Source organism: Lissotriton helveticus, chromosome 2_1 (genome assembly GCF_964261635.1).
Source record: "Lissotriton helveticus chromosome 2_1, aLisHel1.1, whole genome shotgun sequence".
In the NCBI taxonomy this organism is placed as follows: domain Eukaryota; kingdom Metazoa; phylum Chordata; class Amphibia; order Caudata; family Salamandridae; genus Lissotriton; species Lissotriton helveticus.
This window is the reverse complement of record NC_136059.1, coordinates 1,099,980,128-1,100,556,843: the sequence shown is the minus strand read 5'-3', so window position 1 is coordinate 1,100,556,843 and position 576,716 is coordinate 1,099,980,128. Positions and strand designations below refer to the sequence as shown.

The 576,716-nt window shown below is 48.4% G+C and overlaps 1 protein-coding gene and 1 non-coding gene across 2 annotated transcripts; both read right to left on the bottom strand.

Moving 5' to 3' along the window:
* Window positions 1-219,458: 219,458 nt before the first annotated feature.
* Window positions 219,459-219,530, bottom strand: TRNAA-CGC (transfer RNA alanine (anticodon CGC)). The gene has a single exon. It is a non-coding gene; the product is annotated as a tRNA-Ala (tRNA).
* Window positions 219,531-255,816: 36,286 nt separating this feature from the next.
* On the bottom strand, window positions 255,817-499,204 carry SNAPC3 (small nuclear RNA activating complex polypeptide 3). Its single transcript, XM_078675911.1, has 9 exons — window positions 498,890-499,204; window positions 377,173-377,253; window positions 337,422-337,506; window positions 319,876-319,980; window positions 318,159-318,308; window positions 313,739-313,821; window positions 312,831-312,995; window positions 278,952-279,059; window positions 255,817-259,000 (listed from the first exon to the last, which is right to left on the bottom strand). Exons 1-9 carry the CDS (start codon window positions 499,153-499,155, stop codon window positions 258,853-258,855), a joined length of 1,191 nt encoding a protein of 396 aa, XP_078532037.1. The 5' UTR covers window positions 499,156-499,204; the 3' UTR covers window positions 255,817-258,852.
* Between the last annotated feature and the right edge of the window lie 77,512 nt (window positions 499,205-576,716).

Here is a 576,716-nt window from a genome sequence, read left to right as displayed (position 1 = left end):
CGGCTGGAATGCCAGAAACCGGTCCACGGAAGCTTGTTTCCGGTCCAGGGAAGGCATGGCTTGGCAGTTCGGGCTGGACTGTTCCCATGAGGCACAGGGTCAGACTGATTTGCATATAGCCATGTCTGAACTGGGGTGGCAGAGTGGGCTAAAGAACGGTGATGGATCAAACCCAGATCTTTTGACTGGGTGTGAGTGTTTGATTGGTTCAGATGCTCCGTCCATCACCACCCCCTTTTGTACCGCTTAGGCCGCCATAAATGTGGCAGGGTATGCTCAGACGTGAGTCCCTTGCTCACTTTGCCACTGGATTCAAGCAAGCCGGGCTGAAGACAGCTGGAATGCCAGAAACCGGTCCTCGGAAGCTTGTTTCCGGTCCAGGGAAGGCATGGCTTGGCAGTTCGGGCTGGACTGTTCCCATGAGGCACAGGGTCAGACTGATTTGCATATAGCCATGTCTGAACTGAGTGGGCTAAAGAAAGGTGATGGATCAAACCCAGATCTTTTGACTGGGTGTGAGTGTTTGATTGGTTCAGATGCTCCGTCCATCACCACCCCCTTTTGTACCGCTTTGGCCGCCATAAGTGTGGCAGGGTATGCTCACTTTGCCACTGGATTCAAGCAAGCGGGGCTGAAGACGGCTGGAATTCCAGAAACCGGTCCTCGGAAGCTTGTTTCCGGTCCAGGGAAGGCATGGCTTGGCAGTTCAGGCTGGACTGTTCCCATGAGGCACAGGGTTAGACTGATTTGCATATAGCCATGTCTGAACTGAGTGGGCTAAAGAAAGGTAATGGATCCAACCCAGATCTTTTGACTGGGTGTGAGTGTTTGATTGGTTCAGATGCTCCGTCCATCACCACCCCCTTTTGTACCGCTTTGGCCGCCATAAGTGTGGCAGGGTATGCTCAGACGTGAGTCCCTTGCTCACTTTGCCACTGGCTTCAAGCAAGCCGGGCTTAAGACGGCTGGAATGCCAGAAACCGGTCCTCGGAAGCTTGTTTCCGGTCCAGGGAAGGCATGGCTTGGCAGTTTGGGCTGGACTGTTCCCATGAGGCACAGGGTCAGACTGATTTGCATATAGCCATGTCTGAACTGTGTGGCAGAGTGGGCTAAAGAACGGTGATGGATCAAACCCAGATCTTTTGACTGGGTGTGAGTGTTTGATTGGTTCAGATGCTCCGTCCATCACCAACCCCTTTTGTACCGCTTTGGCCGCCATAAGTGTGGCAGGGTATGCTCAGACGTGAGTCCCTTGCTCACTTTGCCACTGGATTCAAGCAAGCCGGGCTGAAGACGGCTGGAATGCCAGAAACCGGTCCTCGGAAGCTTGTTTCCGGTCCAGGGAAGGCATGGCTTGGCAGTTCAGGCTGGACTGTTCCCATGAGGCACAGGGTCAGACTGATTTGCATATAGCCATGTCTGAACTGGGGTGGCAGAGTGGGCTAAAGAACGGTGATGGATCAAACCCAGATCTTTTGACTGGGTGTGAGTGTTTGATTGGTTCAGATGCTCCGTCCATCACCACCCCCTTTTGTACCGCTTTGGCCGCCATAAGTGTGGCAGGGTATGCTCAGACGTGAGTCCCTTGCTCACTTTGCCACTGGATTCAAGCAAGCCGGGCCAAACACGGCTGGAATGCCAGAAACCGGTCCTCGGAAGCTTGTTTCCGGTCCAGGGAAGGCATGGCTTGGCAGTTCGGGCTGGACTGTTCCCATGAGGCACAGGGTCAGACTGATTTGCATATAGCCATGTCTGAACTGGGGTGGCAGAGTGGGCTAAAGAACAATGATGGATCAAACCCAGATCTTTTGACTGGGTGTGAGTGTTTGATTGGTTCAGATGCTCCGTCCATCACCACCCCCTTTTGTACCGCTTTGGCCGCTATAAGTGTGGTAGGGTATGCTCAGACGTAAGTCCCTTGCTCACTTTGCCACTGGATTCAAGCAAGCCGGGCTGAGGACGGCTGGAATGCCAGAAACCGGTCCACGGAAGCTTGTTTCCGGTCCAGGGAAGGCATGGCTTGGCAGTTCGGGCTGGACTGTTCCCATGAGGCACAGGGTCAGACTGATTTGCACATAGCCATGTCTGAACTGGGGTGGCAGAGTGGGCTAAAGAACGGTGATGGATCAAACCCAGATCTTTTGACTGGGTGTGAGTGTTTGATTGGTTCAGATGCTCTGTCCATCACCACCCCCTTTTGTACCGCTTTGGCCGCCATAAGTGTGGCAGGGTATGCTCAGACGTGAGTCCCTTGCTCACTTTGCCACTGGATTCAAGCAAGCCGGGCTGAAGACGGCTGGAATGCCAGAAACCAGTCCTCGGAAGCTTGTTTCCGGTCCAGGGAGGGCATGCCTTGGCAGTTAGGGCTGGACTGTTCCCATGAGGCACAGGGTCAGACTGATTTGCATATAGCCATGTCTGAACTGGGGTGGCAGAGTGGGCTAAAGAACGGTGATGGATCAAACCCAGATCTTTTGACTGGGTGTGAGTGTTTGATTGGTTCAGATGCTCTGTCCATCACCACCCCCTTTTGTACCGCTTTGGCCGCCCTAGGTGTGGCAGGGTATGCTCAGACGTGAGTCCCTTGCTCACTTTGCCACTGGATTCAAGCAAGCCGGGCTGAAGACGGCTGGACTGCCAGAAACCGGTCCACGGAAGCTTGTTTCCGGTCCAGAGAAGGCATGGCTTGGCAGTTCGGGCTGGACTGTTCCCATGAGGCACAGGGTCAGACTGATTTGCATATAGCCATGTCTGAACTGGGGTGGCAGAGTGGGCTAAAGAACGGTGATGGATCAAACCCAGAACTTTTGACTGGGTGTGAGTGTTTGATTGGTTCAGATGCTCCGTCCATCACCACCCCCTTTTGTACCGCTTAGGCCGCCATAAATGTGGCAGGGTATGCTCAGACGTGAGTCCCTTGCTCACTTTGCCACTGGATTCAAGCAAGCCGGGCTGAAGACAGCTGGAATGCCAGAAACCGGTCCTCGGAAGCTTGTTTCCGGTCCAGGGAAGGCATGGCTTGGCAGTTCGGGCTGGACTGTTCCCATGAGGCACAGGGTCAGACTGATTTGCATATAGCCATGTCTGAACTGAGTGGGCTAAAGAAAGGTGATGGATCAAACCCAGATCTTTTGACTGGGTGTGAGTGTTTGATTGGTTCAGATGCTCCGTCTATCACCACCCCCTTTTGTACCACTTTGGCCGCCATAAGTGTGGCAGGGTATGCTCACTTTGCCACTGGATTCAAGCAAGCGGGGCTGAAGACGGCTGGAATTCCAGAAACCGGTCCTCGGAAGCTTGTTTCCGGTCCAGGGAAGGCATGGCTTGGCAGTTCAGGCTGGACTGTTCCCATGAGGCACAGGGTCAGACTGATTTGCATATAGCCATGTCTGAACTGAGTGGGCTAAAGAAAGGTAATGGATCCAACCCAGATCTTTTGACTGGGTGTGAGTGTTTGATTGGTTCAGATGCTCCGTCCATCACCACCCCCTTTTGTACCGCTTTGGCCGCCATAAGTGTGGCAGGGTATGCTCAGACGTGAGTCCCTTGCTCACTTTGCCACTGGCTTCAAGCAATCCGGGCTTAAGACGGCTGGAATGCCAGAAACCGGTCCTCGGAAGCTTGTTTCCGGTCCAGGGAAGGCATGGCTTGGCAGTTCAGGCTGGACTGTTCCCATGAGGCACAGGGTCAGACTGATTTGCATATAGCCATGTCTGAACTGAGTGGGCTAAAGAAAGGTGATGGATCAAACCCAGATCTTTTGACTGGGTGTGAGTGTTTGATTGGTTCAGATGCTCCGTCCATCACCACCCCCTTTTGTACCGCTTTGGCCGCCATAAGTGTGGCAGGGTATGCTCACTTTGCCACTGGATTCAAGCAAGCGGGGCTGAAGACGGCTGGAATTCCAGAAACCGGTCCTCGGAAGCTTGTTTCCGGTCCAGGGAAGGCATGGCTTGGCAGTTCAGGCTGGACTGTTCCCATGAGGCACAGGGTTAGACTGATTTGCATATAGCCATGTCTGAACTGAGTGGGCTAAAGAAAGGTAATGGATCCAACCCAGATCTTTTGACTGGGTGTGAGTGTTTGATTGGTTCAGATGCTCCGTCCATCACCACCCCCTTTTGTACCGCTTTGGCCGCCATAAGTGTGGCAGGGTATGCTCAGACGTGAGTCCCTTGCTCACTTTGCCACTGGCTTCAAGCAAGCCGGGCTTAAGACGGCTGGAATGCCAGAAACCGGTCCTCGGAAGCTTGTTTCCGGTCCAGGGAAGGCATGGCTTGGCAGTTTGGGCTGGACTGTTCCCATGAGGCACAGGGTCAGACTGATTTGCATATAGCCATGTCTGAACTGTGTGGCAGAGTGGGCTAAAGAACGGTGATGGATCAAACCCAGATCTTTTGACTGGGTGTGAGTGTTTGATTGGTTCAGATGCTCCGTCCATCACCAACCCCTTTTGTACCGCTTTGGCCGCCATAAGTGTGGCAGGGTATGCTCAGACGTGAGTCCCTTGCTCACTTTGCCACTGGATTCAAGCAAGCCGGGCTGAAGACGGCTGGAATGCCAGAAACCGGTCCTCGGAAGCTTGTTTCCGGTCCAGGGAAGGCATGGCTTGGCAGTTCGGGCTGGACTGTTCCCATGAGGCACAGGGTCAGACTGATTTGCATATAGCCATGTCTGAACTGGGGTGGCAGAGTGGGCTAAAGAACGGTGATGGATCAAACCCAGATCTTTTGACTGGGTGTGAGTGTTTGATTGGTTCAGATGCTCCGTCCATCACCACCCCCTTTTGTACCGCTTTGGCCGCCATAAGTGTGGCAGGGTATGCTCAGACGTGAGTCCCTTGCTCACTTTGCCACTGGATTCAAGCAAGCCGGGCTGAAGACGACTGGAATGCCAGAAACCGGTCCACGGAAGCTTGTTTCCGGTCCAGGGAAGGCATGGCTTGGCAGTTCGGGCTGGACTGTTCCCATGAGGCACAGGGTCAGACTGATTTGCATATAGCCATGTCTGAACTGGGGTGGCAGAGTGGGCTAAAGAACGGTGATGGATCAAACCCAGATCTTTTGACTGGGTGTGAGTGTTTGATTGGTTCAGATGCTCCGTCCATCACCACCCCCTTTTGTACCGCTTAGGCCGCCATAAATGTGGCAGGGTATGCTCAGACGTGAGTCCCTTGCTCACTTTGCCACTGGATTCAAGCAAGCCCGGCTGAAGACAGCTGGAATGCCAGAAACCGGTCCTCGGAAGCTTGTTTCCGGTCCAGGGAAGGCATGGCTTGGCAGTTCGGGCTGGACTGTTCCCATGAGGCACAGGGTCAGACTGATTTGCATATAGCCATGTCTGAACTGAGTGGGCTAAAGAAAGGTGATGGATCAAACCCAGATCTTTTGACTGGGTGTGAGTGTTTGATTGGTTCAGATGCTCCGTCCATCACCACCCCCTTTTGTACCGCTTTGGCCGCCATAAGTGTGGCAGGGTATGCTCACTTTGCCACTGGATTCAAGCAAGCGGGGCTGAAGACGGCTGGAATTCCAGAAACCGGTCCTCGGAAGCTTGTTTCCGGTCCAGGGAAGGCATGGCTTGGCAGTTCAGGCTGGACTGTTCCCATGAGGCACAGGGTCAGACTGATTTGCATATAGCCATGTCTGAACTGAGTGGGCTAAAGAAAGGTAATGGATCCAACCCAGATCTTTTGACTGGGTGTGAGTGTTTGATTGGTTCAGATGCTCCGTCCATCACCACCCCCTTTTGTACCGCTTTGGCCGCCATAAGTGTGGCAGGGTATGCTCAGACGTGAGTCCCTTGCTCACTTTGCCACTGGATTCAAGCAAGCCGGGCTGAAGACGGCTGGAATGCCAGAAACCGGTCCTCGGAAGCTTGTTTCCGGTCCAGGGAAGGCATGGCTTGGCAGTTCGGGCTGGACTGTTCCCATGAGGCACAGGGTCAGACTGATTTGCATATAGCCATGTCTGAACTGGGGTGGCAGAGTGGGCTAAAGAACGGTGATGGATCAAACCCAGATCTTTTGACTGGGTGTGAGTGTTTGATTGGTTCAGATGCTCCGTCCATCACCACCCCCTTTTGTACCGCTTTGGCCGCCATAAGTGTGGCAGGGTATGCTCAGACGTGAGTCCCTTGCTCACTTTGCCACTGGATTCAAGCAAGCCGGGCCAAACACGGCTGGAATGCCAGAAACCTGTCCTCGGAAGCTTGTTTCCGGTCCAGGGAAGGCATGGCTTGGCAGTTCGGGCTGGACTGTTCCCATGAGGCACAGGGTCAGACTGATTTGCATATAGCCATGTCTGAACTGGGGTGGCAGAGTGGGCTAAAGAACGGTGATGGATCAAACCCAGATCTTTTGACTGGGTGTGAGTGTTTGATTGGTTCAGATGCTCTGTCCATCACCACCCCCTTTTGTACCGCTTTGGCCGCCATAGGTGTGGCAGGGTATGCTCAGACGTGAGTCCCTTGCTCACTTTGCCACTGGATTCAAGCAAGCCGGGCTGAAGACGGCTGGAATGCCAGAAACCGGTCCACGGAAGCTTGTTTCCGGTCCAGGGAAGGCATGGCTTGGCAGTTCGGGCTGGACTGTTCCCATGAGGCACAGGGTCAGACTGATTTGCATATAGCCATGTCTGAACTGAGTGGGCTAAAGAAAGGTGATGGATCAAACCCAGATCTTTTGACTGGGTGTGAGTGTTTGATTGGTTCAGATGCTCCGTCCATCACCACCCCCTTTTGTACCGCTTTGGCCGCCATAAGTGTGGCAGGGTATGCTCACTTTGCCACTGGATTCAAGCAAGCGGGGCTGAAGACGGCTGGAATTCCAGAAACCGGTCCTCGGAAGCTTGTTTCCGGTCCAGGGAAGGCATGGCTTGGCAGTTCAGGCTGGACTGTTCCCATGAGGCACAGGGTTAGACTGATTTGCATATAGCCATGTCTGAACTGAGTGGGCTAAAGAAAGGTAATGGATCCAACCCAGATCTTTTGACTGGGTGTGAGTGTTTGATTGGTTCAGATGCTCCGTCCATCACCACCCCCTTTTGTACCGCTTTGGCCGCCATAAGTGTGGCAGGGTATGCTCAGACGTGAGTCCCTTGCTCACTTTGCCACTGGCTTCAAGCAAGCCGGGCTTAAGACGGCTGGAATGCCAGAAACCGGTCCTCGGAAGCTTGTTTCCGGTCCAGGGAAGGCATGGCTTGGCAGTTTGGGCTGGACTGTTCCCATGAGGCACAGGGTCAGACTGATTTGCATATAGCCATGTCTGAACTGTGTGGCAGAGTGGGCTAAAGAACGGTGATGGATCAAACCCAGATCTTTTGACTGGGTGTGAGTGTTTGATTGGTTCAGAAGCTCCGTCCATCACCAACCCCTTTTGTACCGCTTTGGCCGCCATAAGTGTGGCAGGGTATGCTCAGACGTGAGTCCCTTGCTCACTTTGCCACTGGATTCAAGCAAGCCGGGCTGAAGACGGCTGGAATGCCAGAAACCGGTCCTCGGAAGCTTGTTTCCGGTCCAGGGAAGGCATGGCTTGGCAGTTCAGGCTGGACTGTTCCCATGAGGCACAGGGTCAGACTGATTTGCATATAGCCATGTCTGAACTGGGGTGGCAGAGTGGGCTAAAGAACGGTGATGGATCAAACCCAGATCTTTTGACTGGGTGTGAGTGTTTGATTGGTTCAGATGCTCCGTCCATCACCACCCCCTTTTGTACCGCTTTGGCCGCCATAAGTGTGGCAGGGTATGCTCAGACGTGAGTCCCTTGCTCACTTTGCCACTGGATTCAAGCAAGCCGGGCCAAACACGGCTGGAATGCCAGAAACCGGTCCTCGGAAGCTTGTTTCCGGTCCAGGGAAGGCATGGCTTGGCAGTTCGGGCTGGACTGTTCCCATGAGGCACAGGGTCAGACTGATTTGCATATAGCCATGTCTGAACTGGGGTGGCAGAGTGGGCTAAAGAACAATGATGGATCAAACCCAGATCTTTTGACTGGGTGTGAGTGTTTGATTGGTTCAGATGCTCCGTCCATCACCACCCCCTTTTGTACCGCTTTGGCCGCTATAAGTGTGGTAGGGTATGCTCAGACGTAAGTCCCTTGCTCACTTTGCCACTGGATTCAAGCAAGCCGGGCTGAGGACGGCTGGAATGCCAGAAACCGGTCCACGGAAGCTTGTTTCCGGTCCAGGGAAGGCATGGCTTGGCAGTTCGGGCTGGACTGTTCCCATGAGGCACAGGGTCAGACTGATTTGCACATAGCCATGTCTGAACTGGGGTGGCAGAGTGGGCTAAAGAACGGTGATGGATCAAACCCAGATCTTTTGACTGGGTGTGAGTGTTTGATTGGTTCAGATGCTCTGTCCATCACCACCCCCTTTTGTACCGCTTTGGCCGCCATAAGTGTGGCAGGGTATGCTCAGACGTGAGTCCCTTGCTCACTTTGCCACTGGATTCAAGCAAGCCGGGCTGAAGACGGCTGGAATGCCAGAAACCAGTCCTCGGAAGCTTGTTTCCGGTCCAGGGAGGGCATGCCTTGGCAGTTAGGGCTGGACTGTTCCCATGAGGCACAGGGTCAGACTGATTTGCATATAGCCATGTCTGAACTGGGGTGGCAGAGTGGGCTAAAGAACGGTGATGGATCAAACCCAGATCTTTTGACTGGGTGTGAGTGTTTGATTGGTTCAGATGCTCTGTCCATCACCACCCCCTTTTGTACCGCTTTGGCCGCCCTAGGTGTGGCAGGGTATGCTCAGACGTGAGTCCCTTGCTCACTTTGCCACTGGATTCAAGCAAGCCGGGCTGAAGACGGCTGGACTGCCAGAAACCGGTCCACGGAAGCTTGTTTCCGGTCCAGAGAAGGCATGGCTTGGCAGTTCGGGCTGGACTGTTCCCATGAGGCACAGGGTCAGACTGATTTGCATATAGCCATGTCTGAACTGGGGTGGCAGAGTGGGCTAAAGAACGGTGATGGATCAAACCCAGAACTTTTGACTGGGTGTGAGTGTTTGATTGGTTCAGATGCTCCGTCCATCACCACCCCCTTTTGTACCGCTTAGGCCGCCATAAATGTGGCAGGGTATGCTCAGACGTGAGTCCCTTGCTCACTTTGCCACTGGATTCAAGCAAGCCGGGCTGAAGACAGCTGGAATGCCAGAAACCGGTCCTCGGAAGCTTGTTTCCGGTCCAGGGAAGGCATGGCTTGGCAGTTCGGGCTGGACTGTTCCCATGAGGCACAGGGTCAGACTGATTTGCATATAGCCATGTCTGAACTGAGTGGGCTAAAGAAAGGTGATGGATCAAACCCAGATCTTTTGACTGGGTGTGAGTGTTTGATTGGTTCAGATGCTCCGTCCATCACCACCCCCTTTTGTACCACTTTGGCCGCCATAAGTGTGGCAGGGTATGCTCACTTTGCCACTGGATTCAAGCAAGCGGGGCTGAAGACGGCTGGAATTCCAGAAACCGGTCCTCGGAAGCTTGTTTCCGGTCCAGGGAAGGCATGGCTTGGCAGTTCAGGCTGGACTGTTCCCATGAGGCACAGGGTCAGACTGATTTGCATATAGCCATGTCTGAACTGAGTGGGCTAAAGAAAGGTAATGGATCCAACCCAGATCTTTTGACTGGGTGTGAGTGTTTGATTGGTTCAGATGCTCCGTCCATCACCACCCCCTTTTGTACCGCTTTGGCCGCCATAAGTGTGGCAGGGTATGCTCAGACGTGAGTCCCTTGCTCACTTTGCCACTGGCTTCAAGCAATCCGGGCTTAAGACGGCTGGAATGCCAGAAACCGGTCCTCGGAAGCTTGTTTCCGGTCCAGGGAAGGCATGGCTTGGCAGTTCAGGCTGGACTGTTCCCATGAGGCACAGGGTCAGACTGATTTGCATATAGCCATGTCTGAACTGAGTGGGCTAAAGAAAGGTGATGGATCAAACCCAGATCTTTTGACTGGGTGTGAGTGTTTGATTGGTTCAGATGCTCCGTCCATCACCACCCCCTTTTGTACCGCTTTGGCCGCCATAAGTGTGGCAGGGTATGCTCACTTTGCCACTGGATTCAAGCAAGCGGGGCTGAAGACGGCTGGAATTCCAGAAACCGGTCCTCGGAAGCTTGTTTCCGGTCCAGGGAAGGCATGGCTTGGCAGTTCAGGCTGGACTGTTCCCATGAGGCACAGGGTTAGACTGATTTGCATATAGCCATGTCTGAACTGAGTGGGCTAAAGAAAGGTAATGGATCCAACCCAGATCTTTTGACTGGGTGTGAGTGTTTGATTGGTTCAGATGCTCCGTCCATCACCACCCCCTTTTGTACCGCTTTGGCCGCCATAAGTGTGGCAGGGTATGCTCAGACGTGAGTCCCTTGCTCACTTTGCCACTGGCTTCAAGCAAGCCGGGCTTAAGACGGCTGGAATGCCAGAAACCGGTCCTCGGAAGCTTGTTTCCGGTCCAGGGAAGGCATGGCTTGGCAGTTTGGGCTGGACTGTTCCCATGAGGCACAGGGTCAGACTGATTTGCATATAGCCATGTCTGAACTGTGTGGCAGAGTGGGCTAAAGAACGGTGATGGATCAAACCCAGATCTTTTGACTGGGTGTGAGTGTTTGATTGGTTCAGATGCTCCGTCCATCACCAACCCCTTTTGTACCGCTTTGGCCGCCATAAGTGTGGCAGGGTATGCTCAGACGTGAGTCCCTTGCTCACTTTGCCACTGGATTCAAGCAAGCCGGGCTGAAGACGGCTGGAATGCCAGAAACCGGTCCTCGGAAGCTTGTTTCCGGTCCAGGGAAGGCATGGCTTGGCAGTTCGGGCTGGACTGTTCCCATGAGGCACAGGGTCAGACTGATTTGCATATAGCCATGTCTGAACTGGGGTGGCAGAGTGGGCTAAAGAACGGTGATGGATCAAACCCAGATCTTTTGACTGGGTGTGAGTGTTTGATTGGTTCAGATGCTCCGTCCATCACCACCCCCTTTTGTACCGCTTTGGCCGCCATAAGTGTGGCAGGGTATGCTCAGACGTGAGTCCCTTGCTCACTTTGCCACTGGATTCAAGCAAGCCGGGCCAAACACAGCTGGAATGCCAGAAACCGGTCCTCGGAAGCTTGTTTCCGGTCCAGGGAAGGCATGGCTTGGCAGTTCGGGCTGGACTGTTCCCATGAGGCACAGGGTCAGACTGATTTGCATATAGCCATGTCTGAACTGGGGTGGCAGAGTGGGCTAAAGAACAATGATGGATCAAACCCAGATCTTTTGACTGGGTGTGAGTGTTTGATTGGTTCAGATGCTCCGTCCATCACCACCCCCTTTTGTACCGCTTTGGCCGCTATAAGTGTGGTAGGGTATGCTCAGACGTAAGTCCCTTGCTCACTTTGCCACTGGATTCAAGCAAGCCGGGCTGAGGACGGCTGGAATGCCAGAAACCGGTCCACGGAAGCTTGTTTCCGGTCCAGGGAAGGCATGGCTTGGCAGTTCGGGCTGGACTGTTCCCATGAGGCACAGGGTCAGACTGATTTGCACATAGCCATGTCTGAACTGGGGTGGCAGAGTGGGCTAAAGAACGGTGATGGATCAAACCCAGATCTTTTGACTGGGTGTGAGTGTTTGATTGGTTCAGATGCTCTGTCCATCACCACCCCCTTTTGTACCGCTTTGGCCGCCATAAGTGTGGCAGGGTATGCTCAGACGTGAGTCCCTTGCTCACTTTGCCACTGGATTCAAGCAAGCCGGGCTGAAGACGGCTGGAATGCCAGAAACCAGTCCTCGGAAGCTTGTTTCCGGTCCAGGGAGGGCATGCCTTGGCAGTTAGGGCTGGACTGTTCCCATGAGGCACAGGGTCAGACTGATTTGCATATAGCCATGTCTGAACTGGGGTGGCAGAGTGGGCTAAAGAACGGTGATGGATCAAACCCAGATCTTTTGACTGGGTGTGAGTGTTTGATTGGTTCAGATGCTCTGTCCATCACCACCCCCTTTTGTACCGCTTTGGCCGCCCTAGGTGTGGCAGGGTATGCTCAGACGTGAGTCCCTTGCTCACTTTGCCACTGGATTCAAGCAAGCCGGGCTGAAGACGGCTGGACTGCCAGAAACCGGTCCACGGAAGCTTGTTTCCGGTCCAGAGAAGGCATGGCTTGGCAGTTCGGGCTGGACTGTTCCCATGAGGCACAGGGTCAGACTGATTTGCATATAGCCATGTCTGAACTGGGGTGGCAGAGTGGGCTAAAGAACGGTGATGGATCAAACCCAGAACTTTTGACTGGGTGTGAGTGTTTGATTGGTTCAGATGCTCCGTCCATCACCACCCCCTTTTGTACCGCTTAGGCCGCCATAAATGTGGCAGGGTATGCTCAGACGTGAGTCCCTTGCTCACTTTGCCACTGGATTCAAGCAAGCCGGGCTGAAGACAGCTGGAATGCCAGAAACCGGTCCTCGGAAGCTTGTTTCCGGTCCAGGGAAGGCATGGCTTGGCAGTTCGGGCTGGACTGTTCCCATGAGGCACAGGGTCAGACTGATTTGCATATAGCCATGTCTGAACTGAGTGGGCTAAAGAAAGGTGATGGATCAAACCCAGATCTTTTGACTGGGTGTGAGTGTTTGATTGGTTCAGATGCTCCGTCCATCACCACCCCCTTTTGTACCACTTTGGCCGCCATAAGTGTGGCAGGGTATGCTCACTTTGCCACTGGATTCAAGCAAGCGGGGCTGAAGACGGCTGGAATTCCAGAAACCGGTCCTCGGAAGCTTGTTTCCGGTCCAGGGAAGGCATGGCTTGGCAGTTCAGGCTGGACTGTTCCCATGAGGCACAGGGTCAGACTGATTTGCATATAGCCATGTCTGAACTGAGTGGGCTAAAGAAAGGTAATGGATCCAACCCAGATCTTTTGACTGGGTGTGAGTGTTTGATTGGTTCAGATGCTCCGTCCATCACCACCCCCTTTTGTACCGCTTTGGCCGCCATAAGTGTGGCAGGGTATGCTCAGACGTGAGTCCCTTGCTCACTTTGCCACTGGCTTCAAGCAATCCGGGCTTAAGACGGCTGGAATGCCAGAAACCGGTCCTCGGAAGCTTGTTTCCGGTCCAGGGAAGGCATGGCTTGGCAGTTCAGGCTGGACTGTTCCCATGAGGCACAGGGTCAGACTGATTTGCATATAGCCATGTCTGAACTGAGTGGGCTAAAGAAAGGTAATGGATCCAACCCAGATCTTTTGACTGGGTGTGAGTGTTTGATTGGTTCAGATGCTCCGTCCATCACCACCCCCTTTTGTACCGCTTTGGCCGCCATAAGTGTGGCAGGGTATGCTCAGACGTGAGTCCCTTGCTCACTTTGCCACTGGCTTCAAGCAAGCCGGGCTTAAGACGGCTGGAATGCCAGAAACCGGTCCTCGGAAGCTTGTTTCCGGTCCAGGGAAGGCATGGCTTGGCAGTTTGGGCTGGACTGTTCCCATGAGGCACAGGGTCAGACTGATTTGCATATAGCCATGTCTGAACTGTGTGGCAGAGTGGGCTAAAGAACGGTGATGGATCAAACCCAGATCTTTTGACTGGGTGTGAGTGTTTGATTGGTTCAGATGTTCCGTCCATCACCACCCCCTTTTGTACCGCTTTGGCCGCCATAAGTGTGGCAGGGTATGCTCAGACGTGAGTCCCTTGCTCACTTTGCCACTGGATTCAAGCAAGCCGGGCTGAAGACGGCTGGAATGCCAGAAACCGGTCCTCGGAAGCTTGTTTCCGGTCCAGGGAAGGCATGGCTTGGCAGTTCGGGCTGGACTGTTCCCATGAGGCACAGGGTCAGACTGATTTGCATATTGCCATGTCTGAACTGGGGTGGCAGAGTGGGCTAAAGAACGGTGATGGATCAAACCCAGATCTTTTGACTGGGTGTGAGTGTTTGATTGGTTCAGATGCTCCGTCCATCACCACCCCCTTTTGTACCGCTTTGGCCGCCATAAGTGTGGCAGGGTATGCTCAGACGTGAGTCCCTTGCTCACTTTGCCACTGGATTCAAGCAAGCCGGGCCAAACGGCTGGAATGCCAGAAACCGGTCCTCGGAAGCTTGTTTCCGGTCCAGGGAAGGCATGGCTTGGCAGTTCGGGCTGGACTGTTCCCATGAGGCACAGGGTCAGACTGATTTGCATATAGCCATGTCTGAAGTGGGGTGGCAGAGTGGGCTAAAGAACGGTGATGGATCAAACCCAGATCTTTTGACTGGGTGTGAGTGTTTGATTGGTTCAGATGCTCTGTCCATCACCACCCCCTTTTGTACCGCTTTGGCCGCCATAGGTGTGGCAGGGTATGCTCAGACGTGAGTCCCTTGCTCACTTTGCCACTGGATTCAAGCAAGCCGGGCTGAAGATGGCTGGAATGCCAGAAACCGGTCCACGGAAGCTTGTTTCCGGTCCAGGGAAGGCATGGCTTGGCAGTTCGGGCTGGACTTTTCCCATGAGGCACAGGGTCAGACTGATTTGCATATAGCCATGTCTGAACTGGGGTGGCAGAGTGGGCTAAAGAACGGTGATGGATCAAACCCAGATCTTTTGACTGGGTGTGAGTGTTTGATTGGTTCAGATGCTCCGTCCATCACCACCCCCTTTTGTACCGCTTAGGCCGCCATAAATGTGGCAGGGTATGCTCAGACGTGAGTCCCTTGCTCACTTTGCCACTGGATTCAAGCAAGCCGGGCTGAAGACAGCTGGAATGCCAGAAACCGGTCCTCGGAAGCTTGTTTCCGGTCCAGGGAAGGCATGGCTTGGCAGTTCGGGCTGGACTGTTCCCATGAGGCACAGGGTCAGACTGATTTGCATATAGCCATGTCTGAACTGAGTGGGCTAAAGAAAGGTGATGGATCAAACCCAGATCTTTTGACTGGTGTGAGTGTTTGATTGGTTCAGATGCTCCGTCCATCACCACCCCCTTTTGTACCGCTTTGGCCGCCATAAGTGTGGCAGGGTATGCTCACTTTGCCACTGGATTCAAGCAAGCGGGGCTGAAGACGGCTGGAATTCCAGAAACCGGTCCTCGGAAGCTTGTTTCCGGTCCAGGGAAGGCATGGCTTGGCAGTTCAGGCTGGACTGTTCCAATGAGGCACAGGGTCAGACTGATTTGCATATAGCCATGTCTGAACTGAGTGGGCTAAAGAAAGGTAATGGATCCAACCCAGATCTTTTGACTGGGTGTGAGTGTTTGATTGGTTCAGATGCTCCGTCCATCACCACCCCCTTTTGTACCGCTTTGGCCGCCATAAGTGTGGCAGGGTATGCTCAGACGTGAGTCCCTTGCTCACTTTGCCACTGGCTTCAAGCAAGCCGGGCTTAAGACGGCTGGAATGCCAGAAACCGGTCCTCGGAAGCTTGTTTCCGGTCCAGGGAAGGCATGGCTTGGCAGTTTGGGCTGGACTGTTCCCATGAGGCACAGGGTCAGTCTGATTTGCATATAGCCATGTCTGAACTGTGTGGCAGAGTGGGCTAAAGAACAGTGATGGATCAAACCCAGATCTTTTGACTGGGTGTGAGTGTTTGATTGGTTCAGATGCTCCGTCCATCACCACCCCCTTTTGTACCGCTTTGGCCGCCATAAGTGTGGCAGGGTATGCTCAGACGTGAGTCCCTTGCTCACTTTGCCACTGGATTCAAGCAAGCCGGGCTGAAGACGGCTGGAATGCCAGAAACCGGTCCTCGGAAGCTTGTTTCCGGTCCAGGGAAGGCATGGCTTGGCAGTTCGGGCTGGACTGTTCCCATGAGGCACAGGGTCAGACTGATTTGCATATAGCCATGTCTGAACTGAGTGGGCTAAAGAAAGGTAATGGATCCAACCCAGATCTTTTGACTGGGTGTGAGTGTTTGATTGGTTCAGATGCTCCGTCCATCACCACCCCCTTTTGTACCGCTTTGGCCGCCATAAGTGTGGCAGGGTATGCTCAGACGTGAGTCCCTTGCTCACTTTGCCACTGGATTCAAGCAAGCCGGGCCAAACACGGCTGGAATGCCAGAAACCGGTCCTCGGAAGCTTGTTTCCGGTCCAGGGAAGGCATGGCTTGGCAGTTCGGGCTGGACTGTTCCCATGAGGCACAGGGTCAGACTGATTTGCATATAGCCATGTCTGAACTGAGTGGGCTAAAGAAAGGTGATGGATCAAACCCAGATCTTTTGACTGGGTGTGAGTGTTTGATTGGTTCAGATTCTCCGTCCATCACCACCCCCTTTTGTACCGCTTTGGCCGCCATAAGTGTGGCAGGGTATGCTCACTTTGCCACTGGATTCAAGCAAGCGGGGCTGAAGATGGCTGGAATTCCAGAAACCGGTCCTCAGAAGCTTGTTTCCGGTCCAGGGAAGGCATGGCTTGGCAGTTCAGGCTGGACTGTTCCCATGAGGCACAGGGTCAGACTGATTTGCATATAGCCATGTCTGAACTGAGTGGGCTAAAGAAAGGTGATGGATCCAACCCAGATCTTTTGACTGGGTGTGAGTGTTTGATTGGTTCAGATGCTCCGTCCATCACCACCCCCTTTTGTACCGCTTTGGCCGCCATAAGTGTGGCAGGGTATGCTCAGACGTGAGTCCCTTGCTCACTTTGCCACTGGCTTCAAGCAAGCCGGACTTAAGACGGCTGGAATGCCAGAAACCGGTCCTCGGAAGCTTGTTTCCGGTCCAGGGAAGGCATGGCTTGGCAGTTTGGGCTGGACTGTTCCCATGAGGCACCGGGTCAGACTGATTTGCATATAGCCATGTCTGAACTGTGTGGCAGAGTGGGCTAAAGAACGGTGATGGATCAAACCCAGATCTTTTGACTGGGTGTGAGTGTTTGATTGGTTCAGATGCTCCGTCCATCACCACCCCCTTTTGTACTGCTTTGGCCGCCATAAGTGTGGCAGGGTATGCTCAGACGTGAGTCCCTTGCTCACTTTGCCACTGGATTCAAGCAAGCCGGGCTGAAGACGGCTGGAATGCCAGAAACCGGTCCTCGGAAGCTTGTTTCCGGTCCAGGGAAGGCATGGCTTGGCAGTTCGGGCTTGACTGTTCCCATGAGGCACAGGGTCAGACTGATTTGCATATAGCCGTGTCTGAACTGGGGTGGCAGAGTGGGCTAAAGAACGGTGATGGATCAAACCCAGATCTTTTGACTGGGTGTGAGTGTTTGATTGGTTCAGATGCTCCGTCCATCACCACCCCCTTTTGTACCGCTTTGGCCGCCATAAGTGTGGCAGGGTATGATCAGACGTGAGTCCCTTGCTCACTTTGCCACTGGATTCAAGCAAGCCGGGCTGAAGACGGCTGGAATGCCAGAAACCGGTCCTCGGAAGCTTGTTTCCGGTCCAGGGAAGGCATGGCTTGGCAGTTCGGGCTGGACTGTTCCCATGAGGCACAGGGTCAGACTGATTTGCATATAGCCATGGCTGAACTGGGGTGGCAGAGTGGGCTAAAGAACGGTGATGGATCAAACCCAGATCTTTTGACTGGGTGTGAGTGTTTGATTGGTTCAGATGCTCCGTCCATCACCACCCCTTTTTGTACCGCTTTGGCCGCCATAAGTGTGGCAGGGTATGCTCAGACGTGAGTCCCTTGCTCACTTTGCCACTGGATTCAAGCAAGCCGGGCCAAACACGGCTGGAATGCCAGAAACCGGTCCTCGGAAGCTTGTTTCCGGTCCAGGGAAGGCATGGCTTGGCAGTTCGGGCTGGACTGTTCCCATGAGGCACAGGGTCAGACTGATTTGCATATAGCCATGTCTGAACTGGGGTGGCAGAGTGGGCTAAAGAACCGTGATGGATCAAACCCAGATCTTTTGACTGGGTGTGAGTGTTTGATTGGTTCAGATGCTCCGTCCATCACCACCCCCTTTTGTACCGCTTTGGCCGCTATAAGTGTGGTAGGGTATGCTCAGACGTAAGTCCCTTGCTCACTTTGCCACTGGATTCAAGCAAGCCGGGCTGAGGACGGCTGGAATGCCAGAAACCGGTCCACGGAAGCTTGTTTCCGGTCCAGGGAAGGCATGGCTTGGCAGTTCCGGCTGGACTGTTCCCATGAGGCACAGGGTCAGACTGATTTGCATATAGCCATGTCTGAACCGGGGTGGCAGAGTGGGCTAAAGAACGGTGATGGATCAAACCCAGATCTTTTGACTGGGTGTGAGTGTTTGATTGGTTCAGATGCTCCGTCCATCACCACCCCCTTTTGTACCGCTTAGGCCGCCATAAATGTGGCAGGGTATGCTCAGACGTGAGTCCCTTGCTCACTTTGCCACTGGATTCAAGCAAGCCGGGCTGAAGACAGCTGGAATGCCAGAAACCGGTCCTCGGAAGCTTGTTTCAGGTCCAGGGAAGGCATGGCTTGGCAGTTCGGGCTGGACTGTTCCCATGAGGCACAGGGTCAGACTGATTTGCATATAGCCATGTCTGAACTGAGTGGGCTAAAGAAAGGTGATGGATCAAACCCAGATCTTTTGACTGGGTGTGAGTGTTTGATTGGTTCAGATTCTCCGTCCATCACCACCCCCTTTTGTACCGCTTTGGCCGCCATAAGTGTGGCAGGGTATGCTCACTTTGCCACTGGATTCAAGCAAGCGGGGCTGAAGATGGCTGGAATTCCAGAAACCGGTCCTCGGAAGCTTGTTTCCGGTCCAGGGAAGGCATGGCTTGGCAGTTCAGGCTGGACTGTTCCCATGAGGCACAGGGTCAGACTGATTTGCATATAGCCATGTCTGAACTGAGTGGGCTAAAGAAAGGTGATGGATCCAACCCAGATCTTTTGACTGGGTGTGAGTGTTTGATTGGTTCAGATGCTCCGTCCATCACCACCCCCTTTTGTACCGCTTTGGCCGCCATAAGTGTGGCAGGGTATGCTCAGACGTGAGTCCCTTGCTCACTTTGCCACTGGCTTCAAGCAAGCCGGACTTAAGACGGCTGGAATGCCAGAAACCGGTCCTCGGAAGCTTGTTTCCGGTCCAGGGAAGGCATGGCTTGGCAGTTTGGGCTGGACTGTTCCCATGAGGCACAGGGTCAGACTGATTTGCATATAGCCATGTCTGAACTGTGTGGCAGAGTGGGCTAAAGAACGGTGATGGATCAAACCCAGATCTTTTGACTGGGTGTGAGTGTTTGATTGGTTCAGATGCTCCGTCCATCACCACCCCCTTTTGTACTGCTTTGGCCGCCATAAGTGTGGCAGGGTATGCTCAGACGTGAGTCCCTTGCTCACTTTGCCACTGGATTCAAGCAAGCCGGGCTGAAGACGGCTGGAATGCCAGAAACCGGTCCTCGGAAGCTTGTTTCCGGTCCAGGGAAGGCATGGCTTGGCAGTTCGGGCTTGACTGTTCCCATGAGGCACAGGGTCAGACTGATTTGCATATAGCCGTGTCTGAACTGGGGTGGCAGAGTGGGCTAAAGAACGGTGATGGATCAAACCCAGATCTTTTGACTGGGTGTGAGTGTTTGATTGGTTCAGATGCTCCGTCCATCACCACCCCCTTTTGTACCGCTTTGGCCGCCATAAGTGTGGCAGGGTATGATCAGACGTGAGTCCCTTGCTCACTTTGCCACTGGATTCAAGCAAGCCGGGCTGAAGACGGCTGGAATGCCAGAAACCGGTCCTCGGAAGCTTGTTTCCGGTCCAGGGAAGGCATGGCTTGGCAGTTCGGGCTGGACTGTTCCCATGAGGCACAGGGTCAGACTGATTTGCATATAGCCATGGCTGAACTGGGGTGGCAGAGTGGGCTAAAGAACGGTGATGGATCAAACCCAGATCTTTTGACTGGGTGTGAGTGTTTGATTGGTTCAGATGCTCCGTCCATCACCACCCCCTTTTGTACCGCTTTGGCCGCCATAAGTGTGGCAGGGTATGCTCAGACGTGAGTCCCTTGCTCACTTTGCCACTGGATTCAAGCAAGCCGGGCCAAACACGGCTGGAATGCCAGAAACCGGTCCTCGGAAGCTTGTTTCCGGTCCAGGGAAGGCATGGCTTGGCAGTTCGGGCTGGACTGTTCCCATGAGGCACAGGGTCAGACTGATTTGCATATAGCCATGTCTGAACTGGGGTGGCAGAGTGGGCTAAAGAACCGTGATGGATCAAACCCAGATCTTTTGACTGGGTGTGAGTGTTTGATTGGTTCAGATGCTCCGTCCATCACCACCCCCTTTTGTACCGCTTTGGCCGCCATAAGTGTGGTAGGGTATGCTCAGACGTGAGTCCCTTGCTCACTGTGCCACTGGATTCAAGCAAGCCGGGCTGAGGACGGCTGGAATGCCAGAAACCGGTCCTCGGAAGCTTGTTTCCGGTCCAGGGAGGGCATGGCTTGGCAGTTAGGGCTGGACTGTTCCCATGAGGCACAGGGTCAGACTGATTTGCAGATACCCATGTCTGAACTGGGGTGGCAGAGTGGGCTAAAGAACGGTGATGGATCAAACCCAGATCATTTGACTGGGTGTGAGTGTTTGATTGGTTCAGATGCTCTGTCCATCACCACCCCCTTTTGTACCGCTTTGGCCGCCATAGGTGTGGCAGGGTATGCTCAGACGTGAGTCCCTTGCTCACTTTGCCACTGGATTCAAGCAAGCCGGGCTGAAGACGGCTGGAATGCCAGAAACCGGTCCTCGGAAGCTTGTTTCCGGTCCAGGGAAGGCATGGCTTGGCAGTTCGGGGTGGACTGTTCCCATGAGGCACAGGGTCAGACTGATTTGCATATAGCCATGTCTGAACTGGGGTGGCAGAGTGGGCTAAAGAACGGTGATGGATCAAACCCAGATCTTTTGACTGGGTGTGAGTGTTTGATTGGTTCAAATGCTCCGTCCATCACCACCCCCTTTTGTACCGCTTAGGCCGCCATAAATGTGGCAGGGTATGCTCAGACGTGAGTCCCTTGCTCACTTTGCCACTGGATTCAAGCAAGCCGGGCTGAAGACAGCTGGAATGCCAGAAACCGGTCCTCGGAAGCTTGTTTCCGGTCCAGGGAAGGCATGGCTTGGCAGTTCGGGCTGGACTGTTCCCATGAGGCACAGGGTCAGACTGATTTGCATATAGCCATGTCTGAACTGAGTGGGCTAAAGAAAGGTGATGGATCAAACCCAGATCTTTTGACTGGGTGTGAGTGTTTGATTGGTTCAGATGCTCCGTCCATCACCACCCCCTTTTGTACCGCTTTGGCCGCCATAAGTGTGGCAGGGTATGCTCACTTTGCCACTGGATTCAAGCAAGCGGGGCTGAAGACGGCTGGAATTCCAGAAACCGGTCCTCGGAAGCTTGTTTCCGGTCCAGGGAAGGCATGGCTTGGCAGTTCAGGCTGGACTGTTCCCATGAGGCACAGGGTCAGACTGATTTGCATATAGCCATGTCTGAACTGAGTGGGCTAAAGAAAGGTGATGGATCCAACCCAGATCTTTTGACTGGGTGTGAGTGTTTGATTGGTTCAGATGCTCCGTCCATCACCACCCCCTTTTGTACCGCTTTGGCCGCCATAAGTGTGGCAGGGTATGCTCAGACGTGAGTCCCTTGCTCACTTTGCCACTGGATTCAAGCAAGCCGGGCTGAAGACGGCTGGAATGCCAGAAACCGGTCCTCGGAAGCTTGTTTCCGGTCCAGGGAAGGCATGGCTTGGCAGTTTGGGCTGGACTGTTCCCATGAGGCACAGGGTTAGACTGATTTGAATATAGCCATGTCTGAACTGTGTGGCAGAGTGGGCTAAAGAACGGTGATGGATCAAACCCAGATCTTTTGACTGGGTGTGAATGTTTGATTGGTTCAGATGCTCCGTCCATCACCACCCCCTTTTGTACCGCTTTGGCCGCCATAAGTGTGGCAGGGTATGCTCAGACGTGAGTCCCTTGCTCACTTTGCCACTGGATTCAAGCAAGCCGGGCTGAGGACGGCTGGAATGCCAGAAACCGGTCCTCGGAAGCTTGTTTCCGGTCCAGGGAAAGCATGGCTTGGCAGTTTGGGCTGGACTGTTCCCATGAGGCACAGAGTCAGACTGATTTGCATATAGCCATGTCTGAACTGGGGTGGCAGAGTGGGCTAAAGAACGGTGATGTATCAAACCCAGATCTTTTGACTGGGTGTGAGTGTTTGATTGGTTCAGATGCTCTGTCCATCACCACCCCCTTTTGTACCGCTTTGGCCGCCATAAGTGTAGCAGGGTATGCTCAGACGTGAGTCCCTTGCTCACTTTGCCACTGGATTCAAGCAAGCCGGGCTGAAGACGGCTGGAATGCCAGAAACCGGTCCTCGGAAGCTTGTTTCCGGTCCAGGGAAGGCATGGCTTGGCAGTTTGGGCTGGACTGTTCCCATGAGGCACAGGGTCAGATTGATTTGCATATAGCCATGTCTGAACTGGGGTGGCAGAGTGGGCTAAAGAACGGTGATGGATCAAACCCAGATCTTTTGACTGGGTGTGAGTGTTTGATTGGTTCAGATGCTCTGTCCATCACCACCCCCTTTTGTACCGCTTTGGACGCCATAGGTGTGGCAGGGTATGCTCAGACGTGAGTCCCTTGCTCACTTTGCCACTGGATTCAAGCAAGCCGGGCTGAAGACGGCTGGAATGCCAGAAACCGGTCCTCGGAAGCTTGTTTCCGGTCCAGGGAAGGCATGGCTTGGCAGTTCGGGCTGGACTGTTCCCATGAGGCACAGGGTCAGACTGATTTGCATATAGCCATGTCTGAACTGGGGTGGCAGAGTGGGCTAAAGAACGGTGATGGATCAAACCCAGATCTTTTGACTGGGTGTGAGTGTTTGATTGGTTCAGATGCTCCGTCCATCACCACCCCCTTTTGTACCGCTTAGGCCGCCATAAATGTGGCAGGGTATGCTCAGACGTGAGTCCCTTGCTCACTTTGCCACTGGATTCAAGCAAGCCGGGCTGAAGACAGCTGGAATGCCAGAAACCGGTCCTCGGAAGCTTGTTTCCGGTCCAGGGAAGGCATGGCTTGGCAGTTCGGGCTGGACTGTTCCCATGAGGCACAGGGTCAGACTGATTTGCATATAGCCATGTCTGAACTGAGTGGGCTAAAGAAAGGTGATGGATCAAACCCAGATCTTTTGACTGGGTGTGAGTGTTTGATTGGTTCAGATGCTCCGTCCATCACCACCCCCTTTTGTACCGCTTTGGCCGCCATAAGTGTGGCAGGGTATGCTCACTTTGCCACTGGATTCAAGCAAGCGGGGCTGAAGACGGCTGGAATTCCAGAAACCGGTCCTCGGAAGCTTGTTTCCGGTCCAGGGAAGGCATGGCTTGGCAGTTCAGGCTGGACTGTTCCCATGAGGCACAGGGTCAGACTGATTTGCATATAGCCATGTCTGAACTGGGGTGGCAGAGTGGGCTAAAGAACGGTGATGGATCGAACCCAGATCTTTTTACTGGGTGTGAGTGTTTGATTGGTTCAGATGCTCCGTCCATCACCACCCCCTTTTGTACCGCTTTGGTCGCCATAAGTGTGGTAGGGTATGCTCAGACGTGAGTCCCTTGCTCACTTTGCCACTGGATTCAAGCAAGCCGGGCTGAGGACGGCTGGAATGCCAGAAACCGGTCCTCGGAAGCTTGTTTCCGGTCCAGGGAAAGCATGGCTTGGCAGTTTGGGCTGGACTGTTCCCATGAGGCACAGGGTCAGACTGATTTGCATATAGCCATGTCTGAACTGGGGTGGCAGAGTGGGCTAAAGAACGGTGATGTATCAAACCCAGATCTTTTGACTGGGTGTGAGTGTTTGATTGGTTCAGATGCTCTGTCCATCACACCCCCTTTTGTACCGCTTTGGCCGCCATAAGTGTGGCAGGGTATGCTCAGACGTGAGTCCCTTGCTCACTTTGCCACTGGATTCAAGCAAGCCGGGCTGAAGACGGCTGGAATGCCAGAAACCGGTCCTCGGAAGCTTGTTTCCGGTCCAGGGAAAGCATGGCTTGGCAGTTCGGGCTGGACTGTTCCCATGAGGCACAGGGTCAGACTGATTTGCATATAGCCATGTCTGAACTGGGGTGGCAGAGTGGGCTAAAGAACGGTGATGGATCAAACCCAGATCTTTTGACTGGGTGTGAGTGTTTGATTGGTTCAGATGCTCCGTCCATCACCACCCCCTTTTGTACCGCTTTGGCCGCCATAAGTGTGGCAGGGTATGCTCAGACGTGAGTCCCTTGCTCACTTTGCCACTGGATTCAAGCAAGCCGGGCCAAACACGGCTGGAATGCCAGAAACCGGTCCTCGGAAGCTTGTTTCCGGTCCAGGGAAGGCATGGCTTGGCAGTTCGAGCTGGACTGTTCCCATGAGGCACAGGGTCAGACTGATTTGCATATAGCCATGTCTGAACTGGGGTGGCAGAGTGGGCTAAAGAACGGTGATGGATCAAACCCAGATCTTTTGACTGGGTGTGAGTGTTTGATTGGTTCAGATGCTCCGTCCATCACCACGCCCTTTTGTACCGCTTTGGCCGCCATAAGTGTGGTAGGGTATGCTCAGACGTGAGTCCCTTGCTCACTTTGCCACTGGATTCAAGCAAGCCGGGCTGAGGACGGCTCGAATGCCAGAAACCGGTCCTCGGAAGCTTGTTTCTGGTCCAGGGAAAGCATGGCTTGGCAGTTCGGGCTGGACTAGTCCCATGAGGCACAGGGTCAGACTGAGTTGCATATAGCCATGTCTGAACTGGGGTGGCAGAGTGGGCTAAAGAACGGTGATGGATCAAACCCAGATCTTTTGACTGGGTGTGAGTGTTTGATTGGTTCAGATGCTCTGTCCATCACCACCCCCTTTTGTACCGCTTTGGCCGCCATAAGTGTGGCAGGGTATGCTCAGACGTGAGTCCCTTGCTCACTTTGCCACTGGATTCAAGCAAGCCGGGCTGAAGACGGCTGGAATGCCAGAAACCAGTCCTCGGAAGCTTGTTTCCGGTCCAGGGAGGGCATGGCTTGGCAGTTAGGGCTGGACTGTTCCCATGAGGCACAGGGTCAGACTGATTTGCATATAGCCATGTCTGAACTGGGGTGGCAGAGTGGGCTAAAGAACGGTGATGGATCAAACCCAGATCTTTTGACTGGGTGTGAGTGTTTGATTGGTTCAGATGCTCTGTCCATCACCACCCCCTTTTGTACCGCTTTGGCCGCCATAGGTGTGGCAGGGTATGCTCAGACGTGAGTCCCTTGCTCACTTTGCCACTGGATTCAAGCAAGCCGGGCTGAAGACGGCTGGAATGCCAGAAACCGGTCCACGGAAGCTTGTTTCCGGTCCAGGGAAGGCATGGCTTGGCAGTTCGGGCTGGACTGTTCCCATGAGGCACAGGGTCAGACTGATTTGCATATAGCCATGTCTGAACTGGGGTGGCAGAGTGGGCTAAAGAACGGTGATGGATCAAACCCAGATCTTTTGACTGGGTGTGAGTGTTTGATTCGTTCAGATGCTCCGTCCATCACCACCCCCTTTTGTACCGCTTAGGCCGCCATAAATGTGGCAGGGTATGCTCAGACGTGAGTCCCTTGCTCACTTTGCCACTGGATTCAAGCAAGCCGGGCTGAAGACAGCTGGAATGCCAGAAACCGGTCCTCGGAAGCTTGTTTCCGGTCCAGGGAAGGCATGGCTTGGCAGTTCGGGCTGGACTGTTCCCATGAGGCACAGGGTCAGACTGATTTGCATATAGCCATGTCTGAACTGAGTGGGTTAAAGAAAGGTGATGGATCAAACCCAGATCTTTTGACTGGGTGTGAGTGTTTGATTGGTTCAGATGCTCCGTCCATCACCACCCCCTTTTGTACCGCTTTGGCCGCCATAAGTGTGGCAGGGTATGCTCACTTTGCCACTGGATTCAAGCAAGCGGGGCTGAAGACGGCTGGAATTCCAGAAACCGGTCCTCGGAAGCTTGTTTCCGGTCCAGAGAAGGCATGGCTTGGCAGTTCAGGCTGGACTGTTCCCATGAGGCACAGGGTCAGACTGATTTGCATATAGCCATCTCTGAACTGAGTGGGCTAAAGAAAGGTGATGGATCCAACCCAGATCTTTTGACTGGGTGTGAGTGTTTGATTGGTTCAGATGCTCCGTCCATCACCACCCCCTTTTGTACCGCTTTGGCCGCCATAAGTGTGGCAGGGTATGCTCAGACGTGAGTCCCTTCGCTCACTTTGCCACTGGCTTCAAGCAAGCCGGGCTGAAGACGGCTGGAATGCCAGAAACCAGTCCTCGGAAGCTTGTTTCCGGTCCAGGGAGGGCATGGCTTGGCAGTTAGGGCTGGACTGTTCCCATGAGGCACAGGGTCAGACTGATTTGCATATAGCCATGTCTGAACTGGGGTGGCAGAGTGGGCTAAAGAACGGTGATGGATCAAACCCAGATCTTTTGACTGGGTGTGAGTGTTTGATTGGTTCAGATGCTCTGTCCATCACCACCCCCTTTTGTACCGCTTTGGCCGCCATAAGTGTGGCAGGGTATGCTCAGACGTGAGTCCCTTCGCTCACTTTGCCACTGGCTTCAAGCAAGCCGGGCTGAAGACGGCTGGAATGCCAGAAACCAGTCCTCTGAAGCTTGTTTCCGGTCCAGGGAGGGCATGGCTTGGCAGTTAGGGCTGGACTGTTCCCATGAGGCACAGGGTCAGACTGATTTGCATATAGCCATGTCTGAACTGGGGTGGCAGAGTGGGCTAAAGAACGGTGATGGATCAAACCCAGATCTTTTGACTGGGTGTGAGTGTTTGATTGGTTCAGATGCTCTGTCCATCACCACCCCCTTTTGTACCGCTTTGGCCGCCATAGGTGTGGCAGGGTATGCTCAGACGTGAGTCCCTTGCTCACTTTGCCACTGGATTCAAGCAAGCCGGGCTGAAGACGGCTGGAATGCCAGAAACCGGTCCACGGAAGCTTGTTTCCGGTCCAGGGAAGGCATGGCTTGGCAGTTCGGGCTGGACTGTTCCCATGAGGCACAGGGTCAGACTGATTTGCATATAGCCATGTCTGAACTGGGGTGGCAGAGTGGGCTAAAGAACGGTGATGGATCAAACCCAGATCTTTTGACTGGGTGTGAGTGTTTGATTGGTTCAGATGCTCCGTCCATCACCACCCCCTTTTGTACCGCTTAGGCCGCCATAAATGTGGCAGGGTATGCTCAGACGTGAGTCCCTTGCTCACTTTGCCACTGGATTCAAGCAAGCCGGGCTGAAGACGGCTGGAATTCCAGAAACCGGTCCTCGGAAGCTTGTTTCCGGTCCAGAGAAGGCATGGCTTGGCAGTTCAGGCTGGACTGTTCCCATGAGGCACAGGGTCAGACTGATTTGCATATAGCCATCTCTGAACTGAGTGGGCTAAAGAAAGGTGATGGATCCAACCCAGATCTTTTGACTGGGTGTGAGTGTTTGATTGGTTCAGATGCTCCGTCCATCACCACCCCCTTTTGTACCGCTTTGGCCGCCATAAGTGTGGCAGGGTATGCTCAGACGTGAGTCCCTTCGCTCACTTTGCCACTGGCTTCAAGCAAGCCGGGCTGAAGACGGCTGGAATGCCAGAAACCAGTCCTCGGAAGCTTGTTTCCGGTCCAGGGAGGGCATGGCTTGGCAGTTAGGGCTGGACTGTTCCCATGAGGCACAGGGTCAGACTGATTTGCATATAGCCATGTCTGAACTGGGGTGGCAGAGTGGGCTAAAGAACGGTGATGGATCAAACCCAGATCTTTTGACCGGGTGTGAGTGTTTGATTGGTTCAGATGCTCTGTCCATCACCACCCCCTTTTGTACCGCTTTGGCCGCCATAAGTGTGGCAGGGTATGCTCAGACGTGAGTCCCTTCGCTCACTTTGCCACTGGCTTCAAGCAAGCCGGGCTGAAGACGGCTGGAATGCCAGAAACCAGTCCTCTGAAGCTTGTTTCCGGTCCAGGGAGGGCATGGCTTGGCAGTTAGGGCTGGACTGTTCCCATGAGGCACAGGGTCAGACTGATTTGCATATAGCCATGTCTGAACTGGGGTGGCAGAGTGGGCTAAAGAACGGTGATGGATCAAACCCAGATCTTTTGACTGGGTGTGAGTGTTTGATTGGTTCAGATGCTCTGTCCATCACCACCCCCTTTTGTACCGCTTTGGCCGCCATAGGTGTGGCAGGGTATGCTCAGACGTGAGTCCCTTGCTCACTTTGCCACTGGATTCAAGCAAGCCGGGCTGAAGACGGCTGGAATGCCAGAAACCGGTCCACGGAAGCTTGTTTCCGGTCCAGGGAAGGCATGGCTTGGCAGTTCGGGCTGGACTGTTCCCATGAGGCACAGGGTCAGACTGATTTGCATATAGCCATGTCTGAACTGGGGTGGCAGAGTGGGCTAAAGAACGGTGATGGATCAAACCCAGATCTTTTGACTGGGTGTGAGTGTTTGATTGGTTCAGATGCTCCGTCCATCACCACCCCCTTTTGTACCGCTTAGGCCGCCATAAATGTGGCAGGGTATGCTCAGACGTGAGTCCCTTGCTCACTTTGCCACTGGATTCAAGCAAGCCGGGCTGAAGACAGCTGGAATGCCAGAAACCGGTCCTCGGAAGCTTGTTTCCGGTCCAGGGAAGGCATGGCTTGGCAGTTCGGGCTGGACTGTTCCCATGAGGCACAGGGTCAGACTGATTTGCATATAGCCATGTCTGAACTGAGTGGGTTAAAGAAAGGTGATGGATCAAACCCAGATCTTTTGACTGGGTGTGAGTGTTTGATTGGTTCAGATGCTCCGTCCATCACCACCCCCTTTTGTACCGCTTTGGCCGCCATAAGTGTGGCAGGGTATGCTCACTTTGCCACTGGATTCAAGCAAGCGGGGCTGAAGACGGCTGGAATTCCAGAAACCGGTCCTCGGAAGCTTGTTTCCGGTCCAGAGAAGGCATGGCTTGGCAGTTCAGGCTGGACTGTTCCCATGAGGCACAGGGTCAGACTGATTTGCATATAGCCATCTCTGAACTGAGTGGGCTAAAGAAAGGTGATGGATCCAACCCAGATCTTTTGACTGGGTGTGAGTGTTTGATTGGTTCAGATGCTCCGTCCATCACCACCCCCTTTTGTACCGCTTTGGCCGCCATAAGTGTGGCAGGGTATGCTCAGACGTGAGTCCCTTCGCTCACTTTGCCACTGGCTTCAAGCAAGCCGGGCTTAAGACGGCTGGAATGCCAGAAACCGGTCCTCGGAAGCTTGTTTCCGGTCCAGGGAAGGCATGGCTTGGCAGTTTGGGCTGGACTGTTCCCATGAGGCACAGGGTCAGACTGATTTGCATATAGCCATGTCTGAACTGGGGTGGCAGAGTGGGCTAAAGAACGGTGATGGATCAAACCCAGATCGTTTGACTGGGTGTGAGTGTTTGATTGGTTCAGATGCTCCGTCCATCACCACCCCCTTTTGTACCGCTTTGGCCGCCATAAGTGTGGCAGGGTATGCTCAGACGTGAGTCCCTTGCTCACTTTGCCACTGGATTCAAGCAAGCCGGGCTGAAGACGGCTGGAATGCCAGAAACCGGTCCTCGGAAGCTTGTTTCCGGTCCAGGGAAGGCATGGCTTGGCAGTTCGGGCTGGACTGTTCCCATGAGGCACAGGGTCAGACTGATTTGCATATAGCCGTGTCTGAACTGGGGTGGCAGAGTGGGCTAAAGTACGGTGATGGATCAAACCCAGTTCTTTTGACTGGGTGTGAGTGTTTGATTGGTTCAGATGCTCCGTCCATCACCACCCCCTTTTGTACCGCTTTGGCCGCCATAAGTGTGGCAGGGTATGCTCAGACGTGAGTCCCTTGCTCACTTTGCCACTGGATTCAAGCAAGCCGGGCTGAAGACGGCTGGAATGCCAGAAACCGGTCCTCGGAAGCTTGTTTCCGGTCCAGGGAAGGCATGGCTTGGCAGTTCGGGCTGGACTGTTCCCATGAGGCACAGGGTCAGACTGATTTGCATATAGCCATGTCTGAACTGGGGTGGCAGAGTGGGCTAAAGAACGGTGATGGATCAAACCCAGATCTTTTGACTGGGTGTGAGTGTTTGATTGGTTCAGATGCTCCGTCCATCACCACCCCCTTTTGTACCGCTTTGGCCGCCATAAGTGTGGCAGGGTATGCTCAGACGTGAGTCCCTTGCTCACTTTGCCACTGGATTCAAGCAAGCGGGGCCAAACACGGCTGGAATGCCAGAAACCGGTCCTCGGAAGCTTGTTTCCGGTCCAGGGAAGGCATGGCTTGGCAGTTCGGGCTGGACTGTTCCCATGAGGCACAGGGTCAGACTGATTTGCATATAGCCATGTCTGAACTGGGGTGGCAGAGTGGGCTAAAGAACGGTGATGGATCAAACCCAGATCTTTTGACTGGGTGTGAGTGTTTGATTGGTTCAGATGCTCCGTCCATCACCACCCCCTTTTGTACCGCTTTGGCCGCCATAAGTGTGGTAGGGTATGCTCAGACGTGAGTCCCTTGCTCACTTTGCCACTGGATTCAAGCAAGCCGGGCTGAGGACGGCTGGAATGCCAGAAACCGGTCCACAGAAGCTTGTTTCCGGTCCAGGGAAGGCATGGCTTGGCAGTTCGGGCTGGACTGTTCCCATGAGGCACAGGGTCAGACTGATTTGCATATAGCCATGTCTGAACTGGGGTGGCAGAGTGGGCTAAAGAACGGTGATGGATCAAACCCAGATCTTTTGACTGGGTGTGAGTGTTTGATTGGTTCAGATGCTCCGTCCATCACCACCCCCTTTTGTACCGCTTAGGCCGCCATAAATGTGGCAGGGTATGCTCAGACGTGAGTCCCTTGCTCACTTTGCCACTGGATTCAAGCAAGCCGGGCTGAAGACAGCTGGAATGCCAGAAACCGGTCCTCGGAAGCTTGTTTCCGGTCCAGGGAAGGCATGGCTTGGCAGTTCGGGCTGGACTGTTCCCATGAGGCACAGGGTCAGACTGATTTGCATATGGCCATGTCTGAACTGAGTGGGCTAAAGAAAGGTGATGGATCAAACCTAGATCTTTTGACTGGGTGTGAGTGTTTGATTGGTTCAGATGCTCCGTCCATCACCACCCCCTTTTGTACCGCTTTGGCCGCCATAAGTGTGGCAGGGTATGCTCACTTTGCCACTGGATTCAAGCAAGCGGGGCTGAAGACGGCTGGAATTCCAGAAACCGGTCCTCGGAAGCTTGTTTCCGGTCCAGGGAAGGCATGGCTTGGCAGTTCAGGCTGGACTGTTCCCATGAGGCACAGGGTCAGACTGATTTGCATATAGCCATGTCTGAACTGAGTGGGCTAAAGAAAGGTGATGGATCCAACCCAGATCTTTTGACTGGGTGTGAGTGTTTGATTGGTTCAGATGCTCCGTCCATCACCACCCCCTTTTGTACCGCTTTGGCCGCCATAAGTGTGGCAGGGTATGCTCAGACGTGAGTCCCTTGCTCACTTTGCCACTGGATTCAAGCAAGCCGGGCTGAGGATGGCTGGAATGCCAGAAACCGGTCCTCGGAAGCTTGTTTCCGGTCCAGGGAAAGCATGGCTTGGCAGTTTGGGCTGGACTGTTCCCATGAGGCACAGGGTCAGACTGATTTGCATATAGCCATGTCTGAACTGGGGTGGCAGAGTGGGCTAAAGAACGGTGATGGATCAAACCCAGATCTTTTGACTGGGTGTGAGTGTTTGATTGGTTCAGATGCTCCGTCCATCACCACCCCCTTTTGTACCGCTTTGGCCGCCATAAGTGTGGCAGGGTATGCTCAGACGTGAGTCCCTTGCTCACTTTGCCACTGGATTCAAGCAAGCCGGGCCAAACACGGCTGGAATGCCAGAAACCGGTCCTCGGAAGCTTGTTTCCGGTCCAGGGAAGGCATGGCTTGGCAGTTTGGGCTGGACTGTTCCCATGAGGCACAGGGTCAGACTGATTTGCATATAGCCATGTCTGAACTGGGGTGGCAGAGTGGGCTAAAGAACGGTTGTAGGAAGGTTGATCCCTGACTATGGTTGCCCCCAACTTTTTGCCTGGTGTTTTGCTGGTTTTCTGACTTAGTTGACCTGAGGCCCTGCTATTCAGGACCTCAGGCCCACTGCTCTCTCTGTAAAATGGATTCCATGTACCTTAGGTACATATCTAAATTGGATACTGAGCCACCTTATCAGTCCCTGTACAGTGTACCTTAGGTACCCAGGGCATAGGTGTACCCAGGGCCTACCAGGGGCTGCAGCATGTATTATGCCACCCCTGGCTGGCCATCCAAATCTGACACAACTGGCTGCACGACAGCTGGGGCAAGGTGGTGTAATCACCCTTTGCTTTAGATATAGTATACCTATATCTAACCCTAAAATGGACACACAGATCTCCTATCAGTCACTCCTATGGCAGGCCTTAACAATCCTGAAGGCAGAGTGCTTGGAATCGTGTGAGATGGTGCTCTGGCATGAGCTGAGCCTGTCTGCGGCTTTCGGGATCCATCCCTTAGCCGTTTCCATGATATCGCATACCATATACTCTTAAGTGCATTATAATCCTCGCGGTTATGTGCCAACTCTGGTATCGCTTTATCAAAACATGTCGAGTAAGGTGTCATACGAATTGGAATACTAACCCCTCGCCAATTCTGGCGACGGGGTTAGCATTCCACCCTTCTAGAGGGACACGACATGTATGTAACCCCTAACCCCGGTTAAAGTCAGACAGAGCCTTAGCATCCACAAAATGGATGCTGCCACCGAGACACAAGTCTGCCCTCCTGCTGCTGGGAGTCCTCCCAGAGCAGGAGATAAGGACAAAGGGTTTCCTGCCAGGGGCGGTGCCAGCACCGTCCCAGACAGGGTTTTGTGTATTGTAGGTAGGCAGGGCTTTAGAGGAAGGTGACTGCAAGTGGCACCCCGGTGCTCACTGTGCATAGGCCGGCTGAAACCAGTTCCAGGGGCACTCCAGCCCCTGGCCTGGGGAAAGCCCGCCAAGGAAGTGGGTGTAACCACCCCCCTCCTAGTCCCACCCATAGGGCAGGACTTAGTCGCGTGCCAGCCCCTTTTTACAGGATAAAGGTAGAGACTGGCCCCCTTCCAAATCAGATCATCTTTGAATCCTGAAACTACTTTCTGCGAAAGGAACTCAAGACTTCTTCCTAAGATTTCTCCCTTGTGACTAAGGAGTAGTCACCCTGCATCCGCAGGCACCATCCAAGAACACTGCGGTCTGCTGTAAGTCCTTCCTCCGGAATCCGACTGCCCAGCTCGACGAGAACCGGCTTCCCTGGCACCTCTGACCTCTACCCACCTCTACAGCCCAGCTGAGAACCGTGGGTGCGACGAGACCTCAAGGGACCGGCCATCTGCAAGACTGCACGACTTCTTTCCAGCAAGCCCGCCGAGTAATCTACTGGTGAGTGCTTTGGGGTCCGAGAAGCCCCGACTCTGAGCAGCTCCAGCTCCGAAGTGCAGCCCCCCAGCATCTCCACGATCTGCGTGGGGCCCTTCTGCTTTCCGCTGCTCACCGCGTTGTTTGGCTACTAGCCCGTTGGCTTGTGGCCTTCCTGACGACGCCCGACGACATTTCTGCTGCTGGTCTGGTTGCTCCAGACTGGCCCTTGCTCCCTTCCAGAAGAGGAGCACCCTGGACCCTCCTGGTCCACTCAAGACGCCATTTTTGAGTCCACCGCGTGGGCTTGAATTAGCCAAGGCTTGTTGCCCAATCCTGGGTAACTTCGACGCCAACGACTTCATCCTTCGTGGGACAGCTCGCACCTCCATCCTGGTCGCCGACAACGCCTCCTGGTCCGAGAGACTGCAGAGCCCAGCAGTGCCCACTCACCTGACTGCGGTGACTTCGCCCGGTGCCATCCTGGTGCCCACTTAATCACTGGCTAGTGATTCAAGAACTTGGTCCCCTCTGCTTTCAGGTTTTCTTCTTCCTTGATCCAGGCTTGGATCCATCGAACTTTTCTTCACTGGTCGCCTGCCAGCAACTTCTTCCTTCCAGGCTCCTGGTCCGGCAACGAGATCCCCGACGTCTTTTCAGACCTATGCAGCTGCAGCCCCTGGGCTAGGTAACTTCGGCACTCCGGTGTCCCAGCATAGCCTCACTATCCAAGGGTCAGGATCCACTGTCGTTTTCTCCCTACCAGGTCGGGTTCGCCCGTGAACACTAACTTTGTGAATTCTAGCTTCCATAGACTTTGTCCCGCATCCCGCGTGAGAGTGCACACTCTGCACCCGAGTCCCCTGGGCCTCCTAGTAGTAATCTAACGATTCCCTAGTCCAGTCCTAGCGATTCCAAAGCCTATTAGAACTGTTACTTACCTGCTAGTAATTCGCATTCCACTTTTAGCGTATATGGTTTTTCGTGCCCCTCGGGCATTTGTGTAACGTGCTAACTTAAAAGTATTTTCGTAAGAGTTTTGTTGTGTGCTTAGCTCCCTGTCTCATAAAGAGCCAGGGTAGTCTTGTTATAAATAAATACACTGTTTATTTTCATAACAACTTGTGTGGTGTCCTTTCACTGGGTGTTCAAGGGGTAATGTGATGGTAAAACAGCTGGCTTAACACGCCCTCTAGAGTCTTAGCCTTAGACTGCTCGTATCCATGCTACTAGGATAGCTGGTCTATAAGGTTGACTTACAACCAATCATCAATAAGGGTTGTCTGGACTGATATATAGTGATCACTAGAATAGTGAGCACTGCACATCAGGCCAACTTCTCACATTGGTGGCAGCGGTGGGATTTGAGCTTGCTGTTGTTTTACCACACATGCCCTAAGAATATCTTGTGAAAGATCACATGAGTACTAAAGGTACATATAACTTAGCTTAGAATACTCTGAGTTCTACTGAACCAGCTGTTGTAGCTCCTAGGGCCTAGCACACCCTAAACTACAACTCTAGCAAGGGATCAGTAGGCAAACATATAGTGTAGGTAAGTGCACCACTTACACCTCACTAGAAAAGCATGTCTACCCAGGGAGATTCTACTGAGACTCCCCTGGTCAGTGTTGACCCTCCACAGGTCACTTCAAGATATGCAGCTCTCAGCTTTCATGAGATGAGACAGATCTGTGTCTCCAGAAAACTGAAGCAGGGGTCTAACCCCACCACTTCCTTTCTGATAGGTCTCTTAGAGACATATGATGCCAGAAAGCTTTCTCAGTTACATGAGAACATGCCAGCCTTAGAGGGAACCTCTGGGGATCCAGATCTCCACAACACTGATTCAGCAGTTGAGGAGGAGGATCAGGAGGTACTCTCTGGGGATGAGGTAGACAAGGGTCTTGAGGTAGTCAGAAGGCTAACTAGGACCAACTTAGACTTACTTGGGCTAGGATCTGGGGGCCCCCCAGTACTAACCCGAAGTGGGCCTAACCTTGGAGTTAGGAGAGATAGATCTCTTTCTAGGGACTCCAATAGATCTCTGCACTCTAATGCCTCTTCTCAGGGGAGAAGGAATCCTCCACAGAGGAGATTTACTTCCCCTCAGAGAAAGGAGCATGAGGCTAGGATGAGACAAGCTGAACTGAGGATTGAAAGGGAAGAAATTGCCCTGGCCAAAGAGAAGCTTGCCCTGGCAAGAGAGCAGCAGATGAGTGGGCTAGCTCCCACTGGTGGCAGCAATCTCCCAAGAGATAGAGAGAAGGGTTTAGATACTAAACACCTGACTAAAATAGTGCCCCCCTTTAAGCAAGGGGATGATATCCAGAAATGGATGGCTGCTCTGGAGAGGGCCTGCACTGTGCAGTGCATTCCCCAGAGTCAGTGGGCAGCTATACTGTGGCTCTCCTTTGATGGTAAAGGTAGAGATAAGCTCCTCACTACTAGAGTTGAGGATGCTAACAATTACCAGGTCCTGAAAAATGCACTGGTTGATGGGTTTGGTTTAACCACTGAGCAGTACAGGTTGCTGTTCAGAGACACCCAGAAAACTCAGTCTCAGGACTGGTCTGACTTTGTTGATTGTGCCACTAAGGCTTTGGAAGGCTGGCTACTGGGTAGCAAGGTTACTGACTTCACAGGATTATATAATCTTATTATGAGAGAGCAAGTCTTAAATAATTGTCAGAACCAGTTATTACACCAGCACCTGGTAGACTCTGAGCTGACCTCTCCACAAGAATTGGGTAAGAGGGCAGACAAATGGGTCAGAACCAGGATTAGGCCCAAGAACCAAGGTGGTGACCAGAAAAAGGAATCAACCAAGCCTCAAGAGAAGGGTGGGAATAAATCTCCAGATCAAACCACATCAGGGCCCCAAAAATCCTCTGAGGGGGGTGGGTCCCAGAATCCTTCCAACAACCAGAAGAAACCTTATTGTTATCCCTGTAAACAGGTGGGTCATTTAAAAACTGACAGCAGTTGCCCAAAGAATAACAATAAGGAAAACATACCCCCAAGTAACATTCCCAAACCTCCTGTTACTACTAGTAGTAATCCCCCAGGTGGTGGGAGTGCCCCCAAGAATTTGGGTGCATTTACTTTGGGAGTTCCTGGGGACTCTGGCCTAACCAGGTCCCCAAACTTAGATACTCTTGTCTGTGAGACTGGCATGGGGTTTGCCAACTTCACAACTTGTCCCAACACTTTGGGCAAGTACAGACAGGAGCCCCTCATCAATGGTATAAAAGTTGAGGCCTATAGAGATACAGGGGCTAGCATCACTATGGTGACTGAGAGTCTAGTCCCCTCAAGGCAACTTTTACCTGGTGCCACATACCAGGTGACCAATATTGATGGAGTACAGAGAGGTCATCCCATGGCAGTGGTCAATCTCAGCTGGGGAGGTGTCACTGGCCACAAGAGAGTGGCAGTGTCACCAAACTTGCCTGTAGATTGCCTACTGGGGAATGATTTAGAGCTCTCAGCCTGGGCTGAAGTAGAGCAAGAAACCCATTCTAAAATGGTAAACATCCATGGTAAGGTTAGTGGGGCAGTGGTAGCCACAGCCCCAGTCCAAGATATCCTCCCTGAACAGGTCAGGAGGGCTGTGCCAGTCACAGCCCAATCTCAGACAACTTCCTTCCCAGAACAGGTTGTCAAGGCTGTGATGGTCACAGCCCACACCCACACTGAGCCCCCTCCTGAAAAGGTTGGGAGAGTTGTGATGGCCACAGCTCAAACTCAGACAGATGACAGTGTTGTGAAGCCTGAAACTATGGATCACTCCACTCAGACAGAGAGTATTGAGGAGGAAGAGAAATCTCCCTCCCACCAGACTTTAGGAAAGGATCAGCCTCCTCAGGGAACTGATCTGACCCCTTGTGAAGCAACTGCCACAGAGGTAGTCAGGCCTAGCCTGGCAGAACCCCTGATGTCAGTGGACCCTTCCAAGGTGGGACCCAGTCTGGAGCAGGTAACCTGCCCCTCTCTACCCTGCCTCAGTCAGCCCAGGGCTGTAGAGGTCAGGGAGGCCAGTGTTGGACCCCAAAGGGCCCCCTGTCCAAAAGAATTCCCCAATCAACAGATTAAGGGCACTGAAGCTAGTAGTCCTAGCCAAGTGAAAATAAGACACACTCCTGAGGGATCCCCCTTAAAATTAGTTAGGGACCTCCCACAGATGGACACTGTTGGGCACAGCCAAACTTGGGACCTGAGGGCCCCAGACCTGACCTGTCCCTCCAGTAAGCCAAACAGAGGGACCCAACCTCCAGCTGTAGGTAGCCAGAGGTTGACCCTGAGAGCCCAAAACAACTCAGTCTTGGAAAGGAAGGCCTCTATGGTGGATGATGATTGGAGGAAGCTGAGCCCAAAGTTAGTGGAGCCTCACTTCAGTACTCCATTTCAGCACCAGCCTTTTTTCTTTGACAAAACACACCACAGGTAGAGATTCCCTATGGTGGAGACCCTCAGACACCCTTAGGGTGAGGGGTTGCTTAGTGGACCATGACCTAGGGGGTAACCATGCCAGTGCTGGCACTTCCTTAAATGGCCACTTAGGCAATATAGGCTTACCTGGACAAGGATAGCCTTATCTCCTTTCGTTTGGGGGGGGGGGGGTTATGTAGGAAGGTTGATCCCTGACTATGGTTGCCCCCAACTTTTTGCCTGGTGTTTTGCTGGTTTTCTGACTTAGTTGACCTGAGGCCCTGCTATTCAGGACCTCAGGCCCACTGCTCTCTCTGTAAAATGGATTCCATGTACCTTAGGTACATATCTAAATTGGATACTGAGCCACCTTATCAGTCCCTGTACAGTGTACCTTAGGTACCCAGGGCATAGGTGTACCCAGGGCCTACCAGGGGCTGCAGCATGTATTATGCCACCCCTGGCTGGCCATCCAAATCTGACACAACTGGCTGCACGACAGCTGGGGCAAGGTGGTGTAATCACCCTTTGCTTTAGATATAGTATACCTATATCTAACCCTAAAATGGACACACAGATCTCCTATCAGTCACTCCTATGGCAGGCCTTAACAATCCTGAAGGCAGAGTGCTTGGAATCGTGTGAGATGGTGCTCTGGCATGAGCTGAGCCTGTCTGCGGCTTTCGGGATCCATCCCTTAGCCGTTTCCATGATATCGCATACCATATACTCTTAAGTGCATTATAATCCTCGCGGTTATGTGCCAACTCTGGTATCGCTTTATCAAAACATGTCGAGTAAGGTGTCATACGAATTGGAATACTAACCCCTCGCCAATTCTGGCGACGGGGTTAGCATTCCACCCTTCTAGAGGGACACGACATGTATGTAACCCCTAACCCCGGTTAAAGTCAGACAGAGCCTTAGCATCCACAAAATGGATGCTGCCACCGAGACACAAGTCTGCCCTCCTGCTGCTGGGAGTCCTCCCAGAGCAGGAGATAAGGACAAAGGGTTTCCTGCCAGGGGCGGTGCCAGCACCGTCCCAGACAGGGTTTTGTGTATTGTAGGTAGGCAGGGCTTTAGAGGAAGGTGACTGCAAGTGGCACCCCGGTGCTCACTGTGCATAGGCCGGCTGAAACCAGTTCCAGGGGCACTCCAGCCCCTGGCCTGGGGAAAGCCCGCCAAGGAAGTGGGTGTAACCACCCCCCTCCTAGTCCCACCCATAGGGCAGGACTTAGTCGCGTGCCAGCCCCTTTTTACAGGATAAAGGTAGAGACTGGCCCCCTTCCAAATCAGATCATCTTTGAATCCTGAAACTACTTTCTGCGAAAGGAACTCAAGACTTCTTCCTAAGATTTCTCCCTTGTGACTAAGGAGTAGTCACCCTGCATCCGCAGGCACCATCCAAGAACACTGCGGTCTGCTGTAAGTCCTTCCTCCGGAATCCGACTGCCCAGCTCGACGAGAACCGGCTTCCCTGGCACCTCTGACCTCTACCCACCTCTACAGCCCAGCTGAGAACCGTGGGTGCGACGAGACCTCAAGGGACCGGCCATCTGCAAGACTGCACGACTTCTTTCCAGCAAGCCCGCCGAGTAATCTACTGGTGAGTGCTTTGGGGTCCGAGAAGCCCCGACTCTGAGCAGCTCCAGCTCCGAAGTGCAGCCCCCCAGCATCTCCACGATCTGCGTGGGGCCCTTCTGCTTTCCGCTGCTCACCGCGTTGTTTGGCTACTAGCCCGTTGGCTTGTGGCCTTCCTGACGACGCCCGACGACATTTCTGCTGCTGGTCTGGTTGCTCCAGACTGGCCCTTGCTCCCTTCCAGAAGAGGAGCACCCTGGACCCTCCTGGTCCACTCAAGACGCCATTTTTGAGTCCACCGCGTGGGCTTGAATTAGCCAAGGCTTGTTGCCCAATCCTGGGTAACTTCGACGCCAACGACTTCATCCTTCGTGGGACAGCTCGCACCTCCATCCTGGTCGCCGACAACGCCTCCTGGTCCGAGAGACTGCAGAGCCCAGCAGTGCCCACTCACCTGACTGCGGTGACTTCGCCCGGTGCCATCCTGGTGCCCACTTAATCACTGGCTAGTGATTCAAGAACTTGGTCCCCTCTGCTTTCAGGTTTTCTTCTTCCTTGATCCAGGCTTGGATCCATCGAACTTTTCTTCACTGGTCGCCTGCCAGCAACTTCTTCCTTCCAGGCTCCTGGTCCGGCAACGAGATCCCCGACGTCTTTTCAGACCTATGCAGCTGCAGCCCCTGGGCTAGGTAACTTCGGCACTCCGGTGTCCCAGCATAGCCTCACTATCCAAGGGTCAGGATCCACTGTCGTTTTCTCCCTACCAGGTCGGGTTCGCCCGTGAACACTAACTTTGTGAATTCTAGCTTCCATAGACTTTGTCCCGCATCCCGCGTGAGAGTGCACACTCTGCACCCGAGTCCCCTGGGCCTCCTAGTAGTAATCTAACGATTCCCTAGTCCAGTCCTAGCGATTCCAAAGCCTATTAGAACTGTTACTTACCTGCTAGTAATTCGCATTCCACTTTTAGCGTATATGGTTTTTCGTGCCCCTCGGGCATTTGTGTAACGTGCTAACTTAAAAGTATTTTCGTAAGAGTTTTGTTGTGTGCTTAGCTCCCTGTCTCATAAAGAGCCAGGGTAGTCTTGTTATAAATAAATACACTGTTTATTTTCATAACAACTTGTGTGGTGTCCTTTCACTGGGTGTTCAAGGGGTAATGTGATGGTAAAACAGCTGGCTTAACACGCCCTCTAGAGTCTTAGCCTTAGACTGCTCGTATCCATGCTACTAGGATAGCTGGTCTATAAGGTTGACTTACAACCAATCATCAATAAGGGTTGTCTGGACTGATATATAGTGATCACTAGAATAGTGAGCACTGCACATCAGGCCAACTTCTCACAACGGTGATGGATCAAACCCAGATCTTTTGACTGGGTGTGAGTGTTTGATTGGTTCAGATGCTCCGTCCATCACCACCCCCTTTTGTACCGCTTTGGCCGCCATAAGTGTGGTAGGGTATGCTCAGACGTGAGTCCCTTGCTCACTTTGCCACTGGATTCAAGCAAGCCGGGCTGAGGACGGCTCGAATGCCAGAAACCGGTCCTTGGAAGCTTGTTTCCGGTCCAGGGAAAGCATGGCTTGGCAGTTCGGGCTGGACTGTTCCCATGAGGCACAGGGTCAGACTGAGTTGCATATAGCCATGTCTGAACTGGGGTGGCAGAGTGGGCTAAAGAACGGTGATGGATCAAACCCAGATCTTTTGACTGGGTGTGAGTGTTTGATTGGTTCAGATGCTCTGTCCATCACCACCCCCTTTTGTACCGCTTTGGCCTCCATAAGTGTGGCAGGGTATGCTCAGACGTGAGTCCCTTGCTCACTTTGCCACTGGATTCAAGCAAGCCGGGCTGAAGACGGCTGGAATGCCAGAAACCGGTCCTCGGAAGCTTGTTTCCAGGAAGGGCATGGCTTGGCAGTTAGGGCTGGACTGTTCCCATGAGGCACAGGGTCAGACTGATTTGCATATAGTCATGTCTGAACTGGGGTGGCAGAGTGGGCTAAAGAACGGTGATGGATCAAACCCAGATCTTTTGACTGGGTGTGAGTGTTTGATTGGTTCAGATGCTCCGTCCATCACCACCCCCTTTTGTACCGCTTTGGCCGCCATAAGTGTGGTAGGGTATGCTCAGACGTGAGTCCCTTGCTCACTTTGCCACTGGATTCAAGCAAGCCGGGCTGAGGACGGCTGGAATGCCAGAAACCGGTCCTCGGAAGCTTGTTTCCGGTCCAGGGAAAGCATGGCTTGGCAGTTCGGGCTGGACTGTTCCCATGAGGCACAGGGTCAGACTGATTTGCATATAGACATGTCTGAACTGGGGTGGCAGAGTGGGCTAAAGAACGGTGATGGATCAAACCCAGATCTTTTGACTGGGTGTGAGTGTTTGATTGGTTCAGATGCTCTGTCCATCACCACCCCCTTTTGTACCGCTTTGGCCGCCATAAGTGTGGCAGGGTATGCTCAGACGTGAGTCCCTTGCTCACTTTGCCACTGGATTCAAGCAAGCCGGGCTAAAGACGGCTGGAATGCCAGAAACAAGTCCTCGGAAGCTTGTTTCCGGTCCAGGGAGGGCATGGCTTGGCAGTTAGGGCTGGACTGTTCCCATGAGGCACAGGGTCAGACTGATTTGCATATAGCCATGTCTGAACTGGGGTGGCAGAGTGGGCTAAAGAACGGTGATGGATCAAACCCAGATCTTTTGACTGGGTGTGAGTGTTTGATTGGTTCAGATGCTCTGTCCATCACCACCCCCTTTTGTACCGCTTTGGCCGCCATAGGTGTGGCAGGGTATGCTCAGACGTGAGTCCCTTGCTCACTTTGCCACTGGATTCAAGCAAGCCGGGCTGAAGACGGCTGGAATGCCAGAAACCGGTCCTCGGAAGCTTGTTTCCAGGAAGGGCATGGCTTGGCAGTTAGGGCTGGACTGTTCCCATGAGGCACCGGGTCAGACTGATTTGCATATAGCCATGTCTGAACTGGGGTGGCAGAGTGGGCTAAAGAACGGTGATGGATCAAACCCAGATCTTTTGACTGGGTGTGAGTGTTTGATTGGTTCAGATGCTCCGTCCATCACCACCCCCTTTTGTACCGCTTTGGCCGCCATAAGTGTGGTAGGGTATGCTCAGACGTGAGTCCCTTGCTCACTTTGCCACTGGATTCAAGCAAGCCGGGCTGAGGACGGCTGGAATGCCAGAAACCGGTCCTCGGAAGCTTGTTTCCGGTCCAGGGAAAGCATGGCTTGGCAGTTCGGGCTGGACTGTTCCCATGAGGCACAGGGTCAGACTGATTTGCATATAGCCATGTCTGAACTGGGGTGGCAGAGTGGGCTAAAGAACGGTGATGGATCAAACCCAGATCTTTTGACTGGGTGTGAGTGTTTGATTGGTTCAGATGCTCTGTCCATCACCACCCCCTTTTGTACCGCTTTGGCCGCCATAAGTGTGGCAGGGTATGCTCAGACGTGAGTCCCTTGCTCACTTTGCCACTGGATTCAAGCAAGCCGGGCTAAAGACGGCTGGAATGCCAGAAACAAGTCCTCGGAAGCTTGTTTCCGGTCCAGGGAGGGCATGGCTTGGCAGTTAGGGCTGGACTGTTCTCATGAGGCACAGGGTCAGACTGATTTGCATATAGCCATGTCTGAACTGGGGTGGCAGAGTGGGCTAAAGAACGGTGATGGATCAAACCCAGATCTTTTGACTGGGTGTGAGTGTTTGATTGGTTCAGATGCTCTGTCCATCACCACCCCCTTTTGTACCGCTTTGGCCGCCATAGGTGTGGCAGGGTATGCTCAGACGTGAGTCCCTTGCTCACTTTGCCACTGGATTCAAGCAAGCCGGGCTGAAGACGGCTGGAATGCCAGAAACCGGTCCACGGAAGCTTGTTTCCGGTCCAGGGAAGGCATGGCTTGGCAGTTCGGGCTGGACTGTTCCCATGAGGCACAGGGTCAGACTGATTTGCATATAGCCATGTCTGAACTGGGGTGGCAGAGTGGGCTAAAGAACGGTGATGGATCAAAACCAGATCTTTTGACTGGGTGTGAGTGTTTGATTGGTTCAGATGCTCCGTCCATCACCACCCCCTTTTGTACCGCTTAGGCCGCCATAAATGTGGCAGGGTATGCTCAGACGTGAGTCCCTTGCTCACTTTGCCACTGGATTCAAGCAAGCCGGGCTGAAGACAGCTGGAATGCCAGAAACCGGTCCTCGGAAGCTTGTTTCCGGTCCAGGGAAGGCATGGCTTGGCAGTTCGGGCTGGACTGTTCCCATGAGGCACAGGGTCAGACTGATTTGCATATAGCCATGTCTGAACTGAGTGGGCTAAAGAAAGGTGATGGATCAAACCCAGATCTTTTGACTGGGTGTGAGTGTTTGATTGGTTCAGATGCTCCGTCCATCACCACCCCCTTTTGTACCGCTTTGGCCGCCATAAGTGTGGCAGTGTATGCTCACTTTGCCACTGGATTCAAGCAAGCGGGGCTGAAGACGGCTGGAATTCCAGAAACCGGTCCTCGGAAGCTTGTTTCCAGGGAAGGCATGGCTTGGCAGTTCAGGCTGGACTGTTCCCATGAGGCACAGGGTCAGACTGATTTGCATATAGCCATGTCTGAACTGAGTGGGCTAAAGAAAGGTGATGGATCCAACCCAGATCTTTTGACTGGGTGTGAGTGTTTGATTGGTTCAGATGCTCCGTCCATCACCACCCCCTTTTGTACCGCTTTGGCCGCCATAAGTGTGGCAGGGTATGCTCAGACGTGAGTCCCTTGCTCACTTTGCCACTGGCTTCAAGCAAGCCGAGCTTAAGACGGCTGGAATGCCAGAAACCGGTCCTCGGAAGCTTGTTTCCAGTCCAGGGAAGGCATGGCTTGGCAGTTTGGGCTGGACTGTTCCCATGAGGCACAGGGTCAGACTGATTTGCATATAACCATGTCTGAACTGTGTGGCAGAGTGGGCTAAAGAACGGTGATGGATCAAACCCAGATCTTTTGACTGGGTGTGAGTGTTTGATTGGTTCAGATGCTCCGTCCATCACCACCCCCTTTTGTACCGCTTTGGCCGCCATAAGTGTGGCAGGGTATGCTCAGACGTGAGTCCCTTGCTCACTTTGCCACTGGATTCAAGCAAGCCGGGCTGAAGACGGCTAGAATGCCAGAAACCGGTCCTCGGAAGCTTGTTTCCGGTCCAGGGAAGGCATGGCTTGGCAGTTCCGGCTGGACTGTTCCCATGAGGCACAGGGTCAGACTGATTTGCATATAGCCATGTCTGAACTGGGGTGGCAGAGTGGGCTAAAGAACGGTGATGGATCAAACCCAGATCTTTTGACTGGGTGTGAGTGTTTGATTGGTTCAGATGCTCCGTCCATCACCACCCCCTTTTGTACCGCTTTGGCCGCCATAAGTGTGGCAGGGTATGCTCAGACGTGAGTCCCTTGCTCACTTTGCCACTGGATTCAAGCAAGCCGGGCCAAACACGGCTGGAATGCCAGAAACCGGTCCTCGGAAGCTTGTTTCCGGTCCAGGGAAGGCATGGCTTGGCAGTTCGGGCTGGACTGTTCCCATGAGGCACAGGGTCAGACTGATTTGCATATAGCCATGTCTGAACTGGGGTGGCAGAGTGGGCTAAAGAACGGTGATGGATCAAACCCAGATCTTTTGACTGGGTGTGAGTGTTTGATTGGTTCAGATGCTCCGTCCATCACCACCCCCTTTTGTACCGCTTTGGCCGCCATAAGTGTGGTAGGGTATGCTCAGACGTGAGTCCCTTGCTCACTTTGCCACTGGATTCAAGCAAGCCGGGCTGAGGACGGCTGGAATGCCAGAAACCGGTCCACGGAAGCTTGTTTCCGGTCCAGGGAAGGCATGGCTTGGCAGTTCGGGCTGGACTGTTCCCATGAGGCACAGGGTCAGACTGATTTGCATATAGCCATGTCTGAACTGGGGTGGCAGAGTGGGCTAAAGAACGGTGATGGATCAAACCCAGATCTTTTGACTGGGTGTGAGTGTTTGATTGGTTCAGATGCTCCGTCCATCACCACCCCCTTTTGTACCGCTTAGGCCGCCATAAATGTGGCAGGGTATGCTCAGACGTGAGTCCCTTGCTCACTTTGCCACTGGATTCAAGCAAGCCGGGCTGAAGACAGCTGGAATGCCAGAAACCGGTCCTCGGAAGCTTGTTTCCGGTCCAGGGAAGGCATGGCTTGGCAGTTCGGGCTGGACTGTTCCCATGAGGCACAGGGTCAGACTGATTTGCATATAGCCATGTCTGAACTGAGTGGGCTAAAGAAAGGTGATGGATCAAACCCAGATCTTTTGACTGGGTGTGAGTGTTTGATTGGTTCAGATGCTCTGTCCATCACCACCCCCTTTTGTACCGCTTTGGCCGCCATAAGTGTGGCAGTGTATGCTCACTTTGCCACTGGATTCAAGCAAGCGGGGCTGAAGACGGCTGGAATTCCAGAAACCGGTCCTCGGAAGCTTGTTTCCGGTCCAGGGAAGGCATGGCTTGGCAGTTCAGGCTGGACTGTTCCCATGAGGCACAGGGTCAGACTGATTTGCATATAGCCATGTCTGAACTGAGTGGGCTAAAGAAAGGTGATGGATCCAACCCAGATCTTTTGACTGGGTGTGAGTGTTTGATTGGTTCAGATGCTCCGTCCATCACCACCCCCTTTTGTACCGCTTTGGCCGCCATAAGTGTGGCAGGGTATGCTCAGACGTGAGTCCCTTGCTCACTTTGCCACTGGCTTCAAGCAAGCCGGGCTTAAGACGGCTGGAATGCCAGAAACCGGTCCTCGGAAGCTTGTTTCCTGTCCAGGGAAGGCATGGCTTGGCAGTTTGGGCTGGACTGTTCCCATGAGGCACAGGGTCAGACTGATTTGCATATAGCCATGTCTGAACTGTGTGGCAGAGTGGGCTAAAGAACGGTGATGGATCAAACCCAGATCTTTTGACTGGGTGTGAGTGTTTGATTGGTTCAGATGCTCCGTCCATCACCACCCCCTTTTGTACCGCTTTGGCCGCCATAAGTGTGGCAGGGTATGCTCGGACGTGAGTCCCTTGCTCACTTTGCCACTGGATTCAAGCAAGCCGGGCTGAAGACGGCTGGAATGCCAGAAACCGGTCCTCGGAAGCTTGTTTCCGGTCCAGGGAAGGCATGGCTTGGCAGTTCGGGCTGGACTGTTCCCATGAGGCACAGGGTCAGACTGATTTGCATATAGCCGTGTCTGAACTGGGGTGGCAGAGTGGGCTAAAGAACGGTGATGGATCAAACCCAGATCTTTTGACTGGGTGTGAGTGTTTGATTGGTTCAGATGCTCCGTCCATCACCACCCCCTTTTGTACCGCTTTGGCCGCCATAAGTGTGGCAGGGTATGCTCAGACGTGAGTCCCTTGCTCACTGTGCCACTGGATTCAAGCAAGCCGGGCCAAACACGGCTGGAATGCCAGAAACCGGTCCTCGGAAGCTTGTTTCCGGTCCAGGGAAGGCATGGCTTGGCAGTTCGGGCTGGACTGTTCCCATGAGGCACAGGGTCAGACTGATTTGCATATAGCCATGTCTGAACTGGGGTGGCAGAGTGGGCTAAAGAACGGTGATGGATCAAACCCAGATCTTTTGACTGGGTGTGAGTGTTTGATTGGTTCAGATGCTCCGTCCATCACCACGCCCTTTTGTACCGCTTTGGCCGCCATAAGTGTGGTAGGGTATGCTCAGACGTGAGTCCCTTGCTCACTTTGCCACTGGATTCAAGCAAGCCGGGCTGAGGACGGCTCGAATGCCAGAAACCGGTCCTCGGAAGCTTGTTTCCGGTCCAGGGAAAGCATGGCTTGGCAGTTCGGGCTGGACTGTTCCCATGAGGCACAGGGTCAGACTGAGTTGCATATAGCCATGTCTGAACTGGGGTGGCAGAGTGGGCTAAAGAACGGTGATGGATCAAACCCAGATCTTTTGACTGGGTGTGAGTGTTTGATTGGTTCAGATGCTCCGTCCATCACCACCCCCTTTTGTACCGCTTTGGCCGCTATAAGTGTGGCAGGGTATGCTCGGACGTGAGTCCCTTGCTCACTTTGCCACTGGATTCAAGCAAGCCGGGCTGAAGACGGCTGGAATGCCAGAAACCGGTCCTCGGAAGCTTGTTTCCGGTCCAGGGAAGGCATGGCTTGGCAGTTTGGGCTGGACTGTTCCCATGAGGCACAGGGTCAGACTGATTTGCATATAGCCATGTCTGAACTGTGTGGCAGAGTGGGCTAAAGAACGGTGATGGATCAAACCCAGATCTTTTGACTGGGTGTGAGTGTTTGATTGGTTCAGATGCTCCGTCCATCACCACCCCCTTTTGTACCGCTTTGGCCGCCATAAGTGTGGCAGGGTATGCTCGGACGTGAGTCCCTTGCTCACTTTGCCACTGGATTCAAGCAAGCCGGGCTGAAGACGGCTGGAATGCCAGAAACCGGTCCTCGGAAGCTTGTTTCCGGTCCAGGGAAGGCATGGCTTGGCAGTTCGGGCTGGACTGTTCCCATGAGGCACAGGGTCAGACTGATTTGCATATAGCCATGTCTGAACTGGGGTGGCAGAGTGGGCTAAAGAACGGTGATGGATCAAACCCAGATCTTTTGACTGGGTGTGAGTGTTTGATTGGTTCAGATGCTCCGTCCATCACCACCCCCTTTTGTACCGCTTTGGCCGCCATAAGTGTGGCAGGGTATGCTCAGACGTGAGTCCCTTGCTCACTTTGCCACTGGATTCAAGCAAGCCGGGCAAAACACGGCTGGAATGCCAGAAACCGGTCCTCGGAAGCTTGTTTCCGGTCCAGGGAAGGCATGGCTTGGCAGTTCGGGCTGGACTGTTCCCATGAGGCACAGGGTCAGACTGATTTGCATATAGCCATGTCTGAACTGGGGTGGCAGAGTGGGCTAAAGAACGGTGATGGATCAAACCCAGATCTTTTGACTGGGTGTGAGTGTTTGATTGGTTCAGATGCTCTGTCCATCACCACCCCCTTTTGTACCGCTTTGGCCGCCATAAGTGTGGCAGGGTATGCTCAGACGTGAGTCCCTTGCTCACTTTGCCACTGGATTCAAGCAAGCCGGGCTAAAGACGGCTGGAATGCCAGAAACAAGTCCTCGGAAGCTTGTTTCCGGTCCAGGGAGGGCATGGCTTGGCAGTTAGGGCTGGACTGTTCCCATGAGGCACAGGGTCAGACTGATTTGCATATAGCCATGTCTGAACTGGGGTGGCAGAGTGGGCTAAAGAACGGTGATGGATCAAAACCAGATCTTTTGACTGGGTGTGAGTGTTTGATTGGTTCAGATGCTCCGTCCATCACCACCCCCTTTTGTACCGCTTAGGCCGCCATAAATGTGGCAGGGTATGCTCAGACGTGAGTCCCTTGCTCACTTTGCCACTGGATTCAAGCAAGCCGGGCTGAAGACAGCTGGAATGCCAGAAACCGGTCCTCGGAAGCTTGTTTCCGGTCCAGGGAAGGCATGGCTTGGCAGTTCGGGCTGGACTGTTCCCATGAGGCACAGGGTCAGACTGATTTGCATATAGCCATGTCTGAACTGAGTGGGCTAAAGAAAGGTGATGGATCAAACCCAGATCTTTTGACTGGGTGTGAGTGTTTGATTGGTTCAGATGCTCCGTCCATCACCACCCCCTTTTGTACCGCTTTGGCCGCCATAAGTGTGGCAGGGTATGCTCACTTTGCCACTGGATTCAAGCAAGCGGGGCTGAAGACGGCTGGAATTCCAGAAACCGGTCCTCGGAAGCTTGTTTCCAGGGAAGGCATGGCTTGGCAGTTCAGGCTGGACTGTTCCCATGAGGCACAGGGTCAGACTGATTTGCATATAGCCATGTCTGAACTGAGTGGGCTAAAGAAAGGTGATGGATCCAACCCAGATCTTTTGACTGGGTGTGAGTGTTTGATTGGTTCAGATGCTCCGTCCATCACCACCCCCTTTTGTACCGCTTTTGCCGCCATAAGTGTGGCAGGGTATGCTCAGACGTGAGTCCCTTGCTCACTTTGCCACTGGCTTCAAGCAAGCCGAGCTTAAGACGGCTAGAATGCCAGAAACCGGTCCTCGGAAGCTTGTTTCCGGTCCAGGGAAGGCATGGCTTGGCAGTTTGGGCTGGACTGTTCCCATGAGGCACAGGGTCAGACTGATTTGCATATAACCATGTCTGAACTGTGTGGCAGAGTGGGCTAAAGAACGGTGATGGATCAAACCCAGATCTTTTGACTGGGTGTGAGTGTTTGATTGGTTCAGATGCTCCGTCCATCACCACCCCCTTTTGTACCGCTTTGGCCGCCATAAGTGTGGCAGGGTATGCTCAGACGTGAGTCCCTTGCTCACTTTGCCACTGGATTCAAGCAAGCCGGGCTGAAGACGGCTGGAATGCCAGAAACCAGTCCTCGGAAGCTTGTTTCCGGTCCAGGGAAGGCATGGCTTGGCAGTTCGGGCTGGACTGTTCCCATGAGGCACAGGGTCAGACTGATTTGCATATAGCCGTGTCTGAACTGGGGTGGCAGAGTGGGCTAAAGAACGGTGATGGATCGAACCCAGTTCTTTTGACTGGGTGTGAGTGTTTGATTGGTTCAGATGCTCCGTCCATCACCACCCCCTTTTGTACCGCTTTGGCCGCCATAAGTGTGGCAGGGTATGCTCAGACGTGAGTCCCTTGCTCACTTTGCCACTGGATTCAAGCAAGCCGGGCTGAAGACGGCTAGAATGCCAGAAACCGGTCCTCGGAAGCTTGTTTCCGGTCCAGGGAAGGCATGGCTTGGCAGTTCCGGCTGGACTGTTCCCATGAGGCACAGGGTCAGACTGATTTGCATATAGCCATGTCTGAACTGGGGTGGCAGAGTGGGCTAAAGAACGGTGATGGATCAAACCCAGATCTTTTGACTGGGTGTGAGTGTTTGATTGGTTCAGATGCTCCGTCCATCACCACCCCCTTTTGTACCGCTTTGGCCGCCATAAGTGTGGCAGGGTATGCTCAGACGTGAGTCCCTTGCTCACTTTGCCACTGGATTCAAGCAAGCCGGGCCAAACACGGCTGGAATGCCAGAAACCGGTCCTCGGAAGCTTGTTTCCGGTCCAGGGAAGGCATGGCTTGGCAGTTCGGGCTGGACTGTTCCCATGAGGCACAGGGTCAGACTGATTTGCATATAGCCATGTCTGAACTGGGGTGGCAGAGTGGGCTAAAGAACGGTGATGGATCAAATCAAACCCAGATCTTTTGACTGGGTGTGAGTGTTTGATTGGTTCAGATGCTCCGTCCATCACCACCCCCTTTTGTACCGCTTTGGCCGCCATAAGTGTGGTAGGGTATGCTCAGACGTGAGTCCCTTGCTCACTTTGCCACTGGATTCAAGCAAGCCGGGCTGAGGACGGCTGGAATGCCAGAAACCGGTCCACGGAAGCTTGTTTCCGGTCCAGGGAAGGCATGGCTTGGCAGTTCGGGCTGGACTGTTCCCATGAGGCACAGGGTCAGACTGATTTGCATATAGCCATGTCTGAACTGGGGTGGCAGAGTGGGCTAAAGAACGGTGATGGATCAAACCCAGATCTTTTGACTGGGTGTGAGTGTTTGATTGGTTCAGATGCTCCGTCCATCACCACCCCCTTTTGTACCGCTTAGGCCGCCATAAATGTGGCAGGGTATGCTCAGACGTGAGTCCCTTGCTCACTTTGCCACTGGATTCAAGCAAGCCGGGCTGAAGACAGCTGGAATGCCAGAAACCGGTCCTCGGAAGCTTGTTTCCGGTCCAGGGAAGGCATGGCTTGGCAGTTCGGGCTGGACTGTTCCCATGAGGCACAGGGTCAGACTGATTTGCATATAGCCATGTCTGAACTGAGTGGGTTAAAGAAAGGTGATGGATCAAACTCAGATCTTTTGACTGGGTGTGAGTGTTTGATTGGTTCAGATGCTCTGTCCATCACCACCCCCTTTTGTACCGCTTTGGCCGCCATAAGTGTGGCAGTGTATGCTCACTTTGCCACTGGATTCAAGCAAGCGGGGCTGAAGACGGCTGGAATTCCAGAAACCGGTCCTCGGAAGCTTGTTTCCGGTCCAGGGAAGGCATGGCTTGGCAGTTCAGGCTGGACTGTTCCCATGAGGCACAGGGTCAGACTGATTTGCATATAGCCATGTCTGAACTGAGTGGGCTAAAGAAAGGTGATGGATCCAACCCAGATCTTTTGACTGGGTGTGAGTGTTTGATTGGTTCAGATGCTCCGTCCATCACCACCCCCTTTTGTACCGCTTTGGCCGCCATAAGTGTGGCAGGGTATGCTCAGACGTGAGTCCCTTGCTCACTTTGCCACTGGCTTCAAGCAAGCCGGGCTTAAGACGGCTGGAATGCCAGAAACCGGTCCTCGGAAGCTTGTTTCCTGTCCAGGGAAGGCATGGCTTGGCAGTTTGGGCTGGACTGTTCCCATGAGGCACAGGGTCAGACTGATTTGCATATAGCCATGTCTGAACTGTGTGGCAGAGTGGGCTAAAGAACGGTGATGGATCAAACCCAGATCTTTTGACTGGGTGTGAGTGTTTGATTGGTTCAGATGCTCCGTCCATCACCACGTCCTTTTGTACCGCTTTGGCCGCCATAAGTGTGGTAGGGTATGCTCAGACGTGAGTCCCTTGCTCACTTTGCCACTGGATTCAAGCAAGCCGGGCTGAGGACGGCTCGAATGCCAGAAACCGGTCCTCGGAAGCTTGTTTCCGGTCCAGGGAAAGCATGGCTTGGCAGTTCGGGCTGGACTGTTCCCATGAGGCACAGGGTCAGACTGAGTTGCATATAGCCATGTCTGAACTGGGGTGGCAGAGTGGGCTAAAGAACGGTGATGGATCAAACCCAGATCTTTTGACTGGGTGTGAGTGTTTGATTGGTTCAGATGCTCCGTCCATCACCACCCCCTTTTGTACCGCTTTGGCCGCCATAAGTGTGGCAGGGTATGCTCGGACGTGAGTCCCTTGCTCACTTTGCCACTGGATTCAAGCAAGCCGGGCTGAAGACGGCTGGAATGCCAGAAACCGGTCCTCGGAAGCTTGTTTCCGGTCCAGGGAAGGCATGGCTTGGCAGTTTGGGCTGGACTGTTCCCATGAGGCACAGGGTCAGACTGATTTGCATATAGCCATGTCTGAACTGTGTGGCAGAGTGGGCTAAAGAACGGTGATGGATCAAACCCAGATCTTTTGACTGGGTGTGAGTGTTTGATTGGTTCAGATGCTCCGTCCATCACCACCCCCTTTTGTACCGCTTTGGCCGCCATAAGTGTGGCAGGGTATGCTCGGACGTGAGTCCCTTGCTCACTTTGCCACTGGATTCAAGCAAGCCGGGCTGAAGACGGCTGGAATGCCAGAAACCGGTCCTCGGAAGCTTGTTTCCGGTCCAGGGAAGGCATGGCTTGGCAGTTCGGGCTGGACTGTTCCCATGAGGCACAGGGTCAGACTGATTTGCATATAGCCGTGTCTGAACTGGGGTGGCAGAGTGGGCTAAAGAACGGTGATGGATCAAACCCAGATCTTTTGACTGGGTGTGAGTGTTTGATTGGTTCAGATGCTCCGTCCATCACCACCCCCTTTTGTACCGCTTTGGCCGCCATAAGTGTGGCAGGGTATGCTCAGACGTGAGTCCCTTGCTCACTTTGCCACTGGATTCAAGCAAGCCGGGCAAAACACGGCTGGAATGCCAGAAACCGGTCCTCGGAAGCTTGTTTCCGGTCCAGGGAAGGCATGGCTTGGCAGTTCGGGCTGGACTGTTCCCATGAGGCACAGGGTCAGACTGATTTGCATATAGCCATGTCTGAACTGGGGTGGCAGAGTGGGCTAAAGAACGGTGATGGATCAAACCCAGATCTTTTGACTGGGTGTGAGTGTTTGATTGGTTCAGATGCTCTGTCCATCACCACCCCCTTTTGTACCGCTTTGGCCGCCATAAGTGTGGCAGGGTATGCTCAGACGTGAGTCCCTTGCTCACTTTGCCACTGGATTCAAGCAAGCCGGGCTAAAGACGGCTGGAATGCCAGAAACAAGTCCTCGGAAGCTTGTTTCCGGTCCAGGGAGGGCATGGCTTGGCAGTTAGGGCTGGACTGTTCCCATGAGGCACAGGGTCAGACTGATTTGCATATAGCCATGTCTGAACTGGGGTGGCAGAGTGGGCTAAAGAACGGTGATGGATCAAACCCAGATCTTTTGACTGGGTGTGAGTGTTTGATTGGTTCAGATGCTCTGTCCATCACCACCCCCTTTTGTACCGCTTTGGCCGCCATAGGTGTGGCAGGGTATGCTCAGACGTGAGTCCCTTGCTCACTTTGCCACTGGATTCAAGCAAGCCGGGCTGAAGACGGCTGGAATGCCAGAAACCGGTCCACGGAAGCTTGTTTCCGGTCCAGGGAAGGCATGGCTTGGCAGTTCGGGCTGGACTGTTCCCATGAGGCACAGGGTCAGACTGATTTGCATATAGCCATGTCTGAACTGGGGTGGCAGAGTGGGCTAAAGAACGGTGATGGATCAAAACCAGATCTTTTGACTGGGTGTGAGTGTTTGATTGGTTCAGATGCTCCGTCCATCACCACCCCCTTTTGTACCGCTTTGGCCGCCATAAGTGTGGCAGGGTATGCTCACTTTGCCACTGGATTCAAGCAAGCGGGGCTGAAGACGGCTGGAATTCCAGAAACCGGTCCTCGGAAGCTTGTTTCCAGGGAAGGCATGGCTTGGCAGTTCAGGCTGGACTGTTCCCATGAGGCACAGGGTCAGACTGATTTGCATATAGCCATGTCTGAACTGAGTGGGCTAAAGAAAGGTGATGGATCCAACCCAGATCTTTTGACTGGGTGTGAGTGTTTGATTGGTTCAGATGCTCCGTCCATCACCACCCCCTTTTGTACCGCTTTGGCCGCCATAAGTGTGGCAGGGTATGCTCAGACGTGAGTCCCTTGCTCACTTTGCCACTGGCTTCAAGCAAGCCGAGCTTAAGACGGCTGGAATGCCAGAAACCGGTCCTCGGAAGCTTGTTTCCGGTCCAGGGAAGGCATGGCTTGGCAGTTTGGGCTGGACTGTTCCCATGAGGCACAGGGTCAGACTGATTTGCATATAACCATGTCTGAACTGTGTGGCAGAGTGGGCTAAAGAACGGTGATGGATCAAACCCAGATCTTTTGACTGGGTGTGAGTGTTTGATTGGTTCAGATGCTCCGTCCATCACCACCCCCTTTTGTACCGCTTTGGCCGCCATAAGTGTGGCAGGGTATGCTCAGACGTGAGTCCCTTGCTCACTTTGCCACTGGATTCAAGCAAGCCGGGCTGAAGACGGCTGGAATGCCAGAAACCGGTCCTCGGAAGCTTGTTTCCGGTCCAGGGAAGGCATGGCTTGGCAGTTCGGGCTGGACTGTTCCCATGAGGCACAGGGTCAGACTGATTTGCATATAGCCGTGTCTGAACTGGGGTGGCAGAGTGGGCTAAAGAACGGTGATGGATCGAACCCAGTTCTTTTGACTGGGTGTGAGTGTTTGATTGGTTCAGATGCTCCGTCCATCACCACCCCCTTTTGTACCGCTTTGGCCGCCATAAGTGTGGCAGGGTATGCTCAGACGTGAGTCCCTTGCTCACTTTGCCACTGGATTCAAGCAAGCCGGGCCAAACACGGCTGGAATGCCAGAAACCGGTCCTCGGAAGCTTGTTTCCGGTCCAGGGAAGGCATGGCTTGGCAGTTCGGGCTGGACTGTTCCCATGAGGCACAGGGTCAGACTGATTTGCATATAGCCATGTCTGAACTGGGGTGGCAGAGTGGGCTAAAGAACGGTGATGGATCAAACCCAGATCTTTTGACTGGGTGTGAGTGTTTGATTGGTTCAGATGCTCCGTCCATCACCACCCCCTTTTGTACCGCTTTGGCCGCCATAAGTGTGGTAGGGTATGCTCAGACGTGAGTCCCTTGCTCACTTTGCCACTGGATTCAAGCAAGCCGGGCTGAGGACGGCTGGAATGCCAGAAACCGGTCCACGGAAGCTTGTTTCCGGTCCAGGGAAGGCATGGCTTGGCAGTTCGGGCTGGACTGTTCCCATGAGGCACAGGGTCAGACTGATTTGCATATAGCCATGTCTGAACTGGGGTGGCAGAGTGGGCTAAAGAACGGTGATGGATCAAACCCAGATCTTTTGACTGGGTGTGAGTGTTTGATTGGTTCAGATGCTCCGTCCATCACCACCCCCTTTTGTACCGCTTAGGCCGCCATAAATGTGGCAGGGTATGCTCAGACGTGAGTCCCTTGCTCACTTTGCCACTGGATTCAAGCAAGCCGGGCTGAAGACAGCTGGAATGCCAGAAACCGGTCCTCGGAAGCTTGTTTCCGGTCCAGGGAAGGCATGGCTTGGCAGTTCGGGCTGGACTGTTCCCATGAGGCACAGGGTCAGACTGATTTGCATATAGCCATGTCTGAACTGAGTGGGCTAAAGAAAGGTGATGGATCAAACCCAGATCTTTTGACTGGGTGTGAGTGTTTGATTGGTTCAGATGCTCTGTCCATCACCACCCCCTTTTGTACCGCTTTGGCCGCCATAAGTGTGGCAGTGTATGCTCACTTTGCCACTGGATTCAAGCAAGCGGGGCTGAAGACGGCTGGAATTCCAGAAACCGGTCCTCGGAAGCTTGTTTCCGGTCCAGGGAAGGCATGGCTTGGCAGTTCAGGCTGGACTGTTCCCATGAGGCACAGGGTCAGACTGATTTGCATATAGCCATGTCTGAATTGAGTGGGCTAAAGAAAGGTGATGGATCCAACCCAGATCTTTTGACTGGGTGTGAGTGTTTGATTGGTTCAGATGCTCCGTCCATCACCACCCCCTTTTGTACCGCTTTGGCCGCCATAAGTGTGGCAGGGTATGCTCAGACGTGAGTCCCTTGCTCACTTTGCCACTGGCTTCAAGCAAGCCGGGCTTAAGACGGCTGGAATGCCAGAAACCGGTCCTCGGAAGCTTGTTTCCTGTCCAGGGAAGGCATGGCTTGGCAGTTTGGGCTGGACTGTTCCCATGAGGCACAGGGTCAGACTGATTTGCATATAGCCATGTCTGAACTGTGTGGCAGAGTGGGCTAAAGAACGGTGATGGATCAAACCCAGATCTTTTGACTGGGTGTGAGTGTTTGATTGGTTCAGATGCTCCGTCCATCACCACCCCCTTTTGTACCGCTTTGGCCGCCATAAGTGTGGCAGGGTATGCTCAGACGTGAGTCCCTTGCTCACTTTGCCACTGGATTCAAGCAAGCCGGGCAAAACACGGCTGGAATGCCAGAAACCGGTCCTCGGAAGCTTGTTTCCGGTCCAGGGAAGGCATGGCTTGGCAGTTCGGGCTGGACTGTTCCCATGAGGCACAGGGTCAGACTGATTTGCATATAGCCATGTCTGAACTGGGGTGGCAGAGTGGGCTAAAGAACGGTGATGGATCAAACCCAGATCTTTTGACTGGGTGTGAGTGTTTGATTGGTTCAGATGCTCTGTCCATCACCACCCCCTTTTGTACCGCTTTGGCCGCCGTAAGTGTGGCAGGGTATGCTCAGACGTGAGTCCCTTGCTCACTTTGCCACTGGATTCAAGCAAGCCGGGCTAAAGACGGCTGGAATGCCAGAAACAAGTCCTCGGAAGCTTGTTTCCGGTCCAGGGAGGGCATGGCTTGGCAGTTAGGGCTGGACTGTTCCCATGAGGCACAGGGTCAGACTGATTTGCATATAGCCATGTCTGAACTGGGGTGGCAGAGTGGGCTAAAGAACGGTGATGGATCAAACCCAGATCTTTTGACTGGGTGTGAGTGTTTGATTGGTTCAGATGCTCTGTCCATCACCACCCCCTTTTGTACCGCTTTGGCCGCCATAGGTGTGGCAGGGTATGCTCAGACGTGAGTCCCTTGCTCACTTTGCCACTGGATTCAAGCAAGCCGGGCTGAAGACGGCTGGAATGCCAGAAACCGGTCCACGGAAGCTTGTTTCCGGTCCAGGGAAGGCATGGCTTGGCAGTTCGGGCTGGACTGTTCCCATGAGGCACAGGGTCAGACTGATTTGCATATAGCCATGTCTGAACTGGGGTGGCAGAGTGGGCTAAAGAACGGTGGAGGATCAAAACCAGATCTTTTGACTGGGTGTGAGTGTTTGATTGGTTCAGATGCTCCGTCCATCACCACCCCCTTTTGTACCGCTTTGGCCGCCATAAGTGTGGCAGGGTATGCTCACTTTGCCACTGGATTCAAGCAAGCGGGGCTGAAGACGGCTGGAATTCCAGAAACCGGTCCTCGGAAGCTTGTTTCCAGGGAAGGCATGGCTTGGCAGTTCAGGCTGGACTGTTCCCATGAGGCACAGGGTCAGACTGATTTGCATATAGCCATGTCTGAACTGAGTGGGCTAAAGAAAGGTGATGGATCCAACCCAGATCTTTTGACTGGGTGTGAGTGTTTGATTGGTTCAGATGCTCCGTCCATCACCACCCCCTTTTGTACCGCTTTGGCCGCCATAAGTGTGGCAGGGTATGCTCAGACGTGAGTCCCTTGCTCACTTTGCCACTGGCTTCAAGCAAGCCGAGCTTAAGACGGCTGGAATGCCAGAAACCGGTCCTCGGAAGCTTGTTTCCGGTCCAGGGAAGGCATGGCTTGGCAGTTTGGGCTGGACTGTTCCCATGAGGCACAGGGTCAGACTGATTTGCATATAACCATGTCTGAACTGTGTGGCAGAGTGGGCTAAAGAACGGTGATGGATCAAACCCAGATCTTTTGACTGGGTGTGAGTGTTTGATTGGTTCAGATGCTCCGTCCATCACCACCCCCTTTTGTACCGCTTTGGCCGCCATAAGTGTGGCAGGGTATGCTCAGACGTGAGTCCCTTGCTCACTTTGCCACTGGATTCAAGCAAGCCGGGCTGAAGACGGCTGGAATGCCAGAAACCGGTCCTCGGAAGCTTGTTTCCGGTCCAGGGAAGGCATGGCTTGGCAGTTCGGGCTGGACTGTTCCCATGAGGCACAGGGTCAGACTGATTTGCATATAGCCGTGTCTGAACTGGGGTGGCAGAGTGGGCTAAAGAACGGTGATGGATCGAACCCAGTTCTTTTGACTGGGTGTGAGTGTTTGATTGGTTCAGATGCTCCGTCCATCACCACCCCCTTTTGTACCGCTTTGGCCGCCATAAGTGTGGCAGGGTATGCTCAGACGTGAGTCCCTTGCTCACTTTGCCACTGGATTCAAGCAAGCCGGGCCAAACACGGCTGGAATGCCAGAAACCGGTCCTCGGAAGCTTGTTTCCGGTCCAGGGAAGGCATGGCTTGGCAGTTCGGGCTGGACTGTTCCCATGAGGCACAGGGTCAGACTGATTTGCATATAGCCATGTCTGAACTGGGGTGGCAGAGTGGGCTAAAGAACGGTGATGGATCAAACCCAGATCTTTTGACTGGGTGTGAGTGTTTGATTGGTTCAGATGCTCCGTCCATCACCACCCCCTTTTGTACCGCTTTGGCCGCCATAAGTGTGGTAGGGTATGCTCAGACGTGAGTCCCTTGCTCACTTTGCCACTGGATTCAAGCAAGCCGGGCTGAGGACGGCTGGAATGCCAGAAACCGGTCCACGGAAGCTTGTTTCCGGTCCAGGGAAGGCATGGCTTGGCAGTTCGGGCTGGACTGTTCCCATGAGGCACAGGGTCAGACTGATTTGCATATAGCCATGTCTGAACTGGGGTGGCAGAGTGGGCTAAAGAACGGTGATGGATCAAACCCAGATCTTTTGACTGGGTGTGAGTGTTTGATTGGTTCAGATGCTCCGTCCATCACCACCCCCTTTTGTACCGCTTAGGCCGCCATAAATGTGGCAGGGTATGCTCAGACGTGAGTCCCTTGCTCACTTTGCCACTGGATTCAAGCAAGCCGGGCTGAAGACAGCTGGAATGCCAGAAACCGGTCCTCGGAAGCTTGTTTCCGGTCCAGGGAAGGCATGGCTTGGCAGTTCGGGCTGGACTGTTCCCATGAGGCACAGGGTCAGACTGATTTGCATATAGCCATGTCTGAACTGAGTGGGCTAAAGAAAGGTGATGGATCAAACCCAGATCTTTTGACTGGGTGTGAGTGTTTGATTGGTTCAGATGCTCTGTCCATCACCACCCCCTTTTGTACCGCTTTGGCCGCCATAAGTGTGGCAGTGTATGCTCACTTTGCCACTGGATTCAAGCAAGCGGGGCTGAAGACGGCTGGAATTCCAGAAACCGGTCCTCGGAAGCTTGTTTCCGGTCCAGGGAAGGCATGGCTTGGCAGTTCAGGCTGGACTGTTCCCATGAGGCACAGGGTCAGACTGATTTGCATATAGCCATGTCTGAATTGAGTGGGCTAAAGAAAGGTGATGGATCCAACCCAGATCTTTTGACTGGGTGTGAGTGTTTGATTGGTTCAGATGCTCCGTCCATCACCACCCCCTTTTGTACCGCTTTGGCCGCCATAAGTGTGGCAGGGTATGCTCAGACGTGAGTCCCTTGCTCACTTTGCCACTGGCTTCAAGCAAGCCGGGCTTAAGACGGCTGGAATGCCAGAAACCGGTCCTCGGAAGCTTGTTTCCTGTCCAGGGAAGGCATGGCTTGGCAGTTTGGGCTGGACTGTTCCCATGAGGCACAGGGTCAGACTGATTTGCATATAGCCATGTCTGAACTGTGTGGCAGAGTGGGCTAAAGAACGGTGATGGATCAAACCCAGATCTTTTGACTGGGTGTGAGTGTTTGATTGGTTCAGATGCTCCGTCCATCACCACCCCCTTTTGTACCGCTTTGGCCGCCATAAGTGTGGCAGGGTATGCTCAGACGTGAGTCCCTTGCTCACTTTGCCACTGGATTCAAGCAAGCCGGGCCAAACACGGCTGGAATGCCAGAAACCGGTCCTCGGAAGCTTGTTTCCGGTCCAGGGAAGGCATGGCTTGGCAGTTCGGGCTGGACTGTTCCCATGAGGCACAGGGTCAGACTGATTTGCATATAGCCATGTCTGAACTGGGGTGGCAGAGTGGGCTAAAGAACGGTGATGGATCAAACCCAGATCTTTTGACTGGGTGTGAGTGTTTGATTGGTTCAGATGCTCCGTCCATCACCACGCCCTTTTGTACCGCTTTGGCCGCCATAAGTGTGGTAGGGTATGCTCAGACGTGAGTCCCTTGCTCACTTTGCCACTGGATTCAAGCAAGCCGGGCTGAGGACGGCTCGAATGCCAGAAACCGGTCCTCGGAAGCTTGTTTCCGGTCCAGGGAAAGCATGGCTTGGCAGTTCGGGCTGGACTGTTCCCATGAGGCACAGGGTCAGACTGAGTTGCATATAGCCATGTCTGAACTGGGGTGGCAGAGTGGGCTAAAGAACGGTGATGGATCAAACCCAGATCTTTTGACTGGGTGTGAGTGTTTGATTGGTTCAGATGCTCCGTCCATCACCACCCCCTTTTGTACCGCTTTGGCCGCCATAAGTGTGGCAGGGTATGCTCGGACGTGAGTCCCTTGCTCACTTTGCCACTGGATTCAAGCAAGCCGGGCTGAAGACGGCTGGAATGCCAGAAACCGGTCCTCGGAAGCTTGTTTCCGGTCCAGGGAAGGCATGGCTTGGCAGTTTGGGCTGGACTGTTCCCATGAGGCACAGGGTCAGACTGATTTGCATATAGCCATGTCTGAACTGTGTGGCAGAGTGGGCTAAAGAACGGTGATGGATCAAACCCAGATCTTTTGACTGGGTGTGAGTGTTTGATTGGTTCAGATGCTCCGTCCATCACCACCCCCTTTTGTACCGCTTTGGCCGCCATAAGTGTGGCAGGGTATGCTCGGACGTGAGTCCCTTGCTCACTTTGCCACTGGATTCAAGCAAGCCGGGCTGAAGACGGCTGGAATGCCAGAAACCGGTCCTCGGAAGCTTGTTTCCGGTCCAGGGAAGGCATGGCTTGGCAGTTCGGGCTGGACTGTTCCCATGAGGCACAGGGTCAGACTGATTTGCATATAGCCGTGTCTGAACTGGGGTGGCAGAGTGGGCTAAAGAACGGTGATGGATCAAACCCAGATCTTTTGACTGGGTGTGAGTGTTTGATTGGTTCAGATGCTCCGTCCATCACCACCCCCTTTTGTACCGCTTTGGCCGCCATAAGTGTGGCAGGGTATGCTCAGACGTGAGTCCCTTGCTCTCTTTGCCACTGGATTCAAGCAAGCCGGGCAAAACACGGCTGGAATGCCAGAAACCGGTCCTCGGAAGCTTGTTTCCGGTCCAGGGAAGGCATGGCTTGGCAGTTCGGGCTGGACTGTTCCCATGAGGCACAGGGTCAGACTGATTTGCATATAGCCATGTCTGAACTGGGGTGGCAGAGTGGGCTAAAGAACGGTGATGGATCAAACCCAGATCTTTTGACTGGGTGTGAGTGTTTGATTGGTTCAGATGCTCCGTCCATCACCACGCCCTTTTGTACCGCTTTGGCCGTCATAAGTGTGGTAGGGTATGCTCAGACGTGAGTCCCTTGCTCACTTTGCCACTGGATTCAAGCAAGCCGGGCTGAGGACGGCTCGAATGCCAGAAACCGGTCCTCGGAAGCTTGTTTCCGGTCCAGGGAAAGCATGGCTTGGCAGTTCGGGCTGGACTGTTCCCATGAGGCACAGGGTCAGACTGAGTTGCATATAGCCATGTCTGAACTGGGGTGGCAGAGTGGGCTAAAGAACGGTGATGGATCAAACCCAGATCTTTTGACTGGGTGTGAGTGTTTGATTGGTTCAGATGCTCTGTCCATCACCACCCCCTTTTGTACCGCTTTGGCCGCCATAAGTGTGGCAGGGTATGCTCAGACGTGAGTCCCTTGCTCACTTTGCCACTGGATTCAAGCAAGCCGGGCTGAAGACGGCTGGAATGCCAGAAACCGGTCCTCGGAAGCTTGTTTCCGGTCCAGGGAGGGCATGGCTTGGCAGTTAGGGCTGGACTGTTCCCATGAGGCACAGGGTCAGACTGATTTGCATATAGCCATGTCTGAACTGGGGTGGCAGAGTGGGCTAAAGAACGGTGATGGATCAAACCCAGATCTTTTGACTGGGTGTGAGTGTTTGATTGGTTCAGATGCTCCGTCCATCACCACCCCCTTTTGTACCGCTTTGGCCGCCATAAGTGTGGTAGGGTATGCTCAGACGTGAGTCCCTTGCTCACTTTGCCACTGGATTCAAGCAAGCCGGGCTGAGGACGGCTGGAATGCCAGAAACCGGTCCTCGGAATCTTGTTTCCGGTCCAGGGAAAGCATGGCTTGGCAGTTCGGGCTGGACTGTTCCCATGAGGCACAGGGTCAGACTGATTTGCATATAGCCATGTCTGAACTGGGGTGGCAGAGTGGGCTAAAGAACGGTGATGGATCAAACCCAGATCTTTTGACTGGGTGTGAGTGTTTGATTGGTTCAGATGCTCTGTCCATCACCACCCCCTTTTGTACCGCTTTGGCCGCCATAAGTGTGGCAGGGTATGCTCAGACGTGAGTCCCTTGCTCACTTTGCCACTGGATTCAAGCAAGCCGGGCTGAAGACGGCTGGAATGCCAGAAACCAGTCCTCGGAAGCTTGTTTCCGGTCCAGGGAGGGCATGGCTTGGCAGTTAGGGCTGGACTGTTCCCATGAGGCACAGGGTCAGACTGATTTGCATATAGCCATGTCTGAACTGGGGTGGCAGAGTGGGCTAAAGAACGGTGATGGATCAAACCCAGATCTTTTGACTGGGTGTGAGTGTTTGATTGGTTCAGATGCTCTGTCCATCACCACCCCCTTTTGTACCGCTTTGGCCGCCATAGGTGTGGCAGGGTATGCTCAGACGTGAGTCCCTTGCTCACTTTGCCACTGGATTCAGGCAAGCCGGGCTGAAGACGGCTGGAATGCCAGAAACCGGTCCACGGAAGCTTGTTTCCGGTCCAGGGAAGGCATGGCTTGGCAGTTCGGGCTGGACTGTTCCCATGAGGCACAGGGTCAGACTGATTTGCATATAGCCATGTCTGAACTGGGGTGGCAGAGTGGGCTAAAGAACGGTGATGGATCAAACCCAGATCTTTTGACTGGGTGTGAGTGTTTGATTGGTTCAGATGCTCCGTCCATCACCACCCCCTTTTGCACCGCTTAGGCCGCCATAAATGTGGCAGGGTATGCTCAGACGTGAGTCCCTTGCTCACTTTGCCACTGGATTCAAGCAAGCCGGGCTGAAGACAGCTGGAATGCCAGAAACCGGTCCTCGGAAGCTTGTTTCCGGTCCAGGGAAGGCATGGCTTGGCAGTTCGGGCTGGACTGTTCCCATGAGGCACAGGGTCAGACTGATTTGCATATAGCCATGTCTGAACTGAGTGGGCTAAAGAAAGGTGATGGATCAAACCCAGATCTTTTGACTGGGTGTGAGTGTTTGATTGGTTCAGATGCTCCGTCCATCACCACCCCCTTTTGTACCGCTTTGGCCGCCATAAGTGTGGCAGGGTATGCTCACTTTGCCACTGGATTCAAGCAAGCGGGGCTGAAGACGGCTGGAATTCCAGAAACCGGTCCTCGGAAGCTTGTTTCCGGTCCAGGGAAGGCATGGCTTGGCAGTTCAGGCTGGACTGTTCCCATGAGGCACAGGGTCAGACTGATTTGCATATAGCCATCTCTGAACTGAGTGGGCTAAAGAAAGGTGATGGATCCAACCCAGATCTTTTGACTGGGTGTGAGTGTTTGATTGGTTCAGATGCTCCGTCCATCACCACCCCCTTTTGTACCGCTTTGGCCGCCATAAGTGTGGCAGGGTATGCTCAGACGTGAGTCCCTTCGCTCACTTTGCCACTGGCTTCAAGCAAGCCGGGCTTAAGACGGCTGGAATGCCAGAAACCGGTCCTCGGAAGCTTGTTTCCGGTCCAGGGAAGGCATGGCTTGGCAGTTTGGGCTGGACTGTTCCCATGAGGCACAGGGTCAGACTGATTTGCATATAGCCATGTCTGAACTGGGGTGGCAGAGTGGGCTAAAGAACGGTGATGGATCAAACCCAGATCTTTTGACTGGGTGTGAGTGTTTGATTGGTTCAGATGCTCCGTCCATCACCACCCCCTTTTGTACCGCTTTGGCCGCCATAAGTGTGGCAGGGTATGCTCAGACGTGAGTCCCTTGCTCACTTTGCCACTGGATTCAAGCAAGCCGGGCTGAAGACGGCTGGAATGCCAGAAACCGGTCCTCGGAAGCTTGTTTCCGGTCCAGGGAAGGCATGGCTTGGCAGTTCGGGCTGGACTGTTCCCATGAGGCACAGGGTCAGACTGATTTGCATATAGCCGTGTCTGAACTGGGGTGGCAGAGTGGGCTAAAGAACGGTGATGGATCAAACCCAGTTCTTTTGACTGGGTGTGAGTGTTTGATTGGTTCAGATGCTCCGTCCATCACCACCCCCTTTTGTACCGCTTTGGCCGCCATAGGTGTGGCAGGGTATGCTCAGACGTGAGTCCCTTGCTCACTTTGCCACTGGATTCAAGCAAGCCGGGCTGAAGACGGCTGGAATGCCAGAAACCGGTCCTCGGAAGCTTGTTTCCGGTCCAGGGAAGGCATGGCTTGGCAGTTCGGGCTGGACTGTTCCCATGAGGCACAGGGTCAGACTGATTTGCATATAGCCATGTCTGAACTGGGGTGGCAGAGTGGGCTAAAGAACGGTGATGGATCAAACCCAGATCTTTTGACTGGGTGTGAGTGTTTGATTGGTTCAGATGCTCCGTCCATCACCACCCCCTTTTGTACCGCTTTGGCCGCCATAAGTGTGGCAGGGTATGCTCAGACGTGAGTCCCTTGCTCACTTTGCCACTGGATTCAAGCAAGCGGGGCCAAACACGGCTGGAATGCCAGAAACCGGTCCTCGGAAGCTTGTTTCCGGTCCAGGGAAGGCATGGCTTGGCAGTTCGGGCTGGACTGTTCCCATGAGGCACAGGGTCAGACTGATTTGCATATAGCCATGTCTGAACTGGGGTGGCAGAGTGGGCTAAAGAACGGTGATGGATCAAACCCAGATCTTTTGACTGGGTGTGAGTGTTTGATTGGTTCAGATGCTCCGTCCATCACCACCCCCTTTTGTACCGCTTTGGCCGCCATAAGTGTGGTAGGGTATGCTCAGACGTGAGTCCCTTGCTCACTTTGCCACTGGATTCAAGCAAGCCGGGCTGAGGACGGCTGGAATGCCAGAAACCGGTCCACGGAAGCTTGTTTCCGGTCCAGGGAAGGCATGGCTTGGTAGTTCGGGCTGGACTGTTCCCATGAGGCACAGGGTCAGACTGATTTGCATATAGCCATGTCTGAACTGGGGTGGCAGAGTGGGCTAAAGAACGGTGATGGATCAAACCCAGATCTTTTGACTGGGTGTGAGTGTTTGATTGGTTCAGATGCTCCGTCCATCACCACCCCCTTTTGTACCGCTTAGGCCGCCATAAATGTGGCAGGGTATGCTCAGACGTGAGTCCCTTGCTCACTTTGCCACTGGATTCAAGCAAGCCGGGCTGAAGACAGCTGGAATGCCAGAAACCGGTCCTCGGAAGCTTGTTTCCGGTCCAGGGAAGGCATGGCTTGGCAGTTCGGGCTGGACTGTTCCCATGAGGCACAGGGTCAGACTGATTTGCATATGGCCATGTCTGAACTGAGTGGGCTAAAGAAAGGTGATGGATCAAACCTAGATCTTTTGACTGGGTGTGAGTGTTTGATTGGTTCAGATGCTCCGTCCATCACCACCCCCTTTTGTACCGCTTTGGCCGCCATAAGTGTGGCAGGGTATGCTCACTTTGCCACTGGATTCAAGCAAGCGGGGCTGAAGACGGATGGAATTCCAGAAACCGGTCCTCGGAAGCTTGTTTCCGGTCCAGGGAAGGCATGGCTTGGCAGTTCAGGCTGGACTGTTCCCATGAGGCACAGGGTCAGACTGATTTGCATATAGCCATGTCTGAACTGAGTGGGCTAAAGAAAGGTGATGGATCCAACCCAGATCTTTTGACTGGGTGTGAGTGTTTGATTGGTTCAGATGCTCCGTCCATCACCACCCCCTTTTGTACCGCTTTGGCCGCCATAAGTGTGGCAGGGTATGCTCAGACGTGAGTCCCTTGCTCACTTTGCCACTGGATTCAAGCAAGCCGGGCTGAGGATGGCTGGAATGCCAGAAACCGGTCCTCGGAAGCTTGTTTCCGGTCCAGGGAAAGCATGGCTTGGCAGTTTGGGCTGGACTGTTCCCATGAGGCACAGGGTCAGACTGATTTGCATATAGCCATGTCTGAACTGGGGTGGCAGAGTGGGCTAAAGAACGGTGATGGATCAAACCCAGATCTTTTGACTGGGTGTGAGTGTTTGATTGGTTCAGATGCTCCGTCCATCACCACCCCCTTTTGTACCGCTTTGGCCGCCATAAGTGTGGTAGGGTATGCTCAGACGTGAGTCCCTTGCTCACTTTGCCACTGGATTCAAGCAAGCCGGGCTGAGGACGGCTGGAATTCCAGAAAACGGTCCTCGGAAGCTTGTTTCCGGTCCAGGGAAAGCATGGCTTGGCAGTTTGGGCTGGACTGTTCCCATGAGGCACAGGGTCAGACTGATTTGCATATAGCCATGTCTGAACTGGGGTGGCAGAGTGGGCTAAAGAACGGTGATGTATCAAACCCAGATCTTTTGACTGGGTGTGAGTGTTTGATTGGTTCAGATGCTCTGTCCATCACCACCCCGTTTTGTACCGCTTTGGCCGCCATAAATGTGGCAGGGTATGCTCAGACGTGAGTCCCTTGCTCACTTTGCCACTGGATTCAAGCAAGCCGGGCTGAAGACGGCTGGAATGCCAGAAACCGGTCCTCGGAAGCTTGTTTCCGGTCCAGGGAAGGCATGGCTTGGCAGTTCGGGCTGGACTGTTCCCATGAGGCACAGGGTCAGACTGATTTGCATATAGCCATGTCTGAACTGGGGTGGCAGAGTGGGCTAAAGAACGGTGATGGATCAAACGCAGATCTTTTGACTGGGTGTGAGTGTTTGATTGGTTCAGATGCTCCGTCCATCACCACCCCCTTTTGTACCGCTTTGGCCGCCATAAGTGTGGCAGGGTATGCTCAGACGTGAGTCCCTTGCTCACTTTGCCACTGGATTCAAGCAAGCCGGGCCAAACACGGCTGGAATGCCAGAAACCGGTCCTCGGAAGCTTGTTTCCGGTCCAGGGAAGGCATGGCTTGGCAGTTTGGGCTGGACTGTTCCCATGAGGCACAGGGTCAGACTGATTTGCATATAGCCATGTCTGAACTGGGGTGGCAGAGTGGGCCAAAGAACGGTGATGGATCAAACCCAGATCTTTTGACTGGGTGTGAGTGTTTGATTGGTTCAGATGCTCTGTCCATCACCACCCCCTTTTGTACCGCTTTGGCCGCCATAAGTGTGGCAGGGTATGCTCAGACGTGAGTCCCTTGCTCACTTTGCCACTGGATTCAAGCAAGCCGGGCTGAAGACGGCTGGAATGCCAGAAACCGGTCCTCGGAAGCTTGTTTCCAGGAAGGGCATTGCTTGGCAGTTAGGGCTGGACTGTTCCCATGAGGCACAGGGTCAGACTGATTTGCATATAGCCATGTCTGAACTGGGGTGGCAGAGTGGGCTAAAGAACGGTGATGGATCAAACCCAGATCTTTTGACTGGGTGTGAGTGTTTGATTGGTTCAGATGCTCCGTCCATCACCACCCCCTTTTGTACCGCTTTGGCCGCCATAAGTGTGGTAGGGTATGCTCAGACGTGAGTCCCTTGCTCACTTTGCCACTGGATTCAAGCAAGCCGGGCTGAGGACGGCTGGAATGCCAGAAACCGGTCCTCGGAAGCTTGTTTCCGGTCCAGGGAAAGCATGGCTTGGCAGTTCGGGCTGGACTGTTCCCATGAGGCACAGGGTCAGACTGATTTGCATATAGCCATGTCTGAACTGGGGTGGCAGAGTGGGCTAAAGAACGGTGATGGATCAAACCCAGATCTTTTGACTGGGTGTGAGTGTTTGATTGGTTCAGATGCTCTGTCCATCACCACCCCCTTTTGTACCGCTTTGGCCGCCATAAGTGTGGCAGGGTATGCTCAGACGTGAGTCCCTTGCTCACTTTGCGACTGGATTCAAGCAAGCCGGGCTAAAGACGGCTGGAATGCCAGAAACAAGTCCTCGGAAGCTTGTTTCCGGTCCAGGGAGGGCATGGCTTGGCAGTTAGGGCTGGACTGTTCCCATGAGGCACAGGGTCAGACTGATTTGCATATAGCCATGTCTGAACTGGGGTGGCAGAGTGGGCTAAAGAACGGTGATGGATCAAACCCAGATCTTTTGACTGGGTGTGAGTGTTTGATTGGTTCAGATGCTCTGTCCATCACCACCCCCTTTTGTACCGCTTTGGCCGCCATAGGTGTGGCAGGGTATGCTCAGACGTGAGTCCCTTGCTCACTTTGCCACTGGATTCAAGCAAGCCGGGCTGAAGACGGCTGGAATGCCAGAAACCGGTCCTCGGAAGCTTGTTTCCAGGAAGGGCATGGCTTGGCAGTTAGGGCTGGACTGTTCCCATGAGGCACAGGGTCAGACTGATTTGCATATAGCCATGTCTGAACTGGGGTGGCAGAGTGGGCTAAAGAACGGTGATGGATCAAACCCAGATCTTTTGACTGGGTGTGAGTGTTTGATTGGTTCAGATGCTCCGTCCATCACCACCCCCTTTTGTACCGCTTTGGCCGCCATAAGTGTGGTAGGGTATGCTCAGACGTGAGTCCCTTGCTCACTTTGCCACTGGATTCAAGCAAGCCGGGCTGAGGACGGCTGGAATGCCAGAAACCGGTCCTCGGAAGCTTGTTTCCGGTCTAGGGAAAGCATGGCTTGGCAGTTCGGGCTGGACTGTTCCCATGAGGCACAGGGTCAGACTGATTTGCATATAGCCATGTCTGAACTGGGGTGGCAGAGTGGGCTAAAGAACGGTGATGAATCAAACCCAGATCTTTTGACTGGGTGTGAGTGTTTGATTGGTTCAGATGCTCTGTCCATCACCACCCCCTTTTGTACCGCTTTGGCCGCCATAAGTGTGGCAGGGTATGCTCAGACGTGAGTCCCTTGCTCACTTTGCCACTGGATTCAAGCAAGCCGGGCTAAAGACGGCTGGTATGCCAGAAACAAGTCCTCGGAAGCTTGTTTCCGGTCCAGGGAGGGCATGGCTTGGCAGTTAGGGCTGGACTGTTCCCATGAGGCACAGGGTCAGACTGATTTGCATATAGCCATGTCTGAACTGGGGTGGCAGAGTGGGCTAAAGAACGGTGATGGATCAAACCCAGATCTTTTGACTGGGTGTGAGTGTTTGATTGGTTCAGATGCTCTGTCCATCACCACCCCCTTTTGTACCGCTTTGGCCGCCATAGGTGTGGCAGGGTATGCTCAGACGTGAGTCCCTTGCTCACTTTGCCACTGGATTCAAGCAAGCCGGGCTGAAGACGGCTGGAATGCCAGAAACCGGTCCACGGAAGCTTGTTTCCGGTCCAGGGAAGGCATGGCTTGGCAGTTCGGGCTGGACTGTTCCCATGAGGCACAGGGTCAGACTGATTTGCATATAGCCATGTCTGAACTGGGGTGGCAGAGTGGGCTAAAGAACGGTGATGGATCAAAACCAGATCTTTTGACTGGGTGTGAGTGTTTGATTGGTTCAGATGCTCCGTCCATCACCACCCCCTTTTGTACCGCTTAGGCCGCCATAAATGTGGCAGGGTATGCTCAGACGTGAGTCCCTTGCTCACTTTGCCACTGGATTCAAGCAAGCCGGGCTGAAGACAGCTGGAATGCCAGAAACCGGTCCTCGGAAGCTTGTTTCCGGTCCAGGGAAGGCATGGCTTGGCAGTTCGGGCTGGACTGTTCCCATGAGGCACAGGGTCAGACTGATTTGCATATAGCCATGTCTGAACTGAGTGGGCTAAAGAAAGGTGATGGATCAAACCCAGATCTTTTGACTGGGTGTGAGTGTTTGATTGGTTCAGATGCTCCGTCCATCACCACCCCCTTTTGTACCGCTTTGGCCGCCATAAGTGTGGCAGGGTATGCTCACTTTGCCACTGGATTCAAGCAAGCGGTTCTGAAGACGGCTGGAATTCCAGAAACCGGTCCTCGGAAGCTTGTTTCCGGTCCAGGGAAGGCATGGCTTGGCAGTTCAGGCTGGACTGTTCCCATGAGGCACAGGGTCAGACTGATTTGCATATAGCCATGTCTGAACTGAGTGGGCTAAAGAAAGGTGATGGATCCAACCCAGATCTTTTGACTGGGTGTGAGTGTTTGATTGGTTCAGATGCTCCGTCCATCACCACCCCCTTTTGTACCGCTTTGGCCGCCATAAGTGTGGCAGGGTATGCTCAGACGTGAGTCCCTTGCTCACTTTGCCACTGGCTTCAAGCAAGCCGGGCTTAAGACGGCTGGAATGCCAGAAACCGGTCCTCGGAAGCTTGTTTCCGGTCCAGGGAAGGCATGGCTTGGCAGTTTGGGCTGGACTGTTCCCATGAGGCACAGGGTCAGACTGATTTGCATATAGCCATGTCTGAACTGTGTGGCAGAGTGGGCTAAAGAACGGTGATGGATCAAACCCAGATCTTTTGACTGGGTGTGAGTGTTTGATTGGTTCAGATGCTCCGTCCATCACCACCCCCTTTTGTACCGCTTTGGCCGCCATAAGTGTGGCAGGGTATGCTCAGACGTGAGTCCCTTGCTCACTTTGCCACTGGATTCAAGCAAGCCGGGCTGAAGACGGCTGGAATGCCAGAAACCGGTCCTCGGAAGCTTGTTTCCGGTCCAGGGAAGGCATGGCTTGGCAGTTCGGGCTGGACTGTTCCCATGAGGCACAGGGTCAGACTGATTTGCATATAGCCGTGTCTGAACTGGGGTGGCAGAGTGGGCTAAAGAACGGTGATGGATCGAACCCAGTTCTTTTGACTGGGTGTGAGTGTTTGATTGGTTCAGATGCTCCGTCCATCACCACCCCCTTTTTTACCGCTTTGGCCGCCATAAGTGTGGCAGGGTATGCTCAGACGTGAGTCCCTTGCTCACTTTGCCACTGGATTCAAGCAAGCCGGGCTGAAGACGGCTGGAATGCCAGAAACCGGTCCTCGGAAGCTTGTTTCCGGTCCAGGAAAGGCATGGCTTGGCAGTTCCGGCTGGACTGTTCCCATGAGGCACAGGGTCAGACTGATTTGCATATAGCCATGTCTGAACTGGGGTGGCAGAGTGGGCTAAAGAACGGTGATGGATCAAACCCAGATCTTTTGACTGGGTGTGAGTGTTTGATTGGTTCAGATGCTCCGTCCATCACCACCCCCTTTTGTACCGCTTTGGCCGCCATAAGTGTGGCAGGGTATGCTCAGACGTGAGTCCCTTGCTCACTTTGCCACTGGATTCAAGCAAGCCGGGCCAAACACGGCTGGAATGCCAGAAACCGGTCCTCGGAAGCTTGTTTCCGGTCCAGGGAAGGCATGGCTTGGCAGTTCGGGCTGGACTGTTCCCATGAGGCACAGGGTCAGACTGATTTGCATATAGCCATGTCTGAACTGGGGTGGCAGAGTGGGCTAAAGAACGGTGATGGATCAAACCCAGATCTTTTGACTGGGTGTGAGTGTTTGATTGGTTCAGATGCTCCGTCCATCACCACCCCCTTTTGTACCGCTTTGGCCGCCATAAGTGTGGCAGGGTATGCTCACTTTGCCACTGGATTCAAGCAAGCGGGGCTGAAGACGGCAGGAATTCCAGAAACCGGTCCTCGGAAGCTTGTTTCCGGTCCAGGGAAGGCATGGCTTGGCAGTTCAGGCTGGACTGTTCCCATGAGGCACAGGGTCAGACTGATTTGCATATAGCCATGTCTGAACTGAGTGGGCTAAAGAAAGGTGATGGATCCAACCCAGATCTTTTGACTGGGTGTGAGTGTTTGATTGGTTCAGATGCTCCGTCCATCACCACCCCCTTTTGTACCGCTTTGGCCGCCATAAGTGTGGCAGGGTATGCTCAGACGTGAGTCCCTTGCTCACTTTGCCACTGGCTTCAAGCAAGCCGGGCTTAAGACGGCTGGAATGCCAGAAACCGGTCCTCGGAAGCTTGTTTCCGGTCCAGGGAAGGCATGGCTTGGCAGTTTGGGCTGGACTGTTCCCATGAGGCACAGGGTCAGACTGATTTGCATATAGCCATGTCTGAACTGTGTGGCAGAGTGGGCTAAAGAACGGTGATGGATCAAACCCAGATCTTTTGACTGGGTGTGAGTGTTTGATTGGTTCAGATGCTCCGTCCATCACCACCCCCTTTTGTACCGCTTTGGCCGCCATAAGTGTGGCAGGGTATGCTCGGACGTGAGTCCCTTGCTCACTTTGCCACTGGATTCAAGCAAGCCGGGCTGAAGACGGCTGGAATGCCAGAAACCGGTCCTCGGAAGCTTGTTTCCGGTCCAGGGAAGGCATGGCTTGGCAGTTCGGGCTGGACTGTTCCCATGAGGCACAGGGTCAGACTGATTTGCATATAGCCGTGTCTGAACTGGGGTGGCAGAGTGGGCTAAAGAACGGTGATGGATCAAACCCAGATCTTTTGACTGGGTGTGAGTGTTTGATTGGTTCAGATGCTCCGTCCATCACCACCCCCTTTTGTACCGCTTTGGCCGCCATAAGTGTGGCAGGGTATGCTCAGACGTGAGTCCCTTGCTCACTTTGCCACTGGATTCAAGCAAGCCGGGCTGAAGACGGCTGGAATGCCAGAAACCGGTCCTCGGAAGCTTGTTTCCGGTCCAGGGAAGGCATGGCTTGGCAGTTCGGGCTGGACTGTTCCCATGAGGCACAGGGTCAGACTGATTTGCATATAGCCATGTCTGAACTGGGGTGGCAGAGTGGGCTAAAGAACGGTGATGGATCAAACCCAGATCTTTTGACTGGGTGTGAGTGTTTGATTGGTTCAGATGCTCCGTCCATCACCACCCCCTTTTGTACCGCTTTGGCCGCCATAAGTGTGGCAGGGTGTGCTCAGACGTGAGTCCCTTGCTCACTTTGCCACTGGATTCAAGCAAGCCGGGCCAAACACGGCTGGAATGCCAGAAACCGGTCCTCGGAAGCTTGTTTCCGGTCCAGGGAAGGCATGGCTTGGCAGTTCGGGCTGGACTGTTCCCATGAGGCACAGGGTCAGACTGATTTGCATATAGCCATGTCTGAACTGGGGTGGCAGAGTGGGCTAAAGAACGGTGATGGATCAAACCCAGATCTTTTGACTGGGTGTGAGTGTTTGATTGGTTCAGATGCTCCGTCCATCACCACCCCCTTTTGTACCGCTTTGGCCGCCATAAGTGTGGTAGGGTATGCTCAGACGTGAGTCCCTTGCTCACTTTGCCACTGGATTCAAGCAAGCCGGGCTGAGGACGGCTGGAATGCCAGAAACCGGTCCACGGAAGCTTGTTTCCGGTCCAGGGAAAGCATGGCTTGGCAGTTCGGGCTGGACTGTTCACATGAGGCACAGGGTCAGACTGATTTGCATATAGCCATGTCTGAACTGGGGTGGCAGAGTGGGCTAAAGAACGGTGATGGATCAAAGCCAGATCTTTTGACTGGGTGTGAGTGTTTGATTGGTTCAGATGCTCCGTCCATCACCACCCCCTTTTGTACCGCTTAGGCCGCCATAAATGTGGCAGGGTATGCTCAGACATGAGTCCCTTGCTCACTTTGCCACTGGATTCAAGCAAGCCGGGCTGAAGACAGCTGGAATGCCAGAAACCGGTCATCGGAAGCTTGTTTCCGGTCCAGGGAAGGCATGGCTTGGCAGTTCGGGCTGGACTGTTCCCATGAGGCACAGGGTCAGACTGATTTGCATATAGCCATGTCTGAACTGAGTGGGCTAAAGAAAGGTGATGGATCAAACCCAGATCTTTTGACTGGGTGTGAGTGTTTGATTGGTTCAGATGCTCCGTCCATCACCAACCCCTTTTGTACCGCTTTGGCCGCAATAAGTGTGGCAGGGTATGCTCACTTTGCCACTGGATTCAAGCAAGCGGGGCTGAAGACGGCTGGAATTCCAGAAACCGGTCCTCGGAAGCTTGTTTCCGGTCCAGGGAAGGCATGGCTTGGCAGTTCAGGCTGGACTGTTCCCATGAGGCACAGGGTCAGACTGATTTGCATATAGCCATGTCTGAACTGAGTGGGCTAAAGAAAGGTGATGGATCCAACCCAGATCTTTTGACTGGGTGTGAGTGTTTGATTGGTTCAGATGCTCCGTCCATCACCACCCCCTTTTGTACCACTTTGGCCGCCATAAGTGTGGCAGGGTATGCTCAGACGTGAGTCCCTTGCTCACTTTGCCACTGGCTTCAAGCAAGCCGGGCTTAAGACGGCTGGAATGCCAGAAACCGGTCTTCGGAAGCTTGTTTCCGGTCCAGGGAAGGCATGGCTTGGCAGTTTGGGCTGGACTGTTCCCATGAGGCACAGGGTCAGACTGATTTGCATATAGCCATGTCTGAACTGTGTGGCAGAGTGGGCTAAAGAACGGTGATGGATCAAACCCAGATCTTTTGACTGGGTGTGAGTGTTTGATTGGTTCAGATGCTCCGTCCATCACCACCCCCTTTTGTACCGCTTTGGCCGCCATAAGTGTGGCAGGGTATGCTCAGATGTGAGTCCCTTGCTCACTTTGCCACTGGATTCAAGCAAGCCGGGCTGAAGACGGCTGGAATGCCAGAAACCGGTCCTCGGAAGCTTGTTTCCGGTCCAGGGAAGGCATGGCTTGGCAGTTCGGGCTGGACTGTTCCCATGAGGCACAGGATCAGACTGATTTGCATATAGCCATGTCTGAACTGGGGTGGCAGAGAGGGCTAAAGAACGGTGATGGATCAAACCCAGATCTTTTGACTGGGTGTGAGTGTTTGATTGGTTCAGATGCTCCGTCCATCACCACCCCCTTTTGTACCGCTTTGGCCGCCATAAGTGTGGTAGGGTATGCTCAGACGTGAGTCCCTTGCTCACTTTGCCACTGGATTCAAGCAAGCCGGGCTGAGGACGGCTGAAATGCCAGAAACCGGTCCTCGGAAGCTTGTTTCCGGTCCAGGGAAAGCATGGCTTGGCAGTTTGGGCTGGACTGTTCCCATGAGGCACAGGGTCAGACTGATTTGCATATAGCCATGTCTGAACTGGGGTGGCAGAGTGGGCTAAAGAACGGTGATGTATCAAACCCAGATCTTTTGACTGGGTGTGAGTGTTTGATTGGTTCAGATGCTCTGTCCATCACCACCCCCTTTTGTACCGCTTTGGCCGCCATAAGTGTGGCAGGGTATGCTCAAACGTGAGTCCCTTGCTCACTTTGCCACTGGATTCAAGCAAGCCGGGATGAAGACGGCTGGAATGCCAGAAACCGGTCCTCGGAAGCTTGTTTCCGGTCCAGGGAAGGCATGGCTTGGCAGTTTGGGCTGGACTGTTCCCATGAGGCACAGGGTCAGATTGATTTGCATATAGCCATGTCTGAACTGGGGTGGCAGAGTGGGCTACAGAACGGTGATGGATCAAACCCAGATCTTTTGACTGGGTGTGAGTGTTTGATTGGTTCAGATGCTCTGTCCATCACCACCCCCTTTTGTACCACTTTGGCCGCCATAGGTGTGGCAGGGTATGCTCAGACGTGAGTCCCTTGCTCACTTTGCCACTGGATTCAAGCAAGCCGGGCTGAAGACGGCTGGAATGCCAGAAACCGGTCCTCGGAAGCTTGTTTCCGGTCCAGGGAAGGCATGGCTTGGCAGTTCGGGCTGGACTGTTTCCATGAGGCACAGGGTCAGACTGATTTGCATATAGCCATGTCTGAACTGGGGTGGCAGAGTGGGCTAAAGAACGGTGATGGATCAAACCCAGATCTTTTGACTGGGTGTGAGTGTTTGATTGGTTCAGATGCTCCGTCCATCACCACCCCCTTTTGTACTGCTTAGGCCGCCATAAATGTGGCAGGGTATGCTCAGACGTGAGTCCCTTGCTCACTTTGCCACTGGATTCAAGCAAGCCGGGCTGAAGACAGCTGGAATGCCAGAAACCGGTCCTCGGAAGCTTGTTTCCGGTCCAGGGAAGGCATGGCTTGGCAGTTCGGGCTGGACTGTTCCCATGAGGCACAGGGTCAGACTGATTTGCATATAGCCATGTCTGAACTGGGGTGGCAGAGTGGGCTAAAGAAAGGTGATGGATCAAACCCAGATCTTTTGACTGGGTGTGAGTGTTTGATTGGTTCAGATGCTCCGTCCATCACCACCCCCTTTTGTACCGCTTTGGCCGCCATAAGTGTGGCAGGGTATGCTCACTTTGCCACTGGATTCAAGCAAGCGGGGCTGAAGACGGCTGGAATTCCAGAAACCGGTCCTCGGAAGCTTGTTTCCGGTCCAGGGAAGGCATGGCTTGGCAGTTCAGGCTGGACTGTTCCCATGAGGCACAGGGTCAGACTGATTTGCATATAGCCATGTCTGAACTGAGTGGGCTAAAGAAAGGTAATGGATCCAACCCAGATCTTTTGACTGGGTGTGAGTGTTTGATTGGTTCAGATGCTCCGTCCATCACCACCCCCTTTTGTACCGCTTTGGCCGCCATAAGTGTGGCAGGGTATGCTCAGACGTGAGTCCCTTGCTCACTTTGCCACTGGCTTCAAGCAAGCCGGGCTTAAGACGGCTGGAATGCCAGAAACCGGTCCTCGGAAGCTTGTTTCCGGTCCAGGGAAGGCATGGCTTGGCAGTTTGGGCTGGACTGTTCCCATGAGGCACAGGGTCAGACTGATTTGCATATAGCCATGTCTGAACTGTGTGGCAGAGTGGGCTACAGAACGGTGATGGATCAAACCCAGATCTTTTGACTGGGTGTGAGTGTTTGATTGGTTCAGATGCTCTGTCCATCACCACCCCCTTTTGTACCGCTTTGGCCGCCATACGTGTGGCAGGGTATGCTCAGACGTGAGTCCCTTGCTCACTTTGCCACTGGATTCAAGCAAGCCGGGCTGAAGACGGCTGGAATGCCAGAAACCGGTCCTCGGAAGCTTGTTTCCGGTCCAGGGAAGGCATGGCTTGGCAGTTCGGGCTGGACTGTTCCCATGAGGCACAGGGTCAGACTGATTTGCATATAGCCATGTCTGAACTGGTGTGGCAGAGTGGGCTAAAGAACGGTGATGGATCAAACCCAGATCTTTTGACTGGGTGTGAGTGTTTGATTGGTTCAGATGCTCCGTCCATCACCACCCCCTTTTGTACCGCTTAGGCCGCCATAAATGTGGCAGGGTATGCTCAGACATGAGTCCCTTGCTCACTTTGCCACTGGATTCAAGCAAGCCGGGCTGAAGACAGCTGGAATGCCAGAAACCGGTCCTCGGAAGCTTGTTTCCGGTCCAGGGAAGGCATGGCTTGGCAGTTCGGGCTGGACTGTTCCCATGAGGCACAGGGTCAGACTGATTTGCATATAGCCATGTCTGAACTGGGGTGGCAGAGTGGGCTAAAGAAAGGTGATGGATCAAACCCAGATCTTTTGACTGGGTGTGAGTGTTTGATTGGTTCAGATGCTCCGTCCATCACCACCCCCTTTTGTACCACTTTGGCCGCCATAAGTGTGGCAGGGTATGCTCACTTTGCCACTGGATTCAAGCAAGCGGGGCTGAAGACGGCTGGAATTCCAGAAACCGGTCCTCGGAAGCTTGTTTCCGGTCCAGGGAAGGCATGGCTTGGCAGTTCAGGCTGGACTGTTCCCATGAGGCACAGGGTCAGACTGATTTGCATATAGCCATGTCTGAACTGAGTGGGCTAAAGAAAGGTAATGGATCCAACCCAGATCTTTTGACTGGGTGTGAGTGTTTGATTGGTTCAGATGCTCTGTCCATCACCACCCCCTTTTGTACCGCCTTGGCCGCCATAAGTGTGGCAGGGTATGCTCAGACGTGAGTCCCTTGCTCACTTTGCCACTGGCTTCAAGCAAGCCGGGCTTAAGACAGCTGGAATGCCAGAAACCGGTCCTCGGAAGCTTGTTTCCGGTCCAGGGAAGGCATGGCTTGGCAGTTTGGGCTGGACTGTTCCCATGAGGCACAGGGTCAGACTGATTTGCATATAGCCATGTCTGAACTGTGTGGCAGAGTGGGCTAAAGAACGGTGATGGATCAAACCCAGATCTTTTGACTGGGTGTGAGTGTTTGATTGGTTCAGATGCTCCGTCCATCACCACCCCCTTTTGTACCGCTTTGGCCGCCATAAGTGTGGCAGGGTATGCTCAGACGTGAGTCCCTTGCTCACTTTGCCACTGGATTCAAGCAAGCCGGGCTGAAGACGGCTGGAATGCCAGAAACCGGTCCTCGGAAGCTTGTTTCCGGTCCAGGGAAGGCATGGCTTGGCAGTTCGGGCTGGACTGTTCCCATGAGGCACAGGGTCAGACTGATTTGCATATAGCCATGTCTGAACTGGGGTGGCAGAGTGGGCTAAAGAACGGTGATGGATCAAACCCAGATCTTTTGACTGGGTGTGAGTGTTTGATTGGTTCAGATGCTCCGTCCATCACCACCCCCTTTTGTACCGCTTTGGCCGCCATAAGTGTGGCAGGGTATGCTCAGACGTGAGTCCCTTGCTCACTTTGCCACTGGATTCAAGCAAGCCGGGCCAAACACGGCTGGAATGCCAGAAACCGGTCCTCGGAAGCTTGTTTCCGGTCCAGGGAAGGCATGGCTTGGCAGTTCGGGCTGGACTGTTCCCATGAGGCACAGGGTCAGACTGATTTGCATATAGCCATGTCTGAACTGGGGTGGCAGAGTGGGCTAAAGAACGGTGATGGATCAAAACCAGATCTTTTGACTGGGTGTGAGTGTTTGATTGGTTCAGATGCTCCGTCCATCACCACCCCCTTTTGTACCGCTTTGGCCGCCATAAGTGTGGTAGGGTATGCTCAGACGTAAGTCCCTTGCTCACTTTGCCACTGGATTCAAGCAAGCCGGGCTGAGGATGGCTGGAATGCCAGAAACCGGTCCACGGAAGCTTGTTTCCGGTCCAGGGAAGGCATGGCTTGGCAGTTCGGGCTGGACTGTTCCCATGAGGCACAGGGTCAGACTGATTTGCATATAGCCATGTCTGAACTGGGGTGGCAGAGTGGGCTAAAGAACGGTGATGGATCAAACCCAGATCTTTTGACTGGGTGTGAGTGTTTGATTGGTTCAGATGCTCCGTCCATCACCACCCCCTTTTGTACCGCTTAGGCCGCCATAAATGTGGCAGGGTATGCTCAGACGTGAGTCCCTTGCTCACTTTGCCACTGGATTCAAGCAAGCCGGGCTGAAGACAGCTGGAATGCCAGAAACCGGTCCTCGGAAGCTTGTTTCAGGTCCAGGGAAGGCATGGCTTGGCAGTTCGGGCTGGACTGTTCCCATGAGGCACAGGGTCAGACTGATTTGCATATAGCCATGTCTGAACTGAGTGGGCTAAAGAAAGGTGATGGATCAAACCCAGATCTTTTGACTGGGTGTGAGTGTTTGATTGGTTCAGATGCTTCGTCCATCACCACCCCCTTTTGTACCGCTTTGGCCGCCATAAGTGTGGCAGGGTATGCTCACTTTGCCACTGGATTCAAGCAAGCGGGGCTGAAGACGGCTGGAATTCCAGAAACCGGTCCTCGGAAGCTTGTTTCCGGTCCAGGGAAGGCATGGCTTGGCAGTTCAGGCTGGACTGTTCCCATGAGGCACAGGGTCAGACTGATTTGCATATAGCCATGTCTGAACTGAGTGGGCTAAAGAAAGGTGATGGATCCAACCCAGATCTTTTGACTGGGTGTGAGTGTTTGATTGATTCAGATGCTCCGTCCATCACCACCCCCTTTTGTACCGCTTTGGCCGCCATAAGTGTGGCAGGGTATGCTCAGACGTGAGTCCCTTGCTCACTTTGCCACTGGCTTCAAGCAAGCCGGGCTTAAGACGGCTGGAATGCCAGAAACCGGTCCTCGGAAGCTTGTTTCCGGTCCAGGGAAGGCATGGCTTGGCAGTTTGGGCTGGACTGTTCCCATGAGGCACAGGGTCAGACTGATTTGCATATAGCCATGTCTGAACTGTGTGGCAGAGTGGGCTAAAGAACGGTGATGGATCAAACCCAGATCTTTTGACTGGGTGTGAGTGTTTGATTGGTTCAGATGCTCCGTCCATCACCACCCCCTTTTGTACCGCTTTGGCCGCCATAAGTGTGGCAGGGTATGCTCAGACGTGAGTCCCTTGCTCACTTTGCCACTGGATTCAAGCAAGCCGGACTGAAGATGGCTGGAATGCCAGAAACCGGTCCTCGGAAGCTTGTTTCCGGTCCAGGGAAGGCATGGCTTGGCAGTTCGGGCTGGACTGTTCCCATGAGGCACAGGGTCAGACTGATTTGCATATAGCCGTGTCTGAACTGGGGTGGCAGAGTGGGCTAAAGAACGGTGATGGATCAAACCCAGATCTTTTGACTGGGTGTGAGTGTTTGATTGGTTCAGATGCTCCGTCCATCACCACCCCCTTTTGTACAGCTTTGGCCGCCATAAGTTTGGCAGGGTATGATCAGACGTGAGTCCCTTGCTCACTTTGCCACTGGATTCAAGCAAGCCGGGCTGAAGACGGCTGGAATGCCAGAAACCGGTCCTCGGAAGCTTGTTTCCGGTCCAGGGAAGGCATGGCTTGGCAGTTCGGGCTGGACTGTTCCCATGAGGCACAGGGTCAGACTGATTTGCATATAGCCATGGCTGAACTGGGGTGGCAGAGTGGGCTAAAGAATGGTGATGGATCAAACCCAGATCTTTTGACTGGGTGTGAGTGTTTGATTGGTTCAGATGCTCCGTCCATCACCACCCCCTTTTGTACCGCTTTGGCCGCCATAAGTGTGGCAGGGTATGCTCAGACGTGAGTCCCTTGCTCACTTTGCCACTGGATTCAAGCAAGCCGGGCCAAACACGGCTGGAATGCCAGAAACCGGTCCTCAGAAGCTTGTTTCCGGTCCAGGGAAGGCATGGCTTGGCAGTTCGGGCTGGACTGTTCCCATGAGGCACAGGGTCAGACTGATTTGCATATAGCCATGTCTGAACTGGGGTGGCAGAGTGGGCTTAAGAACGGTGATGGATCAAACCCAGATCTTTTGACTGGGTGTGAGTGTTTGATTGGTTCAGATGCTCCGTCCATCACCACCCCCTTTTGTACCGCTTTGGCCGCCATAAGTGTGGTAGGGTATGCTCAGACGTGAGTCCCTTGCTCACTTTGCCACTGGATTCAAGCAAGCCGGGCTGAGGACGGCTGGAATGCCAGAAACCGGTCCTCGGAAGCTTGTTTCCGGTCCAGGGAAAGCATGGCTTGGCAGTTCGGGCTGGACTGTTCCCATGAGGCACAGGGTCAGACTGATTTGCATATAGCCATGTCTGAACTGGGGTGGCAGAGTGGGCTAAAGAACGGTGATGGATCAAACCCAGATCTTTTGACTGGGTGTGAGTGTTTGATTGGTTCAGATGCTCTGTCCATCACCACCCCCTTTTGTACCGCTTTGGCCGCCATAAGTGTGGCAGGGTATGCTCAGACGTGAGTCCCTTGCTCACTTTGCCACTGGATTCAAGCAAGCCGGGCTGAAGACGGCTGGAATGCCAGAAACCGGTCCTCGGAAGCTTGTTTCCGGTCCAGGGAGGGCATGGCTTGGCAGTTAGGGCTGGACTGTTCCCATGAGGCACAGGGTCAGACTGATTTGCATATACCCATGTCTGAACTGGGGTGGCAGAGTGGGCTAAAGAACGGTGATGGATCAAACCCAGATCATTTGACTGGGTGTGAGTGTTTGATTGGTTCAGATGCTCTGTCCATCACCACCCCCTTTTGTACCGCTTTGGCCGCCATAAGTGTGGCAGGGTATGCTCAGACGTGAGTCCCTTGCTCACTTTGCCACTGGATTCAAGCAAGCCGGGCTGAAGACAGCTGGAATGCCAGAAACCGGTCCTCGGAAGCTTGTTTCCGGTCCAGGGAAGGCATGGCTTGGCAGTTTGGGCTGGACTGTTCCCATGAGGCACAGGGTCAGATTGATTTGCATATAGCCATGTCTGAACTGGGGTGGCAGAGTGGGCTAAAGAACGGTGATGGATCAAACCCAGATCTTTTGACTGGGTGTGAGTGTTTGATTGGTTCAGATGCTCTGTCCATCACCACCCCCTTTTGTACCGCTTTGGCCGCCATAGGTGTGGCAGGGTATGCTCAGACGTGAGTCCCTTGCTCACTTTGCCACTGGATTCAAGCAAGCCGGGCTGAAGACGGCTGGAATGCCAGAAACCGGTCCTCGGAAGCTTGTTTCCGGTCCAGAGAAGGCATGGCTTGGCAGTTCGGGCTGGACTGTTCCCATGAGGCACAGGGTCAGACTGATTTGCATATAGCCATGTCTGAACTGGGGTGGCAGAGTGGGCTAAAGAACGGTGATGGATCAAACGCAGATCTTTTGACTGGGTGTGAGTGTTTGATTAGTTCAGATGCTCCGTCCATCACCACCCCCTTTTGTACCGCTTAGGCCGCCATAAATGTGGCAGGATATGCTCAGACGTGAGTCCCTTGCTCACTTTGCCACTATATTCAAGCAAGCCGGGCTGAAGACAGCTGGAATGCCAGAAACCGGTCCTCGGAAGCTTGTTTCCGGTCCAGGGAAGGCATGGCTTGGCAGTTCGGGCTGGACTTTTCCCATGAGGCACAGGGTCAGACTGATTTGCATATAGCCATGTCTGAACTGAGTGGGCTAAAGAAAGGTGATGGATCAAACCCAGATCTTTTGACTGGGTGTGAGTGTTTGATTGGTTCAGATGCTCCGTCCATCACCACCCCCTTTTGTACCGCTTTGGCCGCCATAAGTGTGGCAGGGTATGCTCACTTTGCCACTGGATTCAAGCAAGCGGGGCTGAAGACGGCTGGAATTCCAGAAACCGGTCCTCGGAAGCTTGTTTCCGGTCCAGGGAAGGCATGGCTTGGCAGTTCAGGCTGGACTGTTCCCATGAGGCACAGGGTCAGACTGATTTGCATATAGCCATGTCTGAACTGAGTGGGCTAAAGAAAGGTGATGGATCCAACCCAGATCTTTTGACTGGGTGTGAGTGTTTGATTGGTTCAGATGCTCCGTCCATCACCACCCCCTTTTGTACCGCTTTGGCCGCCATAAGTGTGGCAGGGTATGCTCAGACGTGAGTCCCTTGCTCACTTTGCCACTGGCTTCAAGCAAGCCGGGCTTAAGACGGCTGGAATGCCAGAAACCGGTCCTCGGAAGCTTGTTTCCGGTCCAGGGAAGGCATGGCTTGGCAGTTTGGGCTGGATTGTTCCCATGAGGCACAGGGTCAGACTGATTTGCATATAGCCATGTCTGAACTGTGTGGCAGAGTGGGCTAAAGAACGGTGATGGATCAAACCCAGATCTTTTGACTGGGTGTGAGTGTTTGATTGGTTCAGATGCTCCGTCCATCACCACCCCCTTTTGTACCGCTTTGGCCGCCATAAGTGTGGCAGGGTATGCTCAGACGTGAGTCCCTTGCTCACTTTGCCACTGGATTCAAGCAAGCCGGGCTGAAGACGGCTGGAATGCCAGAAACCGGTCCTCGGAAGCTTGTTTCCGGTCCAGGGAAGGCATGGCTTGGCAGTTCGGGCTGGACTGTTCCCATGAGGCACAGGGTCAGACTGATTTGCATATAGCCATGTCTGAACTGGGGTGGCAGAGTGGGCTAAAGAACGGTGATGGATCAAACCCAGATCTTTTGACTGGGTGTGAGTGTTTGATTGGTTCAGATGCTCCGTCCATCACCACCCCCTTTTGTACCGCTTTGGCCGCCATAAGTGTGGTAGGGTATGCTCAGACGTGAGTCCCTTGCTCACTTTGCCACTGGATTCAAGCAAGCCGGGCTGAGGACGGCTGGAATGCCAGAAACCGGTCCTCGGAAGCTTGTTTCCGGTCCAGGGAAAGCATGGCTTGGCAGTTTGGGCTGGACTGTTCCCATGAGGCACAGGGTCAGATTGATTTGCATATAGCCATGTCTGAACTGGGGTGGCAGAGTGGGCTAAAGAACGGTGATGGATCAAACCCAGATCTTTTGACTGGGTGTGAGTGTTTGATTGGTTCAGATGCTCTGTCCATCACCACCCCCTTTTGTACCGCTTTGGCCGCCATAGTTGTGGCAGGGTATGCTCAGACGTGAGTCCCTTGCTTACTTTGCCACTGGATTCAAGCAAGCCGGGCTGAAGACGGCTGGAATGCCAGAAACCGGTCCTCGGAAGCTTGTTTCCGGTCCAGGGAAGGCATGGCTTGGCAGTTCGGGCTGGACTGTTCCCATGAGGCACAGGGTCAGACTGATTTGCATATAGCCATGTCTGAACTGGGGTGGCAGAGTGGGCTAAAGAACGATGATGGATCAAACCCAGATCTTTTGACTGGGTGTGAGTGTTTGATTAGTTCAGATGCTCCGTCCATCACCACCCCCTTTTGTACCGCTTAGGCCGCCATAAATGTGGCAGGGTATGCTCAGACGTGAGTCCCTTGCTCACTTTGCCACTGGATTCAAGCAAGCCGGGCTGAAGACAGGTGGAATGCCAGAAACCGGTCCTCGGAAGCTTGTTTCCGGTCCAGGGAAAGCATGGCTTGGCAGTTCGGGCTGGACTGTTCCCATGAGGCACAGGGTCAGACTGATTTGCATATAGCCATGTCTGAACTGGGGTGGCAGAGTGGGCTAAAGAACGGTGATGGATCAAACCCAGATCTTTTGACTGGGTGTGAGTGTTTGATTGGTTCAGATGCTCTGTCCATCACCACCCCCTTTTGTACCGCTTTGGCCGCCATAAGTGTGGCAGGGTATGCTCAGACGTGAGTCCCTTGCTCACTTTGCCACTGGATTCAAGCAAGCCGGGCTGAAGACGGCTGGAATGCCAGAAACCGGTCCTCGGAAGCTTGTTTCCGGTCCAGGGAGGGCATGGTTTGGCAGTTAGGGCTGGACTGTTCCCATGAGGCACAGGGTCAGACTGATTTGCATATAGCCATGTCTGAACTGGGGTGGCAGAGTGGGCTAAAGAACGGTGATGGATCAAACCCAGATCTTTTGACTGGGTGTGAGTGTTTGATTGGTTCAGATGCTCTGTCCATCACCACCCCCTTTTGTACCGCTTTGGCCGCCATAGGTGTGGCAGGGTATGCTCAGACGTGAGTCCCTTGCTCACTTTGCTACTGGATTCAAGCAAGCCGGGCTGAAGACGGCTGGAATGCCAGAAACCGGTCCTCGGAAGCTTGTTTCCGGTCCAGGGAAGGCATGGCTTGGCAGTTCGGGCTGGACTGTTCCCATGAGGCACAGGGTCAGACTGATTTGCATATAGCCATGTCTGAACTGGGGTGGCAGAGTGGGCTAAAGAACGGTGATGGATCAAACCCAGATCTTTTGACTGGGTGTGAGTGTTTGATTGGTTCAGATGCTCCGTCCATCACCACCCCCTTTTGTACCGCTTAGGCCGCCATAAATGTGACAGGGTATGCTCAGACGTGAGTCCCTTGCTCACTTTGCCACTGGATTCAAGCAAGCCGGGCTGAAGACAGCTGGAATGCCAGAAACCGGTCCTCGGAAGCTTGTTTCCGGTCCAGGGAAGGCATGGCTTGGCAGTTCGGGCTGGACTGTTCCCATGAGGCACAGGTTCAGACTGATTTGCATATAGCCATGTCTGAACTGAGTGGGCTAAAGAAAGGTGATGGATCAAACCCAGATCTTTTGACTGGGTGTGAGTGTTTGATTGGTTCAGATGCTCCGTCCATCACCACCCCCTTTTGTACCGCTTTGGCTGCCATAAGTGTGGCAGGGTATGGTCACTTTGCCACTGGATTCAAGCAAGCGGGGCTGAAGACGGCTGGAATTCCAGAAACCGGTCCTCGGAAGCTTGTTTCCGGTCCAGGGAAGACATGGCTTGGCAGTTCAGGCTGGACTGTTCCCATGAGGCACAGGGTCAGACTGATTTGCATATAGCCATGTCTGAACTGTGTGGCAGAGTGGGCTAAAGAAAGGTGATGGATCCAACCCAGACCTTTTGACTGGGTGTGAGTGTTTGATTGGTTCAGATGCTCCGTCCATCACCACCCCCTTTTGTACCGCTTTGGCCGCCATAAGTGTGGCAGGGTATGCTCAGACGTGAGTCCCTTGCTCACTTTGCCACTGACTTCAAGCAAGCCGGGCTTAAGACGGCTGGAATGCCAGAAACCAGTCCTCGGAAGCTTGTTTCCGGTCCAGGGAGGGCATGGCTTGGCAGTTAGGGCTGGACTGTTCCCATGAGGCACAGGGTCAGACTGATTTGCATATAGCCATGTCTGAACTGGGGTGGCAGAGTGGGCTAAAGAACGGTGATGGATCAAACCCAGATCTTTTGACTGGGTGTGAGTGTTTGATTGGTTCAGATGCTCCGTCCATCACCACCCCCTTTTGTACCGCTTTGGCCGCCATAAGTGTGGCAGGGTATGCTCAGACGTGAGTCCCTTGCTCACTTTGCCACTGGATTCAAGCAAGCCGGGCTGAAGACGGCTGGAATGCGAGAAACCGGTCCTCGGAAGCTTGTTTCCGGTCCAGGGAAGGCATGGCTTGGCAGTTCGGGCTGGACTGTTCCCATGAGGCACAGGGTCAGACTGATTTGCATATAGCCATGTCTGAACTGGGGTGGCAGAGTGGGCTAAAGAACGGTGATGGATCAAACCCAGATCTTTTGACTGGGTGTGAGTGTTTGATTGGTTCAGATGCTCTGTCCATCACCACCCCCTTTTGTACCGCTTTGGCCGCCATAAGTGTGGCAGGGTATGCTCAGACGTGAGTCCCTTGCTCACTTTGCCACTGGATTCAAGCAAGCCGGGCTGAAGACGGCTGGAATGCCAGAAACCGGTCTCGGAAGCTTGTTTCCGGTCCAGGGAAGGCATGGCTTGGCAGTTTGGGCTGGACTGTTCCCATGAGGCACAGGGTCAGATTGATTTGCATATAGCCATGTCTGAACTGGGGTGGCAGAGTGGGCTAAAGAACGGTGATGGATCAAACCCAGATCTTTTGACTGGGTGTGAGTGTTTGATTGGTTCAGATGCTCTGTCCATCACCACCCCCTTTTGTACCGCTTTGGCCGCCATAGGTGTGGCAGGGTATGCTCAGACGTGAGTCCCTTGCTCACTTTGCCACTGGATTCAAGCAAGCCGGGCTGAAGACGGCTGGAATGCCAGAAACCGGTCCTCGGAAGCTTGTTTCCGGTCCAGGGAAGGCATGGCTTGGCAGTTTGGGCTGGACTGTTCCCATGAGGCACAGGGTCGGACTGATTTGCATATAGCCATGTCTGAACTGGGGTGGCAGAGTGGGCTAAAGAACGGTGATGGATCAAACCCAGATCTTTTGACTGGGTGTGAGTGTTTGATTGGTTCAGATGCTCCGTCCATCACCACCCCCTTTTGTACCGCTTAGGCCGCCATAAATGTGGCAGGGTATGCTCAGACGTGAGTCCCTTGCTCACTTTGCCACTGGATTCAAGCAAGCCGGGCTGAAGACAGCTGGAATGCCAGAAACCGGTCCTCGGAAGCTTGTTTCCGGTCCAGGGAAGGCATGGCTTGGCAGTTCGGGCTGGACTGTTCCCATGAGGCACAGGGTCAGACTGATTTGCATATAGCCATGTCTGAACTGAGTGGGCTAAAGAAAGGTGATGGATCAAACCCAGATCTTTTGACTGGGTGTGAGTGTTTGATTGGTTCAGATGCTCCGTCCATCACCACCCCCTTTTGTACCGCTTTGGCCGCCATAAGTGTGGCAGGGTATGCTCACTTTGCCACTGGATTCAAGCAAGCGGGGCTGAAGACGGCTGGAATTCCAGAAACCGGTCCTCGGAAGCTTGTTTCCGGTCCAGGGAAGGCATGGCTTGGCAGTTTGGGCTGGACTGTTCCCATGAGGCACAGGGTCAGATTGATTTGCATATAGCCATGTCTGAACTGGGGTGGCAGAGTGGGCTAAAGAACGGTGATGGATCAAACCCAGATCTTTTGACTGGGTGTGAGTGTTTGATTGGTTCAGATGCTCTGTCCATCACCACCCCCTTTTGTACCGCTTTGGCCGCCATAGGTGTGGCAGGGTATGCTCAGACGTGAGTCCCTTGCTCACTTTGCCACTGGATTCAAGCAAGCCGGGCTGAAGACGGCTGGAATGCCAGAAACCGGTCCTCGGAAGCTTGTTTCCGGTCCAGGGAAGGCATGGCTTGGCAGTTTGGGCTGGACTGTTCCCATGAGGCACAGGGTCGGACTGATTTGCATATAGCCATGTCTGAACTGGGGTGGCAGAGTGGGCTAAAGAACGGTGATGGATCAAACCCAGATCTTTTGACTGGGTGTGAGTGTTTGATTGGTTCAGATGCTCCGTCCATCACCACCCCCTTTTGTACCGCTTAGGCCGCCATAAATGTGGCAGGGTATGCTCAGACGTGAGTCCCTTGCTCACTTTGCCACTGGATTCAAGCAAGCCGGGCTGAAGACAGCTGGAATGCCAGAAACCGGTCCTCGGAAGCTTGTTTCCGGTCCAGGGAAGGCATGGCTTGGCAGTTCGGGCTGGACTGTTCCCATGAGGCACAGGGTCAGACTGATTTGCATATAGCCATGTCTGAACTGAGTGGGCTAAAGAAAGGTGATGGATCAAACCCAGATCTTTTGACTGGGTGTGAGTGTTTGATTGGTTCAGATGCTCTGTCCATCACCACCCCCTTTTGTACCGCTTTGGCCGCCATAAGTGTGGCAGGGTATGCTCACTTTGCCACTGGATTCAAGCAAGCGGGGCTGAAGACGGCAGGAATTCCAGAAACCGGTCCTCGGAAGCTTGTTTCCGGTCCAGGGAAGGCATGGCTTGGCAGTTCAGGCTGGACTGTTCCCATGAGGCACAGGGTCAGACTGATTTGCATATAGCCATGTCTGAACTGAGTGGGCTAAAGAAAGGTGATGGATCCAACCCAGATCTTTTGACTGGGTGTGAGTGTTTGATTGGTTCAGATGCTCCGTCCATCACCACCCCCTTTTGTACCGCTTTGGCCGCCATAAGTGTGGCAGGGTATGCTCAGACGTGAGTCCCTTGCTCACTTTGCCACTGGCTTCAAGCAAGCCGGGCTTAAGACGGCTGGAATGCCAGAAACCGGTCCTCGGAAGCTTGTTTCCGGTCCAGGGAAGGCATGGCTTGGCAGTTTGGGCTGGACTGTTCCCATGAGGCACAGGGTCAGACTGATTTGCATATAGCCATGTCTGAACTGTGTGGCAGAGTGGGCTAAAGAACGGTGATGGATCAAACCCAGATCTTTTGACTGGGTGTGAGTGTTTGATTGGTTCAGATGCTCCGTCCATCACCACCCCCTTTTGTACCGCTTTGGCCGCCATAAGTGTGGCAGGGTATGCTCGGACGTGAGTCCCTTGCTCACTTTGCCACTGGATTCAAGCAAGCCGGGCTGAAGACGGCTGGAATGCCAGAAACCGGTCCTCGGAAGCTTGTTTCCGGTCCAGGGAAGGCATGGCTTGGCAGTTCGGGCTGGACTGTTCCCATGAGGCACAGGGTCAGACTGATTTGCATATAGCCGTGTCTGAACTGGGGTGGCAGAGTGGGCTAAAGAACGGTGATGGATCAAACCCAGATCTTTTGACTGGGTGTGAGTGTTTGATTGGTTCAGATGCTCCGTCCATCACCACCCCCTTTTGTACCGCTTTGGCCGCCATAAGTGTGGCAGGGTATGCTCAGACGTGAGTCCCTTGCTCACTTTGCCACTGGATTCAAGCAAGCCGGGCTGAAGACGGCTGGAATGCCAGAAACCGGTCCTCGGAAGCTTGTTTCCGGTCCAGGGAAGGCATGGCTTGGCAGTTCGGGCTGGACTGTTCCCATGAGGCACAGGGTCAGACTGATTTGCATATAGCCATGTCTGAACTGGGGTGGCAGAGTGGGCTAAAGAACGGTGATGGATCAAACCCAGATCTTTTGACTGGGTGTGAGTGTTTGATTGGTTCAGATGCTCCGTCCATCACCACCCCCTTTTGTACCGCTTTGGCCGCCATAAGTGTGGCAGGGTGTGCTCAGACGTGAGTCCCTTGCTCACTTTGCCACTGGATTCAAGCAAGCCGGGCCAAACACGGCTGGAATGCCAGAAACCGGTCCTCGGAAGCTTGTTTCCGGTCCAGGGAAGGCATGGCTTGGCAGTTCGGGCTGGACTGTTCCCATGAGGCACAGGGTCAGACTGATTTGCATATAGCCATGTCTGAACTGGGGTGGCAGAGTTGGCTAAAGAACGGTGATGGATCAAACCCAGATCTTTTGACTGGGTGTGAGTGTTTGATTGGTTCAGATGCTCCGTCCATCACCACCCCCTTTTGTACCGCTTTGGCCGCCATAAGTGTGGTAGGGTATGCTCAGACGTGAGTCCCTTGCTCACTTTGCCACTGGATTCAAGCAAGCCGGGCTGAGGACGGCTGGAATGCCAGAAACCGGTCCACGGAAGCTTGTTTCCGGTCCAGGGAAAGCATGGCTTGGCAGTTCGGGCTGGACTGTTCACATGAGGCACAGGGTCAGACTGATTTGCATATAGCCATGTCTGAACTGGGGTGGCAGAGTGGGCTAAAGAACGGTGATGGATCAAAGCCAGATCTTTTGACTGGGTGTGAGTGTTTGATTGGTTCAGATGCTCCGTCCATCACCACCCCCTTTTGTACCGCTTAGGCCGCCATAAATGTGGCAGGGTATGCTCAGACATGAGTCCCTTGCTCACTTTGCCACTGGATTCAAGCAAGCCGGGCTGAAGACAGCTGGAATGCCAGAAACCGGTCATCGGAAGCTTGTTTCCGGTCCAGGGAAGGCATGGCTTGGCAGTTCGGGCTGGACTGTTCCCATGAGGCACAGGGTCAGACTGATTTGCATATAGCCATGTCTGAACTGAGTGGGCTAAAGAAAGGTGATGGATCAAACCCAGATCTTTTGACTGGGTGTGAGTGTTTGATTGGTTCAGATGCTCCGTCCATCACCAACCCCTTTTGTACCGCTTTGGCCGCAATAAGTGTGGCAGGGTATGCTCACTTTGCCACTGGATTCAAGCAAGCGGGGCTGAAGACGGCTGGAATTCCAGAAACCGGTCCTCGGAAGCTTGTTTCCGGTCCAGGGAAGGCATGGCTTGGCAGTTCAGGCTGGACTGTTCCCATGAGGCACAGGGTCAGACTGATTTGCATATAGCCATGTCTGAACTGAGTGGGCTAAAGAAAGGTGATGGATCCAACCCAGATCTTTTGACTGGGTGTGAGTGTTTGATTGGTTCAGATGCTCCGTCCATCACCACCCCCTTTTGTACCACTTTGGCCGCCATAAGTGTGGCAGGGTATGCTCAGACGTGAGTCCCTTGCTCACTTTGCCACTGGCTTCAAGCAAGCCGGGCTTAAGACGGCTGGAATGCCAGAAACCGGTCTTCGGAAGCTTGTTTCCGGTCCAGGGAAGGCATGGCTTGGCAGTTTGGGCTGGACTGTTCCCATGAGGCACAGGGTCAGACTGATTTGCATATAGCCATGTCTGAACTGTGTGGCAGAGTGGGCTAAAGAACGGTGATGGATCAAACCCAGATCTTTTGACTGGGTGTGAGTGTTTGATTGGTTCAGATGCTCCGTCCATCACCACCCCCTTTTGTACCGCTTTGGCCGCCATAAGTGTGGCAGGGTATGCTCAGATGTGAGTCCCTTGCTCACTTTGCCACTGGATTCAAGCAAGCCGGGCTGAAGACGGCTGGAATGCCAGAAACCGGTCCTCGGAAGCTTGTTTCCGGTCCAGGGAAGGCATGGCTTGGCAGTTCGGGCTGGACTGTTCCCATGAGGCACAGGATCAGACTGATTTGCATATAGCCATGTCTGAACTGGGGTGGCAGAGAGGGCTAAAGAACGGTGATGGATCAAACCCAGATCTTTTGACTGGGTGTGAGTGTTTGATTGGTTCAGATGCTCCGTCCATCACCACCCCCTTTTGTACCGCTTTGGCCGCCATAAGTGTGGTAGGGTATGCTCAGACGTGAGTCCCTTGCTCACTTTGCCACTGGATTCAAGCAAGCCGGGCTGAGGACGGCTGGAATGCCAGAAACCGGTCCTCGGAAGCTTGTTTCCGGTCCAGGGAAAGCATGGCTTGGCAGTTTGGGCTGGACTGTTCCCATGAGGCACAGGGTCAGACTGATTTGCATATAGCCATGTCTGAACTGGGGTGGCAGAGTGGGCTAAAGAACGGTGATGTATCAAACCCAGATCTTTTGACTGGGTGTGAGTGTTTGATTGGTTCAGATGCTCTGTCCATCACCACCCCCTTTTGTACCGCTTTGGCCGCCATAAGTGTGGCAGGGTATGCTCAAACGTGAGTCCCTTGCTCACTTTGCCACTGGATTCAAGCAAGCCGGGATGAAGACGGCTGGAATGCCAGAAACCGGTCCTCGGAAGCTTGTTTCCGGTCCAGGGAAGGCATGGCTTGGCAGTTTGGGCTGGACTGTTCCCATGAGGCACAGGGTCAGATTGATTTGCATATAGCCATGTCTGAACTGGGGTGGCAGAGTGGGCTACAGAACGGTGATGGATCAAACCCAGATCTTTTGACTGGGTGTGAGTGTTTGATTGGTTCAGATGCTCTGTCCATCACCACCCCCTTTTGTACCACTTTGGCCGCCATAGGTGTGGCAGGGTATGCTCAGACGTGAGTCCCTTGCTCACTTTGCCACTGGATTCAAGCAAGCCGGGCTGAAGACGGCTGGAATGCCAGAAACCGGTCCTCGGAAGCTTGTTTCCGGTCCAGGGAAGGCATGGCTTGGCAGTTCGGGCTGGACTGTTCCCATGAGGCACAGGGTCAGACTGATTTGCATATAGCCATGTCTGAACTGGGGTGGCAGAGTGGGCTAAAGAACGGTGATGGATCAAACCCAGATCTTTTGACTGGGTGTGAGTGTTTGATTGGTTCAGATGCTCCGTCCATCACCACCCCCTTTTGTACTGCTTAGGCCGCCATAAATGTGGCAGGGTATGCTCAGACGTGAGTCCCTTGCTCACTTTGCCACTGGATTCAAGCAAGCCGGGCTGAAGACAGCTGGAATGCCAGAAACCGGTCCTCGGAAGCTTGTTTCCGGTCCAGGGAAGGCATGGCTTGGCAGTTCGGGCTGGACTGTTCCCATGAGGCACAGGGTCAGACTGATTTGCATATAGCCATGTCTGAACTGGGGTGGCAGAGTGGGCTAAAGAAAGGTGATGGATCAAACCCAGATCTTTTGACTGGGTGTGAGTGTTTGATTGGTTCAGATGCTCCGTCCATCACCACCCCCTTTTGTACCGCTTTGGCCGCCATAAGTGTGGCAGGGTATGCTCACTTTGCCACTGGATTCAAGCAAGCGGGGCTGAAGACGGCTGGAATTCCAGAAACCGGTCCTCGGAAGCTTGTTTCCGGTCCAGGGAAGGCATGGCTTGGCAGTTCAGGCTGGACTGTTCCCATGAGGCACAGGGTCAGACTGATTTGCATATAGCCATGTCTGAACTGAGTGGGCTAAAGAAAGGTAATGGATCCAACCCAGATCTTTTGACTGGGTGTGAGTGTTTGATTGGTTCAGATGCTCCGTCCATCACCACCCCCTTTTGTACCGCTTTGGCCGCCATAAGTGTGGCAGGGTATGCTCAGACGTGAGTCCCTTGCTCACTTTGCCACTGGCTTCAAGCAAGCCGGGCTTAAGACGGCTGGAATGCCAGAAACCGGTCCTCGGAAGCTTGTTTCCGGTCCAGGGAAGGCATGGCTTGGCAGTTTGGGCTGGACTGTTCCCATGAGGCACAGGGTCAGACTGATTTGCATATAGCCATGTCTGAACTGTGTGGCAGAGTGGGCTACAGAACGGTGATGGATCAAACCCAGATCTTTTGACTGGGTGTGAGTGTTTGATTGGTTCAGATGCTCTGTCCATCACCACCCCCTTTTGTACCGCTTTGGCCGCCATACGTGTGGCAGGGTATGCTCAGACGTGAGTCCCTTGCTCACTTTGCCACTGGATTCAAGCAAGCCGGGCTGAAGACGGCTGGAATGCCAGAAACCGGTCCTCGGAAGCTTGTTTCCGGTCCAGGGAAGGCATGGCTTGGCAGTTCGGGCTGGACTGTTCCCATGAGGCACAGGGTCAGACTGATTTGCATATAGCCATGTCTGAACTGGGGTGGCAGAGTGGGCTAAAGAACGGTGATGGATCAAACCCAGATCTTTTGACTGGGTGTGAGTGTTTGATTGGTTCAGATGCTCCGTCCATCACCACCCCCTTTTGTACCGCTTAGGCCGCCATAAATGTGGCAGGGTATGCTCAGACATGAGTCCCTTGCTCACTTTGCCACTGGATTCAAGCAAGCCGGGCTGAAGACAGCTGGAATGCCAGAAACCGGTCCTCGGAAGCTTGTTTCCGGTCCAGGGAAGGCATGGCTTGGCAGTTCGGGCTGGACTGTTCCCATGAGGCACAGGGTCAGACTGATTTGCATATAGCCATGTCTGAACTGGGGTGGCAGAGTGGGCTAAAGAAAGGTGATGGATCAAACCCAGATCTTTTGACTGGGTGTGAGTGTTTGATTGGTTCAGATGCTCCGTCCATCACCACCCCCTTTTGTACCACTTTGGCCGCCATAAGTGTGGCAGGGTATGCTCACTTTGCCACTGGATTCAAGCAAGCGGGGCTGAAGACGGCTGGAATTCCAGAAACCGGTCCTCGGAAGCTTGTTTCCGGTCCAGGGAAGGCATGGCTTGGCAGTTCAGGCTGGACTGTTCCCATGAGGCACAGGGTCAGACTGATTTGCATATAGCCATGTCTGAACTGAGTGGGCTAAAGAAAGGTAATGGATCCAACCCAGATCTTTTGACTGGGTGTGAGTGTTTGATTGGTTCAGATGCTCTGTCCATCACCACCCCCTTTTGTACCGCCTTGGCCGCCATAAGTGTGGCAGGGTATGCTCAGACGTGAGTCCCTTGCTCACTTTGCCACTGGCTTCAAGCAAGCCGGGCTTAAGACAGCTGGAATGCCAGAAACCGGTCCTCGGAAGCTTGTTTCCGGTCCAGGGAAGGCATGGCTTGGCAGTTTGGGCTGGACTGTTCCCATGAGGCACAGGGTCAGACTGATTTGCATATAGCCATGTCTGAACTGTGTGGCAGAGTGGGCTAAAGAACGGTGATGGATCAAACCCAGATCTTTTGACTGGGTGTGAGTGTTTGATTGGTTCAGATGCTCCGTCCATCACCACCCCCTTTTGTACCGCTTTGGCCGCCATAAGTGTGGCAGGGTATGCTCAGACGTGAGTCCCTTGCTCACTTTGCCACTGGATTCAAGCAAGCCGGGCTGAAGACGGCTGGAATGCCAGAAACCGGTCCTCGGAAGCTTGTTTCCGGTCCAGGGAAGGCATGGCTTGGCAGTTCGGGCTGGACTGTTCCCATGAGGCACAGGGTCAGACTGATTTGCATATAGCCATGTCTGAACTGGGGTGGCAGAGTGGGCTAAAGAACGGTGATGGATCAAACCCAGATCTTTTGACTGGGTGTGAGTGTTTGATTGGTTCAGATGCTCCGTCCATCACCACCCCCTTTTGTACCGCTTTGGCCGCCATAAGTGTGGCAGGGTATGCTCAGACGTGAGTCCCTTGCTCACTTTGCCACTGGATTCAAGCAAGCCGGGCCAAACACGGCTGGAATGCCAGAAACCGGTCCTCGGAAGCTTGTTTCCGGTCCAGGGAAGGCATGGCTTGGCAGTTCGGGCTGGACTGTTCCCATGAGGCACAGGGTCAGACTGATTTGCATATAGCCATGTCTGAACTGGGGTGGCAGAGTGGGCTAAAGAACGGTGATGGATCAAAACCAGATCTTTTGACTGGGTGTGAGTGTTTGATTGGTTCAGATGCTCCGTCCATCACCACCCCCTTTTGTACCGCTTTGGCCGCCATAAGTGTGGTAGGGTATGCTCAGACGTAAGTCCCTTGCTCACTTTGCCACTGGATTCAAGCAAGCCGGGCTGAGGATGGCTGGAATGCCAGAAACCGGTCCACGGAAGCTTGTTTCCGGTCCAGGGAAGGCATGGCTTGGCAGTTCGGGCTGGACTGTTCCCATGAGGCACAGGGTCAGACTGATTTGCATATAGCCATGTCTGAACTGGGGTGGCAGAGTGGGCTAAAGAACGGTGATGGATCAAACCCAGATCTTTTGACTGGGTGTGAGTGTTTGATTGGTTCAGATGCTCCGTCCATCACCACCCCCTTTTGTACCGCTTAGGCCGCCATAAATGTGGCAGGGTATGCTCAGACGTGAGTCCCTTGCTCACTTTGCCACTGGATTCAAGCAAGCCGGGCTGAAGACAGCTGGAATGCCAGAAACCGGTCCTCGGAAGCTTGTTTCAGGTCCAGGGAAGGCATGGCTTGGCAGTTCGGGCTGGACTGTTCCCATGAGGCACAGGGTCAGACTGATTTGCATATAGCCATGTCTGAACTGAGTGGGCTAAAGAAAGGTGATGGATCAAACCCAGATCTTTTGACTGGGTGTGAGTGTTTGATTGGTTCAGATGCTTCGTCCATCACCACCCCCTTTTGTACCGCTTTGGCCGCCATAAGTGTGGCAGGGTATGCTCACTTTGCCACTGGATTCAAGCAAGCGGGGCTGAAGACGGCTGGAATTCCAGAAACCGGTCCTCGGAAGCTTGTTTCCGGTCCAGGGAAGGCATGGCTTGGCAGTTCAGGCTGGACTGTTCCCATGAGGCACAGGGTCAGACTGATTTGCATATAGCCATGTCTGAACTGAGTGGGCTAAAGAAAGGTGATGGATCCAACCCAGATCTTTTGACTGGGTGTGAGTGTTTGATTGATTCAGATGCTCCGTCCATCACCACCCCCTTTTGTACCGCTTTGGCCGCCATAAGTGTGGCAGGGTATGCTCAGACGTGAGTCCCTTGCTCACTTTGCCACTGGCTTCAAGCAAGCCGGGCTTAAGACGGCTGGAATGCCAGAAACCGGTCCTCGGAAGCTTGTTTCCGGTCCAGGGAAGGCATGGCTTGGCAGTTTGGGCTGGACTGTTCCCATGAGGCACAGTGTCAGACTGATTTGCATATAGCCATGTCTGAACTGTGTGGCAGAGTGGGCTAAAGAACGGTGATGGATCAAACCCAGATCTTTTGACTGGGTGTGAGTGTTTGATTGGTTCAGATGCTCCGTCCATCACCACCCCCTTTTGTACCGCTTTGGCCGCCATAAGTGTGGCAGGGTATGCTCAGACGTGAGTCCCTTGCTCACTTTGCCACTGGATTCAAGCAAGCCGGACTGAAGATGGCTGGAATGCCAGAAACCGGTCCTCGGAAGCTTGTTTCCGGTCCAGGGAAGGCATGGCTTGGCAGTTCGGGCTGGACTGTTCCCATGAGGCACAGGGTCAGACTGATTTGCATATAGCCGTGTCTGAACTGGGGTGGCAGAGTGGGCTAAAGAACGGTGATGGATCAAACCCAGATCTTTTGACTGGGTGTGAGTGTTTGATTGGTTCAGATGCTCCGTCCATCACCACCCCCTTTTGTACAGCTTTGGCCGCCATAAGTTTGGCAGGGTATGATCAGACGTGAGTCCCTTGCTCACTTTGCCACTGGATTCAAGCAAGCCGGGCTGAAGACGGCTGGAATGCCAGAAACCGGTCCTCGGAAGCTTGTTTCCGGTCCAGGGAAGGCATGGCTTGGCAGTTCGGGCTGGACTGTTCCCATGAGGCACAGGGTCAGACTGATTTGCATATAGCCATGGCTGAACTGGGGTGGCAGAGTGGGCTAAAGAATGGTGATGGATCAAACCCAGATCTTTTGACTGGGTGTGAGTGTTTGATTGGTTCAGATGCTCCGTCCATCACCACCCCCTTTTGTACCGCTTTGGCCGCCATAAGTGTGGCAGGGTATGCTCAGACGTGAGTCCCTTGCTCACTTTGCCACTGGATTCAAGCAAGCCGGGCCAAACACGGCTGGAATGCCAGAAACCGGTCCTCAGAAGCTTGTTTCCGGTCCAGGGAAGGCATGGCTTGGCAGTTCGGGCTGGACTGTTCCCATGAGGCACAGGGTCAGACTGATTTGCATATAGCCATGTCTGAACTGGGGTGGCAGAGTGGGCTTAAGAACGGTGATGGATCAAACCCAGATCTTTTGACTGGGTGTGAGTGTTTGATTGGTTCAGATGCTCCGTCCATCACCACCCCCTTTTGTACCGCTTTGGCCGCCATAAGTGTGGTAGGGTATGCTCAGACGTGAGTCCCTTGCTCACTTTGCCACTGGATTCAAGCAAGCCGGGCTGAGGACGGCTGGAATGCCAGAAACCGGTCCTCGGAAGCTTGTTTCCGGTCCAGGGAAAGCATGGCTTGGCAGTTCGGGCTGGACTGTTCCCATGAGGCACAGGGTCAGACTGATTTGCATATAGCCATGTCTGAACTGGGGTGGCAGAGTGGGCTAAAGAACGGTGATGGATCAAACCCAGATCTTTTGACTGGGTGTGAGTGTTTGATTGGTTCAGATGCTCTGTCCATCACCACCCCCTTTTGTACCGCTTTGGCCGCCATAAGTGTGGCAGGGTATGCTCAGACGTGAGTCCCTTGCTCACTTTGCCACTGGATTCAAGCAAGCCGGGCTGAAGACGGCTGGAATGCCAGAAACCGGTCCTCGGAAGCTTGTTTCCGGTCCAGGGAGGGCATGGCTTGGCAGTTAGGGCTGGACTGTTCCCATGAGGCACAGGGTCAGACTGATTTGCATATACCCATGTCTGAACTGGGGTGGCAGAGTGGGCTAAAGAACGGTGATGGATCAAACCCAGATCATTTGACTGGGTGTGAGTGTTTGATTGGTTCAGATGCTCTGTCCATCACCACCCCCTTTTGTACCGCTTTGGCCGCCATAAGTGTGGCAGGGTATGCTCAGACGTGAGTCCCTTGCTCACTTTGCCACTGGATTCAAGCAAGCCGGGCTGAAGACAGCTGGAATGCCAGAAACCGGTCCTCGGAAGCTTGTTTCCGGTCCAGGGAAGGCATGGCTTGGCAGTTTGGGCTGGACTGTTCCCATGAGGCACAGGGTCAGATTGATTTGCATATAGCCATGTCTGAACTGGGGTGGCAGAGTGGGCTAAAGAACGGTGATGGATCAAACCCAGATCTTTTGACTGGGTGTGAGTGTTTGATTGGTTCAGATGCTCTGTCCATCACCACCCCCTTTTGTACCGCTTTGGCCGCCATAGGTGTGGCAGGGTATGCTCAGACGTGAGTCCCTTGCTCACTTTGCCACTGGATTCAAGCAAGCCGGGCTGAAGACGGCTGGAATGCCAGAAACCGGTCCTCGGAAGCTTGTTTCCGGTCCAGAGAAGGCATGGCTTGGCAGTTCGGGCTGGACTGTTCCCATGAGGCACAGGGTCAGACTGATTTGCATATAGCCATGTCTGAACTGGGGTGGCAGAGTGGGCTAAAGAACGGTGATGGATCAAACGCAGATCTTTTGACTGGGTGTGAGTGTTTGATTAGTTCAGATGCTCCGTCCATCACCACCCCCTTTTGTACCGCTTAGGCCGCCATAAATGTGGCAGGATATGCTCAGACGTGAGTCCCTTGCTCACTTTGCCACTATATTCAAGCAAGCCGGGCTGAAGACAGCTGGAATGCCAGAAACCGGTCCTCGGAAGCTTGTTTCCGGTCCAGGGAAGGCATGGCTTGGCAGTTCGGGCTGGACTTTTCCCATGAGGCACAGGGTCAGACTGATTTGCATATAGCCATGTCTGAACTGAGTGGGCTAAAGAAAGGTGATGGATCAAACCCAGATCTTTTGACTGGGTGTGAGTGTTTGATTGGTTCAGATGCTCCGTCCATCACCACCCCCTTTTGTACCGCTTTGGCCGCCATAAGTGTGGCAGGGTATGCTCACTTTGCCACTGGATTCAAGCAAGCGGGGCTGAAGACGGCTGGAATTCCAGAAACCGGTCCTCGGAAGCTTGTTTCCGGTCCAGGGAAGGCATGGCTTGGCAGTTCAGGCTGGACTGTTCCCATGAGGCACAGGGTCAGACTGATTTGCATATAGCCATGTCTGAACTGAGTGGGCTAAAGAAAGGTGATGGATCCAACCCAGATCTTTTGACTGGGTGTGAGTGTTTGATTGGTTCAGATGCTCCGTCCATCACCACCCCCTTTTGTACCGCTTTGGCCGCCATAAGTGTGGCAGGGTATGCTCAGACGTGAGTCCCTTGCTCACTTTGCCACTGGCTTCAAGCAAGCCGGGCTTAAGACGGCTGGAATGCCAGAAACCGGTCCTCGGAAGCTTGTTTCCGGTCCAGGGAAGGCATGGCTTGGCAGTTTGGGCTGGATTGTTCCCATGAGGCACAGGGTCAGACTGATTTGCATATAGCCATGTCTGAACTGTGTGGCAGAGTGGGCTAAAGAACGGTGATGGATCAAACCCAGATCTTTTGACTGGGTGTGAGTGTTTGATTGGTTCAGATGCTCCGTCCATCACCACCCCCTTTTGTACCGCTTTGGCCGCCATAAGTGTGGCAGGGTATGCTCAGACGTGAGTCCCTTGCTCACTTTGCCACTGGATTCAAGCAAGCCGGGCTGAAGACGGCTGGAATGCCAGAAACCGGTCCTCGGAAGCTTGTTTCCGGTCCAGGGAAGGCATGGCTTGGCAGTTCGGGCTGGACTGTTCCCATGAGGCACAGGGTCAGACTGATTTGCATATAGCCATGTCTGAACTGGGGTGGCAGAGTGGGCTAAAGAACGGTGATGGATCAAACCCAGATCTTTTGACTGGGTGTGAGTGTTTGATTGGTTCAGATGCTCCGTCCATCACCACCCCCTTTTGTACCGCTTTGGCCGCCATAAGTGTGGTAGGGTATGCTCAGACGTGAGTCCCTTGCTCACTTTGCCACTGGATTCAAGCAAGCCGGGCTGAGGACGGCTGGAATTCCAGAAACCGGTCCTCGGAAGCTTGTTTCCGGTCCAGGGAAGGCATGGCTTGGCAGTTCAGGCTGGACTGTTCCCATGAGGCACAGGGTCAGACTGATTTGCATATAGCCATGTCTGAACTGAGTGGGCTAAAGAAAGGTAATGGATCCAACCCAGATCTTTTGACTGGGTGTGAGTGTTTGATTGGTTCAGATGCTCCGTCCATCACCACCCCCTTTTGTACCGCTTTGGCCGCCATAAGTGTGGCAGGGTATGCTCAGACGTGAGTCCCTTGCTCACTTTGCCACTGGCTTCAAGCAATCCGGGCTTAAGACGGCTGGAATGCCAGAAACCGGTCCTCGGAAGCTTGTTTCCGGTCCAGGGAAGGCATGGCTTGGCAGTTCAGGCTGGACTGTTCCCATGAGGCACAGGGTCAGACTGATTTGCATATAGCCATGTCTGAACTGAGTGGGCTAAAGAAAGGTAATGGATCCAACCCAGATCTTTTGACTGGGTGTGAGTGTTTGATTGGTTCAGATGCTCCGTCCATCACCACCCCCTTTTGTACCGCTTTGGCCGCCATAAGTGTGGCAGGGTATGCTCAGACGTGAGTCCCTTGCTCACTTTGCCACTGGCTTCAAGCAAGCCGGGCTTAAGACGGCTGGAATGCCAGAAACCGGTCCTCGGAAGCTTGTTTCCGGTCCAGGGAAGGCATGGCTTGGCAGTTTGGGCTGGACTGTTCCCATGAGGCACAGGGTCAGACTGATTTGCATATAGCCATGTCTGAACTGTGTGGCAGAGTGGGCTAAAGAACGGTGATGGATCAAACCCAGATCTTTTGACTGGGTGTGAGTGTTTGATTGGTTCAGATGTTCCGTCCATCACCACCCCCTTTTGTACCGCTTTGGCCGCCATAAGTGTGGCAGGGTATGCTCAGACGTGAGTCCCTTGCTCACTTTGCCACTGGATTCAAGCAAGCCGGGCTGAAGACGGCTGGAATGCCAGAAACCGGTCCTCGGAAGGTTGTTTCCGGTCCAGGGAAGGCATGGCTTGGCAGTTCGGGCTGGACTGTTCCCATGAGGCACAGGGTCAGACTGATTTGCATATTGCCATGTCTGAACTGGGGTGGCAGAGTGGGCTAAAGAACGGTGATGGATCAAACCCAGATCTTTTGACTGGGTGTGAGTGTTTGATTGGTTCAGATGCTCCGTCCATCACCACCCCCTTTTGTACCGCTTTGGCCGCCATAAGTGTGGCAGGGTATGCTCAGACGTGAGTCCCTTGCTCACTTTGCCACTGGATTCAAGCAAGCCGGGCCAAACGGCTGGAATGCCAGAAACCGGTCCTCGGAAGCTTGTTTCCGGTCCAGGGAAGGCATGGCTTGGCAGTTCGGGCTGGACTGTTCCCATGAGGCACAGGGTCAGACTGATTTGCATATAGCCATGTCTGAACTGGGGTGGCAGAGTGGGCTAAAGAACGGTGATGGATCAAACCCAGATCTTTTGACTGGGTGTGAGTGTTTGATTGGTTCAGATGCTCTGTCCATCACCACCCCCTTTTGTACCGCTTTGGCCGCCATAGGTGTGGCAGGGTATGCTCAGACGTGAGTCCCTTGCTCACTTTGCCACTGGATTCAAGCAAGCCGGGCTGAAGATGGCTGGAATGCCAGAAACCGGTCCACGGAAGCTTGTTTCCGGTCCAGGGAAGGCATGGCTTGGCAGTTCGGGCTGGACTTTTCCCATGAGGCACAGGGTCAGACTGATTTGCATATAGCCATGTCTGAACTGGGGTGGCAGAGTGGGCTAAAGAACGGTGATGGATCAAACCCAGATCTTTTGACTGGGTGTGAGTGTTTGATTGGTTCAGATGCTCCGTCCATCACCACCCCCTTTTGTACCGCTTAGGCCGCCATAAATGTGGCAGGGTATGCTCAGACGTGAGTCCCTTGCTCACTTTGCCACTGGATTCAAGCAAGCCGGGCTGAAGACAGCTGGAATGCCAGAAACCGGTCCTCGGAAGCTTGTTTCCGGTCCAGGGAAGGCATGGCTTGGCAGTTCGGGCTGGACTGTTCCCATGAGGCACAGGGTCAGACTGATTTGCATATAGCCATGTCTGAACTGAGTGGGCTAAAGAAAGGTGATGGATCAAACCCAGATCTTTTGACTGGTGTGAGTGTTTGATTGGTTCAGATGCTCCGTCCATCACCACCCCCTTTTGTACCGCTTTGGCCGCCATAAGTGTGGCAGGGTATGCTCACTTTGCCACTGGATTCAAGCAAGCGGGGCTGAAGACGGCTGGAATTCCAGAAACCGGTCCTCGGAAGCTTGTTTCCGGTCCAGGGAAGGCATGGCTTGGCAGTTCAGGCTGGACTGTTCCAATGAGGCACAGGGTCAGACTGATTTGCATATAGCCATGTCTGAACTGAGTGGGCTAAAGAAAGGTAATGGATCCAACCCAGATCTTTTGACTGGGTGTGAGTGTTTGATTGGTTCAGATGCTCCGTCCATCACCACCCCCTTTTGTACCGCTTTGGCCGCCATAAGTGTGGCAGGGTATGCTCAGACGTGAGTCCCTTGCTCACTTTGCCACTGGCTTCAAGCAAGCCGGGCTTAAGACGGCTGGAATGCCAGAAACCGGTCCTCGGAAGCTTGTTTCCGGTCCAGGGAAGGCATGGCTTGGCAGTTTGGGCTGGACTGTTCCCATGAGGCACAGGGTCAGTCTGATTTGCATATAGCCATGTCTGAACTGTGTGGCAGAGTGGGCTAAAGAACAGTGATGGATCAAACCCAGATCTTTTGACTGGGTGTGAGTGTTTGATTGGTTCAGATGCTCCGTCCATCACCACCCCCTTTTGTACCGCTTTGGCCGCCATAAGTGTGGCAGGGTATGCTCAGACGTGAGTCCCTTGCTCACTTTGCCACTGGATTCAAGCAAGCCGGGCTGAAGACGGCTGGAATGCCAGAAACCGGTCCTCGGAAGCTTGTTTCCGGTCCAGGGAAGGCATGGCTTGGCAGTTCGGGCTGGACTGTTCCCATGAGGCACAGGGTCAGACTGATTTGCATATAGCCATGTCTGAACTGAGTGGGCTAAAGAAAGGTAATGGATCCAACCCAGATCTTTTGACTGGGTGTGAGTGTTTGATTGGTTCAGATGCTCCGTCCATCACCACCCCCTTTTGTACCGCTTTGGCCGCCATAAGTGTGGCAGGGTATGCTCAGACGTGAGTCCCTTGCTCACTTTGCCACTGGATTCAAGCAAGCCGGGCCAAACACGGCTGGAATGCCAGAAACCGGTCCTCGGAAGCTTGTTTCCGGTCCAGGGAAGGCATGGCTTGGCAGTTCGGGCTGGACTGTTCCCATGAGGCACAGGGTCAGACTGATTTGCATATAGCCATGTCTGAACTGGGGTGGCAGAGTGGGCTAAAGAACGGTGATGGATCAAACCCAGATCTTTTGACTGGGTGTGAGTGTTTGATTGGTTCAGATGCTCCGTCCATCACCACCCCCTTTTGTACCGCTTTGGCCGCTATAAGTGTGGTAGGGTATGCTCAGACGTAAGTCCCTTGCTCACTTTGCCACTGGATTCAAGCAAGCCGGGCTGAGGACGGCTGGAATGCCAGAAACCGGTCCACGGAAGCTTGTTTCCGGTCCAGGGAAGGCATGGCTTGGCAGTTCGGGCTGGACTGTTCCCATGAGGCACAGGGTCAGACTGATTTGCATATAGCCATGTCTGAACTGAGTGGGCTAAAGAAAGGTGATGGATCAAACCCAGATCTTTTGACTGGGTGTGAGTGTTTGATTGGTTCAGATTCTCCGTCCATCACCACCCCCTTTTGTACCGCTTTGGCCGCCATAAGTGTGGCAGGGTATGCTCACTTTGCCACTGGATTCAAGCAAGCGGGGCTGAAGATGGCTGGAATTCCAGAAACCGGTCCTCGGAAGCTTGTTTCCGGTCCAGGGAAGGCATGGCTTGGCAGTTCAGGCTGGACTGTTCCCATGAGGCACAGGGTCAGACTGATTTGCATATAGCCATGTCTGAACTGAGTGGGCTAAAGAAAGGTGATGGATCCAACCCAGATCTTTTGACTGGGTGTGAGTGTTTGATTGGTTCAGATGCTCCGTCCATCACCACCCCCTTTTGTACCGCTTTGGCCGCCATAAGTGTGGCAGGGTATGCTCAGACGTGAGTCCCTTGCTCACTTTGCCACTGGCTTCAAGCAAGCCGGACTTAAGACGGCTGGAATGCCAGAAACCGGTCCTCGGAAGCTTGTTTCCGGTCCAGGGAAGGCATGGCTTGGCAGTTTGGGCTGGACTGTTCCCATGAGGCACCGGGTCAGACTGATTTGCATATAGCCATGTCTGAACTGTGTGGCAGAGTGGGCTAAAGAACGGTGATGGATCAAACCCAGATCTTTTGACTGGGTGTGAGTGTTTGATTGGTTCAGATGCTCCGTCCATCACCACCCCCTTTTGTACTGCTTTGGCCGCCATAAGTGTGGCAGGGTATGCTCAGACGTGAGTCCCTTGCTCACTTTGCCACTGGATTCAAGCAAGCTGGGCTGAAGACGGCTGGAATGCCAGAAACCGGTCCTCGGAAGCTTGTTTCCGGTCCAGGGAAGGCATGGCTTGGCAGTTCGGGCTTGACTGTTCCCATGAGGCACAGGGTCAGACTGATTTGCATATAGCCGTGTCTGAACTGGGGTGGCAGAGTGGGCTAAAGAACGGTGATGGATCAAACCCAGATCTTTTGACTGGGTGTGAGTGTTTGATTGGTTCAGATGCTCCGTCCATCACCACCCCCTTTTGTACCGCTTTGGCCGCCATAAGTGTGGCAGGGTATGATCAGACGTGAGTCCCTTGCTCACTTTGCCACTGGATTCAAGCAAGCCGGGCTGAAGACGGCTGGAATGCCAGAAACCGGTCCTCGGAAGCTTGTTTCCGGTCCAGGGAAGGCATGGCTTGGCAGTTCGGGCTGGACTGTTCCCATGAGGCACAGGGTCAGACTGATTTGCATATAGCCATGGCTGAACTGGGGTGGCAGAGTGGGCTAAAGAACGGTGATGGATCAAACCCAGATCTTTTGACTGGGTGTGAGTGTTTGATTGGTTCAGATGCTCCGTCCATCACCACCCCTTTTTGTACCGCTTTGGCCGCCATAAGTGTGGCAGGGTATGCTCAGACGTGAGTCCCTTGCTCACTTTGCCACTGGATTCAAGCAAGCCGGGCCAAACACGGCTGGAATGCCAGAAACCGGTCCTCGGAAGCTTGTTTCCGGTCCAGGGAAGGCATGGCTTGGCAGTTCGGGCTGGACTGTTCCCATGAGGCACAGGGTCAGACTGATTTGCATATAGCCATGTCTGAACTGGGGTGGCAGAGTGGGCTAAAGAACCGTGATGGATCAAACCCAGATCTTTTGACTGGGTGTGAGTGTTTGATTGGTTCAGATGCTCCGTCCATCACCACCCCCTTTTGTACCGCTTTGGCCGCTATAAGTGTGGTAGGGTATGCTCAGACGTAAGTCCCTTGCTCACTTTGCCACTGGATTCAAGCAAGCCGGGCTGAGGACGGCTGGAATGCCAGAAACCGGTCCACGGAAGCTTGTTTCCGGTCCAGGGAAGGCATGGCTTGGCAGTTCCGGCTGGACTGTTCCCATGAGGCACAGGGTCAGACTGATTTGCATATAGCCATGTCTGAACCGGGGTGGCAGAGTGGGCTAAAGAACGGTGATGGATCAAACCCAGATCTTTTGACTGGGTGTGAGTGTTTGATTGGTTCAGATGCTCCGTCCATCACCACCCCCTTTTGTACCGCTTAGGCCGCCATAAATGTGGCAGGGTATGCTCAGACGTGAGTCCCTTGCTCACTTTGCCACTGGATTCAAGCAAGCCGGGCTGAAGACAGCTGGAATGCCAGAAACCGGTCCTCGGAAGCTTGTTTCAGGTCCAGGGAAGGCATGGCTTGGCAGTTCGGGCTGGACTGTTCCCATGAGGCACAGGGTCAGACTGATTTGCATATAGCCATGTCTGAACTGAGTGGGCTAAAGAAAGGTGATGGATCAAACCCAGATCTTTTGACTGGGTGTGAGTGTTTGATTGGTTCAGATTCTCCGTCCATCACCACCCCCTTTTGTACCGCTTTGGCCGCCATAAGTGTGGCAGGGTATGCTCACTTTGCCACTGGATTCAAGCAAGCGGGGCTGAAGATGGCTGGAATTCCAGAAACCGGTCCTCGGAAGCTTGTTTCCGGTCCAGGGAAGGCATGGCTTGGCAGTTCAGGCTGGACTGTTCCCATGAGGCACAGGGTCAGACTGATTTGCATATAGCCATGTCTGAACTGAGTGGGCTAAAGAAAGGTGATGGATCCAACCCAGATCTTTTGACTGGGTGTGAGTGTTTGATTGGTTCAGATGCTCCGTCCATCACCACCCCCTTTTGTACCGCTTTGGCCGCCATAAGTGTGGCAGGGTATGCTCAGACGTGAGTCCCTTGCTCACTTTGCCACTGGCTTCAAGCAAGCCGGACTTAAGACGGCTGGAATGCCAGAAACCGGTCCTCGGAAGCTTGTTTCCGGTCCAGGGAAGGCATGGCTTGGCAGTTTGGGCTGGACTGTTCCCATGAGGCACAGGGTCAGACTGATTTGCATATAGCCATGTCTGAACTGTGTGGCAGAGTGGGCTAAAGAACGGTGATGGATCAAACCCAGATCTTTTGACTGGGTGTGAGTGTTTGATTGGTTCAGATGCTCCGTCCATCACCACCCCCTTTTGTACTGCTTTGGCCGCCATAAGTGTGGCAGGGTATGCTCAGACGTGAGTCCCTTGCTCACTTTGCCACTGGATTCAAGCAAGCCGGGCTGAAGACGGCTGGAATGCCAGAAACCGGTCCTCGGAAGCTTGTTTCCGGTCCAGGGAAGGCATGGCTTGGCAGTTCGGGCTTTACTGTTCCCATGAGGCACAGGGTCAGACTGATTTGCATATAGCCGTGTCTGAACTGGGGTGGCAGAGTGGGCTAAAGAACGGTGATGGATCAAACCCAGATCTTTTGACTGGGTGTGAGTGTTTGATTGGTTCAGATGCTCCGTCCATCACCACCCCCTTTTGTACCGCTTTGGCCGCCATAAGTGTGGCAGGGTATGATCAGACGTGAGTCCCTTGCTCACTTTGCCACTGGATTCAAGCAAGCCGGGCTGAAGACGGCTGGAATGCCAGAAACCGGTCCTCGGAAGCTTGTTTCCGGTCCAGGGAAGGCATGGCTTGGCAGTTCGGGCTGGACTGTTCCCATGAGGCACAGGGTCAGACTGATTTGCATATAGCCATGGCTGAACTGGGGTGGCAGAGTGGGCTAAAGAACGGTGATGGATCAAACCCAGATCTTTTGACTGGGTGTGAGTGTTTGATTGGTTCAGATGCTCCGTCCATCACCACCCCCTTTTGTACCGCTTTGGCCGCCATAAGTGTGGCAGGGTATGCTCAGACGTGAGTCCCTTGCTCACTTTGCCACTGGATTCAAGCAAGCCGGGCCAAACACGGCTGGAATGCCAGAAACCGGTCCTCGGAAGCTTGTTTCCGGTCCAGGGAAGGCATGGCTTGGCAGTTCGGGCTGGACTGTTCCCATGAGGCACAGGGTCAGACTGATTTGCATATAGCCATGTCTGAACTGGGGTGGCAGAGTGGGCTAAAGAACCGTGATGGATCAAACCCAGATCTTTTGACTGGGTGTGAGTGTTTGATTGGTTCAGATGCTCCGTCCATCACCACCCCCTTTTGTACCGCTTTGGCCGCCATAAGTGTGGTAGGGTATGCTCAGACGTGAGTCCCTTGCTCACTGTGCCACTGGATTCAAGCAAGCCGGGCTGAGGACGGCTGGAATGCCAGAAACCGGTCCTCGGAAGCTTGTTTCCGGTCCAGGGAGGGCATGGCTTGGCAGTTAGGGCTGGACTGTTCCCATGAGGCACAGGGTCAGACTGATTTGCAGATACCCATGTCTGAACTGGGGTGGCAGAGTGGGCTAAAGAACGGTGATGGATCAAACCCAGATCATTTGACTGGGTGTGAGTGTTTGATTGGTTCAGATGCTCTGTCCATCACCACCCCCTTTTGTACCGCTTTGGCCGCCATAGGTGTGGCAGGGTATGCTCAGACGTGAGTCCCTTGCTCACTTTGCCACTGGATTCAAGCAAGCCGGGCTGAAGACGGCTGGAATGCCAGAAACCGGTCCTCGGAAGCTTGTTTCCGGTCCAGGGAAGGCATGGCTTGGCAGTTCGGGGTGGACTGTTCCCATGAGGCACAGGGTCAGACTGATTTGCATATAGCCATGTCTGAACTGGGGTGGCAGAGTGGGCTAAAGAACGGTGATGGATCAAACCCAGATCTTTTGACTGGGTGTGAGTGTTTGATTGGTTCAAATGCTCCGTCCATCACCACCCCCTTTTGTACCGCTTAGGCCGCCATAAATGTGGCAGGGTATGCTCAGACGTGAGTCCCTTGCTCACTTTGCCACTGGATTCAAGCAAGCCGGGCTGAAGACAGCTGGAATGCCAGAAACCGGTCCTCGGAAGCTTGTTTCCGGTCCAGGGAAGGCATGGCTTGGCAGTTCGGGCTGGACTGTTCCCATGAGGCACAGGGTCAGACTGATTTGCATATAGCCATGTCTGAACTGAGTGGGCTAAAGAAAGGTGATGGATCAAACCCAGATCTTTTGACTGGGTGTGAGTGTTTGATTGGTTCAGATGCTCCGTCCATCACCACCCCCTTTTGTACCGCTTTGGCCGCCATAAGTGTGGCAGGGTATGCTCACTTTGCCACTGGATTCAAGCAAGCGGGGCTGAAGACGGCTGGAATTCCAGAAACCGGTCCTCGGAAGCTTGTTTCCGGTCCAGGGAAGGCATGGCTTGGCAGTTCAGGCTGGACTGTTCCCATGAGGCACAGGGTCAGACTGATTTGCATATAGCCATGTCTGAACTGAGTGGGCTAAAGAAAGGTGATGGATCCAACCCAGATCTTTTGACTGGGTGTGAGTGTTTGATTGGTTCAGATGCTCCGTCCATCACCACCCCCTTTTGTACCGCTTTGGCCGCCATAAGTGTGGCAGGGTATGCTCAGACGTGAGTCCCTTGCTCACTTTGCCACTGGCTTCAAGCAAGCCGGGCTTAAGACGGCTGGAATGCCAGAAACCGGTCCTCGGAAGCTTGTTTCCGGTCCAGGGAAGGCATGGCTTGGCAGTTTGGGCTGGACTGTTCCCATGAGGCACAGGGTTAGACTGATTTGAATATAGCCATGTCTGAACTGTGTGGCAGAGTGGGCTAAAGAACGGTGATGGATCAAACCCAGATCTTTTGACTGGGTGTGAATGTTTGATTGGTTCAGATGCTCCGTCCATCACCACCCCCTTTTGTACCGCTTTGGCCGCCATAAGTGTGGCAGGGTATGCTCAGACGTGAGTCCCTTGCTCACTTTGCCACTGGATTCAAGCAAGCCGGGCTGAGGACGGCTGGAATGCCAGAAACCGGTCCTCGGAAGCTTGTTTCCGGTCCAGGGAAAGCATGGCTTGGCAGTTTGGGCTGGACTGTTCCCATGAGGCACAGAGTCAGACTGATTTGCATATAGCCATGTCTGAACTGGGGTGGCAGAGTGGGCTAAAGAACGGTGATGTATCAAACCCAGATCTTTTGACTGGGTGTGAGTGTTTGATTGGTTCAGATGCTCTGTCCATCACCACCCCCTTTTGTACCGCTTTGGCCGCCATAAGTGTAGCAGGGTATGCTCAGACGTGAGTCCCTTGCTCACTTTGCCACTGGATTCAAGCAAGCCGGGCTGAAGACGGCTGGAATGCCAGAAACCGGTCCTCGGAAGCTTGTTTCCGGTCCAGGGAAGGCATGGCTTGGCAGTTTGGGCTGGACTGTTCCCATGAGGCACAGGGTCAGATTGATTTGCATATAGCCATGTCTGAACTGGGGTGGCAGAGTGGGCTAAAGAACGGTGATGGATCAAACCCAGATCTTTTGACTGGGTGTGAGTGTTTGATTGGTTCAGATGCTCTGTCCATCACCACCCCCTTTTGTACCGCTTTGGACGCCATAGGTGTGGCAGGGTATGCTCAGACGTGAGTCCCTTGCTCACTTTGCCACTGGATTCAAGCAAGCCGGGCTGAAGACGGCTGGAATGCCAGAAACCGGTCCTCGGAAGCTTGTTTCCGGTCCAGGGAAGGCATGGCTTGGCAGTTCGGGCTGGACTGTTCCCATGAGGCACAGGGTCAGACTGATTTGCATATAGCCATGTCTGAACTGGGGTGGCAGAGTGGGCTAAAGAACGGTGATGGATCAAACCCAGATCTTTTGACTGGGTGTGAGTGTTTGATTGGTTCAGATGCTCCGTCCATCACCACCCCCTTTTGTACCGCTTAGGCCGCCATAAATGTGGCAGGGTATGCTCAGACGTGAGTCCCTTGCTCACTTTGCCACTGGATTCAAGCAAGCCGGGCTGAAGACAGCTGGAATGCCAGAAACCGGTCCTCGGAAGCTTGTTTCCGGTCCAGGGAAGGCATGGCTTGGCAGTTCGGGCTGGACTGTTCCCATGAGGCACAGGGTCAGACTGATTTGCATATAGCCATGTCTGAACTGAGTGGGCTAAAGAAAGGTGATGGATCAAACCCAGATCTTTTGACTGGGTGTGAGTGTTTGATTGGTTCAGATGCTCCGTCCATCACCACCCCCTTTTGTACCGCTTTGGCCGCCATAAGTGTGGCAGGGTATGCTCACTTTGCCACTGGATTCAAGCAAGCGGGGCTGAAGACGGCTGGAATTCCAGAAACCGGTCCTCGGAAGCTTGTTTCCGGTCCAGGGAAGGCATGGCTTGGCAGTTCAGGCTGGACTGTTCCCATGAGGCACAGGGTCAGACTGATTTGCATATAGCCATGTCTGAACTGGGGTGGCAGAGTGGGCTAAAGAACGGTGATGGATCGAACCCAGATCTTTTTACTGGGTGTGAGTGTTTGATTGGTTCAGATGCTCCGTCCATCACCACCCCCTTTTGTACCGCTTTGGTCGCCATAAGTGTGGTAGGGTATGCTCAGACGTGAGTCCCTTGCTCACTTTGCCACTGGATTCAAGCAAGCCGGGCTGAGGACGGCTGGAATGCCAGAAACCGGTCCTCGGAAGCTTGTTTCCGGTCCAGGGAAAGCATGGCTTGGCAGTTTGGGCTGGACTGTTCCCATGAGGCACAGGGTCAGACTGATTTGCATATAGCCATGTCTGAACTGGGGTGGCAGAGTGGGCTAAAGAACGGTGATGTATCAAACCCAGATCTTTTGACTGGGTGTGAGTGTTTGATTGGTTCAGATGCTCTGTCCATCACACCCCCTTTTGTACCGCTTTGGCCGCCATAAGTGTGGCAGGGTATGCTCAGACGTGAGTCCCTTGCTCACTTTGCCACTGGATTCAAGCAAGCCGGGCTGAAGACGGCTGGAATGCCAGAAACCGGTCCTCGGAAGCTTGTTTCCGGTCCAGGGAAAGCATGGCTTGGCAGTTCGGGCTGGACTGTTCCCATGAGGCACAGGGTCAGACTGATTTGCATATAGCCATGTCTGAACTGGGGTGGCAGAGTGGGCTAAAGAACGGTGATGGATCAAACCCAGATCTTTTGACTGGGTGTGAGTGTTTGATTGGTTCAGATGCTCCGTCCATCACCACCCCCTTTTGTACCGCTTTGGCCGCCATAAGTGTGGCAGGGTATGCTCAGACGTGAGTCCCTTGCTCACTTTGCCACTGGATTCAAGCAAGCCGGGCCAAACACGGCTGGAATGCCAGAAACCGGTCCTCAGAAGCTTGTTTCCGGTCCAGGGAAGGCATGGCTTGGCAGTTCGAGCTGGACTGTTCCCATGAGGCACAGGGTCAGACTGATTTGCATATAGCCATGTCTGAACTGGGGTGGCAGAGTGGGCTAAAGAACGGTGATGGATCAAACCCAGATCTTTTGACTGGGTGTGAGTGTTTGATTGGTTCAGATGCTCCGTCCATCACCACGCCCTTTTGTACCGCTTTGGCCGCCATAAGTGTGGTAGGGTATGCTCAGACGTGAGTCCCTTGCTCACTTTGCCACTGGATTCAAGCAAGCCGGGCTGAGGACGGCTCGAATGCCAGAAACCGGTCCTCGGAAGCTTGTTTCTGGTCCAGGGAAAGCATGGCTTGGCAGTTCGGGCTGGACTAGTCCCATGAGGCACAGGGTCAGACTGAGTTGCATATAGCCATGTCTGAACTGGGGTGGCAGAGTGGGCTAAAGAACGGTGATGGATCAAACCCAGATCTTTTGACTGGGTGTGAGTGTTTGATTGGTTCAGATGCTCTGTCCATCACCACCCCCTTTTGTACCGCTTTGGCCGCCATAGGTGTGGCAGGGTATGCTCAGACGTGAGTCCCTTGCTCACTTTGCCACTGGATTCAAGCAAGCCGGGCTGAAGACGGCTGGAATGCCAGAAACCGGTCCACGGAAGCTTGTTTCCGGTCCAGGGAAGGCATGGCTTGGCAGTTCGGGCTGGACTGTTCCCATGAGGCACAGGGTCAGACTGATTTGCATATAGCCATGTCTGAACTGGGGTGGCAGAGTGGGCTAAAGAACGGTGATGGATCAAACCCAGATCTTTTGACTGGGTGTGAGTGTTTGATTCGTTCAGATGCTCCGTCCATCACCACCCCCTTTTGTACCGCTTAGGCCGCCATAAATGTGGCAGGGTATGCTCAGACGTGAGTCCCTTGCTCACTTTGCCACTGGATTCAAGCAAGCCGGGCTGAAGACAGCTGGAATGCCAGAAACCGGTCCTCGGAAGCTTGTTTCCGGTCCAGGGAAGGCATGGCTTGGCAGTTCGGGCTGGACTGTTCCCATGAGGCACAGGGTCAGACTGATTTGCATATAGCCATGTCTGAACTGAGTGGGTTAAAGAAACGTGATGGATCAAACCCAGATCTTTTGACTGGGTGTGAGTGTTTGATTGGTTCAGATGCTCCGTCCATCACCACCCCCTTTTGTACCGCTTTGGCCGCCATAAGTGTGGCAGGGTATGCTCACTTTGCCACTGGATTCAAGCAAGCGGGGCTGAAGACGGCTGGAATTCCAGAAACCGGTCCTCGGAAGCTTGTTTCCGGTCCAGAGAAGGCATGGCTTGGCAGTTCAGGCTGGACTGTTCCCATGAGGCACAGGGTCAGACTGATTTGCATATAGCCATCTCTGAACTGAGTGGGCTAAAGAAAGGTGATGGATCCAACCCAGATCTTTTGACTGGGTGTGAGTGTTTGATTGGTTCAGATGCTCCGTCCATCACCACCCCCTTTTGTACCGCTTTGGCCGCCATAAGTGTGGCAGGGTATGCTCAGACGTGAGTCCCTTCGCTCACTTTGCCACTGGCTTCAAGCAAGCCGGGCTGAAGACGGCTGGAATGCCAGAAACCAGTCCTCGGAAGCTTGTTTCCGGTCCAGGGAGGGCATGGCTTGGCAGTTAGGGCTGGACTGTTCCCATGAGGCACAGGGTCAGACTGATTTGCATATAGCCATGTCTGAACTGGGGTGGCAGAGTGGGCTAAAGAACGGTGATGGATCAAACCCAGATCTTTTGACTGGGTGTGAGTGTTTGATTGGTTCAGATGCTCTGTCCATCACCACCCCCTTTTGTACCGCTTTGGCCGCCATAAGTGTGGCAGGGTATGCTCAGACGTGAGTCCCTTCGCTCACTTTGCCACTGGCTTCAAGCAAGCCGGGCTGAAGACGGCTGGAATGCCAGAAACCAGTCCTCTGAAGCTTGTTTCCGGTCCAGGGAGGGCATGGCTTGGCAGTTAGGGCTGGACTGTTCCCATGAGGCACAGGGTCAGACTGATTTGCATATAGCCATGTCTGAACTGGGGTGGCAGAGTGGGCTAAAGAACGGTGATGGATCAAACCCAGATCTTTTGACTGGGTGTGAGTGTTTGATTGGTTCAGATGCTCTGTCCATCACCACCCCCTTTTGTACCGCTTTGGCCGCCATAGGTGTGGCAGGGTATGCTCAGACGTGAGTCCCTTGCTCACTTTGCCACTGGATTCAAGCAAGCCGGGCTGAAGACGGCTGGAATGCCAGAAACCGGTCCACGGAAGCTTGTTTCCGGTCCAGGGAAGGCATGGCTTGGCAGTTCGGGCTGGACTGTTCCCATGAGGCACAGGGTCAGACTGATTTGCATATAGCCATGTCTGAACTGGGGTGGCAGAGTGGGCTAAAGAACGGTGATGGATCAAACCCAGATCTTTTGACTGGGTGTGAGTGTTTGATTGGTTCAGATGCTCCGTCCATCACCACCCCCTTTTGTACCGCTTAGGCCGCCATAAATGTGGCAGGGTATGCTCAGACGTGAGTCCCTTGCTCACTTTGCCACTGGATTCAAGCAAGCCGGGCTGAAGACGGCTGGAATTCCAGAAACCGGTCCTCGGAAGCTTGTTTCCGGTCCAGAGAAGGCATGGCTTGGCAGTTCAGGCTGGACTGTTCCCATGAGGCACAGGGTCAGACTGATTTGCATATAGCCATCTCTGAACTGAGTGGGCTAAAGAAAGGTGATGGATCCAACCCAGATCTTTTGACTGGGTGTGAGTGTTTGATTGGTTCATATGCTCCGTCCATCACCACCCCCTTTTGTACCGCTTTGGCCGCCATAAGTGTGGCAGGGTATGCTCAGACGTGAGTCCCTTCGCTCACTTTGCCACTGGCTTCAAGCAAGCCGGGCTGAAGACGGCTGGAATGCCAGAAACCAGTCCTCGGAAGCTTGTTTCCGGTCCAGGGAGGGCATGGCTTGGCAGTTAGGGCTGGACTGTTCCCATGAGGCACAGGGTCAGACTGATTTGCATATAGCCATGTCTGAACTGGGGTGGCAGAGTGGGCTAAAGAACGGTGATGGATCAAACCCAGATCTTTTGACTGGGTGTGAGTGTTTGATTGGTTCAGATGCTCTGTCCATCACCACCCCCTTTTGTACCGCTTTGGCCGCCATAAGTGTGGCAGGGTATGCTCAGACGTGAGTCCCTTCGCTCACTTTGCCACTGGCTTCAAGCAAGCCGGGCTGAAGACGGCTGGAATGCCAGAAACCAGTCCTCTGAAGCTTGTTTCCGGTCCAGGGAGGGCATGGCTTGGCAGTTAGGGCTGGACTGTTCCCATGAGGCACAGGGTCAGACTGATTTGCATATAGCCATGTCTGAACTGGGGTGGCAGAGTGGGCTAAAGAACGGTGATGGATCAAACCCAGATCTTTTGACTGGGTGTGAGTGTTTGATTGGTTCAGATGCTCTGTCCATCACCACCCCCTTTTGTACCGCTTTGGCCGCCATAGGTGTGGCAGGGTATGCTCAGACGTGAGTCCCTTGCTCACTTTGCCACTGGATTCAAGCAAGCCGGGCTGAAGACGGCTGGAATGCCAGAAACCGGTCCACGGAAGCTTGTTTCCGGTCCAGGGAAGGCATGGCTTGGCAGTTCGGGCTGGACTGTTCCCATGAGGCACAGGGTCAGACTGATTTGCATATAGCCATGTCTGAACTGGGGTGGCAGAGTGGGCTAAAGAACGGTGATGGATCAAACCCAGATCTTTTGACTGGGTGTGAGTGTTTGATTGGTTCAGATGCTCCGTCCATCACCACCCCCTTTTGTACCGCTTAGGCCGCCATAAATGTGGCAGGGTATGCTCAGACGTGAGTCCCTTGCTCACTTTGCCACTGGATTCAAGCAAGCCGGGCTGAAGACAGCTGGAATGCCAGAAACCGGTCCTCGGAAGCTTGTTTCCGGTCCAGGGAAGGCATGGCTTGGCAGTTCGGGCTGGACTGTTCCCATGAGGCACAGGGTCAGACTGATTTGCATATAGCCATGTCTGAACTGAGTGGGTTAAAGAAAGGTGATGGATCAAACCCAGATCTTTTGACTGGGTGTGAGTGTTTGATTGGTTCAGATGCTCCGTCCATCACCACCCCCTTTTGTACCGCTTTGGCCGCCATAAGTGTGGCAGGGTATGCTCACTTTGCCACTGGATTCAAGCAAGCGGGGCTGAAGACGGCTGGAATTCCAGAAACCGGTCCTCGGAAGCTTGTTTCCGGTCCAGAGAAGGCATGGCTTGGCAGTTCAGGCTGGACTGTTCCCATGAGGCACAGGGTCAGACTGATTTGCATATAGCCATCTCTGAACTGAGTGGGCTAAAGAAAGGTGATGGATCCAACCCAGATCTTTTGACTGGGTGTGAGTGTTTGATTGGTTCAGATGCTCCGTCCATCACCACCCCCTTTTGTACCGCTTTGGCCGCCATAAGTGTGGCAGGGTATGCTCAGACGTGAGTCCCTTCGCTCACTTTGCCACTGGCTTCAAGCAAGCCGGGCTTAAGACGGCTGGAATGCCAGAAACCGGTCCTCGGAAGCTTGTTTCCGGTCCAGGGAAGGCATGGCTTGGCAGTTTGGGCTGGACTGTTCCCATGAGGCACAGGGTCAGACTGATTTGCATATAGCCATGTCTGAACTGGGGTGGCAGAGTGGGCTAAAGAACGGTGATGGATCAAACCCAGATCGTTTGACTGGGTGTGAGTGTTTGATTGGTTCAGATGCTCCGTCCATCACCACCCCCTTTTGTACCGCTTTGGCCGCCATAAGTGTGGCAGGGTATGCTCAGACGTGAGTCCCTTGCTCACTTTGCCACTGGATTCAAGCAAGCCGGGCTGAAGACGGCTGGAATGCCAGAAACCGGTCCTCGGAAGCTTGTTTCCGGTCCAGGGAAGGCATGGCTTGGCAGTTCGGGCTGGACTGTTCCCATGAGGCACAGGGTCAGACTGATTTGCATATAGCCGTGTCTGAACTGGGGTGGCAGAGTGGGCTAAAGTACGGTGATGGATCAAACCCAGTTCTTTTGACTGGGTGTGAGTGTTTGATTGGTTCAGATGCTCCGTCCATCACCACCCCCTTTTGTACCGCTTTGGCCGCCATAAGTGTGGCAGGGTATGCTCAGACGTGAGTCCCTTGCTCACTTTGCCACTGGATTCAAGCAAGCCGGGCTGAAGACGGCTGGAATGCCAGAAACCGGTCCTCGGAAGCTTGTTTCCGGTCCAGGGAAGGCATGGCTTGGCAGTTCGGGCTGGACTGTTCCCATGAGGCACAGGGTCAGACTGATTTGCATATAGCCATGTCTGAACTGGGGTGGCAGAGTGGGCTAAAGAACGGTGATGGATCAAACCCAGATCTTTTGACTGGGTGTGAGTGTTTGATTGGTTCAGATGCTCCGTCCATCACCACCCCCTTTTGTACCGCTTTGGCCGCCATAAGTGTGGCAGGGTATGCTCAGACGTGAGTCCCTTGCTCACTTTGCCACTGGATTCAAGCAAGCGGGGCCAAACACGGCTGGAATGCCAGAAACCGGTCCTCGGAAGCTTGTTTCCGGTCCAGGGAAGGCATGGCTTGGCAGTTCGGGCTGGACTGTTCCCATGAGGCACAGGGTCAGACTGATTTGCATATAGCCATGTCTGAACTGGGGTGGCAGAGTGGGCTAAAGAACGGTGATGGATCAAACCCAGATCTTTTGACTGGGTGTGAGTGTTTGATTGGTTCAGATGCTCCGTCCATCACCACCCCCTTTTGTACCGCTTTGGCCGCCATAAGTGTGGTAGGGTATGCTCAGACGTGAGTCCCTTGCTCACTTTGCCACTGGATTCAAGCAAGCCGGGCTGAGGACGGCTGGAATGCCAGAAACCGGTCCACGGAAGCTTGTTTCCGGTCCAGGGAAGGCATGGCTTGGCAGTTCGGGCTGGACTGTTCCCATGAGGCACAGGGTCAGACTGATTTGCATATAGCCATGTCTGAACTGGGGTGGCAGAGTGGGCTAAAGAACGGTGATGGATCAAACCCAGATCTTTTGACTGGGTGTGAGTGTTTGATTGGTTCAGATGCTCCGTCCATCACCACCCCCTTTTGTACCGCTTAGGCCGCCATAAATGTGGCAGGGTATGCTCAGACGTGAGTCCCTTGCTCACTTTGCCACTGGATTCAAGCAAGCCGGGCTGAAGACAGCTGGAATGCCAGAAACCGGTCCTCGGAAGCTTGTTTCCGGTCCAGGGAAGGCATGGCTTGGCAGTTCGGGCTGGACTGTTCCCATGAGGCACAGGGTCAGACTGATTTGCATATGGCCATGTCTGAACTGAGTGGGCTAAAGAAAGGTGATGGATCAAACCTAGATCTTTTGACTGGGTGTGAGTGTTTGATTGGTTCAGATGCTCCGTCCATCACCACCCCCTTTTGTACCGCTTTGGCCGCCATAAGTGTGGCAGGGTATGCTCACTTTGCCACTGGATTCAAGCAAGCGGGGCTGAAGACGGCTGGAATTCCAGAAACCGGTCCTCGGAAGCTTGTTTCCGGTCCAGGGAAGGCATGGCTTGGCAGTTCAGGCTGGACTGTTCCCATGAGGCACAGGGTCAGACTGATTTGCATATAGCCATGTCTGAACTGAGTGGGCTAAAGAAAGGTGATGGATCCAACCCAGATCTTTTGACTGGGTGTGAGTGTTTGATTGGTTCAGATGCTCCGTCCATCACCACCCCCTTTTGTACCGCTTTGGCCGCCATAAGTGTGGCAGGGTATGCTCAGACGTGAGTCCCTTGCTCACTTTGCCACTGGATTCAAGCAAGCCGGGCTGAGGATGGCTGGAATGCCAGAAACCGGTCCTCGGAAGCTTGTTTCCGGTCCAGGGAAAGCATGGCTTGGCAGTTTGGGCTGGACTGTTCCCATGAGGCACAGGGTCAGACTGATTTGCATATAGCCATGTCTGAACTGGGGTGGCAGAGTGGGCTAAAGAACGGTGATGGATCAAACCCAGATCTTTTGACTGGGTGTGAGTGTTTGATTGGTTCAGATGCTCCGTCCATCACCACCCCCTTTTGTACCGCTTTGGCCGCCATAAGTGTGGCAGGGTATGCTCAGACGTGAGTCCCTTGCTCACTTTGCCACTGGATTCAAGCAAGCCGGGCCAAACACGGCTGGAATGCCAGAAACCGGTCCTCGGAAGCTTGTTTCCGGTCCAGGGAAGGCATGGCTTGGCAGTTTGGGCTGGACTGTTCCCATGAGGCACAGGGTCAGACTGATTTGCATATAGCCATGTCTGAACTGGGGTGGCAGAGTGGGCTAAAGAACGGTTGTAGGAAGGTTGATCCCTGACTATGGTTGCCCCCAACTTTTTGCCTGGTGTTTTGCTGGTTTTCTGACTTAGTTGACCTGAGGCCCTGCTATTCAGGACCTCAGGCCCACTGCTCTCTCTGTAAAATGGATTCCATGTACCTTAGGTACATATCTAAATTGGATACTGAGCCACCTTATCAGTCCCTGTACAGTGTACCTTAGGTACCCAGGGCATAGGTGTACCCAGGGCCTACCAGGGGCTGCAGCATGTATTATGCCACCCCTGGCTGGCCATCCAAATCTGACACAACTGGCTGCACGACAGCTGGGGCAAGGTGGTGTAATCACCCTTTGCTTTAGATATAGTATACCTATATCTAACCCTAAAATGGACACACAGATCTCCTATCAGTCACTCCTATGGCAGGCCTTAACAATCCTGAAGGCAGAGTGCTTGGAATCGTGTGAGATGGTGCTCTGGCATGAGCTGAGCCTGTCTGCGGCTTTCGGGATCCATCCCTTAGCCGTTTCCATGATATCGCATACCATATACTCTTAAGTGCATTATAATCCTCGCGGTTATGTGCCAACTCTGGTATCGCTTTATCAAAACATGTCGAGTAAGGTGTCATACGAATTGGAATACTAACCCCTCGCCAATTCTGGCGACGGGGTTAGCATTCCACCCTTCTAGAGGGACACGACATGTATGTAACCCCTAACCCCGGTTAAAGTCAGACAGAGCCTTAGCATCCACAAAATGGATGCTGCCACCGAGACACAAGTCTGCCCTCCTGCTGCTGGGAGTCCTCCCAGAGCAGGAGATAAGGACAAAGGGTTTCCTGCCAGGGGCGGTGCCAGCACCGTCCCAGACAGGGTTTTGTGTATTGTAGGTAGGCAGGGCTTTAGAGGAAGGTGACTGCAAGTGGCACCCCGGTGCTCACTGTGCATAGGCCGGCTGAAACCAGTTCCAGGGGCACTCCAGCCCCTGGCCTGGGGAAAGCCCGCCAAGGAAGTGGGTGTAACCACCCCCCTCCTAGTCCCACCCATAGGGCAGGACTTAGTCGCGTGCCAGCCCCTTTTTACAGGATAAAGGTAGAGACTGGCCCCCTTCCAAATCAGATCATCTTTGAATCCTGAAACTACTTTCTGCGAAAGGAACTCAAGACTTCTTCCTAAGATTTCTCCCTTGTGACTAAGGAGTAGTCACCCTGCATCCGCAGGCACCATCCAAGAACACTGCGGTCTGCTGTAAGTCCTTCCTCCGGAATCCGACTGCCCAGCTCGACGAGAACCGGCTTCCCTGGCACCTCTGACCTCTACCCACCTCTACAGCCCAGCTGAGAACCGTGGGTGCGACGAGACCTCAAGGGACCGGCCATCTGCAAGACTGCACGACTTCTTTCCAGCAAGCCCGCCGAGTAATCTACTGGTGAGTGCTTTGGGGTCCGAGAAGCCCCGACTCTGAGCAGCTCCAGCTCCGAAGTGCAGCCCCCCAGCATCTCCACGATCTGCGTGGGGCCCTTCTGCTTTCCGCTGCTCACCGCGTTGTTTGGCTACTAGCCCGTTGGCTTGTGGCCTTCCTGACGACGCCCGACGACATTTCTGCTGCTGGTCTGGTTGCTCCAGACTGGCCCTTGCTCCCTTCCAGAAGAGGAGCACCCTGGACCCTCCTGGTCCACTCAAGACGCCATTTTTGAGTCCACCGCGTGGGCTTGAATTAGCCAAGGCTTGTTGCCCAATCCTGGGTAACTTCGACGCCAACGACTTCATCCTTCGTGGGACAGCTCGCACCTCCATCCTGGTCGCCGACAACGCCTCCTGGTCCGAGAGACTGCAGAGCCCAGCAGTGCCCACTCACCTGACTGCGGTGACTTCGCCCGGTGCCATCCTGGTGCCCACTTAATCACTGGCTAGTGATTCAAGAACTTGGTCCCCTCTGCTTTCAGGTTTTCTTCTTCCTTGATCCAGGCTTGGATCCATCGAACTTTTCTTCACTGGTCGCCTGCCAGCAACTTCTTCCTTCCAGGCTCCTGGTCCGGCAACGAGATCCCCGACGTCTTTTCAGACCTATGCAGCTGCAGCCCCTGGGCTAGGTAACTTCGGCACTCCGGTGTCCCAGCATAGCCTCACTATCCAAGGGTCAGGATCCACTGTCGTTTTCTCCCTACCAGGTCGGGTTCGCCCGTGAACACTAACTTTGTGAATTCTAGCTTCCATAGACTTTGTCCCGCATCCCGCGTGAGAGTGCACACTCTGCACCCGAGTCCCCTGGGCCTCCTAGTAGTAATCTAACGATTCCCTAGTCCAGTCCTAGCGATTCCAAAGCCTATTAGAACTGTTACTTACCTGCTAGTAATTCGCATTCCACTTTTAGCGTATATGGTTTTTCGTGCCCCTCGGGCATTTGTGTAACGTGCTAACTTAAAAGTATTTTCGTAAGAGTTTTGTTGTGTGCTTAGCTCCCTGTCTCATAAAGAGCCAGGGTAGTCTTGTTATAAATAAATACACTGTTTATTTTCATAACAACTTGTGTGGTGTCCTTTCACTGGGTGTTCAAGGGGTAATGTGATGGTAAAACAGCTGGCTTAACACGCCCTCTAGAGTCTTAGCCTTAGACTGCTCGTATCCATGCTACTAGGATAGCTGGTCTATAAGGTTGACTTACAACCAATCATCAATAAGGGTTGTCTGGACTGATATATAGTGATCACTAGAATAGTGAGCACTGCACATCAGGCCAACTTCTCACATTGGTGGCAGCGGTGGGATTTGAGCTTGCTGTTGTTTTACCACACATGCCCTAAGAATATCTTGTGAAAGATCACATGAGTACTAAAGGTACATATAACTTAGCTTAGAATACTCTGAGTTCTACTGAACCAGCTGTTGTAGCTCCTAGGGCCTAGCACACCCTAAACTACAACTCTAGCAAGGGATCAGTAGGCAAACATATAGTGTAGGTAAGTGCACCACTTACACCTCACTAGAAAAGCATGTCTACCCAGGGAGATTCTACTGAGACTCCCCTGGTCAGTGTTGACCCTCCACAGGTCACTTCAAGATATGCAGCTCTCAGCTTTCATGAGATGAGACAGATCTGTGTCTCCAGAAAACTGAAGCAGGGGTCTAACCCCACCACTTCCTTTCTGATAGGTCTCTTAGAGACATATGATGCCAGAAAGCTTTCTCAGTTACATGAGAACATGCCAGCCTTAGAGGGAACCTCTGGGGATCCAGATCTCCACAACACTGATTCAGCAGTTGAGGAGGAGGATCAGGAGGTACTCTCTGGGGATGAGGTAGACAAGGGTCTTGAGGTAGTCAGAAGGCTAACTAGGACCAACTTAGACTTACTTGGGCTAGGATCTGGGGGCCCCCCAGTACTAACCCGAAGTGGGCCTAACCTTGGAGTTAGGAGAGATAGATCTCTTTCTAGGGACTCCAATAGATCTCTGCACTCTAATGCCTCTTCTCAGGGGAGAAGGAATCCTCCACAGAGGAGATTTACTTCCCCTCAGAGAAAGGAGCATGAGGCTAGGATGAGACAAGCTGAACTGAGGATTGAAAGGGAAGAAATTGCCCTGGCCAAAGAGAAGCTTGCCCTGGCAAGAGAGCAGCAGATGAGTGGGCTAGCTCCCACTGGTGGCAGCAATCTCCCAAGAGATAGAGAGAAGGGTTTAGATACTAAACACCTGACTAAAATAGTGCCCCCCTTTAAGCAAGGGGATGATATCCAGAAATGGATGGCTGCTCTGGAGAGGGCCTGCACTGTGCAGTGCATTCCCCAGAGTCAGTGGGCAGCTATACTGTGGCTCTCCTTTGATGGTAAAGGTAGAGATAAGCTCCTCACTACTAGAGTTGAGGATGCTAACAATTACCAGGTCCTGAAAAATGCACTGGTTGATGGGTTTGGTTTAACCACTGAGCAGTACAGGTTGCTGTTCAGAGACACCCAGAAAACTCAGTCTCAGGACTGGTCTGACTTTGTTGATTGTGCCACTAAGGCTTTGGAAGGCTGGCTACTGGGTAGCAAGGTTACTGACTTCACAGGATTATATAATCTTATTATGAGAGAGCAAGTCTTAAATAATTGTCAGAACCAGTTATTACACCAGCACCTGGTAGACTCTGAGCTGACCTCTCCACAAGAATTGGGTAAGAGGGCAGACAAATGGGTCAGAACCAGGATTAGGCCCAAGAACCAAGGTGGTGACCAGAAAAAGGAATCAACCAAGCCTCAAGAGAAGGGTGGGAATAAATCTCCAGATCAAACCACATCAGGGTCCCAAAAATCCTCTGAGGGGGGTGGGTCCCAGAATCCTTCCAACAACCAGAAGAAACCTTATTGTTATCCCTGTAAACAGGTGGGTCATTTAAAAACTGACAGCAGTTGCCCAAAGAATAACAATAAGGAAAACATACCCCCAAGTAACATTCCCAAACCTCCTGTTACTACTAGTAGTAATCCCCCAGGTGGTGGGAGTGCCCCCAAGAATTTGGGTGCATTTACTTTGGGAGTTCCTGGGGACTCTGGCCTAACCAGGTCCCCAAACTTAGATACTCTTGTCTGTGAGACTGGCATGGGGTTTGCCAACTTCACAACTTGTCCCAACACTTTGGGCAAGTACAGACAGGAGCCCCTCATCAATGGTATAAAAGTTGAGGCCTATAGAGATACAGGGGCTAGCATCACTATGGTGACTGAGAGTCTAGTCCCCTCAAGGCAACTTTTACCTGGTGCCACATACCAGGTGACCAATATTGATGGAGTACAGAGAGGTCATCCCATGGCAGTGGTCAATCTCAGCTGGGGAGGTGTCACTGGCCACAAGAGAGTGGCAGTGTCACCAAACTTGCCTGTAGATTGCCTACTGGGGAATGATTTAGAGCTCTCAGCCTGGGCTGAAGTAGAGCAAGAAACCCATTCTAAAATGGTAAACATCCATGGTAAGGTTAGTGGGGCAGTGGTAGCCACAGCCCCAGTCCAAGATATCCTCCCTGAACAGGTCAGGAGGGCTGTGCCAGTCACAGCCCAATCTCAGACAACTTCCTTCCCAGAACAGGTTGTCAAGGCTGTGATGGTCACAGCCCACACCCACACTGAGCCCCCTCCTGAAAAGGTTGGGAGAGTTGTGATGGCCACAGCTCAAACTCAGACAGATGACAGTGTTGTGAAGCCTGAAACTATGGATCACTCCACTCAGACAGAGAGTATTGAGGAGGAAGAGAAATCTCCCTCCCACCAGACTTTAGGAAAGGATCAGCCTCCTCAGGGAACTGATCTGACCCCTTGTGAAGCAACTGCCACAGAGGTAGTCAGGCCTAGCCTGGCAGAACCCCTGATGTCAGTGGACCCTTCCAAGGTGGGACCCAGTCTGGAGCAGGTAACCTGCCCCTCTCTACCCTGCCTCAGTCAGCCCAGGGCTGTAGAGGTCAGGGAGGCCAGTGTTGGACCCCAAAGGGCCCCCTGTCCAAAAGAATTCCCCAATCAACAGATTAAGGGCACTGAAGCTAGTAGTCCTAGCCAAGTGAAAATAAGACACACTCCTGAGGGATCCCCCTTAAAATTAGTTAGGGACCTCCCACAGATGGACACTGTTGGGCACAGCCAAACTTGGGACCTGAGGGCCCCAGACCTGACCTGTCCCTCCAGTAAGCCAAACAGAGGGACCCAACCTCCAGCTGTAGGTAGCCAGAGGTTGACCCTGAGAGCCCAAAACAACTCAGTCTTGGAAAGGAAGGCCTCTATGGTGGATGATGATTGGAGGAAGCTGAGCCCAAAGTTAGTGGAGCCTCACTTCAGTACTCCATTTCAGCACCAGCCTTTTTTCTTTGACAAAACACACCACAGGTAGAGATTCCCTATGGTGGAGACCCTCAGACACCCTTAGGGTGAGGGGTTGCTTAGTGGACCATGACCTAGGGGGTAACCATGCCAGTGCTGGCACTTCCTTAAATGGCCACTTAGGCAATATAGGCTTACCTGGACAAGGATAGCCTTATCTCCTTTCGTTTGGGGGGGGGTTATGTAGGAAGGTTGATCCCTGACTATGGTTGCCCCCAACTTTTTGCCTGGTGTTTTGCTGGTTTTCTGACTTAGTTGACCTGAGGCCCTGCTATTCAGGACCTCAGGCCCACTGCTCTCTCTGTAAAATGGATTCCATGTACCTTAGGTACATATCTAAATTGGATACTGAGCCACCTTATCAGTCCCTGTACAGTGTACCTTAGGTACCCAGGGCATAGGTGTACCCAGGGCCTACCAGGGGCTGCAGCATGTATTATGCCACCCCTGGCTGGCCATCCAAATCTGACACAACTGGCTGCACGACAGCTGGGGCAAGGTGGTGTAATCACCCTTTGCTTTAGATATAGTATACCTATATCTAACCCTAAAATGGACACACAGATCTCCTATCAGTCACTCCTATGGCAGGCCTTAACAATCCTGAAGGCAGAGTGCTTGGAATCGTGTGAGATGGTGCTCTGGCATGAGCTGAGCCTGTCTGCGGCTTTCGGGATCCATCCCTTAGCCGTTTCCATGATATCGCATACCATATACTCTTAAGTGCATTATAATCCTCGCGGTTATGTGCCAACTCTGGTATCGCTTTATCAAAACATGTCGAGTAAGGTGTCATACGAATTGGAATACTAACCCCTCGCCAATTCTGGCGACGGGGTTAGCATTCCACCCTTCTAGAGGGACACGACATGTATGTAACCCCTAACCCCGGTTAAAGTCAGACAGAGCCTTAGCATCCACAAAATGGATGCTGCCACCGAGACACAAGTCTGCCCTCCTGCTGCTGGGAGTCCTCCCAGAGCAGGAGATAAGGACAAAGGGTTTCCTGCCAGGGGCGGTGCCAGCACCGTCCCAGACAGGGTTTTGTGTATTGTAGGTAGGCAGGGCTTTAGAGGAAGGTGACTGCAAGTGGCACCCCGGTGCTCACTGTGCATAGGCCGGCTGAAACCAGTTCCAGGGGCACTCCAGCCCCTGGCCTGGGGAAAGCCCGCCAAGGAAGTGGGTGTAACCACCCCCCTCCTAGTCCCACCCATAGGGCAGGACTTAGTCGCGTGCCAGCCCCTTTTTACAGGATAAAGGTAGAGACTGGCCCCCTTCCAAATCAGATCATCTTTGAATCCTGAAACTACTTTCTGCGAAAGGAACTCAAGACTTCTTCCTAAGATTTCTCCCTTGTGACTAAGGAGTAGTCACCCTGCATCCGCAGGCACCATCCAAGAACACTGCGGTCTGCTGTAAGTCCTTCCTCCGGAATCCGACTGCCCAGCTCGACGAGAACCGGCTTCCCTGGCACCTCTGACCTCTACCCACCTCTACAGCCCAGCTGAGAACCGTGGGTGCGACGAGACCTCAAGGGACCGGCCATCTGCAAGACTGCACGACTTCTTTCCAGCAAGCCCGCCGAGTAATCTACTGGTGAGTGCTTTGGGGTCCGAGAAGCCCCGACTCTGAGCAGCTCCAGCTCCGAAGTGCAGCCCCCCAGCATCTCCACGATCTGCGTGGGGCCCTTCTGCTTTCCGCTGCTCACCGCGTTGTTTGGCTACTAGCCCGTTGGCTTGTGGCCTTCCTGACGACGCCCGACGACATTTCTGCTGCTGGTCTGGTTGCTCCAGACTGGCCCTTGCTCCCTTCCAGAAGAGGAGCACCCTGGACCCTCCTGGTCCACTCAAGACGCCATTTTTGAGTCCACCGCGTGGGCTTGAATTAGCCAAGGCTTGTTGCCCAATCCTGGGTAACTTCGACGCCAACGACTTCATCCTTCGTGGGACAGCTCGCACCTCCATCCTGGTCGCCGACAACGCCTCCTGGTCCGAGAGACTGCAGAGCCCAGCAGTGCCCACTCACCTGACTGCGGTGACTTCGCCCGGTGCCATCCTGGTGCCCACTTAATCACTGGCTAGTGATTCAAGAACTTGGTCCCCTCTGCTTTCAGGTTTTCTTCTTCCTTGATCCAGGCTTGGATCCATCGAACTTTTCTTCACTGGTCGCCTGCCAGCAACTTCTTCCTTCCAGGCTCCTGGTCCGGCAACGAGATCCCCGACGTCTTTTCAGACCTATGCAGCTGCAGCCCCTGGGCTAGGTAACTTCGGCACTCCGGTGTCCCAGCATAGCCTCACTATCCAAGGGTCAGGATCCACTGTCGTTTTCTCCCTACCAGGTCGGGTTCGCCCGTGAACACTAACTTTGTGAATTCTAGCTTCCATAGACTTTGTCCCGCATCCCGCGTGAGAGTGCACACTCTGCACCCGAGTCCCCTGGGCCTCCTAGTAGTAATCTAACGATTCCCTAGTCCAGTCCTAGCGATTCCAAAGCCTATTAGAACTGTTACTTACCTGCTAGTAATTCGCATTCCACTTTTAGCGTATATGGTTTTTCGTGCCCCTCGGGCATTTGTGTAACGTGCTAACTTAAAAGTATTTTCGTAAGAGTTTTGTTGTGTGCTTAGCTCCCTGTCTCATAAAGAGCCAGGGTAGTCTTGTTATAAATAAATACACTGTTTATTTTCATAACAACTTGTGTGGTGTCCTTTCACTGGGTGTGCAAGGGGTAATTTGATGGTAAAACAGCTGGCTTAACACGCCCTCTAGAGTCTTAGCCTTAGACTGCTCGTATCCATGCTACTAGGATAGCTGGTCTATAAGGTTGACTTACAACCAATCATCAATAAGGGTTGTCTGGACTGATATATAGTGATCACTAGAATAGTGAGCACTGCACATCAGGCCAACTTCTCACAACGGTGATGGATCAAACCCAGATCTTTTGACTGGGTGTGAGTGTTTGATTGGTTCAGATGCTCCGTCCATCACCACCCCCTTTTGTACCGCTTTGGCCGCCATAAGTGTGGTAGGGTATGCTCAGACGTGAGTCCCTTGCTCACTTTGCCACTGGATTCAAGCAAGCCGGGCTGAGGACGGCTCGAATGCCAGAAACCGGTCCTTGGAAGCTTGTTTCCGGTCCAGGGAAAGCATGGCTTGGCAGTTCGGGCTGGACTGTTCCCATGAGGCACAGGGTCAGACTGAGTTGCATATAGCCATGTCTGAACTGGGGTGGCAGAGTGGGCTAAAGAACGGTGATGGATCAAACCCAGATCTTTTGACTGGGTGTGAGTGTTTGATTGGTTCAGATGCTCTGTCCATCACCACCCCCTTTTGTACCGCTTTGGCCTCCATAAGTGTGGCAGGGTATGCTCAGACGTGAGTCCCTTGCTCACTTTGCCACTGGATTCAAGCAAGCCGGGCTGAAGACGGCTGGAATGCCAGAAACCGGTCCTCGGAAGCTTGTTTCCAGGAAGGGCATGGCTTGGCAGTTAGGGCTGGACTGTTCCCATGAGGCACAGGGTCAGACTGATTTGCATATAGTCATGTCTGAACTGGGGTGGCAGAGTGGGCTAAAGAACGGTGATGGATCAAACCCAGATCTTTTGACTGGGTGTGAGTGTTTGATTGGTTCAGATGCTCCGTCCATCACCACCCCCTTTTGTACCGCTTTGGCCGCCATAAGTGTGGTAGGGTATGCTCAGACGTGAGTCCCTTGCTCACTTTGCCACTGGATTCAAGCAAGCCGGGCTGAGGACGGCTGGAATGCCAGAAACCGGTCCTCGGAAGCTTGTTTCCGGTCCAGGGAAAGCATGGCTTGGCAGTTCGGGCTGGACTGTTCCCATGAGGCACAGGGTCAAACTGATTTGCATATAGACATGTCTGAACTGGGGTGGCAGAGTGGGCTAAAGAACGGTGATGGATCAAACCCAGATCTTTTGACTGGGTGTGAGTGTTTGATTGGTTCAGATGCTCTGTCCATCACCACCCCCTTTTGTACCGCTTTGGCCGCCATAAGTGTGGCAGGGTATGCTCAGACGTGAGTCCCTTGCTCACTTTGCCACTGGATTCAAGCAAGCCGGGCTAAAGACGGCTGGAATGCCAGAAACAAGTCCTCGGAAGCTTGTTTCCGGTCCAGGGAGGGCATGGCTTGGCAGTTAGGGCTGGACTGTTCCCATGAGGCACAGGGTCAGACTGATTTGCATATAGCCATGTCTGAACTGGGGTGGCAGAGTGGGCTAAAGAACGGTGATGGATCAAACCCAGATCTTTTGACTGGGTGTGAGTGTTTGATTGGTTCAGATGCTCTGTCCATCACCACCCCCTTTTGTACCGCTTTGGCCGCCATAGGTGTGGCAGGGTATGCTCAGACGTGAGTCCCTTGCTCACTTTGCCACTGGATTCAAGCAAGCCGGGCTGAAGACGGCTGGAATGCCAGAAACCGGTCCTCGGAAGCTTGTTTCCAGGAAGGGCATGGCTTGGCAGTTAGGGCTGGACTGTTCCCATGAGGCACCGGGTCAGACTGATTTGCATATAGCCATGTCTGAACTGGGGTGGCAGAGTGGGCTAAAGAACGGTGATGGATCAAACCCAGATCTTTTGACTGGGTGTGAGTGTTTGATTGGTTCAGATGCTCCGTCCATCACCACCCCCTTTTGTACCGCTTTGGCCGCCATAAGTGTGGTAGGGTATGCTCAGACGTGAGTCCCTTGCTCACTTTGCCACTGGATTCAAGCAAGCCGGGCTGAGGACGGCTGGAATGCCAGAAACCGGTCCTCGGAAGCTTGTTTCCGGTCCAGGGAAAGCATGGCTTGGCAGTTCGGGCTGGACTGTTCCCATGAGGCACAGGGTCAGACTGATTTGCATATAGCCATGTCTGAACTGGGGTGGCAGAGTGGGCTAAAGAACGGTGATGGATCAAACCCAGATCTTTTGACTGGGTGTGAGTGTTTGATTGGTTCAGATGCTCTGTCCATCACCACCCCCTTTTGTACCGCTTTGGCCGCCATAAGTGTGGCAGGGTATGCTCAGACGTGAGTCCCTTGCTCACTTTGCCACTGGATTCAAGCAAGCCGGGCTAAAGATGGCTGGAATGCCAGAAACAAGTCCTCGGAAGCTTGTTTCCGGTCCAGGGAGGGCATGGCTTGGCAGTTAGGGCTGGACTGTTCTCATGAGGCACAGGGTCAGACTGATTTGCATATAGCCATGTCTGAACTGGGGTGGCAGAGTGGGCTAAAGAACGGTGATGGATCAAACCCAGATCTTTTGACTGGGTGTGAGTGTTTGATTGGTTCAGATGCTCTGTCCATCACCACCCCCTTTTGTACCGCTTTGGCCGCCATAGGTGTGGCAGGGTATGCTCAGACGTGAGTCCCTTGCTCACTTTGCCACTGGATTCAAGCAAGCCGGGCTGAAGACGGCTGGAATGCCAGAAACCGGTCCACGGAAGCTTGTTTCCGGTCCAGGGAAGGCATGGCTTGGCAGTTCGGGCTGGACTGTTCCCATGAGGCACAGGGTCAGACTGATTTGCATATAGCCATGTCTGAACTGGGGTGGCAGAGTGGGCTAAAGAACGGTGATGGATCAAAACCAGATCTTTTGACTGGGTGTGAGTGTTTGATTGGTTCAGATGCTCCGTCCATCACCACCCCCTTTTGTACCGCTTAGGCCGCCATAAATGTGGCAGGGTATGCTCAGACGTGAGTCCCTTGCTCACTTTGCCACTGGATTCAAGCAAGCCGGGCTGAAGACAGCTGGAATGCCAGAAACCGGTCCTCGGAAGCTTGTTTCCGGTCCAGGGAAGGCATGGCTTGGCAGTTCGGGCTGGACTGTTCCCATGAGGCACAGGGTCAGACTGATTTGCATATAGCCATGTCTGAACTGAGTGGGCTAAAGAAAGGTGATGGATCAAACCCAGATCTTTTGACTGGGTGTGAGTGTTTGATTGGTTCAGATGCTCCGTCCATCACCACCCCCTTTTGTACCGCTTTGGCCGCCATAAGTGTGGCAGTGTATGCTCACTTTGCCACTGGATTCAAGCAAGCGGGGCTGAAGACGGCTGGAATTCCAGAAACCGGTCCTCGGAAGCTTGTTTCCAGGGAAGGCATGGCTTGGCAGTTCAGGCTGGACTGTTCCCATGAGGCACAGGGTCAGACTGATTTGCATATAGCCATGTCTGAACTGAGTGGGCTAAAGAAAGGTGATGGATCCAACCCAGATCTTTTGACTGGGTGTGAGTGTTTGATTGGTTCAGATGCTCCGTCCATCACCACCCCCTTTTGTACCGCTTTGGCCGCCATAAGTGTGGCAGGGTATGCTCAGACGTGAGTCCCTTGCTCACTTTGCCACTGGCTTCAAGCAAGCCGAGCTTAAGACGGCTGGAATGCCAGAAACCGGTCCTCGGAAGCTTGTTTCCAGTCCAGGGAAGGCATGGCTTGGCAGTTTGGGCTGGACTGTTCCCATGAGGCACAGGGTCAGACTGATTTGCATATAACCATGTCTGAACTGTGTGGCAGAGTGGGCTAAAGAACGGTGATGGATCAAACCCAGATCTTTTGACTGGGTGTGAGTGTTTGATTGGTTCAGATGCTCCGTCCATCACCACCCCCTTTTGTACCGCTTTGGCCGCCATAAGTGTGGCAGGGTATGCTCAGACGTGAGTCCCTTGCTCACTTTGCCACTGGATTCAAGCAAGCCGGGCTGAAGACGGCTAGAATGCCAGAAACCGGTCCTCGGAAGCTTGTTTCCGGTCCAGGGAAGGCATGGCTTGGCAGTTCCGGCTGGACTGTTCCCATGAGGCACAGGGTCAGACTGATTTGCATATAGCCATGTCTGAACTGGGGTGGCAGAGTGGGCTAAAGAACGGTGATGGATCAAACCCAGATCTTTTGACTGGGTGTGAGTGTTTGATTGGTTCAGATGCTCCGTCCATCACCACCCCCTTTTGTACCGCTTTGGCCGCCATAAGTGTGGCAGGGTATGCTCAGACGTGAGTCCCTTGCTCACTTTGCCACTGGATTCAAGCAAGCCGGGCCAAACACGGCTGGAATGCCAGAAACCGGTCCTCGGAAGCTTGTTTCCGGTCCAGGGAAGGCATGGCTTGGCAGTTCGGGCTGGACTGTTCCCATGAGGCACAGGGTCAGACTGATTTGCATATAGCCATGTCTGAACTGGGGTGGCAGAGTGGGCTAAAGAACGGTGATGGATCAAACCCAGATCTTTTGACTGGGTGTGAGTGTTTGATTGGTTCAGATGCTCCGTCCATCACCACCCCCTTTTGTACCGCTTTGGCCGCCATAAGTGTGGTAGGGTATGCTCAGACGTGAGTCCCTTGCTCACTTTGCCACTGGATTCAAGCAAGCCGGGCTGAGGACGGCTGGAATGCCAGAAACCGGTCCACGGAAGCTTGTTTCCGGTCCAGGGAAGGCATGGCTTGGCAGTTCGGGCTGGACTGTTCCCATGAGGCACAGGGTCAGACTGATTTGCATATAGCCATGTCTGAACTGGGGTGGCAGAGTGGGCTAAAGAACGGTGATGGATCAAACCCAGATCTTTTGACTGGGTGTGAGTGTTTGATTGGTTCAGATGCTCCGTCCATCACCACCCCCTTTTGTACCGCTTAGGCCGCCATAAATGTGGCAGGGTATGCTCAGACGTGAGTCCCTTGCTCACTTTGCCACTGGATTCAAGCAAGCCGGGCTGAAGACAGCTGGAATGCCAGAAACCGGTCCTCGGAAGCTTGTTTCCGGTCCAGGGAAGGCATGGCTTGGCAGTTCGGGCTGGACTGTTCCCATGAGGCACAGGGTCAGACTGATTTGCATATAGCCATGTCTGAACTGAGTGGGCTAAAGAAAGGTGATGGATCAAACCCAGATCTTTTGACTGGGTGTGAGTGTTTGATTGGTTCAGATGCTCTGTCCATCACCACCCCCTTTTGTACCGCTTTGGCCGCCATAAGTGTGGCAGTGTATGCTCACTTTGCCACTGGATTCAAGCAAGCGGGGCTGAAGACGGCTGGAATTCCAGAAACCGGTCCTCGGAAGCTTGTTTCCGGTCCAGGGAAGGCATGGCTTGGCAGTTCAGGCTGGACTGTTCCCATGAGGCACAGGGTCAGACTGATTTGCATATAGCCATGTCTGAACTGAGTGGGCTAAAGAAAGGTGATGGATCCAACCCAGATCTTTTGACTGGGTGTGAGTGTTTGATTGGTTCAGATGCTCCGTCCATCACCACCCCCTTTTGTACCGCTTTGGCCGCCATAAGTGTGGCAGGGTATGCTCAGACGTGAGTCCCTTGCTCACTTTGCCACTGGCTTCAAGCAAGCCGGGCTTAAGACGGCTGGAATGCCAGAAACCGGTCCTCGGAAGCTTGTTTCCTGTCCAGGGAAGGCATGGCTTGGCAGTTTGGGCTGGACTGTTCCCATGAGGCACAGGGTCAGACTGATTTGCATATAGCCATGTCTGAACTGTGTGGCAGAGTGGGCTAAAGAACGGTGATGGATCAAACCCAGATCTTTTGACTGGGTGTGAGTGTTTGATTGGTTCAGATGCTCCGTCCATCACCACCCCCTTTTGTACCGCTTTGGCCGCCATAAGTGTGGCAGGGTATGCTCGGACGTGAGTCCCTTGCTCACTTTGCCACTGGATTCAAGCAAGCCGGGCTGAAGACGGCTGGAATGCCAGAAACCGGTCCTCGGAAGCTTGTTTCCGGTCCAGGGAAGGCATGGCTTGGCAGTTCGGGCTGGACTGTTCCCATGAGGCACAGGGTCAGACTGATTTGCATATAGCCGTGTCTGAACTGGGGTGGCAGAGTGGGCTAAAGAACGGTGATGGATCAAACCCAGATCTTTTGACTGGGTGTGAGTGTTTGATTGGTTCAGATGCTCCGTCCATCACCACCCCCTTTTGTACCGCTTTGGCCGCCATAAGTGTGGCAGGGTATGCTCAGACGTGAGTCCCTTGCTCACTGTGCCACTGGATTCAAGCAAGCCGGGCCAAACACGGCTGGAATGCCAGAAACCGGTCCTCGGAAGCTTGTTTCCGGTCCAGGGAAGGCATGGCTTGGCAGTTCGGGCTGGACTGTTCCCATGAGGCACAGGGTCAGACTGATTTGCATATAGCCATGTCTGAACTGGGGTGGCAGAGTGGGCTAAAGAACGGTGATGGATCAAACCCAGATCTTTTGACTGGGTGTGAGTGTTTGATTGGTTCAGATGCTCCGTCCATCACCACGCCCTTTTGTACCGCTTTGGCCGCCATAAGTGTGGTAGGGTATGCTCAGACGTGAGTCCCTTGCTCACTTTGCCACTGGATTCAAGCAAGCCGGGCTGAGGACGGCTCGAATGCCAGAAACCGGTCCTCGGAAGCTTGTTTCCGGTCCAGGGAAAGCATGGCTTGGCAGTTCGGGCTGGACTGTTCCCATGAGGCACAGGGTCAGACTGAGTTGCATATAGCCATGTCTGAACTGGGGTGGCAGAGTGGGCTAAAGAACGGTGATGGATCAAACCCAGATCTTTTGACTGGGTGTGAGTGTTTGATTGGTTCAGATGCTCCGTCCATCACCACCCCCTTTTGTACCGCTTTGGCCGCTATAAGTGTGGCAGGGTATGCTCGGACGTGAGTCCCTTGCTCACTTTGCCACTGGATTCAAGCAAGCCGGGCTGAAGACGGCTGGAATGCCAGAAACCGGTCCTCGGAAGCTTGTTTCCGGTCCAGGGAAGGCATGGCTTGGCAGTTTGGGCTGGACTGTTCCCATGAGGCACAGGGTCAGACTGATTTGCATATAGCCATGTCTGAACTGTGTGGCAGAGTGGGCTAAAGAACGGTGATGGATCAAACCCAGATCTTTTGACTGGGTGTGAGTGTTTGATTGGTTCAGATGCTCCGTCCATCACCACCCCCTTTTGTACCGCTTTGGCCGCCATAAGTGTGGCAGGGTATGCTCGGACGTGAGTCCCTTGCTCACTTTGCCACTGGATTCAAGCAAGCCGGGCTGAAGACGGCTGGAATGCCAGAAACCGGTCCTCGGAAGCTTGTTTCCGGTCCAGGGAAGGCATGGCTTGGCAGTTCGGGCTGGACTGTTCCCATGAGGCACAGGGTCAGACTGATTTGCATATAGCCATGTCTGAACTGGGGTGGCAGAGTGGGCTAAAGAACGGTGATGGATCAAACCCAGATCTTTTGACTGGGTGTGAGTGTTTGATTGGTTCAGATGCTCCGTCCATCACCACCCCCTTTTGTACCGCTTTGGCCGCCATAAGTGTGGCAGGGTATGCTCAGACGTGAGTCCCTTGCTCACTTTGCCACTGGATTCAAGCAAGCCGGGCAAAACACGGCTGGAATGCCAGAAACCGGTCCTCGGAAGCTTGTTTCCGGTCCAGGGAAGGCATGGCTTGGCAGTTCGGGCTGGACTGTTCCCATGAGGCACAGGGTCAGACTGATTTGCATATAGCCATGTCTGAACTGGGGTGGCAGAGTGGGCTAAAGAACGGTGATGGATCAAACCCAGATCTTTTGACTGGGTGTGAGTGTTTGATTGGTTCAGATGCTCTGTCCATCACCACCCCCTTTTGTACCGCTTTGGCCGCCATAAGTGTGGCAGGGTATGCTCAGACGTGAGTCCCTTGCTCACTTTGCCACTGGATTCAAGCAAGCCGGGCTAAAGACTGCTGGAATGCCAGAAACAAGTCCTCGGAAGCTTGTTTCCGGTCCAGGGAGGGCATGGCTTGGCAGTTAGGGCTGGACTGTTCCCATGAGGCACAGGGTCAGACTGATTTGCATATAGCCATGTCTGAACTGGGGTGGCAGAGTGGGCTAAAGAACGGTGATGGATCAAAACCAGATCTTTTGACTGGGTGTGAGTGTTTGATTGGTTCAGATGCTCCGTCCATCACCACCCCCTTTTGTACCGCTTAGGCCGCCATAAATGTGGCAGGGTATGCTCAGACGTGAGTCCCTTGCTCACTTTGCCACTGGATTCAAGCAAGCCGGGCTGAAGACAGCTGGAATGCCAGAAACCGGTCCTCGGAAGCTTGTTTCCGGTCCAGGGAAGGCATGGCTTGGCAGTTCGGGCTGGACTGTTCCCATGAGGCACAGGGTCAGACTGATTTGCATATAGCCATGTCTGAACTGAGTGGGCTAAAGAAAGGTGATGGATCAAACCCAGATCTTTTGACTGGGTGTGAGTGTTTGATTGGTTCAGATGCTCCGTCCATCACCACCCCCTTTTGTACCGCTTTGGCCGCCATAAGTGTGGCAGGGTATGCTCACTTTGCCACTGGATTCAAGCAAGCGGGGCTGAAGACGGCTGGAATTCCAGAAACCGGTCCTCGGAAGCTTGTTTCCAGGGAAGGCATGGCTTGGCAGTTCAGGCTGGACTGTTCCCATGAGGCACAGGGTCAGACTGATTTGCATATAGCCATGTCTGAACTGAGTGGGCTAAAGAAAGGTGATGGATCCAACCCAGATCTTTTGACTGGGTGTGAGTGTTTGATTGGTTCAGATGCTCCGTCCATCACCACCCCCTTTTGTACCGCTTTGGCCGCCATAAGTGTGGCAGGGTATGCTCAGACGTGAGTCCCTTGCTCACTTTGCCACTGGCTTCAAGCAAGCCGAGCTTAAGACGGCTGGAATGCCAGAAACCGGTCCTCGGAAGCTTGTTTCCGGTCCAGGGAAGGCATGGCTTGGCAGTTTGGGCTGGACTGTTCCCATGAGGCACAGGGTCAGACTGATTTGCATATAACCATGTCTGAACTGTGTGGCAGAGTGGGCTAAAGAACGGTGATGGATCAAACCCAGATCTTTTGACTGGGTGTGAGTGTTTGATTGGTTCAGATGCTCCGTCCATCACCACCCCCTTTTGTACCGCTTTGGCCGCCATAAGTGTGGCAGGGTATGCTCAGACGTGAGTCCCTTGCTCACTTTGCCACTGGATTCAAGCAAGCCGGGCTGAAGACGGCTGGAATGCCAGAAACCAGTCCTCGGAAGCTTGTTTCCGGTCCAGGGAAGGCATGGCTTGGCAGTTCGGGCTGGACTGTTCCCATGAGGCACAGGGTCAGACTGATTTGCATATAGCCGTGTCTGAACTGGGGTGGCAGAGTGGGCTAAAGAACGGTGATGGATCGAACCCAGTTCTTTTGACTGGGTGTGAGTGTTTGATTGGTTCAGATGCTCCGTCCATCACCACCCCCTTTTGTACCGCTTTGGCCGCCATAAGTGTGGCAGGGTATGCTCAGACGTGAGTCCCTTGCTCACTTTGCCACTGGATTCAAGCAAGCCGGGCTGAAGACGGCTAGAATGCCAGAAACCGGTCCTCGGAAGCTTGTTTCCGGTCCAGGGAAGGCATGGCTTGGCAGTTCCGGCTGGACTGTTCCCATGAGGCACAGGGTCAGACTGATTTGCATATAGCCATGTCTGAACTGGGGTGGCAGAGTGGGCTAAAGAACGGTGATGGATCAAACCCAGATCTTTTGACTGGGTGTGAGTGTTTGATTGGTTCAGATGCTCCGTCCATCACCACCCCCTTTTGTACCGCTTTGGCCGCCATAAGTGTGGCAGGGTATGCTCAGACGTGAGTCCCTTGCTCACTTTGCCACTGGATTCAAGCAAGCCGGGCCAAACACGGCTGGAATGCCAGAAACCGGTCCTCGGAAGCTTGTTTCCGGTCCAGGGAAGGCATGGCTTGGCAGTTCGGGCTGGACTGTTCCCATGAGGCACAGGGTCAGACTGATTTGCATATAGCCATGTCTGAACTGGGGTGGCAGAGTGGGCTAAAGAACGGTGATGGATCAAATCAAACCCAGATCTTTTGACTGGGTGTGAGTGTTTGATTGGTTCAGATGCTCCGTCCATCACCACCCCCTTTTGTACCGCTTTGGCCGCCATAAGTGTGGTAGGGTATGCTCAGACGTGAGTCCCTTGCTCACTTTGCCACTGGATTCAAGCAAGCCGGGCTGAGGACGGCTGGAATGCCAGAAACCGGTCCACGGAAGCTTGTTTCCGGTCCAGGGAAGGCATGGCTTGGCAGTTCGGGCTGGACTGTTCCCATGAGGCACAGGGTCAGACTGATTTGCATATAGCCATGTCTGAACTGGGGTGGCAGAGTGGGCTAAAGAACGGTGATGGATCAAACCCAGATCTTTTGACTGGGTGTGAGTGTTTGATTGGTTCAGATGCTCCGTCCATCACCACCCCCTTTTGTACCGCTTAGGCCGCCATAAATGTGGCAGGGTATGCTCAGACGTGAGTCCCTTGCTCACTTTGCCACTGGATTCAAGCAAGCCGGGCTGAAGACAGCTGGAATGCCAGAAACCGGTCCTCGGAAGCTTGTTTCCGGTCCAGGGAAGGCATGGCTTGGCAGTTCGGGCTGGACTGTTCCCATGAGGCACAGGGTCAGACTGATTTGCATATAGCCATGTCTGAACTGAGTGGGCTAAAGAAAGGTGATGGATCAAACTCAGATCTTTTGACTGGGTGTGAGTGTTTGATTGGTTCAGATGCTCTGTCCATCACCACCCCCTTTTGTACCGCTTTGGCCGCCATAAGTGTGGCAGTGTATGCTCACTTTGCCACTGGATTCAAGCAAGCGGGGCTGAAGACGGCTGGAATTCCAGAAACCGGTCCTCGGAAGCTTGTTTCCGGTCCAGGGAAGGCATGGCTTGGCAGTTCAGGCTGGACTGTTCCCATGAGGCACAGGGTCAGACTGATTTGCATATAGCCATGTCTGAACTGAGTGGGCTAAAGAAAGGTGATGGATCCAACCCAGATCTTTTGACTGGGTGTGAGTGTTTGATTGGTTCAGATGCTCCGTCCATCACCACCCCCTTTTGTACCGCTTTGGCCGCCATAAGTGTGGCAGGGTATGCTCAGACGTGAGTCCCTTGCTCACTTTGCCACTGGCTTCAAGCAAGCCGGGCTTAAGACGGCTGGAATGCCAGAAACCGGTCCTCGGAAGCTTGTTTCCTGTCCAGGGAAGGCATGGCTTGGCAGTTTGGGCTGGACTGTTCCCATGAGGCACAGGGTCAGACTGATTTGCATATAGCCATGTCTGAACTGTGTGGCAGAGTGGGCTAAAGAACGGTGATGGATCAAACCCAGATCTTTTGACTGGGTGTGAGTGTTTGATTGGTTCAGATGCTCCGTCCATCACCACGCCCTTTTGTACCGCTTTGGCCGCCATAAGTGTGGTAGGGTATGCTCAGACGTGAGTCCCTTGCTCACTTTGCCACTGGATTCAAGCAAGCCGGGCTGAGGACGGCTCGAATGCCAGAAACCGGTCCTCGGAAGCTTGTTTCCGGTCCAGGGAAAGCATGGCTTGGCAGTTCGGGCTGGACTGTTCCCATGAGGCACAGGGTCAGACTGAGTTGCATATAGCCATGTCTGAACTGGGGTGGCAGAGTGGGCTAAAGAACGGTGATGGATCAAACCCAGATCTTTTGACTGGGTGTGAGTGTTTGATTGGTTCAGATGCTCCGTCCATCACCACCCCCTTTTGTACCGCTTTGGCCGCCATAAGTGTGGCAGGGTATGCTCGGACGTGAGTCCCTTGCTCACTTTGCCACTGGATTCAAGCAAGCCGGGCTGAAGACGGCTGGAATGCCAGAAACCGGTCCTCGGAAGCTTGTTTCCGGTCCAGGGAAGGCATGGCTTGGCAGTTTGGGCTGGACTGTTCCCATGAGGCACAGGGTCAGACTGATTTGCATATAGCCATGTCTGAACTGTGTGGCAGAGTGGGCTAAAGAACGGTGATGGATCAAACCCAGATCTTTTGACTGGGTGTGAGTGTTTGATTGGTTCAGATGCTCCGTCCATCACCACCCCCTTTTGTACCGCTTTGGCCGCCATAAGTGTGGCAGGGTATGCTCGGACGTGAGTCCCTTGCTCACTTTGCCACTGGATTCAAGCAAGCCGGGCTGAAGACGGCTGGAATGCCAGAAACCGGTCCTCGGAAGCTTGTTTCCGGTCCAGGGAAGGCATGGCTTGGCAGTTCGGGCTGGACTGTTCCCATGAGGCACAGGGTCAGACTGATTTGCATATAGCCGTGTCTGAACTGGGGTGGCAGAGTGGGCTAAAGAACGGTGATGGATCAAACCCAGATCTTTTGACTGGGTGTGAGTGTTTGATTGGTTCAGATGCTCCGTCCATCACCACCCCCTTTTGTACCGCTTTGGCCGCCATAAGTGTGGCAGGGTATGCTCAGACGTGAGTCCCTTGCTCACTTTGCCACTGGATTCAAGCAAGCCGGGCAAAACACGGCTGGAATGCCAGAAACCGGTCCTCGGAAGCTTGTTTCCGGTCCAGGGAAGGCATGGCTTGGCAGTTCGGGCTGGACTGTTCCCATGAGGCACAGGGTCAGACTGATTTGCATATAGCCATGTCTGAACTGGGGTGGCAGAGTGGGCTAAAGAACGGTGATGGATCAAACCCAGATCTTTTGACTGGGTGTGAGTGTTTGATTGGTTCAGATGCTCTGTCCATCACCACCCCCTTTTGTACCGCTTTGGCCGCCATAAGTGTGGCAGGGTATGCTCAGACGTGAGTCCCTTGCTCACTTTGCCACTGGATTCAAGCAAGCCGGGCTAAAGACGGCTGGAATGCCAGAAACAAGTCCTCGGAAGCTTGTTTCCGGTCCAGGGAGGGCATGGCTTGGCAGTTAGGGCTGGACTGTTCCCATGAGGCACAGGGTCAGACTGATTTGCATATAGCCATGTCTGAACTGGGGTGGCAGAGTGGGCTAAAGAACGGTGATGGATCAAACCCAGATCTTTTGACTGGGTGTGAGTGTTTGATTGGTTCAGATGCTCTGTCCATCACCACCCCCTTTTGTACCGCTTTGGCCGCCATAGGTGTGGCAGGGTATGCTCAGACGTGAGTCCCTTGCTCACTTTGCCACTGGATTCAAGCAAGCCGGGCTGAAGACGGCTGGAATGCCAGAAACCGGTCCACGGAAGCTTGTTTCCGGTCCAGGGAAGGCATGGCTTGGCAGTTCGGGCTGGACTGTTCCCATGAGGCACAGGGTCAGACTGATTTGCATATAGCCATGTCTGAACTGGGGTGGCAGAGTGGGCTAAAGAACGGTGATGGATCAAAACCAGATCTTTTGACTGGGTGTGAGTGTTTGATTGGTTCAGATGCTCCGTCCATCACCACCCCCTTTTGTACCGCTTTGGCCGCCATAAGTGTGGCAGGGTATGCTCACTTTGCCACTGGATTCAAGCAAGCGGGGCTGAAGACGGCTGGAATTCCAGAAACCGGTCCTCGGAAGCTTGTTTCCAGGGAAGGCATGGCTTGGCAGTTCAGGCTGGACTGTTCCCATGAGGCACAGGGTCAGACTGATTTGCATATAGCCATGTCTGAACTGAGTGGGCTAAAGAAAGGTGATGGATCCAACCCAGATCTTTTGACTGGGTGTGAGTGTTTGATTGGTTCAGATGCTCCGTCCATCACCACCCCCTTTTGTACCGCTTTGGCCGCCATAAGTGTGGCAGGGTATGCTCAGACGTGAGTCCCTTGCTCACTTTGCCACTGGCTTCAAGCAAGCCGAGCTTAAGACGGCTGGAATGCCAGAAACCGGTCCTCGGAAACTTGTTTCCGGTCCAGGGAAGGCATGGCTTGGCAGTTTGGGCTGGACTGTTCCCATGAGGCACAGGGTCAGACTGATTTGCATATAACCATGTCTGAACTGTGTGGCAGAGTGGGCTAAAGAACGGTGATGGATCAAACCCAGATCTTTTGACTGGGTGTGAGTGTTTGATTGGTTCAGATGCTCCGTCCATCACCACCCCCTTTTGTACCGCTTTGGCCGCCATAAGTGTGGCAGGGTATGCTCAGACGTGAGTCCCTTGCTCACTTTGCCACTGGATTCAAGCAAGCCGGGCTGAAGACGGCTGGAATGCCAGAAACCGGTCCTCGGAAGCTTGTTTCCGGTCCAGGGAAGGCATGGCTTGGCAGTTCGGGCTGGACTGTTCCCATGAGGCACAGGGTCAGACTGATTTGCATATAGCCGTGTCTGAACTGGGGTGGCAGAGTGGGCTAAAGAACGGTGATGGATCGAACCCAGTTCTTTTGACTGGGTGTGAGTGTTTGATTGGTTCAGATGCTCCGTCCATCACCACCCCCTTTTGTACCGCTTTGGCCGCCATAAGTGTGGCAGGGTATGCTCAGACGTGAGTCCCTTGCTCACTTTGCCACTGGATTCAAGCAAGCCGGGCCAAACACGGCTGGAATGCCAGAAACCGGTCCTCGGAAGCTTGTTTCCGGTCCAGGGAAGGCATGGCTTGGCAGTTCGGGCTGGACTGTTCCCATGAGGCACAGGGTCAGACTGATTTGCATATAGCCATGTCTGAACTGGGGTGGCAGAGTGGGCTAAAGAACGGTGATGGATCAAACCCAGATCTTTTGACTGGGTGTGAGTGTTTGATTGGTTCAGATGCTCCGTCCATCACCACCCCCTTTTGTACCGCTTTGGCCGCCATAAGTGTGGTAGGGTATGCTCAGACGTGAGTCCCTTGCTCACTTTGCCACTGGATTCAAGCAAGCCGGGCTGAGGACGGCTGGAATGCCAGAAACCGGTCCACGGAAGCTTGTTTCCGGTCCAGGGAAGGCATGGCTTGGCAGTTCGGGCTGGACTGTTCCCATGAGGCACAGGGTCAGACTGATTTGCATATAGCCATGTCTGAACTGGGGTGGCAGAGTGGGCTAAAGAACGGTGATGGATCAAACCCAGATCTTTTGACTGGGTGTGAGTGTTTGATTGGTTCAGATGCTCCGTCCATCACCACCCCCTTTTGTACCGCTTAGGCCGCCATAAATGTGGCAGGGTATGCTCAGACGTGAGTCCCTTGCTCACTTTGCCACTGGATTCAAGCAAGCCGGGCTGAAGACAGCTGGAATGCCAGAAACCGGTCCTCGGAAGCTTGTTTCCGGTCCAGGGAAGGCATGGCTTGGCAGTTCGGGCTGGACTGTTCCCATGAGGCACAGGGTCAGACTGATTTGCATATAGCCATGTCTGAACTGAGTGGGCTAAAGAAAGGTGATGGATCAAACCCAGATCTTTTGACTGGGTGTGAGTGTTTGATTGGTTCAGATGCTCTGTCCATCCCCACCCCCTTTTGTACCGCTTTGGCCGCCATAAGTGTGGCAGTGTATGCTCACTTTGCCACTGGATTCAAGCAAGCGGGGCTGAAGACGGCTGGAATTCCAGAAACCGGTCCTCGGAAGCTTGTTTCCGGTCCAGGGAAGGCATGGCTTGGCAGTTCAGGCTGGACTGTTCCCATGAGGCACAGGGTCAGACTGATTTGCATATAGCCATGTCTGAATTGAGTGGGCTAAAGAAAGGTGATGGATCCAACCCAGATCTTTTGACTGGGTGTGAGTGTTTGATTGGTTCAGATGCTCCGTCCATCACCACCCCCTTTTGTACCGCTTTGGCCGCCATAAGTGTGGCAGGGTATGCTCAGACGTGAGTCCCTTGCTCACTTTGCCACTGGCTTCAAGCAAGCCGGGCTTAAGACGGCTGGAATGCCAGAAACCGGTCCTCGGAAGCTTGTTTCCTGTCCAGGGAAGGCATGGCTTGGCAGTTTGGGCTGGACTGTTCCCATGAGGCACAGGGTCAGACTGATTTGCATATAGCCATGTCTGAACTGTGTGGCAGAGTGGGCTAAAGAACGGTGATGGATCAAACCCAGATCTTTTGACTGGGTGTGAGTGTTTGATTGGTTCAGATGCTCCGTCCATCACCACCCCCTTTTGTACCGCTTTGGCCGCCATAAGTGTGGCAGGGTATGCTCAGACGTGAGTCCCTTGCTCACTTTGCCACTGGATTCAAGCAAGCCGGGCAAAACACGGCTGGAATGCCAGAAACCGGTCCTCGGAAGCTTGTTTCCGGTCCAGGGAAGGCATGGCTTGGCAGTTCGGGCTGGACTGTTCCCATGAGGCACAGGGTCAGACTGATTTGCATATAGCCATGTCTGAACTGGGGTGGCAGAGTGGGCTAAAGAACGGTGATGGATCAAACCCAGATCTTTTGACTGGGTGTGAGTGTTTGATTGGTTCAGATGCTCTGTCCATCACCACCCCCTTTTGTACCGCTTTGGCCGCCGTAAGTGTGGCAGGGTATGCTCAGACGTGAGTCCCTTGCTCACTTTGCCACTGGATTCAAGCAAGCCGGGCTAAAGACGGCTGGAATGCCAGAAACAAGTCCTCGGAAGCTTGTTTCCGGTCCAGGGAGGGCATGGCTTGGCAGTTAGGGCTGGACTGTTCCCATGAGGCACAGGGTCAGACTGATTTGCATATAGCCATGTCTGAACTGGGGTGGCAGAGTGGGCTAAAGAACGGTGATGGATCAAACCCAGATCTTTTGACTGGGTGTGAGTGTTTGATTGGTTCAGATGCTCTGTCCATCACCACCCCCTTTTGTACCGCTTTGGCCGCCATAGGTGTGGCAGGGTATGCTCAGACGTGAGTCCCTTGCTCACTTTGCCACTGGATTCAAGCAAGCCGGGCTGAAGACGGCTGGAATGCCAGAAACCGGTCCACGGAAGCTTGTTTCCGGTCCAGGGAAGGCATGGCTTGGCAGTTCGGGCTGGACTGTTCCCATGAGGCACAGGGTCAGACTGATTTGCATATAGCCATGTCTGAACTGGGGTGGCAGAGTGGGCTAAAGAACGGTGATGGATCAAAACCAGATCTTTTGACTGGGTGTGAGTGTTTGATTGGTTCAGATGCTCCGTCCATCACCACCCCCTTTTGTACCGCTTTGGCCGCCATAAGTGTGGCAGGGTATGCTCACTTTGCCACTGGATTCAAGCAAGCGGGGCTGAAGACGGCTGGAATTCCAGAAACCGGTCCTCGGAAGCTTGTTTCCAGGGAAGGCATGGCTTGGCAGTTCAGGCTGGACTGTTCCCATGAGGCACAGGGTCAGACTGATTTGCATATAGCCATGTCTGAACTGAGTGGGCTAAAGAAAGGTGATGGATCCAACCCAGATCTTTTGACTGGGTGTGAGTGTTTGATTGGTTCAGATGCTCCGTCCATCACCACCCCCTTTTGTACCGCTTTGGCCGCCATAAGTGTGGCAGGGTATGCTCAGACGTGAGTCCCTTGCTCACTTTGCCACTGGCTTCAAGCAAGCCGAGCTTAAGACGGCTGGAATGCCAGAAACCGGTCCTCGGAAGCTTGTTTCCGGTCCAGGGAAGGCATGGCTTGGCAGTTTGGGCTGGACTGTTCCCATGAGGCACAGGGTCAGACTGATTTGCATATAACCATGTCTGAACTGTGTGGCAGAGTGGGCTAAAGAACGGTGATGGATCAAACCCAGATCTTTTGACTGGGTGTGAGTGTTTGATTGGTTCAGATGCTCCGTCCATCACCACCCCCTTTTGTACCGCTTTGGCCGCCATAAGTGTGGCAGGGTATGCTCAGACGTGAGTCCCTTGCTCACTTTGCCACTGGATTCAAGCAAGCCGGGCTGAAGACGGCTGGAATGCCAGAAACCGGTCCTCGGAAGCTTGTTTCCGGTCCAGGGAAGGCATGGCTTGGCAGTTCGGGCTGGACTGTTCCCATGAGGCACAGGGTCAGACTGATTTGCATATAGCCGTGTCTGAACTGGGGTGGCAGAGTGGGCTAAAGAACGGTGATGGATCGAACCCAGTTCTTTTGACTGGGTGTGAGTGTTTGATTGGTTCAGATGCTCCGTCCATCACCACCCCCTTTTGTACCGCTTTGGCCGCCATAAGTGTGGCAGGGTATGCTCAGACGTGAGTCCCTTGCTCACTTTGCCACTGGATTCAAGCAAGCCGGGCCAAACACGGCTGGAATGCCAGAAACCGGTCCTCGGAAGCTTGTTTCCGGTCCAGGGAAGGCATGGCTTGGCAGTTCGGGCTGGACTGTTCCCATGAGGCACAGGGTCAGACTGATTTGCATATAGCCATGTCTGAACTGGGGTGGCAGAGTGGGCTAAAGAACGGTGATGGATCAAACCCAGATCTTTTGACTGGGTGTGAGTGTTTGATTGGTTCAGATGCTCCGTCCATCACCACCCCCTTTTGTACCGCTTTGGCCGCCATAAGTGTGGTAGGGTATGCTCAGACGTGAGTCCCTTGCTCACTTTGCCACTGGATTCAAGCAAGCCGGGCTGAGGACGGCTGGAATGCCAGAAACCGGTCCACGGAAGCTTGTTTCCGGTCCAGGGAAGGCATGGCTTGGCAGTTCGGGCTGGACTGTTCCCATGAGGCACAGGGTCAGACTGATTTGCATATAGCCATGTCTGAACTGGGGTGGCAGAGTGGGCTAAAGAACGGTGATGGATCAAACCCAGATCTTTTGACTGGGTGTGAGTGTTTGATTGGTTCAGATGCTCCGTCCATCACCACCCCCTTTTGTACCGCTTAGGCCGCCATAAATGTGGCAGGGTATGCTCAGACGTGAGTCCCTTGCTCACTTTGCCACTGGATTCAAGCAAGCCGGGCTGAAGACAGCTGGAATGCCAGAAACCGGTCCTCGGAAGCTTGTTTCCGGTCCAGGGAAGGCATGGCTTGGCAGTTCGGGCTGGACTGTTCCCATGAGGCACAGGGTCAGACTGATTTGCATATAGCCATGTCTGAACTGAGTGGGCTAAAGAAAGGTGATGGATCAAACCCAGATCTTTTGACTGGGTGTGAGTGTTTGATTGGTTCAGATGCTCTGTCCATCACCACCCCCTTTTGTACCGCTTTGGCCGCCATAAGTGTGGCAGTGTATGCTCACTTTGCCACTGGATTCAAGCAAGCGGGGCTGAAGACGGCTGGAATTCCAGAAACCGGTCCTCGGAAGCTTGTTTCCGGTCCAGGGAAGGCATGGCTTGGCAGTTCAGGCTGGACTGTTCCCATGAGGCACAGGGTCAGACTGATTTGCATATAGCCATGTCTGAATTGAGTGGGCTAAAGAAAGGTGATGGATCCAACCCAGATCTTTTGACTGGGTGTGAGTGTTTGATTGGTTCAGATGCTCCGTCCATCACCACCCCCTTTTGTACCGCTTTGGCCGCCATAAGTGTGGCAGGGTATGCTCAGACGTGAGTCCCTTGCTCACTTTGCCACTGGCTTCAAGCAAGCCGGGCTTAAGACGGCTGGAATGCCAGAAACCGGTCCTCGGAAGCTTGTTTCCTGTCCAGGGAAGGCATGGCTTGGCAGTTTGGGCTGGACTGTTCCCATGAGGCACAGGGTCAGACTGATTTGCATATAGCCATGTCTGAACTGTGTGGCAGAGTGGGCTAAAGAACGGTGATGGATCAAACCCAGATCTTTTGACTGGGTGTGAGTGTTTGATTGGTTCAGATGCTCCGTCCATCACCACCCCCTTTTGTACCGCTTTGGCCGCCATAAGTGTGGCAGGGTATGCTCAGACGTGAGTCCCTTGCTCACTTTGCCACTGGATTCAAGCAAGCCGGGCCAAACACGGCTGGAATGCCAGAAACCGGTCCTCGGAAGCTTGTTTCCGGTCCAGGGAAGGCATGGCTTGGCAGTTCGGGCTGGACTGTTCCCATGAGGCACAGGGTCAGACTGATTTGCATATAGCCATGTCTGAACTGGGGTGGCAGAGTGGGCTAAAGAACGGTGATGGATCAAACCCAGATCTTTTGACTGGGTGTGAGTGTTTGATTGGTTCAGATGCTCCGTCCATCACCACGCCCTTTTGTACCGCTTTGGCCGCCATAAGTGTGGTAGGGTATGCTCAGACGTGAGTCCCTTGCTCACTTTGCCACTGGATTCAAGCAAGCCGGGCTGAGGACGGCTCGAATGCCAGAAACCGGTCCTCGGAAGCTTGTTTCCGGTCCAGGGAAAGCATGGCTTGGCAGTTCGGGCTGGACTGTTCCCATGAGGCACAGGGTCAGACTGAGTTGCATATAGCCATGTCTGAACTGGGGTGGCAGAGTGGGCTAAAGAACGGTGATGGATCAAACCCAGATCTTTTGACTGGGTGTGAGTGTTTGATTGGTTCAGATGCTCCGTCCATCACCACCCCCTTTTGTACCGCTTTGGCCGCCATAAGTGTGGCAGGGTATGCTCGGACGTGAGTCCCTTGCTCACTTTGCCACTGGATTCAAGCAAGCCGGGCTGAAGACGGCTGGAATGCCAGAAACCGGTCCTCGGAAGCTTGTTTCCGGTCCAGGGAAGGCATGGCTTGGCAGTTTGGGCTGGACTGTTCCCATGAGGCACAGGGTCAGACTGATTTGCATATAGCCATGTCTGAACTGTGTGGCAGAGTGGGCTAAAGAACGGTGATGGATCAAACCCAGATCTTTTGACTGGGTGTGAGTGTTTGATTGGTTCAGATGCTCCGTCCATCACCACCCCCTTTTGTACCGCTTTGGCCGCCATAAGTGTGGCAGGGTATGCTCGGACGTGAGTCCCTTGCTCACTTTGCCACTGGATTCAAGCAAGCCGGGCTGAAGACGGCTGGAATGCCAGAAACCGGTCCTCGGAAGCTTGTTTCCGGTCCAGGGAAGGCATGGCTTGGCAGTTCGGGCTGGACTGTTCCCATGAGGCACAGGGTCAGACTGATTTGCATATAGCCGTGTCTGAACTGGGGTGGCAGAGTGGGCTAAAGAACGGTGATGGATCAAACCCAGATCTTTTGACTGGGTGTGAGTGTTTGATTGGTTCAGATGCTCCGTCCATCACCACCCCCTTTTGTACCGCTTTGGCCGCCATAAGTGTGGCAGGGTATGCTCAGACGTGAGTCCCTTGCTCTCTTTGCCACTGGATTCAAGCAAGCCGGGCAAAACACGGCTGGAATGCCAGAAACCGGTCCTCGGAAGCTTGTTTCCGGTCCAGGGAAGGCATGGCTTGGCAGTTCGGGCTGGACTGTTCCCATGAGGCACAGGGTCAGACTGATTTGCATATAGCCATGTCTGAACTGGGGTGGCAGAGTGGGCTAAAGAACGGTGATGGATCAAACCCAGATCTTTTGACTGGGTGTGAGTGTTTGATTGGTTCAGATGCTCCGTCCATCACCACGCCCTTTTGTACCGCTTTGGCCGTCATAAGTGTGGTAGGGTATGCTCAGACGTGAGTCCCTTGCTCACTTTGCCACTGGATTCAAGCAAGCCGGGCTGAGGACGGCTCGAATGCCAGAAACCGGTCCTCGGAAGCTTGTTTCCGGTCCAGGGAAAGCATGGCTTGGCAGTTCGGGCTGGACTGTTCCCATGAGGCACAGGGTCAGACTGAGTTGCATATAGCCATGTCTGAACTGGGGTGGCAGAGTGGGCTAAAGAACGGTGATGGATCAAACCCAGATCTTTTGACTGGGTGTGAGTGTTTGATTGGTTCAGATGCTCTGTCCATCACCACCCCCTTTTGTACCGCTTTGGCCGCCATAAGTGTGGCAGGGTATGCTCAGACGTGAGTCCCTTGCTCACTTTGCCACTGGATTCAAGCAAGCCGGGCTGAAGACGGCTGGAATGCCAGAAACCGGTCCTCGGAAGCTTGTTTCCGGTCCAGGGAGGGCATGGCTTGGCAGTTAGGGCTGGACTGTTCCCATGAGGCACAGGGTCAGACTGATTTGCATATAGCCATGTCTGAACTGGGGTGGCAGAGTGGGCTAAAGAACGGTGATGGATCAAACCCAGATCTTTTGACTGGGTGTGAGTGTTTGATTGGTTCAGATGCTCCGTCCATCACCACCCCCTTTTGTACCGCTTTGGCCGCCATAAGTGTGGTAGGGTATGCTCAGACGTGAGTCCCTTGCTCACTTTGCCACTGGATTCAAGCAAGCCGGGCTGAGGACGGCTGGAATGCCAGAAACCGGTCCTCGGAATCTTGTTTCCGGTCCAGGGAAAGCATGGCTTGGCAGTTCGGGCTGGACTGTTCCCATGAGGCACAGGGTCAGACTGATTTGCATATAGCCATGTCTGAACTGGGGTGGCAGAGTGGGCTAAAGAACGGTGATGGATCAAACCCAGATCTTTTGACTGGGTGTGAGTGTTTGATTGGTTCAGATGCTCTGTCCATCACCACCCCCTTTTGTACCGCTTTGGCCGCCATAAGTGTGGCAGGGTATGCTCAGACGTGAGTCCCTTGCTCACTTTGCCACTGGATTCAAGCAAGCCGGGCTGAAGACGGCTGGAATGCCAGAAACCAGTCCTCGGAAGCTTGTTTCCGGTCCAGGGAGGGCATGGCTTGGCAGTTAGGGCTGGACTGTTCCCATGAGGCACAGGGTCAGACTGATTTGCATATAGCCATGTCTGAACTGGGGTGGCAGAGTGGGCTAAAGAACGGTGATGGATCAAACCCAGATCTTTTGACTGGGTGTGAGTGTTTGATTGGTTCAGATGCTCTGTCCATCACCACCCCCTTTTGTACCGCTTTGGCCGCCATAGGTGTGGCAGGGTATGCTCAGACGTGAGTCCCTTGCTCACTTTGCCACTGGATTCAGGCAAGCCGGGCTGAAGACGGCTGGAATGCCAGAAACCGGTCCACGGAAGCTTGTTTCCGGTCCAGGGAAGGCATGGCTTGGCAGTTCGGGCTGGACTGTTCCCATGAGGCACAGGGTCAGACTGATTTGCATATAGCCATGTCTGAACTGGGGTGGCAGAGTGGGCTAAAGAACGGTGATGGATCAAACCCAGATCTTTTGACTGGGTGTGAGTGTTTGATTGGTTCAGATGCTCCGTCCATCACCACCCCCTTTTGCACCGCTTAGGCCGCCATAAATGTGGCAGGGTATGCTCAGACGTGAGTCCCTTGCTCACTTTGCCACTGGATTCAAGCAAGCCGGGCTGAAGACAGCTGGAATGCCAGAAACCGGTCCTCGGAAGCTTGTTTCCGGTCCAGGGAAGGCATGGCTTGGCAGTTCGGGCTGGACTGTTCCCATGAGGCACAGGGTCAGACTGATTTGCATATAGCCATGTCTGAACTGAGTGGGCTAAAGAAAGGTGATGGATCAAACCCAGATCTTTTGACTGGGTGTGAGTGTTTGATTGGTTCAGATGCTCCGTCCATCACCACCCCCTTTTGTACCGCTTTGGCCGCCATAAGTGTGGCAGGGTATGCTCACTTTGCCACTGGATTCAAGCAAGCGGGGCTGAAGACGGCTGGAATTCCAGAAACCGGTCCTCGGAAGCTTGTTTCCGGTCCAGGGAAGGCATGGCTTGGCAGTTCAGGCTGGACTGTTCCCATGAGGCACAGGGTCAGACTGATTTGCATATAGCCATCTCTGAACTGAGTGGGCTAAAGAAAGGTGATGGATCCAACCCAGATCTTTTGACTGGGTGTGAGTGTTTGATTGGTTCAGATGCTCCGTCCATCACCACCCCCTTTTGTACCGCTTTGGCCGCCATAAGTGTGGCAGGGTATGCTCAGACGTGAGTCCCTTGCTCACTTTGCCACTGGATTCAAGCAAGCCGGGCTGAAGACGGCTGGAATGCCAGAAACCGGTCCTCGGAAGCTTGTTTCCGGTCCAGGGAAGGCATGGCTTGGCAGTTCGGGCTGGACTGTTCCCATGAGGCACAGGGTCAGACTGATTTGCATATAGCCGTGTCTGAACTGGGGTGGCAGAGTGGGCTAAAGAACGGTGATGGATCAAACCCAGTTCTTTTGACTGGGTGTGAGTGTTTGATTGGTTCAGATGCTCCGTCCATCACCACCCCCTTTTGTACCGCTTTGGCCGCCATAGGTGTGGCAGGGTATGCTCAGACGTGAGTCCCTTGCTCACTTTGCCACTGGATTCAAGCAAGCCGGGCTGAAGACGGCTGGAATGCCAGAAACCGGTCCTCGGAAGCTTGTTTCCGGTCCAGGGAAGGCATGGCTTGGCAGTTCGGGCTGGACTGTTCCCATGAGGCACAGGGTCAGACTGATTTGCATATAGCCATGTCTGAACTGGGGTGGCAGAGTGGGCTAAAGAACGGTGATGGATCAAACCCAGATCTTTTGACTGGGTGTGAGTGTTTGATTGGTTCAGATGCTCCGTCCATCACCACCCCCTTTTGTACCGCTTTGGCCGCCATAAGTGTGGCAGGGTATGCTCAGACGTGAGTCCCTTGCTCACTTTGCCACTGGATTCAAGCAAGCGGGGCCAAACACGGCTGGAATGCCAGAAACCGGTCCTCGGAAGCTTGTTTCCGGTCCAGGGAAGGCATGGCTTGGCAGTTCGGGCTGGACTGTTCCCATGAGGCACAGGGTCAGACTGATTTGCATATAGCCATGTCTGAACTGGGGTGGCAGAGTGGGCTAAAGAACGGTGATGGATCAAACCCAGATCTTTTGACTGGGTGTGAGTGTTTGATTGGTTCAGATGCTCCGTCCATCACCACCCCCTTTTGTACCGCTTTGGCCGCCATAAGTGTGGTAGGGTATGCTCAGACGTGAGTCCCTTGCTCACTTTGCCACTGGATTCAAGCAAGCCGGGCTGAGGACGGCTGGAATGCCAGAAACCGGTCCACGGAAGCTTGTTTCCGGTCCAGGGAAGGCATGGCTTGGCAGTTCGGGCTGGACTGTTCCCATGAGGCACAGGGTCAGACTGATTTGCACATAGCCATGTCTGAACTGGGGTGGCAGAGTGGGCTAAAGAACGGTGATGGATCAAACCCAGATCTTTTGACTGGGTGTGAGTGTTTGATTGGTTCAGATGCTCCGTCCATCACCACCCCCTTTTGTACCGCTTAGGCCGCCATAAATGTGGCAGGGTATGCTCAGACGTGAGTCCCTTGCTCACTTTGCCACTGGATTCAAGCAAGCCGGGCTGAAGACAGCTGGAATGCCAGAAACCGGTCCTCGGAAGCTTGTTTCCGGTCCAGGGAAGGCATGGCTTGGCAGTTCGGGCTGGACTGTTCCCATGAGGCACAGGGTCAGACTGATTTGCATATGGCCATGTCTGAACTGAGTGGGCTAAAGAAAGGTGATGGATCAAACCTAGATCTTTTGACTGGGTGTGAGTGTTTGATTGGTTCAGATGCTCCGTCCATCACCACCCCCTTTTGTACCGCTTTGGCCGCCATAAGTGTGGCAGGGTATGCTCACTTTGCCACTGGATTCAAGCAAGCGGGGCTGAAGACGGATGGAATTCCAGAAACCGGTCCTCGGAAGCTTGTTTCCGGTCCAGGGAAGGCATGGCTTGGCAGTTCAGGCTGGACTGTTCCCATGAGGCACAGGGTCAGACTGATTTGCATATAGCCATGTCTGAACTGAGTGGGCTAAAGAAAGGTGATGGATCCAACCCAGATCTTTTGACTGGGTGTGAGTGTTTGATTGGTTCAGATGCTCCGTCCATCACCACCCCCTTTTGTACCGCTTTGGCCGCCATAAGTGTGGCAGGGTATGCTCAGACGTGAGTCCCTTGCTCACTTTGCCACTGGATTCAAGCAAGCCGGGCTGAGGATGGCTGGAATGCCAGAAACCGGTCCTCGGAAGCTTGTTTCCGGTCCAGGGAAAGCATGGCTTGGCAGTTTGGGCTGGACTGTTCCCATGAGGCACAGGGTCAGACTGATTTGCATATAGCCATGTCTGAACTGGGGTGGCAGAGTGGGCTAAAGAACGGTGATGGATCAAACCCAGATCTTTTGACTGGGTGTGAGTGTTTGATTGGTTCAGATGCTCCGTCCATCACCACCCCCTTTTGTACCGCTTTGGCCGCCATAAGTGTGGTAGGGTATGCTCAGACGTGAGTCCCTTGCTCACTTTGCCACTGGATTCAAGCAAGCCGGGCTGAGGACGGCTGGAATTCCAGAAAACGGTCCTCGGAAGCTTGTTTCCGGTCCAGGGAAAGCATGGCTTGGCAGTTTGGGCTGGACTGTTCCCATGAGGCACAGGGTCAGACTGATTTGCATATAGCCATGTCTGAACTGGGGTGGCAGAGTGGGCTAAAGAACGGTGATGTATCAAACCCAGATCTTTTGACTGGGTGTGAGTGTTTGATTGGTTCAGATGCTCTGTCCATCACCACCCCGTTTTGTACCGCTTTGGCCGCCATAAATGTGGCAGGGTATGCTCAGACGTGAGTCCCTTGCTCACTTTGCCACTGGATTCAAGCAAGCCGGGCTGAAGACGGCTGGAATGCCAGAAACCGGTCCTCGGAAGCTTGTTTCCGGTCCAGGGAAGGCATGGCTTGGCAGTTCGGGCTGGACTGTTCCCATGAGGCACAGGGTCAGACTGATTTGCATATAGCCATGTCTGAACTGGGGTGGCAGAGTGGGCTAAAGAACGGTGATGGATCAAACGCAGATCTTTTGACTGGGTGTGAGTGTTTGATTGGTTCAGATGCTCCGTCCATCACCACCCCCTTTTGTACCGCTTTGGCCGCCATAAGTGTGGCAGGGTATGCTCAGACGTGAGTCCCTTGCTCACTTTGCCACTGGATTCAAGCAAGCCGGGCCAAACACGGCTGGAATGCCAGAAACCGGTCCTCGGAAGCTTGTTTCCGGTCCAGGGAAGGCATGGCTTGGCAGTTTGGGCTGGACTGTTCCCATGAGGCACAGGGTCAGACTGATTTGCATATAGCCATGTCTGAACTGGGGTGGCAGAGTGGGCCAAAGAACGGTGATGGATCAAACCCAGATCTTTTGACTGGGTGTGAGTGTTTGATTGGTTCAGATGCTCTGTCCATCACCACCCCCTTTTGTACCGCTTTGGCCGCCATAAGTGTGGCAGGGTATGCTCAGACGTGAGTCCCTTGCTCACTTTGCCACTGGATTCAAGCAAGCCGGGCTGAAGACGGCTGGAATGCCAGAAACCGGTCCTCGGAAGCTTGTTTCCAGGAAGGGCATTGCTTGGCAGTTAGGGCTGGACTGTTCCCATGAGGCACAGGGTCAGACTGATTTGCATATAGCCATGTCTGAACTGGGGTGGCAGAGTGGGCTAAAGAACGGTGATGGATCAAACCCAGATCTTTTGACTGGGTGTGAGTGTTTGATTGGTTCAGATGCTCCGTCCATCACCACCCCCTTTTGTACCGCTTTGGCCGCCATAAGTGTGGTAGGGTATGCTCAGACGTGAGTCCCTTGCTCACTTTGCCACTGGATTCAAGCAAGCCGGGCTGAGGACGGCTGGAATGCCAGAAACCGGTCCTCGGAAGCTTGTTTCCGGTCCAGGGAAAGCATGGCTTGGCAGTTCGGGCTGGACTGTTCCCATGAGGCACAGGGTCAGACTGATTTGCATATAGCCATGTCTGAACTGGGGTGGCAGAGTGGGCTAAAGAACGGTGATGGATCAAACCCAGATCTTTTGACTGGGTGTGAGTGTTTGATTGGTTCAGATGCTCTGTCCATCACCACCCCCTTTTGTACCGCTTTGGCCGCCATAAGTGTGGCAGGGTATGCTCAGACGTGAGTCCCTTGCTCACTTTGCGACTGGATTCAAGCAAGCCGGGCTAAAGACGGCTGGAATGCCAGAAACAAGTCCTCGGAAGCTTGTTTCCGGTCCAGGGAGGGCATGGCTTGGCAGTTAGGGCTGGACTGTTCCCATGAGGCACAGGGTCAGACTGATTTGCATATAGCCATGTCTGAACTGGGGTGGCAGAGTGGGCTAAAGAACGGTGATGGATCAAACCCAGATCTTTTGACTGGGTGTGAGTGTTTGATTGGTTCAGATGCTCTGTCCATCACCACCCCCTTTTGTACCGCTTTGGCCGCCATAGGTGTGGCAGGGTATGCTCAGACGTGAGTCCCTTGCTCACTTTGCCACTGGATTCAAGCAAGCCGGGCTGAAGACGGCTGGAATGCCAGAAACCGGTCCTCGGAAGCTTGTTTCCAGGAAGGGCATGGCTTGGCAGTTAGGGCTGGACTGTTCCCATGAGGCACAGGGTCAGACTGATTTGCATATAGCCATGTCTGAACTGGGGTGGCAGAGTGGGCTAAAGAACGGTGATGGATCAAACCCAGATCTTTTGACTGGGTGTGAGTGTTTGATTGGTTCAGATGCTCCGTCCATCACCACCCCCTTTTGTACCGCTTTGGCCGCCATAAGTGTGGTAGGGTATGCTCAGACGTGAGTCCCTTGCTCACTTTGCCACTGGATTCAAGCAAGCCGGGCTGAGGACGGCTGGAATGCCAGAAACCGGTCCTCGGAAGCTTGTTTCCGGTCTAGGGAAAGCATGGCTTGGCAGTTCGGGCTGGACTGTTCCCATGAGGCACAGGGTCAGACTGATTTGCATATAGCCATGTCTGAACTGGGGTGGCAGAGTGGGCTAAAGAACGGTGATGAATCAAACCCAGATCTTTTGACTGGGTGTGAGTGTTTGATTGGTTCAGATGCTCTGTCCATCACCACCCCCTTTTGTACCGCTTTGGCCGCCATAAGTGTGGCAGGGTATGCTCAGACGTGAGTCCCTTGCTCACTTTGCCACTGGATTCAAGCAAGCCGGGCTAAAGACGGCTGGTATGCCAGAAACAAGTCCTCGGAAGCTTGTTTCCGGTCCAGGGAGGGCATGGCTTGGCAGTTAGGGCTGGACTGTTCCCATGAGGCACAGGGTCAGACTGATTTGCATATAGCCATGTCTGAACTGGGGTGGCAGAGTGGGCTAAAGAACGGTGATGGATCAAACCCAGATCTTTTGACTGGGTGTGAGTGTTTGATTGGTTCAGATGCTCTGTCCATCACCACCCCCTTTTGTACCGCTTTGGCCGCCATAGGTGTGGCAGGGTATGCTCAGACGTGAGTCCCTTGCTCACTTTGCCACTGGATTCAAGCAAGCCGGGCTGAAGACGGCTGGAATGCCAGAAACCGGTCCACGGAAGCTTGTTTCCGGTCCAGGGAAGGCATGGCTTGGCAGTTCGGGCTGGACTGTTCCCATGAGGCACAGGGTCAGACTGATTTGCATATAGCCATGTCTGAACTGGGGTGGCAGAGTGGGCTAAAGAACGGTGATGGATCAAAACCAGATCTTTTGACTGGGTGTGAGTGTTTGATTGGTTCAGATGCTCCGTCCATCACCACCCCCTTTTGTACCGCTTAGGCCGCCATAAATGTGGCAGGGTATGCTCAGACGTGAGTCCCTTGCTCACTTTGCCACTGGATTCAAGCAAGCCGGGCTGAAGACAGCTGGAATGCCAGAAACCGGTCCTCGGAAGCTTGTTTCCGGTCCAGGGAAGGCATGGCTTGGCAGTTCGGGCTGGACTGTTCCCATGAGGCACAGGGTCAGACTGATTTGCATATAGCCATGTCTGAACTGAGTGGGCTAAAGAAAGGTGATGGATCAAACCCAGATCTTTTGACTGGGTGTGAGTGTTTGATTGGTTCAGATGCTCCGTCCATCACCACCCCCTTTTGTACCGCTTTGGCCGCCATAAGTGTGGCAGGGTATGCTCACTTTGCCACTGGATTCAAGCAAGCGGTTCTGAAGACGGCTGGAATTCCAGAAACCGGTCCTCGGAAGCTTGTTTCCGGTCCAGGGAAGGCATGGCTTGGCAGTTCAGGCTGGACTGTTCCCATGAGGCACAGGGTCAGACTGATTTGCATATAGCCATGTCTGAACTGAGTGGGCTAAAGAAAGGTGATGGATCCAACCCAGATCTTTTGACTGGGTGTGAGTGTTTGATTGGTTCAGATGCTCCGTCCATCACCACCCCCTTTTGTACCGCTTTGGCCGCCATAAGTGTGGCAGGGTATGCTCAGACGTGAGTCCCTTGCTCACTTTGCCACTGGCTTCAAGCAAGCCGGGCTTAAGACGGCTGGAATGCCAGAAACCGGTCCTCGGAAGCTTGTTTCCGGTCCAGGGAAGGCATGGCTTGGCAGTTTGGGCTGGACTGTTCCCATGAGGCACAGGGTCAGACTGATTTGCATATAGCCATGTCTGAACTGTGTGGCAGAGTGGGCTAAAGAACGGTGATGGATCAAACCCAGATCTTTTGACTGGGTGTGAGTGTTTGATTGGTTCAGATGCTCCGTCCATCACCACCCCCTTTTGTACCGCTTTGGCCGCCATAAGTGTGGCAGGGTATGCTCAGACGTGAGTCCCTTGCTCACTTTGCCACTGGATTCAAGCAAGCCGGGCTGAAGACGGCTGGAATGCCAGAAACCGGTCCTCGGAAGCTTGTTTCCGGTCCAGGGAAGGCATGGCTTGGCAGTTCGGGCTGGACTGTTCCCATGAGGCACAGGGTCAGACTGATTTGCATATAGCCGTGTCTGAACTGGGGTGGCAGAGTGGGCTAAAGAACGGTGATGGATCGAACCCAGTTCTTTTGACTGGGTGTGAGTGTTTGATTGGTTCAGATGCTCCGTCCATCACCACCCCCTTTTTTACCGCTTTGGCCGCCATAAGTGTGGCAGGGTATGCTCAGACGTGAGTCCCTTGCTCACTTTGCCACTGGATTCAAGCAAGCCGGGCTGAAGACGGCTGGAATGCCAGAAACCGGTCCTCGGAAGCTTGTTTCCGGTCCAGGAAAGGCATGGCTTGGCAGTTCCGGCTGGACTGTTCCCATGAGGCACAGGGTCAGACTGATTTGCATATAGCCATGTCTGAACTGGGGTGGCAGAGTGGGCTAAAGAACGGTGATGGATCAAACCCAGATCTTTTGACTGGGTGTGAGTGTTTGATTGGTTCAGATGCTCCGTCCATCACCACCCCCTTTTGTACCGCTTTGGCCGCCATAAGTGTGGCAGGGTATGCTCAGACGTGAGTCCCTTGCTCACTTTGCCACTGGATTCAAGCAAGCCGGGCCAAACACGGCTGGAATGCCAGAAACCGGTCCTCGGAAGCTTGTTTCCGGTCCAGGGAAGGCATGGCTTGGCAGTTCGGGCTGGACTGTTCCCATGAGGCACAGGGTCAGACTGATTTGCATATAGCCATGTCTGAACTGGGGTGGCAGAGTGGGCTAAAGAACGGTGATGGATCAAACCCAGATCTTTTGACTGGGTGTGAGTGTTTGATTGGGTCAGATGCTCCGTCCATCACCACCCCCTTTTGTACAGCTTTGGCCGCCATAAGTGTGGTAGGGTATGCTCAGACGTGAGTCCCTTGCTCACTTTGCCACTGGATTCAAGCAAGCCGGGCTGAGGACGGCTGGAATGCCAGAAACCGGTCCACGGAAGCTTGTTTCCGGTCCAGGGAAGGCATGGCTTGGCAGTTCGGGCTGGACTGTTCCCATGAGGCACAGGGTCAGACTGATTTGCATATAGCCATGTCTGAACTGGGGTGGCAGAGTGGGCTAAAGAACGGTGATGGATCAAACCCAGATCTTTTGACTGGGTGTGAGTGTTTGATTGGTTCAGATGCTCCGTCCATCACCACCCCCTTTTGTACCGCTTAGGCCGCCATAAATGTGGCAGGGTATGCTCAGACGTGAGTCCCTTGCTCACTTTGCCACTGGATTCAAGCAAGCCGGGCTGAAGACAGCTGGAATGCCAGAAACCGGTCCTCGGAAGCTTGTTTCCGGTCCAGGGAAGGCATGGCTTGGCAGTTCGGGCTGGACTGTTCCCATGAGGCACAGGGTCAGACTGATTTGCATATAGCCATGTCTGAACTGAGTGGGCTAAAGAAAGGTGATGGATCAAACCCAGATCTTTTGACTGGGTGTGAGTGTTTGATTGGTTCAGATGCTCTGTCCATCACCACCCCCTTTTGTACCGCTTTGGCCGCCATAAGTGTGGCAGGGTATGCTCACTTTGCCACTGGATTCAAGCAAGCGGGGCTGAAGACGGCAGGAATTCCAGAAACCGGTCCTCGGAAGCTTGTTTCCGGTCCAGGGAAGGCATGGCTTGGCAGTTCAGGCTGGACTGTTCCCATGAGGCACAGGGTCAGACTGATTTGCATATAGCCATGTCTGAACTGAGTGGGCTAAAGAAAGGTGATGGATCCAACCCAGATCTTTTGACTGGGTGTGAGTGTTTGATTGGTTCAGATGCTCCGTCCATCACCACCCCCTTTTGTACCGCTTTGGCCGCCATAAGTGTGGCAGGGTATGCTCAGACGTGAGTCCCTTGCTCACTTTGCCACTGGCTTCAAGCAAGCCGGGCTTAAGACGGCTGGAATGCCAGAAACCGGTCCTCGGAAGCTTGTTTCCGGTCCAGGGAAGGCATGGCTTGGCAGTTTGGGCTGGACTGTTCCCATGAGGCACAGGGTCAGACTGATTTGCATATAGCCATGTCTGAACTGTGTGGCAGAGTGGGCTAAAGAACGGTGATGGATCAAACCCAGATCTTTTGACTGGGTGTGAGTGTTTGATTGGTTCAGATGCTCCGTCCATCACCACCCCCTTTTGTACCGCTTTGGCCGCCATAAGTGTGGCAGGGTATGCTCGGACGTGAGTCCCTTGCTCACTTTGCCACTGGATTCAAGCAAGCCGGGCTGAAGACGGCTGGAATGCCAGAAACCGGTCCTCGGAAGCTTGTTTCCGGTCCAGGGAAGGCATGGCTTGGCAGTTCGGGCTGGACTGTTCCCATGAGGCACAGGGTCAGACTGATTTGCATATAGCCGTGTCTGAACTGGGGTGGCAGAGTGGGCTAAAGAACGGTGATGGATCAAACCCAGATCTTTTGACTGGGTGTGAGTGTTTGATTGGTTCAGATGCTCCGTCCATCACCACCCCCTTTTGTACCGCTTTAGCCGCCATAAGTGTGGCAGGGTATGCTCAGACGTGAGTCCCTTGCTCACTTTGCCACTGGATTCAAGCAAGCCGGGCTGAAGACGGCTGGAATGCCAGAAACCGGTCCTCGGAAGCTTGTTTCCGGTCCAGGGAAGGCATGGCTTGGCAGTTCGGGCTGGACTGTTCCCATGAGGCACAGGGTCAGACTGATTTGCATATAGCCATGTCTGAACTGGGGTGGCAGAGTGGGCTAAAGAACGGTGATGGATCAAACCCAGATCTTTTGACTGGGTGTGAGTGTTTGATTGGTTCAGATGCTCCGTCCATCACCACCCCCTTTTGTACCGCTTTGGCCGCCATAAGTGTGGCAGGGTGTGCTCAGACGTGAGTCCCTTGCTCACTTTGCCACTGGATTCAAGCAAGCCGGGCCAAACACGGCTGGAATGCCAGAAACCGGTCCTCGGAAGCTTGTTTCCGGTCCAGGGAAGGCATGGCTTGGCAGTTCGGGCTGGACTGTTCCCATGAGGCACAGGGTCAGACTGATTTGCATATAGCCATGTCTGAACTGGGGTGGCAGAGTGGGCTAAAGAACGGTGATGGATCAAACCCAGATCTTTTGACTGGGTGTGAGTGTTTGATTGGTTCAGATGCTCCGTCCATCACCACCCCCTTTTGTACCGCTTTGGCCGCCATAAGTGTGGTAGGGTATGCTCAGACGTGAGTCCCTTGCTCACTTTGCCACTGGATTCAAGCAAGCCGGGCTGAGGACGGCTGGAATGCCAGAAACCGGTCCACGGAAGCTTGTTTCCGGTCCAGGGAAAGCATGGCTTGGCAGTTCGGGCTGGACTGTTCACATGAGGCACAGGGTCAGACTGATTTGCATATAGCCATGTCTGAACTGGGGTGGCAGAGTGGGCTAAAGAACGGTGATGGATCAAAGCCAGATCTTTTGACTGGGTGTGAGTGTTTGATTGGTTCAGATGCTCCGTCCATCACCACCCCCTTTTGTACCGCTTAGGCCGCCATAAATGTGGCAGGGTATGCTCAGACATGAGTCCCTTGCTCACTTTGCCACTGGATTCAAGCAAGCCGGGCTGAACACAGCTGGAATGCCAGAAACCGGTCATCGGAAGCTTGTTTCCGGTCCAGGGAAGGCATGGCTTGGCAGTTCGGGCTGGACTGTTCCCATGAGGCACAGGGTCAGACTGATTTGCATATAGCCATGTCTGAACTGAGTGGGCTAAAGAAAGGTGATGGATCAAACCCAGATCTTTTGACTGGGTGTGAGTGTTTGATTGGTTCAGATGCTCCGTCCATCACCAACCCCTTTTGTACCGCTTTGGCCGCAATAAGTGTCGCAGGGTATGCTCACTTTGCCACTGGATTCAAGCAAGCGGGGCTGAAGACGGCTGGAATTCCAGAAACCGGTCCTCGGAAGCTTGTTTCCGGTCCAGGGAAGGCATGGCTTGGCAGTTCAGGCTGGACTGTTCCCATGAGGCACAGGGTCAGACTGATTTGCATATAGCCATGTCTGAACTGAGTGGGCTAAAGAAAGGTGATGGATCCAACCCAGATCTTTTGACTGGGTGTGAGTGTTTGATTGGTTCAGATGCTCCGTCCATCACCACCCCCTTTTGTACCACTTTGGCCGCCATAAGTGTGGCAGGGTATGCTCAGACGTGAGTCCCTTGCTCACTTTGCCACTGGCTTCAAGCAAGCCGGGCTTAAGACGGCTGGAATGCCAGAAACCGGTCTTCGGAAGCTTGTTTCCGGTCCAGGGAAGGCATGGCTTGGCAGTTTGGGCTGGACTGTTCCCATGAGGCACAGGGTCAGACTGATTTGCATATAGCCATGTCTGAACTGTGTGGCAGAGTGGGCTAAAGAACGGTGATGGATCAAACCCAGATCTTTTGACTGGGTGTGAGTGTTTGATTGGTTCAGATGCTCCGTCCATCACCACCCCCTTTTGTACCGCTTTGGCCGCCATAAGTGTGGCAGGGTATGCTCAGATGTGAGTCCCTTGCTCACTTTGCCACTGGATTCAAGCAAGCCGGGCTGAAGACGGCTGGAATGCCAGAAACCGGTCCTCGGAAGCTTGTTTCCGGTCCAGGGAAGGCATGGCTTGGCAGTTCGGGCTGGACTGTTCCCATGAGGCACAGGATCAGACTGATTTGCATATAGCCATGTCTGAACTGGGGTGGCAGAGAGGGCTAAAGAACGGTGATGGATCAAACCCAGATCTTTTGACTGGGTGTGAGTGTTTGATTGGTTCAGATGCTCCGTCCATCACCACCCCCTTTTGTACCGCTTTGGCCGCCATAAGTGTGGTAGGGTATGCTCAGACGTGAGTCCCTTGCTCACTTTGCCACTGGATTCAAGCAAGCCGGGCTGAGGACGGCTGAAATGCCAGAAACCGGTCCTCGGAAGCTTGTTTCCGGTCCAGGGAAAGCATGGCTTGGCAGTTTGGGCTGGACTGTTCCCATGAGGCACAGGGTCAGACTGATTTGCATATAGCCATGTCTGAACTGGGGTGGCAGAGTGGGCTAAAGAACGGTGATGTATCAAACCCAGATCTTTTGACTGGGTGTGAGTGTTTGATTGGTTCAGATGCTCTGTCCATCACCACCCCCTTTTGTACCGCTTTGGCCGCCATAAGTGTGGCAGGGTATGCTCAAACGTGAGTCCCTTGCTCACTTTGCCACTGGATTCAAGCAAGCCGGGATGAAGACGGCTGGAATGCCAGAAACCGGTCCTCGGAAGCTTGTTTCCGGTCCAGGGAAGGCATGGCTTGGCAGTTTGGGCTGGACTGTTCCCATGAGGCACAGGGTCAGATTGATTTGCATATAGCCATGTCTGAACTGGGGTGGCAGAGTGGGCTACAGAACGGTGATGGATCAAACCCAGATCTTTTGACTGGGTGTGAGTGTTTGATTGGTTCAGATGCTCTGTCCATCACCACCCCCTTTTGTACCACTTTGGCCGCCATAGGTGTGGCAGGGTATGCTCAGACGTGAGTCCCTTGCTCACTTTGCCACTGGATTCAAGCAAGCCGGGCTGAAGACGGCTGGAATGCCAGAAACCGGTCCTCGGAAGCTTGTTTCCGGTCCAGGGAAGGCATGGCTTGGCAGTTCGGGCTGGACTGTTCCCATGAGGCACAGGGTCAGACTGATTTGCATATAGCCATGTCTGAACTGGGGTGGCAGAGTGGGCTAAAGAACGGTGATGGATCAAACCCAGATCTTTTGACTGGGTGTGAGTGTTTGATTGGTTCAGATGCTCCGTCCATCACCACCCCCTTTTGTACTGCTTAGGCCGCCATAAATGTGGCAGGGTATGCTCAGACGTGAGTCCCTTGCTCACTTTGCCACTGGATTCAAGCAAGCCGGGCTGAAGACAGCTGGAATGCCAGAAACCGGTCCTCGGAAGCTTGTTTCCGGTCCAGGGAAGGCATGGCTTGGCAGTTCGGGCTGGACTGTTCCCATGAGGCACAGGGTCAGACTGATTTGCATATAGCCATGTCTGAACTGGGGTGGCAGAGTGGGCTAAAGAAAGGTGATGGATCAAACCCAGATCTTTTGACTGGGTGTGAGTGTTTGATTGGTTCAGATGCTCCGTCCATCACCACCCCCTTTTGTACCGCTTTGGCCGCCATAAGTGTGGCAGGGTATGCTCACTTTGCCACTGGATTCAAGCAAGCGGGGCTGAAGACGGCTGGAATTCCAGAAACCGGTCCTCGGAAGCTTGTTTCCGGTCCAGGGAAGGCATGGCTTGGCAGTTCAGGCTGGACTGTTCCCATGAGGCACAGGGTCAGACTGATTTGCATATAGCCATGTCTGAACTGAGTGGGCTAAAGAAAGGTAATGGATCCAACCCAGATCTTTTGACTGGGTGTGAGTGTTTGATTGGTTCAGATGCTCCGTCCATCACCACCCCCTTTTGTACCGCTTTGGCCGCCATAAGTGTGGCAGGGTATGCTCAGACGTGAGTCCCTTGCTCACTTTGCCACTGGCTTCAAGCAAGCCGGGCTTAAGACGGCTGGAATGCCAGAAACCGGTCCTCGGAAGCTTGTTTCCGGTCCAGGGAAGGCATGGCTTGGCAGTTTGGGCTGGACTGTTCCCATGAGGCACAGGGTCAGACTGATTTGCATATAGCCATGTCTGAACTGTGTGGCAGAGTGGGCTACAGAACGGTGATGGATCAAACCCAGATCTTTTGACTGGGTGTGAGTGTTTGATTGGTTCAGATGCTCTGTCCATCACCACCCCCTTTTGTACCGCTTTGGCCGCCATACGTGTGGCAGGGTATGCTCAGACGTGAGTCCCTTGCTCACTTTGCCACTGGATTCAAGCAAGCCGGGCTGAAGACGGCTGGAATGCCAGAAACCGGTCCTCGGAAGCTTGTTTCCGGTCCAGGGAAGGCATGGCTTGGCAGTTCGGGCTGGACTGTTCCCATGAGGCACAGGGTCAGACTGATTTGCATATAGCCATGTCTGAACTGGTGTGGCAGAGTGGGCTAAAGAACGGTGATGGATCAAACCCAGATCTTTTGACTGGGTGTGAGTGTTTGATTGGTTCAGATGCTCCGTCCATCACCACCCCCTTTTGTACCGCTTAGGCCGCCATAAATGTGGCAGGGTATGCTCAGACATGAGTCCCTTGCTCACTTTGCCACTGGATTCAAGCAAGCCGGGCTGAAGACAGCTGGAATGCCAGAAACCGGTCCTCGGAAGCTTGTTTCCGGTCCAGGGAAGGCATGGCTTGGCAGTTCGGGCTGGACTGTTCCCATGAGGCACAGGGTCAGACTGATTTGCATATAGCCATGTCTGAACTGGGGTGGCAGAGTGGGCTAAAGAAAGGTGATGGATCAAACCCAGATCTTTTGACTGGGTGTGAGTGTTTGATTGGTTCAGATGCTCCGTCCATCACCACCCCCTTTTGTACCACTTTGGCCGCCATAAGTGTGGCAGGGTATGCTCACTTTGCCACTGGATTCAAGCAAGCGGGGCTGAAGACGGCTGGAATTCCAGAAACCGGTCCTCGGAAGCTTGTTTCCGGTCCAGGGAAGGCATGGCTTGGCAGTTCAGGCTGGACTGTTCCCATGAGGCACAGGGTCAGACTGATTTGCATATAGCCATGTCTGAACTGAGTGGGCTAAAGAAAGGTAATGGATCCAACCCAGATCTTTTGACTGGGTGTGAGTGTTTGATTGGTTCAGATGCTCTGTCCATCACCACCCCCTTTTGTACCGCCTTGGCCGCCATAAGTGTGGCAGGGTATGCTCAGACGTGAGTCCCTTGCTCACTTTGCCACTGGCTTCAAGCAAGCCGGGCTTAAGACAGCTGGAATGCCAGAAACCGGTCCTCGGAAGCTTGTTTCCGGTCCAGGGAAGGCATGGCTTGGCAGTTTGGGCTGGACTGTTCCCATGAGGCACAGGGTCAGACTGATTTGCATATAGCCATGTCTGAACTGTGTGGCAGAGTGGGCTAAAGAACGGTGATGGATCAAACCCAGATCTTTTGACTGGGTGTGAGTGTTTGATTGGTTCAGATGCTCCATCCATCACCACCCCCTTTTGTACCGCTTTGGCCGCCATAAGTGTGGCAGGGTATGCTCAGACGTGAGTCCCTTGCTCACTTTGCCACTGGATTCAAGCAAGCCGGGCTGAAGACGGCTGGAATGCCAGAAACCGGTCCTCGGAAGCTTGTTTCCGGTCCAGGGAAGGCATGGCTTGGCAGTTCGGGCTGGACTGTTCCCATGAGGCACAGGGTCAGACTGATTTGCATATAGCCATGTCTGAACTGGGGTGGCAGAGTGGGCTAAAGAACGGTGATGGATCAAACCCAGATCTTTTGACTGGGTGTGAGTGTTTGATTGGTTCAGATGCTCCGTCCATCACCACCCCCTTTTGTACCGCTTTGGCCGCCATAAGTGTGGCAGGGTATGCTCAGACGTGAGTCCCTTGCTCACTTTGCCACTGGATTCAAGCAAGCCGGGCCAAACACGGCTGGAATGCCAGAAACCGGTCCTCGGAAGCTTGTTTCCGGTCCAGGGAAGGCATGGCTTGGCAGTTCGGGCTGGACTGTTCCCATGAGGCACAGGGTCAGACTGATTTGCATATAGCCATGTCTGAACTGGGGTGGCAGAGTGGGCTAAAGAACGGTGATGGATCAAAACCAGATCTTTTGACTGGGTGTGAGTGTTTGATTGGTTCAGATGCTCCGTCCATCACCACCCCCTTTTGTACCGCTTTGGCCGCCATAAGTGTGGTAGGGTATGCTCAGACGTAAGTCCCTTGCTCACTTTGCCACTGGATTCAAGCAAGCCGGGCTGAGGATGGCTGGAATGCCAGAAACCGGTCCACGGAAGCTTGTTTCCGGTCCAGGGAAGGCATGGCTTGGCAGTTCGGGCTGGACTGTTCCCATGAGGCACAGGGTCAGACTGATTTGCATATAGCCATGTCTGAACTGGGGTGGCAGAGTGGGCTAAAGAACGGTGATGGATCAAACCCAGATCTTTTGACTGGGTGTGAGTGTTTGATTGGTTCAGATGCTCCGTCCATCACCACCCCCTTTTGTACCGCTTAGGCCGCCATAAATGTGGCAGGGTATGCTCAGACGTGAGTCCCTTGCTCACTTTGCCACTGGATTCAAGCAAGCCGGGCTGAAGACAGCTGGAATGCCAGAAACCGGTCCTCGGAAGCTTGTTTCAGGTCCAGGGAAGGCATGGCTTGGCAGTTCGGGCTGGACTGTTCCCATGAGGCACAGGGTCAGACTGATTTGCATATAGCCATGTCTGAACTGAGTGGGCTAAAGAAAGGTGATGGATCAAACCCAGATCTTTTGACTGGGTGTGAGTGTTTGATTGGTTCAGATGCTTCGTCCATCACCACCCCCTTTTGTACCGCTTTGGCCGCCATAAGTGTGGCAGGGTATGCTCACTTTGCCACTGGATTCAAGCAAGCGGGGCTGAAGACGGCTGGAATTCCAGAAACCGGTCCTCGGAAGCTTGTTTCCGGTCCAGGGAAGGCATGGCTTGGCAGTTCAGGCTGGACTGTTCCCATGAGGCACAGGGTCAGACTGATTTGCATATAGCCATGTCTGAACTGAGTGGGCTAAAGAAAGGTGATGGATCCAACCCAGATCTTTTGACTGGGTGTGAGTGTTTGATTGATTCAGATGCTCCGTCCATCACCACCCCCTTTTGTACCGCTTTGGCCGCCATAAGTGTGGCAGGGTATGCTCAGACGTGAGTCCCTTGCTCACTTTGCCACTGGCTTCAAGCAAGCCGGGCTTAAGACGGCTGGAATGCCAGAAACCGGTCCTCGGAAGCTTGTTTCCGGTCCAGGGAAGGCATGGCTTGGCAGTTTGGGCTGGACTGTTCCCATGAGGCACAGGGTCAGACTGATTTGCATATAGCCATGTCTGAACTGTGTGGCAGAGTGGGCTAAAGAACGGTGATGGATCAAACCCAGATCTTTTGACTGGGTGTGAGTGTTTGATTGGTTCAGATGCTCCGTCCATCACCACCCCCTTTTGTACCGCTTTGGCCGCCATAAGTGTGGCAGGGTATGCTCAGACGTGAGTCCCTTGTTCACTTTGCCACTGGATTCAAGCAAGCCGGACTGAAGATGGCTGGAATGCCAGAAACCGGTCCTCGGAAGCTTGTTTCCGGTCCAGGGAAGGCATGGCTTGGCAGTTCGGGCTGGACTGTTCCCATGAGGCACAGGGTCAGACTGATTTGCATATAGCCGTGTCTGAACTGGGGTGGCAGAGTGGGCTAAAGAACGGTGATGGATCAAACCCAGATCTTTTGACTGGGTGTGAGTGTTTGATTGGTTCAGATGCTCCGTCCATCACCACCCCCTTTTGTACAGCTTTGGCCGCCATAAGTTTGGCAGGGTATGATCAGACGTGAGTCCCTTGCTCACTTTGCCACTGGATTCAAGCAAGCCGGGCTGAAGACGGCTGGAATGCCAGAAACCGGTCCTCGGAAGCTTGTTTCCGGTCCAGGGAAGGCATGGCTTGGCAGTTCGGGCTGGACTGTTCCCATGAGGCACAGGGTCAGACTGATTTGCATATAGCCATGGCTGAACTGGGGTGGCAGAGTGGGCTAAAGAATGGTGATGGATCAAACCCAGATCTTTTGACTGGGTGTGAGTGTTTGATTGGTTCAGATGCTCCGTCCATCACCACCCCCTTTTGTACCGCTTTGGCCGCCATAAGTGTGGCAGGGTATGCTCAGACGTGAGTCCCTTGCTCACTTTGCCACTGGATTCAAGCAAGCCGGGCCAAACACGGCTGGAATGCCAGAAACCGGTCCTCAGAAGCTTGTTTCCGGTCCAGGGAAGGCATGGCTTGGCAGTTCGGGCTGGACTGTTCCCATGAGGCACAGGGTCAGACTGATTTGCATATAGCCATGTCTGAACTGGGGTGGCAGAGTGGGCTTAAGAACGGTGATGGATCAAACCCAGATCTTTTGACTGGGTGTGAGTGTTTGATTGGTTCAGATGCTCCGTCCATCACCACCCCCTTTTGTACCGCTTTGGCCGCCATAAGTGTGGTAGGGTATGCTCAGACGTGAGTCCCTTGCTCACTTTGCCACTGGATTCAAGCAAGCCGGGCTGAGGACGGCTGGAATGCCAGAAACCGGTCCTCGGAAGCTTGTTTCCGGTCCAGGGAAAGCATGGCTTGGCAGTTCGGGCTGGACTGTTCCCATGAGGCACAGGGTCAGACTGATTTGCATATAGCCATGTCTGAACTGGGGTGGCAGAGTGGGCTAAAGAACGGTGATGGATCAAACCCAGATCTTTTGACTGGGTGTGAGTGTTTGATTGGTTCAGATGCTCTGTCCATCACCACCCCCTTTTGTACCGCTTTGGCCGCCATAAGTGTGGCAGGGTATGCTCAGACGTGAGTCCCTTGCTCACTTTGCCACTGGATTCAAGCAAGCCGGGCTGAAGACGGCTGGAATGCCAGAAACCGGTCCTCGGAAGCTTGTTTCCGGTCCAGGGAGGGCATGGCTTGGCAGTTAGGGCTGGACTGTTCCCATGAGGCACAGGGTCAGACTGATTTGCATATACCCATGTCTGAACTGGGGTGGCAGAGTGGGCTAAAGAACGGTGATGGATCAAACCCAGATCATTTGACTGGGTGTGAGTGTTTGATTGGTTCAGATGCTCTGTCCATCACCACCCCCTTTTGTACCGCTTTGGCCGCCATAAGTGTGGCAGGGTATGCTCAGACGTGAGTCCCTTGCTCACTTTGCCACTGGATTCAAGCAAGCCGGGCTGAAGACAGCTGGAATGCCAGAAACCGGTCCTCGGAAGCTTGTTTCCGGTCCAGGGAAGGCATGGCTTGGCAGTTTGGGCTGGACTGTTCCCATGAGGCACAGGGTCAGATTGATTTGCATATAGCCATGTCTGAACTGGGGTGGCAGAGTGGGCTAAAGAACGGTGATGGATCAAACCCAGATCTTTTGACTGGGTGTGAGTGTTTGATTGGTTCAGATGCTCTGTCCATCACCACCCCCTTTTGTACCGCTTTGGCCGCCATAGGTGTGGCAGGGTATGCTCAGACGTGAGTCCCTTGCTCACTTTGCCACTGGATTCAAGCAAGCCGGGCTGAAGACGGCTGGAATGCCAGAAACCGGTCCTCGGAAGCTTGTTTCCGGTCCAGAGAAGGCATGGCTTGGCAGTTCGGGCTGGACTGTTCCCATGAGGCACAGGGTCAGACTGATTTGCATATAGCCATGTCTGAACTGGGGTGGCAGAGTGGGCTAAAGAACGGTGATGGATCAAACGCAGATCTTTTGACTGGGTGTGAGTGTTTGATTAGTTCAGATGCTCCGTCCATCACCACCCCCTTTTGTACCGCTTAGGCCGCCATAAATGTGGCAGGATATGCTCAGACGTGAGTCCCTTGCTCACTTTGCCACTATATTCAAGCAAGCCGGGCTGAAGACAGCTGGAATGCCAGAAACCGGTCCTCGGAAGCTTGTTTCCGGTCCAGGGAAGGCATGGCTTGGCAGTTCGGGCTGGACTTTTCCCATGAGGCACAGGGTCAGACTGATTTGCATATAGCCATGTCTGAACTGAGTGGGCTAAAGAAAGGTGATGGATCAAACCCAGATCTTTTGACTGGGTGTGAGTGTTTGATTGGTTCAGATGCTCCGTCCATCACCACCCCCTTTTGTACCGCTTTGGCCGCCATAAGTGTGGCAGGGTATGCTCACTTTGCCACTGGATTCAAGCAAGCGGGGCTGAAGACGGCTGGAATTCCAGAAACCGGTCCTCGGAAGCTTGTTTCCGGTCCAGGGAAGGCATGGCTTGGCAGTTCAGGCTGGACTGTTCCCATGAGGCACAGGGTCAGACTGATTTGCATATAGCCATGTCTGAACTGAGTGGGCTAAAGAAAGGTGATGGATCCAACCCAGATCTTTTGACTGGGTGTGAGTGTTTGATTGGTTCAGATGCTCCGTCCATCACCACCCCCTTTTGTACCGCTTTGGCCGCCATAAGTGTGGCAGGGTATGCTCAGACGTGAGTCCCTTGCTCACTTTGCCACTGGCTTCAAGCAAGCCGGGCTTAAGACGGCTGGAATGCCAGAAACCGGTCCTCGGAAGCTTGTTTCCGGTCCAGGGAAGGCATGGCTTGGCAGTTTGGGCTGGATTGTTCCCATGAGGCACAGGGTCAGACTGATTTGCATATAGCCATGTCTGAACTGTGTGGCAGAGTGGGCTAAAGAACGGTGATGGATCAAACCCAGATCTTTTGACTGGGTGTGAGTGTTTGATTGGTTCAGATGCTCCGTCCATCACCACCCCCTTTTGTACCGCTTTGGCCGCCATAAGTGTGGCAGGGTATGCTCAGACGTGAGTCCCTTGCTCACTTTGCCACTGGATTCAAGCAAGCCGGGCTGAAGACGGCTGGAATGCCAGAAACCGGTCCTCGGAAGCTTGTTTCCGGTCCAGGGAAGGCATGGCTTGGCAGTTCGGGCTGGACTGTTCCCATGAGGCACAGGGTCAGACTGATTTGCATATAGCCATGTCTGAACTGGGGTGGCAGAGTGGGCTAAAGAACGGTGATGGATCAAACCCAGATCTTTTGACTGGGTGTGAGTGTTTGATTGGTTCAGATGCTCCGTCCATCACCACCCCCTTTTGTACCGCTTTGGCCGCCATAAGTGTGGTAGGGTATGCTCAGACGTGAGTCCCTTGCTCACTTTGCCACTGGATTCAAGCAAGCCGGGCTGAGGACGGCTGGAATGCCAGAAACCGGTCCTCGGAAGCTTGTTTCCGGTCCAGGGAAAGCATGGCTTGGCAGTTTGGGCTGGACTGTTCCCATGAGGCACAGGGTCAGATTGATTTGCATATAGCCATGTCTGAACTGGGGTGGCAGAGTGGGCTAAAGAACGGTGATGGATCAAACCCAGATCTTTTGACTGGGTGTGAGTGTTTGATTGGTTCAGATGCTCTGTCCATCACCACCCCCTTTTGTACCGCTTTGGCCGCCATAGTTGTGGCAGGGTATGCTCAGACGTGAGTCCCTTGCTTACTTTGCCACTGGATTCAAGCAAGCCGGGCTGAAGACGGCTGGAATGCCAGAAACCGGTCCTCGGAAGCTTGTTTCCGGTCCAGGGAAGGCATGGCTTGGCAGTTCGGGCTGGACTGTTCCCATGAGGCACAGGGTCAGACTGATTTGCATATAGCCATGTCTGAACTGGGGTGGCAGAGTGGGCTAAAGAACGATGATGGATCAAACCCAGATCTTTTGACTGGGTGTGAGTGTTTGATTAGTTCAGATGCTCCGTCCATCACCACCCCCTTTTGTACCGCTTAGGCCGCCATAAATGTGGCAGGGTATGCTCAGACGTGAGTCCCTTGCTCACTTTGCCACTGGATTCAAGCAAGCCGGGCTGAAGACAGGTGGAATGCCAGAAACCGGTCCTCGGAAGCTTGTTTCCGGTCCAGGGAAAGCATGGCTTGGCAGTTCGGGCTGGACTGTTCCCATGAGGCACAGGGTCAGACTGATTTGCATATAGCCATGTCTGAACTGGGGTGGCAGAGTGGGCTAAAGAACGGTGATGGATCAAACCCAGATCTTTTGACTGGGTGTGAGTGTTTGATTGGTTCAGATGCTCTGTCCATCACCACCCCCTTTTGTACCGCTTTGGCCGCCATAAGTGTGGCAGGGTATGCTCAGACGTGGGTCCCTTGCTCACTTTGCCACTGGATTCAAGCAAGCCGGGCTGAAGACGGCTGGAATGCCAGAAACCGGTCCTCGGAAGCTTGTTTCCGGTCCAGGGAGGGCATGGTTTGGCAGTTAGGGCTGGACTGTTCCCATGAGGCACAGGGTCAGACTGATTTGCATATAGCCATGTCTGAACTGGGGTGGCAGAGTGGGCTAAAGAACGGTGATGGATCAAACCCAGATCTTTTGACTGGGTGTGAGTGTTTGATTGGTTCAGATGCTCTGTCCATCACCACCCCCTTTTGTACCGCTTTGGCCGCCATAGGTGTGGCAGGGTATGCTCAGACGTGAGTCCCTTGCTCACTTTGCTACTGGATTCAAGCAAGCCGGGCTGAAGACGGCTGGAATGCCAGAAACCGGTCCTCGGAAGCTTGTTTCCGGTCCAGGGAAGGCATGGCTTGGCAGTTCGGGCTGGACTGTTCCTATGAGGCACAGGGTCAGACTGATTTGCATATAGCCATGTCTGAACTGGGGTGGCAGAGTGGGCTAAAGAACGGTGATGGATCAAACCCAGATCTTTTGACTGGGTGTGAGTGTTTGATTGGTTCAGATGCTCCGTCCATCACCACCCCCTTTTGTACCGCTTAGGCCGCCATAAATGTGACAGGGTATGCTCAGACGTGAGTCCCTTGCTCACTTTGCCACTGGATTCAAGCAAGCCGGGCTGAAGACAGCTGGAATGCCAGAAACCGGTCCTCGGAAGCTTGTTTCCGGTCCAGGGAAGGCATGGCTTGGCAGTTCGGGCTGGACTGTTCCCATGAGGCACAGGTTCAGACTGATTTGCATATAGCCATGTCTGAACTGAGTGGGCTAAAGAAAGGTGATGGATCAAACCCAGATCTTTTGACTGGGTGTGAGTGTTTGATTGGTTCAGATGCTCCGTCCATCACCACCCCCTTTTGTACCGCTTTGGCTGCCATAAGTGTGGCAGGGTATGGTCACTTTGCCACTGGATTCAAGCAAGCGGGGCTGAAGACGGCTGGAATTCCAGAAACCGGTCCTCGGAAGCTTGTTTCCGGTCCAGGGAAGACATGGCTTGGCAGTTCAGGCTGGACTGTTCCCATGAGGCACAGGGTCAGACTGATTTGCATATAGCCATGTCTGAACTGTGTGGCAGAGTGGGCTAAAGAAAGGTGATGGATCCAACCCAGACCTTTTGACTGGGTGTGAGTGTTTGATTGGTTCAGATGCTCCGTCCATCACCACCCCCTTTTGTACCGCTTTGGCCGCCATAAGTGTGGCAGGGTATGCTCAGACGTGAGTCCCTTGCTCACTTTGCCACTGACTTCAAGCAAGCCGGGCTTAAGACGGCTGGAATGCCAGAAACCGGTCCTCGGAAGCTTGTTTCCGGTCCAGGGAAGGCATGGCTTGGCAGTTTGGGCTGGACTGTTCCCATGAGGCACAGGGTCAGACTGATTTGCATATAGCCATGTCTGAACTGTGTGGCAGAGTGGGCTAAAGAACGGTGATGGATCAAACCCAGATCTTTTGACTGGGTGTGAGTGTTTGATTGGTTCAGATGCTCCGTCCATCACCACCCCCTTTTGTACCGCTTTGGCCGCCATAAGTGTGGCAGGGTATGCTCAGACGTGAGTCCCTTGCTCACTTTGCCACTGGATTCAAGCAAGCCGGGCTGAAGACGGCTGGAATGCCAGAAACCGGTCCTCGGAAGCTTGTTTCCGGTCCAGGGAAGGCATGGCTTGGCAGTTTGGGCTGGACTGTTCCCATGAGGCACAGGGTCAGATTGATTTGCATATAGCCATGTCTGAACTGGGGTGGCAGAGTGGGCTAAAGAACGGTGATGGATCAAACCCAGATCTTTTGACTGGGTGTGAGTGTTTGATTGGTTCAGATGCTCTGTCCATCACCACCCCCTTTTGTACCGCTTTGGCCGCCATAGGTGTGGCAGGGTATGCTCAGACGTGAGTCCCTTGCTCACTTTGCCACTGGATTCAAGCAAGCCGGGCTGAAGACGGCTGGAATGCCAGAAACCGGTCCTCGGAAGCTTGTTTCCGGTCCAGGGAAGGCATGGCTTGGCAGTTTGGGCTGGACTGTTCCCATGAGGCACAGGGTCGGACTGATTTGCATATAGCCATGTCTGAACTGGGGTGGCAGAGTGGGCTAAAGAACGGTGATGGATCAAACCCAGATCTTTTGACTGGGTGTGAGTGTTTGATTGGTTCAGATGCTCCGTCCATCACCACCCCCTTTTGTACCGCTTAGGCCGCCATAAATGTGGCAGGGTATGCTCAGACGTGAGTCCCTTGCTCACTTTGCCACTGGATTCAAGCAAGCCGGGCTGAAGACAGCTGGAATGCCAGAAACCGGTCCTCGGAAGCTTGTTTCCGGTCCAGGGAAGGCATGGCTTGGCAGTTCGGGCTGGACTGTTCCCATGAGGCACAGGGTCAGACTGATTTGCATATAGCCATGTCTGAACTGAGTGGGCTAAAGAAAGGTGATGGATCAAACCCAGATCTTTTGACTGGGTGTGAGTGTTTGATTGGTTCAGATGCTCCGTCCATCACCACCCCCTTTTGTACCGCTTTGGCCGCCATAAGTGTGGCAGGGTATGCTCACTTTGCCACTGGATTCAAGCAAGCGGGGCTGAAGACGGCTGGAATTCCAGAAACCGGTCCTCGGAAGCTTGTTTCCGGTCCAGGGAAGGCATGGCTTGGCAGTTTGGGCTGGACTGTTCCCATGAGGCACAGGGTCAGATTGATTTGCATATAGCCATGTCTGAACTGGGGTGGCAGAGTGGGCTAAAGAACGGTGATGGATCAAACCCAGATCTTTTGACTGGGTGTGAGTGTTTGATTGGTTCAGATGCTCTGTCCATCACCACCCCCTTTTGTACCGCTTTGGCCGCCATAGGTGTGGCAGGGTATGCTCAGACGTGAGTCCCTTGCTCACTTTGCCACTGGATTCAAGCAAGCCGGGCTGAAGACGGCTGGAATGCCAGAAACCGGTCCTCGGAAGCTTGTTTCCGGTCCAGGGAAGGCATGGCTTGGCAGTTTGGGCTGGACTGTTCCCATGAGGCACAGGGTCGGACTGATTTGCATATAGCCATGTCTGAACTGGGGTGGCAGAGTGGGCTAAAGAACGGTGATGGATCAAACCCAGATCTTTTGACTGGGTGTGAGTGTTTGATTGGTTCAGATGCTCCGTCCATCACCACCCCCTTTTGTACCGCTTAGGCCGCCATAAATGTGGCAGGGTATGCTCAGACGTGAGTCCCTTGCTCACTTTGCCACTGGATTCAAGCAAGCCGGGCTGAAGACAGCTGGAATGCCAGAAACCGGTCCTCGGAAGCTTGTTTCCGGTCCAGGGAAGGCATGGCTTGGCAGTTCGGGCTGGACTGTTCCCATGAGGCACAGGGTCAGACTGATTTGCATATAGCCATGTCTGAACTGAGTGGGCTAAAGAAAGGTGATGGATCAAACCCAGATCTTTTGACTGGGTGTGAGTGTTTGATTGGTTCAGATGCTCTGTCCATCACCACCCCCTTTTGTACCGCTTTGGCCGCCATAAGTGTGGCAGGGTATGCTCACTTTGCCACTGGATTCAAGCAAGCGGGGCTGAAGACGGCAGGAATTCCAGAAACCGGTCCTCGGAAGCTTGTTTCCGGTCCAGGGAAGGCATGGCTTGGCAGTTCAGGCTGGACTGTTCCCATGAGGCACAGGGTCAGACTGATTTGCATATAGCCATGTCTGAACTGAGTGGGCTAAAGAAAGGTGATGGATCCAACCCAGATCTTTTGACTGGGTGTGAGTGTTTGATTGGTTCAGATGCTCCGTCCATCACCACCCCCTTTTGTACCGCTTTGGCCGCCATAAGTGTGGCAGGGTATGCTCAGACGTGAGTCCCTTGCTCACTTTGCCACTGGCTTCAAGCAAGCCGGGCTTAAGACGGCTGGAATGCCAGAAACCGGTCCTCGGAAGCTTGTTTCCGGTCCAGGGAAGGCATGGCTTGGCAGTTTGGGCTGGACTGTTCCCATGAGGCACAGGGTCAGACTGATTTGCATATAGCCATGTCTGAACTGTGTGGCAGAGTGGGCTAAAGAACGGTGATGGATCAAACCCAGATCTTTTGACTGGGTGTGAGTGTTTGATTGGTTCAGATGCTCCGTCCATCACCACCCCCTTTTGTACCGCTTTGGCCGCCATAAGTGTGGCAGGGTATGCTCGGACGTGAGTCCCTTGCTCACTTTGCCACTGGATTCAAGCAAGCCGGGCTGAAGACGGCTGGAATGCCAGAAACCGGTCCTCGGAAGCTTGTTTCCGGTCCAGGGAAGGCATGGCTTGGCAGTTCGGGCTGGACTGTTCCCATGAGGCACAGGGTCAGACTGATTTGCATATAGCCGTGTCTGAACTGGGGTGGCAGAGTGGGCTAAAGAACGGTGATGGATCAAACCCAGATCTTTTGACTGGGTGTGAGTGTTTGATTGGTTCAGATGCTCCGTCCATCACCACCCCCTTTTGTACCGCTTTGGCCGCCATAAGTGTGGCAGGGTATGCTCAGACGTGAGTCCCTTGCTCACTTTGCCACTGGATTCAAGCAAGCCGGGCTGAAGACGGCTGGAATGCCAGAAACCGGTCCTCGGAAGCTTGTTTCCGGTCCAGGGAAGGCATGGCTTGGCAGTTCGGGCTGGACTGTTCCCATGAGGCACAGGGTCAGACTGATTTGCATATAGCCATGTCTGAACTGGGGTGGCAGAGTGGGCTAAAGAACGGTGATGGATCAAACCCAGATCTTTTGACTGGGTGTGAGTGTTTGATTGGTTCAGATGCTCCGTCCATCACCACCCCCTTTTGTACCGCTTTGGCCGCCATAAGTGTGGCAGGGTGTGCTCAGACGTGAGTCCCTTGCTCACTTTGCCACTGGATTCAAGCAAGCCGGGCCAAACACGGCTGGAATGCCAGAAACCGGTCCTCGGAAGCTTGTTTCCGGTCCAGGGAAGGCATGGCTTGGCAGTTCGGGCTGGACTGTTCCCATGAGGCACAGGGTCAGACTGATTTGCATATAGCCATGTCTGAACTGGGGTGGCAGAGTGGGCTAAAGAACGGTGATGGATCAAACCCAGATCTTTTGACTGGGTGTGAGTGTTTGATTGGTTCAGATGCTCCGTCCATCACCACCCCCTTTTGTACCGCTTTGGCCGCCATAAGTGTGGTAGGGTATGCTCAGACGTGAGTCCCTTGCTCACTTTGCCACTGGATTCAAGCAAGCCGGGCTGAGGACGGCTGGAATGCCAGAAACCGGTCCACGGAAGCTTGTTTCCGGTCCAGGGAAAGCATGGCTTGGCAGTTCGGGCTGGACTGTTCACATGAGGCACAGGGTCAGACTGATTTGCATATAGCCATGTCTGAACTGGGGTGGCAGAGTGGGCTAAAGAACGGTGATGGATCAAAGCCAGATCTTTTGACTGGGTGTGAGTGTTTGATTGGTTCAGATGCTCCGTCCATCACCACCCCCTTTTGTACCGCTTAGGCCGCCATAAATGTGGCAGGGTATGCTCAGACATGAGTCCCTTGCTCACTTTGCCACTGGATTCAAGCAAGCCGGGCTGAAGACAGCTGGAATGCCAGAAACCGGTCATCGGAAGCTTGTTTCCGGTCCAGGGAAGGCATGGCTTGGCAGTTCGGGCTGGACTGTTCCCATGAGGCACAGGGTCAGACTGATTTGCATATAGCCATGTCTGAACTGAGTGGGCTAAAGAAAGGTGATGGATCAAACCCAGATCTTTTGACTGGGTGTGAGTGTTTGATTGGTTCAGATGCTCCGTCCATCACCAACCCCTTTTGTACCGCTTTGGCCGCAATAAGTGTGGCAGGGTATGCTCACTTTGCCACTGGATTCAAGCAAGCGGGGCTGAAGACGGCTGGAATTCCAGAAACCGGTCCTCGGAAGCTTGTTTCCGGTCCAGGGAAGGCATGGCTTGGCAGTTCAGGCTGGACTGTTCCCATGAGGCACAGGGTCAGACTGATTTGCATATAGCCATGTCTGAACTGAGTGGGCTAAAGAAAGGTGATGGATCCAACCCAGATCTTTTGACTGGGTGTGAGTGTTTGATTGGTTCAGATGCTCCGTCCATCACCACCCCCTTTTGTACCACTTTGGCCGCCATAAGTGTGGCAGGGTATGCTCAGACGTGAGTCCCTTGCTCACTTTGCCACTGGCTTCAAGCAAGCCGGGCTTAAGACGGCTGGAATGCCAGAAACCGGTCTTCGGAAGCTTGTTTCCGGTCCAGGGAAGGCATGGCTTGGCAGTTTGGGCTGGACTGTTCCCATGAGGCACAGGGTCAGACTGATTTGCATATAGCCATGTCTGAACTGTGTGGCAGAGTGGGCTAAAGAACGGTGATGGATCAAACCCAGATCTTTTGACTGGGTGTGAGTGTTTGATTGGTTCAGATGCTCCGTCCATCACCACCCCCTTTTGTACCGCTTTGGCCGCCATAAGTGTGGCAGGGTATGCTCAGATGTGAGTCCCTTGCTCACTTTGCCACTGGATTCAAGCAAGCCGGGCTGAAGACGGCTGGAATGCCAGAAACCGGTCCTCGGAAGCTTGTTTCCGGTCCAGGGAAGGCATGGCTTGGCAGTTCGGGCTGGACTGTTCCCATGAGGCACAGGATCAGACTGATTTGCATATAGCCATGTCTGAACTGGGGTGGCAGAGAGGGCTAAAGAACGGTGATGGATCAAACCCAGATCTTTTGACTGGGTGTGAGTGTTTGATTGGTTCAGATGCTCCGTCCATCACCACCCCCTTTTGTACCGCTTTGGCCGCCATAAGTGTGGTAGGGTATGCTCAGACGTGAGTCCCTTGCTCACTTTGCCACTGGATTCAAGCAAGCCGGGCTGAGGACGGCTGGAATGCCAGAAACCGGTCCTCGGAAGCTTGTTTCCGGTCCAGGGAAAGCATGGCTTGGCAGTTTGGGCTGGACTGTTCCCATGAGGCACAGGGTCAGACTGATTTGCATATAGCCATGTCTGAACTGGGGTGGCAGAGTGGGCTAAAGAACGGTGATGTATCAAACCCAGATCTTTTGACTGGGTGTGAGTGTTTGATTGGTTCAGATGCTCTGTCCATCACCACCCCCTTTTGTACCGCTTTGGCCGCCATAAGTGTGGCAGGGTATGCTCAAACGTGAGTCCCTTGCTCACTTTGCCACTGGATTCAAGCAAGCCGGGATGAAGACGGCTGGAATGCCAGAAACCGGTCCTCGGAAGCTTGTTTCCGGTCCAGGGAAGGCATGGCTTGGCAGTTTGGGCTGGACTGTTCCCATGAGGCACAGGGTCAGATTGATTTGCATATAGCCATGTCTGAACTGGGGTGGCAGAGTGGGCTACAGAACGGTGATGGATCAAACCCAGATCTTTTGACTGGGTGTGAGTGTTTGATTGGTTCAGATGCTCTGTCCATCACCACCCCCTTTTGTACCACTTTGGCCGCCATAGGTGTGGCAGGGTATGCTCAGACGTGAGTCCCTTGCTCACTTTGCCACTGGATTCAAGCAAGCCGGGCTGAAGACGGCTGGAATGCCAGAAACCGGTCCTCGGAAGCTTGTTTCCGGTCCAGGGAAGGCATGGCTTGGCAGTTCGGGCTGGACTGTTCCCATGAGGCACAGGGTCAGACTGATTTGCATATAGCCATGTCTGAACTGGGGTGGCAGAGTGGGCTAAAGAACGGTGATGGATCAAACCCAGATCTTTTGACTGGGTGTGAGTGTTTGATTGGTTCAGATGCTCCGTCCATCACCACCCCCTTTTGTACTGCTTAGGCCGCCATAAATGTGGCAGGGTATGCTCAGACGTGAGTCCCTTGCTCACTTTGCCACTGGATTCAAGCAAGCCGGGCTGAAGACAGCTGGAATGCCAGAAACCGGTCCTCGGAAGCTTGTTTCCGGTCCAGGGAAGGCATGGCTTGGCAGTTCGGGCTGGACTGTTCCCATGAGGCACAGGGTCAGACTGATTTGCATATAGCCATGTCTGAACTGGGGTGGCAGAGTGGGCTAAAGAAAGGTGATGGATCAAACCCAGATCTTTTGACTGGGTGTGAGTGTTTGATTGGTTCAGATGCTCCGTCCATCACCACCCCCTTTTGTACCGCTTTGGCCGCCATAAGTGTGGCAGGGTATGCTCACTTTGCCACTGGATTCAAGCAAGCGGGGCTGAAGACGGCTGGAATTCCAGAAACCGGTCCTCGGAAGCTTGTTTCCGGTCCAGGGAAGGCATGGCTTGGCAGTTCAGGCTGGACTGTTCCCATGAGGCACAGGGTCAGACTGATTTGCATATAGCCATGTCTGAACTGAGTGGGCTAAAGAAAGGTAATGGATCCAACCCAGATCTTTTGACTGGGTGTGAGTGTTTGATTGGTTCAGATGCTCCGTCCATCACCACCCCCTTTTGTACCGCTTTGGCCGCCATAAGTGTGGCAGGGTATGCTCAGACGTGAGTCCCTTGCTCACTTTGCCACTGGCTTCAAGCAAGCCGGGCTTAAGACGGCTGGAATGCCAGAAACCGGTCCTCGGAAGCTTGTTTCCGGTCCAGGGAAGGCATGGCTTGGCAGTTTGGGCTGGACTGTTCCCATGAGGCACAGGGTCAGACTGATTTGCATATAGCCATGTCTGAACTGTGTGGCAGAGTGGGCTACAGAACGGTGATGGATCAAACCCAGATCTTTTGACTGGGTGTGAGTGTTTGATTGGTTCAGATGCTCTGTCCATCACCACCCCCTTTTGTACCGCTTTGGCCGCCATACGTGTGGCAGGGTATGCTCAGACGTGAGTACCTTGCTCACTTTGCCACTGGATTCAAGCAAGCCGGGCTGAAGACGGCTGGAATGCCAGAAACCGGTCCTCGGAAGCTTGTTTCCGGTCCAGGGAAGGCATGGCTTGGCAGTTCGGGCTGGACTGTTCCCATGAGGCACAGGGTCAGACTGATTTGCATATAGCCATGTCTGAACTGGGGTGGCAGAGTGGGCTAAAGAACGGTGATGGATCAAACCCAGATCTTTTGACTGGGTGTGAGTGTTTGATTGGTTCAGATGCTCCGTCCATCACCACCCCCTTTTGTACCGCTTAGGCCGCCATAAATGTGGCAGGGTATGCTCAGACATGAGTCCCTTGCTCACTTTGCCACTGGATTCAAGCAAGCCGGGCTGAAGACAGCTGGAATGCCAGAAACCGGTCCTCGGAAGCTTGTTTCCGGTCCAGGGAAGGCATGGCTTGGCAGTTCGGGCTGGACTGTTCCCATGAGGCACAGGGTCAGACTGATTTGCATATAGCCATGTCTGAACTGGGGTGGCAGAGTGGGCTAAAGAAAGGTGATGGATCAAACCCAGATCTTTTGACTGGGTGTGAGTGTTTGATTGGTTCAGATGCTCCGTCCATCACCACCCCCTTTTGTACCACTTTGGCCGCCATAAGTGTGGCAGGGTATGCTCACTTTGCCACTGGATTCAAGCAAGCGGGGCTGAAGACGGCTGGAATTCCAGAAACCGGTCCTCGGAAGCTTGTTTCCGGTCCAGGGAAGGCATGGCTTGGCAGTTCAGGCTGGACTGTTCCCATGAGGCACAGGGTCAGACTGATTTGCATATAGCCATGTCTGAACTGAGTGGGCTAAAGAAAGGTAATGGATCCAACCCAGATCTTTTGACTGGGTGTGAGTGTTTGATTGGTTCAGATGCTCTGTCCATCACCACCCCCTTTTGTACCGCCTTGGCCGCCATAAGTGTGGCAGGGTATGCTCAGACGTGAGTCCCTTGCTCACTTTGCCACTGGCTTCAAGCAAGCTGGGCTTAAGACAGCTGGAATGCCAGAAACCGGTCCTCGGAAGCTTGTTTCCGGTCCAGGGAAGGCATGGCTTGGCAGTTTGGGCTGGACTGTTCCCATGAGGCACAGGGTCAGACTGATTTGCATATAGCCATGTCTGAACTGTGTGGCAGAGTGGGCTAAAGAACGGTGATGGATCAAACCCAGATCTTTTGACTGGGTGTGAGTGTTTGATTGGTTCAGATGCTCCGTCCATCACCACCCCCTTTTGTACCGCTTTGGCCGCCATAAGTGTGGCAGGGTATGCTCAGACGTGAGTCCCTTGCTCACTTTGCCACTGGATTCAAGCAAGCCGGGCTGAAGACGGCTGGAATGCCAGAAACCGGTCCTCGGAAGCTTGTTTCCGGTCCAGGGAAGGCATGGCTTGGCAGTTCGGGCTGGACTGTTCCCATGAGGCACAGGGTCAGACTGATTTGCATATAGCCATGTCTGAACTGGGGTGGCAGAGTGGGCTAAAGAACGGTGATGGATCAAACCCAGATCTTTTGACTGGGTGTGAGTGTTTGATTGGTTCAGATGCTCCGTCCATCACCACCCCCTTTTGTACCGCTTTGGCCGCCATAAGTGTGGCAGGGTATGCTCAGACGTGAGTCCCTTGCTCACTTTGCCACTGGATTCAAGCAAGCCGGGCCAAACACGGCTGGAATGCCAGAAACCGGTCCTCGGAAGCTTGTTTCCGGTCCAGGGAAGGCATGGCTTGGCAGTTCGGGCTGGACTGTTCCCATGAGGCACAGGGTCAGACTGATTTGCATATAGCCATGTCTGAACTGGGGTGGCAGAGTGGGCTAAAGAACGGTGATGGATCAAAACCAGATCTTTTGACTGGGTGTGAGTGTTTGATTGGTTCAGATGCTCCGTCCATCACCACCCCCTTTTGTACCGCTTTGGCCGCCATAAGTGTGGTAGGGTATGCTCAGACGTAAGTCCCTTGCTCACTTTGCCACTGGATTCAAGCAAGCCGGGCTGAGGATGGCTGGAATGCCAGAAACCGGTCCACGGAAGCTTGTTTCCGGTCCAGGGAAGGCATGGCTTGGCAGTTCGGGCTGGACTGTTCCCATGAGGCACAGGGTCAGACTGATTTGCATATAGCCATGTCTGAACTGGGGTGGCAGAGTGGGCTAAAGAACGGTGATGGATCAAACCCAGATCTTTTGACTGGGTGTGAGTGTTTGATTGGTTCAGATGCTCCGTCCATCACCACCCCCTTTTGTACCGCTTAGGCCGCCATAAATGTGGCAGGGTATGCTCAGACGTGAGTCCCTTGCTCACTTTGCCACTGGATTCAAGCAAGCCGGGCTGAAGACAGCTGGAATGCCAGAAACCGGTCCTCGGAAGCTTGTTTCAGGTCCAGGGAAGGCATGGCTTGGCAGTTCGGGCTGGACTGTTCCCATGAGGCACAGGGTCAGACTGATTTGCATATAGCCATGTCTGAACTGAGTGGGCTAAAGAAAGGTGATGGATCAAACCCAGATCTTTTGACTGGGTGTGAGTGTTTGATTGGTTCAGATGCTTCGTCCATCACCACCCCCTTTTGTACCGCTTTGGCCGCCATAAGTGTGGCAGGGTATGCTCACTTTGCCACTGGATTCAAGCAAGCGGGGCTGAAGACGGCTGGAATTCCAGAAACCGGTCCTCGGAAGCTTGTTTCCGGTCCAGGGAAGGCATGGCTTGGCAGTTCAGGCTGGACTGTTCCCATGAGGCACAGGGTCAGACTGATTTGCATATAGCCATGTCTGAACTGAGTGGGCTAAAGAAAGGTGATGGATCCAACCCAGATCTTTTGACTGGGTGTGAGTGTTTGATTGATTCAGATGCTCCGTCCATCACCACCCCCTTTTGTACCGCTTTGGCCGCCATAAGTGTGGCAGGGTATGCTCAGACGTGAGTCCCTTGCTCACTTTGCCACTGGCTTCAAGCAAGCCGGGCTTAAGACGGCTGGAATGCCAGAAACCGGTCCTCGGAAGCTTGTTTCCGGTCCAGGGAAGGCATGGCTTGGCAGTTTGGGCTGGACTGTTCCCATGAGGCACAGGGTCAGACTGATTTGCATATAGCCATGTCTGAACTGTGTGGCAGAGTGGGCTAAAGAACGGTGATGGATCAAACCCAGATCTTTTGACTGGGTGTGAGTGTTTGATTGGTTCAGATGCTCCGTCCATCACCACCCCCTTTTGTACCGCTTTGGCCGCCATAAGTGTGGCAGGGTATGCTCAGACGTGAGTCCCTTGCTCACTTTGCCACTGGATTCAAGCAAGCCGGACTGAAGATGGCTGGAATGCCAGAAACCGGTCCTCGGAAGCTTGTTTCCGGTCCAGGGAAGGCATGGCTTGGCAGTTCGGGCTGGACTGTTCCCATGAGGCACAGGGTCAGACTGATTTGCATATAGCCGTGTCTGAACTGGGGTGGCAGAGTGGGCTAAAGAACGGTGATGGATCAAACCCAGATCTTTTGACTGGGTGTGAGTGTTTGATTGGTTCAGATGCTCCGTCCATCACCACCCCCTTTTGTACAGCTTTGGCCGCCATAAGTTTGGCAGGGTATGATCAGACGTGAGTGCCTTGCTCACTTTGCCACTGGATTCAAGCAAGCCGGGCTGAAGACGGCTGGAATGCCAGAAACCGGTCCTCGGAAGCTTGTTTCCGGTCCAGGGAAGGCATGGCTTGGCAGTTCGGGCTGGACTGTTCCCATGAGGCACAGGGTCAGACTGATTTGCATATAGCCATGGCTGAACTGGGGTGGCAGAGTGGGCTAAAGAATGGTGATGGATCAAACCCAGATCTTTTGACTGGGTGTGAGTGTTTGATTGGTTCAGATGCTCCGTCCATCACCACCCCCTTTTGTACCGCTTTGGCCGCCATAAGTGTGGCAGGGTATGCTCAGACGTGAGTCCCTTGCTCACTTTGCCACTGGATTCAAGCAAGCCGGGCCAAACACGGCTGGAATGCCAGAAACCGGTCCTCAGAAGCTTGTTTCCGGTCCAGGGAAGGCATGGCTTGGCAGTTCGGGCTGGACTGTTCCCATGAGGCACAGGGTCAGACTGATTTGCATATAGCCATGTCTGAACTGGGGTGGCAGAGTGGGCTTAAGAACGGTGATGGATCAAACCCAGATCTTTTGACTGGGTGTGAGTGTTTGATTGGTTCAGATGCTCCGTCCATCACCACCCCCTTTTGTACCGCTTTGGCCGCCATAAGTGTGGTAGGGTATGCTCAGACGTGAGTCCCTTGCTCACTTTGCCACTGGATTCAAGCAAGCCGGGCTGAGGACGGCTGGAATGCCAGAAACCGGTCCTCGGAAGCTTGTTTCCGGTCCAGGGAAAGCATGGCTTGGCAGTTCGGGCTGGACTGTTCCCATGAGGCACAGGGTCAGACTGATTTGCATATAGCCATGTCTGAACTGGGGTGGCAGAGTGGGCTAAAGAACGGTGATGGATCAAACCCAGATCTTTTGACTGGGTGTGAGTGTTTGATTGGTTCAGATGCTCTGTCCATCACCACCCCCTTTTGTACCGCTTTGGCCGCCATAAGTGTGGCAGGGTATGCTCAGACGTGAGTCCCTTGCTCACTTTGCCACTGGATTCAAGCAAGCCGGGCTGAAGACGGCTGGAATGCCAGAAACCGGTCCTCGGAAGCTTGTTTCCGGTCCAGGGAGGGCATGGCTTGGCAGTTAGGGCTGGACTGTTCCCATGAGGCACAGGGTCAGACTGATTTGCATATACCCATGTCTGAACTGGGGTGGCAGAGTGGGCTAAAGAACGGTGATGGATCAAACCCAGATCATTTGACTGGGTGTGAGTGTTTGATTGGTTCAGATGCTCTGTCCATCACCACCCCCTTTTGTACCGCTTTGGCCGCCATAAGTGTGGCAGGGTATGCTCAGACGTGAGTCCCTTGCTCACTTTGCCACTGGATTCAAGCAAGCCGGGCTGAAGACAGCTGGAATGCCAGAAACCGGTCCTCGGAAGCTTGTTTCCGGTCCAGGGAAGGCATGGCTTGGCAGTTTGGGCTGGACTGTTCCCATGAGGCACAGGGTCAGATTGATTTGCATATAGCCATGTCTGAACTGGGGTGGCAGAGTGGGCTAAAGAACGGTGATGGATCAAACCCAGATCTTTTGACTGGGTGTGAGTGTTTGATTGGTTCAGATGCTCTGTCCATCACCACCCCCTTTTGTACCGCTTTGGCCGCCATAGGTGTGGCAGGGTATGCTCAGACGTGAGTCCCTTGCTCACTTTGCCACTGGATTCAAGCAAGCCGGGCTGAAGACGGCTGGAATGCCAGAAACCGGTCCTCGGAAGCTTGTTTCCGGTCCAGAGAAGGCATGGCTTGGCAGTTCGGGCTGGACTGTTCCCATGAGGCACAGGGTCAGACTGATTTGCATATAGCCATGTCTGAACTGGGGTGGCAGAGTGGGCTAAAGAACGGTGATGGATCAAACGCAGATCTTTTGACTGGGTGTGAGTGTTTGATTAGTTCAGATGCTCCGTCCATCACCACCCCCTTTTGTACCGCTTAGGCCGCCATAAATGTGGCAGGATATGCTCAGACGTGAGTCCCTTGCTCACTTTGCCACTATATTCAAGCAAGCCGGGCTGAAGACAGCTGGAATGCCAGAAACCGGTCCTCGGAAGCTTGTTTCCGGTCCAGGGAAGGCATGGCTTGGCAGTTCGGGCTGGACTTTTCCCATGAGGCACAGGGTCAGACTGATTTGCATATAGCCATGTCTGAACTGAGTGGGCTAAAGAAAGGTGATGGATCAAACCCAGATCTTTTGACTGGGTGTGAGTGTTTGATTGGTTCAGATGCTCCGTCCATCACCACCCCCTTTTGTACCGCTTTGGCCGCCATAAGTGTGGCAGGGTATGCTCACTTTGCCACTGGATTCAAGCAAGCGGGGCTGAAGACGGCTGGAATTCCAGAAACCGGTCCTCAGAAGCTTGTTTCCGGTCCAGGGAAGGCATGGCTTGGCAGTTCAGGCTGGACTGTTCCCATGAGGCACAGGGTCAGACTGATTTGCATATAGCCATGTCTGAACTGAGTGGGCTAAAGAAAGGTGATGGATCCAACCCAGATCTTTTGACTGGGTGTGAGTGTTTGATTGGTTCAGATGCTCCGTCCATCACCACCCCCTTTTGTACCGCTTTGGCCGCCATAAGTGTGGCAGGGTATGCTCAGACGTGAGTCCCTTGCTCACTTTGCCACTGGCTTCAAGCAAGCCGGGCTTAAGACGGCTGGAATGCCAGAAACCGGTCCTCGGAAGCTTGTTTCCGGTCCAGGGAAGGCATGGCTTGGCAGTTTGGGCTGGATTGTTCCCATGAGGCACAGGGTCAGACTGATTTGCATATAGCCATGTCTGAACTGTGTGGCAGAGTGGGCTAAAGAACGGTGATGGATCAAACCCAGATCTTTTGACTGGGTGTGAGTGTTTGATTGGTTCAGATGCTCCGTCCATCACCACCCCCTTTTGTACCGCTTTGGCCGCCATAAGTGTGGCAGGGTATGCTCAGACGTGAGTCCCTTGCTCACTTTGCCACTGGATTCAAGCAAGCCGGGCTGAAGACGGCTGGAATGCCAGAAACCGGTCCTCGGAAGCTTGTTTCCGGTCCAGGGAAGGCATGGCTTGGCAGTTCGGGCTGGACTGTTCCCATGAGGCACAGGGTCAGACTGATTTGCATATAGCCATGTCTGAACTGGGGTGGCAGAGTGGGCTAAAGAACGGTGATGGATCAAACCCAGATCTTTTGACTGGGTGTGAGTGTTTGATTGGTTCAGATGCTCCGTCCATCACCACCCCCTTTTGTACCGCTTTGGCCGCCATAAGTGTGGTAGGGTATGCTCAGACGTGAGTCCCTTGCTCACTTTGCCACTGGATTCAAGCAAGCCGGGCTGAGGACGGCTGGAATGCCAGAAACCGGTCCTCGGAAGCTTGTTTCCGGTCCAGGGAAAGCATGGCTTGGCAGTTTGGGCTGGACTGTTCCCATGAGGCACAGGGTCAGATTGATTTGCATATAGCCATGTCTGAACTGGGGTGGCAGAGTGGGCTAAAGAACGGTGATGGATCAAACCCAGATCTTTTGACTGGGTGTGAGTGTTTGATTGGTTCAGATGCTCTGTCCATCACCACCCCCTTTTGTACCGCTTTGGCCGCCATAGTTGTGGCAGGGTATGCTCAGACGTGAGTCCCTTGCTTACTTTGCCACTGGATTCAAGCAAGCCGGGCTGAAGACGGCTGGAATGCCAGAAACCGGTCCTCGGAAGCTTGTTTCCGGTCCAGGGAAGGCATGGCTTGGCAGTTCGGGCTGGACTGTTCCCATGAGGCACAGGGTCAGACTGATTTGCATATAGCCATGTCTGAACTGGGGTGGCAGAGTGGGCTAAAGAACGATGATGGATCAAACCCAGATCTTTTGACTGGGTGTGAGTGTTTGATTGGTTCAGATGCTCCGTCCATCACCACCCCCTTTTGTACCGCTTAGGCCGCCATAAATGTGGCAGGGTATGCTCAGACGTGAGTCCCTTGCTCACTTTGCCACTGGATTCAAGCAAGCCGGGCTGAAGACAGGTGGAATGCCAGAAACCGGTCCTCGGAAGCTTGTTTCCGGTCCAGGGAAAGCATGGCTTGGCAGTTCGGGCTGGACTGTTCCCATGAGGCACAGGGTCAGACTGATTTGCATATAGCCATGTCTGAACTGGGGTGGCAGAGTGGGCTAAAGAACGGTGATGGATCAAACCCAGATCTTTTGACTGGGTGTGAGTGTTTGATTGGTTCAGATGCTCTGTCCATCACCACCCCCTTTTGTACCGCTTTGGCCGCCATAAGTGTGGCAGGGTATGCTCAGACGTGAGTCCCTTGCTCACTTTGCCACTGGATTCAAGCAAGCCGGGCTGAAGACGGCTGGAATGCCAGAAACCGGTCCTCGGAAGCTTGTTTCCGGTCCAGGGAGGGCATGGTTTGGCAGTTAGGGCTGGACTGTTCCCATGAGGCACAGGGTCAGACTGATTTGCATATAGCCATGTCTGAACTGGGGTGGCAGAGTGGGCTAAAGAACGGTGATGGATCAAACCCAGATCTTTTGACTGGGTGTGAGTGTTTGATTGGTTCAGATGCTCTGTCCATCACCACCCCCTTTTGTACCGCTTTGGCCGCCATAGGTGTGGCAGGGTATGCTCAGACGTGAGTCCCTTGCTCACTTTGCTACTGGATTCAAGCAAGCCGGGCTGAAGACGGCTGGAATGCCAGAAACCGGTCCTCGGAAGCTTGTTTCCGGTCCAGGGAAGGCATGGCTTGGCAGTTCGGGCTGGACTGTTCCCATGAGGCACAGGGTCAGACTGATTTGCATATAGCCATGTCTGAACTGGGGTGGCAGAGTGGGCTAAAGAACGGTGATGGATCAAACCCAGATCTTTTGACTGGGTGTGAGTGTTTGATTGGTTCAGATGCTCCGTCCATCACCACCCCCTTTTGTACCGCTTTGGCTGCCATAAGTGTGGCAGGGTATGCTCACTTTGCCACTGGATTCAAGCAAGCGGGGCTGAAGACGGCTGGAATTCCAGAAACCGGTCCTCGGAAGCTTGTTTCCGGTCCAGGGAAGACATGGCTTGGCAGTTCAGGCTGGACTGTTCCCATGAGGCACAGGGTCAGACTGATTTGCATATAGCCATGTCTGAACTGTGTGGCAGAGTGGGCTAAAGAAAGGTGATGGATCCAACCCAGACCTTTTGACTGGGTGTGAGTGTTTGATTGGTTCAGATGCTCCGTCCATCACCACCCCCTTTTGTACCGCTTTGGCCGCCATAAGTGTGGCAGGGTATGCTCAGACGTGAGTCCCTTGCTCACTTTGCCACTGACTTCAAGCAAGCCGGGCTTAAGACGGCTGGAATGCCAGAAACCGGTCCTCGGAAGCTTGTTTCCGGTCCAGGGAAGGCATGGCTTGGCAGTTTGGGCTGGACTGTTCCCATGAGGCACAGGGTCAGACTGATTTGCATATAGCCATGTCTGAACTGTGTGGCAGAGTGGGCTAAAGAACGGTGATGGATCAAACCCAGATCTTTTGACTGGGTGTGAGTGTTTGATTGGTTCAGATGCTCCGTCCATCACCACCCCCTTTTGTACCGCTTTGGCCGCCATAAGTGTGGCAGGGTATGCTCAGACGTGAGTCCCTTGCTCACTTTGCCACTGGATTCAAGCAAGCCGGGCTGAAGACGGCTGGAATGCCAGAAACCGGTCCTCGGAAGCTTGTTTCCGGTCCAGGGAAGGCATGGCTTGGCAGTTCGGGCTGGACTGTTCCCATGAGGCACAGGGTCAGACTGATTTGCATATAGCCATGTCTGAACTGGGGTGGCAGAGTGGGCTAAAGAACGGTGATGGATCAAACCCAGATCTTTTGACTGGGTGTGAGTGTTTGATTGGTTCAGATGCTCTGTCCATCACCACCCCCTTTTGTACCGCTTTGGCCGCCATAAGTGTGGCAGGGTATGCTCAGACGTGAGTCCCTTGCTCACTTTGCCACTGGATTCAAGCAAGCCGGGCTGAAGACGGCTGGAATGCCAGAAACCGGTCCTCGGAAGCTTGTTTATGGTCCAGGGAAGGCATGGCTTGGCAGTTTGGGCTGGACTGTTCCCATGAGGCACAGGGTCAGATTGATTTGCATATAGCCATGTCTGAACTGGGGTGGCAGAGTGGGCTAAAGAACGGTGATGGATCAAACCCAGATCTTTTGACTGGGTGTGAGTGTTTGATTGGTTCAGATGCTCTGTCCATCACCACCCCCTTTTGTACCGCTTTGGCCGCCATAGGTGTGGCAGGGTATGCTCAGACGTGAGTCCCTTGCTCACTTTGCCACTGGATTCAAGCAAGCCGGGCTGAAGACGGCTGGAATGCCAGAAACCGGTCCTCGGAAGCTTGTTTCCGGTCCAGGGAAGGCATGGCTTGGCAGTTTGGGCTGGACTGTTCCCATGAGGCACAGGGTCGGACTGATTTGCATATAGCCATGTCTGAACTGGGGTGGCAGAGTGGGCTAAAGAACGGTGATGGATCAAACCCAGATCTTTTGACTGGGTGTGAGTGTTTGATTGGTTCAGATGCTCCGTCCATCACCACCCCCTTTTGTACCGCTTAGGCCGCCATAAATGTGGCAGGGTATGCTCAGACGTGAGTCCCTTGCTCACTTTGCCACTGGATTCAAGCAAGCCGGGCTGAAGACAGCTGGAATGCCAGAAACCGGTCCTCGGAAGCTTGTTTCCGGTCCAGGGAAGGCATGGCTTGGCAGTTCGGGCTGGACTGTTCCCATGAGGCACAGGGTCAGACTGATTTGCATATAGCCATGTCTGAACTGAGTGGGCTAAAGAAAGGTGATGGATCAAACCCAGATCTTTTGACTGGGTGTGAGTGTTTGATTGGTTCAGATGCTCCGTCCATCACCACCCCCTTTTGTACCGCTTTGGCCGCCATAAGTGTGGCAGGGTATGCTCACTTTGCCACTGGATTCAAGCAAGCGGGGCTGAAGACGGCTGGAATTCCAGAAACCGGTCCTCGGAAGCTTGTTTCCGGTCCAGGGAAGGCATGGCTTGGCAGTTTGGGCTGGACTGTTCCCATGAGGCACAGGGTCAGATTGATTTGCATATAGCCATGTCTGAACTGGGGTGGCAGAGTGGGCTAAAGAACGGTGATGGATCAAACCCAGATCTTTTGACTGGGTGTGAGTGTTTGATTGGTTCAGATGCTCTGTCCATCACCACCCCCTTTTGTACCGCTTTGGCCGCCATAGGTGTGGCAGGGTATGCTCAGACGTGAGTCCCTTGCTCACTTTGCCACTGGATTCAAGCAAGCCGGGCTGAAGACGGCTGGAATGCCAGAAACCGGTCCTCGGAAGCTTGTTTCCGGTCCAGGGAAGGCATGGCTTGGCAGTTTGGGCTGGACTGTTCCCATGAGGCACAGGGTCGGACTGATTTGCATATAGCCATGTCTGAACTGGGGTGGCAGAGTGGGCTAAAGAACGGTGATGGATCAAACCCAGATCTTTTGACTGGGTGTGAGTGTTTGATTGGTTCAGATGCTCCGTCCATCACCACCCCCTTTTGTACCGCTTAGGCCGCCATAAATGTGGCAGGGTATGCTCAGACGTGAGTCCCTTGCTCACTTTGCCACTGGATTCAAGCAAGCCGGGCTGAAGACAGCTGGAATGCCAGAAACCGGTCCTCGGAAGCTTGTTTCCGGTCCAGGGAAGGCATGGCTTGGCAGTTCGGGCTGGACTGTTCCCATGAGGCACAGGGTCAGACTGATTTGCATATAGCCATGTCTGAACTGAGTGGGCTAAAGAAAGGTGATGGATCAAACCCAGATCTTTTGACTGGGTGTGAGTGTTTGATTGGTTCAGATGCTCCGTCCATCACCACCCCCTTTTGTACCGCTTTGGCCGCCATAAGTGTGGCAGGGTATGCTAACTTTGCCACTGGATTCAAGCAAGCGGGGCTGAAGACGGCTGGAATTCCAGAAACCGGTCCTCGGAAGCTTGTTTCCGGTCCAGGGAAGGCATGGCTTGGCAGTTCAGGCTGGACTGTTCCCATGAGGCACAGGGTCAGACTGATTTGCATATAGCCATGTCTGAACTGAGTGGGCTAAAGAAAGGTGATGGATCCAACCCAGATCTTTTGACTGGGTGTGAGTGTTTGATTGGTTCAGATGCTCCGTCCATCACCACCCCCTTTTGTACCGCTTTGGCCGCCATAAGTGTGGCAGGGTATGCTCAGACGTGAGTCCCTTGCTCACTTTGCCACTGGCTTCAAGCAAGCCGGGCTTAAGACGGCTGGAATGCCAGAAACCGGTCCTCGGAAGCTTGTTTCCGGTCCAGGGAAGGCATGGCTTGGCAGTTTGGGCTGGACTGTTCCCATGAGGCACAGGGTCAGATTGATTTGCATATAGCCATGTCTGAACTGGGGTGGCAGAGTGGGCTAAAGAACGGTGATGGATCAAACCCAGATCTTTTGACTGGGTGTGAGTGTTTGATTGGTTCATATGCTCTGTCCATCACCACCCCCTTTTGTACCGCTTTGGCCGCCATAGGTGTGGCAGGGTATGCTCAGACGTGAGTCCCTTGCTCACTTTGCCACTGGATTCAAGCAAGCCGGGCTGAAGACGGCTGGAATGCCAGAAACCGGTCCTCGGAAGCTTGTTTCCGGTCCAGGGAAGGCATGGCTTGGCAGTTCGGGCTGGACTGTTCCCATGAGGCACAGGGTCAGACTGATTTGCATATAGCCATGTCTGAACTGGGGTGGCAGAGTGGGCTAAAGAACGGTGATGGATCAAACCCAGATCTTTTGACTGGGTGTGAGTGTTTGATTGGTTCAGATGCTCCGTCCATCACCACCCCCTTTTGTACCGCTTAGGCCGCCATAAATGTGGCAGGGTATGCTCAGACGTGAGTCCCTTGCTCACTTTGCCACTGGATTCAAGCAAGCCGGGCTGAAGACAGCTGGAATGCCAGAAACCGGTCCTCGGAAGCTTGTTTCCGGTCCAGGGAAGGCATGGCTTGGCAGTTCGGGCTGGACTGTTCCCATGAGGCACAGGGTCAGACTGATTTGCATATAGCCATGTCTGAACTGAGTGGGCTAAAGAAAGGTGATGGATCAAACCCAGATCTTTTGACTGGGTGTGAGTGTTTGATTGGTTCAGATGCTCCGTCCATCACCACCCCCTTTTGTACCGCTTTGGCCGCCATAAGTGTGGCAGGGTATGCTCACTTTGCCACTGGATTCAAGCAAGCGGGGCTGAAGACGGCTGGAATTCCAGAAACCGGTCCTCGGAAGCTTGTTTCCGGTCCAGGGAAGGCATGGCTTGGCAGTTCAGGCTGGACTGTTCCCATGAGGCACAGGGTCAGACTGATTTGCATATAGCCATGTCTGAACTGAGTGGGCTAAAGAAAGGTGATGGATCCAACCCAGATCTTTTGACTGGGTGTGAGTGTTTGATTGGTTCAGATGCTCCGTCCATCACCACCCCCTTTTGTACCGCTTTGGCCGCCATAAGTGTGGCAGGGTATGCTCAGACGTGAGTCCCTTGCTCACTTTGCCACTGGCTTCAAGCAAGCCGGGCTTAAGACGGCTGGAATGCCAGAAACCGGTCCTCGGAAGCTTGTTTCCGGTCCAGGGAAGGCATGGCTTGGCAGTTCGGGCTGGACTGTTCCCATGAGGCACAGGGTCAGACTGATTTGCATATAGCCATGTCTGAACTGGGGTGGCAGAGTGGGCTAAAGAACGGTGATGGATCAAACCCAGATCTTTTGACTGGGTGTGAGTGTTTGATTGGTTCAGATGCTCCGTCCATCACCACCCCCTTTTGTACCGCTTTGGCCGCCATAAGTGTGGTAGGGTATGCTCAGACGTGAGTCCCTTGCTCACTTTGCCACTGGATTCAAGCAAGCCGGGCTGAGGACGGCTGGAATGCCAGAAACCGGTCCTCGGAAGCTTGTTTCCGGTCCAGGGAAAGCATGGCTTGGCAGTTTGGGCTGGACTGTTCCCATGAGGCACAGGGTCGGACTGATTTGCATATAGCCATGTCTGAACTGGGGTGGCAGAGTGGGCTAAAGAACGGTGATGTATCAAACCCAGATCTTTTGACTGGGTGTGAGTGTTTGATTGGTTCAGATGCTCTGTCCATCACCACCCCCTTTTGTACCGCTTTGGCCGCCATAAGTGTGGCAGGGTATGCTCAGACGTGAGTCCCTTGCTCACTTTGCCACTGGATTCAAGCAAGCCGGGCTGAAGACGGCTGGAATGCCAGAAACCGGTCCTCGGAAGCTTGTTTCCGGTCCAGGGAAGGCATGGCTTGGCAGTTCGGGCTGGACTGTTCCCATGAGGCACAGGGTCAGACTAATTTGCATATAGCCATGTCTGAACTGAGTGGGCTAAAGAACGGTGATGGATCAAACCCAGATCTTTTGACTGGGTGTGAGTGTTTGATTGGTTCAGATGCTCCGTCCATCACCACCCCCTTTTGTACCGCTTTGGCCGCCATAAGTGTGGCAGGGTATGCTCAGACGTGAGTCCCTTGCTCACTTTGCCACTGGATACAAGCAAGCCGGGCTGAGGACGGCTGGAATGCCAGAAACCGGTCCTCGGAAGCTTGTTTCCGGTCCAGGGAAAGCATGGCTTGGCAGTTTGGGCTGGACTGTTCCCATGAGGCACAGGGTCAGACTGATTTGCATATAGCCATGTCTGAACTGGGGTGGCAGAGTGGGCTAAAGAACGGTGATGTATCAAACCCAGATCTTTTGACTGGGTGTGAGTGTTTGATTGGTTCAGATGCTCTGTCCATCACCACCCCCTTTTGTACCGCTTTGGCCGCCATAAGTGTGGCAGGGTATGCTCAGACGTGAGTCCCTTGCTCACTTTGCCACTGGATTCAAGCAAGCCGGGCTGAAGACGGCTGGAATGCCAGAAACCGGTCCTCGGAAGCTTGTTTCCGGTCCAGCGAAGGCATGGTTTGGCAGTTTGGGCTGGACTGTTCCCATGAGGCACAGGGTCAGATTGATTTGCATATAGCCATGTCTGAACTGGGGTGGCAGAGTGGGCTAAAGAACGGTGATGGATCAAACCCAGATCTTTTGACTGGGTGTGAGTGTTTGATTGGTTCAGATGCTCTGTCCATCACCACCCCCTTTTGTACTGCTTTGGCCGCCATAGGTGTGGCAGGGTATGCTCAGACGTGAGTCCCTTGCTCACTTTGCCACTGGATTCAAGCAAGCCGGGCTGAAGACGGCTGGAATGCCAGAAACCGGTCCTCGGAAGCTTGTTTCCGGTCCAGGGAAGGCATGGCTTGGCAGTTCGGGCTGGACTGTTCCCATGAGGCACAGGGTCAGACTGATTTGCATATAGCCATGTCTGAACTGGGGTGGCAGAGTGGGCTAAAGAACGGTGATGGATAAAACCCAGATCTTTTGACTGGGTGTGAGTGTTTGATTGGTTCAGATGCTCCGTCCATCACCACCCCCTTTTGTACCGCTTAGGCCGCCATAAATGTGGCAGGGTATGCTCAGACGTGAGTCCCTTGCTCACTTTGCCACTGGATTCAAGCAAGCCGGGCTGAAGACAGCTGGAATGCCAGAAACCGGTCCTCGGAAGCTTGTTTCCGGTCCAGGGAAGGCATGGCTTGGCAGTTCGGGCTGGACTGTTCCCATGAGGCACAGGGTCAGACTGATTTGCATATAGCCATGTCTGAACTGAGTGGGCTAAAGAAAGGTGATGGATCAAACCCAGATCTTTTGACTGGGTGTGAGTGTTTGATTGGTTCAGATGCTCCGTCCATCACCACCCCCTTTTGTACCGCTTTGGCCGCCATAAGTGTGGCAGGGTATGCTCACTTTGCCACTGGATTCAAGCAAGCGGGGCTGAAGACGGCTGGAATTCCAGAAACCGGTCCTCGGAAGCTTGTTTACGGTCCAGGGAAGGCATGGCTTGGCAGTTCAGGCTGGACTGTTCCCATGAGGCACAGGGTCAGACTGATTTGCATATAGCCATGTCTGAACTGAGTGGGCTAAAGAAAGGTGATGGATCCAACCCAGATCTTTTGACTGGGTGTGAGTGTTTGATTGGTTCAGATGCTCCGTCCATCACCACCCCCTTTTGTACCGCTTTGGCCGCCATAAGTGTGGCAGGGTATGCTCAGACGTGAGTCCCTTGCTCACTTTGCCACTGGCTTCAAGCAAGCCGGGCTTAAGACGGCTGGAATGCCAGAAACCGGTCCTCGGAAGCTTGTTTCCGGTCCAGGGAAGGCATGGCTTGGCAGTTCGGGCTGGACTGTTCCCATGAGGCACAGGGTCAGACTGATTTGCATATAGCCATGTCTGAACTGGGGTGGCAGAGTGGGCTAAAGAACGGTGATGGATCAAACCCAGATCTTTTGACTGGGTGTGAGTGTTTGATTGGTTCAGATGCTCCGTCCATCACCACCCCCTTTTGTACCGCTTTGGCCGCCATAAGTGTGGTAGGGTATGCTCAGACGTGAGTCCCTTGCTCACTTTGCCACTGGATTCAAGCAAGCCGGGCTGAGGACGGCTGGAATGCCAGAAACCGGTCCTCGGAAGCTTGTTTCCGGTCCAGGGAAAGCATGGCTTGGCAGTTTGGGCTGGACTGTTCCCATGAGGCACAGGGTCGGACTGATTTGCATATAGCCATGTCTGAACTGGGGTGGCAGAGTGGGCTAAAGAACGGTGATGTATCAAACCCAGATCTTTTGACTGGGTGTGAGTGTTTGATTGGTTCAGATGCTCTGTCCATCACCACCCCCTTTTGTACCGCTTTGGCCGCCATAAGTGTGGCAGGGTATGCTCAGACGTGAGAGTCCCTTGCTCACTTTGCCACTGGATTCAAGCAAGCCGGGCTGAAGACGGCTGGAATGCCAGAAACCGGTCCTCGGAAGCTTGTTTCCAGTCCAGGGAAGGCATGGCTTGGCAGTTTGGGCTGGACTGTTCCCATGAGGCACAGGGTCAGATTGATTTGCATATAGCCATGTCTGAACTGGGGTGGCAGAGTGGGCTAAAGAACGGTGATGGATCAAACCCAGATCTTTTGACTGGGTGTGAGTGTTTGATTGGTTCAGATGCTCTGTCCATCACCACCCCCTTTTGTACCGCTTTGGCCGCCATAAGTGTGGCAGGGTATGCTCAGACGTGAGTCCCTTGCTCACTTTGCCACTGGATTCAAGCAAGCCGGGCTGCAGACGGCTGGAATGCCAGAAACCGGTCCTCGGAAGCTTGTTTCCGGTCCAGGGAAGGCATGGCTTGGCAGTTCGGGCTGGACTGTTCCCATGAGGCACAGGGTCAGACTGATTTGCATATAGCCATGTCTGAACTGAGTGGGCTAAAGAACGGTGATGGATCAAACCCAGAACTTTTGACTGGGTGTGAGTGTTTGATTGGTTCAGATGCTCCGTCCATCACCACCCCCTTTTGTACCGCTTTGGCCGCCATAAGTGTGGCAGGGTATGCTCAGACGTGAGTCCCTTGCTCACTTTGCCACTGGATTCAAGCAAGCCGGGCTGAAGACGGCTGGAATGCTAGAAACCGGTCCTCGGAAGCTTGTTTCCGGTCCAGGGAAGGCATGGCTTGGCAGTTTGGGCTGGACTGTTCCCATGAGGCACAGGGTCAGACAGATTTGCATATAGCCATGTCTGAACTGGGGTGGCAGAGTGGGCTAAAGAACGGTGATGGATCAAACCCAGAACTTTTGACTGGGTGTAAGTGTTTGATTGGTTCAGATGCTCCGTCCATCACCACCCCCTTTTGTACCATGATTGGGTGGGAACTGTTAAATGAAGTCGGAGACTTGATTGTAGTTAAAGCGTAGGTTTTATTCATGGGAAGAAAAACACCCACAACCGGAGCCGTTCAGTCGTGAAGAAGCCAACGTCAAGAATGACGTTCGTGGCGAATCTTCACGACTGAAGGACAACACGCTGGAACTCAGAGAAGGTCATAAACATAGAACGAGTCTCGTGGCTGCAACCACGAGACTCTTGGCATACAGAATAGAAATAATACATAAGTAATTATATAACATCTTCCCCTCTTTAAAGGGTAACAAACGAAACAGAAAATTTGCAAATACAAATCTACTCCAAAACAAAGTCACTCAATCTGCAAGACAATTGCTTTAAGCGTGAAGCTCTTTTAGTTATCACTTCGGGAGACTCTTCCAAAACTGTAACTGAAGGTAACGACAAATGGTCAGAAACAACAGATTGTGAACCTACAGATGTTTCTAAATCTCGATTAGAAGAAGGTTGTTCATAAGCTAAATTAAACCAATCACAATGTTCTGACTCTGAAGAGGCATGTTCTGTGATAACATGGGCCTAAAGTGGAGACCCCGCTTGTTCCACCACCCTTTGTTATCAAGAAGGGCAGAACCTTTACTGACATGAGTAACTAAATTTGGAGAAGAGAACTTGGATTTCCCTTTCAGAACTCTTTTAGGATTTTTAATGAGTACCTAATCCCCTTTTTGTAAGGACTGATCAAAGAAATGTTTACCTGCGTCAAAACGTGATTTCATAGAATGTTGTTTAGCTTTCACATGTTCCTGAATAGAGTAAGAATTAACAGATAAATGACAATTCCCATGTAACCAGCTAGGATTGAGAAGTGAATGCACTTTTCTCTTCCTAAGTAAAGTAAATGGTGCAACACCAGTTGTGGAGTGTGGAGTGGTATTGTATGCCCACACTTTGTCATGTACAAAAGACAAAGGATCTAATCTGGATGAGATTGCAGTTTGTATACCCTCCTTAATTATTCGATTACTCCTCTCAACTAATCTATTCGAAGAAGGAGAATACAATGCAACCTTGTAATGAGAGATATCATGTCTTTTTAGAAAAGAGCACATTTTTTGAGAAACAAAATGTGTCCCATTGTCGGTAACAATGGTTTTGGGAAAACCTTCAACATCAAACACAGATTGTAAAAATGTTACAGCATTGTCAGTTGATGCAGAATTGCAAAAAGAATAATACAGCCATTTGGTATGGTAATCGACTAAATCCCATCCTCGTCGCCAAGATGTTAAATGAAGTCGGAGACTTGATTGTAGTTAAAGCGTAGGTTTTATTCATGGGAAGAAAAACACCCACAACCGGAGCCGTTCAGTCGTGAAGAAGCCAAAGTCCAGAATGACGTTCGTGGGGAATCTTCACGACTGAAGGACAACACGCTGGAACACAGAGTAGGTCATAAATATAGAACGAGTCTCGTGGCTGCAACCACGAGACTCTTGGCATACAGAATAGAAATAATACATAAGTAATTATATAACAGGAATTCATTAAGCCAGGTTTCGGTGATGCATGTGATGTCAATGTCATAGCTCAAGATGGTTTCAGCTAGCTCTGTGGCGTGTTTGATGGCTGATCTACAGTTAATAAGCATGCAGTTGGTGCTGGTCTCTTCTTTTTTGGGTAACTTCACTGGGGAGGCCCTTGGAATTATCGTGAGGCATGCTGGGGGTCTTGGAGACCTGGGAGGAGCGCGATCTTTTCTAACTCCAGTGATGACTTGGATCTGCGGATTGGGAGTGGTAGTTGTGGAGGTGGTGTATGAAGAGGCAAGGTCTGAAGCTTCAGTAGAAGACATTGCATCACTTGTTTTTCTGGGTCTTTGTGCCGGGTCATGTCAACATGGCAGTCCCAGACTGCGCACAGGCTCTGCTATGGCAGGCCAGAGTTACATTTACAGGCCATTTGCGTGGGTGGCACAATCCAGTACTGCAGCCCACTAACCGCATTGGATTTACAGGCCCTGGAGCACTCAGTACACTTTACTAGGGACTGACGGGTAAATCTAATATGCCAACCATGGAAACAACAATCCATAACACAGTTTACAACAGAAGCAGTTGCACTTTACCACTGATCAGCAGTGAAAAAAGTGCGCAGAGACATCAAGCCAGCAAAAACAGAGTCAAGACCGGGCAGCCAGAAAGCAAAAACTCCAGGGAGACACACCAAAAGATTCCAAGTCTAACACCAGGTAAAGTGAAAACCAACGCCAAAAGGCACCCCTGCGCCCTGGAGAAGAGGACCTGAGGTTCACGTAAGTCCCAAGCCCTCCAACTTACCTGCCCAGCTCTTGGTTCCTCTCTGAAGACTTTCTGGACCGAGCCTGCAGCCAAAATCCCAAACTGGCAACTCCCATTAAAAACAGGGCACCCAACGCCAAACCAGCACTCTCCATCCAGCAGCCCCTGTGGGTGCACCTTGTGTGCTAAAATGGATCCCCCTTTGCCCTAAGCTAAATCCTAGGAGCTTTGCTCCCACATCCAAGTGCCGTGCCTTTGAGCAGTCACCAAACAGAGGCCCCCTATCCCCAATTGGATAACATTGGGCCTCGGCACTCTGCACCTGGCCGCCCTAGTGCCATTGAGGGTGTTCTTTGAGTGCATCCTTGACCCTGGGGGAACCCTTGTTCTAATCCCAGAGCCTAAGCCCCAAAGACTGTTTAAACCGATAACATCATTTTCCTCTGAAAAAGTGTTGAGGGTGTTTGTATGGAAACATAAGAAACTGTGTTTTGTGATAACAGTTTTACTTACCTGTTGTCTAGGAAATGTCCCAGTGTGATATCTAGGCATATCACACTGAGTAGAAAAAGTAATCTGAAAAGAAATCACAAAGTAACTGCAATGTAATTTCAACTGTTTCCAAATATTTTACCTACCTGTAACAAAGCCAACTGCATTCAATTGCATTTAACGGTATTATTCTTGAAAAGTACTATTTTATTTACCTGCACCCTTGGTTCCAAAAAATAAAATACAACTAAGAAATATTTGTATACAAAACAATTGGTCAGAGTTCAATTTTTGAGTGTGTGAAATCATTCCTTGCCTGAGTGTGTACAATAAATGCTTAACACTACCCACTGATAAAGCCTTACTGCTCGCCCACACTATCACAAATAGAGTAAGGTGTTATCTATGTTTACCTCTGTAAGCCTTTGAGGATCCACTAAACTCTGTGCACACTATACATGACTTTATTATAGTATATTCAAAGCCAGCATCCTGCACAGGGTCTCCAGTTTTATGTCTCAACTGTTTACAGTTGTAACTCCATGCCTTTGTGGGATCAACGGGTTTACACTTGTACCCCTTGTTGGATTGTGCAGAGTTCTGGGACCCACCATCCTCGGCAGGATTTTGGTTAGCCTTTATAAGATTCTTTACTTTTTTCCTTAGAATGTTCACCCTCTTTCCCCAGGGGAGGTTTTGTAACCCCATTCTTTTGGTCACCCCCGGTGATGGTCTTGGTCACTCTAGTCTTGACCCAGTGGTATGCCTTCTTTCCCAATTCCTAGGGGAGAAATTGGACATAGGTCTACCTGATACTGACAAAACTTTTCTTTAATGCCATTACTTAAACTGTGTTCTTTCATAAACATATTATAAAGCCAACTGTAGTCATGCGCTTCACTTCCAGTTAACCAGTCATCAAGTTGTTTTACTCGGTAGTCTATGAAAGCAATCCAGGACTGACTAAAGGTTTTTTGAGCCCCAAGAATCTAATCCTATATTCCTCAATGGTAAGTTCGAAGCCCTCAGTCTGGGTACCCTTCATTAGCTCATAGGACTCCACATCTGTCCCTGTGAGTGTCAGGAGTTTACCCCTGTACTTTCCAGTGAACAGTTCCCAAAGCAATGCTCCCCAGTGTGACATCTTCACATTTCTCAGTGCACAGGCCCTCTCAAAGGCTGTGAAACATTTTGTGATGCCATCTCCTTCCTTATACTTGGGGATAATCCCATTGGGAATTTTAGGGTCATAAGAGTTCTCTCTGTCCTTGGGTATTATGTTGCTGCCACCATTTAATGGTGCTAGGCCCATGTCTGCTCTTTCCCTTTCTATAGCCAGGAGTCTATGTTTCAGGGCTATAACACAAGCCATCTTTCCCAAAAGGATGTCTTTCTATTTGAGGCTGTCCTCAATGTTGCTTGGGGTGCCTGATCCACCTTTTGGAAATATGGGAGGAGGGAACACATCTCTGTATAGGTGAGGAGGTTGGGAAGGCCCCCCTCATCACTACTTGCTTCTTCTGGGAGGAGGCCATACTCTTCAGAAGGGTGTTTCTGCCAAGAGCTCCTAGAGCTTGGTCTTGGTAGGATAGGAACCAGTTTTCATTTTCTTAAATCTATAGAGAGTCCTTAGCTCTGTTGCAGCCACTCACCTGAACGAGCAGGACGTCTGCAGGGGAGATTACTAAACCCTGTACCCTCTAGAACACCTACTGATCGAAACACCACTTAGCAGGGATTCCAAAGGGGAATCTTATCTTAAGTGAAATTTATAAAGCGCACTGACACCATAAGTTTCCTTGCGCTAAAAGAAAGAGTGCAGAAATTGCGAGAGGTGGACTAACCAGTTAGAGTGAAAAGCTGGGTTTTCAGAAGTTTCCTAAACATCAGTAAGGAGCAACTTGACTTGACTGACAGGGGGCAAGGATTCCATAATGTAGTGGCCAGATGAGCAAACCTGCGGCCGCTGAACTTTTTGAGTTTTACTGCAGGGGCGACCAGCAGGTGAAGATGAGCAGAGTGGAGATTGCGTACCGGGCGGTGCTGCGTGATCAGTGTTTTGAGGAAATCGGGACTAGTGCAGTGGAGGGCCTTAAAAGTCAGGCAGCCAATCTTGAAAGCCGCCCTTTGCTCAACTGGCAACCAATGTAATTTGTGCAATAATGGTTTCGCTGATTGCCACTTTGGGGTTTCATAGATGAGTCTGGCCGCCTGGTTTTGTACAATTTGGAGACGGCGGAGCAATGACTGAGGGAGTCCATAGTATAGGGAGTTCGAAAAATCAAGGCGGGATAGTACCAGAAAGATCACGACATGGACCAGTGCCGCAAGTGGTAATAGGTGAGCTATTTTGCGTATTTTACACAGTTGGAACATACTGGAGGAGATCACAGCCCCTACTTGAGCTTTAAGAGAAAGCTCCGCATCAATGATAACCCCCAGGCTCTTTACCACACTTGCCGGGGTAGGGGGGAGACCCAACTCCTGTGGCCAGAATGGGAATGGGACGAGAAAGAAAAGAAACACAACACAGCTGCGTCTGCCACCTGGTCCAGACGGGTTTCCGATTCTTCGGACAGCAGTGCAACTCAGAGATATCTAATAACCTTGAATTAAATAAAACAGTAGGTGTGAAAATATCTTGTTCAATATTGGTCATCAATAAAAAATAGTGGTCAACAAAAAAATAAGCACCTTTTTAAATGAACATCCACTCAAGAGCCACTCAATTCTAAATGGAGGAATATTCTTATTCTCAGGTTTGTGTTCCTTAACAATACCATAGGAAGAGCTATTCGCCTATGGTTCTCTTCCTTGGAGGATCTAAAATCACCATAAGGAAAGAATACATTACATCAATATTAACAGGCATGCAAAATGGACATTCTCACATTCGGAACATGTGCTGCTTACCTATAAATCACCTTTGCCTTCTAATACCTAGCAAACAACATTTTTTTAAAAAAAATCCCCATTCTGTTCCACATAGGGGGGTATATTATCAAGGGGGTTTATCTCCGCTTTTTTGGCTTTAAAAGCCAAGAAAGCGGAGATAAAATTATCTCCCTATTACCAAGCTGTCGCTAACACCAGTTAGTGACAGCTAATAGGAGATAGCGACCATCTTGGGCCCCACTTTGCATGTCAGTGATATTTATCACTAATGACATGCAAAGTGGGCGTGCCAAGATGTTAGCGACTGGAAACAGTCACTAACATCGCTATCTCCTATTACCAACTTTTGGAGATATTCGCGCTAAGCGCGAATATCTCCAAAAGCTAACACCTGCCCTGAGCAGTTCTTCACCATGTTATCCAATGGGAGGTGGATAACATGGCTAAGAGCATTTGCTCGATAATGCATGAATATCGCTGACTTTTCAGCGATATTCATGCATTGCGGCCGTTTTTTATCGCATTTGCGATAAACCTTGCTAATAGCAAGGTTTATCTGCGATAAAAATCGCCGATGTGCGGCGATAATTTTTGTCTCTAAACAAGTTAGAGACAAAAATTATCGCTAGTTGTTGGTAATATGCCCCAAGATTCCTTGCTGTGTTGAGTTAGTCGTTATTTCGGCTTCAGTAAAGATAGGCCTGTGTTCCTAATTAAACAAAAGTACGTAGCTGCAGTCTAAACTTGGATTAGTTCCCAATAAGCAAAAGTACTTCGCTCAGTTCACGTTTGGTCAATGAGGCGCTGCTTGCTCGCTACAGAGTGTTGGAGCCGGCTCAAAGACGCGTTGACCTGACCAGTCTGGAACTCCGGCACGTTGACAGATCCAGAGGAGAAACCAGACGGAAAAAAAGCCAAGCGGGTTGTTGAGGTGCGCCAGCTTTTTATACGCGCCTCAGTCAAAACCATTGCTGGGACGCTTTGTCACACACGTGATCCCAGAGACTGCAGGCTTGTGTGCGTGATGCCAGGAACTACCGCATGTGACAGAAAGCTGTTCAGAACGCACGGTCGCCATGGGCAGATACTAAACAAAGACATGAAGAGGAAACTGGCCTATTGCTTTCCAATAAGCATTGCTAAAAACAAATACTCATGCAAGTATGTATTTCCTTATTTTACATTTGTATGAAAACCACATATCTCATAACCAACTTAGGTAAGTAGAGCTCAACTTCTACACCATGCCATTTCCGATGGCACATACACTGCTATATGTCTGACGTGCAGTGCTTTAAATGGGAAAAAATAAGTGCAGGTACTCATTAAAATGAGCTAGAGGTGTAGTGAGGGGGCGGGGCTAAAGGCAAGACACGATGATACTTCATGACTTCTATATTAGTTGCAACACACACCAAAACAGATGAGAAATGTGTTTATATAAACAAAGCAAGTTAACTCATTACACAAACTGAAAGAGAAATGCTATAATATGTTAACATTTACTTTTTTTGCAATAGATGCACCTTCTTAATGCCATACTGTTAATTGCTGCTGTTTGGCACAAAACCATATATTTTTCAGCACAAGAGTAGGAAAAAACTGAAAATACCCCCACGGTGCACCAAAGCTCTTATGGCACCAAGCAAATGAAGCAAATCATCATGACCCTCCCCAGAAGATATCTCTCGTCTCTCCCATAGATCCATCCATTCATCCTTTCATCCTATCATTTACCTGCTGATGTCCACCATTTAATCTTTACATTCTGTCGTTTATTCAGGCTTTCATCCATCATTCAGTTTTTCACCATTCCGTCTGTCCACCCTTCACATATAAACCTATCCATCCATCCAACTCAAAACCTATCCATTCACCCTTTCACTCATCCATCTCTTTATCCACCCTTTCGCTCATTCATCAATCCTTCCGCTCATCTGTCCATCAACGCTTTCACTCCTTTATTCCATCTGCCCTTTCATTCCATCCACCCTTTCACGCAATCCCTCCTTCCACTCATCCATCCTCCCTCCCTTTCATTCACCCATTCAATCTTTCACTTACCCACCTATCATCCGCCCTTTTATCCAATCATCCACCCCTTTCACCCAGTTATCCATGCTTTCACTCATCCATCCATCTATTCATCCATACATCCACCCTTGTTCACTCATCCATCCACTCACTCAAGCACCCACCAACCCTCTATACTATGCTATTTATGAATCGTTGTCGCTGAGCAGACATATACACACAAAGTGCCACCCATTCTCTTTAAAATACATCCTGAGAGTGTTTTGATTCTCTCGCTCTTTCTCTCACTTTTCCCTTACAAAAAACAGGCATACGAATGCAGGCAAAGACACAAACAAAAGCAGGCACACAAAAGACTTGGGTATGATGAAAGCCATGTTATACTCTTCAACCTACCATGCCTTTTTTAATTGCCACCAGGGACGGACTGGCAGTAGCCCGATTGCCACTACCACGGGACTTCCATTTTATTTATTTATTTGAAAGGTTTTATACAGCAGGAACATGACCCGTAAGGGTATCGGAGCGCTGTACAACAGAAAGAGGATATGATTGGTCAGTAAAAAAGCAAACACAAACATTTGTAGTTAACCAGCAAAGTTACAGAAAGGGCAAACCAAACAATTGAAACAAGTAGCCTGAATATAAATTGCATCAAAAATTGCCTCAATGAATGATATGGGTGTTCCCTGCCATCCGTATACACTGGGTAGAGGTAATACAGACCCATAGATACATCAGGGCGACAGGACCCCCCAACCCACACTTAGCATGCATCCCGCAAATAACACACTAGACACCAGTGTTACATTGGGAATAAACTGCTGCAGGTTTATTTTATTACATACAACGTTATGTAATCATAGTGGGATATCTTACGGGCAATCCAAGGGCAGGCCGCATTCTCGCCACCTGCCCGCCTGATGAGCCAGGCAGCACCGTGGCGAACCACCATGTGCTGTCCCTTATGGTAAACATTATACTCACGCCCCTTGCGGGGCGTACTAGGCAAACCCCCGGTTGCACAGGCCCACAACCGCCCGAAGGAGAATGGGGCGCCGACACGTGTTCCCGGAACCTCCCATGAGGCCCCAGGTCTTAGGCTCTGGCACCCCTATGTGCCCGCTGAGGTCCAGTGCTGAACTTCTCTGCTTCCGGATTGCCCTGTAACTCCGCCTGCAACGAAAATTAAAACATTAAAACGTTCAAAATGTCCTCCACAAGCTGACACACAGGGTGAGAGGTCGGGAGGGAAAATGTGTGTCCCCACACGAGGACACTACGGCGCGTCCGGTGCGGCAAAGAGGCAGAGAAAATGGCGAGGGGGTTTAAGTACCCCTCGCCCCGCCTGCCGCACCGGACATGCCCACCCAGCTCCTCCTAACTCCCCTCGGGACTCCGCCTGCCCGGGGGAGGAGAGAGGCTAGAGAGGGTCGGGGGGGAAGCCCTCTGGATCTAAGGGGCCGCCCTCCTGATGGCCACTGCGTGGCCTCGGGCAGCCGCAATGTTACCATTTTTTTAAGAGAGCACAAGCACTTAACACACTAGCGCTGGTTAGCAGTGGTAAAGTGCACAGAGTCCTTAAGCCAACAAAAAGAAAGTCAGAAGAAGGGGAGGAGAAAGAAAAAAAAAATAATGGGTGACCCTGCAAAAAGGGCCATTTCAAACAATGTGTTATTTGAATTCCATGCTATATTCATTGGGGCGACTCGGTGGAGTTTTAAAAGCAAAGGCATACCAGAAGCCCCTTTCAAATCTATAGTATTCAGAGACACTATGGAATAATTTGAACGAAACCAACTTCATTACAGCCGATAAATTGGTAAAGTAATATAGTACTCAATATGTCTTATGCTGGCTGATAAAACCAGGTGTGACCTGGAATTATAGCTTTTTCTGTCAGTTAGCATCTATTTAGAAGCGGTGATAATGCACCAAATTACAGAGGCTGTTTTTGTGATTAGTAATACTGGTAAGGTTTTACTGATTATTATTATCTGTAATACCAGTTGGTATTACTGGCATAGTAATGCCAACCAGTATTACCACACACTTGCAAAAAAACATGAAATAACATAAAAAGGCATAAGTCCATCATTTTTGTGAAACATCTTCACAGTCTGGGAAGAAAGTCTGCCTGGATAGTCTGATTTCTACACTACGCTCTAATCTCACCCATGAAGTTTGTTCTCTTTAAAGACTGAATATCACTTGCAGCCTCCTGAAACTTCAGTTAATTTCCATTCTCATATTCTTACAACCATCTGGAAAAACAATAACCTCAGTGCACATATTTGCCACAGTTCGACTTAGGAAAGTCACATTTTGTGAAGAAGGAACTACAGTTTCTCATAGAAGAGGTTGTTAAGCAGGAACCTAAGTTCATAGCCCATCTGCAAGGCATAACTACTGTAAAGGGCGAGGGGGTTTAAGTACCCCTCGCCCCGCCTGCCGCACCGGACATGCCCACCCAGCTCCTCCTAACTCCCCTCGGGACTCCGCCTGCCCGGGGGAGGAGAGAGGCTAGAGAGGGTCGGAGGGGAAGCCCTCTGTATCTAAGGGGCCGCCCTCCTGATGGCCACTGCGTGGCCTCGGGCAGCCGCATAGATACATCAGGGCGACAGGACCCCCCAACCCACACTTAGCATGCATCCCGCAAATAACACACTAGACACCAGTGTTACATTGGGAATAAACTGCTGCAGGTTTATTTTATTACATACAACGTTATGTAATCATAGTGGGTTATCTTACGGGCAATCCAAGGGCAGGCCGCATTCTCGCCACCTGCCCGCCTGATGAGCCAGGCAGCACCGTGGCGAACCACCATGTGCTGCCCCTTATGGTAAACATTATACTCACGCCCCTTGCGGGGCGTACTAGGCAAACCCCCGGTTGCACAGGCCCACAACCGCCCGAAGGAGAATGGGGCGCCGACTCGTGTTCCCGGAACCTCCCATGAGGCCCCAGGTCTTAGGCTCTGGCACCCCTATGTGCCCGCTGAGGTCCAGTGCTGAACTTCTCTGCTTCCGGATTGCCCTGTAACTCCGCCACAGCCCGGCCGGCGGCAACCGTCGCCGCCCAGGCCCCCCACTACTTAGCTTCCTTCCTACCTGCAACCTATATATGTATGTCTATCAACTAACCTTTCTCAGTAGCAGTGAATCACATAACCGGACTGCTTCCTGCTGGACAGAGGAAAGGTTTTTTGCAGAGAACTTATCCCTGCAAAATTAGGCCGAAGCTGTTACCCAAAACATTCTTGCCGGCCAAGGCCACTCAAGCTGACATAGGACTTCGTAGATCATACGCTGTGCACACTTTATTAACATAAGATGAGGGGTTAAAGCTATCCTTCTGTGCTAGGAAGTTTTGCAGCCGAGTTCCATAAGGATCATAATCTGACCCCCGCAGGAAGCTTGTAGCACACCCTGTCATCTCTAACATACTGAGATATGTGGCATAACATTCATCTTAAACGTAGTGCCTGCACAGGCCTCTCACTTCTTCCAAGGAAAACGGCATTAGAAGGCCCAAGATATTTGTCAGCCACGAGAGCCGGGGGCGTCATGTACTCCTGCTGCACTCGGGCCTCGTACACATACAACTGCCAACAACGCTTGCTTGATTCCTGTTAAACAGACATATTCGCCGGCCAAGGCCCAGACACAATTGCTTCAGGGTGATGCTGGCATACACTGTGCTTTAATTTAAACGCTTGAGATTTTATACTCTAAGAATACAGGCGAATATTGGAATGATAAATACCAAAGTATTATCATAAATAACTGGTGAGGTGTACCTCCATTAGATATAACAGGATTGAAAGGAATAAACAGCTGGCTCCACATGCCCTCTTGAGTTTCGCCTGGAGACTGCTTAGTCCATGCTACCTCAAGATAGCGATGTTTAAAGTTGACTTACAACCACCCACATAAGGGATAGCTTAGACTGGTACAAGGTGCCTCCAGGAATTGGGGACAACGAGCATCAGGCCCCAGCTCACATTAGTAGGAGCTCCCTGAGAATCTAAGGATACTCCAGTATACTCACGAGGCTGTTCGGCAACAGGCCCAGGGGAGCCCAACCACACATAAACGTGTTTGTGATGCCGCTCGACCCAATCCTGAAAGAAACACACGGAGCACAGCCACCCCCCCTCTGAGTGAAACAAGCAAACGGGGTGAAAATTACCAGACAGAACAGTCAGATCCCCCGCCAAAGCTGGAAAAAAAAAAAAAATGTGAGGGCCACTTCCCAATGAGCGCCCCTTGCAAAATGCCCCGACGGCAAGTATGAAAATTGTAGAATTGAAGGTTGCCAGGAAGTTATCGCACAGCAGTGAAGGCTGCGAAAAGGCTGATAAGAGCAATACCAATAGCTCAATACACAGGAGTGTCCAGCATTAAATGAACCTCCGTGGACACCTAGGAAGAGACCGCCTGGTGTCCGAGGGGATTTACAGGTCCAAGCTGGCCTCCCGTCTGCTCGGGCAAGGACGCCTTCACACTCCGTTACTCATAGTGAGGCTGCCTGAGTCAGCATGCTTTGCCCCAGACAGCGCTGCTTACCGACAACAGATGCAATAATGCCCCGTCAAGCAGCACCAGCCCCGACGCTACAATGTACTATGAGAGCACACATGGGAATATAGTACAGGAGCTACCTCTGAGCTCCGGGCCCAGATAACTACTACTGTAATACTTCCAAGGGGTGAACCAGTTTACCCCGCCACATGGACCTAATGACACCTGGGGGGGGGGACCAAAGATAGACCCAAACCCTTGGGCTGCCCCCAATGCGCAACCTTACACCGGATGGTGGTTCCGCTGGCCCCCCTAGGGTGGGGCAGTTCTCCAACTTTGATCCGGTATTGGACAGAAAAACATCCATTAGCAGTCCCGCCCCCCCCCCCCCCCTCATATACCAATCTGCAACACAGAGCGGGAAGGGGGTCGTGGATGCCCCCCCTGTCACCCAGGCCAGGCCTGATTGCCAGTTACACGTACCAGCAGTACCACCGACCCTCCCTCCAGGAGATAATTGGGCAAGTGCTTACGTACCTCCAGCGCCTGATGAAGAGGTAAGGTAAACGCGTGGGCCTTCAAACTAACCTAAAATACCTCCCACAAAATGACACCTCCAATAATACTACCTGCCCTCACCAATATCTGATGGCAGACCTTACAATCTAGGGAATTCTACTTTCCTTGAGTGTAGGTGTCAGCCCGGTAATACTTGTTGTAACAGAGTCCGTAAACACGCGGGGATCTCTCCTACCAGTCTAAGGGACTCGTAGTAACATGCCATATTACTAATCTCCTGTCACCATGTGAGCTACCTATGCAATGAGGTGGATATCTGCAAAGCACCAGTGACACCAACACCTGCGTAACCTTCGTTCCTGGGTATGTCTGTCGCCAGCAGTGAGGATTGGGATCACTATGCAGCCCAGGAAACCCACGAAGAAATGGCCCACATGCCCGGCCAACAATGCACAGTCAAGCAGCACAAGACCAGACACCTAGAATGTAATATAAGAGCACACATAGGAATATAGTACAGGAGCTACCTCTGAGCTCCGGGCCGTGAACTACACAGTAATACTCCAAGGGGTGTAACCTGTTTCCCCACCCCATGGACCTAATGTCACCTGTGGGGAACCAACAACAGACCCAAACCCTGGCGGGCTGCCCCCAATGAGCTAACCTTACACCGGAAGGTGGTTCCGTTGGCCCCCCCAAGGGTAGGGCAGTTCTCCAACTTTGGTCCTGTATTGTAGAGAAAAACATCCATTAGAAGCCACGCCCCCCTTCAACCAATCAGGAAAAAGCCAAAGCGCTGCTTAAAGGCTGGAGAAGTGAGGAGAGAAGGGGGCCGAACGCCGCGGATGCACAAGTGGGGCCTGCCAGGACATGTGCTTGGGAAAAATAGCAATTTGATGCAAAAGACTACTCTTATAAAAGTAGAAAAGCATGCCCCATCACACAGTGTGCTAAGCTATCCTACCATCACTGCGATACTCCCTAGTGCAGCCTGGCCCAGGAAGCTAGGTAGCTAATCAGTATCACTGAGTTCCATAGGGTAACAGCTTGACTGTGCTGTCATGGTGAAAGGCTCCAGGCTCCTGATCCTGTAGTTGCTTCTCAGGAGCTATGTAATAATATCTCAGATTTCTTCTATACAAAAATAGATGATATCTATCTAGCTCTGCAATTACAGAGGATCTCTTTGAGTGAGACGAACTCCTCTAGAATTAAACTTCTCGAATCCTGGGAGGCTGTTGCCCCTCAGACCTTCAATCGGTTTCCTGCACTCTCCCTCGAGGGACTCAACCTCCTCCTAGATAAAACAAAATCAGCCTCTCCTCTGAACCCGGTTCCTTTGAAAATACTAAAGGAATGTAGGGACATTATTCTTCCACCGACGTTGGAAATAATGAATGGAGCCATGGAACAGGGTATTTTTCCTGCGATATGGAAGAGAGCTGCAGTAAAACCTCTCCTCAAAAAGCCCACACTGGATCCGGGTATATTGAAGAACTTCAGGCCAATATCCCTTTTGTCGGCTCCTGCTAAGATGTTGGAGGCCCACCTGAATTGCCATCTTTCCAACTTCCTTGACTCCTCAGGGTTCTTGGATGGGTCCCAACATGGCTTTAGAAAGCTTCACAGCACGGAGTCCGCTTTGACCATGGTCACGGACAATATCCGCCAGATGGTGGATTTGGGTCAATCTACCGTGCTAGTCCTGCTGGATCTTACAGCAGCTTTTGATACCCTGTCTCCCTCGACTTTAACATCCAGGCTAAGGGAGGCAGGGGTAGCTGGACCGGCTCTTAGTCTCCTGAGCTCTTTTCTTCACCAACGAGAGCAGCGTATAACGCTTGGAGACTACCTCTCCCCTGTAAAGTCTTTGCAATGCGGGGTGCCACAAGGGTCAGCCTTGAGCCCGACCCTGTTTAATATCTATGTGGCCCCCCTTGCAAGACTAGTAAGATCTCAGGGGATGGAGGTAGTGTCGTATGCTGACGACACGCAGATTATGGTGTCTCTGACTCACTCGGTGGATGTCGCCGCGTTCAACTTTAGGTCCTGCATGCAACTCGTTGCAGAGTGGATGATTCTCAACTCCCTAAAGTTGAACGGCGACAAGACCGAAGTCCTGGTCTTTGGGAAAGACCAGGGCCTGTGGTCAGGCGAGTGGTGGCCCTCGTCTCTAGGCATCTGCCCCACTCCGACACATTCTGCAAGGAATCTTGGCGTCATTTTTTATACCCGGCTTTCTATGGAACTCCAGGTCAATAGGACCGTGGCCACCTGTTGGGGTGTCATTAGGACTCTTAAAAGAATTGTCCATTATCTTTCCCCTCAGGCACGTAAGCAGGTTGCTATTGCCCTTGTCGGGTCACGGCTCGATTACTGCAACTCACTTTATGCCGGGACCAACAAGTGCCTTTTGCAGCGCCTGCAGGTTGTACAGAATGCGGCGGCGCGTTTTGTACTGGCCCTGCCCTGGATGTCCTCTATGACCTTGGCTAGGAAGAGTCTCCATTGGCTCCCTATCTCTTCAAGAGTTTCATTCAAACTTCTCTGCCTCACGTACCGTGCCTTAAAGGCAGGTCCGACTGATGCTTTGGGATCCTTGCTTACGAGGTATGTTCCAAACAGGTGTTTGCGCTCATCTGAGCTAAATCAACTGGTGGTCCCACGCGCTAAGAAGGCTAGATGGGGGAGCAGGGCCTTTTCCATCCTTGCACCCCAGCTATGGAACATACCCCCCCTGGAGATTAAATTACAGCCTTCCCTTGATCTCTTCAGGAAAGCGTTGAAGACCTGGTATTTCATTAAAGCATACCAGTAAGTTCTTGTTTCTGACTGCCCCTGCTAGGTTGTTTTGAGTTAGGCGCCTTGACGCCCATTGGGCATAGCTGCGCGATATAAAAGCCTGTTCATTCAAAGGATTGACTGTATGGAAGTCCGTCTAGGCTGTGCTAAAATTAGGATAATTAAGCAAATTCCAGATCTTACCCTTCGCTAATAGGATCCAAATTAACCCCATGCATATGTCAATCTCCTGGGGCCTTAACCAAGGGGTGCAGTTAAAAACTTGTTGTATGAACAAGCCCGGGACCTGCACTGTGTTAACTTAACCTATGAGAAGAAAAGGTCACATGACAGAATACTGATGTTGTCTGTCTGTTTATCCAAGGCTCTGGAATCTGAAAGGCAGCCCACCTGCTGTGCCATCAGTTTGGGAGCACCTGCTGCCAATCAGTGGAATGTAGAGTCTACAGCCTGCAGTGTTAAACTTAGTTCACTTACAAGTGGAGGATTTTGAAACCACAGCCTGAGCCTGTACAGCCAAAAATTACCTAAAGAAGTGGTCCCTAGAAGACTCCCAATATAAAATTGCTCAAGGGAATGATCAACGGCTGGAAAGAGAACTCAGAAATAATTCTCTTGGAGGGGCTGGGCGTCAGCCACGTTTACTGATGGTCACCATAAGCATCTTTACATAAAGGAGCGCTGGGCCTATCATACCTATCAGCGACCTCAAACACACTTTGAAAAGAGGAATTACTGGTGTGCAGTAAAAAGATAAGAATACCAACCAGGATTATGTTACCTCTTTCTAAATTGACACTATGCTACAGATGCGAAGAGCTTGCCGAAAGAATTGATGCCATCGACAAACCTATATGTGGTACACAATTGGAAGACTATTGCACTGGTATGCGAGTGAGCTGTGCTAGCGCACTCCTTAACTCGAGGGCTCGTAATAAAAGGAACAAGATGGGCACTCAATCCCCCATGTAGTTTGGCCACATCATACCTTGAGTGTACGCTGGTGGCCTGGGTACTGCGCCTCCCCTGTACACCAGCAAACAGTTGTGTGTACATATTGTCCACACTATGCAGTAGCATTTGCTTGGCTGGTGTAACGCACATGTCCTAGGACTGAATACCAGGTCGCATGTACATACTGATCACCTCATGCAGTGTTAGCATACCGCTAGACTGAATAACACAAATCTCTTGGTCATGGCACACAGGTACATGTACACATTAGCCACATCATACAGTTCTAGCTTGCTGCTTGCCTGATGCATCACACCTCACTTGCACTGGGGCACCCGGCAAATGTACACATAAGCGGTATCAAGCCGAATACACTGGCAGATGGCCTGATAACACACACCCTTCATATGCCGGTACTCAGTCCCGTGTACATACACAGTTCATCATCTTCCCTTATATGCAGGCACTCAGTCGCATGTATATACTGAATATATTATGCAGTGTCGGCTTGCTGCTGGCCTGGATGCCTCACACGCACTGAAGCACTTTCCAGATTCTTCACTCCTTCTCAACTCATGGGTGCAAAGCATATAAATCCACCCCAGCGCTCACCTAAATTGCAGCTGCACACACGCGGCAATCTGTCTCCCCCAGCTTTGTATATATCACCCCTAGACCTAACCAATTCTAATGAGGATTCCCCCAGGGCGTGTTCTAGGCAGGGGAAAGGCAGCCCGGGATGAAGTACAATCCGGTACGAAATAATTCCCAAAACTTCGTATAGCCCCAGGGCTAGTGACCGGTCAAGGAGAGCATCACTTATGCCGTACTAAGAGGTACGCCTATAATTTGCAGTGAAGCCCCCACAAGGGATATGTGAAAAAATGGAGCCCGCAAGGTTGCCCTAGAAGTAAGAGCCAAAGGAAATGACCTCCTTATACAGTTTAGCACAAGCTCACGAACACTGCCCTTTAGGTCCAAACTCCTCCGCGCTAACAGCTGTGTGGCGGTCACCCTGGAAGCGAGGAAACTGACTACACACCGAGCGAGAGGCACGGCCTGCGGGCAGACATAATAGCCAAAAGGCCTGGGGGTATGACAACACGCCTAAGCTCTGACAGCGTTAACCAACATGCAAATCGGCGCGCGCCACTATGCCACATCCACACCAAAGTGTGCAGCCATGAACCCGGAAGGCCCCCAACGCTGGCTTGTGTAACGCACTCTGCGCCTCCTCAACCGTATCTGCCCCCCTCCCGCACAACTAAATAGTCCCCCCCACCCCGGATCGGGACGTATGTCTGAGGAGACAAACCTCTAGCCCTGACGAGAAGTCCAAATAAAAGGAAAATTAAAGAGGGGGGGGGGTAGACCATGGGGTGCGAGGGCAGAAGGCCGCTTCGCGACCAGCGGGGGAGCAACTGGAAAATGGCCAAAGGTGGACACGCAGAACGGGGCACGAAAACCAGCAACCCAGAAGCAACGGCCGGCAAGAATCTCGAGAGCGAAAACGTCTCTCTCCGCTCCCGGTGTTGTCCGAGTTGCGCGGCCCAGGGCAGATCCGTGCACCCTAGGACGGAGTGCAGTGTCTTAGGAGCCTGACACACGTATGGCACCACGCATATGGATGAACCGCAATGTTGCCCTGGATGAGCGAGCCATATGAAATGAAAACCCTTATACAGTTGCACAGGCTCGCGGTACGGTCCCTCAAATCCCAACTCGTCTGCGCTACCTGCTGCGTGACGAGCGGTCACCCAGAAATGCGAGGGGACTGACTACACACCGGGGCGTGAGGCACGCACCTAGGAGCGTGCAGACGTGGGAAGCCAAAGGCCTGGGGTGTGCAATACGCCTGAGCCCTGACCGACTTAACCAGCATGCAAATCGGCGCGCGCGCCCTTACGCCACATCCATACCAACGTGAGGGCAGAAAGACGCTCCAACCGAAAGCGTTTAGAAATGAAAAAATTGAACGAAATGGGGGGGGGGCCAACACGCCGCTCTATGCCAGAAAAAACCCCGTACCCACAGATCGATATGCAGCTGGAAGGCGAAAGCGTCCGTCTCCGCTCCCGGTGAATTTCTGTGTTGGGCGGCCAAGAAGGCAGGACCGTGCGCCAAGCTCAGTCTGTCCAGTCCATGAGGGCGGCCCCCCATATGCAGCCCGCATGTATCCTAATAATTGCGGCAATGGTCGGCTCCGCGAGACTGCGGCAAGGAAGACATGCCGACAAAATTGGAAAGGCTGCGCTCGGACGCAAACCCCCCCTGTGCGCCAGACCCAGTGAACGTGCAGGCCAAGAAAATGGCCGCACACGGACGCCATTACCCACGTGCACCGGACCGCGCAAAATTGCACTTTAAGTGATGACATTTGCAAAACTGCATCGCAAATGCATATAGGCTAGAGGTACACTTTCCTCGTAGCGTTCAGGCAATAGAGGCTGCTGCTTTCCCTATCGCCCCACCAACATGTTTTTTGGTGGTACAAATACGCAAATCTCTAGCAGGCCTGGACTCGCCAATAATTCCCCGGCGCTGGGACAGAAGGTGCGAAGCGAACAACTATTGAGTTCGGGCAGCAAAAGAAAATCGACTCACCCTCCGTTCACGAGATGAAATTGACTGAAGAGGTTGGGGATACAACTCAGGGCCTCCTACATACGAAGCACGTGCTCTACCCCTGAGATACACCCCGGTCACTGAAGCATAGCATGTGAGTCTATGTAGACTGAAGAGCGGGGGTGACGGGAGGGGGTCAGTTTCCCAACCCAGTTGGTCTCTCTAACTCGCTGTGTCTCGCTGACGTACCCTGACCCGAAAAATTGTCAGCTTTGCTTGAAAATATGTAATATGCCTATTACAATTTTAAAAAGCAAACTAATTAAGTGGGCTTCTGGCCCCCAACGGCCTGGTAAAACTCTACTTCCCACATGTAGGCAGGCTATCCTTTTTGAAAAAACCAAAACACAGAAACTGAGACTCCTGCAGATGCCGGGGATTGAACCCGGGGCCTCATACACGCGAAGCCTGCGCTCTACCACTGAGCTACATCCTCTCTACTGCCGCGGAGCGCCCTCGCCCTTACGTGCTGTGTGCGAGCAGTTGTGATTATAGAGAAACCGGCTCTGTGCCCCACCAGAGCGCTAAGGGAGATCAGCCCTAAAACAACAGAAGTATGCGGGCAGGGAAAATAGATTGCATACAGCGAGGTCATCAGAGTACAACCGTCGTGGGGGGGAGGGGGGGGACCCACGCGACCTCCTGGGCGAAGAGAAGTTGACCACCAGCAAAAACCAAGACCAGAACAACCGCCCTGTATGCCCTGATTAATCTGCCTGACACCCGTGTAAGACGTTAAGGGTCAACAACGGACAAAGTAGTGCGGAAGCCACAAACCCGGCAAGACCGCCGGGTTCCCCTGAAACCAAAGGTCCGACATGGGGAACCTAGGGCAACCCGTGTTAAAACGAGATCTTGCGCCAGGCCTTTTCGACCTTCCATGGGGCCCTATCTCTTGCGCACCCCCCTTGGGATGGCCGTGCCAGGGAGGAAAATCCTCGCACAACAGGCCGGGAAAGCGGATGGGCCATGGCCCCAGGGCCACGCACATGCAAAGCACAGGATCAGGTCCCGGCTCGCGCTGTCGACCAGCGGTCATCTAAACAGGGTCTCCTGGGGATACCAGGGGTAGAACCCGTGACCTCATGCAAGAGCAACATGAGCTCCCCCCTGAGCTACATGCCCTCAACTGCCCACACAGCCTCTGCCAGCCCCATCGCATACCGCAACGGTCGAGCGTGTAGGAGGCCCAAATACAGCTAGCTGCCCCTAGCCCAGAACCCGCAAGGCCACAGTGCCGCCAATCAGCCCTCGCTGGCAAGTACCCACCGGTGGCCACCTCTTCCCCCCCCCCCTTCCACAGGGCCCCTGTTCAATCTGGACCTTACCAGGGAAGGGGCCGGGGGGGGGGAGGATAGAGAGAGGCAAACATACCTCAACATTTGGCGATCCGCGGCGGGCACGCACGCACTGCAGCACTCGAGGGGGGACAGGTCGGACGACCTGGCCCGGGGACGGAGGACGACCACTGGCTGGGCAGAGGCAGGACGCAGAGAAAAATGTGTGTCCCCACACGAGGACACTACGGCGCGTCCGGTGCGACAAAGAGGCAGAGAAAATGGCGAGGGGGTTTAAGTACCCCTCGCCCCGCCTGCCGCACCGGACATGCCCGCCCAGCTCCTCCTAACTCCCCTCGGGACTCCGCCTGCCCGGGGGAGGAGAGAGGCTAGAGAGGGTCGGGGGGGAAGCCCTCTGGATCTAAGGGGCCGCCCTCCTGATGGCCACTGCGTGGCCTCGGGCAGCCGCAATGTTACCATTTTTTTAAGAGAGCACAAGCACTTAACACACTAGCGCTGGTTAGCAGTGGTAAAGTGCACAGAGTCCTTAAGCCAACAAAAAGAAAGTCAGAAGAAGGGGAGGAGAAAGAAAAAAAAAATAATGGGTGACCCTGCAAAAAGGGCCATTTCAAACAATGTGTTATTTGAATTCCATGCTATATTCATTGGGGCGACTCGGTGGAGTTTTAAAAGCAAAGGCATACCAGAAGCCCCTTTCAAATCTATAGTATTCAGAGACACTATGGAATAATTTGAACGAAACCAACTTCATTACAGCCGATAAATTGGTAAAGTAATATAGTACTCAATATGTCTTATGCTGGCTGATAAAACCAGGTGTGACCTGGAATTATAGCTTTTTCTGTCAGTTAGCATCTATTTAGAAGCGGTGATAATGCACCAAATTACAGAGGCTGTTTTTGTGATTAGTAATACTGGTAAGGTTTTACTGATTATTATTATCTGTAATACCAGTTGGTATTACTGGCATAGTAATGCCAACCAGTATTACCACACACTTGCAAAAAAACATGAAATAACATAAAAAGGCATAAGTCCATCATTTTTGTGAAACATCTTCACAGTCTGGGAAGAAAGTCTGCCTGGATAGTCTGATTTCTACACTACGCTCTAATCTCACCCATGAAGTTTGTTCTCTTTAAAGACTGAATATCACTTGCAGCCTCCTGAAACTTCAGTTAATTTCCATTCTCATATTCTTACAACCATCTGGAAAAACAATAACCTCAGTGCACATATTTGCCACAGTTCGACTTAGGAAAGTCACATTTTGTGAAGAAGGAACTACAGTTTCTCATAGAAGAGGTTGTTAAGCAGGAACCTAAGTTCATAGCCCATCTGCAAGGCATAACTACTGTAAAGGTCTTACTCTGAGAGAATATGTGTAAGAAGTCACAAAAAAAGAAATCCAGTCTATTCTCACCCTGATACTGTGGAGACAGACCTGCACTTGACATGGGACTGGACCACAGGAAGGGGCGGGTGCACACAAGCATCAGCTTCACCAGCATAGAGGCGATGATACGTGAAGCAGAAGCAAGAGGTGTCCATACAGCACATTTCAAGGAAAAAAAACGGCATGTGCATGAAGGTAATTATCATGCAAGAGATGGATCTCTGTGAGTGACAAAGGAAGTGGGATCTGCCAATGCTAACTCTGTGTTTGCACCTAATCCTGGTCCTCCAGATCACAGCCCATGTCAATGCTTGCAAGTGACATTGCACAGGGGTGCAGTGAACTGGCTTCGACTGGCACAGGTTCTCCACTCAAAGTAAAAAATACAAAGCCCGTTGTATTTTTTAACATTTAATTTCAGTTCTGCTGTCTGCCATTCTTGGGAGTTTTCGAAAGTGCTTGCTACAGAAGTTAAGGAGTTAAGAAGTGAAAACGTTTCAGCTACAAAACCCGTGCATTAATCGGCGACTTTCACTTATGAGTAATTCATAACATTGGGCTAATGTCTCATTATTTCTATGTGCGTGTAAAGCCTTTTTTGCAGCTTACACGAATGTCTATGTCACATTTAGAATCTTCGCAAAGGTTTAGGAAATGTTGTGCTAGTATTTAATGCAATCAAAATTGCTCTGCATAGGAACCGTTTCTCTACTAAATTAGGGTGAGGCACCGCTGACTCTTGTAAAAATGTACACTATCAATGCAACGTTCATTGCCTCATCAGGCTCTCCATGAAAGTTGTGACTCATATCATGCTCTTTTTCACTACTGCCTCGGAAATCTCTGTCATCTGACACTTGTTTGTACAAATGCAGAGGATAGTGTGACTGTGATTGACAGCACAGGGCCTGAACGGACCCTGCTCTGACAAACACAGCGTGATGTTGAGCACCTGGCAATTATTGAAATTAGCCCTGCTGAATAGCTCAGCTGGGGCTCAGATCGGTGTGACAGAAGTGGCTCCTTTACTGCCAGTGACACCTTCCACTCCTGCTCACCAGCACCCACAGCTAATAAGCCTACCTTTTCATGAGTACCAGTACTCTCCTCGGCAAAAGAGAAGTGCCGGTACTCAGAGTGATGAATCCAAGAAGTGCGGGTACTCAGAACCGGTGGGTACTGGCCCATTTAAAGCACTGCTGACGTGGGTTCCCTGCGGATCATGACAAATTACGCGGTGTATGTTTTGGGCATGTGAATCCGTAACAAGCTCCTTCATGCCAAGATGAAGGTAAGGGGTCAGGTTGAGTTCCACATCCATGTTCTGTGTATCCATTATTTTACTAAATTTGGTGCCTTTTTGAAAGGACTAACAAAAAACTTCTGGTCACTTTTACCCGTAACTATAGTAGGCTCTTACTTTTTTTTCTTTAAATGCTAAAGGGACTTAACCAAGACTCTAACAACAAATCATTTTTTTAAAAAAAGTTGTCCATTCCAAAATACAGTTGAATCTAAAGGCAATTTTGAATTGTAGTCCTGTTGTCACTTTTTGTCAGAGTATGTCCAGCAAATGCAAAGTCATAGACCCCACCGCTGATCCACTAATGTAAGAAGCGGACTCTGTATATACTATACCAAAGTAAGGTATAGTGTGCACAGAGTCCAGTGGATACCCAGAGGCTACACAAGATAATACTAATGCTCTATTTTGTGGTAGTGTGGGCAAGCAGTTAGGCTTATCAGAGGGCAGTGCTAAGCATTTGTTGTACACACACAGGCAAGAAATTATCACACACTCTGACAAAACCCAAGACCAATGGTCTGTAAAAATATTACTTTTAGTATATTTATTTTATAGAACCAAAGATACTTTGTTGTAGTAGAATACGTTTTGCAATATCACTGTTTTTCAATGGAAAAAGTGGACACAGTGTATTTTTCAATCAATACAATTCTATGGGAGGCAGAGATGTGGAATTCCTATAGCCCGATGCCCGGACAACAAATTTTTCAAGTGTATTTTGTCCTTGGTACAAGTAGGCCCAACCCCCCTGCAGCTCAAATCCCTTTGGCTGCCAATTTACAGTACCACATTTTGGAGCAGGGATGGGAGTTTTCTACAGCTGAGGTAATATTTCTGTCCATAACTTAATGCTGTTCGTTCTTGTACTTATGATTCATTAATGCATAGTCTTTATTATTAGGGTGAGCGTTCTAAATAAATGTTGTAAGCTCGGACTGCGCTACTGACAGTGGTTCCAGTCAAAAAAAATGTGTACACACATTTGTAAAGTTTAACAATATGAGGCTATGCATAAGGCTCCCAGAAGGCTCTCTGATTAGATGCAAATATTTGCAGAAGCTTGAAAGCAAGATTGATGATTCTTTGCTTTCAAAATTAAAATGTTCACAAAAAAATGGAACAAGAAAAAACAAGTTTTGCTAAACTACTGTGAAATTTCAGGTACTATTTCTTCGAAGCATCATTTACTAAAATATGTAGATGGATGCTAGTATTTCCAGAAAATATTCATAATGAAAAGTCAGTGCAACCAGTTTCAACAACATTATGGGAAACATGAAAATAAACCAGCATTAGTAAAGCCAATAGTTCGACATTGGTGGTCAGTCTTTTGTTTTCGTCAATGCGTTTTGTTTTGACCTGGCTTTCGAAAACCTTTAGTGTTGTGGGAGCTGCTGGCCCTCACTATTGTAACAAACCTTGGCAAAAAGCAAAAATATTTTTTGGTCCTAAAAGCACAAATGCCATAGTAGTTCTTGGCGCATTACTTCTCCCACTCGCTAGCAGCCATGGATGGAAGACGACTCCGGTGAGTGACGGAAAAGATCAGAGACGTCGAATGATTCACCGGATTCCAGGGGCGGGCAAGCGTGACTCGCAGCCCAACAAAATACTCCTGCACGGAACCAAAATATCCTGGATCCTGACCCCAAAATGGCGGCCCCCGGAGGTCAGGCAAAAATGCCTGCAGCGTCCTCTACAACGAAGAGATACACCTTAATTATTTGAGCGCAGCACGGCTCACCTACCTGAGTGCAGACACCGAATCGCTTGGAGACACAAGGCAGCACTGTATATCTGTGAGACAGAGTGGTCTCGAAATAACTCGGATGCCTGACTCTATGATGGCGGCTCCTCAAGTTTGTTTACCCACGACAAGCTGTCCCTAAAAAATGCATGCAGAGCGGTACTCGACCATTGGACATTGCTGTTTGCAGCACTTAAACCTGTTTATTGACAGTTTTCTTCCGGTTTCCAGGTCTGAGCACTTTTTAAACTCCTCTTAGAATGATATGCAGCATAATTCTTTAAATAACCACTTGAGGGTGATATACTACTAAGGTAACAGTATATATTATGGAAAGAAGACCTACTGATTACGATCAAATTATTTTCCCACATTTAAAATATCTGTGCCATCGAGAACGCAGAAATAAATCCCAGGGATATAGCGGCATGGATCACATTTTTCAAATTTCACGGGCAGTTTTATAAAAATTGCGGCATTTTTACATAACTGCCAATTTCAAAACTTTTTTTTTTTTGCAAATCGCGAAATCCTGGAGGGTCTGACTAGAAAACCAACTAAAGACTGTAATACAGGGCATCGACAATATCCTATCATACTTCTCATCACCTCTGGAACCTTCCCAATGCCCTCACCTCCCATCCACAGTTACCAAAACTAAAGTCACAAGACCCCCCCCAAGGCTCAATGGCACAGCTGGAATACAACCACCCTCCTGAATGAGCCTCGAAGACCCAAAAAGAACAACCGCAGCAATGTCCATGAGTAAGGCAATTGACCTTGCCAACTCCTATGACGCATCTTCAGCGGTCAACTTTGGCTCCAGAATCCAGGTGATCACGAGACTTGGAAGTGAACTCTCCCCACCTAGAACGCCAAGGCCTCCAGCTGTCCTCACTAATATCCCCATGATCCCCCAATGAAGAAACTCAATGACAAGGGGTCGAACAAATGCATGTTCATTAATTGTAGATCAGCTACCAAGCATGCCACTGAACTGGCAGAAACCATCCTCACCAACGACATAGCCATCACATTTATTACAGAAACTTGGTTAAATTAGACCCCCCCCCCCACCATGGACATGCTTGTCCCCCCATGGTTCCCAATCATCAATAAAGATAGGACGAACCACCGAGGGGAGCATTGCGATCATCCTTAAGAGCAACATCTCCGTAATGGAATTGGACTCCTTCAAATATAACTCATTTGAGTATCTAACCACCTCGATTAAGACGAGTGACAACAAACCGCTAAACTGCCATCTCCTCTACCATCCTCCTGGCGACACCCCTCCATTCGGAGATCAACTTTCAGACCTGATAACCCACTGCTCTCTCCTAGACTCCAACAACATAATACTAGGCGACCTCAACCTACATTGGAACGATGAAAACAACTCTCTGATCCAATCCCTGAATGAACTTCTTCGCAACAATAATCTTACCCAGCACTGCACCGAGCAAACCCATAACAAGGGAGCAATTTTAGATGCCATCATAGCTCATGAAGATGCAACGTGAGGCAGTTTCATTCTCAGCACTGCTAGCTGGGAATAGTAGGGATGTGGATTCTCTAGCAACCCATTAACAGGTGCATACTTTTAGGGGTAGTGATCCTGTCCTAAATTGCAAATAGACCTTCCTATCCATCAAGACAATGATATTGTCCCAATAATGAGCACTATTAAACTAACAAATTCCCTAGCCAATGTGCATCTGATGGCATTTTGGATATCTTTCTGTGCTGTCCATGACCAATAGTGTTTTTTTTTAAAAACTCTTTGGAGGAAACATACTCTCGAAGCGGAGTCTCTCAAAGCTCTTGCATGCCCAAAGAAATCAGCAACTTTTTTATATTTAAGAGCCAGGTGATTTTATTCATTTATCCAATGTAATCACTTCCTGCAAGGCTACAGCATAGTGGACAAGTTCAGGGGTAGACCACAATTTCCTCCAAAACAAAAGTGGGCTCAACCTAGCTTAATTTTCAATCACTTTCCTACCCATATCAAGTAGTAGGGGATATAATGGGGTGCTAGTTGGGCGGAGGGCTAACCTTCTTAAACATTTGTTCTCAGATCCAACCATCTCATTGATGTTGGAAACCCCCCAGAGTTCTGCTCCATAAAGAGCTGATCCCACAGCTTTTGCTTCATAAATCTGTAAGGCAGGTGCTGTTGGTTTGCTGAATGATGCACAAAGTTTTTTGAAAACACCTAAAATTTGTCTGTGCTTTACAGTCATTGTATCGACACAGGGCTTCCATGTCATAGCAAAGGTCAGCTATATACCCAAACAATCATGCACAAAAGTATCTGTATCTGTATGCGCATAAGTGGCTCATTGCTGGTGTGTGTCTGAAAATAGATGTGACTCCAGCAATGTGTCCTTTCACATGGGGCAAGAACCATGTGAAAGGGCCTGCCTCACCCTTCAGCCTGCCATGAGGCAGGCGTACGGTTTTTACACAATGGCGTCCTAGAAGTGGCGCACTGAAATCTTATAGATTTCAATGCACCACTTCTACAAGGCTTTAATGCGGTGGGAACACCCAACCTCCATACATTATACCTGACACAGGTATAATGTAGCGCAGGGGTTTACAAAGTGCGCATCTGCCTAGATGCGTCACATGGCACATTTTTTAATCCGCTGGTGCGTCACAAAAAGTGATGCACCGGCGGCGCAAAAGTGTAGCCAAGGGCTTATGAATAAGCCCTCAAGTGTCATCCTTGAAAGATTTAACTTTATTAAAAGAAAGCAAGAACCTGATGAGTTTGTTGAGGAGTACATCTCTGCGTTGAGGAATTTAGCAGCGAAATGTAACTTTAGGTCTGCCTTGGATACTTTCCTTAGAGATCAATTTGTGTATAGCTGCTACTATAAAAAAAAAATCAAAAACGCATCTTGAGTTGTAGAGACCCATCACTTGCAGAAGTCATTGATATGGGAAAAAGTTTTGAGAGAGTCACAATTTCTTCAAAATGTATTTCAGTTGACAACTCTTCCTCAATTAATTCAATTCATGAGGATTCCTTAATTAATGCTGTATCATTTAAAAACAAAAGTTTTGAAGCCATTCAAGGAAAATCTATTGCTATGAGCCAAAATCTATTGAACATGATGTCTCTTTACAAAATGTCTTACAGAGATTGATTTTAACTGTTAATGCAGATGTTTCTAACCTTTATTTTCAGAAAGCCAAAGTCTTTTTTGTCAAGTCACATTGGATGATATTGAGCTTGACAGGATGGCAGACTCTGGAGCACCTGTGACAATACTTTCTTATCACTAATTCACAAAACACTGAGCTTCACGTGTCAATCTTGAGCACACTGATATCATTCCAAAAGCTTATGGTGATAAACAAATTGACATGCCAGGTTTCTTCTTTGAGAATATAACTTGGTTAGGAAGAAAAGCATACACCAAAGTTTACGTACCCATTAAAGGTAAAAACATTGTGGGTTGGCAAGATTTGGGCAAGGTCTTAAATTGGTACCTGGTTCTGATAATCTTGTGCAGCTGAACGACGTAAGTGTATCTTTGGTATCACAATGCAAGGATCAAGATGTACAAAAGATTGTAACTGAATTCCCAGAAGATTTTGGTAGTACCATAGGGAAAATAGTAAAATTTGAACATTTGATTGAATTCAAACCAAATGCTGTTCCTATTTCCCATAAACCCAGATCTATATCTTTAAGTGCGAGAGAAGATCTTAAAATATTACTTGATAAATTGGTATGTGAAGGTATTATTTAGTCTACTGACTTGTGAGAATGGGTCAATCTCATAGTGGTAGTTCAAAAAAGGGGTGGAGACATTAGTTTGTGTGCAGATTTACGCATACTAAACAAAAATATTTTAGTGGATTGCCATGCCCTACCCAAAATCCAGGACTTGCTAGCAGGTATCAGTGGTTCACATTTTTTCACTCTTTTAGACTTACGATCAGCAGACCACCAGATTCCTCTGTTACCACTTTCCACAGATTTAACCACTTTTGGAACTCCTTTTGGAGCTTATAAATTCTTGAGATTACCTTTTAGATTGGTCTCTGCGGTCAGTGTATTTCAAAAGTACATGGACCACATACTTGGGGAAATTGATGTCGTACAAGCATATCAAGATGACGACTTGATCTTTTCTAAGACCAAGGTAGAACATATGAGCACTCTTAGAAAGGTTTTGAGTATATTTCAAGATGTTGGTGTCACTTTAGGAAGAGAGAAATGCAAGTTTTTTACACAATCCTTTGATTATTTAGGTCATACCATTTCAGCTTCGGGTATTAAACCTACATTTTCTTTAACTCAAGCTATTTCACAAGTCCCCAAACCCAAAGATAAGGACACTTTAAAGTAATTTCTAGGAATGACAGAATATTATTCAAGATTTATCACAGGATACGCCCACGCAGTTCAACCTTTACATGCTTTACTTAAAAATAACTGCAGTTTTATGTGGAACCAAGAAGCTGACAATGCATTTTGTGAAATCCAACAATTAATTATTGATGGCCCTGCATTATCCTAATTTTTTCCTGGTTAAAGGTGTTTCATATCAGTTGATGTCAGCCGACATGGGTTAGGTACTGTGTTATGTCAGTGGGTTTGTGGCAAAGAACTCACTATAGGATTTTCTTCAAGATCCCTAAGTGATGCAGAAACTCATTACAGCACCATGGAAAGGGAGGCGCTTGCTTGTTCATGGGCAGTGGAGAAATTCAAAATCTTTATATGTGGTACCTCTTTTGACATCTATACTGATCATAAACCTTTATTACATCTTCTAAATGTAATGGTACAGGAAAAGTTTCGCCGAGGTTAGTTTGCAACTTGTCTCGCTTGCATGAATACAATTTTGAAATAAAATACATTCCAGGTGGTAATAATGTTAGAGCAGACTGTCTCTCCAGATTACCACTAAATCACACCACTTCAGATACTAAATTTGATTACATTGAATGTGTTGTAGCCAACACTGAAGAAAATTTTGGTTCTGAGTTTTTTTTCTCCCATTTAAGGTTTGGCTTGATGCCTATGTATTTATTTATTTATTTTTCACATTTTTAGAGCGTACTGTTACCCGGAGGTGTCCTGGCGCTAATTGATTGATCCAGTGTGTGCGGGCAAAGAGCTTAGTGTGTAAAAAGCCAGGTTTTTAGCGCTTTTCTGAAAGGTAGAAGGTCAGACGTCTGTCTGAGATTAAGTGGCAATCTATTCCATGCTACTGCCGCGCCCAGGGAAAAGCTCCTACCCCCCCCAGCGAGCTTTCCTGACTCTTGGGACTGTTACCAGCGCCTGCTCACCAGATCTTAAGGATCTTGCAGGCTTGTGCCAGTGGAAAAGCAGCTTCATACATCGAGGGCCGAGGCCATGCAGTGCCTTGAAGACCACGCAGAGTGCTTTGAAGACTATTCTTTTACGAACTGGCAGCCAATGTAGCTTCACCAGATCCTGTGCTACCGAGGCAAACTTAGGGGTGTCCGTAATCAGGCGAGCAGCTGCATTCTGCAGGATCTGAAGTTTGTTTAATAAGCCCTGTTGGGCATTCAGCATAAGGCTGTTACAGTAATCTATACGTGAAAGAACCAGTCCTGTTACCACAGTTTTTCTATGTTCTACCGCCAAGAATGGCAGAACTTTCCGAATGGTTTTAAGGATGTAATGCGTTGTAGAGGAAAGTGCATTGATTTGTGGTTTAAAGGACAATAATTCGTCCATAAGTATACCCAAGTTTTTAACCTTCGCCACTGGGGAAGGGAGGGTTCCCATTTCTTCTGGCCACCACCTTGGGGACCAGAAGTTGTCTTTGGAACCAAAGAGTAGCACTTCTGTCTTTGCTGAGTTGAGCAGTTTTGCTGACAGTTTTGTGCCATCCAGTTGCCTACCTCTCGCATACAGCCTCTAAACCTGTCTGCTGTATTGTCTATTTCCCCCGGAAGCAGCGACACCACTATCTGCGTGTCATCTGCGTATGCTGTGAGATTGAAGCCGTAGGATCGAATAACCGGCGCTAGGGTGGAGACGTACACGTTAAAAAGGGTCGGGCTAAGGGAGGACCCTTGGGGAACTCCACAGGGGAGCACAAATGGACGTGATTCAAAGTCCCCCAGGGCCACCGTCTGAGTCCTATTGGAGAGGAAGGCCTGTAAGATCTTCAGTGCCTTTCCTTGAATTCCGCAGGCCCCCAACCGGTCCATCAACAACTTATGATGGACCGTGTCGAAGGCCACGGAGAGATCCAACAGGATCAGGGCGGCTCTGCCTCCTGCATCCATCACTCTTCTGATGTCTTCCACCAATTTGATCAGGGTCGATTCCGTTCTGTGCTCTGCCCGAAACCCATGTTGGGATGGATCTAGATGTTCTCCTAGCTTCAGGAAGGTACTCAGCTGAGTATTTAGAGAGCCCTCCATGATTTTAGCTGGGAGGGGTAATCTAGCAATAGGCCGATAGTTGTTCATCTCGGTTATGTCCAGGTTGGATTTTTTCAGGAGGGGTAGGATGGATGCTTGTTTCCATTTTGAGGGGAATTCCCCACTGTCCAACATAAGATTGAGGAGGGGGGTAAGTCCTGCTGCAATGGTGGCTGAGGCTAGTTTGAGGACTGCGACGGGGCAGGGGTCATGAGGGGAGCCCGATTTTATCTTCTGTAGTCGGCTCACTACCTCCTCCTCGCTGATTTGGGTGAATTGATGGAGTTTTTCCGAAATGCTGTCCGTCTTTGGACCAGTGATAAGGGAGGGAGTCCTTACTTGATTGTCTAGAGGAGTGAAAATCTTTTCCACTTTTTCCAGGAAGAAACTGGCAAGATTATCACAGAGTTGGAGACTAGGGGGTATCTCTATGGTCTTGGGGACTGCCAAGGATGACACTGTCTGAAATAGTTCCTTCGGGGCATTGCTGGCTTCTTTAATCCGTTTCGTGAAAAAAGCGCGTTTTGCCTGTTGTATCATCTCTTTGTAGGCTCTTTGCTCCATGTTGAGAAGTTTTTTGTCTGCCTCTCTATAATTTGTCCGCCAAGCTCTTTCCATTTTTTTACAACGAGTTTTATGGTCCCTGATCTGATCAGAGAACCAGGGGGCGGAAGGGTTTGAGCACGTGGAATAAAGAATTTTGGGGGGAGCCAGTTGCAAACATGCTGACTCAAGCCAATTAGTGTAGGCTGAGGCAGCTTCCTCTACATTTCCTGAGAGGGGCACCAAGGATGTTTTTAGTACTTACTCCAGCGTCTCACCATTTACGTTATTCCATTTCCTAATCTGCCTTGGAACATTTTTAGCTTTACAGGATCTTACTGGGGGGACTAGAGTGAAATTAAAAAGGACTGCTGAGTGATCAGACCAGGAGACTGGCTGCCCTGTTAGTACTTCTACGTTGGGATGATTGGAAAAAATACCATCTAGGGTATGTCCTGCCTTGTGAGTGGGACCACAGACCCATTGCTTCAAATCCACCCCCTGCAGCAAGTCAATCAGATCGCGCGTGTCTGGATCTGAGCCGCATTCGAGGTGGAAATTAAAATCCCCCAGTAGAGTAAAGGATTGGGCACATACTGCAACTTCGAGTAGGTTACTCAAAGCTGTAACAAATTGAGCTTTGGTCCCTGGGGGCCTGTAGACTAGGCAGCCTCTGAGGGTTTGATGATCAGATAGAGTAAGAATAAACAGAAGAGTCTCCTCTAGACCTATAGTTCCAGGTTGAAAGGACCCTCTAATTGAGTTGTGGTAAATAATAGCCAGGTCTCCGCCTTTCCTTTTTTCTCGATTTTCAGTATAGCAGACATACTCCGGTGGAGTGGCGTTAACAATGTCTGGACCCGAGGCGGCATCGGTCCAGGATTCAGTAATAAATGCTATCGTCACTCCAACGTCCTGAATCAAATCTGCTACTTCTGTACTGTGTTTGACCAGTGACCTAGCATTGAGGAGTAGACACTTCACCGGGGGGTGATCTTTCCTCATTGGCGTTTTCTTAAAGGCCCTGGGGGGTGCAATAGGTTGCCAACACATTCTAGGCAAAACCTGTGAACAATTAACGCACTATTGAGGGTTCTTCCATGCGTCATCCCCCATTTCCAAAATAGTGCAGCCAGTTAAGTTGGTACTGTCCCTTAAAGCCCACAGGGTATCACTGTTGTAAGTACACCTAAAGGTAGGGTCGGCATACATCCGATCAGGGGTACTGGCACTAGGCGCGGGTCCGGCGGGGACAGGCGCAGACGGGCTCGCCTTTGGCGCGCCGCCGGCACGCCCGCTGCGCTCGTCCGCTGCGCTTCCTAGGAAAGGGTGCCATTTTATGTGAGAAGGGGCGGAGCACTAGTCTGCTCGGCCGGCTCCTCACCCAAGATGGCGGGACCCACGGGGGGAGAGGTCTCCGGTTCGGTAAGATAAAAATTATGTGCAAATGTGCAATCGGCTTTTAAAATAGTGAGCAGATATGTAGCGCTTTTAAAAACAAGTTACAGCAACAGTAGCAGCAATCGCAATGTCACCAGTATCGGTCCCGGCTTCCGCCTCAGGACGTGCAGACACACCACTCACACTAGCAATCAGTGGGGTGCGTCAGATATCCGGGTTTTTATGTGAGAAGGGGCGGGAGGGGCGGAGCACTAGTCTGCTCGGCCGGCTCCTCACCCAAGATGGCGGGACCCACGAGGGGAGATGTCTCTGGTTCGGTAAGATAAAAATTATGGGCAAATGTGCAATCGGCTTTTAAAATAGTGAGCAGATATGTAGCGCTTTTAAAAACAAGTTACAGCAACAGTAGCAGCAATCGCAATGTCACCAGTATCGGTCCCGGCTTCCGCCTCAGGACGTGCAGACACACCACTCACACTAGCAATCAGTATGGAAAAGATAATGTACTACAATCTGCTAAAAACATGGTTGTGTCCGGTTGGCCAAGAGAATGTTCACTTCCTGCACCTCTAATGTCATTTGCTCAAATATCAGATGAAGTATTCATAGTCAAGAACATACTCATGCGGGGTGACCTGTGTATTCCTCCTGTTTCACTTCGTTTTAAAATCTTTCAGGCAGCTCATGAAGGCCATTTAGGAATTGGGGGTACCTGTAGAAAATTGAAAGAACATTTCTGGTGGCCTGCATTAGACAAAGCTGTGTCTCAGTGGATAAATAGTTGCCAAACTTGCCAGGTTTCTGGCAAGCATTGGAAAACCATTAAAACACCTTTATAAACTGTTCCAATTCCTGATGAAGCCTGGTCAAAATGGGATCTTGACTTTGCTGGCCCCTTTGAATTATTACCCTGTGACAAGAAGTATATCATGGTGGTGGTAGACTATTTTTCACAATAGGTAGAGTTTGAATTTACCAATACTCCAAGCACCATGTCTGTAATTATTTTTTTGTCTAGCATATTTAATTCAGAAGGTTTCCCTAAGGAATTAGTCAGACAATGGCACCCAATTTACATCTTGCAAAATAAAGGATTTTCTTTTATGTCATGAGAAACATGACATAAATATTCCTCCAATATTCTTGTTGAACAAATGAATAGATGTGTAAAGGAGTGAATACAATCTGCACTAGCTTGCAAATTAACTGTTGAAGATTTTCTAAGAAAAAAATCTGGTCATACGTAGCTACTCCACATTCCACTACAGGTATTTCATCTGTTAGACTACTCTGGAAGAGATCCCAAAGGTAATATGTGTCCAGATTGGTTAAAAGAGTTGAAAACACAGAATGTGACATGTTTTGCTTGTACCGATAAACAGAAAATGAGAAAAAACGTGTTAATACAACGAAGTGTATAAAAAGAACACTTGACCCAAAACACACAAATGTGAAACATGATTTTATAGTTGGTGAATGGGTCATGGTTAAGAAACACAAAAGAGTAAAGAAAGGTGCATCTACATTTTTGTTACCAGTACAGAATATTGAAAACTGCTAAAGGATCTCTCTTTTTTGGATAAGAAAGGGTTGTGGAATAGAAGGACGGTTGTTAAGATGTCACCTGAGCAGGCAACGAAGATTCTGTTAGCCAAGACTTTAACTGGATATGATACAGATAATTGCACTCAATTGTTGCTGGGTTCACTGTCTGACAATGAAGGAGTCTCTTGTGCATCCAATGAGTCTACTTCTCATTTGGTATGTATACCTACCCTGCTTGCAAGTGAACACCACTAGGATCCTTCTGTGCAACAAAAGGCTTCTTTGCAACAAAATACTTTGAATGAAGATGCATGCTCTGGAAGTTCCAGAACTTCATGCAATTGTTCTTTGCCTTCCGAGTTTAGAGATGTGTATGTGTACTAAGTTTTCTTTCTTTAAAAGAATGGGGGAGATGTAATGATGCTTTCGCTAGTGTTTCTTCTATGTTCATTGCCATGCTAAACAATGGTTCTTCTGTAACATAGTTCTTACGTGGTGTGCGCTCTTGATAACATGTTTACAATTGAATGTATGGCTCGTGGGGCAGGTCTCCCTTAACAAGTTCAGAATGCAAGTGCAACTGGAAGCACTCTGATGTTTGTCATGTAAGGAAGCACTCCCATGCAAATGCAAGTCTTGGTATATCGCTCCTGAAAATCACAGACCCAGACAATATGGGGCCATAACAGACCTGTTAGAAAAAAATAATAATAACAGCTCAAAGTTAATAAGAATCCCAGTATCTTTATGAAATAAAAAAACCAAGGGGTGTTGGCCCAGTCTCCTCTGGGCTCTGACAGGGTGCAAGACAGGCCTGCCCTTTGTCCGAGTGCTGCCAGCATACATCCTTCACAGTAGGGCTGTGACGCTCTTATATAGGGCAGTTAAGGCAAGGCTGGTAACAGAGAATGATGGAGCCTGTGGTCCCCAGAGGTGATGTAAGCGGCTCCCTAGCGGCAGAGTCAATTTCCTTGTAAAAATGCCCTCAGGTCAGCTGGGCTGCTGCTTGCTTATGCGCAATTCAGGCAAGACTGGCAGCAGGTAATGATGGGACTTGTGGTCCCCAGCGGCGATGTAAACATCTCCCCAGCAGCAGAGTCAGTTTGCTTGTAGAATGCCCCCCAGTTCAGTGGGGCTGTGGCACGCTTATATAGGTTAAATCAAACAAGACTGGCAGCAAGGAATGATGGGACTGACCAGCGGCGATGTAAGCTGCTTCTCAGCAGAAGATTCCATTTCCTGGCCCCGGTCAGTAGGGCTGTGGAGCTTATATATATATATTGCGCAATTCAGGCAAGACTGGCAGCAGGTAATGATGGGACTTGTGGTCCCCAGCGGCGATGTAAGCAGTTCCCCAGAGGCAGAGTCAATTTCCTTGTAAAATACCCCCCATTTTTTTTCCTTCTTGGCTGTGCGAGCTTGATGGTCATTAACTAATACAGCTAGATGGTTATGGTTCTAAGTCAAGAAACACCTTAGCTAATGTAATAACTAGGCATTTCATAAAAAGTTTGTAATCCCTGTTAAAAAGTGAATTGGTCTGGGCGACATTAGGCCTCATCGTGGCTAAGAGGAATGTGGCACAAAAGTGAGGATCTGCTGAATCGCCCTCTTTGGAGGCTTGGTGCAGAGATATGGACATCGCCATGATTACGGAAAGGGCTGTTTATGTAAATAGGAAATGCCCTCGCAAGTGGACAAAACTCTGGAAAGACTGGAATGCATACAGGGGGGACATCTGCGACCCTATCCCTGAGTAAGACAATGAAAGTTCAGATGATGATTCTGTGGATGGTTGAAGGAGCGGGGAGGGTGGGTTTCTACATGGTAGATAAAATGGCGGCGAGGGTTGGAGCGGGGAAAGAAATGAGTCAATGCTTCAAACTTTTCCTATTGATTGTAACCTTGAATTTTACACATGCCTACTGTCTTTCTGATTTGTGTCTTATAACAAATAAAAACATGTTTAAAAAAAAAATGAGGGGGGGCGTGGCTTGCGCGCCGCTGTATGATGGCGTGTTGTGCTTGAGCTCCAGGGCGGCGAGGTCCGTTGGAGGTTTCTTCACCCGTTTCCAGGTGCCCCTGTGCCTCGCCAGTGCACTCCTGCTCTGGTGAACGTGCCGAGAGCCGTTTGAGCACTTTTTCTGACAGACGGCAGTGACGCTCGTCATCTCTGCGAGCGGCCGCCATTTTAGCTGCGTGTGAAGGAGTTCGACATTTCTCCTCAGGACCGGCGACTTGGATACATTCTTGCCGGGTCAACGAATTCTCAGGTGCTAGTACATATATTTGGTTACTTTGTGACTATTCATTAATCATTTTTATTTCTCCGCGCTGCTTGGCTGATATTTTGTGGCTATTTATGCTTACATGCATTTTGGATTACCCTGGTGCAACAATTTCAAACTGGAGCTGCATTTCATTTATCCGGTGTATCTCTGCTTTAGCCTGCTGGTTTCTGGAAGTCTCAGTTATTCTTTCCTGGGAGTGAATGCCATTTAAGTCCGCCTTTTTGGTTTATTCTGCCTGCTTGCTGTCAGTGCGCTCTATTCCTTTACTTTTTGTGGGAAATACTCTCCCATTGACCTTTTTTGCCTGCCTCTATTATACCTCACGTGGCTCTACATTTTTCGCTGTGGTTGGTGTTCCATGGCTGCAAATATGGGCCGGTCATCAACTACTAAGGATGCTAAAGATCCCGGTGCCTCTCTTAAAAGACTCAAATCATTGTCTCCCACACCTGAGCCTTCTCAATCGGACACCAATACCACTCTTGATGCAATCTTAACGAGACTCAATGAGGTTCATGATATTGCGCAGTCAACAAAGACTAAAACAGATTTACTGCAAGTGGAGGTGTCTGCTATCAGAAACAACTTCAAGGCTCTCTCTATTCGTGTTTCGGCCACAGAAACGTGTATTAGTGGTGCAGAGGATAATATGCAGAAGCTATTTAGGTCTCTTTCCCAAATGGAGCGCTCCATGGCGGCATTGCGAAGGGATCTCACGGAGCAGGAGGATCGTAATCGCAGATCTAATTTGCGCATTTTTGGTCTGCCGGAAGATGCAGAGAAATCATCCTCTTCTATGTTTGACTTTTTATCCCAATGGATTCCTTCTACTCTACAAATTTCCTTCCAGAGAGACTTTGAATTAGAAAGGGCTCGTCGTGTTCCTACCTTTCGTTCTAAATCTGCCACACAGCCAAGAGCGACAATTTTTAAACCACTGCGTCACCAACACACGGAGCAGATTCTTGCCCACATGAGGAAGGTTAAAGCTGTTCAATGGGAACGTCATCGAATTTCAATCTCTCAAGACTTCGCCAGAGATACAGTGATAAGGAGAAAGGGCTTTCTTAATCTTCGGAAACGTCTTTCTGACATGAACATCCCCTTTTCCTTTTCTGGTCCATCGAAATTTCGTATTACCTTCAAAGGACGTTCCAGAATTTTTGATGAACCTGCAGACCTAACCTCTTTCTTGGACAATCAGATGGAACTGCAGATGGAGCTTCAAATGGCAGCTTCGCTTGATCCTGGTGCTTCTGGCACTTGAAGTGTATACTTATACCTCCTCTGCTTTCTCTTTTGGTTTCAGATCAGTTGACTTAGCTGTCTTTTATGATCTGTATGGTGATTTTATGCTCCTCTATTGATGCTATATTGGTGTTGTATGTTTGTGGCGTTGCCACTTGGTTTGGTTGGTTATCTGCAATGCGTTCTCTCTTTTTCAGGTATATTAAGCTTATCTCTTTTAGCTCTGTGTAGTGCTTTTATTGCTCATTGTTGTTGGTGTTCTTTTCTTACCTTATGTGTGGTATTGTTACTTAGAGTTGTATGGTTTGTCTTCTTGTTTCCCTTCTCTACGCGCTTTCTATCTATATGATGTACTCTACCACTCTTTTTTGCTTAATTGTCTTTTTTCTTTCCTTCTGGTTGCTCTCTGCCCGTGTCAGCTTGTGGTTCTTCTATTATCTCATTTTCTAGTTTCTTTTATTTCCTTCTCTTTATGTATGAGTTTTGGGTCTTATGTCCCTCTTTTGATCTTCTCTTTCCTTTCATTCTAATTATTGTCACTTTTTATTGTTGGTTCTTTATATGGTCTTTTCGCCTGATATTTATCTCATGTTGTTTGCTCTTCAGTGTATACATTATTCATTCCTAAATGCATTATAGTATAGATTGATTATATAAACTGTTTCATAGATGCTTATTAAGTACGCCTATATGGCTAATGCTCAATTCTCATTATTGTATAAGTTATTTATATATCTAGCTTATGATAAGTTTCATTGAGTGCTTCCTTACCTAGTATTCTCAATTGCCTCTCTATCATAGCTCTAACTTTATTCTATTTATGCTCCACGTTCTAGTCTCCTGTTCTCCTACTTTTCATTAATATATATTTGATATGTTCCTGTATTTTCAAATCAAATTACTTATACCGAGTTCTCTATATATTTAATGACACTTAATTACTTACTTTCTTTCATTCTTGCATATTCATCTTCAGGATTTACTGTTTTTTTCTATTTTATCCAGTTTGATGCGTCATTGATTGTTCTACTTAATAGCTGGTTGGTGCCTCTCTCTATTGTGTCTGCTTTCTTCATTTATACTCTGACATATACAACTTGATATTGCATTTACTCTATTAGGTGTCTTTCTCTCTTTTACCTATGCTACTTTTCTATGGTATACCCTATTTGCTACTTGTGTATTAACTTGCTATATGCTTGCTGATCTTCTAGACTCACATGATGTATTGTTTTTGCAATCCTCTAATGATATTAGTCAGTCTTTCAGATGTTTCTTTCTCCTCATTAAGTTTAACCAGTTATGTACTGTATTGGGGCTCTTGCTGTTGATTGAACTTTCTCCTCCTGACGGTCCCCTTGCTCGCCCTCCCACGTTCCCCCGAGTATGAAGTTGGTCTTTTTCAGACCTCCCCTGCTGGTTCTTCTCCTTCTTCTTCTTTTTTCTCTCTTCTCTCTCTTCTTCTTTCGGATTTCCCCCATGGACTCTTCCTCTTCGACATTAATGCTTGTTGTCTGGACGTTTGTATTCGTGCTGGTTGTTTTTTATTTTCCATTTAGGGCCTATGTTTTCTTTTTCTCTGTGTATCCATGCCGGGCTTGAATGTGTTGTCCCTTAATGTTAAGGGTTTAAATCATCCAGTGAAAAGATCGAAAATCTTAGATTATTGCAAATCTCTCTCTTCAGATCTAGTCCTTTTTCAGGAAACTAAGGTATCTACCAGAGAGGCGTTATTCCTGAAGAAGGAATGGGTTTCAGATGTTGTTTGTTCTGATGCTTGTGGTAAAAGAAATGGGGTCATTACTTTAATCTCAAAAAATTCAGGCTTATCCATACTCTCTTCTGATCATGATACTGAGGGTCGTTGGTTATTAACTAAGTTGTCTGATGGCAATACTGATCTTTATGTCATGAATATTTATGCCCCTAACAAAGATGATCTGTCCTTTTGGAAAACGGTTACTAAAAAATTGAATGACACACCTCATTCTGGGAATCTTATCGTTGGTGGAGATTTTAACTTACCAATGGATCCCTTTCTAGATAGGAATTCAGCTTTTCAATTTCGCCCTCCAAAATCTCATAAACAAATGCTTAACATGTGCTCCCTAACTCATCTTCAGGATATATGGCGTCTTCACAACCCCACTGGTAGTGATTTTTCCTTCTTTTCTTCACCTCATTCTACCTTTTCTCGTATTGATTATTTATTGAATCACTCCTCTCTGGTTTCGGCTTCCTCCTCTCCGCTTATTCATCCTATTCTGATTTCTGATCATGCCGCGGTTACTTTTACATTGTTGTCCTTTGCTCCTAAATCAAGAGTTCGTTCCTGGAGACTAAATACAGAAATTTTGTATGATGATGCCCAGATTGAGGAGTTTTCTACAGATATCAAAACTTTTTTCCTGGAGAATGAAGGTTCGGTCTCTTCCCCGATTGTCCTCTGGGATTCGTTTAAATGTACCTTCCGTGGCCGGGTTATTAAATGTATGTCAAAAAGGAATGCTGCTATTAAAAAAGAACTTGCAGATCTAGCAACTGAAATAAAAAAGTCTGGAATCTACCTTTAGACACTCTAAAGATAAATCTTGTCTACAGGTAATCAAGCAATTAAAGTACAAATATAATGCTATAGTTACCAAGAGAGCCCATATTGGGGTTCAGGCTCAAAAATCCACAAGACTATTGTTAAAAAATCGAGCTGGGAAGATTCTCGCGGCCACATTGAAATTTCAGGATTCCTCCTTTAAGTCTTCTCAAATCTCTTCTATTAATGATCATCTTGGTTCTAAAAAATTTCAGACTGGGGAAATTCTTGAAGTCTTTCGTCAGTTCTACGATACCTTATATACCCCTTCTAATCAGGCCTCTTTTGAGCAGTGTCAGGACTTCTTGAAATCTGTTCCGGTGAAGTCGTTATCCGTGGAAGATAGCAATTTTTTAAATGGTCCGATTACTCCTGAAGAAATTATTGCCGCAATCAAAGCCACTCGCTCTGGGAAAGCTCCAGGGCCTGATGGTTACCCTATTCTGTTCTATAAAACCTTTCTTCCCGTGATTGTTCCCAAGCTTCAATCTGTCTTTGACGCTTTTATTAAGGATGGCTCTGTTTCGGGCACCGCGGCTGAGGCTACCATTGTAGTAATTCCAAAAGAGGGAAAAGATCATTCAGAGCCCAAAAACCTCCGTCCTATTTCCCTTCTTAACATGGAGGCTAAGATTTTTGCAAAAATCTTAGCCAAGAGATTAGAATCCTTCATTCCTAAACTGGTTCATCCCTCTCAAACGGGTTTTGTAAAAGGCCGTCTTGCGCGTGATAATATACGTACATTTTGCCATATTCTCGGGGCGGCTAAACGTTCTCATCTCCCTGCCGCGGCTTTGGCCCTTGATGCTGAGAAGGCCTTTGATAAGGTCTCTTGGCCTTTTCTTCGTGCTGTCTTGGGTGCACATAATCTTGGGGATTCCTTCATTAATATGGTAATGTCCCTATATTCTCAACCTAGAGCTAACATAAGAATCAATGGTGCTACGTCGTCCTTTTTTAATCTTCGCCAGGGCACCAGACAGGGTTGTCCTTTATCTCCACTTTTGTTTCTATTATCCATTGACCCTCTCCTCAGATTGATTGAGATACACCCAGACATTAAAGGTTTTGCTTTTGGTCCTCATCGTATTAAAACTGCGGCGTACGCGGATGATGTCCTTTTTCTCAGATGATATTGCCTTGGCTATCCCGGCTATCTCGGATACGATTTCCCTTTTCTCGAAGGTTTCAGGATACACCTTAAATAAGGATAAGACTGAGATGTTCCCCTTGAATGCCTACTGTTTTTCTACGCATATGGGCTCTGCTGGTTTCAAATGGCAATCTAAGCAGTTAAAATATTTGGGTATCTATTTTTGCTCTACCTTATATGATACAATTGCTTATAATGAAACCCAGACTATTCTTAAAGTACGGCGTCTTTTGGATACTTGGTCTCCTAAACACATTTCCTGGTGGGGTCGCCTTCAGACACTCAAAATGATGATTACACCTATTATTAATTTTGTATCATCTATGCTCCCAGTAAAATTATCGGACTCCTTCTTTCATGAAATTGATGTTCTAACCTCTGAATTTTTATGGAATGACAAACGGGCTAGGATTGCCTATAAATTCTTGCGGAAACCTTATGATATGGGAGGATGCAATCTTCCTGATTGGGAAAAATACCAAACTGCTTTTTTGGCGTCTCAAGGTGCTCTATGGTTCTCTGTTCCCCCTATTCATGTCCCTTCCTGGTTGTTAATAGAGCAGGAACTGGCTTCGCCATTACCGACTGCCTCCTTTTGCACTGCGTCTACCTTGTCTATCTTGTTCTCCCGCTCTATTATTCTTGATACTCTTGCTGCGGTACGGAAGGTAGACAAGAATGTGGCGATTCCACTTCACAAATCTAGATGGTCGTCTATTTGGCGGAATTCTAAAATTAAAATCAATATTGATCCTTCTCTAATGTCCTATTGGGCTACTAAGGGGATCTCGCTTGTTAAACACCTCTATGGTTCTAATAATGAGCCACTTCCTTTCTCATCCTTAGCTCAACAACATTCTTTAACTAATTTGGATTTTTATACTTTTCTTAAAATCAAAGTAGCTCTTGCTAAGGTGCGTCTTCATCCTACTTCCCCTATGACTACTCTCTTTCAAATTTGGACAAAATCTGGTCATGTAGCCTCTAAAATCTACAAATTTTTATCAACCGTCTCATTATCTACTCATACGGTTGCTCAACAAAAGTGGTTGCACCATTTTGATCATGGTGTTACTGACCATATTTCTTCAGACACATGGCAGATGATTGGTAAACTTTCTCTTCGCAATAAGATCGCCCCATCGTTAATGCAATCTAAAAAAAAATCCGTCAACCTCCTTCATTGGACTCCTGTTCGTTTACATTCGCTTAATCTCAAAGAGGATAACCTATGTTGGAGTTGTGGCTTGTTACCAGGTGACTTTCCACATATGTTTTTCGAATGCTCCCTCCTCCAACCCTTTTGGGACCTCATTCACAAACACCTAATGCTCATCTTTGATATTAAGTTTCAACTTTCCTTCCCATTAATTCTTTTGGGTCCATTAGCTGGCCCAGTCCCTCTCCCCTTAGATCCCTTGGATTTACAACTGATGGATCTCTTATTGACTATTGCAGTGAAAGTAATTCTTATGGATTGGAAATCCTTTTCCTCTGTTTCTTATCATACTTGGTGGGCTTGGAGAAGTGTGGCTCACTGGTTAGAGGAGGCAGACCTGGAAGCAGAGGTCAGCCCGGGACCAGGGTTCAATTCCCGGCTCGGCGGGGTCTTGAGTCCTAAAATGTCCATGGACTTGACAATTCTCGCTCCGGTGCCTACTCGATTCACGGGTTCACACTCTGCGACTCTGGGCAATAGCTTGCTTAATCTCCACAACGGCCCTTCGCGGCGGGATGCCTGGCTTTCACCTTGCGGATACCCTGCCGGGGTTATCTCACAGGGGAATACCAGGACGGGTTCCCTAAGCAAGCGCTTAGAAACCGCTTGGTGATTTGCGCTATATAAATTCCTGTACATTTACATTTGGGTTTCCTTCTTGCGAAGTGCTCATACCTCCGTTGATCATTCTCACCTTTCTCCATCTATTGCTAGTGGAGTGTGGACTGCTCTGGACAATTATATGGATTTGTCAGCAAAGGGGTTGATTGAACAGTATCCTTTCGATTTGTCTGGATGAATGGCGTCTTGTTTGATGGGGTGGTTCGGTGGAAATCCTTCTCTCCTCCTTTCTTCTCCTCCTTCTCTGTCCTCTTTCCTTTTCCCATCCTTTATCTCTTTTCTCTCTTTCTTTCTTCTTTCTTCTTTCCTTTCTTCTCCTTCCCTGTTCATACCAGCTGATAGTGATACTCTTGATGGTAGACTTTGCCTAGCCAATTACTTTATTTCAATTCATTCATTTCGCAGTTTTTGGCAGGCTACTTTTGTTTATTGATGTCCTTGCTACGACTCATTCTTGAATTCCAGCTTCTGATTGCTTTTTATTTATTATCAATTGTATCACTTTTTTCATGTATTGTGTACATTCATTTGCTTCTTTATAATAATAAAATTCTTTTGATGGGAGAGGTGTGGCGCCGCGGCCAGGGCGACTGACGCTGGAATCTGGGGATCAGGGTTCGATCCCCGGCTCCGGCGGCAGGTTAGCCCAGCACCATGTGACTCTGGGCAATAGCTTGCTTAATCTTCCCGACGGCCCCCAGTGCCTAGAGACCCTTACGGGTGATTGTGCGCTTTACAAATGTGGATTATTATTATTATTTTGAAATGGGGGAAAAAAAAAAAAGTTAATTGGTCTACAGGCCCCACATGATAAGTCATTGCCAGTCCAAGGGAGGGCAATTGTGTCTGCTACAGTCTTTGTAGCCATGATCCTCCCAAATTCAGCCATGGTTTGAGGCACCTATGTGGTGCAGGGGCTATAATGGGTGAGAATCCCTTATAGAAATTCCTGGGTCATTGAATGAGTTAGAGGATTTGATGGCTGACAAGATATCAGCATTGACGTACGGGCAATAGAGCCTCTTCTTGGTTCACCAATATCCTGAGAAACTAGAAGTGTTCAAAAAATCATCTCTATTCAGGGAATGTAATGGCCCTTGTGTACAAAGCACTATGGGAGTCCCTAAACAAATCGGGCATGTCCCTTTCTCCATATTGCTCCACGGCAATCTTTTAACCACAGTATGTAGGATTAGTTCACTTTGGCCATCAGCACATTAGCTAAAAGTGAATATATCATGTTTCCAGTTTCATACACTGTTGGTTTCAATTCCAATAGTGATTTATCGACTTGCAACGTGTGCCTCTGACTAGGTTACATGTCTTAAAACCTCCATAGTGCCCATCGTTTGTGCCACCCTCTGCTTTATTGAGTTCCACTTCTACGTGGACCCCAGTTCTCTATTTGCAAGTACAGCCAAAGTCATTGTCTTCCCTTTATACAGCTGTGTCTATCAAGCCTACCAACACCCAAAATGCAGTGTTTAGTAAGAACTAATCAGCAGCTCCTTGCTAGAAGTCTTCATGAAATCTCCAAATGTAGCCCTGCCTCCATCCTCCTCACTTCAATGTCTGGATCTCCACACACCAGCTACAGAAATGCTGGCAGTACACTTCCACTGTTTTGGGAAGCTGGCACCATCCTCCATCTTGTGCCACATTGAACCAGGGGAATCCAAAATAGATCCCACTGGTTTTAGTACTCTGACTCATATACACATACAGTTGCACTACTGCAAATATATACTACATGCTTACTACACACACACACACGTTTCTGGCTTTTTAGAAGACAGCGCAACTTTACATGAGAGGAGCCAGTAGACCAGTGTCATAACACATATAAAAAGGTTGACTCTACTAAATGAGATCACGAAACACAGCATTTTGCCACCACCGTCTTATGTGCTAAACCAAGGGTACACAGGATAAAGGGGTCCCAAGGGCTGCAGCAGTGTTTGTGCCACACTGGGTGACCCATGAAGCCTACTGACAGAAGGCCTGCTATTGCAGACTGCAGGAGCAGTGCAAACTGCTTAAACTCAACTGTGCCCTTACCATGTGTGGTACAGTCACATACACTTACCTTTAATGTATGTGGGGCACCCCTAAGGAAGCCCTCGTCAGCCGAGGAGGCAGAGTGAATTTATGAAAGTGCAAGCCTATATGTCCCTATACTGGCGTTCCCCATTGGAAACCACTATATGTGCTAGCGGTCCATAGAATAACATGGGCTGCCAACCGGGTTCCCTTAAGATTGGCAGCTCCTTGATGGTACCATTAAAATAAGTCATGTGTGGTACCACACAACGTCCAATCTCACCCATGACACAATTCTCACGCTCTGGGTAATGTGGCATGCACCCAGGAGGCACCTTAGAGGTTACCCATTTGTTGCCCTCAACTTTACTCTGTTCTGGCTGACCAGCCCGTGCTTTCCTGCACCTACTGCAGCCAAGGCAAGATTCTGACCTCCTGCCAGGCTGTGTGATCACTCGCAGGAGTCAGAGACAAAGGCTGGGCAGGGGGGAGGTTACACCTTACTTCACCCCAGATGGCTAGTGAATTGGCACATTAAAGCGATCACTCCCAGCAGTCAGAGACAAAGGCTAGGGAGGAAGGAGGTTACACCACCCTCCTCCCCACGTCTAGTGAATTGGCACATAGGAGCAGTGAGCTTCAAAAGCTACACCGCCTCTGATATGCATCTGGGCTATCCCCCAAAGCACCCGGGCATGGTAGGAAATTAGCTAGGCAGGAGGTGTACATCCCCAGGCAGGCTGGTTACACCTCTAGGGTGGGCAGCCTGGTCTGTACACCTAAAATTGAATTCTGCCAAACCTAGGAGGGGAAGAAATAGTGGAATCTGGGTAGAAAAGGTGACCTATACCACCGGATATGGTCACCTCAAATGCAGACTAGCTGTAGGGAATAGTTGGCCATTGGCTACTAGCTCCCACACAATCACTCCCCTATATCTAGATCTGAACAACTTACTTCAAGGAAGGACCAAGAGGACACCCATGTTGCCGACACCAGGACTTTGCACACCAGCACAAAGCAAAAGAGGAATACTTTGCCTCTGAGGCAACAGACTTGGGACTCAGTGAAGGACCTTCATCGTTGGCTAAAACTTGATACTCCAGAAGAGAGGGAACCTTGTGGAAGCTAGAAGCACCCTGTCTTCCCTGGACTAGGGGCACTAGCCTCCTGCAAACTGCAGGTAAAAAACACTTACCATATCTAAAGAATCGCTGGCCATCGGGCCCTCTAAGGGATCGCCCAAATCCAGGTGGTCCAATGCTTTGTTGGAGTTGTAGTCTTGCCTACCCCGAAGTCTCAGGCCGCTATGTTACTCCCCGGGACCCAGTGAAGTTCTTAAATCTTTTTGTTGTGCTTACTGCTGCCAAGGCTTGTTGGTCACTAGTACGGTAACCAACCCCCACACTCAGAGCTGCAGCTACAGAAAACATCCTGCAACCATTATTTTATGGCAGCAGCTGTGAACCTGTTTTGTTTTTGCATTTTGTTTCAGCAAAGACAGCACCACCCGTGACTACCGATCTGCACCCAGACTTCACATGCTAGGTAAAATTGATCAGACTGTTGTGGCCGGGTCCTGGGCCCCACATGACCGTATACCTATAAGAGTTCCAAGTACTCGGTCTGCAAGTGACTGATTGTCACTAGTAGATTTGATCATTGATCACAATGTTATTTTGTCTATGTATTTTACAACACAGATTTAATATTGCTTCAAATGTCTAGAACTCTAGTTATATGTGTGATATCCCATTCATTTTGGTGTTTAAACTAAGATAAAAATACACTGTACCTTTATAAATTGGTGTCAGATTTCTCTCAAGTTGTATCAATTACTCTAGTAAAGCCTGACTGCTCTTTGACACTCTACCAGGACTGAGCTAATTATATATTTGTGTGAATCGAAGGACCATCTTTGGGGTATTATGTTAATATTACATGGTAAGGCCACTCAGCCACATCACATAATATTCCACTTTCCAATACAGTTCATGCCAGGCTGTAGGAGCAAGGAAGGAGAAGGCAACATCACCGGATCTGGTTATGTTTATGCAGGCGGTGTGTGTGAGTAGGAGTCTGGCTGCGCACAGGTGTCTGGTACGTTTCTGGAATTTTATGCCATTGTTCAGGTATGCGAGTCCAATGTTGTGTAAGGATTTGTAAGTGTGCATAAGGAGCTTAAAGAATGCTTGTTTCTGGGCTAGAAGCTAGTTTACTCTTTGTGGTATGGGGTAACATAGGTGCCGGTTGGGAGCTTAACATGAGGTTGAACCTGGCCGCTGAGTTTTGTATGGTCTGGAGTCTTCTGATAAGTGGAGCATTGATTAAGGCTTATAGTGCATTGCCGTAGTCCAGCTTTTTGGTGACTGTACTACTAGTGTTGGTGGGTATCCATTTGAACATCTTGAGAATCTTAAGTGTGTGGAAGCAGGAGATGGAGCCTGCATTCATTTTTCTGGTCATGGTAAAATGATTGTTAATTACTATTCCAAGGTTCTTTGCGCGGGTTGCCAGGAGGAGTGTGCATATGAGTTCGCCAGGACCCTAGATGGAGTTCCTGAGTGAGCTGTCTGCATATGATTGCTTTTTCAGTCGTAGTATGTTGAGATTTAGGCAGTTGGTTTTCATCCAGCTGGTGACTTTGGTCATGAAGGAGGTGAGATTGGACTGAGTGTTCGGCGTCTTGTCAGAGAAGGAGTGTATGTTATAACGGCTTATAGAGTGCACGGCTGCCCCAGCAAAGCGGCGTCCCGGCGCTGAAAGCAGAAAACTGCACAGCTAGCTGCCAGAAGGCAACTTACAGCGGAGGGAAGAGGAATGTTTTGAGTTTTACGAAAAGGCAGATAGGTCTTTATGCTGTGAATGGAAGAGGGGAGCGCGTTTCAGAGTTTCGAGGCCAACACACGGAAAAAGCACCCTCTAGCACGGACCCTCCTCACCCAAGGGACAGCCACAAGATTCTGTCCCATAGAACAAAGTAGGCGGGATGGGGTATAAAAGGTATGTAAATTGGCCAGGATACAAGGAGAAGAAAAATTCAGGATTTCGAACGTAATGCAGAGGGCCTTGAATTCCATGCGCTTGGCCACAGGCAGGCAATGAAGGCGACGGATGGCATTGGAAGTGGTACACCTCCTAGGCAGACCAAGGAGAGCTCGGGCCGCCGCATTCTGGACCCTTTGTAGTCTGACAATTTCGGTCTGGTTGGCCCCCAAATACAGGGAACTGGCATAGTCTAGTTTTTACATAATCAAATCCTGGACAATAACCTCCCTGATTGGGGGATCAAAGAAACCCAACAGAGGTTTGAGCCCCCCGCAGAAGCCCAAAACAAGTCCCAGCCACCTTCTTGGTTTGGGAGCGGAACCTAAGGACGTTGTCAATCCAAAACCCCAGGTTTTTTACTACCTGTTCAGGGGCAGGCGCCAGCCCCAGCGAGGTAGGCCACCTGAGCTCACTCCACAGCTAGAGTCTCTCCCTACCAGCAATATCTCAGACTTGCTGGCATTGAGCTGGAGACAGTTGGCAGTCATCCACCCCGCGACAGCCTCAAGAACACCCCCGGAAATTACAGGCGCCTCGGGTGATGTAATCGGTGAGCTATGTTATGTTATAAAAGACTTATATCGCGCTCAAATACTCTAGAGTGTCCTGGCATGGGAGTGAGCTGTGGCAGGGAGGGCAGAGAATATTTAGATAAGCTGATTAAAAAGATGGGTTTTTAAGTGTTTTTTTAAAAAGTCGGAAGTCCTGGATATGCTGTAGATCCACGGGGAGAGAATTTCAGCCAGCTGCTGCTTTGACAGGAAGGGACTGACCCCCAGCCGTGTCCTGCGAAACCGAGGGATTACCATCCGGCGTTAAGTGGCAGATCGCAAGGATCGGCTGGGCGCATACAAGGCGAAGCGCTTCCCGAGATACAATGGCCCTAAGCCGTGGAGGGCTCTGTGAGATAAAGTGAGGGCTTTGAATTGTACCCGCTGGGCCACGGGTAGCTAGTGCAAATCCCGCAGATACTGCTGAACACTTGATCTCCTAGAGATGTTGAACAGAAGTCTAGCTACCGCGTTCTGTATGGTTTGAAGTTTCTTTAACAAGTAACCAGGGATGCCATTGAACAAAGCATTGGCATAATCAAGGGGGGAAAGGATAAGGGCACGGGCTACCATTTCTTTGGCCTGCTTTGGTAGCAGGGGAAAAAACCTTCTTAAGGCCTTGAGGTTGCCAAAGCACACTTCGGTAAGTTTTTTAATATGATCTGAAAACCGGTGATCTTCACCGAACCAGACCCCTAAGTGTGACTACCAACTGAGTATCGTCTGCATACCATACTACCGTAAGCCCTCTGTTCTTTGCTACCGTCGCCAGTGGTTGAACAGATAGGTTAAAGAGGTAAAGGTTTAAAGCTGAGCCCTGCGGTACCCCCTGATGGTGGTATACACTCTGAAGACAAAAGGAGGGTTGGCTACCTGGAAGGACCTCTTAGCAAGAAAAGAGGCAAACCACTCCAGGGCAGAACCCACTATGCCCACCTCCTCCAGATGCCTCAGCAGAATCTGGTGGGAGACAGTGTCGAACACGGCACTGAGGTCGAGCAAAATCAGTGCCGAGGTACGACCCTCATCTGGAGCCCATCTCAGATGCTCGGTGACAGCAAAAACAGCAGATTCCGAACTGTGCCCAGGACGAGCTTGTTGTCGTCAGCATAGGGTATGATGTTGATTCTGTGGGAGTGGATGATGCTGGCGAGTGGGGTCATGTAGGTGTTGAAGTGAAGGTGTGGAGCTGAGTGAGGATTCTTGTGAAGGAGGTTGTCCAAGGTGAAGGGGGTTAGGCTGACTGAATGCGTGTGGCCTGTCACGAAGGAGCAAATCCAGCGAAGATTTGTTCCTTGTATGCCGGCTTAGTGCAGTCATTGGATAAGGATGGTTTGGGAGATGAAATCAAGGGCTCTAGATAGGTTTGATATGATGAGGGTTGCGGTGTCACCTCGGTCCACTATCATTCGGATGTCATGCGTAGTGATGATGAAGGCAGTCTCTGTACTGTGGCTGGTCTGGAATCCAGCGTGAGAGTTATGAGGAGGTGACTGTTGTTAAGGTGGGTGGCTAGGTGCTTATCATCTTTCCCATAACTTTGGCCAAGTCGGATAGCAGGGAGATAGGCTTGTAGTTTGCTAGTGTCTTCTGTTCCGCTACGAGTTTATTGAGGTCGGGGCAGTATGATGGTGTGTTTCCAGGTACATGGCTGTAATGATTGAGTCACTCAGGATCAAGGTGAGGCTGCATTGATGGGGTCCAGTTCTTTGATGAAGACATGGCTAGGGCAGGGATCCGATGGACCTCCGGAACATATGGACTACATAGTCACTTTCTTGAGTGGTGATGGTGGGCCAGGTGTTGGAGTGGTCCTTTGGTCGAGATTGGCAGGAGGGCTGTATGGGTAGAAGAGTGCAGTTTGTGCTCAAAGATCTTGTAGGTGCTGGTTGATCTTATTGCTGAAGAATAGGGACAGCTGAGTGCAGAGATCCTTAGAGGAGGTTATGCTGGTGAAGTTTGCTGCCAGAGAGGTGAAGTCTTTTACTATGGTGAAGATCTCCTTGGAGATGTGGCACTGCTTTCGCGATTGGTGAGCACGGATCGGTTGGTGGCTCTGATTTGCTGATTGTAGCAACTGAGGATGGATCTGTAGGTGCTCTTGTTGGTGTCACCCTTGCTTTATCGCCATCCATGTCCAAGTTGCTTACAGTGTTGTTTGGTGAGCCTGAGCACCTTGGTGTACCAGCTTGCTCATGGGTGGCCTGGTTCTCTAGGCTTTGTGAGAAGCTAGGGTGTCTGTGCAGGCAATGATCCAGGCACTGAAGTAGAGATGGATATTGAGGGGTTGTTGTGTTGAGGTCGGTGGTGCAGGCATTTGGAAGACCAGGATGCTTCTGAGATCGTGTTCAAGCCCTGCAGTGAAGACTTGACAATGGTGTTTCTACGGTGGTTTGGGATGAGTATGCTGAAGTTGACATGGGAATGGCTGGTATGGAGAAGAATATATATCTATAAGTATGCATCAGCCAGATAGGGGAATCAGTCCCAAATCTCCCCTGCACTATCTCAGACCCATTGAGCTAGATATGTCTGTCTCTGACCGAACTGCTTGCCCTGTGCTCTTAAAATCACCCCTCCTTTACAAATCTATTCCAGCCTGACCCAAGGGCCATTATTGCCCTCTCTCACAAGCCCTTAGTTAACAGATGTCAACATACACACTCTGAGGCCCTCTGTTTCTTACAAGTTTAGCTCAACGTATTTTCTGTTCCCTTGTTTGCTTATAATGTAATAAGTATATTTTGCTCTATATCTTGTGCTTGCATGGCAATTCTATTTTGTATACATACCTGTATATGGGCTTTGTCTCCATCTGAGCGTTTTACTGGTGACAGCACTTTCTTACCTATATAAGCTCCCCACAAAGTCAGAGCTGGGCAGAAGAAGCTTGTTCCAAGACGATACACTGGGATGTGTGTCTGCCTTCTGCCTTGGCATGCCAATAAAAAAGAAAGGTTCAAATAAATTTCCTCTGTTTGGGAGCCAGCCTGGTGTCCGTGTTTTCCTTGCGTCGCTCTGAGCAGGGTTGGAAGATTTATTGTTAACAGTTGGGCCAGGTGATAGGTGTGGGCTTATTTACTGGGACGTTGATGAAGATGGTCACAGTGAGTGTGGGGCTTTCCAATTTCTGGTGAGTTTGAGGTCCTCAAGGAGGTTGGCCATGTTGAGACACGCCAGGTCCTCCAGGTGGTAGCTGAGGTTGTTTACTAGGATGAAGGCCTGGAGTCAAGGATTAGGGGTGTGACGAAATCCGCAATGGTGCTGCCCAACTTGGTGCGTTGACTTGGGGGGTGTTAGACAAGGGTACTGCTCATCCTGTAGTTGGCTTTAATAAGGATTTTGAAGGTCAAGTGTTCAATGCTTCCTCTTGTGCTTTTCGAGGTGGTGGAGAACTGGCTGGATTTTCTTGAAGAAGATAGCGATCCTGCCTCTGGGTCCGTTTGTCGTGTCCTATCTTGCGTTCTTGTATCCGGGGAATACAGCTGTAGATATAATGGGGCCAACCAGGGACTCAGCCAGGTTTCGGACAAAAAGAACAGGTACGGTGAGCGGTTCCAAATGTTAGTGGTGCATTTAGTCAAGGAGCGAGTATTGAAGAATATACAGGATGTGAGGGGTGTGGTGTAGTGGGGTGTCAGATCTGTGTGGTCATGTGTGTTGAATGTATTCAGTTGTGCAAAGTGCAGCAGAGGAATGAAGGGGGTGCAAGACAATGCATGTGAAATATCAGGTGGTGCAAGAGAAAATCCATCCAGTGTTGGGCAGCGATGTGCAGCAGCAGCACTGGGCGATGCAACTGGGGTTCTGGGCGCATGGTGGAGTAGCAGCTGGAGGATATGGGTGGGAAGAGGACCAGGGATCTGGCGCAGGAAGAGAATGCTCACAGACGGCTTGCCGTCGACACACCCACTGTGCATGCATTAGCAATCATTAAGTGAAAACTTTCCTTTTTCCCTCAGATTTTTAGTGTTGTTGTGTTCTGGTTCCTGTTATTTGCTTTTGTCCGGTTTTCTGTTCTGCTAGCGCCAGGACGCCCCTTTGCTGGGGCATCTGTGCACTCTATAAATCCGGCTAACATAACATTGTGGTGGGAAAGCCAGTGTAGTCACTTCCTATGCAGATGAATGATGGGAAATCTGGTGATAACACTTCCTGCGCAGATGAATGATGGGATTCGAGCCCTTTTGCTTGGCTTCTTCTTTTTAAGACAATTTTATCTGAAAACCAGTGACTTTCTATGCAGATGAATGATGGACGATCCAGTGATGTCGCTTCCTGTGCAGATGGTGTTATGTACCCGGGTTAGGCCCATGTAGCGAAGCTGCTCATTTCTTACATTGTCCTCTTTTTGATAAGAACATTTCTGCTGTGACCTTTTGCACATATTCGCGTGAGTGACAATGTTGTATTAGTTTCTCTGAAACTACTTCTCTTTACACACATGGCTTTGCATATCATTATCACGATGCCTCGAACACCAATGTACAAGGCCTTAACGCACAAATGTCCAAATGTCATGCTATCTTAATCCACAGGGCAACAGGGCTATCTACATACCCATACCATTGCTAATCTATACGTATATCGCAAGAATGCTTTTTATTATAAATAATCAGCATCTCATAGGATTAGCAGAGGAGGCACTTCAGCTGACACTGAGGGTCCCTACATGCTGAGACTTCACCACGCAGCGGTCTGACATCTCCGCCAGGGGTGTCCTGTTCGTAACCACAACAGGGTCCTACATTCTCTCCCGCCCAGTAATGGGGTTGTATCGTCCCTTGTGAGGGTTCTTCGCTTTGCCCCCACACACACTCTAGGCACACAGTAGGGTACGCGTGGTAGGAGTACGCCTGATTACCGCCTTGTTTTGTATGCCTGCATATTTACACTGTTTTAGCACCATGGTAGATCTATTTCTACTATGTACTCTGTTATCACTTTCATCTGCTTGGGTCTACCGATTATCGCAGCACATATATTTTATACAAGAATAACATTGGCTCAACAAATATATTGAAAATGTCCCACTGTGTATTCTCTGTAAATTTCTATGAGAACAAGTTAGCATGAGTGACTGTGCGAGAGGTTCTGATCTATTACCACAGTCCCTGAGGGGTCAGGGTTGTCATGTTAAGTGGTTACCAGAAACCATTCGCTCCCTGGTAGGATTAGGGGGGCTTTTGGTGGCACTATGTGCTAGCTGGTTTCTAGGCCAACATATCCAGCGGGGGTGCTCAGAATCAGTCTAGGCACCTCACTCAAAGTTTGTTTTGTCGAACAAATGCACAGATCCTACGGATTAGTGGGAACTACACAACAATGGATGCTGGGATACAGACTACACTAGTGACTTTTGAAATAGCATAAAAACTGTTGGCTGTATGGCAGGTTTCTCTGGAAAAAGTTGTCTGTGACAAGAGTCAAGGATCTGCTTGCCCTTGTTCCAGCTGAATGCCATAAGTGTTGGTTGGCATTTTTATTGGACACGCAAAAGGTGATGGAAAGAATGTATGCAATAAGACTAACCACTGGCAATCCCTCGGGTTGCATTCAAACTTATTGTCCTTTTACCCATCATGCCACCTAAGGTTGAAGTCGGCCATATGCAAATTAGTCTTAACTCTGCTCAAATAGGAACAGTGCAGCCTGAACTGCCTTGCCAGGTCCTCCCTGAACCGGAACACGAACAGCCAAAGACCACTTTCGCCATGATTGGGTCTTGTCAGTTGGGTGTGGTTTTGTGGGTAAAGAACGATGGTTTGGAAAAGAGAGGAGAGTGGTCGAATGTGAGAAAGAAAATAGGTGGGCTGGGTGATAAAGTTTGTATAGCAAGAAAGGAGGGGAAGGTAGGAGGGGAAAGAAGTGGAAGGTTAGCTGATACAATGGAGGGTGTATTAGGGGGTGAGGGGAGAAGTATTGGTGTTCGATAGGGAAATATAGTAGGGAAATAGTGGTGGAGGAGATGGGTAAAATATTAGTGATATGAAAAAAGGGGGACGTTGCAGTATGGATAGGTGGATAGAACGTGATTATGACATGGGAGAAATTTGCAGGTTGAAAGGGGTTGGTGACATTAATTTAAAGATAGCTGCAGTGTGTAATCTGGGATAAAGATAGAAAAGAATGATGAAGAGAAGTGGTGTGAAGAAGGGCAGGATGGTGGGGTAGACGCATGGGCAGAGGGTTAAAACAGGTGACAGAATGATCAGCATTCAACGAAAGGGGAACATTTTTTTAGACCTTTTTGCTTCTGTTTTCATTATCTAGATCTAAAATATCTAAAAGAGATTCAGTTTTTATCCCAAGAATATCTTTTATTGCTAAAAAGTATTTATTTCAAATTTGTTACTTTAGCAACTATTAGTAGTAGTGATTGTGATATAATACATGGAAGGCTGCACTCCCCGTGCAAAAGTCCATCTTTAATTTTCTGGGTATAGACTTGAGACCATCTCTAGTAGCCTGTAATATAGAAGTGAGTAATGACTCAACGGTAACAAATTATTTAAAGCAAAATTAAGGCTGCATTTTCAACAAAAACGAAACATGTTTTTTCCTTCATCTGATCTGATTTCCTCAATGAACAGTGACCTACAGAAAGGAGCTATTTATGGCAACATGTGTTATGCGAGTTTTATAGTAATTATAGAAAAGAGAGGATTTATTTGTGTGGGAATAAACTGATTCTGAAATATTTTTGCAACAAATATCTAGTTGCTTTTACTGTGTTTACTTTTGCACTACAGATTGGTCATGTCTTATGAAAGAGAAACATGGTGTGGCCATGTATTATAAGGAATAAAGTACCCCCGCCATACATGATAAGGCTAGTGCAAGTAACCTCAGAGTTACAAGACCTTATAATGAAACTCCTTTTTCCTCCTGGTTCCTCTATATCGTCACGGACCTCCTTGTTGATTTGCAATATTCTTATTATCTATGGCACAGGTACTTTATCCCATTTATAATACAGCAGTCACAGGGAGATGTATCACTAGGCAAAACATGGAAAAGTAAACTAATGTGGATTGCACCAACGAAACACTAAAAAAAAAAAAAAAACTTAAATAATCAGGGAGTTGAGTTTTTTAAAGCTTTGCAAAAGGAAAGAAGAGTATGAAATTCCCAAATCATATTAGCAGTCCATCCTTTAAGGTGGTCAAAACTGGATTGAAAACAGTTCAGTCTTTGTGATGTACTGCTCTCTTGAGGCAAAACCAATCAATTTTGCTCCTTGACCATAGTGGGCGAGGACCAGGGCATGCAACAGGAATTTATTGGATAGGTGAAATGGCACAGAATCAATTCTCGGTTCCTCTGGGTCTAGTGAGGGCATTGCCCCCAACTAGATCCTCCTGGGGCACAAAGTTGCAACAGTCAGAAACATACAGTCAAACCTGTTTAACAGTCTTGTTGTTTGCCATGTTATTTCGATAGATTTGGTGCTTCCGTACATAATACGTTGGGGGGTAAAAACAATTTTTAAAAAATGAGTTGCATTGAAAATGTATAGAGTTGCATTTTCCTGAACATTAGTTTAGGGTGTAAATATCCTGTGCTAAAGTAACTGTGCAACACTTGTCAGTAGTCCTACTAGTCATCAATACACATGCTGCCCATGCTTTGCATCTAGCAATCAAAAATACATTTGCATACTAGTCTTCCCCAAGCAAAGAGGCCGGATTCCTGTATTTCTATCACTGCAAAAGTGGAGCCCAAAAACAATCCAGAGATCCCAAAAACTACGTTTACTTACTGATGTAAACAATGGAAAAGCTATGAATGTCTCTTAATGCTAGAAATGGCATACAGCATTGTTTACAAACTATCACTGGCTGCAGTAACCAACCACTTGTTCTCCTTATACACAGATGATCTATCCATGAGCACATACGATGGGGATAGGGATGCCTCTGCTGTACTGTTTGAGCCATTAACTCACCAGTCTGTCGCCCCAGTAAGCATAAATAGAACAACAAATAGAAAAATAGGTAAATCACCGATTCCTGGCTAATTCACCTCTTTCTTATTAGTACTAGTCTTTTGAAATGTATTACGTCATTATTAACTAACATTCAGGATACGGTAATGAAACTAAACATTCAGGTTACAATACTGGAATGATAAGGCTACGGCAACAAAAAAAGATAACAGCTCATCAATAACATATGGAAAACATAAAACAGACCCTTCCTGCACTCTTTTTTCCAAACGTGGTTGACTTTATAGATAATGTCACTGTAGTTTCTCAAGTGTGTTTGCTCACAATACAATAATTCAAAACCGGTTATGTTTTGTGCTCTGCACATGTAGAATGCAGCTGGTGGTAAGCCATGTCAGAATAAATTCAAATGCCTTCTGCTTAGCCAGTTATCCATGCAACGTAACACATCAGATGCGCCTTCGAAGTTAGCATTTTTGTTTTAGAACTTCCCGGTTCCACTGCCCTAGATCCCCGGCAGTACTCAGTAAACGCAAGTAAGCACTTCACGAAACCTCTGTTTACAATGTATCAAAGGTGGCAGGTAGAGTTGTAATCTTTAAGTCACTGTCCGCCATTTTCATAGAATTGTGGCATACCACCTGACCGTGTTCTGCTTCGTTCACTTGATCCTACCGGACTGTGATAATCTATTTTAGAATCGTTCCACTCCTCAGTGCTGGTTTTCACAAAACAAGAAAATAAGGACAACTATAAGATTCAGTACGGCTCATAAAATATACACACAAAAAAAATCCAGAATAAAGGAGGATGAAAATGGATTGTGCTTGGTATTCATGATCTACAGGAGTATACCTACCATAGACTAGGACCACCCCTTAAATCCATTTTTTTTAAAATGTCTGATGAAACATTGTCTCCCATCTTTCAATTCCAGTTTCCCCCACGTTGCTTTCATGAAGAAAGCTGCCTGTCTGTCGTGTATAAGCAGAAAAGGGTTTCATTTACACCATCTTCAACTCCTCTAGCTCCTTTCCACTCACGGTCGTCTGTGAGCTAAACGGTCTCTTCAAATGAAAGAGTGCACAGCACTTCAGAAAAGAATCCAGTGGCGGCATTTAAAACAATAACTCAATACTCATCTAGCTGCAGTCTGATCTCCAAAACACAAGGGGATCCTTTGGCTGTGGCACAGTACTCACTTCGGATCTCAGTTTTCGTTTTAATCAAGGGCAGAAAGTGATCTACTGAAGCATATGATTCATCAGGATGGAAATCAGCAGCCAAAGAGGAACCACAGCATCTCACATATGTCTGCTGTAACCTGCCACTGGACTCCAGTGCTCAAATACTACAATCCAAGCTTGGATGAAGCCTTGTGGAGTGCTCAGTTAAAAGTCCCAGGGTCGAGGTACGGGTAGCAGAGGAAACTGCCGAGTTTGTTGCCCTCCTCGTCGTAATGGAGCATCCGGAAGCAGACATCACAGAACAGGCACGGGTCTTGCGGTGCAAGGCTGTCCTCGTTTGTTACCCACCTGCAAGTAAGAGATGGGGCATTATTTCAACAGGAACACAACAAAAGGTCATGTACATTTCACACAAAGTATATCACAGATACCCAGTATCCAACATACAATGTGATAGAAACACGTAAAGGGACAAACAGTACATTAACGGTAGCCAAGTGGGGCAACAGTAAATGGTAAATGGGAACAACAGATTTTACTTAGCACCCTAAAAGAAAAACTAGTGGCACTCTGCTCTGATTATTCATGTGTTTGTGAAGCACTGTGGAGATGGCATCCTTATCTAGAGTTAAGTATATACTGGATATTACTGATAGACAACTAAGGTCCACATTTATGAGGAATTGGCGTAAGGCAGCGCAGCAGAATGCAGCACACATGGAAAGAGGAAAAAAGGAGAACTACAGATATTTCTCCTCATTATGCCTGCTCTGGGGAGGCACAAGGTCTTGGTGCTGCCCCAGTTTTACGTGATTAAGTCAATCAGGAGCAGCGTCAAACTCCTTGGGCTCTGCATGGGAAAACCCACTGCAACGCCTCCTTGACGCAAGGCAAGGTGAGACCTGCGCTGCTTTTCTTACTCCATATTTATGAAGCCATGCAATGCCCTGAAGAGTGGCCTTACTTCGCCTCATAGGTCTGATGGAGAGGTTCACACTGTTGGAGCATAAAAACAGTCCGCAGGCGCAAACTCTCATAAACAAGTCCCTAAGTTTATAAATCGATGATAAGGTGTCAGGTGGGGGTGGGAGAGAAATGCATTTTCCTGTTCAGTTTTCCCAGGCACCTGTTTAATATAGATGATACCAGCCTTCCGAAAGAAAGGATACCCTCTCGAGCAGCATACACACACACACCACCCAAACATAATGAAAACCACAAACTCCATATAGATACACAGAAAGTTCACATTATATAAAGCAAGAGGTACCAGGTATGGGGAATAGACAAACAGAAAGAGCTATTCTGTTATTTTTCCGTCAGGTAAAAAGCCTTTCACCCTTAGCTATCAATTTGCTGACACTACCGTCAGTCACCCTTTGACCCTTGGATATCAATTTGCTGACACTACCGTCAGTCACACACAATCGTGAAGACGCGACGTACGGTGCATGATGCTGATGGAAATGAAGAAAGGATAATATCGTGAATTGACGAATGGTATATGGCCTGAAATCCTATGAAGTTGGATAACTTGTGCATAGAGGAGGTGATAACAAACATAAAGGAATGCCAGATACAATCTCAAGGTGAAAACATCATCTGAGGAATTGCGAGAGCTAGTTATACGGGCCAAAGAAAGACAGGATTTAAGAAGTTTTTCGCCCCAATCGAAATATTTTAAGTGCATATCTGGATAGAACCCGGATTTCCTAGTCAAGATAGAATTGATGCTTCTTTGCCTCCCTTACAGAATATCTAAGGCAACAAATTTGTGGTTGTTGACCACTAGAATTTGGCGCTTTAAAACATTTCGGAGTGTCATAAACGTAAAATGGAAGAGCCATCTATGAATAATTCCAGGGTATAGAGAACATAGATTGACAAATCTGGCGGGTCCTGATGAAGGTGGTTTCTATTGCTGTTAACCTTCCACCGAAACGCGTTGACCAAGTCCTTTTAAAATCCCACTGACTATAGTGTCTACATATTGGGCAATAGACAGAACAACAATATAAATGTTAACGTATCCAGATGTATGAGGTTGTGACTGTGTATGAGTGAGAGAGTGCTGTGTGTGGTGTAGTTCTCTACCTGGTGATATGTGTATTCATTTGAGTATTATTATAGGAACAATGAATTTTGTATTATGATCTATTAATGATAACAATGTATTTTGTAGCCAATTGTTTTTTTAATAATTCAAAAAAATGATATGGAAATAAGGGTCCTAAAAGAAAAAATAATTTCAATAAAAAAATGAAAAAGTAAAATCAATGTTTTATTGCAGTTTGGTTATGCCCATGTAATTAGAGGTAAATCTTGAAAAAGTAGAAGGTCGTGAGGGAGTTGCTTTATTGTGTTTGTCTTCCTTTCCTGTCTTCTCCCTGACCTAAAAGTGATTGCTCTAGAGGGGGTCCCAAAAACTTTACTTGACTACCGTCAGTCACAGCATTGCCTGAATGGAGGGGGAGGTAGCCACAGTCACTCAAGGAAGGGGAGAGTTGGGGTGGGGGGGATTAAGAATCTTTGGCGTTCACTTGTCACAAAAGCACATTTATACTGGCAATCAGCAAAACAAAACTAGAGCGTTGCCAGTAGAATTTAAGGGCTGTCAAGTTCACAGGGGAAAAAACAGATCTTCACGATTAAAAAAAAACATACAGGGCAGGAGGGAACAGCTTTTCCAAGCAGCTTTCCAAGGACTTTCAAAACATCAGTATCCCATCCAAGTTCTAACTAGGAACCTAACCTAGTATTACCATAGCCCTGCAATCTAACCCTAAAATGAACCCCAACCCTAAGCCCTGAAAGTAATCCCATTGCCAGCCTTCACAGTATGTCTTCCCATATAGAATTATTTCAAAACACAAGTACTTCAATGTTGCATTTTGGCATTTTTTTATTTGTATTATTGCCTCAATTCTATCTTGGCCTATGATTACCTGTACACCAAACATTCGGATAGCAGATGAAGGCTTTAATGTGTCAGAGACTTCAAACTAATCCTTGACCAGGATTTGGAGAAGTTCTGTGAAAGCCATCGACGTCTTAGTCTTTTGTAGGAGTTTGGACTTAGATCGGTTTATATCACATCACAGAACTATTGCTTTGAGAAAATGGAAAATTACATATTAATCCTTTTACTTTGGCCTTCTGTTTAATGTGACACTGAATTACCTGGTTTTTGTGCACCGGGTCAGTGCCCCAAGTAGCTGCATAGATCTTTGAATTAAAGACGATTAACCCTATTTTTAGCTCGATCGTACCAGATGCCTGGTTGCAAAAGACCTATTGTTAGCTTATAAAAAATGCACAATGGCCTAAAGCACCCCCACTGAATACTAACTGCTGGCATTTTTGTTAGTCATTTGCTTTCTTCTTCTTTAATGGCTTGAATACTCCATCTTGAGTTTGTCACTCCCCTTGAACTTAGCCTCTTTTCTTCTGTCCTTACACTGCCCTATTTCAGGGATTTGTTTTTTTCTTTTTGCTTGAGCAGTTTGAGAGAGCATGTGTTTTCCACCTGTCTCCATCATGGGCTTCTCACTCCTTCGGCTTTGTGTGTTGCTCTCTCTTGTGATATTATAGGCTGCCACTGCATTCTTCCCACCAAACATCTGGTTTGAACGGCAGAGCAAGGAACCTTGTCATCAGATCTCCAGTGTCCAGAATGAATATGCTACTTACCAGTATGCATCTGTTCTTGGCATGTAGGGCTGCTAACATTCATATCTTTTGCATAGATCGCCGCCTAGTGTTGGGTCCGGATGATCGCACATTGTTGTCCTGGAAGAGTCTTCGAAGTATCCTGAGATAGGTGGCTCCTCCCCTGGACTACAGTGCGCATGGGCATCGGCTCCATCCCCAGATTGTTTTTAGCCATTGTGGCAGAGATGGAGTGAAAAGTGTAAAGGATGTCCATGCTAATGATTGAATACAAGAGTATGTCTGCAGCTGCGACAGGCACCGGGGAGGAGGGTGGGCGATATGAATGTTAGCAGCCCTACATGCCAAGAACAGATGCATACTGGTAAGTAGCATATTCAGTTCGAGGCATGTGGGCTGCTAAATTCATATCTTTTGCATAGAATATATAGCAGTCCCTCCATTAGCGGCGGTTGCCCGTGCCAGCTGCAGAAACCTGAAAAAGTGTCTTGAGAACAGCCTGTCCAACAGCTGCTTGCTGCTTGGAATGCACATCAACACAGTAGTGTTTTGTAAAGGTATGCGGTGTAACCCATGTGGCTGCTCTGCAAATGTCTTCTAAAGGAATGTTCCCCAGGAAAGCCATGGATGCCCCCAATTTGCGTGTGGAGTGCGCCCTTGGGGGTATTGTTAAGGTACGTTTAGCTTTTTGATAACAGATTTGGATGCACTTAACAATCCACCTGGCTATTCCTGCTTTGGAAATAGGGTTGCCCTTGTGCTGTGGCGAGAAGGCAACAAAAAGTTGTTTTGTTTTCCTAAAGTGTTGTGTCCTGTCAATATAGTACATCAACGCCCTCCTAACGTCCAAAGTATGGAGCATTCTTTCCGCCACCGTTTGTGGGTTTTGGAAGAATGCGGGCAGGTCAATAGTTTGGTTGAGATGAAACTGTGACACCACCTTCGGAAGGAATTTGGGGTTAGTGCGTAGTACCACCCTATTTGGATGAATTTGTATGAACGGCTCTTGGATTGTGAGCGCTTGCAGCTCACTGACACGTCTTAGTGACGTAATAGCAATAAGGAAAGCCACTTTCCATGTTAGGAACTGGAGTTCACACGAGTGCAGTGGCTCAAAAGGTGGTCCCATCAGCCTGGTGAGGACCACATTGAGGTTCCACACCGGAGCTGGCGGTGTTCTTGGGGGAATGACTCGTTTCAGACCTTCAAGGAAGGCTTTAATGGCAGGCACTCTGAAGACAGAGAGATGTTGCCTGTTCTGAAGATAAGCTGCTATGGCGGATAGATGTATCCGAATGGAAGTGTACGCTAGATTGCACTTGTAAAGATGTAACAGATAGCAAATGATGTTAGGGATAGATGCATCTAGCGGGTTTATGTTATTGGCTGTACAGTGAAGGACGAAACACTTCCATTTTGCAGCATAGCATGCTCTGGTAGTGGGCTTCCTTGCCTCCTTGATGATGTCCGTGCATTCTGGAGGTAGGTGAAGGTAGCCAAACTCTAGGACTTCAGGAGCCAGATCGCCAGGTTGAGCTGTTGCGGATCTGGATGCTGAATGTCTCCATGGTTCTGCGTCAAGAGCCTGGGTGTTAGGCGCAGCCTTTGATGCGGTACCACTGAGAGTTCCAGAAACGTGGTGTACCATGGTTGGCGTGCCCACGTTGGAGCAACTAGGATGAGTGTCATCGAGTGCTGCCTTAGCTTTCATGCCACCAGCCACTTGCCATCTTGCCACTAGAGGTGCTGGTGGAAAAGCGTACGCAAATTTGCCTGACCAGTTCATCCATATCGCATTCCCCTGCGACTGTGGGTGAGGGAACCTGGCGGCAAAGTGTTGGCATTTTGCGTTTTCGCTTGTGGCAAACAGGTCTATCTCTGGATGACCCCACTGCTGGAAGTACGGGCGGAGTACTGATTGATGTAACTCCCACTCGTGCATTTGATGGCTGTATCTGCTGAGCAGATCCGCCATCTGATTGTCCTTGCCCGGGAGGTGTTCTGCCATGAGGAAAATGTTCCTTTGAATGGCCCACTTCCACATGCTCTGAGCCAGATGAGACAGCTGTGGCGAGTGGGTGCCTCCCTGTTTTTGAATGTAGTACATCGCTGTCATGTTGTCCGTCCGGACTAACACTACCTTGTTGCACAGATGTACATTGAAGGACTTGAGCGCCATGAAGATTGCCATCAGTTCTAGATAGTTGATGTGCATCTTCTGTTGCTGCATCGTCCATAGTCCCTGCACTGTGTAAGTGAGCAGATGAGCTCCCCATCCCTGGAGAGATGCGTCCGTCGTCAGGACAATCTGTGGCACTGGCTCCTGGAACGGTCGGCCCTTGCAAAGGTTGTGTGGATTCCACCAATGCAGAGAGTTGTACGCCCGACCGGTAACCAACACTAGGTCTGTCAATTGTCCCTGAGCCTGTGTCCACTGATTTGCTAAGCACTCCTGGAGCGGACGCATATGTAACCTTGCGTGAGGGACTATGAAGATGCAGGAGGCCATCATGCCTATCAACTGCATGAACACTCGCGCTGGAAGCGAGTGTTGCGGTCTGAACTTTTGGATTAGAGACTGTATGCTGTCTATCCTGACCTTGTTTGGCTGAGCCATAGCAGTTAGGGTATTGATTGTCGCACCCAGAAACTGCCGCACATGTGCTGGTTGAAGGTGCGACTTTGGGTAGTTCAACGAGAAGCCCAGATTGTGAAGGAGGTGAATGGTGGTCGACATGTCCGCGGCGCACTGATGTTCTGACTTGGCTTGAATGAGCCAGTCGTCTAGGTAGGGGTAGACATGTATGTTCTGCCTCCTGAGGTGCACCGCTACCGTCGCCAGACACTTGGTAAACACTCTGGGGGCGGTGGTCACTCCGAAGGGTAGGACTTTGAACTGATAATGCCTGCCTTGGATAGTGAACCTGAGATACTTTCTGTGGGACGGGTGTAGTGGTATGTGGAAATAAGCATCCTTGAGGTCTAAGGTTGCTAGGAAGTCCCCTTGGTTCAGCAAGGGAAGAATCTGTTGCAGTGTAAGCATATGGAAATGTTCTGACAGTATATACAGGTTGAGGGGGCGCAGATCTAGAATGGGTCTGAGAGATCCGTCCTTCTTTGGAATAAGGAAGTACAGGGAATAGACCCCTGTGCCTTCCTCCTCCACTGGCACGAGCTCGATTGCGCCTTTTTGCAGCATCACCACTACTTCTTGCTGCAATAAGTGCAAGTGCTCTGCGGACATAGGCCGTTGCCTTGGTGGAATGTTGGGTGGAGTGGACGTTAACTCTAGACAATAACCGTACTGGACAAGTTGTCTTACCCACCTGTCTGTGGTGATGTTTGTCCAGACTGGCAGGAACTGCTGGAGTCTCCCCCCGACAGGTGTTAAATGGTCGGGGGGCAGTGACAGAGAGTCACTGTTTGTTTGGGGCAGAGGAACGGGAGTTGTTGTTTCCTCTGCCACGTCCCCTGGTGCTGTTTCCTCGATAACCCCCTTTATTCTGCTTGGGGTACGAGGACTGTGCTCCACCTCTAGTGAACTGTGATTGTTGACCCATCTGTCCTCGGGTGACCCCACGTGCACCTGAGCGACGAAAAGTGTTGCCCCGGAATTGTTGTGACTGAAGGGCCCCCATAGACTTAGCTGTTTCGTTGTCTTTCTTAATCTTTTCGAGGGTGGTGTCAACATCAGGACCAAACAGTCTATCAGGATTGACGGGCTGGTTGAGTATGGTTGTTTGAATGTCTGGTTTAAACCCTGATATGCGTAGCCAGGCTTGTCGTCTTAGCATGACGCTAGTGTTAATAGCCCTAGCTGCTGTGTCTGCGGCATCAAGTGCACACTTTATTGCTGCGTTGGAGATGAGTTTTCCCTCCTCTATGAGCAGTTTGGTACCCTCTTGAAACTGCGTAGGCAGGTGTTGTAAAAGTTGCTCTAGGGTGTCGTAATGCGCCCTATCATAACGTGCCAATAGCGCCTGTGTATTTGCAATACGCCAGAAATTGGCAGCCTGCGCAGCTATTCTTTTGCCCCCTGCCTCAAGCACTTTAGACTCCTTGTCTGGGGGAGGAGCTTCACCAGTCGTTTGGGAGTTGGCCCGTTTGCGGGCATTTGCGACCACCAGAGAGTCAAGAGGCAACTGTCCCCGAATATATGCGGGGTCTGCAGGTGCCGGTCTGTATTTCTTCTCGATGCGTGGGTTGACCACTCTCGCTCTGGTAGGCTCCTTAAAGATCTCTGCAGCATGTTTAAGGACCCCCTTTAGCATAGGAAGTGTCTTGACTGTTCTTTCAGAGACAGAGAAAGTGTCAAATAGAAAGTCTTCCTCCACTGGGTCAGCATGCATGTCCACGTCATGATTAGCAGCTGCCCGTTCGATTAGTGCATGAAATCCTGCAGAATCCTCTGTTGGGGATGCCCGTGCACTGAAAAGCTGTGGGTCCTGCCCCACAGGTTGGTGTCCCTGGTCACCAGCGTCATCATAGGAATCCTGTTGTGCATCAGGGTCATTGATGGGGAAACTGTACTGGTCATCCAGTCCCTCCTCCTCTCCCCCAGAGTGGTCAGGGGAAGGTGTTGGACTTCTCCTAGGCGGAGGCTGGATAGGTTCAACCAGGGCAGGAATGTCCTGTGTAGGCCTTTTCTTTTTTAGTGGAATAATATAGGAGTCCACTGGCAGGGAAGTGATTTTCCTCTTATAAAGGGTCAACCTGCCAGTGTCTGCGTCGATAAAACGCTCAGATTCGTCTCCTGAGTCGTGTTGTCGACCCGATAGGCCGCCTGACGTTGAAGATTCTGATGTCTTTGGCGCCGTTTTTGGGGCAAAGGCTTTCGGGGCTTCCTTCGGCGGCAGAATGTATAAAAGCTTGGCAGTAGGCTTTGCATGTATAATCATGGGGATGGGGGAGGTAGAGTGAAAATCCTTTCAGTCTCCGTAGTTAACTTTTATAATCAGAAGGGGGAAAGGATCACTTGTCCTGCTTAAACCTTGGGTTCACAAGTCGAGGAACTGGTATCTCCCAACAAATATGACCCTCATACACGTGTATGTTGGTAATTTCTCTTCAGCGGTATATACTGTGTCCCCGCTTTTCTACACGTGCGTGATCATTGAGTCATTTTTTGTATTGTGCACCCTCCACCAGGAGGTTTTGCCTTAGGTTTAAGGCAGTAGTGATCGTGGAAAGTGGGGGGTCTAGTGGTGGTGTCGTTATTAAAAGTCCGGACAGCCAGACAGAGGCAATTTAATAAGTCTGGATTCGGACTATAAGTAAAAAGTTAGGTGCACTCTCTGAATTGGTAAGGGATTCAAGTGCATTTAGTATATAGGGTTTTAAAAAGAGGTCAACATGTTTCAGCCTTTGGTAGTCAGAGGATCTTAGGCTTTCGTCAGGACCAATGGGGGTGAATAAAAAGTGGAAAAATTGTTGTGAGAAGAAAAGAGGGTTATTGACCTGATTCTTCATGGGTTAAGGTTTCATTGTACCTTATTATTTCGGAAGAATTGCTTCCTCGGGGATAACTTTTTACTTATAGTCCGAATCCAGACTTATTAAATTGCCTCTGTCTGGCTGTCCGGACTTTTAATAACGACACCACCACTAGACCCCCCACTTTCCACGATCACTACTGCCTTAAACCTAAGGCAAAACCTCCTGGTGGAGGGTGCACAATACAAAAAATGACTCAATGATTACGCACGCACGTGTAGAAAAGCGGGGACACAGTATATACCGCTGAAGAGAAATTACCAACATACACGTGTATGAGGGTCATATTTGTTGGGAGATACCAGTTCCTCGACTTGTGAACCCAAGGTTTAAGTAGGCTTTGCAGGCACGTCCAGTGTCTTCTGGTGCGACGGCGCGGAAGCCGATGTCGCAGTAGCCTTCTCACGAATCCGTTGGAATGAACTGGCGATTTGTGATGCTCCACTCGCCGAGGCACCTGGCGCCGACGAGGAGGCCGCCAACGGGCCGCCGCCCCCGACTTTCGGGGGCTCTTTTGGAGGCTTAGACGTCGATGCCGCAGCTTTAGACACGGAGTCCTTGGGCCTATGAGTCGAGCCTCCGCTCTTGGATCCGAGGGATTTCGTAGACTCCGCCTCGACCATGCGTCCGTCTAACGGTGCCCCTGTCGGCACCGAGTGTTTGTCGACGACTTTTGCGGACTTCGTCTGCGCCGCTCCGGTCGACCCTTGACGGACGACCTTCTTTGAGGACGCATCCCCCTCCGATAACTTCGGCACTGTTGAGTCGACAGTCTTCTTCGGCTTCGGTGGCCCGGAGGTCGACGGAGCCGATGAGGTAACAGGCTTTGGCGTTTTAGATGGAACGTCCGCCATCTTAGGTGCACTCGAATCCGGTGGTTTCGGTTTCGATTTGGCGTCGGCCATTTTAGGTGGTCGATACCGTTGGTTTCAGTTTCGGTTTCGATACGGGCTGCGTAGCCCCCGCAGGTGTGTCCGTGGCCGGGCGTGAAGGCGGGGCCGTGGCTTGCGGTGCAGGGTCTTGGGTAAGGCCGAGAGGCGATCCCGTGACCTGAGTCTGATCCGTATAACTTTCGGGGCATAGCTCATCCCCTGAGCTATTTTCCGCGGCCCCATAAACTTCTTCGACGTCCCCTACCTCGTCGACGTATTCAAGGTCTTGTTCCATGACCCCGTCGTCTTCGTCGGGATCGGCTTCGACCTCCGTCGCAGGTGGTGAGATTTGAAGATGATGGCTTAGGCTCTCCTCTTCTGGGCCGTCGAAGATGTTATCGGGTGCCGGGGCCGCCCGCAGGGCCTCGAGGCGCACCGCGCGCCGAAGCTTGAGCGTTTTCTTCGACCGGAACTTGGAGCAGGCCATGCAGTTCTCCTCGTTATGGTCCGGCGAGAGGCATTTATTGCAGACCGGGTGCACGTTGATATGTGGGTATTTGGACCCACAGACGGGACAGTATTTAAACGGGCTCCGGTCCATGTTGAAAAAGTCGTGGTCTTGCTGCGATGAGAAGGCCTCGATGTCCGAAGAGTAACTCGACTCCGCAGATTCCGCCTCAAAGAGACGGGAGAAACTCGAGACCGCACGCAAACAATACCGACGTAGGTAACGAAGGTCTTTTGACCTTAAAGAAGTAAGTTTTCTCGGTTCCGACAGAGAGACGTCGAGACCGCATCCGAACCCAATGGCGGAAAAAAACAATCTGGGGATGGAGCCGATGCCCATGCGCACTGTAGTCCAGGGGAGGAGCCACCTATCTCAGGATACTTCGAAGACTCTTCCAGGACAACAATGTGCGATCATCCGGACCCAACACTAGGCGGCGATCTATGCAAAAGATATGAATTTAGCAGCCCACATGCCTCGAACCACTTTGTTCCTTGATCCTTCCAGACACTCATTGTTATAGACACAATGCTGCCTTGTCTGGCACATGTTATAAGTGGCAAGGTGCCCCCTTCCTTATAACTGCCTAGCATGCCCTCTGACAGACACAGTTAGGCACCCATCTCTTGCCATCCTGACATGCAATCATTATTTGAGATACAGCTCTGCCTTCCCTGGTCTTGCCTGGCATGCGAGGTTAGAGAAATGGCGTTCAGTTCCGTGCCCTTATAAGAACCAAAATGCTTCCTTCAATCATCCTGCCTGAACTGCATTATTAATGGTAGGGTGCTACCTTCCTATAACCTCCTGATATGCCCTATTAGAGACATGATTATGCACTCATCTCTAGCCCTAAATGATGTTATACTAACAGCACTACCGTCCGTGACTTACCTGACGCAAGGAGGTCCCTTTCCCTATCTTGCCTGATGTGCACCATTAGCAGCATGGTGCTCCCTTTCCTAGCCCGGCCTGATGTGCTTTATTAGCAGCATGGTGCTCCCTTTCCTCGCACGGCCTGATGTGCATCATTAGCAGCATGGTGCTCCCTTTCCTCGCCCGGCCTGATGTGCATTATTAGCAGAATGGTGCTCCCTTTCCTCGCCCAGCTTGATGTGCATTATTAGCAGCATTGATTTTCCCTTTCCTAGCCCGATGTGCTTTATTAGCAGCATGGTGCTCCCTTTCCTCGCATGACCTGACGTGCATTATTAGCAGCATGGTGCTCCCTTTTCTCGCCCGGCCTGATGTGCATTATTAGCAGCATGGTGGTCCCTTTACTCGCGCGGCCTGACGTGCATTATTAGCAGCACGATGCTCCCTTTCATCGCGCGGCCTGACGTGCATTATTAGCAGCATGGTGCTCCCTTTCCTCGCGCCACCTGACGTGCATTATTAGCAGCATGGTGGTCCCTTTACTCACGCGGCCGGACGTGCAATATTAGCAGCATGGTGCCCTCTTTCCTCGCACGGCCTGACCATTAGTATCAGGAGCATGGTGCTCCCTTTATTCGCACAGCCTGACGTGCATTATCAAGAGCATGGTGTTCCCTTTCCTCACTGGACCGGACGTGCATTATTTGGTGCACAGTGCTCCCTGCCTGACACTTTCAATAGCTGTGAAATAATATAGTTGTAATATGTCTAAGAGTGGACGTCCACTGCATGCTCTGCTGCTTTGCTAATGCTTCACTGAAAGCCTAATTCGGGAGTTATTGCAAATGAAGCAAGAAATAATCCTGTGTAATTAGTCAAAGATTTTTTTTTCAAATCTCACTGTGAGTGATTGGAAGATACAAAAGTCTCTCTGTAAAATGTTTATTTTTACAGTATCAATTCTTCCTGGCCAGTATGTAGACCGGGACGTCAGTTCAGTAAGTCCTTGTGGATGTCCACTAAGAGAGGTGGGAAGTTAGGGGCTCATTACGATGGCGGAAAAATAGCCACAGCAGGGCCGGCAGTGGCGAGCGTAATTTCTAAAATAAGAAGTTCCGGTGCTCTCTTCAGGAGGCAGCACTAACAGGAGAAATGTGCTGGTGCAAACCGCCTCGTGACTAGAGCCCTGCTGCTTTCGAAGCTGGGGAACAGGATTCGAGTCTCAGCATGGCTCAACATCCTGTGATTCTGTGGAAATTCACATGCCTTCCAAATGAGTGTGTCCTTAACTGGTGCTATAAGCACCTGTGCTGAGGATTAGGTGCTGGTGCTAAGCACCAGAAAGCACCTGCTCATATTAGGCACTGCGATTGTTCCGTCATAATGAGATTTACCCCGCCATATTATGATGGCAGGGGGAATCGCAGCGGATGGAAAGTCCGTCCGCCATTTTTCCGCCGGTAGCAATCATCACGATTGCCTGGCGGAGCGGTCAGCATGCTCAAAATGGAGGCAGAGCGTAGCAGGCTCTGCCGGCACAATTATGATGCCAGCGGAAGCCAGACTTTCCGTGGGCGTTGGCCCACCATTGAAAGGCTGGCGGAGAATGTCTTCAGGGTCCCGTTACGGACCCCCTTGTGTTGGGGAGAGGAGTAGAAGCAATGGGGGGGTACTCATGGTACCCCTCTACATTTCACTGCACCAAGTGTCAGGCACAGTGTAGTTCCTGCTACATAGTGCAATGAAATGCACAACATGCTCTTTTTAACATCTCGGCGGTGCTGCTGTCAGAAGCCACCGCCGCAATGTTAAAGGTGCGGAATCCGACTGCAGCGGTGGTGGTCCTATCATAATTGTATATGTGGGCCGCCGCAGGCATGGCGGTCAGACCCAATAACCGCTACAGTGGGAGACGGACTAAATCCACCCGCCATCGTAATGAGCCCCTTAGTTCGGTAAAGGTCGTGAGATTGGTATTATTCTAACCTTCAGATATTTTATTGATAAGGCAGGCCATTTAAAGAGGTAGACACCGTATAAATGTACCATTTTTTTTGCCGTGCTAAACTCAGAATCTCAGATTTTCCACATCTTCTAGCCTGCACCCTCTTCAGATTGACTTAGTTGGCCATATGGCAGGCCATGGGCTCAATACTTAAAGTGACAGTACTGGGGATAGAGGACATCTCTGATGTGTGCCCTTTTGGAATTAAAGTGGCAGATATCAATGCCTATTCAGCCCCATTGCTGCTATGGGCAAAATAATTTGCTACCACCAATTTTATATATGATGGGCTGAATCCTACCTTATACAAAAAGAAACCTTTAGTAGAAAGATCCAGTCACACCAATTACAGGCTTTTTCAGCATCGAATCATACCAAAATCACAGGTATGTTTCCTTTGAACCTTCTGTACAATATGTTGTATCCTTCTGATGTTTTGTGTCTACCATTTTTTTTTATTAAATGAATGCGGACTGATGCCGATGGACCACACCTAAACACACAAGATGATGGACGGAATGTTGCACAATGGCAAAACATTCAGTCACAGATGGACCACACCTGGCAGTATGTCTTCAATTCTTTTAGCTAGGATTTTCATGAACAACATTAAGTAGGTTGAAGGTCCTGATGGATGAAACAAGGTTATGGTCCATACTAGGCTTAGGGAATAACTTTAACACTTCCCTATCCTACTGATGATGTAATCTTGTGTGTGTATGTGAAAGTGTTATAAAGTTTAGTGAGTTATCACTGGGGCTGCACTGAGTTTCGGACTCGGCGGGTCTAAAGCTGGACGTTACAACCTTCCCTTCCCCATTCATGCTGATCAAATCCAATCCAGAATTCCCTCCAGCTTTTACAGTTGAGCAGGTTCAAGAGTGGCAGAAGGCTGGCTGAAAACATATAGGTAACATGATATACCCAGAAGAAGTAATCACATTTGGAAGGCTAAGAGGCGGCCTGGAATGAAGCACATTAGATAAGCAGAGATGTACACATCGGGTCGCAAATAGACGGGTAACACAAGCAGGCCCTTACCTGCATATGAGAAACGGTTGCTGTCTAAAACATACGACAAATGCATGCTGTCAGAGCTATATGCTCTCTGCCATTCAAACTCGCTGCTGGTGAAACAACAGGGCCAGACGAGATGGGAAACTGATGTGGGGCGTACTATGTAGGACAGAGAGTGGGCGGACATCTACCAAAGAGCATGCACAATATTAGGCTCTACTGCAATTAGGGATATGAAGACAACATTGACCTTGTACTGGTACTACACCTCTGTGTGATTACACAAACAGTTCCTCAAACGTTGGCGCATTGCTCGAGAGGTTGTGGAAACACCAAAACGCAAGTATGCGTACTTAGGCAATGTCCTAAATTAACCAACTACTGCAAAGAAGTACTAGATAGCCTGGATGAGATTATAGACAATGAGATCCCTCACATTCCACCATATATTCTGCTAGGACTTCCCAAATAATTGGCATATTCGCTACACTCACTGATGGGTAAACAGAATGCCCTTGTGTTGTGCGCAGCAACATATGTGATTCTATCTCTCTGGGGTATTGACGGAGCTCTAGAAGACACAAATATGGAACTCATTGGGCATGGGGAAATTTACAAGATCTACGGACCCTTTAAATACAGACTTTCAAGATATATGGGCTCCCTTTTATCATTCCTATCCATAGGACTTAGAGACCTAATGTGCGCCGTTATCTGAAAATCTTGAATATCCTGCAGCCACCAACTGGAAGTAACTTGAGCTGAATTGGAAAAGTAAATTGACCGCCAGTTCCTATATAGGGTACTATTCGGGTTGGTCCACAATGACCTTCTATGTATTCAATGCCGACATGAATGCATGTTAAGAAGGACTATGTCTGCAACTCAGTTAATAATCAGAGGTCATCTTACCTGTTTTTGTTGAGGTTTGGAGGGAAAAGGCGAAAAAGGGTCTGCTTGTTTCCCATTTATTGACTCTTGCCGGCCCTATGGTTGTAGGCACAGTAGCGGCCTATATTTGTTTATTGTAAACAAAATGGTAATAAAGAGAACCGAACCATGTAAAGTTTAGTGATTTTAGAAGTCAGCTGAAAAATATATTTTAAAATCTGCCCTTGTATCCATCTGGGTGCAATGAATTGTTCTTCTTTACCATTTTGATAGCTTTTTTAACTTCATCTTCTATAAGAGAATCTTCTAAGCTCTCCTTCTGATCCTTTGGTAAAATATATTTGGTCTATCATGCTTGGAAGAGAGTTCCTGCATCATCTAGACAGCTATACAACTTAATACATTTAATCAGTATTGCTCATTCTTCTAGTAGAATTTACCAAGTGCCGGAGCGAATAGCTTTTCTAGAAGCATTTCCTCTTTGTTCTCTTAATAGGTGATCTACGTGGGCATAATTTACAACTAAGTAACTAGCAGTGATGTTTTAAATGGAGCAACATAATTTCAGCTCAATTAGTGACAATAGTTTTCAGCAGCCCTTTAAGATCCGTCACCTTTCTAAGGAGCATTAGATGGAGAGTGGATATATTCTCTGGTTTCTAGAGTTCTGAGTATTCGTAACTAAAATACATTTGCTTCAAAAGCAGCACAGACCCCCGCTGATGATATTGCAACATCCTCATTAAGACCAAAATGCAGCAGGATTTGGTTCCCAGTTTCTTTCTTACTTACAGGTCTCTGAGTAAGGCCATCTGGAGGTGACACTTGTGAGGTTTTCCCTACTGCATCCCTATGTCTAATGCCATAGAGATTAGGGCAAGATCAGAGATGGCTACCAGGTACACATCCGTTTCCTTAACCAGTGGGGCTAAGCCACTACTGACTAATATATAGTCTATCTGGGAGAATGATCTGTGGACCAGTGAAAATATGTATACTCCTTTGCCTCTATGTTACATTCTCGCCAAATGTTCTAGAGTTGCAAATCTCATAAGGATTATTTAAGCTTCTTACAGAAGATATTTGCACTCCTTCCTTATTGTTTGATCAGTATGAGACTAGTGCAAATGAAAAACTCCTGCAAGTACTGGTCCTGTGCCATATTAGGGATGTAAACTGTTGCTAACATCTCTGCTTTGCCCTCTAATCTGCTAAAGTGTCAAATACCTGCATAATTTATCTTCCTTGCTCTGGGTTACCTTCCATTGAAAACCTCTACAAAGAAAGATGGCTTCCCCACTGTGGGTCTTAAGAGAGGATAAATAAAAGGATGTAGGGTATATCTTATTTTTCATTCTGGCCTGATTTTCCTGCGTAAGGTGTATCTATTGTAAGCAAATTATGTCAAGTCTAGAGTTTTCAAATGATTTCCGGATTGCTGTGTGCTTTGATAGCACATAAAGGCCATTCACATATAAAGGACATAACTCTAACAATTGATGTATCAGTGTATTAGGTTTTCTCTCAGTGAATCTGTATGTTGACTAAAGTGTTTACTTGAGCATACCTGTTCTGGGTGTAAACAAGTTCCCCGGCTCGGAACAGAAATAGGACAAACAATTGCACTGAACAATTAACTCCAACGTGTCTCTCCTACAAGAGTTACTCTGAGATATGGGAGGGTTAAAGTCTGTTTCCCTTGGGGTACCAACGTCATCCTCTCATGATTTCTGCTTCTGTGAGCTCTAGGGTTAGAAAACTCGCTGGCCACTGGAGCCCCTTCCTCTTACACCCTAGCTTATCAAACCGGTACTTGCCAATTTCCTCATTAAATTCCATTCCCTACCATGGTTCAGTTTCTCGTTACTGGTGTCTCATTGGGCCTTAGAACCCTGCAATCTCTTTTAAAGGTTCTGAGAAAATATTGTGTGATTTGGATCTGCCTTTCCCATCACTTCTATGTTGCTGCAGTCATCTCATATCCCCTTCTGCTCGATGTTTGTTGTGTCTGGACTCCTGGTCTTTTCTTTCTTCCATCACGGTAAGGATTCATCCCACAATATGAAGAGTCTATACAAATCGTCCCTTCTCTTCACTCCTTTTCCTGGAGTGTAATGCATAGCATCTTGGTAGCTTCAGCTCAGTGTAAGAGGTGGTTGTATTTGTTGACTTGCATAAAGGCAAGAAAAATGTTAATCTGTATCAAAATCTGCCTTCCTTAAGTTTGCCTGGGATACGTTTAAATCCAAGCATTTTTAGGGTGGCAGATGAGACATCCTAAAACAATGAGCAAAATGATTTTTAAAAGGTGACCTCTCCCTGTGTTGTTACTGTTCCGAGTATGTCTTCCTTCTTTGCGAACGAAATGGAACTCTTCAAACGTCTCTAGGCTTTTGACCATGAGATGGACAGACTACAGAGAGTTGGGCCAAAATGCCCAATGTAACCGGCAAGCATTACTTGGCCAATAGAGCAAAGAACAAGCCTAATGTGGTAGGATTGTGTCATTAGTTCAGTGCATAGCTATCTCAACATCCTATAGTCCACCCTTCAAGAAGGGTAAATTCGTGACACAGGTATGTTCCCTGGAGAGGGTTGCCTACTCAATTTCAGGCTGTATCAGAAGACTGACATTTAGTGGTCTTTACCTGATTCTTATATATGAGGGCTCTTACATCACCTGCACTACTTCATATAGGCCTTTCCAATATTCAGTATTATTTGCTCTCATTTACTAGTCATAGTGGCCCGAACATTACTATGACTAAGTTAATACATTGGCTGTGTCTCTTGATGAAAAAGCTTGCCTCGGTTCACAATATCAAGACTTCTTCAGCCATAGGGTGCTACCCATTCACTCTTTTGCTGGAGCCTACCGATGGCGGCTCCCCCCACAGAACAGCAGAGGTTCTCAGCTCTGTCCCCAGGGTTGGCCTCCTCCTCGGTGCTTATTCTAAAGCCCTTGTGTAAGGTTGCCTTCTCCTAGCCCAGAGTTGCCCCCCCCCCCCCCCCCTCGTACAAAGTCACCAGTGCTGATCGAGAAGCAGCGACTTGCACCTGCCTAGGCCAAGCAACTCCTGTCCCCCCTGGGAGCAGTCACAACCATTGTCTGGCGGCTCATCTCCCATCTCCATACTTTCTGGCTCCCTTGGAGCATGGATTCTCTCTTCTGGCACAAGTATGCTTCATCTTTTCAATGCCCCGGCTGGTGGCATCTCAAGGTGCTGCGGTCAAGCAAGGGGTTGCACCTCTGGGTAACTCGTTTATGTTCCAATATGGACTCTTATCGGCCATTGGGGGATCTTCATTCTCACGATCAACACCAACAATCATGGCAGTGTATCATGTCAGGCTAGATAGTGGTTAGCAAGATAATTCTCCATGTATTGCAGGGTGAGTTGAGATACTAAAAGAATGGGGTCCTTCTTTCACTTGAGCCATGCCAGGTTATTTAACTAGTTCCAGCTGTTTGAAACCTATCAGTGGAACATGGTATTTTTTTAAAGCTGCATTGCCTCTGATACATGGAATAAATTGGGTTTTAAAAAAGGAAACAACGGAAACATATCTTGGAAAAAAAAGGGGGGCGTAGCACACAACATAGTTCAGCACTGTTCGCTATTAGAAACCGCTGCAGCAAAATATTCCTCTTGAGGCAGTAGTACCAGGGGTTTTGCTTCAGAATTGTGCCTTATAAACAAGCCCTAACCACTGATTACCACAAACATAACAATCTTCATGGTCGCAACAGGTCACTGCACTGGTGGCCATAACTAGTTAGATGGCAGCATGTTTCCCTTTATGAAGGAGTTTTAAAATCCTGAAACATCTAAATGATAGGCACTGTATGATCTGGTCAATATAGTTGATGGGAGGCTGTTCATAATGAAAATGACTTCTAAAAAGAAAACTTCCTAATTATTAATTTCAAACAAATACTTCAAAAAATTCAAAACTTCTCAAAGTGCTTGTTCCTAAAATATACTGAAGGACAGTGTGAAAGGTGTGAAGGGGTTAGGTTTTTATATTAGAGGATTAAGTGTTAGGGGTTGCGTTATAGGGCTAAATGTTAGGCGCATACAGTTAAGGGTTGTAGGTTAAGGGTACATATGTTGAGAGCAGGGGTTACGGATTAAGGGTATAGGGTCAACAGTTTTACCTATATGGTATAGAGGACAGAAATATGGAGTTATGGTTGATGGGTTAAGTGTACACCGTTAACAACTAAGGTTTATGAGATTAAACACGGAGGTTAAGCCTATAGGGTACGTTGATTAAAGGGGAAGGCAGTAAAGCTACAGTGTTAAGGATTAGGACACAGGGATAAAGGTAGAATAGAAAGCTTAAGGATATGAGACTAAGGGTCAGGGCTTTGGGGTATAGGATATATGGTTAAGGGGTTACATTGCTGGGTTATAGGGTTAAGGGTATATGGTGTAGAGGTTATGTGAAAAGGGAGTAAGGGTTGAGGTTAAGGTGTAGGTTAAGGGTTTGTTTAGTTTGGAGTACAGGGTTAAGCATTTAGGGTATAGGGTTGAGGTTATGTGGTATAGGGGTTAAGGTTATAGGTCAATAGCAATATAGTTAATGGACAGTGGTTTAGTTATAGGGTTATGGTTAAGGTAAACAATGTTAAGAATATAGGGATAAGGGGTTTGTGCTATAGGGTTAAGGGGTTAAGATAAAGGTCTAACCACTATGATTACATCAGTTTAATGTCACCTTTGTAAATGTGCTTAAGGTGTATTGAAGATTGTCACTGTTAACTTGAGTCGATCTGTTCAAAACGACAAAAACTAAGTGTTGCTTTTCACAGTAAAACTGCACTTACTTCATTTCAATGGAACACGCTACAATTTAGAGGAAATGAAAACAAACTGATGCTATTTCACACTACACAAATATCTACTTAACAAGGTACAGCCATTCAAAATAACTGGTTGTAAATTTCTTATAAAGTGGAAATACCTGGCTATGTACATCTTGCAAACAAAGCATTTTCTGGTCAATATCCAGGGTTTCTTGGTGACCAAGGGATACATAGTCCGGTCCAGGCAGTCATCCTTATGAATAAGCCTTGCAAGAAGAAAAGAACCAAACACATTACTTTTATTTGCTCTTGTGATTCATTATCAAACCAACTACAAGGTATTTACTGGAAAGACTATATTAATGCAGGCTTTAGAGGGTAAAAAGTACAATAACATTTGAAAGTCCCCCTCTGTGTTACTGTAGAGGGCAGAAGATAGAGGTACACATTCAGCAGAACCTGAGCACTGAATTTTTGATGATATGTAACATGTAGAGCTTTTAAATCATCATCACTGTCCTTCTGGCAAAACAGCAAGGCACATGATGCTTGGCTGAACAGTGGAGAGGGCATTTTAAACAGCCCTCTCTCCCCAACCAGGGCCTGAGAGCTGCCAGGCAAGAGAATATTGTATTAAAATACCTAACAGTCCCCACAAGGGGCAAGCTCTCCTGTAAGATTTTGACAAACGGCTCTGCCCAACTTTGTACAAGCCATGAATCTCAGAGTCCACATGGTGATGTACGAACAGAAGATAGATTGCAGTTCGCACACTTCTGTTAACAGAATATTTTCCCTTGAAAGTAAGTGATGCTGGCTTTGTATTTCCAGTTAACGAATCATTGGTAATTTCAACCCTTCAAACTTGTTTGTAGGATATTTACTTGAAGAGTGACAAAACACTTTATGAACCAAAAAAGTTTCTTTAAATTGAAAAAATGTAAAGGGCAGTTTTGGAAGACATTTTCAGATCCTCTCACAAAGCAAACAAGGATGCATGTGCACACATAAACTCTGACCGTAATCTAATGGCTCTTCTGCTTGAAACTCCCAGTCATATAAATAAGATCAGGCACCAAAGGCCATAAATGTACTCTGCAAGTTTAAATGCAACACAAGAGCTTCATGGTGGGAATGTGAAATTCAACACAGATTTAGTGTTGAGGAATATTGTGAACCTAGCTAAGTGAGCACTCACAATTATATTGACTGAACAAGCTTCCCCAGCTTAACATAATTCAAGCAGCCTATAAAAGGATAGGCTCAGGCTAACAAATGTATATAGAACCATGGAATGCCCACAACACGAGCAGCACAGTAGGATAGTGACTGTAATAAATAAAAGAGGGAGCCGTTATTCATGCTGGTAATATTCTAGAGTAAGGTGGCAATGTTGGAGCCAATCTGCTCATTTCACGTTCACTGCTTTGGTGCTCAGGGTCAATCTCTGGCTCTGAGCACCAACTCAGACGTGAGAGGTATCGTTAGAAAGGGAAGAATTTCACTCCACCTCCTTCTCTGTTGCTACCTCCGATCTGTCCTTGGAAGGGGGGTGGGGTGGGTGGGGGGGTATTCAGAAAACCCTTTTGACACCAGGGAATTTTATAGGTGCATAAATGGGTGGGGGCAGCTCACGCAGGCATCGAGCCTCACCCTCAACCATCAAATGACCTGCACAAGTCTCTCTAGGGGCAGATAAAAGGTCTTTAATCCCGAATTGCCCCCTGGGGAGCAGAAGCCCAGGAGACACCAGGACCTGTTTTCTATTGCTACAAGGTATGTGGGTGGCCCGCACACACACTGAGCCCAGCCTCCACCTTCATTATGACAGTGACAGTCTATCTGCTCTGTAGGAGGCAAGTAAGAGGCCTTTAACTCCAATCTGCCCTGCTGGGGGGCAGAAAGCCCACTAGACACCAGAGAGTTTTCTCCGTGCCATATTGACAAGGGATTGGAGGGTACTCACCAACAATTTTCCCCAGGGGGTCAGAAAACTTTTGTGCCCATTGTGGACTAGGGGCAATGTGCAATGCATTGGTAAGCTACCCTACCCCTTTCTTATTGTTGGGAATATTTTTACCCTCCCTTTCTTATTTTTGGGAATATTTTTACCCTGTTGTCTAGTGGTATTTCTGTCCCCTGGGGAAAGATTTTGGGGAAGCACCCTCAATTCACCCCAGTGGGGCAGAAAGACTGATGCACCCATTCTGGGGCGGAAGCAAAGCACGATGCCTGGCTGAGCTGCCCCACCCCATTTATTTTTATTTCTGAGAATATTTGTCCCCGGTGTCTAAAGGCCATTCTGTCCCCACGGATGAAGATTTTGAGTAAACACCCACCATCCACCCTGTGGTATAAAGACTGATGCACCTACTCTGGTGGGAACAAGGCCTGAGGCGGGGCAAAAATAAAGGTGTGTGGAGGAGCTCACCCAGGCAACATGCCATGCTCCCACTCCAAAATAGGGGCATCAGTCTTACTGAAACTAAACTTGCAGTTCTGTGACGTAAACTTCTGGAAATCACAGAGAACCACAAAATGCCTACCACCCTACCTTCCCCCAAATATCCAGATAAAAATGTTACCCCATTTCTGTAACACAAACTGCCACAAAAGGCAATGTGGAGAAATCGGCAATTGGGGTAGCTCCAGTGTTTGGACCCAGGGTCTGTGGCCACACAGGACAACCTGCCAAAGCCAGACATTTCTGAAAAACTAGATATTCGGGGGAGTCCAGGGTGGTGTGCCTCAATGAATCCTATGACATTTTCTTACCCAAAATGTCATGCAAATGTCAAACTGACTAAAACTGCACATTTCCCTTGCATTTCTGTGATAAAAGCGTCCAGGAATCCACAAAATCCGTACCACCCAGCGTTCCCCCACTGGTCCAGATACAAATGATACCCCACTTGTGTGGCTGGGTCAAGTGTCCCCGGCAAGCGCAAATCAAATCAGGGTCAATGAGAGTTGTTCCGTGGGACTCCAAATAACCTTGTTTTGATGTGTGCCTTTCCCGGGGAACTAGGCATGTGGGGTAGCATTTTTACCAGGACAAATGGACGAACGCTGAGTGGTAGAAACTTTGTGTACTCCTGCTGATTCCGGAAGTTAAAGTCACAGAAATGCACGGAAAATTTGCAATTTTAGGCAAAGTTTGAGGTTTGCAAGGCATTATATGTAAGAAAACCTAGTGGGATCTACGCAAGACAACCTAGACTCCACTGGGTGATTTGTTTTCAGAACTATCTGGGCTTGGAAGGTTTCTCATGGTGGCAGCTGATCCCTGGCCCAAAACAACGCTCCTACCCCCATTGCCAAATCAGATCAATTTTGTGACAGGAAATGTTGACGTCTCAACATTGTATTTTGGTGCCTTTCCTGTTGCTGGCACTAGGCCCACCTACACAAGTGAGGTAACACTTTTATTGGGAGACTTGGGGGAATGGTAGGTGGTAGGAAGTGCCTTGTTCCATGTAGATTCCAGAACTTTCCACCACCTAAATGAGGTGAAAATGTGTTTTTTTCCAGTCAAAGTTTGAGGTTTGCAAGGACTTCTGGGTAAGAAAACCTCTTTAGAGACACACAAGTCATCCACCCATGATTCCTTAGGGAGTCTATTTTTCAACAATGTGCAGGGCTAGCTGAGCTAGGGCCCAAAATCCACAGCTAACCACATTGAAAGTGGCCTCACGAAGTGGATCAGCATCTGCGCGGACGAGCTCGCCTCTCTGAGGACCCCGCCTAGCAGACCCGGCAGCAAGAAGGCCCCATGGTTCACCGACGAACTCAAGAGCTCCAAGAAGAACTGCCGAGCCCTCGAGAAAGTCTGGAAAAGGGAACCGACACCGGACAACAGGACCTCCTTCAAACTCGCCACCCGGAAACACCACCAGCTGATCCGCGCCGCCAAGAAAACAGCATTCAAGGACCGGCTGGACAACAACGCACACAACTGCAAGGAACTCTTCAACGTCGTGAAAGAGCTTTCCAACCCCAGCGCAGGAAACAACGACATCACCCCATCGCAAGACCTCTGCAACTCCCTCGCTTCATACTTCCACAACAAGATCGCGGACATACACAACAGCTTCAACAACCAACCAACGCACACCATGACCGAACAACCTCCCCCCACCACCACCCTCCACGCCTGGACCCCGATCAGCACCGAAGACACCATCCGCACGATGAACTCCATCCACTCCGGATCACCAACCGACCCCTGCCCTCACCACGTCTTCAACAAGGCCGACGCTGTCATCGCACCCCACCTGCGAGACATCATCAACACATCCTTCGACACCGCCACCTTCCCTGAGAGCTGGAAGCACGCCGAACTCAGCGCTCTACTCAAGAAACCAACAGCGGACCCCACCGACCTCAAGAATTACCGCCCCATCTCGCTCCTCCCGTTTCCAGCCAAAGTCATTGAGAAGACCGTCAACAAGCAGATGGCCGCCTTCCTCGAGACGAACGGATCCCTCGACCCCTCACAGTCCGGCTTCCGAGCCAATCACAGCACCGAGACCGCCCTCATCGCCGCCACCGATGACATCCGAACCCTGATGGACAAGGGAGAAACAGCGGCCCTCATCCTCCTAGACCTCTCCGCGGCCTTCGACACGGTCTGCCACCGCACCCTAGCGCAGCGCCTCGACAACGCCGGAATCCAGGGGAAGGCACTGGAATGGATCATCTCCTTCCTCGACGGAAGAACACAGAGAGTCCGCCTACCACCGTACAAGTCAGAGGCCACCGAAGTCATCTGCGGCGTCCCCCAAGGATCCTCTCTGAGCCCCACCCTCTTCAACGTTTACATGAGCCCCCTCGCGGCCATCGTACGCAAACACAACCTCAGCATAATCTCCTACGCCGACGACACCCAGCTGATCCTCTCCCTGACCAACAACCCCGCCGCCGCCAGAGCCAACCTGCACGAAGGGATGAAAGAGGTAGCCGAGTGGATGACGACCAGCCGCCTGAAACTGAACTCGGACAAGACGGAGGTCCTCATCCTGGGCTCCTCGCCCTCCGCCTGGGACGACTCCTGGTGGCCCCCCGCCCTGGGCACCGCACCCAAACCGACGGACCACGCACGCAACCTGGGCTTCATCCTGGACTCCTCCCTCTCCATGACCAGGCAAGTCAACAACGTCTCCTCGGCGTGCTTCAACATCCTACGCATGCTACGGAAGATCTTCTGGTGGATCCCCACCGAGACCAGGAAGACCGTCACCCAGGCCCTCGTCACCAGCCGGCTGGACTACGGCAACGCCCTCTACGCCGGGACCACCGCCAAGCTCCAGAAGAGACTCCAGCGGATCCAGAACGCCTCAGCCAGACTCATCCTCGACCTCCCACGAACCAGCCACATCTCCGGACATCTGAGAGACCTTCACTGGCTCCCCGTCAACAAAAGAATCACGTTCCGCCTCCTCACCCACGCACACAAAGCCCTACACGACCAAGGCCCGAGCTACCTCAACAGCCGAGTCAACTTCTACGCTCCCAAACGCCACCTCCGATCAGCCAACCACGCCCTCGCCGCCGTCCCCCGCATCCGAAGAGCGACATCAGGAGGAAGGTCCTTCTCCTACCTGGCCGCCAAGACCTGGAACTCCCTCCCGACCGACCTGCGCCTGACCCAAGACCACCTCTCCTTCAGGAAGAAGCTGAAGACCTGGCTGTTCGAGCAGTAGCGGCACCCCCCCCCCCAGCGCCTTGAGACCCTTCGGGTAGGTAGCGCGCTTTATAAGTGTCACTGATTGATTGATTGATTGAAAAAAGGATCAGTTTTCAGTGGACAACATGTGGTGTCCATGTTATGTTATGTTATGTTATGTTAGTGGCATTTGTAATGCGCGCAGCTGCTCCAGCGAAGGAGTGTCCCGGCGCCCGACAGGGTAGCCACACAACATAACTAGGGAACAGAATATTTTAAAATTTTACGTTTAATAGTGCTGGGAAAACAAAAAGGTCTTAACGGCCCTGCGAAAGGAAAGCAGGTCGACAAGGGTCCGGATTTTCAAAGGGAGGGCGTTCCATAGTGCGGCTGCCCGCACCCTAAAGGAGCGTCCCCCAGCTCGACTACGTTTAAAGCGTGGAGCTGCTGCTAATTCCTGATCCGAGGAACGGAGGGAGCGGCCAGGGATATAAGGACACAAAAGATGGTGCAGGATTGGAGCAGAAGGGCCTTTTAAGATCTTAAAGGACATGCAGAGCACCTTGAAGTGGATCCGCTGCCTAACAGGCAGCCAATGTAGCGCACACAAGGTGTGGGAGACCGAACAAAACCTAGGGAGGCCCACAACTGCTCTGGCTGCTGCATTTTGCACTCTCTGGAGACGAGTAAGCTCGGCCTGATTTAACCCTATGAAGAGGGAGCTGGCATAGTCTAGCCGAGTCAATACCGTCGCCTGAATCACAAGTTGACGGGTTGCGGCATCAAAGTATTTGAGTGCAGGTCTCAGATTACGTAGGATGCCAAAGCAGCAGGCCGCCGTCCTTTTGGTGTGGCCGACAAAGTTGAGTGAGGGGTCCAACCACACCCCCAGATTTTTGATCTCCGAGACCGGAGTGGGGGTGGGGCCCAACTCAGAAGGCCACCAAGTATCTCCCCAAAGTTCCGTGCGTTTGCCAAAGACCATGACCTCTGTTTTTTTGGCATTCAGTTGGAGACAGTTGGACGTCATCCAACTGGCCACCGCCCGAAGTCCATCCCTAAATCTGGAGGCCTCCACCTCGGAGTCCCCGCTGATCGTGACCGCTAGCTGGGTATCATCTGCGTATGACACCATGGTCATACCGCAGAGCTTCACAACCTCAGCCAGCGGCCTCACGTAAAGATTGAACAATGTGGGACTCAGCGAGGAACCCTGCGGGACCCCAAGAGACAGAGGATGGGATTTGGACTGGTAGGGCAGGGCAGCCACACAGAAGGAACGATCCGCAAGAAACGAACGGAACCACTGTAGTGCAGTGCCAGTCACACCTGCCTCCTCGAGGCGTTGCAGGAGAATCCCATGCGAGACAGTGTCAAAGGCGGCGCTCAGGTCTAACAAAACAAGCGCCGCCGTTTGACCTGCATCAAGCAGTGCCCGCAGATGCTCGACCATAAATAAAAGTGCTGTCTCCGTACTGTGGCCAGCTCGAAAACCGTTCTGTGTATCATCCAGAGCGTTAGTACGCGACAGATGGTCAGTGAGGGCGATGTTAACATGCACCTCCGCGAGTTTAGCTGGCCACGGGAGAAGCAAAATCGGTCGATAGTTCTCCGATTTACTGGGGTTGAGTGATGGCTTCTTCAAAATGGGCATTACTACTGCCTGCTTCCACTTCAAAGGCACCCGGTCAGATGTAAGCGAGATATTAATCAGATCGCGAACAGGATGAGCGAGTGTCAGGTCTCTAAACATTACTGGCTTGAGCGGATCTGCCGGAGACCCAGATTTGACTTGAAGAGCCAAAGTCTTGAAAATCTCCGGAGTGAGACAGGGAAAAGAGTCTAACACCACCTGTCCAGGCAAGATGTAAGGCCCGGCACTGGTTTGCGCAGCAGTAGGAAAGGCTCTATAGATGGTTTGAACCTTCTCCAGAAAAAAGGCCGCCAGCGTTTCACAGTGAGTGTTGGAGCTGATGGTATCACTAGCGGGCTTTTTCGCCACAAGGTCCTTGAGAGCCTTGAAGATGGTTTTGGCAGGATTCGAACTGTTGCGAAATTCCAGGGCATAGAATGCGGCCCGGGCTCTACAGACAGCTCGGTGATAGGACTTGACAGTAGCCATATAAAAGTTTTTTTTGCTATTGTCATACGTTCTCCGCCAGTCTCTCTCTGCGCGTCTGCACGAGCTTTTCAGTGCCCGCAAAGTACCATTGTACCAGGGGCTGGGGTCACGAAAGCCACACTTACTCGATATCATCGGGATAAGGGAGTCGAGGGCTCTGGTTACCCATTCGCAAAAATGGTCATAACCAGATTCCACATTCTCGACTAGGCCCAATGGAACTTCAGTAAGAAGGCGGTGAAGGTCTTCCACCTTTAATTTACTCCAACGCCGCCTGGGCAGAGCTCGCAACGAGGACTTAAGAGGAGCCTCTATCAGTGGACAGTGAATAGTTACTAACGAATGATCTGTCCAAGTCATAGGGAGGGGAGGGGCCACCTTTACCCCCGCTAGATTGGAAAAAAAGGGGTCCAAAATATGGCCGCCACTATGGGTGGGATCCGAGACCAGTTGAAGCAGTTGAAAGGCTTCAAGATCAGCCACCATCCCACCCACTGAGGGTAGGGCCAAGGTGTCGAAATGGAGGTTCAAGTCTCCTACGATGGAAAAGTTGGCACACCCTACTGCCAGTGAACTAACTGCCTCAGGGAGAGCCTCCCGAAATGCCACGTCGCTGCCCGGCGGGCGGTAAATTAGCAGACCTGAAAAAGTAAAATGAGGTGTAACAGAAACATTAAACAGAGCGTGTTGTGTTTTGGTCCCATTCCCCTCGCAGGCACTAGGCCTACCCACACAAGTGGGTTACAATTTTTATTGGGAAATATATGGGAATAAAGAATAGTAGAACATTTGTTATTATCCATGGTATTTCTCTGCATTTTGAAAAAGGCCCTCTAAATCATATGCTCGTATAAGTTCTCACAAATTCAGATATGTGCAAATAACCAGAGCTCTTAAACTTCATATCTGCTATCTATTTCAGAAATACATAAACTTCTTTGATACCCATTTTTCAGTTTTTATATTTTACAATATGAATTGGTCTATATCTGGTGCACAATGAAAAAACATTATAAGGTGCAGTTCTGTTGTTTGCTCAGGATACCTTGGTTTCTTGGAAAATCTACAAATCCCTATATATCCCCGCAACCAGAAGGGTTTAGCAGACATAATGGTACATTGCTTTTGTAAATTAGCCATCGTGACAAGAAGTTACAAATGAAAACGTTGTCACAAATGAATGTTTTTTCCTACTAATTTTGAATACACTTTTTGTTTTCCAACAGTTATTTTCCTTGGGGAAAACTTTGAGAGCTCTAGACAAATGACCCCTTGCTGAACTCAGAATGTTGTCTAATTTCAGAAATCTATAGCTTACCCCGGTGTTTAATAACAAACTATAAGTAGGTTGAAAGCACAAAAATTAGCAACAATTGTCTAATTCTTTGAAAAATGGCAGAACTGTGGTAAAAATACGTTTTTTGATTCAGCTCTGCATGTTCCTGGAACCCGGAAAGATGATGACTTTAGCACAGCAAACCTTTCATTGATGCAGTTTTAAGGGAAAACAACAGACACTTTGTGTGGAGCACTTCTATACCTATTTGTCCCCAAAAACACAAAACATTACCTTTTACATTTACATTCTACCTATTTCCTCAGTCCCCTTCATGGGTATCCACAAACCTCCTTAACCTTTAAAATCCCCAGGATGTTAGAAAAAAAGGGTGCACATTTTGCCTGGATATCTTATGTGGAAAAAACGATATGGAGGTCTAAGAATGAATTACCCTAAATAGCCCAAAAAGGGCTTAGCATTCTAGGAGGACAAGGCCCAGCATCGAAAGGATTATGCAATATTGGCAAGGACTGTTTAGACGAATCTTGTTTGAACTGTTATGACTGAGCAGTTGCAATCAATTGCCCTATTCTGAAACTGTTCACTGATAGCTTCAATTTGATATTTGTTGGAAGAATACATGATGAAGCTTAGATACAGTTGAAAAGTACAATCCTTTTGGATACTAAATGAGGGGTGTGAGTGCACTGAAAAATTGGGTTATCTGAAAGGATAAAATGCTAAATATACTTCTTTGTAGTTTTCCCATAACCACAGCTTTCGCTGGCACCGCCTTGTAATCACTGGAAATATCTGAAGGCAATGTAGTTTCAAGGCAGCACAGGCACATGGATTTGTCTGATTCAAGGTACTTTTCTTATTTCTACTTGTATTTTTCTAATTAGTTTTACATATCTTGTGTATGTGTGTGAAAACAGGGTGAATGCAAGAACGCGTAATTGTTTTGATGAATGAATGAGTGCAAAATTGAGTATGAAGACTTATTAAGTGCCTAAACCCATCAATGGCACATAACACACTTACATTCATAAGCTAGACCTAGTGGCATTGCCAGTTCTTGTAGCTGGAGAAGTCACACCACCGCCAAAACTGCACGAACATTGCATAGTCTTTCTGTGGCATCACAGGGATAAAGCCACCTACATCTAAACATACGGTAATGTACATATTTTATCCTGAAACCTAACCCTAGATTGGAACAGGAACAACTGAAAATCTCTTACTGACCAGCTAGGGATTACATTTGCACCTAATGGCACGTGGACAGTTTTGAAGCAGACAGCAAATGGAGTATGCAGGTTAGATAGTGAAAGTGGACCTCTTTGCACTCCAGCGATGTGCGAATTGGTGGATTCTGTATGATTACTTGCTTAAGGGGAGCCCCTACTTAAGCCCCATAGACATTTTGTCTGGAGTGTGCAGTTAAGATAGTGGAAGAGGACCTATTTGTACTCCAGAGTAAAACAATAGGTGCAAAGAAATTTGGGACAGAGATCTGGAGATCGGGCTGGGGCAACTGGTTAGCAGAACCAGATACCATACCTTTAAGAAGCATCTTTGATGTGGGAATGGGTGTACCCAGGGTACAATTACTAGCGTATGCAGAGTCCCCTTAAGTCCCTAAGACATTTTGTGCACAGTAATCCCGAACCCGAAGGCCTCTCATTATAGAGCGGTGATGTATGATCTGAATGGACGCCGTAAAACAGAGGAACGGGTTGAGCAAAGTTAAAGCAGGTTCTGCAAAGTTTATCTTTGTGGGACTCAATGAAGAGTGAACATAAATTTGTAGGTGATATTGGAGAAAACACAAAGAAAGTTCTAAGGTATGCAACCACTTGTATGTCCTAGTTAAGGTAGAAGCTAGCAATCTGAACGGTCTTATTTTGAAGCAAAAGAGCATACTGGCTTTGAAGAGTACCCGGACAATAGCTCCTCAAAATTCCAGGAGGTTGTACTGTGTTAGTTGTGCTACGCCCTATGGTGGCCATGGCGGCGGAGTAGGTGATCCTGATGTAAAGAAAGTGAAGAGAAGAAGTGATGAAACCTGTAAGTTAAATCATTCAATTCAGCTCCACTTACAGCAAAGTAATGTACTAATGTCCATTTTTAAGGGGTACACAGTTTCTGGAAAAGTGGCAAAGCAACACAGAGCCATAGAAATTTGGAAAAAAACAGCAACTCCAAATTCTGCACAAAGGGGCCAATGAGTACAAATGTAGGATTTTTTGGGTGAGGGAAATTATTTTTTAAGTATTAATGAGATATCTTTAAGATCATTTTAATGGCGAATATTTTCTTTTGAGGTTTTCAAATTGTTATGTACTCCGTACTGCTCATAAAATTAAAAGGTCATACTAAGGCTGTTGTTGACTTGCATGCATAAATAAATTAAATTACCTGCGCCACTGATGTCGTTTGAGTGTTTGGAAATCAGAATACACAGCACTCAAATGTGGGCCGACAAGATGAGGCACAGGCAGTGTATATAAGAGGCCATCTATTTGTCAAGTTGAATCAGAGTGTCATGGAGGAAACACTGACATGCTGGATTAAAACATGTGATTAAAACAGTTCCATGTTTAGAAGGCAGATTGCTTCATGTCCAGTCACTGGAATACTCACATGATATCCCTTGGCATTATCCACAAACACAACATTGATTTAATTGAGTCCAAATCCACATTATCAAAGCTCTATAGTCTAAAATTAGAATTGGGCTATCCATGCGAATCAGCAGATGTTTTCATTTTACCCTAAGGCTGACATCCTTAGGAAGAGCAAGATAGATTACCCATGGAGTGAGAAATTAAATATACAGGATCTGTTCGTCTGGAGAACAAAGCCAACTCATCAGAATGTTCAATATGAATTTGTAATCGCAGACTACTGTGCCTTAGAATTTTATGGTATTTCCAAGAATGGAATGCGGAAAGCTCATGGGGCAGTATCGCTTGTGCCAAGCTGTGGAACCTTCTCCCTTATTTACATAAACGTTAGGCAACATCGGTATCATGGCAGTTTAGCCTTACGAGGTTATGTGGTTTCCAAGAACTATTTTATATATATTTTTTAAAAGCTTTATTTAATGATTTTCAGAAGGGTCCAACAGACGAAATATCAGAAAAAAGAAGGAAAAAAAAGAAAGAATTTCATACAGAAAGGGGGACGAGGTCGTCTGCATTACAGTACTAGTGTGAGCATACATCTCGATAGAATGGTATGTTGAAGCAAAACCCTATACATAGATAAAATACAGCGGACAATTGTAGAAGGAGCATAGGAAACTGAGCCCCGCACTAAAAGCTGAGTAATGAAAAAATGTGAGTAGGTTTCGCTTTTCTTGTCCTGGCTAGTAAGGTTTGTGATTAATGTGTCAATAGGAGTTAGTGGGGTTAAGGTTGGGGAGTGAGGGTCTAGGGAAATCAAGTAGGCGTGAAATGGTTGCCATATATCCATAGGTCAGGTAGAAGGGGCTGTAGATCTTGCTCGTCACCTCACAGTAGGTCAATCTGTGAAGCCAAGCTTTGGTGGGCGAGCATGCAGTGTTACCCCAATGAAGCGCAATCTTTCTTTTCGATAACAGGAGGGAAATAGCGGCTAGCCTATGGAGGCCTTTGGGGAGGGTTGAGACATTGCCCAGTAGTGCCATGAATGGGGGAGAGTTCGTCTTTGTGAAAGGATCCAGGACACGTATGTTCAGAATTTATTAGTGTTATGTTATGTTATGTTAGGGGTTTGGTAAAGCGCAACAGCTGCCCCAGCAAAGAGGCGTCCCGGCGCTGCTAGATCAAAGAGACAGGTACACAAGGTTAGCCAGATATAGGCCACAGCCTATGATGATGAAAAGAGGAGAGTTTTAATGGCTTTCCGAAAAGCCAACAGGTTCTCTATTCCACGGATGTGGGCCGGCAGAGAATTCCATAGTGTAGGCGCCAACACCCGAAAGGAGCGCCCTCCCATGCGGCAAAGTTTGGTTCGTGGTACATTCACCAGGAATTCACTAGTGGCGGGGCAGGTCCAGGTTATGTGCGGAAAGTCCTTCTCAGGAGTTGTAGCATTTGGGGCAATGGGAGAGCCTAATTAAAGCAAGCCCAGCCAGTGTAGGATCTGTGCAGGAAGCGAAAATAAAGCAGTTTATGACAGTGATTGGGGGAAACTAATTTAATCTGCATGCAACAATACATCCAATCATTATTGGGGTGGCCTAGTTCTTCCTCCCAGCGCCCACGCACCCCGCCATCACGGGAAGGTTTAAGAGTCATACATGCTCTCTAAAGCTTGGTGATCAAATTTGATCCTTTTGGGTCTGCTACTGAAAGGGTGAGTGGGGGAACTTCTTCAGGGGGAAGGGGGTAGGAAGGCATACGCGATCGCAAAATATCATGGAGCCTATTGAAACAAATCTGTCCATTATTTTAATGGTTGCTTGTGCAGCATCTATGGCACATGGCCAATGAGGAACAGATCGCTGAAGGTGTGAAGATTATGCATAATCATGGTGCATTGCACCAATTTTTCTGACAATAGTGGAAACCATGGGTTTGAAGGAAGAGGGAGAGCGGGGGAGTATAAAAGGTTTCAACCCAATGTCCTGCTGAGTTTGGAGTATGGGGTCCACCAGAATGCGCTCTGGTTAATTTTAAGGTAGACTAGCATCCGGGTGGAACCATAAATACACAAATTCGGCCTAGACAAGCAAAATATAGAGGTGGAATTCAGGGACGGTGAAGACTCCTTGATCATACAGGAGAATGAGAGTGTCCTATGCTACCCGGGGTCTGTGGCCAGCCCACACTAGTTTTAGAAGAAGGCTATCCAGAAGGGTGAAGAATGAGTTTATTAAGGGGTTAGGGATGTTTAAGAATAAATACAGAAATTGGGGAAAGACTGTAATTTTTATGATGGCTATGCAGCAGGCCATCGACAGGGGAAGCCGTATCCAGCATTTTATTTGTAAGCATATCCACGGCATGCCTGTAATTTAACTGAATAGTTTATTCTTTGTCTCTATGTAGGAAAATAACCAGGTATTTAGTGGTGTTTATACACAAGCCTGAAAGATCACCAAATCATATGATCTCCCACACTAGGGGGGCTATATTATATGAGGGATGTCTTACAAACAATAGTCTGTCATCAGCGTACAGTAACATGAGAAGTGGCCATGATTTAAATTGGGGACCTTGGTGCAGGTGGCGCTCCAGTAAGTGGCGAATCAAAGGGTCCATGGTGATAATGAACAATGAGGGCAACAAAGGGCAGCACTGTCTAGTGCCACGAGAAATAGAGAAAGGCGTCGATATGCAGCCATTAATGCGAATACGGGCAGTGGGATTTAAGTGTAGCAGGGAGACGAGGGCAGTGAATGTTATCAAGATACCAAGTTTATGTAACGTCGGGTGCAGAAAAGGCCACTCTAAAGAATCAAATGTGTTCCACGCGTCTAAAAGTGCCACCACCGCAGATGTCCCAGGTGAAACTCTGTACAGAACAGAGAAAACAGCACGAAGATTAAGTGACGTGGATCTATGCTGTATGAATCCCGATTGTATGGGAGAGAGTATCTGTTCAAGCAACAATGACAGTCTGCTAGCCATGGCTTTGGAAAGGATTTCGTTGTCTAGATAAGCAAGGAGAGTAGCCTATCAGATGAACAAAGAGAGGGGTCCTTGCTGGGTTTAAGCAGAAGGTAGATTGCTGCCTCATTCAAAGAAGGGGGGAGTACTCCTCTGTCAAGGGGGGAAGACTCCCCTGTCAAGGACCTCTACATAAACCTCCAATAGATGAGGAATCAGAATAGGTTTATAAGCTTCATAGAAAGCCCCAGTGAGGCCTTTGAGTCCAGGGTCCTTCGAGCTATCCAAGGAGGCAATTGCCTGAACAAGCTCATAAGCGGTGAAGGGCTTGTTTAAAAATTGTGACTGGGTAGTGGTAAGACAGATCAGGGCAACTTCTTTGAGGTAGGCGTGTCGTGCTGTGGCATCAGAGGTCAACCGTGTGGTGTAAAAAGATTTGTAGTATGAAAATATCTCTTGGATTATGTCCTCGTTAGTCATGATTCGGGAGCCATCGTCCAGGCCTAGCTCAGCAATTTAACCCGGGTTACGGGATGGGTGCAATAGACATGCCAGAATTCTCTCGGCCACTCTCCCTCACCGTATCTGAGAGCCGCTGTATATTTACCAAGAAAAGTAACCCCTCCTTTCTGCAAGATCACGAAATTCCTTCAATTGGACTGCCCGTTTGTGCGGCGATGACGAAGAGGAGCTCTCCATGTCAATATCGGTGAGCCCAGTTTCTACCTGCGGCAGGCATCTGCGTAAAGCACGTAATACGCCTGAGTGTTTGGAAATTCAGATCCTGCAGGTGTATGCCTTAAAGGCATCCCATGGAATGGCGTATTCACTCACAGACCCGGTATTCATTTTGTAATATTATGTAATGGCATCATGGAATTCAGTCCGAAAAACCTCATCTAACAAGGCAGAGGTGGGGAAGGACCGGCAAAGTTCCCAACCCCTGGCATACGGGAGGGTGAGGAACAGTCTTATTGGTGGTTGTCAAAAAGGGCATGTGAAAGACCCTGTATGTCTCACTACCAAGGGATACCCGTCATTTAAACAAACCAATAGTTTTGTTTGTGGGGAAGAATAAAAGGTATAGCCTAGGTACCAATGGCGCCAAGCGCCTTTGAGAATGTGTGCGTCCAGGATATCTTGAAAGGTGCGTAAGAAGCGTGGCTTGACTCCCGGACTAACACTGGAGGAGTCCCGGGTGGGATCCAGCAGTAAATTAAAGTCACCTCCCAATAAAATAACCTCTGCATCAAATCAATCTGAAAGAGTAGATACAGTTTGGAAAAAAAGTGACTAGTCAGTATTTGGAGCATAGATATTCAAAAGAAGAATTCTGCTCCCCAACATCGTCCCTGTAACTAAAAGGTAACAGCCCTGATCATCTGTCATGGTGTACAGTATGTCTCACAGTCCACCTCATCCTGACTCGTAAAAAGGAAAGAAATAAAGAGAAGCAGAAACAGAGAATTAAGTAAATCTCCATGAACTTCCAAGATTCACCTCTCCCCCCCCCAACCCACACCAGGCATAGGGAACCTGGCGAATCCAAACACTACCAAATCAACAAACAAAAGGCCCAACATTTTGAGAGCTGGAATTCTCTTCTGGAGCAGGCAAAGCATCGGAGCTTGACGCCATCATGAAAGAGGATAATAGGCAATACAGTGATGATTACTCAAGGTGAGAAGAAAGGAGAGAAACTCCGTACAGGGCCAGGACCACAGCATAATATGTAAATACTCACCAGCAATCAGTGTGGGGAAAACAAACAACCAAATGACAACAGATTAGCCAAATGGAAAGAGTTCAGCGCTGGCCGGCACATGAACGTCTGCAGAACTCTGCGGCAGGGTGGTGAGCCTCGGGGACGGTCGCTGGGTCCCAACTGTTTGCAGAAGGTAAGTACATCAGCAGTAACCAATGTTAAGTCAGGATAGATCAGGAGTGTAGAGCCTTTGTACTGCAGAGGGGATTTTTCCCGGGCCAGGTGTAATATGGTGTCAGAGTCCCGTAATTTAGGTGAGCCACAATGGGACAAGGCGACGCTCCTGGAGGAGGACGTGGACCCAGCGATCTGTGTGCCCTCTCAACGACAAAGGTAGGTAAAAAGTGTTTGGAGCTAAACAAATAAGTTAGGAGGGATTCTACAAAGTGTTCAGGGCCCCTTATGTTGGTAGACTCCGCCAGGCCGACAATGCGTAGACTATTTTGGTGTGAGCGTGCTTCCAAGTCCTCGATTTTAATAGCCACAACTTTTAAAATGTGCTCAGTCTTTTCCAACAAGCGAGTCAGCGTAGTGGTGGGGCTCTCCAGACCGGAGATGTGCTTCTCCACAGAATACCGACCGGTGCAACGTCAATTGAGGCGCTCCCATATGCAATCCAACCGGGAGGCAAAAGTGTAGAAACGCGCATCAATGGTGCACAAGAAAGCCCGCAGTTCCACCAGTGTTGACGCCATACCTTCAGGAGGGTTGGCGTGCTAAGGTGGCTCGTGGTCGTCAGATGGGGAGGTTGGTGCGTCCGGCTGACTTAGGGCGGTCAAAGGTGAGTTTACATTGCTTGGGGTCTCCTTGACCTATTACCGCACGGTGGTGAGAAGCATTGTAGGGCGAGATCTCCCAGCAGAAAGGGGGAACAGACGAGCAGGAGGCACCCAACAGCACTGCGTACTGTGAGGGGGGGATCAGCTCCACTGGTGGGGGGGAGAGAATGTCAGGGTGACAAAGGCATTGTCCTAGCTGCAGGCAAAGGGTGGTTGTATGGATTAGCTGGCCAGCAGATGTAGCAGTGCCTCGCACTATAAAGCAGGAGGGGGGCCCACAGGTAGGACAGATATAATGCACGAGGGAGTCACAGCAGCTACACACTGGCTGATGTCCTCGGGTGCCCACCTGTTGATTAGCGATATGCCCTGACCTCTGGCAGAAGCGGGGCAGTGGCAGGGCACCGCATCCTCTGCAGAGGAAGGTAGGTTGAGGCATAGCCCAGCGGGTCCAGCCAGGCCACCTGCAGGTGCAGGATGGGGCAGAGCGGCCGTGCACAGATAATGCAGCCAGGGAACTCGGCTAAGGATAAAATGTGGGCAATGCTGGTGCCCCGCAGGCTCAAACAGAATGGGGATTAGCCAGTAGTCGGGAGGCAGTCTGATGCAAGGCCCGCAGTAGGTGGCTCGAGGCCTCTGTAGAGGTCGATGAGTGCAGGCCCCAGAGGGCGCCGCAGCCTCAGGCTCAGGCCCACGGGGGACTCAGTCACCTCGGGCCCCAGAAGTAGGCTGCTGAAGTGCTCCTAGGCCAGGGACAGCATGCCATGGGACCGGAGAGGCACGGGGTGAGAGGGCAGGTCAGGCCCAGCGAGGCAACACAGCCTCTGCCTCAGGCTCACCCGCTTTCCCTGTTGCCACGGGGCCTCCGAGGCAGGCTAGGCCGTGACCTCCATCAGTGGCTTCCGAAATCTGGGGGGAGCAGCCGGTCCCGGTAAAGCTCATCGAGGTCCCAGGGGACGGGGCGGTGAACCCCCTCATAGCTGGTCGAGCGGAGCAAGGATGGACGCTGTAACCCTCAAGTGTGGGGCTGTCAGCTCTGGAGCTTCACTGCCGCGTGGCCATCATGGTCGGTAGCTTGGCCGCACCCCACTATTTTATTTCTTTGCTGGTATTATATGTTTTCTATGTTATTCCACATGCCGTAGATGTTCAACATGTTGCAAACTGTTTGTAGCATTTGTGCACAATATCAAATGGATAAATATAAATACAAAATAAAAGATCAACTGTGGATCGCAAATTCAGAAAATCGGAATCTCTACTCATTTGAAAGACAGACACCAACTGAGGAGAAAATCTTCTCTGAGCTTGCAGGAAATCTACTGTTTGAACCGCAGAGGAACCAATGGCTGGACACATCATCCAAGTATAGTCTAATCTGTCAGGAAATCGTTTTTTTAGTCAAATTGTAAAATAAAATCTTTATTACGGTATAAGGTAATTGGGAGCAATGTCCTACTCATCTTATAATCACATAGCTCAGTATTTGTCGACAGGATATTCTCCTTTGAGATTTAGGTGAGTCATCGCTCATCCTTACCCTTTGGGTTCATAGTGTCAAGGTGCCAGGTTCACTCATGTAAGAATTCCCACCCAAGTGGCCTGAGGGAAGAAATTGAATGGAATAACGCTGGTGCCCTGACTATCTCCTGCAACCTGCCCTGGTGTAGGAACTTATGGCCCTTAGTAAGGGACAGGTAGCTCAACTATTTCCTGGTTGGATCTCAGTCAACACTTGATTGAGTAGAGAGAAAGGTTCAACATGCCCTTACAGTGAAGGGACCATTCTGAAATGGTCCCTAGTCTGGAGAAGCCCATCCTCCTTTATCGGGGAGACCCCTCTCATTTCCATGCTTTCTTCTGGGTCACTGCTGCAAGGCTGAAGGACGGAAAAGAAAAGCCTAAATGTGGAATCCCAAAAAGGATTTCTGGGAGTCCTTGTGTTCATTTTTCCAGAGAGGAAACATTCTCCGTGGGTCAGGGACATGAGGTAAGTGTTTAGCAATAGGGGAATAAAAAAGAAATGCTGGCTGGCAATCTCACACCAGCAAGGTCCACCCAACCTACTGTCAAGGCCATCTGGTATCCTATCAAGGTCAATACCATAACAGGTACAGATGGACCACTGTAGTACAAAGACTTGGTCCTAGGTGTGCCCAACAGGACCAGAAATACATCAGTTGGAAACTAGTCAATATTTGACTAAGATGGTAACTGAGTTTGAGGGTTTTGTAACTCAGATTTTAGTAGATTGCAGACAATCTAGAAGAAACACCAATATCCAAAGTCAACTAAAGATTTCAGAGGGTATTTTTTGAAATAGCCAAAAAACACTATTCCAAGAAGGACTGCGTAACATATTCAGATGGCCAGCAGTTATAGCATCTATCCTGCCCAGCATGAACATATCTGTGTGGGACACTGTGATGAAGTCCCGACTGCAGCGTACTGTATATGAACCCTGTCACACCTCTCCCCCCTCTAGGCAGAGTCTAACAGTTTGACTGGATGGGATGATAGCAGAAGTGAGGCATTTTTATAGGTTGGAAGAGGGGCCAGTATCAGAGAGACGAAGGGTAAATCTTCCAGGAAACCAGTTGATAAGCCAGCAGCATATACCCAGGGAACCCAGAAGACTGAAGCCTTGAGACCCTGAGTCACTGCATCCCAGATGCAATACCACCACAGCTTGAGTCTAAGCAGAAACCAAATGAAATGTCTTCTCTGCCGCAGCTCAAGGAGCAGGCCCCATCCTTCGTAAGTGTAAGGAGCTGGTGTGGTCATGATATTCGCTAACTCTCATCTTTTTTCGTTCCTAACTAAAATTAAATAACCTGTCCATCACACTTACCACTGTTCTGAAGGAGAATCTAGGGAATCATTGTTAGTCATAAGAGATGCCACGTGGTGAATGATGAAGGGTTTAGTTCTGACTATACCACCCAAATCTAGTTCTCTTTTTCTTTTTGGCTTCCATATCTCTAACCATTGGCCAACTTGGACCCTGTCAGCTTCACTGCCAGAGTCCAAGTTGGCCCATTCTGTATGCCTTCAGATGGTGTTAGAAGTTGGCTCTTGAAGCCTCCAAATGGATATCCTTAATATGGATCAACTCATATTAACTATCACTGTTGACCAGCTATTACAAGAAGCTGTAGCCCAGAGACACCTTCAACTGAGATTTGAATGTGAGATGGCACTTGCACAACAGCAAATAAAGATATTACAGGATGCCATTAAGTGTCAGGCTGCACAGATAACATAATTCAACAAATGTAGGACAGGACCGCCCTGTGCCTCATTGATGTGAATGCTAGGTCAATATTGCACCCTCCAGTATTATCCTCTGTGTCAAGAAACTACTCTGTGGGATCATGAGCACTTCTTCACAAATTTTTAAAGCGTTGCTAGGAATGAGGCTTAGAATGAGGAAAGGTGGGGTCAGTATCCAACCCCTCAACCAGCAGGGGAACAAACCAGGCAAGATGACCCCCTTGTGCTGACATCAAAATGGCCATCTTAGACTGACCCCAAATGAAGAGGTGTTCAAGACCTGGTTCGGGAAATACAAATGGATACCTGTGGTGAACCATCTATTGCCACATACTAGGGGCTAGATGTAGGTAAATCTATATTACCACTTCTTAAATACAGAATTTTACCGATTCGGTATTTAAGAAGTGGTAAAATAGAGGGGGGGGGAGATGTAGGTAATTCCAGATGTGGAATTACCGAATCTGTAATATTCGGTATTTACCGATTGGGTAAATACCGAATCGGTATTTCCTATGGATTCCTATGGGCTGTGAAGCCCATAGGAATCAATGGGAAATACCGATTTTAGCAAGGGTGCAGGGGGTGTCACTTTGACACCCTCTGGCACCCCAAAAATTGACATGTGCGCCATGTGGCACACAGACATGCCCCTGTCACATGGCTAGGTGTGCATGCACACATGTGCATGCACACCTGAATTCGGTATTTTAACACTAAATTGGATTGGGTGGTAAAATACCGAATTTGTAGGGCCTTTGGGACTCTGAAGAGTCCCACCTACATCTGAGATTTACCGAATCGGTAAAAATACCGATTCGGTATTTTACAGAATCGGTAAATTTACCGATTCGGTAAATTTACCGATTCTGTAAAAAAGTGCCCCTACATACCGAAAACCCATTTACTGGTCGGTAACGGCCGAAATCGGCCGTTACCGGTCGGTAAATGGCTCCTACATCTGGCCATAGATCTTTTATCAAAGTAGCTGCAGCCTGAGAGGTTCTTCTTCATATTGGATTGGATCTTGTGACTGAACTCCTTGCCCATGAACACCCTCCACCATACAGGAGTGAAATCAGGTTTGAATCTCTCAAATTCTACGTGATGGACACAAATATTTGAGTATCGTCCACATAACCTACCATGAATAAGCCATAAGATCCTACAATTTAAGCTAAGGGAGCCAACAGATATTGAACAAGATTGGACTCGCAGAGGATCCCGGAGGTATGCAACAAAACAATTCTAGAGGGTGAACAATATTGGGAGAAATGTATGGATTGTCTCCTATCAGCAAGGAAATTCTGTAATTAGGTTAGTGGATTGAGACAGATTCTCCAGAAGAAAAGCTTGTGACATCATGTCAAAAGCTGCAGATATATCAAGGTGGTTGGGAATTGCTAATCCACCCTGATCTAGTGTCATCCTAATGTCAATAATGGCAACCAACAAGGATGTCTCCATGCTGTGAGATGTCTGAAATCCCAAATAAGAGGGGCCCAGGAGTGAAATAGCGTCCAGATATTGCAAAAGCTGGATTTTTACTACTTTCTCCAGCAACTTGACTGGAAAAGGGAGTAGGGGCATTATTTAGCAATTGAGGTCCGCTTAAGGTTTCTTTAGTAAGGGATAACCCAAAGCATGTTTCCAAAAAGAGGGGACCAAGGCACTTTCAAGAGATAATTCACATACTGATCTAAGTATCGTGGCTAGAGATTTAATACCCATATGGAAAATAAAGTAAGAACAATGGTGATCCTGAGTGGATTGAGAGAGGAAGCCGGTGTATGTGTTCCAAGTTGGGGGTCGGAACTCAATTGGAGATGCCCCATTGGGGACATTAGATCTATCTAAGTGAACCGGTAATTATTTTTCCGTCATTGGACCTTTAAAGTTAAATTTGATCTTTTGATCTTCTCAATCAAATAATCCAATGAAGACGTGAGAAGCTCAAATGTAGGGTGGAAAGCTTTACTGCACTATTCCAGCTGAGCTAAATTCTTAGGATGTCAACCAGCTGCTGAGAAGACTTACAGAAAGATGATATTTAATGTAATTGTGATGAGCTAATTTCAGTTGTTTGCGGTAATTCCTCAATGTGGATTTGCATGCTGTTTTATATGAATTGTTATCAAACTTTCTTTAGGATCTTTCTACATTTTTACATTGCTAATTTCAAAGTCCTTACTTTGTTCAAATACCAGGTTACTGATGGTCTATTTGGTTGTGAGTATTGAGTAGAGCAACATTGTCTAAAGCATTCCGAAACATCGCCTTCCTCTCCCTGTCCTGAGTTATCCTGGAGTTCTGATCTATTTAAAGGAGAGGAGAAAATCATCCAAACCCTAATCAGTGTTTTCCAAAATTGATTATTGGAAACAGCTGGCTTCAATCAAGCACTGCAACATTACATACTAAAAACTCTGGGTAGAGTAACACGATTAAGACGTTACCACATACCAGAAACCAGGATTAAAGCCCTAGAGAAAGTGGTAGAAAACATGCTTCATGTAGGGTATCAACTGGAACTCTTCTATTTTTCTGGTTGCTACACTAGACTTTATTTGTTTATGTTTACATTTTAGACTAGTGAACGCCATCGCCCATGTCTATGCTTATTCAATGCCTCTTGTCAAAGAGTTTATCAAAAGATTAGGTAATACACAGCATTAAACCACCCTAGGCCTCAAAAAAGGACCAAGAGAACACAGCCTTTTCTACAGTCTCTGCTTTGCATCCTTTTACGATTCTTCTTTTCTGGCTCAATGGAGCTCCAGACAATTTTTCAGGGACTGATAGATCATGCGTTACGAACTTGCCAGTTTTACTCTGCTGCCAACCTTAACAATATCATTATCTATAGTCCTGACTGGGATATGCGTCTGGCTCAACTACATGCCAGTTTCTTTGCCCTACATAAAAGCCCGTTCAAAGCCAGTCACAAAAAAGTGAGCCAAATACCTGTCATGTCCACTATTGTGACACAGTCCGGGATAGAACTCCATCAAACCCCAAATATCTAAATCTGTGACAACCTCTTTGTTTCCATTGGGAAGGGCGAAAAATGCTTTGAGTTCATTCTTAGTACCGATACAATACAACTTTTACTTCAAACTTGTGTGCCATCTACTCTGCCTACCACAAATGCAGTTGCCTTGTTCTCATTTTTGACTGTAAAGCAAATTGTTTGCTAGGCCCTTGTTCTATTTCATCAAAACCTTCCACTTACAGATGCTAAAGGCGTAGCGGTATGGGGAGGCCATTCCCAGCATGACCCAAGGGGGGGACAATCCTTTATTCTCTAACTAAGGTTTAAACTGTTCCCAAGACAAACATATTCTACAATTGAACAAGTGTTTAGCAAAAAAAATGGCTCATTGATTAAATAAATTATAATTTTTTGGTGCAAACTTTGAAACTCTTTACTGATCATGCTCCTCCTGCCAGACTTTCACGGCAAAACGATACCAACCTCAGCATTATGTGATGGTTCCTGGCTGTACCACCATGGTATTTTAATGCTTAAACATTAATGGCACTAATTAAGAAAGAAATTACTTAATATTGGTGTTCATCAACCATACTTACAGACACCATTTGGGGAGAATATACAAGTGTTTACTTGTTTTAATGTCAGTGCATCATTCTGATAACATCTCTTGCTCAGTGAATCACTGCACTTCCCACTTGGGGAGAAAGATGTCTGCGCTTCACCTTTTTTTAGGTCCATCATGATCTATGCAGGACAAGACAAAGGCAGAGAAATTCCCCAGTGTTTATCAGCAGGATCACTTAACTTATCCACAATAGTTTATACTATGGTAGAGGAAGAAAGCTTTTCCTTCTAAAGTCTGCTAGGACAATCTGGATCAGCATGGACAATACTGGTCTAGATCTTTGCTCAGAGGTAAAATCAAATACCCATACCTGAATTTTAAGAATTCCATTTCCATGTATCGCTGACCTGCAATCGAATCCAAATTCAAATGCAAAAGCACTTCATTAGGAGATAGTCCTTTAAGTAGGGATATGTTGGGGTTAGATACAGGAGACTGTGAATCAGAAGCAGAAGAGTTGTCAACTTGGAGACAGATCCTGCTTTTTATGGCTAAGTTCTTGGAATAAATTACCCAAGCTTTCAGAGATTATGTACAAAAATTCATGTTTTTATTTTCACCAAGTGGTCAGAACGGTGCAGAAAACAAACAGCTGGCATGTGTTTCTCCCATATGCCTATCCAGCCAAGGGCTTTTTCAAGGCACGTATCATACGTTTTATTCGTCATGATCCTGTCTGGGACGTCTTGGTCTGCAGTTGTCTCTTCGGTACAGTATACCCTCGCAAACCTCTTAACAGAAGTTGAAGAGTAGCTGTAAGCTTGTAGATTTCATAAGGATAGGAATGACAAGTTTGAGAATTCTCAATGGGTGATTGAATGTTCATTTCTAAAAAATATGGTACAATATGTTCAAGTTCATGTTAAGTATTGCTGCTCTTGTACAGTTTCAGTCTTTATGGTACACACTTATGTATGGCTTTTCAGTCTCCAACTCCCCATATGATGTAGGTTGTTTAGCTATGCAATAACACTCAATAAGAACAATAATAATACCCCGCAATGAAGGATCTAACATCCGGCTGGCCTTCTTCCTGTAAGAAAGAGAAGGCCTGGTCAGGACCCCCCTGTCGTGCTCTTGCTGGTTCCCTGGTAAGGAGTTTCTGTACCACCAGGTTCTTGTCTCCTAGCTCTCTACACTGATTAGTTCTAACTTTGGAGGACCTGCTCCCCTTTATAGTCCTGCTCTGCCCCCTGTTTTTGGGACAAAGCTGTCACAGCATGCTATGGCCCAGCCAGTCCCAGTCCTATGAAGCTTCTTACTTCTAGCAAACTGTCTAGGTAAGTGTGCATTGTGGAATGACCTGCTGCAACTCTCCATAACCCTGCTCACAGCAGTCAGCGTCCTAAAGAGCATACCAGAAAGTAACGAATGGAAAACACTACTAAATGAAAGAATGCAATCAGCCACAGGCAGACGCCCATCCCACTGATCCTGCTGCCCCAAATGTGGCAATTGGGCTAAGAAGACAAACATCAAAATTAGGTCCTCTCGGTGACAGTGCACAAAGCTGTACAGTTGTCGTCCTTGGGCCTTCCTTGTCCAGACAATGTGGCCCTAGTCTACTGGGCTGTTCCTACTGACAAAGGAGCTAGAACATTCTGGCCTCCTTGAGTGAAAAGACCCGGAAATGCATCCAGCAATTGAGTTTTCATCAAGCTGTTGAAGGTGTGTGACTAGTAAAGCTTTGACAGCAGCATCAGCAATAGAGCAGACATGGAATTCAAGCTTGTCATCACTGTAAAACCCACACTATCAATGGTGTAGGGGATTCCCAGGAATTAGAATCAGAATGCCTGATGGTTTCACAAACTGGTTCTTCTGGGGGACAGACATGGGTCCTATGCGACCAAACACACTTCTTATTGGGGACCAACAGGGAATCTGATTATGGAGTTCTCATCTCCATCTTTCTGCGTACGGTTCTAAATATTTGTGCAGAGGACAAAATGGGAGCTGTCACAGAAATGGAACTCCATATCTTGCTACAAGTGGCAATGAACTCCTGCACCCAATCCAATGATTCAATTTTGGGGCAAAGATGCTACAAAAAATCCTAGTAGAGTTACAGAAGAGGAGGCTTGGTGCATTTTTAGGTCGAGACCTGCGTAGGCTGCGCTTGCGCAGTCGCAGGGAGAGATCTTATGTCTCCTAGAGTGGGGATTGAACCTGCTCCGCTTCTCCATTGGCTGGCTTCCTAAACGGAGGCCAGCCATTGGAGGAGAGGGGCGTCACTCGGTTTAAGCCCCGTCTTTTTGGGATTCGGGGGTGTGTTTTTTACTTTCTTTCTGTTTTCTTTCTCTCCTCTTCCCATTGGCTGGAATTTTACCTTCCAGCCAATGGGAAGAGGAGAGAAAGAAAAACACGCCCCGAATCCCAAAATGACTGTGCGTTTCTCCGAGGCATTCCTGCCTCGCCTCGGAGAAACGTGGTCGTGTGGAGCGCTCCTCTCTTGTTCATTCCATGTCGCTGCCCTTCTACCGTTGCCCTCGTCTTTGTGGCCATCCTGCGGGCATGTCTTCCCTGCTGCCCGCTGCTATCACTTCTTCTACCCCCCCCCCCCAAATGCCACTTCCACCCCTGCCCCTCTTCTGGTGTCTTGTCCCAGCTTCCTTTTCCCTCAGTGTGTGATCTTGGCGTGTGAAGAATGCGTTTCTCTTTGTCTTCCATGATCTGGTGTTATTGGCATGGACACTTCCCATTAGTGATGTGAGAATAGGACCTGGTATCTTTTCGACCCACCCCCACCTGAGGGAGCGCCCCTACCCCCCCCCCAGCGCCCCGCCCTCTGTTCAATTACAGACTCGCCCTCCCCCTTTTCAGGGTGGACGAGGTCTCAGCCCCTGCGCCGTCAGTGCTCAGGAGACGCGATGTGAGATAGCGCTTCATGTATTGTATCCATTGTGATGCGCTACACAAACTGTTCTGTTTGCTGGCCGCCTCTAGGCGCTGCCCGCTCGGGGCGCAGCTCACGGAGGTGGTACGGGTGGAGGATTGAAGGCGGGCGTCAGTGTGCGGGAATCTGCGGGGATGTGGCTGTGGCACTCGGACAGGAGGTGGGATGGAGGGGGGCGCACGGCTCCCCGGCGCCGAAGACCAAAGTCAGCGCGAAGTGCACATGTAGCACCAACATTTGTAGCGCCAACATTTACAGCGCCAAGATCTCGGGGGAACAACGGAGCACCGAGAAGCGAGGACACGAGGCGCTCAAACTGCAAGAGGCTTATTTACAAGCCCCCTGTGCTGCCAGTGCGTCTCTTTTAACATGGAAGAAGTGAGGTATCGACGGCGCAAGAGGCTTGCAAATAAGCCCCAAACGGTCTTTTAATTGTAGAATGTGTACGTTTCCAGGCCCCAAAAATAGTAACGCAAATGCCTCAAAGCCGAGCGTGGGCCTGTCCCAGCGCAGCGCCTGTCCGTGGAATGAGCCTCTAAGTGCTCTCATGGAGATGTATTTGTTTTATTTTACGTGCTTATAAAGCGCCGTGTGACCGCGAGGAGTGTTAACACAACACTTTGAGAGTATCTCTATTAAAATAAAACACTATTAACTGAGGAAATAAACGAAAGACCTTGCAACCTTGGGGACAACATCGACAATTTGAAGATCAGATTCGGCAAGCCGAGCTGCCGTCTGTGCCTTTCAAGGACCTCAACTCTGAAGGGCCCTGGGAGCATGAAAGACTGAGTCAGCCCTGCGACCTGCAGCTTACACACACACACATATCTCGGCAGCAGGCACGTGAACCCACAGAATTCACGGAGATAAAATCTCGCTGCACGAGCGTTCCTTTAAAATAGCCCCGTCTGTTTCACGTCTAATGGGAAAGGCTACATTTGGGGTTTATTTCTCGTGTAAGGTTGCAAAAAACTATTTATGCACCAAACCCACCTCAGCTGTTGGCAAGAAAATAAAAAGAAAGTGTTAGAAAACAAATAGTTATACATTTTGTACTAGCCCCAAAGAGTTTGAGGATTTGTCAAATGCACGTGGAGCTGCCCTTGAACAGCATTGCGGGGGGCACTCTTGCTTTGGGGAAGGGGGGCAGGGAGGCCCGCGGCAGACGTCGGTCAGCCAGCTGTGTCATCCTGGCTCCGTTCCCGAGAGTCCAGTGCCGGGATTTGCGCGCAGCCCGCTTCTCTGTGTGTTTGAATGTGGAGACAGGTTGTGGCTATAGATTATTGTGTCCACGTTATGCTCTGGCTCCGCACCTTCTGCAGCCACCTGTAAACACTCACTCGCCAGCTTGGAGTTTGGTTTTGCCAACACACCAGAGGCGGGGCATCCGATGAAGGCTGAAGGTAAAGAAGGTTCGGGACTGGGGGAGGGGGTGGTCACCGGGTCTGGAGCTTGACGGACACGGTGCTGGACGCAGTCAGTGAAGGGGAGGACGGGGTTGCGCACCCTACTTTAGAGACACCGGCTTTGTGCAGTGTGTTCCTGCAATGTTAGACAGAACTTGCTGCGGGGACTGCTTTTTAATAAAATAGCTCCTTTTCCCCTCAAGTTACTCAAACTGCACTGAATTGGGTGGCCACTGGTTTAGTTTCTGTTTGCCTCGTCTTTTGTTTGGGATGGAGGCGAGTTGCATCTTTGAGTTTGCTTAGGACCCCACTCCATATTTTTAAACGCAGTCTTCCTACTTAAGTGCAACATTTCTACTTTCAGTGAATGCTTACTATTTTTCCCTCTTGCCTCACAAAATGCCCCTCAGTGCAACGGAAGTCAATTAAGAAACGCACGAACTTCTCTGCCATTTTATAGCCATCTCGCCCGCTTCCCCCTACGTTTTATTTCTACAGGTGAATTCCCTCAGACACCTGTCTGGTGCTGAAGATATATTCAAATATGGAGCTGGTCACGTGCTGCGGCGTTCATAACTCCGATACAGGCGGCAGAGAGAAGCGTGCCCTCTGCCTGCACCTTTACGAGCCCATCTCCCCCACCTCGGAGTCTCGGACAACCCATTGTGTCTCTGGCTCTCCTCATGTGACCTCTCTCCTCACAGCCGGACAGCAGCCCTCCCCTGGCCCTCCAGAGTTGTTTGCAGTGGGGTGGGTAACTTCAACCAGAGCCGAACACACATTTCCCAACTTCTCAAGGCGCTTGTTTCATTGAACCTACAGACACATGCCCCCTTCTTTGGACTTCTCGTCTCTGCCAAGGCGAACATGCTTTTGTTTCTCTCTGTATGAGTTGCCCGGATTAAACCACTCCTATTTTTTGTTGTTGTTGTTACTATCTTTCCTACTCCTGCCTGCTGTTACTCTTTCATAACAATGCATTTTCAGCTCTGTGCACGACAAATATTGTGTCCTCTTAGATTTTCTTGAAAGAACTCTCATGGGAAAGAAATAACTACGTGTGATTGCTAAACACACAGTGTTAATGTTTACTTTTGGGGTTTGACTAGGAATCCAATTACTTGGCTCGCTCTTTTATTAGTATTTGGCAGGGAAATGCAGCTGTCAACCATGTGTTGGCCCTACCAGGGCTTTTATTAAAGTAGTTATTTCTTCGTTTATTTCTCACATCACCACAATATTTAAGTACACTTTATCCTATGGTATTCCCCTATTCTCATTCCAGAGCTGTTTGGGCATAAACTACAATTAGCAGTGTCCACTCCTCATCAGATAATGACCGGTAACAAACTATGCATACACTTTTCAACAAAGGAACCCCTTTTTCAGATACAGTATCCTATGTTGTCGTCTTTCGTAAATGCTGTTCACCAGCCGGTTCCTCTATACTACAGTATAGTGTTTTGCACAGCCATCAACGGCACATCAATTCAATGCGGAGCGGCGACAGGGACCCCGAGGGTGGCTGTCTGCTGAAACCAGGCGACTCTGCACGCTGCAGTGAGTTGTTTGGAAACTAGCGAGTGAGTGGATGCTTCAGACAGGCGTGCATGTGATTTATCAGCAGTAAGTTCCTGTTGTGCCCGCGCGCCTCGCCTACTTTTGCAACCACTTCACGGCCTTGCAGAGAGATAACAGGCCAGACTTAAACAAGCGTGTGGGGCTCTGTGTGTGTGTGGGTCTGTGTGTTTGTGTGTGGCTCTCTCTCTCTCTCTCTGTGGATCTCTGTGTGTGGCTCTCTCTCTGTGTGTGGCTCTCTCTCTGTGTGGCTCTCTCTCTCTGTGTGGCTCTCTCTCTCTGTGTGGCTCTCTCTCTCTGTGTGTCTCTCTCTCTGTGTGGCTCTCTCTCTCTGTGTGGCTCTGTGTGTGTGTGTGGGGCTCTGTGTGTGTGTGGCTCTGTGTGTGTGTGGGACTGTGTGTGTGGGGCTGTGTGTGTGGGGCTGTGTGTGTGGGGCTGTGTGTGTGGGGCTCTGTGTGTGTGGAGCTGTGTGTGTGTGGAGCTCCGTGTGTGTGTCTGTGTGGAGCTCTGTGTGTGTGGAGCTCGGTGTGTGTGGAGCTCTGCATGTGTGTGTGTAGCTGTGTGTGTGTGTGTGGCTCTCTGTGAAAGTGGCTCTCTGTGTGTGTGGCTCTCTGTGTGTGTGGCTCTCTCTGTGTGTGTGGCTCTCTCTGTGTGTGTGGCTCTCTCTGTGTGTGTGGCTCTCTCTGTGTGTGTGGCTCTGTGTGTGTGGCTCTGTGTGTGTGGCTCTGTGTGTGTGTGTGTGTGTGTGTGGCTCTCTGTGTGTGTGGCTCTGTGTGTGGCTCTGTGTGTGTGTGTGTGGCGCTCTGTGTGTGTGTGTGGCGCTCTGTGTGTGTGTGTGTGGCGCTCTGTGTGTGTGTGTGTGGCTCTCTGTGTGTGTGTGGCTCTGTGTGTGTGTGTGGCTGTGTGTGTGTGTGTGGCTCTGTGTGTGTGTGTGTGTGTGTGTGTGGGGCTGTGTGTGTGTGTGTGGCTGTGTGTGTGTGTGGCTGTGTGTGTGGGGCTCTCTGTGTGTGTGTGTGGCTCTGTGTGTGTGTGTGGCTGTGTGTGTGTGTGGCTCTGTGTGTGTGTGTGGCTCTGTGTGTGTGTGTGGCTCTGTGTGTGTGTGTGGGGCTCTGTGTGTGTGTGTGGGGCTCTGTGTGTGTGTGGGGCTCTGTGTGTGGGGGGGGCTCTGTGTGTGTGGGGGGGGCTCTGTGTGTGTGTGGGGGGCTCTGTGTGTGTGTGTGGGGGCTGTGTGTGTGGGGCTCTGTGTGTGTGTGGGGCTCTGTTTGTGTGTGGGGCTCTGTGTGTGTGGGGCTCTGTGTGTGTGTGGGGCTCTGTGTGTGTGTGTGTGTGGGGCTCTGTGTGTGTGTGGGGCTCAGTGTGCGTGGGGCTCTGCGTGTGTGGAGCTCGTGTGTGGAGCTCTGCGTGTGTGGAGCTCTGTGTGTGTGGAGCTCTGTGTGTGTGGAGCTCTGTGTGTGTGTTGCTCTCTGTGTGTGTGTTGCTCTCTGTGTGTGGGGGGCTCTCTATGTGTGGGGGGCTCTCTATGTGTGGGGGGCTCTCTATGTGTGGGGGGCTCTCTATGTGTGGGGGGCTCTTTGTGTGTGTGGGGGGCTGTGTGTGTGTGGGGGGCTGTGTGTGTGTGGGGGGGCTCTGTGTGTGTGGGGCTCTGCGTGTGTGTGGGGCTCTGTGTGTGTGTGTGGGGCTCTGTGTGTGTGTGTGGGGCTCTGTGTGTGTATGGGGGGCTATGTGTGTGTATGGGGGGCTATGTGTGTGTATGGGGGGCTCTGTGTGTGTGGGGGGGGCTCTGTGTGTGAGGGGGGCTCTGTGTGTGAGGGGGGCTCTGTGTGTGGGGGGGCTCTGTGTGTGGGGGGGGCTCTGTGTGTGTGGGGGGCTCTGTGTGTGGGGGGGATCTGTGTGTGGGGGGCTCTGTGTGTGTCTGTGTGTGGGGGGCTCTGTGTGTGTGGAGTTCTGTGTGTGTGGAGCTCTGTGTGTGTGTGTGTGGAGCTCTGTGTGTGTGTGTGTGGAGCTCTGTGTGTGTGTGTGGAGCTCTGTGTGTGTGTGTGGAGCTGTGTGTGTGTGTGGAGCTATGTGTGTGTGGGTGGAGCTCTGTGTGTGTGGGTGGAGCACTGTGTTAGCTCCGTGTGTGTGGGTGGAGCTCTGTGTGTGTGGGTGGCTGTGTGTGTGTGGGGGGTTCTGTGTGTGTGTGTGTGTGGCTCTGTGTGTGTCTGTGTGTGTGTGTGTGTGTGTGTGGGGGGGGGGCTCTGTGTTTGTGTGTGGCATTTGCGAGAGATTAAGCTATTGGCATTGTAAATGACAATGCCATTTATTTATCTGTTTTCAAAACCAACACATACATAAAAAGGTTGTCATTTAAAATGCCAATAGCTCTAACTTTTGCAAAGGCAAGACCGTTGCATTGTAAATGCTTGTTATTCAATTCATTGTAAATCCTAAGGGTCTTTGGAGTGCTTTAAGTGTCTGGAAGCTCTACACCAGGACCCTATGCCAATGGCATTTTCTGCATGTCTTTTGCCCACACAACATCTCATGTTAGGTGTTAGGCTTCATTATGTACGGGATTACCCCCACAACGACATTCATAGGGCATCTTTGAATTGCTCAAGTAGGCTACGTCACATCCTGGGGTTAGATAGTCAGGCTTAAATTGCATCTCAGGTTTTCCCTTAGTATTGCATATGGAAAATGTGTGTGGTCTGATGTTCATGGAGCTCAAAACCCCTAAGTGCCAGAAGCTCTCAAGAAGGGTAGATCATATGAGATGGGAAGCTAACATACATTCCTAGTGTAGACAAGGACTGGAACTACCTATTAAATCTGAAACAAAGAGTATAATGTCAGTAGTTGGCACCTGACCTAGAAGTGGAATTCAGAGTTTACAAGAAAAGAATGTACACTGTGGCCATAGTATAAGGGAAATTCATTATGGGCAATTGCTACAAGGAATCAAACGTATTTAAACTCCATAGGCTGTAACAAGGGAAGAGCTGCAGTGAAGACCCAGAGGTCTGCAAAAGGAAAGTTCTGAAGGAACAAGAAACATAATCAAAATGCCTTAAAACCGGAAAACACTGGCGCATGAAAAACTACCAAGAACAAAAGCAATCCAGCATCATCCAAAAAATATTCACTAGTGAGGTGCAAAACGTGCAAAGCCCCTTTATTCATATTTATGCGCCCTGCTGCTTTGTTTGAGCAGTAGCACTAACGCCGTCCTTATAAGGAAAGAGGCTGTCTTACAAACATCAACCAATGAGCATGGGGCTTAAACCTAGGTAATTATTTTAGGCTAGAGAAAAGTTAAGCCAGATACCATGAGTCCCTAACATGTCAGAGGCAACTCAGCACACCCAGACTACTGGAATGAGAAGCAAATTAAATATATTATGCTATGGGGGAGTACAATGAGAAGGAGTGCAGTGGGATCTGCCCCAAGCCAGTGGACATATTAACCATATATAAACATTATTGCAATGGGAACTGGAGCAGTGGTACAACTGGTCTTTAGATATTAGATGCACTTCCACTATTCCTTTGGAAAGCCTCTTGGCCTAAAGTTGCACTCAAAGCAGTTTCTCCATAGACAAAGACAACCTTCACATTTGAATGAGGTCCTGAAGCACAAGGGTACAACAATACAAGTGAATCCTTTCTTGTAGTATTGAAACAAGTGACAAAAATAAAGCATGTTTTCCTATATTGTTGTGGAACATAGGAGATCATGACAGAAAGAGTGTCCTCAATGAAATAAACCGTGTCCTACCAGCATATAACAGGCTGTGATCTAAGGACTTTTAAAATTAGATTGTACCTACTGCAAATTTTATATTTCATTCACAGTTACGTATAAACCTATGACACAACACTTGGCAAACCTGCCCGTCCTAGAATAAACTTTCCATCATAAATGACTTCAATATCATTCAGACAGGCTTGAAATGTTTGAATGCTTGCCAAAAGAGAAGAGATAAGTACAATACTTATTTTATGCTACAGGGTGCTTCTACACCCTATTGCAGTAACTATATATTGGTATTTCTTGAAGATTTTACTTTACCTTATATCTGTGATAAGAACAAGGTGTTCACAATCTCCTTGGTGGCAGTACAGGTATGGGAAACCAACTTTAATGTTCAAGTCGTTAAATGTGTGGTCATCCATGTGCGTGGATTGTAATCTTCCATAGCCTCGATCAAGAGATTCAGACCATTCGATTATCATTCTGGGGGTTAGGAACAAAATCAATGTTATTTCTTATTGCTCTGAGAAATCCCACAATATTTTGTTTTAACCACTACTGGACTCCTCTTTACTGATATGATTTATTTCCACAGTTCTCAACTATAAAATCATTGGTCTACAACCATGTATGTATCCAGACAGCAAGACATTTTCTATCCAGGTAGGAAAATTGTCTGCAATTAAATAATAGAGTGCCAACTATCATAAGGATCATAAATTCTCAATAACAAAATACATGGTAATGATTAGTTAGAATATAAAATGAAGGGGGATTCTAACGTACACTCTGCATTGAAACCGCCGCTAAGGATCCAAGCATAGTGACTGTGATGGGCGGAGAGGAACTAAATGACTTGGAGTGTGGCATAGGGATGCCCTGCCGGGTCTCACTGAAATGGAAAAGATCAGGGATAGCTGTTGGTCAAGAAGGGTGAGTCTGCAATCCAGTGACTTTCTTACTTGACTGTGTCACGAATTATCAGTCATCATACTGCCACCCACAACCTCCAGTATTCACTGTACGAAGGGCAGCGAGTAAGCTTATGGGAGTGGCTCTCCGTAAGTTAATACGCAGTGGTTGCAGGTGTATACCTGCTGTGATCTGGAGCCATCCTTCAGTCTCTGTAGGTTACGAAAGCTCTTTTTACTCTACACTTAGCAGAGAAACTCAGGATCGCAGTGCCACCAACACAAAGGATATCGGATAACAGAAAATTACAATACCTGCTTAAATCTCTGCATTCAGGGTATCTCATATCATTGTAGAAGACGCCGTTGAAATAAAAGAATGCCGATTTGAACAGATCCTTGAAGAAAAGAAGACCAAGATCATTATTCAATGAAATATCAAAGAAGGTGGAGCTCATCCTCAACTCTTGAGCACTGAAGCTTTGACTGCCATCCTCGACATTAATGGTAATAAAGGACAGTTGTCTCAAAACCTGCTCGTCTATAATCAAATATAACTTTTAAAGTTCAAATATAAAGTATTTAGGGTTCTCACTTCTGCCATATGTTTTTGTGATGAGTCTTAAACTGGAATTTGCTAACTACTAATTTCTTCTAAATCTTTCCTAACTTTAGAAGAATGCTTGGAAAACATTCAATTAATCGCTAGCACACAAAAAAGAAAGACCAGCAATGCGAACATTTAAACAGAATGAAATCTTCAAAAGTAAATTTAAGTTACTTGAGTAGTAACTATGTTACTCTAATACAGTGATTTAAATGGGTAGGTATAGTTAGGTACCTAGAACCTACACCTCTCACGATTGAAAGGAAGTGCACTGGCACTTCTCAATGGCTAAGCAGCATACAAGTACTCTAGAAAAGCGAGTAATGGTCTTCCGGATTTCCATTTCACACACTGCTCTAATAGTAGTTTTTCATTTTTATAGTGACTAGCAAGGTCGGATTGATAAGGCGGGCACTCAGGCAATGGCCGAGGGGCCCGTAACCGAGTTCCAACTGTGGGATGCTTTTTGGGCAGCCTGGGGGGAGGGGGGGGGGGGGGGGCAGGGGAGCAGTGTCTGTGTTGTTCGGATGTCATCAGCGGCCCAATGGATGCCTGAGTGGCTTTTCTGGAGGCAGATGGGAGTCCATTACCTCCCTTTTATCAATGGGCAGAGGTGTCACTTCCTTTCTCTCGCTGGGCCAGCCCATTAAGGTATGCATATTGAACTTGTTTACAGGGGTGTTTCACCTGTGTGAACTAATCACTGCATTTTTTTTTTATCTAAGTAAAGTTAAGAAAACATGCCTCGCCCCCCCTTCTTCTTTTTATAAAACATGGCCAAAGCAGTGTTTTGCGGAGAGGCAATATGCAAATGTGGGCCACTTTTTTTTATTTTATTTTTTAGAGTGCCCGGGCTGATTTGCAATCCCAATCCAACCCTGGTGGCTAGATCTGATTAACTATTTAATGGCAAGGAATTTAGCAACCTCTGAAAGTGTTGGATTACTCAAACTCGTGAATTGTAGGTTACCATAGATCTTAGCAAGACCAACTCATTCAACGAAAGTTCTGTCACATGCAATAATGACTCTGTAGGTAAGTGGTACAAAAGGGGTTTCAGATGCTCCGTCCATCACCACCCCCTTTTGTACTGTAGGTAAGTGAGCACCTTCCATTCACTACATAAGCAGACTGCACCCTTAAACTTCAGGGAACACTAAACAAAGGCCTACCTACGCTCATGCGTGTCGACACATTGGCCGCTACAGATAGCCTCAAGATAGAACAGGTTAGATGATAAACCACTTATGTATAGATAGGTCAAGACAACTGGCATTACTGCAGTGCGTCTATGTCTCTATCCTTTCATATGTATAAGATTTCCAAGCATAGGAAATGCTAGACACAGGCTAATAAGACCATATATGGTCAAGCTGAAGATGTCCTTTAGCAAGGCCTGACCGAAATGTGCAGTGATTCTGCAACATATGGGCAAAGTGTTCACTGAAGCTGCTCAAGCAACTTGGCACAACACTTCAGGCACTTAGACTCAGGAGCTCAAAGACCCAGAAATGCCACTCGGAGACACAGGATACAATCTAACAGGTAGGATATGCTTTTAACATGTCCTTACTAGTGTAAGGACCGCTACAAGCAACAAAATTGTCTAAGAAGATTATGTGATGTGTGTTCACCTCCAGACCCCATTCATAAGCCTTCCAGTACCATCCTGGTAATGGAAGGTTTTAGAGACGGGTCTAGAAAAAAAGACAACAGGTAGCATAAATCTCTGGACATCTGAAAATCAAATATGTATCAAAAACATACCTTCCTGTATGTTTGTATTATACATTGAGGGCCAGATGCAGGTAATCCCAGATTACCGATTCTTAAATACCGAATCATACCGATTCGGTATTTAAGAACTGGCAATCGGGATGTAGGTATTTTTACCTATTCATTTAACGAATCGGTAAGATTCGGTAATTACAGGAATCAATGTCAATTACTGATTCGGTAAATACCGATTCGGTAAAATTACCGAATTCACAAGGGGACAGGGTGTCACTTTGACACCCTGTTGCACCCCTGATTCTGGCTTGTTTGCAATGTGACACACATACATGCCCTTAGGGCATGTATGTGTGCCACATGGCACCGATGGCACCGATGTACATGCACAAATGTGCATGTACACATAAATTCATTATTTACCACTAAGTATTATTTGGTGGTAAATAATGAATTCCTAAGGGCCTGTGGCACTGTTTTCAGTGCCACCTACATCTGGATTTACAGAATCGGTACATTTACCGATTCGGTATTTTACCAAATCGGTAAATATACCGAATCTGTAACTTTACAGATTCTGTAAAGTTACGCCCCCTACATCTCAAACTCCAAATACCGGTCGGTAACGGCCGAAATCGGCCGTTACCGACCGGTATTTGGCGACCTACATCTGGCCCTGAATGTTTCCCCAGCTGTCAAATTCCAGCAATCCAGGAGAGTTTTCCTCGAGTTTTAAAAAAGCACCCACGAAGTTCTGTCTGATTTACAATGTTACTTATTTAAAAATATCTTTTAATAATTACAGTTGCATGTATTTGGAACATGATGGCACCCGCAGTAAGACATCTATTAATTTAAATGTGAGTTCTATCTGCAAATAGCATTCTGCACCTCTAAAATATCTCCTCCCATACATTTAAAATACAGAGTTTAAAAAGCTATAACTACCAAAATATTGTTATTACTACATAAAAGAGGTATGCAGTGTCAGACAGGATGGATGAACAGAGAAAATAATGTGTAAAGGGGATGCTGGACTTTGGTATTATTAATTAATTTTATCCGACTAGCCCTCAATATATTTTGCCATGAAGGACTTAAACCCATACATCCCCACACATTTTTATCCAACTGGGTTCATAGCTGCATTAACACCTCAATGCTCATTTACTCCAGCCTCCTCCATAGGAAAGTCTTCAGATTCAACAGCTCCTATTCCACCTTAGAGGAATTCAGGAGTACCTCACTTTTGTTTGAATACCTAATGTTAGCACATTCACAAAGCTACATTAAAAAACTAGGGAATGACAGACTTCTGCTGGTAGTACATGTTTTACTGACTATGCCAAAGTTATTGCTCACATGGATTAGAAGATATATATTTGTTGCAACTTTTCAGAGCATTAGTCATAACTTATATTGCTTCATTTTAAATCAGTCTCTTACATAGAAAATGTTTTCTGGTGTACAGCTCCTAATTCTACACCATGGCACTCATGTGTGCCTCATATCTGTAATAAAAATAAAATGTGAACTTTTTTGTTTTTTTATTAATACTCTGTGGTGAAGTCCAATAGAAAAGTGCGAGATCAACGGACAGACATATACTGCTGTTGAAAGTACATGCGTTACTCAGAATGTCAGACTTTTTTTGCACACAGCCAAGAAAATATTTGGGATATTACAGAAAAGTGTTCCTTTATCTTCTGAAGCACTTCCCATAATCTCCATGAGACAATCATGAGAGAACCCCGATTTCTCTCACACATGGTTTATCAAATCCTAACAGAGGAGCAGCATATTTCCACAGGGTGATATAAGCTTAAAACTAACCACAATTCATAAAATGAGTTTAGCATGACTGAGAAATGATTTCAATTGTCACTAAAACCTGTTATCACCCTTTCTGTATGCCCATTTTAGTGACACTCAAACCCGGGCATTCACTACAAAGCATTTCAATAAAAAGGCAAAGCCTTCTCACCAAAAACCTAATCCAAGCATGCTTATTGCAAGCTTCCATCTAAGTAGATCAGTGAAGCGCATATCTTTCCAACAAACAATTTTGAGAATTTCATTCCAGATTTTAGGGGTTTAATTTACAATAGCAATATTATCCACATTTTTGGCACTCTCAGGTATGCAAATATGGGTCACTTTTATTTTTTTTTGTGTGTGCCCGGAACGATTTTTGATCCCAATCCAACCCTGGTGGCTAGGGTGAGGCATGGCCCTCCATTTTTGATTGGGCCTCTGACTCCACCCTGGTCAATAACTACCTGAACGAGACCGCTCCCTTAGCAAATGTTGCTTAAATGTATAAGTTTGCTTATTCAATAGAATAAGATCTCAAGTTCTGTGCAGAATTCATGCAGTCTTTTAACATCCAAAACGTACCTTACTGATGTTTTCTGGCACCAAGTCAGGGGTGTTGCTGAATTCTCCTCCTACCTGGAGGTCGCTGACACACGCAATAAAATCCCGAAGCTCAGTAAGTTTCTGACTGCCCAACACCATCACTCTCTGATATGGTTTGTGCTCTTTATGCTACAACAAACATATAGGAACACAAAAGATGATGGCATCAGGTTAAAACAGTTGTCTGCTTTATATAAACAGCTGTGGAGAATATAACCCATGGACAACATATCACAGTAAAACACTGTCCAGGAGTTCTGGTCTCAGAAGTAACATCTTTTATTAAGGTACGAGTGAGAGGTGTTCTGAAATGGTATATCCTGCACAAAGCGGTTTTCTCTATGTAAACATTACGATTTAAAAGTATTCAACATAGCCTTAGAGCCTGATGTAGCGCGCTGAATGTTCTAATTTGTAAAACAAAGACCTCAAGGAGCCCGAGGTGGGTTGAAATCGCCTCGGGCTCCGTGAGGCCTTTGTTCCCAGCATCAGCTGTGAACAAACATTGGAATGTTGATGGTCCAGGTTTCTACCAGCCATTAGAAGACCAGAGCACAATGGAGCGTTCACCATTCCAATGTTCTAATGTCTCTTAACCCATTGGCTGCTGCTGTCGGCCTACGGCCGTCGCAATCACTACCTCGGTAGTGCTGCGCACGTCCGTTGGCAGATGCGGCCCGCCCGTTTCTTAGAACGTTCCGCACTGGCGCGGAACGTTCAGCGCAGCCAACGGGTTAAGACAGTGTTGGAACACAGTTAAATCATGAAAAGCTTTTAAGACAGCAGAGTGAAACACAAATAATAATCTCCTTACATACAAATATATTCCTGTCTGATATGGAGTTCCTTTAAACTTTTTGTACCTGGGTGCAAAATTACAGATCCTTGGGGCTATGCTTTTTCTTTGCTTTCCCCAGATTGCATCACATTTTGCAACTTTTAAGTGTATTCTAACAATCTTCGTGATAAAACATTGTATTTTAATCTTCAAAATTTTTTTATTGAAAAAGTCCTCTAGAATATGCTGAGTGTGGGTGCTTTTAGAATGTGATGATGCATGGAACGTTGGTGTCAGTGTGCTGAGTGAAGCCTAGAGTTGCAAGGAGAAAGGAGCCTTCAAAAGACCTACCTGACGTGTCTTAATCTAAAGGCCTACCATGGAACAAGCTAGGATATAACACATCTTGTCAAACAGGAACATAATATTAATCCCCAGAAGAAAAAAAAAACTAACATAAGCATTAAACAGGGAAAACAAGACAAACTAACACAAAAAGGCAATACAGATAATAATAAGAACAATACAAAGCTAAGACATGACAAAATACGTAAAATGTGCTGATAACATTAAAACATGTATCAAATCCCAACCTATGAACATCACACTTAGATACCCAATTTTCCCATGTGACCTGTCCATCTTCTTAGAATTCTTATTTACTCTGGTAACTCGTTCAAAATTTCACCACTGTACACTCACAAACTTGCCATCATTTTTTGACACTTCCACAACAACCATTTTCTTTCCATATCTCACTATTCCCTTAGTGACATTGACTGACTCTTGACACAAACTATATTCACATCTAGACAAGAGAGCTATAAACACACTTAAGTTTAACATACTTTTGCTATGCTCTAACAGTCTGAAAGGTAGGTTCAGGAACCACTGCTCTGCAACCCGGTTCTTACTCACCTTTTCAAATATGATGGGATAAATAATATTTAGGGTCAAGACGAGTTCTCCTTCATTCACTAAATTGGATGGATTCTGTGGTTTCTTTCCTTCCGCATGCGACTCCTGAGGAGTAAACAGTTTATGTCATAAATGGCATTCATAGTAGGTTCAGAAGTAATATTTGGGGACACAGCCCCTTTCCATTCATAATCCAAGAGACACAATGCTCAAAAAATATTGCTGACCAGGATAACAGAGAACTTGCGTAACATTTTTGTAATCTATGTTGAACATCAGCGTGGCTCATACAAGGAAAGGCGGATCAATATTCATGAACAATGACGTCCCTGAAATCTGTGTCCACACTGCCTTCTGGGGCACCACTTTTACTGATTTGTCTCTTACCTAACAGGATCTGATTATGACCACCAAGGAAAAATGTCTTCGCTATCGTAACGGAAAGTTTCAATTCTATTAAGGACAAATAGGCAAGGATTATGCTATCCTCTTTCTTCGTTACTTGCAGCAGAGATACGTGGTGTTTTCCTTTCAGAACAGGTTAACAATAGAACCAACTGCACCTCATTTTCATTTCACTTCAAACAACTAGAATTAGAAATAAGATATTGCCATTCTACTCTGAGCAGGCTATGATGTCAGACATTTGTGCGAAAACGGTTTATACAATAAATCATTAGCTTCTCGAAGGTGGGAAAATCCACACTTCTGTTGTAGAGCCAAATAAGACGTTGGTGTGATACCATATGAAAGTTCTTAGCAAGAACAACAGATGGGCATACAAGTTTGTGTAAACTCCAAACCATAAGGTAAACTCCAGACCACATGAGATTTTAAGCGAATTGCCATTAGTCAGAATTCTCTAATTAGAGCACAGAGAAAAACTCAGATGACAGCGTCCGCCTCACCGTTTTCACAAACTGTGGGTTGAAAAGGTGTATGGAACTACTGACAGCGTTCATTTTATACACCATGAATTAGCCTCAATAGTGCACACTACCGCCCTAATTCTGAGAGGAGCAAACACTTGTCGGTACCGGGTCAGATATATACGTTGTGGCAATTACCACCTCCCTCGTATTTTCCCCAGGTGAATTTCGGCAAATCAAGCCTGCCAAAATGTATAGGAGAAAAACGGCTGTTAAATTCCAAAACACGGACAGTGTTGCGGGAAAAGTATTCATTCTGCATGTAGTTGCACATTCTCACAGAGTATACTTGGAATTAGAGATAATTATCGCACGCTTTAAATTAGGTAACCCATTCAATACCCCGGGGTATCGGACTGCACATGTTGCGAGAATTACTTCTGCTTCATCCAAGGCAATCGCAATTAGGACATAGACTTAAGACTGTTTCGATAAAATGTCTACAACCTAATTATTTGCGGGGATCATGAAACCATGGTCTCATTAGAACAGCCAAACCCCAGAGGATTAAATGCACACAATGGAAACTGCTGTAGAACATGCAGGCCACAGATCGAAATCCAGGCTGGGCAACAGAATGGCGTCTTTAGGCTTCTAATTAATACATAAAATTAGTCTGTTAATACTCTGTTAATAGCTGTTATGTGCTAAAAAAAAAAGTGGAGAGGCATATATAGTGAAACAGGGACAATTAATAGCAGTGGGCAGTAGGTCTGTTAACATAAATCATCCCGATCAAACCACCCACACACAGACACCTATTGTCCCCAGTTGTGTAATGTGCCTGTTCTACAATGTAAATAATGCAGGAAAGCAGCACTTAATATGCATCTTCTAAGTTCTCTGATAGATGTGACCATCTCCGCATGCCATTATACGGCGTCGGTCTACGTCAAAAGCAGTGACTCACTTCAACACCACTAATTTTAAAATCTTTTCTTGCCTGAATGATATGTCTTCCCTGCTAAGGGAACCTTTAAAGTGCAGAAAGCCCTCTCAGAGATTACTCTAACTAAATAAAAACTAGAGGACGAGGTGGAATACATCTTCAGGGAATACACTGAAAAATGAGAAGCCTCTTGGCTTCTTTAATATTCGAATGTCCATGCTTAATGGTTTTGATATTTTTCGCCTTTCTAAGGATGAAAGGCTCAGCTGTCCCAGTTTATATTCATAACTGTGACACATACAAATCTCTGAAGCAGGAGCCTGAACCCACTAGGCAATCGGACTGCAGAGGTTAACATTTTGTGACACGTATAGCACTGCATATGGTAGTGAGCTGAGAAACTATGCCCAACGTCATTGGTCATTTGAAGTGATGTCATGGAAAAATGGATTTCCAGCAACTTCTCAGATTAAATTTATTAGGATCCAATCAAAAACGAAATGCTTTGGTGGTATTAAATCTAAATTTCAAAGTTTATACTGTTTAGCAGGAGTGGTCCCAAAGTGGAGGAAGCATTTTTTCAATTCATTTACTTAGATGTTAATTATTTGTAGTACTCACTTACGCCCACAGAGGGGCAGTGTTTTACAAATAACAGGAACCAGAAGAAGCAAAACAGCAGATGAAGAGTAGGGAGAAGATAAAAAGAATAGAAGAAGGAATTGGTGTTTGAAGAAGGTTCTGAAGAGGCGAGAGTTTTTGTGGAATTTCCCAAAAGACACCAAGTTGTGTTTTAAGTATTAAAATAAAGGAACCCTGGGTCTGGTGTAACACTATATTGCTTCGGTCGTTTACTCAAAAATCGAACTCGTGTATATGTGCATTCACAGTTCCATAGTTTAGGGTCCATAAATCCGTATAACTAATAAACGAGTGCACAACACAAAGCGACTATATATGAAAAAAAAAATCTATGACATTATTTATGTATCCGTGTAATGGGCATCAACACGTTTTCTGAGTACAGATGTGTGTTTTTTTGTCCAGTCTCCTGTTTACAGGTGCTGGACGGTTCAACAGCCAACACGTGTTACGCCCCACATTGGCACGCAGGCCTGGGGCTTTTTCAAGGTTGTAATCCTATTATTAAACACTTGTTCAGATAGGTCAAGAAATACTGCGCAACTGAGCGACGGGTGTTCGCACGTTACTGTAGTAGTACTCCACTCCTGAAATGTCACGCATGCACATAATAATAAGAGGCAAATGCCTTTTGACCTCCAAATGTGATGATTACATAATGAAAATAACGATCGCTGGGTAAACTAAGTCCATCGAGGGTACGGGGGTTAAAGTAAATTTTACGGAGCGGAAAATATAGTACTAAGAAAAAAACCTTTACATGATCCATAAAGAGACACTCTGCCCAGCTGTCAGAAGTAGTAAAGATGGGTGAGCACATTCTGTACAAAACTGACCTTGGAAGAGGGTCAGGAACTCCATGTGCTAAATTATGCCAGGAGTGCAAAAGGGGATGAAGGCCAAGTTAGTCGCAGTCCTAGAGAATAGGACCGGTTAGCAGGACTGGACTATCGCGCCTGTCAGCAATCCAAAAAGAAAATGGGTCTGCTGTCGGCCCATACATAGTACGCTCTGTCACTGGAGGGGCTGGAGAGACATGAAGTGTTTACAGTGAGGAATCAAGTATTAGGACATCTTACATAAGAGGAAGCATCAAGTCACGTCGTGGCAGCCATATTGGTATAGTTATGTTTTAACGGCCATTGTGGAAAGGTATATAGCCAAAGAGTCTTACACAGAGGGAAAAGGAATAAACTACAATTGAGGTAATGGTCATAGTATTACGAAAATAATGGGATGAAATGAAGTGTTTTATATGACCAAGAAAAGAGATCAGTCACACATATAAGGGACCACGCACTCCCTATATTCCAATCTGGCATAAAACAGTATTCAGTTTGTAGCATGCGTAAAGGGTTTCAATCTCTGATAATTGGTGCCTAGTAGTTCCTTGTTGATGTTAAATCGGCATGGCATGTAAATCAATCCTTCTGGTAGCCTGTAGTTTAGAGGTAGCCCTCACGGTCCTTTTTAGGTCGAGCTGGTAAACTGCATCCAAAGGATGCAGGTGTTCAGCTGGAGACCTAATGTTGTCTGTCTCGGGGGGAGGAAGGACAAGAGGGTGTTACGAGCTTGAAAGCGGCCGGATTTGTGTGCGCGAACGCGCACGTTCCGTCCCGCGCCGCGCGCATATACACAGACAGACACAGCCAGCCCCCACCCCTCTGTATGCACGCACACACATACACACGCTGCCGCCCCCCACCCCCCTGCACACACACAGACACGCACGCATACACCCCCCCTCTAACAGGCGCGCTGTGCCTACCTCCTTATTTAGCCCCCGACGCGCATCTCGCTGCTCTTCATTACAGCCGGGTGCTTCTGCCGGTGTGCATCGCGGTTACGGCACAAGGGTCTACAGCCGCATCTCCTCGCCCCCAGGGGCCCACGCAGCAGTCCCAGGCTCACAATGAGCGAGAGAGAGGGACTTTGGCGATCCTTACCGAGGCTCTTCAGATGGCTGCGGCTGCTGCTCTCGCGGGTGCTCGTTGTTTCTTCTTGACCCGCCCCCTTTGCGCTCCAGGCCTCACTTTCGTCCAGGGCTCCCTTGTTATGAATTACGAAGCCGAGGGAGACCGCGAGATGGACGCCCCCTTGGCGCTCCAGGCCTCACTTTCGTCCAGGGCTCCCTTGGTATGAATTACAAAGCCGAGGGAGAGCGCGAGATGGAGAGGAGTTAGGGTCGGGACCCGGGTTGCAGTGGCCGCCAGAGCAGTCTGTCACTGGACGGTCGGGCCCCGCTTAGCACTCTCCACGGACAGCCTGGGCGAATCTCACTGGAGGCGGGTTGGGCGGCAAACCGGAATTGCTGAGGCCAACGGCCTGAGCCTGCCTGTAACCAGCCTTGCGTGTGAATGGCCGGCAATTATTGGAGCGCCACCGTCCCCCGGACTCTCAGCCACGGATCAGGTAAAGTAGCAGCCTGTATATTCATATGACACAAATGTTAATGGCAGCGCGTGATCAGACAGCTGCGGCGCCTTCCGATGTTAGTTACTCTCAGGTGATAGTTACTTGCCAAGCCCATTCGGTTTACAGAGCGAGAAAGGTGATTGGAGTTTGACATTGGAGTGGCCGATAATAATGGCTTATATCTTATCTGCTGCGTCATAGCAATGAGCCTGGTGAGGCATCTCCGGGGGACCCCGCAGACCCTCTGCTGTGGACCAGAAAGACCACGTGGCCTTTACAGTGACATGAAACGAGCGAATTTTGCCGGTTCTGACTCCCCCCTTCGCGTCTGCAAAGACTTGCTGCAGCGCTCAAGCAACATGCCTCATATTTCTGGACGTGCCCTCTTTGGTGGCCTGAAGATTTATGACTGGCTGTCAATAAGCTTTTGCTTTTTGTTCAAATAACCCCCAAAATAGCATCTCACCAGCAACACGAGCATGGCCACTAGCAGCATCCATAGCAGCCACTACGACCAGGGCAGATAGTCGAAGTCCATGCCAAGTGGGTAGTCTTGATACAGGTACCCACAAGATGCATCTAGTCTGGATCTTGGAACTAGGTGTGAGCAAAGTAGAAACAAAAAAATAAGAAAAGTTGCAGGTTGTTGCAAAAATGTATGTTAAACTAAGTTAGTGGTATCTCTGATGAACAAGCATTGGTAATGCATCGGTTTCACCTATGTGATTAATAATAAGCTGTTTTTTGTTATAAGTTGAAAAAAGTCATAACGCTTAAACTGAGTTTTCTAACATATTGCACAACTGCTCACTAAGCTACAAAGTACAACAAAAACAGCTCATTATTAATCACATAGGCGAATCCGATGCAGTACCAATGCCCGTTAGGATATGGATACAGACTTGTTTTTGATAAATTGGTTTTTCATCACACTACTTTATTTGCTGCACACATGTAGTTGGTTAATTTGTCATGATGTCAAACACCAGATGTCCATGGTTGAGTTTGATTTCATGCAGGACTGAGAGGGGGCGCTACCAGTCACATTAGTAATAAAAGTGTGTGAAAAGAAAAGGGAAACTAATGTGAGATGTCTTGTAAGGTTGGCAAGCACACTCATCCATCCTGCAGTGTCCTTAGTTCCCTGGTGCTTTGCAGCAGTTTAAAATCATTTTAGAGTTTCTTGTTGCTCAAATGGTTAGAATTTCTGATATCTATATGTTTCCCTCATCTTCATTGCTTGATTTTGGTCTCGAGAAAGTGTCACTCAAAGTCGTTGAATGTCACTCATAATTACACTGAAATTATGGAAATGTCACTCATAAGCAATCTCAAACCTTGGCAGCTATGAATGTGTCGCATTTCATTCTGAACGTCAGCGCCCACCGGTGGAGAAGGAGGGGTGTTCCGCGCGGGCACTGTCTGCTGCGGCGGGGGAGAGGGCTACGACCAAGGGACGTTTTTAACCGTCAGCGCGCGCGACCGGAGCGGCTCACTCTGATCTCAGACGTAGGGGGGCGGAATTGTGAGTTGTGTCCATTCACCTCCCGTCAGATCGACTGTTCCTCCCGTTGTAGAGTGCACCCCGGTTTAGACTTGGCCATCCCTCATCAGCCTGGACAGCTTGAGGGGGCAGAGTGTGTGCTGTACACGTGTGTGAAGGGACAGAGAGTGTGGCTGTCCATCAATTGTTCTCTTTGCATTTGTAACCTTGTTGTAAAGGCTGGTGGTTTTAAAGACTGCGTGGTAAATGAGGTCTCCCCCTCACTGCCTCTGCCCGCTCACCCACTGGGTGCAATCTCACTCGGTGCCTAAAGATGGCTGAAAAGGGGGGAGGGTGTCCTTGAGACGGCCGAGGCCAAAAAAGCGTTACTAGAAATTCTTCCCAAAAGGCTGGATCTGTGCATTTCATGCCATGGCTTACATACACTATAAGACCTCAAGTCCTGTTCCTCGACGCACGCAGGCCCCCTGCAGAGCAGCAGAGTTTTGTGCCAGTGCGTCCAGACATCACACAATCACTCCCCCTTCACAACACTGCCTTGTGCACTCTCGCTGTGTGTGACACCGTCCCCTTCATCACTCTGCTCTCTTGTGCACGTCACGCGTGCGCCACGACCGACCTCTACACCTGTAAATAAAGCATTTTATTTTCGTTTGCTGTACCTCCTTCTCAAACGTTCCTTTAGAATTACATTTAAATGTATATACGCAACCATCGCTCAGCACGCTCTGCCGAGAGGCCAAGGATTGCATGAGCAAGTCGTCTGAGACTGTACACCTGTGTCCCACTGGCAGGCACGGTGAGACACTCGCTCTGCCTTCAGCCAGCCCAGAGCTCTCAGTCGTGGCCCTTTATAAACCCACTCACCCCACACCCACCCAGAACCAGAGCTCCCCCAGGGACCTAGCGGAGACTCAGTTCAGAGTGCATCCTACAAGAGTCATATGTGGCACGGACACAGCTACAGAAACACACCATGTAGGAAAAACAAAGGCTCTCATGGATTACAATATCAAATAAAACGTAATATGAATTCCGGCGCCGCTGACACGTTTTGAAGAGTTTTACAGTCATTCTTGTGAAGACGATCGGTGGTTTTCTCCGTAAACTTAGTTTAAGACAATAATAAAGTTACTATTTATTGACTGCTGGGTCTGAGTGAGCTCTGGCAGGACTCACTGTCAGGGCTTTGGAACTGTTAGTAAAAGTGGAAGCCAGGGTCGGAGGCCGCCAAATCCTGCCAGGGGCCGCCACAAATATGTATGATTCATGTATCTGATCCTTGTCGTGGCGGCCCCTGGGGTTTGGCGGCCCTGTGCAGGTGCACACCTTGCACATGCCTAAGGCTGGCCCTGCACGCACAGCAGTGGCATGCGAGAACTGCTTCCGGGATACACATGTTTATCTGTCTCCCTGTGGATAGGTGAGCTAGTTGCTCTACATAATCAGATGTGAAACGCAGCTTCAATTGTAGACAGGTCTTCTGGGAGACGTACTCTTTTGCAGGAAAATATCGTGAGAGCGTCACGGGAAGGCATGCTACTAATATTTGACACGAGACTCTCCAGCCTCTTTGTAATGTGCGCACCGAGACCTGATGGCTCGCTTGGGATTGTGCTGCCAATACTATGAAAACTCCTTACGAGCAAGCAGCCTCGTTAAATGTGGGGGGAATTAAAATATTATTTTCGTTTTTGGCCTTCATCCGTCATTCTTTTACTACTAGGCCAGGTGTTCTTATCTAGGGTTGCCACATGGTTGGGTAAATAATAGGGCCTGAACTGTCAAAATATATAATTTCACGCTGTGTGTGTTCACCAGAAGCAGTGTTGATTGTATACATCAACACTGCTTGTGTTGAAAACAATCAAAACAGGTTAGACTAAGGTGATATCACTCGTATAGGGGCACGGTATTGATAAAATTGCATGACCTCAACTAACTCCTCTTGTTGAGGCTCTGGGCGTGGATGACTATAAGCTGGCTCTGCCATTGTATGTTCAGTCCTAGGGGTCAGGGGACGATGGCTGCTGCTAGCTGTGCAGAACAACCCCCTGCCAGACCCCTGCTTAGAGGCCTGCTCAGTCTTCACTGTCGCTCCTTGCATCCCTGAATAACCTTTTACTGCAGCATTTCCGATCTGAAATAATGTGGTGAAATATGCCACCAGGGGACCTGTGACCTCAGCAGCAGGTACCACGTCCGGTATTAATGGCTTCTATTTCTGACTCAGTTGGTAGATTGAAAAGGCTCGTGTGTTTGCAGGTAAATGTTTCCTTTCTGCTCGAGAGCTGAGAATGATTCTCCCCATATAACGGTGGAAGAGAAGATATCTTTTCTGATGTATCTGCGTTACCTATCTGTTTAAAGGTTAATGCCTTTCACTTTTTACACAATGCCTTTCACTCACTAGCCCCTTCTATTTTTAGGTTTGGCTTGAGGGCCCAAGCACTGTAAATACAACACATATTGCATTACAAATGCTATAGGTGTCACATTTGCGAAAGTTAAAACTATTGAAATTGTAAATGACAAAGCTATTAATTTCGCTATTTTCAAAACCAACACATAAATAAAAACTGTGTCATTTACAATACCAATGGCTCAAACTTTCCTAATGCGAGACCTATTGCATTGCAAATGCTTGTTTACAAACAGTTATCATGTTGAGAGGAACGACTGATACTATTTCAGGACGTTGTTTTACATTCCCATGAGAATGTTAAGCAGATAGTTGTGGTCAATTGTGTCAAGGGTGCCAGAGAGGTCGAGATGTATGAGAAGGCATGCATCACCTTCATAAAGAATGTGAAAAACAATGCTGAATATTTGGATTGTTATCAGTGTGGTGTTGCCTTTGGGATAGAACACATGTTTAATAAGTCACTGCAAATGTTAGCCAAAAGTTACGTTAAAACAGCTTTCTCAATGGTCCTAGACTTTGGTAGTCTCTGGCTCCTAACTTTTTTCCCCAGAGGAGAGGACCTACCTGAACAGATTTTAGTGAAGAGTGGAATTTGTGGTCTTCTGGAAAAGAGCTAAGGAGTCTTACAATTAATGCAGTGATGTCTTGCAAACAGAGTGACAGCGACTGGATCATCGGCAGATGACGAGTGACTGGTGGAGTCCTTGGTTTTGATCAGTGTGCATCAAATTATTAGAAGAATTACCATTTTAGGGTGGGTCGTTTAGGTATTTAAGTTACTCTTTAGGTCCTTATGGATTTTTTAACATTTTTTAAGCGAAGAAGATGGTAATGTTAGATTTCAATAATGGATAGACTTTGTATTTTAGACTTTTGGGGAGGTTTGGTGCAGTGGTTGAGAGAAATCACAGGTGGCTCACAGCTTCATTTTCATTTGTTTAAAAGTTCAATTTGGTAAGGAGAGTTAAGAGTTTGTGGACTTTTTAGAATTAAAAATATGTACATCAAGTCAAGTCAAAACCACTTTATTCGATTAATTAAAATCATAAAAGTATACTAAACATTAATAAAACTATCTAAAACATGTTTAAAAGGTCAATTAATCCGATTTCAGTCAAAATGACAGTTAAAACCCATTAAAAAATAAAAATAATTACACAATTTCATTTCCATTCAAGCCCAACAATCCATTATTTGAATACATGATCCAGAATAGTTAGCTTCCAGCGTCAAGAGTCCAATCTTGATCTCCTAATTCTTATAGATGCAGCCAGAAAACTGGCGATACAGTACATAATTACGGGGGTTTCCATCATTTGCAGAAATAGCAATGCGGGCTTATACTGCGAAAATCTCATCTCTTTCAACATTGGTTTTACAAACCGATTCCGGGGTTCGGAATACCAGGGGCAAAAAAATAAAAAGTGTGCAGTGTCCTGGACGGACTGATCATCACATTTACATGGAGTAGAGTCCTCAAGCCTACACCATCCTTTCACATCCCAAAGAACCATATGGATTTGATTGAAACAGAATTTTGTTAGTAACCATCTATGGAAAAAATGTGTCACCACTGACAAACAAGGAGCCAACTCAAGAGATGATGTGCCCTCACTGAGGGTTTATCTAGCTCATCCGCTTCACGCTTGGCAACACAGAGCCTAGTGAAGTTAATCTTCACCCATTCTAGATCTGCTTTACACAGGGATTCTGGTCTAGCAAAAATCTCAGGGCGTCCTAGCTTCACAGCCAAGGTCTCTACATAGGACAACCACTGAATATCCCTCCTGTGATCTAATTTGAGACAATCCTTAATGATCTTATGATTAAGACTAAGGTTCGGATTTAGCCAGAGCTTAATCCATAACAGGATCGGTGCTAGTTTTAACATGTCTGTGCTATATTCCAGTCCTAGCTCAAGGTGTAAGGAGTAAGTCGCTGTTGACTGAGGTAGGCCCAGCAAAGACCGCAAAAATTTGTTTTCCTCCATTTGGATGCGGTCAGGTTTTACAAACCCCCAGATCGCAGCCCCATATCTTGCAATGGAGACTGTTTTGGCTTTGTAAATAGCCAGGATCGCCTCTGTGGGTTTCCCCCCTAGTCTTTTAGCGAACCCCAAAACTGCGGAAGCAGAACTTCTCACCGCATTCGCCTTGGATGTTAGCTGTGGTGTCCAAGTACCCCTATGATCAAATACTACCCCCCAAGTAGGTGAAGACCTTTACGCTAGAGATAACCTCACTGCCACAGAAAAAGATTTTATCTTTAATTTTAGAGCAACCCACTGACATTGTATGGGATTTACCACTATTTATCACCAAATCTAGACTAGACATAAAAGTTCCAAAGGAATCAAGCAGCTTCTGTAGGGCAATCGGGGTCCTGGCTATCAGCACCGCGTCGTCGGCATAGAGGAGCACCGGAATTGGTGTACCCCCCATGCACGGAATATCCTGAGTGACAGCTGTTAGGTTAGTCTCCAATGAATTCACGTATAACGTGAATAACATGGGGGCCAAAATACAGCCTTGGCGTACCCCTCTGCAGGACCTAAAGCTCGCTGTACATTTCCCCTCTGTTGTCATCCTAATGGAGGCATTTAGATCTTTATGCAACTCCGCCAGGAAATGCACCAATGAGCAGTCAAGGCCCATTTTCAAGAGCATAGTCCACAGCCTTGATCTATTGACTAGATCAAAGGCTGTGGATAGGTCCATGAAGCCTAGGAATATGAATCCCTTTTTTGCCCTTGTGTACTTAGATATTATGAGGTGAAGATTGAGGCATTGGTCCTCCGTCCTCCTCCCCGCTCTAAAACCGTACTGTACATCTGTCAGAATATTATTCCCACTGACCCAAGATGTTATTCTAGCCAGGACAACCTTCCCTAAGATTTTAATAGAGGAGTCCAACAATGATATAGGCCTATAGCATCTTGGGTCTCCCCTCTGGCCTTTTTTAAACACGGGGATTATAGTTGCTCTGGACCAAGATTTGGGAAATCCCACAGTAACTGAGGCATTAAAAACTTTAGTTAAAATATCAGCCCAGTACAAAGAGTTTGCCTTAAACATATCAGCGGGAACCCCATCAGGGCCCGGGGCCTTTCGACCCGCGGTACCCTCGATTGCTTTAATTACTTCAACTGTATCAAATCTAACTGGTGCCAAGGGGAATTCGGACGCAGGGACCTCAAAAGATTCCTGCTTCATGTTGCTACCGTATATTTTTTCAAAATGGCTAAGCCAGTCTTCCTCAGAGATATTAAGTTCCAACACCGCATTTTGGTCGCGGGAGAACTGTGGGGTATTAATAATTGACCAGAACTTGGCACTATTTTTTAGGGTAGCTTTGTCCATGAGCTCAGCCCAAGCTTCACACTTTAATTCATTTTTACGTGCTTGGATAGCCCTGGAATAATCCTTTCTGCGCTGCCCCACTAAGACTTTATCCCTCGGGCGAGCATTAAGTGCTTTTTTAAGGAGGTTATGGGCTTTACTGCAGTTTTTGTCAAACCAGCCCATTACCGGTCTATTTTTATCTCCCTGGACTTTAGCTGATAAATTCAAGGCCACTGTCCGACAGACACCTTCAAAAGAAGTTAGAACCTCCTCGCTCTTAGAGAGAGGGTTAACACAAATATTTAAATCTTCTGCAGCCATTAACGTTATGTTAAGGAAAAAAACATCTGGAACTACCTGTCCCCATTTGATCCTCCTCCCCTGATCTTTCGCTTTAACTGGTAATACAACCTGTGGAGTAGCAGATGAATTTAGGAGTGAAAAGCCATTAGCTAACTCCATCCCCACGGGGTTGTGATCACTTGATGACATGGGTAATGCATTATATGAAATCACATATTTAAGAAGGCCTAACGATAGAAAAATGTAATCAATTATCGATTCACATTCCCTTCCAGTATATATGGCTACACGTGAACTTTTATCATACAATTCTGCCTCATACAGATCATTACTGGCTAGTAGGTTTTCAAGAACCTCCCCCTTCTGGTTATGTTCAAAATGCGGGGGGGAAATACTGTCGGGGCCATCTGAGTCGATTAGGTCACAATTTGAACACAAATGTACATTAAAATCACCCAACAAAATAAAATGACAATAAGTGGTTTGCTTTTCCTTGTAGACAGTTAAAAAATATGTTAGCCACAGTAAATGCTCATTAGCAGGGTAGCCATGTGGGGAGTTATAACAGTTTGCGAAGAGTATTTTGCTACCATCAACCAAAGTTACCTCTATAACAAGGAAGTTATGCGTGGCGCAATCAACCTTTATAATTTTACCTTTTACATTCACCGAGACCAACATCAGAAGACCCCCTCTGTTCCTTCCCGCTGGAGAGGGCACAGCAGGTACGAAAAATGAAGTAAAGCCATCCAACCAAAAATCGCATTCCATTTCCCAAGTCTCCTGCATAGCGACAATGTCATATAGCTTTACAAAATTTAACCAGTTTGGGTCTCCTCTCTTGGACCGTAGGCCGGCAATATTCCAGCTTAACAGCCTAACCTTATCCCCCTTATCAGGGGTACCCATTACCGGTTTATATCCAACGTTAGCAGAAGGTACAGGAGCCATAGGGGCAGGGTCCACTATAGCTTCGTCAACCATACCCTCTCCGGCCCTCCGTCAATCGCACAGCTCAAGTCCTGAGAGTGCGTCAAACCTATTATGTGTTGCGATCTGAGGACCAAATCTAAAGAAATTCTCCCTGCCTAGTCCCTGACTTGGACAAGTGGACCGTGGACCAGACGATATAAAGGGACCCAATCCTAGGCTAGGGGTGGGGGCTCCTGGGAGACTATTGTAAAAATATTCCAGTGGACGCACACAAATACTGTTGTCATCGTTAGTCATTGAAGCTGCCCTTAGCAGGACTGTGGCCACGTGTTGAGGGTATTTAAAATGTACTATCACGCAATCACCACTGCAGGTTTTGCGTGTGGGACCAATCCAATTTACCCTCCTTGTTGTGATAATTTCTCCTGCATATTTTGCAGGAAAACCACATTTTGAGCTCAACCAGGATACAACTTTATTTTTGAGGGAATGATGTGACTCCTCAGGTGACTCAACCGAGAGCGAGTTTTGAGGCGGGACATTTGCCAATACAATTACGTAGGGGGCACACTCCGGGGGGAGATTAATAAAATTACTTCTCCTACTTGGGGCGGCAGTCGGATTGGTAACAGGCCCTGGCTTTGGGTGTACTACTGACCTAACAGGCGGAAATGGGGGTGGGACAGAAGGACCAGGGGATTCTAAATCAACTCTGGTAGACTGTTGTGAGGCATGCGTTTTTTTAGCCACCTTGGCTACCTCCTTCCCACCACTCTCAAGGGGATCTATTCTAGTTGAGGGGAGTGGGGGGTTAAACTTATCTATATGGGCTAGCTGTTTCTCTAACAAACCTCCTAGTCTTTTTACCTCAGCGGTAACATTATCCAGTTTGCACACTAGAGGTTGGAGAGATTCCGCTAGTTTTGATTCAAATTTGGCTTCCAAGGTACGAATTAACAAGCCAAACTGATCTGGGCTCAGAGTTATGTTTGTCTCGTTCTTACCCTCCAAAGTCGCAGTTGACTCAGGGGAGGTATGGTTATCTGGCAGATGGGTATCTGCCCTTCTTTTATAAGTGTACCTTCCCCCCCTTTTGATTTGCTGCTTCCTGCAGGTTCTAACAGGTCTAGTGTGTATGTGGGCACGTACCACCTCCTCCTCCGAATCCGAGGGAGACTTGTCAGGAACTTCTATATCTGGAGCCCGGTGAATCAATGCTTCTACTCACTGCATTGGTTACCTCGGGTCCGATATCGGTGACAATGTCAGTCTCCGCAAGAACCTCCGGGGGGGAAAGACCCTCCGTGGACTGATCCTGATCTGAAAGATTACCTCTACCCAGGGAAGCCCTTCTGTCATTATTGATCTTGTTTACCATTTTTACTAAAAATTTGTCAATGGTTCCCGCCCCCACAATAGCCTTGTCCTTCTTTGACCCCGGCATGAATACTAGTATACTGTAATGAGAGCTAACCTATGCGCAGTCTAAGTCAATGGACTAAACACCCAATGTTAATGGCGCAGCAGTTACAATTAGTCATTCAGCACTTCCAGTCACTTTACCGGGGAAATGGAGGTCACCGGATAATTTGCACAGGGTCTCTGGCCCTGCCCTGCCTCCTCCTGCCCCTGACGGCCACAGGCGGCCCGCCCTTTGCCCGGGCTTAGCCCCGGGCGCTCCCACGGGCGCGACTCACGGGGCGAGAGGGCGCGGGATGTTAAATATCGCCTCCTGGCGCTCTGCACCCGTCACAGGTGTGCCACCGTCCCCGAGGCTTCTGGGGGATGTAGTGCCGTTCCCCTCACGGCTGCCCGATGGCGTAGAGGCAACCCGCAACCGGGTCGAGGTTCAGGGAGTCTCCCAGTGCTCCCTAACTGCCAAAATCACCGCCGTTTCCCTCACGGCTGCCCGATGGCTTGGTGAGTCTTTGCATGTGGCCCCCACAGCGCTCGCTGCCGCGGGATGTTAAATATCGCCTCCTGGCGCTCTGCACCCGTCACAGGTGCGCCGCCGTCCCCGAGGCTTCTGGGGGATGTAGTGCCGTTCCCCTCACGGCTGCCCGATGGCGTAGAGGCAACCCGCAACCGGGTCGAGGTTCAGGGAGTCTCCCAGTGCTCTCTAACTGCCAAAATCACCGCCGTTTCCCTTACGGCTGCCCGATGGCTTGGTGAGTCTTTGCATGCGGCCCCCACAGCGCTCGCTGCCGCGGGATGTTAAATATCGCCTCCTGGCGCTCTGCACCCGTCACAGGTGCGCCGCCGTCCCCGAGGCTTCTGGGGGATGTAGTGCCGTTCCCCTCACGGCTGCCCGATGGCGTAGAGGCAACCCGCAACCGGGTCGAGGTTCAGGGAGTCTCCCAGTGCTCCCTAACTGCCAAAATCACCGCCGTTTCCCTCACGGCTGCCCGATGGCTTGGTGAGTCTTTGCATGCGGCCCCCACAGCGCTCGCTGCCGCGGGATGTTAAATATCGCCTCCTGGCGCTCTGCACCCGTCACAGGTGCGCCGCCGTCCCTGAGGCTTCTGGGGGATGTAGTGCCGTTCCCCTCACGGCTGCCCGATGGCGTAGAGGCAACCCGCAACCGGGTCGAGGTTCAGGGAGTCTCCCAGTGCTCCCTAACTGCCAAAATCACCGTCGTTTCCCTCACGGCTGCCCGATGGCTTGGTGAGTCTTTGCATGCGGCCCCCACAGCGCTCGCTACCGCGGGATGTTAAATATCGCCTCCTGGCGCTCTGCACCCGTCACAGGTGCGCCGCCGTCCCCGAGGTTTCTGGGGGATGTAGTGCCGTTCCCCTCACGGCTGCCCGATGGCGTAGAGGCAACCCGCAACCGGGTCGAGGTTCAGGGAGTCTCCCAGTGCTCCCTAACTGCCAAAATCACCGCCGTTTCCCTCACGGCTGCCCGATGGCTTGGTGAGTCTTTGCATGGTAATGTTAGATTTCAATAATGGATAGACTTGGTATTTTAGACTTTTGGGGAGGTTTGGTGCAGTGGTTGAGAGAAATCACAGGTGGCTCACAGCTTCTTATTCATTTGTTTAAAAGTTCAATTTGGTAAGGAGAGTTAAGAGTTTGTGGACTTTTTAGAATTAAAAATATGTACATAAATATAGACATTTTTAATAAAAACAGATTTTTTTAAAGCATTTATTTATATTATCATTATTCTGAAATAATTTGTATAAACCTCAATTTAGAATCATTAGTCTCTCTTCAATATGGTTTAGACACTTATTTTTGAAATTATTTCTTAAATGTGAGTTCTGGGAGGATTTAACTGATCTATTTTTATATCTACAGGCTTCGACCTCAGCATTAATAGAAGTGCCTAATTTCTACTCCAATATGTCCAAACTGTCATATTTAATCCTTTTGGAAAGGCTGACTACTGTATTGTTTTCATATTCTGTTTGCTCTGCCCTCTTCCTTCAAATCTGACAACAATTCCAGATATTCTGGCCTTTGATTTATTGCTTCCTCATTCACCTTTCTTTGTCTTGTGTCTCAAGGTAGTTCTAAGTCACCTCTCCATGGTTCATCTTTTTCTTGCATCTTTTTCCTCTTTTGGGGTCCACATTTACTCTTCTTACTTCCAAACTCTCTTGGGGTAAACTATTTTTCTGATTCTTTGTCCCTTTACACACCTGCAAGCTCAATGTTGTCGAGGTATCTTGGGTTTTGCTGCTGATTATTGTCAAACCAGTATTAGCAAACCATGTTTGCAACAATACTAGCAAAACAATTGGTGCAAAGAACGGGCGCACTAGACAACTATCCAATCAACACAAAATTACTGATGGCGGCCATATGCATAATTCATGAGTGATGATATACAGATCCTTGGGATAATTCAAACGCCAATGTTGAAACCAGTGGGTACTCAGAGAACTGCGGTAGCATTAAGATCCCCAATCACCTTGAGCATGTTTAGTAGACCTAATGATCCAAGAGACAGACGTTGCTTATGATCCTCAAAGCAAAAAATATCACAGTCTTATGTGAACGTCTAACAGGATATATAAATTATTCGGTCAATCTGCAAAAAATAAATGTAAAGCTGTGGTTGCAAATTATTACTGCACCAACCAGCTGGTAGGTGAGGGAACAGAGGAAGGATGCAGACATTAAGAGTTGACAGCCATTAGGAAAATACAAAGAAGTCTTACCCAAGCATAGTTAAATTTTTCCTGTCTGCAAATACGATCAATCATTATAGTTTCATCTCGTCGCTCCTGCATCTTCTTCCTGATTCTATTTAAAAGAATTGAGATTAGTATTAAGTATTATGCCTTCTTACAATAAAAAAGCAAACAATTTCAGTAAGGTGACTCCATTACTCCTGGTCAATAGGCTTTCTCCTGTAACCAGCGGGCACACTGCTAGCAGTACTAGGATCAGAAACTGCTTCTCAAAGCAGTCACCATAAAGCCTACTTCAACGCACTCTTATGAGCTGGAACTCTCCTTCTCGCAACCTGAAGTTACGCGAACAGTAAAGTATGTGAGATAAGCAAGAGAAGAAAGGCGGCATCAGAAGTCAATGCCTTACGCAAAAATATTTTTTAAGAGCTCTTAGCTTAACAACTCGCTGCTTCAACAGAAGGCAGTGACTGCAGAATGTGTGCAGGGTAGCCCATGTTGGCACCTTGAATGTGCCGGACAGATACATGACATGAAAATTTAGGGTAGGGTGGCCCTAAGCATTCAAGAGCCCCCAACCCTTCGGGGAGGGGGGGCATTCAGGCAAAGGCCAATGAATTTACACGAGGTATGAGACTCAGGGAAGACTCTTCAGATTCTGCAGGGGTCCCATCATTTGGCGTTATGCATAGTCATTTAACAGAACAACATACCATACATGGAGTGTTAACTAGAAAAAAGGAGGTGATCCATGGGATGAGAGTGGTTATGGATGCACTCCCGAATGTGACAAAAAGCTGTTCAGAAGAAAAGAGGCCCCGGATTTTGTCCAGACAGCACTGAGGAGTGTGTCTGACATCAATGTTATGCATCGTCTCCGATGTAAGAAGATCTGCAGAATGAAGGCTGGGAGGCAGATCCCCTTGTCTGGATAAAAACAATTCCACTCCTCTGGGACAAACAAAGGGTGTGTTCTAAGCAGATATGATGTAGTTCAATGGTTCATGTTGCCAATTTAATGAGATTAGGAGAGCAGTTCCTGTCCCAGGAGGCCCTTTCTTTGAAAGTCTTGTGCATAGATGGGTAAAGGAGATGAGATTCTGAATCCATCTGTGAGTGGGCCTTCCCTTGGGGGAAGCAGGTGCAACGGGCCAGTCTTGGGAAGTCTTAAGATGCACCTCCAAGTGCTAGTAGAGGGCTGAAACAAGACTTTATTAGGACACAAGTGACTGCAGTTGGTGCTCCCTCTCCAGCCAGCATACAAATGACTCCCAAGAGAGAAAGCACCAGTCATAGAGCACAGGAATGAATGTTAGAACACAGGCACTATTACATTCAAGCTTAAAGCTACAGACACTTTCGCAAATAATGAACACAAGTACAACACATCTTCCCTTTAAATAAATAAAACACACTTTGCAGAATACAGTTACGGTAAAGAAACATAATGTACATAGATAAACATCATATTATGCACTGCAAATATAATCATTTAGATATCTTGGTGGTACACAAAGTCTTGGCGACCTGTGATCTATGATCCTCTGTGCTCCACCCTCATGACCTTCACCATTACTCTCTCTCACCTGACCCCTGGGCCTTCTTTCCCAAACCATCAGCATCCTCCATCATTATAAAGTTACTGCGGTTCTCCTCTGCTTCTGTCTTGATAACAATTCCTCTCACATACAATTCTCCTCTTTTCACATTCCATCGCTCTCCATTCTTCAAGATAAACAATTTGTATACTTCTACTCTAGAGGGACCTCAAAACTTTGTGAGACTACCTTCAATGCTTCCAGGCTTTCAATTAAATTAAATCACCCACTTTTATTTTCCACCACCTTTCTCATATAACTTGTATGTAGTCTTATTTCTTGACTAGTCAAAACCTTCATCCATGCTGGTGACATCTTTGTATTGGCCGCTGCCCTCTCATTACACTGAAAGGGATTATTTTCGTAACACTGTTCTCTGTGGTGCGATATGCCCATACCAGAGCATTCACCGTTACCCTAACATTATGTAATGTTCTGTGCTGTGCCTCACTTGCACCTGTAGATAGAACTCTCGACCATGAGAGTTCTAGTGCTGTTGAGTAGAATGTTGGTACTTTTCCAGTTGAAGCCTAGTACTCTCTTGTGTCGCTGTATACATCTTAAGCTGCATTAAACATCAACTACAGCCAATAAGTCTCCTGTGCTCCTGACTTTATCACTACAAAATTGATGGCGACGATCTGCGGACGAGAAACCATTTAATTCACCTCGTACCTGTCAAGCTGAAGATACCAAGGACGGTGCTGATCAACTCATCAGAGCAACGGAGATCCACTTCATTGCGAAGGAAGAGGAGCGCTTTTATGAAGATAAGTCAACTGCGCGCATAACACGTCGTTTTATTTTCTAAAGCGACTCGATACCTTTTCCTGTATTGCGCATTGAAGAGACGTTAGCTGCGTGATTGGCGAGTCCCGAAGTCGCGTATGGTTGGCAACGTTGCTACACGTCAATGACGTCAAAGTCGGCCATTTTGTGTATCACGGTCTCGCGTCAGGAAAATAATACCTTCTAAGTCGTTGTATGCACACATTGGTTGGCAGCGCGTAGCGCAGTTAATTCAACGCGCAAAGACTAGGACGTTATTAACAACGTTACTATAGCAACATTACACATTTCCTGAGAAATCCGTTTTTTTTGACAGTGTGGTCTGTAAGAAAAAATAAAACATTTAAATCAGAAGGAATAAAGGAAAAGTTAAAAAAAAAAAAGAAGAAAGAAAACGCATCCTAAAGAAGAGAGTACATTTAAAACAAACCTGTTTTCCATTCCTTGTACATGCAGTGATAAACTTTGTGCTTATCCCAAATCTCAATTCAACACAGCTACACAACGTTGATTTGGGATAAATAAATATATATATCTTAACAAAATAAGATTCTAGTGCACCATGCAATCAGTTTCTCCTCCTCCACATTTTCTTGAGACACCGGGTAATCCACCAATTGCTTGGAGGAAGTGGTTCGACGCATTTGAAACCTATTTAGGTGCAATTGGCGCGTCAAGATATCGCGCAGAAAGGAAGAAATTTTTATTACTACATTCATTGGGTTTCGAAGGTAGAGAGATTTATAAACATTCACCCCCTCTAGTAAGGAACAACGCAGAAGAAGATGTGGATGAATATGTCGAGGCAAGAATGAGATTGGAATTAAGATTTGACATCAAACCAAGTCTTGTAGTAATCAGACATAAATTCTTTAAGAGAGAACAGCTGCCTGGAGAAGACGTTGAGACCTATGTATCTGGTCTGAGACTGTTGAGCGCAGAATGCGAATTTGAGGGTTTCAGAGAGCAACTAATTAGAGATCAGTACATATGCAAGTGCACTGACAAGTCGATACAGCAAAAGCTGCTTACCCTAGGAAATCCTACTCTGGAAGAGACTATCCGAACTGCTAAAAGTATCGAGTTATCCAAAAAAGAAGTTAAGGAACTCGAAAAGAAGAGTGATGAAGCAGTTTCGTTGGTTAGAACTAAGGAGAACAGAGACAACAGATCAGTTCCTGGTCAACAACGCTTCGAGAAGAACAATATTCCCAATTTTCAACGTTCTGAAAGAAATCCGTTTCCTAGAAATGACATTTGTTATAGGTGTGGAAATCTTTCACACAACAAGAATAACAAATTTTGTCCTGCTAGGAGTTCTGTTTGTCGTAATTGTGGAAAATATGGTCACTTTGCCAAAATTTGTCAGAATCCTAGACAGGGAAATTTTTCTATTGTCAGTAAACCACAAAGTCTAGGTAATGTCAATGGGGTAGGAAATGTTTCGGATATGCAAGATAATATAAGTATGGGTACAAATCAAGTTAACACCATCCAAGACGATCTCAGAGATATGGTTGTAGTTGTACGTGAAAATTCACATTTGAATGATAATGACAAAAGCGAAACAAAAGTGATGGTTGTAGCTGTGCGTGAGGATGGAGTCATTGCTGGTGACCCTTCTGATTGTGTTGATCCCTACGAAAATGTTGGTGTAGGTGATAAAGTGGTTTCCCTACTGGTAGATTCAGGAGCAAGAGTGACTATGATCACTCAAGAATTATTTGAGGAAACATGGCCAGAGAAAAAACTTGAACCTCCTGATAGAGCTCCTGTTTCTTTTGAAGGACGTAGAATAGCTCTGCTTGGCTATTTTGAAGATGTTCTACAGTTCAGGGACAGGAGAATTTTTGGGAAAATATATGTCGCAATTAAAGGGTTGAACATTTTGGGGTGGTTTCATGGAGGTTTGTTTGGATTGATCCTGAGACCAGGGGCAAAAGAACAAGTTGGTTTAGCTGAACCTGACAATTGTATTGCGAGTCTTGCCGTTGTTGACTCTGATGACTACGTTGAGAGTCTGTCTCGCAAATTTACCACTGTTTTTGGAAAGGGACTAGGTAGGATCAAGGATTTTAATCATGAGATTAAGGTTAAAGATGGGGCCATTCCTATCAAACACAAAGTCAGAAGCGTCCCTTTTAGTGTAAGAGATAGTCTTGAGTCCGAACTTATTGAGTTATGCAAGAAGGGGATCATTGAACCGATTGAGTCATCCTTGTGGTTGTCTCCTCTTGTTGTCGCCAGAAAAAGGAATGGTGATTTGCGCGTCTGTGTGGATTTGCGCAGTCTAAATAAAAACATCTGGATTGACTCACACCCCTTGCCAAAAATTACAGATTTGTTATCCCTTACCAGAGGCGCAAAATGGTTCACTAAGTTAGACCTAGCTTCCGCGTACCATCAGGTTGTGCTGGGTGAGTCCTCTAAACATTTGACTGCATTTGTCTCTCAATTTGGCAGTTTCCAATATTGTAGAATGCCGTTCGGCCTTGCGTCGGCGGCAGCTGTTTTTCAAAGGTTGATGAGTCAAATGTTTAAAGACACCCCTGGAGTAATTGTCTTCCAGGATGATGTTTTGATCTTTGGACAAAACATAGAGGATCATAATGGTTCTCTGAATCAAGTTTTGGAAATAATGCAGAACAAAGGCATTGTTCTTAAACGGGAAAAGTGTGTTTTTCTTAAAGAAAAGATGGAATTCCTTGGTCATGTTGTCTCACACAATGGGGTAGAGCCACGTCCAGGTTTGGTAAAAGCAATTGTGGATGCATCTCATCCAGTTGATAAGGCAGGTTTGAAATCCTTCATAGGACTCAGTGAGTTCTATTCCAGGTTTATCAAAGATTATGCATCGAAGGTTCATCCACTTACCAATATGTTAAAAAAAATGTGCCTTTTGTTTGGGATAAGAAATGTCAAGAAATTTTCATGTGGATTAAGTCTCAGTTGGTGAGTGACAGTGTTCTTAAAGCGTTTGATCCAAATGAGGAGTGTGTGGTGACTGTGGATGCAAGTGGATTTGGTCTTGGGGCCGTGCTCACTCAGAAGAGTGGTCAGGTTGACAACACTATTGCGTATGCTTCAAGGGTGTTGCGTGGTGCTGAAGTGAATTTTTCTGTGATAGAGAAGGAGCTTTTAGCCTGCTGGTGGGCTGTGAGGAAATTCAACTCTTTTCTCTGGGGTAGTCACTTTGTCATACGCACTGATCATAATCCTTTAGTTTCTATTTTGTCTGGTGAAAAGATCAAAGAGCATACCCCGCGAATTGCGAGGTTATCAACTAAGCTACTCCAGTACAATTTTGATGTTGTCTATTTGCCAGGTTCGAAGAATGTCAGAGCGGACTATTTTTCACGATTCCCTATTTCTGGTCATGAATCTGATTTTGAAAAGGACGACGATTAAGAAGATTGTTTTGTTGCTGCTCTGGATCTTGAGGGTATGTGTGCTGTCAATGAAGCAGAATGGAGAAGGGAGATGTTGAAAGATGAGGTGCTTGTTCAGGTCCTAAGTTTCTTAAAAAAAGGTTGGCCTAAAGAGAAAAATGTCTCAGGACAATTCCAGACTTTCGTTAAGGTGGCTGATGAGCTCACGGTTGAAGATGGCATCCTTATGCGGGGTGTTAGGCTCATTCCCCCCGAGAGTTTAAGGAGACGTCTTGTTGATGGCGCGCATGAAGGCCATTTGGGGAAAACATTCACCAAACACAGACTACGAGATGTATTTTGGTGGCCACTTATGGATGTGTGTGTGGATGCTCTAGTCGATGGTTGCGTTATCTGTAGATCATCTGACAAGAGCTACAAACCCAGAACACCCCCTTTGGAACCTATTATGCTTCCCGAGAGAGCGTGGGAAAGGATTGGGGTTGATTTAGTCGGTCCTTTTAATCTTTTACCCTCTTCTTCACGTTTTGCCATCGTTGCCATTGATTACTATTCTAAATGGCCAGAGATTCGTTTTTATCAGTGAGCCTTCCTCAGCCAATGTCATTTCTTTTCTTAAGGATGTTTTCCTTAGGGAAGGGTTTCCTTCTGTCGTTATGACGGATAATGGTGTGCAGTTTGTAAGTTCTGAATTTGAGTCTTTTCTTAAACAAGGTGGTGTTTCTCATAAGAAGAGTTCCTTTTATCACCCTCAGGCTAATGGCCTTGTTGAGAGAATGAACCGTGTGTTGAACAATTGTGTGCAATGGGCCATCGCCTGCAAGTGTGTTCTTGAAAATGCTGTTCGCTCCATGTTGTGGTTTTATCGCACTACTGCTCATTCGTCCACTGGTGTGTCTCCTTTCGAACTTCTAAGAGGGAGAAAACCCTCCACAAAAATTTGTCCAGGGTGGATGTCGAAATGGGTTAAGATGAATGTTATGGACGGGATAGATGGTTTTGTAAGGGACAATGTTACGAAGGTTCAAGCAAAACAGAAAGCCTATTTTGATGAAAGAAATAGGACTGTGCCGCATAGTATTTGTGCTGGAGATATTGTGCGTATCAAGAGCCCTGTTCATGTCACCAAGGGAAGGAGTACATTTTCTGAGTCTTTAGTTGTCGATAAGGTTTGCGGCAATGCTGTTCGTGTTAACAACAATCACTGGTGGAATGTCAGTAAGGTTGTGAAAGTCAATGTCAGGGAACCTGATTCTGTTAACCGTGACTTTTTATCTGATTCTCGCCATGATGCCATGTGCTCTAACGATGTTAATAATGAAGATGGTGGGTTTCCTGCACCTCACAGGAGTTCAAGAGTTCCAAGAGTTCCTGCCAGGTTTAGGTAGTTACTCCAGTCTCCACTCAATTCCAGTTCCTGTTTCTAGTTTTTACTTTACCCTTCCTCGCTGTCACTGTCATTCTTTGCTTTTTCTTTTTCTTTTCCTTTTCCTTCCTCTGCTCTTTCTCCACTTTTCCTCTTTCCTTTTCTTCTCTGAGTTCTTCCTCTTCTGTTTATAAGAAAGAGGATAATGTAATGTTCTGTGCTGTGCCTCACTGGCACCTGTAGATAGAACTCTCGACCATGAGAGTTCTAGTGCTGTTGAGTAGAATGTTGGTACTTTGCCAGTTGAAGCCTGGTACTCTCTTGTGTCGCTGTATACATCTTAAGCTGCATTAAACATCAACTACAGCCAATAAGTCTCCTGTGCTCCTGACTTTATCACTACACATTACTTCTCCTTTCAATCGCTATTTCAATCACCCCCTTCACCATGCGATTAGCCCTCTAAACAACGCCGGTGGCCTGTGGGTTGTACAATGAGGTGCAGGAATGTAAAATGCCACAAACATTAAGTATCTCGTCATTTCCTCAGACGTTTGCTGAGTCCCAATAATTTATCAAGTTCACTGGGTAGCCTTTCTCTCCGATTCCATCCTCCAATACTTTGATGGTACATCGCACCACCCATTCAATCACATCCTGATCCATGCCTGGCCACCAGAAATTAATGCGTAATCTCTTCCTTGTCAATGTTTGCCCCAAGTCGCCTTTGAGTGCCATTTTGAAAAGTTCAAATCTTAAACACTCTAGGGGTACAAATTAGTCACCTCTTGATATGTGCTTACCATAACATACTGACAGCTCATCCACTATTTAGACGTAAGGTCTCGCAGCTACTGTCACTGCACTCACTCGCCTACAACCTTTCAAGCTCATGTCCACCACTTGCTGCAACACTTTATATTGTCCCATGCTCTCAAACCACTGTTCATACCCAGTGGCTCCTTGACTTCACACTACCAAGTCATATACACTTGCAACAGCGCCTTCCTTATCAAATGCTTCTACTTTCACCTTGTTCACATCCTGTCATGGCAGTGGCAACCTGGACAAGCCTTCCGCCTGAGCATTTCTTCACCCCGTATATACCCCAACCTATATTGACATTCTTGTAAGCGAGCTGCTGGCTGAGCTAATCTCGCAGACCCATTTCCTGCTCCACTTAGCAGCAGAATCTTTAGAAAAGGTTTGTGGTCAGTGCGCAGAATCATAGAAAACCCCCACAAGTGCATTCTGAAAAATTCTGCTTCCCATACAACAGCCAATGCCTCCCTCTCTATAACCAAATAATTCCTCTGCGTTTGTGATAATACAGCACCCACCCCTACAGCACTAGCATCTACTGTAAGGGTAGGTTTGAGTTTGGTACAAAAGGGGTTAATACTTTGACAGAAGAAAGACTGTTTTTAATGTTTTCAGAAGATTTCTTTTGATCTTCTCCCCACACATATTTACAACCTTTCCTCAACAATTATGTGATATTCTCCATCTTTTCTGCAAAATGCTTTATGAATTTTGCATAGTACTCAATAAGTCCTAGAAAGGACTTCAACTGATCCTTATCTGTTGGAACAGGTGCTTTTCTTACGTCTTCTAGAAGATCTTTTTTTGGTTGAACACGCAAGGCCAACAATGTGTACCTCAGATATTCAACCTGCTCAACACAAAACTTGCATTTTACTTGGCAGTTTTCCACTCTGAAAGCTTCCTCTAACACTTTGATGGAATTTTTTGTAGTAATTTCTCGCATAGATTTCACTACAAGCCATCTGGAGTACACATCTACCATTAGATGTGCAAACCTCAACTCAGAAAAAACTCTTCACATGGGTCCTATAAAATATAAGCATACAATGCATCATGGCAGTCCTGAATCCATCCGCTAGCACTCCCATATCTGATTGCCCACCCACTTTAAACCTTTCCTCCCTGTCCTTACGATCCATACATAGCATCACCCATTCAGTCACATCCTGATTCATTACTGGCCACCAGAAATTCTTACATAATCCAATCCTTGTCGCCAATCTTAAAATGTACATCCAAAGCCAGTAGAGGGTTGGAACAAGACTTTGGGCCCGATTTAGATCTTGGCAGATGGGGGTACTCTGTCACAACGGTGACAGATATCCCATCCGCTGAAATATAAATCCCACAGGATATAATATGATTTATATAACAGAGTACATGTGGACCACGATCTAAATCAGGCCCTTTATTTGGACACAAGTGACTGCAGTTGGTGCTCCTTCTCCAGCCAGCAAAGGGAGAACCTAGCAGGAATAGGCCATGTTACATTGCATGCGTTTACAACGCATGCCATACCAGCATGGTCATTACAACGACCGCTTTGTTACATCACGTACCATTACAACGCAAGTCGGAACAAAAAACTTGCTGTGGACGGGGCACTGGATTTTGGAATAGTATAATTTACTATTCCAACTCCAGTCTGTGCAACAGTAGAGAAGGTGCTGGATGTCAAATCCAACACCCCCTGCCGCCTACAGCAAGTCGTTGTTACGACTTACGTTGTAATGGTATGCGATGTAACAAAACAGTCATTGTAATGGCATGCGTTGTATCGCATGCGTGGTAAATGATGTTTACCACCAAGCAGAGTCACAGAACATAGGAATGTTAGAACACAGGCACTATTACATTCTAGTTTTAAACTACAGGTACTTTTGCCATAAATGAACTAAGTACACAAGTAAAACAGGAAGCTTGATGGCCTAGGTGAAGCTCAAAGAATAATATTGGTTGATTTCTACAGGCTAAATCCTCTCTATGTATGTATGTTTATAGAAAACATGAAGATTGCAAACAAAAAACGTCTCCTTTAGGCCAGACCTAATAAGGGAAGGTGCATCTGTATAGACGGAAAGGACGTGGATGCAAATGATGTGTAATCAGGTAGTCACACTGCCCACACAAGAGTCTTATAACTGCGAGACTCAGTATCCGGTCCTACCTCAGGGCGGCAGGGCAGGCACACAAATTAGAAATCGAAATGCGCCAAAATATAAAAGCAAATACACTGCGCGCTGAAACTGGAAATGTATTCGCTCAATTGATCCTTATTAACAGTCACAAAAGATCAGCAGAGTATAAGAAACAGTTAAAAAGTACTTGACAGCTGCTGTCAGAACATTTCTAGTGACATGATTTTCACACAGTAAGTGAAGAAATCGCCGATTAAAAGGTTTGGAAAACGCATTTTGTCTTCCAGCAATAATTTAACAAGCATTGGCATAGCCAATAGGTCTCGTTTTTGGGACCTTATAAGTATTTAGTTATGCAGCACAATATCCTTGGTGCAACAACAACCGTTGCAGGGCTAAACACTTATAAGGTCCCCAAGGCGAGACCTATTGGCTATGCCAATGCTTGTTGTGTATGATGGAGACAGAGGGGAGTCCACCCGGGGAAAGATATGCTCACGGAAGTGCGTACACCTGCCGTGCCAGGTGAGAATGCACCTGGCTTGAGAGACAAGTGAGGGTACCCCAATAAGAAGTAATGTTATACCCGCGGTGGTTTGTGAGAGCACTTACTTAAACGTATATCTGAGGGGAGCAGATAGCAGTACACCTGTGGAGAGAGCTGCTTCCATGGGGCATTTGAGAGTAATCATGGTTATGGAAAAACCTGCAGAGGACAGGCGAGTACACCTGAGGAGAGGTGTACAAGCAAGGACAGGTGAGTGAAATGCTGGAGGGGATAGGTGTAGACTTGATGGATGACTTATCCTCGCAGGTACACCTCTCCTCAGGTGCATCTGCAGGGGGCAGACACTAGCAATCACTGGAGTGAATATACTGCTGAGGGACTAGAGATTGGCACACCAGCAGATTCATGGAGTGGACTCATGTCAGAGGCGGGGCCTAGGAGCCGCACCATCACTAGATGTGGCTTGTATTTCTCGCAGCAAGCCAAGTAAGATAACAAACAAGCATTTACAATGCAATGGTTTTGCCTTTGTTAAAGTTAGAGCTATTGGCATTGCTCTTGAAATTATTTTTATTTATGTTTTTTTTAACATAAATAAATGGCATTGTCATTTACAATGCCACTAGCTTTATATCTCGCAAATGACACACACAAACACACACAGAGCCCCCCACACACACACCCACACAGAGCCCCCCACACACACAGCCACACAGAGCCCCCCACACACACAGCCACACAGAGCCCCCACACACACAGCCACACAAAGCCCCCCACACACACAGCCACACAAAGCTTCCTACACACACAGCCACACAGAAGAAGTCCACATTTGTAAAGCGCACAATCACCCGTAAGGGTCTCTAGGCGCTGGGGGCCGTCGGGAAGATTAAGCGAGCTATTGCCCAGAGTCACATGGTGCTGGGCTAACCTGCCGCCGGAGCCGGGGATCGAACCGTGGTCCCCAGATTCCAGCGTCAGTCACCCTGGCCGCGGCGCCACACCAGAGCCCTCCACACACACCCACACAGCACAAGCGGGCAACAGGGGCACACGGAGGCACAAGCAGGCAACAGGGGCACACGGAGGCACAAGCAGGCAACAGGGGCACACGGAGGCACAAGCAGGCAACAGGGGCACACGGAGGCACAAGCAGGCAACAGGGGCACACGGAGGCACAAGCAGGCAACAGGGGCACACAGAGGCACAAGCAGGCAACAGGGGCACACAGAGGCACAAGCAGGCAACAGGGGCACGAAAACAGAGGCACAAGCAGGCAACAGGGGCACGAAAACGGAGGCACAAGCAGGCAACAGGGGTGAGTGAGCGACTCCGTCAGAATAGAGGAGCCTGCAGTTGGACAGAAGTTGCTGACTGACAACTAAACAGTACGAGAGGAGGTTTTGGCACGCTTAAGGTTAAGTTGTCGACAAGAATTTCGGAAAAGACTCAACATCATTTTGCTTTTCACTGGTTGGGGGTTGTGCACGCTGCCTCCTACAGTTAGGACATTTGTACTACAGCCTGCACATGATGATTGGAGGTTTGGTGTGCTAGTAAACTTGTCCTCACCCGGAAGAGACACTTTAAGCCGTGGATGCTTTCACGCACTGTGAGCAGGGCTCACCGGTGGCACATGCTCGGAGCCTCTCAGACGCTTCTCTTTTGCTCACGATGAACTCCCTGTGGAAGGGCCTTGCATGGAGTTTCGTTTCGGAAAGGCTGGGCCTTTCCTGGTGCGAAGACAATGCAGCCTTGCTCGGGGGTGAAGGGAGCCCGCGGCCTTTTGTTGTCATGCATATCTCGCCTGGTGGGGGTCTGTTGGCTGCCATCGCCCCGCCCCCGCCTTGTGCAGGGTTTCGCATACCCCAATCCGACCCCCCACAACAACAACCTGTACAACGAGGACCCGTGCCATCTACAGCAGCCGGCATGCCTGCGCACTGTAACATTTATATAGCGCTTACAACTATGGGGGGCGCAGATACACCGTCCGCAACCAAGTATTAATCGGAATGCACTTAAGAAGCAGACAGCTGACTTCTCGCTACCCTCACTCAACCCGCTCGAGAAGAAGGAATACAAAACTCAAATCAGGGTCCATTTCTTTTACAACCTGTGCGCTGGCATCACCAACATCTGCGCTCATTCGCCCCGCTGGGGGGAGCCCTGCAAGGGGGGCAACGGTGCAAGGGACTTTTGAAAACTAGCACAAACTACCAGAAAGGTTTGCCCCGTGTTGGCACACACGGCGCCTCCGGAAAAGAATATTCAGCACCAGCTGTCCTTAAAACTTAGCAAAAAATGCAAGCAACTTAGCAGCATAATAGACCACGCCGGCGGACTTACATTCGTCGGTCCTGCGGCTTCAACTGCCGGTGCATGGCCAGAGAAAATCCGAAGTAGCTGCGGGGGTCGCCTGTCTTGCGGATGGCGTCGTCCGTGTCCAGGTTGAAAGCGCACACCCAGGCGCACAGGGACAGGAGGTGCAGGGTCAGGTGGAAGAGCATCGCCCTGCTAGCGGCAGCCATGGCTGGGGGTCGTTCAGTCAGCGCCGGTCGGGATCCTGCACCTTGCTCTGTGCCTGCGCTCCCTCCCTCTGCTCAGCTCCCGCGATGCTCCGCCCTCGGGTCTCCTCCCTCGCTCGGGTCCCTGCCTGCCACGCTCTGAATGGTGTCCTTGTTCTCTCCAGAGACTCCTCCAGCTTTTAACAAGTACTAGCTGCGCAGTCCGTAAGCCCGCCTCCTGCCCCTCTCCAGAGCCCTGCTGCCGCTGGCCTTTGAAACCAGGGCGGCAATTACTGAAACCACCATCACGTTCAGACACCATCCTTCTTAACGCCATCTCCATTACACTTAAAACGCCAGTCACAGACTCGATGTAAAAACCTATCCAGGTTGACAACTCGTTTAAGTGTTTAGCCCTCTTGCTGCACCAAGTGACGTCACAGCCATTTTCAGTAGTACAATTGCAGAACTTAGCCCCATGTCCACCGTACCAATTTAAGACACATTCCCTCTGTCTGCAGCATTTGTTGTCAACCCCCAACCCCAAAATGATCCCCCTCACTTGTGCAGTATCCAAGTGAGACCCACAACACTTACAACGGAATCAGAGGTCGCTAGAATTTATCGTTTGAAAATTCGACTTGCAGGCATATCGCTGTAAATGAAAATGACACGTTTCCTGATGAGAACCATGTCGATGGTTACATAATCTACTTCACGTTAATGCACGGTTCAAGTTGAACGAATAACTGCACAAAAAAGGTGCACCTACTACAACACTTGTAATAACGGTTAGAAATATATAACGTGAGCAGCAGTGGGAAAAAGACAGCGCTGACAGACTTCCGTGTGCTGCAATGTAAACGCTTTAAATAAACACTGTCTGGGTAAAACAAGTTCAGCTCGGAATTCTGCTGCTTCTGTCTGCATGTGTAAGGAGGCGAATGCTTTCTGAAGACGGCCACAGTGCAGGACTGTACACACTGCCATGGGTTTTTAAAAATTGCACAACGCATGGAGTGGCCGGCAGCCATGTGGTTGGGTTAATCTGCTGCCTGTCATGCATGGGCGTGAGGCGGGCGAAGGGGCGGGACAAACCAGGTGACAGCGGCACTAGGAAGCAGCACTGTGACACCTGAACACAGAGGGTAGCCACTGGTTTTGATCTAGCTGCCAAGAACCGGTTCCCCTCCCAGATGTCACGAGGCCCCGCTCCCTGCCCAGTCGCTTGTGAGCGGACTCTGCGTCCTGGGACCGCTCCAGTTTTCTGTCTTTTGGGAACGAGTTTGGGAGTGCAGAGATGCTGAACGCTGTGTTCGGAAGGGACCGCTTCTCCTACGAAAGGGTGCACGCACAGGAGAAGGTAGGGGAAGAATTTCAACTATTGCATGTTGTATTTGTGCAGCTTTCTTGGAGTGAATCGGTTAGCTGGGTGTCGGATTGCAGCATGTAACAATGCCCTACTCCTCGCAGCTACCTGCAATCGATATTATGGTTTGTAAGTAATCCTGTTTCTGTCAAGTTTCATTGAAATGCCGCCCCCGTGCTGTCTGTTGCGCCCTGTGCGTGGTTCCCGGGCGGAGACGCTACAAGCAGTTCAGCGGGATGCAGCGGCTGTCTAGTTTCGAAACTCTAATAATAAGCACCGGCAGCCTCACAGTGATGCAGGCGTTTGTTTACACGCGTGACTGAGGGGAGGAGCTGTGTCATCACTCACTGCTGGGAGGGGGCGGGAAAGGGGAAGGAGAGACACAGAAGACGGCCGGAGCAGGAAGGCGGGTGCCGGCAATGCCGGAACAGATTCGGGGGCGTTCCCGGCTTTCGGCTGACGTCGCGTGACGTCGGCAAAAGCCAAAGAATGTCGGGAACGCCCCCGAATCTGGTCCGGCATTGACGGACAGGCCCCTCGTCCAATGGCTAGGCTCCATTTATGGAGCCAGCCAATAAATGACGAGGGCCGACCCAAACCCCACTACAGTTCTCATCAGGTTTTCGCCTGCGCGAAAAAGATGCGCAGAGCGCATCTTTTCGCCAGGCAAAACCTAAAAAGTAATTTCTCCAACATCCCTGTTTCAAACACACATAGCCTATAGCAGTTCTTTCTCTAACATTTATTAAAATAAACATCTAATATCAGGAGACATTCAAGAACACATCTGTGCCCTAACGATATTGCAGTGCGTCAGCTGAGAAATTCAGCACTTTGCCATACATGACGCAATTAAGTACATTAGCGAAACAAAGTAACCACTGGGGGTCCACCAGGTGTGCTATGGATTCGTGATAGGCATGTGAAGTGCCGAAGGGGCGTTCATGTATGTGTTCCGCATTATGTTCAAACAGATAACCACATTCTAACTTCTCAGCCGTCCTGCGTTCAACAATTGTGTTTGTAGCAGGGAGAGGATGGGGCAGTTCCAAATGAACGCGAAACACGTGTCCAGGGATGGCAAGCACACCAGTGAACACCCTCAAGACTAAAGACTCGGGTAGAAGCGCACCCGCTGATACCGACTACATCGACCATCATGCTCCGGGGTCACACGCTGATGGGACGAGCAGTGTGCGACCTCATTCGGACATACTATTTATACAGGCTCCCTTGAGCCGGTGGAGGTGACGACCTCGAGACAACGCACCTGCGCGCCTTAAGAGGTATCTGGACCTATGAATATTTTCGACAGCCAACGCAGCAACCCCGTGCACACGCCTAATCCCTGCTGATGAGCGTTAATGAACGCGAAACACGTGTCCAGGGATGGCAAGCACACGAACACCCTCAAGACTAAAGACTCCGGTAGAAGCGCACCCGCTGATACCGACTACATCGACCATCATGCTCCGGGGTCACACGCTGATGGGACGAGCAGTGTGCGACCTCATTCGGACATACTATTTATACAGGCTCCCTTGAGCCGGTGGAGGTGACGACCTCGAGACAACGCACCTGCGCGCCTTAAGAGGTATCTGGACCTATGAATATTTTCGGCAGCCCATGCAGCAACCCCGTGCACACGCCTAATCCCTGCTGATGAGCGTTAATGAACGCGAAACACGTGTCCAGGGATGGCAAGCACACCAGTGAACACCCTCAAGACTAAAGACTCGGGTAGAAGCGCACCCGCTGATACCGACTACATCGACCATCATGCTCCGGGGTCACACGCTGATGGGACGAGCAGTGTGCGACCTCATTCGGACATACTATTTATACAGGCTCCCTTGAGCCGGTGGAGGTGACGACCTCGAGACAACGCACCTGCGCGCCTTAAGAGGTATCTGGACCTATGAATATTTTCGGCAGCCCACGCAGCAACCCCGTGCACACGCCTAATCCCTGCTGATGAGCGTTAATGAACGCGAAACACGTGTCCAGGGATGGCAAGCACACCAGTGAACACCCTCAAGACTAAAGACTCGGGTAGAAGCGCACCCGCTGATACCGACTACATCAACCATCATGCTCCGGGGTCACACGCTGATGGGACGAGCAGTGTGCGACCTCAATCCGGACATTCTATTTATACAGGCTCCCTTGAGCCGGTGGAGGTGACGACCTCGAGACAACGCACCTGCGCGCCTTAAGAGGTATCTGGACCTATGAATATTTTCGGCATCCCACACAGCAACCCCGTGCACACGCCTAATCCCTGCTGATGAGCGTTAATGAACGTGAAACACGTGCCCAGGGATGGCAAGCACACCTGTGAACACCCTCAAGACTAAAGACTCGGGTAGAAGCGCACCCGCTGATACCGACTACATCGACCATCATGCTCCGGGGTCACACGCTGATGGGACGAGCAGTGTGCGACCTCATTCGGACAGAGGATGGGGCAGTGCCTGTGGTGCTCGTCATGGCTCAGTTTTGGATCAAGTCCTCCTGGGTTACAGCTGAGCGTTCACACTCTGAGAGGTATCGCTGCAACCAGCGGGTCAGAGTAGTCACAGGGATAGGCCCACCTTCAGAGGACAGGTGAGACTCCACCTGAGGAAATGTACAATCAAATAGTGGAGGGACACGGTGTCGTTTCCAGGGGGGAATAGCGAGGGCGCAGAAGGATAATACACACAGGGGACATGTGGGAGCAATTGTTGGGAGAAGCATACTGGGTGGGGGAGGGGGACTTGATCTACATTGGGTAATTTACATGAGCGGCAGATGTCAGCCTGTATCGGGCGGTGGGGTGTTCTTAGAGGCAGGGGTATGCCTGGAGGTGACAGTTGTGCATATTTGGATCAAGGGCTGGTGAGCCTGAGGTGACTCTGTATTGGCCGTACCTAAACTGAGGCTGCCGATGTTGTGTGTGCACTGCTGAGTCTTTGGGGCAGTGCTGAGTCTTTGTGTGTTTCATTTCAGTTGTTGTATACACACCTGTCTTAGTAAAGAAGGAAGTGTGTACAGCTGGGTGTTTTAAATGGCACTGTGTGTTGTCTTCTGGTTGCTTCAGAATGCTGCCTTGGGCCCCAGGAGAGGCTGCATCTCTCAAGAGGGAGGTGAGGTGTTGCCTGAGAAGGGAGCGCGGATTATACTGGAGGATAAAGACAAGGGTGTACGCGCAAGAGCAAAAGATATGCCCGGGTGGGATGGACAGTGGGGTCAATAAGCATGAAGAAGATAATGACAGGACCAAGAGGGAGGTTACCCCCTACCAGACCAATACCATAACTTGAAAGTGGGCCCAATGTAGATGGGTAACACCCTGCCACGGCCAGGACTATGGGCTTGAAAAATTGAGGTACACGCGCGCTGTCCCAGCCTTTGCTGATGGCAATGCAACAATGTGGCCGAGAGCAGGGACACGCAGCGTTTCCCTTGCGGGAGCGAATGCGATAATTGCTACCATATGTCACCGCTCGCGCCCGCAAGGGAATCGCCAAACGTGCACGCGTTGCCATTAAAAGCAATGCAAAGCGTGCACGTTTTTAGGGCAAAAAAGGAGTCGATTACATGAGGTCCCCTCCTATGTGGAGCATGTGCGCTGCGAAGGCGAGACCTAAAAATGTGTACCTTCCAACGGGTGCATTATAGACCACAGATGGATTTAGCAAGAGTACTGAGCATCTAAAGGAATAAATACCAGGGCTGTGCATCAACAAACAGAAAAGAATAGGTTATGTTTACACTGCATCGGGCAAGTACTGTTACAGCAACGTACCAAACTTTGTTGTTTGAAATGTCTTTCGTACAGTGCTTGAAATGGAAACATAGAAGTGCAGGTAGTCTGTGACAGAGTACCTGCTTGTTTCTTGGAAGTGTCGGTACTCTCCAATTAAAAGTATTACATTTTTCTTGACAAGTGCAGGTACTCTCCCTCTCAAAATAAAAAAAAGTCCAGGTACTCAGTACCGGCCCATTTAAAGCACTGCTTTAGTGTGATGCTATTTATTGGGTTCTTTTTTGTCCTTTTTTCCACAAGGTCACCTGAAAGATTACAAGATTGCAGGGAGACAGAAATGTTAACAATTTGACTAGAAACAGTTACATTCAACCCCTAGAATTGTAACAAGGACATTGGGTAGAAAAGTAAACACTTTGAAAGCCACAAACAAGGACGAAACGTAATGATCCATTGGTATACTTAGGGCAGCTATATGAAAGAGGGAGGCGTGCAGCCCTAGCTCAGAGGAGGGGCTTCATCATAGCGGTAGAAGTGCTAGTTACAGTGTAGGGGAAAGTGCTGTTTGCTAGCAGGAATCAGGACAGAGTGACCAGAAAGAGAGTAAAGGGGAAGCCTGAGAAGAACAGGAAGAGGGGCAGCACAAATGAAATTAGTTAAAGGGAAAAACGAAGATACCAAGAGATGGAAGGTAGCGCTTCTGGCCACTATATAAGCTGATGCTTGCACTGATGTTCAGCCTAGAGTTGAACTGCTTACATTTTATAGTGTTATTACTTTGTATTGTGTTTTTTATCTTCACTACCTTTTTAAACAGGGTGTCGGTCTCCGGTCCACCGCGGTGATGGAGCAAGGACTCGTAGAAAAGAGACTTGCTCGGAAGGAGTCCTCTCATTTAACTCCCTAACATGGAACTAATTTCGTATTGTGTAAAACTAATGCACATCACATAAAAACAAGGGTTACAGAAGCTTGCATATGTGTTTACTAACACTAACAAACTCGAACAAACTAATAAAACCGCTTTAACAGGGAAATCTTTACTGCGCATGCGCCAACTGCATCTCCGTAATATGACGTATTAAAGCTTGGAGGGAGATTCTTGCACGTGAGCAAAAGGCACGAACATGGAGTCTTGAAGACTCGTGTGCATGGCACCTGCTTAGCTGAAACAAAATCGAGCTATTTAACGAATGCTAATGTGGGGAAAGTATTAATGAGTAAAGGGGGTTAGAGTAGAGATGGGTGGTATACAGTAAAACCTTTTAGTCTTGAAAGTAACATCTGTCTTTCTGACTTTATTACTAGTGCGCATTTGGGCCTCTCATGTATGTCCGGAGTGAGCTAAGTCACATGGGTTTGGCGCATGACAAATGAAAATCAGCCCAGAAGACTGAAGTATGGGTCAAGAAGAGTAAAAGGCCACAGCCTGCCTGAAGCCTGAGATCCAGCAGTACAAGGTCTAAATGGTTAAACATTTGTTACAGATGTAATGTGAATGTGGGTGGGAAAATAAAATATGAATAAAAATTAAGGGGATGGGTTTATTAAGAAAGGGCTAACTGAAAAGAGTGATATGTAAGCATGGTGTGATGATCTCCCCCCTTGCCTGACCAATCAGAGTTAGTATTTTTATGATTTTGAAACATTAATGGGTGGTTCATGAAGAACGAAAAGGTATAATTGAGGTAGTGTTTAGTTAGTTAGTCAGACATTCATGCTGAATGCTGAAGAGCTCAGGATGATGTCGAAGTAGCGAGAGATGGTGATGAAAAATCGAATGCAGAGATTAATATCCTAAATTATTAGGCTTAGAAAGAAGAACACGAAGAATCTCGTTGTGGAAAAGAGTGTCAGAGAGGGGTGCGACGTGACCATCGGTGTTAGAGAGGTCATCTATCCTGTCCTGAGGTCTCTGTCCCATGAACTATCCCGGGGGACCACTACCAGCCCTTTGGCCAAGGGGTTGGTCTTCACACCATCCTAGGTAACTATACATTTTGTGAATTAGCAGATGTTCTTTTGTCTCTGTCTTCTCCTTTCTGAGCACAAGTCATTGCAAGTTTGAAGTATGTGTTGATGATTTAATTAATTGAATCTTCTCTCCTATGAGGGATGGTGAATGTACTGTACTTTGAAGTGGTTCACATGGACATAATTTAGATAAAGCCTTAAAACTTACCCAAGTCTGTGGTTATTTTACTTTAAAGTATAAGGTTAGAATTAAGTTAATTTTCACTATCAACTAGTTCAACGAATGGTACATCAACCAGAGGAAAGAACTTTTTAATCAGTGAAAGGTTGGTTAAGAGAAAGAAATAATCAATTTTGAAGTTTGGAAATTAATAAACTTTGACTCTAGCAGTCTACTCAATTGTGTGTGTTTATGGGCCCAAGCATGTTTTGTCCTAAACTCTCCCCGTCTGCACCCGATTTGTTAGCGGACAAATGTTGCGTTTGTGAGAATCATTTCATTCTTGGGGACAAGCAGGAGGGGTTGTTGGTGTCTGGCCCATCGGGTCTAGGCAAGCGGATCACTCTTTCTGAACCCAGCCCCAAGGTAAAATGTGCTTTAATAAATGCCAGGTCCTTAGTTAAGCACCATATGGAAAGGGCCAAGTTAATAGACACTCATCAGCTGGATATCTTTTTGCAACAGAAGCTGGGAGGGGGCGGTGGAAGGGGATAGGGAAGGGGAATCAGTCTTCGGGTCCAGATATGATTGCCTTAGTCCTGCCCAGTTACATGATTCACAGGCAGGATAGAGGGGTAGGAAAGGAGGGGTCGTTCAATGATCTCTTGATGTACAGACCACCAGGCCCAAAAGTCCATTTTTTTTAATGCTATCGGTCAGTCCTTAGAATACTCCCTACTTACATCTGACTTTACTTTGTTGGGCGATCTACATTTCCATTTAGAGAACTGTAGCGACCCGGACACTGCTGCTCTGCTTGACTTAATGTCGGGATTTCGTTTAGAGCAACGTGTGGTGGGGTCAACCCATCATGCTGGCCATACCTTATATGAAGTTTTTAGGTCTCGGCCTGACGTAAGCAGCGCATGCGCTACTCTCGTCATACGAGGCTTCTTGGAATCAATACGTTTCCAGAAGCCTCATCCCAGCTCCGCCTTAACTTTTGATTTGTGCGCGTTGTTTTGCGTCACGAATTATGCCAAAGGCAGTGTAATGATTGCACTGAAGGCATGTCACTCCCTTATTGTTGCCAACCTGTCTCCTTTTATCTACGCCCTGCGGGATTGGATCTTTTACCCGCGGCGTTACACTAGTGCCTTTAGTTACTGGGAAAGCACTATTTGTTTCCCCTTCTGTCTGTCTCTCTCAGAGACACAGCTGCTTGTTTAAAGCGGCTGCCTGGCCAGCACTTGTTAACCTAGACATGACACTAGGAGGTTTACTTCACAGAGGAGTGCCCTAAAACACACCCTCCTCACTTGCTCTGTAAACCAAAATGCAAGGTACAGAATTTTGTCTAGGAGCAAAATTGTATCCAGCGCTGCTATCAATACAACGTGCGTGGCTCAGTGATGCCTCATCGAGTATTCTTGCTGCACGTCACTGAAAGCCCCACAGCTCCTCCCCCACCCCCATTACATACTGCCGCCCACCCGGCAGTGCGATATATCCTGCTGTTGGCTTGCACTTGAGATCTCCTGGGAAGCAGGGGTAAGGCTGCGCCCGTGCCAGCTGTATGGCTACCCGCACCACTCTACATACACCAGGGTCACAAGTAACAAAGTTAGAATTAAGGGTGGAGGGGCTTAACTGTGTGAGCCGGACTAGAGCAGTTAACTGCAACTTTAGAACTGGAGAACCAGGTTTGAGTCCTGGCGTTGCTTAACATCCTGTGATTCTGGGCACATCACTTATTTTCCCTGTGTTTAACAAATACATGAATCCAAACTTGTGTAATGTGACTAGTGCTCATTTAAAGCGCTACGATGCCTTTAGACCAAGTTCGCGCTATATAATCATGCAAAAAAGTTACCCCCTCTCCTCCGAACCCGCCATAAAATATTCTACCAGTCTGTACCACGCCCACCAGAAGTACGTCACACAAGATAAATATGCAATAAATAACCAGTCCCACAATCAAACTGGAAGTTTACCGGGAACAGTTTTGTAAACATTGGGGTAATATATATGGCCACTCAACACAAATAGTGCAAATGAATTTCTCCTGTTTTTTTCAGCTAGACTAGCGCTAGTGTCTCGAAATCCGGAGTCCGGGTAATGATACCGCTCTCCTCACACGAAGAAATTGTGCATTCCTGAGCATACCTCTTTATGTCGCGTTTTACCTTATTCACCATAGCTGGCCAAAGGGCGAGCGCCTAGACTAGAATGCAGCAATAAGCGCTGCACGTGTTAAAAAAACGCACTCTTTTTTTACCTAGACGTGCCACTAGGAGGTTTACTTCACAGGGGAGCGTCCTAAAACACACCCTCCTCACCACTGGCGTAACGAAAAGTGAGGGGGCCTCCCTGCACAGTACTTAGGGGGGCCCCCTCCGGGCTCAATCAGGAGCTCTCCCGGCCAGAGTTCAGTGCCGAGGGGGCCCTTGGAGCTAGGGGCCCCCCCGCACCGCGTGGGCTGCGAGGGCTTGTGTTATGCCCCTGCTCCTCACTTGCTCTGTAAACGAAAATGCGAGTTACAGAATTTCGTCTAGTGGCAAAATTGTATCCAGCGCTGCTATCAATACAACGTGGCTCAGAGATGCCTCATCGAGTATTCTTGGTGCACGACACTGAAAGACCCACAGCTCCTCCCCAACCCCATTACATACTGCCGCCCACCCGGCAGAGCGATATATCCTGCTGTTGGCTTGCACTTGAGATCTCCTGTGAAGCAGGGGTAAGGCTGCGCCCGTGCCAGCTGTATGGCTACCCGCACCACTCTACATACACCAGGGTCACAAGTAACAAAGTTAGAATTAAGGGCGGAGGGGCTTAACTGTGCGAGCCGGACTAGAGCAGTTAACTGCAACTTTGGAACTGGAGAACCAGGTTTGAGTCCAGGCGTTGCTCAACATCCTGTGATTCTGGGCACATCTCTTATTTTCCCTGTTTTTAACAATACATTAATATGAACTTGTGTAATGTGACTAGTGCTCATTTAAAGCGCTACGATGCCTTTAGACCAAGATCGCGCTATATAATCATGAAAGAAAGTTACCCCCTCGCCTCCGAACCTGCAATAAAATATTCTACCCGTCTGTACCGCGCCCACCAGAAGCACGTCACACAAGATAAATACGAAATAAATAACCAGTCGCATGATACAACTGGAAGTTTACCGGGACCAGTTTGTAGAGTGGTGAGGCTGGGCCTACCACGTGTATGCACACGCACTGAATAAGCACACCGACACTTGTATGTAATTAGCCGGAAAGACCCCGAGCGGTCTTCCGCTTGTTTATTTATACCCAGGGGCGAGCCCGCCCCAAGGTTGCGTGTGCGTGCGTGCGTGTAAAGATACATTGTAGGTGAGAGCCCGGATGGCTCTCTACATCCCTCCTTTATTTTAGTCTCTTTCGGCAGGCACGTTTATAGTCTCTTGCTCATGGAGACGAACAGGCAAAGTCCAACAACCGTTGACTCGGCCTTGGATTGGGCCGCAAGTTGTAGCGACGATCCTGGGTCCGAGGTAGTTCGACAACCCCGGCCGGGGCTGTCCTCGGACCCTCACTCGCATCCTCGACCCCTGGCTGACTCCGCCCGACCTCGGGGCCTGGTGACACTGGCCTTTGCGGAGGGGCCATTCTTGGCGGAGTAGGTGCTGGACCTGAACAGTTATCGAAGTCCATGCTTTCTTGGTTTCCAAGTTCCGTTCTCTCGGCTCGTTGACGCACGTTGACATTGTCCAGCATCCTCTTGAAACACGAGGCATTCCTCGTCACGGTTTGGCCATTCCTCCTCGCTGTAACCATGGTCCCTTGCACTCGCTCCACTGTCCACACTTCTGGCTCAAAGGGAGTCCGAAACTTCCACCCAGGATGGCGATCCTTGACAACGACTGTGTCCCCCTGCCTGAGGGCTGGTTCCTTGGCATGCCGGTTTGCACTCGCTTTGATGTTTGTGGTCTGTCGCCGGGCCTGTATGGCCTCAGCGTCCCTTTCTTCCGGCACCCACGTGCTGACAGTGGGAATGCCATCCCTTGGAGCTCGCTTGAACAGAACATGAGAGGGAGCACACTTTGTCGTCGAGTGAGGTGTCTGCCGATAGGCTCCAAGGAAGTCGTCCAGGGCGGCCTCCGGGTCTTCACCGTTATCAACCGCAATCCGGAGTGCTCTGTTTAATGTCCGCATCAGCCTCTCGACTTCCCCGTTGGCTTGGGGCCATAGGGGTGTGATTTTCCGATGTTTGATCCGGAGAGCCTCCAAGTAGGCCTGAAACTCTCTCCCTTGAAAGGGGGGCCCATTATCGGACTTGATTTCTTCAGGGAGCCCCATCGTAGCAAACACTCGGCTCAGGACTTTCTTAACTTGCGGGAATGCGGTGGATGCAATGACTTCGACAACAGGGAATTTTGAGAACGAGTCTACCAGCACCAGCATGTGCCGACCGTCCGGAAAACTGCCAAAGTCAATACTGAGCTGAGCCCACGGGGCCTGGGGTGCTTCTTCCGTGAGCACGGGTGCTGGTGCAGGGTCATTGCCCGTGATCGTACACGCGTGGCAGGACCGTATCATGGCTTCCACCTGGGTGTCCATTGCAGGAAACCACACCTTACTCCTCAAACGGGCCTTGGTTTTAGCCATACCTTGGTGTCCCACGTGGGCCAGGCTCAGGGCTCGTTGCTGAAGGCTTTCGGGCATGACAATGAGGTGCCCGCGCAGCACCACTCCTTCATCCCCGATACTAAGCTCACTCCGTATTTGCCACAGCTGCTGTCTGGCGTGACTCACCTCCGGCCGGAGGCACGATGCACCATCGAGAAAATGGGCCCAGCGATTTCCCTCGAGTGCGTCTTTGACTTTTACCAGGGTTTCGTCCGACGCCGTGGCGTCGCTAATGTCTTGGAGCGACATATTCTCAGGGCACGCCGCTTGGGTGATCAGATGTACCATCTCTTCTAGCTCCTCCCCATCGTCTGTCAGGGCCGTTGGCGGGGTGACATCTGGATGACGTGACAAGTAGTCAGCGGGGTTGTGTGCTCCCGGCCTGAACACCACCTTGAACCGATACCCCTGCAGCTGGACAGCCCACCGCTCGATGCGAGGGGGGGCAAGCCGGGATGTTCCTGCAAAGAGGGGCAACAGGGGCTTGTGATCCGTGACCACCGTGAATTCCTGCCCGCAGAGGTAGAGGTGAAAATGCTGGCATGCCCATTTGATAGCCAACGCTTCCCTTTCAATTTGAGCATACCTGGTCTCCGTGTCGGACAGGGCCTTGCTGGCATAGGCGACGGGCTTCCACTCTTCCTGCCCATACTCTTGCAGCAGAACAGCTCCTAACCCAACGGGGCTGGCATCAACAATCAACTCAGTCCTCCTCCGAGGCTGGAAGTACGCCATGGTGGTGTCGTCAAGTAGACTGGCCTTGATGGTCTGGAACGCCTTGTTGGCAGCAGCAGTCCAGTCCCACTTCTGATCAGCACGGGTGAGGGCACGGAGAGGCTCCGCTATGTCAGCCAGGTTCGGGATGAACCGGCCACAGTAGGTGGCCATGCCCAGAAAACTTCGGACTTCTGTCTGGCTCCGTGGAGTGCTTGCTGCTTTGATGGCTTCTGCCTTTTTAGGATCGACTTTCAGGCCTTCCCTCGTAAAGATATATCCAAAGAAATCCACTGATTCCTGATAGAAGGCACACTTGGCGCGGTGGAGAGTAAGGCCACTGTCGGCGAGCCTCTGCAGGGTCGCCCTCAAGTTGGCGTGGTGCTCCTCGAGGGTCGATGAATATACTAGGATATCATCACTCAGGTTGATCACCCCTCTTAGTCCGGAGAGCACCTCGCGAATGGCGTTCTGAAAGACCTCAGCTGCCGACGAGACCCCAAAGCTGAGCCGAGTGTAGCGACGCAGCCCCACGTGCGTCGAAAAAGTAGTGATATACCTGCTGGCCGGCTCTAGCTCCAGCTGGTGATAGCCGGAGTTGAGGTCAAGTTTTGAAAACCACTTCGCCCCGTTGAGGTCAGCTATGATATCGTCCATTGTGGGGGTGATGTGCCGTTCGCGCTTGACAGCGGTGTTGGGTAGCCTCATGTCCACGCACAGACGTATGGCCCCCGGCTGCTTCGGTTTGGGAGCGACGACCAGTGGGGAGACCCACGGTGTCGGACCCGACACTTTCTCAATCACTCCCAACTCTTCAAGTTTGCGAAGCTCTTCCTCGACTTGAGGCCTGAGGTTGAAAGGGACTCGCCGATGTCTGAGAGCGACAGGTTTCACAGTCGCGTCGATATGTAGCTTAAACCTTTTGCCCTTGAGCTTGCCGAGGCCCTTGAACAGTCCTGGGAACTCTTTTAACATGAAGTCTGCGTGAGCCTGGTGTACTTGGTTGGCGAAAAACACCAGCCCTAAATCCTCTGCTGTGTGACAGCTCAGGAGGGTGCCCTTTTTGCCCTCAGTGATGTGGAACCTGGTCACAGTGGAATATTCTCCGTTGATCACGGTGGTTTGAATGACTCCACGAAGGGGCATGGGTTCCGTCCCGCCATAGGTGTAGATGCGTGCCGCAGACGGTGCCAGCGTTGGTTTTGGGGACATGCGCTCGTATTGGTCCGAGTCCATGACGTTCACGGACGCCCCTGTGTCTATCAGCGCATTGACGCACGTCCCATCCACTGAGACGGAACACATTGGAGGCGGTCGTCGTTTCGTAGACGCCCGGCTCACGTAGGAGATGACGTACACTTCATCGTCTTCGTCATCCTCGTATCTGGGCCGGCGATCTTGAGCCTCTGTGTCGGGAGGGGGTCTATCCTGGTCGAGAGACAGTTGTCTGACACGCTGGGTCACAGTTCTGGCGCGCGGGCCTGCAGCCCGGAACTTCCCTCCCCGGCAGACAGCAGCGAAGTGATTCATGCGCCCACACTTGAGGCACGTCTTGCCTTTGGCACCACACGTGGCCGTGGAAGGGTGGTCCACACCACAGTACCCGCATTGGCTGTCCCGTGGCGGGCCACCTCGCGGCCTTGCTGGCGGGAATCTTCTTTGGATCGCGTCCACCCGTTCTTCTTTGATGGCCGGGGCCCTTGCCCCCGACGGGGCGATCACCGGGGTGCGCAGTGCAACCTCCATCTCTTCTGCCCGGGCATCCGACAACTCATGCGACCTCGCCAGGACGAGGATCTCGTCTAGGGTGATCCCTGGCTGCCTGAGGATCAGCTTTCTCAGTAGCTTAGATTTGCAGCCGACGATGATCTGGTCCCTGATCTCGTCACGAGGGTTAGTGAAAGGACACGTGCTCGCGAGCCGTCGGAGTCGAGTGTAGTACATGTCGACTGACTCGGAGTCCAACTGCCATGCGCGCTTGAATTTAAATTTTTCAAAATCATTGTTTAGCTGAGGGTCAAAGTGCGCGTTGAGGGCCGCGACCGCGGCGTCATAGTCGTCCTCGGCTCCGGTGTTTGGGAGCGACTCAAATAAGTCATAGATCTCTTGACCCCCATAAAGAATGAGGAGCGACCTTTTCACCACACCATCGGTTTCTCTCGTGCCCCTGAAGTACAGATTGAGGCGTCCGACCCATGCCTTCCAGCGGACGGCCGCCGTAGCCGGGTCTGCTGATTCGCAGAACGGCGGTATGGGTGCCGCGCCGGCGTGCTGATGCGCATGGGGCACGGGTGCGTGAGGACCTGCAGGGGCGCCCGCTCCGGCCTGGGCTTGAGCCTGTGGTTGAGCGGCGGGCGCAGCGGGCTGCTGCTGAAGAGCCGGCTGGGGGGGCTGGCCAGCCCCGTCTTGGACCGCTCCTGGAGCGCCTTGGTTCATGGCGAGGCGTCACTCTGGCCTTGCTGGTGCTTTCCGGGATGGCGGCGGCGTGAGGCGCAGGGCAGGGGCGCAGGCCACGCAGCGTGTCGAGGCGCCTTGGGGCGTGACGCAGGAAGACTCAGCAGTGGCGATGGATATGAACCCAGGGACCAGCCGTGGCGGCAGGGGCTATGATGCACGGCCTTGTGGGAACCAATGTTAATTGAGATGCCTTGTTGCATGTGCCAATGCTTGTTGCTTTTTTTTTTTGTTTGTTTTGTATCCTTTAATTGTTCTCTTTATTTGAATTGCAGTCCGTGAGAACGTTCCTTCGCCCCACGAGGGCAGGAGCACAGCAGGAGGGGCCTGGCGTCGTGCCTAGCGCGCGCCTCTGCAAGGGCGCCTCATGCGCGGCAGCTCTGAAGAGCGAGGGCGGGCCCAGGGCGGGTCGTCACGTGGCGCTCGCCGGGCCTGCAGTCGGCAGGCGCGCCTCCTCCGCGGTGGCAGGCGGAGTGCGGCAGGCAGGGGCTGCGCAAGCGGGGCAGACGATCACTCACCCGCAGGACCTTCACCCAGCCGCACGTCGGCTTCCGCTGGTCCCGAGTCCCGCCAGCCGAAGGCGCTCCCTCACGGGAGACGCGTGGGCGGGTCTCAGGCGCACGGGGGCCGGAGCAGCACAGCGGCAGGCTCCGCCGCGCGAGGCAGACACACGTGGATACAGGTACACCGGCCTCGTCGCCAATGTAGAGTGGTGAGGCTGGGCCTACCACGTGTATGCACACGCACTGAATAAGCACACCGACACTTGTATGTAATTAGCCGGAAAGACCCCGAGCGGTCTTCCGCTTGTTTATTTATACCCAGGGGCGAGCCCGCCCCAAGGTTGCGTGTGCGTGCGTGCGTGTAAAGATACATTGTAGGTGAGAGCCCGGATGGCTCTCTACACAGTTTAGTAGAGTTCCAAAAACCAGTGGATATTGAAATCAGATGAAGCCGCATGAACTTATCCACTGAACCAGGCGGTGGTTCTTTAATGAGACTGGGTCTTGGCTACTATGATGCCATGACTCTCTACAGTTTGGGGTGCAGAGCACAACGTGGATTGAGGTTGTGCATATAGTTGTGTTAGGTTATTGGCCCAAGAGTCCCCTATTGTGGCAGCTCGCTGCCATAAGACCCCAGAAGTTCAGCAGAGCCCACATGCCTTCTATTGCTTTATGTAGTATTTCAAGCTGGAGGACCTATAGACCCTACCACACACTATCCACTTGTGTCGAACACCTGAGAATTGGGGTAACTTAATCCCCGTTGATTACATTTCCATCAGGGGTGGTAGGGAGTCTTTTTGCTCGGCTACTACAATAATTTCAAATGTTTAAATCGAAACAAATTGCTCCCAACGAAGTACAATGGGGAAGAAAAAGCACTTAACTAATCACAATGGATTCTGCGGATCTGAACGCAAACAATGTTTAAGGAAAGACAAAGTACATTTCTGAACGAAATGGATGCTTAATCGGACAATGATTAAACATGGCTCAGAGATGAATAATGAGCGTCCTTCTATGCGCCTGTGCTAGAAACATTAGAGAAAACATTTCTTTCCCAGGTCTGACGTGCTGGGTGAGTTTCATTGTATGACGTCCCGAGGAGGCTGGAGGGAGGATGGGAGAGGGCATCTCACACTGCACACGTTCACACCTGATTTCACTCAATGCATAAACCAACAAATAGGTATAAGACACCGTGCTGCATTTAGCAGTGGTGTTCATGTTATCGGTAGCAGCTACATTCTATCTTTTAACTTAATGCACATCATAATCTGGACTTGTGTTTATGTTTCTGCCCTTCCCCCCTTCCCAAGGTGATTCTCAAGGTGCATTAGTAAACAAGCATTTGCAATGCAATAGGTCTTGCATTTGCTAGAGTTTAAGCTATTGGCATTGTAAATGACAATGCCTTTTATTTTGTTTAAAAACCAACACATAAATAAAAGGCATTGTCATTTACAATGCCAATAGCTCAAACTCTCAAAGTGCGAGACTTATTGCATTGCAAATGCTGGTTTCTAATTGCAGTTATTTTGCCAATTTAGTAATACGGCCAGTAACGTAGTCTGATCACAATGTAGTCAGCTGGGTAATCCTTTTGCATCATAGTACAGCTCCTGAGAAGGCTCCTGGGAAACCAATTTGTTCCTGGGCATGGAACCGGATCAATGCGCAGGAACTCAATTCGATCCTGCCCAATTCTCAACCCACTGAGTCGGATGACCTGGATAAGATGGTATCCAATTATTTCTCGTGGCTGACTGCAGCTGTCAATATGCTGACTCAAGTCAAACAGACCGCATCAAGGAGAAGTAAACCTATGTCTCCGTGGTTTGGTGAAACGCTTTGGGCTGCTAGGAAAGCCTGTCGTAAACAAGAACGTATCTGGAGGAATAATCATGAAAATAATTAAAAAGAAAAATACAAATCTCTGCTGGCAGATGATAAAAAGCTTATTATTAAGTTAAAATCGGAGTACTTTATTAATTCCACTGAAGCAGCCAGTTCCTCCTCTAAGGCCCTTTTTCAAGCTGTCTCCAAACTCTACTCTTCTTGCGGTTAAGAGTTTGGAAGGTGTTAACCAGGACTTCTGTGATTCTTTAGCATTATTTTTCTGGATAAAGTGGAGGTTATTTTTAACCAATTAAATTCTAATATATCAATGCCATCTAATAGGAAGGACATCTGTTTTAGGGATTGCAATAAGGGTTCTTAATCGGAGTTTAATCTTCTCTCAGTAGACCAAGTTAGACAGCTGGTTCTTTCTACTAAATCAGATTCGCCTAAAGATCCCTGTCCTCCAAAAACTTTGCAGCACATTTCTGATTTGGTAGCTGCTTAATGGACGTCCATTTTTAGGTCTCGGCAACGAGAACTATTGTCACTGAGTAAGCTCGCAAGGGAGTACAGAGCGGTGCACGAGCCGACCAGGGTCTGTGGACGCGCACACACCCAGGCAGGCAGGCAGGCACGGAAAGACACACATAGACAGACACACGCACACGCACGCACGCACACACACACACACACACACACACACACCCTCCCTCTCTGCCCACTCCCTCTCTGCCGCCCCCCCTCTACCCCCACTCACCAGGCTCTTTCCCTCCGCAGCGGGTCAGTCATGGCAGCAGGCAGACTCGGTGTCTTCTCCGGCGATCTTCAGCTGATGTGCACGCCCACGCTGCGTCTCGTGCGCGCCCACCACGCTGTTTCGCGCTCGTTGATCCTCAGCTTGTGATTACTACTCCTTCTAACCCGGATTCTAAATTACTATTTCTTGGTTCTCTAACTCCACTCTGTTGATTCGTAACAAACTGATATTCAGCACATTTCACAGTCTCTCTTTTGCTTCTCATAAATACAATAAGATTATTTTAAGCAAATGTCTACCCTGCTTTTGGTCCTGTGCCTATTATGCTTCGGACTATAGAGTTTTAGAAAGTGTGGTGGAAGATTCCATGAGTGCAGAGTGTGAGTGCAGAGTGTGAGTGCAGAGTGTGAGTGCAGAGTGTGAGTGCAGAGTAGTGAGTGTGCAGAGTAGTGAGTGTGCAGAGTAGTGAGTGTGCAGAGTAGTGAGTGTGCAGAGTAGTGAGTGTGCAGAGTAGTGAGTGTGCAGAGTAGTGAGTGCAGAGTAGTGAGTAGTAAGTGCAGAGTAGTGAGTGCAGAGTAGTGAGTGCAGAGTAGTGAGTGCAGAGTAGTGAGTAATGAGTGCAGAGTAGTGAGTGCAGAGTAGTGAGTGCAGAGTAGTGAGTGCAGAGTAGTGAGTGCAGAGTAGGGAGTGCAGCGTAGTGAGTGCAGAGTAGTGAGTGCAGAGTAGTGAGTGCATAGTAGTGAGTGCAGAGTAGTGAGTAGTGAGTGCATAGTAGTGAGTGCAGAGTAGTGAGTAGTGAGTGCATAGTAGTGAGCGCAGAGTAGTGAGTAGTGAGTGCAGAGTAGTGAGTGCAGAGTAGTGAGTGTGCAGAGTAGTGAGTCCAGAGTGAGTGTGCAGAGTAGTGAGTGCAGAGTAGTGAGTGCAGAGTGAGTGTGCAGAGTAGTGAGTGCAGAGTAGTGAGTGCAGAGTAGTGAGTGCAGAGTAGTGAGTGCAGAGTAGTGAGTGCAGAGTAGTGAGTAGTGAGTGCATAGTAGTGAGTGCATAGTAGTGAGTGCATAGTAGTGAGTGCATAGTAGTGAGTGCAGAGTAGTGAGTGGTGAGTGCAGAGTAGTGAGTGCAGAGTAGTGTGTAGTGAGTGCAGAGTAGTGAGTGCAGAGTAGTGAGTGCAGAGTAGTGAGTGCAGAGTAGTGAGTGCAGAGTAGTGAGTGCAGAGTCGTGAGTAGTGAGTGCAGAGTCGTGAGTGCAGAGTAGTGAGTAGTGAGTGCAGAGTCGTGAGTGCAGAGTAGTGAGTAGTGAGTGCAGAGTCGTGAGTAGTGAGTGCATAGTAGTGAGTAGTGAGTGCATAGTAGTGAGTGCAGAGTAGTGAGTGCAGAGTAGTGAGTAGTGTGTGCAGAGTAGTGAGTGCAGAGTAGTGAGTAGTGAGTGCATAGTAGTGAGTGCATAGTAGTGAGTGCAGAGTAGTGAGTGGTGAGTGCAGAGTAGTGAGTGCAGAGTAGTGAGTGCAGAGTAGTGTGTAGTGAGTGCAGAGTAGTGAGTGCAGAGTAGTGAGTGCAGAGTAGTGAGTGCAGAGTAGTGAGTGCAGAGTAGTGAGTGCAGAGTCGTGAGTGCAGAGTCGTGAGTGCAGAGTCGTGAGTAGTGAGTGCAGAGTCGTGAGTGCAGAGTAGTGAGTAGTGAGTGCAGAGTAGTGAGTAGTGAGTGCAGAGTCGTGAGTAGTGAGTGCATAGTAGTGAGTAGTGAGTGCATAGTAGTGAGTGCAGAGTAGTGAGTAGTGAGTGCAGAGTAGTGAGTAGTGTGTGCAGAGTAGTGAGTGCAGAGTGTGAGTCCAGAGTGCAGAGTGAGTGTGCAGAGTGAGTGTGCAGAGTAGTGAGTGTGCAGAGTAGTGAGTGTGCAGAGTAGTGAGTGTGCAGAGTAGTGAGTGTGCAGAGTAGTGAGTGCAGAGTAGTGAGTGCAGAGTAGTGAGTGCAGAGTAGTGAGTGCAGAGTAGTGAGTGCAGAGTAGTGAGTGCAGAGTAGTGAGTAGGGAGTGCAGAGTAGTGAGTAGGGAGTGCAGAGTAGTGAGTAGGGAGTGCAGAGTAGTGAGTAGGGAGTGCAGAGTAGGGAGTGCAGAGTAGGGAGTGCAGAGTGGTGTGTGCTGTTGAGTGCAGAGTGGTGTGTGCTGTTGAGTGCAGAGTGGTGTGTGCTGTTGAGTGCAGAGTGCGGTGTATTTGTAATGTAAATGACAATGCCATTTATTTATGATTTAAAGAAAAAAAAAGAAATGTCATGAGCAATGCCAATAGCTCTACCTTTAATGATGCCGAGACCATTGCATTGTAAATGCTTGTTAATGCTGTATTTGGGACCGCTGTCTTCCCAAAAGATTGGAAATCCACAGCAATCTTTCAGCTGCTAAAGAAAGCGAATATGAATACTCTTGATCCAAATAGCAATAGACCGATCTCCAGGTTGCCCTTTCCAGCTAAACTGTTGGAGAAAGAAATTAATCTTCAATTATTGGCTTTTACGGATAATATTCAGCTGCTGGAGGATTTCCAATATGGGTTTTGCAAGAGGCACTCTACGGACTCTGCTCTTATTGTAGCTACAGAGATGGTCAGTGCCACAGTTTATGGTGAGGGCAATGCTGCCCTCTTCCTTCTCGATCTGACTGCGGCCTTTGACACAGTCAAGCATGACCTTCTGATGGATCGGTTGGAAGAAATGGGTATAGAAGGGGCAGTTTTGGCCTTCTTAATTCCTTTCTGGCTCGACAAATCCAAACTGTATCCTTGGGTGAGTATACATCTAAACCATTCAGGCGATTTTACATCTAAACCATTCTCCTTACCGTGCGGGGTTCCCCAGGGCTCCTCGGTGCGTTAAACTCTCTTCAACATTTAGTTAACACAGCTGGCGGCCCTGGCGTTTGGTCTATCGATTGGGTCAGACGCGGATGACACACAAATTGTGGTTTCCCTTTCTAGGAATGGTGCTGACACAAACAAGACATTCGGTAATTGCATGGGGAGGTAGGCACATGGTTGGATGTGAATTGCTTTTGGTTGAATTCTGCAAACACGGAGGTCATATTATTTGGGAACAAAACTTCCTTTTGGAATCCCTCTTGGTGGCTGGACACATTGGGTTCCCTTTCGGTTTCGGAGAAAAATTTGTGAATCCTGATAGATGACAAGCTTATCTATAAAGAACAAGTAAACAAGGCAATTTCTACATCCTTCTTTATGGTACATACGGTCAAGAAAATAGCACAGTTTCTTACCCCAAACTTGCTTAAAACAGTGGTTCTGTGTCTTGTATAATGTCCAGGTTGTACTACTGCAATGGACTATATGTCAATACACCTAAAGCTCTCTAGATAAAACTTCAAGTTCTACAGAATCCAGCTGCGAGGATGCTGATGAAAATCCAGAGGTTCCAGTCAGCCTCACAGGCCTTAGTGAGGCTACACCGGCTACCTGTGCATCGAAGGATTGTAATTGTAGCCAGCATTTATAGAGCGTATCCTGGCGCTTGGACACAGACTTAAACCCTAGGAAAGAGCCAAGTATTTAGCTTCTTTCTAAAAAGCAACAGGTTTTCCATCTGTCTAAGTTCGGCTGGGAGGTTGTTCCAAGTCGAAGCTGCTGCAATGCAGAAGGCCCTTCCTCCTGATCTGACTCATCTAAACCTGGATACTCTCACCAGTTTAGCTGAGGAGGAACGAAGGTTACGCAAGGGGACATACCATTCAAATCTACTCTGTAATGGCTTGGGCCCAAGGCCATGCAGAGCCTTAAAAACTATGCATAGCGACTTGAACTGTACCCTCTGCATAACCGAGTGGAGATCAGCGAGAGCCTGAGAAGCCGATGAATGACGTGGTCTCATTAGGGCTAGCTGGGCCACCATCGACTGGATTCTCTGGAGTCTCCCTGTCGGACATTTAGGAGACTCCAGCAACAATGCGTTGAAGTAATCCAGTCGGCTCAGAACGATACTTCCTACTACCAACGATCTGGTCTGTTTAGGGAGCAGTGGGAGGATCCTTTGGAGCACTCTCATCAGAGCGAAGCAGCCACCAACTATCTTGTTTACTTGAGACTCTAGACTCAAATTACTATCAAAGTGGACTCCTAGATTGCGTACTACCTTAGCGGGAATCAGTGGAGCTATCACCGGGAGTGGCCAAAGCCCAGTGGGTAGTGGAAGGGGAACATTCCCAGAAGGATTCTCTTTAAAGCTGTGTGTATCACCTATAAAGAGCTTCAGGGTCGAGGTCCAGCCTTTTTAAGAGAAAAACTAAGAAGGTACGTTCCCAATAGGATTCTTAGGTCCAGTACAGCCAGGAATCTGGTGGTGCCACCCAACAAACTATCCTACTGGGGAGGTAGAAGTTTAATGGTTTGCACCACTCAAAACTAGAATCAGCTTCCCTTAGAAATAAAATCTGCCCTCTGTTTGGAGTTTCTGCAAGCTATGAAGAACTTGGCTCTTCACTAAATCCTAATTGTGTTCTTTATGTTTTCCTTAGTGCCAAAACGCCTCAGGGAATTCGTTCACACTTTGCAAAAGTATAATTAATTCAATAAAATCAAGGTGAAGGGACAAGGTGTCAAAAAGATTGAAAGTAAGAGGAAATCCTAGGCAGTTAACTAATCAGACAGTAATGAATCAGGTTATACTGTCATGCTTGTTTGGACATGTCAGTGCATGTACCATCTGCGAGAAGTCGGTTTAAACCGAAGGGGATTGCACGTTTCAATGCTGACTATAGTGCATAGAGGCAGGGACACTGAGAAGGTGATTATTGCACTAGACACAAGTCACTGTCCATTCCAGGTAGCTTCAAAACATTCTGCTATTCTGAAATGCTGACTTTCATGGGCTGCAATATCAAGAAAATATATGTTGACTTTAAAAGCATCTTAACTCACCTGCTTTATGTATAGCAGACGCACACTGGCGACAAAAGGAATTCAGCTCAATTTGGCAAGACACTGTCTTAATGGGGAACTCGATTTAAATTCCTCCTTTGGGAGCAGGAATCTCTCCTGCTCAGTGACTTCCTTTGTATTGAAATTGGAGAGTCGGGTCTTTATACAAGAATAGGGAGCCACTCAGTAGTATGCAAGTTCTGTATTCCATGTTAGGCCCCTAGGGTACAGCAACTGCACGTAAGTCCTGTCAGGGATACATTCTCCCTCCAACTGTCCCTGTCTCCCTAACACCATTTCATGACATAATTCACTCTACGCAGGCTAGACACCACCTACGACATACAGGGATTGCAGACACACAGGGTACTACACATCCTGATTTCTTACCAACAACAAAATAAAGAACGGACATTAATTTGCATGTATAAAGTACGGGACAACCATTCCCAGTCACTCAATCTCCAACATGTCTAGTTTACACGTTCGCCCCGCAATAACCAGTTCAAGTCTCCAATAACCAAGCAGACACACAAAAACAACAAACAGCAGTAACAGAATACCTGCAACAGGTAAAGACATCAGGCCTCTCACACCTCATGTCAAACAAGGAAACAAGACAACAGCCAGGTTGTAATTTTTAATGCTTTTTGAGACTTATGACTATCAGGCCAGTTGCCAGAGGTTAATGTTTAAGGAGGTATGGCCAGGCCTAGTAATCATCAAACATTAAAGAGAGGCACTAATGGTGGATTTTGATTTTTTCCCTGCTATTTGATCGGGGAAATTATACACTATGTTCAGAGTTTAAGGCACACAATACTTTTTGGTCCTTTTTTGGGGGGGACTTCCTACTCTAAAGAACAGGTGGAAATATTTCTAAAAATAGTACACATACACATAGTGGACCAATACCTTTGTTCATAACATGATTAGATTTACAGAGGGGATGTTCAAAGTTGCAAAGTCGACTGCCTCACAGTTTTTGAATATTTTTTTGTAAAGTTTGAAAGCTTCGTAAAATGCAAAGCTTGTACATTTTATATTTTGGGGGGAAAGGAGCAATTTTAGCAGGCGTTTGTGATGGTGTAAACATTCTTGCTGAGGTGCTGTACCGGGACATGGGTGACTGCCACCGCTCGCCGACTGCCTTCTGAATCGGGAAAATATCACAATTGGAGGATTACATGGCATAAACCTCAACCCAGGAGAAGTCAAGAAACTTTATCTACCTTTGCGAAGGGTGAAGATGTCCAACTCGGCCCAACTTCACGGGCAGAGTTCTGACTTCATTCACCATTAATTTAAAGACAACTTTACAGTTAGCTTGATCGTCATCAAGGATATTTGGAATTAGTCAGTGGCAAACATCATGTGTTAAAAGCTTTAGAGCTTGATCAAAACAACAACAACACAACTGCCAGTACTGGATATATTTTAGCTGATTTTTAGAATAGCCCCTATGGACAAGACATAAGGGTCCGGATTTTTATTTTCATCACTAGTTTATTCATTTATTTTAGCACTAGTAGAACAAATTATTTTCATAAGCAAATGATTTACATGTGTATATACAAACGATTTGAAAAAAAACATTATAATGACAACGTATTTATACAAAACACTTTATACAATATTTACAACACATCCACACTTTCACTTTGGCCAAGCACATTCATCCATCTACATTCATACCACAAAGCAAAAAATACTAAGGGCCTGGTGTCAAACAATATAGCTTCATATAAATTTATGAGCAATGAATACAATTAGTAATCAATGTACTAAGCACCTATACATCAGTATTGATCCTATTTAATAAACAATATTTATATACTGATTTAAATTTTGACACAAGGACCCAATAGAACAGGTCGATGCGTTTCGAAATCCGCGGCTTCCGATCAAGTGATTGAGACGAGCAAAGACGGCGTTGCTGAACTCCAGCAGTACGCTAGCGGCAAACGGGCGCCTTACAAAAAATCTGTTGTGGCATATACAACAACTTAAAACACTGATTAAATAATACATGAGCCTCTACAGAGTGGCTGTTTGGCTGCATGCCATCCACTAGGAAGATTGGTTTTGGTCTAATAATAAGATTGTTGGTCCTGAGGAGAAATCCGCATTGGGGATTTCGAAACGTGTTTTGTATAAATACGTTGTCATTATAATGTTTTTTTTCAAATTGTTTGTATATACACATGTAAATCATTTGCTTATGAAAATAATTTGTTCTACTAGTGCTAAAATAAATGAATAAACTAGTGATGAAATAAAAATCCGGACCCTTATGTCTTGTCCATAGGGGCTATTCTAAAAATCAGCTAAAATATATCCAGTACTGGCAGTTGTGTTGTTGTTTAGATAATTTGGACTCAGCCTTACTGGTTCGGAGTCACGACCCTGTGTCGTTTTCAGATTAGAGCTTGATCAAAGCATCAGTTAAAACTGAATGGATTTTAAAAGGAGTTCGAAGAAAACGAGGTGCAGACAATGGATCCTCCTTACAAGTCAAGGGCTAAACTTCAGTCGCTCAGCAAACAGAGTTATTTATGCACACGGATTCGGTATTAGGAGCGGTCTGCTGATTATCACACCATTGACGTTTTCGCATGAGAGATTCCGGCATGTCAAACCTGATTACATATATTGGGAGGAAAGGCTCAAAAAGTAAGGCAAAACATCAGGAGTTCAGTGTGTTCAATAGAGTTTCTGCATGTTATGTCACATTTGAAGTTCAAAACAAGAAAGGAGGTATTTACCACAAGTGGCAAATAGCTTACTCTTGGTAATGGCCCCATTGCACCCAATCTGTAATGAAGACCATTAGCATTTACTATTCAAAGTTGCAGGCAGGCTTTGCGGGTACGTGATTGTGTGAGCTGGCGATAGGACCATTTGATTCAGTGACCAAGCAGGGGACTCTAGTTCCAATTCCAGGCTTTATTTGGCTAAGCAACAGCCAGTGTGTGGTGCTTTCATTGCTGGAATCAAGGATCATGCTTTATGCTGACATCTATCGTTGCTAGTGCTTCCACTGTATCTAACGGTCATGTCGCTGCTGGGGTGGACGTAATCATCCATAAAGAACAGACACACTTCACTCTTTTACATGCAGCAGGTATGTTGCGTAGACTCTTCAAGGTGGTACTCCACAGATAGCTAATGTTGGATGGTCAGTTATGTATTTTTCTGAATTATCACTAAAAAAGCATGGGAGTCCACCTTGTGTACTGAAAAAAATTACTTACAGAGGGATTGTTGAGCAACACTAAGGGCGCAGTTAAAACCCAGCTTTACAGAATGACGCACCTGATAGGCTGACTAATGCTTGCCGCTATTGGATTTGCCAATGCTTGTGCTGCACTTGCAAAAAAAATACTAGCAACCTGCGAGCACTGGCAAAGTGAGACTGAATACCTATGCCAATGTTGGTTTCTTTAGGTGTTTAACATTAAAAAAACACTTCTAAAAATCTAACAAATGCAGATCGAGAAAAAAAACCATAACTTTGGCGATGTCATATCTGGGTAACTTCATAAAACATACCCAAGTGTGACCAGTCTGGTATCTTCAGGGATGATCTCTGGTTCTGCTTTGTCTTCATTTTCATATTTTAATGTGTCAATGCTGAAAAATGATTAAGAAAGCAATTGTTACTAAATTGTTATTTTTCGCAATCACCATATAAAAACATGTGAAATTGTGTGAAATGTTGAAAAAAGCATTTTCATAGTTTGAGGTAATCTAGAGGTGTACTAAACCAGACATAAGATTCGGCACACCCTCCCCCTCCTCCCACCACTTGTTTCAATACTGAAATACCTACTCCCGGTTTCACCCCAGATCCTTCCGCGCGTTCGGGCCACTACTGCGATGAGTCTAATAGGGGACTGGGTGGTGTCAAATGTAGAAGCCTCACAGCCCTTATGTGACTAGAAAGGCTGCAAATAATAGATGGTGTTAGGTTGTGATTCTATCAGATCTCTTCTTGCTCAGAAAGAGCACCTCTTGCGTCCCTTAGAAATGCGTTCCACAAACCGAGTTTAGAGGGATAACTGGAGCATCCAAAAGGCCTTTATATTTACTCCAGCTCCAGTCACACAAAGATACATGGAAAGTATTGATGATGCAAAACTAAGAACATTGTAAATACTCCGTCTGTGTACCCACTGGTGGCTCCTGTGAGGTATCGCCATTTTTGAAGAACCAACATTGGTTCACCCATAAGCAGCACAGAAGCAGAACATTCCTAGATATCGGTAGAATACACCCTTTATGCATGCAATGTAAATTGATCTGTTTGAGGCTAGGAAACATGCCTACATCCATTGCCCTGTCTCAAACGATGTCGGCTGTGATTTGACTCGGAATAAAAAGGGGCATCTTTCAGTTTTCAAGCACTTTAGAACACTTAAATAAAGCAGGACTGGCTTCAGAGCTGGTAGCGCCCGGTGCAACACAGTTTGTTGCCCCTTACCCCCACCAGTGACCACCTCCACCACGGATTTCCTCACTAACCCACCCCCCCTTTAACAGTGCCCCTCAAGTCTCCATAACCACTTTCTCTCAGATGCATTTAAGTCGTTTAATAGCGCCACTCGTGCCAGTGTAGGGAGTCAGAGCACTCTACATCACTCACAAATTACACAGTTGCACTGTAGATTTTCCACAGCCTGGTGGGCAGAAAAACATGGATTTTTTTTAAAGACACAGAGGCTATTATTTTGCAACATTCATTATTGCCACTAACTACAGCAGCTCCCTTAAAGAATGTAGAATTCTGATTTTATAAAACCTACGAACCCCCAACACTCAGCCTTCTTTTTAGCGACTATAACAGACTGTATAACTCCAAAATAGTATTATAAATAATCCTTGATGTCAAACTTTCATCTTCTCCACAGAAAATGCAATGCAACATTCCATGCAGATCGGTCCTTTATGCGCCTGTAACCGCACACCACGGCTGCCATTAAGCTTGTCTTTGTACTACGATTTAAGAAAAAAACACAATTAACCAGGGTAGGGTAAATGGGCGAGAGAATATTAGCCTCTGTGTCGTTAATTTATTTATTTATTTGTGGGTTTGTATAGCGCTAGAATCGACTCCCGAAGGAGTATCTCTGCGCTCAATCAATAAAATCCTGATAACAATATGCAAATTTAAAGCATTTCCAACAAACAAATTGCCATATTCTCAACTGGTTTAAAAAGAAATCTTCTAAAAGTTGCATCATTCGACCTGTTCGCACAACACAGAATGTCTTGCACTGATCCACCCATCACGAATGCCTTAATAGCAGCCACTCCTCCCACTGAGTGAGCTCCAAACATACTCACATCCACATCTGCTCTGCACATCACTTCTCACACCCATCTTGCAAGCGTGGAAGACAACACTGTCTTATACGGTCTCTTAAATACGGTCTCTTAAAGGAAATAAGCAGCTAAGTCACCCCATATGATCTTACCTCCTCTCATACTCTTTCACACATCTTACAACAAACAATTTCTCTTCGTTTTCGTTCTTTTTGTTAAATAGAAACACACACCCATAGGTGAAAAAATCTTGCTGGATACATCAAGAGATTTTACACCTGACACCCTCCTAAATGACACCAAACACAACAAAATTGTCTATTTAAGCGACAAATCTCTCAAGGACAATAAGTCGTTTTGCTCGCATCTTAAAAAACTCCAACACCATTGAAACATCCCAAACCGAATTATACCTAAACACAGGGGTTTTTGCAATTCTAATGCTACGCATAAGTCTACGTACCACCACATCCTGTCCTACCAATAACCCATTTCTGGCAGATTATTCACCACTTCCACCCTGGACACAGGAACGGGATCAAACTCCCTCTCCATACCATCAAACCCATTTTTTGCCAAGCCAATCTATACATCTTCCTTGTTCTTGGAGCCCAGGATTCTTTAATGAATTCTAAAGCCGCTCATTAAAGGCCTGGAACCTCCCAAACACTCCTGAGACTCTCCTAGCCATCAGCCTAATTTGCTCTGAAATCACTAAATCGTACACCTCTTGGAAACCACAGCAACAGAATGGGAGAATCCACACACATTTCCAACAGAACTGGATACCACACTTGGGCTCTCCAAAGTGGTGAAATCACCACTGTTGTTTCCTTTCACCTGAGTACCATCATGGTCACCCGTGTAATCATTGAAAATGGTGGGAACACATCAGAACTAAGACACGTCCAAATCTGCAGAAAAGCGTCTATCCCGACTGACTCGGATCCGGTTGCCAATTGAAAAACCTGCCCACCTGAGCATTCAGTCTGCTGGCAAACTGATCCATCCCAAACAGACCCCAAATCCTTTACCAATGCAAAAACACTGTCCTGTCCAACATCTAATCGCTTGAGTCCTTGAACTTTTGGGCAAATAAACAATCTTGATCTTTCCGGCGAAAAACCAATCTGCTACCGCATTGCTCATCCCTGGAATATGTTCCGCTTGCACACATACTCTCTATCTAGACAGTACTCCTAAACCACCTTCACCTTATCTGACAAATCTTTTGACTTCGGTCCCCCAAGTGTGTTCACATATTAGAGCGCCAACACATTGTCCATGCATAACAGCACTGAACACTTCACCTTGTTCTGCATAAAACATTTCATCGCAAAAAATCTGGACAGCAGCTCTAAGAAATGTATATGCAACTTCTTCCCCTCTGAGCTTGCATCCGATTTTATTATTAACTCCGGGTTCTCTTCAAAAATTGCTCTCCCATTCCAAGCTTCCATGTTCCTCAACCACCATCTCAGTTCCTCCTTTGCCCTTTTCCATAAGAACAACCTTCTGTGAGTACCTCAAACCATGTCTTAGATGCATTACCTTCAACCTCTGTAAAGCCAGATGATTCAAAGGACCAGGAAAAATAGCCTGTATTGTTAAAGACAAAAAACCAACCAGGCGAGCTAACATTCTCAAGGAAATCGGACTTTGTAATAATGCCCTCTTCAATTCCTTCCTAATCCTTTTCAAGTTCTCTTTTGGAAGTTTTAAAATACCATCTACAGTGTTTACTGGAAAACCCCAAAACTAAGTCTCTTGCTTTGGTTCTAAACAAGATGTTTGCCTGTTGACCACATAACCCAAAGATTCTAGCAAACTGATCATCATCCCTGAATACTCTAATACACGTAAACTGTTCTAATCCATGATCTAAATGTCATCTAGGTAGATTATCAATCTCACTCCTCTTAATCTCAGGAATTACACTACTGGTCCCCATATCTTCATAAAACACCATGGGGGCGACGAAAGACCAAAAGGTAGGCACACAAAGTTCCAAGTCTTTCCGCCCCACCTGAACATGAGAAACTTCTAATGTGGTCCCCAAACTGGAACTGTAAGATACGAGTCAACAAATCTGTTTGCAGGATGTCCATCCTGAAATGATGGTACACCATCCAATCATTGAGATTTCTCAAATGTATTACCGGTCTCATCCCTTTGTCCTTTTTCTCTACTAAGAAAATATTGCTCACAAACCCCCCCCCCCCTTGTTCTTGACATACTGTCACAATCGCTCCTTTCTCTCTTAGCTCCAGCACTTCTTTGTCTACAAGATTTACTTGTTCCACCCCGAACTGTACTACATCAGGCACCCAACTCTGAACGTGTTCCTCTATGACTTCGATGCAATAACTCTGCACCGCCTCCAAAACCCAAGGATCCCTTGTTACCTGAAACCAATTGTGGTAAAATCCGGCAAGTCTGCCGCCCAACTTTACAGGGATAGAAGTAAGGCCTGACCTTACCTGCTCCTTCGCACCAAAAATTACTCCGTCCTCCACGACCCCTAACGGGCGGTCTCAGCGGGTAAAAACTGGAGGCTTTCCAAGCTCCCTGAGCATAAGTTACGGGACCCCCTCTAATGATATTTTCAGGACCAGGGAAGAGAGAGGAAAGTAACAACACAACATATGAAAGATTCCCCCGTGGTCACTATTTACTTTATCATGTGATCAGTCTCATCAAATTATTTCATTAGCCTTCTAATCCATATAGGTACAACACAATCCATAATTTTCATTTTATAGTTTTATTTGTTTTTATTTTTTATGTCATATATCAAAAATATATTTTTTCCTTTTTTTTGGATTTTAGATCATTTCTTCCATATATATCAGTGACATAGTTGATAATACAAAATTAATTTATAAAAAGTGCATTGCATCATATCAAAAATCTTAATTTAGAAAGTTACATAATACAAGACATAACCCTGATATATACACAAGAGTTACCAATCGCACTCACTCAATCATACCAATTCACATTCATACTACTATCAATCTTCTCCCAGTCTAACCTTTAATAACAGCATCACGCTAGCGTAAATCGAACCACAGTCTCGCCTTATCCTCTTATTAAATTTCAATCTCAGAGAGTAGAATAAGCGCTAAGCTGACCAGTCATACGTAGGGGATAGCTAATGTATCACTGGGTGATATCTGTCACACAGAGTAATTTACCAGACAATCACGTGTGTCAGAGAGGCTAGTAGAATTATCTACAAGTAGCACCTCTATTAGTTTGTATATAGATAGGACGATAAAACTGCTGACTTATTCACATCTACTGTTGTACATGGACTTTGACTCTTTTCCATAGCCTTTTAATTCCCTGATACTCACTTGATGTCACAGTATGTTTACCTGATGACATCATAGAATGTTGGGGGTTTTGCCTTGGCCTACAGACAGTTGGAGGCAGGCTGAGTGACAGGGCGGTCACTCCTGGTGGGGTCTTTTATTAATTATCTAAAGAACTGAACCTGTAACCATCTATGAATAAAACTACATGAAATATATCCTGACTCAAGAACATCTTTTATATACCACATTTTGGCGACTTTTGGACATCTTCAAAGAACCTACTACGTACAAAAGAAGATTAAAGAACCTACAGCGTGCAAAAGAAAACTAAAATATATCTACAACGAACTCAAAGATAAATAAGAAATAAATAAGGAACCTACAGGATACAGAAATCAATTATTCATAAAGAAAAGGAACCTCAACTACAAAAGAAAACATCCTCACAACCATCAAGTAAGCCTCTGTTCTATTTCCAATTTAAACCTCTCATAGACAATCATATTATTCATTATAACAACAGAAACACCTTGCCAGACCCCACCAGTGTCCGTTAATATCCGGACAGCCTGTTCCCTAAGGTGTCATAGTTAAAATGCTGAGAGGAAAGGCATATTTATGGACTGCTGTTTGAAATAATATTTGAATAACAGAGCATTACTGAAAACGAGTGACATTTCCCAACTCGAAGTTCAATTTAAAATAATTACTGCAGTTGAACACCAAGTTAATAGACAGCCAAGCGTGTAAAGGCATCTTATTGCTACTTAAATATAAATAACGCTCTAATGTGAACAGCTCAGTTTGAGGGAAATTGACAGTGCATGTTTTCCGCTTTTAATAGAAAACATGTGTTTGAAGCCGCGCACATAAATTTTACTCTGCAAAGTCAACGTAGAAAAATGTGAAATTATATCCGAAGTATTCTACTGTGAGATATTTCTATGTGAAACTATGGAATTTCAAATTTGCCTTTGCCTATCGTTTTTTTTTCAACCGTTTGTTAGCCTCTGTGTCGACCTGCTCTCCTTCATGCTACTTTTGTAAATGATGACGTTTTAGAATCTCCGTGTGATACAGCGGAGAGGCAGCCTCCAAAGCGTCATCTAGCGTGTCCAGCCTCATTCCAGTGTTACGAAGGAGCCTGTATGTCATCGCGCATCCAGCATCATACCAGCATTCTGAAGAAGCATGAGAGCCTTCAACCTGTCAGCACGCAGAGAGAAGCGTCACAACGCGACGTAAGCCTCTCCATAGAAGTCAATCCGGGCATTTCTCTCTATAGTAACAGAAATACAGAGCGTCACAACGCGACATAAGCTTCTCCATAGAAGTCAATCCGGGCATTTCTCTCCATAATAACAGAACTACGGAGGCACAACGAAATTAAAATCACATACATCATATATTTAACGTTTCCTCATGTATGAGAAGCGAAATAAAAGAAACTTTAACCGAATGTCGACATGAAAAACTAATATCACGGTGCCATCTACTGGAAGTTAGTGGAACTTTTTATTTACTGTCATTTTCGTTTTAAAGGAGCATTCTGCACTTCGTGGAACTTAATTCATACTATGGCTTCTAAGAGTGACACACTTAAACAGTACTAATTTTTCCAAATGACTACGGTGACTACATTTATTATTTTAATTTGATGTTTTAATCTTCTAAAGTATAAAATGATTTCTCTTAATACCATTCTACCCAAATTTTCAGGTGTGGCAGAATTGAGATCTAAACATGTCTTGAAACTTATTTCAGTTCTCTACATATATTGCAGATCCTATAGAAATGCTTTTAACTTGCAATTTATTCAATTGTTGAAATTATTACATTCAAGTTTATATATATTGTGGATGCCGTAGCAATATTTTAACATGCAATTTAGTCATTTGTTAAAGTTATTATACTTTTCTAGTCACATCCCTGGGTTAGTTATCCTTCAGTGCAAACCTTTTCCTGTATATTGTGCATCTGAATTTATATTGACAACATATATGGTTATGATATATTCATTTTCACGGGTTTAGATGTCCTTGTAATCCCCGTTACATTCAAGTTGCAACCCTGGGTGAGCGTATCCCTGCAACTTGTTTTAATTTTGAGTGAAAGTATTCCTTGATGATATTGGAATTCACGTATTAAGGTTTTAATGTAAAACCAGTTAAATTATAGTTGCATCTCTGAAAGACGTATTTTTGTAACTTGTTTTAAAATTGGGTATATCCCATTATTATTCTTGAAATACGATAAGGGTGAGTGTACCCCTTGACGTGATAGTTATGAAGGGTAAATGTATCCCTAGTTATACTTTATGATATTTATGCACGATGAATACATTCTTTTCATATGATTTATACACGTGTAATTCCTGCAGGTCGTTTACGTGTTACATTATTAGCATTTAGTGTTAAATATTATTGAATGAATTTATACCTTTTTACTGATATTAAGTGTGACTAAATGTTTTCCACTGATTGTTTCTGGGTTGAGTGATTGTTGGGTGAGTGTATCCCCTCATTCATATTTTCTATTTCTTCTTAAACTTCCTAATTTTCTGTATTTCAGTGTTTAGACTCTTGCCGTTACTCTTTGTGCTGGTTCACATGTGTTTTGGCAGATTCTTTCTCACTATACTTAAGGTGCCGGAGACGTCTGGTATTCTTTCTCTCTTGTGTAATTTTCATAACTTCCTGTATGTTTTTGTTTTCGACTATTATTAGGAAGAGGGTGGTGGTGTACGTTTGTGTCTTCCTTGTTCTTCCACTTCTCTTCCTTTCTTATAGCTTCATACATGTTAGTATCTTCTTGTTTGGCGCCATAGTTTATTTGTAAATTTAACAAAGTTATTAGTATATATCGTTTTTTGTTCTTTTCCCTAAAGAAAGGAGATATGTTGTACATGGACTTTGACTCTTTTCCATAGCCTTGTAATTCCTTGATACTCACTTGATGTCACAGTATGTTTACCTGATGACATCATAGAATGTTGGGGGTTTTGCCTTGGCCTACAGACAGTTGGAGGCAGGCTGAGTGACAGGGCGGTCACTCCTGGTGGGGTCTCTTATTAATTATCTAAAGAACTGAACCTGTAACCCTCTATGAATAAAACTACATGAAATATATCCTGACTCAAGAACATCTTTTATATACCACATCTACCCTTATTTAAAAGAAGATTTTTACATTAACAACAATCCGAGTTCTTTAAACCTACAATACAGAGGAAGATCCCGTAATAAGTTCATTACCTTTTCGGACACCTCCTCTGATTCAGACCAAGGGTCATCTAGTGGATACTATCCCCATCCCCAGTTTCCTAGATCTAGACCCCCTTTTTTAGGCAGAGGGAGGTTCAGACCATGGGGAGGGGGGTGGAGATGGAGGGGATACATCCAACAAGGGGGACAATACCCTCAACAGGGAACATACCAACCAACAGAACAGTATCCAAACCAAGAGACAGACACCTTCAGTACACGGAGGAAGACGTACAGACGATAAATCAAGGAGGAAGTGAGCTGATCCCCATCTATAATTTGTCCAAATATACCCCTACGAGCGAGGAACTGGCGATTTTGGCTAAGGGACTCACGTTTGTACCATCTAAATTACAAAACCCTGTAGATACCAAGACAGAGGTATTAGGTTTCCTCAGAAAAATTAGACTTAAAGCCTACTTTTTAGAACGAGAAACTATGGAACAAAAAAACATTAGTGGATTAAAGAACAAATCCAAATTCTTACCAGATAGTGTGCTACTTCCACCAGAAATTTTAATTTTTGAAAACCAGGTGTTGCATGAACTGGATAATTTGCAGAACAAAAAAGCTTACTATAATAACAACTGTAGTAAACTAGAGTTGGCAGCATTAAAAAATCTTTCTTCTATTTCAGAAGTAACTGTGAGACCGGCCGACAAAGGCGGAGGTATTGTGTTATGGGACACTTCTAAATACGATCAAGAAGTTCTAAACCAGTTATCCAACCAACTACACTATAGACCTTTGGATATTAATCCATTGCTTAGACTCAGACAACAGATCTTAGAAATCACCCAAGAAGCGATGGAAGGAGGTTGGCTATGCAAAAATGAATTCGAGTTTCTTAATGACGAATCCAATAACAAAATCCCTCATATTTACATATTGCCTAAAGTGCATAAATCCTTGACTAACCCTCCCGGAAGACCCATTGTGGCAGCATGCGGGTCACTTTTGGAGCCATTAGCCAAGTATGTGGATGTATTTCTACTTCCTTTAGTTAGGAACATCCCTGCTTATGTAAGAGACACTATGGATCTGATATCGAAGGTGGAGGGCTTGAGATTCAACCCCAATGAACAACTTATGGCGACCTTCGATATCGAATCACTCTATACAAATATCCCACAGGAGGAAGCCCAGGAGGTGATGAGGTTGGTGTTGGATTTGAGAGAACGCCCGCACCAAGTACCGACAGAATTCATAACTAGTCTGGCCAGACTATGTTTGAAAAACAATTTCTTCAGCTTTAAAGAAAATCTATATTTGAAAATCTCAGGAGTGGCTATGGGATGTTGTTTCTCGCCTGAAATAGCCAACCTAGTCATGGCCCAATTCGAAGAGAGGTGGATATATAGCGACACCAACCCATTTAAACATCATGTGGAGTTTTGGTGTCGCTATATAGACGACATCTTCCTTATTTGGAAAGGGGATCAAATCGAACTATCTGAATTTCACAATTGGTTAAATTCTCGAACTTTGGAATTCAACTTTACTGTGTCCTATGACAAAGAAAAAATTAACTTTCTTGATGTGTATGTCCAACATGATGAGGGGCAGTTAGTTGGCTGTGAGTTTGTATACCAAACCTACAGATAAAAATACCTTTTTACATTTTACCAGCAGCCATCCGCGGTCCTTGAAAGAAAACCTTCCCTATGGACAGTTCCTCCGTGTGAGGAGGAACTGTAGCTCTAAAGAGGATTATTTCCTCCATGCTGAAAAACTGAAAAACAAATTGATATGGAGAGGTTATCCTAAAAGATTAGTGAAGATAGCTTTAAAAAGGGCTTGGTACACTCCACGAGAAACACTATTGGTACCGAAAACACACGATGAAGAAAATAAGACACCTCTCACGTGTGTACTAACATATGACCCAAGAGCTAATAAGGTGAAAAAACTGATTATGAACAACTGGAAACTAATTGAAAACTTGGGCATCCCTAAACCGTTATTTGCCTTTAAAAAAGGTAAAAATATTCGGAATCAATTGGTGAAATCGACCCCTCGTACAACAATACCCTTGAGAGATACTCGTAATCTGCTAAAGCTGCCACCAGTTGTTGGACATTTCCGTTGTCACAATTGTTTGGCATGCGACTCTACGAGGGATTCTAAGGTGATAATGATTAATAAAAAAAAAATCACCAAAGAACCTTCTCCAATTGCAATACTAAAGATACTATATATTGCATTAAATGTCCATGTGACAAATTTTACATAGGGCAAACAATACAAGCAGTGAAGAAAAGAATCCTACAACATAAATCCAGAGTGAGATGCAACACCACTGGGGCTCCATTGGTGCTGCATTATCAGGAAAACAATCACACTGAAGAAGATATGGAATGGTCAGTATTATGTACAGTAATCAATACAAACAGAACGGAGACAGAAAAGAAACTTAACCGTTTAGAAGCCAGACTTATTGAAAAATACCAGACAGCAAGAACAGGTCTGAATGATAGGGATGAAGTTTGGTCATTATTACAATAACTTGGATGTGGGATAATGATAGCTGTAGGCTTGGCTGATATTCTTGGAATGTGTACAGTAACATATGTATACTATGAATGAATGATAAGTGGTTCTAGCATATAAATAACTTGTTGTAATTATATTTTTTTGTATGTATTAGATTGTAAGAAGTGATGGCATCACATGGGATATAAGGTACTTTATGGGTGTAAATATTGGGCTTTCTACTTTTAGATGTATTTGGAAACACTGTAGTTCATGCAGTTTTTAATCCCTTGAATCTGCTTTCTGCTTTTCACTGACTCGTGAAAATGCTGCCGCTTTCGTTATTTCGACTGGTGGCACTCCCGCGAGATTGGGACTTAGAACTACTGGAGAGTCCGTTATTACGGAATCAAGCGTAATCACGCGAGGCTTGCTCCACGTAGTACGCTAGCTAGGGCTGTTTAAAAGAATAGTCCGTCATTAATGTTCACACGCAGGAAACGCGATCGGCGCCCTGAATGTAGAGACAGAGCTCTGTTTGCATACTAACCGGATTGGGATTCGTTACCGTCTTGGATTATTAGAATGCTCAAAAGAACACTCCGTGGGGTAGGAATTTGTAGTTCCCGCGGCCGGTCTGTTTATTACTTTAATGGCAGGTATCTATTAAGTCACACGAGCAACAGACCTTTGACGCTGTGGTATTTGTGTTATTTGTATTGTAGGCTCATTTTCCGTGGGGATGTTAGCCTTCAGTGAAGGACTTCAAGTTAATAGGTAAGCCAGGACACTTAATAAAACGGAGAAGGTTGATTTAGCGTGACTTGATATTTAGAATTGCTTTACATGTCTTTGCTTCATAGCCCGGATAATTGAAAATGTTTATGTAAGAAGGTGGAGCTCTGGCTACAGTAAATTCACACTTGGTATGTAATGTTTATATTATTATATTATTATTTCCTGAGGTTATTGAGGTCTCAAATACTCGTTGTTTTTTGGTCTAGTAATTGGTTGTATATAGAGGTTGTGTATGTTTCTCACTTGGCCTTGGTGAAGGGTCTATCGTCTTGCTTTGATTTGAGTCTTTATTTATCAATACACACGAAATAGGGTGTTCTTTTAATCCATTCCTTGCCATACACTTCAGGAAGGGACATTGGATAGTGTAAATAGAGTCACATTGTAAATAGAGTCGCAAATGGTTTCTTTGCATGGGGGGTGACATGGTATCCCAGTGAATTTATTATGAATACAAATTGAGTTTGTTTGTTTGCTTTAGAGTTCTAGTATATTTGCCCTCGTAGTCCTGATGAGGCCTGGAATAAACAGAGGCTGAAACGCGTCGACACACATAATTGGAAGACTCCAAAACAAGAAATTTGTTTGAACACTGTTAATGAAATAATTATTCAAGAGAGTGCCATTTCAAGAGAGGTCAAAAGATGTATAACCTCATACACTCCTTTTTTCATTGCTTTTGTGTTTGTTTTGGTGATCTTAAGAGAAGGAATGTCATGGAAAAAATTATATATTGACATCTTTGTTCAAATACTGGTAAACTCCTTAGCACACGTTTGGTAATTTCATAAGATATACATGCATTTCACTATACAACAAAATGCATTTCAAACAAAATGATCCTTAGTATTCAAGGTATTCTTTGGTGTGGTTTTTATTTCAGGAGACGTCACAGCCAACACGTGTTTCGTCGTAATGGGAATGTAACCCACGACTTTCTCAAGGCTAGTCTTCTTGTTGTTGATATTTTGAAGTTGAGGTGATACTTCCGACCCTCAAGGGGTTCTGATTGGGGATTTATTCGAATCCGGTGATTCTTGTAGAGGTATTCAGTGTTAAGAGTGTTCAAAAGTGCAGCTTTCGCTGTAACTTTCAGTCGTGCAATTCCGTCCCCTCTGCCATGTATATCCTTGTTCAAATAAGTGGGGCATTAGAACCGTGAGTTTGGTTCTTAAAAATAGTGTATATATGTATGTAAGTTCAAAAGTATATGTGTTTTTTGTATATATATATATAAATCGTGTACAGTTTTTGTTTAAAGCAAGAGACCAATAATCAAGGTCGAGTGTGGTTTAATTAAAAGAAAAAGTTGAACTATATATTGGATTTTTGCTTTATGCGCTTGGCTATTTTTTTGGAGACACTCTAAAGTGAAATTATCTCAATTTAACTGTGTGGAGAAGGACTGTCCCAAGACTGGACAATTGATGGTATCCAGTCTTTCAAACAAAAAAACGAAATAGTGTTCCGTAGGCTTTACGTTGTTGTTTTTTCTTATTATAATTTCCTCCAATGTCCTCTCTATACATGAATCTAAAACCTCTGACATTTTTTCCACTGCCTTTTTCAATCAAACTGTACCTCATCCAACTGTGACCTATCTTCACTCATCCTAACACCTATTATGTTTTACTTTCACAAAGTATTAAAATGAACGAAGCCACTTAAAATTCGTCACATCTACTTCTTTAAAGTTCAAAAGTGACCTAGTCAATAAAATTCACCCTTCAGAATAAATGCCTCCTCTCTTCAACTATCTGCACTTCTTCTAACTGAATTTCAGTCAACGAATAGCTGTTATAGTAATCTTTCGATCCGTAACTACAGACTTTAATAAACACATGTACAATACTGCCCAATCTATTAAAATGGCCACTATGGCTAGATGTGCAAGTAAGTCCCTTCTCTGTTTTTATACTAAAGGGCGTTTGGCACCGCAATGTCCTTCCTTCATCAGCAAAACCTGCAGCCGATATCATCAGGTACTCCGCATGACTGCATTATTGACAAAAATGCAGCCTACTATTATTAACCCCTTGGGCGCGGCTGCGATTCTGAGCCTGTGCGGCAGTTTTAATGAGTGGGCGGGTTCATGATGGCCCCCAGCCGTCATCAGCACACACCCACCGTGATGCATGATGACTGGGGGCCGTCATCAGCATGGAAGGGGTTAAATACTGGCAAAAGCCCCAGCACGGCCATTAAACGACTTGCGCTGGTAGTTTCGTTGACAACGAGGAATGCAGTACCTCGCATCGCAGTACAAGACATGAGGCAAAATCGGAACTGCTCGTTCCCCAGTTCGTACAATTTAAACCGCTGCATGAGTGGCCTTGGTCTGCCAATAAGCATCTAATTTCTTCACTTATTATCCTAATGGAATTCCATGTTCATTTTTGTATGCACTCGAAAATTGGATCCATTAACACTGAAATACTAATATATGCAATGTATTTCTTGAATATTATGGAAGTAGTGCAGTAATACGTTTTCTTAACGCCTTTAACTTCATGTACAGAAAGACATATCATTTGGGCTTATGTCCTATGGAGAGACCAAGAACTCCTCTCAGTATTGGTAAAGGTTATTTTTTTATCTGAAATGCAGATCTTTTTGAGTCAAAGGGCAGTGGTTCTTGCAGTGGTGTTTTTTGTTTATGAGTGCCTCTGCAGTTTGTTGCTGGGGTGCATGAATAAAAGTAATGGCCCACCTCAGACAATAGTGAGCAATGACATCACTACTGCAGAAGTAGACTAAACAAGGGAGGAAGAAAAGATGTAAGAGGAGTCAAGGGAGAGGGGAGAGGACAGAACAAGGAAAGAATGCATTAGAGAAAGAAACGGAGTCAGAAAAAGGAGAGTAAGGATGGAGGAGCGAGAGAAAGAGTGGGACAAAAGAAAGAAGTGAAAGTAAGAAGGTGAATTCATAAAATCGAGTGGGAAAAGACCATATAGGAGAAAGAGGAAAAGTGGCTAGAGGGGAAACAGATGAATAGGGAATACATGGGAGAGAATAAAAGTTAAGGCGGAAAAGTGGGCAGAGAGGACAATGCGAAAAATAAAGAGAATGGATGGAAGAACAAGGAAGGAGAATGCAGGGGAGAGAAATGAAGAGAAAAAGCAGAAGCAAACAGTGAGAGAATTTTGAGAAAGGATAGTGGACAAAAGGGCAATAAAAGAGAGTGCAAGTAAGAGAATGGGATGAGTGAAATCGGACAGAAAGAGTGGGGGGAACTAGACCAGCTTCGGTACACCCAACTGATTCTCGTAAGCAAGTGTGGCATTCATTTCCATCATCTGAAGTTGCACTCTGTAAAGTACTGTTCCTTTACACTGTACCTATGGGTGAAGCATCACCTTGCAGAGTTAGGACAGAACTAATGGGTAAGAGTAGCACATACTTAGTGATTGTGCTGGCCTGAAAATGAACAGCACTGTCTTTCTCCTGCTGTACATTGCATCCCTCTCGTTTTGTCACCGTATTGCATACATTATTTTAACATTTTGAAAGGGCAGGGGACACAAACTCAAATCTTCTCTCAACAACACTATTCTGTTTTTGCTGCAGAACCCCTTTTTTAAAAATCCAGGCTTATCTTATTGGAAGAAGGAAGTAGGATAGTGCCCTTAAATGAGCAATTGAAAGATGCTGATCTCAGTTATAGACATTTATACACCATTACATTGCACAAAAAAAGAAGTCATTTCTGTAATTTATCTCAATGCGGGTGAGATAACGCCTTCGTTCTTCTTGCAATAAAGTCTCACTCATACACACATATGGCATTGGAATGTCACTCATAAGGACACTAAAAATATTTAATTGTCACTCATAAGCCAGCAGAAAACGTGACCGCTATAGCTGAGTGCTATACATTGCCGTAATCACACTGTTTGCAGTTTCTGGTTCAGGGAAAACCTGGCTTGGCAGTTCGGGCTGAACTGTTTCCATAAGGCACAGGGTCAAGACTGGTTTGCATATAGCTGGTCCGAACTGAGGTGGCGAAGTGAGCTAAAGAACGATGATGGATTCAACCCAGATCTGTGACCTGGGGTGAGTGTATGAAAAGTTTCAGTGCTCCGTCCATCATCTCCTTGTGTTTGCTTTGTTCACCTTAAGTTGGCAGGGTATGACCAGACGTGGGCCCCTTGCTCACTTTGCCACTGGATTCAAGCTAGCCTGGTTGATGAGGGCTGTTAGCCCGAAACCAGTCCCAGGATGCTAGTTTCCGTTTCAGGGAAGACCTGGCTTGGCAGTTCGGGCTGGACTGTTCCCTAGAGGCACAGGGTCAAGACTGATTTGCATATGGCTGGGTCTGAACTGGGGTGGTGAAGTGCGCTAAAGAACAATGATGGATTCAACCCAGATCTGTGAGGGGGGAGTGAGTGTCTGAAAAGTTTCAGCTATGCTTGATTCTGCTCGCGAAAAAGTGTCACTCGGTCGCTGAATGTCACTCACAGTTGCACTAAAATAATGAAAATGTCACACATAAGCCGTCTGAAACCTTGAGAGCTAAGTGAACTCACAAAGATTTTGCATTGTTGGACTGTAACTAGCACATAAGGAGACAGACCGGTCTCTGTGTCTCCAAAGTAGTAAGGAAACTAGTGAAAGCTGCATGCTGGAAAAACACTCAGCTGCTGGAAACAGGGAAGGTGCCACCCCTCGGATTAATTCACGTATGCAAGGGGAACTACTGAGGCCCGGTGAAAGTCGGCAGCCATGGCACTGCGGGTCTCATCTGCTCTTAATGAATACAGTCAGATCAGCTGAGTCCAACCCGCCGCGCGGCACCAGTCCACAGTTCTACTTAACTTGCAGGCTCAGGCATGCTGCTAAAACTAAATTATATTAATGTTGTAAATGAACATCCTGTCAGAAGTCATCATGAATGATCAGATCTGAGAGGCAGACGCGACAAGTGGTCTCTTCTTTCAGCACGGCACCGTGGAGGCTCGTCTGCTCTCCCTGTGGTCCCGCATGATGGAGAGGCAGCAAACTGCTGGCAGCACACAGGCTGGCAGTGGTGTGGCAAAGAAACATAAGTGTCGCTTTTGCCACCTTACTAGTGACTTCCTGTCGGAAAATGGACAGTCATGTGACGCCATGTCACATAAGACCACCGCAGCCAGCTCTAGCTGAGTGAGTCCTAGCAGCGGCTGTGAATGATCAATATGCAGCAAGCGCAGCCGAACCCACTGGCCGGCACAACCCACTGCCATTGATTTGATTTTCATTTCTAGTCTGTACCAGCCAGCATAGCACTACACAATCATTGTGCAGTCATATAGTGCACTCTTCCAGACTCGCAGCAAACAGTCCATGCGGCTCAGCTTGCTTGAGTGGTTCAGTCGTTGCTCCTTCTCAGTAGTGTGCCTCAGTGCCGCGGTGGTGCTAGAAGCACGAGACTACGAATTTTAGTGCGGTGATGTGGACCACCACACTAAAATGCATTAGTCTAACGGCGGATGCGTGGTACTTGGCAGGACTGCATAAATCAATACATTGAATGGATATGGGCAGGGAAGCAGCACAAGAGGAGGGATGGGAGGAAGAACACCACGAAGACCACGAAGGTGAAGGGAAGCAGCACATGAAAAGAAACAGTAAATAATGCACTGCTAGGAAGTGTTGAAATAAAAATAGTTCCTAGAATGGAAACAGTGGAAGGATACATGTCATCCAATAAAAACTCTAGAAAAGAAGTGATGCTTCAGAGTATGGTTAAACATAGGAATAGGAAGGGAAGCCACAGATTAAGCAAGCAATTGAGAGTGACAAGAAAGCCAACAAATGGTAAGCAATGGGCTGACTAAGTTTTTGGTATGGTCCACAGGAGGTCTTTTGGCAACAGCTGAATGTAGGCGAAACCTAAGGAGTCATGCTTGGAAACATTTCTGTCCCTTGGAGGTAGTCCATGACAGATCAGACATACATAAATGTGTCCATAGCAAATAAAACTATAAAGAAGTTGGTGATAAGATTTGTACCAGACAGCTAAAATGTATTATTCATAAGACCCCATTTAAAAAAAGCTAAACTAGACCCCATGCCACTTGCAAAGACACACTGAAACAAGTGCTTGCATTCCAGCCCTGAGTATAGCAAGCAGAAAGGGACAGTGTGGCCAAATTATTGGGTGTCTGCCATGCCACAGAAACCGGAATGATGGACGGATAGAACACGGGACGATCCAGTGGTACTGGTCCTAAGTGACCTGTTCGCTGTTTTTGATAAATCACTCAACTTGAGTTACTGCAAAAAGCGAACATCTTCCAGGCAATAAAGGTAGCTCAGATAGTTTCCCCAGTGCTCATATGTTAATGTGTAGCATTCCTTAAAGTCTAACTTCTCAACATTGTGTTTTTACTCTGTCTACGTGGCCACTAATTGGGCTTAAGCAACAACATCGTCTAGAATACCAACTCTAGGCTGAAGTTACCCATCAGTGGTCCGCCTTGAAGGGACACATTATCCTGTAACCATCACATCAGGGACTGGAGGAGTCTTAACTGCTTGGCTTTAGTTAGACCAACACAGTGGTTTGCATTATTAGATCTAAACCCTCATATTATCTAGGACGTACTATCCTCTACTAAGTATTTTTCACTTGACTGTGCCACTGGAACCAAGCTTTACCTGGCTGAAGAGTCCTAACTATGGCGAAATTGGCCCTATGTTGCTTATGTTCCGGTTGAGGGAGGACCTGGTCTGGCAGTTCGGGCTGGACTGCTCCCACGAGGAGCAGGGTCAAGACTGATTGGCATATGTCTGGATCCATACTGAGTTGGCATTGTGGGAGAAAAATTATGGATTGGGATGTGGCCCAATCGATTGCCCGTAGCTGCGATTAATCCAAGCATTCAATCCATTGCCCTGTTATTGCCTTTGCCGCCTTAAGTGCGCCGGGTATGCCCAGACATAGGTGCAGGGCTCATTGTGCCACTGGAACCAGGCTATACCTGACTGAAGAGCCCTAAATAGGGCAAACCGGTCCTAGGTTACTTGTGTTTTGGTTCAGGGAGGACATGACCTGGCAGTTTGGGCTGGATTATTTTCATGTGGAGCAGGGTCAAGACTGGTTTGCATATGCTGGGCCTGAACTGGGGTGGCGTAATGATCTAAAGAATGAGGGATTCAACAGAGCTAAAAAAGATGGGGTTGGGATGTGGCCTGAGCGATTGCCACTGCTGAGATTTCAAGCAACCAATCCATCACCTTTTTACTTTGCAGTAATTAAAAACATGCACAAACAAAAGTAACTCCCGGTATGACTGTGTGTTCTTGTAAAATTTGCCACGTGCCCCCTATAGTTTCAAATGTGTGTTCACAACTACTAATTCCTACGTGTCTATTTCTAATTTGGTTTCTTCTTTTGTAAACAAATATTTTTCTCCTGTCTAATTTTAATTTAGGGTAGAATATTTTCTTTTTAAATTCATCTTCTTTGTTCCAAACATTTTTCAAAATGTCTTTCTCTATATTTTTACTGTGTGAAATGTTTGTACTCCTACCCTCTAATGTCATAATAAATACTTTCTCTAAGGGTCTCATTAAGCAGGTTAAATTGTTTGTGTAAGCCTTAGCAGTATCTATAGGTGTGAATGGTCTAAAATAGTGCCAAACTATGTCCATGTTCTTTGCATATGGGTGTACATTTGTGCTCTGCTGAATTGTACTCTTGAAAGAACAAATTCATAATTTGAATACAAATATTCAAAGTGTTCCATCCTATATATTAAGCTAAGCAAAATACTACATGTGGGTGCATATGACAAAGGTATGTGGTGGTAGGTCACCTCCTCTACAGCTGATGAAGGTAAGTGTACACAGTCATAAAAGTCCTTTGTGTCTAGTGCCCGTGTGTATTCTTGAACTAACCTAGAATAAACATTAGTAGAATAATCTTCTTTTGTTGTAATTTCAGGCAAAGACATAGGCTTTTCAAACTCTGGTGTAAAACAAATCCCTATTAACTTTGTTATAACAGCTAACACTACTACTTAAAATGTAACACCCATAATAATATTGCATCATTTCCTAGTTACAAAACACATGACTGTCTGTAATCAAATCGTTAAGCAGAAATATATCAGCAATAATTCAACAGCTCAGTTTTCCGTAAGCAGTTTTCTTGTGTTTTTTTAGGTCGAGCCTAGCAGCGCACATGCGCGGCTCTGCAAGGCTTCTTGTGTCTACTCCATGTGGGTCTGACTCCTCCCACACATTGGATTGGCTTTTGCTTCTGTCTTTCAATAATGAAAGTACGCAAATGGCTACAGACGGGTGCATGTTCCACCTCTTTTCTAATGTTCCCTCCCACAGCATTTTGCCTACGGGAGCGAGCAGCGGCATGCAGGGCGGCAGCTGCATTCCTCGCGGGTCAGGTTACTATCTACACACATCACACCGTGCTTTCGCTTGCACTCTGGGGGCCACCCGCTTTTGCATATTTTTGTTGTTGAGAGGATTAACTATTTCATCCCCTGTAAACATGCTCTTGAAGACCTGGAATTATTATTATTTTGTTGAAGAACGGAGCACACGCTGCAACGCTGGTCTCATTATTTATTAAGCCTCCTGTGATCATTCCAAAGGAGGCTGTCTATTTACCCACAGATCTGTCTAGTCCTCACAGCTGCTCCTGCAATCCCGTGTATAGGGTTGCACTGGCTTATGGGACAATCAGGCAGCGCCAGTAGGGCTGGTCTCAGAAGTCTTTGTGTTTGTATAGATTTTGGGGATAATTTTGGGTTTGGCTGCTTCATGGTTTGTGGGAGAGTTTTTACTGTTTATGTTCCGTGTTTAGATTCAGTTTCAGCTACCCGAACTCCTCTACTCATTATACTACATTTTAATGTAGCACTCTCTTTCAAACCCATGCCGCCCTAAGCGCTGTAAATAGCTAATATTAATGTGACCTTGTTGAAAGAGACTCGAATTACCGACATCGCAACTCAATGTCACAACAATGCAAATCAGGACTCGCCTAGCTTGGATTTCAACTCCTGACCCAAAGTTCGCAGCAGATGTCATCCGCGATAATTAACAAATGGCCCAGAAGGATTCCCATTTCTAAATATAGATTTAAATACCAATCCCTGCGCGAACGTAAATTTGCAGTGGAACAGTTTCTCTGGCTGGAACGATAAATTCAGATCAGCACGTGTTGGTATAAAACAAGCCGAAAACCAAGTCTTAACTGTCAGCACCTTGCTACGAATGAGTTGAGATATCCTACAGTGAAACAGTCAGTGGTGTAAGGCAAAATTACCCCAGGACCAAAAAGCGTGACCTATTGGTTTTGCCAATGCTTGCTTTCTTTAAGCAGTTAGTTCTTTCAGCCTTATTTACTATAACCTTCGTATAGTCAACCTTAACCCTACTCTGTCTTCTACTAAATGTGTTATCCCTACTGTTTTTAAGCAGCCTTGGGCCTGGGCAATTTTTTTTAAAACAAAAAGTAATCTGTCTCAAACTTTTTTTCAGAAATCTTTCTCATTTAGCTTTGTCCCGATTTGTTTTTAGAATGATGTCATGTGGAGCTCAAACAGTTCTGATTTCATACTAAGCAAGTGTTACACTGGCACATGTAACACTAGATTCATGTTGTATGCCCTTTCGGGGGCAGAACAAAGCACTCTTGCTGTTTTTGACCTTCTTGGTGTCACATACACCGCTTGACTGCCTTCTGTAATGGTTTGCGGTATGCTATCAACTCTCACACTTGTTCTTAATTTCCTGTGGCCATATTTTTGTGGCCATTCAACATTGTGGGTGATGCTTCCTGATTCAGAACTTCACCCGGATCATCTATTTGTTCTGGAGTTGTCTCAACTGTTCTCTCAGGTTGAGATCTGGTCTCTTCTTTTTCTCCAGACACTTCAATGCCACTTTGCAAAATCACAGGAACCTGAATTGTTGCGACTGTGCAGTTCTTCAACCCTTTCTCTTTCTTGCTGTTCGTCTCTCTTGTGGTATTGCTCCTACCAATTGTCCAGCTTGTGATGATTCTTTCACCAGTGCTTTGGGTTCTGGTTAAAAGAACACTATTTGTTCATATGGACTTCTTACTCTCTGAGTGTGGGATGCATGTACCTAGTTTGGTACTTCAGCACACTTAACAGCAATGGTCGTGCTGAGAATCACCTGGAAGGGGCCTTTTCATCTCCGTTCTAAGCAGGACTTCCGAATGGACTTCTTGCAGGGCCAGACTAGGAACTGAAACCAGCACTGGCACACTGCTCAGACTGGACTCCTCCCCGCGGGGAGGGGTGTGGTCAAGCTGTTTGCTTTGGCGGGTTTCTGCCGATTTTCTTACAGAGGGCTGATATTGCCGGCCCCCGGTACCAAAAAACGCCCCCCAGGGGCCCAAACCCAGCCCCACCGGGGAAATGCCCGGTGCTCGCAATGACCAGACCGGCCCTGGCTTCTTGACCATCACCCAGTCACCAGGACTGAGTTCATTGCACTGTTCCTGATGCAGATTTAAGATAGCAGCTTCAACCTGGTGAGAAACAGAACACATCACATCAGCCAATCCTTAGCAGTAATCAAGTTTTATGTCATCTTTGATGTTCCAACATGCATTTACAGGTACAGCAGGCACTGTGATTGCACACCCCATCAATATCTCATGAGGAGGTCACACCTGGAATACTTTGAGACTCATCAACACCAGCGGTAAAGCATCTGGTCATTTCAGTGATGTGGAAGCACAAACTTTTGCCATCCTGGAGAGGAGTTGGCCTAACGGCTAGGGCGGTTGACCTCGAATCTGGGTAACTGGGTTCGAGTCTTGGCAATGATGCTGAACATCCTGTGATTCTGGGCAAATCACTTAATCTCCCCGTGCCTAACAAAAATTAATGTGACCTCATGTAATGCAACTGGTGCTATGTAAAGGCACCTTGGTCAGCGGACTCGATAATTCTCGCTTCGGTGCTTACTCTAATCAGGGGTTCCACTCGGCAACTCTGGGCATTAGCTTGCCTAATCTCCACAACGGCCCCACCAATTCCGGGGATGCCTGGCTCCACCTTGGGGACTCCCAGCAAGGGACCATCCCACAGGGAAAGCCAGGACGGGTTCCCCAGAGTTATACAGCGCCAGGACGCCCCGTTGCTGGGGCAGCTGTGCGCTTTACAAGTATACTACATTTACATTTACATTTACATTAAGCGCTCTGATGCCCGATTAGGGTCAAGTTCGCGCTATATAAAACTCTAGAAAAAAAAACTGGACTTTATGGTTCCATTGAGCTGGTCAACAATTCCAGGGACTTCTGATCGCAGTGGTTACAGTGTATTCTCTGCTCGATCTGTAATGCTGCACAAAGCATTCTTAGGACCTTTTTGTTGGAATGAGTTCCACAATTTGACTCAAGAAAAACCGACAATCCATATCTAGGTGTCAACTCTCACAACAGCAATTACAGTGAGACTGTCATTTTTATCCGTGTTGGGTAGGCTTCTTTTACCCATCAAGAGAAAATGCACACTATAACCAGGACTGATCTTAACCTGTTACAAATGGGCATTTCGATAAAGTCTAACTGCATTCTGTTAAAGGGACCACCTGATCTCCCTACGTGACTTAGTGTTACTGGTGTTCTCTTTACAATAATCATCTGTTGACATGTTACACATCAATAGCACAATTCTTCTATAGGATCCTAAATCTGGGCCTAAATCAATTATATTTGAATAATCTCACCATTGCATCCCTTCCTAGATGTGGAAATTTTGCGTCATGGGACACAACAAACTGTCTGGCAACACTGGTCATCCATCTACTGACATCTAAAAGTAACTTGCATTTTTCTCACATCCTGCTCTGATCGCACCGTGCTGTCCTGCTTTTGAAACACTTTCCTGAAATCTCTTGCGCTCTTCCAATGTATCAGTTGCTAACAACATCGAAAAAAACAGTGTCCTCTTCAGTTTCATTTGTGTAAGCCCCGTTAAATGTGCAGGTCACAAGTGCACAATATTGTGCAACTTCATCAGCATATCTGTTTCCAACTGTGACATATCCATTGCCATTTCTGTGAGCGGCAAATTTAACCACTGCAACTTTTGTTGTCAGTTGCAAAACCTCAAGACGTTTTCTTACATGGTCCCATTACGAATGGGTGTACCAGAAGAGGTCATGAAACCTCTGTCACTATAATTGCCCAAAGTCAAGGACCACACCAAAGCCATAATGACTATCTGTAAATATAGTAACTCTCAATTCTTTAATTCTGCAACTTCTGCTGAGGTAACATCTCAATGTCATAACGCTTCCACAACTTCTTCAATTGTAAAGACAACGTATGCTGCCCTCACGGTACCTTCAATGTTTCTCAGATATGAGCCATCAACAAAGATTACATAATCAGACTCATTTAAATGTGTGTCTTTTATGTCTGGCCTTGGCTTGGTGCATACATCTGTGACATCTAGACAATCATGTTCAACTTCATCTCCAGTAGAATCCTCATTTACAGGCTACAAATATGATGGATTCAAAATTTGACAACGTTTCAATAAAATATTTTCGGTACCAAGGATCTGCTGATCCTACTTTGTAAGTCTGCTGTTTGTCATGTACACAGCAGTAAAAGGATGTCCCATCACTATGTTCTCACAACCTTCTATACGAAACAACTGCAGCTGTAGATATAAGACAGCCGGGCAGACCTGCAGCTACAAGGTCTTGGGTAGTGGATAAATTAGCCACAGGTCTTTGTGCATATCCATGTATCTGAGTAAGCACTGACACAGCGCAGCCATCTCTTGCTCTGCAAACCAATGTGAACATATTGCTGTAATCATGCATTCCTAGTACCAGGGCATGACAGAATTTCTCTCAGCTCTAGGAAAGCTTTCAAGCACTTGTTGTCCCATGGCAGCGGATCAGACACATCTGTGAGTGTCATCCTCAACAAAGGCTTAGCCACAATGGAAAAGTTTGGTATCAACTATCTATAGTAGCCAAACATTCCCGAAAACATTCTGACTTTTCTCTGTGTTCTGAGTGGATTCATCTGTTTAATAGTCTCCACTCTCTCAGGTAACACCTTTCTTGCTTCTTTCTCAATGATATGTCCCAGATATTGTACTTCTTTTTGACAGTATTGCAGTTTACCTGGAGACAGTTTTTGTCCATTCTCAGCCAGGTGATTTAACTAACAGTGCAATTGTATCCTATCTGCAAGCTTCTCATGTATCTAATGCCACAAGCAGGTCATCGATGTATTGCACAAGAACTGAACTGTAAGGGATCTGCAGTGACTCAAGATTGTTTTCCAAGATCTGACAGAATATGAATGGGCACTCTGTACAAAACCCTCTTTCGGAATAAAGAAGAGAACATGAACTGGTTGTCCTCCTGTAATGCGACAGAAGAGAAAGCTTGACACAAGTCAACAACAGTAAACCACTCTACAATGCACGGAACCTGAAAAAGTATGGTGGCTGGATTCAGTGCCACAGGACAACATGGAACAACAATGATGTTAATCCTTCAAAGGTCTTGAACAATCTGATATTTACTACTGGGTTTCTGTAAAACAATGATCGGAGAGTTGCAAGGGTTTCCAACAATCTCTTTTAGAATGCCTTTCCAAAACATGCCTTCAATTACAGGCGTTATTCCTGCAACTGTCTCTGGGGACAGATCCTATACCTTTAACCAGTCCAATATTTTTCCCTGTGAAATCCTAAACTTCTGGGTTCGTCATTTCTTTTAAATCAGGAGGCAAGTCTCCAACTGTCCTTACTGGATTCAATCCTACCGTTGTTTCTTGCTGGACCATTTTAAATTGAATATCCTCTTCATACGTTTGAAATTTGATTTGAAACCATCTGGTATACAGCAAATACTGCAATTTAACTTGCACAATAAATCTCTCCCTAACAGATTTACAGGACTAGAATCTTAGGCAATGAGTGGATGGTTTTCCTTGAATAAACCTATTTTTACAGGAACCTTTTCTGAAGCAGGTCTGTTTATTTGTAACTCTTACAACTTGGATCTTCTATGACAAGAGGAGTAGGTCTGGGACTTCCGCTGTACAGGTGGCTCTGGTGTCCATTAAAAATGACACTTGTTGGCCATTTACTTCTCCTTCAACAAATAGTCCACTTTGATCTACCTTTAAGACTGCGCCAAGCACACAGTCTTCCTCCGACCTCAGGCACAGTCATTGAGAATTGTGGAAACCAAACTGTCACTTTCTAACATAGGGTAGTGTTGAAATGGCTTCTGAAATAGGTTTGGATTTGCTTTGGACATCCGATTCATATAAAATCTAATGTTTCCCATGTTCTGTGAGACCGTTGGGGCTTGTGGAACCTATCTCTGCATTGGCACTTGCATATTGTTGAACTGGTACATTCTGCATCCGCATTTGATTTCCTCCTTGCATTTAAACATTTCCACTTACTCTATCTGGAGTCAGTCTACATTCAATCTTCCAATGCCCAATCTTATTACAGAAGTGACAAAGGGTCGTTTTGTTCAACTTTGCCACATCTACACCAGAATTTGGATCAATAGGAACACATATACCGCTATGCTGTGAAACAGCAAATCCGATATTAATCGGAGCAGCTGTTGTGCAAATGTCGAATGGCTGTGCAATTATAACCCTAGTAACAGGTGCTGGTACAGTTACAATAGAAGCAGTAAAACCTGCAGGTATCACTGTAGAAACATTCTCAATTCGAGTGGGCACATTACTAATAGATTCAACATGTTGTACAATAGGCTGCATCATCTATAATGGGTTTTCGGTCTGAATCACCTTCGGATCAACGGGGGCTGTAGCCAATGTCGCATTTGATGTCAAATCACCCTCAGTGTTTGCTACAGAGGGCACTTTAGGTGGTGGATACACGGCTGTCAATGCATCCAGAATATCATCCCCTGAATCACTATTGGCATCTGACTTCTTTTCAGCCCCCTCATGATCTTTTCACTGTGTCTTTTTCAACTTCTCAGATTCTTCAGTAGTCATAGCTGGGTACATTCTAGTCCCCCTAGGCTATGGCTTTCCCTTACCTCTATTGTTCCTCATCCCATCAAGCAACTGCATAATTACGTGGACCTCTTATAGATTTATTCTAGTATTGCTCTCTCTCATTAACATGGGCTGTTTCTCCCAAATATTTCATGCTTTGTATTGTGTGGGTCTAATTGGTGGCTTCATCTCATGAAGTGTTTTTCTCAATCGTTCAATGATTCTCAGTTTAAATGGACCATATCTTTGAAAACTCAAAGACCCTTCATTTTCAGTGATCTTGCAGCACTGACGAAGCCACAAACATATGCAACACCATATTCTTTTTTTAATTTTTTGGGCAAAACCTTTATTGTTACTTCAAACGAGTACAAGTATGGGCCTACAACCCCCAGGGCCAGCCGCTAATCAGTTTCCATCACAGCAAGTCAATTACGATACAAGTCGGCAGCCCGTGAATCGGGGGTACCATAAAGTCGGTTAGAACGTGTTATTGAGCGCACCAACTAAATTACAGGATTCAAAAGGCTCCATTTTATAATATAATAAGAAAATTAACACCTTAGGAGCTTGTAAATAAACCTCCCCAGTGCTGCGCTGTCCATTATCCAGTGCTGAACTGGACGTCCAGCGGTCGCACGCAGCACTGGGGAGGTAGTGCCCGTGACGACCGTTGGCCGACGGCAGCACTTAAAGGGTTAATGAAAGGATCAGGTGCCATACAATAACGCGGAGTCACACAAAGGGCGGGCAAAATAGTAAAACATCCACTGTGAGAACGATCGCAGTTAGAGCAACGGCGCTAAAACATATGATTCAGGATAAACAAGCATACAAACACAGTTCGCACCAGTTAGGCGCCCGCCCATTGATACCGATAACACTGTTGAAGCATAGGCACAGATAAGAAATGATCGATAATAGGCACAAAAATGGACCCGCTATGCTGACCCGAAAAATGAAGGAACAAGAAAAAGGCAAAAGAAAGGAAACGAAAGAAAAAGGGCCATAGAAACAAGGAAAGGCAAAAACAAAAAAGTCCTCACCCCCAACCCCCCACCATGCACCCCTGCAGAAGACTACGGCCCACCCCCCCCTAGCAGCGTGCCTGTCGCCCCAAAGAACTGAGACCCGAAAAATAGAAAGAACGAAAACATATAAAGAGTAACTAGTAGAAATGGAGGAGGGCATTGTCATACACGGTCCCGGTCTCTCGCCCCCCCGCCTTAAAAAAAAAAAAAAAATTCCTCCACAAAGCAAACGCAATCGCGCAAAACACAATAGAAGAATACTCTGGAGGAGAATATATACCCCGCCCGGTGTCCGTTAACCCAATAAAGCAAATCCCGTTACCGATTGGACCACAATAGTAAACTCAAAACAAATGTCTCAGCCTAAACCCAGTCGATCAAACATGTTGACTCCCTTTGGTGAGTAGAACTCCATCCACAAATTGTCAAAATATACATAGAAGTTGCCGAAATATAGTCTGCCAGGTGGAGAAAGGATGACAAACCCCAAAGTACATGGCCGGTACCGATGATACCCCTCCCCGACTCTGAGGCCCGACACTGTTTCCTCCGCCATCTTAATGAACCAGTTGGGAAGGGGGTGCGACACAATCCAACGCAGTTTACAGTCTCGACCAAAAAGTAGCAGAATGGGAACAGCCGTTAAATGTTCCACTGGTAGTGAAACCAAGAATTCCAACAATACAGTCGATACACATATCGCAGCACGTTCGATCAGTACCACTTCTGTAGGGGCAGGCACATCTCCACGCATAGGGTCTGAATGCAGAGCCGGGGTGTCTATCGGGAGTAGAGCTGGCCGTCGAGTCCTGTGTGATGTATCAGGGTCTGGTCCCGATTGACTAATTCCGTCCGCTGCCGACATCATTGTACAGATCCGGGCCTCCATGGTCACCCGAAGTGCCTCGAGGGCCACCAGCACAGACCGCAGCGACGGGCCACAATCCTCCCGCTCCGCCGGTTCTCGCACGACATCAGGCATAGCGATCCCCTTGGAGAGCCCGCTCACCCCGGGGGAAGATTTGGTAGAGCAGGGATGAGCCGTGAGGGACAGATCGTCAACATGCAGTCATGCGCGCCAGGCCCCCAACCCAAGGGCGCCAGCAAGGCGAACACCAGGCCTCCGGGTCAGGGACCCCCGCAACACCGCTCCGAGCGTCACACGTCTCCTCACAGTCGATACGAGACCAGGCAGCAGATCGGCAGCAAAGCAGGCCAAAAGATGTTGAAAGTTACACAGACCGGACCCTGCCGCCCTCCCCAGTCCGCTGTTGTTCAACTGGGACCCCTGCAGGACCAGCATTCAAGACCCCGGCTTCCAGACTGGGTTAGGCCTCAAGTCAAACCTCGACATTACTCCACTCCACATTGTCGGAAAAATCTCGGGATTGCTTTATCGGACTGCAGATCAGTTCACAGACACGGACATGTGGCGGAAAATCAGGATAGACGACAGGATCTGCGAGCGAGAGACGGAGGTCAGCGGAGCCGGGACACTAAGCGGCCATCTCGTTCGCTGTCGTAGCTCCTCCCCTGCAACCCCATATTCGTTGTCATATAAATGCTGGTGTACCCTCGGATGGCACCTCTTCCCCTTTACGTACTGGAATAGTTATATAACCTCTCACAAGTGTCTTAAATCCTTTAAAACATTTCAGGATTTCAGATTATTTAACAAATAGCAAGTGTAATTCAAATCTTCAACAGTTTTGATTCTATTCCATATACTCCAGATCTCTTGATCCAATCATGTTACAGCTTTAAAACTTGAAGACTTGTTAACCAATCTCAATGCTCTTACACAACAATTAACCTATAACAGTGCAGCACTCTGTCGTCATCAATCAATAGCAGTGCAACAATACACCAACCATCTAATCACAGCACGGCAGGCACACTATGGCGTATGAACTCATTCCTTGAAGCAGTTCACCCTCCTTACAATTTTTCTTGTACACACAATTCTACAACTCTAAGCAAATGAAAATTAACAATCTTTGTCTGCTTCGCTAAAGAAAACAAAAGCAATTCAACATTTGGAAAATTTAGGTTTTACATCCTTCGACTTTCACACAGAAAGATTTTCACACATGTGAATGACATCTCGACCAGCAGAAATCACCCTAATCAATGTAGCTTCACCTTTTGCGCAATTAGGTTCTGCCAACACCAAATAATATTAATACATTCACAACAGTTTGTTTTAACCCCTATATCACGACCTATTCCACAAATCTTTAGCAGACAAGAAAACAATAATTCAAATCGTATTTATCTAACCTGGGATCTTAGACTACTTCAGAGTCTAATAATCTTATCAACTCCTTCACAATAAACACATAAACATCTACAATTCATTCAACATGCAAACTCCAATACCTCACAAGTAAAGCACATCAATAAACAACAGTTCAAGACTCATAACCCTATTGATACTCACACCGTCAATACACAATCGCCTTCGAAAACTGCACCTTTTGAGTCTTTCAATTCTGGGCTTAGGGACTCAGGCGTTACTCTAACTTGGAGTCATTTTTTTTGAAGCTCCTCTTCTCATAATGTAATCCATCCTCCTGTTACCAGGTTTGCTGGTGGGGGAATCAGTTATCTATTAAAATTATTGGGTTACCATCATCCGGGCTATTTCCTGCTCTTACTGCTGAGGCAAATGGATATTTTGTGTTGTTTTGGAGAAGTTCAGGAGCTGAACATCACACATTATAATCACAATTCCAAATCTATTTTCCGTCAATTATGAGAGTTTAGTATGAGTTAAATGGTTTTATTATTTAAATCTTTTAGTAAATCATCTTTATTAGATCACAAGTTAAATTCATTAACCTTAGTCACTAGAATCTTATTAGAAATCAATTAACAGTCGAGCCAAACATCGTTGCCTCTGTTTGGGAATCACACTTTAGTAAAGTGTACCAAGATACCACTGAATTCGCCAATGAGGCAGTCCTTGCCACCCCACCTGAGCCTGTTGATAAACTATATTTTACACTGGGGGAAGTGCTGAATGCAATGGAGAGGCTGGCGCTGGGGAAGGCCCCTGGTCTCGACAAAATTCCAGGAGATTTGTTCCGATTCCACTCTGAGATTTGGGGCCCGTATTTTTTTTATTATATTCAATTCTATCCTGGGAGGGATGGAGATCCCCTGTACTTGGCTGGGGGCAGAGATAGTACCGATTTTCAAAAAGGGCTCTCCTCTGCTCCCAGCCAACTACAGGCCGATCAGTCTCATAGACGTACCCCAAAAGCTTTTCGCTCGCCTTCTCCTGGATCATCTCCCTGATTGGATGGAGGACAACGCGATCCTCAGCCCCCTTCAGGCGGGCTTCAGAAAAAACACGTCCACCATGGATCAGAATTTCCGCCTCGTTCTTCTCTACTGGAAAACAGTGGGGATCGAGGGGGGGGGGGAAGTCTGTACATGGTGCTTGTGGATCTGAGGTCCGCCTTTGATTTGGTGCCCCGAAAGAAGCTCTGGGTGGTTTTAAGGGACTTGGGTGTACCTCCACAACTGCTCCAGGCCATAATTAGGCTCCATGATGGCAATTTTGCCCAGGTTAGGTGCGGGAGGGATGGAGTGTTGTCCTCTAGGTTTCCGGTTCTCAGGGGGGTAAGACAGGGTTGCGTTCTTGCGCCGACCCTGTTTTGCCACTTTGTTAGCGGCGTCATATCCCATCTTGACAGTGTTAGGGACAACGATGCACCTAGGTTGGCAGGCAGGTGGGTTCCGGCTACTATGTTTGCCGATGATACCCTCCTGCTTTCCAAATCCCCGATGGGGATCCAACGAATACTAGATGGGTTTGGGGATTTCTGCAGGACTCATGGCCTGGAGATTAATGCAGAAAAAAACAAATTCATGGTTTTTAATCCCTCCACAACAACAAGGCCCAACCCAACCCTGGGATCCGAGAGGCCTGAAAAGGTCAGAACGTTTCAGTATCTGGGGGTAACTTTACACGAAAATCTATCCTGGGGTCCACAGATTGCCAGATCCCGCTTAAAGTTATACCAGATGGCGGGAGCAATTCTGAAGGTAAAGAACTCATCAACCTTTAAGCCTATCAGCCCAGCCTTAGAAATGTACAAAACACAAGCCAGACCTGCGTCCTCTTATGGTGGTGAGCTGTGGGGCCACAAGGCTGGGCCAGATCTTGTTAAGGTAGAAAATACCTTCCTTAGACGCCTGCTGGCCCTTCCCCAAGGCACACCCTTGTTACCCTTGAGACTAGATCTAGGGCTCCCTTCAATAGGGGAGGAATTGGCATTAAAACCACTGAGTTTCTGGCACAGGCTTTGGTCTACTGGTGAGCTTTCCCACTACAGGCAAGATCTTAGGCATGTTCTGAACCTTACATATTCTGACAGAATTCCTTGGCTGGCTTATGTCAAACGAGAATTCTACCGCCTGGGTCTGCCTGAGATGTGGGAGGATCCTGAAAGAAGCTCCCTTGGGATGGCTCGCAAAAGGCTTGTCAAGATCTACAAGGACAAAAGACTAGCCTCCCTCGTGTGTGCATCCAGAGTTGGCCCCCTAACTGATCAATTTTTGGACACCAAAAATTCATTTCACTTTGAAGGTTTTATGGACATTATCTACCCTCTTAAGGCAGGGAAACTGATTAACCAATGGAGGCTGCGTACCTTGCCCCTTAAAACTTTCACTAGCAAATGGTCGACGCTGAACGATAAAATCTGCCCTGGGTGTAGTGAGTATGAGGAGGACGAACCACATGTGTTATTTTTCTGCCCTGCCTACATGAGACCGAGAAAATATTGGCTTTTACCATTATGTAGGAATTTGGGCATTAGAAACTACTTACACTCACTCAGAATCCTGAAGACAAGTACTCTGGATCACATAGTTTTTGCAGTTGCTAAATATCTAATGGCTATGTGGCAGATAAGGGGGAAAATGCTAAAGAGCTAATGTTACGCTATATGTGCAATGAAATGTAAATGAATTATAGTTAACCTTTTATTCACGTCCAAGATTGTCAGGAAAACGACCACGATGTATGGTGCACCCCGCCCAGTTTTTACTGTATGTTTTATGTCTTTTAAATGTACAAATGAATCTTTTATGGTCTCAAATGGCCGAAATAAAGAATTTTTGGATTGGATTGGATTGGAATTAACAAATAACTAAGCAATTAAACACAATAAAAATGAATTAAACGTGCACCTTAAAGGAAAGAAAAATCCCTATTCTAAGAATAGGGAAATAATGGCATCACTCAGAATTCTAGTTAGAGAGAGACTGAGAGTTCAGGCATGTAGCTTCCACTTTTAATTCAACCCAAATAATTCAGAAATCGATCAAAGCAGACCTTCCCATAAAGAGAGGATTGAAAAACACAGCAGAGTCTCAAACAGCATGGAATATGTGGTCTAAATGGCAACAGGGGCAAAAGTATTAACCTACTATAGGAACAAACACTATAATGAAGAACACATTCTGAACCTTTTGCAACAGGTTTCTTCTTCCATCTCCAGTCAGCCAACCAGCTCTCAATGCTCTTCTGGGAACAGGATCATTCCCCATCTTCTCACAAAAATACAACAGTCCACAGACAGCAATGTTGAGTTTGCAACTAAGTTGTATCATTTCCAAGTTTCATATGAGTTTTCCTTCCATTCAAGTCTACTTTCTCACGCACAAAATACATTTTTAAGCTTCCAATATTTCAAGTTTATTCATTTCCCAACAGTGGTCTATGTAAAAGTTAAAACATCTGTATAACAAAACGAAAACATTTAGCACAGCAACCAAGTATTTTCTTTAGAAATGCTGCATCTTCATGAGTGAACTTCACTACCTCACTAAAGGACATATCCTAATGATCAGTTAACAGTTATCATTGGCTAAGCAGAAACATTTTGGAGTTAGATCAGATGAAAACATGTATGCAACTATTATTTATTATATAAAACAGGTCCATGGAAAGGTCAAGAAATAAACATTTTATGCATGTCTAAACATTTTTAGTGATGTCAGCTTTTCAAGCACTGTTGCTTCAGCCATTTGAAGCCTAGTATGAGTGAATACGATTGCCCACTACAATGTTAGCATTTAAACGCATTTTCTTTTCATTAAAATCTACAAGTTAATTTTGCACATTTTACCATAAACTGTATTATTTCTCGATATTATTAAAAGGTGCATACAAAATCAAGTGTTTAATGGGCATCCTGTGAAAAGAAAAGTTTACTCTTTTTACACAATCTTATATAACTAACTAAAGGGTTTCAGAATGCCCCTGTGTTTGATATCCGCTTGTGTTGTAAAGCCTGTCACCAAATTATTCACTAGACAGCCCCATTAAAAGGTACACGTAGGACAATATTTGTAATGAATTTCAAAATGAATCATTTTAGTTAAAAACTCTACAGGAAAGGGGCTGTTACAGTATCAAAGGAATGCATTTTAAAAGAGATTTGAAATGCCTAAATCAGATTACTGCAAACTATTAACCGAAGACAACAGCAGGCTTTTGTTGGCTGAACCTCCTTTCACCTCGACACAACATGGGACAGAGTTAATCAGCATAGAATATGCACCACAAATAATTGGATAACTACACACTGGACCTAAGCACTTTCTTTTTCACAGCTGTAAAACAAGATTGCAATACTGAAAAAGATGGTCACCCATTAAAAAAACTAAAAACTAAAAACATGTGGCAGTGCGACCATTACTAAATGGCAACCAATAACCTGCAACTGAGGAAATCAGTGACTACCGAGTAAATTTCCCCCTGCCCAATCCTGCACTACAACTAACGCCTTTCTGTGGTGTTTGTGGTACTGAGTAGACGCCTGACAGCAAATTTTTATGTGTTGACTCGTCCAATATAATTGTCATTTTTAGCCATTTACGAATGTTGCTGCTGTAACAGTAGTAGTCACTGACTTACATGAGTGATTATGTCACACAAATTCTACTTGCCCCAACTTGTCTAAAAAATAACCATCTGCTTGGTAAGTCCTTAGATCTTCATGCATGTAGTTTGTACACCCCAATTCATAAATACCAACTGTGTAATTTGGCATAAACACAAACGCTAGGTTACAAATCAATCAATCAATCAATCAAGGGATTTGTAAAGCGCACTACTTACCCGCGAGGGTCTCAAGGCGCGGGGGGGGGAAAATCCGCTGCTAGTGGTCGAAGAGCCAGGTCTTGAGTAGTCACCTGAAGGTCTGCGGGTCTATGGTTTGTCGTAGGAGGAGAGGGAGGGTGTTCCAAGTCTTAGCGGCGCGGTGGAAGAAGGACCTGCCCCCGGAAGTGGTTAAGTGGATGTCGGGGACGGCGGCCAGTGAGAGGTTGGCGGAGCGGAGTTTCCTGTTGGGTACGTAGAATGAGAGACAGCTGTTGAGGTAGGCTGGGCCGGTGTTGTGGAGTGCCTTGTGGGCGTGGGTCAGGAGTTTGAAGGAGATTCTTCTGTCGACGGGGAGCCAGTGCAGGTTTCTCAGGTGGGGGGTGATGTGAACTCGGTGCGGGATGTCGAGGATCAGGCGTGCAAAGGCGTTCTGGATTCTTTGAAGTCTGTTGATGAGCTTGGACGGGGCTCCGGCATATAGGGCTTTTCCGTAGTCGAGTCTGCTGCTGACGAGGGCTTGGGTGACGGTTTTCCTTGTGTCTGTCGGGACCCATCTGTAGATCTTGCGGCGCATGCGGTGGGTGTAGAAGCAGGTGGAGGAGACTGCGTTGACTTGGTTCGTCATGCTGAGTTTCGAGTCGAGGATGAATCCTAGGTTGCGTGCGTGGTTGGTTGGTGCCGGGGGGGTGCCCAGTGATAAGGCCACCAGGAGTTGTCCCAGGCTGAGGGGTTGGGCCCGAGGATGAGGATCTCCGTCTTGTCCGTGTTCATTTTGAGCCGGCTTTCTTCCATCCAGTCGGCGACGGCCTTCATACCACGGTGGAGGTTGGATTTGGCGGTGAGGGGGTCCTTGGTGAGGGAGGGGATCAGCTGGGTGTCGTTGGCGTAGGAGATTATGTTGAGGTCGTGTAGTCTGGTGATGCATGTGACCGGTGCCATGTAGACGTTGAATAGCGTCGGGCTGAGGGATGATCCTTGCGGACGGTCTTGATGATTCTGGAGTGGAATGGGGGAGGCGGACTCTTTGGGTTCTATCGGAGAGGAAGGAGGTGGTCCAGTCCAGGGCCTTGTCTCGGATCCCTGCGTCGTAGAGGCGTGTGCTTAGTGTGTGGTGGCAGACGGTGTCGAAGGTGGCGGAGAGGTCCAGGAGAATGAGGGCTACTGTCTTGCCGTTGTCGCGTAGAATTCTGATGTCATCTGTGGCGGCGATGAGGGCGGTCTCGGTGCTGTGGTTCCTGCGGAAGCCTGACTGGGAGGGGTCGAGGATGCTGTTGTCTTCTAGGTGGCGGGTGAGTTGGGAGTTGACGATCTTTTCGATGACTTTTGCTGGGAACGGAAGCAGGGAGATGGGCCGGACGTTCTTGAGGTCGCTTGGGTCCGCCATGGGTTTCTTCAGTAGGGCGTTGATCTCGGCGTGCTTCCAGCTCTCTGGGAAGGTCGTGGTCTCGAAGGAGAGGTTGATGATGTTGCACAGGTGGGGTGCGATGGAGCGGTCGGCTTTGTTGACGATGTGGTGGGGAAGAGGGTCGGATGGGGCGCCTGCGTGGATGGTGCTCATGGTCTTGATAGTGTCCTCAGAGTTCACGTTGGTCCATGTAGCGAGGAGGTTGTGCTCAGCGGGGTTCGGTGGGTCCGGTGTGGTGGGGTCAGCAGGGTTTGTCCGAGGGTTGAAGCTGTTGTGGATGTCGGTGATCTTGTGGTGGAAGAAGGCAGCGAGGGCTTCGCACAGGGCTTGTGACGGCGGGATGTCGATGGTGCAGGAGCTGGGGTTTGAGAGTTCCTTCACGATTCTGAAAAGCTCCTTGCTGTTGTGTGCGTTGTTGTCGAGGCGGTCTTTGAAGGAGGCCTTCTTGGTAGTCCTGATGAGGTGGTGATGGTTGCGGATGGCATCTTTGTGGGCTGCGTGGCTGTCGGGCGTCTTCTCGTTGTGCCAGAAGTTTTCCCGTTTCTGACAGGTGCGCTTGAAGGCTAGGAGTTCCGGGGTGAACCAGCTGGCTCTTTGGCTGGTGTCTCTGTGAGTGTGCTGTCTCATAGGGGCTAAGGTGTTGGTGCAGTCTTCCATCCAGAGTCTGAGGGTGCGGGCCCCCTCCTCGGGGTTGGTCGATGGGTTGAGTGAGAGGTGTGTTTGTAGTAGTTCCTTGGTGACTTTGCCCCAGCGATGTCAGGGGATCTGTAGGGTGCGGTGATGTGTGACGGGTTTCCGGAAGGTGAAGTGGATGCAGTGGTGGTCGGTCCAGGTGAGTTCGGAAGCATGGCTGAAAGCAACATGGGGGCTGGAGTAGAAGTTGGCATCGAGCGTGTGGCCGGCGATGTGGGTCGGTGTCTTGACGATCTGTTTCAGTCCGAGGGTGGCGAGGTTGTCAATCAGGGTGGAGGAGTTGCTGTCGTTGTTGTTTTCCAGGTGGTAGTTCAGGTTGCCAAGGAGGATGTAGTCGGTGGAGGTCAGTGCGCGCGTGCTGATGAAGTCTGCAATGGAGTTGCAGAATTGGGGACGAGGTCCGGGTGGTCTGTAGACGAGGGTGCCTCTTAGGGTCCATATGGATCTGGAAGTGCATATGTTCGGAGGTGTTGAGGGTGTCGACGGTGTTCGTAGAGACCATGATGGTGTTCTTGTGGATGATGGCGATTCCTCCTCCGACTCCGTTGGTACGGTCTCTGCGGGTGATCTTGTATCCGTTAGGGATGGCCACTGCGATGTCTGGGGAGGAGGCTTCATTCATCCAGGTCTCGGTCAGGAAGGCGGTGTCTGGTTATGTGGTGTCGAGTACGTCCCAGGGCTCGACGGCGTGTTTGCGTGTGGAGTGGGTGTTGAGCAGGGTACATTGGAGCTGGTTGGGTTCTGTCGTTGTAGGTATCTCGGCGTCTTTGATGCAGGAGAAGCTGCAGTTCCGGCAGGTGAAGGGGCCGTGGGTGCGCTTAGGGGTGGCCTTGTGGCAGTCGAGGGGCCGTCGTGGTGGAGAGTGATGAGGGTGTTGGCGTCATACCGGATGCGGGCTTCATGGGTGGTGCACGGTCCAGGGGTTCTGGCACTGGGCGCGGGCCAGGCGCAGGCGGGCTTGCCTTAGGTGCGCCAGCTGTGCGTGGCCGTGCAGCGGCCGCCATTTATGGGGAGGTGGGGAGGGAGGATCAGCTGGGGGGCGGGAGGTGGAGGGACGAGTCAGTGAATGGGTGCCAGGGGGGGTGGGCCCGCAGGAGAGGCAGCGGCGGGAAAACAGGTGAAGCGCGAGGGAGGGGGGAGCGGGGGTACAAAAGAAAAGGGGCACAGTCACGCCAACAGGAGCAGGGGTACAAAGAAAAAAGGGGCGCAATCACGCCAACAGGAACAGGGGTACAGCAGAAAGGGCAGGGGGCACGGTCACAGGGAGAGCAGGCAACAGGGGCAGAGCGGCAAACAGCGGCGGAGCTTGAGAGTCAGGAGCAGAGCGGCAGCAGCGGCAAAACAGCGGTGGAGCTGCAACGGGGGAGCGACCTACTTAGGCAAGGTCAAGGGTCGCTCTCCTTAACGCGCAGCGGGCGCCATTTATGGGGAGGTGGGGAGGGAGGATCAGCTGGGAGGTGGGAGGTGGAGGGACGAGGCAGCAAATGGGTGCTGGGGGGGTGGGGCCGCAGGGGAGGCAGCGGCGGGAATACAGGTGAAGCGCGAGGGAGGGGGGAGCGGGGGTTCAAAAGAAAAGGGGCACAGTCACGCCAACAGGAGCAGGGGTACAAAGAAAAAAGGGGCGTAGTCACGCCAACAGGAGCAGGAGTACAGCAGAAAGGGCAGGGGGCACGGTCACAGCACAGAGAGAGCAGGCAACAGGGGCAGAGCGGCAAACAGCGGCGGAGCTTCAGAGTCAGGAGCAGAGCGGCAGCAGCGGCAAAACAGCGATGGAGCTGCAGCGGGGGGAGTGACCTACCTAGGCAAGGGTCGCTCTCCTTACCGCGCGGCTGGACAAAAAGTGCCCTATTCACAGCGGTATATTTGCAGCTGCAGTGCATGCAGGGAAAAGTGCAATTTGCGCATGACTACATTTACAACATTAAGTTGCAGTGGGCAAACTGATGAAGGTGTGCACAATATCAAATGTGGTGCACCGATTGACCATTCTCTCTCTGATCCACCATTACGTGGCCCATAAATTCTGTAAAGGAAAGAATAATTCATACATGGTAAAACGCCCTATGCCAGCTAAGACCATAAGTAGTAGGGCACAGAACTTCAGCACTGTCTATAAATTAAGGTTATGAATTAAATCTTAGATGTTTCACTGGTTAGGTCATTTAATCAGTGGTTTGCTCAGGCAAGGGAGTAGCCCAAAATTAAAATACCCCCCACTTTGAACCAAAGTTAATTTGGCACTAACCAAGCAAAGCAAGTCAACGAGACCCTCCCCAGAAGAGCTTGCTGTGTCTTCCATCCATTCATTAATCTTTTCATCCTTATATCCACCTGCTAATAATCGCCATTTCGCCTTTACATTCTGTCACCATTCTGTCTATTCTTCCGCCTATCCATATCCAAATCTATCCATTTATCTTCAAACCTATACAAACATAGCCATCCTTTCACTCAGTCATCCATGCTTTCACTTATCCATCCCCCTTTCACCATTCATCCATCCAGCCTTTCGCTCATCCATTCACCTTTTAACTCATCCACTCAATCCATCCACCCTTCCCATCATTCATCCACCCACCCATCCAATCATTTATTCATCTATTTAACCTTTCACTCATCATTCACCGTTTTCCTCACTCATCCATCCATCTTTCTATCCCTTTCACTCAACCAACTTTTGTTCATTAATCCAACCTTACATCGATCCTTTCACTCATCGATCCGTCCAATCAATCCTTTCACTCTGTCCATCCATCTATTCATCAATCTATCCTTTCCCTCGCTCATCCATCCATCCTTTCACTCATACATCCATCCTTACATTCAGTCTTTCACTCATTCATCTGTCCATCCACTTTTTCACTCACCCAACCAATTACCCTTTCACTCATCCATCCACCCTTTCAACCAGCCATCCATCTATCCTCCCTTTCACACATTCATCCATTCTTTCACTCATCTGTCCTTCCATCTACCCTTTTACTCATCCATACATGCATCCCTCAATCCTTTCACTTACTCACCCATCAATCCAATCCATTCCTCTATCTAGCCTTTCACTCCATTCATCCATCCATCTTTCAATCTACCCTTTCACTCATCAGCCATCTTGTCACTCACTCATCCATCCATTCTTTCACATAACCATCCATCCACACCTACATACATTCATCCATCCATCAATTCATACATACTCCATCCTTTTCACTCATTCATCCATGCATCTATCCACCACCCATTCACTCACCCATTCTTCATTTTAATCCTATCTATACGTTCATCCATACATCCATACATCCATCCATCCTTTCACTGACTCGCCTTCCCAACATTATGTGTAAATTATATGCAAAACCCTAGCCCCATTATAGCTGGTTAATCAAGGGTGGGGTTAGCTGGTGGGGGGACGGTGAGGGGGGGGGGGGGAGGACAGGTGGGGTGGGGGGAGTTGGGGGTGGGAGAGACAGGGGGAAATAGGTTGACAAAAAGTCAGGCTGCCACATCGTCCTCTTCCTGGTTTCTTAGGAGAGGGAGACAGGACCAGGAAGCACCAGGGCTCCCAGGTTCCCTGCAGCCAGACACAACACTGCAATGCAGCATTGTGATTGGGCTGAGCGCCGTGACACAGCGCTCCTGCCAGGGGCTGGAGGGGTGGGCATGTTCTCCACGCAGGCTGTAATGCTGTCTGCATGGAGAACACGGTATGTGCGCATGACTGTTTTGGGCGGCACTAAAGGGCTGGACAAGCACTCATGCTCACATAGGGAGTGCAAATCACTCCTCCCCCTGCTCTGTGAGCAGCCCTCCCCACAAAGACGCCGCAACTGGGAAAACTAAAATGCTAATAACCTCTGGTTATTATCATTTTACTTTTACTTTTTTTACACTGCAAAAAGCTCTGCCACTTCATTCCACATATTTGTTCTTGAAGAGATTGAAGTGAGGCTATCGTTGCACAGCGGAGTGTGGATTAGAAGCAGGGGAATCGGGTGAGAAAGCAGGTGTGGCAGAAGCTTTAAAAAAAAAAAAAAGGAGTTGCATAGGCCCTATTCGTCTTAAAAAGCTTCATGTCGCACACCGGCTCATCCTTTCATGGACTTGTGGCTTTTTATTGAGTACCCTCCACCACAGCCCAGCAGCTGCATGACACCAGTTCACATAAAAACATAGTTGAGGCTACGTAGCCTACCTTCCTCTACGACCTACTCTCCACCTATACATCTATCTACCAACCCTTTCTCTTTCATATGTCCTTCCTTTCCATCATCTAGATATTGTTTACTCACTACCACTCTCCAACACATCCCCTCTGGTCCCCTAAACACTTATCTTCTCTTCTAATGCCCCTTTTTTACACTAGCTCTTTCCTGTCCTCCCCTCTACGGCTGCCACCTTCACACATCAATCCTGATCTAGACTCACAATGTGCCCAGATGTACCCACTCCTTTAATCAGGGTCTGATGCTGCAGACCAGCCACACAGCACACCTACTCTGGATCTTCTATCTTGGTTAGCTGTCTAGATCTGCTTGTCATGCCTTGCTCTATTGCTGACTAGCTAACTCCTTTCCCCGCAGAGGCTTGCCTGTGCTCTGCTCCTGGAGTGATTGTTTGGCTCATGGCACGCTACGCTTAGACACACTGGCTTGCCTGGCTATAAAGGTGGAGGGTACTCTTGGAGCCTTTGGAGTCCACCTTAGTGCCACAGGATCTCAGGTTGCTGCTTCTCCTCCCTGCAGCCAACCACCAACTATTCCAAGTAGTATAGCAAGTCTGTTTGGAGAATGTCAGTTCACAGAATGGGCTCTCAAATCACCGGAATTGATATTGCAATCGTTTTACATTTTGGAAAACGTAATGTGTCAGGGATAAAAGAATAAAAGCGAACAGGGAGATGCAAGCTGGAAATTATACAGCTATCCTTTGTAAACCAAATGCAAATTGACATTTGAGCAGAGGTCCAATGAATCAAGTTTCTAAAGCGACAAATATTAACTAAAACATGTCTGCCCATCACGTTCATCAGTAAAAACATGTCGTGCTTACGGTAAAAGTTTTGCTTGAGCATTAAGGTGTATTCTAGATGGACTACACCAGTGAAAAAAAGCTTTTGGGCACGTCAGGGCCTATCAATAGACACCCTTAGGAACTAAGGTCAACAGATTAACTCAATGTGCTCTGTGATGGGAAACCAATTAATTTGTTTATGCCAGTTGCATAATGTATTTAAATGTGAATAATCCAAGAATGCAGCAGGTCGAGGGACGTGGCCGACAGCCGACGGGAATGGTCGCTTGCTAGTGCGACTCCCGATCCTTGCCCGACCATCCGCCCAAAACATCCGCTTGCACATCGGGGTTTCCTCTGCTGCTGAGGGGAACACCGTCAGGAACCGATTGCGCCCCAGGCGGTGTGGTGCTGGCCCCGTTCGAGGCTCCTTGGTGACGGAGAGGCTCGGAGTGGAAGTCTCCCCCGGGGCCCGCAAGATGGCGGCCATGTCGGACTCCCGGCCGGCCTTCTGAAACGGCCTTGTCTGGGCGCGGCTTCTCTCGTCTCGGTCTCGGGACGTATCTGCCCCCTGAGCCGCCACCTGGACCTGCTCCCTGTCTGACCTGAGCGAGGTGGGTCCCCAAATAACGACTTCTGGAGCTGCCGGCGACCTGCAGGGGGAGACGTTGTGAGGGCCCTCTCCGTGCCGGGGAGTTCCCTACTCGAATCCCCGGATTCTAGGCCTGCTGACTGCGGAGCTCCGTCCACTCACAGACGCCTAGCTGGACCCGCATTGGAGTCGGAGCCTGCCTCGCTACAACGCCGCCCTCATTCCGCCTGCGAGGGAGTCGGCACTTGGACTGCGCCGCCCATTTGCCCCCTGGCCCGCGCGAGGGGGAGCGGAAAGGCCTCACAGCTCCGCCGAGGAACATCCCGGGCGAGGCCCCGACTCTGGCTCCCTCACCCTCCAGGCGCTTTTCACCAGCGGTCCTGTGGCCCCCCCCTTTGCCTTGCTCTCCGGGCGGCGCCTCCCTAGCGATCACGGGGAGCGTGCCCCGGGGGCCCTGGTGGATCCTTGCCTTACCCGGCCTGACTCTTTGCCTCCTGAATGGGGCCACACCCGGACCTGAGCACCCATAGGCGGCCATATTGGAGATCTGCCGCCCGGGGGATACTCTTGCCACCCGACTGCCGGACACGCCACTCCTGATCCGCCACCGACCCTGGTTTGACGTGGTGAGGGCGCTACTGGCTGTGTTGCCCCCCCGTAGCCCACGGACTCGGCTCTTCCGACCTGCTCTGGAGTGCGCCCCTCCTCCCTAGAGCTCACACTGCTGAACTGAGGAGACCAGGTACACGCAGCAGCGCCATAACGCGGGTGGGAACTGTATTCCTTCCTTTCTCCCCGCTTACTCCTTGGCCCGTCTCCTTGCTCGCAGCACTTGGATTCCTGCGCCCCTTGGCCCACGCGAGGTGTGCTGTGTTGGGCGGTTCCGTGGGTCCTGCTCCGCTCCTACGCCGTGGGGACGTGCCGGCCTTCATTCTTCACCTTGGTACCTCCCTGCCCGACTGGTGTTTGGCCCCTATTAGTTAGCCGAGATGCCGTCCGGCAAGGGGTCACGGACCCCAACTCAGAGACAGATTAATAAGAATTCCTGGGGCGCCAAGGACAACAGAGAGCCTGCTCCCCCGGGCGATCCGAAGCTTGCGTCCCCCACGCAGGGAGCAAAGGCGACTACCCTTGAGGACGTGATGGCTGCCATCGCTCCTTCTTGGAGACTCGAATCGACTCCGTGAACATAGAGGTGACTCTCCTGCGTGCTGACCTGCGTAAAATGGACACGAAGGTGAAAGACGTGGAGGTCAAGACGGCAGCCTTAATAGACGACACCTCGACCCTCCAGCAACAAGTTGCCCAGCTTCAGAAACAGCAGAAGTTAATGAGTGACCAGCTGGACGACTATGAAGGGAGGGCGAGACGGAACAACATCCGAATTTTGGGGGTCCCAGAACGAATGGAGGAGCCCGCGGCCGACCTTTTTGTGGAGTCCCTGGTCACAACGCACCTCAAACCGAAACAGCTTTCGAATTACTTTTCTATTGAGAGAGCGCATAGGGTCCCTGGGGGCCAACCTAAGCCCGGGGCCCCCCCACGTCCCATCATTGCGAGGGTCTTTAACTTTAGGGACCGTGACTCTATTTTACAGGCTGCCAGATCGGGTCCGCCTCTTCTCCTGGAGAACACCCGCATCTCCATATACCCGGATTTCACAGTCAAGGTGCAGGCGAGGCGTCGCAGCTTTCTGGATGTCAAGAGGGCCCTGCGCGACAAGGGCGTTAAATACTCCATGCTCTTCCCGGCGAAGCTGTGGATCGAAAAGGATGCAAAAACTTTGTTCTTTTTCTCGCTGGAGGTGGTGTGGGACTGGCTGGAAGGTTGGAGTAGAGTGGGAGGCTCTCCAAGGCACCGATCTACACCGGAAGCGACCCTGCGAGAAGACTGTCTGCCTGGAAGGCAGGACCTCTTCACTGGCCCTCTTGACGGAGTGGAATGACATTCTCTTGTGGACTGCCCCCGTCATGGAACACTGAGCTCTCCTCCATGCGGCTGCCGCCTGACCGGTGGTTCCGCCGGGGGCGGCCCACTTTCTTCCTTGCGCTGACCTCTAATTCTGGGACCTGTTTCCTTTGGCCGAGATCGAGCTGCGCCAGCTGCCTGATAAGTAACTTTCCTATTGTGTGAATACTGTTTAAGTCTTATGGTTCAACCTTCCAATGTGTAGTAAATTTATAATGCCTTTTGGTAGGGCAAGAGGTACTGTCGGACCCTCAGTACCCCGTTTATGAGTGGGTGGGCGACAGGCGCTCTGCCTAGTTGGGGTGTGGATAGTTTTGAATCCGTGGGCAGGGAAGCAGGGTGGGGGGTGGGAGGGGTTGGCAATGTTTTGTTGCTGTTATTTTGCTCATTTTTGTCCTTAGCAGGGTCTTCATAGTTAGTTTCTTATTGCTCACCTATCCTTTCATTTCCAGCGGAGCTGTCTTTAGTTTACCCTTCCTGTCCGTCCAGGGTCCCATGGTGCCCGGCCTGTTGTCCTGGCTGCTCCTTGGTCTCTGGATACTGCGTGCCCTGAGGTGCCCCGTGACTCGAGCAGTCCCTTGGCCTCGCCGCCGCTGGTGGCTTTTCCTGGGGCGTCCAGAATACGCGACCCTTCAATCTCGCAGTCATGACTCAACTACTCTCTAGGTCCCTTACTATCCTCACATGGAACGTCAATGGTCTAGGTCACAAAATAAAAAGAGGTGTGGTCCTACAGTTCCTCCGGCGCCACTCCCCTGACATTGTCCTCTTGCAGGAGACCCACTTGGTTGGCAACACCTGTCGGGCGCTGCAGCGTGGGGACTACAAGCTCTTGGTCCATGCTGGGTTTACTCCTGGGTCCCGTGGCACTGGGATCTTGGTCAGGAAATCACTCCCACTCACCTACTCATGCTGCTGAGCTGACCCTCTGGGCCGGTTTGCTATTGTTGAGGCGTCCTGGGAAGGGCGCCCCTTGAATGTCATCTCTGCATACCTCCCGCCAACCTTGGTACGAGACTCCCTCAAAGAACTGGGCACTCAACTGTTGGGCCTCCCCCCCGGCACACTCATAATTGGCGGGGACTTTAACGCCACGATGTGCGATGACCTGGACCGAAGGCCCAAGAGGGGCTCACATCGTCAGAGCTCTGACTTGGCTGACTTCGCTCAGGCTTTAGGCTTGAAAGACATTTGGCGTACTCATTTCCCAGATACCCCACACTTCACACACTACTCTAACGCACACCACAGTACATCAAGAATTGACTATTTCTTCTGCCCCATCGCTGACATAGGTTGCTTTGTCCGCCCGAGAGGTCTCCCTCGCGTATCTCCGACCATTTGCCGCTCATGGTGGACCTAACTTACAATCGCCAGATGGTGAGGGGACCCATAGTTATTAATCCCTGGCTCATGCAGGTTCCTGATATTACAGAGGCGTTGCGGGAGCGTACTGAACTCTACTTTGCGGAAAATGTGGGCTCGGTGGATTCGGCTGTTACACTTTGGGAGGCCTACGTGGCAGTTGTAAAAGGTGAAGCACTAGCCCTTAGGACAAATCATCTCCGTAAACACGCCGAGCACATTACGCAGGCGGAGACTACTCTCATCGGCCTTGAGGCGTCCTACAACGCGGCTCCATCGGATTCCGCGGCTGAACGCCTTCAGGCCCAACAACTGATCTACAAAGCGCTGACCCAAGAAAAGGCACAGGCGCGCTTGCTCCACACGCATCATCGGGTCTACGAATTAGGGGACAGTGCAGGCAAGATGCTTGCATGGTTGGAGCGTCGCGACCAAGGGTCCAGATGGGTGTCGTCCATCACTAGGCCTGATGGTTCGGTGGTATTGGACCCCCAGGACATCGCGGAGGTGTTCGCTGACCACCTTGAAACTGTATACACCGCTGGTAGTGGCTACTCGTCTGCCGAATCTAGACAACTGTTGGAGGAGATGCGCCTCCCAACCGTCTCAGACTCTGACCGGCTTGCCCTGGACGACGACCTCTCAGCTGACGAGCTCACCACGGCACCTTTTGCAGTAAACTCCGGCAAAGCTATGGGTCCTGACGGAGTTCCGGTCGAATTTCTGAAGGGGATGGTCCCTGACATTGTTCCCCACCTTTTGAATATGTTTACGGGGAGCCTGGAACTTGGAGTGCTCCCTCTCGATCAAAGACTGGCCTCTATAGCGGTCATTCTCAAACCTGGCAAGCCCCCTACAGCATGTAGCTCCTACCGACCGATTTCCCTGATTAGCGCTGGGGCCAAAATCCTGGCTAAACTACTGGCGACTCGACTCATTTTGGTCCTCCCCTCCCTCATTCATGATGACCAGTCCGGTTTCCTCCCGAGCCGTAATACGGCGCTGAATCTCCGCAGGGCGCAAAGCGTGTTGAGCCGTCAGCCCACCATGTCCCAGGACGCTGCTATATTATCCCTTGACGCAGCGATGGCATTCGACTCGATTGAGTGGCCCTACCTATTTGAAGTCCTCCATCGCTTTGGCTTCGGACCCAAATTTATCGGGTGGGTGCGCCTCTTATATACTGACCTCTTTGGCCAAGTCCGGGTCAACAACTTTCTATCCCGGAGATTTCCTCTCCATCGGGGCACCAGACAGGGCTGTCCCCATTCCCCCTTGCTGTTTGCCCTCACCCTGGAGCCTCTGGCTCACTGGGTTCGTACGGATGCCTCAATCAGAGGCCTACGATGGAGCGAAGAGAATGTTGACAAGATATCTCTCTACGCCGACGACATCCTAATATACGTGTCGTCCCCTCAATCCTCCATCAACAGCCTATTCCACGTTCTTACCAACTTTGGGAAATACTCGGGCTATGCAATAAATTGGACCAAATCGGTGCTGTACATGTTGCATGGTCCGCCGCCTCGCCTGCCCAGGGGGTTTTCCATCACGTTAGCTTCTGAAGGATTTACTTACCTCGGTATCTTCATCACCCCTGACTTCCAGCAATTCTATGATCGGAATTTGCTGGGCCTACTTCGCAGGCTTCGTAGCGACGTTGCTCATTGGCGCTCCCTCCCGCTTTCTCTCCTGGGACGGGCGGCACTGTTTAAAATGCTAGCGCTCCCCCGCTTCCTCTATGTCCTACAGAACTGCCCCTTCTCCGTTCCAGATTCATATTTCAGGACAGTGGAAAGTGAGCTCCGTCTGCTGCTCTGAAAGGTGGTGGTGCGGCTCGTATTGCTCTCAATAAGCTATTCCAGGGATGGTACGACGGGGGAATAGCCCTCCCTAATCTCCGTCTTTACTATTGGGCCTCCCAGCTTGTGGTGGTTAACCACTGGATACGTGGTTCACCCCAAAACCCAGCCTTTTTATTGGACAGGGACCAGACGGGACGAGAGGGCTACCTGGGGGCCTTGTATAGCAAACCCACGAGGGCTCGGTATGCTGGGCCTATGGCACATACGGTGGCCGTCTGGCACAGGGCCAATGCAAAGTTGGGCTGGGCGGACAAACTTACCAAAACCTCGCCTCTGTGGTCCGCGCAACGTCTGGGCTCCCTTTGTTTCTCCAGTGGCTTTGACCGGTGGGATGCGATAGGGATTTCTGAGGTTGGAGATCTGGTATGCAAGTGTAAATTGCTGACCTTTAGTGACTTACAAGCTCAATATGCCCTAGCTCCCACCGAGTACTTTCGGTACCTACAGATCACGCACGCCCTACAGGCCGCCTTTCCGGACTTCACCTCCATACCTGCAACCTCCCCTTTGGAGGATAGGCTGTTGTCGGAACCTCTCCCTGAAAAGGCCATATCCCTGACCTACCGTAAACTCTGCAATAACCTTCCTAACTCCTTCTTGCCACTGCGGGCCAAGTGGGAAGCTGACCTGGGTCCTTTGGGGGACGATGAGTGGCTCTCGGCGCTAATGTCCACGAGGGAGTCGGCCATATGCCACAGGTTTCGATTAATCCAGCTTAAAGTGCTACACCTAGCATACATGTCCTCCTTTACCCTGGCCAGAATCGGTCTGCGACCCGACACATTGTGCCTACGGGGCTGCGGTCTCCCTGGGACCTTCTACCATATCCTGTGGGACTGCCCCGTGATACAACAGTTCTGGTCGGCTGCGTTGCGTAAAATGAGCAGATCCTTGGGCAAACCACTTTCCACATCACCCAAGGAATGTGTCCTCAATGTTTGGGGGCCGAACGACCTCACTGCCTCTGAACTGCGGTGGGCGGCACTGGGTTTCTGCTGATCAAACGCTCCATAGCGATGGGATGGGGCTCCCCGGACAGGCCACTGGTGGTGAGATGGGTGGCTGCAATGGACCAATGCATGATAGCCGAGAAAACCGTGTACAAGCTTAGGGGCTGCCCCAGGGTGTGGGACCAGAAGTGGGGACACTGGAATGCTTTCCGAGGCGACCTCTGTGATTCTCCGACGGTGGAACTGGCGATGCCCCGTAGGGGACCCAGGAGAAAGGGCGTGGGCTGAGGTGGTTTCGACTGGTTTCTACTCCTTTCTCCACCTATTCCCCAGGCGCAATGTGAGATGTTCCGATCACTCTGCTTTACATCATTAGGGCCTAGGACGATGTTACATCACTGATGTCAACTGGACCCCTAGGGTGGAGTGTGGGCTGTCTTGACTTTCTCTGCTGGATTTGTTTTCTTTGAGCAATGTCCGTTTAATGAAAATAGTGGTGTGACTATTTGTTTGTGTCCAAGGCTGATATTGCTGGGTTTTTATGGCTCCGCTCTACTCTGACGCCGTCCGACCCCCGGGTTGTGGACTGAAGGGCTGTGTAATATTACTCTACCTGTTTCTTGCCCTTTATTATTGCCTGTATGGACGCAATTGTGCATTTGCATCTACATTTTGCTGATACACCACAATAAAAAAGTTTAAAAAAATAAATTAAAAAAAGAATGCAGTAGGTCACTGCATTTAGTAGGATGTGAAGCCCGCTAAGAAAACAAGAAGAGCTGAATGAATGGACTACGGGCTTATTCTAACCTAAAAGTAAAAAATTGGTATAAAAAACCAGGGGAGCACATAACAAGTTTAAAAGATCTGGCCCAACAGTGAAACTTTTCACAATCTTGTTTATGATCTTGATTTTTGTCTATTACCTTTGTCAACTGGCTGTGGAGGCTGTGCATTATATGATATAATGATGATGTGAGCATTGCATGCATCAGTACCTGTTTCTATTCTGCTAGGTTTAACCCATAAAACATTAAAAAAGATTGATAAAAAATATAAAGACACAACAGTAAGTAGCTCATCAAAAGTGTCCCACAATACATGATTAGACAGGGAGGAGAAGGAGTTTAAGTGATTTTTCAGTTACAACCCCACAATCAACCAGAAGATCTCACTCACATAGAATAAATTCCATTGCTCAGAGAATTATTTGTAACAAATTTACAATTTACAATTTATTTACCACAGAGGGCTAAGATGAACATGCTGTGAAAGACTCCAAGAAGGATACAAGGCACCTTGAAGGTGAACAGAGGATAAGAAACAAGGTTAAGGCTGTAACAAAAAAAAACGGAGTACTTCGGCAAGGATTTCTGTGTGGGTTGGACAACGGAGCGTTTATGAGGTTGCTACCAGAAAAGCATGATAATGACGTAATATGGAAGGCAAAAAGAGAAAATAAGCAAAACAGTCAGATAAGTGGCTCCAAACAATCCCCCCTTATTCCAGATTCACCACTGAAAGAAAGTCCTGAATCCTCTAGTACCTTAGAGGCAATACTCCTCAAACTCAATACTGTGCACAACATAGGTCAGAGCTATAAAACAAACACAGACCTACTCCAGGTTGAAGGGGCTGGGATCTGCAAAGACCTTCAAGACCTAACAATAAGAATTTCTAATAAAGAAACAAGAATAAGCATAGTGGATGACTTTACAAATGCCCATGACAAGCACCTGCAATATCTTCAACTATTCAGTTCCTTCCTGAAAAGAGATCTAACCGAACAGGAAGACCAAAACCGAAGGAGCAACGTTCGCATCTTGCCTGAGGGGTTGGAAAACTCCGACACTTTAGTAGCGGCCTTCCTAATGACTTGGATTGCAGAAGTTCTACAAATCTCCTTCAACAAAGACTTTGAGATTTTAAAGAGCCCATAGGGTTACCGCTTTTGAACCAAAAAACATGTCCTCTCTAAGACCTTCGATTTTTAAGCCACTAGGCCACCAGCAAACAGAGCAAATCTTGGCACAAGTGAGGCAAATTCACAAATTCATGAGTGCAGAATCTCCATATCTCAGGACTATGCCAGATAAACTGTCATTCGTTGGAAAGGCTTTCTGGACCTATGGGAAAGGCTCAGAGATATGGAGATCCCTTTCTCATCCTCTGCCCTCTCAAAATTCGGAATTACATTTAAAGGTCTGATAAAGATTTTCTCAGAACCTTTGGACCAAGTGGCCTTCCTGGACAACAAATCGGAATCACTGATGGACTCCGACTCTCTCCCTGGGACCTCAGCGAGTCTCAGATGCCTAATAGCTCCGAAGATGTTACCGCCCCAGGGTCAACATTACTAATATATCCTTTTGGTGTCAGTCGGATCTTTCTTGCTAGAAGAGTACTGCTTCTACTTTAAGGTCACAGGGTCTGCTCTGTTTACACGTTTTCAAGATGCTCGTCTGTGCCATTCAACATTGCTATGCCTGTCTCATGTTAATTCATTTTTGAGGAAAAACTACAATCACACAGCTAGTCACGCAGTCAGGGCAATAGGTTATCTTCTAGGTCAGACTCCAGCAACTTGAGTGTGCTGCTCTAGCATGCGGCTTATTGGCCACTCCAAAGCACAACACTAACCTGTTGGTGCACGGGCAGTCTGTCAGAGCTGAGACACAGGGGTCTGTATTTACACTAGCACCATGCCTGATCTCTCTGTTGGTAAACTGACCCAGGTACGGCCCTCAAAATATGAGCAGGGCGTGTGTCCCCTAGGCATATGACCTGATCAAGGCCTCGGGCTGTTTTTAATGTGGCTGGTTCTTCTTCCAGGTGCATTCCATTGGCCACATCCAGCAAGACTCCGTGGAGTCATATATAGAGGAGGAGATTCTCTCCTACTTATGCTGGGGGGATGACTTTCACGAGGCAGTAGACACCTCCATACACAAGGTGTTATCACATGTTCTGGTCTCCATGGAAAAGCTCCTGCAACTGGAGCAGAAGTGCAATCAACCCTTTTCGCTATGAAAGACCTTCCTGGCCCCGGACCCCACCCCCCAAACACAATACCTCCCACAAAGCTATGGGTAAAAGGAGACACTACAGCAGTGTGGACCTGGGAGCTTTTGATAAGCGAAAGCAGGCTTTTCTTGCCAACCACTCCGCCAAAGGTTAGGATGAAGATAGTTACGTTGGAGAACTCACAATCTCACACTCTCCAGTCCCTGGAAGGAGGTTATACCACAGGGATGAGTATGACCAATAGGGCAGAGAAAGGTCGTGGCGTCCTGACCCAGAGGCCCCATCCCATCTCAGGGACGGAACCCCTGACAAGCCAGAGGGGAATCAGAGAACAACCTCAGATATGCTGAATCTAGACGATATCCCACATTTCCCGTTCCCCCAAGTGGGCCCCCGTGGACAAGGTTGCAGCCCACGTAGCTGGCAGGCTTCGCAAGCCCTTGGATTAGTAGATTCACAAACGCCTACGTACAGAGTGCCCCCTCCCTTCTGTAGAGGTAAAGGTTGCACTTACCCCTGAAAAAGACATCAAGATGGCAACCTTGTACCCCTCGGTCTTTTCCGATCACAGTACCGACCTTATCGACGAGGAAGTAGAATCCCTGCTAAGGAAAGGGACTATTCTCCCATCATCAACATAATCTTGGTGGAAAAATAGGATGAGGATTCCATCTGGTAGTCATCCTCTGGGAATTCAACGAGTGGCTAGTATTCCACTACTTCAAGAGGAAGAGCATACTTCTTCTGAAGGACTTACTCAGACTGGGTGACTGGATGGCGCGTCTGGATCTCCAAGATGCGTATCTCACCGCTGGTTTCTTCAGTTTAAAAGGGAATCTCAAATCTAGGAGTTCATGGCTCTTCCTTTTGGTCACTCATTGGTATCTTGGTGCTTCACCAAGGTTCTCAGACCAGTGAGGCAACACCTCTAGTTGCAGAACCCCTGCAACAAATCACATGAATGGGTTTGTGGTAGATTCAGTAGCAGCGACGCTCAGGCTTCCCGACAGAAAAATGTTGAAGATCCAACAGGAGCTCCGAGAAACGTTGGCTTCATCAGCCAGAGACAGGCATCTGACCTCTGACTTTGTACAGTAAAAGTGACAGCATGGTTCTTTTGGGGGGTGCTTCAGGACCCCGACTCTTCTACCAGCACCTATGGCATGGGCCTGAAACTGAGGAAGACAATTGTTTACATAACGTTATTAGTTAAGAGCACGGAGTAAAATAAACAAGGTTAATAATAGAACATGGTTCCTCACGGTCATGTGAGACTGATGTACTGGAGATAATTAGAATCAGTCAAGCAGAAAGGTAAGAGGCAGGAAACCGTATCAGAAAAATACAGCATGTTTACACCTGTAAACTAGCAGCACACCGAAGGCAAGTGCAAACACATGTACTCTCTTAGTCTGCCACATGAAGAGAAAAAAAAAAGAGTTCCCAGAAAGCAAGCGTTTGTGGAAGAATACACGGAGCCAGTAAGAGAGGTGGAAAACAGGTTATGCTCCACGGGAGGGACAAAGAATGCTGGACAGCCTCATTTAAATAAAACAGAGAGCAAGCAAATCTGAGTTTAACAAAACAAAAAAACAATGGTAAGCAGTGGGTGGGATGCATTCCTAGGGAAGCTTTCAGCAGGTCTCCAATATGTCTTTGCAACTAGACAGCTGCACTGTCTGATAGTCTTGAACCTAAAAAGTGGTATCGATGGTATGTTTGGTAGGTGGCAAATCCCACAAAATAAATTGTGAGAGAGGGACAGGACTTCTGGGGAGGTGAGGGGCAAAGGTAAATGTAATAGTAAACATGTGGCGCATATAAGATTGGCTAAAAGAATTGTGGGAATTATGAATGTGGGAAATGTTCTTTTCTACAACCCACAAAAGCTTAATGAATGAAAAATAAAAACCAATTCTACAAAAATCTTTTTTAACTGTTTCAAGGACCAAGACCTGCAACCTCCAAAACTTTTAATTTAAATACAACTTTTTACTGCATTTTTCAAAAAGGACTAATGTAATCTGCCATATAGCAGGTAGGGCTTTGAGATTGGGTTCCTCCGTTATACCACATCTTTCTACTCCTGTTCTTTTTTTACGACCACACAATACAAGGAAAGTTCACATAAACTGGATCCCTGAGTGGTTCAGTGTTTGGGTTTATTTTACACTACAGAGAGTAAAGGTGGTCCCTAAAATTACGTAGAGTAACAAAACCATGAATAAATGTTTAAAGACTTACTCCACCCTAAGCAGCCTTGTCCTGACACAAGCAACACACAAAAGGATCAAGGTTTAAGAATCATCCACCATAGTGTAATGCAATATCCATTTGTTTCACAATTTCTTGAATTCATTCCGCCCTACACTAGGTTAGCACAATACGATGCATAAAGTATGTGCAACTAACAATCGTAGAAATGAGATGAATGGTGCGGATCATAATTGATGAGCATACATGTGCATTTGAAAGAAGAATTACATCACACGACTGAGGAAACAATTTACCATGAAGTGAGTTGGAGCAATACAGGGTCAGATCAAACTCGGTATTACGTGTTGTTCTATGAGGACAAAGCTATTTAATCAATTAACATGTTCTTTGTAGTACTTACCCATTCGTTTTAATTAGCACGTTATAGATACAACTTCTGCATTATGACTCATGTGCAACCTCAAGAACTGCATGTATGTTACAGGCACAAATTGCAGACATTATGTGCCATGCTCTACCCAGCCAGGCTGTGAATCGACTACCAGGGCAAAATGACTTATCAAGATCACCGGTGTCTCTTCATCATTCCACTACAACTTGGCGACGAGGACTTCAGATGGAAAAGACTCGCAGTGAGAAATAGCGACAAGAATCGAAATATAAAACAAGGTAAAGAGGAAAGGATATAAAGAAAAATGGAAGACCAAGAAGCATCGAGTTGTGCGATCGACAAACAACAAAGAAATGATAAGTAAGTGTGCTTGCTCGAAAAAATAAAGCAGCTTAAAGTTACCGTTGCGGCAGTCGAGGATAACGTATTCCTGTCAGATTAGCAGCACGCGAAGGATGTAAGCGTATTACCCTGATTAACATTGGGTTAACGCTGGAAACGTCAGATCGACGTAAAACGTGATACGTGCCGCCATTTTGTGGAAATTGGAAAATAGATATTCTGACAGGAATTATACAACGTGCAATAACGGAAACATAGAGAAGATTAAGGAAAATAAAGCGCAAAAGATAATCGATCGCTTAAAAAGGATTAAAGAGGATATATTAAGACATTTTTCAAGGAATACAAGGAAGAAAGTGTATAATAAAGGAAAATAAAATAAAAGAGCAATTAAATAAAACGAAGGAAAATGGCACAAAGTAACAACATATGTGTGCCACCACATTTCTTAGAGGAACCAGAAAAACTACCTATGAATTGGAAAAGTTGGCTTAGAGCATTTGAAAATTATATAGTATCCATTGATGGAAAAGGATATGATGCAGAACGCAAAAAAGCATTACTTTTTGGACTCCTTGGAAAAGCAGGACAGGAAATATTTGATAGCCTGCCTGAGTATGAGAGTCCACCAGGGGTTTTCATGCCATTAAATGAGTACAAGGAGGCAATAAAAAGACTAGAGAAACAGTTCTCTGAAGAAAGTAATTTCATGGTCGGCAGGCATAAATTTGCTTTGAGGAAACAAGATGAAGACAAAACTATTGAGGAGTATATTGCGAGTCTGCGCGTCTTAGCAAAAGACTGTGCATTTGAGGAAATGACTGACATATACATAAGAGATCAGCTAGTATTCTATTGCTATTCAAAGAAAGTACAAGAGAGATTACTCGCTTGCAGGAATCCCACTTTGCAAGAAGTTATAGATATTGCGAAGGGTATAGAGAGATCTCTAATATCTACAAAGGAATTGTCCAGCACAAGTTCTAATTCTAATGTTTCCTATTTTCAGGAGAGAAAGAGGTACGAAAACAGGAACTATGATAAAAGTAAGAATAGCAAGAAGGTGGAAGGTAAAAATTAAAGCTGTTTTAGATGTGGATCACAAGAGTACTTTGCTGATTGTAGAGCATGCCCTGCCTTAGCAAAGAAATGCATGAAATGTAAAAAATGTGGACATTATACTACATTGTGCAAAACAAACAAAAATGTGAGTAATGTAAAAGTTAATGCCATAAATGAATTTGAAGAGGATATGTGAGCTAATATTGTGTTGTCAATAGACACCGTTGATGGTAAAATAAAAGGACCAATAGGAAAGGTGCTTATAGGTGAAGTTGAGTTACAGTTCACTGCAGACTCAGGATCACCAATAACCATAATATCAGACACCCTTTTCCAGGAAAAGTGGCATGGTGTTGAACTGTATGAAACTGATGTGAACCCAGAGGCATTTGGGGAATTCGATATTGACATGGTGGGGTATTTTAATGACACCTTAACGTTTAAAAGAAGAGTAATTGATACCAAGATCTATGTGGCAGAACGTGGTCGCAATTTAGTGGGATGGAAAGACTTAGCTAAGTTGGGAGTAATTTTGAAATCAGGTGCAGATGAACCCATTGTCCTTGATAATGAATATGTATATTTTATCCACACAAAAGAGAAGTGCAAAAATATAACACAACTGTTATAAGGTTATAAGGATGTCTTCAAAAATGAAATAGGATGTGTTAAAGGTTTCGAACATGAAATAAAACTTAAAGAAGGAGCTGTACCTGTGGTACATAAAGTGAGATCGATATCGTTATCAGTAAAAGGTGAGTTAAAGACACTCTTAGGTTATGTAAAGAAGGGGTCATAGAAACAACAGATTCCTCTGAATGGGTATCAGCTATTGTAGTCTCAAAGAAGAACAAATCTGGTGAAATAAGACTCTGTGTTGACCTCAGATCGCTTAATAAAAATATTGTGATCAATTGCCACCCATTGCCAAAAATCCAGGAAGTACTAAAATCTACTGCTGGATCAAAATATTTTTCATTAATAGATTTGAGGTTGGCATACCACCAGGTGTGTTTAACTGAGGAATCCAGGAATTTAACAACGTTTGTAACTCCTATCAGAGCATTTAGATACATTAGAATGCCATTCGGACTGGCATCCGCATCTAGTGTTTTTCAGAAATTGATGGACATTCTCTTTGGTGACATATAAGTTGTCGAAGCATTTCAAGATGACATTTTAATTTATACAAAAGGTGAGAAAGAATATTATGAAATTAAAAAAAAAATTCTAAACATACTGAATGAGAAAGGCATGACCATCTCAAAAGATAAATGCAAGTTCATGGAAAGTAATATTGAATATTTAGGTCATGTGTTAACAACAGATGGAATCAAACCAAAGTACGATCTGGTAAAAGCCATAAGAGATGCTCCAAAACCTAATGATAAGGAAACTTTAAAATCATTCATGGGGCTGAGTGAATACTATTCAAGGTTCATATCAGGTTATGCGAACAAGGTGGAACCACTAAGAAAACTACTACGTAAAGGTGAGAAATATCAATGGAATGAGGAGCAAAATGAGGCCTTTGAGACCATTAAGAAAGACATAGTAGAAGCACCTACCCTTCAACCATTTGACCCTGCTTTAAAAAATGTCGTAACAGTGGATGCAAGTGCCAAGGGGATTGGTGCTGTTTTTTGTCAAAAACAAGGTGAAAAAGAAAATACTATTGCGTTTGTCTCAAGGAGGTTGAGTGCAGCGGAGATAAGTTACAGCACTATAGAACGCGAAACTCTAGCGTGCATATGGGCTGTGACAAACTTAAAACCTACTTTTGGGGAAAGGAATTTGAAATAATCACGGACCACAAACCATTAATATATATGATGGATGGGTGTGGACGTGGGAATGGAAAGGCAAGTTCAAGATTAATAAGATTATTATCGAAGCTTCAGGAATATAATTTTAAAATTCAACACATAAAAGGAGGTCAGAATCGCAGAGCAGACTGCTTGTCCAGGATGCCAATAGATGAAAATGAGGACTGTGTCCTTGATGACACAGAGTGTGTAGTGGCACACATTGATGCCACAATCATATGCGATGGATCAATCACCGAGAAAGAATGGTTTGATAATCAAAAAGAGGACATAATTATAGGCAAAGTATTTGATTATTTAACCACTAAATGGCCTCCGATCAGGAATCTTAGTACTGAATTGAAAAGCTTCCAGCAAATCTGTGATGAACTAACTATTGAAAATGGATTCCTAAAGAGGCATGACCTTTTTGTACCACCCTCAAGGTTAAGGAAAAAACTAGTACATCTGGCGCACAAAGGTCACCCTCGAAGCACAGCAACAAAAAACATCTTAAAGGCTTACTATTGGTGGCTAGGTATGAGCAACGATGTGAATATATTTATAGACAACTGTGAACAATGCTTGAAAGCAGACAAAAATTGGAGAGTACGTAAAAAGGAAATCCAAATGGTCAATATACCTAATGGCCCTTGGTCAAAAATAGCCATAGACTTTTCGGGACCTTTCAATGTTCTACAAAATGACTGTAAGTTCATGATTGTGATGTCTGATTACTATTCAAAATAGGTGCATTACGAATTTGTGCATAGCATTACAACTGAGTCTGTGATACAGTTTCTTAAAAAAGAATTTTGCTTTAGAAGGTCAACCGAAAAGGTTAGTGTCCGACAACGGAACGCAGTTAGTATCTAAATGCATGACAATTCTTTTGCAAAAACTTGGCATAAAACAAGAAAAAACACCACTTTATAGTCCCAAATCCAACGGGCAGGTGGAAAGAATGAACAGGTTTTTAAAGGAAGGAATTCAGCTAGCCATAGCTTCGAATTTAGACATTAAGGACTACATGAGGGAGAAGGTAAGCAGTTACAACAGCACCACAAATGATACCACAAAACATACACCATTCTACTTGATGAGAGGGAAAGAATGTAACAATGAACTAACGCCAAAGTACAATGAGTGGTATGAAAAAGAAACCATAACTGAAACAATAAATAATGGAGTCACTGGAGTTAAGGAAAAAATAGTGGCTAAACAGATGGTTTCCAAGAGATATTCTGATATGACAAATAAAGCAAATGAGAAGGTACTGCAAAAAGGTGTCTGGGTCATTGTAAAAAAACCATACAAGGTGCCCAAAGGGCGATCTGTTTTTACCAAACCTGTTTGTGTAAAGGAAGTTTCTAAAGGGGCAGTTTTATTAGGAAAAACAGGTTGGTGGAGCAAAGATGATATCGTAAAGTTGAAAGGTGGCCAAGAGAAAATCATAATGAAAGGAAGGTCTGAGGAATACGAAAACTGTGACAACAGGTTATTAGGCTTTGAGGACAGTACCATTAGTAATCAAGGTTTTTATGCTATAAATGAAAATCTTAATTCATCTGTACGGGAAACTAACACAACCGTACACAATGTAGCCAACGAGATTGTCAAAGAGGGGATGAGCAGTCCCTCCTTAGCAAATAAGAATCTAGACAAGGAAGTGCGCAATGGTTTGGCTAGCACAAACGATTGTGCTACTAATGGTAATGATACTCAAATGGGACTTTGTCATACAATGCAACCACAATCCAAGTCAGGGAGAGAAGTTAAAATACCAAAACGTGATGAGGATTTTGTTATGATATATTTGTTTTTTTTCTTCATTTTTTTCTGTTGGAAAAAAAAGGAGATGTTGTATTGCCATTATATCACATCTCTCTGCATTGACCTTTAGATAGCGTTTCACTGTTTTGTTAGAGCAGTCTGTTCTCCCTTTCTTTTCCTTAATGATCGTCCTCGCGAGTCACCTTAGAACTCCGGGCGACTGTAAATGTGACGTCACCCTAACCGTCAGGTCAGATGCCGTTACCTTTTGACCTGGTCGGTCTGTTCCCTTCCTCCTCCCCTGTGAGCCTTTATATTCCTGTATCTTAATAAACCTTTGACTTATCAAGATCACCGGTCTCTTCATCATTCCACTACAACCACCTTCTAATAGGAGGGTAACCGGGACTCTGGCAACCCCCACGACGGTACACACCAAACAAGTTTTACAATTAGTAAGCTGGTGGTAGCGGTAAGCTTCCAACAAAGGTTAATGTCAATGTTTTTATGGTTTGTAATCTGCAGGGTCATCTTTAGCACAATTGGAATACTGAAGTGGGAGGATGGCAGTGTACTGTTCTTGAAGGTTGCTGCCTTAATTTTTGTGACACACTGAAGCTGGCACACACACCGCTATACTACAGACACATTGGTTTCTAACACGCCCACGTGGCAGACATGAACAGACCCAGGGCGCTGAACATCACATCTCTCATTACATCGAACGTCCGCAGACTAAATAATCCCCGCAAGACGCGCAAGATGTTAGCCTACCTAGACAGAAACCATATACAAACTGCTCTCCTTCAGGAGATTTACCTAATGAAAAGGTCAGAGGATGCGGTTGGGGTTCGTTGGGCCACAGTCCAAGTGGCTCATCATCCTCATCCTGCCCCAGTGGGGTGCTAACACTGTTTAAAAAAGGCGATCCTATTCGCAGTTACCCTCATGATAGCAGATAACCAAGGCAGATATGCAATTCGGCAGAGAACACTCTCAGGTTCCCTGGTAAATTTGCTCAATACTTACAGATCAAATGGGGACGATCCAGAGCTCTTTACTCAAATCTGGAACATCTTACGGTCCCTACCCCTGTCAGCAATAATGGGAGGTGGGAGACTTAAACACACCTCTTGACCCTATATATGACAGATCAACGCAGACAGTGGTTCACGACAAACAGGCAGCCAAAGTACTAAGGGTGGGTTCGGAGGAGTTTGGAGTGGTGGGTTTGTGGAGGCTGAGAAACCAAAGAAGGCCCTTTTGCCTCCTTGATGCATACCACCTGGTCTCAGCTTGACTACTGACTGGCGACCGGGGAGGTGAGTACATGGATGACAGGTGTATGGCACCTTGCCAAGACCTTATCGGGTCACAACCCAGTTAAATAAGACATGGTGATCCCAATGCAGAAGCCAATAAAGTTCCTCTGGAAATGTAACGCCATGGGCTATTAGATCCATTATACAGGGAGACCATAAAACAGGACATTGTGAAATACTTCGACATTAATGAATGCTCGATTAAGGGGGGCGGACACACTTTGGGAGGAATTTTAAGCCACAATAATGGGGATCTGCATTAAGACACAAGCGGGCATATTAAAAGAAATATGAAGGTAACTCAAAAAATAGAACAAACACTGAAGGGTCTGCAGAGCGAGCCAGTAGATGACACCTTGGCTGCGATCAGACAACAAATCGCACATTACAATGATATGGCGGAACGAGAATTAAGCTATATGTCCTGTCGCTCTGTGGCAACAGTATATGGAGAGAGGTGACGGCTGGGTCGTCATTTGGCCGCTATACTAAGACCAACTGGGGAGCAGAATCAAGTGACAAAAGTTGCTGGAAGAAATGGGAAATACTATTATGATACACCTGAGGTTGTGGAGGTATTTTCAGAATTCGATGAGAATTTACAAGCTTCAAGGGGGACATCCACTGCAGCCGACATTAATGTATACTTAGACGACGTAGCCCTAACGTGGCTGTCCCAGGGACAGTGGAAATATTTATTACACCCCATATAGTTGGAAGAAGTGATCGAAGCAAACCGCACCTTGCCAAATGGAAAGGCGCCGGGACAAGACAGCTAAAGTAGCGAATCCTAAAAAGAGTTGGCAGATCTCCTGGCTCCCAACCTCTTGGAAATGTACGCAGAGTCATACACTAAACAAACACTACTGCCGACTCTTCGCGAGGCCCTTATTATAGCGCTACTGAAACCAGACAAACAGCCGGATAGATGAGAATCATACCACATCTTCTCGCTTATCAATATTGATGCAAAGATCCTGGCGAAGATTCTGGCTAGCAAAAAGTCCTTTCTGACCAATCTGGTTTTGTGCCCAGGCAATCCATTGTGCATTACTTAGACTGTGTTTGCGCTATTACATCAATTAAATCCAGACCTAGAGGGAGCAGCGGTACTGTTAGATGCCACCAAAGCCTTCAACTCTATCGAATGGTCCTATATGTTCGTTATTTTAATACGTATGGGTATACCGGTGTCTTGTTTTCTCTTTAGAACACATGAGCAAGATTTCATAACCCCAGGATACAATGTGAATACTTATCGAACAAGCATTTACAATGCAATGGTCTCGGCATCATTAAAGGTAGAGCTATTGGCATTGCTCATGACATTTCTTTTTTTTTCTTTAAATCATAAATAAATGGCATTGTCATTTACATTGTCAATACACACCACTCTGCACTCAACTGCACTCACCTGCACTGCACTGCACTCACCTGCACTGCACTCACCTGCACTGCACTGCACTCACCTGCACTGCACTCACCTGCACTGCACTCACCTGCACTGCACTGCACTCACCTGCACTGCACTCACCTGCACTCACCTGCACTGCACTGCACTCACCTGCACTGCACTCACCTGCACTGCACTCACCTGCCCTGCACTGCACTCACCTGCACTGCACTCACCTGCACTGCACTGCACTCACCTGCACTGCACTCACCTGCACTGCACTCACCTGCACTCACCTGCACTGCACTGCACTGCACTGCACTCACCTGCACTGCACTCACCTGCACTGCACTGCACTCACCTGCACTGCACTCACCTGCACTGCACTCACCTGCACTGCACTGCACTGCACTCACCTGCACTGCACTGCACTCACCTGCACTCACCTGCACTGCACTCACCTGCACTGCACTCACCTGCACTGCACTACACTCACCTGCACTGCACTCACCTGCACTGCACTCACCTGCACTGCACTCACCTGCACTGCACTCACCTGCACTGCACTGCACTCACCTGCAAGGCACTCACCTGCACTGCACTCACCTGCACTGCACTCACCTGCACGCCACTGCACTGCACTCACCTGCACTGCACTCACCTGCATGCCACTGCACTGCACTCACCTGCACTGCACTCACCTGCACTCCACTGCACTGCACTCACCTGCACTGCACTCACCTGCACTCCACTCACCTGCACTGCACTGCACTCACCTGCACTGCACTGCACTCACCTGCACTGCACTCATCTGCACTGCACACACTGCACTCACCTGCACTGCACTCACCTGCACTGCACTGCACTCACCTGCACTGCACTCACCTGCACTGCACTCACCTGCACTGCACTCACCTGCACTGCACTGCACTCACCTGCACTGCACTCACCTGCACTGCACTGCACTCACCTGCACTGCACTCACCTGCACTCACCTGCACTGCACTCCACTGCACTGCACTCACCTACACTGCACTGCACTCACCTGCACTGCACTCACCTGCACTGCACTGCACTCCACTGCACTCACCTGCACTGCACTCACCTGCACTGCACTCACCTGCACTGCTCACCTGCACTGCACTCACCTGCACTGCACTCACCTGCACTGCACTCACCTGCACTGCACTGCACTCACCTGCACTGCACTGCACTCACCTGCACTGCACTCCACTCCACTGCACTCCACTGCACTCCACTGCACTGCACTCACCTGCACTGCACTCACCTGCACTGCACTGCACTCACCTGCACTGCACTCACCTGCACTGCACTCACCTGCACTGCACTCACCTGCACTGCACGCACTGCACTGCACTCACCTGCACTGCACTGCACTCACCTGCACTCACCTGCACTGCACTCCACTCCAGTGCAGTGTGCACTGCACTCACCTGCGCTGCACTCCACTGCACTCCACTCCACTGCACTGCACTCACCTGCACTGCACTGCACTCACCTGCACTGCACTGCACTCACCTGCACTGCACTCACCTGCACTCACTGCACTCACCTGCACTGCACTGCACTCACCTGCACTCACCTGCACTGCACTGCACATACCTGCACTGCACTCTGCACTCACTACTCTGCACTCTGCACTCACTACTCTGCACTCTGCACTCACTACTCTGCACTCTGCACTCACTACTCTGCACTCTGCACTCTGCACTCACTACTCTGCACTCACTACTCACTACTCTGCACTCACTACTCTGCACTCACTACTCACTACTCTGCACTCACTACTCACTACTCTGCACTCACTACTCTGCACTCACTACTAACTACTCTGCACTCACTACTCTGCACTCACTACTCTGCACTCACTACTCTGCACTCACTACTCTGCACTCACTACTCTGCACTCACTACTCTGCACTCACTACTCTGCACTCACTACTCACTACTCTGCACTCACTACTCACTACTCTGCACACTCACTCTGCACACTCACTCTGCACACTCACTCTGCACACTCACTACTCACTACTCTGCACTCACTACTCTGCACTCACTACTCTGCACTCACTACTCACTACTCTGCACTCACTACTCACTACTCTGCACTCACTACTCTGCACTCACTACTCACTACTCTGCACTCACTACTCACTACTCTGCACTCACTACTCTGCACTCACTACTCTGCACTCACTACTCTGCACTCACTACTCTGCACTCACTACTCACTACTCTGCACTCACTACTCACTACTCTGCACACTCACTCTGCACACTCACTCTGCACTCACTACTCTGCACTCACTACTCTGCACTCACTACTCACTACTCTGCACTCACTACTCTGCACTCACTACTCTGCACTCACTACTCACTACTCTGCACTCACTACTCTGCACTCACTACTCTGCACTCACTACTCACTACTCTGCACTCACTACTCTGCACTCACTACTCTGCACTCACTACTCTGCACTCACTACTCTGCACTCACTACTCACTACTCTGCACTCAGTACTCACTACTCTGCACTCACTACTCTGCACTCACTACTCTGCACTCACTACTCACTACTCTGCACTCACTACTCTGCACTCACTACTCACTACTCTGCACTCACTACTCACTACTCTGCACTCACTACTCACTACTCTGCACTCACTACTCTGCACTCACTACTCACTACTCTGCACTCACTACTCACTACTCTGCACTCACCACTCACTACTCTGCACTCACTACTCACTACTCTGCACTCACTACTCTGCACTCACTACTCTGCACTCACTACTCTGCACTCACTACTCTGCACTCACTACTCTGCACTCACTACTCTGCACTCACTACTCTGCACTCACTACTCTGCACTCACTACTCACTACTCTGCACTCACTACTCTGCACTCACTACTCACTACTCTGCACTCACTACTCTGCACTCACTACTCACTACTCTGCACTCACTACTCACTACTCTGCACTCACCACTCACTACTCTGCACTCACTACTCACTACTCTGCACTCATACTCTGCACTCACTACTCTGCACTCACTACTCTGCACTCACTACTCTGCACTCACTACTCTGCACTCACTACTCTGCACTCACTACTCACTACTCTGCACTCACTACTCTGCACTCACTACTCTGCACTCACTACTCACTACTCTGCACTCACTACTCTGCGCACTCACTACTCTGCGCACTCACTACTCTGCGCACTCACTACTCTGCGCACTCACTACTCTGCGCACTCACTACTCTGCGCACTCACTACTCTGCACACTCACTCATCTGCACACTCACTCATCTGCACACTCACTCATCTGCACACTCACTCATCTGCGCACACTCTCTCTGCACACTCTCTCTGCCCACTCTCTCTGCCCACTCACTCTGCCCACTCACTCTGCCCACTCACTCTGCCCACTCACTCTGCCCACTCACTCTGCGCACTCACTACTCTGCACTCACTACTCTGCACTCACTACTCTGCACTCACTACTCTGCACTCACTACTCTGCACTCACTACTCTGCACTCACTACTCTGCACTCACTACTCTGCACTCTGCACACTCACTCTGCACTGTGCACACCGCTGATATCACGGAATCTTCCACCACACTTTCTAAAACTCTATAGTCCGAAGCATAATAGGCACAGAACCAAAAGAAGGGTAGACATTGCTTAAAATAATCTTATTGTATTTATGAGAAGCAAAAGCGAGACTGTGAAATGTGCTGAATATCAGTTTGTTACGAATCAACAGAGTGGAGTTAGAGAACCAAGAAATAGTAATTTAGAATCCGGGTTAGAAGGAGTAGTAATCACAAGCTGAGGATCAACGGGCGCGAAACAGCGTGGTGGGCGCGCAGGAGACGCAGATCAACGGGCGCGAAACAGCGTGGTGGGCGCGCAGGAGACGCAGCGTGAGCGTGCACATCAGCTGAAGATCGCCGGAGAAGACACCGAGCCTGCCTGCTGCCGTGACTGACCCCCTGCAGAGGGAAAGAGCCCGGTGAGTGGGGGTAGAAGGGGGGGGGGGCGGCAGAGAGGGAGTGGGCAGAGAGGGAGGCTGTGTGTGTGTGTGTGTGCGTGTGTGTGTGCGTGCGTGTGTCTGTCTGTGTCTGTCTGGTGTGTGCCTGCCTGCCTTTGTGTGTGCGCGTCCACAGACCCTGGTCGGCTCGTGCACCGCTCTGTACTCCCTTGCGAGCTTACATGGCGACAATAGTTCTCGTTGCCGAGACCTAAAAAGCATTGTAAGATGTTGAAATAGAGTGCGGCGTGCCGTGTGAGAACAATGTAGTAAGGAAAACAAGGGGACTCTAATAAGTGAACCTGGGGTTGACTAATGTTTTAGAAAAACAATGGTTCTTATGTGGCCATAAAAGGTCCTTGGTAGGAAGCAGTGTCAGAATTTGTGACTGCCCTAGAGTCGAGATAGGTAATAAATATCTCAGGGACGATAAGTAATATGAACAGCCTGTGCGCCTGTAAACACTGGTGCTCACACGAGCTGCTCCTAGAACTAGTGAAACGACAAGTCCTCGAAGAGCGCACTCGGACTGGACACTGCTTTGGTGGGGAAGAGATGCAGAACATAAATCAGTTTGAAGGCCGCCCGAAACACACCAGTGCTGGTGCAAAACCGTATGTTAGGAATCTGAATAAACTGCGACATACGTGCAAACCTGCACTCCAGACCACTGAATGGAAAGGCACATAGTTGTGTAGATCTCACAAAGGAACCAACTGGATAAACACGAAAAAGATGTAGAAGGTGCAGCCACCATTGTTGCTGATTAGGAGCGGCAGATGTTGAAATAGAGCTAGGCGGGCTGCGTGGCTGCCCTTGTTGAAGATTACGTGTAGCGTGCTGTACTACTGTAAAAAAATGCTAATGAATACCAAAAAAAAAACCATAAAAGCGGGCTCCTGTCAAAATATTAAGCATGGCGCCAGTGTTGTTAATATGAAAGCTGGCGCAGTGCGAAAACCTAAAGCACGACGCCCGGGGCGGGCCAGAGATGAGGAGCAGGGAGTGGAAAAGCAGGTGTCCTTGTAGGAAAGCATGTCGTATGTGCAATAGGAGAATAGGGAACACTTTCTGGGGTGACTGGTGAAGTAGCAACCCTGAATGGGGGTAGGAGGGAAAGAAGCAACACCGACCGTGGGGGGTTGGGGGTTAGGAAGAAGCAATACACACTGGGTGGGAAGGGAAGAAGCAACGCATGCAGGGGGTGGGAGGGGAAAGCAGAGGAAAGAAGACAATAAATAACAAGCAACCAGTAAACGTGTCCGTCCTAGATAAACAAACGCATTTTAAAACAAGAGGTGCTAATGCTACCTGCTGTGCGTCTGAGATGCCACGGAGTGCTAGCGGAAGAAACGATCGCTATTGTAAACAAGCTGAGGATCAACGGGCGCGCACGACGCAGTGTGGGCGTGCACATCAGCTGAAGATCGCCGGAGAAGACACAAGTCTGCCTTCTGCCGTGACTGACCCGATGCGGAGGGAAAGAGCCCGGTGAGTGGGGGGGGGGGCGGCAGAGAGAGAGAGAGTGTGAGAGTGTGTGTGTGTGTGTGTGTGTGTGTGTGCATGCATGCATGCGTGCGTGTGTCTGTCTGTCTGTGTGTGTGTCTGGCGCATGCCTGCCTGCCTTTGTGCGCGTCCACAGACCCTGGTCGGCTCGTCCACCTCTCTGTAGTCCCTTGCTAGCTTACTAGGCGACAATAGTTCTCGTTGCCGAGACCTAAAAAGAACTCTACACCCCTTTAGATTACAAAAATACAACATAAACAGAGCTCAACTCTCATTTACTATGTAAAGAGAAATATTTATTGCAGCAACTTCCCATATATCAAAAGGCATTAATGCACATATAAAAAAAATGCACATAGTGAATGTATATACACAAGAATACATGGGTAGAAAGATAACTGCATGTACACAAGAATGAGTAATCAAAATTTGGAATACTTTAGTGGCTGTATGTCTTGTAGAAAATCTACTCGAGCACCAGGAAGAAGCAGCACCCTCTTGTGTTGCGCATGGTGCTATTCGTGCTGATTTTCCAGAGTGGAAAAAACACCAGGCGCGAAATGGGTGGGATGCATTCCTAGGAAAGCTTTCAGCATGTCCCCAATATGTCTTTGTAACCAGATAGCTGCACTGTTTGATAGGCTTCAACCCAAAAAGTGGTATATAGATTGTATGTGGACCAGGTGGAAAATCCCACAAAATACATTGTGTGAGAGGGACAGAACTTCTAAAGAGATGAGGGGCAAAAGTAAATGCAATATCAAACACTTGGTGCATATAAGATTAACAAATATAATTGTGGGAGCTATGAACCTGCAAAAGCTTCATGAATGGAAAAATCAAACCAAAGAGGCTACAACTATCTTTTTTAACTGTTTCAAGGCAATCCTGCTTTAGCTCGTTCACTGACCAAGTAGGTTTATTTCTACTCCAACTATATAAGTCTGTGTTCCCGAAAAGCTTGAAATAAAGGTGGATTTTTGCAGCATGCCGTTGCAAGCTCACCCCATTATGGTATAGTGGAAGAGGAAGACCCTGGACTCCTGGCACACTCTTCAAATGTGATTGCGAGGACCAAGACCTGCAACCTCCAAAACCTTTTATTTTTAATGCAACTTTCTACTGCATTTATTTTTTCAAGAAAGGAGTAATGTAATCTGTCATATCTCAGGCAGGGCTTTGAGGCTGGGATCTTTTGTTACACCACACCCATCTACTCCTGCTTTTTTTCACACAATGCAAGGAATGTTCACATACATAGGTTCCCTGAGTGGTCCATTGTTTGGCACTGTTTTACACTTCAAAAAGTAAAGCTGGTTCCCAAATCCATGAATAAATGTTTAAAGAAGTACTCCAGCCTAAGGAGCCTTGACACAAACACACAAAAGGATCTAGGTTTAATAATCAGCCACCTTACTCTAATGCAATATCTATTGGCTTCTCAATTTCTTTAATTCATTTAGACCTACCCTGGGATGGCGCAATACATTGCTATACTATAAGCTACCACCAATTGTGCAAATCAGATGAATGGTGCGGATCATGATCAATGAGTGAAACTATGCTTTTCAAAGAAGAATTCCATCATACAGCTGAGGAAAAAATTTACCATGCAATCGTTTGGAGCCATGAAGGGTCAGAACAAACCCGTTATTACGAGTTGTTCTCGGTGGATAAACTAACGTCATCAACTGACAAGTTCTTCATGGTATTTATCCATGGGTTCAATCACCACCTTGTAAAAACAAATTCTGCATTATAATTTATGTGGAACCTCAAGAAATGCTTTGACGTTAAGGGAAGGAATTCCAGACGTTTCATAAGTTTATTATTCTTTTGAAAGTAGGCAAATAAACTACAAACATCTGGCACTGAAATGTGTTTGCTAAGTGACTGACCACTTACATTTTGAGTTCTTGCCTTTGATATATTTCTTTTATTTACATGTGATGCCCCTGTTAAATGCATTGTCAAAAACACCAAGTTAAGCTACTGTCATCCATGGCTGGGCATGAATAAACCATTTATAACCTTGCTTCGACAATGAAGATAAAGCAGTGTCATCCCCTCTCTTAATGCCATAGTGGATTTATTGGAAGCTTCATGGAACCATATTTTGTTAAAAAATATAATCACTTCCATCCGCCTAAAACGCTAAACTTTGTCTATGTTTTTACTTTTCACGTGGGCATATTTGAATGTCAATAAAGGAATTTTTAAAATTGTTTTGTCACCGTCCTGGGTAGTTCTAGGTTAACAATACCGAGTGTGTGCTCGGTAGCAAGATAAAGTCAACAACTGGTCCTAACGATCACAATGCACTTCAAAAATACAGTATGGTCTTTCAAAACTGGTAAATGAGAAGTCCAGGATTAAAGAGAAGAAAAATACTATGGGGCAAATTCATAAAGGTATTTACGAGTGTAGTCTCAATTTACACGTGAAATCACATTTTTCAGATTGGAACCCCACTTTTGCTATTTACAATACATGGTGTTAAGCATTAAAAATAAGCTTTACAAAAACATTTTTTACACGAGTATCTCTCCCAATAACAGGAAGCAGGAGTTGCAGGTACGGAATGTGCTGGTATCTTATTTAAAATAAAAATTATGTGGCCTTTCACACACTGGTAATGGTAATTTACGTCTATTCAGGGCAGGAGTGAGCCTGTTTGAGACTGGGAAGTGGAAGGGAAAACCAACAAAATTGGTGGACAGCTAGGGAAAGGAGTTTCACCAGGGGTATCAATATTTTGTCAGTAAAGAAAAGAAAACTCCAAAGTGCAACTGCACTCATGCAAGACTTGTTTATGTGTGTAATAGTACACAATATAAAATTACAGATGTGGAAATGCCTTTCCGTTAGACTAAACGGATAAGCTTAAATGGAGATCCAAGAATTCTGTGTGAGGGATGGATGGCGCAGATTTATGCAAGAATTTACGGAGATAATTTGGAGAGCCAGCAGAACTTTACAGAAATGTTGTACTCAGGCCACCATGTTGGTCACCCCGATAGAATTCAGACCTGTGTATGGAAATATGGAAATGAATATAACAAATAGTAGTTTGGTCATGTGGGGGGGGGGGGGGGGGGAGGGCAAAAGGGTCTCTTTTTTACACTAAAAGTAGACCGTAATCTGGTGTCGAACCCCTGAAACCACATATGAAACAATAAAATGACAAAAAGAGCTCGAGGTCATATAATTCATATTGACTTAAGTCGTAAATGAAAAAAAATCCTAACATTTTTCAAGTAATAATAATTTTAATGCATCAGATTTGTTCCATAAAGTTCACATAACATTATTTAAGGTAAAAAAATCCAATACTTATTTCTTTGGATACAATGAGAATCTCCAACTAGGCCATGTTACAAATTCTGTCAGGACAAGTGGAGAGGATTATTGAAAAGAAGTATGGTCCACACGACGGGTAAGTTGAACCACAGCTTTATTGTGCGTCCAGCTACAGCAACTCCCCGGCAGCAACTGCCAAGAAAGGAATCTACTATGTGTTCCACGCAGGGAACATTCTGTGTGGAATGCGTGGGAAGAGAGAAGTCCTAACACACCTCCCTTTCTTCACAGAGAAAACAAAGAAAAGGTTGAGAGAGAAATGAAGATGCAATAGAAAAGAATAGAAGCTAAGGAAGAAAAGCACAAAGTAAATAGATCTTAACATTTGTAAATAAAAACTGACATCATGTGAAAACAATACAACTTTCAACGCATCAACCATGTGGTATAGAAATTACCTCATCACAAAATCCTGAAACTTGGCAGGAACAGATCTGACTCTGGAGGACGTTTCTCTACGTGGAAGGTTTTCACCAGAGTGCACCACACCACCCGCCTTGGAATCAGATGGAGAAATACTGAACCCCAACCGCTTCCCAACCCTCTCAACAATGGGCCCGGGAACGATGGAAACCATACTCTTACTCCAAACCCTTCCATCCTCCAACACCACCACATAATCTCTCACAGCAGCCACCTTCTTAGGAGAATAAAACCGTGACTCCCCTTTACGGAGAAACCCAGGTTTCTTTATCCTCACCCAATCCCCCACCTTCACTTTGCAAGAGGACAATACATTTGATTTGGTACCGTACTTGCTCAGAACCGAAACCCTGACATCAGCCACTCTAGCTAATTCAGTAGCACTCACAACCTTTCTGGACATCCATTCCTTGTTTAACTTGGTACCAGCAATCCTACCACGCAGCAAAGTAAAAGGAGCAACTCGAGTTGAAGCATGCGGAGTAGTTCTTACAGCCCACAACATGTCGGCAACCGCTTGGCGCCACTGCAACCCGTTCACTAAAGCCAGTTGAAGATGTTCCTTGACAACACGGTTGAAACGTTCAACCAGACCGTTGCTGCGAGGATGATAAAGTGACGTGCAAACGTGTTTAACACCAACTTCCTTGAAAAAGGAAGACATTTCAGCTGAAACTAACTGCGTGCCATTATCTGAAACTATTTCCTCAGGAAAACCCTCCCTAGAGAAAACATCACGTAAAAATGAAATTACCACAGAAGAACTGATGGAGTCAACAAATCTTACTTCAGGCCACTTAGTCATATAGTCAATCAATACTAAGATAAATTTGGGAGTCGAACCAACGAGACCATAAGGTCCGGCAATATCCAAAGCCAATTTGGACCAGGGAACACTTTTCACAACGATAGGTTCAACAGGCAGAGGACGAGTGACTTGTGACTTGTCACTGACAATACATTCACAACATTCCCGAACAAAATGTTCAACATCTTTGTCTACTGATGGCCACCAAAAATCCTGCCTCACACTGCGTTTCATGGATCGGATGCCCTTCGTGAGCTAAACTCAGAATCTTCCCACGAATAGAAATTGGAACAACTAAAAGCCCGCCTCTTCTCAAAATTCCATCAACAAGAGACAACTCATCCTTGATACGTAAATAAGGAATAATAGCGGCAGGACAAGCTTTTTCGCACGGCCAAGGTTTGGAGAGAAGATCAGTAACTACCTGCATGTTTTTATCAGAAGCAACCCCCTCCAACCATTCGCACTCCGAAAGGGCACATCCAATTGAGTCACATAAGGAACCAACAGCACAAACCACCTCCAAGTCATCATTTACAACACAATCGTCACTATCGGAGAGAGGTAGTCTGGATAAGTAATCAGCAACCAAATTCTTCGCCCCAACACGTTTGTATGATATGTTTGGATGTGTTTTTAAAAAAAATTTAAAAAAGGAGTTTCTATTTAATTACTGTTGTGTGTACTGTGGCAGTAACTCACCCACGCAATGGATCGTATTTTGGCTCCTCCTCCTTTCTTACAAACAGCTGGCACTCCCCCTATTCCGTGGGAGCAGTGGAAAGACACTTTTGAAGCGTATTTAGAAGCTATCGATGGCGATACTTTCACTGGCAAAAAGAAAAAAGCCCTACTTATTTATAACCTTGGCAATGAAGGCAGGAACATATAAAAAACTTTGACTCTTGAAGTAGTCAGCATTACAGTTAGTGGTGGTGATGCTGGAGAATCACTTCTCATTGACGATTATGCCACGTTGATCAAAACGGCTGAAACACGCCGTTCATTCCTGATAAAGAGCAACCACAAGCTGGGGGGCCTTGCTTCGATGGAAACGGGAGTTGTGGTGCAGGAATGCCAGTTCAGGGAGCCCTTTATAAAGGAAATGAGGAAGTCTGTAGCAACCTTCACCTCCCTTGACAAGTCACAGCCCTTTATCAAGAGAATATTCACCTCAAAGATTTTCCTCGGTCACAGGAGTGATAGGGAGGGCACAAACGACCAATCTCCCAACAAGTCTTCCTCAGAGGCCAGATGGTGAAATGTAGACAATGGTAGAATGCCGTTAGATTCAACTGCTTTTTCCAGTCCATGCCGTGCCGTGACTACAAACGGCAGAGAGGTACCAGAGCCCACTACCTGGTGGCAGCTCCCAGAACACAGACAACGGTAAGTGTTCTCCATTCTTCCCTGCTAAACGTGGAAAGAAGGTTGGCTGGTTTTGCCAACAACTGGAGCAATTTAACCTCAGACGTAAGGGCACAGCATAGTTCAAGGCTTCTGAATAGAGTTTTATGAGTCCCTGGCGCAGGCCACAAAGCCGTGCACCTTGGTCTTTTCCAATTACCATGCCGACCTTATCAATGAGGAAGTAAAATCCCAACTAAGGAAAGGCGCTATTCTCCCAACCGTGTTGCATATCAAGAGTTTCCTAAGCAACATATTCTTGCTGGAGAAAAAGGACAGAGGATTCTATCTGGTAATCAGCATCTAGGAATTCAACGAGTATTCCGCCACTTCAAGATGTAGGGCATACTCCTTCGTAGGGGCTTACTCGACTGGATGGTGTGTCTGAATCTCAAGGGTGCATATCTCATGGTGCCCTTATTTTCCCATCACCGCTGGTTCCTTTAGTTTGAACTGTGATATAAAATCTATCAAATTCGTGGCTGTTCTTTTTGGTCTCCCATCGGCACCTTGGTGCTCCACCAAGGTGCTCAGAACGGTGATGGAGCACCTTCAGTCGCAAAGAGCACGTCTCATTGCCTGCCTGGTTCACATTCTGCTGATTGACTAATGCCAGGTGAACCTAACGGATGATCTTCAGAGGGCAGTGTCCCTGCTAGAATACCTGGGCTTTGTCATCAATGTGGAGAAATCGCTCTAAGAACCCTTGCAACAAATCACGTTACTGGGTTTTGCAGTAGATTTTGTGGTGGTGAAGCTCAGCCTTCCTGACAGGAAAATGTCAAAGATCCAACAGGAGCGCCGAAAAATGCTGGCTGGACCAACCATCTCATTGAGGCAGCTCGCCCGGCTGGTAGGCCTGATCTCATCACCCATTCAGGCCATCTTCTCAGCCCCTGCTTCACTACAGAGTGCTAAACCTCTCACTTTTACAGTCAGAGAAAGAAAAGTAAACACCAAGCACCCTGGAAGACAGAGCCTCACGTTTGACTTCTGTCTTTGCACACTAAATGTGACAAGTTACAAACAAAATGTAAAAGCCTGAACTCCAGCATGGTTATTTTGGGTGTAATTCAGCACCCACCTCCCCCTACTTCTAGTGCCTATGTTATGGGACTGAAACGGAGGAAGAGGATTGTTTACATTAGGTTATTAGTAAAGAGCACTGATCATAATAATCGAGGTTAATAACAGAATCAGTCGAGCAGAAAGATAGGAGGAAGGAAACCTTTTCGAAAAAATACAGTATGTGTACTACAGTGAACTAGCAGCACCCAGAGGATAACTGAAAACACAGGTACTCTCCTGGCCTGCCTCAAAAAATAAAAAATAAAGTTCTCCTAAAGAAAGCAGTAGTGGAAGAATACTTGGAGCCAGTAAGAGAGGTGGTAAACAGGTTATGCTCCACAAAAGGGACAAAGAATGCTGGGCAACCGAATTCAGATATCAATCAATCAATCAGAGGGTCTTGTAAAGTGTGACTTCTCACCCCGGGGGATCTCCAGGCGCTAGGGTTCTGCAGCCTCTGTCGGATGGCCACGATGATCGAAGAGCCAAGTCTTAGTTTTACAGTAATGGGGAGGTGCGAAGGTGAAGGGGAGGTTGTTCCAGGACTTGCCGGCGAGGTAGAAGGTGCAACCTCCGCAGCAGCTTTGATGGATGTGGGGGATGTGGGCCTGGGTGAGGGTGGAGGAGCAGAGCTCTCTGGCCGGTTGGTGGAATGTCAGGCGGCTGTTTATGTAGATGGGTTCGGTTTTGTGGCGGACTTTGTAGGCGTGTGTGAGGATTTGAAGAGCCATCTTCCCTGGACTGGGAGCCAGTGGAGACGTGAGGAGAGATGCTGGTTCTTCTGCGCGGAGGTTGAGAAGGAGTCTTGCTGCTGTGTTCTGGATGGTATGAAGGCGGTTTAGGAGCTGTTTGGTGGTTCCGGTGCAGAGTAAGTTGCCGTATTCGAGTCGGGCGGTGACGAGGGCCTGGGGGACTGTCTTCCTGGTTGTGCCAGGGAACCATTAGAAGATCTTGTGGAGCATGCAGAGGGTGTCGAAGCAAGCAGAGAAGACGGCGTAGATCTGCTGCTTTATGGTCTGTTGGCTGTCCAGGACAATTCCGAGGTTGCGTGCGAGGTTGATGGGGGTGGGAGAGGCGCAGTGTGTGGTGGGCCACCACGAGTCAGATTAGGACCTCTGTTTTGTCAGAGTTGCGTTTTAAGCAGTTGGCCTTCATCCAGGTCGTGATGTCGGACATGGTGTTTCAGAAGCTAGTTCTGGGGGTGTCAGCATCTTCTGTGGGGGACATGATGAGCAGAGTGGCATCAGCATAAGACGTGATGTTGAGCCCGTGGGTGTGGGCGAAGTCTGCCAGCAGTGTCATGAGGAGCCCTGGGGATGCTGCAGATGATGTCTGTGGGTATGGATGAGAAGGATGCAAGATGGATCCACTGTGTTCGGCAGGAGAGGAAGGAGGAGTTCCTGCTGCATGCGTTACCTTGGATGCCAATGTGGTGAAGCCTGGTGATGAGGGTGTGCTGGGAGACCGTGTAGAAGGCTGCAGAGAGGTCAAGGAGGATAAGGGCAGCTGTTCCAACTAGGTCGAGGAGGTGTCTGATGTCGTCCATTGCTGTGATCAGGGCAGTCTTGGTGTTGTGGTTGGGCCAGAAGCCTGATTGGGAGGGGGCAAGCAGGTTGATAGTCCGTAAGCTGGCAGTTGATGAATTTTCCAAGACCTTGGCGGGGAAGGGGAGTAGTGAGATAGGGCTGTAGTTCTTCAGTTCGTTGGGCTTGGTGGTGGGTTTCTTCAGGAGGGATTTAACCTCTGCATGCTTCTAGGTGTCGGGAACAGTGGCTGCCTTAATGGAAGTGTTGAGTAACTCTGTGAGGATTCTGCCAATTACTTCCCTTCCTAGGTTGTAGATTTGGTGCATGCAAGGGTCTATGGGTGCTCAGGAGTGTACGGAGTACACGATGGAGATGGTGTCTTCGGTCGAGAGAAGCTTCCAGACGGTGATCCGGTGGGAGTGGGAGGCGTCGGTTTGGGTGCAGAGCTGGCTGAGGTTGGTGAGATGGGGGTGGTCGCAGTTGCTGTAAATGTCAGTGATTTTGTGGTGGAAGTAGTTCACCAGTGTGTCACAGAGTGTTTGGGAGGGATGAATCGTCTTCTCAGTGGCAGAGGGAAGGAGAATTCCCTGACAATGTTAAAAACTTCCTTGGTGTGGTTGGCGCTTGCCTCGATGTGGTTGGTGAGGGTTTACTTCTTGGCCTCCCTGAGACGATGATGGTAGATCTGAAGGTGTTGAGGTTGGTGGGGGTCTTGCTGGAGCGCCAGTGTCTCTCTAGTTTCTTGCAGTGGCATTTGAGGGTCAGTAGTTCAGGGGTGAACCAACTGGCGTGCTTGGCAGGTCTGTTGCTGGTGGTGTTCTTCAAGGGGGCGATTAAGTCAGTGGTGTGAAGATCCTTCAGTTTTGGAGTGGGTGGGTGGGAGTACTGGTCGGGCTTCTAGTGAGCCATTGAGTGTGAAGTGGAGATTGTGGTCTGTCCGGGTCAGCTCGATAGTGTGGGAGAACTTGACTCCATTGCCGGTGGAAAGATGGGGTGCACCGTGTGTCCTGAGCTGTGAAGGGGGTGGTGACAAGCTGTGCGAGGCCATGTTGCCCAATAAAGCCAGAAAATAGAAAGCAAGCAAATATGAGTAAAATACCACCAACCCAACCATAAGCAATGTATGGGATGCACTCCTAGGCAAGCTTTCATTATGTCCCCAATAGGTCTTGGCAACGAGACAGCTGCACTGTCTGATAGGCTTCGACCTAAACAAGCATTTGCAATGCAATAGGTCTCGCATTATGAAAGTTTGAGCTATTGGTCTTGTAAATGACAATTTTTTTATTTATGTGTTGATTTTGAAAATAGCTAAATTAATAGCTTTGTCATTTTCAATGCCAATAGTTATAACTTTCGCACATGTGACGACTATAGCATTTGTAATGCAACATGTTTTGTATTTACGTGACTTAGATGTATTGATATTACAAATAGCAACGGCTTTTAATTTTTTTAAATAATTAATACTTAAATAAAAGTGATTGTAATTTATATTGGCAATAGCTTAAACTTTTGTAAATAACGTTTGTGAAGATTATGTTCAGTGTATTTTATTGTGATGAAAATCCAAGAACAGAAGTGAAATAACATCTTTTTGTGACATTTGTAATAAAGCTTGAAACATTGAGAGAACATAATTGAACCAGTTGTTGTTGAATGGTTGCACAGATTGACGCTGTGATGTCGCGGAGTGATGTTGTGATGGCACGGAGTGATGTTGTGGTGGCGCTGAGTGATGTTGTGGTGGCGCTGAGTGATGTTGTGGTGGCGCTGAGTGATGCTGTGGTGGTGCTGAGTGATGCTGTGGTGGTGCTGAGTGATGCTGGGATTGCGCTGAGTGATGTTGTGGTGGCGCTGAGTGATGTTGTGGTGGCACTGAGTGATGTTGTGGTGGCACTGAGTGATGTTGTGGCGCTGAGTGATGCTGTGGTGGTGCTGAGTGATGCTGGGATTGCGCTGAGTGATGTTGTGGTGGCGCTGAGTGATGTTGTGGTGGCGCTGAGTGATGTTGTGGTGGCGCTGAGTGATGTTGTGGTGGCGCTGAGTGATGCTGTGGTGGTGCTGAGTGATGCTGTGGTGGTGCTGAGTGATGCTGGGATTGCGCGGAGTGATGTTGTGGTGGCGCTGAGTGATGTTGTGGTGGCGCTGAGTGATGTTGTGGTGGCGCTGAGTGATGCTGTGGTGGCGCTGAGTGATGCTGGGATTGCGCTGAGTGGTGCTGTGGTGGTGCTGAGTGATCCTGTGGTGGTGCTGAGTGATGCTGTGGTGGTGCTGAGTGATGCTGTGGTGGTGCTGAGTGATGCTGTGGTGGTGCTGCTGAGTTCTCTCTGCAACTGCACTCTGCAACTGCACTCTGAATCTGAAATCTGCACTCTGAAATCTGCACTCTGAAATCTGCACTCTGAAATCTGCACTCTGAAATCTGCACTCTGAAATCTGCACTCTGCACTCTGAATCTGCACTCTGAATCTGCACTCTGCACCCACAATCTGCACTCTGCACCCACAATCTGCACTCTGCACCCACAATCTGTACTCTGCACCCACAATCTGCACTGACAATCTGCATTCACAATATGCACTCTGCACCCACAATCTGCACCCACAATCTGCACTCTGAATCTGCACTCTGAATCTGCACTCTGCACCCACAATCTGCACTCTGAATCTGCACTCTGCACCCTGAATCTGCACTCTGCACCCTGAATCTGCACTCTGAATCTGCACTCTGAATCTGCACTCTGCACTCTGAATCTGCACTCTAAATGTGCACTCTGCACTGACAATCTGCACTCTGCACTCTAAATGTGCACTCTGCACTCACAATCTGCACTCTGCACTCACAATCTGCACTCACAATCTGCACTCACAATCTGCACTCACAATCTGCACTCTGCACTCACAATCTGCACTCTGCACTCACAATCTGCACTCTGAATCTGCACTCTGAATCTGCACTCTGAATCTGCACTCTGAATCTGCACTCTGAATCTGCACTCTGAATCTGCACTCTGAATCTGCACTCTGAATCTGCACTCTGAATCTGCACTCTGAATCTGCACTCTGAATCTGCACTCTGAATCTGCACTCTGAATCTGCACTCTGAATCTGCACTCACAATCTGCACTCACAATCTGCACTCACAATCTGCACTCACAATCTGCACTCACAATCTGCACTCACAATCTGCACTCACAATCTGCACTCACAATCTGCACTCACAATCTGCACTCACACTCTGCACACTGCACTCTGCACACTGCACTCTGCACACTGCACTCTGCACTCTGCACACTGCACTCTGCACTCTACATATGGTATGTTATGCTTACATACGTTCCATATATTATCCATGTATATGCCACATTTAGTTAAGAATATATGTTCTGTTTAGTTACATTACTTTGTTTGTATACCCTTTTATGCTGCTCTAAAGTTATTTCAATGGGTGAAATGCGGAGCCTGGGTAGCAGGAAGGAGAAGATAAGAGAGTGCATCGAGTGCGGACTTGTGAGCAAGCGCCTTAAGCCATCAGGATGCTACTTCAAGGCACGTAGACAGGGTCGTAATACCCAATAATACTAGTAAAGGTAGCTACAAAAATTGGCGTTAGGTTGTGCACACACCCTGCAAAGATGCGTGTAGCGCCTGAAGTCACAAGTTGAATCTGGTGTTGTTCGCTACAATAGACGATAGTTATCAGTGAGGTTTGTTCCACCATGAAACGAAAGTTGGCTGCCGAGAGTAACAAGGCAGTGCTGGGAGGGGGGCTGCGCACCAACTGAAGTGCTCTGGTTGCACGGCCTGCGGCCGTGTGAAGTGTTATCAGTGAGGTTTGTTCCACCATGAAACGAAAGTTGGCTGCCGAGAGTAACAAGACAGTGCTGGGAGGGGGGCTGCGCACCAACTGAAGTGCTCTGGTTGCACGGCCTGCGGCCGTGTGAAGTGATAAGACTTTGAAGTATGTCACGGCGCCTGAGGGGAGAGCAGAGAGAAGAGAAGGCTCGTGCGGGCAGAAAGGACGGCTGTGGGAGGTGGGAGAATTCGGCATGGCTGGGGAGGGGAGGAGAAATGAAAGTAAAGGCTGTGTTTGCGGGGAGAGAGAGGGGAGGTGCTGGTGTGGGAGGAGTGCTGCTACGGCCTGGGGGAAGCTGGCTGGGGAGGGGGAGGAGAAATGAATGTACGGCTGTGGGGAACAGAGTTTATGGCCCAAAAGCGCGTGCCTGTGGCCACGTGAACTTCAAGAAAACCGCAAGGAACGAAGCCCTTGGTTTGAGGAGCATTTCGAGCACTTGAATTCTCTCTCCCTCAATGCGCTTGCGCGCATTGTAGGTCACGAGACCTAAAAAGTGGTACTGATGGTATGTTGAGTAGGTGGCAAATCCCACAAAATAAATTGTGTGAGAGCGACAGAACTTCTGGAGGGGCAAGAGACAAAAAGTAAATGCAATAGCAAACACTTGCTGCATATAAGATTAACACATATAATTGTGGCAGTTATGAATGTCGCAAAAAGTTTTTTTCTATAACCAACAAAAGATTCAAGAATGAAAAATAAAACCAAAGAGGTTACAAAAATATTTTTTAACTGTTGCAAGGTCTATAGTTCGTTCACTGCCCACGTAGGTTTATTTAAACGCCAACTGTATAAGTCTGTGTTACCAGAAAGCTTAATATAAAGATGGATTTCATAAGTAAAGTGTTGCAATCTCACCCCATTATGGTATAGTGGGAGAGGAAGACCGTGGACTCTTGGCACACTCTTTAAAAGCGGTTGCAAGGACCAAGACCTGCTACCTCCAAAACTTTTATTTTTAATGCAACTTTTTACTGCAATTTTTCAACAAGGACTAATGTAATCTGCTATATAGCAGGTAGGGCGTTGAGGTTGGGTTCTTTTGTTATACCACATCTTTCTACTCCTGTTCTCTTTTTAAGAAAACACAATGCAAGGAATGTTCACATATACTGGTTCCCTGAGTGGTTCAGTGTTTGGCTTTGTTTTACACTACAAAAAGTAAAGCTGGTCCCTCAAACTACGCAGAGTAACAAAACAATGAATAATGTTTAAAGACCTACTCCACCCTAAGGAGCCTTGTCCTGACACAAACACACAAAAGGATCCAGGTTTAAAAATTCCGACCTACACTGGGTTAGCGCAATACCACGCATAAACTATAAGCAACTAACAATCGTGAAAATCAGATGAATGGTGTGGATCTTGATTGATGAGAATAACTATGCAGTTCAAAGAAGCATTCCATCACATGACTGAGGAAGCAATTTACCATGCAATCGTTTGGAGCCATGAAGGGTCTGGTCAAACCCGTTATTACGTGTTGTTCTATGTGGATAAAAGGATGTAATCAATTAACGTGTTCTTCATGGTCGTTTATCCATGGTTATCAATTACCACCTCGCAGATACAACTTCCACATTATGATTTATGTGCAATCTCAAGAAATGCAAGTACATTATGGGAAGGAATAGCAGACGTTTACGTTTCTTATTCTTCTGAAAGGCAATAAACTACGCACCTCAGGCACTGAAGCATGTGCACTAAGTAAACACTTACAGTTTCAGTTCTTGCCTTTGATATATATTTCTTCTATTTATATTTATATTTTATGCGTGGTTAAATGCATGGTTAAAACTCCAGGTTAAGCTACGGCCATCCATGGCTGGGCATATAAACCATATCTTGGTTCGTCAATGGAGATAAAGCAGCGGCAGCCCCTCTCGTAGTCATAGTGGATTTAATGGAAGCTTAATGGAAAATATTTCGTTAAAATAACTATAATCACTTCCCTCCTCCTAAAACGTTAAACTGTGTCCATGTTTTTACTTTTCACGTGGGCACATGTGAATGTCAATAAAGGAATTTTGAAAATTATTTTGTCACTGTCCTAAGTAGTTCTAGGTTTACAATACTGAATGTGTGCACTGTAGCATGATAAAAAGTCAACAACTGGTCCCACCAATCAATTCACTTCAGAAAAAAAGCATTTGCAATGCAATAGGTCTCGCATTAGGAAAGTTTGAGCTATTGGTATTGAAAATGACAATTTTTTTTTATTTATGTGTTGGTTTTGAAAATAGCGAAATTAATAGCTTTGTCATTTACAATGCCAATAGTTTTAACTTTCGCAAACGTGACACCTATAGCATTTGTAATGCAATATGTGTTGTATTTACATGACTTAGATGTATTAATATTACAAATAACAATGGCTTTTTTTTAATAATGAATACTTAAATAAGTTATTGTAATTTATAATGGCAATAGCTTAAACTTTTGTAAATAACTTTTGGGAAGATTATGTTCAGTGTATTTTATTGTGATGAAAATCCAAGAACAGAAGTGAAATATTAACATCTTTTTGTGACATTTGTAATAAAGCTTGAAACATTGAGAGAACATATTAGAACCAGTTGTTGTTGAATTGTTGCACAGAGTGATGCTGTGGCGTTCAGTGGTGCTGAGTGATGCTGTGGCCTTCAGTGGTGCTGAGTGATGCTGTGGCCTTCAGTGGTGCTGAGTGATGCTGTGGCGTTGAGTGATGCTGTGGCGTTGAGTGGTGCTGTGGCGCTGAGTGGTGCTGTGGCGCGGAGTGGTGCTGTGGCGCGGAGTGGCGCTGTGGCGCTGAGTGGTGCTGTGGCGTTGAGTGGTGCTGTGGCGTTGAGTGGTGCTGTGGCGTTGAGTGGTGCTGTGGTGCTGAGTGATGCTGTGGCGTTGAGTGATGCTGTGGCGTTGAGTGATGCTGTGGCGTTGAGTGATGCTGTGGCGTTGAGTGGCGCTGAGTGATGCTGTGGCGCTGAGTGATGCTGTGGCGCTGAGTGGTGCTGAGTGATGCTGTGGCGTTCAGTGGTGCCACAGATTCGCAAACACATCACGCAGATGCAGAAGTAGTTTGACCAACGGAAGCCAAGAGTAACAAAAACAACACAATTAAAAGGAAAACAGAGACAAAGCACCCTACCAGTAGAAAAACAAGCATTGGCAAAGTCTGATGTTGGCTGCCAGACTTCTGACTTTGTCAATGCTTGTTTGGTTCTGTTGGGAAAGCTACTGGGCCCTCGTGAATTTAAAAGAAAATATTTAAAAAATAAAATATGGCCGGGGTATATGACTCATAATCCAGAGGTTAGAGCAAAGTTTAAATCTAGGGGGGCTGGACGCGACGGGATGTGTGGTTGGAGCAGACCATCTCAGCGATGCCAGGCCATGTACCACCCTGTTGCGCCAAGCCTGTGCACACACTGCACCCAGCATGAACCAAGATGTGTACTTTGTACTGTAGTATGGACCTGTAGGCAGGATTAGTGCTCACTTCATCAGGAGACCCAGATTACTGTAGTTACTGACACTGAATAATAGGATATTAAACAATACGACAAATCCCGTGCTGAGCAGGAACGCAGTCAATCAACTCATGTGCATTAAAGTAATGCATAGTCCAGGACACTTGGTATGCCTCAAACATGTAAAAGACCAATCAGTTAAAAATTACGTGATCTGTGTATTGCGTAACAAACTTTACCCTTTACATTAACGTCCGTAAAAAATACTCAATAATAAAAGCTGTGATTGAAAGCAGTTAACAAAGAGCGGCACAAATATGTAATTTTCTTTGCATAACCACCAGACACGCACCCGCAATGCACTGCTGATTACGTTAAATATGCCAATTGGCACATTTTTATACCTGGGATCCGCAAGGTACTAGACAATGCCAGGAGGCATTTTCTAGCTTCATCAATTACATATCAGAGTTCAGAATCCCAGCACTAGAAGAAAAAACACTGGTCCCAACTTCTTCATTCATTTTTTTTGCCATTGATACTGTTGTAGGAGTTTGTCGGGTCATCTTGGAAAACGAAGAAGCATTTAAAGAATCTATCAGTCTTGTTTGGGTGCTCAGAAAATCACACTAACAACAGCTTCAGGTGCTGATGGGTGAGCGTTATTTTACTTTGCAAGTCACCCCGATGGGTCCTCCTTTTGTAGGTCAACTGCATAAGCTTTGTCAAGTTTGAAGGAGAAACACCATAAGACCAGGCTATCGACAGAGATCAATCAGGGCATCATTCACTGTTTGGTCAGTTCAAGTGTTCTCGAGCACTTCAATTGGTCTTTATGGGTTTCAGGGCAATCTTGGGTTCTGAATGGTGTGTGCAGATTTGGCCCCTCAAAACTAGGTGGTGGGCCACTCTCATCCAAAGAGCAGCAAGGACCGGTCATGTGCATTCCATCGATAAATGAAGAAAGCAGCTCTTTTGTAGCACTGGCTCTGCATCGGTGGGCTCCACCTTACTCAACTGACAGTTAGTGGAAAGGACCATGGTCAGTGTGCTCCCGCTGCATGAGCTCATCATACTGCAGATTGGGTGTTACTACTTGGCGCAGAATGGCCGAAGGGACTTATCTGAATTACTGATGATCGAAATTGGCCGATTGGCTAAGGTTTTCACAAGTACAGTAATAGCTTTGCCACACAGTATTGCTAAACGGGACTGAAGGCATGGGTTATCAGTAAATACCTTTAATAATTCTGCCAACCACCTTAAAAGACCGGTGTAAACAAATTTGAATAGTGGGCGTTGGAAAACCATCCCACACAGGTGTCCGAGGGGGCAGTTTTTGTCATGTGGATGGTGGCCATCTACAATAGGCAGAGTCTGAGCTTGAGCTGCTTGTTTACTGGCTGGTTGAATTCACAACTCAGCATTTTAACAGTAATTATAGGGTCCTGACTGAAATGGGAACTAATTAGCATGTGAGGGAGAATAGTCTCATCGTTGGACACAAGGCAGGTAGACTCTTTGCATCCTGCCTCAAATTGGTACAAGTAGCCTGGGACCCATTTTGTACAGTACTAAGGTTTCTAAATGCATCCCCAGTCCCTCTCCACAGAACAGGGCACCTTGGTAAGGTCATAAAGCACTATACGAGGTATTTTCACTTGTTCACTGGTTATCTGTGCCTTTCTAAACTGCCTACATCTCTTTGTAAAATTCTTGTTCTACCAACAGTATGACCACGAACCCTACAGACTTACAAGTGAAGAGTGCCATAGAAAGCTTTACTAATCCTGAAGTTAACACCAATGAGCAAAGGCACATACAACAACTCGTCTAAGAACTTCCCTCATGCATTATTTGAATTGAGCATTATTATGCCTAGTAAATCCATCACTTCGCAAGATGATCTCAAGGAAGCAGTCAATTGGAGGGTATGCAGGAGCGTCTGCGCATGAAGCAATGTGTGGCCCACAGCAGTGACTTTGAAGATGTGATTGCATTTACAGGGGATTCATGCAGCGCCTACCTTGCTACAACATGCTGCACTAAATGATAGCTAGAGGGGGTGGAGTTATTGGAGGAATGTATGCAGGATATGGGGAATGCTATCCGGTGTACTGCTGGGGCCCCCAACATTCAAAGAGGAAAAAAACGTATGGTAAAATCCTTCTCATGAAGCGAGACCAGAATATGAAACCCCTTCCCTCGAAACTTCTGCACCACCACTTCGATCGCTGGCTTGAAAACTAAACTGAAATCCCTTCTCTTTCAAAGACATTAGCTAACCCCTGCACCCCAGTCTCAGTCAATACCTGTACATCTAATACGTATACGTTTTGGACTGCTGTTACTACCAGCTTGTTGTGTAATGCAAGTCTATACCCCTTGTAGTGATAATCAAGTAACTTATATAATATATCTCTATCCTATGTAATTATAATCATGCATCTTATGTAATATGTAAAGCACTCTAAAACTTTGGGGTAACGTCAGACTACATAAAAAAGCCTAAACAAATAAATAAACTGATGACTTAAAAATGAGCATGGCTCCAGTACCGCCACAGAAAAAGACTACGCATGCATCAGGCGCCTAGCAGAGGTCTCTTTTTGAGGCAGCCTTCTTGTAACACCCGCCCGCTAAAAGCGAGCGCGACAAAGAGCATTGGAGATGCGCCACAAAGCAGAGAGCTGCGCGGGAAGCCAAATGCCTCCTCACTCTAGTTCAGTGTGAAGATAAACCCAGAGCCGGCCGGCTTCCGATGTCTGAGGGGGCGTGCGGGCCGAGATGCGTGTCTAGACGGACGTGTCTCTAATTCGAAGGGCTGGAAGTTTGAAAAGTCCGTTTCCTGTTGACTATGAATATTTATCCCTGCCGGATGCCCTTCGTCGTGATCCCCATACAATTAAGAGTTATTCAGGCTAGGGACGAAAGGAACACCCCTTCTGCTGAACGCCGATGCGTTGAAGCGGACCGTACCCGCGCAGTCACGCCGCTAATTATCCTTTTTATGCCCGTATTCATGTTGGTAAATAGGGCGCTGATTACGTGTTGTCGCGGTGGAAAGAAGCGGGATTCGAGCAGTGACAGTTAAAAACAGGTACATCAGAACTGCAAACGTATGTTCAACTCAGCCGAAATATAACAACATTGCTTTCACAGTACTCAGCAGCACATGCCTTTACCAACATTTGCCAAACGCACATTTGAGGGCCTGGGAGACCCTATCGGCCAAGAAAACATGTAAACAATTCAGTACAACAATCCGATCTCACCTACTCGAGGAAGCTGACACACCCAACTAACAAGGTAGCCATTATCAAAACCAGTCCTGCGCTACCATCAGCTTTTCGCCAGCCTGTGAGGAGTGGGAGGGCGGGGGCTGCCTGCGCATGCACGCCACTCTTCAGTTTCGTTTTCAGGTCGGAGCGCGAGCCCGGAGAAGAGAAGTGCCGCATGAAGTCCCGGGTCCCAGGAGGGGGCCCGGGTGAAGACCAGCGTGGAGACTGCGGGGCCCCCATGCCTATGGGGAGAGCTCCGCTTCTTGGTAGAGTGGCAGAGGACCTCGAGTGCTCCGCGGGGCTCCCTTAACAGATGGTGCGAGCCCGAGTCCGACTCCGGTGAGTTAAAGGGAGGGGAGGGAGGGGCTGTGTGCCGTGTGCCTGTATGTGTGCCGTGTGCCTGTATGTGTGCTGTGTGCCTGTATGTGTGCTGTGTGCCGTGTGCCTGTATGTGTGTGCCTGTATGTGTGTGCCTGCGTGGGCATGCGCGCGCCTGTGTGTGTGTGTGTGCGTGCATGCAGAGGAGTGGGGGGGTGTACGCTCGTGTGTCTGTGTGTGTTCGAATGTGTCCGTGCGTGTGTGCGCGTGGGTCTGCGTGTGTGTATGCAGTGTGTGTGTGCCTGTGTATGGCTGTGTATGTGCGCATGCGTGAGTGTGGAGTGTTTGCGCATGGGAATGAGGCACGAGAGGGGCACGGCGCCGTGCGCGCTCACGAGGTAAAATCTGAGCAAATCTGCGCTCGTGCACCCTCTCGTGTCCACATTCCCAAATACGGGTGACATTACTCGTCGAAGCACTGCAATCAATGCTTACGCATTGAATGCAGGTCGTGCTTCGACCTAAAAACATGGTCTTTCAATACTGGTAAATGAGGAGGAGTCCGGGATTAAATGGGACAAAAATATTTTGGGTCCAATTCATTAAGATATTTACGCGTGTACTCTCAATGTACACGTGAAATCCCCTTTTTCAGAGTGTAAATCCACTTTTGCTATTCACAATATACGGTGTTAAACTTTTTAAAAAAAGTAATCAAACATAAATTTATGCATGAGTAAATCTTCTCTGAATGACGGGAAGCAGGAACTGCAGGTGTGGAATGTGCTGGAAGCTAATTTACAAATGTTTTCTCCGTCTTTTCACGCACTGGTAATGGTCGGAAATGTACTTCTATCCAGGGCAGGAGTGAGCCTGTTTCGGACTAGGAAGGTGAAGGAAATATCAACAAAGTTAGAGGAAGGAGGAGTTTCACCAGGGGTATACATATTTTGTCAGTAAAGAAAGGAAAACTCCAAAGTGCAACTGCACTCATGCAAGGCATGTTTATGTGTGTAATAGTACACTATGTAAAATTACAGACGTGGAAATGCCTTTCCATTAGAATGAACAGATAAGCTTAAATGTAAATCCAAGAATGCTGCGTCAGGGTTGGATGGCGCAGATTTATGCAAGAATTTACTGAGATAATTTGGAGAGACTGCGGAGCTTTATAGAAATGTTGTGCTCAGGCCACCATGTTCGTCCCCCTAATAGAACTCAGACCTTCTATATGGAAATGCACTTAACAAACCAGTAGTTTGGGGAAGTTGTGGGGGGGGTGGGGAAGATGGCAAAAGATGCTGTTGCTTAGACTAAAATTAGACCTCATTCAGGTGGCTTACCCCTGAAACCACATATGAACCAATAAAATGACAAAAAGAGCTCGAGGTCATATCATTCATTTTCATTTAATTAGTCAGTGAAGAAAAAAAAAAGAAAATGTGTCAAGTAATATTAATTCTAATGCATTAGGTTTGCTCCATAAAGTTCATAACACTTTACTTAAGGTAAAGAATCCATTTTTTTGTGGGGGATACAATGAGAATCTCTAACTAGGAAGTGTTAGAAATCCGATGTCAGGACAAGAGGCGAGGATAATGCTCCACTTTCTTTATGCCATAAGCGGTTGATCCCTTTCTTCGGGTCAAAGACAGATCTGAGGATTTCTGAAACGCACTCATACCACTCCTCTCCAAGGCGTAGGCAGACGGAGCAGTCAGATGATACAGGTGAGTGTGGCTGGGTTGGTGCCTGGAGAGGGACCTGGATCCAGTGGGGGCAGAGGTCGTTCACACTCCGAGCTTCCTAGCCAGCATGGTGGAAAATGTCATGGCATACAGGTCGGTTAACACCTTTAGATTAATCATTTCTGCGAGGCACTCACCCACTGAAGGGGTCGCGTTAGGCGAGCACCTGCTAGTACGGAAACTCCTTTGGTGCGTTCATCTCTCCCTTCCCCCGGGGCCTCGTTATTCCAAACTCTGGGACATGAATGTGATCCTTGATTTCCTGTGTTCTTGGAGGTCCAATAAATACCTCTCCAGGAAGGATTTCTCTTGAAAATTGATGATCTTACTATGCCTGATATTGTGAAGCGTCAGTCGGCAGACTACTGGATATTACAGGGAGTGTGCTAACCCCAGAAGGGGTTAACTTTTATCTTTCCAGAAGGTCAAAAGGTGGATTAAGGTCAGTGTCGTAGCCAACTTTTCAGACAGTCCCGAAATTAGGTCTGGTTAGGTGCCTCAAAGTTTATGAATCTATGATGGAGGAGTTCCACACCCAGGAGGTGAGAGACAGTTGTTGATTGCATTGAACAAACTGCATAGGGCAGTATACTCCCGACCACCGATCGTTGAATCCGCTGGATTATGTAGGAGGCAGGTATTGACACCAGATAATTTGGCACCCACTCCGTAAGAGGGGCCATGGCGTATAAGTCCTTCTCTTTAGGAGGCAGGATTGGAGGATAATATGAATGCAGCCAATTGGTTCTAGGCCTTCACTTTTTTTTGTAAAACGTGTTTTTATTCAAAGTTTGCAAAAAAAAAAAAAAAGGAATGGAAGGAGGAAAAGGGAAGGGATAAAGTAAAAACATACAGGCGACAATCCCGCCACAAATCCCTCAGAGGGGAAGCTGCAAGAGGTACTCGAGGATATAAGCGTGAAGAGGCCGGGGAGGTGGCAAGCATGACAACAGAGTCCAGAAGTAAGTCCAGTGCCAGCTTGAGAGTTCTCAGGCCTAAATCCCAACGCAGTCCGAGGGCCAGTAGAAGGGGGGTGCAAAATAATACAGAGGCCCTACATCCCCAAGAGCTAAGCAGCGTCGCAACAGTTAACAAAACCCCACACCCAACTAGTTACCCCCCCACCCCCACCCCCCCAGTGGTGACAACACAGACACTCTCACGCCGTACAGAGCTTCAGAGGCATGCAATCCGGTTAAATTTGGAACAGGTGGAGTGCACGGAGCGTAGGCGGGCACACCGCAGATGGCAGCCCAGTTGACAAGAAACGGACCAGTGGCCCCCAACGGAACGGAAAGTTTTTAAAATTGCCCAGGAAGATGTCCGCCACTCTCTCCATACTCAGTAGTCCCCAAAGTCTTGCATGCCACAATGATATAGCTGGGGCATGTGGTTTCTTCCATGCTGCCGCCAACGTAAGCTTAGCTGCCCCTAAGCAGAGCCATAGAATGCGTTTATCCGCCTTAGTCTGATGTTCCAATAATGGATCTCGGAGACCCAACAGGACATATGCCATAGAGTCCGAGATCGGATACCCCAGGATCTCCTTGATGTGGGAAAGTATCTCAGCCCAGAAAGGGCGAATGACCGGACAGTCCCACCAGATGTGGTGGAAGTCCCCCAATAGGCCGCAACCCCTCCAGCATCTATCCGACGAAGTTGGGAATATACGGTTGAGTTTGGCCGGGTAAAGATACCAGTCGTGCATGGTCTTCAAGTGGGCTTCCCTAAGGGTCACCGAGTGGTTGTGCGTCATTATGTCCCTCCAGAGGTGCTTCCATTCATCGTCCAAGATGTCTCGACCCAAAAGGACCTCCCATTGTTCCATATAGCGAGGGCGCGGGGAGACCGCAGTGGCCAAAAGCAGCCCGTACAAGAAGGAGATCGTCCCCCGCATTGTGGAGGTGCGGAGCAGGAAGGACTCGAAGGGGGAAGGCGGTCGGGTAGCGGCCTCACCGATCTCCGCCGATGTTACCCAATGGAGAAGCTGGGCATGGCGAAAGCGCTCAGTGACCGGAATCCCATAGTCGCGCATGCAGTTGTGAAATGTGAGTGGAACCCTCCCGTGAAACAAGTGCGTAAGCGCCCTACAGCCCCCCTCTCGCCACAGCCTGAAAGGACCCTCCTGTAAAGCCGGTGGAAAGGCCGGGTTGAAATGAATGGGGGTAAAGGGAGACGGAAACGTGGTCCAACGGTCGTCGCCAGCGACCGTGTCCCACACCTTCAGAACCGTGCTAGTAGGAGTGCTAATGTAAGCATTTTTAGGTCGGTCTGCTTTGGGTTTCCAGATCAAGTCCCAAATCGACCTCCCCGCCACGCTCTTGTCCATATGCAGCCAGTGTTTCTCTGAAAGCTGCTGGGACCATTCCACTATCACCCGTAGCTGCGCAGCTTTATAGTATAGGAGCATGTCAGGGAACCCAACTCCCCCCTCCGTCCTCGGTCGTCGCAGCGTTGTGAAGGGAATACGAGCCCGCCCACCCTGCCAAACATATTTCAGCATCAAAGTCCGTAATCGGCGGAAGAAGTCCGTGTCAATAGGAATAGGGAGGGCCTGGAAAAGATAAAGAAATTTAGGTAGGAGGACCATTTTAAGGGCATGGATCCTGCCAAGCCACGAGAGGAATTTCGGCTTCCACCGGTCCAGGTCAGTCCGTATCGTGGCCAGCAAGTGGGTAAAGTTATCCGCGAACAGGGACCCAATAGTAGGCATCAGACGCACCCCCAGATATAATAGGGAGGCAGGAGCCCATGGTAGGGCCGTGAGCAAGCGCACCCGCTCCACTTCCGCCGGGGACAGGGTTAGATTCAGAATGTACGACTTGTCGAAGTTGACTCTGAAATCCGCCACCGCTTCAAAGCGGGAGAGCTCCTCGCGGACATGCCGCAAGGACTGAGCCGGGTCTCCCAATGACAACAGGACATCGTCTGCAAAAAGGGATATTTTGTGCTGTTCCCCCGTGAAGAGAAGGCCCTTGATCTGGTCCCTCTCCCGGATTGCCAGGGCCCGGGGTTCGATACTCAAGGCAAAGAGGAGAGGGGACATCCCTGCCTCGTTCCCCGGGAGTGAGGGAAGCAAGCAGACCGGTGTCCATTAATCAGTACCCTCGAAGTAGGGCTATTATAATTCGCCCGAATCATCGTGAGGAATTGGTGCGAAAAACCAAAGGCGGTTAGGGTGCGAAACAGGAATCCCCAATCGACACGGTTGAACGCCTTCTCCGCATCCAGCCCCCACTAGTACCGCCGGAATGCGGAATCTGGTGGCCTTCTCTATCAAATGTAACACCCTCCGCAAGTTGTCATGAGTTTGCCGCCCCTTGATGAAACCGGACTGATCCGGATGTATAATAGCCGGCATCAGATCCTGTAGCCGGCGGGCGATGATAGAGGAATATAATTTAGCGTCCACATTCAAGAGGGCTATCGGGCGGTATGATGCGCATCTGGAGGGGTCCTTCCCCTGTTTGGGGATCACGGTGATCATGGCCTCGGCCATAGTGCCAGAGGTCTCCCCAGTGGTCGCCATTTCGTTGAAGAGGGAGACCAAGCAATCAACCAGTTCAGACGCAAACGATTGGTAGAAGTAAGCAGTATAGCCGTCCGGGCCGGGAGCCTTATTAGGTTTCAAGGCCTTGATCGCTTCGAGCACCTCCTCCCTGGTGAAGGGGGCCGTCAGTTGTTCGTTCTGTTCAGTAGAGACCTGCGGGAAGGGAAGGCCCGACAGAAATGCGTCTTGCGCACTCTGATCTAGGGAATCACCCTTATAGAGCGCCGCATAGAACCGGCCAAAGATGTCCGCCTTATCCTCATCCCGATGTCGCACGGAGCCCCCCCGAGTCCTGAATCCCCCCTATATATTCTTTCTCCCTTTTCTCTCGAAGTTGACGGGCCAAATGTCGACCCACCTTGTTCCCCTGCGCGTACGACACTCGTCGCAGTCTCAGGAGGGTGAACTCAGCACGATTGTTGTAATGGGCCTTCAACTTCCCCCTGACAGCCGTCAGCGGTCGGAGTGTCGCGCGAGAAGGGTTCAGTTTGTGCGCCCGCTCCAGGCCCTCGAGTTCTACCTCCAACTCCTCCCGTTCTTCCCTCCTCAATCGATTAAGGGTCGCATTGAGGCCTATGCAGGTGCCCCTCAAGGAGGCCTTACAGGCGTCCCACGTGTTGAACACAGACGTGTCCGAGGCTGGAGTGAGCGTTAGGAACTCCCTGATGGCCTTCCGTAGCTCCCTACAAGAGGTATCATCTCGTACTAGTGCCGCCGGGAAGTACCATTTCAGAAAGCCATCCCCCCTCACTGACCACTGTAGCATGAGTACTAATAGGCTATGATCTGAGACAGAGAGCGGAAAGATCCTGGAATCGCGGACATCCCCCCTGAGCGCCTGGCTTAAAAAAATATGATCAATGCGGGAATAGGTGTGGTGCACGTGGGAGAAAAATGTATAGTCCCGGGCCTGTGTGTGCACGTTGCGCCAGCCATCTATCAGCCCCAGCTCCCCCACCTGGTCCTTCGTTGCAGAGGAGAAAACACCAGAGTCCGTCCTCTGGGCACGGGAGCAGTCTAAGGTTTTATCCCACACCATATTGAAATCCCCCATGGCAAACAGATGGCCCTCCGCAAAGCCTCCTACCTTATCCAACAACCCCTGAAGAAAGCTATTCTGTTGGGCATTGGGTACATACACCACCACAAATGTACACAGACGGCCATAAAGCATCCCTTTGACCATCAACCATCTGCCTTCTTTATCACAACACACTCCCAAAGGCTGGAATTGGAGGGACGCCCGGAAGAGAAGAGCCACCCCCCTGTGCTTAGTAGAGGCAGAAGATCTATAGATGAGGGGAAATTGCCTATGCCGGAGCCGGAGCTCGTCCTTGCGTGCTAGGTGGGTCTCCTGGAGACCCACCACATCCAGATGATGGTCCAACAAATATTTCCATAGCTTTTGGCGTTTCTGTGGGGAGTTGAGGCCTTTCACGTTCCACGTGCCAATGCTAAGAGGCATGAGGAAACTTCAGACCCCACCGCTTCACAGTCGCAAAAGCTACACATCTCCACTCCGCCTGCACACCACACGTCCAATCTCCCCCCTCCTCAACAGGTCCCTTTAGCGCACACCGGATCTGACCCATCTCCAGTCGTCGTCCGTCCCCGCTTCCGGTTCCCCCGCACCCAACTCCCCCGGGCATATGGGAAGGATTCTATCAGGTAACCGCTCCTCGGAGCACAATACGGAAAGACAAACGCCATTAAGGACCAGCAAGTCGGAACCCCCAGGCGGGCAGCACCTACAGCAAGCATTCAGCAGTCATCACCACCACCAAACCCACCCCAACACCCGCCCCAACAAAACCACCCCTCACCCCCCCCCCCCAGCCTGTCTCCCCCCCTCCGCCCCAACACCCCAAGAACCCAAACAACAAAGCAAAATAGTCTTGGAATAGACAAACCCTGAGCGAAACTTCCCAGGGGGCGGGGTCGGGAACCCAACAATGGATCTCCCAAGGCCGAAGACCGGGGCGTCTTCTCAGAAAGTACATACATATCCCCGGTACCTGAGTATACGTGTCCCTCCGGCACCCTAGGGCCAGCTGTCCGATGATCAGGCCGCCCCGGAGCTCTGCTGAGAAGTCATCAGCGTCACGGAGGCCACAGAGGCCACCGCACTCCCTCTCTCCTGTAGGCTAGTCGTGCGATCAGGTCTTCTGCGACTCGCCTCCGAACCCACTCTGTGCCATGATGAGGAGCGACGCCTCCTCCACGGTGAAGGACTGCGAGGGCCAGGCGCAGGGGCCTCGTCGTCAATACCCAGAAGCTCCTTTGCCTCCCGGAGAGATCGGATCTGTGCCAGTCTATTCTGCCATCGAAAGACTATGCGAAAGGGGTGACCCCAGGAGTAGGAGATGTTGTGCTCTCGCAAGTAGGCCGTGACCGGGCGGAATTCGCGCCTCTTCTGGAGCGTCGTGGCAGCGAAGTCTTGATAGAGTTGAGGACGATGTTCACGGAACTGCAAGGAAGGGATGTCCCGTGCCTTTCTAAGGATTCGCTCCTTGAGCTGAAAGTCGTGCACACATACGAGTATGTCAGGGGGAGGACCGCCATTACGCCTGGGCAGCCCCACTCTGTGGACTCTATCCATCCTGATTTCTTGCAAGTCCTCTTCGTCCAAGATTTGCAGAAAGAGCGCCTGCACATAGCCTCGGAGGTCTCCCGCTTCGCCATCCCATGGTACCGCCCGTATGCGGATGTTGTTCCGGCGGGAACGATTCTCCAGATCCTCCGCGTGGGCCTGTAGGTCTATGTTCTGTTCCATAAGACGGAGCACGTCCTGCTGCAGTTGATGGACGTCATTGGCCATGCTGAGATCGTGATCTTCCAGCGTGGCCACTCGCTCTCCGATACCATCGACGTCCCTCCGCACCTCTCGGAGATCCGACGCAAGTTGGGCGCGGAGTTCCGAGATATCTTCCTTTATCGAGGCGAAGAGTTCCGTCATGAAAGCTTTGGTGGCCGGGGCTTCATCATCTGTTCTCCTAGGCGAAGCACTAGGGCCAGGGGAGGCCGGTGGCTGGGAGCTCTTGGACGGCCCCTCCTTACCAGGCTTCCCCTTGCGCTGCGTGGAGGCCATCACTGCCACACCCCTCCGCCCTATGGAAAGGCGAGAAAGCACTATGCAGGAGTGCGGAGCCCGTCGGGTCCCGCAGCCAGTCGCAGGCGGGAACGCTGCCCAGCGTCCAAAAGTAGCCCACCGGCACTGCGGTGGGTTAGGAAGATCCAGGCGCTACAGGCCAATAACCCCTGTGGCACCAGTACACAGATGAGTCGCGCCAAATCAGGGGAGTGCGCGGTGTTTCACAAGTTGCTGTCCCACTTGAGGTCTGCAGCGCAGGCCAAGCTCCACAGGGCCCGGAGGCCGATCTAGGCGTCCCTCGTTCTCCTCCCGCTGGCCCGTAGCTACATCCGGCCAGGGCCCCGAAGTGTAGCCCCTCGGCCCTCAAGTCCGTCTCCACTTCCCAGTCACGGAGATCAAGGCTTGCCCCCAGATGTCGACAGGGTCCTGGCCTCTCAGGCGGGATGTCTCATGGAAGGCCCTGATGTACCCCGCTGAACAGCCTCAGCGTGCCTCATCCGGCCCCTCGTCGGACCCGGCAGCCCCACACGCGGACAGGGGAGCTTCAGCGTGCGCTCGCATCCCCGGATGCACCACTCCACGCACCTTGTGAGCTCCCAGCTCAGGCAGTGCTTCAGCCACTCCGGCACTGCAGGGGGCCCAGATCCATGATCTTTCGCGGCTCCACCCGGCTCACAAACCCCGGGGGGACCAGCCCGGGTAGAGCGTGGGTCCCGGCGGTTATGCTTCCCGCACCGCGGGCTGCGCCTCCTCCACACCTCTACAGCGCTCCAGGCCAGTCCAGGTAGAAGTCCTCCACTCCGCCCCCGTCAGCGCCGCTAGTGCGATCTTCAGCGGTCAGGGCCTCCGACCGCAGCTAGGCCGTAATCCCCGGCCTTGCGTACCGCACCGGTCGGGACGGGAGGCACCGTCTCTCCAGCCCCAGGGCCCCGCCTCCGCTCAAATGTCGGCGGATTTCACTGCGTCGGGCGCAGGCGATGTGGCACCTCTCCCTCCGGCGGCCTGGTCGGCACACCTCAGGGCCTGCCGTGGTCCCCGGCCTCCTCTGCGCGGCAAGGATGCCCTAAGGACGCCCAGCAGCGTCGGCCGGCCGCTCCGCTCCGCAGTTCTGTTCCCGCCTGCGATCGCAGCAGGCAGTTCGACCCCTCTCCAAACACCGGCCACAACCCCCAAGGAGTCCGGGGCCGTCCAGAAGCCGTACCAGAGTCCGGGGTCAAGCGCTAGGCAATGCTGTAAGAGGCCCGGCGCCGGAGGGACAGCAAAGCACCAGGCCTTCACTTTTAACCCCTTCCGTGTGGCGCACGTTCAGCGGACGTCGCGTGCACTACCTCAGTAGTGCTACGTACGTCCGCTGAACGTTCCGGCCCTGCCCGCGCAATAGACCGTTCCGCACCAGCGCGGAACGTTCGGCGCAGCAGAGGGGTTAAGCAGTTGTACTTCAAGCCAAGTAGTAGATAGGGTCTCTTTGGTGGTGAGTAAACTTTAAACAAGCATAATCTTCACCTCCTGTCCTGACACAGAATGACAATTTTTCTAGCTAACGTAACAGAAAGTTTCAATTCCATTATGGGCACAGAGGCGAAGATTATCCAACTCAGGGGACAAGTGATGTCCAACCCTCCGCTCTACACAAGAGAGAAATGCCTGTGCAACGATGTAGCAGTAATGGTATAGTTTAATTTATGGGCATATTTTCTTAAGTGTTTTGATGGCTTTGACTGACTTTGAATACCTGTTTAGGAAGCTGTGCTGGCTTTGACTGACTTTGAATACTTGTTTATGAAGCTGTGCTCTTTGTCATGATTTACCCAACAGGCATAGAAGTTTGCTAATGCATTTGTTAAGTTGCTGGCCAAAAGATCATTTTGTCTTTTTGTTGTAGGGAACGATGCATTAAAACAGGAGTGATGGTGACCAAAGGTACAGAATTGCCGCAGGAAAAAAGAGGACTGGGGGACAGCGCCAAAGTGGTACTGTACCCATACAATGTGTTACTATTGGCTGAATACTGGTTATGCAATTTCCCAAATGTTCATGGGGATGATAGTTCTTTAAACTGTTGATATATGGAGCTGCTGAAGAGTGGCCATAAAGAAAGATGAGCATAATCCGCTGTGTGCCCTTGACAGAACTGAAACTTTCTATTACATTAGCTAGGACATTTTTAATTCTTATTGTATTGAATCAAGTAAATATAAATTATATGCAAAGCTCTTTTTGTCTTTTTATAGAAACGCACGTGCATATTTTCTATTGTGACTCGAGGCATGCTGCAGCCCATCCCATAAGAGTGTTGGATGTGTGCCAATATCATGACATTACTAAATTCAATGATCTTCCACTGACTTCTCAGTCTCTGTTTTCTAGCAAGGGGTAAATGGAGGATCGGAATGGGTGGTACATGAAGCACTAGGTCTTATAAACTAGAGTTCCGCACCAACTTGCATGAAAGTTAGGGTACAACAGAGCAGTTTGTGTCTACTGAACTTGTCAACTACAAAGTATAACAAACTGTTTCGGAAAGCATGTTAACGAGCAGGAATGCTTACTAAAACAGAACCCCATGCATTATGCACCTACTTTACAAATCAAACGAGGACTTTTCTATGGAACATGTGAATAACTGTATATTTAACTGCGCTAACCAGCGGCCTTTATCCACATTTTCCTGCCAGTATTTAGATAAGTTTAGGTTAGGAATGTCACACAATATTGATTTTTTTCCCCCCCCAGAGTTCTATATAGTGCGAACTTGACCCGAAGGTATCAGGTATCAGAGCGCTTTACATGAGCACCAGTTGCATTACAGAAGGACACATTCATTTTTTTTTTGGTTAGGCATAGGGAGATTAAGTAATTTACCCAGAATCACAGGATGTTGAGCATCGTTGCAGAGACTCGAACCCAGTTCCCTAGATTTGAGGTCGACCTTCCTAGCTGGTAGGCCACAGCCGCTTCCTTATACCACGACTGCAACTAATGTGTCATAACCACCTCCGTTTTTAAATGATGTGGGGAATCCAAAAATCCTTGAAAACAATGGAAAATAATTATTCAAGTGTATCTTATAAGGCATTCACCATTAGGTGTCTTGTCAGAGGACGGTCTGTTTTACGTAGCCACATGCCGTCACCAGGGTCAAGTATTAAGGGACACCAGAGACTGCTCTCAAAATGAGTATGAACAAATGAATAACAGATTTATATAACGTGGCTGTGACCCAATAGGATGGCCTGGTGCTGAGGTCTAGACTGAAAAACAGGTCAAAACTAGAACAGCACGGGCCTACAGGCTGAATAACCAGGTTTTGGGCTTTTTCTTGAAGACAACTTCTGAATCTGAAGGGTGAAGAGCAAGAAGAGGTCAATTCCAGATTTTGGGTGCTAAAAAGGTGAGACACTCTGCCCACACAGGCGCGTTTAACTTTGGGGGTTCAGGTTAGGTAAGTGTATCCAATCTCCAAGACCTGGAAGGCAGATAAGGTTATATCAGCTTTTGAATGCACAAGGTACCCTATTTTGGCAAGTGCTTCGAAGACTATGCAACAGGCCTTATATATGCATTTTTTTATGAATGGCCCTACAATGTAGGTTCTTCTAATGTACAGATACCAATTGATAGCGGGGACAGATTCAAGATTGCACATGCAGAACTGTTTTGGACTATTTGAGGCCTGTGTACTAGGTAGCTGTTGAGGCCTAAGTAAAGAGAGTTACCACAGCCTAGCATCGAGTTAATTAGGACATCTACCACGGTTTACTAGTCGCAGGGGGTTGGGGCAAGTAGGAGTTCTTTATAGATATCAGCAGTGGAACCAAAGATGCTGTTGCCGAGGAGATTTGATCTTGAAACAAGAGGTTGTGATGGAAACGGAAAACAAGGTTCCTGGCAAATGAAGTAATTTGAGGGGGCAAATCTAGTTCTAAAGGCCATCACACTTTAGACCAGATGGAAGGCTGTATCCCAAATAACAGAAATTGCATCTTCTCTCAATATAATTTGAGTTCTTGTTCAACCATTTTGCTACAGATGAGAGGCAAGCACGGAAGTCATATTGGATAGAGAGTTCAGCTATATTCAACGGACACATTATTCTTATGACTGAATATAATTGCGTGCTTCCCAGGAAAAGTGCTCTCTTCTTCAGTGCATCAACTGATGGAAACTTCTTGTTGCAGCTGTCCAACTGCTAGAGAGCTAGTGGGCTCCATGCCTGGATTCTCTCAATGAAGAGGGACAAATAATTAGCAAAGGGGATTTTGCTGCCCATTGACTGATGACTATGAAAGGTTGATGACAGATTCAGGAGAGACAGAAAGTGGCATGTGAATAGTGCTGGTTAAAAGTCAGCATGCTTCAGAGCATGTATGCACACCATGCCCGAACTCAAGACTACATTTAGTTTACATGCATTTGTTGGTGGGTGTAATAAGTTAGAAGGAGGATTGTTGCAAGAACTTTTCATCCACATCTGGGGGCGACAACTTTTGCATACCCTCCTCCCATATAAACTGGATACACCAAGTCATCCAACCTAAGTTTGAGCACTATTTAGTCACATGCAGTGGTGACATCACTGGAAATAATATTATATGGCTTTTAAAGCCGATGTTGAAAGAAGTGGCATTATCAGACATCAGATTGCTTCATCAAGTGAATACATTGGACACAAAGTAATACAACCATTACATTAATTAAACTTTACTTAATAAAACATTGCAGGAGCTCTCGGAAATAGGAACCAATACCTAAATATTTCTGAAGTTAGTGCAAATCACGGCAAGTCTCAGGACCAGTTTCTTAAAAGAATTAAACCTTTAATTATCACATAACTCACTTTACGTAATAAAGCACAATTATCGTGGCCATTCAGCAATCAATGCAATCCCCTTACAATTCAATTAATACAATTCTGTGGCATCAAATATTTTTTCCAAAAACTGCCATTTACCCATCCGCACTTCCTCAAACGAAAATACAACTAACGCAAAACAGTGTTCCTGCGTATGTCGGCACGGGGTCTTCAGATACAGTGTTAAAACATACATACATGCTGTTCAAGGCAAATAAGCTGTTCCAAGGTACCACACCACAGTAAATAAGCTGTCGAGCATCACAGTGCCCCGACAGTATACTGCCGAAACTCACAGGATCACATATTTTCAGATTTATAGTTTAATGATGTTCAAGTTGACTGCCATACGATGGTTCAGTAATGCATGTTTAAAGTGCCACAGTGTGCAGGTCCCCTTCTCCAGACAACCCAGGATAGGGTCACTTTCATCCTCCATGCCTACTAGACAAACACCAAATTACTCCTATGCTCTTTTCATGTCAAGTATCCCACCTCCATCCAGCTGAAACACAACCAGGCAATGGTCACTTTTCTTCCTCAACATCCTGTCCATAGCTGCCAAGGTTTCAGATTGCTGTGTGTGACAATTTCATAATTTCAGTGTAAATATGAGTGACATTTCAAAGACTACGAGTGACACTTTCTCGTGACCAAAAATAAAGGAATGAAGACCAGGGAAACATATAATTATCAGAAATTACACCCATTTGAGCAACAAGAAACTCTAAGAAGATTTTAAAACGACTACAAAGCACCAGGAATGGAAGTGCACTTATCTAACTGACATGGCACACAGATTCCGATCATATGTACGGTTATTTTGTTTTTTCCATTTGGCACTATAATCCGCTTACAGTAATGCCTTTAAAAGGGATAGTGTGGGTTTCTGGTGAGTATGCACTTGTGGGTAAGAGTTGCCTGAACTCACAACAGCCATAAAGCCTGTCAGTTTCTGGTCATGTTACACATTATTTCTGGGTAAGATGAGGGATAAGTGTGTTACAACTGGTCCACTTCTCTAGCTCAGAAGTGATACATCCGTCCATACTTGCACTTGATAAAGCACCACTAATGCTCTACCAGGCGGTGCTTTACCGCGTGGCGTGCGCAGTGCTCCGTGGGGGCTGACTTACTTATAGTTGAGTGACCTGCTGCTGCCCAGCCACGATGTGCAGCGCACTGCCACTCTGCCAGTGCCTGTCTTCATCCAGGCAGCTGCTGCTGAACACTCGATTAGTCGGACACTCCTCGCCTCGGCCGGCCCCCCTACCCCATCCCGCCGCGGCCGCGCTCGCAGTCCTCCTGGTACCAGGTCTGGCCAGCCCAGAGCTGACTTTCGCCGGCTCAGCTGCCAGGAGGTCAACTGCTGCTCTGCAGCCTGGTTTTGCGGGGCGGCTGCCTGCCTGCGCCGCAATCGATTCATGCGGCCCCCTACGGCCGCGGTGGGCGGCCATCATGGCATGAGAGAGGCTGTCTCGTGAGCAGGCAGCCTGCACTCTCAGATTCCGGTAACATGGCGACTCTCTACCCTCTTACCCACAAACAGATTTTGAGACATAGAATCTGGAAACAGCGTTCCCTCTGCCTCATTCAGAATGTGTCTGTGGCATCTCTCAGATCAAGATCATCAGCCAAGTTGGTCCGCTGACCATGGAATCATCCCACTTCTTGCAGGGCCTCCACGTTAGCCTTCTTGATTTCACTGGCTTTTGATGACGTACCGACCACCGTACTTACTGTTGTTCAACAACACTTAAGTTCATCAGAAGCAACCTATTTCTGGACCTCCACTTTACAGTTCCCCTCGTCTGCAACACACAGCAGAGAGTGGGCTTCATCCATTATTTTCTTTTGCAAATTTTTTCCTGTTGTGCAATTCAAAAATAAGTTAAAAGGGGCGTGCCTGATTAAAGGATCAGTGCCTTGCGGAAAATCCTGTGTACGTTTAGTCAAAACTTGCTTGAGTATTCCCCGTCATCATGCTGGTAATCTGAGTAGTCAATGTTATACAACAGTCGGCCAAAACACTCAAACTCTGAAAAAAGCTATAAACTTGGGGCGTGGCCAGGCAGGGAATGGAGAAATGTAGTTATGTTTTGTCTTACCTCTGGGCCCCCGTTAGCTCCTGCAAGCATCCACAGCATAGAGACAACAAGGCCGGGCGAATACCTACACGGGGGCGCCGACGATCCTCCTCTGCACCTGGGAGAGAGTCCATTTCTCCCTTTTTTTTGGTCCTCCTGGTGAGCGCCACATAATGTGCCGCATTCTTGTTTCCAGGGCAACAGGCAGCTCCTGGCAGAGTGCAGTTGAGAGATACATTTGTAGCGCTCTCAGCCACAGAGCTGAGAGCAGCAGTCTCTGGTTAACTGTTTAAGAACAACGGAAGCAGGCGCACCTCTCTCGGAGCAGCAGAAAGAGCCCGGGCACAGTGAAGGGCGCCGCAGGTGGCTCGCCTGGCAGCAGGTGGCAAAATGCGTGTCAATGCATTTCAGTGCGGTCATGCGGATCACCGCACTGAAATGCGTGAGCGTCACACCTGTTGCGTGACGCTTGGCAGGACTGCCTGTCTTTCTTCTAAGGCTGACTGAAGTCTACAAGGCTGTTCCCTGGACTGAGACTGTTCTGTATGCAGGGGAAGCTTGCTCTGCTACTGCAAAGGGAGTACTTGCTCGATCTCCAGTGGGAGTATGAGCTGCAGGTAGTAGAATCCTGGATGAGAATGTTTTAAACACTGCTGCCACACTATAACATTTGCCTGTTGGGGGGAATATTTAACTGCAGCTGCCTGTGACCATATGAAGTATGCTTGTGCTGCTGTCTGTGAGGGTAACCTTGCACTGATGCTGCTGTACCTTGTCCAGCGTGTATGTGAAGCCTGTACAGTTAAAGAATATACTATACCATTTCTCTATGTTACTTACAGTGAAGCTTATTTTTTCACTCCTAGTGCTGCTACTGCTTTGCATGTGTGCACATGAAGCTTGCACTACTGCTTTCTGTGTGTACGAACTATGTATGTGAATTAATGGAAAAACGAAACCTGGGAAACCACACTGAAGGAAATCAAATGATGGAAAACCAATTTTAAGTCAATACAAATAAAAAGAAATTGCAAACTAAATTAAAGGAAACATTTTAAAGGGAAGATAATTTTAAGGAAACATCCAAAACCACACACTTGGTTAAAGATTAGGGGTAGTGGAGGTTTTAGAGGTTCAGGGACGAGTGATGTTTAACCACATGAGCGCTAGCGAAATTCTGCCCCTGTGCTCGTTTTTAAAAAAACCCATTATTCATGACGAGCTGGGCTCGTCATGAGCGTGCGAGGAGGCTACCTCATGACGAGCCCAGCTCGTCATGAGCGTCGAAGGGGTTAAGGGCAATGAGAGGTTTTTAGGCTTCAGGGATGGGTGGAGCTAGGGGTGGTGAAGATTTCTTTAGTGTAGTAGTACAAAGCTTTATTCGATTTTAGAACAAGATAAAATCATAAAAGCAACAATCATAATAAACATTTTCATATACAATCATAAAAATACAGTAAAAATAGTATTAAACATTATATATGCATTCGCATGATAGAGCCGTCCATAACTACAGTAATTTAGATAAAATGTTTGGACTCCACCTGCTGATTTATGTAATATCAATCATGGGTGCCCTGGATAGGTTGATTTTCGGTCATTTGGCATTTGATACTGTATCTAAATGTAGTAAAGCCATAAAGGCGGGGCGGCATCTTCTCAGTCCTTGAGATAACAGGATTGGAATAATCCAGCGTTTGCGTGGTAGTTCGTAGAATTTACAGAACAGAAATACATGAATATTGGACTGTTCTGAAATACCATCGCAAGGACACCGGATAATAACAGTTGACCAATCCTGTCTCCTTGGGAATGTGACCAAACGAAAAAACAAATTAAGCCTAAATCGTTTCAGCAAATATTTTTCATAGCTGGTCAGACAAAAGGTAAGATACGGCTGGATGCCCCGAGTACATTGAATAGTTAGAATATGGCGATTGGAAGCTTTATTAATTTCTTGGGCCATACGTAATTCCCTTAAGTGAGATAGGCATAGCAATCTCAAGGCCTTTCTTGTAACGGTGGGTAATATTGCAGGATCTTTAAAATATTTAGAAAGGCCCAAATCCCTAAGAAAATTATGAACGAAGGACAGCCACGGAACATCTGACCAATTGTCTAAAACCAGGCAGTCTGCAATTAAGACACGGGTCAAGCTACACTGCTCCGTTGTCCAAATTCGATACCACAGTAGTATTGGCTGGATTTTTATATAGTCAGCAATATAATCCATGCCCAGTTCAATATGACAAGCAAACGTCGGAGAGCATTGTGGGACGGCCAAAAGATAACGGATAAAATTGTTCTCTACCCTCTGCAGAATGTCTACAGATACATAGCCCCACACCCCAGCGCCATAGACAGCTACGCTGTGGCACTTAGCATGGTATATTTGCAAAAGTTCTTTTGGGGGAGGCTTTCCTATTTTACGGGCAAAAGCAATTAGGGCAGAAGTAGCTCTTAAAAATAAAAGGTGTCTACTAACAATGGCCGGTTTCCAAGTAGAGGTATTATCAAATAAAATACCTAAGTAAGGGTATGTCTTAGTGCAATTCAACTTGGCTTCTTCGATGAGTATCGGTTTTTTCTTAGATTTCTTTTTACCAAAATGCATAACTAAGGTTTTTTTAATGTTAACCATTAAGTCCAGTGAAGCCATGAATTTACAGTACAAGTTTAACTGATTCTGGAGTTGTAATGGGGTTCGTGCCATAATCACCGCGTCGTCCGCGTAAAGTAACGCAGGAATAGGGCGGCGGGCGATTGCTGGCAAATCCTGACTCCCCTCTAGCATGGCCTTCTCAAGGCCATTTGTATAAAGGTTGAACAAAAAGGGAGCCAGGACACACCCTTGTCTGACTCCATTAGTGACTGCAAAGGGGGGAGTAAGTTCCCCGTTCACCCCAAATCTTACTCTGGCCGATGCGCCCGAGTACAACTCGCGTAAGAAGGATATTATAGGAGGGTCTACTCCCAGTTCAGTTAGGATCGACCACAGCCTAGAATGTGAAACACAGTTTAGTGATGAGGCATGGGTGCGGTTTAGGGTGGTGAGGGTTGTTTAGGGTTCAGCGATGTAGGGTGTTGAGGCTTTTTAGGTTTTAAGGATGGCTGGTGAGTGCTTTTAAGGTTCAGTGATAGGTCGAGTTTGGGGGAGGTAAAGGGTTTTTGTGTTCAGGAATGGGCGGAATTTCGGGTGGTGTGGGTTTTAATGATTCACGAATGGATTGAGTTTATTAGAGTCATAAGTAGGTGGTTTTCAAAGGTGGTAACAGTTTGCCAGCCAATATCTTTATTTTGGCCTAAAAGAGCAAGATAAATACATAAATATAAAATATATGAAAGCAAGATAAAAATATACGGCATATATAAGAAAAATAAGACCAGACTAAACAATTACAATAAAACCAGGATAAAATATCTTAAAACATTAAGTACCCAGCAGCATTGGGGAGGGACACCTTTTTCTGTCTTAACCTTCACAGGGCTGGTCCCTGTGTGGTCCTGAGGAAGAGCTAGGGGAAGCTCAAAACATGTCGACCACACACCGATTCCCTTCTCATTATAGATTGGTACACAGTGTCAACCCCAATTTTAACCATACCTACCTAGGAGCTAGAATAAAATGGTTGAGGCCCACTAGAACGGTATTTTTAATCACTAACACCTACTCCACCACACATTGCACCACACATAGTCTTCCACAATAAAGTGCTCCTACGTAACTCCGCAAGTCGCAGCACGCCCTAGTTCGTAGAGAGCTGGGATGGCCCCAATGATGAAGCATGTCACCGTGGGGAAACCCTGGTGAGTGAGGGGACTCAAGAAAGACATGTTTCTTTCTTTCAGGCTTTTTTCTGACCATATTGGCCAGAAGCCACTTTCTCAAGCTAGATCTCAGAACCCGATACTTTGGGTTTATGTCTTGATTAACCTTCACATAGACATCAAATTCCTTGAGACTGCAAAGACAATAGACTGGCATGTGTTAATTCTTAGTATTCAAAGGGCGATGCTGTAATTCCTCAAATCCAAATTATGACAAAGCGGCAAAATCCACTTCTTCCTTGAACCATGATAGGCTGAGCAAAATAGAACAATATGTTCAAGCACTTCGATCAACCGATGGCAGAAGTGGCATGCTTTGTCAGACTGCAAGTTCCCAGAACTCAATGCAGTAGTAAAGGCACGAATTGGGAGGATCCCTACACTGAACTTTAAATACAGGGTACTAGCATGGGTCGGTCCCTCCTCATCCAAAAATGGTTCAAAGCAGTAGTCAATTTTTAACTCTAAGAGAGAGGCAGTGAGGAAACCTACCCTAGACGCACTCAAGTATTTTGGCCCTCATATTGCCAATGAGTGTTTTCAATTCCTGTTTGGGGAGCAGTACATCAGCTGGTGTTTGATCAGAGGTTGCCAAAACCAATCTGTCTCAACCGATCCCTGACCAACCTAAACCAGGGAACCTTACTGGACCCCAACGGCCCCATTATTGCTTCTAAAGCTCCTTGGAGAAATATAACTTCTGGGGTTGACCATGATGTTTGCCAATACTTTAAAGGTTTGAGCCCCACTGCATCATTGACTCTCCTTAATCCATGATCCAGTTGTAAAGAATAAAGGGGGGTACTTCATGATAGATTGTTCAAATCCCTCAAAAATTATTTTCCGCTACTTTAAGGGCCTAGCATCACACATGCCTGATAATTCAGCTCCATACAGTGCGGCCCTCAGTGATTGACTTCTATAGATCTCCAAGGCTGGGGTAATTGGTTGATATATGGATGTGCACTGAGCCCTCTGAATAACCCCACAGTATTGCTCAATTCTGTGCTTCTGCACATGGAATGACCAGCCAAAGTGATCCGATCAGGTCACCCCTAAGTAATCGAACACTCAAACACACTCCAAACTTTCACCATAGAGAGTGGGATTCAAGTGGTTTGTGGGACAGGGATTAAAGACAATGTATTTAGTCTTACCAAGGTTGATCTCCAGGCCCCACTGCTTGCAGAAGACCCTGAAGCCATCCAAGAGCTTTTGAATGCCCATGGGAGATTTGGATAGCAAGAGGGTGTCATCCACAAACAGTAGTGCCGGAACCTTTACCCTGACAAAGGATGGAACATCACCCTCACACTTCTCCAGATGTGAGACTACACTATTGATATAGAGGAGAAAAAGGGTTTTTTAGGATTCTGGGAAGAGTGGAGTTTATGGGTGGTGCAGAGTTTTAAGGGATCCGGAATGGGTGGGGTTTAAGCATGGAAAGGGGTTTTTAAGCTTCAAGAATGGGTGGAGTCTAGAGGAAGTGAGGGGATTTTAGGTTAAGAGGTGGGTAGAGTTTAAGAGTAGAAAGAGCTTTAAGGGTTCAGGGACCATTGGAATTTAGGGATCTGGGATGACAGTAGTTCATGCGATGGAAGGCATTTTTAGGGGAGAGTGATGTATGGTGTTTAGGGGTGGTAAGAGTTCAGCCAATTAAAAGCATCCAAAGTAATTGTTTGATGAAATAAAAGTTATAAATCCAAAATAGTGTCCACGGACATAAAGGATTGAAATAAATACCTTCAACAAAAATGTTTCTGAAAGTAAGACCTACAACCATTTTATTTACACTTTAAAAATAAGTATGCATAAGCCAATTTTGAAAAAAAAGACATTCTAAGTATTGGTTTCTAGGAAATGGTAAATTAAAATCATCCTGGGCATTTCCATTAAACACTTCAGATGATGGTTTCTCAGTAATTTTCAAATAAATCACATACAACTGTGTACGAAAGAAACTCTGTCACTGCCTCCAGGGTACATATATGCGTCAGCATGTCTGGCACACGTGCCTCCCATATAGTGCTTTACTAAAGGAAAGCCTGCATTGCTGTCGGTTGTGCTGTGCGTTTTTGGGGAAATTGCTGGACTGATCTTGCAGGGTGCAAACAAATTAAATTAATGCATACTAGTTTCAAATACCTGCAGGTAGGGATGTACTCCAGCTTTGTCAACAAAAGATCAAAATTGGAAGTCTTCAGTTTGTTTCCCATAGAAAAATCATTTTTCAATTGCGATTGCACGGCCTACGAAGCTATGAATGAGGTCAGCCGAGACACGTTAATGGAGAGACAATGTATGTATGCATGTACGTGTTGGGACCTTCATAGTGCAAACATAGAACTGCAACAGTTACGTACATGTGTTTCCATGTATTTTGTGACATTCTTTTCTCAAAGCAGAAGAAATCACATTAAATGACATTATTTTGCATTAAAAGATAAGTGAGGGTTTTAAACGTGATTCGGAAACGTAATTTGGTGGTATTAAAGACTTGAAACGGTTATGATTAGTTAGAGAATCTTCTAAAACGCTTGTATACCCAGAAAGGGCGTCTTTGCGCTAGGTGAATAAACAGAAGCTGGAGAAAAGCCAAGAAGGAAAGTTTAACAGGACGAGGAAAGCAATGATTTTAGCACAAAACTACTGCTTCCCCAGTTTGCATATCAGAATCTGGGAATTACCAGCAAAATGGCCGAAGCAGAGTGCAAGGACTGACTGGGAGAGTAACCAATGAAACTCCTCTTCAGGAAGTGAAGTGCCTTAAAGACAGTGCACAAAGCCTTAATTGTAATCTACTGTCTGACCGGGAGACAATGGAGTTTAGAGATATGTTTGGTGACAGACTGAGGTCTTGGAATTTTACACAGCACCCGAGCAGCAGCATTCTGAACAGGTTGCCATTTATTAAGGACCTGCTGATGGGATTAGGAAAAATCCCATTACAATAATCAATCTTTGCAAGTATCAGAGAGGGTAGAACTGCTTTTTGCAAAAGGACCAGATATAAACGGAATACTTTTCTTAATCATTTTGAGATACAAAGAAAGCAGCAGAGGATACAGCATTGGCTTGGCCCATGTACACGATTTTGTTGTTTATAAGAACTTCTAGGATCTTAACACATCTAACCGGAGAAGGCAAAGCACAAACTCAAAAGACCACCAGTCGAGGTCCAGAAAGAGGGTTGGGCACCAAACACCAACACCTCAGTCTTCGCTGAGTTCAGTTTAAGGCAGTTTGTTGCCATGAATGGCCCACAGTTCTCATGCAGCCGCAAAACCTTGCCACCACACCCCTGTCCTTGGTTGCTAATGACACAACAATTTGTGTGTCATCAGCATATGATGTAAGCGTGAGCACGACTGCACTTATTAGTTTGGCAAAGGGGGTGACATAGATGTTGAGAATAAGAAGGCTCATTGAGGACCCTTGAGGCACCCAACAAGGAAGGGAGAAGGTAGGTGAAGAAAAAACACCTAATCTAAATGATTGCTTCCGGCCTGCGAGGAAGGAGTTTAAAAGCTACCAGGCTGTCCCGGTCACACCGATCCCGCTCAGCTGCTCCATCAGCAGCCCATGATTCACTGTATCAAAGGTCGCCGATAGATCGAGCCGGATCAGTGCGGCCCGTCTTCCCTAAACAAGAGTCATCCTAATCTACTTTGTGGCCTAAATGAGGGCGGTCTTCGTGTGAAGCCAAATTGTGTGGCATTCTAGAGGGAATTGGTGTTAATATATTCCCCCAATTGTGAGTTCAGCAGCTTTTAAAAAATCTTTGCAGAGAGAAAAACTGAAAGAAGTATCAGTCACAGTTGACTGCAGATGAGGCTTCTCCACCACAGTGATAGAGGCAAGTGAAAAGAATTGATTGAAAAAATCCTTTGCCTTGAGATGGAAGGCATCAGCTACTGAATTACAGAAAAACTGACTACAATCTTGAAGCAGAGGCATTGTGACAGATGTACATTTTTTACTGTAGAAACAGTTCCTTGGTCAAATTAGCTGTATACTCAATTTTACCAGTAAAATATAGAGATTTAGCTCTATGAATTGCGGCCTTGTAACTTGATAAATAAGATTTGTTTTTGATTTTTTCACAAATAGAGTAGTTGAGTCTTCAGCATCTTTCCTGAATCCTACAGACCTGTTTCAAGGTCCTAAACGCCTCGGAAAACCAAGGGGCAGACGTATGAAGCCTCTTTGGCTTAATTTTTTTCTGTGCATACAGAGTTAATAAAACTGACTCAGTTCTTAATAGTGAAAGTTTCTAGCAAGTGGTAGCTAATAAATGCAGTACCAGTACGCTGAATCAGCCGCACCAGCCTCCCTGAGGGACTCCAGTTCCAGCCTGTGGACTGCCAGGTGGAGTCAGGAGCAGGAGGGCCTAGCACCATAAAAGACTCCTTTCACGACCGCAGTGTGAGCTGGGTGTTGATTGCGCCTAGGCAAAACCCGAGACACAGGAAAGCCTGTCTGTGTCCAGCTGAGACTGGACCGGGCCTCCCTCTAATGCTCGATACTCAATCCCCCCGCCTTGTACGAGTCCCTTCACGCATAGAGGACTGGACAAGACCAGCGAGGGGGTCCACAGAGGGACCTCGCAATCACTGAACTGCCGGCACTGCACATGAGATATTAATCCATGGCTAGGCTTCCAGTGGCGCTCTTCAGACGTTTTGGGGGGGTGGGATGAGCGCAGTGCAACAGGAGGGGTGAGAGGCAGAAGTGACTTTGAGGCTAAATATAGAAATGACCAGTAAAGGCAACATGGGTGTGGTAGCTCACACACTGGCGGTCGGAATGCACTCGTGATTTTTGTATCAGCTCACACACTGGGGGTCAGAACACATTTGTGATTTTTGTATCAAGTGTAAAATGAACGAAACTATCTTAGTTGACTAATATTTAAAAGTAAGCGCTGTTTGTTTCTGGGGCTGGAGGTCTGAAACAACATTATACATTTAACAGAGCCGAGTGACTTCCGTTCATGGGTGCCTAAAAAAACGGAGTGGTGCCAGCAGGGTTCGGGCAGAGTCAATAACTGCATTTGTTTATGTAAGAGAAATGGAGCATGGGCGCAAAAGTGAAAGTGACCGCGCTCGGTTATAATTAGTAACCTGATCACCATGATCACGACCAGCTGCCAGCCTGTGTGCACCGCTGCTCGCTCCCGAGACCCAAAGGCCATGAGAATAAACCTTTAGAAGAAGGGCAGGACATGCATCCGCCTTTGGCCAATTGCGTGCTTTCATTTTTGAAAGCCACACGCAAAGGGCAATAAAATGTGAGGAAAATGTAAAGGCACACGCAGGAGTTTACTGAGAAGTCTGTGATGATTCCAAGAGGCCTTCCTAGAGCAGCGCATGCGCGCTGCGCTAGGCTCGAACTAAAAAAGGGCAATTTTCCCTTTTGACTTCGATTGAATCAGAGGAAATTTCAGGCGGGAGACAGCTAAAATAAAGCAATTTGGGGATACAAAAATAGTAAGTCTCCTGCCTGAACCAGGTCTGTTGGCATGTATCATAAAGCATTATAACATGTAGAGTAAACTATAACATTTCAAGTTGCTTAAAGTGAAAAAGACAGGGGTTGATGGGCTGCATTCTGTTTGGGGTTTCCAGTGGTAGTGCGGTTTAATGCTCACATGTATAAAATGAAAGTCCACATAGTTTTCAGTACGTGTAAACATTTACCCTACTGGATTTTTATAGCTTTGTTACATATGTCTGACAGCATTAAAAACAAGGCTGTGGATGTAGGTGGAGTGGTGATTATAAACTCCTGCATCCAGTGGTAGGTCTACATGTTTCAGCAAGGCCTTTTTATTAAACTTGCCTTCTTCAGGACCAATATATAGTGATAGTGAATGCTGTACTAATGGCGACTACGTGGTTTTAAAATGTGTTGCACACGCTAAGGTGCCATACGTGTGGGAGGGGAGATTCCCTCTCCAAGCATAAGCTGTCGTTTTGAAGCGAATGCCCCTATAGAAATGCCAGGCAGAAGAAAGGATCGCTAATGGTGGTCGCAACCCTCTTGAAACCTGTTTGGATGCGGCGGATATCCGTATCCCCCCTTTAATATCCGGGCCCGAGGCCCGGATATTAAAGATAGCCCTCCTGGGCACTGGGATCACTGGATAGCTTTTAACCTGTTCAGGTATCACCTCACCATCACTGCACTCTCAGTAATACACCAGCTCCGCTGTAACACAGGCGTTGAAGCACACCCGGGACACATTCGGTGTCACTGGGTGGGCCCGATGATGAAGCATACCACCAACTAGGTTGGTGGGTGAGGGCTTCATGAAGGAACACACTCTGTTCCCCGACACATACAGTTCTGAGTCATTTATTCTTAATAGACCAGTCCACTCTTGGTTACATATAATCTCCCTGGGGATACGGACTGGCTAACCAGTCCTCTCTCTCTCCTGGATATTCGATTGTGTGTTCAATTAATGACATGAGGTTCAACGTTGATGATTGTAGAAAACAATGCTAATTCCACTAAACATTTTCATGAATTTGTTTTGAGTTTATATATAAAAAATGAATCCCCTGCATATATCAAATACGGCATAGTCTTAATGGTCTTTTATTGTTTCACTTTGTGTTGGACTTGGCCCTTTTTGGCTAAAGTTCCCTAAACTTTTTGCCTTCCCCTTAGACCTTTTTTCTGACATGGTGTTGCCAACTTATTTATTTATTTATGTCATTTGTAAAGCGCCTGAATCACCCCACATGGGGTATCTCCGCATTGAGGACGTATGCAGGTGAGGCAGTGGGCGTTTAGATGCTTTGACACTGATCAGCAGTGGCCCGAAGTGCAAGTGCTCCCTGTATAAAGTGTAATGGTAATTGTTGTCCACAATTGGTACATTTGCCCTACTAGTAAAGTCCCTGGTAAAGTGCACTATGTGTGCCAGGGCTGGTAATGCAAATGCTAAAGTGGGCCTGCAGCACTAATTGTGCCACCCACACCAGTGGCTTTAAAGAGAGAACTCAGGCCTGCCTCTGCAGTGCCTGCGTGCAGTTTGGTAAACTGCCTTCTCGTCCTGACAAGTGCACCCACTTGCCAGGCCTTACCCTTCCCTTTTTATGCACATCAGACACCCATATGGTAGGTCCAGGGTACCCCCCTGGGCAAGGTGCAGTGTATGTGAAAGGTGAGACATGTACTGAGGTGTGTACCATGTCCTGACAGTGAAATACTCTCCATTTTGTTTTTCACTGTTGAAAGGCCATCTAGCCCATAGAACAGAACGGGGAGGCTGGGTAATATGTTTCCAGCCTATCTTCCCACAGGCTAAAGATGGAGAGGTGAAGTTCAGTGTGCCTGAAATCTCAATTTAATTACACATCTTTTATTAAGGTGGGTTTTGCATTGTATATTTAGAAACTACACTTTTAGTAGTGGCTGGTTTTTTGTGTTTTAACATTTCTGTGTGTCTCTGCTTAGTTGTGGATTGACTGTCTGAATTTGAAAGTGATAGGATATGGGGAATGTCTTGATCCAGGGGAGGAGGTGAGACAGCAACAGGGTGACCTGCATCTGGAGTGTAGGGGGGAGGAGTAGCCCCTGGAGGTGAAGAGGCCTGGGTTGCCGCCATAAAACAATGGCTCCATCTCCTGCTGAGTGATTGAGGATCAAGACCCCCACTAATCAAAAGAAGAAGGTGTCACTGGCAGGGAGACACCCAGAACTGGTTTGGACAGGGGTCAGTGCCCCAATGAACACAAAGACATTTAGGGATATAACTATGAGAGTTGAAACCCCTGAACGTTGGAATGGAATGGATTGATCTAAACTGAAAAGGATTTAAACTACTTCGTGGTCAAGAGGAACCTCTGCCAAGGAAGAAACAGCTGATTAGACTGAAGGAAAGGACTGACCCTGACTGTGTGTTCTGGGGCTGGCCTGCAGTTTGCTGATTTAACCAAGGAGAGGCTAAGGGACTTTTCTGTGTGCTGTGTCCCCCCGCTTGAAAGGACTTTGCTGTGTGCTGTGTTCTGAAGTAACTTATCCCAAAGGAGAGCTGGCTCCCTGTTGTGGAAACTCTGGTATACAAAAGTTTACAAGTGAGTCTCAGCAACGCTGTGTGCGTGTGCTTTGTGCAGCCTGAGACCTTTGTGAGGATTGCCCTGTGATCGTGTGCATCCGGAACTCAAGTGTATCTCAGCGACGCTGTGAGCGTGTGCTTTTTGCAGCCTGGGACCCTCGTAAGAATTGCCCTGTGATCGTGGGCACCAGGAGTGTAAGTGAGTCTCAGCGACGCTGTGAATGTGTGCTTTGTGCAGCCTGAGACCTTCGTGAGGATCATCCTGTGATCGCGCGCACCTGGAATCCAAGTGAATCTCAGTGACGCTGTGTGGGTGTGCCTTGTGCAGCCTGAGACCTTCGTGAGGATTGCCCTGAGATCGTGTGCACCCGGAACTCAAGGAAGTCTCAGCGACGCTGGGTGCATGTTCTTCGCACAGCCTGAGACTTTTGTGAGGATTGCCCTGTGACTGTGCACCCCTGGAGCTTAAGTGAGTCCCAGCGACGCTGTATGTGTGTGCCCTGTTGCAGCCTGAGATCTTCGTCATTGCCATCGGCACGGACCGGCATCCCCAGAAGAGCTGTGCCGCCGGTCCGAGCCTCGGTCGTCAAGCTCATATCGCGGCCCGTACTTGCCGAGGAGTGGCAGTACCGGGGCCAGAGTGTGGGGCTACACTTTGTGTTACATCATACCCGTGTTGGGGGCATATTTTGGCAGTAGCTGACCGCGAGTCAGAAGGAGTGGCCTAGAGACCGTCCCGAGCACCGTGATCGGTGCCGGAGTACATTATTTTGGTATTACGAACTACCTGACTGTTGCATTACACATTACATCATTTTGGTATTACGAACTGCCTAATTGTTGCATTACGCATGCATTATTCTGCATAACGAACTACCTGATTGTTGCATTACGCATTACATCATTTTGGTATTACAAACTGCCTGATTGGTGTATTACGCATAGCATAATTTTTGTATAACGTACTGCCTGATTGTTGCATAACGAATTGCATTATTTTAACATCACGAAGTGCCTGATTCTTGCATTACGAACTGCATAGCATTGCATTAGAACTGCATTGGATCATAGAGAATTGCTCATTAATACTGCAAGAACCTACAAGGGCTGGCTGGGCTAATAACCGTCCAGAGGAAATATTATAAATACGCATATATTGGATTTTTATCGTGTGGTCTCATCGTATATCTTTTTATATAAACATATACTTGCTTTTTTATGAAACTCGTGTGGAGTCCATTTGTGGTGTTATCATTGAGTTGCTGAGAGTGTGGTTGCAAATACTTTACACATTTGCCTTGGAGATAAGCCTGGCTGCTCGTGCCAAGCTACTGAGGGGGTGAGCAGGGGCTATCTGAGAAGGTGTCCTTCCTTTCCCTGACTTAGAAGCAAGGGTCCCTATTTAGCCTAAGGTACCTACCTCAGTCGATTAGAGACCCCCAGTTCTAACACTTTGCATCAACTATTAAGGTGTCATCTGCACTTCTTGCTCACAGTCTCCCACAATGTGTATACTTTGATACATAAATCTATGTAAATATTAATATATGCCTTACCTTTAAATATTACTTACTTAAATAAATTAATTTAAGACAAACTTGCAACACTTGTAAACCACCAGCTTCTTTACGGGCCACTGGAGTGACATGGAATGGCCAGCCAGAACTAAGAATTGTCATCATATAGGACATGGTTTCTTTTGCCTTTTTAAAATGCAGCAAAGCTTTTCTTTTTGTTAAGATGTTAAACAAAGGAGAGGCATGTTGAAAAGCTTGCCTCATAAGAAACTGCAGCGAAGACCCATGCAAACCGCTTTCCTTGAAAACAAATGGCTATTTTTCAAAATTACCAACACTATATACAAATGTTTTGTGCAATAAGCGATAAAGTGTAGCTCAGTTTAATACCTAAAAGTATGTTAAATAGAAAAATCTTCCATAGTAAAATACGCAAATGTTGCTCATACCTAAAAACAGGGCTGGGTCTCACCGGTGCTGAGGACCGGCAGTTTTTTTAAAGGAGGCCTCGAAACAGGTCTCTATTGGGCTTGGTTTTGTTCCCTCGCACAGGCGGTCCGTTATTTTCCGAACTGCAGTGACAGCAGGCACATCCATGTACGTGTACTCACATTGTTCACGTCTTACTAGTGGAGAAGTTACGGCATGACATCATGACAGGTGAGCGTTGTAGCGGAACGGAGCTCCTTTAAAGAGAGTCATTTACTCTCTGGATTTCCCTTCTGTTTTTGAAACTCAGGAGCAACAACATTGTCGTGGTGTCACCAGGGCTGTAAGTGAAAGCTTTTTTAATATTATTTACAAGCCATAGTTGCTGCTTATTTATCTTATGCAACTAACAACCATTGACAAAGCCAATAGTCCTTACTTGTTGTAGATATGATATTACTTGTATCATATATCTGGATGCAATGACCTTGACATTCTTTGTGATTCTTCTATGCTATCACCTCCAAAGTTAGACCCTAATTTGGATGTCTATGATCTTACCTCCCAATGCCTCTCAGTCCTTGCAGTCGAAATTGATAATATTGCTCCACTTCAAAGCAAAAGGAAAAAGCATATTCCTTCAGCACCATGGTTTAATAAATCCCTTTAAGAAGAAAGGAAGAACCTAAGAATACTGTAGAAACAATGGAGACAATCTCCATACACCACTAATCTTTCTATTCTAAGTTCTTCAAGATCAATGTACCACAAACAAATCTTCCATGAAAAAGTGTCACACTTCAGAACCCTCCTCGACTCTATTTGACCTCACCAAAATCCAAACTTCTCTTCCTCAACCATCAAGCCGGACAATTCTCCAAAGAAAGCAGCAGACTTCTCTATATTCTTTGATGAAAAAGTGAAATCACTGGTGGATCAGGTCATTCACCCTTCCCCCTAGAGGAGCGCAAATCCTTAGTCATTTGGCAGAACTTTGACATCATCTCTGAAGATGCCCTCCTCAAATGTAACCTCAAAACAAAACCCTCTAACCATTCTTTCGACCCTATCCCGAGTGACATTCAGTGGTGTCACTAGGGTTGGTGTCACCCGGTGCGGGTAACTCATGGTGTCACCCCCTCACGACTTACCGCATGGGCTTGAGTCTCGGCAATGACGCTGAACATCCTGTGATTCTACGCAAAAAACGTATTCTCCCTGTGCCTAACAAAAAATGAATGTGTCTTCATATAATGCAACTGGTGCTATGTAAAGCGCTCCGATACCCGATTTGGTTCCACTTAGCGCTATATAAAACTCTGTTTATAAATTAAAAAAACACGCAAGACAGTCACAGCAAGTACAACACCCTTCCAACTAGGCACTTTGCACAGTGTAGCATGATACTCATTCAAAAATGTGCTTAAGAGCTTCACAATGAGGTTTGAGGCGCTATAACAAAGCAATCGTAGAGCAGTACCTTAGGATATGTTTTTAATGTTGTGTAATTGTAGAACTCTTAATCAGGTCATGCATTGTTACCTTTTCAATTTACATGTGCTTTTATTTTTGTATTGTTGACGAAGATTTGAAAACTTTTATGCCATGTATGCCGAAATAAATGTATTTACTACTAAAAAAAACACAAATGTGCACTGTTGACCAGTTATGTCCTGCACCAGGCTAAAGCAAGGAATATTAACTCGGTGCAGGGTCTGTGCCGTGTGGGGTGCGAAAATCCAGAGATGTTCAATCGAAACGGAAACTGATGGATTTTGAGAAATCACAAAAGTGGGTGGTCAGATTTGTAGGCCCTCTTTATGAGAATTGCGGTACTCCTGCTTCAGTAGTACCTCCCCTGGTGTTACCAATGCTGTGGAATGGTCGCACACCATTTCCGATAAACTATAAATTTTGGCAACGGGTAATGGAATAACATTTGGGAATTTGTGTTACCACATCTATTTACATAGGAATCCTGAATTTCCCAAAAATATTAACTGTTGATTATGGCCTCATAAAAGCATTGGGCATTTCTGCATGTCCAATCCACTGTATCACCGCAGTCACAGGCCGAATCTGGATTTATGAGGCTTTTTTAAAGGGGTTACCAAGAATGGGCGTTATTGCCTTTTTTTTGCCATTTTTAAACAGAGCGAACTCGACCAAAGGCAAGCAGCAGTTACATTACAGAAGGACACATTTGTTTTTGTAGGCACAGGGGGATTAAGTGATTTTCCCAGTATCACAGGATGTCGAGCGGCGAGCCGATGCCGAGACTCGAACCTGGATTCCTAGTTCCAAGATCAACGGCTCTGGCCTAGGCCACCCCCTCTCCCTTTTTTGAAGGCAGAACAATAATTGAGTAAAAAAAAAAAAAAAAATGATAGCAGGGTGGTAAACTACTTAAACAGAGTTAAGTATGCCTACTTCTGCATCCTGCTGTGAGCTGCTTAGGAAGCAGTTGACACGTCTTTAAAGCTTGGGGACTGGGAGTCTAATGCGATTGCGAATGCGATCAGAGGGCTTCAGTATTTTCTAATGTGCTGAGGAGCTAGACGCTTTTCTAACATGGCATGGCACAGGTATCATTACTGTGAAAAAATAAAACTCTAAATGAAAATGTTGAACTTACGAGCCAGGACATGCCACAAAATGCATTTCTCCCTGATGCGTGCTTGCGTGCGTGGCGACGTGCACTGTCATCACCACTTCTAAAGTAGGAGGTGCCTGCGTGCGTGGCGGCGTGCACTGTACTGACTGCAGCATTTTAATTTGTAAGTAGGTGCGTGCGCTGCTGCGCACCGTGCGCTTGCACTATAGTAAAGCAACTTAGCAGACTTGAGGCTGCTACAGTGCAGAGCTGTGTTTGTGTTACACAGCGAGCCAGCAGCATAACCAGATTGGTGTCACCCCATGATGGGGTGACACCCGGTGCGGTCCGCACCCCCCTAGTGATGCCACTGGTGGCATTGCCATTGACTTCTACACCCATACTCTTTCCTATTGGACCAGTCTGGTTAACCACTTCCTCAGCCAAGGCTCCCTTCCTGTTGCCCTTAAAACAGGTCAGGTTACCCCACTTCTTAAAAACCCTCAGCTGATGCTAATGACCTCAGCAACTTCCGCACCATCACCAACCTCATTTTTCTTTCAAAAATCACAGAAAGATGTGTAGAAAAACAACTTTCCATACATCTTGAGGATATCAATCTGCTTGACGGATTCCAGTCTGGTTTCTTGCAAGACTGCAGCACTGAAACAGCCCTGCTGCAAGTGATCGACGATGCGCTGTGTGTACTTGATATGGGGGAGTCTTGTCTTCTGATTCTTCAAGACCTTTCTGAAGCCGTTGACACTGTTAATAACAACACTCTCCTAAACACTTTACAACAGAGAATGGGCTGAGAAGGGACAGGCTTAAATGGTTTGCTTCATTCCTCTCGGGCAGATCCCAAGTGATTAAAATAGAGAAGAGCCTTTCGTCTTCAATTGTGGTAGGTCCAGGCGTCCCTCAAGGTTCGATCCTCGCACCCACTTTGTTCAATCTTTATTTGGAAGCATTGCGAAATATCCTAAGTGAATCTGGGATCCTTTACCATCTCAATGCGGATGACACCCAAATCTACCTAAAGGTGTCTTCCGCACACGACATCTCAATCTTCAACACTACTCACAATTCTATTCAAAAATGGATGTTAGCTCATCCACTCATTCTGAATCCTTCCAAAACTGAATTCCTCCTCCTCTCTACCTCACTCTCTCCAACAATAAACCTATTGTTGTCGACAGTGCTAAATCCCTTGGTGCCATACTTGACAAAAGGCTCAATCTACTCTCCCACATCAATTCCATTACAAAGAATGCGCGTTACAAACTGCGGCTTCTCTTGGAGATTCAATGTTTCTTTCCGGAACAAGACCTAAAAACCTTGGTCCAATCTCTGGTCCTTTCTAGATTGGACTATTGCAATTTCTCTTCTTGCTGGCCTACCCAAATCCCACCTTTCCCCTCTTAAATCTGTTCTCCATCCAGTGGCTCGTTTTGTCTTTGGGGCCAAAAGAAGTGACCACATCACACCCATTTGGTCTTCTCTTCGCTGGCTTCCCATCAAAGCAAGGTCAATCTACAAGACTGCCTGTATCACCCACAAGGTCTTGCACACTCCCTCCCCTCAATACCTGGCGAATAAACTTAAAATCGCTGGAGGCTCTAGGCCTTCTCATAATGCAGAAAATTTACCGCTTGAACCTCCCACCTTCAAAAGGGAAAGATTGATGGCTCAATCCTTCTCAGGCAATGCGGTTAGAATCTGGAACTCGCTTCCCCCACTACTCCGTACCACCACCTCTACCCGGACCTTCAAAACTGACCTCAAATCTGTTCTCTTCCAAAGACAATTCCAGAATTAATACAGCCCTTTTCATGTCGCTCAAGGAAGTGCTTACATTGTTGTAAATATGTAATCTATGCCTGTACGATCCTCATCCTAATGTGTTTTTTTTTGTGCGACTACCACCTATTGTTTTATTTTACTGTTTCTTCTAGCTCATTTGTAACTGTAACGTGTAAATATGTAAAATTTCTCCTCATATAACGTACTTGGTTCTTTGTGTAGCGCTCTGACACCTTTGGGTAAAGTCTGCGCTATAAAAAATGCATTTAAATAAAATAAAAATTCAAAATAAAAAAATTGACAAACAGCAAATCCAAGTAGGGCAGCACACTGCGCTATGCACAAATGTTTAGCTTGCGTGTTTTTAAGCCACAACCTTAATTACATTGGCCACGCCCCTTTGAAAGACACCGCCCTCGTTTTTTCATCCCACTTAAAGCCCTGCCTACAAATAGGAACACTGCAAACAGGTTAGCAAAAGAAGACAGCACTAGCACACTAACACTGTTCAAATATGAAAATCTCACACACAGTATCAAAAATTGGCAGCCCTGCTGATGGACTTTATCCCAACACAAAGATCGTTAGCTTGTCAAGAAGGCTGACCAGGCGTTTCGGATTTGTCACAACAGGCCCGCTTTTGCAACAGTTATCCTGGCAAATTTAGCGGATTTCCAGGTTTTCACAAAGGAGCGACTGGAAACGGAGGGAGGCGTGTCTTAATATGTATTCCAAGGAAGGACGAGTCAGCATTTCTTATCAGAAAGCAATTTAATTAGTACATAACAGGCTGGGTGTACAAGCTGCATTTATGTAGTCATTTTGTGCATCGTTGTATGTACTCCTATGTTGATAAGCGCTGTCATTTAAGTCGTCACTACCACTCAGATATAACATTGTAGTCCTTCTTCTACGTCTACTAAACGACCCGGTTTTTGGCTTTCAAAAACCTGGTCACCGTATTGTCATTAGAACACACAATGCATGGGCAGAGGCGGCCGCCATGTAAGGTGTGGGCAACAAGCAACGTAGCGGACTGGTGGAAGCGTTGCGCCCTGAGACATATATTGGCTTATGTCCGCAGTTCCTGTTACTCTGTAAGAATTTCTTCTTTCAGTGAAACAACCTTACCTGCAGACAACGCGCAGCTCCGCCGCAATCTCCGCGTTGCATCCCAACTCTTCTACCACTGCGAGTTCTTCCTCCTCCGCATCGACTTCCTCCTCTTCCTCCAAGGCGAGGTCCCGGAGTAGCAGCACCTCTCGCCACAGCGTGCCCAGGGATCCCACGTGAAAGGTTTTGCTACTTACATCCTGGACGTCATATTCGGGCACGGTGCACCGTTCTCCTCGTGTGCTCTCCTCCCCGCGGAAGATCTCTTCCATGTTGCTCTGCATTTCGATTCTAAGCTTCTGCGATAGGGCATTGCTCTTCCAACAGACAGGCAGGCGCTTTGTATTGTGGGGCTTGTAGTTTTCATGAGCATTTTTGAAGGTTTGGGTTTATATTTTAGCGGCTGCCAAGGAGGCTGCTAGCAGGGGACATCTCTTTAATAACTGTTTTTCTTTTGTTGGTTATTGACCGAAAGTTTAACGATTCATATTTCCATCTATACATTTCTTATGAAAATACCAAATGAACTACAGTCCCCAAAAAGCACGGATGGACAAGCGCGCGTACTTGAACTGCTCGAGGAATAAAGAAGACGGGTGGAAAGATAAGCTCACAAAATACTCGCTTAACTCCGGGGCCTGTTAAAAGGGGTTGTACTATCAAAGGTAGGCAGCATTTCAAATGTAACATATTATATTTACTGAACGTTAAATAATGAAACCAAGTACATTTAATCAGGCTTTAGATTTCCATACAATGTTTTTTCCAAATATGATTTAGTATGTCATGTAATTTTCAGCAAATCATAGGCCGTCCCTGTCAACATCAAAAGCACACGTATCTTTTTAAATGGAGCACACCTCCATACTACCTGATTATAATTGCCCGATAAATGCAAAATGTGTCACAACATATGGCACCAAACTGGTGGTCTCACTTCAATTTATTCCTATGCATTTTTGTCTGAATAAATAATCATATTTGTCTTCTCGGAAGATCAAGTTGGCTCACAAATATTTGTTTTTCAAACACACTACACATCCACATACAAAGTCCATGAGGACTTAACCTGATCCAAGCAACATTTCCACCAAACCATGGGCCCACTGTATCACCCTCCAGCCAATAAGTCCTCGGAAGTTATAGACAAATAAGTAACTATCAGTTCTCTCTTGAAGCTCAACTTGGTTCATCAATATTAGTAATAATCCTAATAAATGGAGCATCCATATAAACTGCCTGAATGCACATTGTCTGAGCCAATCAAAATTTCTCACAACAGGTGGCACCAAACAGGTCATCGTCCCTTCAGAGCATTCTTATGCAATTAGGCCGAAGCAGTTTGTCCGAATAAGTAAACATCTTTTTTCACATGAAGCTCTTAGCTCATGATGGAGCGAGATAGAAAACAAAATTTTGTTTAAACTCGCAAAGTCACATTTCCATAACATGAATAAAATTATTAATGATGTGTGATATGTTGTGCTAATACAACCTAGATTAAACTTTACACGTGGGGGGACTAACATGTGTGCTCATAAACGTGCATAAATGTTGCATCTTTTTGTTCGTGCAAAATAATAAAATAATTTATTGTTTTCGTTTTTGTCATTACTAACTGCTGCATATTTAAAATAAGCATGTGCTTGTTTTGCTTTTCCTTGTCTGTGTGATGTCATTTCTACTATTCTAGGTGCATATGGGTCTCATAGAAAACGGAGACTGGTAAATATAAACGCTGCTTTATTTGTTTGCAATGGCTAGGTAACATTTTGATTAATCGGGTGGGTTAATTATTTAGTAAACCATGGGGTGGATACAGAATATACTTTATTTCTTACATTAATACTTTTCTTGTGTTTGTTTTATACTAGAAATCATAAGTTGCCTGCTTTTGAGGCCTAGCTATTTGAGCCGCAAAATAAAAGCTGATCTGAATTTCTGCAGAAAGTCACGAGACGCCCATTCTGAATTAAAACGTTTATTGAAGCTGCATTCACAAAGCAAAAACTGATGAGCTGACATCATTCTGTCGGACATGGCCAAGGTCGAAAGTGAACTTTTTGTCAGTCCTTAACTTGGCATCCGCGGAAGTTGCACTGAAAGACTATGGAAGCTGCGAGGATAACTTAAAACAAAGTTGCAATCGCAGGAAGCCTCTGGCTTCACGTGGAAGAGACAATGGTCTTTGTAAGACATGATTTTGTGGAACTTTTTAAGAATCGGGTGACATGTCACTTGTCACTCTCAGCCAATGGGACGTCGAGTATTTCTGAAAATTTTCCTTCGCTAGTTTAGTTAGCGTAGAAAGGTATAAAAAGTCATGCCCTTAGGGTTGGGCTGGCTGCTGCTTTCTGACTTTCCGATGAGGGTGATGTGCTGCTGGACTTTGCGTGGAGCACGTAAGAATCCTCAAAGAACTTTATTTTAATTTCTGTCTATTTAGCTCAGTTAGGGAAATAGGTTTTAGAAATGCTAAACTTTATATAATTTCTTTAAATTGATTCAATTGCTTAAACTGTATTTTTCTTATTTCTTACTATCATGCTTGCTTTAATGCTAATAAAATTTAATTATAAAACTTACAACTTATATACCATAATTTAGAAAATAAAATCTTACTTTTGACAAACAAGCTGGTCTTGGTTATTTAGAAGTATAGGTTACCATTAGCTAGATCACGTCGCCTATGGTGGTCGTTTAAATGGTTGAGTTTTATTCTAATGACAATATTCTTTCTGCAAATGTATAAAAATGTATATATTGTGTAGATAATGTGTATATAGATTTATTCTGACCACCTGATTCAGTAGGCCCAAAATATATCAGGTTCATAAATGGGTCCATGTTTAGTATAGAATTTTGTTTATAGGTTATGAAGTTGGGTAGCGTAGTTTATGATATATTTTCTATAGCCCGCTGGATCAATTATCTGGTAGCAGAAATTGATGGTTGCTAAGCGGTAACCAAGGTAACATGTTGGTTGCTAAGGATTGCGTCATGGTATGCAAATAGGATTAATGTTTTAACACTCGTTAAGTTCGTTTTTCGTGCCTATCTGTAAGCTATACCGGTATAGATTGTGTGGCGAGAAATTAGTCACGCAAGCCATCTGTTCGTTTGTAGTGATATCGCCGAGTATCACAAGAGGTATCGCCGTGTACCATAGTGTTGTCGCCGAGCAGCACAGTTTTAGGGCTAGGTCTGAATCTTGTATAGTGAGGATTTTCTAAGAAATCAAAGCAGCATGAGAATAGGGACAAAGCGCCTTCCATAAAACTCACTGTGATGAGAGTATTAGTTATATCCGAGCTTGAATGAAGGGTAAAATTTAACGTCGGTGCATGATTATCTATAAACAGGTTAGAGTCCTGTACGGGTACATGTTTCATATCTATAAACAGGTGAGAGCCCTGTACGGATAACGTCGTTATTTTGCTAACGGTGCATGATTTCTATAAACAGGTGAGAGTCCTGTACGGATTTCGTGTGTGTTTGAATTTAGGGAATTTTCCGTATAAAAGTGCGAGTTTGAATTGTATTTTATGTTCAAGTGGAACTCTTAGAACTTTCACTTCGCGGTGGGTTCAGAGCAAAGCGAGTTCATAATTATACGTGTTAGAAGGGTGGGGTAAGGTTACTCTACTGACAATTGAATATTATCCTTAGTGTGAATAGCGCCGTCTATTCCGAAGTGTGGATACTTGAATGTGTGTAAACTATCCTAATTAGTGAAACGAACAGATGTTGTCTTTATAAGTCATTGTTAAGAATTAATTTACACTGAAAAGTGTTCTTAAAATGGCGCTGTGAAAAGAATTTGTGAAGGAGGGGTAAGCGCCAGGAGTGAGAAGCGAGAAACCGCAGCTGCTGTGTACGTCACAGAGCCGCGCTGGGATTGGGTGACCTACGTCACAAGCTGTATTCTGATTGGCTCCTGAGTCTCTGACGGCCTGTGAGCTGATTGGTCCTTAGGAAAATCTCCAAAATTATTGGTCGAGCTGAAAAGTGACGCAGCTCAACTGCCATTGGCTTGTTGGTGTGTTTCGCGCACGGATTGGTTGTTTTGCGGAACATCCCGGAAATATTTTACGAACGATTTTGTGAATTAAATTTTACTTTTGAAAATGAGTTATCATTTTAAACATGTTGAGAAAAAGACAACATTATTTCAAAAATTTAAGAATTTATTTTCACCTGACAAGAAAATCGAAACGCGAGGTGGTAAACTACTTCATAAGTATAAAACACCTGCAGCGTACATGGAAGGTGAATACGGATATCATACTGTCTTATGGTTCGACAGTTGGAAACGTTATACTAAAAACGATGGTGTTTTGGCTTGGCCTGATGATGGTTCATTTAATGTAAGAGTTTTAAGAAACTTACGAGAGAAAATGAATGCACTTGTTCCAAAACCGAGACCAACTCAATTTGAAGCTTTAGTTGAGTGGGAAGATGAGATGTATCAGTTACAAAGAGAAGCTAGTGGAATTAAAAGACCTTCTAAAAATCCATCATGGAAAAGAGAAACTCATGAAGATAGATTACGAATGTGGAGACAGGGAAACATGAGTGAAGGATTGTATTTAATTCATGAAATGGTAATGGGTTCTCCTACAGGAAAATCTATGGAAAGTGAATCTGAGGATGCAGTTATGGAAGAAATATATACAACTGCTAGAAATAAACAGCCTAATCAGCCTTTGAGACCTCCTAGATCATGGTCTACTCCGGTGGTTTCTACTGAAACTTCACCGAGTGCACCTCCAATTAATGAAGCTCCTAAACTTTATCCAAATAATTGTGAAATCACTGAAACTCCTAGAAGACCAGAATTTGAGAATGCTCGAAATGAGGGTAGACAATTTTCAATGACTCCAAGAGCAAGGGAACCTCCAAAAGATTATACAAGAGAGACAAGAAATGTTGATGAGGATGATTATAATGAATACTTAAGGTCTAAAGAAGAATTAATTAAAAGAATGACAAAAGGCATGGAAGCTGTTACAGTTCCAGTAACAATAGGTCCTGTTCAACCTGTATTTGATCAAAGAAATACAAACAAAACTGGATTAACTATTCCTTTAAATACAGAAATTCAAAAGCCTGCTGAAAAATTTTATTCAGACTTGACTGAATTAAACACTTCTAGATCGAGAATGCCTGATTTAACCTTTAATGAGGATTTATCTCCAAAAACACCAATGGGTGCTATGTCAGATGTAGGAAGTCCTGAAGTCAGGGTAACTACACCAAAGCTTGATGTGGCCAAATTAAAAGCAAATATTGAAGAATTAATAATTGGAACAATTGGCCCAGATAGTTTAAATTACTATCGAGATGATGAACTACTATTCATTTGCAAAAGTATTCAATGGAAAACGAAAAATAAATATGATCAATTAGAGGATCTAGCTGCAGAACTTGAAATCGATGTGAGTAAACAAAAGAATTTTGCAAAACATTACAGATTAGATTTCTCAGAAAGCGACATTGAGAGTTTGAACTCAATGGGAAGAATAGTTCACATTAAAGATTTAATTGTCTATATCAAAAAGCTAGGAGAACTGAACAAATGGAGAGTGAAATGGACTAAAAGGAAGGAAGATGAAAGATTAGAAAGAATGTCAAAACAATTTCCAATGAGAGAAGTTGCAGGTGGAGGATATGTTCATGTCCCATGGTCGAGACAGGACATTCTGTTATTCACAAATGACTTTCCAAAATTAAGAGAGAAACCTGTTGAGTGGTACAGGCAAGTCGATAGATTTATCAAAGTGTCAAAAGTTCTGTGGATTGATTTGGATGGATTTTTTGACATTGTTGTTCCATCTGATCTTTGGACAGAATGTAAAATATCTATTAGTTGGCCAAAAACAGAACCTGAGCGAATTAAAGAAACAGGTGCCCCAAATCCACTTGTAATGGATTTTTACGAGAAAGTAATTGTTTGGATGAAAAACAAAATTCCACCCAAAGAAGTTGATTGGGTTAAAATAGAAAGAACAGAGCAGGAAACAAAAGAATCAGTTCATTCTTTTTATGAAAGACTACTGTTAATCTTTAAACAATACAGTGGTTATGAAAAATTAGATGAGAAAGACATGAGTCATTTTATCTATAGATTTGTTTATGGACTAAAACCTGAAATTGGAGAAATGATCAGAACTAGTATTGTCGGATGGCAAGCACTATCTATTGATGATATTCTGAGAAAGGCAAAATATTGTAGCGATGAATTAGAAGTAAAACAGAAAAAGCTAAAAGAGAAAGCCATGTGGGCACAGGTAAAAGTGGCTGAGCAACAGATTGCCAGCATGGGAAATAAGAACACTAATTTTGTTCAAACTGGAAATACGAACCAGATACAAGGAAAGTTTAAAGGTAATAATTTCCAAAAGAAATTTAGCCCAAAAATAGAAGAGCTGAAACAAAGATTACCTTGTTTTAATTGTGGCGAAATTGGACATTGGAGGGACGAGTGTCCTCATCCTCCTAGAAACTTAAAGAATCCCTTATTGAATCCACAGATGCAGAATGGTGTTAACGTGCAGCAACAGCTACAGATGCAACAGGGGTTAAATGAATTTAATATTCAGCGACAATTACAACAACAGCAACAACAACAGGTGAATAATCGTCAAGACCAGTTGCCACAACCACCTTTTCCGAATTGTGGGGGAGTTCAAAAATATAATCCAAACGTGGGATTTCAGGGATGTGAACAGGTAATAAAACCACAAAAACAGCAAAAGCAGCAAAGGGTTCAAATGCAAAATGCTTCACAACAATTTTTATTAACAGAAAGCCAAGACAGTGATTCTGATGATTATTGCTGACGGTGCCCGAGAGAGGAGGAAGAGTGTGTTGTTGGAGCCACTCTTGAGGTTGACCAGTCTGGTCCTTATGTAAACGGGAAAGTTAATGATGTAGACATCACTTTTCTAGTGGACACTGGTGCTACCCGTTCTACTGTTAGATCAGTGGAAATTGAAAACCTACCTCTCTCTGGGGATACCATCCAAGTTGTGGGAGTAAGTAATCAGCAAATTAAAACAGACTTAACTGATCCAGTACCAGTTGAAATTGGAAATTACAGAGACAAACACAGATTTGTGGTTTGTAATAGTAGTCCAGTAAATCTATTAGGTAGAGACATCCTATGTAAAATGAATTGCAGAATATATTGTTCTCCTGAAGGAGTTGAATTACAAACAATGGAGGAAGATGGTTTGTACAGAATGACAATGATGATGATGGAAACAGAAGAAACAAAATTGTTTCCTGCATTTGAAGAAAAAGATTTACCTGAAGAGCTAAAAGAAACAGTGAAATCTGAAATATGGGATTTTACTGGGAATGAGATGGGTCTGATGAAAAACGTAGATCCTGTTAAAATTGCATTGAAACAGGGAATAGAATTTCCAAACACTCCACAGTATAAAATGAAAACAGAGACAATTGAAGGTATTACACCTGTAATTAAAAAATTAATCAAGCAAGGTGTATTGGAAGAAATGAAGAGTAGCTCTTGTAATTCACCAATTATGGGAGTTAAAAAGGCTAACGGAACATTTAGGATCGTACAAGATTTGAGAAAGGTTAATCAAATTGTTATTCCATGTTGTCCTGTGGTTCCAAATCCAGCAGTGATTCTATTTCAGATTCCATATGATGCTGAATGGTACACAGTCATTGACCTTTGCAATGCATTCTTTACTGTTCCTCTACACCCAGACAGTTATGAAATCTTTGCTTTCAGATTCCAAGGTAAGACCCTTGGATGGACAAGAATCCCTCAGGGCTATACAGAAAGTCCTTCAATCTTTAACGAACTGTTAAAAAGATCATTAGAAGATTTAGACTTACCAGGTAGGTCTACGTTGGTGCAGTATATTGATGATTTGTTAATAGCTGCTAAGACAAGAGAAAATTGTGTAACAGACACAATAATTCTGTTAAATCGCCTTGCAGAAGAAGGACATAAAGTGTCCCCAGCAAAATTACAGTTTTGCAAACAGGAAGTGAAATATCTTGGTCACAGAATTGCAAAAGGAAAAAGACAAGTAACAATAGAGAGAATAAAAATGATTCAAGCAATGTTACCGCCAAGAACACAAAGACAGGTCAGAATGTTCCTGGGAATGGTAGGATACTGTCGACAATGGATAAGTGGATTTTCAGTAATTGCGAAACCACTACAAAGACTGACCAAATCAGATGTAAAAGATCCAATTATTCTCAATGATGTTGAGATGGAATCTTTTGAAAACTTGAAAAAGAGCTTATGCCAAGCTCCTGCTTTGGGTATGCCAAATTATGAGAAAGATTTTGAACTGTATTGCAGTGAGAGAGAAGGATGTGCATTATCTGTGTTAATTCAGAGACATGGAAACCTAAAGAAACCTATTGCATATTTCTCTGCAGTTCTTGATCCAATTGCAAAAGCATTACCAGGTTGTTTAAAAGCAGTTGCAGCTACAAGTATTAGTCTTGAACAAAGTGAAGGAATCATTATGGGATTTCCTGTAAAAGTTTTTGTGCCTCATTCAGTTGAAATATTACTGACAAGAGGTAAGACTCAACATTTAACAAGTAGCAGATTGACAAAGTATGAGAAAATCATACTAGGAGCAGATAATGTTTCGATTTCAAGATGTTTGAATCTGAATCCTTCTACATTACTGCCTGATTCAGAAATTGTTAATGACATTGAGACAGAACATGAATGTTTAGATGTCATGGAATTCTGCACAAAACCAAGAAAAGACATCAAAGACAGACCTTTGCCTGAATCGGATTTTGTCTACTTTGTAGATGGCTCATGCTTAAGATCCGAAGGTGGTGTCTTGAAAGCTTCATACTCAGTTTGTACAGTTGAAAACATTAAAGAAGCATCATGTCTTGAAGGAGTTCGTTCAGCTCAAGTAGCTGAATTGATTGCTTTAATTCGTGCATGTGAAGTATCAAAGGATATAAGAGTTACCATCATTACTGATAGTCAGTATGGGTACGGAGTTGTGCATGATTATGGACAACTCTGGTCACAGAGAGGATACATGACATCAACAGGGTCACCAATTAAAAATGCAGTTTTCATTAGAAGATTAATTGAAGCAATACAATTGCCAAAAGAAATTGCCATAGTCAAGTGTGCAGCGCACACTAGAGGAACTGATTATATTTCCAAAGGAAATGCCTTCGCAGATGAAACAGCAAAGTACTGTGCAAGGAAAAATTATTCTTACAATCGGAATAGAAGTACAGAAACTGATTCAAATTCATTAATGCTAACAACTATTGTAGAAACATGGAATGAGATTAGAGATTTACAAAACGAAGCAGATGATGAAGAAAAAGACCAGTGGTTAAGATCAGATTGTAGACAACGTGATGAAGATGGAGTGTGGGTTTACAAAGATGGGAGAGTAGTTTTACCAAATTGCATGATTTCTGACATGGCCAGATTATATCATGGTCCTGCTCATTTAGGAAGAGATTCTATGGTCAGACTGTTTAAAGAAACATGGTTCAATACCAAATTTAGAACCATTGCAGAATCTTTTTGTCAAAGGTGTTTATCATGCCAACAAATGAATCCTAACAGAAAATCAGTGGTGGGGACAGGAATAATTGGTCGAGAAGGTGGTCCCTTCACCAGGTTACAAATAGATTTCATTGAAATGCCCTTACACAACTGTTTGAAATATGTACTTGTAATTGTATGCTTGTTCTCAAGGTGGGTAGAAGCTTTTCCTACACGACATTGTGATTCAATTACAGTAGCAAAACTAATGCTCAGAGAAATCATCCCAAGGTACGGTTTTCCAGTCACTATTGAGAGTGATGGAGGAAGTCATTTTGATAACAAACTGTTGAAATTAATTTGCGAAGCTATGAGTATTGAGCAGAAAATACACTGTGCATACAGACCAGAGGCATCAGGTGTAGTTGAACAAATAAATGGAACTATCAAAAACAGAATTGGAAAAATGTGTCTAGAGACAGGAGTTAAGTGGACTGATGCTCTTCCACTTGTTTTGATGTCAATAAGAAGTACACCAGATAAAAAGACAGGTTTGAGTCCTCATGAAATTTTGATGGGAAGAGTTATGAGGCAAGCTTTTGTACCTGTAGGTAAACTGTTGAGCATAAATGACAGTGCAATTTTGGATTACTGTAAAAGGTTATCTGATATGGTAACTTCTGTGTCTAATCAGGTGGGAACTGAAGCACAATCAAATGACAAAGTTTTGACACATGATCTGAGACCTGGAGACTGGGTCAGAACGAAAGTACATCGGAGGAGGAATTGTCTATCTCCTAGATGGCAGAAACCTAGGCAGGTAATCTTGATCACTACTAATGCTGTAAAGTGCAGAGGATTGAAGCGCTGGATTCATCCAAGTCATACTATTCCAATACCAACTCCTGAGAATTCTGATGTTGAAAGTGATACCACAGATGACTCTGATTCTGAAGCAGAAGACAGAACAGAAGGTGAAGTAATTCCAGATTCTGAAGATCGACAAGAAAGTCGACATCTGGAAACTGTGCCAGTGAATGGAAATCTGACAAGAAAAGACTTAGAAATAATTGAAATAGATTCTGAAGGTGAAGAGAATCTGCTAAAAGGAAAGATAACTGAGGATTCGGTTGTCTATGTTGAAGACAGAGAAGCTGAACCAAAAGAAGTTTCAGACCAGGAGAGTATCGAAAGGCAGAGAACAAGCTCTGAAGTAAGGAACAAAAATCCGAAATCTGGGAAGCTAGAGGTAATTGAGGAAGAGGAGGAGAACGAATTACCGAGTACCAGTGATGGAAGACAAAGTGAAGTTCCTGAAGGAGTGAAATTGCCGAATAGAGAAGTTCCTGAGTCAATTGAAATTTCAGACTACGAAACTGAGGAAAGTGACGTGGAAGGTGGAAGTGAAAGCAGAAAGAAAAGGACTTGGAAATCAGAATCGAATAATTCTGAACCAAAGAAAAAGTACGTGAGAAAAGCAGACTACTGGCCTGGTGGAAGATTGAGAGTCAGATTGATCAAAAAGCCAATAGAACAAGTTGAAGAAATCAGTAGTCAAAAGAGTCCTGGAAAAGAGGTTGGAGTTGGAAGGAAAATAGAAGTGATATCAAGAAAAGGGAAGAGAATAATTAGACCAAACCAGAAATACAAGTCTCCTGAGTGGACTTACTTAGTGATTCCACCTGTTATAGACATATATGATAGTAGTGAAGAAGAAAACGAAATCCAAGAAATTAGTGACAATGATTGAAGTACAGATTTATTAAATTGGCATAAGGCTGAAGAAATCCTGTTAGTTGACACAAGGTCGAAGAAAAACTGTCTAGTAGAAGAAAAACTTATGTATGACATAAGGTCGAAGAAATCTTGTTTAGGGTTATAAAAAGAAAAATATTTTAAAAGGGGGGTGTATATAAATTTTAAAATTTATTTTTATTTTTTATTTTATTTTTGAGGCTAAAACTAACCTAAAAATGCCTTACATTAAGGAGAGCACTTCAAAATGCTCTGTTTTTAAAAGATGCTGTAAGATGACTCTGGTGTGTCTGCTCATTTTAGTTCTGCTCTGGTTGGTACTAGCTGTGATTATACCTTTAGAAATGAATAGAGAATTACACAAAGTTAATTTAACAAGCAAAGCTCTGGTTAGCCAAACTAAACATAGTGCATCTGCAAAAGTAATTGATCATCAGCCTAACATTCATCAAGATAAATCAATAGGTGATTTTTCAAGCAATACTTTCACAAAGCTTTTGAGTGAATATGTAAAGGTAATGGATGCAAAGGATTGTTATGTGTGCGTTAAGTTACCCGCTTCTGTTTCTGAGGGAGTAACATATAATATGCTTCCTCTCACTTATGCTGTTACATGTAGTGTATTAACTAGTTTATTTTATCAAACTGGTCGTTTAGAATATTACTATTCAAATTATGATGAGATTTTTGCTAATGTTAAAATTGATAATGCTTTAAATAAGCATAAGAAAGCTAAACAATTAAGAGAATATTTCCTTGTTACTAACGAACTCACTTATGAGTATGCTTACAAGAATAATCTAACATGTAAATTAAGTGCTGAAGGGAAGAAATTTTTGAATATGGTTGAGGAGAGAAGAGCAATTTATAAGAGAAATGAATTAGTCAAGCAGACTAAGTCATCATTCTGGCAAAAAGAGGATGAGAAACTAAATGGCAAAATGCTTGGAAATATTGCAATTCACATAGACAAACCTGTTAGTGGAAAGCTTTGCATTAGAAGAGATAACACACTTTTTGATAATTATTTTGTAGGTGCAAGCAACTGTGAAGATACTTATCAGATTTTGGGAGGTTGGGGATTTAAAGGTGGAAAAGATCCTATCTTTCCTGGAATTTATTTTGTTTGTGGTGACAAAGCCTACTACAACCTTCCAGACCATTGGTATGGAACTTGTTATGTGGGAATTGTTTTTCCTAAAGTGTTTCATGTTGACAGAGATTCAGAAGGATTATTTAAAATTCATAATTATGTAAATAGAGCTAAAAGAGAAACTTTTACCGAAGTTCTGGGAGATATTTTCCAAGCTGTAATACCTTTTGTTGGTATAACCCTAAATGCAGGGAGAATCAGAAAATTGTCCACTATAGTCGATAGATTATCAACTGACACTGCTGATGGGTTTCAATTAGTGAATGTTGAAGTTATTGCAATTAGATCCATGGTAATTCAAGACCGTCTTGCTTTAGATATACTCCTAGCAAAGGAGGGAGGAGTCTGTGGCATTTTACATGTCCAACATTGCTGTACATATATACCGGATGAAAGTAAAAATATTGAAATGTATATTAAGAATATTACACAAATGCATTCTGAAATAATTCCTTTAGAAGAAGAAGATTTTACTGGGAAACTTTCAAATAGGTTTCAAGCAATTAAAAACTGGTTTCATAATATCGGAAGTTCAATTCTTGGCAAGATTCTGGCACCTTTGATTATAATTATATTCATTTTTATTTTGACTAAAGTAGGTTGTCTGTTGCATAAAAGAAAGAAGCATTTAAGAGAAAAGAAGAGAATTTATAAACTCAGAAAAGAAGAGGAAAGGGAGATTGAGTTGCAGGAGTTACATAGAGAGCGTCATGCTAATTGTAAAGATTATGCTGAAACAGATTTTTAGGTTTACTAATACAAATGAATTTGAATCGATTTCTTATAAAATAAATTTACCAAAATTTTGAGTGCTGGTGTGGTGATTTGTTAATCACCAGATGAGGGAGTTGATGGAGCGAGATAGAAAACAAAATTTTGTTTAAACTCGCAAAGTCACATTTCCATAACATGAATAAAATTATTAATGATGTGTGATATGTTGTGCTAATACAACCTAGATTAAACTTTACACGTGGGGGGACTAACATGTGTGCTCATAAACGTGCATAAATGTTGCATCTTTTTGTTCGTGCAAAATAATAAAATAATTTATTGTTTTCGTTTTTGTCATTACTAACTGCTGCATATTTAAAATAAGCATGTGCTTGTTTTGCTTTTCCTTGTCTGTGTGATGTCATTTCTACTATTCTAGGTGCATATGGGTCTCATAGAAAACGGAGACTGGTAAATATAAACGCTGCTTTATTTGTTTGCAATGGCTAGGTAACATTTTGATTAATCGGGTGGGTTAATTATTTAGTAAACCATGGGGTGGATACAGAATATACTTTATTTCTTACATTAATACTTTTCTTGTGTTTGTTTTATACTAGAAATCATAAGTTGCCTGCTTTTGAGGCCTAGCTATTTGAGCCGCAAAATAAAAGCTGATCTGAATTTCTGCAGAAAGTCACGAGACGCCCATTCTGAATTAAAACGTTTATTGAAGCTGCATTCACAAAGCAAAAACTGATGAGCTGACATCATTCTGTCGGACATGGCCAAGGTCGAAAGTGAACTTTTTGTCAGTCCTTAACTTGGCATCCGCGGAAGTTGCACTGAAAGACTATGGAAGCTGCGAGGATAACTTAAAACAAAGTTGCAATCGCAGGAAGCCTCTGGCTTCACGTGGAAGAGACAATGGTCTTTGTAAGACATGATTTTGTGGAACTTTTTAAGAATCGGGTGACATGTCACTTGTCACTCTCAGCCAATGGGACGTCGAGTATTTCTGAAAATTTTCCTTCGCTAGTTTAGTTAGCGTAGAAAGGTATAAAAAGTCATGCCCTTAGGGTTGGGCTGGCTGCTGCTTTCTGACTTTCCGATGAGGGTGATGTGCTGCTGGACTTTGCGTGGAGCACGTAAGAATCCTCAAAGAACTTTATTTTAATTTCTGTCTATTTAGCTCAGTTAGGGAAATAGGTTTTAGAAATGCTAAACTTTATATAATTTCTTTAAATTGATTCAATTGCTTAAACTGTATTTTTCTTATTTCTTACTATCATGCTTGCTTTAATGCTAATAAAATTTAATTATAAAACTTACAACTTATATACCATAATTTAGAAAATAAAATCTTACTTTTGACAAACAAGCTGGTCTTGGTTATTTAGAAGTATAGGTTACCATTAGCTAGATCACGTCGCCTATGGTGGTCGTTTAAATGGTTGAGTTTTATTCTAATGACAATATTCTTTCTGCAAATGTATAAAAATGTATATATTGTGTAGATAATGTGTATATAGATTTATTCTGACCACCTGATTCAGTAGGCCCAAAATATATCAGGTTCATAAATGGGTCCATGTTTAGTATAGAATTTTGTTTATAGGTTATGAAGTTGGGTAGCGTAGTTTATGATATATTTTCTATAGCCCGCTGGATCACTCACCAATATTCATATTTATCCTAATAAATGGAGTGACCCTCCTTACTACCTAAATGTAAATTTCCTGAGCCAAGCAGCAGTTATCACAATGGGTTGCACCAACAGGATGCTCTCACCTCGATGCATTCATACGCAGTTACACAGGAATAAGTAACCATACTTGCCATAGAGGAAAATTCCCATTTGTTTACAAATATTGATGATGTTTTTCAATCAATCAATCAGGGGCCAGTGTCGCATGGCTACTCACCCATGAGTGTCTCAAGGTGTGGGGGGAGGGGGCTGCTGGTCCTTCTGGGTGTAGGAGCATTCGAAGAGCCAGGACTTGAGGTCCTTCTTGAATTGGGTCAGCGACGTGGATTGCCTGAGGTGGAGAGGCAGGTCTTGGCGACTAGGTAGGATGCTCTTCCTCTGGTACTGGTCTTTTGAATCCTGGGGACGGAGTCTAGGGCGAGTTAGGCATAATGGAGTTATGTTATATGCAGTTTTATAATGCGCTCAATTACTGCCGGAGTATCCTGGCGCGGAATCCTGGAAGGAAAGTGCAAAAGGCCATAACAGACGAAGGAGCATCTAAAAAGCGATTTTAAACAGATAAGTTTTCAAAGCTTTTTTAAAAAGACCAAAGTTCAAGTTAGACCGCAGGGGCAAAGGGAGGCCATTCCAGGCGGTCGCCGCTCTAACTGCAATTGACTGCCCGCTTAGCAGAGATCGCCGAAATCGAGGGACCTGCAACAGATGTTGGGCGGCAGAGTGCAAAGGTCGATTGGGGAGATAGCGGCAAAACCTTTTCATCAAATAGGTAGGGCCATGGCCATAAATGGCTTTATGGGCCAAAGTAAGTATTTTGAAGATGATGCGCTGCGGCACTGGCAGCCAATGAAGCCTCTGCAAGTGGGCCCGAACACTCATGCGACTTGAAATGTTGCATAAAAGTCTGGCTGTGGCATTTTGAATGACCTGAAGGAGCCCCACCAGATAGGCCGGGGACCCACTTAACAGAGCGTTAGCATAGTCAAGGCGCGAGAGAATTAATGCTCTGGCCACTGTTTCTCTCGCTGTGGATGGAAGATAGGGAAAGAACTTCCGCAGAGCTTTCAGGGTGCCAAAGCATCCACCCGTCAATTTCTTGATGTGGGCCTCAAATGAGAGATCTTCCCCGAACCAAACTCGCAGATTCTTAGCCGGGATGTTAACAGAGCAGGGCAATGGAAAGCCGGTCGACCAGAGTGCTTCTCTAAATCGAGAGGGAAACTGACCGTACAAGAGAATTTCAGTCTTATCCTCATTACATTTCAGTAGGGCGGCTGCCAGCCAGTTAAAGACCGAGGACAGACAGGACCGAATCGTACCTGTGTCCAGGTCAGCACCGGGCCACGTAAACAACAGCTGTGTGTCGTCGGCGTAGGCTATAATTTTGGCCCCTAGTTGTTCCGCCATCATAATCAGGGGGGTCAGATACACATTAAATAGCAGCGGGCTCAACGTTGAGCCCTGAGGGACCCCCGTCGAAAGTGGTTTAACTGTTGATGAAAATGGGGGAAGCCAGACCTGCTGAGACCTGGATGAAAGAAAGGAACCCAGCCAGTCCAGGGCCAAACCCGAAACGCCGATGTCAGCAAGGCGAGAAAGAAGGAGCTGATGGGGAACCGTGTCAAACGCGGCAGAGAGGTCCAATAAAATTAGAGCCGCTCTGCCGCCGCTGTCCAAACAGTCTCTAATGGCTTTGGAGACCTCAACCAATGCTGACTCCATGCTATGAGCGGCACGGAAGCCAGATTGGGCAGGGTGTAAAGCCCCAGATGATTCAACAAAAGCGTTCAATTGCCGAAAAGCCATTTTTTCACAGACCTTAGCCATAGCAGGGAGTAATGAAATTGGCCGATAATTAGCGGGCAGTGATGGATCTAACCCGGCCTTTTTAAGCAGAGGCAGAAGCGTAGCCTGCTTCCACTCGACCAGAACAGTGGCTGACCTGAATGAAAGGCTGACAATGTGCGAGATCTCCTGACCCCGCGACTCCGCCAAGCACCCGAGCAGGGCAAGGGTCGGTGGGGGAACCGGTCTTCAGGGATTTAACCACCGCTAAGGTGTCATCTGCCGAGGGCGGCGCAAACTCTTCGAACATAGAGGAGGGGGCCCCGGATACTGGTGGGGGGTAAAAAATGGCACCAGAGCTCAAAGTAGGACTGATGGACCGAAGGCTAGCTTGAATCCCTGCAATTTTTTGCTAAAAAAACTAGGAAAGTTTCTCGCACCAGGCTGCCGAGGGTGGCACAGTTCGTTGCACGGCACTGGGGTAGAGGAAACTATTAACAATAGAAAAAATGTCACAACTGTTGTTATTAGCCTTATTGATCCTATCCGCAAAGTACTCACACTTTGCTGTTTTGATGCAAGCATAGTAGTTCCTCTGTGCCTCAGGCAGGGCCTCCTTGGCCATGGGACAATATGCGCGGCGCCACAGCCTCTCCAGCTTTTTACAGGCGAGTTTGAGATCTCGCAGGGAGGGGGAGAACTAGGGTTTGGAGGGAGATGACCGGGGTCTGTGACTGACATTCCCCTTAGAGGAAGAGTCCACCCCCGCCGAAACCCAAAGTTTAAAAGTTTGCACCGCAATGGCCAGTTCATTCCCCAACACGGGCCGACTCCTGCACAGGGAGGCAGACAGGGTGTGCAAATTAATCTTCTGAGAGCACCGCGGCAATAAAGCCGTGGGAGTGATTTTGCCGGCGGACCATGCAAATCTGATCAGCCGATGGTCAGACCACGTGAGAGCTACCGGTGAGTCAACCAAAAGAGGAAAATTTGAACAAATTACATCAAGAATACGGCCCCATCTCCTACCTCGTCAGGGGAATCAACATGAAGGATCCAGGGTTCTTTCAGAACAATTGCCAACCCCCCCTCTTCCCTGTACTCGATCTTTTCTACAGATCTTAAAGCCTCTGGGGATAGCCAGTTCGATGTCCGGTGCACTAGCGCTATTAAGCCATGTTTCTGTCACGAACAGAATATCCAGAGAGCCATCAGTAAGCAGTTCAAAAATGTCGGCTGCATGTTTGCTCATGGATCGAGCGTCAACCAGAGCCGCCGAGATAGAATGCGAGAGATTCGGGTGGCGGGAGGGAGCTGTGAGTGTTGAAGCGCAGCTGAAGCCACACAAAGTACATGGGCTAAATAGGTCGCGAGCCCCTGGCACCCGGACGGGCCCGAGCAGCTCATAGAACTAAGAAATAATAGCTGCTTGCACGTGTAAGAAATCCCTGCCGTTGCGGGGGAATGAACCAGTCGGGCAGCCTGGTCTGCGCCCAGCGCGCCCGAGGCGCGGACGGGCGCAGACACGCTGACCTTTGGCTTACCTTCGGCGCGCCCTCCACACGTGTCCGCTGCGCGTTCGGAAGGGCATGTTGAATTTATGCTAGAACCTCCCTCCCACAGCTGGACCGCTGCCACAGGTTCAGCCGGGGTCCGGGACTAGTAGTAAGATGGCCGCCCGCCCTCCACTCAAACGGCACACCAGCCGCGGTGGAACGGGGCAGGGAAGGCTCACCTCACCCTCAAAATGGTGACCAGGTAAATCGATCAGCCCCCCAATTGATTTTAAATGATTTTAGGTAGCAGGAAGGAAAAAACACAGGCTCAAAGGCGCGAGCCACGAAAATGTAAAACAGAGTAAAAACGCCTTTTAAAATATCAGCAAGACATTCACAAAGTCAAGGTATGGCCACAAAACAAAGCGGATCTGCATGGGAGCTGCCACCACCCACATTAGCCGCAGAGATCTCTGGCTACAGCTGAATTTATGCTAGAACCTCTCCCCCCACAGCTAGACCGCTGCCACAGGTTCAGCCGGGGTCCGGGACTAGTAGTAAGATGGCCGCCCGCCCTCCACTCAAACGGCACACCAGCCGCGGTGGAACGGGGCAGGGAAGGCTCACCTCACCCTCAAAATGGTGACCAGGTAAATCGATCAGCCCCCAAATGATTTAAAATGATTTTAGGTAGCAGGAAGGAAAAACACAGGCTCAAAGGCGCGAGCCACGAAAATGTAAAACAGAGTAAAAACGCTTTTTAAAATATCAGCAAGACATTCACAAAGTCAAGTTATGGCCACAAAACAAAGCGGATCTGCATGGGAGCTGCCACCACCCACATTAGCCGCCAGTTGTCTGGCGGGTAAGTGGAATGCGAGGCGGTGATTCAGGTATTCTGGTCCTTCGTTAGGGAGAGGCTTGTGTGAAGAGCTTGAAGTTGATTCTCTTGTTGACTTGGAGCCAGTGGAGTTGTCAAAGGTGTTGCATGATGTGGCTGTGGCAGGGGATGTGAGGACCAGTTTGGTTCGGCGTTTTTTACATTCTGTAGTTTCTGTTTTCGGGAGACGCCGGCGTAGAGTGCGTTGATGTAATCGAGGCTGCAGGTGATGAATGCGTTTGTGACTCTTTCTGGAGCCTGTTGGGATCCATCTGAATGTCTTTCAAAGCAGAAGGAGAGTGTGGAAGCAGACTGAGAAAACTGCGTTGTTTTAGCGTTTTAATGTGAGCGATGAGTCTAGTATGATGCAGAGGTTGCGTGCATGGTCCGTCGGGGTGAGAGGGGTTCCCAGAGCAGCTAGCCACAAAGAATCATCTCAGGCTAAATGGGTGGGTCCAATGATGAGTACTTCAGTCTTGTTCGATTTGAGCTCAAGCCAGCTATCTTTTATCCATGTAGCAACGTCCTTCATTCCGCTGTGTAAGTTGGTTCTGGCGGTTTTGGGTTCTTTTTTGAGGGAGAGGATCAGCTGGGTGTCGTCAGTGTAGGAGACAATGTTGAGTTAGTCACTTCTGACGATGGCTGCGAGGGGGGCCATGTAGACGTTGAAGAGGGTGGGGCTCCGGGAGGAACCCTGGGGCATTCCGCAGCTGAACTCTGTAGGTTCAGAGAGGAACAGGGGTAGTCTGACTCGCTGAGTCCGTTTGGTTAGGAAGGAATGGATCCAGTCCAGTGCCTTGTCTCGTAATTAGGGTGTGGTGGGAGATGATGTCGAAGGTGGCCGAGCTGTCCTGCAGGATGAGGGATGTGGTCTTGCCCCGGTCGAGGTGTCGTGTATTCCTATAGGTTCTGAATCAATCCCCCTATTCCTGACCCTATTCTGGTTAAACTAACTATCAAGTTAACTAACAGTCAGCCCATGAGGCAAGACAAGCCCCCATGATGCAGATACCGTTATCTGACGCAGTCACACTACGGCACAGGAACGTGTTATCTGATTAGGTCATAACGCTTGAGATCTAATTAGACAAGCGACATTCCTCCAGCCCCTGATAAGGCATACGACGTTCTCATAACAAATCAAACCTATGACAACCTGGGAAAAACCCTGCGGCCATTGTTTTGATTTCACCGAGAACTTTAGTAAAGAATGTGCTAACGAGCAAGTCGTATGACATCTTTATTGACGTATCTATGTCCATCCTTACGTCAATCTCGGCACCTTTAAGGTATAAATATTACCGATCTTGCCCTATGCAAACACACGCGTGGTGACAAGACGGAGCAGCCATACTTGCCGAAGCCGAGAGCAGAAGCAGACCCCGCTGGCAGCAGCCCCGCCTTCCTGACGCGATGAGAGACGCGCTGCTATCTCAAGCCGAGAGACCCAGCACCGGTGCTTCCGGGTAGCCCTCGCAGGCAGCCTGGAATATCGAGACCAGAGAAAGAGATACCATCCCTCATTCATCCTAAATTCCAGGTACAGAACTGAATAACCCCTCACAGAGAATTCTTTAGTTATTCACTTGGCAAAAACAAACTTAACTTAAACTGTAACTTTCTATTCCCGCCCACGCATTAGACTTAGGTCAGGTACACGGGGTAGGCGTATTTAGAAACACCAGTTGAGTACGTTTAGTCAAATGTATATGTGTATGTAAATATATTTTAATCATTTAAAACATCATATGGCTCAGAAACCATATCAATGTTTTTACAGTATTATTTTATACTATTGCTTTTAATGTATGCACTTTACTTAACTATAAGTATTGCAATAATATCGATCCATTTCTCATGTATGAGAAAAGAGACTGATCAATAAATAACACCTTTTATTGAACACGCCCGTCTCTTCCTTTTCTCTACATTCTGATGAGACTAAGAATGCACGTACTGACTGAGTAAAATAATTGCCTTGTGCTCACACGACTCTCGAGATTGACTCTTGATTAGGGGAGAGCAAAGTTGTCATGTTCTATGGTTGTCAGAAACTAAATCCCTTCTTGTCTAATCAGGGAAGTTAATTCCTCCTTGAACATTCGAGAAAGTTTCTAGCGAACTCTGAGCTACGCTGGCAAACCCAAAAATTAAGTCTAGTATCGACAGTAGTAGACCTAGTTAACGTCTGGCCTAGGCCTTTACTGCTGTAGGTATTATTCCAATGCGCAGAGCCTATTGGGAAAATAGGAACTACACTACATGGCGCCCAACGCGTTTGGAAAGGGCGATAAAACTAACGTAAGACATTTAGAGTAACTCAGTCGTGCTTTCTCATTCAGACCCCTTTTCCCAAATACTCCAAAGACGTCTGGAGTGGGTGAAAGGTAATATCCTCCAAAACCTCGCAGGAGGGAACTCCTATGTATGGTTCTTGGTATAGTCAACGTTGAAGGATAAACAGTTCCAAAATATTGTGCATCTAATCTCTGTTTCCATAAGAAACCTGATCTGCAAACAAACAAAATAACCATCCTGTCGGTAAAATGGGAGACAGTGATGAAGAAAGAGAGGCAGTTAGATTAGCAACTGAACTCGCAGATGCTGATGCTACCATGCAAGCAGCAGACCTGAATATAACACTCATTCCGGTCATTAAAAGGAGATCTATAACCTTAAAACTTATAGAAAATGGACTGACACCTAGAGGTGGCACAGTCATATTCGTAATTGAGGCACACGAATATCGACAGACAGAGGTATACTATTCATGGATACATTTTCCAGCAGCTAATGCTGTAACAAAGTACTTCCACTATTACAAAGTAGAGGAACCTCCTAATGAGTACACTCCTTTCGAGGAGGTGGAAGTACCACTCAAATTCCAAGAGCATTTGCTCTTATTTGATGGCGCCCTAATACATAACAATCACATTACAAGGCTCGGTCCTTTAGGAAGACCAGGAGCAACGTGGCCGGTCTTAGCCGGATACACACCACATCCAGACATCGAAAGAATGCCTGCAGCAGAGCTGTTAATACAGCTAAAACAACTACTAAAAATTCATAGACAATTAGTTCAGTATGTAATGCGGACTTCAACAATTCAGCCAGCGATCAAACTTCCACAGCTGACCCCTCACCAGGGGAACACAAATAAAATTACACCACAGAACATCCAATCCTGCCTAGGTAAAGTTCCAGCTAAACGGGAACAAATACCATTCTGGTTGGCACAGAAAATTACCCAAATAGAGGCGGTGTTTCCTGACACCACCCCATTAGAAAAACACAGGATTCTGACTATATGTCTCCCAATGGGAATCGCACCACACATTGAGGACTGTGACACTTGGGGTACAGTCTTTGCTTCCATCTACACAAAAACGCACGGTGTTCCATCCATTTCGGTAATACCAGATGTGCTAAAACAAATTCAAGATGAATACGGTCCAGAACCTGCTTTAACTCTTGGTATGAAATTACTAAAAGACTTCAAGCAGGTCTCGGCTATATTATTGGCCAACATAAAAGGTGAAGCAGCAAACGTGGCGATCCGCCAGAGGTTAAAAGAGACAGATATAGCAGACCAACCAGCTGAAATTGCCAGAATCATAGAAAAATCCTATGAAGAACTAGGTAGAGATAGTCTAGGTGGAATACCAGTAAAACCGCAACTGACTACAAGTCCAGAAAAAATATTTTTTAATAATAATAATTCACCAAAAAAGAACTGGGATGGAAACAAACAATCCAATCCTAAAGAAAAGAAATTCCAGTCCCGAGGGAGGTCTCCTAGGCGAAGAGAGAAATCTCCAAACCAAAGACAGAGGTCACCGCAGAGTAACCCCTCTGGGAATAGATATAACCTTAGAAATAGGGATAATATTAAAAAACCTGATAGATATCAAGACATTGATACACGTCCCTCTCAATCTTTTCAGACTTCCTCGCAGAAATCGGAAAGAAGAGGACGACCAGAAGAGCACGCCAAGTCCAAAGACAAGGAACCTGCTCAGCTAAAAAAGAAATTACAATTTCCAAAAAAGAAGGTAGCCAGTATCAAGGTAGTTAACAATGCCGAGAATACTGAGGACACAACTGAAAAACGGAGAGTGGGCTCAGACAATGCTAGACAGCGCAGCAGAGGTGAGCATAGCTCGCAAAGTCCTTATGAATCATCTGGAGACAGTGGACACGAATGAATATCTTCAAGTGGAAACTGCAGACACCAGAGTTAGCAAACCCCACAAGATATATGAGATAACATTACGTATAGAGGGAGATAAGACTAGGAAAATAAGGGGACTATTTTGGGATAATCTCTCCAAGGGCTATGATATCCTCCTAGCTGAAAAAGACTGGCCACCAGAGTTTGTCAGGGAGTGCCCTCATGGCGAAGAAGTAATTATGCCTGCCTTCTCGAATCAAATCCCGATTCATAAAAAATATACACTTGCTAGAAAGTGGGCAGTGGCCTTAGCACCTGCTTTATATAAAAATCATGTAGGATAGGATGAGGATTCTCCTCCTCACAAAATCCAGTTAAAATCACAACCAACTGCACAAAGGCAGTACCCAATTAAGCAAGAAGCTAAAAAACAGGTAAATGAAATACTAGATCAGCTAGAATACCAGGGGGTGATTGAAACTTGCACCTCACAAATGAACAATCCTTTGTTTCCGGTCTCCAAACCAGACAATTCATATCGTCTAGTTTTGGATTACCGACACCTTAACACATGTTGCAAAACTTTTGCAGTGCAAAACTCACACAGTGCTGCACTAATGAATAACATAGTGCGCAAAAAATACAAAACAACCTTGGACATCTCCAATGGATTCTTTTGTCAAAACATAGCACCAGAGAGCAGATATTTAACTGCATTCTCAGTAAATGGCACTCAAAAACAATTCTGTCGGTTAGCCCAGGGGTACAAGAACAGCCCGGGGGTATTCTCAGCGAGAGTAACAGAATTACTACAACTATATGACGATGAAGCATTATCTTATGTCGATGACATTTACTTAACAGATGATGACTTGGAGACTCACTTGAAAAGAGTGAACACCATAATACTTGGTTTCGCTGCAGAGGGTTACAAATTCAACTTCAAAAAATCCAGAATTGCCCATCTGACGGTCCTATTCTTAGGATATGAGTTATCAAGTGAAGGCAAAAGCCTGGCAGACAATTTCCTAGAGAAATGTGCCGTAATCCAAACACCTAGAACACTAAAAAACTTACAGTCGATTCTAGGTTTCCTAAATTTCGGAAGAACATACATTGCAAATTAGGCAGAAAGGGTCAAACCCCTTTATGATCTAATTAAACCAGACTTTAAAAGATCCAGTTGGACTCAAACACACACAGAAATTTTGAGATCCTTACAAACAGACATGCTAATTAAAACAAAATTAGAAACACGTGATAACACACGCAATCTTGTGATTCGAGTCATCCCAGGGAGATGCGGATTCACATACCTGACCTCTAATGAGGGAGAAAAGGTACCAATTGCATTCAAATCACACTTGTACACAAAAGCTGAACAGAGATTCAGCAACAAAGAAAAAATTGTTCATGCAGTTCAAACCACAATAGCTAGAGAAAAAGACATAGCTGACGGTAGACATATCACAGTCAGAACAGCTGAATCAGCCTTTGAGGCATTAACAACACCGTGTAATTTACCATTAACAACATTGGATCCAGAATGGTTACAATGGGTAAATTCAATCACAACGGACAAAGTATACTACTTCTTTGATCCAGAACTAGAAGAAATTGAAAATCTAGAATATAAAAAAAACATATCCTCTGCCAATCGACATTCTGCCTCTACGACATTACGCCTGTGTAATCTATACAGACGGACATGCTCAACCCTCCGTTTGGGGAGAACAAGCATACAACCCCACATGTGAGATTACAAAAGAAGTGTGGCGCGGAGGTAAACTGAGACCTCTATTAACAAAATCACACTCGGTAGAAACTAATTCAGAAAAACAAACTGAAATAATAGCATTGAAAATGGCGCTAGATAATGCGGATCGCGAATTCCCGACACTTATAGTGTCAGATTCATATTACTGCGTCAAATCATACAACAAGGATTTGCAGACATGGATTCAAAACGGTTACAAAGATGACACAGATGCACCAATAAAGCAGAAATTGCTCTGGGAACAAATAGCTCTTTTACAAAAAGAACTACCAAAGACTCACGTGACACACTCACTGAGTCACCAGCGTGATGGCGTTCACGTTGCAGGGAATTCATTGGCTGAAACAGCCGCAGCGGCAGCCACTAACTCGGCTCCCGTAGTTCGAAAAAAGCGTACATTAAAATACATTGACGGTGAAACATTGCTGGCGGTGAAAACGTCATCAAAAGGCGACTGCTCAGCACTACCGATCAACTATCCACTCAATTATACATACGTAATCGATGCAAACTCCGTCCCTTTTGCTCGAATCCCTGGAGTGGGGGATAGAGTGATTCCAAACATGGACAGGAGAAACTTGTTAATCGCAGACGCACACATGGGCGAGGGTCTCAGACACCTTAAATTAAAAGATTCTCTGGAAGAATTACAATCACGGTACTGGTGGCCAGGCATGAGCCTGCACTACACCATGTTTGTAAAAAACTGCCCAAACTGCAACAGAGATCGCAGTGGGGAGAGAAACAGTTTAATACCTCGTCGTATCAAGGCAGATAATATTACCAGCAAAAAGAATGGCTTGCGATTAACATATACAGGCTAGTTTCCACTTATAATGTAGATCACCAGCACTCGGCTGACGCCAGAACTGTTATAAAAGATTTGCGAGTCTTTATCGGCACATACGCAATTGGCATGCTGCATTCGGACAATGGTCCTGCTTTTAGCTCTCGGGCTTATAAGGAGGCCATGGTCAGCATGGGCGTGCAATTGCGGTACTCTTGTCCATTTCACCCTGAGGGGAACGGAATTGTTGAAAGAAAAAACCGTGACATAAAGCAATCTATAACGGCAAAGGTATTAGGTTCGGGAGCTGGGTGGGTCAAACATCTAATAAGTGTCCAACGTAGTCTAAATAACTTGCCAAGAAATTCTCTGAAGGGATTCAGTCCGTACGAATTATTATTTGGAACTAGGATGATGATCTCTGACCTTGATAGTCAGACTTCAGTGGTGAAAGAAAAAACCTTTGATATCAAAGACCGTTTGGCTATTTTGCAGGACTTAAACAAAACAAGAAAAGACCTGAGCAACATACAGTTGAAACAACAGCCAACAACCACTGAAGAATCACCACCTGTCCCAGCAAGACCTGTCTGGATTCCAAAAGTCGGGGATCTAGTCAGGGAGAAGATCGCGGTAAAGAAGGAATTTGGGCCTTCCTACAGAAAAGCAGTTCCTGTCTTGTCTGTCAACGGGACAAGATCAGTTGTACTACCGCCACTTGCTGGAAAAAAGGAGAACCGAGTTGTATCCATCGACCTGGTAAAACCACAACATGTGGCCGATAACAAACGGTAGGCCAAGTGGACTCCCTATAAGTAGCAGAACACCAAGGTTTGCTACCAGTACAGAGGTCCTATCAAAAAGGCTCATCACATTCGAAACGCCCACAGAAGAACAAGAAGGACTATGCAATAATGCAATAGAACTAAGACCTCTGAAAACCCAAATAAAAACATTTAGCAGAGACACACCAATCTACAATGAAGTACCGATTGAAAATGCAAAAAACAAAAATCCTGAACCAATTGGAACAATTGACAGAACTGCATCCGGTTACTTCATCAACTTCGATGATTCCTCTGACGGCCTCAGTGAATCAAAGACACAGCCATCATCAAAATCCTTTAAAGACAAAGCTAAGGAACTTTTGAAACAACTGAAAGAAACATATCTGATTTCTCCATGGATTGAATTTTGGGTGGGTTTTGGTGCATTTATCCTCATACTTTGGCTCATCATGGTATTTACTTTGGGACGCTTCATTGAGGGAAAATATGCTAAAATGGACACAGCAAGTCAGAACATCAACTTGGTCCTCAAACCACACACATCTTCACACATCGAGAAAAGAGAACTTTCTCCAGAACTTTCTTCAGCCAACTTCACAGCCAATCCTATACCTGGTGGGGTAGCCTGGGACAACACTGACTATGAAATTTATGGTCCGGTCGAGATCCTGAAATATCCACACCAAATCAATATCTCCTTGAGTGATTTTACAAAATCAAACTCATTTGCTGATGATTGGGATTTCGAAAGCATTAACAACATGATGTCTGACTTAGTAATGTCTGCTAAATTTACAAAACATGATTATTTGCAAGGTTCTACAAATTATGATAGTATGTATTGCTATAACCATTATGGTAACCATTTTTTACATAAATCTGCACAACCTAGAAATGTTTTAAACTATAATCAATGGGAACATTGTGCTACACCTCCAAAAGGGAGCTCTAGAACCGTGTATGACAAATATTCATATTTTTCAGGTTTTAACACAAGTAATGCTGAAACATTTTATTTTAAATTGTCAAACAAGACAGGGATGAAAACCATGATAACCAACACAAAATTGATTTATTCAGACTCATTCTTTGAACAAATGAATACTTTTGGATTTGATTATTGGGACAAAAATGTTGATTTGAAAAGTGTTTGGGGTACAAAAGAATGGCAAGTACAGGGTATAGAAGCTTTGTTTAGAGCCTGCATGATCCCAGAACAAATGATATTTTTAAATGACACTGTTCAACAAACCACCTGTCTTGGCTTAGCCAAAATCAAAGATTTAAATAAACCGTCTATTCCAAAGCCAACAATGTTTGGCAATAGCTCTGATACAGATGAAGAGATAGACGTAAACCATATATTACACCAAAACAGAACACATCCTGATTGGAAACAATGGTTGATCTGGCCCACAGATACAAATAACTGTCAAGACAGATTCCTGAATAAAACACAGGGGTTCAGAATGACCAGGCCAGACCCAAGATATCCCCAAAGACATCACCCAGGGATAATAACAACCTACAGTGTGGGCAAATTATGCCTTCAATGGCTTCAAACTTCCACACTGCCTGAAATTAAGCAACACCTAACTTTACTTACTGATGGTGCTGACTTGCGTGATTTCATTCTGGGACCACGCAAACAGCGTCAAAAGCGTTTCATAGCAGCCTCTGTATATGCAGCATACAATGAGGCCTGGGAGGTTACTCAAATTGAAACAGCAGAGAGAATACGGGAAATTGTCCGTATCAATTTGGAAAAATCACTTTCTGTAGTGGACAATGGGTTAATGACTCTGTCCTCCAGAATTTTTTCATTGGACAGCATTGTGTCTTCAGCAATCGATATATTATCGCAAGACTTACTGTTATTACAACATGGACAGTCACAATTGCGTTATATAGTACAGCTTGGCTGGACGTTACAAAATCTGCGTTCAGGCTATGTGCCTTGGCGTTTAATCAACACAACGTCACTATTCCAAATCTTTAACCTTACTGATAGACAAATCGGTATGGCGCAAAAGGGTGCTGATTATACAATCTTGAGCATTGAAAAACTAGAAAGATTACCAATGACAATGTCAGAACGACCTGTCAGTGAATGGATAATCCACGGAATCATAAATATTCCTATCTCAACCTTCAGGTTTCAATACTGCCAAAAATATATACAGGCTGGCATGTACGAGAAATTGGGTAAAGGGTACCTTAAAACAACTTGGAACCTGCCCTATTCACATGCATGTGTCAGTAATAAAGGACAGAAAGTGTTTCTTAGTGGCAACAATTGTGCTATGTCACTAAGCGGCACGCTTCTGTGTAACGGTATTAGTTTGCACGGAGCCTGTGAAGGGAATTCATACAACCTTTCATGTCACCAGCAAGGCGCACCTGCAACAGAAATAGAACCATTCTTTCAAAGACTCTATAATGGGAGTTACATTCTTATTGTAGACCGCAGATGTTGTAGTCTTATGCCCGGGACTCCTTATCTAGTCACTACGACAGCGAAGGTCAAGTGCTGTGGACGTTCTTTGTTCCCCAGCTCCTTTCCAGACAGGGAGGCAAGGGCATGGCCCAATTTGAAAATTACTTCTATTCGAATAGATACTTTAAGCAGAATGAAAACAGTGCTTCTTCAGACGCCTACAAGGCTCACGTCATCAAAAGAAACGTATGATCTACAAGTCGCAAGGACGACTGCAGAGATGCATACATAATTATCAACTAATTCCCCCGTACATTTCGCGGAAATCCTGAGCGAAATCTTAAATATTTCTGATACCAATGGGATCTCAGGGGCATTTAAGACAGTATTTTCGATGGCATTAACACCATTCAAAGCCATACTGGGTATTTTTCCAGATTTCGTCCATTCGATTTTTGGCGGACTTCCCTTGATCCTGGGACTAATTGCGGGAATCCTATTCCTAGTCCTTATTTTTCGCTATGGCAACCCATGTCACAGATCAAACTCTCGCGACAATGGAAGATACGATCCTAGCCATTGGATACCGGGACCGGATATCAAAAATCCTGGGACTCTCCCGGCTTAGAGACCTGAACATGACTTGGTTTCTATCATTTCGACCAATGTGGCAAAGGTGTGTTTTACCTGTACTAAGGTGTCTGCTATGCGGAGAAGAATGCGTGTTAGACACCTGTCTGACGCTACAATCGGATGCGCCAGTGGATGCAGATACACTGTTGGTTCCTACCAAGGTTCACGCTTTGTGCTGCCCTCAAAGGCTGCCAATCCTGATGACGGCATTCGTGGAAGCTTCACCACTACGATTAAGGGGTAGTGAAGTTCAAGATGAAAGCAGCATCGAACAGGTACGACCTTCTGTCAGTGATGCAAATCAGAATGTCAATGGAGACGATCATGCGCATGAATGCATGGTTACACCTATTTCCGACTTAGAGGAACTTTCCCATGAAGCTGTTGACAGTTTTTTCGAAAGCCTGAATGATATGATGTTCTCTCCAGAACAGAAATAGAGACTTTTGAGTAAACTCGCACACGGCGTTCCCTGAATTCGGCCTTCAACTTTAAAAATAAAGTCACATGAACAATTACAATCCAGTTCACGGACAGCAATTTTCAGCAACCCCCTAAAATATTTTTCCATATTTTTTCCGGGACACTGATCTTCTGCTTAAAGTAAGAAACTATTCCTAGAGAACTAAGATTTCTATTTTTAGATACTTTTTAGACTTTAGCTGCCCGCTGGTATGTTCACAAACATTTTATTATGTGATGAAATGGTCTCGAACTTTCTTTCTGTATAGCCATATTAAGAGCCATTTCATGTGTATTTCTCAAATATCAAATTAGCAATAATGCATACAAATGCGTGTTTACTTTTGCATTTAATTCATAGCTTAAGTGCATACAATATATATGACTGCAATTTTTCAGTATATTTGGAAATTTCAAAATGCATTTATGTATTTTGGGGTGGTAAGGTATACACTATACTCTGTAGTATGTTGTACTATGTTATACTATGCATAGATTAGTAAATATGACCATAGTTAGCGTGGAGTGGGTGTCGTGTATTCCTATAGGTTCTGAATCAATCCCCCTATTCCTGACCCTATTCTGGTTAAACTAACTATCAAGTTAACTAACAGTCAGCCCATGAGGCAAGACAAGCCCCCATGATGCAGATACCGTTATCTGACGCAGTCACACTACGGCACAGGAACGTGTTATCTGATTAGGTCATAACGCTTGAGATCTAATTAGACAAGCGACATTCCTCCAGCCCCTGATAAGGCATACGACGTTCTCATAACAAATCAAACCTATGACAACCTGGGAAAAACCCTGCGGCCATTGTTTTGATTTCACCGAGAACTTTAGTAAAGAATGTGCTAACGAGCAAGTCGTATGACATCTTTATTGACGTATCTATGTCCATCCTTACGTCAATCTCGGCACCTTTAAGGTATAAATATTACCGATCTTGCCCTATGCAAACACACGCGTGGTGACAAGACGGAGCAGCCATACTTGCCGAAGCCGAGAGCAGAAGCAGACCCCGCTGGCAGCAGCCCCGCCTTCCTGACGCGCTGAGAGACGCGCTGCTATCTCAAGCCGAGAGACCCAGCACCGGCGCTTCCGGGTAGCCCTCGCAGGCAGCCTGGAATATCGAGACCAGAGAAAGAGATACCATCCCTCATTCATCCTAAATTCCAGGTACAGAACTGAATAACCCCTCACAGAGAATTCTTTAGTTATTCACTTGGCAAAAACAAACTTAACTTAAACTGTAACTTTCTATTCCCGCCCACGCATTAGACTTAGGTCAGGTACACGGGGTAGGCGTATTTAGAAACACCAGTTGAGTACGTTTAGTCAAATGTATATGTGTATGTAAATATATTTTAATCATTTAAAACATCATATGGCTCAGAAACCATATCAATGTTTTTACAGTATTATTTTATACTATTGCTTTTAATGTATGCACTTTACTTAACTATAAGTATTGCAATAATATCGATCCATTTCTCATGTATGAGAAAAGAGACTGATCAATAAATAACACCTTTTATTGAACACGCCCGTCTCTTCCTTTTCTCTACATTCTGATGAGACTAAGAATGCACGTACTGACTGAGTAAAATAATTGCCTTGTGCTCACACGACTCTCGAGATTGACTCTTGATTAGGGGAGAGCAAAGTTGTCATGTTCTATGGTTGTCAGAAACTAAATCCCTTCTTGTCTAATCAGGGAAGTTAATTCCTCCTTGAACATTCGAGAAAGTTTCTAGCAAACTCTGAGCTACGCTGGTAAACCCAAAAATTAAGTCTAGTATCGACAGTAGTAGACCTAGTTAACGTCTGGCCTAGGCCTTTACTGCTGTAGGTATTATTCCAATGCGCAGAGCCTATTGCGAAAATAGGAACTACACTACAGAGGAGGGAGTGGATGCTGTCCGTGGATGCGAGGAGTGGGTTCTCCATGCTGTGGTTGCTTCAGAAGCCAGATTGGGAGGCTTCCAGGAAGTGGTGCACAGAGTTGGGCGTTGATGGCCTTCTCAATGACATTGGCTGGGAAGGGTAGTAGGGAGATGGGTCTGAAGTTCTGTAGGTCAGAACATTCTGACGACGGCTTCTTCAGCAGGGGGTAATCTTGGCGTGTTCTCAGTCGCCGGGGAGGGTGGCGGTTTCAGTGGAGCAGTTGATGGTATGACAAAGCTTGGGGCGATGGTGGCAGCTGCTCTGTAGAAGATGTGGTGCGGGCAAGGATCGGATGGGGCTCCTTAGTGGATGCTCTTCATGGTCTTGAGCATGTCCTCTGTTGTGAGCGGGGTCCAGCAGAGCACAGTCTTTTGGGGTGCGGCGTGGTTGTTTGCGATGGCAGGTGAAGTTGCAAGGTCTAGGGTGTCAAAGCTGTCGTAGATCTGCCTGATGTTGTGGTGGAAGAAGGTGCAGAGTTTGTTGCAGACCACTATAAACTAATGGGGTAACCCATTCACTGTCTGTGGACCTGGGTATCATACGGTATAGAACAACAATTGGCCCTAGCACTCATTTAAGCGTGCATTTAAGGCAAACAATATTTATAATTTGAAACATGCAGCACTGTTCTAAATACAGTGGTTACCATATTCCTTACCCTAGGTGCATAATTGTATTTGCTTAACAAATTGCTGCATGTTTCAAATTATAAATATGTTTTGCCTTAAATGCACGCTTAAACGAGTCCTAGGACCAAGAGTTTGTTGCAGAGGCCTTGGGAGGGAGGGACGTCTGTGGTCTTGCTGTTGGGCCTTGTGAACTCTTTGCCGAAGGCAAAGAGTTCTTTGTTGTTGTGTGTGTTGGTGCTGATTCTATCTTGAAGCCATTACATAGAAGGGTAAACCCAAAAGTACTGGGACCTGGGTATTCAATGTTACAGGGAAAATGGTCCCAGTATGTACATTACATAGAACACAAATAATTATTTGTACTTATTCTGAACGAAAACAATTACACATTTAGTTAGTGAGAGATGTTATTTATTCACATCCTCATCAAAGCATATGTATGAAAAAACTCTTCATTGGGTATAAGCAATGTGCCCGAAGAAAAAGGGAAAGAAGTGGGGTAGATAAGTGATTTTTGTGAGGATTGGGGTTGAGTGGATAGTTTCAAAGATTCAGTGTGGTCACAAAATGCATAGTTGACATCACTGAGGCATATTATTAAGCCACATAAACAGCAATTAGAAACCTAGCCCATATACTGAAACACAGTAACAATAATCTGTTGTTCATGGGTAGGTGAAGGTGCAGAAGTCGACGTTTCAACCCCTGATAAGCGTAGGTTGAGTTCCACCTTACTATGGGGTCTTCCTCAGGACTGGGACGTGTGGTGGGAGTGGAAAGGGGCAGATTTGAAGGTAGTGTGGGTTTCCGTGGTTTTGTTGTTTCTCCATCTTTTCTTGAGTCATCTGCACGTGCATCTGGATTCGTGGAGGGCGGTAGTGAACCAGCTGACTTTCTTGGAGTGGTGCTTGCCTGGTCTTTTTTGAGGGGTGACAGGGTGTCGGCACAGTTAGAGATCCATCGGTGGAGGTTGCATGCTGCGGTGTTGGCGTCCATTGGAAGTGGCGAAGTGGTTGTGCTGGGGAGTCAATGAGAAGTTCTTCTGTGGCCTTGATCCAGCAGCAACGGGGGGGGCAGCGAAGGCAGTGGTGTACGGTGGGTGTGTTCAAGGGGAGATATCTGCAGTGGAGGTCAGTCCAGGAGAGTTCAGTGGTGGAGTTGTAGCTGATGTTCGAGCTGGCGGAGAAGACTGGGTCGAGGATGTGTCCGGCTGTGTGGGTCAGTGTGCTGGCTAGCTGCTTGAGTCCGATGTTGGCAAGGTTCTCCTGTAGGGTGGAGGTGTTCTGGCTGCTGGGGTGGGGTTGTCCCTGTGGAAGTTGAGGTCTCCAAGTAGGATGTAGTTAATGGATACGAGAGCCTGGGGTACGATAAGATCTACGATGGCGTCTGAGAAGGGCCGTCGGGGCATGGGGGTGCCTGTAGACGAGGGTGGTCTTGAGGTTGGTCTGGAAGTGGAGGTGTTCCATGGTCTTTGTTGGGTCATCGGAGTGCGTGGTCAGTTGGAGGGTGTTATCGTGGACGATGGCGAAGCCCCCACCTGGGCGATCGGGTTGGTCCTTGCAGGTGATTTTGTAGCCGCTGGAGATGGTGATGTCCGTTCCTGAGATTGGGTTAGTCCAGGTTTCTGTGAAGAAAGTGATGTCAGTAGAGGTGGCATCGAAGAGTTCCCAGATTTCTGTGGCATGTTTGTGGAGGGACCGCATATTGAGGAGGATGAGTTGAGCCAGTCAAGTACACTATTGGTCGGCTGAACAGAGAGAGGAACTGCCATGGTGGCGTGGGTGAAGGCGTGGTTGGAAACCTGGCAGAGGGAAGGTCCATGGGTCTTCTTCGGTGCCACTAGATGGCAGGCGGCATGGTGTTCAGGGTTGAGGGCGTGGAGAGTGCTGGCTTTGGAGCAGTGGAAACTCCATGAACTAGGGTTCCTGGTGCTGGGCGCTGTCCAGACCCGGACAGGTGCAGACGGGCTTGCCTTTGACTTGCCAGCAGTGTGCCTGCAGCACGCGGCCGCCATTAAGTTGTGCTGCGGGGGGGCTGGACAGCTGGGAGTCGGGAAAATGCAGGGAGGGACACCGGAGGGGGCGGGTTTGCTGTGTGTTGATGGGGGATCTGGCTATCTGGTAGTTGTGTAATCCCTTTGCCCCCTCTTTCCTGACTAGATCACTGTTTTCTTTTCTTCTCTTTCTTGTCCCCTCTATGCTCTTTCTTGCGTCTGCACCCTGCTGCCGGATGCCCTCTGCCACATACGGAGCATATGTGTTGGAATTTGCATGAAGCCCCCCCAAGTGCATTCATTGGTGTCGTATTTCCAGCAGATTGCGACCGGCCCGTTGGGGGGTGAAGGTTTCCATGTGTTAAATGGTTTGGGCCTATGAAAGGACTTGCCCTTCCAATTGTAGAAGGAACCCCGAAAGGGCTTCTCGCTCTTTCCTGCCCATGTTTTTACTTCCTTGGCTACCATCATTTTATGTAGGAAACCAGACACATCTTCCTCACTCAATTCCATTTCTGGGTGTATCTACATCTTTAATCTGAAACCTTTGTTGTATTCTAACCAGGCATTGTGAGAAGTTGGCCTGATATGCAGTGCTCACAATTCTAGTGATCACTATGTATCAGTTCAAACAACCCTTATTGATGTTTGGTTGTAAGTCAACCTGATAGACCAGCTATCCTAGTAGCATGGACACGTGCAGTCTTTAGGCTAAACTCTAGAGGGCGTGTTAAGCCAGCTGTTTTACCATCACATTTACCCCTTGAACACCAAGTGAAAGGACACCACACAAGTTGTTATCAAAAATAAAGTATATTTATTTATAACAAGACTACCCTGGCTCTTTATGAGACAGGGAGCTAAGCACACAACAAAACTCTTAAGAAAATACTTCAAGTCGCACAATTTACACAAATGCCCGAGGGGCACGAAAAACCATATACACAAAAAGTGGAATGCGAAATTACTAGCAGGTAAGTACTATTCTCATAGGCTTTAGAATCGCTAGGACTGGACTACTGAACCTTTAGATTGCAAGCAGGAGGCCTAGGGACGTCGTGTGCAGAGTGGGAACTCTCACGCGTAAGGCGGGAAAAAGTCTATGGAGGCTAGTAAAGACAAAGTTACTGTTCTCGGGCGAACCCGACTAGGTAGGTCAAAAACGAAAGTGGATCCGGACACTTAGAGTGTTGGACTACGCTGGAGCACCGGAGTACTCGGTTTACCTAGCCCAGGGGCTGCGGCTGCATAGGGTTCAAGTGGCGTCGGAAACCCTCTTTGACGAACCAGGAGCCTGAAGAAAGAAGTTGCTGGCAGGCGGCCAGTGAAGAAGTTCGTGGTGATCCAAGCCTGGATCAGGGAAGTTGAAGACCTGTAAGCAGAGGGGACCAAGTTCTGAATCACTAGCCAGTGATTTAGGGGGGTACCAGGATGGCACCGGACGAAGTCACCTCGACCAGGTGAGTGGGCGCTGCTGGGCTCTGCAGTCTCTCGGACCAGGAGGCGTTGTCGGCGACCAGGATGGAGGTGCGAGCTGTCCCACGAAGGTGTCTGCTGTTGACGTCGCTGGACCCGGGATTGGGGCAACAAGTCTTGGCAAATGCAAGCCCACGTGGTGGACTTAAAATGGCGTCTGGAGTGGACCAGGAGGGTCCAGGGTGCTCCTCTGTTGGAGGGGAGCAAGGGCTAGTCTGGAGCAACCAGACCAGCGGTGTTTGTCGTCGTGAAGCGTCGTAAAAGGGTCACTAGCCAACGGGCAAGTGACCTGGACAACGCGGTGAGCAGCAAAGAGCAGAAGGGCCCCACGCAGATCTCGTGGATGCAGGGGGCTGAACTTCGGTGCTGGAGCTGCTCAGGGTCGGGGCTTCTCTTACCCCAAAGCACTCAGTCGAGGGTCACTCGGTGGTCGTGCTGGACAAGCGTCGGGCAGTCTTGATGATGGCCGGTCCCTCGAGGTCTCGTCGCACCCACGGGTCTTAGCTGGGCTGAAGATGTAGGTTGAGGTCAGAGGTGCCAGGGAAGCCGGTTCTCGTCGAGCTGGGCAGTCTTGATCCGGAGGAGAGACTTACAGCAGACCGCGATGCTTGGTTGGTGCCTGCTGCTGCAGGGTGACTACTCCTTAGTCACAAGGGAGAAATCTTAGGAAGAGTCTTGAGTTCCTCTCGTAGATAGTCGGTTCAGGATTCAAAGATTGATCTAATTTGGAAGGGGGCCTGCTCCTACCTTTATCCTGCAAAAGGGGGCTGGCACGCGACTAAGTCCTGCCCTATGGGTGGGACTAGGAAGGGGGGTGGTTACACCCCTCTCCCATGCCGGGCTTTCCCCAGCTCAGGGGCTGGTGTGCCCCTGGAACTGGTTCTAGCCGGCATATGCACAGTGAGCACCGGGGTGCCACTTGCAGTCACCTTCCTCTAAAGCCCTGCCTACCTAGAATACACAAAATCCTGTCTGAGACGGTGCTGGCACCGCCCCTGGCAGGAAACCCTTTGTCCTTGCCTCCCGCGCTGGGAGGACTCCCAGCAGCAGGAGGGCAGACTTGTGTCTCGGTGGCAGCATCCATCTTGTGGAGCTGAGGCTATGTCTGACTTTAACCGGGGTTACAGGTTACCAACATGTCGTGTCCCTCTAGAAGGGTGGAATGCTAACCCCGTCGCCAGAATTGGCGAGGGGTTAGTATTCCAATTCGTATGACACCTTACTCGACATGTTTTGATAATGTTATACCAAAGTTAGCATTTGACCGCGAGGTACATAATGCACTTAAGAGTATATGGTATAGCGTTATCATGGAACAGCTATTAGGACTTGGTTCCGCAAGCTGCAAACGGGCTCAGCTCATGCCAGAGCACCATTTCACATTATTCCAAGCACTCTGCCTTCAGGATTGTTAAGGCCTGCCATAGGAGTGACTGATAGGAATATATGTGTCCATTTTAGGGTTAGATATAGGAATACTATATCTAAAGCAAAGGGTGATTACACCACCTTGCCCCAGCTGTCAAGCAGCCAGTTGTGTCAGTTTTGGATGGCCAGCCAGGGGTGGCATAATACATGCTTCAGCCCCTGGTAGGCCCTGGGTACACCTATGCCCTGGATACCTAAGGTATACTGTACAGGGACTGATAAGGTGACTCAGTATCCAATCAGATATGTACCTAGGGTACATGGAATCCATTTTAACAGAGAGAGCAGTGGGCCTGGGGTCCTGAATGGCAGGGCCCCTGATCAACTAAGTCAGAAAACCAGCAAAACACCAGGCAAAAAGTTGGGGGCAACCATAGTCAGGGATCTACCTTCCTACATAACCCCCCCCAAACGAAAGGAGATAAGGCTATCCTTGACCAGGTAAGCCTATATTGCCTAAGTGGCCATATAAGGAAGTACCAGCACTGGCATGGTTACCCCCTATCTCATGGTCCACTAAGCAATCCCTCACCCTAAGGGTATCTGAGGGTCTCCACCATAGGGAATCTCTACCTGTGGTGTGCTTTGGCAAAGTAAAAGGCTGGTGCTGGGATGGAGTACTAAAGTGAGACTCCACTAATGTTGGGCTCAACTTCCTCCAATCACCATCTACCATGTGGGCCTTTCTTTCCAGGACTGAGTTGCTGTGAGCTCTCAGGGTCAACCTCTGGCTACCTAAAGCTGGAGGCTGGGTCCCTCTGTTTGGCTTACTAGAGGGACAGGTCAGGTCTGGGGCCCTCAGGTCCCAAGTTTGGCTGTGCCCAACAGTGTCCATCTGTAGGAGGTCCCTAACTAATTTTAAGGGGGCTCCCTCAGGAGTGTGTTTTATTTTCACTTGGCTAGGATTACTAGCTTCAGTGCTCCTAATCTGCTGATTGGGAAGTTCTTTTGGACAGGGGGCCCTTTGGGGTCCAACACTGGCCTCCCTGACCTCTACAGCCCTGGGCTGACTGAGGCAGGGTAGAGAGGGGCAGGTTACCTGCTCCAGACTGGGTCCCACCTTGGAAGGGTCCACTGACATCAGGGGTTCTGCCAGGCTAGGCCTGACTACCTCTGGGGCAGTTTCTTCACAAGGGGTCAGATCAGTTCCCTGAGGAGGCTGATCCTTTCCTAAAGTCTGGTGGGAGGGAGATTTCTCTTCCTCCTCAATGCTCTCTGTCTGAGTGGAGTGATCCATAGTTTCAGGCTTCACAACACTATTATCTGTCTGAGTTTGAGCTGTGGCCATCACAACTCCACCAACCTTTTCAGGAGGGGACTCAGTGTGGGTATGGGCTGTGACGATCACAGCCCTGCTAACCTTTTCTGGGAAGGAAGCTGTCTGAGATTGGGCTGTGACTGGCACAGCCCTCCTGACCTGTTCAGGGAGGACATCTTGGACTGGGGTTGTGGCTATCACTGCCCCACTAACCTTACCAGGGAGGTTTACCATTTTTGAATGGGTTTCTTGCTCTACCTCAGCCCAGGCTGAGGTCTCTAAATCATTCCCCAGTAGGCAATCTACAGGCAAGTTTGATGACACTGCCACTCTCTTGGGGCCAGTGACACTTCCCCAGCTGAGATTTACCACTGCCATGGGATGATCTCTCTGTACTCCATCAATATTGGTCACCTGGTATGTGGCACCAGGTAAAAGTTGCCTTGAGGGGACTAGACTCTCAGTCACTATGGTGATGCTAGCCCCTGTATCTCTATAGGCCTCAACTTTTATACCATTGATGAGGGGCTCCTGTCTGTACTTGCTCAAAGTGTTGGGACAAGTAGTGAAGTTGGCAAACCCCATGCCATTTTCACAGACAAGAGTATCTAAGTCAGGGGACCTGGTTAGGCCAGAGTCCCCAGGAACTCCCAAAGTAAATGCACCCAAATTCTTGGGGGCACTCCCACCACCTGGGGGATTACTACTAGTAGTAACAGGAGGTTTGGGAATGTTACTTGGGGGTATGTTCTCCTTATTGTGGTTCTTTGGACAACTGCTGTCAGTTTTCAAATGGCCCACCTGTTTGCAGGGATAACAATAAGGTTTCTTCTGGGTAGAGGAAGTGTCTTGGGACCCACCCCCATTCTTGGAGTTTTGGGGCCCTAGGAAAGTTTTCTCTGTGGATTTATCCCCACCCTTCTCTTGAGGCTTGGTTGATTCCTTTTTCTGGTCACCACCTTGGTTCTTAGGCCTAATCCTGGTTCTGACCCATTTGTCTGCCCTCTTACCCAATTCTTGTGGAGAGGTCAGATCAGAGTCTACCAGGTGCTGGTGTAATAACTGGTTCTGACAATTATTTAAGACTTGCTCTCTCATAATTAGATTATACAATCCTTTGAAATCAGTAACCTTACTACCCAGTATCCAGCCTTCAAAAGCCTTAGTGGCACAATCAACAAAGTCAGCCCAATCCTGAGACTGAGTTTTCTGGGTATCCCTGAACAGCAACCTGTACTGCTCAGTGGTTAAGCCAAACCCATCAACCAGTGTATTTTTCAGGACTTGGTAATTGTTAGCATCCTCAACTCTAGTAGTGAGGAGCTTATCTCTACCTTTGCCTTCAAAGGAGAGCCACAGTATAGCTGCCCACTGACTTTGGGGGATGCACTGGACAGTGCAGACCCTCTCCAAAGCAGCCATCCATTTGTGGATGTCATCCCCTTGTTTAAAGGGGGGCACTATCTTTGTCAGGTGTTTAGTATCTAAACCCTTCTCTTTATCTCTTGGGAGATTGCTGCCACCAGTGGGGACTACCCCACTCATCTGCTGCTCTCTAGCAAAGGCAAGCTTCTCTTTGGCCAGGGCAAGTTCTTCCCTTTCAATCCTCAGATTAGCCTGTTTCATCCTTGCTTCATGCTCTCTTCTCTGAGGGGAAGTCATTCTCCTCTGGGGAGAAATCCTTCTCCTCTGGGAAGAGGCATTAGAGTGCAGAGATCTATTGGAGTCCCTAGAATGAGATCTATCTCTTCTAACTCCAAGGTTAGGCCTCATTAGGGTCAGTACTGGGGGTCCCCTAGATCCTTCCCTAAGTAGGTCTAAGTTGGCCCTAGTAAGTCTGCTGACTAACTCAGCCCTTTTGTCTGCCTCATCCCCAGAGAGTTCCTCTTCTTCCTCCTCCTCAACTGCATTTTCAGTGTCAAGGAGGTCTGGATCACCAAGGGTACCCTCTAAGGCTGGCATACTCCCATCTGTATGAGAAGCTTTCCTAGCATCATATGTCTCTAAGAGACCTAACAGAAAGGGAGTGGTGGGGTTAGACCCCTGTTTCAATTTCCTGGAGGTACACAAGTGTCTCAACTCCTGGAAATTGAGAGCTGCATATCTTGAGATGACCTGTGGAGGGTCAATAACCACAAGGGGAGTCTCTGAAGACTCTCCATGGGTAGACATGCTTTTCTAGTGAGGTGTAAGTGGTGCACTTACCTACACTATTTGTTTGCCTACTGATCCCTTGCTAAGAGTTGTAGTTTAGGGTGTGCTAAGCCCTAGGAGCTACAACAGCTGGTTCAGTAGAACTCAGAGTATTCTAAGCTAAGTTATATGTACCTTAGTACTTATGTGATCTTTCAAATGATATTCTTAGGATACGTGTGGTAAAACAACAGCAAGCTCAAATCCCAACCGCTGCTCACCAATGTGAGAAGTTGGCCTGATATGCAGTGCTCACTATTCTAGTGATCACTATGTATCAGTCCAAACAACCCTTATTGATGTTTGGTTGTAAGTCACCCTGATAGACCAGCTATCCTAGTAGCATGGACACGTGCAGTCTTTAGGCTAAACTCTAGAGAGCGTGTTAAGCCAGCTGTTTTACCATCACATTTACCCCTTGAACACCAAGTGAAAGGACACCACACAAGTTGTTATCAAAAATAAAGTATATTTATTTATAACAAGACTACCCTGGCTCTTTATGAGACAGGGAGCTAAGCACACAACAAAACTCTTAAGAAAATACTTCAAGTCGCACAATTTACACAAATGCCCGAGGGGCACGAAAAACCATATACACAAAAAGTGGAATGCGAAATTACTAGCAGGTAAGTACTATTCTCATAGGCTTTAGAATCGCTAGGACTGGACTACTGAACCTTTAGATTGCAAGCAGGAGGCCTAGGGACGTCGTGTGCAGAGTGGGAACTCTCACGCGTAAGGCGGGAAAAAGTCTATGGAGGCTAGTAAAGACAAAGTTACTGTTCTCGGGCGAACCCGACTAGGTAGGTCAAAAACGAAAGTGGATCCGGACACTTAGAGTGTTGGACTACGCTGGAGCACCGGAGTACTCGGTTTACCTAGCCCAGGGGCTGCGGCTGCATAGGGTTCAAGTGGCGTCGGAAACCCTCGTTGACGAACCAGGAGCCTGAAGAAAGAAGTTGCTGGCAGGCGGCCAGTGAAGAAGTTCGTGGTGATCCAAGCCTGGATCAGGGAAGTTGAAGACCTGTAAGCAGAGGGGACCAAGTTCTGAATCACTAGCCAGTGATTTAGGGGGGCACCAGGATGGCACCGGACGAAGTCACCTCGACCAGGTGAGTAGGCGCTGCTGGGCTCTGCAGTCTCTCGGACCAGGAGGCGTTGTCGGCGACCAGGATGGAGGTGCGAGCTGTCCCACGAAGGTGTCTGCTGTTGACGTCGCTGGACCCGGGATTGGGGCAACAAGTCTTGGCAAATGCAAGCCCACGCGGTGGACTTAAAATGGCGTCTGGAGTGGACCAGGAGGGTCCAGGGTGCTCCTCTGTTGGAGGGGAGCAAGGGCTAGTCTGGAGCAACCAGACCAGCGGTGTTTGTCGTCGTGAAGCGTCGTAAAAGGGTCACTAGCCAACGGGCAAGTGACCTGGACAACGCGGTGAGCAGCAAAGAGCAGAAGGGCCCCACGCAGATCTCGTGGATGCAGGGGGGCTGAACTTCGGTGCTGGAGCTGCTCAGGGTCGGGGCTTCTCTTACCCCAAAGCACTCAGTCGAGGGTCACTCGGTGGTCGTGCTGGACAAGCGTCGGGCATTCTTGATGATGGCCGGTCCCTCGAGGTCTCGTCGCACCCACGGGTCTCAGCTGGGCCGAAGATGTAGGTTGAGGTCAGAGGTGCCAGGGAAGCCGGTTCTCGTCGAGCTGGGCAGTCTTGATCCGGAGGAGAGACTTACAGCAGACCGCGATGCTTGGTTGGTGCCTGCTGCTGCAGGGTGACTACTCCTTAGTCACAAGGGAGAAATCTTAGGAAGAGTCTTGAGTTCCTCTCGTAGATAGTCGGTTCAGGATTCAAAGATTGATCTAATTTGGAAGGGGGCCTGCTCCTACCTTTATCCTGCAAAAGGGGGCTGGCACGCGACTAAGTCCTGCCCTATGGGTGGGACTAGGAAGGGGGGTGGTTACACCCCTCTCCCATGCCGGGCTTTCCCCAGCTCAGGGGCTGGTGTGCCCCTGGAACTGGTTCTAGCCGGCATATGCACAGTGAGCACCGGGGTGCCACTTGCAGTCACCTTCCTCTAAAGCCCTGCCTACCTAGAATACACAAAATCCTGTCTGGGACGGTGCTGGCACCGCCCCTGGCAGGAAACCCTTTGTCCTTGCCTCCCGCGCTGGGAGGACTCCCAGCAGCAGGAGGGCAGACTTGTGTCTCGGTGGCAGCATCCATCTTGTGGAGCTGAGGCTGTGTCTGACTTTAACCGGGGTTACAGGTTACCAACATGTCGTGTCCCTCTAGAAGGGTGGAATGCTAACCCCGTCGCCAGAATTGGCGAGGGGTTAGTATTCCAATTCGTATGACACCTTACTCGACATGTTTTGATAATGTTATACCAAAGTTAGCATTTGACCGCGAGGTACATAATGCACTTAAGAGTATATGGTATAGCGTTATCATGGAACAGCTATTAGGACTTGGTTCCGCAAGCTGCAAACGGGCTCAGCTCATGCCAGAGCACCATTTCACATTATTCCAAGCACTCTGCCTTCAGGATTGTTAAGGCCTGCCATAGGAGTGACTGATAGGAATATATGTGTCCATTTTAGGGTTAGATATAGGAATACTATATCTAAAGCAAAGGGTGATTACACCACCTTGCCCCAGCTGTCAAGCAGCCAGTTGTGTCAGTTTTGGATGGCCAGCCAGGGGTGGCATAATACATGCTTCAGCCCCTGGTAGGCCCTGGGTACACCTATGCCCTGGATACCTAAGGTATACTGTACAGGGACTGATAAGGTGACTCAGTATCCAATCAGATATGTACCTAGGGTACATGGAATCCATTTTAACAGAGAGAGCAGTGGGCCTGGGGTCCTGAATGGCAGGGCCCCAGATCAACTAAGTCAGAAAACCAGCAAAACACCAGGCAAAAAGTTGGGGGCAACCATAGTCAGGGATCTACCTTCCTACAGGCATCCCCTGGGAATTGCCACTGTGCCCCATAGATGTTGGCCTCATAAAGCCATAGGTCTGCCGTGCAGCGCAGGAATTCTTTCAACTATTAAGCATGCCATCATTCTAAATGCATCCAGCCAATTAGAATTCCTTTCTTTCCGTTCCCTTCCCCTTTCCCTTATATCCTTGTCCTTTTTGTCCGACACTGTCATGTCCAAACTGTCTAATTGGATTTCTAGCAGTGAGAAAATGTAAATAAATTCCTTCCTCCATATCCTCTCCTTCACTGCCAAGGGGGTAAGGCTCGCTAGCCCTGTAGTCATTGATGCCGGGCCTGGCGAGGGTCTGGTGTAAGCTTCTGGAACTAAAACTATTCTAACTGTTTTGCTTGACGTGCTTGCACTGCCCCAAGCTGCTAAGGGGGACCCTAGCTCCCTTAGTGCCTCCTGTGAGAGCTGCCCTTGCAAGCATTCCTGTCGTGCGCAGCCCTGGTCTATCAAATGCCATGGTAGCCCTGATACTCCCCCTGCGATTGTGCTCCTGTTGTCTCTACCCCCTGTGACCCAGCCCCTTAAGCAACAGAGGTGCCATTGATTTTAAGCATTCTTGAAATATTGCACCGATATGCTCACCCCTTGTTGCGGCATTGCTGGCATCACTGTTGGCTCCTGCCACCGCCGGGATGGCTATAGGAGGCAGATCCTTCCTCGGGGCTCCTTTTTTGGGTGCCACTGTCCGCAGTGGTTTGGGCTCCTTCCTCCGTCTCTGCTTGGGTGCTGGTGTGGCAGCATTTACAGGTGTCTGGTTGCTTGCCCCTTCTCCCTCGTCTTGGCCCAAGTGAGACTGCAGTCAGCACAACCTCTGATGCAGCCCGAATTTTCCTAAGCAACTAACTCAGGTCTTCTGGCTGCCCACTTGTGCCTTGTCCTTCCATGGCGTGTGCTTCTGATCTGGGTGCTACCGCCCTCCTTATGCACCAAGCCTCCTTAAACTTTTTAGTATCGCTCCCCGTTCTTCCACTCGTTGGCGGGGCGCTGTCGCTGTTCCTTATGCACCAACAAAACTGAACAGCCTATACTGGCTACTGGCTGAGAAACTTGCTCTTTGTAGTGGGGCATGTCCGTCCTGCTTTCTCTGCAGCCTGCTGGCCACTGCGGCTGGACTGCCTTTGCCTGTGCTGATTTGTTGCTGCCTCGCTGTTAAGGACGCAAACAGCAGCTGATGTTTAGGAGTCCGGCAATGCTCACCCTTCTCCAGTACTTTCTGGGGAAAAACAATACAAATTGCCCAGATAGCCTGTATCCAGTAGAGGGCGTGGTTTTAGGAGAATCTGTGTGCCAGTAAGAGGGAAAAACATGTTTTCCTGCGCTCCCCGCAGCAACCGGAAACCAGGGATCACCCCGCTGCTGGCCCTCAATAGCAGGTGCTGACACTCCCAAACGGGAGGGGCTTGCCGCTCGGTGCGGTGGCACGTGCTGAAGATTTTCCCCTGGAAGGAGGAAAGCAGGCGGCGCGAGCCCTTCTGTGCAGCGCAACACCCAAAACCAGGAAGTTTTGTCTTGCCTCATGCCCCAGGGAAGCTGGTGGAGGTGTGCAGTCACTGGACTACCGGCGGGATACGGAGGAGGCAAACTCCTCGTTCGCGGCATGCCTTCCCGCCCGTACGCCTGTTAGCACATCAGATCGGTGGAGGGGATAAGCCAGAGTTGCACGAAACAAAGAGGAGGGCGCAAGAAACAAGACGCCGAGCTTGGCGCCGGCTGCTTCCTGGGCACCCGGCACTGAAGGGACAAATCTCCGATTGCAGCTCGCTGTTCAGCGGCAAGGCGCTGGTCCTGGATCCAACAGAGACGACACCACCGGCAAGGTTCTTCGTAGCACACAACGATCCTGACCGGCACCTCGGGGTCAACGCACAGAGCTTCACCTCACCTTGCAGAGCCTCACCTTGGTCATCAGGTAACACAAAAATCTTCGGTGCGCCACTCCCCTGCTGCACGATGATAGGAGCCTACATAGGGTGAGCGGTGACTTATATTTCTCCCCCCCTTTTCCACCTCTACTGGCGATGTCCTCCCATTGGGGGGTTTGTACCTCGCCGGACCCACCCAGCCCCCCATTGGACGGGGTCCTTGTGCCTCTCAGGCGCCCGTGGGGGCGCTGGGCTACAGCAATACTGCTTCTGGGTGCTTTAGGGCACCCAGAAGCTTCCAGGGCTCGGTGTCAGTTATGGCGCCAGCCCTCGCGGACCCCTTTTGGGGCGGCCTCTGCAAAATTCCTGCTATGTTCTGTAGCAAGATCCCATCCTTGTTCCACTCCGGAGTTTCGTTCTGCCTACTGGTTGCTTGCGTGAATTTCAGTGCACTCCTTCAGGCAGAGATCTGAAGGAGGGACTTTCTCACCTGCACTGTGCTACAGCTAGCTCACACCTGTTTTGAGTTCCAAACAGCCTGTGTTGCTGTGACTGGGAGGAGGGATTTAAGATTGGGTTCTGCATTCCGAATTTGTGTTTCAACTGCCATTGCTGGAAGCTCTTGCATTTTTCTCCAGTTGCCTGCACTGTTAAAACTTTGAAATCCTGAGGAGTCCTGATTTTCGCTACTACTTTTTTCAGTGACCTGCTTTCCTCTGGCTGCCCTGTGCAATATTGTGCTTATGGGGGTTCCTTGCCTCACAGTCTCACTTTTCTCTCTGCCTATTTTTTCTATCCTGATATTCTGATTTCTGTGCTTTCCCTGTTGGGCCTCTGACTACGTGTTCACTAAGTTGGCAGCGATTCCCTTTGTTTCTTTGAATACATTTAATGTTCTGACCTTATTATGAATTCCTGTGTTTATTCCATGTACCAGCAGGGCATTACTTGTTCCAGTGCCTGTTGGGTACAAGCTGCTCTTGATCCCAGTATTCCTTTTCTTGATTTCTGAAGCCCTGTTCAGAATACCTTGCTCTGGTTTTCTCCATGTCTCCTTTCTGTCTTGTCTGTCCAGTATTCCAGTTATTGTTTCCACTCTGGTTTGCTGTTCCATTCTAAATTTAGTCCCCTGTCTGTTGCAGTCTATATTCGTTTACAGTGGGGTGTTTAGCTTGGTCTCCATTCTGATCAGGTAAGGAAAAGACTTCTGCTATTGCTTCTTAGTCCTTTGGAGTCCTACTTGTCTCAGTTTTGTTATCAGTGTCAGTTTTTTTTTTGTTTTTTTTATCAGTGTCAGTTCACCTTGCACTGAACACAACAGTGTCCCTAATGGTAGACCCAAGCTATGACTTTGCTGTATGACTGTTCTTAAGAGCAGTCTGCTGGTGTAAGTTAAAAGGGTGTTACCTTATTTACTAAGATACATTTTGCCATATATCAGTACCTCCCTTACTTTGATCAAACCTCGTTCTTGTGTGCCTCCTGTCTCTCCTTGTCCCTGCTTACAGCTATCTCATTTCACCTGTAGTTCTGTGACCACATTTATCCTTTGACTTGCCTGGTATTTACTTTGCTGTGTCACCTTGCTAAGTGTTACTTTTGTAATCACCCACCTCTACCTTCACTCCTGGACAATCTCTGCTATGTGGACATGGTGGGTCTTTCCCTCTATTTGTAAGAACCCTCTGCATAAAAAGATACACTGGGATCTTGTGTTTTTTCATTTCAGTAATGGGTTTCAGTTTCTTACGTTTCTCGAGAGCTGACTGGGAGAGGTCTTATATCAGTCTGAGCTTGACTCTGCAGCACTGGAGCAGTGAAGATTTCGATGCTTCTTTTAGTATGGCCTCCTTTTGGGGTACTGAGCAGAGCTTTACAAATAAGTCTCTGGGTTTGGTCTTGATATTGTTAATCCTGGGCTCCACTCTGTTCACTCTCTCAACACCAACAGTTTTTTCCTCTTGTATTTGCATGCTTTGACTGAATAGTTCTTGACATAGGCAAGCATATCCATGCGTTCCGCTTCTTCTGTCACATTTCAGAATCTGATGTCATCTCTATGTGCTCTGTTTTCTAAGTCTTAGTATTAGAGCTGCACCCACTTGTGATTGTAACAGTTTAATTTTGTTGCTGTTTTTTTGTCTGTCCATGTGATATTTCTTATATGCTGGTATCCAGAATACCCACTCCTGTATACCTTCTTTACTTAAGTTCTTTAGGTAGTCTTGGTGAGAATAGGTCTATCTTTCCTGGTGGCCATATTTGACTTTTCCAGCACTGTACCTCGTGTCATGTCCTCCAAACCTCTCCATTAAGCACCCCAAAGGGGTCTATGCCTGCGCCTGATGGTCTTGTTTGTTTTAAAGACCTCCAATTTGTCTACTCTTGGGGACACCCCCCCCCAAAAAATTTGTACTGCGGTTTTACAGTATTCATCGGTAAACCACTGTGTCTCACATTAGCTTCTTTTCTCATGTATTCTGTATCAGGTGTTTGTAGTATGGCTTATTGAAGATCAAGGTTTCTTTTGTAATTCTGTCCTCACACTAGCTTTTAGTGCAGAATTTATCTCTTTCAAATGGTTGTATGACGATCCATCGAGAACAATGCCATCGCGGTAGTTCACATCGCGGCAATTACACCGCACAGGTAGTCACACCGGCCATTTTTTCATCGCACGTCGTTGCGACGCAAATGCGGGCCTGTAATTGGATCGCGTGTCACATCGGCGTCCATACATCGCGCGACATGACAACGCGATGTTTGAGGCCACACTGTAAAAAATCATCTCAGCCAATGGGTTGGTGGGGGGTATATATGGTATTGCACACCGTGTCTGCAGCATGTGTGCCTGTGTCGTGACCCTGTGCCTGTGTTGTGACTTTGCAATCGGTAAGTGTCCACTGTTGCCCTTGTATTTCGTGGCGTACTGCCCTCTGTTTCCCTCATTGTAGCGTGCCCTTCTGCCCTCTGTTTTCCTCGTTTTCTGTGCTCTTGTGCCCTCTGTTGCCCTTGTATTTCGTTGCCTTCTGCCCTCTGTTTCCCTCGTTGTAGCGTGCCCTTCTGCCCTCTGTTTTCCTCGTTTTCCGTGCTCTTGTGCCCTCTGTTGCCCTTGTATTTCGTTGCCTTCTGCCCTCTGTTTCCCTCGTTGTAGCGTGCCCTTCTGCCCTCTGTTTTCCTCGTTTTCTGTGCTCTTGTGCCCTCTGTTTCCCTCGTGTTTCGTGCTCTTGTGCCCTCTGTTGCCCTTGCTGTCGTGAGGCACGCTCCTATACTCTGTTCCACCTCCTCACAGCAAGCGAGCGTAGGCGCTCTCCACGCACCAACAACAGTCACACGAACACCCACGGGGCACAGCGTTCATCAGTGAGGAGCTATATGGCTCCTTCCAGCAGCAGCAGATGGTGTAGATTGATGGGAAGTGAAACCAAGCGGATTATCTGAGGAGTTAATACAACTATCCGCTTACCATAATGCTCAAGTCGAATGCCGAAACCAATGGTGCCACCATCAAACCCACACACTCTGTTTCCCTCGTTTTTGCGTGCCCTTCTGCGTTTTTGCGTGTCCTTATGCCCTCTGTTTTCCTCGTTTTTTGTGCTGTTGTGCCCTCTTTTGCCCTCGTATTTCGTGTCCTTCTGCCCTCTGTTTCCCTCGTTTTTGCATGTCCTTCTGCCCTCTGTTTCCCTAGTTTTTCGTGCTCTTGTGCCCTCTGTTGCCCTTGTATTTCGTTGCCTTCTCCCTCGTTGTAGCGTGCCCTTCTGCCCTCTGTTTTCCTCGTTTTCCGTGTTCTTGTGCCCTCTGTTGCTCTCGCATTTCGTGGCCATCTGCCCTCTGTTTCCCTCGTTGTAGCGTGCCCTTCTGCCCTCTGTTTTCCTCGTTTTCCGTGCTCTTGTGCCCTCTGTTGCCCTTGTATTTCGTGGCCTTCTGTCCTCTGTTTCCCTCGTTTTTGCGTGCCCTCTGTTGCCCTTGTATTTTGTTGCCTTCTGTCCTCTGTTTCCCTCGTTGTAGCGTGCCCTTCTGCCCTCTGTTTTCCTAGTTTTTCGTGCTCTTGTGCCCTCTGTTGCAATGTTATATAGCGTGAACTTTGCCCGAAGGTGTCAGAGCGCTTTATATATTAACCAGTTGCAAAACATAAGGACTTTGGATTACATGCGTTACATAAAAGATACAATTAGAATAAAATTGCAAATGTACAAGATTTAGTAACACAAAGAAGAGACTGTTGCCAATAGTTATCTCTATATACATAGGGAAGGGATATGAATGGGAATGGTAGAGTGCAAAGGTCTACTGCATATACTAGTGATTACAGTGATCTTTATATACATAAATGCCGAGTTATATTTAGAGGGGTCTGAGGGGGATGCAGTGGGTGGATGGATGCATGATGGATCGGTGCATGATGGATGCGTGGATGGATGCATGATGCATGGATGAATGGGTGGATGGGTGTGTTGTTGGGTGGATGGGTTGGTGGGTGGATGGGTTGGTGGATGGATGGGTTGGTGGGTGGATGGGTTGGTTGGTGGCTGGATGGGTGGATAGCATAAATTGTTGATGGATTGGCTGAATATACCCTACGTTTGACTAATCTGTATATTGTCTCATAAAATAGGCCGTCCCCATCGCGAAGATTTCTGTGGGTATCCAAACACTAACTACAAAGTCATTCCCAGTTTAAAACAACGATACAGGTACAGTAATGGTATTTCAGCCTAAGTATGAGGACACAAATTAGTTTTGCGAAGCAACTGTCACATGCGTATTTTATACACCTAAGTACTAATGGCACCGCCAACCTAATTTTGTTACTTGCTGTTACAGAGTTTGAAATTTAACGGAGGTGCAAGGCAAGCAAAGATTTAGAGTTTCTCCGCTAAGTGCAGCAGATTAGCCCAAAAGGTAAAAACTGTCCGGCGTTACTTTAAGAGTGAAGTAATGTTATATTTTGGTCAAATTACATATGTTTTGGCAAAACTAATATTTGTCCACTTTTGATCCCCCCCATAATTGTGTTTTGTTTTTGATGAAATAAATTACTATTTTTTCTATTTCATTAGCAGTACTGTATGCATTTAGTGACCGGCATTATGAGAAATGTTTTTTTTTTAAATTAATTTTTAAAAAGCATGTTTATGTTTTGTCCCTACATCAAATGTCTTTCTTATCATCTGTACAATGCATGTTTTTTTAGGGTTCCTACTGAAATTTTCTTTCTTATGGTTTTTAAAAAGCATTTTTTGGTTTTGTTACTAGAGCAAATGTCTTTCTTAGCATTTTCCCAATGTCTTTCTTATCATTTTTGTAATGGTTTTTTTTTTGTTTTCCTACAGCAAATGTCTGATCCAAAGATGGCGAAATATATCACCTCAAGCAGAGGAAACCGTCTACTCAAACACAGCGGTTATATATATTGTAAGGAGAGAAATTCTGAGCCACGGGGTCATTGGAAGTGTGTGCAATACTACTCAAGCCATTGCAGAGGACGAGCGGTTACTCTGGGCGAGTCTGTTTTAAGAAGCACAGACCATAACCACTCGCCCTCTGCAACTGCTATTGAAGTCAGAGAATCGATAAATGAAATTAAAGTGATTGCAGGCAACTCCAATGACCCTTGTGGCGCCATTTTAAGGGAGGTATCCCAGCACATTGCTAGTAGTATGCCTGCCATCCCCAACTTACGTAGAATGATCCAACGTCAGAAAAACGCGAAGGACCCAAAACGCGTGGCACCACAAAAGTTTGGGGATATTAAAATTCCTGTAGAACTCAGTGTTACCGTTTCCAATGAACCGTTCCTTATGTATGACAATGGAAATTGTCAAAAGCGCATTATAATATTTAGCACCCCCCGTAATCTCAACCGCTTGGAGAACAGTGATGTGTGGATGATGGATGGGACCTTTAAAAGCACGCCCACCCCTTTCACCCAAATCTACACCATTCACGGGTACGTGAACGACATTGTAGTCCCTTTAGTCTACAGTTTACTACCAGACAAACAATCTTCAACTTATACTGAGCTGCGAGGCCCTAGGGCAGTTATGCGCTATACAAATGCAATTTTTCATTTCATTTCATTTCATTTCAGTTTTTGTCAGACCTCAAATCCAAAATCCCAAACAAAAGTCTGAGAAAAGTAATCATGGATTTCGAATTACCCATGATAAATTCTATAAAGAAATTGTACATGGATACCCAAATACAAGGATGTTTTTTCCACTTTTCTCAGGCTATTTGGCGTAAAATCCAAAAAACATCCCTTATTGCGGATTATGTGTCTGATAGTAAACTACATTTCAAGCTTAAAAAACTATGTGCACTTTGCTTTGTTTCTCCTAATAGTGTAGACGAATACTACACATCGATTACACAGTCTGAATTTTTAATGGTAAACGAAGAAAAATTGGCACCAATACTAAATTATTTTGAAGACGCATGGATTGGGCATCTAAGCAGGTCGGGTTGCCGGAGGAAACCACGTTTTCTTGTGGACTGGTGGAACTGCTACTCCACCTGCTTAGAGGGAGGAGCAAAAACAAACAATGCTATAGAGGGTTGGCACAACTCTTTAAACAAAAGTATTGGCAAGCCGCACCCTAATTTCTACAGTTTTCTTGAGATTTTGCAAAAGGAGCAAAGTTACCAGGAAATGCGCATCTCACAGTGTTTAGCAGGTCAGCTACATCCACGTTTTTCTCAACGTTCAAAGGAAATGTCTGCCCGACTTTTGGTAGTACTAAACCTTTTCACCTTGTCTGTGCCGCCTGACTACCTATCTTCCATCACACATGTACTTAATTCCTTTGGGTAAAAAAGTTGCCACTTGCTGTTGTGTACCATAATCCTATCTGTAAATTGGACACCCTATGTTGTTTACATTTTTGGGGGGGATATTTACCATCCTTACATTGTTGATGGATTCTGTCATTGTATTTTGTTCTTATTTTTGTTTGCTATTAAAGACATAATAATTTTTGAAGTATTTTGTATTAATGCAATGTAAAGAAAATAAAAAGGTTCACACGTGTTCTTTTGTATGTGGCTTATTTTTTTCTTCTTATTTTTGTTTGGTATTAAAGACATGATTATTTTTGAAGTATTTTGTATTAATGCAATGTAAAGAAAATACATCATTTTTGAAGTATTTATTATTAATGCAATGTAAAGAAAATAAAAAGGTTCACACGGGTTCTTTTGTATGTGGCTTATTTTTTTCTTCTTATTTTTGTTTGGTATTAAAGACATGATTATTTTTGAAGTATTTTGTATTAATGCAATGTAAAGAAAATACAAAGGTTAAAACGTGTTCTTGTGTATGTGGCTTACTTTTTGCATGGTTCAAGGGTAATTTTCACAATCCATCCACCCATACACCCATCCACCCATCCATCCATCCATCCACCCATACATCCATCCCTGCATCCATACATCCATACACCCATACACCCATCCATCCTTCCATCCATCCACCCATACACCCATCCATCCCTGCTTCCTTAATATTGCCATTTTAACGTAAGTAGCCTGTCCTGTATTTTCCCTGTGAATACATAAAAAAGTTTCCTTGATAGGAGACTCGAACCCTGCTTGACAGCACCAAAGTCGGCAGAGTTATACGTCATGCCACAATGTAAGATACAGACCACATATCCGTGAACTCAGCCTTGAAACAATAAAAAACAACTCCACTCTTTGCATTCTCTTAGCATTTGTTTATATGTCCTGTTATCCGTGAATTAAGGCCACATATTTTCTGTTATCCGTGAATTAAGCCCACATATCCGTGCCACCCACATATCCGTGAATGCATGCGCAAAACCCACATATCGGTGAATGCATGCGCAAAACTACTCAACTCTGCATTCTCTTAGCATTTGTTTATATTTCCTGTTATCCGTGAATTAAGGCCACATATTTTCTGTTATCCGTGAATTAAGGCCACATATCCGTGCCACCCACATATCCGTGAATGCATCCGCAAAACAACTCCACTCTTTGCATTCTCTTAGCATTTGTTTATAGTTCCTGTTATCCGTGATTTCCTATTATCCGTGAATTAAGGCCACATATTTTCTGTTATCCGTGAATTAAGGACACATATCCGTGCCGTAATGTTTGAATCCCATAAATCCTTAATCTTTGCGTTCTTTACATTTATGCACACCGTTCTTTGGATTTACCATATCCTTAATGTTTGCATACATCCATCCATCCATCCACCCATACACCCATCCATCCATCCCTGCATCCATACACCCATCCATCCATCCATCCATCCACACACCCATCCATCCACCCATCCACCCATCCATACACCCATACACCCATCCATCCATCCCTGCACCCATACACCCATCATCCATCCACCCATACACCCATCCATTCATCCATCCCTGCATCCATCCACCCACACACCCATCCATCCACCCATACACCCATCCATCCCTGCATCCATCCACCCATACACCCATTCATCCATCCACCCATACACCCATCCATCCATCCACACACCCATCCTTCCATCCATCCACCCATACACCCATCCATCCACCCATACACCCATCCATCCCTGCATCCATCCACCCATCCATCCATCCATCCATCCACCCATCCATCCATCCACCCATACACCCATCCATCCATCCATCCCTGCATCCATACACCCATACACCCATCCATCCATCCACCCATACACCCATCCATTCATCCATCCCTGCATCCATCCACCCACACACCCATCCACCCATACACCCATCCATCCATCCCTGCATCCATCCACCCATACACCCATTCATCCATCCACCCATACACCCATCCATCCATCCACACACCCATCCTTCCATCCATCCACCCATACACCCATCCATCCATCCAACCATACACCCATCCATCCATCCCTGCATCCATCCATCCATCCATCCATCCATCCATCCATCCATCCATCCACCCATACACCCATCCATCCATCCATCCCTGCATCCATCCACCCCTCCATCCATCCATCCACCCATACACCCATCCATCCCTGCATCCATCCACCCATACACCCATCCATCCATCCATCCATCCACCCATACACCCATCCATCCCTGCATCCATCCACCCATACACCCATCCATCCATCCATCCACCCATACATCCATCCCTGCATCCATACACCCATCCATCCATTCACCCATTCACCCATATACCCATCCATCCCTGCTTCCTTAATATTGCCATTTTAACGTAAGTAGCCTGTCCTGAATTTTCCCTGTGAATACATAAAAAAGTTTCCTTGATAGGAAACTCGAACCCTGCTTGACAGCACCAACGTCGGCAGAGTTATACGTCATGCCACAATGTAAGATACAGGCCACATATCCGTGAACTCAGCCTTGAAACAATAAAAAACAACTCAACTCTTTGCATTCTCTTAGCATTTGTTTATATGTCCTGTTATCCGTGAATGAAGGCCACATATTTTCTGTTATCCGTAAATTAATCCCACATATCCGTGCCACCCACATATCCGTGAATGCATGCGCAAAACCCACATATCCGTGCCACCCACATATCCGTGAATGCATGCGCAAAATAACTCCACTCTACATTCTCTTAGCATTTGTTTATATTTCCTGTTATCCGTGAATTAAGGCCACGTATTTTCTGTTATCCATGAATTAAGGCCACATATCCGTGCCACCCACATATCCGTGAATGCATCCGCAAAACAACTCAACTCTTTGCATTCTCTTAGCATTTGTTTATATTTCCTGTTATCCGTGATTTCCTGTTATCCGTGAATTAAGGCCACATATTTTCTGTTATCCGTGAATTAAGGCCACATATCCATGCCGTAATGTTTGAATCCCATATATCCTTAATCTTTGCGTTCTTTACATTTATGCACACCGTTCTTTGGATTTAACATATCCTTAATGTTTGCATACGATGTGAACGCACCTTAACATCGCATGCGTTGTAATTCCATGCGATGTTAATGGCCTCGCGCCGTCGTCGCATGCGCTCTAAAAGCATGCGATGTAAATGCTCATCCGATGTCAAAGTCGCGGTGCGTTTGGTGTTTGGTGTTTCCCGCACAGACACAGTAAGGACCAACAATATCCCACTAAAAAATAAAAAGAAAAGAAGATTACACATAAGACAACGCAAAACAGATTGCAAATAATTTCATCCTCAAAACACTAAATATGCTGCTATTATTATTTTATTTTTTTTAAAGAATTTTATTGAGTTTTTCCAACCAGTGTACCAGTAAACCAATATTACATACAATAGCATCTTGTAAGAGACCCAACCGTCATCATACAGATCAGGAGAAACCGGTTCTCCAACATTTTCTCCCTAACTCCCACACCCACCTCCCTCTCTACCCCCACCCACCTATCAGTGTGCCCGCGTCGACCCCCCTTCAGCTAAGCATTTAGAATCCCATGCTTCGAAAAGTCTAACTCAAATCAAATGGAAAAGACATTGTCACTGTTCTCAAAGGACAGGAGGTTCTGTGTTGCCACCCATATGTGCTCTAGACTCCTATCTTGGCTATTCGACAATTCTCAATATGTTGTGCAGAAGCTGATTCCTCCCTGTGTGTACTTAAGTGTCCTCATCCAGAACAGTTTCCCCAGTAGTCCCAGAGAGCCCCACCCCAGGCTCTACACTCTGGTCCATGTCTACATGAGCCCCGTCCCCCTCGTCCAGCTCCTCCGGAGAACGAAGCCCCGTTACTAAAGCTCCCCACGCCCTTGCTGCGTCCAGCGCCTTGTCGTTAGAGGAACGCCTGGCCAGTTGTAGACGAAGCGTCCCTTCACTCCCCGCCCAGGACAAGAAACTCGCCTTCCACCTCCGAAAGCTAGGTCCCGCCCTTGCCTTCCAGTGCATGGTGAGCTCCCTCTTCGCCATTATCAGACCCAAATCATAAAATTTGCTCGTAATTTTAGTACTGGGGGTGTGCGGAAACCAAAGCAAAAGGCAAGTCCCCATCTCCACTTCCAGCTCGCGCTCAGTCACTTGATTCAAACACGCCACCACATCTGCCCCATAAGAGCCTAATCCCAGGCAGGACCAAAACATATGACCAAAATAAGCACTTTCTGCATTGCACCTGGGGCACAGCGATTGGGTCCCTCCAAAATACTGTAGTATTTTGACCGGAGTTAAATAAGCCCTGTGGAGAGTATAAAATTGGACCAATTGAAACCTAGCGTTGCGCGTGCCCTTCCAGGCCCGCCGCAACAGCTGCGGCCATGTCGTCTCAGGAATGGGCCTATCAAGATCTCCCTCCCATTTACCCCGTAAAGTGTCCAAGGGTGGGAGCCTCTCTGTGGACAGCCGCCTATATAGACAAGTGATGGCCTTGAATGTACCCGCCGCCATAGTGGCGTATTGACACCCCAATGAGGTTGGGGGTTCTGATAGTCCCATCTTCCACTGTTTCTGAATTCCCGACACCAGGGCGGCGTGTAAGAGGTAATCGCCCCTCGGCAGATCGAAAGCTCTCTGCAAATCCTGGTAAGGCAACAAGACACCATCCCTGTATAAGTCCCAGATCATGTGGACCCCACACTCTTCCCAGCCAGCCAGCACCGATCAATCCCCACCATGAGGGAGGGCCGTGCACATGCCCAAGGGAATTTCCGGGGCATATGGGACCACGAAGCCTGCCCGTTTCTGACTGCGAGTCCAGCATAGCCGGAGTGTGCGCTCCTCGAGGGTGAGCTGGTCCAGATTAAGTTTTTGCCAAAGCACAATCAATGACAACACATGTCGAGGGATGACCCTACCCTGCGGACCATCCGGGCCTCTAAACTCGCGCGCCACGGCCTGTGTAAGCCATTGCAACTGCGCCGCCAAGTAGTACCATTCGAGATCTGGGGCCGCCAGCCCCCCTTCCTCCCTCGGCCTCATCAGGGTGGCCAGTGCCACCCGCCGTCTGCCAGATCCCCAAATAAACCCTGTCATCAGTGCCCGAAGCATCTTAAAAAAGGAGACAGGGAGCCATATCGGCAAAGTACGAAAGAAGTAGAGTAACCGTGGCAGCGCTACCATCTTCAGCAGCGCTACACGCCCAGCCACCGAAACAGGGAGAGTTCGCCAGAACGCCATACTACCCCTGAGCCCCCTCAACGCACCACCTACATTCCCCTCAAAAAGGTCGGCGGGAGCGTGAAATATGCGGACGCCCAGATACGGTAAGCACCTCAGGTCTTCAAGCGCCAAGGGCGCCTGAACTTCAGTGGACAAAGGAAACAGGCAGGTCTTAGTCCAGTTCACCAGCAAGCCCGACAAGCGGCCAAACTCCCGGAGCAGGGCTCTGGCGCCCCGTAAGGAATCCCCCGCATCAGCCAGATACAACAGGAGATCATCCGCGTACAGGGATATGTGATGGAGCTCCCCGCGCAGCAGAACACCCTCGTAGAAACGCCCCTGTCGGGCATGCGCCGCAAGAGGTTCAATTGCCAGCGCAAACAATAGCGGGGATAAAGAACAACCCTGATGAATGCCTCTCTCCACGTGGCAAGCCGCTGAGATAGTGCGGCCCGTACGAACCCTAGCTGTGGCGGAGCTATACAACAAGCTAGTCCAACGCACAAAATGATCACCCAGGCCAAATCCCTTCAACACCCGGAACAGATACGGCCACTCCACACTGTCGAATGCCTTTTCAATATCCACCGACAGCACTACGGCCTCTGACGATCCTTCCCCTCTTTCCCCCATGATCCGAACCAACCGCCGAATGCGCGTCGCAGTATTCCTAGTGGGGATGAAACCCGATTGATCCGGGTGTACTAGGGTGCTCATGTGACCCAAGAGTCTCGTGGCCAAAATCTTACTGAGGATCTTATAGTCAACCGAGAGCATTGAAAGCGGCTGGTACGCTGTCCTGGAGGTGGAGACCCCACCCTTCTTCAGCAACGGCACTATGATCGCTTCTGTCATAGTGAGCGGCAGCCTACCCAGGTCCCACGCCTCTCTGTACACCGACTGCAAATGCGGAGCCAGAATGTCCAAATACGCTGCATAGAACTCCACCGGGAGTCCATCAGCCCCTGGCGTCTTTCTCCGGGCCATGTGTTTAACCGCTGCCCTGATTTCTCCCAGTGAGATAGCTGCCCCCAATGTGGTGCCCTGTTCCGGGTCCAGATGTGGCAACCCTGCAGCCTCTAAATAATCGTCCAGACCGTCGGGCAGGTCCCTCATCCTACTTTGATTCAGCAGCGTGTAGTAATCCAGGAATTGGTCATTGACCTCCTTTTGCGAGTAGACCAGGCCCCCTGCAGGTGTAGTCAGTGACACTATTGGGGATCCCCGGACAGCTGGATTAGCCAGCCAGGCCAGTAACGACCCTACCTTGTCCCGTTCAGCGTGTGCCCGTACCATATATTCTTTATAGTCATAGCTGCGAAGCCGCTCAATCTGAGTGGCCACCTCCTCTTGCGCCGCCAACACCTCCTCCTGGCCGCCCCCATTCGTGTGGCTATCAAGTTCCGCCTGGCGCAGTCGAGCCTCAACCCGGTCAATGTCCTGCAACAGCACCTTACGCGTCTCAGCGATGGACGAGATGCAGATCCCTTTCACCACCGCTTTAAACGCGTCCCATTCATGAGCTCTGCTCGTCGCCGTCCCCGAGTTGTCTAAAAAGTAGCGCTCTACGCCCTCCCCGAGCTCTGCATTAAACACGGGATCTTCCAACGTCACCGGATTCAAACGCCACGTCGGGATCACTTGCTGCTGCTGCGACCAGAGTATCGTCATCAAACAGGGGTTGTGGTCCGAGAGTGTCCTTGCCAGATACTCGCTATGGCGCGTGAGTTCCAGGGCTCCCGGGGTACATAAAATGCCATCAAGCCGAACATGTAAGTCATGTGGTACTGAGTAAAACGAGTAGTCCCTGTCTAGTGGATGCTGTACTCGCCAGGCATCCATAAGGCCCCATGCTTCCTGCCAGTCCCTTCTCACCTTGGCTGCTCTGCGTACTGCCGACTGAGCCAGCGGGGGGTGAGAACGATGCAACTCCACATCAGTGACAGAATTAAAGTCCCCCCCGAGAAACACCGTACCAACTAGAAACGACGCTAGCCTCCCAGAAAGCCGCGCAAAGAATGCGGTGTGTTCGGAATTTGGGGCATAGACACTGCAGAATGTCACATCTCTGCCATCTAGACGGCCGAACACCAACACAAACCTCCCCTCCGGATCTACCAACGTGTTCATGGGTTGGAAGGGAACCCCTGACCGCACCCAAATTAAAGTCCCTCTAGCAAATGCGGAATAAGTGGTATAAAATAACTGTCCCCTCCATCTCCTCTGCAACGCCCGCCCTTCAGCCTGGTCAATGTGTGTTTCCTGCAAAAAGGCTACCTGGATCCCCCTGCGGACTAAATATGCATGCACTTTATAACGTTTCCTCATGGAATTCAGCTCTCGCACATTCCAAGTGACACATTTCAATTCAAGTCGGGTCGCCATACGAAAGGATACAACAGAACACAGTCCAATACAGCCTAGCGGGCACACTGACAAACCCCCCCTGTGCAAAACATCCCCAACAAACCCCCTCCCTCCCTTCCCCAGAACAGGCTCTAAACCATAGTTACCCATCCAAACACAGACCCAACGAAGGGAAATACCCTGGTAGCTACCAGAGTTTCACAGTAAGTGTGAGGAAGAGGGGGTGACCCAGCACCAAAACGAGCCGGACAACGATCTCACCAGCCCAGCCTGTAGGTCGAGCCTCAAATGCTGAATTCCCCTCCTCCCGGCAGCGTCGCGCCCCAAGCGACCCCCCCCAGTCAGGGAACCCCCCCATCCGCCCCCCCGCCCGAGCCAGGAATCAGGCCCCCCACTATCCTCAGCAGAACCATACCCACTCCCCACTGTGCCATAAAGCAGCTACTGGTGCGCCTCCCCTTACTGTATACAGATTGGAGTCAAACATCGTCAGTCGTCCAACAGGCCGTCGGCAGTTCTTGGTGTGACCTCTGGCAGGTGTCCGAAATCTTCCCCAGAACCCCCCGATCCCTCCGACCCCACCCCAGATCCTGAATCCGCCAACGAGGCTGCACTCGCCGCTCCAGATATGATGGAGACCGCCTGTAGAGCCGCTTGCCTCTCCTGCTCAGTCTAAGAGGTCGACGGTGACTGTCCGTTCACCACACGTTTCTTGTTTCGGCGGCCCCTACGAGGTTTAGGCTGGGTCCCGGCCTCCGGTTCCCGTTGTCCAGCGCCGTCCCTACCCGCACGGTACTGCTCTAACCAGTGCCATGCGTCGTCTGGCGCGTCAAAGAAAGTAGCAGTCCCGTCCACCATCACCTTCAAACGCGCCGGAAAGTACAAAGCATACTGTATGCCCTCCGCACGAAGGGCCCTCTTAATTGTCATAAAGGAAAAGCGGCTCCGTTGGACCTCCTGGGAGTAATCAGGGTAAAGGGAGACCGAGGCATTGTCCACTCTGTACGGGCCAGATGTCCGGGCATTCCGCAGTATACGGTCACGGTCCCTGAAATGCAGGAGGCGTGTGACCACCGGCCTAGGAGGACGGCCCAGAGCCGGCGGGCGGGCTGGCATTCTGTGGGCCCTCTCAAGGGTATAGAACTGTGATAAGCCTTCTGGTGCCACCACCGCTCGCAGCCACTTTTCCAGGTAGTCGACCATGTTGTCCCCTTCAATTTTTTCACGCGCACGTTGTTGCGTCTGTTTTACCCTTCTGCCTCTTCGGCCCTCTTCTCCAACAGTTGCACTGTGCGCGACAGGTCACCCAACGATGCTTCCGTCGCCTTCTGGGCAGGTTCCAGTGTCTCAAGCGCGATTTCCGTGCTCTTGACGAGGTCAGCCAGTTTACCATGGTCAGCACGCAATAATCCGAGGCTTGTGGACACCTGCGCTATATCGTGATGTAGTGCCTCCCTCGTGTCTGATATAGCCTTGAGAATTTGTACCAGCTGCTGCTGCTGCAGCCCCGCCGCCAGGTTTCCTGCTGAGTCTTGATCCTGAGACTCGAGTGAGTCCTCCACGTGATCAGCCTGTGTCGCTCCCGGGACGCGCCGCGGCTTCCCCATGGCCTGACCGCAAGAGCAGAGGTCCAGCTCAAAGGGCGACGTGCCTCCAGCAGTGGTCTCCAGAAAGTAAGAGATGCACTCCAGGTGTCTCACTCAGCATCCGCAGTTCCGGTTGTCCAGCATCACCGCAGGAGCATTCCCCAGTCCATCAGACACAGCTCAAGGGCAAAAGCACCAGCTACCGCCAGCCAAGGGGGCACCAATCCACCAGGTCCCCCAGTCAGGCCCACCAGGAAGGGGCCGCACCCTGCTTCACCAGCGATCTGTCCACCGCAACTGCCCTCGTCTCATCCAGGGCGAGGTACTCCCAGGTGCTTCCACAATATCCCCAGCCACTATGTCAGACGCGCCATGATCCACTCATCAGGGTCATCAGCCGCCTCTAAACGAAGCCATCCACTCCAAGGCGTCCAAGTCAGTTTGTCACTGACCTTGTCATGAGTGATGTAATATGTGGGGCCATAAGCATTGCATTGGAGGGGCGCAAGTTATTGTCAGCTCAGCTAACTATAACTGCTGAATTTCTCTGGTTTTGTACTAACTATAAAGTCCCTGTAACCTTTGTATTTTTCAGTGAAAAAAAAGAAATATATATAAGAAAACATGCCGCAGCGCCCAATTCCTTAACACCTTGAATCCTATGGGGATTTTTCTCCTGTGCTGGAACTCCATGAACCCCATTATTCATGACGAGCTGGGCTCGTCATCAGCGTAGCAGGAGGCTACTGCATGACGAGCCCAGCTCGTCATGAGCGTGGAAGGGGTTAAGCATGAAATATTGATTCAATATAGCAAAAACGGGTGTTTTTACTGTATTGACTAAATATTTCACTCTTAAGGAATTGTGCTCAGCATGTTTTCTTTTAGGAAGTAACAATTGAGTATATGAGAGGCTTACTAAATCCCCGTGAGCCCACAGCCAATTTAGGCAGGATAACCAGCGACTTATTTTGATTCGATACGGAACAGTATCCAACCTGCCACTGTGAAGGCTTAAGGAGGTCGAGTGAACAGCCCGGAGTAAAGGAAACGGGAAACGCGAAATTGGAGGACGTCCGTCGATCGGCTGATCCACAGTAGCGGTAAGGGAGAGTTCCATGTTCTTATGTGTGTCAGCATGAGAGAGCGCAGATAGGCTGGTAAAATTGAGGTGGCTGAACTAGTTCAGCTACAGTCGAATGAGAGCGTGAATGTGCATTGTTATGTTATGTTAAATGTGTTTTGTTAAGCGTGCAGCTACTCAATTGAGTGTCCCGTGCTAGGCGTGGTGACTGAAATCGCTAAGCCTCAGTGACCGCTGATCTGGACGTTAAAGCTGAAATAACCACGTTTTCAGTGATTTCCTAAATGCCAGGAGATCCGGCATCATCCTTAGTTTCAACGGCATCTTATTCCACCGTTTCGCAGCTTGCACCTAGAAAGAACATCCCCCACTGCGAGCTCGCAGATATCTAGGTGTACGTGCCAGTTGGAGTGCTGAAGACCTAAGAGTGCGATTAGGGTGCATTCTCTTCGCAATGTACCCAGCACCACTACCGTGGAGAGCCTTGAAAGCGGGAATCAAGGACTTAAATTGGATCCTTTTACGGACTCGAAACCAATGCAAGGATCTCAGTTGTGTCGTCATGCGGACTCCAGGGCCAAGCATTAGTATTGCCCTGGCTGCTGCATTCTGGGCCACCTGCAATCTGGCCAATAAATACTCTGGTAGCCCTAGATACAGTGCATTCACGTAGTCCAGCCTAGAGATTATCAAGGCTTGGACCACCGTTTTTCTGTGGGTGATGGATAAGAGAGGTAGAGACTGCTTCAGCATCTTAAGCATGCCGAAGCATGTGCCGACCGTTGACTGAATCTGTGACTGCATGGAAAGGTCCTCATCCAGCTTCACCCCCAGGTTTTTCACAGATTTTATGCATGTAGTAGGCGGGGACATGTCGGCAGGCCACCAGCTGTGCCAGACATTGCCGGGGTGGTGGACAAAGCAGATGATCTTCGACTTCCCGGGGTTGCACATAAGCTGATTACATTGGAACCAGGAGAACACTTTTGCTAGGCAGCTGTTAATCCTGTCTCTATTAAAATCCATCTTTGTTGCAGGTGAATAGCAGCTGCATATCATCCGCGTGTGATACGATTTCAACTCCATATTCCTCTGCTAGAGTCGCTAAGGGTGTCATGGGCAGCGAAAGGAGGAGACCATACTGTTTGCTGGCGGTCTTTTAGAAAGGAGGCAAAGTAATTGAGCACCGTAACCTCAAACCTGCACTCCCAGAGTCTCAGCAGGAGTCGGTCGTGGGGGACGGTGTCAAAGGCCGCAGAGAGATCTAGCAATATAAGTACGGCTCTGCCACCTCTGTCCATAACCTCCTTTATGACTTCAGAGACTTCCAGCAGTGCCGTCTCTGTGCTGAAATTAGCCCTAAATCCAGACTGGCTCGGATGTAATAATGAGTTAGTCTCGACAAAAACGGTAATGGCGTTGTTCACTGCTTTTTCAAGGGCTTTAGAGAAAAAGGGGAGCAGAGATATAAGCCTGTAATTGGAGGCTAACTCTGGGTCCAGTGTTGGTTTTTTCAAAAGGGGTATAAATGTAGCTCTTTTCCACCTATTTGGGACTTTCCCCAACTCCAAAGAGAGATAGAAGGCCTAATTGACCGCTGGGTTAATGATCTCCGCAGACGAGGCCAGAATGGGGGCAGGGCAAGGGTCGGAGGGGGAAACGGATTTGAGTCCTTTCATAATGGCTAGAGACTTGTCCATGGAAATCTTCGGAAACTGTTTGAAAGAAGGTACTTTGGCTTGTGTTAGTGAGGAGACAGGTATAGCGCTGTCTCTACACACCGCCGATGTTGCCGGAAAGGACTCCTGGATGTCCTTGATCTTATCATGGAAATGAGCAGTCATCCGGCTAGTCCATTCTTCCGTAGGGGTAAAAGGCTTAACTGCAGCTGCAGGGGAAAAAAAGTCACTGACTATTTAAAAAATGTCCTTGCTTTTATTTGTTGCCAGTTCTATTCTGGCGGAGAGAAAATATTTTTTTGCCTCTATGACTTGTTTATAGTAAGCCTTCAGTGCCTGTTTATAAATCATTTTGTCCTTAGGGTCAAAACGTTTACCCAGATCCTTTCTAAGAGTTTACAAGTCCTCTTACTTTCTCTGAGGGCCGTAGTAAGCAAGGGGGCAGAGGGCCGTCCGTTCTTCTCAAGACGAGAAACAGGGGGTGCAAGATCCTCAGCCCGAAGCCGGATCCACTTGTCGAGGACCTCGGCGTCAGCCTCTAGATCCCCATTAGGAGTAATCGGATGCTTATTGATGGCATTACTTAGTGCCTCAGGTGTAATTAAGTGAAAGGGTCTACAATTGCTACACCTGGGCTTCCCAGTGGCCTTAGAGGGATTTATTTCTTTATTAATTGCAAAGTCCAGGAGAAAATGGTCAGACCATATGAGAGAAAGAGGTAGGTGCATATCTAACTTAGTCGTAGAGAAGATCTCATCTAAGGTATGCCCCTTCTCGTGAGTAGGGGAGTGGACATAGGGAGTCAATTTGAACACTTCTAGCGCCTCCAGAAGTCTAATTGAATCTATGTCTTCCGGAATATCCATATGGATGTTAAAATCACCTAATACTACACAGTGTTTGTGTTTCATGACAAAAGGTGAGACGGTGTCACCAATTGAGGCTAAAAACCTTTCGGCAGGACCCGGGGGTCTATATATTAGAATGCCTGCCAAAGATTGATGGGGAGACACCACCAAATGGAAGCCGAGACATTCTGCTCCTGCTACCTCGACCGATGGAACAATTGTACATGAGAAATGGTTCTTAGAAATTATGGCAAAACCTCCCCCAATGCCTGCCTGACGATCTTTCCTGGTAATCTGATAGCCCGGGGGAATAGCAGAGGCTATAATGGGGTTTGAGGCCACGCTCAACTAAGTCTCGGTTAAGAATAAAAAGTCAGGGGATTTGTCCACTAATAAATCATACACGTTAAGGGTGTGTGATTTGAGGGATCGTGTGTTAAGAAGCAGAGCTCGCAGTTGCGCATTATACTGAGCAAGAGAAACATCACCCTGGCTTGAATTACACCCTACCTGCTTCTTTGAGAGTTGCCCAGTTCCTTTGACAAAGCCCTCCTAGCCACATTGTGTACAACCATTTAGTGTTGGCTGCACTAATACAGATGCAGGTAAAGGGGTGCAATCACTCACTTTCCTTCCTATATCTATGAGCGAGACATCGCTGTAACATCTGCGGGACCCAGAAATCGTCTTGCCAGCAGAATGCTCGGCACCGGCCACCTCCGGGACGCTGACGGGTGCAGACGGGCTTGCTTTTGGCACCATCGGGGTCTTTTATGGGGGCGGGAGGGAGAATAAAAAAGCAACAACTAGAACGCTGACCAGGGAGGCGGATCTTCTCTTACAGACGGATACCGCTGGTCGTGTAAACTGAGGAGGAATGCCAAAATTAAAATCACAGGTATTATCCCGCATGTAAAGAAATGCACAAGATTTGGATTGAACAACCAAATAAAGTTGACCAGAATGGCAGCGAGTAAAGATGCCAAGAGAAAACAAGCAGCTGAGAAGCTGTTTGTTCCGATATTCAAAGAGGCTGTGGATTGTGACAAGCTGAGTGGCAGTAGTATGAGTGAGTATAAAACCAAAAAACAGTTACGGGATAAACTGTGGAAGGCTGCAAAAACAAGAACAAGCAAATGGTGAGAGGCAACCGCCGTGCAAAAAATATGTGGATTGTGAGAGAATTGCGAGGGGCTTAGAAATTTTCATTACCCTAAAATTCAACAATCCTGTCTCAGGACTAATTAAAGAATGGGCCATAAATAATCATAACTGTTCTACCACTATGTTGAAATTACTAATAAAGTACACAGTTAAGGACACACAAGGATTGTCATCAGAGATTGAAAAACTAACAAATCTGTTAAAAGAAATATATGTGGGTAACAAGTTTGAGATAAACAAATTGAATCTAAGATTAGAAAAAGCGGAGGAGTAAATTAAAATGAAAAAACAACGAAAGTTCCATAGAGATCAAATAGATTATGAGAAGGGACACATTTTCACGTTTAGATTTAGATGTAACCATTTAAGAGAAGTAAGTCATGAAAAACAAGGAATGAAACAGCAATGGGAACAGTTGGGAGTGGCCACAGTTGAACTAAATCCAGATAATTGTAACAGTGAAGAACAAAGAGAACATTTCGAAAGTGACGCCAGTGAAGGTGACACATTTGTATAAACTGAAGGAATTCAAGTAAAATCAAAACTTTTAAGGGCATTCAACCTAATGACGAAAGGAAGAATGGTGGTACAAGGGAATCAAGGATACCCGAAACACAAAGGTCGAGGACAAGGCATCGGCAACAAGAAAGGTGCAAAAAACAAGGACATTTAGATGCCTATATGGGAATGACCACAAGAGGCCAATCGGCCACGAAATGAAGGACAGACTTACTGTGTTAAATGTATCTGATATCGTACTCTCAGATTGTCATATTGATTTTTTATCTCTAGGCTTATCATTTTGCCCAACAGCTAGAGTCAATTATACTGACAGTAGGATTGATTTGTTTCAATTTACTAGAAAATTGAAAATGAAAAGAGGGTATGCAAACAAGACTGGGGATTTGCAGCCTATAAGAATTATTCCATCCAATCTTACTATAGATGCCATTGAGATTTTACATACAATGAGAGAATTAGATGGCATTGATGGCTGGGCAGATGATCCAATACTTAATCTAGCAAGAGAGGAACTTGAAATACACCGGGCAAGTACAAGCAGGTTAAGACCAAAATCAATTTTTTTACCTCCGATATACAATGATGCAAAAGAAGTGTTTGAAAAAGGGGTGAACGAGTTTAAAAAGTTGGATGAGAAAAAGAGCTGTACCTGGAAAAATCCAACTGCAGACCAGTATAATGTGATTAATAAACTACGGGATAATGAGGCAATAGTGATTAAAAAGTCAGATAAAGGAGGCAATGTAGTTGTTTGGCCTCTAGAGTTGTACCTAAAAGAGGGTAAAACACAATTGGATGATGTTAACAACTATGAGAAAGCTGACAGAGGCAGGTATGATAAATGTATGAAAGATACAGAGTCAATCTGACAAACTGGAGAGATGAATGTCTAATAACAAGAGAGGAATATAAGTTTCTAAGTTGCGACTTTCCTAAACTGTCTGCGATGTACATGTTGCCTAAGATACATAAGAGTAAAAATAATTCTCTCGGTTGACCTATAGTCTCTTCAAGGAGTAGTTTGTATGAAAATACTTCAAAGTACATTGACTACTTCCTGAGACCTTTTGTACAATCTCTTCCATCATACATAAGAGATACTGGTGATTTCTTGAGGCTAATCAACAACATAGTATGGGAGGAGAATTTGTTGATGATGTTATTGGATGTGAATAGCCTTTATACATGTATACTGCATAAGCTAGGAATGCTAGCATGTCAACATTTCTTAGGAGCACAATCTGTATCATATTTATTGCATACTGAAATGTTGTTAGACATGTATACATGTCTGACAAATAATGTCTTCTTTTTTAATCATGTGATATAGCGACAAACCTAGGGAACGGCGATGGGGACCTGCTTCGCCCCCAGTTATGCTGTGTTGTACCTTGGCTGGTGGGGGGAGCAGGTGACCAGTAACATTATTGCCTTAGAACAATATGTCGTCCTTTGGGTTATATATATTGACAATATATTTTGCATTTGGAGAGGAACAGAGAAGGTCGCCCATGAATTTGTGGAAATTCTGAATAGGAATGAACTGAATCTTCGATTTTCAAGTGAAGTGCATGATAATGAAATAGTTTTTAGATGTTAAAATAAAAGTTTTGAACAATAGGTTGGAGGTACATTATTTAATAGGAAAACAGCTGGCTACAGTTTGTTACATGCAGACAGTTGTCACCCAAAGAATCTGATTAATAGCATACCGTATAGTGAACTTCTTAGAGCAACAAGAAACTGTAGTTTAGATGATGCTTCTTGTGATGAAATGCACAATATGAAAGAGAGGTTCAAAGAAAGAGATTATGCAAAGAAAGTGATTGAACAGGCCTGTAATACAATAAGAACTGTGAAAAAGGATGATTTATTGTTTGTGAAAACCAAGGATGAGACGGAGAGGAACCAGTCAAATTTATCACATCATTTAGTTATCCGGTATGGGAGGTAAAACGAAGTCTTAAGACATTCTGGAATGTTATAAGAACCAAGGAAATTCTGACCAAACATGTAGGTGAAAATCCACAGGTCATGTTTAAAAGATGTGCATCATTGAACGATGTTTTGAGTAAAAGTATGGTACAGTCAAAGAACAATTTACATGAAATACAAGGTTTCTTTGTCTGTGGAGAATGTAAAGCATGTAGACATAGTATCAACTGCAATCAAATAGAATTGTCAAAGAACAGGAGACCATATGTGATTACTAAACATCTAACATGTAACTCTGATTTGTGTGTATATGCACTAACATGTCCATGTTCATTGATCTACATTGGAAGCACAATCCATAAAGTAAAAAAAAGAATTTTGGAGCACTTGAGACCCATAAAAAGAGAAAATAACAGTATTCCATAGTGAGGCATGTTAAAGAATGTCATGACAAGGATGCATGGCTACTTAGTTCTTGCAGGATTGACAGAATCCCTATCTCGGAGAGAGGAGGGAATAGAGTTTTTGATTTGCGACGTCTGGAATCCAGACTGATCATAAAATATGAGACAAAGCATCCTATTGGTTTGAACAAAGATGAAGAACTATCGTCCACTTAAGTTAGGTGTTTGAATTAATGTAAGCACATCTTGAGAAGAGTGATTATATAATTATGCATTTTAAGTGCTTCTCTAAGTTTCAAGTTTGTTGGTTTTATTGGTAATAGGTAGATCTTAACTGATTATACACTCTGTTTTATTGTTGTGGGAGATGTGGCCATCATCATATGAAGAAGAGGAATGCAAAGAGCTGAAATACTTGGGCGATTTTCAATCATGGGGTGTTGAGGTGACAAGAAGGGTTGAATATTAAGAGTATTTTCATGATACAGGCCCACTTGAGGCAAATTGTGATTAATAATATAGACAATGAGGGTAATTGAGTTTTTTTCAGACAAATTTTATTTGTTTTTAAAGGTACCAAATGGGCGAAACCCAGCAAGTACATTCCATATAATGAATAAGACATAGCGTACCTGATTTTATAGTTCCATAACAATTTGGCCGTAGAACATCAGGCCTGACAATTAACAAACACACTGTGCCCTGCGAATTGTTCGTAATTGAGTGTGTTTAAAAGCGTGTCTTTTAGCAATTTATTTATTTATTTATTTAGTATTTTGTAGAGCGCACAGCTACCTCCAACGGAGGTGTCCCGGCGCTGAAGACCTTATCTCTGAAGAGTCAGGGGAGTGTGAGAGGAGGTTTTTTAGAATTAGATTTGGGAAAAAAAGCAGGTTTTCAGTTTTTTTCGGAATAGGGATTCTGATGTCAGAAATCTTAACTCTGTGGGCAGTTGGTTCCAGAGTTTGGATGTGGCAACTGCAAGGGCCCTTCCTCCTGTGCGTGCAAGACAGTAACGGGGGCATACCATGAGGCGTAGATGGTTAGATCTGAGGTTTCGTGGGGCTTGTGAAAACCTCATTCTGCGACGTAGGTATGTGGGGCCTCGGTCATTGAGAGCTCTAAAAGCCAGAGTTAAGGCTTTAAATTGGATGCGCAGTCTGATTGGGAGCCAGTGGAGTTTGATCAAGTGGGGTGAAATGGAATGGCGGTAAGGAATATTGCATACCAGCCTGGCTGCTGCATTTTGGACTCTCTGAAGTTGGTTGATGATGTAGGTAGGAGCACCTACATACAAGCTGTTAGCGTAGTCCAGATGGGTGGTGATGAGGGCGTGGACTACTGTTTTTCGAGAGTCCAGCGGTAGAAAGGGGATAATTTTTTTTAACATTCGTAGCTTCCCCAAACAGGCTGAGGTGACTTTGTTGACTTGGGTTTTGCAGGAGAGGGAGGTGTTAAATTGGAAGCCTAGGTTTCGGGCGGCTTGGACTGGTTCTGGAGGAGGGTTGAGTTCAGACGGCCACCAGAGATTGGATGGTAAGGGAGATTTCTGATTGAAGAATAAGACTTCCGTCTTGTCAGTATTGAGTTTTAAATTATTCGCAGACACCCAGGAGGCGATATTCAGCATGCAGTGGCGAAAGTTGTCGAATGATTTTTCAGAGTGGTCTTTGAAAGAGAACACCAGTTGGGTGTCGTCAGCGTAAAAGGTTACTTTGACGCCCCAAGATTCCACCACTTTTGCCAGAGGTATGAGGTACACATTGAAGAGGAGCGGGCTGAGGGCGGAGCCCTGCGGGACGCCCCAAGTCAGTGATTTTTCAGAAGAAAGAAAGGGTCCCAGCATCACTTGTTGGGTTCTGTTCGTGAGAAAAGATTTTACCCATGAGAGGGGAGGCCCGCCGATACCTATCTCTTGAAGGCGAGTCAGTAGTTTGTCATGAGAGATGGTATCAAATGCCGCGGATAGGTCGAGGAGGACCACATGGCCTCCTCTCCCCTATCCGTGCATTCTCGGATTGACTCGGATACCTCAAGTAGAGCCGACTCAGTACTGTAGTCCGGTCTGAAACCCGATTGGGTATCGTGTAACAAAGAGTTTGATTCTAAGTAGTGTGATAGCTGTTTTTGGACAGCTTTCTCAAGTACTTTGCCGGGTTTGGGTAGAAGTGAGATCGTCCGGTAGTTGTTTAGGCAGGAAGGATCTAAGCCTGTTTTTTTTTGGATAGGGATTAGTAATGCATGTTTCCAGACGGAGGGCATAACACCAGTGTTTAGAGAGGAGTTCCAGATTTCGAGAAGGGGATTGATGATTAGGGGGGCGATTTCATTCATGATTAATGCCGGGGCTGGGTCCAGGGGAGAGCCTGATTTACATTCCATAAAAAACTTCAGGGCAAGTTCCTTAGTTAGTGGTTAGAATGCTGTGAATGCATGATTGCAGTTAATGGCGGGGCCTTCGGTAATGTTGGAGCCATTCTGAAGGATCGTTGCCGCAATATTGGCTATTTTTTCTTCAAAGTAATTTGCAAGATTTTCGCTCAGGGCTTGAGACATAGGAACAGGGGTGGACAGTGCACTGGGATGAGTGAAGTCTTTTACTATATTAAAAAGGGCCTTGGTCGAGTTTTTTGCCTTGGAAATAGTATCTGAAAAGTAGGTAGACATGGAGTGGCGTTTGAGTTTGCGAAACTCTTTAAGGTTTTAACGATAATGGGCCTTGGCTTCCGGGTCATAGTGCTGTCTCCAAAATCGTTCCAACTTTTTGCTCTTGCTTCTGTATGCCCTGAGTTCTTGAGTGAACCATGGGGCAGAAGGTTTTTGTCTGCGAGAGGTGAGGGTTTGTAAAGGGGCAATTTTCTCTATAGCGGACGTAAGATCGTTGTCAAATATACGTGCTGCTACATCGAGATCGTCCGGTAGGGAGTTTAGACTGTTATGGTATTTTTGCTCTAAGGTAGTTAATGAGAGCTTGTGCCATTTCCTGCCTAGTGTTCTAATGGCAGACTCCTGTTTGACAATTTGGGCCAAGGGGACCTCGAAAGGTATTAAGTAATGGTCAGACCAAGCTAAGGGTAAGGGGGTAAGGATTGTAAGTTTCTCGCAATTCGAGAAAATAAGGTCGAGGGTGTGTCCTGCGGTATGAGTGGGGCCTATTACCTTTTGTGACAGATTTAAATTTTGCATAGATTCCAGGAGCTGCGAGGCTCGGTTGCAGTTGCTTACGTCAACATGTTGGTTGAAGTCTCCCAGTACCATGAAGTGGGGGTGTTTAAGAGAGAGATCTGCCGCGGCTGCCAGTAGCTCTGAAATAGCAGGTTGAGGGGTGTTCGGGGGGTTGTAAACCAAGATCCCTGAGGAGATGGCGGTGGTGGCGTCTGTGATTGAGAAGTATAGAGCTTCTATAGGCTTGATGTTAGAGATTTTCCTAGAAGTGATTTTCAGGTGGTTTTTTAGGATCACAGCGATTCCTCCACCCGTTTTGGAGCCTTCACACCTTAATCCGGTGAAGCTGTAACCAGTGGGTACAGCTAGGGCGATGTCTGGGTTGGAAGAGTCTTTAATCCAGGTCTCCGTTAAGAATAATACATCCCATGATGTGGAAGATAGTAGAAGCCAGATGTCATTGGCGTGACAGGGTAGGGAGCGACAGTTCGCTAAACCCATGAAGTAAGTTTTAGTCGGAGGGGGCTTATTGGTTGCTAGTTTGTGGGGGAGGGTCCAGTTGGGGCATAGGGAGTAAGGGCAATTTAGGCATTTGTGCAGGAAAGGACTGGGTAGGGGGAGGTTGCAGGAGGTGGGAGATGAGCAGGATGTCTTACCTATGTCTAGGAGCTGTGATCTGGTCCCGGTTAGTCTCTGAGCAGGTGGCGGACTAACATTATAGCTGGCCCTAGGCACGGACGGGCGCAGACGGGCTTGCCTTAGGCGCGTAATCGTCGCGCCCGCTGCACTCGCCCGCTGCGCGTCAGAAATATACACATAATTTATAGTGGGAAGCTGCCGAGGGGTAGGGGCGTGGCCTCGTAAAAGAGGGCGTGGCCTTAGGGTGCGGCGGGAAATGGCGGCAAAGTTAGAATCGCCTGAGTGTCCTCGGCAGCGCTAATATCCGCTGCGAGGCTGTGGGCAGAAGGCTTGAAGTGAGAAAAGGTGCGGTTCTTGAGATCAACACCCACCCTTTCACTTGTGATTTTCGTTCGGTTTTTAAAAAAAAACAAAGTAATTACTGTCGTGACTCTCAAATATTAAAATTAGAGTGCTAGTTGCCTGTAGTTCCCGGCTTCCGCCTCAGGAGATATGAACTTCTGTCAGGGCGCTAGGTAATCACGTCTTTTATAGTCCAGGGGGCGTGGCCTCGTAAAAGAGGGCGTGGCCTTAGGGTGCGGCGGGAAATGGCGGCAAAGTTAGAATCGCCTGAGTGTCCTCGGCAGCGCTAATATCCGCTGCGAGGCTGTGGGCAGAAGGCTTGAAGTGAGAAAAGGTGAGGTTCTTGAGATCAACACCCACCCTTTCACTTGTGATTTTCGTTCGTTTTAAAAAAAAAAACAAAGTAATTACTGTCGTGACTCTCACATATTAAAATTAGAGTGCTAGTTGCCTGTAGCTCCCGGCTTCCGCCTCAGGAGATATGAACTTCCAATCAATGTTGCACGTCTATAACGTACAGAGGGTAATTGAGTTTTAAGCCCACTGGGGACTGATTATGAAATTTGAGAATTAATTAAGAAAATGATAACATTTAAAACCCGAAAGTATTATGTTCACAACATAAATTAATAAGGCTGATGGATTTAATAACTGAATCATGTATGTGATATTGTTAAAAAACCATTGAATGTGTAAACAAACCTTCCAACAATAAGCATGAGAATATTGTAAATAGAAATTGACCCTTTTAAAAGGGCCACTTAATTGCAATATGATGTTTATGATCTTGTAGTCCTACTTTAATGTTTGGGACAAGTGCACTGCTAATTACGTATGGTGACAGCAAACGCAATTTACCAGTGAACAAGGAACTGTATTGAATAAATATTTCACACTCGGAAAAAGGGACGGTTTCGCTGTAGTGAATAAATATTTCACGCTTTAGGAATTGGGCTGCAGCATGTTTTCTTTAAGGAAGAAACAATAGAGTATATGAGAGGCTTGCTACCTCGCTGTGAGCCCACCACCAATTGAGGCAGGATAACCAGCGACTCATTTTGATTGTATATATATATTTTTGTTGTGTTCTACCTCAACAATGTATCAGCCACTGTTCCTAATGCCTTCCTATATTTTACTTACACAAGTTAATCTTAGGTCCTATGTTTGTTTACTTACTCCACATGTAACCCAATGCAAATGTATCTTAGTATTGTTAAATCTTTATAGACCCATGTATGCTGTTGCTCCCTCAATAATGTATCAGCTACTGGCCCTAATACCGTCATCTATTTCGCTTACGTACTGCCACTATGTCATTATGTCTACTCAAATGTGTTCTGTTACTTTACGCTGTGAAAACAGTATCATAAACTGCCTCTACCTCAGAAATGCCTAGTCATTTTGCATACATACTGCCAGTATGCTTTTATGCCTACCCCAATAGGATCCGCTACTGTGCGCTGCAAAACAACTTATATAGTCATAAACTGTGTCTTCCTCCAAATGTTTTATTTACTGATCCTTACACCTGCTTATGTTTTGCCTATGTATTGCCACTTTGTCTGTAAGTCTTCTCTAATATGTTTTATGTAAACCACATAATTACTACCATGTATCCATTGTGAAGCGCTCTGATGCCCGTGGGTCAAATTAGCACTTTATAAAACTCTACAAATAAATAAAATAAACATTGCATTTTCCTTTGCGGAGTAAGGAGAACGCCTCTTTTCCAACAACCGAAGTTTGTTTGACTTCCCTCCCAAATAACCACCTACCCAAAGTTGTATGAAGAATGACTGCCGAGACATTAGCATCAAAGGTCTTCATGCGTCAAAGATTAAACAGCAAGTTACCTGATTTCGTTGAAAGGTCAGGTATTTCATGAACTGCTGTGTGCTGGTGGCTTATTCCCCACTACCGAAGGTTCATAACTGTATGGGTGGGGAACAGTTGACCCAAGTTAGGAATCAGAGATAAGTGACAGACTGCAAGCTGTTGATGCCTCTGCATGCACTTAAAATCAAATAACAAGCACTTACCTATTCAGTAATAAGCTTTCAAAAACATATAACATCTTCACAAAATGGAAGTGCACTCAAGCTTAATTTTCATGTTGTGGTGATCAATTGAATGTTAGTCAACAGATACAATAGAGAAGGGAGAACAAAGATGCACATCGGATTTAAGACTGACCAGGTGGCACTTAGTTTCTTTTCTGTCCTATACCAAAAAGTTCTATACCATTGCCTTTCGTGATACTGCACCCAATGCTAAATCCCTTGAAGATGGATCCTTGAAGTCAAGTACTACTAGGGGTATTTGGACCAAATATCAGAAACAATATTGTGATTCGGAAATATCTTGCAAATTAATATTTTTCAATTTATTTTGTAACATCAATAGTTTTTAACACGCTTTAATTTAATATCAAATAACATAAATATTAATTGTATACATTTTTAAACTCATTTAACTATTAACAACTATTTTATTTATTACAATATTTAAAAAAATAAAATTATATAAAAATGCATTTGAATAAAGTAAAAGAATTACATTTTTCATATAAAGTTTAAAATGTTATATATTATTCAATTACTTTTAAATACAAAGGGGTCGATTCCGATTCGGGGAAAAAAAAGTCTGACAAATTGAATTCGTAGCCGTTACCGTACGAATCGTACAAAACCGTCCGAATCGCGTAGTACGATCCGTTTCCAAAATATAAGTCCAAATGTCTCTGAACCATACGAAAAACGAGCGAAGCTCCGTACGATACAGACTTGGGAATTGAACCGTACGATTTGTAAACATGCGGTACGACCCGCAAAGTACGATCTGGACCGGGTACCCAGAACGCCATACCTACGGGAAAATAACGTCGCATATAAACTGAGATTTGTAAGGAAAACATTGCGCATGAACGAGCCGCACTATCAAATACAAAACGAACCCCCCCACAACGAGCGCACGCGTACCTCGCAAAAACGTCGCGTTTGAGAGAGCTACACAGTAAATCACGAAACAAACCCCCCACAACGAAGCGCACGCGTACCCCGCAAAAATGGCGCGTTTGAGAGAGCTACACAGTAAATCACGAAACGAACCCCTCCAACCAAGCGCACGCGTACCCCGCAAAAACATCGCGTTTGAGAGAGCTACACAGTAAATCAGAAAACAAACCCCCCAACCAAGCACACGCGTACCCCGCAAAAACGTCGCGATTGAGAGAGCTACACAATAAATCACGAAAAGAACACCCTCAAAAAAGCGCGCGCGTACCCCTAAAACAGCACAAGGAAGGTGCAAAGTAGTTGCACAACACTCCAAAACATGTCTCATAAGTACCAACCATTGCAAAACAATGTCCTGTCCAGATCAAAACTGCCAAACAGAGGGCCCAACTCAGACCCACCCCATATAACACACCCACCAAAAATTCAAAATAAGCCACACCCACAAATGGACCAATAAAAAGAGCCCACACAGACAAACCAGCACCCTTTGCAACATACACATTTTACAACAGAGACTGACAACACACCAACAACTGCACACATCCACCTTCACACATACCACCAATCATATTGAGACCCACACACCCCTTTCACACTCAGACCCACACACCCCCATCCATACACACCATCATCCCCCCAATCACAATCACCCCACAACATGTCTACACCAAAGAATCCAAAGTTTACAAACCAGGAGATGGAGATCCTTGTAGATGAGGTCATCAGAGTTGAGCCACAGATGTTTGGCGCATTGGTCAGACAGACCAGCATAGTTGACAAGACACACCTGTGGGAGAGGATCGTCAATAGGGTCAATGCTGTTGCGCCCATCAGGCGATCCAGGTCGGTTTGCCAGGCCAGGTGGTACGATCTGCGGAGGATGGTGAAGCGCAAGATGTACGAGGACTACGCCCAGAGCCATTCCACTGGAGGTGGTGGTCCCCGCAGACCAGTACAGTACCATCCCTGGGAGGAAAAGGTCATGGCCCTGCTACCACCGGTGGGAGTACATGGAACTGAAGGAGTTGTGGAGCCTGGTGAGTATACCAATAACTCATGTAACATGGGGGGACTCCCAGCAGTGGCCACACATATGAGGGATGGGTGGATATGACTCCCAGCAGTGCCCAGACATAGGAGG

What these genes read in the sequence shown, in the direction of transcription:
- SNAPC3 (XM_078675911.1), bottom strand. Translation starts at nt 499,155, where the DNA reads ATGCAGAGCAACATGGAAGAGATCTTCCGCGGGGAGGAGAGCACACGA. An exon ending in GAGCTGCGCGTTGTCTGCAG is followed by an intron (nt 377,254 to 498,889) that starts GTAAGGTTGTTT and finishes ATCATTTTTCAG; the next exon opens with CATTGACACATTAAAATATG. An exon ending in AAAAATTTAACTATGCTTGG is followed by an intron (nt 319,981 to 337,421) that starts GTAAGACTTCTT and finishes TTTACTCCTCAG; the next exon opens with GAGTCGCATGCGGAAGGAAA.